At 45.8% G+C, this 525,871-nt stretch overlaps 4 protein-coding genes across 4 annotated transcripts; 3 read left to right on the forward strand and 1 right to left on the reverse strand.

The window, feature by feature from the left end:
• Positions 1 to 38,592: 38,592 nt before the first annotated feature.
• Positions 38,593 to 39,522, forward strand: LOC138674877 (olfactory receptor 10A3-like). Its single transcript, XM_069762699.1, has one exon. The coding sequence runs from the start codon at positions 38,593 to 38,595 to the stop codon at positions 39,520 to 39,522; it is 930 nt and encodes a 309-aa protein (XP_069618800.1).
• A 63,735-nt stretch (positions 39,523 to 103,257) lies between these two features.
• Positions 103,258 to 104,187, forward strand: LOC138674878 (olfactory receptor 10A3-like). The gene has a single exon (XM_069762700.1). The coding sequence runs from the start codon at positions 103,258 to 103,260 to the stop codon at positions 104,185 to 104,187; it is 930 nt and encodes a 309-aa protein (XP_069618801.1).
• Positions 104,188 to 125,845: 21,658 nt separating this feature from the next.
• LOC138674879 (olfactory receptor 10A3-like) lies at positions 125,846 to 126,876 on the forward strand. Its single transcript, XM_069762701.1, has one exon. It carries the CDS (start codon positions 125,947 to 125,949, stop codon positions 126,874 to 126,876), a length of 930 nt encoding a protein of 309 aa, XP_069618802.1. The 5' UTR covers positions 125,846 to 125,946.
• A 91,635-nt stretch (positions 126,877 to 218,511) lies between these two features.
• Positions 218,512 to 483,985, reverse strand: LOC138677402 (alpha-N-acetylneuraminide alpha-2,8-sialyltransferase-like). Its single transcript, XM_069767497.1, has 7 exons — positions 483,863 to 483,985; positions 368,544 to 368,624; positions 332,165 to 332,251; positions 302,656 to 302,797; positions 244,167 to 244,276; positions 243,683 to 243,769; positions 218,512 to 219,469 (listed from the first exon to the last, which is right to left on the reverse strand). The coding sequence occupies exons 1-7, from the start codon at positions 483,958 to 483,960 to the stop codon at positions 219,010 to 219,012; spliced, it is 1,065 nt and encodes a 354-aa protein (XP_069623598.1). The 5' UTR covers positions 483,961 to 483,985; the 3' UTR covers positions 218,512 to 219,009.
• Between the last annotated feature and the right edge of the window lie 41,886 nt (positions 483,986 to 525,871).

Here is a 525,871-nt window from a genome sequence, read left to right on the forward strand (position 1 = left end):
TATGCGTCCAGGGCCTCTCAGGGACCGGCAAAGGCAAAAGCAACCCACTAGCGCGGGAACAGCAAGGCTTGGCCCGGGCACAAGTCCCACAGGACTGCACAAAAGCACGCACATCGCGAGATAAGGAAGGCCACCAAAAGGACCTAGCAACCAAATCTCTGGTACCAAAAATCCCAGGATGACCAGCCAACACTGAACAATGAACCTCAGAAATCACCTTACTTGTCCATCCATCAGGAACAAACAGCTTCCCCACTGGACAGCGGTCAGGCCTATCAGCCTGGAATTCCCGAAGCACCCGCCGCAAATCAGGGGAGATGGCAGAAAGAATCAACCCTTCCTTAAGAATGCCAACCGGCTCAAGGACTCCAGGAGAATCAGGCGAAAAACTCCTAGAGAGGGCATCAGCCTTAACATTCTTAGATCCCGGAAGATACGAGACCACAAAATCAAAATGGGAGAAAAACAGGGACCTTCGAGCCTTTCTAGGATTCAGCCGCTTGGCCGACTCGAGGTAAATCAGATTCTTATGATCAGTCAAGACCACAACGTGGTGCTTAGCTCCCTCAAGCCAATGTCGCCACTCCTCAAACGCCCACTTCATAGCCAACAACTCCCGATTGCCGACATCATAATTGCATTCCGCAGGCGAAAACTTTCTGGAAAAAAAAGCACACGGTTTCATCAAGGAACCATCAGAATCCCTCTGAGACAAAACGGCCCCTGCCCCAATCTCAGAAGCGTCAACCTCAACCTGAAAAGGAAGAGAAACATCCGGCTGACGCAACACAGGGGCAGAAGTAAATTGGCGTTTAAGCTCCCGAAAGGCCTCAACAGCCGCAGAGGACCAATTCGTCACATCAGCGCCTTTCTTTGTCAAATCAGTAAGGGGCTTAACCACACTGGAAAAGTTGGCAATGAAACGGCGATAGAAATTAGCAAAGCCCAAAATTTTTTGAAGGCTCTTCACAGATGTGGGTTGAATCCAGTCATGAATAGCTTGGACCTTAACAGGATCCATTTCCATAGACGAGGGAGAAAAAATAAAACCCAAAAAAGAGACCTTCTGAACTCCGAATAGGCACTTAGACCCCTTCACAAATAAAGCATTATCACGAAGGATCTGGAACACCATCCTGACCTGCTTCACATGAGACTCCCAATCATCGAAAAAAATCAAAATATCATCCAAATATACAACCATGAATTTATCAAGATAATTGCGGAAAATATCATGCATGAAGGATTGTAACACAGATGGAGCATTAGAGAGCCCGAATGGCATCACAAGGTATTCAAAATGGCCTTTGGACGTATTAAATGCAGTTTTCCATTCGTCACCCTGTTTAATACGAACAAGATTATATGCCCCTCGGAGGTCAATCTTAGTAAACCAACTAGCCCCCATAATCTGAGCAAACAAATCAGAAAGCAAAGGCAAGGGGTATTGGAATTTGACCGTGATCTTATTAAGAAGACGATAATCTATACAGGGTCTCAAGGAGCCATCCTTCTTAGCAACAAAAAAGAAACCCGCTCCCAATGGTGACGAAGACGGCCGAATATGCCCTTTCTCCAAAGATTCCTTAACATAGCTCCGCATGGCGGCATGCTCTGGCACAGACAGATTGAAAAGTCGGCCCTTAGGGAACTTACAACCAGGAATCAAGTTAATAGCACAATCACAGTCCCTATGTGGAGGAAGGGAACTGGACTTGGGCTCATCAAATACATCCTGGAAATCCGATAAAAACTCAGGGACCTCAGAAGAGGTGGAAGAGGAAATTGACATCAAAGGAACGTCACTATGTACCCCTTGACAACCCCAACTAGTCACAGACATAGTTTTCCAATCCAGCACCGGATTATGTTCCTGTAACCATGGAAAACCCAGTACAACAACATCATGCAGGTTATGCAACACCAGAAAACGGTTTTCCTGATGTGCAGGAGCCATGTACATGGTCATCTGCGTCCAGTACTGAGGTTTATCCTTGGCCAATAGTGTAAAGCTTTGCGCTCGCGCAGACGCCGATCAATCTGAATGGCTAGAGACATAGATTCGCTCAAACCAGTAGGCGTAGGGAAGCCCATCATAACATCTTTAAGGGCTTCAGAAAGACCTTTTCTGAAAATAGCAGCCAGAGCATCCTCATTCCATTTAGTGAGCACAGACCATTTCCTAAATTTCTGGCAGTATAATTCTGCCGCTTCCTGACCTTGACACAAGGCCAAGAGGGTTTTTTCTGCATGATCCACAGAATTAGGTTCGTCATACAATAATCCGAGCGCTTGAAAAAATGCGTCTACATTCAGCAATGCCGGATCCCCTGATTCAAGGGAGAATGCCCAGTCGTGAGGGTCACCACGCAGCAAGGATATGATGATTTTAACTTGCTGAATGGTATCACCAGAAGAACAGAGTTTCAAAGCAAAAAACAATTTGCAGTTATTTTTAAAGTTCAAAAACTTGGATCTATCCCCAAAAAACAAATCAGGAGCAGGAATTCTGGGCTCCAAAGCCGGAGTCTGGACAACATAATCTTGGATACTCTGTACTCTTGCAGCAAGTTGATCCACACGAGAAAACAAACCCTGAACATCCATGCCAGAGCATAAATCCTGAACCACCCAGAGATCAAGAGGAAAAAAAAGACAGACCAGAGCACAGAAAAAAAAATGGCTCAGAATTTTTTCCTTCTTTTGAGATGCACTTAATTCATTTTTGGCCACTTGTACTGTTATGATCTGGTGGTTTAGGAGCAACATGGGACGAGCTCTGAAAGAAGTGGTACCTGTACTGACCGCAGTCCCTAAGCTCAACACAACACTATAAGTAGCTGTGGGATGCTCCTGACACTCCCTAGGCACCTCGTCACAGCCTGAGAACTAACTACCCCTAAAGATAGAAACAGGAAAACTATCTTGCCTCAGAGAAAATCCCCAAAGGATAGATAGCCCCCCACAAGTAATGACTGTGAGTGGAGAGGGAAAAGACATACACAGAATGAAACCAGGATGAGCATAGGAGGCCAGTCTAGCTAGATAGGTAGGACAGGATGGAATACTGTGCGGTCAGTATAAAACACTACAAAAAATCCACACAGAGTATACAAAAATCTCCACACCTGACTAAAGGTGTGGAGGATAAATCTGCTTCCCAGAGCTTCCAGCTACACAGAATTAATTCATACTGACAAGCTGGACAAACATAGAAAGCACAGAATGGATAAGTCCACAACCTGTGGACAGAAAAGAGCAAGCAAGGACTTAGCTTTGCTGAACTGGTCAGGATAACAGGGAAATCCAAAGAGATGTGAATCCAACCAGGAACCATTGACAAGTGGCACAAGCTGAAGGAAAGAGCCAGGCTAAATAGCCGAGCAGAATAGACAATCAGTGGAAGCAGCTGCTGACTGCTAAATCCAAGGAGCAGCCATTCCACTTAAAACCACCGGAGGGAGCCCAAGAGGAGAACTCACAAAAGTGCCACTTACAACCACCGGAGGGAGCCCAAGAGCGGAATTCACAACAATACCCTTCCCCTCTTGTAACCTGCTGTTTCACAATCTTAGGCCCACAGCTGTCAGTCACCTGTCACTAAATGAACAATCACTATTTCTTTTCTTTGATAGTGTGCCTGAACAACACTCTTAGACATAACAAATTTGATGAGCAAATGGGGACTCCTGATTCCTTACTACAACACAGTTTTGCCAAAATTTGTCATCAGAAAATGGGCCTCCTAGCACAATCTAGTTAGATGCTGAAAGATCGATTTCACACAGGACAGGATCCTATCTATTTCGCTGACAAGTTCATTTTCAGCAGCAGCACTAGTGCCGAAGCTGCTTCTCTGAACTGTTACACTGATAAAATGGCGCCAGCAAAACAAGATGTCTGCTTTTTATATTTACAGGGACATGTGACCTCTGCAGCCCATCACAGAAGACCTTTTGTCATTACCCTGTTAATGGTTTCTGCTCCCTGATTGGCTCCCGGAAATGGAGCATATTAAGTTATTAGAGAACGAAAAAAAAAAATTACACTCGGCCGTTTCTCTGACCTAGACAAACCCCCTCCCCTTATAAAATACGTCCTTTACCCCGCTCATTATACAGCACCACTATCCTAGCCAAGGTCATAATAAAAGCATTTGTGGAAACACGATCATTTATCAATCTGTGACTGAAATATGAGGAGAAATCCACAGGAAACTGAACACGAATCCGAATGTGCTACGTTCATGCCGAATTTGAGATAGGCGAAAGTTTTGTGAACAAGTTCCCTCATCTCTAATATTGTTGTTACCATCCATCATCAGACTGTGGATCTTACAGAAAGCACAATACTGAGGAGATGCAGCTAGTATCACAAATAAATCAAGTCTCTTCATAGGTGACATATGTTTCTCCATCTTGTCCAGATGCCACGATGACTTCACATCCACATCTCGCCTCTGAAGATTTCTCTTTTTATCTGATCTTCTGCAGCACATCCCAACACAGTGCCCTTATTAATAGCAGTGTCGATAAAATGCCCCTGGATAAAAAGTATCTGCCCTACTGTGTGCATCTGAATAATTACCCCTCACTGTGCTCCCTGCATAAAATATGACCCCCACACTATCCTCATATGCTTCTTGGCCCCCACAGTCTTTTTTTTTATTTCCATACTGCACTCTCTTCACACTGACCCCTTGCACTGTGCCCCCTCCTAACACCACCCTTTCTTTATACTGTCTTCTATAACCTGTGATCTCAAACTTCCCCCCGTCGCCTCCTCTCTCTGCTGACCCGTCACACAACCCAGTATCTATACTGTGTCCTTTCTCACTTTTCTCCCCATATAGTCTCCTTACACTATCCAATTGAATGTTGTCCACTCACATTATTCTCCACTCATACTTTCTTCTAATACTTTCCTTCAAAATGTCCCCTCATCCTTCCACATATACTATCCCTTCACACTTTTCTCCTCCATACTGTCCCCTCATATTGTCCTCACCACAGTGTTCCCCTCATATTGTCCCCTCAAACTTTTTCCCTTCCATTTTCCCCCATACCATCTCCTCATAACAAAACCAGCTCCAGCTGAGAGTAATGGAAAACCAGGCCGGAATATATACTGGTGTACATGGTAGAAAACGTTAACCCTAAATCAAATGAATAGGTGCCAAAAAAATATTTAGAATTCACTGAATAGCACCAATTAAAACATAATCTACTATATAAAGCTGAATGTGGGTGTATGTGTGTGTGTATGTCCGGGATTGGCATCTGCACCGTCGCAGCTACAGCCATAAAATTTTGCACAGTCACACGTCTGGACCCCGAGACCGTCATAGGCTATGTTGTAAGGCAAAATTTTAACCCTGCGCGTTCCAATTCACCAAACAATTTTGCCCCTATCTACATAATGGGGAAAAAAGTGAAAGGAAAATGTTGGAGGCGTCGAAGCTACAGCCACAAAATTTTGCACAGTCACACGTCTGGACCCCGAGAGCGTCATAGGCTATGTTGTGAGGTGAAATTTTAACCCTGCACTTTCCAATTCACCAAACAATTTTGCCCCTATCTACATAATGGGGAAAAAGTGAAAGGAAAAGTGTTGGAGGCAAATTGACAGCTGCCAGATGTGAACAAGGGGGACTTAAAGAATGAGAGCGATGGCGCCAAAGAGTATATACCGTACAGTTGCTAAGGTGGGGCCCCGACATGGGATACTCACCACACACGGGGATATGAACACACACAAAATGCGCCACACACTACCACGTGCTTGAACACATATTACCCTCAGCACACATTTCACCACACATACACCAACCTCGCCACATAAAAGTCGAAACACAAAAGTCGCCACTCAAAACTCGCCACGCGCAGAACTCGCCACATGCAAAAACTAGGCTCTTGCAAAACTCGCCTCATGGAAAACTCGCCACACGCAAAACTTGCACACGCGGAAAAACTGCCACATGCACAAAAGTTGCAACACATGCAAAAGTTGCCTCACACAAAACTTGCACATACTCAAAAGGCACCACACATAAAACTCGCCACGCGCAAAACTCGCCATGCGCAAAACTTGCTGCACACAACTTGCTACACTAACCTGTCACATGCAACTCGACACACAAAAAGTTGCTACACGCATGTTGCCACACAAAACTCATCTCACAAAAGTCGCTACATGCATGTCGCCACACGCAACGCAACTCAACACACACAACTTGACAAACGAAACTCGAACTAAAACACACACAAGTCTGGTATTATCCTTCAAAAATAAAAATCTGATTAATAAGCAGACAAACTACAACAAATGTACCATATAGGAAATACGGCAGCTGTCAGTCACATGACCTGTCTATTATGTGTATGTGTGAGCTAATGTATACTGCCAGGGGGAGGGCTTCCTGTTGGCTGGGGATTTATCAGGCTGCCAATTTAGCTTACAAATACTGAGGTAAAAATACTGAGCAAATAACGTGTGAACGAGGTCTAATACAGGAGGAGATGACACACAGGTATATACTATATACAGGGGAGATGACACACAGATATATACTATATACAGGAGAGATGACACACAGATATATACTATATAGAGGAGGAGATGACATACAGGTACATATATATACAGGAGGAGATGACACACAGGTATATACTATATACAGGAGGAGATGACATACAGGTATATGCTATATATAGAAGATGACATGCAGGTATATACTATATACAGGAGGAGATGACACACAGATATATACTATATACAGGGGAGATGACACACAGGTATATACTATATACAGGAGGAGATGACATACAGGTATATACTATATATAGAAGGAGATGACATTCAGGTATATACTATATATAGGGGAGATGACACACAGCAGGTATATACTATATACAGGGGAGATGACATACAGGTATATACTATATACAGGAGATGACATACAGATGTATACTATATATAAGGGAGATGACAAACATGTATATACTGAGGTAATGAGGTGAAAATGAGAGGTGTGAGGTGAAAATGAAAAGGTGTGAGTGCAAAATGAGAGGAGTGAGGAAAAATAGTGGAGTGATCAGAAAATGACAGATGTGAGGTTGAAATGACAAGTGTTAGGGGGGAATGAGAGGAGTGAAGGAGAAAATGAGAGATGTGAGGGGGAAAATGAGAGGCGTGATGGGAAAATAGGAGAAGTGAGGTGCTATAACTAACCACAGATATTTACTATGCCCAGGCAACTCCGGGCTCTTCAGCTAGTTTATATTAAAACATAACTTTTAATATAATAATATAAAAAATATCTGATACCAATATATAAAGTTTTAACCCCTTATGATCTGGGTCTGTATAGAAGAAATCTATAGAGTAGAAGGGAAGGAAAAGATCACCCTATTAAATCACTATGAATTCCCTTCCTACTAGCGGAGGTTGGCACCCTTCAACCTGCTCAATGGCGCCCCTGCTCACCGATGGCTCTCCCTCCCTGTCCCTAATAAACCCTATCATAGATAGAGTGCAAAAAGACAACAATATTGTGCCATATGTACTACTGCAAGCACTCTGATATATCATATGGCACGTGCAATATATCAGAGGGGGCTACAGATACATACACCAAGATCATGAATAAACAATATGGCGGATATCAGTTCCTTTGACATATGTCTTCTATCTGAGATAAGTCTAATTATTTTTGGGCTACATGGTACATGGTAGAAAAAAGAATTGCTCAGGTAGGAAACCATACTGTAAGCGGAGAGTGCAGAGTAGCATAATGGGAATTCAACACTTAGATTAGTTTGATGATAAATTGGAGAGGTGGGTGTGTCAGAAACACATAGGAGAGGGAGGGTCTGCAGCACTCAGGAGAAGCAAGTGCTGCTGGGAAATCTCTTTATCACCCATGTTATTGCACATATCGATCTTGCCTTTGAGCTTGTAATGGTCAACAGGTCTTCTCACATGTTGTCTTGTCCTGCTTCCCCTTGATTTCCTGGCCATTGTCGTTATCCTAGGTATCGCCCTCTAGCCTAAACTGTATTCTTTCACTTGACTGTATTTTCACCTTGAGCTTGTATCCTTTTGCCCAATTCCTTGGATTTGGCATCACCTGTTTTCTCTCCGAGAGCTGAGCTCTTTCCCGGAAGCCCCTCAGAGAATGGATGAATCATGTGCATGATTTCTGTTGATTTTGACAGTCCCACTGGATGGATCCAGATCTATAACTTTTCTTATATCCTCTGGCTAGATGGAATCCTAGTTTCACTGGACAACCCTTTTAATAAAATCATTTTTTATATGTATTTTGTCAAGTTTCCCTTTTTCTTTTTGCTTTCTGTGCTGTCTGTTGTTATACTAGAGCTTTTATTTAAAGTGATATTTTGAAGGTAAATTTATTTTCTCATCACCTATCTATGGGTCCTCTTACCATGAGCTGCACCAACTCAACGCTAAGGGCTTATTCAGACTTCAGTATCATCCTTTTACCAAAAAAAAACTGACCAATTATTTTGACCAGATCACAGTGTGGTCCAGATGTCATCAGGTTTCCTGAAACGTGGGGGAAAAAAATAAAAAAGTTTCTCTTTTCTGACAGTCTGTGAACATCTGCTATCTGAGGGAGGCCTGATTTTTTTACAGACCTATGGACTTGCATTCTCAATTTTGATCCGTCCCTACCTATCCGTCTACTCGATTTCCTGCTGATTGCTGCATCTGCAAAAAATAAAGGAAAAGTTAAGTGCCCCATAGAATATCATAGGTATGAGTGCTGTCAGAGAAAGTCATGGATAGCAGCCATAGGAGAACATTGGACGTGTCAATGAGTGCTACGACTACATTATGGCCTCTGTTGTCAAGGGTGGGTGCAGTTCATCTTATCACCAGCTTCATAGTGGGAAATTGCTCCAGTGCTCGGTCATAAGCCCCTGTGGTGAACTTTCTGGCTATTTTCCTGTTGCCATTTTTTGCATTACTCTGTGTTTTGCCAGGATTTCCTGATTCCTCCTTATATGACTATTTTTTCCAAGCCCTGGTTTAAGTTATTGACCACTGCTTCTTATATTGCTTGAAGCGGTGAGTGAAACTGATGAGATTCTGATTCTCTTGGGAATATTAATTTGCATCAAAGTTGCCCAAACTGAATCAAAATTTCCTTATTATGTTCTAGGGCCTATCTAGACTAAGAGTGTAATAAACATGGTGACTAGTGTTGAGCATTCCGATACCGCAAGTATCGGGTATCGGCCGATATTTGCGGTATCGGAATTCCGATACTGAATTCCGATACTTCCCGCGTATCGGATACCGGAATCGGAAGTTCCCAGAATTCAAATTGAACGCAGCAGCCAATGAGGAATGAATGAAAGTGTGGGCACATCCTGTTTAGCATGGTGGGCATGTAAGTACTGGCAAGGCTTGGATTGGCTGCTGAAATGATGTCACTCTGCACTATAAAAAAGCGCTGCCGCCATTTTGCGCTCACTCTGCTGTGATTTCAGTTAGGGACAGGACGCTGTGTTCTAACTGAGGGCCAGTTGAGCTAGCTAATTGCTTTATTTTCCTTTCCAAAGGCTAATTTAGCAAAACGCTGTGTGTTCTTCACTGTTCACCTTGCTCTTGCCTTGCAGCGCTGTTTTAACAGCGTTCTGCAAGGTCTCTGTGTGTGTGTGTGTGCAGCTCACTCTGTAGTCTGTGTGCAGCCATATACCCGGTTGTATTCAGCTCAGGGGGGGTTCACACTGCCTCACACAGTTGTTCTTTTTTGCTCTTAGTGCAGCCTGCTGCACATTTTTTCTCAAATTTCCTATTAGTGTTTTTCCACCAGTCTCCAGCTCTATTGTGGAAAAACACTACATAGGATAACCTAGAGGGGGGTTTTTGGGCCTTGCAGCGCCGTTTACGGCTGTCTGCACGGTCTCCGTGTGAGCCCAGCTCGCCCTGTAGTCTGTGTGCAGCCATAGCCGGTTGGATTCAGCTCAGGGTTCGTTACTGGCTCATACCTTGAGAAAAATTTTCCTTTTTTTCAAATAGTGCAGCCTGTTTAAAATTTGAAAAAAAAAATTCCTATTAGTGTCTTTCCACTCGTATCCAGCTAAATAGTGGAAAAACACTATATAGGATAACCTAGAGGAGGGTTTTTTGGCCTTGCAGCGCCGTTTACGGCTGTCTGCACGGTCTCCGTGTGAGCCCAGCTCGCCCTGTAGTCTGTGTGCAGCCATAGCCGGTTGGATTCAGCTCAGGGTTCGTTACTGGCTCATACCTTGAGAAAAATTTTCCTTTTTTTCAAATAGTGCAGCCTGTTTAAAATTTGAAAAAAAAAATTCCTATTAGTGTCTTTCCACTCGTATCCAGCTAAATAGTGGAAAAACACTATATAGGATAACCTAGAGGAGGGTTTTTTGGCCTTGCAGCGCCGTTTACGGCTGTCTGCACGGTCTCCGTGTGAGCCCAGCTCGCCCTGTAGTCTGTGTGCAGCCATAGCCGGTTGGATTCAGCTCAGGGTTCGTTACTGGCTCATACCTTGAGAAAAATTTTCCTTTTTTTCAAATAGTGCAGCCTGTTTAAAATTTGAAAAAAAAAATTCCTATTAGTGTCTTTCCACTCGTATCCAGCTAAATAGTGGAAAAACACTATATAGGATAACCTAGAGGAGGGTTTTTTGGCCTTGCAGCGCCGTTTACGGCTGTCTGCACGGTCTCCGTGTGAGCCCAGCTCGCCCTGTAGTCTGTGTGCAGCCATAGCCGGTTGGATTCAGCTCAGGGTGCGTTACTGCCTCATACCTTGAAAAACAATTTCCTTTTTTTCAAATAGTGCAGCCAGTTTAAAATTTGAAAAAAAAAATTCCTATTAGTGTCTTTCCACTTGTATCCAGCTAAATAGTGGAAAAACACTATATAGGATAACCTAGAGGAGGGTTTCTTGGCCTTGCAGCGCCGTTTACGGCTGTCTGCACGGTCTCCGTGTGATTTAAACTAGCTCTGTAGCCCGATCTGCACCAAAAAAAAGGTTAAGTTCACCAAACACAACTTACACTTGTGTAGGCCACATTTGAAAAATAATAAAGTTTAGTCCACAATTTACAACATTAGTGTTTCTTACACCTGTTAGGAGGAGCATTACAGGAATAAGCACACTAAGGCCTTAGTACTTTTCTGCTTATCTTTATCTGTCAACCAAGATGAAGAGGGCAGGGAGTAAGGCACGTGGGCGTGGGCGCGGAGCAGGGAGAGGAGCAGGGAGAGGACGTGGTGATTCTGTGCCTGCTGCGGGCGCCGGTGACTCGTCGTCACTCAGTTTCAGCAGGGAACAGTCCTTCATGCGCAGCTTTGTCGGAGAGCGCCGTGCACCGCTGCTGCGTGAAGACCAAATTGAAGCCGTTGTCGGGTGGATGGCAGCTAACGCCTCGGCATCGACTTCAGTTAGTGCCACATCCTCTCAGGCACAGAGCACTGGAGAGCAGCCATCTGTCTCTTCACCACCTGCCAAATTGGCCAGGCAGTCAGAGAGCCCAGGACAGGAGCCGTCTCTACTTCTGTTCTCTGAATCTCTTGGCTTGGAAACAGGGGGCCAGCCAAGCAGCATTGGAGAAATGGAAGAAGAGGCAGTGTGCAGTGATGCCCAACACCTTTTTCTCTCTGACTCTGAAGAGGCAGGTGGGCCAGTGCCTCCGGTGACCACAGCGCAGTACGCATCTGATGATGAAACTCAGGTGCCGCTTTCTCGTGCGTACTGTGCTGCTGAGACTACCCAGGAGGAGCAGTTGGTGGCAGAGGGTAGTGGAGATGATGAGGTCCTTGACCCATCGTGGCGTGAGGAACAGGAAGGTGGTGGGAGCAGCTCAGAGGAAGAGCTTCCTCTTACGGGCCAAAGAGGGAGAGGGAGGGGGAAGACTGCGGAGCCTGTAGCCTCCACTTTGGCACCCGTTAGGAGCCTGTCTCTTTCCAAAGCCAAAAAGGGCGCTCCCAAGACTTGCAGTGCCTGGTCCTTTTTTGACACAGTTGCAGATGACATTTGTTTTGTCAAATGCAAGCTGTGTCATCATAAAGTAAAAAGAGGGAAAAATGTCAGCAACCTCAATACCACAAATATGTGGAAACATGTGCGGACCAGGCACGCGGTGGAGTTACAGAAACACACTGAAGATGTAGGCCAACCAACAGCGGCAGCTACCACCTCTTCAGCTCGTGTTGCCTCTTCCTCCAGCTCACGCACAGCTGGTTTGGCTTCCTCCCAGAGACCTTGTGTAATTCCACCCACAGCACCACCTTCCCAGTCATCCTCACACTCCCAGTCTACTCTACAGCCATCGGTAGTACAGGCATGGGAGAAAAGGCGGGCATTCTCGGCCAACCACCCCCGAGCACAGGCTCTGAATGCAGGCATTGCCAAACTGTTGTCCCTGGAAATGCTCTCGTTCAGGCTGGTGGAGACTGACAGCTTCCGTGACTTGATGGCATTGGCAGTCCCACAGTACAAGGTGCCCAGCCGCTTTTACTTCAGCAGGCAGGCTGTCCCTGCCCTGCACAGGCATGTTGAGGCAAACATAAAACATGCGCTACTGAACGCCGTCAGTAGCAAGGTCCACCTCACCACCGATGCGTGGACCAGTCAGCATGGACAGGGGCGATATGTTTCCCTCACTGCCCATTGGGTTAATGTTGTTGAGCCAGGTACAGATCGTGCGAGTGGCGCAGGACGTGTCCTGCCCACTCCAAGGATTGCAGGAATCCAGTCTGTACGCATCGACTCCTCCTCTTACACCAGTTCCTCTGATTCCTCTCTGCAGGATCCGTCACAGTCCACCCCCACATGGACCCGTGAACGTTTACCTATGACCGACATGAGCACAGCCGTGGCCAAACGTCAGCAGGCCGTCTTGAAACTAGTTTCATTGGGGCATCGAAGCCACACAGCGCAGGAGCTCTGGAATGCCATAAAGCAGGAGAGCGATGTGTGGTTACTGCCAGCGAATCTCCAGCCAGGCATGGTAGTGTGTGACAATGGCCGAAATCTGGTGGCAGCTTTGGCCCTTGGCAACCTCACTCACATCCCATGTCTGGCACATGTGCTCAATTTGGTTGTGCAGAGTTTTCTGAGGGACTATCCGGATCTTGATGCCCTGCTGCACAAGGTCCGCCTAGAGTGTGCTCACTTGCGGCGTTCCAGCTTGGCCAGATCCCGCATTGCTGCTCTGCAGCGCCGATTCCGCCTTCCGGAACACCGCATCATATGTGACCTACCTACCCGGTGGAATTCCACGTTACATATGTTGGAGCGGTTGTGTGAGCAGCAGCAAGCAGTTATGGAGTACCAGCTGCATCAGGCGCAAAGAAGTCGCAGTCAGCGCCGATCAGACTTCACAACCACAGAGTGGGCCACTATGAAGGACGTCTGCCAGGTTTTGCGTCCTTTTGATTATTCCACGCGGATGGCAAGTGCAGATGATGCACTAGTCAGCATGACTGTCCCCCTTATCTGCCTGCTTCAGCAAACTTTGCAAGGGTTAAGGGATGATGTGGTGGAAGAGGTGGAGGATGAGGAGTCACCTTTTCCATCAGCTTCTGGAGAGTCAGCGCCACGTGGTTCCTCACAAAGGGGTACGCAGGGGCCAATTTGTGAGGAGGATGAGGAGGAGTCAATGGAGGAGGAAGAGCTCCGTCCAGAGGAGGGAGCGACACAATTGTCCAGTGGTCAGTGTGTACAGCGAGGGTGGGGTGATGACGAGCGGGCAGAGATCATGTCTCAAGCAGGGGACAGCGTTTCTGGGCCGGTTGGCACTCTGCAGCACATGGTGGATTTCATGCTGCAGTGCCTGAGAAACGACCGCCGCATCGACCACATTCTCAACATGCCTGATTATTGGGTGTTCACCCTCCTCGATCCTCGCTACCGGGACAACGTCCAAAACCTCATCCCTGCGTTGACCCGGGAGCGTAAATTGCGGGAGTACCACGACACACTGGTGAATTCCATCATCTTCTCCTGTCCAACTGAGAGGAGTGCTGCTAGTGCTTTACAAAGCAGCTCAGTGCGTCGAGGCAGTGGGGGAGGCTCTGCCCAAAGAGGGAGCAGAAGCAGTGCCTCTGCCCAAGGCAAGCCCAGTATGGCACAACTCTGGCACACTTTTGTGTGCCCGCCCCAAATGTCTACACCATCACCGGCGGCTCCAGTCAGCAGGAGGCAACGGTTCCGTCAGATGGTGACAGACTACATGGCTTGCCCTCTTACTGTACTCCCAGACGGCTCTTCCCCGTTCAAGTTTTGGGTCTCTAAGCTGGATACATGGCCAGAGCTAAGCCAGTATGCATTGGAGGTGCTGGCTTGCCCTGCGGCTAGTGTCTTATCGGAACGTGTCTTTAGTGCCGCAGGTGGTGTACTAACAGACCGTCGCATGCGACTATCCTCCGATAACGTTGACCGGCTTACTTTCCTGAAAATGAACCAGGCCTGGATCTCGCAGGAATTTGCCACTCCTCTGCCTGATTAAGTAATTGGGTGTCATCCAGGTCTCTGCTGTGTTCATCTTTCTACCACCTGAACTGCTATTCCTGGGCTCCAACACCGCCAGTTGCGGCTCAGAAGTGCAGGCTGCACAGTAAAAACATACGACCCAGTGTTATTGTTATTGGGTTTCAGTAACGTCAGCTGATCCCCAGCTGTGTAGCCGGCAATGTGTCCTGCGACCGCCACGCTGGCACAACAACCTAAATGTAAGGGAACCTGTCCCCCCCCCCCCCCCCGTCGTTTGTTACTGAAAGAGCCATCTTGTGCAGCAGTAATGCTGCACAAGGAAAAGGTAGCTCTTTTTTTTTAGCTCTTTGCACACGCAGAACTTAACACTTATAAAATGTGTTCACTGATACCGTTATACCGTCCCGGAGCTGGGACTTTCCTTCGTAATGTGACGCAGCACAGCCGTCATTCCTACCCCCTTGGTGCCATGCGCTGCCTCCTCAGCGTTGTTTTAAGCTGTCACGGAGCCTGCGCTGTTCTGTTATCCCTTGGGCATGCCCTATTTGCGCTGCCTGTCTTCTGACATAATTTGGTGTCAGGCTGGCTGCGCCTGTGCGGCCGCGGTGCCCGAGATCCCGCCTCGCAGTGTCTTCTGATTGAGTCACACTGCGGGCCTGGGATCCATGGGCATGCGCAGTGCATATCTTCCCCTCGGGCTCTCGCTCATTTCCCTCCGCCTTCTTTAGACTGTGCGCCGTCAGCTGATCCCTAGCATGCCACGGCCGTGACACCGCACAGTCTGAAGAAGAGGGAAGGAGGGGAGTGAGAGTCGAGGTTATGCACTGTGCATGCCCATGGTTCCAAGGCCCGCAGTGGGATTACGTTAGATGAGACTGCGAGGTGGGATCTGGAGCAGCGTGGACGCACAGGCACTGACAGCCTGACACCAAATTATGTCAGAAGACAGGCAGCGCTAATTGGGCATGGCCAAGGGCTAACAGAACAGCGCAGGCTCCGTGGCAGCTTAAAACAACGCTGAGGAGGCAGCGCACGGCATCAAGGGGATAGGAATGACAGCTGTGCTGTGTCCCATTACGAAGGAAATTCGCACCTCCGGAACGGTTTAACGGTATAAAGGGACACATTTTTAGTGTTTACTTCGGTGTTTGCAAGGAGCATAATTAAAAGAGCAACCTTTTCCTTTTGCATCCTTAGTGCTGCACAACATGGCTCTTTCAGCTACAAACGTCTTGGGGGGGGGGGTTAAAGGTTTCCTTTCAACTTGCTCCAATCAGGCTTCGGCCTACACTCTGTTCCTCTGCTCCTCCTGCTGTCCCTGGGCTCTAACACCGCCAGTTGGTGCCTGGAAGTGCTGTGTGCACAGTCAACAGTCGCTCCTCTGTTATTGGGGTTCAGTAACGTCAGCTGATCCCCAGCTGTGTGTGCGGCAATACCTCCAATCTGCTCCTCCTGCTGTCCCTGGGCTCTAACACCGCCAGTTGGTGCCTGGAAGTGCTGTGTGCACAGTCAACAGTCGCTCCTCTGTTATTGGGGTTCAGTAACGTCAGCTGATCCCCAGCTGTGTATCCGGCAACGTGTCATGCGACCGCCACGCTGGCACAACTAAAATGTAAGGGGACCTGTCCCCCCCCCCCCTAGGCGTTTGTTACTGAAAGAGCCACCATGTGCAGCACTAATACTGCACAAGGGAAAGGTCGCTCTTGAAATTATGCTCCTTGCAAACGCTGAACTACACACTCATGTAATGTGTCCCCTCACACCGTCCAACCGTCCCGGAGGTGGGACTTTCCTTTGCAATGTGACACAGCACAGCCGTCATTGCTACCCCCTTGGCACCGTGCGCTGCCTCCTTAGCGTTGTTTGATTCCGTCATGGACCCTGCGCTGTTATGTTATCCCTTGGCCATGCACAGTTTGCGCTGCCCGTCCTCTGACATCATTTGTTGTCGTCCTGGCTGCGCCTGTGCGTCCACGCTGCCCGAAATCACACCTCGCAGTGTCGTCTAATGTGATCCCACAGTGGGCCTGGTATCCATGGCCATGCGCAGTGCATATACTAGCCTCTCACTCCCCTTCTTCACGCTTCTTCAGACTAGGCGGCGTCAGCTGATCCCTAATAGCATGCCACGGCCGTGACGCCGCACAGTCTGAAGAAGCAGGAAGGAGGTGAGTGAGAGGCGATGATATGCACTGCGCATGCCCATGGATCCCTGGCCCGCAGTGGGACTACATTAGATGACACTGCAAGGTTGGATCTCGGGCAGCTTGGACGCACAGGCACTGCCAGCCTGACACCTACATGATGTCAGAAGACGGGCACCGCTAACTGTGCATGGCCAAGGGATAACATTACAGTGCGGGCTCCGTGACAGAACCAAACAACGTTGAGGAGGTGGTGCCCGGCACCAAGGGGGTTGGAATGACGGCTGTGCTGTGTCACATTACAAAGGAAAGTCCCACTTCCGGGATGGTTTGACGGTGTGAGGGGACACATTATATGAGTGTGTACTTCAGCGTTTGCAAGGAGCATAATTTTCGGAGCCACCATTTTCCATGTGCAGTATTACTGCTGTACAAGATGGCTCTTTCAGCAACAAATGCCTGGGGGGGGGGGTTAAAGGTTCCCTTTCAACTTGCTCCACTGCAGGCTTCGGCCTACACTCTGCTCCTCTTTGATTCCCTGGGTTTCAACACTGTCAGTTGCCACCTGGAAGTGTTGTCTACACAGAAAAAAACACTAGGTGATGTGTCAGTGGGGTTCAGCACCGCCAGCTGTTCCCCTGCTGTGTAGTCGGCAACGTGTCCAGCACAAGCCACGCTGGCACAACAGAACAAAAGCTGCCACCAGTGCAGGCTTCGGCCTACACTCTGCTCCTCTCCTCCTCCTGCTGACCCTGGGCTCAAACACCGCTAGTTTTTGCCCGGAAGTGCTAGCTGCACAGAGAAAAACACCAGCCAATGTGTTAGTGGGGTTCAGCAACGCCAGCTGTTCCCCTGCTGTGTAGCCGGCAACGTGACCTGCAAACGCCATGCAGGCACAGGAACTGAAATTAAAAGGGAACCTGGCCCCACCCCCCCAGGTGTTTCTATGTATAACAGCCACCTAGTACAGCAGTACTGCTGCATTTGTACAAGGTGGCTGACTTTTTCTCCTTGCCCACGTGGAACTCAACACGTACAAAATGTGTCTCATTGAGACCATTCCACTGTCCCTGAGGTGTGACTTTCCTTTGTAATGATACGCAGCACCCCCCTTGGTAGCGTTTCCCGTCTTTTGTCATCATGGTTAGCTGGCTGCGCCTGTGCATCCGCCCTGCTAGAAACAACGCCCCTCGTTGTCATATTTATTTTGTCAGCGAGGGTGTGGTTTATGGGCACGAGCAGTGCATATGTTCGCCTGTCTTAACTCATCTCCTTCCGCCTTCTTCAGACTGTGCGGCCTCCTGGCCGTGGTAGGCGATAAGGGATCAGCTGAGGCCGCCCAGTCTGGAGCAGGTGTAAGGACATGTGTAAGCGGCAAACCTATTTACTGCACAAGGCCACGAATCCCAGCCACGCAGTGTGATTTTTTGAAAACACACTGTGGGTCTGGGATTCATGTCCATCGCTAACCGCAACGGCCGACATGAAATGAGGTCAGAAGACAGGAAGCGCTCACAGCGCATGGCCAAGGGATCACAATAGCGCAGACTCCTGTACAGCAAATAACAACGCTCAGGAATCTGCGCCCAGTACCTAGGTGCAAATTTTGACACCTGTGCTGCGTCTCGTTAAAAAGACAAGTCACGCCTCCACAACTGTTTGACAGTATAATGGGCTAAATAGTGTACGTGTTTTAGTCAGCGTGTGCAAGGAGCAAAACAAATAGAGCAACCTTTTACTTGTGCAGCATTAATGCTGCACAAGGTGTGGCTCTTGTACCTTGCAACACCTGAGGGGGGGGTTAAAGGTAACCTTTGAAATTGGTTCAACTAGGCTTCGGCCTACACTCTGCTCCTCTACTCCTCCTGCTGACCCTGGGCTCAAACACCGCTAGTTTTTGCCCGGAAATGCTAGCTGCACAGAGAAAAACACCAGCCAATGTGTTAGTGGGGTTCAGCACCGCCAGCTGTTCCCCTGCTGTGTAGTCGGCAACGTGTCCAGCACAAGCCACGCTGGCACAACAGAACAAAAGCTGCCACCAGTGCAGGCTTCGGCCTACACTTTGCTCCTCTCCTCCTCCTGCTGACCCTGGGCTCAAACAACGCCAGTTTCTGCCCGGACATGCTAGCTGCACAGAGAAAAACACCAGCCAATGTGTTAGTGGGGTTCAGCACCGCCTGCTGTTCCCCCGCTGTGTAGCCGGCATCGTGTCCAGCACAAGCCACGCTGGCACAACCGACCAAAAGCTGCCACCAGTGCAGGCTTCGGCCTACACTTTGCTCCTCTCCTCCTGCTGACCCTGGGCTCTAACACCGCTAGTTTTTGCCCGGACATGCAATCTGCACAGAGAAAAACACCAGTCAATGTGTCAGTGGGGTTCAGCAACGCCAGCTGTTCCCCTGCTGTGTAGCTTGCAACGTGACCTGCAAACGCCACGCAGGCACATGAACTGAAATTGAAGGGAGCCTGCCCCCCACCCACAGGTGTTTCTATGTATATCAGCCACCTTGTACAGCAGTACTGCTGCATTTGTACAAGGTGGCTGACTTTTTCTCCTTGCCCACGTGGAACTCAACACGTACAAAATGTGTCTCATTACAGACCATTACAATGTCCCTGAGGTGTGACTTTCCTTTGTAATGACACGCAGCACCACCCTTGTTAGCGCTGCCCGTCTTTTGACATCATTGGTTAGCTGGCTGCGCCTGTGCATCTCCCCTGCTCGAAACAACGGCCCTCGGTGTCTTATTTTTTTGGACAGCGAGGGTGTGATTGATGGGCATGTGCAGTGCATATGTTTGCCTGTGTTCACTCATCTCCTTCCGCCTTCTTCAGACTGTGCGGCCTCCTGGCCGTGGTAGGCGATAAGGGATCAGCTGAGGCCGCCCAGTCTGGAGCAGGTGTAAGGACATGTGTAAGCGGCAAACCTATTTACTGCACAAGGCCACGAATCCCAGCCACGCAGTGTGATTTTTTGAAAACACACTGTGGGTCTGGGATTCATGTCCATCGCTAACCGCAACGGCCGACATGAAATGAGGTCAGAAGACAGGAAGCGCTCACAGCGCATGGCCAAGGGATCACAATAGCGCAGACTCCTGTACAGCAAATAACAACGCTCAGGAATCTGCGCCCAGTACCTAGGTGCAAATTTTGACACCTGTGCTGCGTCTCGTTAAAAAGACAAGTCACGCCTCCACAACTGTTTGACAGTATAATGGGCTAAATAGTGTACGTGTTTTAGTCAGCGTGTGCAAGGAGCAAAACAAATAGAGCAACCTTTCACTTGTGCAGCATTAATGCTGCACAAGGTGTGGCTCTTGTACCTTGCAACACCTGAGGGGGGGGTTAAAGGTAACCTTTGAAATTGGTTCAACTAGGCTTCGGCCTACACTCTGCTCCTCTACTCCTCCTGCTGACCCTGGGCTCAAACACCGCTAGTTTTTGCCAGGAAATGCTAGCTGCACAGAGAAAAACACCAGCCAATGTGTTAGTGGGGTTCAGCACCGCCAGCTGTTCCCCTGCTGTGTAGTCGGCAACGTGTCCAGCACAAGCCACGCTGGCACAACAGAACAAAAGCTGCCACCAGTGCAGGCTTCGGCCTACACTTTGCTCCTCTCCTCCTCCTGCTGACCCTGGGCTCTAACAACGCCAGTTTCTGCCCGGACATGCTAGCTGCACAGAGAAAAACACCAGCCAATGTGTTAGTGGGGTTCAGCACCGCCTGCTGTTCCCCCGCTGTGTAGCCGGCATCGTGTCCAGCACAAGCCACGCTGGCACAACCGACCAAAAGCTGCCACCAGTGCAGGCTTCGGCCTACACTTTGCTCCTCTCCTCCTCCTCCTGCTGACCCTGGGCTCTAACACCGCTAGTTTTTGCCCGGACATGCAATCTGCACAGAGAAAAACACCAGTCAATGTGTCAGTGGGGTTCAGCAACGCCAGCTGTTCCCCTGCTGTGTAGCTTGCAACGTGACCTGCAAACGCCACGCAGGCACATGAACTGAAATTGAAGGGAGCCTGCCCCCCACCCACAGGTGTTTCTATGTATATCAGCCACCTTGTACAGCAGTACTGCTGCATTTGTACAAGGTGGCTGACTTTTTCTCCTTGCCCACGTGGAACTCAACACGTACAAAATGTGTCTCATTACAGACCATTACAATGTCCCTGAGGTGTGACTTTCCTTTTTAATGACACGCAGCACCCCCATTGTTAGCGCTGCCCGTCTCCTGACATCATTGGTTGGCTGGCTGTGCCTGTGCGTCCCCCCTGCCCGACACAACGCCCCCCGTTGTCTCATATATTTTGACTGCGAGGGTGTGATTGATGGGCACGAGCAGTGCATATGTTCCCCTGTTTTCACTCCCCTCCTTCCGCCTTCTTCTGACTGTGCGGCCTCATGGCCGCGGCATGCGATAAGGGATCAGCTGAGGCCGCCCAGTCTGAAGCAGGTGTAAGGACATGTGTGAGCGGCGAACATATTTACTGCACAAGGCCACGAATCCCAGCACCGCAGTGTGACTTTAGGAAAAGCCACTGTGGGTCTGGGATTTATGGCCATCGTTAACCGCACCGGCCAACATGAAATGAGGTCATGAGACGGCCTGCACTAACAGGGTATTGCCAAGGGATAACACAAGAGCGCAGTTTCCTGTACTGCAAATAACAACGGTAAGGAATCTGCGCACAGCACCTAGGTGTAAATTTGTACACCTGTGCTGCGTCTCCTTAAAAAGACTAGTAGTCACGCCTCCACTACTGTTTGACAGTATAATGGGCTAAATAGTGTACGTGTTTAATTCAGCGTGTGCAAGGAGCAAAATTAAATAGAGCAACCTTTGACTTGTGCATCATTAATGCTGTTCAAGGTGTGGCTCTTGTACCTTGCAACACCTGAGGGGGGGGGTTAAAGGTAACCTTTGAAATTGGTTCAACTAGGCTTCGGCCTACACTCTGCTCCTCTACTCCTCCTGCTGACCCTGGGCTCAAACACCGCTAGTTTTTGCCCGGAACGGCTAGCTGCACAGAGAAAAACACCAGCCAATGTGTTAGTGGGGTTCAGCAACGCCAGCTGTTCCCCTGCTGTGTAGTCGGCAACGTGTCCAGCACAAGCCACGCTGGCACAACTGACCAAAAGCTGCCACCAGTGCAGGCTTCGGCCTACACTTTGCTCCTCTCCTCCTCCTGCTGACCCTGGGCTCAAACAACGCCAGTTTCTGCCCGGACATGCTAGCTGCACAGAGATAAACACCAGCCAATGTGTTAGTGGGGTTCAGCACCGCCAGCTGTTCCCCTGCTGTGTAGCTGGCAACGTGTCCTGCAAACGCCACGCAGGCACATGAACTGAAATTGAAGGGAGCCTGCCCCCCACCCCCCCAGGTGTTTCTATGTATAACAGCCACCTTGTACAGCAGTACTGCTGCATTTGTACAAGGTGGCTGACTTTTTCTCCTTGCACACGTGGAACTCAACAAGTACAAAATGTGTCTCATTACAGACCATTACAATGTCCCTGAGGTGTGACTTTCCTTTTTAATGACACGCAGCACCCCCATTGTTAGCGCTGCCCGTCTCCTGACATCATTGGTTGGCTGGCTGTGCCTGTGCGTCCCCCTGCCCGACACAACGCCCCCCGTTGTCTCATATATTTTGACTGCGAGGGTGTGATTGATGGGCACGAGCAGTGCATATGTTCCCCTGTCTTCACTCCCCTCCTTCCGCCTTCTTCTGACTGTGCGGCCTCATGGCCGCGGCATGCGATAAGGGATCAGCTGAGGCCGCCCAGTCTGAAGCAGGTGTAAGGACATGTGTGAGCGGCGAACATATTTACTGCACAAGGCCACGAATCCCAGCACCGCAGTGTGACTTTATGAAAAGCCACTGTGGGTCTGGGATTTATGGCCATCGTTAACCGCAGCGGCCAACATGAAATGAGGTCATGAGACGGCCTGCACTAACAGGGTATTGCCAAGGGATAACACAAGAGCGCAGTTTCCTGTACTGCAAATAACAACGGTAAGGAATCTGCGCACAGCACCTAGGTGTAAATTTGTACACCTGTGCTGCGTCACCTTAAAAAGACTAGTAGTCACGCCTCCACTACTGTTTGACAGTATAATGGGCTAAATAGTGTACGTGTTTAATTCAGCGTGTGCAAGGAGCAAAATTAAATAGAGCAACCTTTGACTTGTGCATCATTAATGCTGTTCAAGGTGTGGCTCTTGTACCTTGCAACACCTGAGGGGGGGGGTTAAAGGTAACCTTTGAAATTGGTTCAACTAGGCTTCGGCCTACACTCTGCTCCTCTACTCCTCCTGCTGACCCTGGGCTCAAACACCGCTAGTTTTTGCCCGGAAATGCTAGCTGCACAGAGAAAAACACCAGCCAATGTGTTAGTGGGGTTCAGCACCGCCAGCTGTTCCCCCGCTGTGTAGCCGGCATCGTGTCCAGCACAAGCCACGCTGGCACAACCGACCAAAAGCTGCCACCAGTGCAGGCTTCGGCCTACACTTTGCTCCTCTCCTCCTCCTCCTGCTGACCCTGGGCTCTAACACCGCTAGTTTTTGCCCGGACATGCAATCTGCACAGAGAAAAACACCAGTCAATGTGTCAGTGGGGTTCAGCAACGCCAGCTGTTCCCCTGCTGTGTAGCTTGCAACGTGACCTGCAAACGCCACGCAGGCACATGAACTGAAATTGAAGGGAGCCTGCCCCCCACCCACAGGTGTTTCTATGTATAACAGCCACCTTGTACAGCAGTACTGCTGCATTTGTACAAGGTGGCTGACTTTTTCTCCTTGCCCACGTGGAACTCAACACGTAGAAAATGTTTCTCATTAGAGACCATTACAATGTCCCTGAGGTGTGACTTTCCTTTGTAATGACACGCAGCACCACCCTTGTTAGCGCTGCCCGTCTTTTTACATCATTGGTTAGCTGGCTGCGCCTGTGCATCTCCCCTGCTCGAAACAACGCCCCTCGGTGTCTTATTTTTTTGGACAGCGAGGGTGTGATTGATGGGCATGTGCAGTGCATATGTTTGCCTGTGTTCACTCATCTCCTTCCGCCTTCTTCAGACTGGGTGTCCTCATGGCCTCGGCAGGCGATAAGGGATCAGATGAGGCCGTCCAGTCTGAAGCAGGTGTAAGGACATGTGTGAGCGGCAAACATATTTACTGCACCAGGGCACGAATCCCAGCACCGCAGTGTGATTTTTTAAAAACACACTGTGGGTCTGGGATTCATGTCCATCGCTAACCGCAACGGCCAACATGAAATGAGGTCATAAGACAGGAAGCGCTCACAGCGCATGGCCAAAGGATCACAAGAGCGCAGACTCCTGTACAGCAACTAACAACGCTCAGGAAGCTGCGCCCATGCAAAAAGGTGTTGTTTTCGACACCTGTGCTGCTTTTCTTTAAAAAGACAAGTCACGCCTCCACTACTGTTAAACAGTATAATGGGCTAAATAGTCTACGTGTTGCATTCAGCTTGTGCAAGTAGACAAATTAATAGAGCAACCTTTTACTTGTGCAGCATTAATGCTGCAGAAGGAGTGGCTCTTGTTCTTTGTAACACCTGAGGGGGGGTTAAAGGTAACCTTTGAAATTGGTTCAACTAGGCTTCGGCCTACACTCTGCTCCTCTCCTCCTCCTGCTGACCCTGGGCTCTAACAACGCTAGTTTTTGCCCGGAAATGCTAGCTGCACAGAGAAAAACACCAGCCAATGTGTTAGTGGGGTTCAGCAACGCCAGCTGTTCCCCCGCTGTGTAGCCGGCATCGTGTCCAGCACAAGCCACGCTGGCACAACCGACCAAAAGCTGCCACCAGTGCAGGCTTCGGCCTACACTTTGCTCCTCTCCTCCTCCTCCTGCTGACCCTGGGCTCAAACACCGCTAGTTTTTGCCCGGAAATGCTAGCTGCACAGAGAAAAACACCAGCCAATGTGTTAGTGGGGTTCAGCAACGCCAGCTGTTCCCCCGCTGTGTAGCCGGCATCGTGTCCAGCACAAGCCACGCTGGCACAACCGACCAAAAGCTGCCACCAGTGCAGGCTTCGGCCTACACTTTGCTCCTCTCCTCCTCCTCCTGCTGACCCTGGGCTCAAACACCGCTAGTTTTTGCCCGGAAATGCTAGCTGCACAGAGAAAAACACCAGCCAATGTGTTAGTGGGGTTCAGCACCGCCAGCTGTTCCCCTGCTGTGCAGCTTGCAACGTGACCTGCAAACGCCACGCAGGCACATGAACTGAAATTGAAGGGAGCCTGGCCCCCACCCCCAGGTGTTTCTATGTATAACAGCCACCTTGTACAGCAGTACTGCTGCATTTGTACAAGGTGGCTGATGTTTTCTCCTTGCCCACGTGGAACTCAACACGTACAAAATGTGTCTCTTTGAGACCATTCCACTGTCCCTGAGGTGTGACTTTCCTTTCTAATGATACGCAGCACCCCCCTTGGTAGCGCTTCCCGTCTTCTGACATCATTGGTTGGCTACTTGCGCCTGTTCGTCCGCCCTGCCTGAATAAAATGCTCCTCGTTGTCTTAATTATTTTGACTGCGAGGGTGTGATTGATGGGCACGAGCAGTGCATATCTTCGCCTGTCTTAACTCATCTCCTTCAGCCTTCTTCAGACTGTGCAGCCTCATGGCCGCGGCATGCGAGAAGGGATCAGCAGAGGCCGCCCAGTCTGAAGCAGGTGTAAGGACGTGTGTGAGCGGCCAAAATATTTACTGCTCAAGGCCACGAATCCCAGCACCGCAGTGTGGCTTTATGAAAAGACACTGTGGGTCTGGGATTTATGGCCATCGTTAACCGCACCGGCCAACATGAAATGATGTCATAAGATGGGCAGCGCTAACAGGGCATTGCCAAGGGATAACACAAGAGCGCAGACTCCTGTACAGCAAATAACAACGCTCAGGAAGCTGCTCCAAGCACCAAGGCGTTATTTTGGACACCTGTGCTGCGTCTCATCAAAAAACCAAGTCACGCATCCACTACAGTTTGACTGTAGAATGGGGTAAATTGTGTATGTCTTTCATTCAGCGTGTGCAAGTAGACAAATTAATAGAGCAACCTTTCACTTGTGCAGCATTAATACTGCACAAGGTGTGTCTCTTGTACTTTGTAACACCTGAGGGGGGGGTTAAAGGTTTCCTTTGAAATTGGTTCAACTAAGCTTCGGCCTACACTCTGCTCCTCTCCTCCTCCTCCTGCTTCAACACGGGCTCTAACATCGCTAGTTTTTGCCCGCAAGTGCTAGCTGCACAGAGAAAAACACACGCCATTGTGTTAGTGGGGTTCAGCAACGCCAGCTGTTCCCCCAGTGTGTAGCCGGCAAAGTGTCCTGCAAACGCAACGCAGACACAAAGCTGCCTCCAGTGCAGGCTTCGGCCTACACTCATCTCCCCCTGCTTACCCTTTGCTCCAACACCGCTAGTTGGGGCTCTAGGAAGACAATCTTTAATAGGCAAGGCAACGCATCCGTGTTCCAGCACCGCCAGCTGGTTCTCGGCAGTGTTCTTGTCACAGGTACTCCCTCGTGCCAAGCCTGGTTTCAGCACCGTCAGCTGTTTCCGGGTTGTGTCAACTTCACTGAGACGCCTATGCTTGCCCCGTCGTGGTGCGGTCGAGTTAGCCAACTCCAGGGTGCCTCCAGTTTAGGAGCTTCCTATGTGGGCTGCGTGAACTGGTAGTCAAGGCTGGTTCTGTAGTGCCAGTAGGCCCAGCTCCCCCTGTAGGACTGTTGGGGTTCGGTAACTGCGGCTGCCTCGCGGCCTAGCTGTTCTCTCCTCTCCTGTGGGCCTTGGGGTCCACCACCTGGTTCCAGCACCGTCAGCTGGTTCCGGGCCGAGCCTTTGGCTTAGGTGCCTCCTCCTGGGTATCCGAGTTCCGCCAACGCCAGGCGGTCCTTGGTAGTGCTTTTAAGCGCGGGCACCTACAGCTTAGTAACCGGGTTCCAGCACCGTCAGCTGGTCCTCGGTCGTGCCATTGGCTCTTGCACACTGGGGCAACGCATCCGGGTTCCAGCACCGCCAGCTGGTTCTCGGCAGTGTTTTTGTCACAGGTACTCCCTCGTGCCAAGCCTGGTTTCAGCACCGTCAGCTGTTTCCGGGTTGTGTCAAGCTCACTGAGACACCTATGCTTGCCTCGTCGTGGTGCGGTCGGGTTAGCCAACTCCAGGGTGCCTCCAGTTTAGGAGCTTCCTATGTGGGCTGCGTGAACTGGTAGTCAAGGCTGGTTCTGTAGTGCCAGTAGGCCCAGCTCCCCCTGTAGGACTGTTGGGGTTCGGTAACTGCGGCTGCCTCGCGGCCTAGCTGTTCTCTCCTCTCCTGTGGACCTTCGGGTCCACCACCTGGTTCCAGCACCGTCAGCTGGTTCCGGGCCGAGCCTTTGGCTTAGGTGCCTCCTCCTGGGTATCCGAGTTCCGCCAACGCCAGGCGGTCCTTGGTAGTGCTTTTAAGCGCGGGCACCTACAGCTTAGTAACCGGGTTCCAGCACCGTCAGCTGGTCCTCGGTCGTGCCATTGGCTCTTGCACACTGGGGCAACGCATCCGGGTTCCAGCACCGCCAGCTCGTTCTCGGCAGTGTTTTTGTCACAGGTACTCCCTCGTGCCAAGCCTGGTTTCAGCACCGTCAGCTGTTTCCGGGTTGTGTCAAGCTCACTGAGACACCTATGCTTGCCTCGTCGTGGTGCGGTCGGGTTAGCCAACTCCAGGGTGCCTCCAGTTTAGGAGCTTCCTATGTGGGCTGCGTGAACTGGTAGTCAAGGCTGGTTCTGTAGTGCCAGTAGGCCCAGCTCCCCCTGTAGGACTGTTGGGGTTCGGTAACTGCGGCTGCCTCGCGGCCTAGCTGTTCTCTCCTCTCCTGTGGACCTTCGGGTCCACCACCTGGTTCCAGCACCGTCAGCTGGTTCCGGGCCGAGCCTTTGGCTTAGGTGCCTCCTCCTGGGTATCCGAGTTCCGCCAACGCCAGGCGGTCCTTGGTAGTGCTTTTAAGCGCGGGCACCTACAGCTTAGTAACCGGGTTCCAGCACCGTCAGCTGGTCCTCGGTCGTGCCATTGGCTCTTGCACACTGGGGCAACGCATCCGGGTTCCAGCACCGCCAGCTGGTTCTCGGCAGTGTTTTTGTCACAGGTACTCCCTCGTGCCAAGCCTGGTTTCAGCACCGTCAGCTGTTTCCGGGTTGTGTCAAGCTCACTGAGACACCTATGCTTGCCTCGTCGTGGTGCGGTCGGGTTAGCCAACTCCAGGGTGCCTCCAGTTTAGGAGCTTCCTATGTGGGCTGCGTGAACTGGTAGTCAAGGCTGGTTCTGTAGTGCCAGTAGGCCCAGCTCCCCCTGTAGGACTGTTGGGGTTCGGTAACTGCGGCTGCCTCGCGGCCTAGCTGTTCTCTCCTCTCCTGTGGACCTTCGGGTCCACCACCTGGTTCCAGCACCGTCAGCTGGTTCCGGGCCGAGCCTTTGGCTTAGGTGCCTCCTCCTGGGTATCCGAGTTCCGCCAACGCCAGGCGGTCCTTGGTAGTGCTTTTAAGCGCGGGCACCTACAGCTTAGTAACCGGGTTCCAGCACCGTCAGCTGGTCCTCGGTCGTGCCATTGGCTCTTGCACACTGGGGCAACGCATCCGGGTTCCAGCACCGCCAGCTGGTTCTCGGCAGTGTTTTTGTCACAGGTACTCCCTCGTGCCAAGCCTGGTTTCAGCACCGTCAGCTGTTTCCGGGTTGTGTCAAGCTCACTGAGACACCTATGCTTGCCTCGTCGTGGTGCGGTCGGGTTAGCCAACTCCAGGGTGCCTCCAGTTTAGGAGCTTCCTATGTGGGCTGCGTGAACTGGTAGTCAAGGCTGGTTCTGTAGTGCCAGTAGGCCCAGCTCCCCCTGTAGGACTGTTGGGGTTCGGTAACTGCGGCTGCCTCGCGGCCTAGCTGTTCTCTCCTCTCCTGTGGGCCTTGGGGTCCACCACCTGGTTCCAGCACCGTCAGCTGGTTCCGGGCCGAGCCTTTGGCTTAGGTGCCTCCTCCTGGGTATCCGAGTTCCGCCAACGCCAGGCGGTCCTTGGTAGTGCTTTTAAGCGCGGGCACCTACAGCTTAGTAACCGGGTTCCAGCACCGTCAGCTGGTCCTCGGTCGTGCCATTGGCTCTTGCACACTGGGGCAACGCATCCGGGTTCCAGCACCGCCAGCTGGTTCTCGGCAGTGTTTTTGTCACAGGTACTCCCTCGTGCCAAGCCTGGTTTCAGCACCGTCAGCTGTTTCCGGGTTGTGTCAAGCTCACTGAGACACCTATGCTTGCCTCGTCGTGGTGCGGTCGGGTTAGCCAACTCCAGGGTGCCTCCAGTTTAGGAGCTTCCTATGTGGGCTGCGTGAACTGGTAGTCAAGGCTGGTTCTGTAGTGCCAGTAGGCCCAGCTCCCCCTGTAGGACTGTTGGGGTTCGGTAACTGCGGCTGCCTCGCGGCCTAGCTGTTCTCTCCTCTCCTGTGGGCCTTGGGGTCCACCACCTGGTTCCAGCACCGTCAGCTGGTTCCGGGCCGAGCCTTTGGCTTAGGTGCCTCCTCCTGGGTATCCGAGTTCCGCCAACGCCAGGCGGTCCTTGGTAGTGCTTTTAAGCGCGGGCACCTACAGCTTAGTAACCGGGTTCCAGCACCGTCAGCTGGTCCTCGGTCGTGCCATTGGCTCTTGCACACTGGGGCAACGCATCCGGGTTCCAGCACCGCCAGCTGGTTCTCGGCAGTGTTTTTGTCACAGGTACTCCCTCGTGCCAAGCCTGGTTTCAGCACCGTCAGCTGTTTCCGGGTTGTGTCAAGCTCACTGAGACACCTATGCTTGCCTCGTCGTGGTGCGGTCGGGTTAGCCAACTCCAGGGTGCCTCCAGTTTAGGAGCTTCCTATGTGGGCTGCGTGAACTGGTAGTCAAGGCTGGTTCTGTAGTGCCAGTAGGCCCAGCTCCCCCTGTAGGACTGTTGGGGTTCGGTAACTGCGGCTGCCTCGCGGCCTAGCTGTTCTCTCCTCTCCTGTGGGCCTTGGGGTCCACCACCTGGTTCCAGCACCGTCAGCTGGTTCCGGGCCGAGCCTTTGGCTTAGGTGCCTCCTCCTGGGTATCCGAGTTCCGCCAACGCCAGGCGGTCCTTGGTAGTGCTTTTAAGCGCGGGCACCTACAGCTTAGTAACCGGGTTCCAGCACCGTCAGCTGGTCCTCGGTCGTGCCATTGGCTCTTGCACACTGGGGCAACGCATCCGGGTTCCAGCACCGCCAGCTGGTTCTCGGCAGTGTTTTTGTCACAGGTACTCCCTCGTGCCAAGCCTGGTTTCAGCACCGTCAGCTGTTTCCGGGTTGTGTCAAGCTCACTGAGACACCTATGCTTGCCTCGTCGTGGTGCGGTCGGGTTAGCCAACTCCAGGGTGCCTCCAGTTTAGGAGCTTCCTATGTGGGCTGCGTGAACTGGTAGTCAAGGCTGGTTCTGTAGTGCCAGTAGGCCCAGCTCCCCCTGTAGGACTGTTGGGGTTCGTTAACTGCGGCTGCCTCGCGGCCTAGCTGTTCTCTCCTCTCCTGTGGGCCTTGGGGTCCACCACCTGGTTCCAGCACCGTCAGCTGGTTCCGGGCCGAGCCTTTGGCTTAGGTGCCTCCTCCTGGGTATCCGAGTTCCGCCAACGCCAGGCGGTCCTTGGTAGTGCTTTTAAGCGCGGGCACCTACAGCTTAGTAACCGGGTTCCAGCACCGTCAGCTGGTCCTCGGTCGTGCCATTGGCTCTTGCACACTGGGGCAACGCATCCGGGTTCCAGCACCGCCAGCTGGTTCTCGGCAGTGTTCTTGTCACAGGTACTCCCTCGTGCCAAGCCTGGTTTCAGCACCGTCAGCTGTTTCCGGGTTGTGTCAACTTCACTGAGACGCCTATGCTTGCCCCGTCGTGGTGCGGTCGAGTTAGCCAACTCCAGGGTGCCTCCAGTTTAGGAGCTTCCTATGTGGGCTGCGTGAACTGGTAGTCAAGGCTGGTTATGTAGTGCCAGTAGGCCCAGCTCCCCCTGTAGGACTGTTGGGGTTCGGTAACTGCGGCTGCCTCGCGGCCTAGCTGTTCTCTCCTCTCCTGTGGGCCTTCGGGTCCACCACCTGGTTCCAGCACCGTCAGCTGGTTCTCGGCAGTGTCTTTTGCTCTTGTACCTTCTGCTCCCCATCCTGGTTCCAGTACCGTCAGCTGGTTCCGGGCAGAGCCTTTGGCTTAGGTGCCTCCTTCTGGGTATCCAAGTTCCACCAACGTCAGGTGGTCCTTGGTAGTGCTTTCAGGCACGGGTACCTCCTGCTTAGTAACCGGGTTCCAGTAACGTCAGCTGGTCCTCGGTAGTTCCATTGGCTCTTGGACCTTCGGCTACCCATCCGGGTTCCAGTACCGTCAGCTGGTTCTCGGCAGTGTCTTTTGCTCTTGTACCTTCTGCTCCCCATCCTGGTTCCAGTAACGTCAGCTGGTTCCGGGCAGAGCCTTTGGCTTAGGTGCCTCCTTCTGGGTATCCGAGTTCCGTCAACGTCAGGCGGTCCTTGGTAGTGCTTTTTAGCACGGGTACCTCCTGCTTAGTAACCGGGTTCCAGTAACGTCAGCTGGTCCTCGGTAGTTCCATAGGCTCTTGAACCTTCGGGTAGCCATCCGAGTTCCAGTTCCATCAGCTGGTTCTTGGCATTTTCTCAGCCTTCTTGTACCTTCTGCTACATTTCCAAGTTGAAGACCCTAACGTCGACGACCCGGAAGACCACCACGATGACGACGACACGGAAGACCACCCCGATGACGACGACGACGACGGCGGAGACGACGACGGCGGAGATGACGACACTGGAGACGACGACCCTGGAGACGACAACATGGAAGACCGAGAAGCAGAAGAACAAGAGGCTGCAGAACAAAGAGCAGAAGAACATTAAGCATAAGACTTAATATCAGAGCAAAAGATATTATCTAAATTATATGCAGAAGAAGACTAAGCAGTGTATGGGGGTGAGTCCGTTCCTCCTCGTGGTGCCCCTGGATAAAGCCTGATGCTGCAGGCCAAACTGAACGCGGACAAATGTAACTTTTGTGACTGGCAGAACGGAAGGTGTAATCTTCAAACTTTTATAGATAACAACTACGGGAATGCCTGTCACAAATGAGAATATGATGAAGAAGTAGAATAGGAAGAATAATAACAGTGGAATAAAAAGAATATGTAGAATAAGAAGAATAATAATAGTTGAATAAAATGAATATGAAGAATGTAATAAAAAAAAAAAAATAGGTAGAAGATGAAGAAGATGAATAAGGTGAAGAAGTTGATGTCAAAGATGCTGATGATGATGAAGATGAAAGTGTGGGAAAAGAAAAAAAAAAAGAAAAAAAAGAAGGGGAAGGGCGTGGAATAGTGAAACATCAATATCTGACAAAATAAAAAAAAAATTTACATAGTCAATATCTTTGTCACTCCGAACGTCTTAAAAAAAAACAAAAAACATGCTATTCTATTTGATTGGGATAAACCTCTATGACTTTAATGTCTCCGCCACCTCCCCAAATACATCCGGCATTATTCTTAGTTGTTTTCCTTCATGTAGAATGAACCTACAAGGAAAGAAAGGGTTTATTTTAATTCCGATATTTTGGTCCCATTGACTTGCATTGGGATCGGGTATCGGTATCGGCGATATCCGATATTTTTTGAATATCGGCCGATCCAAACCGATACCGATACTTTCCGATATCGGAAGGTATCGCTCAACACTAATGGTGACCATTACCGTCATCACAGGTTGCTCCATGGAGTAGGACATCTTCTCCCGTGGTCTTCACAATGTGCCAGGAGGCCCAACACTGAGTAAGTCTCAAATGGCACAATGTGAGCAAAGAAAAGAAAAAAAGAAAAACACCCCATGTGGGAATCAAAAACGACAAACAAAAATCCAGTTATGGATTCTGCTCACCTGAGGTATTTATGCTGGGCAGGCACAGCACTGTAAGAAGCTATAGTATTTCCACCAAGGCGAGGAATCGATCATTGTTTCAAATGTCTAAACATGGAGCTGAAGGATTGAACCAGACATAAAAATTGTTCAATGGTGTCGTCTGGGCAGTTCCATGGTAAAAAAGCAATCAGGGCTAAGAATATTCTCTCTTGACCATGACTGTCACAGTGGCATGACTTCATGATGGACATAGCCCAAGGTCTAGTCAGTGTCTCGGGTGCCGCATGTCTTGAATTTATGCTGCTTGTTGTGACATCAGAGGCTTACTTGGGGCAAGAATCCCGCAACTGAGTGAAGATTGGAAATAAGACATCGGTTGGCACGCTGTGGCAGAGGGATATGCTGGTAATGAGCTCACAATATTGCTAAATTCATGTCAAGCGAATTGCAGGGATTGTGATTTTTGGAGAATTCATTTTTTTTACAAAAATTCTAGGCAATATAAATTTGCCTCTAACAAATTCTCTCATCACCATCTTAGACCTGATGTTAGGTGTCGAGTTCCCGCCGCTGCACAGGGGGAATCTTGAACGATGCCTGCTGAGGTCTCCGATTCTCCTCACAGTGGAGCATGCTCAGTGGAGACATCGGTCCCAGCGTCTAGCTCAGGCCGATACTGGATGACTGATTACTACTGCTCTTCCAGGCTCAGCCATTGTAACCAGCACTGTTCAGCAGCAAACAGGTCTTTCTGGGACTAAGTCCTGCTTTTCCCATACTGAGCATGCCCACGGGATGAACACCCATTGGAGGTTGTGGGTCACATGCTTAGGTCCTGATGCGGTTCCTATTGGACCACTAGGAAGGTCTTTGCTGCAGCTATAAAAGGTTCACATGGCTGCATGGCAATGCACTAGTATCAACCTATGTCATGAGCTTTGCTGCTTTAGTGGTCATGTCTGAATGAGGTCAGGGTTGGCTGAAATAAGCCCCTAGAATACCAGCACCTCCGGTGAAGAGTTTTGTGTGTTTGAATTCAGGAGAGGAGTTGTTTGTGTGCTTTGCTGACTGCATGACCACTGGTTGCACTCTGCTCAGTTAGGTAGGTGTGATCCTCTGTGAGGTTAACAGGGCACAGCGTGTTAGGTGTCGAGTTTCCACCTCTGCACAGGTGGAATCTCAAACCATCTCCGCTGCGGTCTCCCATTCTTCTCCAGCCGCGGTGGAGTCTGCTCAGCGGAGACCTCGGTCCCAGCGTTTAGCTCAGGCTAATACTGGACGACTGGTTACTATTGCCCTTCCAGGCTCTGTTCTTGCAGCCAGCAATGTTCAGCAGCGAGCAGGTCTTTCTGGGACTAAGTCCAGATTTTCCCTTTCTGAGCATGCCCACGGGATGACCTCCCATTGGAGTTCGGGGGTCACATGCTTAGATACTGCAGCTAATCCCATTGGTCCTCTAGGAAGGTCCTAAAGGTGTTCTTCTTCTGTGGCAGACTCCCATTGGTCCTTCTCGGAAGGTCTTGTACTTGCTGCAGCTATAAAAGGTTTGCACGGCCATGCACTAGTATACAATTGTTATCGTGTGTGTGTTGATGAGTGCAAGTCGTTCCTTAAAAAACCCATCCCTTGTGTATGACTGTTCGCGTAAGGTGTATGGCTGCAATCTAGCACCCGGCTGAACTCACAGCTTTAACACACGAAACAGCGTCTAACTGCTGTGACCGCCAGTGCAGCGCCGTGCGCTATTAGTGCGCTTACCTTACCCAAGTCTGGGTGGTTAGTGGCATCCGCTAGTGGTGCACAGCATGCACTTCTGTGCATAATAGTTACCTCTGATACCCCAATTGTGGTGTCGATCGCAAGAGGTCTACACTAACTCTAATCCTGTGTCCTGGGATAGAGTTCTGTGGTTCCTTGCTTGCGCTCTCTGTGCGGTACCGTGACCCTGTGACTTAACAGGGATCACTTTCTTCATACAGGGTGAAGTTAACCCATGTGTGTATCCTCATTGTACCGCCATATAGTCCGTCATTACTTAGCAGCAGGTTCCATCTCTGCACGGTGGACCCCGGGCTGCGAACGCACCTTATTATATCTATTTAATTATTTGGTGCGTTCCGCTAGCCCTAACACAGCGTTTTCCTACCTATGCGATTCTGTGACGTAACAGAGTTTGCTTATACTGCCATATAGTGCCGCCAATTGTAGCTGCAAGTTACTCTCCTGCACAGTGGACCCCGGGTTGCAAACGCACCTATTATTACTTATATATATACTCGGCGCGTTCCGCCAACCCTAACACCTGATGTTTTCCTGACTGTAGTCAAATCAAATCTGTCCTGGCTAGATATTTAGATATTTAGATATTTGGGGATTATTCAGGGGGAACATGACCTTTATATCCAATCAGTATAGTCTACACATTGAGGAACATTTCACTGGTGATGAAGACGTGGCTTGAACATAATTTGGTCATTTTAGTGCTAACACACAGATGATGTGAAACCTGGATGATAAAGAAACAAGACGGAAGAAGATCGACACATTAGAAATGTTGGGCTGGAGAACAATGTTATAAATACCATGGATGGCAAGAAGAACAAATAAAATAATCATGGAACAATCAAACCAGAAAAGGCACACAAAGGAAGAATCACTGAGCAACAATTTGCCTACTTTGCAAACATCACGCAGAAAGTGCAATCACTGGAGAAGGACATCATAGAGGGAACGATAGAAGAGACAAGTTGCAGAGGAAGAACAGCAACCTGATGGTTGGAGAAGACCCTGGTGGACCTTTCTAATCTTGCAAATGATCGATCTTACCACAGATCTTTCATCCACCATGTCTCGAGATTGAGCTGAAGGCTGTAAAAAAAATGTCTACACCTCCTTGAGTTGGTTAATAGTGTTGAGTGATACCGTCCGATACTTGAAAGTATTGGTATCGGATACTATCGGCCGATACCCGAAAAGTATTGGATATCGCCGATACCGATACCCGATACCAATACAAGTCAATGGGACACCAAGTGTCGGAAGGTATCCTGATGGTTCCCAGGGTCTGAAGGAGAGGAAACTCTCCTTCAGGCCCTGGGATACATATTAATGTGTAAAATGTGTTGAGCATTCCGATACCGCAAGTATCGGGTATCGGCCGATACTTGCGGTATCGGAATTCCGATACCGAGTTTCGATACTTTTGTGGTATCGGGAATCGGTATCGGATCCATATTAATGTGTAAAATAAAGAATTAAAATAAAAAATATTGATATGCTCACCTCTCCGGAGGCCCCTGGACATCACCGCTGGTAACCGGCAGCCTTCTTCGCTTAAAATGAGCGCGTTTAGGGCCTTCCATGACGTCACGGCTTCTGATTGGTCGCGTGCCGCTCATGTGACCGCCACGCGACCAATCACAAGCCGTGATGTCATTCTCAGGTCCTAAATTCCTAGAATGAGGAGTTTAGGAGTTTAGGTCCTGAGAATATTTTTTATTTTAATTCTTTATTTTACACATTAATATGGATCCGATACCGATTCCCGATACCACAAAAGTATCGAAACTCGGTATCGGAATTCCGATACCGCAAGTATCGGCCGATACCCGATACTTGCGGTATCGGAATGCTCAACACTATTGGTTAACAGTGAAGAAGAGCAGATGCTGGAGACTCGGCACCTTAGTTTAGTCAACTGGTATTGGACTCCTGAACTGTTATTTTGCTTTCCACAACCTCAGGTCGAACACAGTCTCGCTTTTGACAGTACTCACTGACCCAGCACTAACTTCTTCTCTCCAACATGCTGACAACTGACGGGATCCTGAATCCAGGTTCTTTTTTGGACTAGAATTTACTCATTTTGCATTGACAAAAAGGAAAGAAAAAAAAAAAAAATCCAATGAGACGACATGGTCGTTTATGCCATGTGGTTTATACCATCAGAAGTGGGGAGATGGAGGCACATGACGCATAACCACATGGGATTGACATGTAGTCTGTTACCATGGAGAGACATAGATCAGCACATGAGCTGTATACAATAAATGGCAGTCACTTTTTAATTTAAATAATTTTTTAATTTGCTTTCTTTTGATGTTTAGTATATCAGAGACTATATAGTTAATTTTTGACTTCTCTCTCTTGTTTTCCTAATATCATTTTTTTTTTTATTTCTCCTACGTGGGTAAATTAGAAATATTCCCCAGACTTTCCTCCCTGGGCATTTGTGCATCATCTTGGGTATGGGACAGAGTCTTCTGAGTCTACATATACAGCAGATCGGCAGAGCTCCAGTCTATGGCAGTGCGTAGATGCCGTCACTGTGGCCCGTTGACTCGTTTTGATTTTGCAGGAAATCATTTTTTTTGTTTAGTAAATTTATGTTTGTTTTTACTTTTTAGCAACTTATCAAACAAAAAGAAAATAACAAACATCTGAAAAAGGGAAAAAGTTAACTTCAAAGGTGAGCGCAAACACAAAAAAAATCACAAAAAAACTCAATTTCATCAATAATAATAAAACATTTTACTACACATTGGTAGCAGATTTCTCAATAAAAATAACGAATTCTTGTTTTATATTCTCATGCAAAAATCAAACAACTTCTCCTAATAATAATAATAATAATAATAATAATAATAATAATATATTGCCCTGTTGTATTGTATCCTAATGTAATTTCCTTTTTATGTGTCATCTGATTTATTTCTTTTTATTTATTTTCTTGAGGAATGTTTTACTTTTTTTTAAACACTACGGACAATTATTTCATTTTTTTTTTGCCAACTATTTATTAAAATGTTTTTTTTTTCCAAAGCGTAAAATCTATCTACGATCTAACATTTATCTTCCTTCTTATCACATCATTCTTTGTTTTGATGTTGCCTCCCGTTGCAGCAATAAATGCACTTGGGGAAGAATTTTTCATCTGTTCAAGGGTGACAACCATACAATCTGTATCTTGTAGAAAACTTGGCAATCAAGTAAATGTTGTAAGCAGACAATTTTATTTTGTCCAGACAATCCAGTATTAAAGAAACGTTTTGGTCCTACAATGAGCTTCATCAGTCAGACAGATGGCGCACTCAGTTTTCCATTCTGGACATGATTTCAAACGTCAGAAAGTTTTATCTGCAACTATATAATAAAAACCTACAGGATTTGCCCAAAGCCACTTAGTCAAGGGTAAACCAAGTACACTGAGCCACTTAGTCAAGGGTAAACCAAGTACACTGCGCCACTTAGTCAAGGGTAAACCAAGTACACTGAGCCACTTAGTCAAGGGTAAACCAAGTACACTGAGCCACTTAGTCAAGGGTAAACCAAGTACACTGAGCCACTTAGTCAAGGGTAAACCAAGTACACTGAGCCACTTAGTCAAGGGTAAACCAAGTACACTGAGCCACTTAGTCAAGGGCAAACCAAGTACACTGAGCCACTTAGTCAAGGGTAAACCAAGTACAGTGGTTGTAGTGAAATATACAATTACTAAATCTGTAGAGAAAGTCTACACTGACCATGAATAATTCAATGGCACAACTTTATTATTAACATATAAAAGCATATAAAACATGTGCATGAGTCAGACTTATTAAATCCCCTAAAGAAAATGAGTGCTTATATTTACGTCAATCCAATGATTCAAAATATCTAAATTATTGGCTCCAAAATGCAGCAATTGATAAAGTGTTATAGGACAAATTAAAAGAGATATATGGTAGTAGAATAGGGGAAAGATGACTTCCCTAAATATAGTAAGTGTTTCTAATACATGAATTCCATTCTACAATATCACAAACCCTGATGAAGCCACGGAGAAACAGACGGCAGACGCAAACATCTGGGGTGATGTGGTTTGCTTTATCCAGTCTTAGGTTTCGTCATCTGATATCAAATTGGAGGTTGGAGAAAACCATAAATGACCATGTGTATGAAGTCAGCTGAAGCATGATTTGTTTTTTAGGTAATTGATTCTTATGGAACACACCGAGTCGTCATCTTTGTAATTACACTATATATTTGTATCTAGGTCATGAGTGGAATCAACAGGACGAGTATAAGAGAATTCTTTCTTCTTGGCTTCAACCATTTTCCGAGTTTGACTCCCTTCCTCTTCACGCTGTTCCTAATTGTCTACATATTGACCATGGTTGGAAATGTTTTGGTCGTCATCCTGATATCGATCAGTCATCGTCTTAAAACCCCTATGTATCTATTCCTCAGAAACCTTTCGATCTGTGAAGTCCTTTCTACTACAGATATTGTGCCCAAAATGCTCCAGGTCCTTCTACAAGGAGGAAGCACCATTTCATTTACTGACTGTATGACCCAACTCTACATGTTTGCAGCTGCAGGGATAGCAGAATGTCTTCTTCTCACCTCAATGTCCTATGATCGGTACTTGGCCATCTGCAAGCCTTTGCACTATTCCTCCATCATGAATTTCAAGCAGCATCTGTACTTGGTCATCTTCTCTTGGCTGTACGGTCTAGTCCTACCTGCAATTACCATAAGTTTCATCTATAGTTTTGACTTCTGTGGCTCCAATGCCCTTGACCACTTCTTCTGTGATCTTGCTCCAATCCTTGAGCTATCTTGCTCCGACACCTCGACTGTGGAATTTGAAGTCTTTGCTCAAACTATTCCTGTCTTCATCTTTACCTTTATCTACATTGTAGGAACGTACTTCAATATTTTTCTGGCCATCATGAGGATCCCCTCCGAAACTGGGCGCCAAAAGGCTTTCTCTACCTGTAGCTCCCACCTGACTGTAGTGTGCACCTACTACAGTACGATGATCATTTTATATGTTACCCCGAACAGGCGGCAGTCAATAACAGTCAACAAGATGCTTTCCTTGTTGTACAGTGTGGTGACCCCATTACTAAATCCAGTCATCTATAGTCTGAGGAATCAAGAAATCCGGAAATCACTTTCATCACTTTTTAAAAGGAAAGTATAAAACAACTTTGTCTTGAAATTACCAAGACAAAAGATAAAACTAAATTTTCTTGTTTATTTTTCTTACGTTACAAAGAGAGAAAAACACCAACGCATCCAAGCTAGTGTGAACAGGAGCCATCCAAGAAAATTGTATAACTTGAAAAACGAAAAAGGTCTCACCATTATTTACCAAGAATGATTACTGTAGAACATTGAAACTACATTACTGCCGTAGAAAATGAGAAAAAGGGAAATAAAGCGATATATAATGTATATATGAAATATTCATCTGCAAAATTGTTATGGAAAATGCAATAAAAAAGAAGGTACTTAGCGCATAGATTGCCCATTATATGTGATTACAAGTAGTTAGCTGGTCCATTCCTGGCCCATAAAGTGTAGGCTTTTTGCCCAGGAGAGGGGACATATCAGGACAGGGACCTGACTTTTGAAGGACGCCTTGATTTGGCAGTTGGGCCCACATATATTGGCCTATCCATGCGCTAAGTACCTTCTTTTTTATTGCATTTTTCATAGCAATTTTGCAGAAGAATACAGGGGATATTGACTACTCTCAGTAACAGATTTAAAAGCTAATCACTGACTGAAGCAGGAACGGCTTTGTATGAGGCTAAAATCTCGATGAGAAAAAGCCTAACTCTGCTACAAAGGTGAGGTTGGAGAAGGCATTTTCCGGTAACAGGTCATTAGCACTGAAACAAGACACAAGGTAGTTGTACTGCACCAGCAAGGTCTTTCTCAGGCCAATATTTCACAGCTGCTGCAATTTGAAGATGAGCTTTCCAAGTTCTCTTAATGAGGCATCGACTAATGGGACCATACAAGCAGTGGTAGGCCAGAAAGTTTAATGAAGCAGATGAAAGACACATCAAGCTTACTTCCTTTAGAAATGAGACGATTTAAAGCAGTGACATCAACTCAGACCTGCTACTAACCTACTGTTTGGAGAAATCTGGACAGAATTGGACTTCATGGAAGAATTGTGGTTAGGTATAGTGTTGAGCATTCCGATACCGCAAGTATCGGGTATCGGCCGATACTTGCGGTATCGGAATTCCGATACCGAGATCCGATATTTTTGTGATATCGGGTATCGGTATCGGAAGTGTAAAATAAAGAATTAAAATAAAAAATATTGTTATATTCACCTCTCCGGCGGCCCCTGGACATCAGCGGGAGGATCCGGCGTCCGGCACGGCTTCTTTCTTCAAAATGCGCGCCTTCAGGACCTGTGGAATGACGTCCCGGCTTCTGATTGGTCGCGTGCCGCCCATGTGACCGCCACGCGACCAATCAGAAGCCGCGACGTCATTCCTCAGCTAAAGTCCTAGAATGAGCGCCTTCTAGGACCTGAGGAATGACGTCGCGGCTTCTGATTGGTCGCGTGGCGGTCACATGGGCGGCACGCGACCAATCAGAAGCCGGGACGTCATTCCACAGGTCCTGAAGGCGCGCATTTTGAAGAAAGAAGCCGTGCCGGACGCCGGATCCTCCCGCTGATGTCCAGGGGCCGCCGGAGAGGTGAATATAACAATATTTTTTATTTTAATTCTTTATTTTACACTTTAATATGGATCCCAGGGCCTGAAGGAGAGTTTCCTCTCCTTCAGACCCTGGGATCCATGAGGATACATTCCGATACTTGATGTCCCATTGACTTGTATTGGTATCGGATATCGGTATCGGCGATATCCGATATTTTTCGGGTATCGGCCGATACTATCCGATACCGATACTTTCAAGTATCGGACGGTATCGCTCAACACTAGTTAGGTAGAAAGCCATAGCTTGGACATGAAAACAAAATCAAATAACGCAACTATATATGAAAACTTTGGAATAGGGTTGAGCGAAATGGGTCGGCCAGATTCAGAAGTCGCCGACTTTTGGCAAAGTCGGGTTTCATGAAACCCGACCCGACTCCTGTGTGGGGTCGGCCATGAGGTCGGCGATCTTCTGATCTGGAATCGGAATTCCGATACCGAGTTCCGATATGTTTAAGATATCGGGAATCGGTATCGGAATTCATATTTAAGTGTAAAATAAAGAATAAAAATAAAAAAATATTGATCTACTCACCCTCAGACGCGCCCTGGTTCTCACCGGCAGCCTTCCTTCCTAAGAATGAGCGCCTGAAGGGCCTTCGATGACTTCGCGGCTTGTGATTGGTCGCGTGAGCGGTCACATGGGCGGTCACGCGACCAATCACAAGCCGCGACGTCATCTAAGGTCCTTCAGGCGCTAATTCTTAGGAAGGAAGTGTCCGAGGGCGCGTCCGAGGGTGAGTATATTCCTAATAGCTATATACTCACCCTCGGACGCGCCCTGGTTCTAACCCGCAGCCTTTCTTCCTAAGAATCAGCGCCTGAAGGACCTTAGAGGACGTTGCGGCTTGTGATTGGTCGCGTGACGCCCATGTGACCACTCATGCGACCAATCACAAGCCGCGACGTCATCGAAGGTCCTTCAGGCGCTCATTCTTAGGAAGGAAGGCTGCCGGTGAGAACCAGGGCGCGTCTGAGGGTAAGTATATCAATATTTTTTTTTTTATTCTTTATTTTACACTTAAATATGGATCCCAGGGCCTGAAGGAGAGTTTCCTCTCCTTCAGACCCTGGGAACCATTAGAAACCCAATGCACGGCCGACCCCGACCCCGACTTTTCTATAGGATCGGCCGATTTCACTCGACCCGACTTTTGAAAAAGTCGGGTTTCGTGAAACCCGACCCGATCCTATAAAAAGAAAAGTCGCTCAACCCTACATTGGAAGCAGGGTGCTGGAAAATCGTTGCTGGTGTTCTGTCAAAATATAAAATATTTGTCTATAACTGAGGGTAGTTTGCTTGCTGATGAGCTGGAGAGTAGCATAATGAGTGCATTTAGGTAACAACCGAAGAATGGCAAAGGCTCCTTGCAAGTTTAAGGCTTAATTTCAGCAAATTAAATCGTAGATTTGGCCAAGATTAATGGTGTTCACAATGTTGAGAAATACAAGCAGATACTTTTCCATCATGCAATACCGTTAGGGAGATGTCGGATTGTCTCCAGATTTATGCTGCAACTGGACAACATCCCCGAATATACAGCCATTGTCATTAAAGCAAACCTGTCACCAGAAAAAATGCTCTTAACCTGCAGATATGAGGGTAATCTGGAGGTAAATAGTGATAGTAACCTGACAGACGCCTGCACTTAGCCAAAACACTACGCAGAGAAAATAAACTTGATTTTCCCGAGAAGTGTTCCAGTTTCAATCATAGGGGCGGCACCAGTGGAGATTCAGTTACTGTTCTGTAACCTCGCCCCCGGGACTGACTGACACCGGCTCTGCATTAGGGCCAGCTTTCAGTCATTGTCGGGGGCGAGGTATAATCAGAGCAGTAACTGAGCCCACACTGGTGCCGCCCCCATGATTGAAACCGGAAGGCTTCTGGGGAAAATCAAGTTTACTAACTCTCTGCTTTGTTAGCTAAGTGCAGGCATCGGTCATGTTAGTAAAGCTATTAACCTGTAGATTAACCTTGTATCTGCATGTTTATAGCCTTTTTTACGATGACAGGTTCACTTTAAGAAAAAGCAAGACGTCCTATAGGTGATGATCTGGTCCTCACAGAGCCCTGATCCCACATCATCCCATCTGTCTGGGTCATAAAGAGACAGAAAGATCCGCACAAGCCTCATACATAGAAGATATGGGGAAAGTTCTCCAAGATGTTTGGAGCAACCTCCCCACCAAATTACTTCAGAAACTGCCTGCAAGTGTCAAGAATTGATTCATTTTTTAAGGCAAATGGAGGTCACAACAGACGTTGACAGAGTTTACTTTTCTCTTTTGTTCTATCACGTTAACTTTATGTGTACAGATTCCTGCAGCCAATCAGGGAGTAGAAACAATCCACAATGTCCGGACACAAGGGGTTGTGTCATTGGCTGAAGAATTCACATGTCCATCTCCATACAAAGAGCAGACATGTTGTTTTGGCACCATTTTGTTAGTGTAACAGCGCCGAGAGTCTTCTCCTGCGGCTGCTACTTGATAGAAAGTTATCTACATGGTTGATTGGATGCGGAGGATCCTGTGTGGCTGTGAAATCGATCTTCCAGCATATCAATACTTTTTGCTCATTGTGTGGTTCAGAGGCAATTTTGCCTTCAACATTCAAGATGTATGCGTTATCAGTATGAGGACTTCCTCCCATGAAGATTTTGTATCGACCAAGAATGATTTGGGACTTTTTTATTTACTGTTATGCATGCAAACAGGAGGCTAAACTTTACAGGGATACAGTGGGGCAAAAAAGTATTTAGTCAGTCAGCAATAGTGCTAGTTCCACCACTTAAAAAGATGGGAGGCGTCTGTAATTTACATCATAGGTAGACCTCAACTATGGGAGACAAACTGAGAAAAAAAAATCCAGAAAATCACATTGTCTGTTTTTTTTATCATTTTTTTTGCATTTTATGGTGGAAAATGAGTATTTGGTCAGAAACAAACAATCAAGATTTCTGGCTCTCACAGACCTGTAACTTCTTCTTTAAGAGTCTCCTCTTTCCTCCACTCATTACCTGTAGTAATGGCACCTGTTTAAACTTGTTATCAGTATAAAAAGACACCTGTGCACACCCTCAAACAGTCTGACTCCAAACTCCACTATGGTGAAGACCAAAGAGCTGTCAAAGGACACCAGAAACAAAATTGTAGCCCTGCACCAGGCTGGGAAGACTGAATCTGCAATAGCCAACCAGCTTGGAGTGAAGAAATCAACAGTGGGAGCAATAATTAGAAAATGGAAGACATACAAGACCACTGATAATCTCCCTCGATCTGGGGCTCCACGCAAAATCCCACCCCGTGGGGTCAGAATGATCACAAGAACGGTGAGCAAAAATCCCAGAGCCACGCGGGGGGACCTAGTGAATGAACTGCAGAGAGCTGGGACCAATCTAACAAGGCCTACCATAAGTAACACACTACGCCACCATGGACTCAGATCCTGCAGTGCCAGACGTGTCCCACTGCTTAAGCCAGTACATGTCCGGGCCCGTCTGAAGTTTGCTAGAGAGCATTTTGATGATCCAGAGGAGTTTTGGGAGAATGTCCTATGGTCTGATGAAACCAAACTGGAACTGTTTGGTAGAAACACAACTTATCGCGTTTGGAGGAAAAATAATACTGAGTTGCATCCATCAAACACCATACCTACTGTAAAGCATGGTGGTGGAAACATCATGCTTTGGGGCTGTTTCTCTGCAAAGGGGCCAGGACGACTGATCCGGGTACATGAAAGAATGAATGGGGCCATGTATCGTGAGATTTTGAGTGCAAACCTCCTTCCATCAGCAAGGGCATTGAAGATGAAACGTGGCTGGGTCTTTCAACATGACAATGATCCAAAGCACACCGCCAGGGCAACGAAGGAGTGGCTTCGTAAGAAGCATTTCAAGGTCCTGGAGTGGCCTAGCCAGTCTCCAGATCTCAACCCTATAGAAAACCTTTGGAGGGAGTTGAAAGTCCGTGTTGCCAAGCGAAAAGCCAAAAACATCACTGCTCTAGAGGAGATCTGCATGGAGGAATGGGCCAACATACCAACAACAGTGTGTGGCAACCTTGTGAAGACTTACAGAAAACATTTGACCTCTGTCATTGCCAACAAAGGATATATTACAAAGTATTGAGATGAAATTTTGTTTCTGACCAAATACTTATTTTCCACCATAATATGCAAATAAAATGTTAAAAAAACAGACAATGTGATTTTCTGGATTTTTTTTTCTCAGTTTGTCTCCCATAGTTGAGGTCTACCTATGATGTAAATTACAGACGCCTCTCATCTTTTTAAGTGGTGGAACTTGCACTATTGCTGACTGACTAAATACTTTTTTGCCCCACTGTATGTATAAGTCAGGCTTACTCAGCTGTGCTCGTGCACGCTGTTGGTGCGGCGGCTCCTCCTCCTGCCGCGGCATCTCTATGGCCCTCTGCATTTGCGCGGTGAATTCACATTCCCGCGCATGCGCGGTTGAGCTTGATGCTGGCGGCCACTGCAGGATCTGCCGCTCGCAGTGCGCACGCGCCACATAGGCTGGAGTGATTGGCCGGATCACAACATGTGACCGGCTCCATAATGACCACCAATGGGATATAAAGGTCCTTGCTGGGCTAAAGAGTTATCCCCTTGATAAAGCTAAATACCAACAGGCGAAACGTGCATTGGGGCGCTCTTGGATGCAATTTGGTGCCACCTCCCCCACAGATCTTATACTGGTAAGCGCTGCTCTTGATATGCCTTTGTAGGTGAAGACCACTTGGTCATGACAAGTATATATTCTACCTAGAGCATATCGTTATATACCTCAGATGTTCTGTGTACCACTGGGGGGGTAGGTGGCGCTGGTGATCTTGCACATCATCCTTTTCTATTTTATCTTTTGTATTATATTTATGTCACTGGATTTCTTTATAATAAAGTATCTTTTTTAACCCCAAACACTCAATTTTTCTCCAATTTTTCTATGTTTATATATGGAGTGGGGGAATATTTTCCCTCGCTTGGAGGCTTGGTTTTTGCGTAATTTCACGCACGGTATAGTTACAATGTGGTTGTCTGGTATTCTGATTAAGACCACCAGATATGTATATAGTCGCCTTCGATAGCTCCACATCTACAACAACTATTGTTTGAAGTCTGGTGCCATCTTTCCCATCGGGCTAAGTATGCCCGCTTCAGAGGTACATCTATTTTGAGTAGGGATTAGTAGATTATTGAGAGGGTTTTAGATGGGGGCTTCGAACTGGCGCATAAAACCTCATATGGAGTTAGAGTTCTGTTTAAGTCAGCTGAATGGTTTCGTAGGCCAAGAATGCGTGAAAGTTTACCATGTTGGAGAAATGTGAGACCCGATAACCCAGGGATCTTGCGCTGTTCCTGTAATGAGAGGAGCGCCCCATCTTCAAATAATTGCTCCATCAGAATATGTGTGGTGCGTTGAGGGAGAGAATCTATTAGGTCGGTGACTTTAGTTAATGGGGAGAAGGTACCAACCAAGTCATTGCCCAGTTTCTTCCAGATTTTGCAACGAAGCAGAAGAAGAAAAAACAGGATCATGGGGTGCATTAAAAGAGGTCTGGATACACATGATGAGAGCATTATACTGCCTCTGTACAAATCCCTAGTTAGACCGCACATGGAGTACTGTGTCCAGTTTTGGGCACCGGTGCTCAGGAAGGATATAATGGAACTAGAGAGAGTACAAAGGAGGGCAACAAAATTAATAAAGGGGATGGGAGAACTACAATACCCAGATAGATTAGCGAAATTAGGATTATTTAGTCTAGAAAAAAGACGACTGAGGGGCGATCTAATAACCATGTATAAGTATATAAGGGGACAATACAAATATCTCGCTGAGGATCTGTTTATACCAAGGAAGGTGACGGGCACAAGGGGGCATTCTTTGCGTCTGGAGGAGAGAAGGTTTTTCCACCAACATAGAAGAGGATTCTTTACTGTTAGGGCAGTGAGAATCTGGAATTGCTTGCCTGAGGAGGTGGTGATGGCGAACTCAGTCGAGGGGTTCAAGAGAGGCCTGGATGTCTTCCTGGAGCAGAACAATATTGTATCATACAATTATTAGGTTCTGTAGAAGGACGTAGATCTGGGTATTTATTTATTATGATGGAATATAGGCTGAACTGGATGGACAAATGTCTTTTTTCGGCCTTACTAACTATGTTACTATGTTACTATGTTACTATATGCGGCACTCACCCTTTTGTAGCTGTGTAATCGTGCTCTTTATTGGAAAAAATATGTTAATACATCCATTAGGATACGGGGATGGAAGGGACTGGACCCGTCGAAGCACACACTGTGCGAAACGGCCGTCGTCCACGCTCCATCCCCGCACCCTCCTGTATACCTGATGTCCTAATGGATGTATTAACATATTTTTTCCAATAAAGAGCACGATTACACAGCTACAAAAGGGTGAGGGCCGCATATAATTTTCTTCTTCTGCTTCGTTGTAAATTAAGCTATTCGCTATCAGTGCAGAGCACCAAATACCCAGAGCTTTCGTGACACCTGTTAATCGGATGTTCATTAATGAGTCCAAGTCCAGATGAGCTTGTACTCCTCTAGTGCCGTCCTTCACTTTATTTCTTATTTTTTTTGTTGGAATTCTTCCATATTTTGATTGAAGCTAATGTATGTATATTTTTGTATTCAGTTGGGTTCTGTATTGTATTATAACCCAATAATATAGAGCGCAGGGGATGAGGAGACATTGCTCTCTCGATATTCAGCCATTGTTTATCCCCTGTGTTTCTAATCCAATATATTGTTCTAGCTAGATGAGCGGCTTGATAATATTTAACTATATCAGGGGCACCCATTCCACCCATGTCTTTTGGCAGGGTAAGGGATTTAGAGTTAATACGCATTTTTGCCATATGTATTTAAAAAAAATGGAATGGACTTTAGTCAGGAAGGAGATGGGTATTTGAATTGGGAGCATACCTCGGTATGTTAGACTTTTAGATTGCCAGGGAAAGGCGGCCTTGATCTTCTTCACCAAATCATTAGGAAAGCCCAAGTTCAGTATCCCTGACTTGGTTTCGTTAATTTTACAATTGGCTAGCTTACTGTATCTCTCCAGGACTTTTATTATCACAGGAATGCTCCTTAAAGGTTTGGTTATTACTAACAGAAGGTCATCCGCAAAGGCCGCTGTTTTGTAGTAAGTGTCCTGTATTTGTAGACCTTCAATTACAACACTTTGTTGAATAGCCTGCAGGAGGGGTTCTAGAGACAAGACAAAAAGTAGCGGGGACAAGGGGCATCCCTGTCTCGTTCCGTTAAACATTTGGAACAATTCCGTAAGGGATCCATTTAGCCTGATTCTTGCCATGGGAATTGTGTACATGCCCATGATTTCTGTCACTGAAGATGATGAAAAGCCAAATTTTAATAAAATTTCTTGCAGGAAGAGCCAGTCCACCCTGTCGAAAGCTTTCTCAGCGTCTAAACTCATTAGTGCCAGCGGAATATTTCTCAGTTTTGTAGAATCTTCTATGTGTTGTCTTTCCCTTCTCTCCCTTTCGCAAATCCAGTTTGATTTGAGATTAGTTGAGGAAGCACGACCACAACTCTGTTGGCCAGCATTCTTGCATTTAATTTTAGATCCGTGTTTAGCAAAGATATAGGCCTGTAGCTGCCACATTGTTCCCTTCCTTATAAATCAGCGAGATTCTGGCCTCCAGAAATTGCCGTGGTGCGTTTTTACCTTTTTGAAGAGAATTACACATATTAAGAAGGTGGGGAAGTAGATGTCATGGATCTCAAATGACTTTTGCACCACAGTTGCCGACCAGGCAGTCTACACGACGGTGTTGTTTTTAGTGTCATGCATTGATCCCGTGTCATTGCAGTCTGCGACACCTTTGTTGTTGCTTCTTTTCATGCTGTTGCTACTGCGGCCTATGTTACAAACAATTTTTTGAAAAAGGGGAAGACTCTAAGTTGGATCTCCATTTGTTGGATTGCCTGTGGTGGAAGGTGTGCCAGAGGCCTATTATACTGTTTCTAACCTATGGAAATTGATGCCACTTTAGTGATGGGTGACAATCATTTTTCGAAATGTGAAGAATCCAAGTTGCGTCTCCTTTATGTGTTTCCTGGAGCAGTAGAGCTCCCAGACAGGCAGGCCTGCACTTACTTTCAGTCAGCTACATGCGTCACTTTCCTTAAACTTTTATAACATTTGTGGTCTACCAAGCTGATATTTGTGCCACCTGAGTGTGGCTGAGCAAAAATGGCATGATCTGTGGCATGAGGTATCAAGGCTCCAAGACAAGAAGACTTACAACCATCGCTCACCCACCTCTTCTTAATTGAATCTTCATTTCAAAGCTATAAATGCTTGCCAATACCATGATACTTCATGTGTGGCCCACTGCTCATTGCTGCTGTGCCATTATCAAATTTCTTCTGTGGGTAAATTAATTATAATTTTCCTGTTGTATGAACCTAATTTTTAAAAATGTTTGTACTCCAATTTGTGTCTACTTCATTTATGTTGTCAGAATTTCTCCGGCTCTCAGCACAGCAGGCTTCTTAATTTCAACCATAATTTCAGAGCTGTAATTGCATGGCCCATGCCTGACTTCTGCTGTGCCATTATCAAATTTCTACAATGGGTCAATAGATGCAACTGTTCCTGGTGTTTGCCCCCAATTTTGGGAAATGTCACATGCTGAGAAGCCGGAACGTGACATCTTGTACTCCAAGTTGGGTCTCGTTCACGTGCGTTGCCTGTGTAAGCAGGGCTTCCAGACCGGCAGGCCTGTACTTACTTTCAGTAAATACCTATGTTACTCTCCTTATATTTTTCTAACATTAGTGCTCGGCCAAGCTGATATTTGTACCATCTGAGTGTGGCTGGGAAAAGAAATGGAGCTGTGACTTGAGGTATCGGGGTTTCCAGCACAGCAGGCTTCCACCGCTCCCTCACCTACCATGTCTTAATTGAAACTTCAATTCAAAGCTCTAAATGTGGGTCGGACTCTGATACATCATGCATGGCTCATCATGGCTGACTACTGCTCCGCCATTCTAAAATTTATATTAATATCTTTACATTTTTCTAACATTTGTCGTCTACCAAGCTGATATTTGTGCCACCTGAGTCTGGCTGAGCAAAAAAAGCAGTTTGAGCTGTTGCATGAGGAATCAGGGGTCCCAGCTCAGTGGCCTACACTGGTCCCTCATCCACCTCGTCTTAATTTAAACTTAAATTTCAAGCTGTAAATGCTGGGTCAGACCCTGATACCTCATTCATGGCCTATGGCTGCTGAGCCATTATCAAATTTCTACTGTGGGTCAATTCATCCCACTTTTCCTGGTGTCTGCCCCCATTTGAGTTGTTTTGGCAGGATTTTGGCCCCTTGAATGTGTTGTCTATGCATTTGGTTTTGCGTCACATTGAAATCAATTGAGTTTGGATGTGTTCGACGAACCGTTTGTCGAACTGGTTGGCGAACATTGGGACATTCACCGAATCCGAACCTAATCATGATCATAGTCCAAGGTTATGGATTTGTTTCTGAGCCATTCCTATCTATAATAATAATAACAATAATAATAATAATAATAAAATGAAATCTTGTTAATGATGCTCCGCGATTGAATTGCTTAGTTTACATTGTTATATCTTGATAAAGACCCTGGGCGGCCCAAATGTGAATTTTCTGTACCAATAAAGTTACATTTGGTGCACTTGGTGTTAGGGCTAGCGGAACGCACCGAGAAAATAGAGATGTTTATTATAACTGGTGCATTCGCAGCCCGGGGTCCACAGGGCAGGAGGAACCTGCTGCTAGCGAATGGCGGCACTGTTTGGCGGTATAGACTAGCTCTGTTACTCCACAGAGTAGCCGTGAAAGGGAAGCACTGGGCCCTGTTAGCCTCACAGGAGCACAAGCTTACTGCCAAGCTGATAGCAGTCAGTGGTTATGCAACATGCAATCTCCTCACCGGAGAAGCCGGTATTCTAGGGGCTTATTTCAGCCGGGTCCCTGAACACACTCATACAATCTCCTCACCGGAGGTGCCGGTATTCTAGGGGCTTATTTCAGCCGGGTCCCTGAACACACTCATACAATCTCCTCACCGGAGGTGCCGGTATTCTAGGGGCTTATTTCAGCTGGGTCCCTGAACACACTCATGCATAACGATACTGGCGCAAAGCACATATATGAATTGACACTAGCGCATAGCCGTGCGGCCATGCGAGCCTTATATAGCTGCAGCAAGTAAAAGACCTTCCTAGAAGGACCAATGAGAGACTGCCATACCTGAGCATGTGACCCTAAATCTCCACTGAGAGATCTTGCCCTGGGCATGCTCAGTGTTTGCCAAGCAGAACTTAGTCCTAGCACTTAAAGGACCTTCCTGAAAGGACCAATGGACTTAGCTGCAGTATCTGACCATGTGACCCTCGTTCTCCACTGAGAGATCTTACTCAGGGCATGCTCAGAATGAGAAAAGCAGGACTTAGTCCCAGAAGTGTCTGCTCAACGCTGCCCAGCACTGACTTCAATGGCAGAAGCAGGAAAAGCAGCAGTAACTCTTTGTACAGAGTGGAACTGAGCAAGATGCTGGGACCGACATCTCCGCTGAGCAGGCTCCACTGCGGCAGGAGAAGAATGGGAGACCGCAGCAGAGATGGCCTGAGATTCCTCCTCTACAGAGGCGGGAACTCGACCCCTAACATTACCCCCCTCCTAGGGCCCCCCTCCTTGGGCCTCGCTACAGTCGAAGGCAGCAATGAGCTGCGGAGCCCGAATATGCTCAGCAGGCTCTCAGGACCATAACCCTTCCAATCCACCAAATAAAAATTTTTGCCACGTACCACCTTGCACCCCAAAATAGCATTCACCTCGTAATCGTCCGTAGACGAACCCGATGTCCCAGCAGATGACTCGGAAAAGCAGGACATGTATACGGATTTCAAGAGGGACACATGAAAGGTGTCAGTGATACCCAGGCATGGCGGAAGGGCCAAACGATATTCCACAGGATTAACCTGTTTGAGGACCTTGAAGGGACCCAAGTAGCGAGGTGCAAACTTAGTGGACTCAACTCACAGCCTGATGTTACGGGCGGAGAGCCACACCAAGTCGCCAGGAGCAAAGGTCGGAGCGAGGCGCCGATGTGCATCGGCGGAGGACCTCATTCTCTCCTTGGAGGCCCAAATGGCATCCTGAGTGCGGTCCCAAATATCACGTGCCTCCACAGCCCAGTCTGCCACCTTGAAGTCGGCGGAAGACACGGGCATAGGCACAGGTACCCGCGGATGCTGACCATAGTTGAGGAGGAATGGGGTTTGTCCTGTGGAGTCGGCTACGGCATTGTTCAGTGCAAACTCTGCCCATGATAGCAAGGATGCCCAGTCATCCTGCCTGGCTGAGACAAAATGTCGCAGATATGTGACCAAGGTCCGGTTGGCCCTCTCCACCAACCCATTCGTCTCTGGATGATATGTGGAAGACGACAAAGCTCTCTCCAAATCCGAGATGCAAACTGGGGACCCCGGTAACTGACAATTTTGTTTGGCATACCGTGTATGCGGAAGATGTGTTTTATGAACAACGCTGCCAAGGCACGTGCAGAAGGTAACGGTGGTAGCGGCAACAAATGCACCATTTTCGAGAAATGATCGGTGATGACCCAAATGATGGTACAGACGTGAGAGTTGGGTAAACCAACAACAAAGTCCATCCCGACCATCTCCCAGATCCTGTCTGCCACCGGCAAGGGATAGAGTAACCCAGCTGGCCGTTGATGAGGAGATTTATTTTTGGCACAGGAGACACACGCCTGAATATGATCTCTGACATCCCGGACCATATGTGGCCACCAGTACGTCCTCGCCAGCAGCTCAGATGTCCTCTTTGTCCCAAAGTGTCCACCCACCCTGGACGAATGAGCCCAAGAGAGAACCTCTGGTCGCAAATTAATGGGCACAAAAGTCTTGCCCGGAGGCACAGACTTTAGCGAAACCAGCGCTACGGTTCTCAGGCTCTCTGAAGAGACAATAAGCCGAGGCTCCCCTTCCTCCTCCTCAGATGACACAACAGAGCGAGAGAGCATCAGCACAAATGTTCTTCTCCCCAGCGAGATAATGAAGGGTGAAGTGGAACCGGGAGAAGAACAAGGACCATCTGGCCTGGCGAGAATTTAGCTGATGGGCTGTTTGCAGATATTAAAAATTTTTTGTGGTCCGTGAAGACTTGAAAGGGAAAACGAGCCCCCTCCAAGAGATGTCTCCATTCCGAGAAAGCCAGCTTCATTGCTAGCAACTCCTTGTCCCCAATGGAATAATTCCTCTCTGCAGGTGTGAAGGTCTTGGAGAAGAAGAAGCACGGATGCTTCCGACCTTGAGCATCCTTTTGGAAGAGGACAGCTCCTGCACCAACGGAACAGGCATCCACCTCCATTATGAACGGCTTATCAACATCCGGACGATGTAGAATGGGAGCGCTAGCAAAATGGGACTTTATAGAAGAAAAGGCCCTGGAGACCTCTTCAGACCACAATTTGGGATTTGCTCCCATCTTGGTGAGGGCTACCAAGGGAGCTACCAAAGTTGAGAAGTGGGTAATGAACTGGCGGTAATAATTAATGAACCCCATAAAGCGCTGCACCGCTTTAAGAGAATGGGGTTCTTGCCAGTCCATCACAGCCTGTAGCTTGGCAGGATCCATATCCAATCCCTGGGCAGAGATGATATAGCCCAGGAAAGGTAAAGACTCCTGCTCAAACATACACTTCTCCAACTTTGCATAGAGAGAATTTGCCCGTAAGAGGTTGAAGACACTGCCCACATCTCTCCGGTGGGAGTCAATATCTGGAGAAAAGATGACAATATCATCCAGATACACTACGACCGAGGTGGAAAGCATATCCCGGAAGATGTCGTTGACAAAGTCTTGGAAAACGGCTGGGGCATTACAGAGCCCGAAGGGCATCACCAGATACTCATAGTGCCCATCTCTGGTGTTAAACGCCGTCTTCCATTCGTCCCCCTTACGGATGCGAATCAGGTTATAAGCACCCGCAGATCTAATTTGGTAAATACCTTAGCTCCCCGTAGTCTATCAAAAAGCTCAGAAATTAGGGGCAGCGGATACTTATTACCAGGTCATAACAGATAAGTGGATGCACGTCCTAGTTCCACTGGACCCCCATGGAGAGTGTATATAAGAAGTAAACAATGAAGGACAGCATCCAATCCAGGTGAAAGTGTTCTTGACAAAGACCCATGCGGGTTGAAACGTTGCACTTTGGCAAATAAAGGAATCCATTTTTGAACACTTTCACATGGATTGGATGCTGTCCTTCATTGTTTACTTGGTATGTACACTCTCCATGGGGGTCCAGTGGAACTAGGACGTGCATCCACTTATCTGTTATGACCTGGTGGTTAGGAGCACCCGGAATGACCTGATAGTTAAACCTCATACAGGACGAGCTCTGGGATGTGGGAGCTCTGCTGACCGCAAGCCCTAATCCTATAACACACACTAGAAATAGCCGTGGAGCGCTCCTGACCAGACCTAGGCGCCTTGTCACAGCCTAAGAACTATCTAGCCCTAGAGATAGAAAATAAAGCCTACCTTGCCTCAGAGAAATTCCCCAAAGGTAAAGGAAGCCCCCCACATATATTGACTGTGAGTAAAGATGAAAATCACAAGCGCATAAATGAAACAGGTTTCAGCAAAGGGAGGCCAGACTTACTAAATAGACAGAGGATAGGAAAGGTAACTTTGCGATCAGCACAAAAACCTACAAAAGACCACGCAGAGTGTGCAAAAAAGACCTCCGCTCCGACTCACGGTGCGGAGGGGCCACTCTGCATCCCAGAGCTTCCAGCTAGCAAGACAAAATCATGAAAACCAGCTGGACAAGAAAACAATGAACAAATAATGACTATAAGGAACTTAGCTTCTGCAGGAGAAGGCAGGTCACCAGAGAGATCCAGGAGCGAACTGAACCAATGCAAAAACATTGACAGCTGGCATGGAGTAACGATCTGAAAGGAGTTAAATAGAGCAGTCAACCAAAGGATAAACCACGACACCTGTGTAAGGAACCTCAGAAGCAGCAGCTTCACTCACAGCCACCAGAGGGAGCCCATAGACAGAACTCGCCGAAGTACCATTCACGACCACAGGAGGGAGTTCGACAACAGAATTCACAACAGTACCCCCCCACCCCCTTGAGGAGGGGTCACCGAACCCTCACCAGAGCTCCCGGGCCGATCAGGATGAGCCAAATGAAAGGCATGAACAAGATCGGCAGCATGAACATCAGAGGCAAAAACCCAGGAATTATCTTCCTGACCATAACCCTTCCACTTGACCAGGTACTGGAGTTTCCGTCTCGAAACACGAGAATCCAAAACCTTCTCCACCACATACTCCAACTCCCCCTCGACCAACACCGGGGCAGGAGGCTCAACGGAGGGAACCATAGGCGCCACGTATCTCCGCAACAACGACCTATGGAACACATTATGGATGGCAAAAGAAGCTGGAAGATCCAAACGAAATGACACAGGATTAAGAACTTCAGAAATCTTATATGGTCCAATGAAACGAGGCTTAAACTTAGGAGAGGAAACCTTCATAGGAACCTGACGAAATGACAACCAAACCAAATCCCCAACACGAAGTCGGGGACCAACACAACGCCTTTCTTGGTCAAATCAGTCAACGGCTTAGCAACACTGGAAAAGTTAGCGATGAAGCGACAATAAAAATTAGCAAAGCCCAGGAACTTCTGCAAGCTCTTCACAGATGTCGGCTGAGTCCAATCGTAAATGGCCTGAACTTTAACAGGGTCCATCTCGATAGTAGAAGGGGAAAAAATGAAACCCAAAAATGAAACCTTCTGAACTCCAAAGAGACACTTTGACCCCTTCACAAACAAGGAATTCGCACGAAGGACCTGGAACACCATTCTGACCTGCTTCACATGAGACTCCCAATCATCCGAAAAGACCAAAATGTCATCCAAATATACAATCATGAATCTATCCAGGCACTCTCGGAAGATGTCATGCATAAAGGACTGAAACACAGATGGAGCATTAGAAAGCCCGAATGGCATAACCAGGTACTCAAAATGGCCCTCGGGCATATTAAATGCCGTCTTCCATTCATCACCCTGTTTAATTCGCACAAGATTATACGCACCACGAAGATCTATCTTGGTGAACCAACTAGCCCCCTTAATCCGAGCAAATAAATCAGACAGCAGCGGCAAAGGATACTGAAATTTGACCGTGATCTTATTAAGAAGGCGGTAATCAATACAAGGTCTCAAAGAACCATCCTTCTTGGCCACAAAAAAGAACCCTGCTCCTAATGGTGACGACGACGGACGAATATGACCCTTCTCCAAGGATTCCTTTATATAACTCCGCATAGCGGCGTGCTCTGGCACAGATAAATTAAACAGACGGCCCTTAGGAAATTTACTACCAGGAATCAAATCAATAGCACAGTCGCAATCCCTATGAGGAGGTAGGGCACCAGATTTGGGCTCTTCAAATACATCCTGGTAAGCTGATAAAAACTCAGGGACTTCAGAAGGAGTGGAAGGTGAAATTGAGAGCAATGGAACATCACCATGTACCCCCTGACAACCCCAGCTGGACACAGACATAGATTTCCAATCCAACACTGGATTATGGACTTGTAGCCATGGCAACCCCAAAACGACCACATCATGCAGATTATGCAACACCAAAAAGCGAATATCCTCCTGATGTGCAGGAGCCATGCACATGGTCAATTGCGTCCAGTACTGAGGCTTATTCTTGGCCAAAGGCGTAGCATCAATTCCTCTCAATGGAATAGGATACTGCAAGGGCTCCAAGAAAAAACCACAGCGCCTGGCAAACTCCAAGTCCATCAAATTCAGGGCAGCGCCTAAATCCACAAATGCCATTACAGAATAGGACGACAGAGAGCAAATCAGAGTAACGGACAAAAGAAATTTAGACTGTACCGTACCAATGGTGCCAGACCTAGCGAACCGCTTAGTGCGTTTAGGAAAAACGGAGATAGCATGAGTGGATTCACCACAGAAAAAAACACAGCCCATTCTGACGTCTGTGTTCTTGCCGTTCAGCTCTGGTCAAAGTCCTATCACACTGCATAGGCTCAGGCCTATGCTCAGAGAATACCGCCAGATGGTGCACAGCTTTGCGCTCACGCATGCGCCGATCGATCTGAATGGCCAAAGACATAGACTCATTCAGACCAGCAGGCGTGGGAAATCCCACCATGGCATCCTTAAGGGCTTCAGAAAGACCCTTTCTGAAAATTGCCGCCAGGGCACATTCATTCCACTGAGTAAGCACAGATCACTTTCTAAACTTCTGACAGTATACCTCCGCTTCATCCTGACCCTGACACAAAGCCAGCAAGATTTTCTCTGCCTGATCCACTGAATTTGGTTCATCATAAAGCAATCCAAGCGCCAGAAAAAACGCATCAACATCACGCAATGCCGGATCTCCTGGAGCAAGGGAAAATGCCCAGTCTTGAGGGTCACCACGCAACAAAGAAATAATGATTTTTACCTGTTGAACGGGGTCACCAGAGGAGCGGGGTTTCAAAGCTAGAAACAGTTTACAATTATTTTTGAAATTCAAGAACCTAGATCTATCCCCAGAAAATAAGTCAGGAATAGGAATTTTAGGCTCTAACATAGGATTCTGAACCACAAAATCTTGAATGTTTTGTACCCTTGCAGAGAGATGATCCATACAAGAGGACAGACCTTGAATGTCCATATCTACACCTGTGTCCTGAACCACCCAAAGGACTATGGGAAAAGAAAGACAAAACACAGTGCAAAGAAAAAAAAATGGTCTCAGAAGTTCTCTTATCCCTCTATTGAGATGCATTAATACTTTGGGCCAGCTGTACTGTTATGACCTGGTGGTTAGGAGCACCCGGAATGACCTGATAGTTAAACCTCATACAGGACGAGCTCTGGGATGTGGGAGCTCTGCTGACCGCAAGCCCTAATCCTATCACACACACTAGAAATAGCCGTGGAGCGCTCCTGACCAGACCTAGGCGCCTCGTCACAGCCTAAGAACTATCTAGCCCTAGAGATAGAAAATAAAGCCTACCTTGCCTCAGAGAAATTCCCCAAAGGTAAAGGAAGCCCCCCACATATATTGACTGTGAGTAAAGATGAAAACCACAAACGCAGAAATGAAACAGGTTTCAGCAAAGGGAGGCCAGACTTACTAAATAGACAGAGGATAGGAAAGGTAACTTTGCGATCAGCACAAAAACCTACAAAAGACCATGCAGAGTGTGCAAAAAAGACCTCCGCACCGACTCACGGTGCGGAGGGGCCACTCTGCATCCCAGAGCTTCCAGCTAGCAAGACAAAATCATGAAAACCAGCTGGACAAGAAAACAATGAACAAATAATAACTATAAGGAACTTAGCTTCTGCAGGAGAAGGCAGGTCACCAGAGAGATCCAGGAGCGAACTGAACCAATGCAAAAACATTGACAGCTGGCATAGAGTAACGATCTGAGAGGAGTTAAATAGAGCAGTCAACCAAAGGATAAACCACGTCACCTGTGTAAGGAACCTCAGAAGCAGCAGCTTCACTCACAGCCACCAGAGGGAGCCCATAGACAGAACTCGCCGAAGTACCATTCACGACCACAGGAGGGAGTTTGACAACAGAATTCACAACACTTATCCCATGTGCTGTCGGCCATTTTGCTATTCTGTTTTTGGAGAAGACATCTGCATAGGACCAATAGTATTTGGGGAGAGTAGAGAGATCTGCGGGTATCTCAGTGGTGGAAACCTGACCGCACTCTTTCACACATCTGCCCTTGCAGGATTCACTCCAACCCAATATCCTCCCAGAGGTCCACTCAATATGTGGGGAGTGGAAACGGAGCCAGGGTATTCCCAGCAGAATCTCATCCATTTCCTCGGGAAGGACAAGAAGGGAAATTATCTCCTGGTGGGATGGGGACATAGCTAATGTGAATGGGACAGTCTGGTGTGTGATCTGAGATGGAAGTATTGACCCGTTCACTACTCTAACAGTCACCGGTTCGCCGAGCATCACCAGAGGTATTGCATGGCGCAGAGCAAAAGCCGAGGACATGAAATTCCCCTCTGTTCCAGATTCCACACAAAGCTCGACTGTTAGAGAGTAAGAGCCTAATATGATTGTCCCCTTGAAGGACAATTGGAGGAAAATGCCGCTGTGTCTAGAGAACCTCCTCCAACGGTTACTAGACGCGATCGTTTACCCAATCGCCATGGACATTTATTGGCATAATGTCCTTCTTGTTGGCAATTTCTGCAAACCACGGGTACTCGAGCGGTCCGAGACTTAGGTCCCGCTCGAGAAACCTCCATGGCCTCATGGGAGTCGGACGCCTGAACGGAAGATTCTAGAGGTCTGGCAATGGTGGGAGCCAGCCGAAACCTCTGCCTACACTGGGCCCGCTCCAACCTCCGCTCGTTAAAACGGAGGTTGATGCGGGTAGATATAGAAATAAGCTCCTCCAGTGTGGCGGGAATCTCCCTGGTGGCCAAGGTGTCCTTCACATGGTCTGCCAGTTCTCTCCAGAACACCGGAATAAGGACTTTATCCGGCCACTCCAGCTCAGAGACCAGAGTCCGGAATTGGACGGTGAACTGGTTGACCATGGACGAACCCTGGGTTGTTGCCAACAATTGGAGCGTGTTATCGTGGGTGACACGAGGTCCCAAAAAGACCTGTTTCAGAGCGTCCAGGAAGAAAGGAGCACTCTGCACCACACAATCATTGCGCTCCCATAGCGGCGTCGCCCACTCCAACGCCCTGCCCGACAAAAGGGATAAAATAAATCCCACTTTTACCTGTTCCATAGGAAAACGTGCAGCCAGAAGCTCAAGATGTATGGAGCACTGACTCACGAATCCCCGACATTGCTTACTGTCACCAGTAAACTTGTCTGGAAGCGGGAGACAGGATAAAGTCGGAGCAGGGGTGGCAGAGGACAAACTGGCTGCAACTACACTTGCAGCCTGAAAATTGACTGTGGTAACATCCACAGCTGAGGTTGTGCGCTCGAAAGCCGCCAACCTACCCTCCAGCTGCTGGATGTACCGCTGTAAACGCTGATCGTCCGCCATTTACTAGCCAGACCCTGGCGCTAGTGTACTGTTAGGGCTAGCGGAACGCACAGAGAAAATAGAGATGTTTATTATAACTGGTGCGTTCGCAGCGTCTGCTCATCTCTGCCCAGCACTGACTTCAATGGCAGAAGCAGGAAAAGCAGCAGTAACTCTTTGTACAGAGTGGAACTGAGCAAGACGCTGGGACCGACGTCTCCGCTGAGCAGACTCCACTGCGGCAGGAGAAGAATGGGATACCGCAGCAGAGATGGCCCGAGATTCCCCCTGTGCAGAGGCGGGAACTCGACCCCTAACACTTGGTTCCTGGATTTCTCTGTATTGCTACAACCTTGGTGACGTCTCAGAAATTGGGGGAATCATTTAGTTAGGAGCTACTTTCCTACTCAAAACCTCCAACCTTGCTTTCCATGGGGCCTGCAACTCATGCCCCCAGCTGTGACTGCACACCATGTGGAAAATGTGTGGCTTTCCCAATGTTGAGAATACGAAGAATGTCCTCTCTTCAGATGGAAGGGATTTCCTGATTATACAATCCATTACATGCTCCACAACCTTGGCTGTTTATCATGTGACTTGCCCATATAATAAGACCTGCCTGGGTCTCACTACACGAGCTTTTAAGGTCAGGGCACGTGAACTTGTAAGGTATTTTGTGCTGCTGCTACAAAGGATGATATTGAGGCTTTTAAAACTATTCCCAATATATTACACCACTCTTGTGATTCCTCCGGTTTCCGAATCAAAGGGATAGACGGCATTTTTACTTATCTTTGAGGTGGTAATCTAAGCTGTGTTCTGTCACAGAAATAATCCCACTGGATATGGAAACTGCAACCGCTTGGCCTTAACAAAACATCACGTTTCGCCCCTTTCCTTTGATCTCATTGCACCATATTTTCTGTGTTTGGCATCTCTTTTACTCTTTTTTTATATTTTTTTAACATTCTTTTATTATGTTGTTTTGGATCATGTTCTCTCAGTGCACTATTTCCCATCTGCATCTATGAGCTGCGCTTATATCCAACCACGTTTTATTTCCATTAATGAAAATAAAGTTTTTTTTGTTCTTATTTTTGACATCTATAGCAAATATTTCCTTTTCACCTATGTCTATGCTTATGTGGATTTTATACAAGCATTATTTTTTTTTTCTTTTCATTGATCTTTTTATTGAATTTTAATGCATATAACAAACATATAATAACAGTAGTATAGTGGAAATGAATAAAGTATATCCATGAACATCTCATAACACAAGACACAGTGGATGGAGTTTTCTCTTTAACCAACTTAAGGATGTGTATCTGAGAAAATTTGAGTTGGTCAACCATAAACATAAAAGTAATGATGTGAATAAACAGTAAATGGTCCATCCTTGTACACTAGATATACATCAACTCTTACTATTCTAAAATTTAAGAAAGAAATTAAGAATTTGCGATAAGGAAAGAGATGTGTAGAGATATTAGAAAGGAAGGAAGGGGGAAGAGCAAGAGGTATGTGCGGGGTGGGGGAGGGAGAGGGGAGGGCATCATGAATTATGACTTTCAGATCATGTTATCATTCATCTCTGTTGAGGTGAGCTTACGTCCTGAACGAGATCCAAGGGCGCCAAATCTCTTTAAACTTGAGCTGTGTGTGGTTCACCAGAGCTACCAATTCAGCCATGTGGTATAATTGATCTATTTTCTTTAGCATCAGCTGATATGTTGGGGTATTTGTAGATTTCCAGTATGTGGGTATTAGCAATTTGGCTGCAGTTAATATGTTTTTGAACAGAATGGTGGTCCGTGCGCACCTGGGCCACACAGCAAAGTTCAGAAGTGCTATTTCTGGTGACTGCTTCACCTTTTTCCCTGTGATGTCATGTATCATTTGTTCCGTCAATGTCCAGAAATTACGAATTCCCGGGCATAACCACTAAAGGTGGAAGTAGTCACCTTCCTCTGACTCGCATCTCCAGCATTTAGCATGGGGGCTCAACCGCCAAGTCTGAAGTTGCATTTGTGAGATGTACCATCTGGACACTATCTTATAAGAATTTTCCTGTGTTTTAACGCAACTTGTGGGACCGTGCGAGTATTTATAGATGTGTGATACTTGTGCTTGTGTAAACGTATATCCTAAATCTTTTTCCCATTTTAATATGTAGGCTCTCTTGGGGCTTAATTCTTCTGTCAAGAGTGCCTGATAGATTGTAGACATGACCTTTGTGGGTCTGGATGACTTAGCGCATAGAGATTCGAACGTGGTAGGGTTATGTGTTATATTTGAGTAGTATTGTATGCTTTTTAATGTATCTTTAAGTGTTGAGTCTTGTAGAAAGTTAAGGTTTGGGAGACTAGAGTTATCACACAGCTCCGTCAGTGAAAGAAGCGCTCCCTCTGTTATCATTTGGTCTAATGGAACATTTTTGTCTCGGTTCTTGATTGAGTGAGTTAGGATGTCAGAGAGAGTTAGTAGCGGAGATGAAGGGGGTACAAGAGTGTTATGTGATTTTGTCCATATTTTTATGAGTGTTCGGGTGAGTGGATTAGGATGAGAGGGGAATGGGCGCCCTTCACATAGGTCAGTAAGAATGGTCTGAGAGGGAAAGGTGAAGTCTCTCTCTCTACTGCTATCGCCAGGCTTTCCTGGGATTGTCGAATTAGGTTTACTGATCGAGATAGCACAGTAGCATAGTAATATCTCTTTATGTCGGGAGCTCCCATTCCACCTCTATCCTTAGGTAGTGTCAGTGTACGGAAAGCTATACGGGGTTTTGTACTTTTCCAGATATATTTAGAAAATAGGGAATTTACTTTAGCTAGGTAAGTGTTTGGGATATGTATGGGTAGTGTTTGAAATATATAAGTAAATTTGGGTAGTATCAGGCTTTTTATTAAGTTTTTCTTTCCCGCCCATGAGAGGTATGGGTCTCTTCAGGATCATTTGGTTGCGGCAGCTTGTTCTAATAGTGGGCAGTAGTTATTTTCAAGCAGTTCTTTGTCCGTTCTACTTATTTTAATCCCCAGGTAGTTAATGTAGCGTTTGGGCCATGTGAATGGGTACAGATTTTTCACTTTTTTGAGGGTGTTGTGGGGGATATTTAGATCCAATGCCTCAGATTTGGACATTTTTACTTTAAAATTTGATATATTACCATAGTCTTCCAAGATCTTTAAGAGAGCAGGCAAGCTTCTAATAGGCTTGGTCATAGGCCGCTGTTTTATGGTGTGTTTTCCCGATTTTGATGCCTTCTATTTCTTGGCATAGTTGTATAGCAGATAATAAAGGTTCCGTTGTTAGTACAAATAACAGAGGTGACAGTGGGCAACCTTGTCGTTTGCCATTTTTGATGGCAAACCTGTCTGTTAATGATCCGTTAATTCTAATGCGTGCTGTTGGGTCCTTATATATTTTCATTATGGTGGAGATTAGTTGGCTCGGGAAGCCGAAGGCTCCCATTACCTCCTCTAGGAAGGTCCAGTCCACCCTGTCGAAGGCTTATTCCGCATCTGTCCCTAGGAGGATCAGAGGAAGTTTACTCTTTTTCGCATAATGCATAAGATGTAGTATTTTATGCTTGTTGTCCTTCCCCTCCTTCCCCCCACGAAACCTGTTTGATTCAAAGAAATTAACGTCGGTAGAGACTCAGCTATTCTGTGAGCTAACATGCTCGCGAATAGTTTCAGGTCAACATTAAGTAGCGATATCGGTCTATAGCTACTACATAGCTCCTGGTCTTTACCTTCTTTATAAATTAATGAAATTCTTGCTTCCAGCGTCTGAGTGGGAAAGCAATCACCACTCTGTATACCGTTACACATATTTAGCAGGTGTGGGAGGAGTAAAGAGGAGAAGGATTTATAGTAGGTTACTGGTAGTCCATCCGGTCCAGGTGTTTTCCCAGATGGGCTCCTCAACAGGGCAGACTGGAGCTCCTCCATTCGGAATGGTTTAGTCAATTGATGTTGCTGTATTTCTGTCAAGTGAGGTAGTTTAGGCGAGACAGGTAAGTACTGATGTTATGTCTTCTTTTCGAATTTTCTGTATTTGACTCTGTTGGACGTAAATTGTATAACCGCTTATAATAGGCTAGGAACTCTGATTCTATTTGTGAATAGTTTTGGGTGCACTGTCCGTTCGGCTTTTTGATTGTACGTTTGTATGTACGGGCTTGACGGTGTCTTATTCTAGATATCATAAATTTAGAGGCTTTGTCTCCGTGTACAAACATTCTAGTTCGCCATGAGGCGTACCATTTTGCTGATTTTTTTGCTTAGTATGTCTTTCAATCTCTGTCTTTTGTCTTTTTTCCGTCAATATGATCATCAACTGTGCTTTTGTCTGTTTTTTGTGTTGTTTTTCTAAGTTGAATGTTTCATTATACAGCTCTGTCAATTCCTGCCGTCTCTGTTTGTTTAAGTATGACGTGATTGAAATTAGTTCCCCTCTAATTACTGATTTATGTGCTTCCCATAAAACCAGGGTCAGTAATTCCCCAGTATCATTATGGTCAAAGTATTGCGTGAGAGCTTTTGTAATGCGAGCGCAAATTTTTTGGGAAGCTAATATTGATTCATTTAGTTGCCACGTTCTGTTGATGTTGAAGGGTTTCACTAGCGTTATCTGTAATGTTACTATGGAGTGGTCTGAATATATATTGGGAAGTATGTTGGAGGCTCGGGCATTAGGGAGTAGCTGTCTAGGGATCAATATATAGTCCAGTCGGTGATAGGTTTTATGGGGATGGGAATAATAGGTATGGTCACGGTCAGTCGGGTGTAGGAATCTCCAAACATCTAGCATCTGCATAGAGCCAAGCTGTATTTTAATCCTAGTTATATCTTTAAGGGATATCACACTTTTCTTTTTTGTGGAATTTAGTAAAGGTTCTAGTGCGACATTCAGGTCCACCCCTCCCCCCCCCATGATAAGAGTTCCTTCCCTGAAGTCTTCTATTTTCTTAAGTGTTCTCAGTAGCCATTTTAAGTGTTTCTTGTTTGGGGTGTAAAGGCTGCATATAGTGAGTACATTTCCAGCTAGGAGGCCTTTAACTAAAACATAGCGACTAGGGTTGAGCGACTTTTACTTTTATAGGATCGGCTCGGGTTTCACGAAACCTGACTTTTTCAAAAGTCGGGTCGAGTGAAATCGGCCGATCCTATAAAAAAGTCGGGGTCGGGGTCAGCCGGAACTCGAAACCCAATGCAGTGCATTGGGTTTCCATGGTTCCCAGGGTCTGAAGGAGCGGAAACTCTCCTTCAGACCCTGCGATCCATATTTAAGTGTAAAATAAAGAATTGAAATAAAAAATATCGCTATACTTACCCTCGGACGCGCCCTGGTACTAACCGGGAACCTTCCTTCCTTCGAATCAGCGCTTGCAGGACCTTGCGGTGAAGTCGCGATGACGTCGCGGCTTGTGATTGGTCACGCGGCCGTCCATGTGACCGTTCGCGCGACCAATCACAAGCCGCGACGTCACCGCAAGGTCCTGCAAGCGCTGATTCTTAGGAAGGAAGGCTGCCGGAAAGAAGCAGGGCGCGTCCGACGGTGAGTATATACCTAATAGGAATATACTCACCCTCGGACACGCCCTGCTTCTTTCCGGCAGCCTTCCTTCCTAAGAATCAGCACTTGAAGGACCTTCGGTGATGTCGCGGTGACGTCGCGGCTTGTGATTGGTCGTGCGAGCGGTCACATGGGCGGCCGCGCGACCAATCACAAGCCGCGACGTAACCGCGACGTCACCGCAAGTTTCTGCAAGCGCTGATTCGAAGGAAGGAAGGTTCCCGGTTAGTACCAGGGCGCATCAGAGGGTGAGTATAGCGATATTTTTTATTTTAATTCTTTATTTTACACTTAAATATGGATTCCGATACCGATTTCCGATATTGCAAACATATCGGAACTCGGGATCGGAATTCCGATACCAGATTCAGAAGATCGCCGACTTCATGGCCGACCCCACACAGGGGTCGGGTTGGGTTTCATGAAACCCGACTTTGCCAAAAGTTGGCGACTTCTGAAAATGGCCGACCCGTTTCGCTCAACCCTAATAGCGACCATTAGGGTCTTTCAAAATTTTATAAGCTTGAAAGGGCATTCCTCTCGCTATTACAACTGATACACCCCTCAAGCCCAGTTGTGTTGTGGTTGCATGGAACCATGTATCATAATAGTTGCGTTCAAAGTTAGGGAGCTTGTCTAATTTAAAGTGAGTTTCTTTGATCAGCAATATGTCAGCTTTCTGTTTTTTAAGATTATCCAGTGTGTGTTGTCTAGATATCGGAGAATTCAGTCCGTTTACATTTAGAGAAGCGAGGGTAATATACAAGCATTATCAACACCCAGTATGCCTCTTTTGTTATTTTATTTATATTTTATTACATAACAATTATTACTGTATATACTCGTGTATAAACGGAGATTTTCAGCACATTTTTTTGTGCTGAAAATGACCCCCCTCAGCTTATACACGAGTCAATTGTCCAGAAGACTGGCCGGGGAGCAGCAGAGCAGCGGCAGGAGCCGGCGGCTGTGGCACAGTGACAGTCCCACCGTTGCAAAGACTCTGGCTCAGGTTTTTGAGCAGGAGGTGGTCAGATTTCACGGGGTCCCGTCTGACATAGTGTCTGTTAGAGGTACTCAGTTTGTGGAGAAGTTTTGGAAAGCTTTTTGCTCACGGCTGGGGATCAAGTTGTCGCATACTTCGGCGTTTCATCCTCAGTCAAATAGTCAGACCGAACTTATGAACCAGAATTTGGAGCAGTACTTACGCTGCTTTGTTTCTGACAACCAGGAGGAGTGGTCGACATTCCTTCCTTTGGCTGAGTTTGCCATTAACAATCACCGCCACGAATCGTCTGGGGAGTCCCCGTTCTTTTGTGTTTACGGGTACCATCCTCAATTTTGTACTCTGCGTCAGGGTGGCTCTGCTAGCGTTCCTGAGGAGGACCAGCTAGGAGCACAACTGTCATCTGTTTGGTGGAGAGTGAAACAGCGCTTGCTGAGCGTGGGTGCTACGTACAAACGAGTGGCTGACAGTAGACGTGTGCCAGGCCCGGACCTGAGTGTGGGTGATTGGGTGTGGTTGTCCACAAAAAACATAAAGCTCAAAGTACCATCCCTGAAATTGGGTCCAAAGTTTATTGGTCCATTTAGGGTCGCCGCCATCATTATCCCGGTAGCCTACCGATTGGAGCTTCCTACGGTATATAAAATACACAACATGTTTCACAGATCTCTGTTAAAGAAGGTGGTGGGTTCCGTGGACACGGCGCTGATGCCACCTCCAGTCTTGGTGGATGGCAATTTGGAGTTTAAAGTCTCCAAGGTGGTTGACTCTCGTATTGTGCGCCACACATTACAGTACCTGGTACACTGGCGTGGTTATGGGCCAGAGGAGAGGTCTTGGGTACCAGCTTCGGACATACATGCGGACCGGCTGGTCACTATGTTTCACTGCCGCCATCCGGACAAGCCGGGTCCTATAAGTCGTGAGGGCCCTGGGGTCCCTCGTAGAAGGTGGGGTACTGTCATGTCGGATGCTGTTCACACTAGGGCGTCCGACAGACAGTGGTAATTCCACATTTGTCCACTATACGCTCAGTGGCACCGGCTAGATTTTATCCAGGTTATCCAGGGTTAATCTGGCTGGAAATCTGGTTGGAGGCTGAGTCACGCACGTGGCCTTTAAGTAGTCATTCTGGACTTTGGGCATCGCCGATTATAGCTCGTGTCTTGTGCCTGGTGATCTCTGTCTGGAGTGGTGGTCTAGGAGTTGAAGTATCATATCTGGAGGTGTATTATCCTTTGTCATATTTTTCCTTCCTATATTTGTGTTTATTTTTGCCCTGTGCACATTATAGTGTTTTCCTGTGTGTCTGCGGCGTGGTGTGTTTTTAGTTTTCCCTGTCTGTACTTTCTGTGTAGGTTGGTGTGTGGTCTTATCACTGGGTGGCAGGTGAAGGTTTCAGCATAGGGCTGAAACAGGAGTTAGGGTCAGGCCTGGCGGCCCAGACAAGCACACCATCAGTGTAAATTCTGGGAGAGGGACAGACAGGGTTTTCCCTAGTCTGAGGGATATCACAGGGGCCCGGGTAATCAGCTTTAGTCTACCCAATACCCCTGTGACATTTTGGCATTGTGTTAGACTAGTTTGTGACAGTAATTTTCTTTTCAAATAATAAAAAAGGCCACATATTGAACATTGTGGTTTCTCTGTCAGATGCCTCCTCTTTCCGAGGGTCGGTCTGTTGCATTTGAGTGCTCCTTTTAACTGGTTTTGGTGTGTCTTACCCTAGTTATTAATAAATTTTGCTAAAAATAAAATAGAAAAATTTCCAACATTCCATTGGATTAAAAGTGTGTTTTTTTTTGGCACAGTGATTAGGGTTGAGCGATACGGGTCAGCCATTTTCAGAAGTCGCCGACTTTTGGCAAAGTCGGGTTTCATGAAACCCGACCCCTGTGTGGGGTCGGCCATGAGGTCGGCGATCTTCTGAATCTGGTATCGGAATTCCGATCCCGAGTTCCGATATGTTTGCAATATCGGAAATCAGTATCGGAATCCATATTTAAGTGTAAAATAAAGAATTAAAATAAAAAATATTGCTATACTCACCCTCGGACGCGCCCTGGTACTAAGCGGCAGCCTTTCTTCCTTAGAATCAGCGCGTGAAGGGCCTTAGATGATGTCACGGCTTGTGATTGGTCGCGCGACCGCCCATCTGACCGCTCGCGCGACCAATCACAAGCCGCGACGTCACCGAAGGTCCTTCAAGCGCTGATTCTTAGGAAGGAAGGCTGCCGCTTAGTACCAGGGCGCGTCCGAGGGTGAGTATAGCAATATTTTTTATTTTAATTCTTTATTTTACACTTAAATATGGATCCCAGGGCCTGAAGGAGAGTTTCCTCTCCTTCAGACCCTGGGAACCATTAGAAACCCAATGCACTGCATTGGGTTTCGAGTTTCGGCCGACCGCGACCCCGACTTTTTTTATAGGATCGGCCGATTTCACTCGACCCGACTTTTGAAAAAGTCGGGTTTCGTGAAACCCGACCTGATCCTATAAAAGTAAAAGTCGCTCAACCCTAACAGTGATCACATGTGAGTTTTCTCAAAATTAATCCATTTGTATTGAACTTTTAAAATATTTCAGTAGTCCATTTAAAATGGGCAAGGGACGGGGAAGTGGATGTGATGCTGAATGCAAAGGACAAGGCCAAGCTGAAAATGGACCCCAACAAAGACCCACATTTTTTTGCACGACCTTCCTGTCACAGTTTAATGGGAACCGCTGTTAGGGGTCGAGTTCCCGCTCCTGCACAGGTGGAATCTCGAGCCACCTCCGCTGCAGTCTCCCATTCTTGTCCAACCGCAGTGGAGTCTGCTCAGCAAAGACGTCGGTCCCAGCGTCTTGCTCATTCTCACTCTGTTCTGAGAGTTACTGCTGCTTCTCCAGTCTCTGCCATTAAAGCCAGTACTGGTCAGCAGCGAGCGGACTTCTCTGGGACTAAGTCCTTGTCTGCACATACTGAGCATGCCCAGGGCAAGATCTCCCGTTGGAGATCGAGGGTCATGTGCTCAGGCTCTGCGGCACATTCCATTGGTCCTCTTGGCAGGTCTTGGAAGGGCAAAAGTTCTGTGGCCACTTCCTGTGCTGCAACTATATAAACTGTGCATGACCGCACGGCCATGCGCTAGTATTGTCTTATAATGATATATGTGTGTGTGTAGATGGATGTATGTCAATGGATGAAAGCTCCTAAGTATCCCTCCCTAGAGTTGTTGTCTGCTCGCGGATGTTGGTAGCTATCTAGCGCCCGACTAATCTTCTGCACGATACACACATTACAGCGTCCTCTTGCAGTGTCCGCCTGTGCGGCGCCGTGCGCTTGTCTTGCACTTTCCATACCCAAGCCTGGGTGGTTGGTGGCGTCCGTCAGTGCGGCATTGCTCGCACTCCTGTGCATTTATTTACTTCTATTTAGTTTCTTTTCACACCCAGTTGCGGTGTAGTGCCAGCAAGGGTCTAATCGGACTTCAATCCCAGTTGGGGTTAAGTACGCTGACTACTTGCTCACGCTTTAGGTGCGGTACTGCGGTCCTGTGACGCAACAGGATTGCTTCCTCCCCGCTGGGTGAGGTTCAACCCACGTGTGTATACTTTAGTGTACCGCCATATAGTCTGCAATTTACTAGCAGCAGGTTCTCACCTGCACGGTGGACCCCGGACTGCGAACGCATCTATACCACCTTTCTTGGTGCGTTCCGCCAGTCCTAACAACTAGGGTTGAGCGACCTTGACCTTTTTAGAGTCGAGTCGTGTTTCGCGAAACCCGACTATCTTAGAAGTCGAGTCGAGAGGAATCGGCCGATTATCGCGAAAAGTCGGGTATCGCCCGAAACACGAAACCCAATGCAAGTCAATGGGGGAGCATAGTCGGCAGTGAGTGGAGGCCAGGAAAACACCTACACTGCCCATTTTAATGGCAAAAACATCCATTCTTGTTACAGAAGCTTGTCAATCGTAATTTAGCTTATAATAATTGGAAGGCATTTGAAATTGGGTGTCATTTGGCTAAAGTTGTGGGGGGTAGGGCTGGTTCAAGTAATTAGTGGGCCCAGTAAATCTGGACCACGTCACGGCAGTGGAGCAGGGAGAGGTAAGTATTTCAACTTTGCAAGTGCTGTGATCCTGAGCAAGCAGGGGGGGCCCACTCGTTGGCATTGGCACTGGCACAGGGCCCCTCAAAGTACAGCGGTGTGTTTGCACGGCGGGGGCGCCTCCCACCGGCAGCAACACTTTTGCGTACTATGAGAGGCCCTGTGCCAGTGACGTCGCCAACTAGTATTCCTCCCCCCACCTGATGAAGGAACCTGCACTTTCATCTGCACCTTCCTCTTTGTCCCCGTGTAAGGTGGTATGGTATGCGGGAAGAGGAACCTGACTTTCAGCAGGGTCACAATCTTGCTGTGTAGCGTGCACGGGGAATTTTGCGTTATGGGTCAATGTACCAGCAGACTCATCTATCACTGGCTGGGCAATGGGCACGATGAAGTGGAAACACAGATATAGGCCCAAAGAATAAAGTGGGCTAAATGCAGTGCAAAATTGGTAACACAGGACTAACCAGGGGGCATTGCAGTGGAGGACAACTGGAATGAGAGGCTGACACAGAGAGTAGGCCCAAATCAGTAAGTAGTCGAAATGCAGTTCAAAATTGGCAACCGTAGTAAACAGGCGGCACAGCTTTGTTCAGTGGAGGAGAACAGCAAGGAGTGGCAGACACCGATAGTAGGCCCCAACCCAACTAGTAGGCCAAATGCAGTCTAACATTAACAACTACTTAACGAGAGCCTCAAAATGGAATTTTAGGACAGGAAACCAGGAGTACAGCAAGGAGTGGCAGACACCGATAGTAGGCCCCAAACCAACTAGTACGCCAAATGCAGTTGTTCCATTTAACTACAATTTAATGAGAGCATGAAGATAGAAGTTCAGGAAAGGCAACCTGGAGAACACCTTGGAGTGTAACACACCATCTCTCTACACCCCATACCCAATTTGTAGGCCTAATGCAGTGTAGTTTCCAACAACTACTAAACGAGAGCATGAAGATCGAAGCAATGGAGAGGAAACCTGGGGAACACCTTGGAGTGGAACACACCATCTCTCTACACCCCATACCCAATTTGTAGGCCTAATGCAGCGTAGTTTCCAACAACTACTAAACGAGAGCATGAAGATCGAAGCTCAGGAAAGGCAACCTGGAGAACACCTTGGAGTGGAACACACCATCTCTCTACACCCCATACCCAATTTGTAGGCCTAATGCAGCGTAGTTTCCAACAACTACTAAACGAGAGCATGAAGATCGAAGCAATGGAGAGGAAACCTGGGGAACACCTTGGAGTGTAGCACACCATCTCTCTACACCCCATACCCAATTTGTAGGCCTAATGCAGTGTAGTTTCCAACAACTACTAAACAAGAGCATGAAGATCAAAGCAATGGAGAGGAAACCTGGGGAACACCTTGGAGTGGAACACACCATCTCTCTACACCCCATACCCAATTTGTAGGCCTATTGCAGCGTAGTTTCCAACAACTACTAAACGAGAGCATGAAGATCGAAGCTCAGGAAAGGCAACCTGGAGAACACCTTGGAGTGGAACACACCATCTCTCTACACCCCATACCCAATTTGTAGGCCTAATGCAGCGTAGTTTCCAACAACTACTAAACGAGAGCATGAAGATCGAAGCTCAGGAAAGGCAACCTGGAGAACACCTTGGAGTGGAACACACCATCTCTCTACACCCCATACCCAATTTGTAGGCCTAATGCAGCGTAGTTTCCAACAACTACTAAACGAGAGCATGAAGATCGAAGCAATGGAGAGGAAACCTGGGGAACACCTTGGAGTATAACACACAATCTCTCTACACCCCATACCCAATTTGTAGGCCTAATGCAGTGTAGTTTCCAACAACTACTAAACGAGAGCATGAAGATCGAAGCAATGGAGAGGAAACCTGGGGAACACCTTGGAGTGGAACACACCATCTCTCTACACCCCATACCCAATTTGTAGGCCTAATGCAGCGTAGTTTCCAACAACTACTAAACGAGAGCATGAAGATCGAAGCTCAGGAAAGGCAACCTGGAGAACACCTTGGAGTGGAACACACCATCTCTCTACACCCCATACCCAATTTGTAGGCCTAATGCAGCGTAGTTTCCAACAACTACTAAACGAGAGCATGAAGATCGAAGCTCAGGAAAGGCAACCTGGAGAACACCTTGGAGTGGAACACACCATCTCTCTACACCCCATACCCAATTTGTAGGCCTAATGCAGCGTAGTTTCCAACAACTACTAAACGAGAGCATGAAGATCGAAGCAATGGAGAGGAAACCTGGGGAACACCTTGGAGTATAACACACCATCTCTCTACACCCCATACCCAATTTGTAGGCCTAATGCAGTGTAGTTTCCAACAACTACTAAACGAGAGCATGAAGATCGAAGCAATGGAGAGGAAACCTGGGGAACACCTTGGAGTGGAACACACCATCTCTCTACACCCCATACCCAATTTGTAGGCCTAATGCAGCATAGTTTCCAACAACTACTAAACGAGAGAATGAAGATCAAAGCTCAGGAAAGGCAACCTGGAGAACACCTTGGAGTGTAACACACCATCTCTCTACACCCCATACCCAATTTGTAGGCCTAATGCAGCGTAGTTTCCAACAACTACTAAACGAGAGCATGAAGATCGACACAATGGAGAGGAAACCTGGGGAACACCTTGGAGTGTAACACACCATCTCTCTACACCCCATACCCAATTTGTAGGCCTAATGCAGCGTAGTTTCCAACAACTACTAAACAAGAGCATGAAGATCGAAGCAATGGAGAGGAAACCAGGGGAACATCTTGGAGTGGAACACACCATCTCTCTACACCCCATACCCAATTTATAGGCCTAATGCAGCGTAGTTTCCAACAACTACTAAACGAGAGCATGAAGATCGAAGCTCAGGAAAGGCAACCTGGAGAACACCTTGGAGTGTAACACACCATCTCTCTACACCCCATACCCAATTTGTAGGCCTAATGCAGTGTAGTTTCCAACAACTACTAAATGAGAGCATGAAGATCGAAGCAATGGAGAGGAAACCTGGGGAACACCTTGGAGTGGAACACACCATCTCTCTACACCCCATACCCAATTTGTAGGCCTAATGCAGCATAGTTTCCAACAACTACTAAACGAGAGCATGAAGATCAAAGCTTAGGAAAGGCAACCTGGAGAACACCTCTGAGTGTAACACACCATCTCTCTACACCCCATACCCAATTTGTAGGCCTAATGCAGTGTAGTTTTCTACAACTACTAAACGAGAGCATGAAGATCGAAGCAATGTGGACGAAACCTGGGGAACACCTTGGAGTGTAACACACCATCTCTCTACACCCCATACCCAATTTGTAGGCCTAATGCAGTGTAGTTTTCTACAACTACTAAACGAGAGCATGAAGATCGAAGCAATGTGGACGAAACCTGAAGAACACCTTGGAGTGTAACACACCATCTCTCTACACCTCATACCCAATTTGTAGGCCTATTGCAGCGTAGTTTCCAACAACTAATAAACGAGAGCATGAAGATCGAAGCTCAGGAAAGGCAACCTGGAGAACACCTTGGAGTGGAACACACCATCTCTCTACACCCCATACCCAATTTGTAGGCCTAATGCAGTGTAGTTTCCAACAACTACTAAACGAGAGCATGAAGATCGAAGCAATGGAGAGGAAACCTGGGGAACACCTTGGAGTGGAACACACCATCTCTCTACACCCCATACCCAATTTGTAGGCCTAATGCAGCGTAGTTTCCAACAACTACTAAACGAGAGCATGAAGATCGAAGCAATGGAGAGGAAACCTGGGGAGCACCTTGGAGTGTAACACACCATCTCTCTACACCCCATACCCAATTTGTAGGCCTAATGCAGTGTAGTTTTCTACAACTACTAAACGAGAGCATGAAGATCGAAGCAATGTGGACGAAACCTGAGGAACACCTTGGAGTGTAACACACCATCTCTCTACACCCCATACCCAATTTGTAGGCATAATGCAGTGTAGTTTTCTACAACTACTAAACGAGAGCATGAAGATCGAAGCAATGTGGACGAAACCTGAAGAACACCTTGGAGTGTAACACACCATCTCTCTACACCTCATACCCAATTTGTAGGCCTATTGCAGCGTAGTTTCCAACAACTAATAAACGAGAGCATGAAGATCGAAGCTCAGGAAAGGCAACCTGGAGAACACCTTGGAGTGGAACACACCATCTCTCTACACCCCATACCCAATTTGTAGGCCTAATGCAGTGTAGTTTCCAACAACTACTAAACGAGAGCATGAAGATCGAAGCAATTGAGAGGAATCCTGGGGAACACCATGGAGTGGAACACACCATCTCTCTTCACCCCATACCCAATTTGTAGGCCTAATGCAGCGTAGTTTCCAACAACTACTAAACGAGACCATGAAGATCGAAGCAATGGAGAGGAAACCTGGGGAACACCTCGGAGTGTAACACACCATCTCTCTACACCCCATACCCAATTTGTAGGCCTAATGCAGTGTAGTTTTCTACAACTACTAAACGAGAGCATGAAGATCGAAGCAATGTGGACGAAACCTGAGGAACACCTTGGAGTGTAACACACCATCTCTCTACACCCCATACCCAATTTGTAGGCCTAATGCAGCGTAGTTTCCAACAACTACTAAACGAGAGCATGAAGATCGAAGCAATGGAGAGGAAACCGGGGGAACACCTTGGAGTGGAACACACCATCTCTCTACACCCCATACCCAATTTGTAGGCCTAATGCAGCGTAGTTTCCAACAACTACTAAACGAGAGCATTAAGATCGAAGCAATTGCGAGGAAACCTGGTGCACACCTTGGGGAGGCAGACACCGTTAGTAGGCCCTACCAAAGTTGTACCCCCAATGCAGTTTTAAAATTCCTAGAGGCTGAAAACAAGACTATTGACGCTCTGCTTTTTTCAAAGGAACACAGCTGAATTGAGTGGCGCAGACAGACACAGGTAGTAGGACTCAAACCAAAAATGTGGCTCACTGCAGCTTAAAAAAGTTACAGGGATACACAAGCAGCAGTGCTCTGGGCAGTGGAGGACAATTTCAAGAGTGGACCGCAGACAGACTTTGTACGCCTACTATTAAAAAAAGGATGCTCTATGCAATTAAAAATTGGTTCCAGGAGTCCACGGGCAGCAGTGGTGTGGTCAGTGGACGAGTATTGGAAGGAGGGACCGCAGACAGGCGTAGTAGGCCTTACATAACAAAATTAGGCTGTAGACACTGTAAAATTGGTTCCAGGGGTACACGGGCAGCAGTGGTGTGGTCAGCGGAGGAAAATTGGAATTAGGGACTGCAGACAGACTTTGTAGGCTGTCCCCTGTGACCATGCATCCAACACATTAACCCAGTGCGCAGTAATGGACACGTAACTTTTTGTGGACATGCCTACTGGTCCATGCGTCTCTTGTCAGGTGCACCTTTCTACTGTTTGATTGCTTGAGTGCTATGACAATGCAGACTTTTTCATGCCGGTGGAGGGCTGGGATGGCTTTTCTCGCAAAAGAAATGTCGACTGGGTAGCTTGAACCGTTGCACAGCGTAGTTCATCTGGGCTTTCTAAATATAAAACAAAGAAAAAAAGGAGGCTACATGCACTTTCAGCTGGGTTCCAGGGGTACACGGCCAGCATTGGTCTGGTCAGTGGAGAACTATTGGAAGGAAGGACCGCAGACACGCTTCGAAGGCCTAACATAATAACAGATGGCTGTAGGCAATTTTAAATTGGTTCCAGGGGAACACGGGCAGCAGTGGCCTGGTCAGTGTAGTAGTAGTAGAAAGAACGGACCGCAGACAGGCATCGAAGGCCTAAAATAAAAAAATTGGGCTGGCTGTAGGCAATTTTAAATTGGTTCCAGGGATACACGGGCAGCAGTGGTGTGGTCAGTGGAGGCCTATTGGAAGGATTGACCGCAGACAGGCATCGAAGGCCTAAAATAATAACACATGGCTGTAGGCAATTTTAAATTGGTTCCGTGGGTACACGGGCAGCAGTGGTGTGGTCAGTGGAGGCCTAGTGGAAGGAGTGACCGCAGACAGGCATCGAAGGCCTAAAATAATAACACATGGCTGTAGGCAATTTTAAATTGGTTCCAGGGGAACACGGGCAGCAGTGGCCTGGTCAGTGTAGTAGTAGTAGAAAGAACGGACCGCAGACAGGCATCGAAGGCCTAAAATAAAAAAATTGGGCTGGCTGTAGGCAATTTTAAATTGGTTCCAGGGGTACATGGGCAGCAGTGGTGTGGTCAGTGGAGGCCTAGTGGAAGGAGTGACCGCAGACAGGCATCGAAGGCCTAAAATAATAACACATGGCTGTAGGCAATTTTAAATTGGTTCCGTGGGTACACGGGCAGCAGTGGTGTGGTCAGTGGAGGCCTAGTGGAAGGAGTGACCGCAAACAGGCATCGAAGGCCTAAAATAAAAAAATTGGGCTGGCTGTAGGCAATTTTAAATTGGTTCCGTGGGTACACGGGCAGCAGTGGTGTGGTCAGTGGAGGCCTAGTGGAAGGAGGGACCGCAGACAGGCTTCGAAGGCCTAACATAAAAAAATAGGGCTGTTGGCAATTTAAAATTGGTTCCAGTGATACAAGGGCAGCAGTACAATGGTCAGTGGAGGCCTAGTGGAAGGAGGGACCGCAGACAGGCTTCGAAGGCCTAACATAACAAAAATGTCAATACAATGGTATTGTCAGTGCCAGGCATTGAAGGATGTCAGCGCATAGACTAAACATTGGTGGAGCTGTGAGAGATAATTTTGCAAGTGGTAGAGCACTGTTTGAGCTGGGGGGGGAACTGTCTTGTGGCCGGCGGTACAGGCCCAGGGCCCCTCATATTACAACGGTGTGTCTGACGTTGGGTGCGCACCACCACCACCAGAGACACTTTATTGTACTATGAGGGACCCAGTGGCAGTGCCGTCGACCAAAAACGGGCACACCCACCTCTTCAGACAAACAGCACTCTCACGTGTGCTGGCGCCAAGTGGCGATACCACGGCCCCGTGTGGGGAGTTTGGCCATTTAGTGAGGTGTAAACATGTCGTATGCTGGACAATCAGGTGCAGAAAATTACGAGATTGGAAAAGTCATTCAGAATAGTCCACAGGCAAGACCTTTTCATAGGAAAGCTAGGTGTCAGCCGGGCAAGGTGGGGCAAAAGATTTCGAAACCCAGTTGTGGTTCATTTTAATGAAGGTTAGATCATCTACATTTTGGGTAGCCAGACGAGTCCTTTTTTCTGTTAGTATTGAACCTGCAGCACTGAATACTCTTTCTGATAGGACACTAGCTGCCGGGCAAGCAAGCTCCTGCAATGCATATTCTGCCAATTCTGGCCAGGTGTCTAATTTGGATGCCCAGTAATCAAATGGGAATGACGGTTGAGGGAGAACGTTGATAAGGGATGAAAAATAGTTTGTAACCATACTGGACAAATGTTGTCTCCTGTCACTTTGAATTGATGCTGCAGTACCTGTCCTGTCTGCGATCATAGTAAAATCACTCCACAACCTGGTCAGAAAACCCCTCTGGCCAACGCCACTTCTGATTTCTGCCCCTCTAACACCTCTGGTCTGCTGGCCCCTGTAGCTCGTGTGAGAACGATCACGGGCGCTGTGTGCAGGGAATGCCAGAAGCAAACGGTCAACAAGAGTTGATTGTTTGGTTGCTAATATTAGTTCCAAGTTCTCATGTGGCATTATATTTTGCAATTTGCCTTTATAGTGAGGATCAAGGAGGCAGGCCAACCAGTAATCGTCATCGTTCATCATTTTAGTTATGCGTGTGTCCCTTTTGAGGATACGTAAGGCATAATCCGCCATGTGGGCCAAAGTTCCAGTTCTCAAATCTGCGGTTGTGCTTGGTTGAGGGGCAGTTTCAGGCAAATCCACGTCACTTGTGTCCCTCCAAAAACCAGAACCCGGCCTTGCCGCGCCAACAATTTCCAGTGGCCCCGGAAAAGCTTCCTCATTAAAAATATAATCATCCCCATCATCCTCCTCGTCCTCCTCCTCCTCTTTGCCCGCTACCTCGTCCTGTACACTGCCCTGGCCAGACAATGGCTGACTGTCATCAAGGCTTTCCTCTTCCTCAGCTGCAGACGCCTGATCCTTTATGTGCGTCAAACTTTGCATCAGCAGATGCATTAGGGGGATGCTCATGCTTATTATGGCGTTGTCTGCACTAACCAGCCATGTGCATTCCTCAAAACACTGAAGGACTTGACACATGTCTTGAATCTTTGACCACTGCACACCTGACAACTCCATGTCTGCCATCCTACTGCCTGCCCGTGTATGTGTATCCTCCCACAAAAACATAACAGCCCGCCTCTGTTCGCACAGTCTCTGAAGCATGTGCAGTGTTGAGTTCCACCTTTTTGCACTGTCTATGATTAGGCGATGCTGGGGAAGGTTCAAAGAACGCTGATAGGTCTGCATACGGCTGGAGTGTACGGGCGAACGGCTGATATGTGAGCAAAGTCCACGCACTTTGAGGAGCAGGTCGGATAACCCCGGATAACTTTTCAGGAAGCACTGCACCACCAGGTTTAAGGTGTGAGCCAGGCAAGGAATGTGTTTCAGTTGGGAAAGGGAGATGGCAGCAATGAAATTCCTTCCGTTATCACTCACTACCTTGCCTGCCTCAAGATCTACAGTGCCCAGCCACAACTGCGTTTCTTTCTGCAAGAACTCGGACAGAACTTCTGCGGTGTGTCTGTTGTCGCCCAAACACTTCATAGCCAATACAGCCTGCTGACGTTTGCCAGTAGCTGCCCCATAATGGGAGACCTGGTGTGCAACAGTGGCAGCTGCGGATGGAGTGGTTGTGCGACTGCGGTCTGTGGACGAGCTCTCGCTTCTGCAGGAGGACGAGGAGGAGGAGGAGGGGGTGCGAACGGCTACAGCCAACTGTTTCCTGGACCGTGGGCTAGGCAGAACTGTCCCAAACTTGCTGTCCCCTGTGGACCCTGCATCCACAACATTCACCCAGTGTGCCGTGATGGACACGTAACGTCCCTGGCCATGCCTACTGGTCCATGCATCTGTTGTCAGGTGCACCTTTGTGCTCACAGATTGCCTGAGTGCATGGACGATGCGCTCTTTAACATGCTGGTGGAGGGCTGGGATGGCTTTTCTGGAAAAAAGTGTCGACTGGGTAGCTCGTAGCGTAGTACAGCGTAGTCCATCAGGGCTTTGAAAGCTTCGCTTTCAACTAACCGGTAGGGCATCATCTCTAACGAGATTAGTCTAGCTATGTGGGCGTTCAAACCCTGTGTACACGGATGCGAGGCTAAGTACTTCCTTTTTCTAACCATAGTCTCATGTAGGGTGAGCTGGACTGGAGAGCTGGAGATCGTGGAACTAGCGGGGGTGCCGGTGGACATGGCAGACTGAGAGACGGTGGGAGATGGTATTGTTGCCGCCGGTGCCCTAGATGCAGTGTTTCCTACTACGAAACTGGTGATTTCCTGACCCTGACTGCTTTGGCCTGGCAAAGAAACCTGCACAGATACTGCAGGTGGTGCAGAAAATGGTGGCCCTACACTGCCGGAAGGGATGTTGCGTTGATGACTAGCTTCATTGGCCGAGGGTGCTACAACCTTAAGGTACGTTTAGTAGTTAGTCCAAGCTTGCAAATGCATGGTGGTTAAATGTCTATGCATGCAACTTGTATTGAGACTTTTCAGATTCTGACCTCTGCTTAAGGTAGTTGAACATTTTTGACAGATGACTTTGCGCTGATCAATTGGATGTTGTTTAAAAAAATGCCAGACTGCACTCTTCCTAGCATCGGATACCTTTTCAGGCATTGCAGACTGAGCTTTAACCGGATGGCCACGCTGTCCTCCAACAGGATTTGGCTTTGCCACGCGTTTTGGGCAAGATACGGGCCCGGCAGATGGAACCTGTTGCGATGTTGATGCCTGCTGCGGCCCCTCCTCCTCCGCTTCAGAACTACTGCCGCCTGCCCCCTGTTCCCCCAATGGCTGCCAACCGGGGTCAAGAACTGGGTCATCTATTACCTCTTCTTGTAGCTCGTGTGCAACTTCGTCTGTGTCACCGTGTCGGTCGGTGGTATAGCGTTCGTGATGGGGCAACATAGTCTCATCAGGGTCTGATTCTTGATCATTACCCTGCGAGGGCAATGTTGTGGTCTGAGTCAAAGGACCAGCATAGTAGTCTGGCTGTGGCTGTGCATCAGTGCACTCCATGTCAGATTCAACTTGTAATGGGCATGGACTGTTAACTGCTTCACTTTCTAAGCCAGGGACGGTATGTGTAAAGAGCTCCATGGAGTAACCCGTTGTGTCGCCTGCTGCATTCTTCTCTGTTGATGTTTTTGCTGATGAGGACAAGGAAGCGACTTGTCCCTGACCGTGAACATCCACTAACGATGCGCTGCTTTGACATTTACCAGTTTCACGAGAGGAGGCAAAAGAGCTAGAGGCTGAGTCAGCAAGATAAGCCAAAACTTGCTCTTGCTGCTCCGGCTTTAAAAGTGGTTTTCCTACTCCCAGAAAAGGGAGCATTCGAGGCCTTGTGTAGCCAGACGACGAACCTGGCTCCACAGCTCCAGACTTAGGTGCAATATTTTTCCCACGACCACCTGATGCTCCACCACTACCACTACCCTCATTACCAGCTGACAATGAACGCCCCCGGCCACGACCTCTTCCACCAGACTTCCTCATTGTTTTAAAAACGTAACCAAACTAACGGTATTTGTTGCTGTCACACAACTTACACGGTGAGCTATAACTTCAGTATGATTTAGCTACCCCTTTACAGGTGGGTGAGACCACAACGAAAATCAGGCACAATGTTACACACTCTGTTGTTGGTGGCAACAAATGAGAGAGATGCCACACACGCAGGACTGTCACTGAAGCACAAATGTAAATATTAATCTCCCACTGATTTGATTTTTTTTTTTTTTCAGGGAGACTTTAGGAAAAAAAAATAATAGAATAAAATGATTTTTTCAGGAAGAATTTAGAAACCAAATAAAATAAAATGATTTCTTCAGGGAGAATTTAGAAAACAAATAAAACAAAAAATAGGCTTTCTATGGCCCACTGAGTGAGAGATGACGCACACAGGAGTCAGGAGTGGCACACAAGCCCAGAGGCCAATACTGTTCTCCCAATGATTGATGTAGTGATTTTTTCAGGTAGATTTTGGAACCCAAATCAAGCTAAAAAAATAATAGGCTTTCTATGGCCCACAATTGGAGAGAGAGAGAGAGATGGAACACCCAGGAGTCAAGACTGGCACACAAGCAGAAAAGGCAATATTAATGTCCCACTGATTTGATTTTTTTTTTTTTTTTTCAGGGAGACTTTAGAAAAAAAAAATAATAAAAAAAAATGATTTTTTCAGGAAGAATTTAGAAACCAAATAAAATAAAATGATTTTTTCAGGGAGAATTTAGAAAACAAATAAAACAAAAAATAGGCTTTCTATGGCCCACTGAGTGAGCGATGACGCACACAGGAGTCAGGAGTGGCGCACAAGCCCAGAGGCCAATATTTATCTCCCACTGATTGATTTAGTGATTTTTTCAGGTAGATTTTGGAACCCAAATCAAGCAAAAAAATAAATAGGCTTTCTATGGCCCACAATTGGAGAGAGAGAGAGAGAGAGATGGCACACCCAGGAGTCAAGACTGGCACACAAGCAGAAAGGGCAATATTAATCTCCCACTGATTTGATTTTTTTTTTTTCAGGGAGACTTTAGAAAAAAAAAATAATAAAAAAAAATGATTTTTTCAGGAAGAATTTAGAAACCAAATAAAATAATTTTTTCAGGGAGAATTTAGAAAACAAATAAAACAAAAAATAGGCTTTCTATGGCCCACTGAGTGAGAGATGACGCACACAGGAGTCAGGAGTGGCACACAAGCCCAGAGGCCAATATTGTTCTCCCAATGATTGATGTAGTGATTTTTTCAGGTAGATTTTGGAACCCAAATCAAGCTAAAAAAATAATAGGCTTTCTATGGCCCACAATTGGAGAGAGAGAGAGAGATGGCACACCCAGGAGTCAAGACTGGCACACAAGCAGAAAGGGCAATATTAATCTCCCACTGATTTGATTTTTTTTTTTTTTCAGGGAGACTTTAGAAAAAAAAAATAATAAAAAAAAATAATTTTTTCAGGAAGAATTTAGAAACCAAATAAAATGATTTTTTCAGGGAGAATTTAGAAAACAAATAAAACAAAAAATAGGCTTTCTATGGCCCACTGAGTGAGAGATGACGCACACAGGAGTCAGGAGTGGCACACAAGCCCAGAGGCCAATATTTATCTCCCACTGATTGATTTAGTGATTTTTTCAGGTAGATTTTGGAACCCAAATCAAGCAAAAAAATAAATAGGCTTTCTATGGCCCACAATTGGAGAGAGAGAGAGAGAGATGGCACACCCAGGAGTCAAGACTGGCACACAAGCAGAAAGGGCAATATTAATCTCCCACTGATTTGATTTTTTTTTTTTTTTCAGGGAGACTTTAGAAAAAAAAAATAATAAAAAAAAATGATTTTTTCAGGAAGAATTTAGAAACCAAATAAAATAAAATGATTTTTTCAGGGAGAATTTAGAAAACAAATAAAACAAAAAATAGGCTTTCTATGGCCCACTGAGTGAGAGATGACGCACACAGGAGTCAGGAGTGGCACACAAGCCCAGAGGCCAATATTTATCTCCCACTGATTGATTTAGTGATTTTTTCAGGTAGATTTTGGAACCCAAATCAAGCAAAAAAATAAATAGGCTGTCTATGGCCCACAATTGGAGAGAGAGAGAGAGATGGCACACCCAGGAGTCAAGACTGGCACACAAGCAGAAAGGGCAATATTAATCTCCCACTGATTTGATTTTTTTTTTTTTTCAGGGAGACTTTAGAAAAAAAAAATAATAAAAAAAAAATGATTTTTTCAGGAAGAATTTAGAAACCAAATAAAATAAAATGATTTTTTCAGGGAGAATTTAGAAAACAAATAAAACAAAAAATAGGCTTTCTATGGCCCACTGAGTGAGAGATGACGCACACAGGAGTCAGGAGTGGCACACAAGCCCAGAGGCCAATATTTATCTCCCACTGATTGATTTATTGATTTTTTTCAGGTAGAATTTAGAACCCAAATCAAGCAAAAAAATAAATAGGCTTTCTATGGCCCACTATTTGTGAGAGAGATGGCACGCTCAGGACTGGCACACAAGCCCAGAGGCCAATATTAATCTCCCACTTTTTATTTTTTTCCAGGGAAAATTTATAAACCCAATAAAAAAAATAATAAATAGGCTTTCTATGGCCCACTATCTGAGAGAGAGAGATGGCACGCTTAGGACTGGCACACAAGCCCAAAGGCCAATATTAATCTCCCTTTTTTTTTCAGGGAGAATTTATAAAACCAAAAAAAAATAAATAAATAGGCTTCCTATGGCCCACTATTTGTGAGAGAGATGGCACGCTTACGACTGGCACACAAGCCCAAAGGCCAATATTAATCTCCCACTGATTGATTTATTGATTTTTTCAGGTAGAATTTAGAACCCAAATAAAGCAAAAAAAAAAATAGGCTTTCTATGGCCCACTGAGTGAGTGATGAGGCACACAGGAGTCAGGAGTGGCACACAAGCCCTGAGGCCAATATTTTTCTCCCACTGATTGATGTAGTGATTTTTTCAGGTAGATTTTGGAACCCAAATCAAGCAAAAAAAAAAATAGGCTTTCTATGGCCCACTGACTGAGAGATGGCACAGACAGGGATGGCACTCTAGCAGAAATGCCAATCTTAATCTCCCACAAAAAAAAAAAAAAAGGAACTGTCCTTCAATTACTATCTCCCTGCAGTAATCTCAGCCAGGTATGGCAGGCAGCAATAAGGAGTGGACTGATGCACAAATTAAATAAAAACTGTGGACAAACAAACAAGATAGTTGTGCAGAAAGGAAGGAACAAGAGGATTTGTGCTTTGAAAAAAGCAGTTGGTTTGCACGGCGGCGTACACACAGCAATGCAGCTATCAGGGAGCCTTCTAGGGCAGCCCAATGAGCTACAGCGCTGAGGAAAAAAAAAAAAATGTAGCTTCCACTGTCCCTGCACACCGAAGGTGGTGTTGGGCAGTGGAAATCGCTACAGCACAAGTGGTTTGGTGGTTAATGGACCCTGCCTAACGCTATCCCTGCTTCTGACGAAGCGGCAGCAACCTCTCCCTAAGCTCAGATCAGCAGCAGTAACATGGCGGTCGGCGGGAACGCCCCTTTATAGCCCCTGTGATGCCGCAGACAGCAAGCCAATCACTGCAATGCCCTTCTCTAAGATGGTGGGGACCAGGACCTATGTCATCACGCTGCCCACACTCTGTGTTTACCTTCATTGGCTGAGAAATGGCGCTTTTCGCGTCATTGAAACGCGACTTTGGCGCGAAAGTCGCGTACCGCATGGCCGACCCCGCACAGGGGTCGGATCGGGTTTCATGAAACCCGACTTTGACAAAAGTCGGCGACTTTTGAAAATGAACGACCCGTTTCGCTCAACCCTACTAACAACCGCAGCACACCATAATTGAAGCCAGAGCAGTGTGAAATGGTTGTTGGTTGGATAGCGGATAATGCTTCCAGTCAATTAGCCACCACCACCACCACCACCGTGTCTTCCACACAGTTAAGTCTGAATAGCTGTGAGTGAAGACCGCATATTACTCACCCTGATTCTCCTTCCTCCCACCATGCCGAGTGCCCTGAGACAACTGATCCCACACTTGGACACTCCGAAGCATTATTCACTTTTCCCTTTAAAGATTCTTGACTCTTGGCCAGTCAACTTGAAGTGGGGACAGATGAGATCGCATGTAGCGATGCCCAAAGATTTGAGCAGCCATTGTCACATGAAGGTGATGGTGGGAAAGTGTCACAAGATGTGAACGATGATAAAACACAATTGCAAGAAAGGCAGGAGCATGAGCAGGTTGCAGATGTGGAAGACGAGGTGGTGGATGACCTAGTGACTGACCCAACCTGGCAGGAGGACATGCAAAGTGAGGACAGCAGCACACATGGGTAAGGAGGCATAACACCCCAACAGGCAGGAAGAAGCAATGCGGTGGCCACAGACAGAAGGCGTGCGTCCGTTCCCAATAACACCAAAATGACGTAGGTTGCCATTGCAACTGTTAGATTTCCCTGAGTCTGGTTATTTTGCCCGCATCAGCATGGGCAGCAAAACAATCAGCCTGACCACCACCAGCATGATCAGGCACATGGCAGCAAACAACCCGACTTTGTGGGCCAAACCCTAGGTTCCAGGAACATTGTTTGCAGGTGACACCACTGCTTCTTCCACCGTTTTGCATAGAAGCCAATCTCCAGTCCACAGTGCATCCTTGGATACCTTGTGCACTGCACCTGTTGTTACCCACAGTCAACCAGCACTATCATCAACCCCGTCCATGTCCTTATCTGTTATGAAAAGCAATTCAGTAACACAATGTACATAGCGATCAGAGCACATACAGTGATCTGACAATAACCCAAAATAATAGAACGAGCTCTGAGACGTGGAAACTCTGTAATCCGCAATTCCTGATCCTTTCCAAACACAACTAGAGGCAGCTGTGGATTGCGCCTAACGCTCCCTATGCAACTCAGCACAGCCTGAGAAACTAACTAGCCTGAAGATAGAAAAATAAGCCTACCTTGCCTCAGAGAAATACCCCAAAGGAAAAGGCAGCCCCCCACATATAATGACTGTGAGTAAGATGAAAAGACAAACGTAGGGATGAAATAGATTCAGCAAAGTGAGGCCCGATATTCTAGACAGAACGAGGATAGGAAAGATAACTTTGCGGTCTACACAAAACCCTAAAGAAAACCACGCAAAGGGGGCAAAAAGAACCTCCGTACCGAACTAACGGCACGGAGGTACACCCTTTGCGTCCCAGAGCTTCCAGCAAAACAAATAGACAAGCTGGACAGAAAAAATAGCAACAAATAGCAGAGAAGCACTTAGCTATGCAGAGCAGCAGGCCACAGGAATGATCCAGAGAAACACAAGTCCAACACTGGAACATTGACAGGAAGCATGGATCAAAGCATCAGGTGGAGTTAAGTAGACAAGCAGCTAACGACCTCACCAGATCACCTGAGGGAGGAAACTCAGAAGCTGCAGTACCACTTTCCTCCACAAACGGAAGCTCCCAGAGAGAATCAGCCGAAGTACCACTTGTGACCACAGGAGTGAACTCTGCCACAGAATTCACAACAGTACCCCCCCCTTGAGGAGCGGTCACCGAACCCTCACCAGAGCCCCCAGGCTGACCAGGATGAGCCACATGAAAGGCACGAACAAGATCGGGAGCATGGACATCAGAGGCAAAAACCCAGGAATTATCTTCCTGAGCATAACCCTTCCATTTAACCAGATACTTGAGTTTCCGTCTTGAAACCCGAGAATCCAAAATCTTCTCCACAATATACTCCAATTCCCCCCCCACCAAAACCGGGGCAGGAGGCTCAACAGATGGAACCATAGGTGCCACGTATCTCCGCAACAATGACCTATAGAATACGTTATGTATGGAAAAAGAATCTGGAAGGGTCAGACGAAAAGACACAGGATTAAGAACCTCAGAAATCCTATACGGACCAATAAAACGAGGTTTAAACTTAGGAGAGGAAACCTTCATAGGAATATGACGAGAAGATAACCAAACCAGATCCCCAACACGAAGTCGGGGACCCACCCGGCGTCTGCGATTAGCGAAAAGTTGAGCCTTCTCCTGGGACAAAGTCAAATTGTCCACTACATGAGTCCAAATCTGCTGCAACCTGTCCACTACAGTATCCACACCAGGACAGTCCGAAGACACAACCTGTCCTGAAGAGAAACGAGGATGGAACCCAGAATTGCAGAAGAACGGCGAAACCAAGGTAGCCGAGCTGGCCCGATTATTAAGGGCGAACTCAGCCAAAGGCAAAAAGGACACCCAGTCATCCTGATCAGCAGAAACAAAGCATCTCAGATATGTTTCCAAGGTCTGATTGGTTCGTTCGGTCTGGCCATTAGTCTGAGGATGGAAAGCCGAGGAAAAAGACAAGTCAATGCCCATCCTACCACAAAAGGCTCGCCAAAACCTCGAAACAAACTGGGAACCTCTGTCAGAAACAATATTCTCTGGAATGCCATGCAAACGAACCACATGCTGGAAGAACAAAGGCACCAAATCAGAGGAGGAAGGCAATTTAGACAAGGGTACCAGATGGACCATCTTAGAAAAGCGATCACAGACCACCCAAATGACTGACATCTTTTGAGAAACGGGAAGGTCAGAAATAAAATCCATAGAGATATGTGTCCAAGGCCTCTTCGGGACCGGCAAGGGCAAAAGCAACCCACTGGCACGAGAACAGCAGGGCTTAGCCCGAGCACAAATCCCACAGGACTGCACAAAAGTATGCACATCCCGCGACAGAGAGGGCCACCAAAAGGATCTAGCCACTAACTCTCTGGTACCAAAGATTCCAGGATGACCAGCCAACACCGAACAATGAAGTTCAGAGATAACTCTATTCGTCCACCTATCAGGGACAAACAGTTTCTCCGCTGGGCAACGATCAGGTTTATTAGCCTGAAATTTTTGCAGCACCCGCCGCAAATCAGGGGAGATGGCAGACACAATTACTCCTTCCTTGAGGATACCCGCCGGCTCAGATAAACCCGGAGAGTTGGGCACAAAACTCCTAGACAGAGCATCCGCCTTCACATTTTTAGAGCCCGGAAGGTACGAAATCACAAAGTCAAAACGGGCAAAAAACAATGACCAACGAGCTTGTCTAGGATTCAAGCGTTTGGCAGACTCGAGATAAGTCAAGTTCTTATGATCAGTCAATACCACCACGCGATGCTTAGCTCCTTCAAGCCAATGACGCCACTCCTCGAATGCCCACTTCATGGCCAGCAACTCTCGGTTGCCCACATCATAATTTCGCTCAGCAGGCGAAAACTTCCTGGAAAAGAAAGCGCATGGTTTCATCACTGAGCAACCAGAACTTCTCTGTGACAAAACAGCCCCTGCTCCAATCTCAGAAGCATCAACCTCGACCTGGAATGGAAGAGAAACATCTGGTTGACACAACACGGGCAGAAGAAAAACGACGCTTCAACTCTTGAAAAGCTTCCACAGCAGCAGAAGACCAATTGACCAAATCAGCACCCTTCTTGGTCAAATCGGTCAATGGTTTGGCAACACTAGAAAACGAATAACCTCCTGATGTGCAGGAGCCATGCACATGGTCAGCTGGGTCCAGTATTGAGGCTTATTCTTGGCCAAAGGTGTAGCATCAATTCCTCTCAATGGAATAGGACACTGCAAGGGCTCCAATAAAAATCCACAACGTTTAGCATAATCCAAGTCCATCAAATTCAGGGCAGCGCCTGAATCCACAAACGCCATGACAGAATACAACGACAAGGAGCATATCAAGGTAACGGACAGAAGAAATTTTGACTGTACAGTACCAATGGCGGCAGACCTAGCGACCCGCTTAGTGCGCTTAGGACAATCAGAGATAGCATGAGTGGAATCACCACAGTAGAAACACAGCCCATTCAGACGTCTGTGTTCTTGCCGTTCAACTCTGGTCATAGTCCTATCGCACTGCATAGGCTCAGTTTTAATCTCAGGTAATACCGCCAAATGGTACACAGATTTACGCTCACGCAAGCGTCGACCGATCTGAATGGCCAAAGACATAGACTCTTTCAAACCAGCGGGCATAGGAAATCCCACCATGACATCCTTAATGGCTTCAGAGAGACCCTTTCTGAAAATGGCTGCAAGCGCAGATTCATTCCATTGAGGGAGCACGGACCATTTTCTAAATTTCTGACAATATACCTCTATCTCATCCTGAGCCTGACAAAGAGCCAGCAAATTTTTTTCTGCCTGATCTACTGAATTAGGCTCATCGTACAGCAATCCAAGCGCCAGGAAAAACGCATCGATATCACTCAATGCAGGATCTCCTGACGCAAGAGAAAATGCCCAGTCCTGAGGGTCGCCATGCAAAAAAGAAATGACGATCCTAACCTGTTGCGCTGAGTCACCAGAGGAGCGAGGTTTCAAAGCCAGAAACAGTTTACAATTATTCTTGAAACTCAGAAATGTAGTTCTATCTCCAAAAAACAAATCTGGAATAGGAATTCTCGGTTCAAACAAAGAATTCTGAACCACAAAATTTTGAATATCTTGAACTCTTGCCGTGAGCTGATCTACACATGAAGACAGACCTTTAATGTCCATTGTAACACCTGTGTCCTGAACCACCCAAATGTCTAGGGGAAAAAAAAGACAAATCACAGTGCAAAGGAAAAAAAATGGTCTCAGAACTTCTTTTTTCCCTCTATTGAGAATCATTAGTATTTTTGGCTTCCTGTACTGTTATGAAAAGCAATTCAGTAACACAATGTACATAGCGATCAGAGCACATACAGTGATCTGACAATAACCCAAAATAATAGAACGAGCTCTGAGACGTGGAAACTCTGTAATCCGCAATTCCTGATCCTCTCCAATCACAACTAGAGGCATCTGTGGATTGCGCCTAACGCTCCCTATGCAACTCGGCACAGCCTGAGAAACTAAACTAGCCTGAAGATAGAAAAATAAGCCTACCTTGCCTCAGAGAAATACCCCAAAGGAAAAGGCAGCCCCCCACATATAATGACTGTGAGTAAGATAAAAAGACAAACGTAGGGATGAAATAGATTCAGCAAAGTGAGGCCCGATATTCTAGACAGAACGAGGATAGGAAAGATAACTTTGCGGTCTACACAAAACCCTAAAGAAAACCACGCAAAGGGGGCAAAAAGACCCTCCGTACCGAACTAACGGCACGGAGGTACACCCTTTGCGTCCCAGAGCTTCCAGCAAAACAAATAGACAAGCTGGACAGAAAAAATAGCAACAAATAGCAGAGAAGCACTTAGCTATGCAGAGCAGCAGGCCACAGGAATGATCCAGAGAAACACAAGTCCAACACTGGAACATTGACAGGAAGCATGGATCAAAGCATCAGGTGGAGTTAAGTAGAGAAGCAGCTAACGACCTCACCAGATCACCTGAGGGAGGAAACTCAGAAGCTGCAGTACCACTTTCCTCCACAAACGGAAGCTCCCAGAGAGAATCAGCCGAAGTACCACTTGTGCCCACAGGAGTGAACTCTGCCACAGAATTCACAACACTTATCCCAGCGCCCCTATACCCCAATCATTGCAATGCAAGTGGAAATGCGCAGCCAATGCCCCACAGGCCACAGTACTAAATTCTCACATTTCTCTTCTGCTTGTGCTCGAAATGATGCCTTTTAGGATCATTGAGACGGAAGCCTTCCGCAACCTGATGGCGGTGGATGCCCAAAGGTACTCGGTTCCCAGTCGACACTCTTTCCCCTGGTGTGCTGTACCGGCATTACACCAGTACTTGCCCCACAACATTACCCATGCCCTCAACAATGCTGTTACTGGGAAAGTCCACCTAACCATGGACACATAAGTAAGTACTTGTGGGCACGAACGTTACATCTCACTGATGCCACACTGGGTAAACATTGTGGAAGCCGGGACCCAGTCAAGCCTTGGAATCGAACACATCCTCCCGACGCTGAGGAATGCTGGCCCTTCGTCAATCAGGGTTGCCCCCACAGTCTACAGCTCCTGCATCTCCTCATTCTCCTCATCTTCAGCCTTCACATGAGCACATCAGTCAGAAGCTGGAAGCACTGCAGCACTGCCTCAGCCAAGGAGCAACAGGCTGTGCTGAAGCTAATTTGCTTTAAGTGACAAACCACACAATGCTGAAGAGTTGTGGACAGCGCTGAAAGAGTAGTCAGATTTTTGGCTGACACCGCTGAACCTACACCCATGCATGGTCATGTGTTACGATGGCTGGAACCTGGTGGCGGCTCTGAGGTGAGCTCACACATGTACCTTGCCTGGCCCATGTGCTTAACCTCATCATAAAAAATTTTCCCTAAAGCTACCCAGAGCTGAGAGATCTGCTAGTGAAAGTACGCCACATGTCTGCCCATATTAGAAAGTCAGCTACAGCTTCAGCGGTCTTTTCCGTGCTTCAGCAGTGTTTGCAGCTTCCGGGTCACTGAGTGGTGTATGATGTCCCCATGTGTCGGAACTCTATGCTGCATATGTTGGAAAGGATTTGTGAGCAGAAGAGAGAAGTTGTTCACTACCAACATCAACAAGGCCATTGCTATTCAATTCAGACTCCACACATAAGACCTCAGGAGTGGACATGGATGTCTGACATATGTACCGTCCTCCAAAACTTTGAGGACTGCATCAAGATAGTGACTACTCTGCATTCTGAAAACCTTTCTGCTCACAATTAAAGAGGATGCATTGCAGGCAGAGCATGAGGACATGGAGCAAGGAACCATACAGGGTGATTACACTCAGACCAGCCTCATGTCATCCCAACGTGTATTGGTAGACAATGAGGAAGAGGAGGAGGAGGAAGAACAGGAGCTACTTTCATGCTCTATAGACGGTATTACAAGCACAGCTGTGATATCGTCTGTTCAGCAGGGATGGCCTAAAATCTTGCCTGTTTGCAGTCTGGCACGCATGGCTGACTTTATTTTGTTTCAGTGACACTCATTACTGGTTGGTAACACTTCTAGATCCACGCTACAAGGAGAGCTTTCAATCTCTTCTTCCAGAGGCAGACAGGTGTACTAAAATGGTGCACTACCACAGGGCCCTTGAAGCGAAATTACTAAAAAAATTACCATCTGAGAGCGCTGGCAGCAGATGTCAGAGTTTGTTGTACAACCAAGGGGTACAAGCAAGAGAGACAGAAGTACAATCCAGCACAGGCAGGGAAACAATGGCAAAGTTCTGGGACAGTTTTCTCAGACCCTCCCATCATACCGGGACAGAGGCAAGGGGTGCTGTCACAAGAAGTGCAATGTTTGGGAAGATGCTGAGAGAGTACCTTGCAGATCGTACAAATGTCCTTCGTGATTCCTCTGTGCCTTTAATTATTAGGTATCCAAGCTGGACACGTGGCATGAACTGGCTATCTATGCCTTGCAGGTCCTAGCCTGTCCTGATGCTAGTGTTAGTGTTCTTTCTGAGCAAGTTTTTACTGCTGCTGGTGGAATTATAACTGATATTCACATCCGACTGTCAACTGAAAATGCAGACAGGCTGCCTCTTGTAAAAATGAACATGGGCTGGATTGGACAAGACTTCTGTACACCACCGAATGAAAACAGAGAAACATAACCTCAAATACATTGTCTTTTTGTGGAGGTGTATTCTCATGCACCTCTTCACAACCACACATGGGTATACGCTCCCTGGTTTGGTCTATTTGGTGTTATCCTTATCCTTATCCTCAAGCTCATCATTCACAACCAGTAGAACACCATGGTGAACGTATTCCATGAAGCAAAAGTCAATACATTTTTGTGCAAGGGTGTTTTTATGATGCCCATTACTAATTTGAAATCAAAACAATTATTACTCCCCCAGGGGGAAATGTTTGTCAGCCCATGCACTTAATGTATGGGCATTACAAGTCTAAGAGACCCGCTTCTTTAAATTGGGCCTAGTTTTTAATGAGGCCTTCCTCTACATCTAATCATCCACTGCCACTAGATCACCAGGGTTAACATGTTTCGTGCTGCTACAGACAGTCAGTTTTTTGGCAAGGGTGTCTATGATCCCCATAAAATATTTTTTTAAAATGTACTCTCCATGGGTCAATGTTTGTCAGACCATGCACTTAGTGTATGGGCATTACAAGTGTAGGTGACCCACTACTTTAAATTAGGACTAGATTTTAATGAGGCCCTCCTCCACGTCTCATCATCCACAGTCACTAGATAACCAGGGTGAACATGTTCCGTGCTTCTACAGACAGTAATTTTTTTGGCAAGGGAGTCTATGATCCCCATAAAATATTTGTAAAAAATTACCCCCCCTTGGGGAAATGTTTGTCAGCCCATGCACTTAGTGTATGGGCATTACGAGTCTAGGAGACCCGCTCCTTTGTAATGGGACAGTATTTTATATGAGGCCCTCCTCCATGTTTCTTCCAATGGGGGATTGGGGTGCGTGCAAATTTGGGTCAAGGCGGCCCTTGCATTCAATACATAAGGAAACAGTATGGCAGGACCAACTGAAGACTGTGAAGTGGGTTTTCCTGTGGCCATCCAGTACCTGAGTTCAAAGGATTCTTTGGGTGCATATGACTACTTGACAACTGGCAGTCCTTGCATTTAATGCAACATTTTTTCAGGAGGCCCTCTACCTCTCGAGGAAGGGGTATTGGGGTGCGTCATAATTCTTGGCAGTCAAGCCACCCACTGCATAGGCAATAACAGCATAGGAGAACCACTGTTTAATAATGGCCCTTTAAGAATATTATTGCCCCCTGATGTCCCCCTAAAAATAGGCTCTGTGATTTTAAGAGTCCCTCCTTCATAAATGAAACAAGATGGGTCTTATGTGTCACACACCACATGGCCAGCTAGGGTTGTTAAATGTTACAGTGACATTTCCCAGTGAATGCATTTTTGTTGGTTGAAAGCAATGTTAAAGTGGAACGCTGCGTGTGAACATAGCCCAAGTGGTGGAGGAACATTTTGGTCTGGGATAAATTATTTTGCTTTATATACAAGTCATTACCCTGGAAAGGATGTACCTTAGCATATTTCCCAAAATCCATTTTTGTTTCGTTTTTGTATGTTTTTGGGTGCACCCGTAAAAATGGCGTGAAACTCTGACATTACTTACAGCTGTGACCTAGGAGTCAGGAATGCTTCCAGGGGTGATCCCCATGAGGTCCCTGTGTCATTTGAGCAGTGTTTCCATCATTTTCAGATGTTTTTAGACCTTAAAATGACCCCCAGGGGGGGTCGCGGTAAAAATACTCGGGTTTCCCCATAGAATTACATTGGGCTCGTTGCTCGGGTCCAGTACCCGAGTATTTCAATTTGCTCAACCCAAGCAACGGGCACCCGAGTATTTTAGTGCTCGCCCATCACTAATATAGATGCATTTCTCTGTGGAATTAGCCCACTTGGCTCTCACTAAGATGAGGACATCAGAAAAAAATGTAGAATAATGATTATATCTATATCTGGTCTCTAATTTCCGTTGATCAACTTACTGTTGACAAGGAAAGGAGATCAGTCGGGAGGCCGTTTGATAGATGCAGGCAAAAGGTGGCAAACACAATAAACAATTGGTTGCAAGCTTTTACAGTTTTACGTTGTATTATGGGCCAGAAGCACCTGGAACGCTCCTCAGAACTATTCATATACCAAGATATGATATAACTCATATAAAGCCCACGACGACACCACCTGGTGGCGATATGATTAGGAGTTCCAGAGGCGACTGGCCCTACAACCAGAGATTGGCTGGGTGGTAAGAGCAACCGATGTTTGGCTGCGTCTTATGTTGTCTCAAAAGCACTTCCCCTTTTCATCAGCGGCTACTGGTCATACCACAATAGGCCATATTTCAGTGGTCATATGCATACCTGGGGCCTGTTTGTTGTTCAATGATGGACACTGTCGTTTTTGTGGGCTCTGTATGTAAAAGCACAAATTTTCCGCATGTGTGGGATCCCATTCCGCTGCATGGTGTGCCCGTCCCACAGGAAAACAACCAACCGAACCCCCTCAACCAGGACATAAGGCCCACGGTGAGCGATGTCATGATAGGCCCGTGGTTAGATCGGTATCCTAACAAAGACACGGTGGGCCACATACATTCCAGCTTCACGTACTGTTTCTTCATTCCATTTAAATTAAACACCCAGATACTCTCTGTAAAAAGATTGACAAAGACATTGCGCTAGGTAGAATGGCCTTTTCAAGACCGTCCTCAGTGTCCTACACATCCACAGCAGTTGCTTTGGTACGGGATGCAGGAGCTGGAGCATGGCTAGCAAAATCAGACATTGAGTGAGCTTTTTGCTTATTACTAGGGTTGAGCGACTTTTCTTTTTATAGGATCGGGTCGGGTTTCACGAAACCCGACTTTTTCAAAAGTCGGGTCGAGTGAAATCGGCCGATCCTATAGAAAAGTCGGGGTCGGGGTCGGCCGAAACACGAAACCCAATGCAGTGCATTGGGTTTCCAATGGTTCCCAGGGTCTGAAGGAGAGGAAACTCTCCTTCAGGCCCTGGGATCCATATTTAAGTGTAAAATAAAGAATTAAAATAAAAAATATTGCTATACTCACCCTCTGACGCGCCCTGGTTCTTACCAGCAGCCTTCTTTCCTAAGAATGAGCGCCTGAAGGACCTTCGATGACGTCGCGGCTTGTGATTGGTCGCGTGAGCGGTCACATGGGCGTCACGCGACCAATCACAAGCCGCGACATCATCGAAGGTTCTTCAGGCGCTGATTCTTAGGAAGGAAGGCTGCGGGTTAGAACCAGGGCGCGTCCGAGGGTGAGTATATACCTATTAGGAATATACTCACCCTCGGACGCGCCCTCGGACGCTTCCTTCCTAAGAATTAGCGCCAGAAGGACCTTCGATGACGTCGCGGCTTGTGATTGGTCGCGTGACGCCCATGTCAGAACAGAGTGAGAATGAGCAAGACGCTGGGACCGACGTCTTTGCTGAGCAGACTCCACTGCGGCTGGATAAGAATGGGAGACCGCAGCGGAGGTGGCTCGAGATTCCCCCTGTGCAGAAGCGGGAACTCGACCCCTAACAAATATGAATTCCGATACCGATTCCCGATATCTTAAACATATCGGAACTCGGTATCGGAATTCCGATTCCAGATCAGAAGATCGCCGACCTCATGGCCGACCCCACACAGGGGTCGGGTCGGGTTTCATGAAACCCAACTTTGCCAAAAGTCGGCGACTTCTGAATCTGGCCGACCTATTTCGCTCAACCCTACTTATTACTGGTTCATCCTGATTGCTGCCACGTATCTTCATGCCAAGTGGACGATGATTACTTCTACGATACGTGCCTTCCAATGGGTTATTCTCGTTCATGTTACTACTTTGAACTGCTCATTTCGTTTTAAAATTGGGTGGTAAGGTCCGAAACAGGCAGTTATGCCGCCACTCATTATTTGGATGACTATGAATACAGATTTATGTCAAATTTTACTTGATGATTTTAAAGTTATCACTTGACGTTTCGGCACACTCCCTTTCCTAGGAATTGAAATTGATACCATAGCAATGGTTTTCTGTCTGCCTGCTGTTGAAATGGAAAAACTCTTCATCTGGTGGAGGGTTTCTGCTCCGTGTGGAAGGTAACCCCCTTGCAGACGCAGTCTTTGCTATGTTTACTGGGTTTTGCTTGCAGGGTTATGCCAGTAGCAGAGTTTTTTCTCAGCAGTTGTCATTACCAACCAAAGGTTCATCACAACCTGACCACAGAATAAGGACCAACAGGTCCTGACATACTGTTTTAGAAGTTTGGAAGACGTTCTTGGTTTCATTTAATGGTCACAAGTGCTTTATGTCAACAGAAATTTTGAATCTGGAATTAAGATTATTTTCAAGAGCTGATGAATGTGGGGGGTTTTGTAGCGGTTTTCGGCACACACTGGTGGCATGTGGCCAACATAACGGATAAAGCCTGTGTCAAAACCAGGCCCTTCTGAATCTTTTTCCAATAGTGGCGGCAGTAGAACTTTGGGGTTTGCACCTATCAAATATGAAAGCTTGTTTCCTTACAGATGACGTCAATGTTACGCATTGCATAAACCACATGTCTTCTTCTTCTCTTTCTGTACAGGAAAGATAAATATCTTGGTACCGTGTTAGCCAGTAGATAGAAAAATATTTAGAATTGAGAGTCCTCAGTGGTTGATCAACCACTGAGGACTCTCAATTCTAAATATTTCTCTTTCTGTAGTGAGCCTTCTCCGCTAGTTAGCACTGCTATGTTTGAGCTACAATACATGGCCCTGGACACGCAAAATGCTGGAAGCTAATAACGCCCTTACTAACAATGTATCACATTTTGATCGGCGGGTTTTCAGAGATCTCTTCCCCAATGCCCACCCATCAGGATCTCCTTGCCCCCCTTCCCTCTGGGACGTAGTAACGAACTACTGATGCCATGAGTTTGTTGCACCGTTGTGCCATTGACCTGGCAAGCATATGGTAAGGCATGGGAGGAGTGGTGCCTCTTGATAGGAGGCAGACCGGTGGAAAATAGTTACCAATCCAGACTGGATGTTACTATTGATTTTCTTTTGCAGCTCACTAAAAAGGATATGTGAGAAACATCAGTAATTATGGTATTACATGCAGGGGAAAATGACCTGTGCTCGTACAAGGTGGCTGAATTGATGACAAAGATGAAGTCTGACATGAAACATTTTCATTTTTTTTCCTGAGCTCGTCCTAGTGTGGTCTGTAATTGTCCCTAGGAAAGTTAGGCTAGGAGCTAAAGACGACATGGCCATCAAGTAATAAGATGTATAATTATGTGCTTAATTCTAAAACTCTGGGCAAAACCGTCAATGAAAAAGACCTGGGTGTATGGGTGGATGACAAACTCCTATTCAGTGGCCAGTGTCAGGCAGCGGCTACAAAGGCAAATAAAATAATGGGATGCAATAAAAGAGGCATAGATGCTCATGAGGAGAACATAATTTTACCTCTATGCAAGTCACTAGTGCGACCACACTTAGAATACTGTGCACAGTTCTGGTCTCCGGTGTTTAAGAAAGACATAGCTGAACTGGAGCGGGTGCAGAGAAGAGCGACCAAGGTTATTAGAGGACTGGGGGGTCTGCAATACCAAGATAGGTTATTACACTGGGGGCTATTTAGTTTGGAAAAACGAAGACTAAGGGGTGATCTTATTTTAATGTATAAATATATGAGGGGACAGTACAAAGACCTTTCTGATGATCTTTTTAATCATAGACCTGAAACCGGGACAAGGGGGCATCCTCTACGTCTGGAGGAAAGAAGGTTTAAGCATAATAACAGACGCGGATTCTTTACTGTAAGAGCAGTGAGACTATGGAACTCTCTGCCGTATGATGTAATGAGTGATTCATTACTTAAATTTAAGGGGGGACTGGATGCCTTTCTGGAAAAGTATAATGTTACAGGGTATATACACTAGATTCCTTGATAGGGTGTTGATCCAGGGAACTAGTCTGATTGCCGTATGTGGAGTCGGGAAGGAATTTTTTTCCCCAATGTGGTGCTTACTCTTTGCCACATGGGTTTGTTTTGCTTTCCTCTGGATCAACATGTTAGGGCATGTTAGGTTAGGCTATGGGGTGAACTAGATGGACTTAAAGTCTTCCTTCAACCTTAATAACTATGTAACTATGTAACAGTGAAGAGCAGCAGATGCTGGAGACTCCGCACCTTAGTTTAGTCAACTGGTAATAGACTCTGGAACTGTTGTTTTGCTTTTCAAAACCTTAGATCCAACATAGTCTCGCTGCTGACAGTGCTTACTGACCCATCACTAAGGCTACTTGACACTTACGTCGTTTGGCGTACGTAGCAATGCGTCATTTTGGTGAAAAAAACGCATCCTGCAAATGTGCCCGCAGGATGCGTTTTTTCTCCATAGACTTGTATTGCCGACGCATTGCGACGTATGGCCACACGTCGCATCCGTCATGCAACGGACGCATCGTGTTTTTGGCGGATGAGACGCACAAAAAACGTCCAATGTAACGTTTTTTGAGCGTCGTGCCCGTCATTTTTGACCACGCATGCGCGGCCACAACGCCGCTCCCTCCTCCCCGCTTATCGCAATGGGCAGCGGATGTGTTGTAAAACTGCATCCGCAGCCACGTTGTGCTACATTTAACACACTGTCCGTCGGTACGTCAGGCCGATGGTTTGCGACGGCCCCGTACCGACGCAAGTGGGAAAGTAGCATAACTTCTTCTACTCTCCTGCATACAGACTATATAGTTAATTTCTGACATCTCTCTCTCTCTCTTGTTTTCCTAATATCATTTTTTTTATTTCTCCTTATTCCCCAGACTTTCCTCCCCTGGGCATTGGTGCATCATCTTGGGTATGGGACAGAGTCTTCTGAGTCTACATATACAGCAGATCGGCAGAGCTCCAGTCCGTGGCAGTGCGTAGATGCCGTCATTGTGGCCCGTTGGCTCGTTTTGATTTTGCAGCAATTTGAAATCATTTTATTTTTTTTATTTTTTTTTGTAAATGAACGTTTTTTGGTTTTTAGCAAATTTTAGAACAAAAAGAAAATAACAAACAACTGAAAAGGGACAAAGCTCATTTCAAAGGTGAGTACAAACAGAAAAAACTCACAAAACCTCCATTACATTAATGATAATAATAATAATAATAATAATAATAATAATAATAATAATAATAATAATAATAAAATGTATGACTACATATTGGAGGCAGATTTCTCAATAAACAACAAGGTATTCTATTCTGGCGTGGGCAGATGGTGTAGCGGGGGATGGGAATGTGAGGGGGCTCTTAATAATAATAATAATAATAATAAATAATACATTGCGCTGTTTTTTAAACAATTTTTTTTTATCCAAAACATAAAATCTATTTATGATCTAACATTTATCTTCCTTCTTATCACATAATTCTTGGTCTTGATGTTGCCTCCCGGTGCAGCAATAAATGCACTTGAGGGAGAATTAGCACTATATCATATACAGTATAGGGAAGCACGGCGGCTCAGTGGTTAGCGTTATATAATATTTATGGGTTTCCTCCAGTTTATCTGGTTTCCTCCCACACTCCAATGGCGACATGTGTGGTAATGTCTGCACAGATTAATGGCGCCATGTGAGTAAAGTGAATTCCAAACAGTTTTTCCGAACAAGGATTTTAGTATAAAGCTTGCCGAAACAAAATTTGCCCTCAGTTTTCCATTCCGGACATGATTTCAAATGTCAAGAAGTTTTATCTGTAACTATATAATAAAAACCTACAGAATTTGGCCAATGCCATTGAGCCAAGGTTAAACCAAGCACACTGGTTGTAGTCAAATATGCACTAATAAAATCTATGAAGAGAGACTACACTGACCACGAATAATTCAATGGCATAACTTTATTATTATCACATAAAAACATGCATAGACACGTATTAGAATGAAATGAGTGCTTATATTTACATTAATCCAATGATTCTAAATATCTAAAATAATGGCTCCAAAATGCAGCAATTGATGAAGTGTTACCGGACAAACTAAAAGAGATATTTGGAAGTAGAATGGGGGGAAGATGACGTCCCTAAATATAGTAAATGTTTCTAATACATAAATTCTGTTCTACAATATCACACCCCCTGATGAAGCTACGGCGAAACATGCGGCAGATGCAAACATCTGAGATGACGCGGTTTGTTTTATCCTGTCTTATTTGTACTGTGTCTTATCCTTTGTCCCTGTGTGGTCTTTTATGTGGATGCATCAGTCCTGGCTCAATCATTATAAGCTTATGAGGGAAATATCGTCGTTCATGCCGTAGTATGCAGTGTATTATTTCTAGGACTCTTTTTGCCCTTTGCAGTGTTTTTTTTTTTGCATACTTATCATTGCACTTCATTGGATGCTTGCATATAGTGTTACTTTTTTTTAATGAATTACTATTCTATGCACTAAGCACTTTTTCCCTTACATATCTCCCTCTATTACTGGTGATATTACAGAATGGAATTTATAAATTACAAATGTTCGCACTAAATGAAAATATCCACAGGGACAAAAGCTAAGAAACAGTCAACATTATAAGACTCGCACATTTCGCCATGGCTTCATCAGGGGGGGAAGATATTGCAGAATGGAATTTGTATATGAGAAACGAACATTTACCATATTTAGGGAAATCGAAGAACGAAGTGATTCCGTCTGGCACCATCCCAGTAGGTAGAAATCTAGACAACTTTATTAAGGCATGTCAAGCCATGGTTACATAGAATAAAATGCCTGACATGTTTCTGGCACGATAAATGTACCTTTCCTGCATTTAAGGGCGCATTAATCACCCCAGAAATGTCAGACATTTTATTCTCTTTTAACCATGGCTTGACATGCCTTAATAAAGTTGTTTAGATCTTTACCTACTGGGATGGTGCCGGACGGAATCCTTTCTTCGATATCTATGGCCGCGCTCAACAGCGGGATCGGCACCCATCTTTGAACCATTATACCCGACCTCATTTGGACGCATCCATTGCTGCGTTGGAAGCTCCCTGACCCTCTCTTTTTACGTATTTAGTGAAGTCATCTTCCCCCTATTCTACTATTATATACCTTTTTTTTTTATTTGTTCTCTAACACTTTATCAATTGCTGCATTTTGGAGACATTTTCTAGACATATGTTGAATTTTTAGATTCATGCAAACATATCCGCTCATTTGGTTAGTGATATTTATAAGATCGTTTCCAGGTAGGTACATGTTTAAAAGCTTTTATATGATTATTATTGTTTATTCATTTAGCACCATTAATTCCATGGTGCTGTACATGAGAAGGGGTTACATACAGAGTTATAGATATTGTTTACAGTAAACAAATTTACGATGACAGACTGTTACCGGGGGGAGAGGACCCTGTCCCTGCGGACTTACATTCTACGGGGTAATGGGGAAGAGACAGAAGGTCAAGGGGTGCGGCAGCTCCGGTATTCATATGAATATGATAATAATGCTATGTCTTTGAATTATTTATGGTTTGTGTATTCTTTCACTCTAGCTTCATAATGACAGTATATTCCATTTGTGTTCCAATGTTTCAGCTTTAACTGTTTCTTTCATCACTAGGCTCTTGCTGTTTCAAAATGTTTTCTCTGTGATCGATGTTTTATCAGTGTTTCAATGTGGTGCTGCATATCGGAGACATTCATCCTTTAGAGCCATGCATTTATGATAGACAACCTCCATGATTTGGCATCTGGTAGCATCTTGGAGGTTGGAGAAAACCATAAATGACCATGTGCATGAAGTCAGCTGAAGCATGATTTTTTTTTTAGGTAATTGATTCTTATGGAACACACCGAGTCGTCATCTTTGTAATTACAATATATATTTGTATCTAGGTCATGAGTGGAATCTGTAGGACGAGTAGGAGAGAATTCTTTCTTCTTGGCTTCAATCATTTTCAGAGTTTGACTCCCTTCCTCTTCACCCTGTTCCTAATTGTCTACATATTGACCGTGGTTGGAAATGTTTTAGTCGTCATCCTGGTATCGATCAGTCATCGTCTTAAAACCCCTATCTTTGTAATTACACTATATATTTGTATCTAGGTCATGAGTGGGATCAATAGGACGAGTAGGAGAGAATTCTTTCTTCTTGGCTTCAATCATTTTCAGAGTTTGACTCCCTTCCTCTTCACCCTGTTCCTAATCGTCTACATATTGACCGTGGTCGGAAATGTTTTGGTCGTCATCCTTGTATCGATCAGTCATCGTCTTAAAACCCCTATGTATCTATTCCTCAGGAACCTTTCAATCTGTGAAGTCCTTTTTACTACAAATATTGTGCCCAAAATGCTCCAGGTCCTTCTACAAGGAGGAAGCACCATTTCATTTACTGGCTGTATGACCCAACTCTACATGTTTGGAGCCACAGGGATGGCAGAATGTCTTCTTCTCACCTCAATGTCCTATGATCGGTACTTGGCCATCTGCAAGCCTTTGCACTATTCCTCCATCATGAATTTCAAGCAGCATCTGTACTTGGTCATCTTCTCTTGGCTGTATGGTCTAGTCCTACCTATAATTGCCGTAAGTCTCATCTATAGTTTTGACTTCTGTGACTCCAATGCCCTTGACCACTTCTTCTGTGATCTTGCTCCAATCCTTGAACTATCTTGCTCCGACACCTCGATTGTGGAATTTGAAGTTTTTGCTCAATCTATTCCTGTCTTTATCTTTACCTTTACCTACATTGTAGGAACGTACTTCAATATTTTTCTGGCCATCATGAGGATACCCTCTGAAATTGGGCGCCAAAAGGCTTTCTCTACCTGCAGCTCCCATCTGACTGTAGTGTGCACTTATTACGGTACCATGATCATTTTATATGTCACCCCGAACAGGCGGCAGTCAATAACAGTCAACAAGACACTTTCCTTGCTGTACAGTGTGGTGACCCCATTGCTAAATCCAGTCATCTATAGTCTGAGAAATCAAGAAATACGGAAATCACTTTCATCACTTTTTAAAAGAAAAGTATAAACGCAGCATTTTTTGGTGTTTGTAACAGTTGTTCTAGGCAGGATGCCACATTTAAAAATATAAATTATTTGTGCTAAATTTTTGTTCCTGAAACAAGGCCGCATTTCTACATAAAAAATGTTTTGTGTTGGTAATATTTTTGTCTAGACAGGAGTCCACATTTATAATAAATATAAATTATTTGTGCTAACACTGGGGTCCTTGAACATAATTTTGCGCTCCTATTTTTGCTCCGTCCAGGAGGCAACATTTGAGAATCTAAATTGTCTGTTTTAATACCGTGTTCCAGAAAGCATGCCACATTTCAAAATCTAATAATTTTGTGCTCATATTTTTGCTGCATCCAGGAGGCCCCATTTGCTAATCAAAATAAAAAGTTCTAATATTGTGATTGAGACAGACTATCTCTGAAACTAAATACTGATTGTTCATTTAATGACAGGTGACTGACAGGCCTGGGCCTAAGGTTGTGAAGCAGTTGGTTAAAAAAGAGTAACGTTACGTACAACGTGAGTGGGAAAAGTGAGGTCATGGTGGAAGGTGGAATATGCTTGGAGTATGTGGTAATGTTACTGAAAGATCTACTGAACAAACACCATCTTGTCCTATCCAAAGACAACTGATAACATCTGATACTGGAAGGGCTACTCCACTCCCTTTCTTTGGCAGCCTCACAGCAGTGCACCTTGTAGATGAGGGTCAGAAAAAGCATGTGCTCCAGTGGACGGCAAGTGCAAAAAACATATATAAATATGTGGCGGCAACTCAGGTTGCGAGATTGCATATCATCACCAATCATCATATCATATCATCATATCGACCAATACTTCACATATTTATGCTTTTTATGCACTTTATTTTTCAGGGTGCAGCCAAGCCCAGCCCTTTTGGTCTTGTAAACTGGGGTGTCTGTTCACATGAGATGTATTTACATAGGCAGGCAGCCCGCCTGATCGAATAGTATGGGCATCACTAATAAACTATAAACCAGATATTGTGCATTACCTGTATGTGAACAGCACCCTATACAAGCCTCTTTTGTGCAATCTTATACTAAGCAGTCACCCCCTCTATGGATTGGTAGGCTGTGAGTGGTTGTTTTATTATTTTGCACCTGTGTTGCCGCCATCTTTACTACATGGGTTTTTCTCATCCTGCTTTTGTTCGGAGACCTGGCAGCTAAGCACTGCTGTATTCTTGAATTTTTTAAGGATTTTTAGTCCTCTTTTTGTGGCTTTGGTATTAAGTTCATTATGTGCTTTTGCAAAACCTGGGCCAATGCAGTATATTTGTGTTGAAAATCACGCTTGCAGAGTGGGTACAAATGAAGGACCTGTTCTTCCGTCTGCACAGTTTCAAAATTGGCTACTAAAAAGGTTAGCACTGATGATGCCATCATTAGCATCACTATTCTGGTCATCTACATGCTGGAGAACACTTTGAATAGTCTTCAGGAGGAGGAAGTGGTCCCAGAGGTAGAGGTGGAAGCAGAGGAGGATACGGAAGGGATTACAATATTTCTAAGTTCCCGACTATCTCACACAGGCAGGTTCCATGGGTGGATTACAGTGATCGAGGGGGCCTTGTGTCACCAGGCAAACTGTAAATTAAGGTGCAGGAACCAAAGAACCAATGGAGGAGGACGGGAAAGAAGAGGTGATGGGTGCGCAACAGTCAGGAAATGAACAAAATATTAATCCCTCCTCTGTTGTCTGTGTTTGGCAGGAGGGGAGGGAAAAAGCAATTTTGAGTGTTGCCCTGCCATCAACACACCATGGACTTGTACGTCATGGAAGCGTCTGACACATAAGCACCTTCTTGCTTTTCTACCTTCAACATGATGCCCGTATTCTTAAGGTTAGAAATAATGCTGACTATGAGGTTGCAACTCTGTTAGATCCATGGTATAAGAGTAAATTTTGCCAGATGCTTCACCCTTTTAAAGCGGTGCACACATTCTGGAATATTGAATCCCGTTTTCCCCAAGACAGCAGTGAGGCACACAGTGCGCATCGCAATTCTAGACTTCCAACCTCAGAAATGTCATTGTGTCTCTGCAAAAACATTAGCAGGAGCAGTAGTTTAATTGGCATAAGCAATTTCTTTGAGTCATTTCACACATTTTTTTTCAACAGCCCATGCACCAACCAGCAGAACAGTGTACACGTCTGACACATTGTGAAAGACCGGAGAGGATGGTGCAGGAGTATCTCAAGCTCAAAGTACATATCATCTGGTGGAATTTGGACCTTTTTTATTTTAGTCTCCAAAAATGAAAGAGTGGCCTGAGTTCGCCGGTCACACATGGAGGTTTTGTCATGTCTGGCTTCTCCAGTGCTGCTGGTGCTTTCCGCTGAAAGTGTAAATCACCTAACTTTCATCGAAATGAGCAAGTCATGGATCTCAAATGACTTTTGCACCTCAGTTGCCGACTAGATGATGGTGTTGTTTTTAGTGTCATGAATCGATCTCGCGTTATTGCAGTCTGTGACACCTTTGTCGTTGCTTCTTTTCATGCTGTTGCTAATGCTGCTGATATTACAAACAATTTTTTGAAATGTGGAGACTCCAACTTGGATTTCGATTTTTGGGATTGCCTGTGGTGGAAGGTGTGCCAGAGGCCTATTATACTGTTTCTAATCTATGGAAATTGATGTCACATTAGTGGTGTGTGACAATAATTTTTTGAAATGTGAAGAATAGTGATGAGCGAACGTGCTCGCCACTGCTCGTTACTCGCTCGTATTGTAGGCCGGTGTACCTCTTTTGTTGCTGTCTGATACTGTAATTCTACACAGCACTATTTAGCATATAAAAAAAAGGCCACATATTTGCCAGTATGGAATTTCCGTGAAAGCCCTCATATAACTGCGTGCTCCAAGTTTGCTCAATTTAGGCCGGTGCACCTTTTTTTTGCTGTCTCATACTACACTTCTATACAGCACTATTTAGCATAAATTTACTTCACAAAAAAGCCCCCAAGAATTGAACACAGTCTGTTCTATCAGGCTGAGGCCTGCCTGGTGTTTGGGTTGGAAAAATCGTAGATTTGCAGGCATACTGATCAGATATTATTTTGCTACTAATAAATATATTTAAAAGAGCTGTCTTTTTAGTATAAAAATGTAACATGGAGTGTGGAAGTGGAATGCCAGCCCCTACGCGCATTTCGCGTAGGCATCTTCGGATGGCCCCCCCGAAGAAGCCTACGCGAAACACCGTGGGGGCTGGCATTCCACTTCCACACTACGACCATGATGGGTGAGGATCAGTCCTATACATGTGTATACTACTAGACGTTTGGTGGGACATATAGTGCTTGTTATGTTACGGACTATATACTTTATGAACCTGATACCTCGGGTTGGATTGTTTGCTACTAGTGTGGAATTGTGGAGGTGTTACCTGTATCCTTCGCTTTTGTAGTGACCTCTAAATGACTGTGTGCTTTTTACAATTTTGTATATGGTGATTTTAATACTTTGATTCTTTTCTGTTATTGAATAAATGTTACATTTTTATACTAAAAAGACAGCTCTTTTGACTTCATTTTTCCAATGATATATGCTGCTGAGAGTTACTGTCATGGTTTATTCTGGATAAATTGTTGCTCTGATCTATTTAATTATATAACAAATATATTTGTATTGAGGATTTGAAATAGTGCAGTAGTCCATTTAAAATGGGCAAGGCAAGGGGCAAGGGACAGGAAAGTGGACGTGATGATGATGGTGCATGCAGAGGACGAAGCCGTGGCCAAGGGGAAAGTGGGCATCACCAAAGACCCATATCTTCTCACTCGACCTTCCTGTCCCAGTTCCTAGGCAACCATAGCACACCACTATTGAAGCCAGAGCAGTGTGAAATGGTTGTTGGTTGGCTAGCGGATAATGCTTCCAGTCACTTAGCCACAACCACCACCAGGATGTCTTCCACACGGTCAAGTCTGAGTAGCCATGAGTTTGGCTCGGATATTCCTCACCCTGATCCTCCTTCCTCCCACCATGCCGAGTGCCCTGAATCTACTGATCCCACACTTGGACCCTCTGAAGAGCTGTTCAGTTTTCTATTTCAGTATTCAGTACTATCGGCCGGTTAACTTGAAGTGAGGACAGATGAGATCGCATGTAGAGATGCTCAAAGCTTTGACCAGTCCTGGGCACATGAAGGCAATGGTGGGAAAGTGTCAGAAGAGGTGGACGATGATGAGACACAATTGTCAGAAAGTCAGGAGGAGGAGCAGGGTGCGGATGTGGAAGACGAGGTGGTGGATGACTATGGGACTGACCCAACCTGGCAGGAGGACATGCAGGGCGAGGGCAGTAGCACACATGGGGAAGAAGGCATATCACCCCAACAGGCAGGAAGAAGCATTGTGGTGGCCACAGACAGAAGACATGCCTCCATTCGCCGTAACAAGAACATGAGGGAAGTTGCCATTCTCCTTCTCCCACCTGCTCTGTCTCTCTCTGCTTCTCCTCACTGCGTGCCCATGACGCCCACCCCCCTACACCCTCTCTCTAGATCGCTATGGAATGCCCTCTCCATCTTCAATAAACTCCATGGGATTCACGACCTCTTTACCTCTCGTAATTTTTTCTTTCTGCACATCACCGAAATATGGCTGACACCCTCTGACAAAGCCTCCCCTGCTGCACTATGTTACGGTGGCCTCCACTTCACCCACACTCCTCGCCCTGGCAACAAACATGGTGGAGGAGTGAGCCTTCTCCTTTCTTCCAACTGTACCTTTAACCCAATCCCACCTCTACCCTCCCTTATCCTCCCCTCTTTTGAAGTCCACTCTGTCCGCATCTACTCCCCCTACAACCTCCAAATGGCCATCATATACCGACCTCCGGGCCCAACCACTGCCTTTATTGACCAATTCTCAACCTGACTCCTTCACTTTCTGTCTGCTGACATTCCCACCATCATCATGGGTGACTTCAACATCCCCATTGACACCCACCAGTCAGCAGCCTCCAAACTCCTGTCCCTTACTTCATCCTTTGGACTTACTCAGTGGTCCTCCTCAGCCACCCACACAGATGGACACACATTAGTCCTGGTCTTCACCCGTTTATGCTCCCTATCTAACTTCACAACCTCCCCTCTCCCTCTTTCTGACCACCATCTACTCACTTTCTCATCCCTGTCCTCCTCACCTGTCACCCATGTCCAGCACCATGCACACCCACGCAAGAACCTCGCACACCTAGACACCCACACACTTTCTGACTCTATCCTACCACTGTCCTCTATATCCTCACTCCGTGACACAGACACTGCCACTGCTTTCTACAATGCCACTCTTGCATCAGCTATTGACACAGTCGCCCCTGTCATGCATAGCAGAGTGCAACGAACCAATAGACAAGCCTGGCACAATAACATCACTAAAAAGCTTCGGCAAGTATCCAGAATTTCAGAACGGCATTGGAAGAAAATGCATTCACAAGATGATTTCACTGCACTCAAACAAGCAACACTGGCATTCAAATCAGCTCTCACCTCGGCCTACTTCACAACCATCATATCTTCCTTATCCCACAACCCCAATCAGTTGTTCAACACTTTTAACTCCCTCCTCCGCCAACCACTGCCCCCTCCGAGTTCCCTAATCATTGCTGAGGACTTTGCCACGGACTTCAAAAATAAGATAGACCAAACAAGGCAAGTCTTTGTTGGCCAACCGCCACAACCCCTTTGTATGCCCAAACCCCATAACTTCACTCTCCAAAATCTCTTAAGGGGAGCTTGCTCATCTTCTCTCCAAATCACACCTCACTACTTGTGCACTTGACCCCATCCCATCCCACCTCCTCCCCAACCTCACCACCACACTAATCCCCTCCCTAACCCATCTCTTCAATCTTTCACTAACTTCTGGTACCTTCCCCTCTGCCTTCAAACATGCCACAATCACACCTATCCTCAAAAAGTCATTCCTTGACCCAAGCGGTATGTCCAGCTATCGCCCCATATCTTTGCTCCCATTTGCTTCCAAACTCCTTGAGCAGCACGTCCATTGTTATGGACCTGGTGGTTAGGAGCACCCGGAACGACCTGATGGTTAAACTAACACTGAACAAGCTCTGGGAAATGGGAGCTCTGCTGACCGCAACCCCTAATCCTATCACACACACTAGAAATAGCCGTGGAGCGTACCTAACTCTACCTAGACGCCTCTTCACAGCCTAAGAGCTAACTAGCCCTAGAGATAGAAAATAAAGCCTACCTTGCCTCAGAGAAATTCCCCAAAGGAAAAGGCAGCCCCCCACATATATTGACTGTGAGTTAAGATGAAAGTCACAAACACAGGAATGAAACAAGTTTCAGCAAAGGGAGGCCAGACTTACTAAACAGACTGAGGATAGAAAAGGTATCTTTGCGGTCAGCACAAAAAACTACAAAGACCACGCAGAGTGTGCAAAAAGACCTCCGCACCGACTCACGGTGCGGAGGTGCCACTCTGCATCCCAGAGCTTCCAGCTAGCAAGGCAAAATCATGATAGCAAGCTGGACAAGAAAACAATGAACAAATAATTAACTAGCAGGGACTTAGCTTCTGCTGGAGTAGACAGGTCACCAGAAAGATCCAAGAGCGAACTGAACCAGTACAAGAACACTGACAGCTGGCATGGAGTAACGATCTGAGTGGAGTTAAATAGAGCAGCCAGCCAAAGAATAAACTAAGTCACCTGTGGAAGGAACCTCAGAAGCAGCAGCTCCACTCACAGCCACCAGAGAGAGTCCATGGACAGAACTCGCCGAAGTACCATTCATGACCACAGGAGGGAGTTCGATAACAGAATTCACTACAGTCCATGCTGAACTTTCCTCTCAATTTGCATCTAACTCTCTCTTCGACAACCTACAATCTGGCTTCCGTCCCCACCATTCCACTGAGACAGCCCTGACCAAAATTACTAATGACTTACAGCAAAAGCTAACAGACAATTCTCTATACTCCTCCTCCTACACCTGTCCTCTGCCTTCGACACAGTTGACCACTGCCTCCTACTACAGATCCTCTCTTCCTTTGGGGTCAAAGAACTTGCCCTATCTTGGATCTCCTCATACCTTTCCAACCGCACATTTAGCGTTTCCTACTCCCATACTACCTCATCATCTCGCCCCTTCTCTGTTGGAGTCCCCCAAGGCTCTGTCCTAGGACCCTTACTCTTCTCAATCTATACACTTGGCCTGGGACAACTCATAAGGTCCTATGGCTTCCAGTACCATCTATATGCCGATGACACTCAGATCTACATCTCTGGCCCAGATGTCACCTCTCTGCTCTCTAGAATTCCAGAGTGTCTATTGGCCATATCCTCCTTCTTCTCCTCTCCCTTCCTCAAGCTCAATGTGGACAAATCTGAACTCATTATCTTTCCTCCATCTCGCATATCTTCCCTACCTGATCTATCTATCAAAATAAATGAAATCACACTTTCTCCTGTCACCAAAATCCTCGGAGTAACCCTTGACTCTGCCCTGTCCTTCAAACAGCACATCCAAGCTCTCACCACCTCCTGTCGCCTCCAGCTCAAAAATATTTCCAGAATCTGTCCTTTCCTTAACCCACACTCTACCAAAATGCTCATGCATACCCTAATCATCTCCTGCCTGGACTACTGTAACAAACTCCTCTGTGGCCTACCTTCTAACACTCTCGCACCCCTCCAGCCAATCCTTAACTCTGCTGCCCGACTAATTAATCTCTCTCTTCGCTACACTCCTGCTTCCCCTCTTTGCAAATCCCTTCACTGGCTCCCAATTTCCCAGCGTATCCAGTTTAAATTACTAACACTGACCTACAAAGCCATCCATAATCTTTCTCCTCTGTATATTTCCACACTAATCCACACTAATCTCTCAATATCTTCCCTCACGTAATCTCCGGTCCTCCCAAGACCTCCTCCTCTCCTCTATGCTTATTTGCTCCTCACCCAATCGCCTCCAAGACTTCTCTTGAATATCACCCGTCCTGTGGAATTCAGTGCCCCAACACATCCGGTTATCCACTACTTTTGGATCCTTCAAAAGAAACCTGAAAACCCATCTCTTCAAGAAAGCTTACAGCCTGTAAAGATCACATGGCCACCTCAACAACATTGGAGCTACTGCAACCCTCGACCTACTGTCTCCTTCCCCATAATCCTGTAGAATGTAAGCCCACAAGAGCAGGGTCCTTGCCCTCTGTGTCAGTCTGTCATTGTTAGTTTTGTTTACTGTAAGTGATATTTGTATTTTGATGTAACCCCTTCTCATGTACAGCACCATGGAATTAATGGTGCTATATAAATAAACTAGATTGTGGCCCGATTCTAGCGCATCGGGTATTCTAGAATATGCATGTCCCCGTAGTATATGGATAATGATGATTCCAGAATTCGTGGCAGACTGTGCCCGTCGCTGATTGGTCGAGGCAACCTTTATGACATCATCGTCGCCATGGCAACCATTATGACATCTACGTCGATACTGTGCCCGTCGCTGATTGGTCGAGGCGAATTCGCGGCAGACTGTGCCCGTCGCTGATTGGTCGAGGCAACCTTTATGACATCATCGTCGCCATGGCAACCATTATGACATCTACGTCGATACTGTGCCCGTCGCTGATTGGTCGAGGCCTGGCGGCCTCGACCAATCAGACGCGGGATGTCTACGTCCTTTATGACATCATCGTCGCTGTGCCCGTCGCTGATTGGTCGAGGCCTGGCGGCCTCGACCAATCAGAGACGCGGGATTTCTACGTCAATACTGTGCCCATCGCTGATTGGTCGAGGACGCGGGATTTCCAGGACAGACAGACAGACAGACAGACGGAAAAACCCTTAGACAATTATATATATAAATAATAATAATATTAATTCCAACTGTTAAATCTTCCCAAGTCTGGTTATTTTTTTAACACTCTGCTGATAACCCACACAGGCCATTTGCAGCACCTGCCATGCCCGCATCAGCAGGGGTAGCAAAACAAGCAGCCTGACCACCACCAGCATGATCAGGCACATGGCAGCAAAGCACCCGACTTTGTGGGCCAAACCCCAGGCTCCAGGACCACTGCCTGCAGGTCACACCACTGCTTCTTCCACTGTTTTGCAGAGAAGCCAATCCCCAGTACACTGTGCATGTGAAGATGCCACTAGACCTGCAACTGTTGCAGCACCATCATCAAGCCCGTCCACGCCTTGTCCCAGCACAGCCTTCAATTGTCTATAACTGAGTCTTTAGAACGCAAGTGAAAATACCCCAACAAAACACCCCACTGGCCACAGTCCTAAATTCTAATATTTTTCTTCTGCTTGCCCTAGAAATGCTGCCTTTTAGGAAGCTTTCTGCAACCTGATGGCAGTGGCCGTCCCAAGGTAAATGGTCCCCAGTTACCACTATTTCTCCCCTTGTGCTGCACCAGCATTACACCAGCATGTGTCCCACAACATTATCTGTGCCCTCAACAATGCTGTTACAGGGAAAGTCCACCTTACCATGGACACATGAACAAGTGCTTGTGCGCAGGGACTGTACATCTGACTGACAGCACACTGGGTTAACATAGTGGAAGCTGGGACCCAGTCAGGCCTTGGAATGGAATGCATCCTTCTGATGCCGAGGATTGTGGGCCCTACGTCAATCAGGTTTACCCCCACAGTCTACAGCTCCTGCACCCCCTCCTACTTCTCCTCTTTAGCCTCCACATAAGCACATCAGTCAGAAGCTGAAAGCACTGCAGCACTGCCTCAGCCAAGCTGCAACAGGCTGTGCTGAAGCTAATATGCTTAGGTGACAAACGCACAATGCTGAAGAGTTGTGGACAACGCTGAAAGAGTAGTCAGATTTTTGGCTGACACCGCTGAACCTACAGCCAGGCATGGTCGTGTGTGACAATGGCCGGAACCTGGTGATGGCTCTGAGGCAAGGTGAGCTTGCCTGGCCCGTGTGCTTAACGTCGTCATTCAACATTTTCCCAAAAGCTACCCGGAGCTGCCAGATCTGCTAGTGAAAGTACGCCATCTGTCTGCCCATTTTAGAAAGTCAGCTACAGCTTCAGCTGCCCTTGCCGTGCTTCAGCAGCGTTTGCAGCTTCCGGAACTCTACACTGCATACTGTATGTTGGAAAGGATTTGTGAGCAGAAAAGGGCAGTTGCTGACTACCAACATCAACAAGGCAGTCGGTATTCAGTTCAGACTCCACACATAAGACCTCAGGAGTGGACACGGATGTCCGACATATGTACCATCCTCCAAAACTTTGAGGACTGCACCAAGATAGTTAGTGGCCATGACGCCATAATTAGCATCACCATCCCACTTCTCTGCATTTTGTAAACCTCTCTACTCACAATTAAAGAGGATAAATTGCAGGTGGAGCATTAGGACATGGAGCAAGGAACCATACAGGTTGATTACACTCAGACCAGCCTCATGTCATCTCAACGTGGATTGGTAGACAATGAGGAAGAGAAGAAGGAGGAAGAACAGGAGCTTCTTTCATGCGCTATAGAAGGTACACAGCACAGCTGTCATACCGTCTGTTCAGTGTGGATGGCCTGAGGACAGGGAGGAGGAGGAGGACAGCATGGTCAGTCGTTCTGTTGGTGAGGACACAGAAATCTTGCCTGTTAGCAGTCTGGCATGCATGGCTGACTTTATGTTGCACTGTGTTTCCCGTGACCCTCGCATTAATACATTTTTCAGTGACACTCATTACTGGTTGGTGACACTTCTAGATCCGCACTACAAGGAGAACTATCAATCTTTTCTTCCAGAGGCAGACAGGTGTATTAAAATAGTGCAGTAACACAGGGCCCATGTAGCGGAATTACTAAAAAAATTTTCCATCTGAGAACGCTGGCAGCAGACATCAGAGTTTGTTGTGAAACCAAGGAGTACAAGTGAGAGAGACAGAAGTACAATCCAGGTCAGGCTGGAGAACAATGGCAAAGTTCTGGGACAGTTTTCTCAGACCCTCCCATCGTTCCGGCACAGAGGCAAGGGGTGCTGTCACAAGAAGTGCATTTTTGGGAAGATGCTGAGGGAGTATCTTGCAGATCGTACAAACGTCCTCCGGGATTCCTCTGTGTCTTTTAATTATTGGGTATCCAACCTGGACACATGGCATGAACTGGCTCTCAACGCCTTGGAGATCCTGGCCTGTCCTGCTGCTAGCGTTCTGTCAGAGCGGGTTTTTAGTGCCGCAGGTGGAATTATAACTTATATGCGCATCCGCCTTGTCAACTGAAAATGCTGACAGGCTGACTCTTATAAAAATGAACATGGGCTGGATGGGGCAAGAATTCTTTACACCAGCGAATGAAAACAGCTAAACATAACCTCAAGTACATTGTCCTTTTTGTGGAGGTGTATTCTCATGCACCTCTTCACGCTTCCTGGTTTGGTCTATTTGGTGTTGTCCTCCTCCTTATCCTCATGCTCATCATCAACAACCACTAGAACACCATGGTGTACGTATTCCATGATGCAAAAGTCACTACATTTTTGTGCAAGGGTGTTTTTATGATGCCCGTTACTAATTTGAAATAAAAACAATTTTTACTCCCCCAAGGGGAAATGATTGTCAGCTCATGCACTTAGTGTATGGGCATTACAAATCTAGGAGACCCACTCCTTTAAATTGGGACTAGTTTTTAATATGGATTTCCTTCACGTCTTATCATCCACCATCACTAAATCACCAGGGTTAACGTGTTCCATACTGCTACAGACAGTCAATTTTTTGGCAAGGGTGTCTATGATCCCCATGAAATATTTTTCAAAAATTAACCCCCCATGGGGCAATGTTTGTCAGCCCATACACTTAGTGTATGGGCATTACGAGTCTAGAAGACCCTCTCCTTTGTAATGGGACAGTTTTTTTATGAGGCCCTCCTCCATGTTTCTTCCATGGGGTATTGAGGTGCATGCAAATTTGGGCCAAGGCGGCCCTTGCATTCAATACATAAGGAAACAGTATGACAGGACCTACTGAAGACTGTGAAGTGGGTTTTCCTGTGGCCATCCAGTACCTGGGTTCAAAGGATTCTTTGGGTGAATATGACTACTTGACAGCTGGCAGTCCTTGCATTTAATGCAACATTTTTTTAGGAAGCCCTCCTGTACCTCTCGCGGAAGGGGTATTGGGGTGCGTCGTAATTCTTGGCAGTCAAGCCACCCACTGCATAGGCAATAACAGTATAGGAGATCCACTGTATAATAATGGCCGCTTAAGAATATTTATGCCACCTGATGCCCCTCTAAAAATAGGCTCTGTGACTTTAAGAGTTCCTCCTTCATAAATGAAACAAGATGGGTCTGCTTATGTGTCACCCACCACATGGCCAGCTAGGGGGGTTACATGTTACAATGACATTTCCCAGTGAATGCATTTGTGTTGGTTTAAAGCAATATTAAAGTTGAAAAACGCATCAAAAACACTGTATGTGAACATAGCCCAAGTGGTGGAGGAACGTTTTTGTCTGGGGTTAATTATTTTGCCTTACATACAAGTCATAACCCTGGAAAGGATGAACCTTAACATATTTCCCAGCAAAATCCATTTTGGTTTCATTTCTGTATGTTTTTTTGGTGCACCTGTAAAAATGCCGTGAAACTCTGACAACATTACGTACATCTGTGACCTAGGAGTCAGGAATGCTTCCAGGGGCGATCCCCATGATGTTCCTGTGTCATTTGAGCAGTGTTTCCATCATTTTCAGATGTTTTTAGACCTTAAAAGGACCCCCAGGGGGATTGCGGCAAAAATACTCGGGTTTCCCATAGACTTACATTGGGCTCGTTTCTCGGGTATAGAGTACCCGAGTATTCCAACTTGCTCAACCCAAGCAACGGGCACCCAAGCATTTTAGTGCTCGCCCATCACTAATGTAGATGCATTTCTCTGTGGAATTGGCCCACTTGGTTCTCACTTAGATGAGGACACCAGAAAAAAATGTAGAATAATGATTATATTTATATCTGGTCTCTAATTTCCGTGGATCAACTTACTGTTGACAAGTAAAGGAGATCAGTCGGGAGGCTATTTAATAGACACAGGCAAAAGGTGGCAAACACAATAAACAATTGGTTGCAAGCTTTTACAGTTTTACATTGTATTATGGGCCAGAAGCACCCGAAACGCTCCTCAGAACTATTCATATACCAAGATATGATATAACTCATATAAAGCCCACGACGACACCACCTGGTGGCGATATGACGAGGAGTTCCAGAGGCGACTGGTCCTACAACCAGAGATTGGCTGGGTGGTAAGAGCAACCGATTTCTGGCTGCGTCTTATATTGTCTCAAAAGCACTTCCCCTTTTCAGCAGTGGCTACTGGTCAAACTGTAATAGGCCAAAATTCAGTGGTTATATGCATACCTGGGGCCTGTTTGTTGTGCAACGATGGGCACTGTTGCTTTTGTGGACTCTGTAAATAAAAGCACATATTTTCCGTATGTGTGGGATCCCATCCCGCTGCATGGTGTGCCCGTCCCACAGGAAAACTACCAACCGATCCCCCTCAACCAGGACATAATGACCCCGGTGAGCGATGTCACGAAAGGCCCGTGGTCGGATCGGTATCCTAACAAAGACGCGGTGGGCCACATACATTCCAGCTTCACGTACTGTTTCTTTATTCCATTTAAATTAAACACCCAGGTACTCTCTGTAAAGAGATTGATAAAGACGTTGCGCTAGGTAGAATGGCCTTTTCAAGACCGTCCTCAATGTCCTACACATCCACAGCAGTTGCTCTGGTACGGGATGCAGGAGCTGGAGCATGGCTAGCAAAATCAGACATTGAGCCTGCTTTTTGCTTATTACTGGTTCATCCTGATTGCTGCCACGTACTTTCATGCCAAGTGGACGATGATTACTTCTACGATACGTGCCTTCCAATGGGTTATTCTAGTTCATGTTACTACTTTGAACTGCTCATTTCGTTTTAAAATTGGGTGGTAAGGTCCGAAACAGGCAGTTATGCCGCCACTCATTATTTGGATGACTATGAATACAGATTTATGTCAAATTTTACTTGATGATTTTAAAATTATCACTTGACGTTTCGGCACACTCCCTTTCCTAGGAATTGAAATTGATACCATAGCAATGGTTTTCCGTCTGCCTGCTGTTAAAATGGAAAAACTCTTCATCTGGTGGAGGGTTTCTGCTCCGTGTGGAAGGTAACCCCCTTGCAGACGCAGTCTTTGCTATGTTTACTGGGTTTTGCTTGCAGGGTTATGCCAGTAGCAGAGTTTTTTCTCAGCAGTTGTCATTACCAACCAAAGGTTCATCACAACCTGACCACAGAATAAGGACCAACAGGTCCTGACATACTGTTTTAGAAGTTTGGAAGACGTTCTTGGTTTCATTTAATGGTCACAAGTGCTTTATGTCAACAGAAATTTTGAATCTGGAATTAAGATTATTTTCAAGAGCTGATGAATGTGGGGGGTTTTGTAGCGGTTTTCGGCACACACTGGTGGCATGTGGCCAACATAACGGATAAAGCCTGTGTCAAAACCAGGCCCTTCTGAATCTTTTTCCAATAGTGGCGGCAGTAGAACTTTGGGGTTTGCACCTATCAAATATGAAAGCTTGTTTCCTTACAGATGACGTCAATGTTACGCATTGCATAAACCACATGTCTTCTTCTTCTCTTTCTGTACAGGAAAGATAAATATCTTGGTACCGTGTTAGCCAGTAGATAGAAAAATATTTAGAATTGAGAGTCCTCAGTGGTTGATCAACCACTGAGGACTCTCAATTCTAAATATTTCTCTTTCTGTAGTGAGCCTTCTCCGCTGGTTAGCACTGCTATGTTTGAGCTACAATACATGGCCCTGGACACGCAAAATGCTGGAAGCTAATAACGCCCTTACTAACAATGTATCACATTTTGATCGGCGGGCTTTCAGAGATCTCTTCCCCAATGCCCACCCATCAGGATCTCCTTGCCCCCCTTCCCTCTGGGACGTAGTAACGAACTACTGATGCCATGAGTTTGTTGCACCGTTGTGCCATTGACCTGGCAAGCATATGGTAAGGCATGGGAGGAGCGATGCGTCTTGATAGGAGGCAGACCGGTGGGAAATAGTTACCAATCCAGACTGGATGTTACTATTGATTTTCTTTTGCAGCTCACTAAAAAGGATATGTCAGAAACATGAGTAATTATGGTATTACATGCAGGGGAAAATGACCTGTGCTCGTACAAGGTGGCTGAATTGATGACAAAGATGAAGTCTGACATGAAGCATTTTCATTTTTTTTCCTGAGCTCGTCCTAGTGTGGTCTGTAATTGTCCCTAGGAAAGTTAGGCTAGGAGCTAAAGACGACATGGCCATCGAGTAATAAGTAATAAGATGTATAATTATGTGCTTAATTCTAAAACTCTGGGCAAAACCGTCAATGAAAAAGACCTGGGTGTATGGGTGGATGACAAACTCCTATTCAGTGGCCAGTGTCAGGCAGCTGCTACAAAGGCAAATAAAATAATGGGATGCAATAAAAGAGGCATAGATGCTCATGAGGAGAACATAATTTTACCTCTATACAAGTCACTAGTGCGACCACACTTAGAATACTGTGCACAGTTCTGGTCTCCGGTGTATAAGAAAGACATAGCTGAACTGGAGCGGGTGCAGAGAAGAGCGACCAAGGTTATTAGAGGACTGGGGGGTCTGCAATACCAAGATAGGTTATTACACTTGGGGCTATTTAGTTTGGAAAAACGAAGACTAAGGGGTGATCTTATGTTAATGTATAAATATATGAGGGGGCAGTACAAAGACCTTTCTGATGAGCTTTTTAATCATAGACCTGAAACCGGAACAAGGGGGCATCCTCTGCGTCTGGAGGAAAGAAGGTTTAGGCATAATAACAGACGCGGATTCTTTACTGTAAGAGCAGTGAGACTATGGAACTCTCTGCCGTATGATGTTGTAATGAGTGATTCATTACTTAAATTTAAGAGGGGACTGGATGCCTTTCTGGAAAAGTATAATGTTACAGGGTATATACACTAGATTCCTTGATAGGGCGTTGATCCAGGGAACTAGTCTGATTGCCGTATGTGGAGTCGGGAAGGAATTTTTTTCCCCAAGGTGGAGATTACTTTTTGCCACATGGTTTTTTTTTGCCTTCCTCTGAATCAACATGTTAGGGCAAGTTAGGTTAGGCTATGGGGTGAACTAGATGGACATATAGTCTTCCTTCAACCTTAATAACTATGTAACTATGCAACAGTGAAGAGCAGCAGATGCTGGAGACTCCGCACCTTAGTTTAGTCAACTGGTAATAGACTCTGGAACTGTTGTTTTGCTTTTCAAAACCTTAGATCCAACATAGTCTCGCTGCTGACAGTGCTTACTGACCCATCACTACGGCTACTTGACACTTACGTCGTTTGGCGTACGTAGCAATGCGTCATTTTGGTGAAAAAAACGCATCCTGCAAATGTGCCCGCAGGATGCGTTTTTTCTCCATAGACTTGTATTGCCGACGCATTGCGACGTATGGCCACAAGTCGCATCCGTCATGCAACGGACGCATCGTGTTTTTGGCGGATGAGACGCACAAAAAACGTCCAATGTAACGTTTTTTGAGCGTCGTGCCCGTCATTTTTGACCACGCATGCGCGGCCACAACGCCGCTCCCTCCTCCCCGCTTATCGCAATGGGCAGCGGATGTGTTGTAAAACTGCATCCGCAGCCACGTTGTGCTACATTTAACACACTGTCCGTCGGTACGTCAGGCCGATGGTTTGCGACGGCCCCGTACCGACGCAAGTGGGAAAGTAGCATAACTTCTTCTACTCTCCTGCATACAGACTATATAGTTAATTTCTGACATCTCTCTCTCTCTCTTGTTTTCCTAATATCATTTTTTTTATTTCTCCTTATTCCCCAGACTTTCCTCCCCTGGGCATTGGTGCATCATCTTGGGTATGGGACAGAGTCTTCTGAGTCTACATATACAGCAGATCGGCAGAGCTCCAGTCCGTGGCAGTGCGTAGATGCCGTCATTGTGGCCCGTTGGCTCGTTTTGATTTTGCAGCAATTTGAAATCATTTTATTTTTTTTATTTTTTTTTGTAAATGAACGTTTTTTGGTTTTTAGCAAATTTTAGAACAAAAAGAAAATAACAAACAACTGAAAAGGGACAAAGCTCATTTCAAAGGTGAGTACAAACAGAAAAAACTCACAAAACCTCCATTACATTAATAATAATAATAATAATAATAAAATGTATGACTACACATTGGAGGCAGATTTCTCAATAAACAACAAGGTATTCTATTCTGGCGTGGGCAGATGGTGTAGCGGGGGATGGGAATGTGAGGGGGCTCTTAATAATAATAATAATAATAATAAATAATACATTGCGCTGTTTTTTAAACAATTTTTTTTTATCCAAAACATAAAATCTATTTATGATCTAACATTTATCTTCCTTCTTATCACATAATTCTTGGTCTTGATGTTGCCTCCCGGTGCAGCAATAAATGCACTTGAGGGAGAATTAGCACTATATCATATACAGTGGGGCAAAAAAGTATTTAGTCAGTCAGCAATAGTGCAAGTTCCACCACTTAAAAAGATGAGAGGCGTCTGTAATTTACATCATAGGTAGACCTCAACTATGGGAGACAAACTGAGAAACAAAAATCCAGAAAATCACATTGTCTGTTTTTTTAACATTTTATTTGCATATTATGGTGGAAAATAAGTATTTGGTCAGAAACAAACAATCAAGATTTCTGGCTCTCACAGACCTGTAACTTCTTCTTTAAGAGTCTCCTCTTTCCTCCACTCATTACCTGTAGTAATGGCACCTGTTTAAACTTGTTATCAGTATAAAAAGACACCTGTGCACACCCTCAAACAGTCTGACTCCAAACTCCACTATGGTGAAGACCAAAGAGCTGTCAAAGGACACCAGAAACAAAATTGTAGCCCTGCACCAGGCTGGGAAGACTGAATCTGCAATAGCCAACCAGCTTGGAGTGAAGAAATCAACAGTGGGAGCAATAATTAGAAAATGGAAGACATACAAGACCACTGATAATCTCCCTCGATCTGGGGCTCCACGCAAAATCCCACCCCGTGGGGTCAGAATGATCACAAGAACGGTGAGCAAAAATCCCAGAACCACGCGGGGGGACCTAGTGAATGAACTGCAGAGAGCTGGGACCAATGTAACAAGGCCTACCATAAGTAACACACTACGCCACCATGGACTCAGATCCTGCAGTGCCAGACGTGTCCCACTGCTTAAGCCAGTACATGTCTGGGCCCATCTGAAGTTTGCTAGAGAGCATTTGGATGATCCAGATAAGTTTTGGGAGAATGTCCTATGGTCTGATGAAACCAAACTGGAACTGTTTGGAAGAAACACAACTTGTCGTGTTTGGAGGAAAATGAATACTGAGTTGCATCCATCAAACACCATACCTACTGTAAGGCATGGTGGTGGAAACATCATGCTCTGGGGCTGTTTCTCTGCAAAGGGGCCAGGACGACTGATCCGGGTACATGAAAGAATGAATGGGGCCATGTATCGTGAGATTTTGAGTGCAAACCTCCTTCCATCAGCAAGGGCATTGAAGATGAAACGTGGCTGGGTCTTTCAACATGACAATGATCCAAAGCACACCACCAGGGCAACGAAGGAGTGGCTTCGTAAGAAGCATTTCAAGGTCCTGGAGTGGCCTAGCCAGTTTCCAGATCTCAACCCTATAGGAAACCTTTGGAGGGAGTTGAAAGTCCGTGTTGCCAAGCGAAAAGCCAAAAACATCACTGCTCTAGAGGAGATCTGCATGGAGGAATGGGCCAACATACCAACAACAGTGTGTGGCAACCTTGTGAAGACTTACAAAAAACGTTTGACCTCTGTCATTGCCAACAAAGGATATATTACAAAGTATTGAGATAAAATTTTGTTTCTGACCAAATACTTATTTTCCACCATAATATGCAAATAAAATGTTAAAAAAACAGACAATGTGATTTTCTGGATTTTTTTTCTCAATTTGTCTCCCATAGTTGAGGTCTACCTATGATGTAAATTACAGACGCCTCTCATCTTTTTAAGTGGTGGAACTTGCACTATTGCTGACTGACTAAATACTTTTTTGCCCCACTGTATAGGGAAGCACGGCGGCTCAGTGGTTAGCGTTATATAATATTTATGGGTTTCCTCCAGTTTATCTGGTTTCCTCCCACACTCCAATGGCGACATGTGTGGTAATGCCTGCACAGATTAATGGCGCCATGTGAGTAAAGTGAATTCCAAACAGTTTTTCCGAACAAGAATTTTAGTATAAAGCTTGCCGAAACAAAATTTGCCCTCAGTTTTCCATTCCGGACATGATTTCAAATGTCAAGAAGTTTTATCTGTAACTATATAATAAAAACCTACAGAATTTGGCCAATGCCATTGAGCCAAGGTTAAACCAAGCACACTGGTTGTAGTCAAATATGCACTAATAAAATCTATGAAGAGAGACTACACTGACCACGAATAATTCAATGGCATAACTTTATTATTATCACATAAAAACATGCATAGACACGTATTAGAATGAAATGAGTGCTTATATTTACATTAATCCAATGATTCTAAATATCTAAAATAATGGCTCCAAAATGCAGCAATTGATGAAGTGTTACCGGACAAACTAAAAGAGATATTTGGAAGTAGAATGGGGGGAAGATGACGTCCCTAAATATAGTAAATGTTTCTAATACATAAATTCTGTTCTACAATATCACACCCCCTGATGAAGCTACGGCGAAACATGCGGCAGATGCAAACATCTGAGATGACGCGGTTTGTTTTATCCTGTCTTATTTTTACTGTGTCTTATCCTTTGTCCCTGTGTGGTCTTTTATGTGGATGCATCAGTCCTGGCTCAATCATTATAAGCTTATGAGGGAAATATCGTCGTTCATGCCGTAGTATGCAGTGTATTATTTCTAGGACTCTTTTTGCCCTTTGCAGTGTTTTTTTTTTTGCATACTTATCATTGCACTTCATTGGATGCTTGCATATAGTGTTACTTTTTTTTAATGAATTACTATTCTATGCACTAAGCACTTTTTCCCTTACATATCTCCCTCTATTACTGGTGATATTACAGAATGGAATTTATAAATTACAAATGTTCGCACTAAATGAAAATATCCACAGGGACAAAAGCTAAGAAACAGTCAACATTATAAGACTCGCACATTTCGCCATGGCTTCATCAGGGGGGGAAGATATTGCAGAATGGAATTTGTATATGAGAAACGAACATTTACCATATTTAGGGAAATCGAAGAACGAAGTGATTCCGTCTGGCACCATCCCAGTAGGTAGAAATCTAGACAACTTTATTAAGGCATGTCAAGCCATGGTTACATAGAATAAAATGCCTGACATGTTTCTGGCACGATAAATGTACCTTTCCTGCATTTAAGGGCGCATTAATCACCCCAGAAATGTCAGACATTTTATTCTCTTTTAACCATGGCTTGACATGCCTTAATAAAGTTGTTTAGATCTTTACCTACTGGGATGGTGCCGGACGGAATCCTTTCTTCGATATCTATGGCCGCGCTCAACAGCGGGATCGGCACCCATCTTTGAACCATTATACCCGACCTCATTTGGACGCATCCATTGCTGCGTTGGAAGCTCCCTGACCCTCTCTTTTTACGTATTTAGTGAAGTCATCTTCCCCCTATTCTACTATTATATACCTTTTTTTTTATTTGTTCTCTAACACTTTATCAATTGCTGCATTTTGGAGACATTTTCTAGACATATGTTGAATTTTTAGATTCATGCAAACATATCCGCTCATTTGGTTAGTGATATTTATAAGATCGTTTCCAGGTAGGTACATGTTTAAAAGCTTTTATATGATTATTATTGTTTATTTATTTAGCACCATTAATTCCATGGTGCTGTACATGAGAAGGGGTTACATACAGAGTTATAGATATTGTTTACAGGAAACAAATTTACGATGACAGACTGTTACCGGGGGGAGAGGACCCTGTCCCTGCGGACTTACATTCTACGGGGTAATGGGGAAGAGACAGAAGGTCAAGGGGTGCGGCAGCTCCGGTATTCATATGAATATGATAATAATGCTATGTCTTTGAATTATTTATGGTTTGTGTATTCTTTCACTCTAGCTTCATAATGACAGTATATTCCATTTGTGTTCCAATGTTTCAGCTTTAACTGTTTCTTTCATCACTAGGCTCTTGCTGTTTCAAAATGTTTTCTCTGTGATCGATGTTTTATCAGTGTTTCAATGTGGTGCTGCATATCGGAGACATTCATCCTTTAGAGCCATGCATTTATGATAGACAACCTCCATGATTTGGCATCTGGTAGCATCTTGGAGGTTGGAGAAAACCATAAATGACCATGTGCATGAAGTCAGCTGAAGCATGATTTGTTTTTTAGGTAATTGATTCTTATGGAACACACCGAGTCGTCATCTTTGTAATTACAATATATATTTGTATCTAGGTCATGAGTGGAATCTGTAGGACGAGTAGGAGAGAATTCTTTCTTCTTGGCTTCAATCATTTTCAGAGTTTGACTCCCTTCCTCTTCACCCTGTTCCTAATTGTCTACATATTGACCGTGGTTGGAAATGTTTTAGTCGTCATCCTGGTATCGATCAGTCATCGTCTTAAAACCCCTATCTTTGTAATTACACTATATATTTGTATCTAGGTCATGAGTGGGATCAATAGGACGAGTAGGAGAGAATTCTTTCTTCTTGGCTTCAATCATTTTCAGAGTTTGACTCCCTTCCTCTTCACCCTGTTCCTAATCGTCTACATATTGACCGTGGTCGGAAATGTTTTGGTCGTCATCCTGGTATCGATCAGTCATCGCCTTAAAACCCCTATGTATCTATTCCTCAGGAACCTTTCAATCTGTGAAGTCCTTTTTACTACAAATATTGTGCCCAAAATGCTCCAGGTCCTTCTACAAGGAGGAAGCACCATTTCATTTACTGGCTGTATGACCCAACTCTACATGTTTGGAGCCACAGGGATGGCAGAATGTCTTCTTCTCACCTCAATGTCCTATGATCGGTACTTGGCCATCTGCAAGCCTTTGCACTATTCCTCCATCATGAATTTCAAGCAGCATCTGTACTTGGTCATCTTCTCTTGGCTGTATGGTCTAGTCCTACCTATAATTGCCGTAAGTCTCATCTATAGTTTTGACTTCTGTGACTCCAATACCCTTGACCACTTCTTCTGTGATCTTGCTCCAATCCTTGAACTATCTTGCTCCGACACCTCGATTGTGGAATTTGAAGTTTTTGCTCAATCTATTCCTGTCTTTATCTTTACCTTTACCTACATTGTAGGAACGTACTTCAATATTTTTCTGGCCATCATGAGGATACCCTCTGAAATTGGGCGCCAAAAGGCTTTCTCTACCTGTAGCTCCCATCTGACTGTAGTGTGCACTTATTACGGTACCATGATCATTTTATATGTCACCCCGAACAGGCGGCAGTCAATAACAGTCAACAAGACACTTTCCTTGCTGTACAGTGTGGTGACCCCATTGCTAAATCCAGTTATCTATAGTCTGAGAAATCAAGAAATACGGAAATCACTTTCTTCACTTTTTAAAAGAAAAGTATAAACGCAGCATTTTTTTGGTGTTTGTAACAGTTGTTCTAGGCAGGATGCCACATTTAAAAATATAAATTATTTGTGCTAAATTTGTGTTCCTGAAACAAGGCCGCATTTCTACATAAAAAATATTTTGTGTTAGTAATATTTTGGTCTAGACAGGAGTCCACATTTGAAAATATAAATTATTTGTGCTAATACTGTGGTCCTGGAACCAGGCAATATTACAGTATAGCATAATTTTGCGCTCCTATTTTTGCTCTGTCCAGGAGGCAACATTTGAGAATCTAAATTGTCTGTTCTGAAACCGTGCTCCAGAAAGCACACCACATTTCAAAATCTAATAATTTTGTGTTCATATTTTTGCTGCATCCAGGAGGCCCTATTTGCTAATCAAAATAAAAAGTTCTAATATTGTGATTCAGGCACACTATCTCAGAAAATAAATACTGATTGTTCATTTAGTGACAGGTGACTGACAGGTCTGGGCCTAAGGTTGTGAAGCAGTTGGTTAAAAAAGAGTTAAGGTATTGTCTCACAGTGGCACTTTGGTCGCTACGACGGCACGATCCGTGACGCTCCAGCGTCGCTCCATTATCGCTCCAGCGTCGTAGACAGCGGTCACACTTTGCAATGCACGGTGCTGGAGCGATAATTTCATGACGTATTTGCGATGTAGAATCAGCAGAGGAGGTGGAGAATATCATGCACACCTTTGTTACACGATGCGATCATGCCGCCACAGCAGGACACTTGACGACGAAAGAAAGTTTCAAACGATCTGTTACGACGTACGATTCTCAGCGGGGTCCCTGATCGCAGTAGCGTGTCAGACACAGCGAGATCGTAAGTATATCGCTGGAATGTCATGGATCGTGCCATCGTAGCGACCAAAGTGCCACTGTGAGACGGTACCCTAAAGGTATGTACGTGAGTGGGAAAAAGTGAGGTCATGGTGGAAGGTGGAATATGCTTGGAGTATGTGGTAATATTACTGAAAGCTCTACTGAACAAACACCATCTTGTCCTATCCAAAGACAACTGATAACATCTGATACTGGAAGGGCTACTCCACTCCCTTTCTTTGGCAGCCTCACAGCAGTGCACCTTGTAGATAAGGGTCAGAAAGAACATGTGCTTCAGTGGATGGCAAGTGCAAAAAACATATATAAATATGTAGTGGCAACTCGGGTTGCGAGATTGCATATCACCAATCATCATATCATATCATCATGTCGACTAGTGTTGAGCATTCCGATACCGCAAGTATCGGGTATCGGCCGATATTTGCGGTATCGGAATTCCGATACCGAATTCCGATACTTCCCGCGTATCGGATACCGGAATCGGAAGTTCCCAGAATTCAAATTGAACGCAGCAGCCAATGAGGAATGAATGAAAGTGTGGGCACATCCTGTTTAGCATGGTGGGCATGTAAGTACTGGCAAGGCTTGGATTGGCTGCTGAAATGATGTCACTCTGCACTATAAAAAAGCGCTGCCGCCATTTTGCGCTCACTCTGCTGTGATTTCAGTTAGGGACAGGACGCTGTGTTCTAACTGAGGGCCAGTTGAGCTAGCTAATTGCTTTATTTTCCTTTCCAAAGGCTAATTTAGCAAAACGCTGTGTGTTCTTCACTGTTCACCTTGCTCTTGCCTTCCAGCGCTGTTTTAACAGCGTTCTGCAAGGTCTCTGTGTGTGTGTGTGTGCAGCTCACTCTGTAGTCTGTGTGCAGCCATATACCCGGTTGTATTCAGCTCAGGGGGGGTTCACACTGCCTCACACAGTTGTTCTTTTTTGCTCTTAGTGCAGCCTGCTGCACATTTTTTCTCAAATTTCCTATTAGTGTTTTTCCACCAGTCTCCAGCTCTATTGTGGAAAAACACTACATAGGATAACCTAGAGGGGGGTTTTTGGGCCTTGCAGCGCCGTTTACGGCTGTCTGCACGGTCTCCGTGTGAGCCCAGCTCGCCCTGTAGTCTGTGTGCAGCCATAGCCGGTTGGATTCAGCTCAGGGTTCGTTACTGGCTCATACCTTGAGAAAAATTTTCCTTTTTTTCAAATAGTGCAGCCTGTTTAAAATTTGAAAAAAAAAATTCCTATTAGTGTCTTTCCACTCGTATCCAGCTAAATAGTGGAAAAACACTATATAGGATAACCTAGAGGAGGGTTTTTTGGCCTTGCAGCGCCGTTTACGGCTGTCTGCACGGTCTCCGTGTGAGCCCAGCTCGCCCTGTAGTCTGTGTGCAGCCATAGCCGGTTGGATTCAGCTCAGGGTTCGTTACTGGCTCATACCTTGAGAAACATTTTCCTTTTTTTCAAATAGTGCAGCCTGTTTAAAATTTGAAAAAAAAAATTCCTATTAGTGTCTTTCCACTCGTATCCAGCTAAATAGTGGAAAAACACTATATAGGATAACCTAGAGGAGGGTTTTTTGGCCTTGCAGCGCCGTTTACGGCTGTCTGCACGGTCTCCGTGTGAGCCCAGCTCGCCCTGTAGTCTGTGTGCAGCCATAGCCGGTTGGATTCAGCTCAGGGTTCGTTACTGGCTCATACCTTGAGAAAAATTTTCCTTTTTTTCAAATAGTGCAGCCTGTTTAAAATTTGAAAAAAAAAATTCCTATTAGTGTCTTTCCACTCGTATCCAGCTAAATAGTGGAAAAACACTATATAGGATAACCTAGAGGAGGGTTTTTTGGCCTTGCAGCGCCGTTTACGGCTGTCTGCACGGTCTCCGTGTGAGCCCAGCTCGCCCTGTAGTCTGTGTGCAGCCATAGCCGGTTGGATTCAGCTCAGGGTGCGTTACTGCCTCATACCTTGAAAAACAATTTCCTTTTTTTCAAATAGTGCAGCCAGTTTAAAATTTGAAAAAAAAAATTCCTATTAGTGTCTTTCCACTTGTATCCAGCTAAATAGTGGAAAAACACTATATAGGATAACCTAGAGGAGGGTTTCTTGGCCTTGCAGCGCCGTTTACGGCTGTCTGCACGGTCTCCGTGTGATTTAAACTAGCTCTGTAGCCCGATCTGCACCAAAAAAAAGGTTAAGTTCACCAAACACAACTTACACTTGTGTAGGCCACATTTGAAAAATAATAAAGTTTAGTCCACAATTTACAACATTAGTGTTTCTTACACCTGTTAGGAGGAGCATTACAGGAATAAGCACACTAAGGCCTTAGTACTTTTCTGCTTATCTTTATCTGTCAACCAAGATGAAGAGGGCAGGGAGTAAGGCACGTGGGCGTGGGCGCGGAGCAGGGAGAGGAGCAGGGAGAGGACGTGGTGATTCTGTGCCTGCTGCGGGCGCCGGTGACTCGTCGTCACTCAGTTTCAGCAGGGAACAGTCCTTCATGCGCAGCTTTGTCGGAGAGCGCCGTGCACCGCTGCTGCGTGAAGACCAAATTGAAGCCGTTGTCGGGTGGATGGCAGCTAACGCCTCGGCATCGACTTCAGTTAGTGCCACATCCTCTCAGGCACAGAGCACTGGAGAGCAGCCATCTGTCTCTTCACCACCTGCCAAATTGGCCAGGCAGTCAGAGAGCCCAGGACAGGAGCCGTCTCTACTTCTGTTCTCTGAATCTCTTGGCTTGGAAACAGGGGGCCAGCCAAGCAGCATTGGAGAAATGGAAGAAGAGGCAGTGTGCAGTGATGCCCAAAAGCTTTATCTCTCTGACTCTGAAGAGGCAGGTGGGCCAGTGCCTCCGGTGACCACAGCGCAGTACGCATCTGATGATGAAACTCAGGTGCCGCTTTCTCGTGCGTACTGTGCTGCTGAGACTACCCAGGAGGAGCAGTTGGTGGCAGAGGGTAGTGGAGATGATGAGGTCCTTGACCCATCGTGGCGTGAGGAACAGGAAGGTGGTGGGAGCAGCTCAGAGGAAGAGCTTCCTCTTACGGGCCAAAGAGGGAGAGGGAGGGGGAAGACTGCGGAGCCTGTAGCCTCCACTTTGGCACCCGTTAGGAGCCTGTCTCTTTCCAAAGCCAAAAAGGGCGCTCCCAAGACTTGCAGTGCCTGGTCCTTTTTTGACACAGTTGCAGATGACATTTGTTTTGTCAAATGCAAGCTGTGTCATCATAAAGTAAAAAGAGGGAAAAATGTCAGCAACCTCAATACCACAAATATGTGGAAACATGTGCGGACCAGGCACGCGGTGGAGTTACAGAAACACACTGAAGATGTAGGCCAACCAACAGCGGCAGCTACCACCTCTTCAGCTCGTGTTGCCTCTTCCTCCAGCTCACGCACAGCTGGTTTGGCTTCCTCCCAGAGACCTTGTGTAATTCCACCCACAGCACCACCTTCCCAGTCATCCTCACACTCCCAGTCTACTCTACAGCCATCGGTAGTACAGGCATGGGAGAAAAGGCGGGCATTCTCGGCCAACCACCCCCGAGCACAGGCTCTGAATGCAGGCATTGCCAAACTGTTGTCCCTGGAAATGCTCTCGTTCAGGCTGGTGGAGACTGACAGCTTCCGTGACTTGATGGCATTGGCAGTCCCACAGTACAAGGTGCCCAGCCGCTTTTACTTCAGCAGGCAGGCTGTCCCTGCCCTGCACAGGCATGTTGAGGCAAACATAAAACATGCGCTACTGAACGCCGTCAGTAGCAAGGTCCACCTCACCACCGATGCGTGGACCAGTCAGCATGGACAGGGGCGATATGTTTCCCTCACTGCCCATTGGGTTAATGTTGTTGAGCCAGGTACAGATCGTGCGAGTGGCGCAGGACGTGTCCTGCCCACTCCAAGGATTGCAGGAATCCAGTCTGTACGCATCGACTCCTCCTCTTACACCAGTTCCTCTGATTCCTCTCTGCAGGATCCGTCACAGTCCACCCCCACATGGACCCGTGAACGTTTACCTATGACCGACATGAGCACAGCCGTGGCCAAACGTCAGCAGGCCGTCTTGAAACTAGTTTCATTGGGGCATCGAAGCCACACAGCGCAGGAGCTCTGGAATGCCATAAAGCAGGAGAGCGATGTGTGGTTACTGCCAGCGAATCTCCAGCCAGGCATGGTAGTGTGTGACAATGGCCGAAATCTGGTGGCAGCTTTGGCCCTTGGCAACCTCACTCACATCCCATGTCTGGCACATGTGCTCAATTTGGTTGTGCAGAGTTTTCTGAGGGACTATCCGGATCTTGATGCCCTGCTGCACAAGGTCCGCCTAGAGTGTGCTCACTTGCGGCGTTCCAGCTTGGCCAGATCCCGCATTGCTGCTCTGCAGCGCCGATTCCGCCTTCCGGAACACCGCATCATATGTGACCTACCTACCCGGTGGAATTCCACGTTACATATGTTGGAGCGGTTGTGTGAGCAGCAGCAAGCAGTTATGGAGTACCAGCTGCATCAGGCGCAAAGAAGTCGCAGTCAGCGCCGATCAGACTTCACAACCACAGAGTGGGCCACTATGAAGGACGTCTGCCAGGTTTTGCGTCCTTTTGATTATTCCACGCGGATGGCAAGTGCAGATGATGCACTAGTCAGCATGACTGTCCCCCTTATCTGCCTGCTTCAGCAAACTTTGCAAGGGTTAAGGGATGATGTGGTGGAAGAGGTGGAGGATGAGGAGTCACCTTTTCCATCAGCTTCTGGAGAGTCAGCGCCACGTGGTTCCTCACAAAGGGGTACGCAGGGGCCAATTTGTGAGGAGGATGAGGAGGAGTCAATGGAGGAGGAAGAGCTCCGTCCAGAGGAGGGAGCGACACAATTGTCCAGTGGTCAGTGTGTACAGCGAGGGTGGGGTGATGACGAGCGGGCAGAGATCATGTCTCAAGCAGGGGACAGCGTTTCTGGGCCGGTTGGCACTCTGCAGCACATGGTGGATTTCATGCTGCAGTGCCTGAGAAACGACCGCCGCATCGACCACATTCTCAACATGCCTGATTATTGGGTGTTCACCCTCCTCGATCCTCGCTACCGGGACAACGTCCAAAACCTCATCCCTGCGTTGACCCGGGAGCGTAAATTGCGGGAGTACCACGACACACTGGTGAATTCCATCATCTTCTCCTGTCCAACTGAGAGGAGTGCTGCTAGTGCTTTACAAAGCAGCTCAGTGCGTCGAGGCAGTGGGGGAGGCTCTGCCCAAAGAGGGAGCAGAAGCAGTGCCTCTGCCCAAGGCAAGCCCAGTATGGCACAACTCTGGCACACTTTTGTGTGCCCGCCCCAAATGTCTACACCATCACCGGCGGCTCCAGTCAGCAGGAGGCAACGGTTCCGTCAGATGGTGACAGACTACATGGCTTGCCCTCTTACTGTACTCCCAGACGGCTCTTCCCCGTTCAAGTTTTGGGTCTCTAAGCTGGATACATGGCCAGAGCTAAGCCAGTATGCATTGGAGGTGCTGGCTTGCCCTGCGGCTAGTGTCTTATCGGAACGTGTCTTTAGTGCCGCAGGTGGTGTACTAACAGACCGTCGCATGCGACTATCCTCCGATAACGTTGACCGGCTTACTTTCCTGAAAATGAACCAGGCCTGGATCTCGCAGGAATTTGCCACTCCTCTGCCTGATTAAGTAATTGGGTGTCATCCAGGTCTCCTGCTGTGTTCATCTTTCTACCACCTGAACTGCTATTCCTGGGCTCCAACACCGCCAGTTGCGGCTCAGAAGTGCAGGCTGCACAGTAAAAACATACGACCCAGTGTTATTGGGTTTCAGTAACGTCAGCTGATCCCCAGCTGTGTAGCCGGCAATGTGTCCTGCGACCGCCACGCTGGCACAACAACCTAAATGTAAGGGAACCTGTCCCCCCCCCCCCCGTCGTTTGTTACTGAAAGAGCCATCTTGTGCAGCAGTAATGCTGCACAAGGAAAAGGTAGCTCTTTTTTTTTAGCTCTTTGCACACGCAGAACTTAACACTTATAAAATGTGTTCACTGATACCGTTATACCGTCCCGGAGCTGGGACTTTCCTTCGTAATGTGACGCAGCACAGCCGTCATTCCTACCCCCTTGGTGCCATGCGCTGCCTCCTCAGCGTTGTTTTAAGCTGTCACGGAGCCTGCGCTGTTCTGTTATCCCTTGGGCATGCCCTATTTGCGCTGCCTGTCTTCTGACATAATTTGGTGTCAGGCTGGCTGCGCCTGTGCGGCCGCGCTGCCCGAGATCCCGCCTCGCAGTGTCTTCTGATTGAGTCACACTGCGGGCCTGGGATCCATGGGCATGCGCAGTGCATATCTTCCCCTCGGGCTCTCGCTCATTTCCCTCCGCCTTCTTTAGACTGTGCGCCGTCAGCTGATCCCTAGCATGCCACGGCCGTGACACCGCACAGTCTGAAGAAGAGGGAAGGAGGGGAGTGAGAGTCGAGGTTATGCACTGTGCATGCCCATGGTTCCAAGGCCCGCAGTGGGATTACGTTAGATGAGACTGCGAGGTGGGATCTGGAGCAGCGTGGACGCACAGGCACTGACAGCCTGACACCAAATTATGTCAGAAGACAGGCAGCGCTAATTGGGCATGGCCAAGGGCTAACAGAACAGCGCAGGCTCCGTGGCAGCTTAAAACAACGCTGAGGAGGCAGCGCACGGCATCAAGGGGATAGGAATGACAGCTGTGCTGTGTCCCATTACGAAGGAAATTCGCACCTCCGGAACGGTTTAACGGTATAAAGGGACACATTTTTAGTGTTTACTTCGGTGTTTGCAAGGAGCATAATTAAAAGAGCAACCTTTTCCTTTTGCATCCTTAGTGCTGCACAACATGGCTCTTTCAGCTACAAACGTCTTGGGGGGGGGGGTTAAAGGTTTCCTTTCAACTTGCTCCAATCAGGCTTCGGCCTACACTCTGTTCCTCTGCTCCTCCTGCTGTCCCTGGGCTCTAACACCGCCAGTTGGTGCCTGGAAGTGCTGTGTGCACAGTCAACAGTCGCTCCTCTGTTATTGGGGTTCAGTAACGTCAGCTGATCCCCAGCTGTGTGTGCGGCAATACCTCCAATCTGCTCCTCCTGCTGTCCCTGGGCTCTAACACCGCCAGTTGGTGCCTGGAAGTGCTGTGTGCACAGTCAACAGTCGCTCCTCTGTTATTGGGGTTCAGTAACGTCAGCTGATCCCCAGCTGTGTATCCGGCAACGTGTCATGCGACCGCCACGCTGGCACAACTAAAATGTAAGGGGACCTGTCCCCCCCCCCCCCTAGGCGTTTGTTACTGAAAGAGCCACCATGTGCAGCACTAATACTGCACAAGGGAAAGGTCGCTCTTGAAATTATGCTCCTTGCAAACGCTGAACTACACACTCATGTAATGTGTCCCCTCACACCGTCCAACCGTCCCGGAGGTGGGACTTTCCTTTGTAATGTGACACAGCACAGCCGTCATTGCTACCCCCTTGGCACCGTGCGCTGCCTCCTTAGCGTTGTTTGATTCCGTCATGGACCCTGCGCTGTTATGTTATCCCTTGGCCATGCACAGTTTGCGCTGCCCGTCCTCTGACATCATTTGTTGTCGTCCTGGCTGCGCCTGTGCGTCCACGCTGCCCGAAATCACACCTCGCAGTGTCGTCTAATGTGATCCCACAGTGGGCCTGGTATCCATGGCCATGCGCAGTGCATATACTAGCCTCTCACTCCCCTTCTTCACGCTTCTTCAGACTAGGCGGCGTCAGCTGATCCCTAACAGCATGCCACGGCCGTGACGCCGCACAGTCTGAAGAAGCAGGAAGGAGGTGAGTGAGAGGCGATGATATGCACTGCGCATGCCCATGGATCCCTGGCCCGCAGTGGGACTACATTAGATGACACTGCAAGGTTGGATCTCGGGCAGCTTGGACGCACAGGCACTGCCAGCCTGACACCTACATGATGTCAGAAGACGGGCACCGCTAACTGTGCATGGCCAAGGGATAACATTACAGTGCGGGCTCCGTGACAGAACCAAACAACGTTGAGGAGGTGGTGCCCGGCACCAAGGGGGTTGGAATGACGGCTGTGCTGTGTCACATTACAAAGGAAAGTCCCACTTCCGGGATGGTTTGACGGTGTGAGGGGACACATTATATGAGTGTGTACTTCAGCGTTTGCAAGGAGCATAATTTTCGGAGCCACCATTTTCCATGTGCAGTATTACTGCTGTACAAGATGGCTCTTTCAGCAACAAATGCCTGGGGGGGGGGGGTTAAAGGTTCCCTTTCAACTTGCTCCACTGCAGGCTTCGGCCTACACTCTGCTCCTCTTTGATTCCCTGGGTTTCAACACTGTCAGTTGCCACCTGGAAGTGTTGTCTACACAGAAAAAAACACTAGGTGATGTGTCAGTGGGGTTCAGCACCGCCAGCTGTTCCCCTGCTGTGTAGTCGGCAACGTGTCCAGCACAAGCCACGCTGGCACAACAGAACAAAAGCTGCCACCAGTGCAGGCTTCGGCCTACACTCTGCTCCTCTCCTCCTCCTGCTGACCCTGGGCTCAAACACCGCTAGTTTTTGCCCGGAAGTGCTAGCTGCACAGAGAAAAACACCAGCCAATGTGTTAGTGGGGTTCAGCAACGCCAGCTGTTCCCCTGCTGTGTAGCCGGCAACGTGACCTGCAAACGCCATGCAGGCACAGGAACTGAAATTAAAAGGGAACCTGGCCCCACCCCCCCAGGTGTTTCTATGTATAACAGCCACCTAGTACAGCAGTACTGCTGCATTTGTACAAGGTGGCTGACTTTTTCTCCTTGCCCACGTGGAACTCAACACGTACAAAATGTGTCTCATTGAGACCATTCCACTGTCCCTGAGGTGTGACTTTCCTTTGTAATGATACGCAGCACCCCCCTTGGTAGCGTTTCCCGTCTTTTGTCATCATGGTTAGCTGGCTGCGCCTGTGCATCCGCCCTGCTAGAAACAACGCCCCTCGTTGTCATATTTATTTTGTCAGCGAGGGTGTGGTTTATGGGCACGAGCAGTGCATATGTTCGCCTGTCTTAACTCATCTCCTTCCGCCTTCTTCAGACTGTGCGGCCTCCTGGCCGTGGTAGGCGATAAGGGATCAGCTGAGGCCGCCCAGTCTGGAGCAGGTGTAAGGACATGTGTAAGCGGCCAACCTATTTACTGCACAAGGCCACGAATCCCAGCCACGCAGTGTGATTTTTTGAAAACACACTGTGGGTCTGGGATTCATGTCCATCGCTAACCGCAACGGCCGACATGAAATGAGGTCAGAAGACAGGAAGCGCTCACAGCGCATGGCCAAGGGATCACAATAGCGCAGACTCCTGTACAGCAAATAAGAACGCTCAGGAATCTGCGCCCAGTACCTAGGTGCAAATTTTGACACCTGTGCTGCGTCTCGTTAAAAAGACAAGTCACGCCTCCACAACTGTTTGACAGTATAATGGTCTAAATAGTGTACGTGTTTTAGTCAGCGTGTGCAAGGAGCAAAACAAATAGAGCAACCTTTTACTTGTGCAGCATTAATGCTGCACAAGGTGTGGCTCTTGTACCTTGCAACACCTGAGGGGGGGTTAAAGGTAACCTTTGAAATTGGTTCAACTAGGCTTCGGCCTACACTCTGCTCCTCTACTCCTCCTGCTGACCCTGGGCTCAAACACCGCTAGTTTTTGCCCGGAAATGCTAGCTGCACAGAGAAAAACACCAGCCAATGTGTTAGTGGGGTTCAGCACCGCCAGCTGTTCCCCTGCTGTGTAGTCGGCAACGTGTCCAGCACAAGCCACGCTGGCACAACCGACCAAAAGCTGCCACCAGTGCAGGCTTCGGCCTACACTTTGCTCCTCTCCTCCTCCTGCTGACCCTGGGCTCAAACAACGCCAGTTTCTGCCCGGACATGCTAGCTGCACAGAGAAAAACACCAGCCAATGTGTTAGTGGGGTTCAGCACCGCCTGCTGTTCCCCCGCTGTGTAGCCGGCATCGTGTCCAGCACAAGCCACGCTGGCACAACCGACCAAAAGCTGCCACCAGTGCAGGCTTCGGCCTACACTTTGCTCCTCTCCTCCTCCTCCTGCTGACCCTGGGCTCTAACACCGCTAGTTTTTGCCCGGACATGCAATCTGCACAGAGAAAAACACCAGTCAATGTGTCAGTGGGGTTCAGCAACGCCAGCTGTTCCCCTGCTGTGTAGCTTGCAACGTGACCTGCAAACGCCACGCAGGCACATGAACTGAAATTGAAGGGAGCCTGCCCCCCACCCACAGGTGTTTCTATGTATATCAGCCACCTTGTACAGCAGTACTGCTGCATTTGTACGAGGTGGCTGACTGTTTCTCCTTGCCCACGTGGAACTCAACACGTACAAAATGTGTCTCATTAGAGACCATTACAATGTCCCTGAGGTGTGACTTTCCTTTGTAATGACACGCAGCACCACCCTTGTTAGCGCTGCCCGTCTTTTGACATCATTGGTTAGCTGGCTGCGCCTGTGCATCTCCCCTGCTCGAAACAACGGCCCTCGGTGTCTTATTTTTTTGGACAGCGAGGGTGTGATTGATGGGCATGTGCAGTGCATATGTTTGCCTGTGTTCACTCATCTCCTTCCGCCTTCTTCAGACTGGGTGTCCTCATGGCCGCGGCAGGCGATAAGGGATCAGATGAGGCCGCCCAGTCTGAAGCAGGTGTAAGGACATGTGTGAGCGGCAAACATATTTAGTGCACCAGGGCACGAATCCCAGCACCGCAGTGTGATTTTTTAAAAACACACTGTGGGTCTGGGATTCATGTCCATCGCTAACCGCAACGGCCGACATGAAATGAGGTCAGAAGACAGGAAGCGCTCACAGCGCATGGCCAAGGGATCACAATAGCGCAGACTCCTGTACAGCAAATAAGAACGCTCAGGAATCTGCGCCCAGTACCTAGGTGCAAATTTTGACACCTGTGCTGCGTCTCGTTAAAAAGACAAGTCACGCCTCCACAACTGTTTGACAGTATAATGGGCTAAATAGTGTACGTGTTTTAGTCAGCGTGTGCAAGGAGCAAAACAAATAGAGCAACCTTTTACTTGTGCAGCATTAATGCTGCACAAGGTGTGGCTCTTGTACCTTGCAACACCTGAGGGGGGGGTTAAAGGTAACCTTTGAAATTGGTTCAACTAGGCTTCGGCCTACACTCTGCTCCTCTACTCCTCCTGCTGACCCTGGGCTCAAACACCGCTAGTTTTTGCCCGGAAATGCTAGCTGCACAGAGAAAAACACCAGCCAATGTGTTAGTGGGGTTCAGCACCGCCAGCTGTTCCCCTGCTGTGTAGTCGGCAACGTGTCCAGCACAAGCCACGCTGGCACAACCGACCAAAAGCTGCCACCAGTGCAGGCTTCGGCCTACACTTTGCTCCTCTCCTCCTCCTGCTGACCCTGGGCTCAAACAACGCCAGTTTCTGCCCGGACATGCTAGCTGCACAGAGAAAAACACCAGCCAATGTGTTAGTGGGGTTCAGCAACGCCAGCTGTTCCCCTGCTGTGTAGCTTGCAACGTGACCTGCAAACGCCACGCAGGCACATGAACTGAAATTGAAGGGAGCCTGCCCCCCACCCACAGGTGTTTCTATGTATATCAGCCACCTTGTACAGCAGTACTGCTGCATTTGTACGAGGTGGCTGACTTTTTCTCCTTGCCCACGTGGAACTCAACACGTACAAAATGTGTCTCATTAGAGACCATTACAATGTCCCTGAGGTGTGACTTTCCTTTGTAATGACACGCAGCACCCCCATTGTTAGCGCTGCCCGTCTCCTGACATCATTGGTTGGCTGGCTGTGCCTGTGCGTCCCCCCTGCCCGACACAACGCCCCCCGTTGTCTCATATATTTTGACTGCGAGGGTGTGATTGATGGGCACGAGCAGTGCATATGTTCCCCTGTTTTCACTCCCCTCCTTCCGCCTTCTTCTGACTGTGCGGCCTCATGGCCGCGGCATGCGATAAGGGATCAGCTGAGGCCGCCCAGTCTGAAGCAGGTGTAAGGACATGTGTGAGCGGCGATCATATTTACTGCACAAGGCCACGAATCCCAGCACCGCAGTGTGACTTTAGGAAAAGCCACTGTGGGTCTGGGATTTATGGCCATCGTTAACCGCACCGGCCAACATGAAATGAGGTCATGAGACGGCCTGCACTAACAGGGTATTGCCAAGGGATAACACAAGAGCGCAGACTCCTGTACAGCAAATAACAACGCTCAGGAATCTGCGCCCAGTACCTAGGTGCAAATTTTGACACCTGTGCTGCGTCTCGTTAAAAAGACAAGTCACGCCTCCACAACTGTTTGACAGTATAATGGGCTAAATAGTGTACGTGTTTAATTCAGCGTGTGCAAGGAGCAAAATTAAATAGAGCAACCTTTGACTTGTGCATCATTAATGCTGTTCAAGGTGTGGCTCTTGTACCTTGCAACACCTGAGGGGGGGGTTAAAGGTAACCTTTGAAATTGGTTCAACTAGGCTTCGGCCTACACTCTGCTCCTCTACTCCTCCTGCTGACCCTGGGCTCAAACAACGCCAGTTTCTGCCCGGAAATGCTAGCTGCACAGAGAAAAACACCAGCCAATGTGTTAGTGGGGTTCAGCACCGCCAGCTGTTCCCCTGCTGTGTAGTCGGCAACGTGTCCAGCACAAGCCACGCTGGCACAACAGAACAAAAGCTGCCACCAGTGCAGGCTGCGGCCTACACTTTGCTCCTCTCCTCCTCCTCCTGCTGACCCTGGGCTCTAACACCGCTAGTTTTTGCCCGGACATGCAATCTGCACAGAGAAAAACACCAGTCAATGTGTCAGTGGGGTTCAGCAACGCCAGCTGTTCCCCTGCTGTGTAGCTTGCAACGTGACCTGCAAACGCCACGCAGGCACATGAACTGAAATTGAAGGGAGCCTGCCCCCCACCCACAGGTGTTTCTATGTATAACAGCCACCTTGTACAGCAGTACTGCTGCATTTGTACAAGGTGGCTGACTTTTTCTCCTTGCACACGTGGAACTCAACAAGTACAAAATGTGTCTCATTACAGACCATTACAATGTCCCTGAGGTGTGACTTTCCTTTTTAATGACACGCAGCACCCCCATTGTTAGCGCTGCCCGTCTCCTGACATCATTGGTTGGCTGGCTGTGCCTGTGCGTCCCCCCTGCCCGACACAACGCCCCCCGTTGTCTCATATATTTTGACTGCGAGGGTGTGATTGATGGGCACGAGCAGTGCATATGTTCCCCTGTTTTCACTCCCCTCCTTCCGCCTTCTTCTGACTGTGCGGCCTCATGGCCGCGGCATGCGATAAGGGATCAGCTGAGGCCGCCCAGTCTGAAGCAGGTGTAAGGACATGTGTGAGCGGCGAACATATTTACTGCACAAGGCCACGAATCCCAGCACCGCAGTGTGACTTTAGGAAAAGCCACTATGGGTCTGGGATTTATGGCCATCGTTAACCGCACCGGCCAACATGAAATGAGGTCATGAGACGGCCTGCACTAACAGGGTATTGCCAAGGGATAACACAATAGCGCAGACTCCTGTACAGCAAATAACAACGCTCAGGAATCTGCGCCCAGTACCTAGGTGCAAATTTTGACACCTGTGCTGCGTCTCGTTAAAAAGACAAGTCACGCCTCCACAACTGTTTGACAGTATAATGGGCTAAATAGTGTACGTGTTTAATTCAGCGTGTGCAAGGAGCAAAATTAAATAGAGCAACCTTTGACTTGTGCATCATTAATGCTGTTCAAGGTGTGGCTCTTGTACCTTGCAACACCTGAGGGGGGGGTTAAAGGTAACCTTTGAAATTGGTTCAACTAGGCTTCGGCCTACACTCTGCTCCTCTACTCCTCCTGCTGACCCTGGGCTCAAACAACGCCAGTTTCTGCCCGGAAATGCTAGCTGCACAGAGAAAAACACCAGCCAATGTGTTAGTGGGGTTCAGCACCGCCAGCTGTTCCCCTGCTGTGTAGTCGGCAACGTGTCCAGCACAAGCCACGCTGGCACAACAGAACAAAAGCTGCCACCAGTGCAGGCTGCGGCCTACACTTTGCTCCTCTCCTCCTCCTCCTGCTGACCCTGGGCTCTAACACCGCTAGTTTTTGCCCGGACATGCAATCTGCACAGAGAAAAACACCAGTCAATGTGTCAGTGGGGTTCAGCAACGCCAGCTGTTCCCCTGCTGTGTAGCTTGCAACGTGACCTGCAAACGCCACGCAGGCACATGAACTGAAATTGAAGGGAGCCTGCCCCCCACCCACAGGTGTTTCTATGTATAACAGCCACCTTGTACAGCAGTACTGCTGCATTTGTACAAGGTGGCTGACTTTTTCTCCTTGCACACGTGGAACTCAACAAGTACAAAATGTGTCTCATTACAGACCATTACAATGTCCCTGAGGTGTGACTTTCCTTTTTAATGACACGCAGCACCCCCATTGTTAGCGCTGCCCGTCTCCTGACATCATTGGTTGGCTGGCTGTGCCTGTGCGTCCCCCCTGCCCGACACAACGCCCCCCGTTGTCTCATATATTTTGACTGCGAGGGTGTGATTGATGGGCACGAGCAGTGCATATGTTCCCCTGTTTTCACTCCCCTCCTTCCGCCTTCTTCTGACTGTGCGGCCTCATGGCCGCGGCATGCGATAAGGGATCAGCTGAGGCCGCCCAGTCTGAAGCAGGTGTAAGGACATGTGTGAGCGGCGAACATATTTACTGCACAAGGCCACGAATCCCAGCACCGCAGTGTGACTTTAGGAAAAGCCACTATGGGTCTGGGATTTATGGCCATCGTTAACCGCACCGGCCAACATGAAATGAGGTCATGAGACGGCCTGCACTAACAGGGTATTGCCAAGGGATAACACAATAGCGCAGACTCCTGTACAGCAAATAACAACGCTCAGGAATCTGCGCCCAGTACCTAGGTGCAAATTTTGACACCTGTGCTGCGTCTCGTTAAAAAGACAAGTCACGCCTCCACAACTGTTTGACAGTATAATGGGCTAAATAGTGTACGTGTTTAATTCAGCGTGTGCAAGGAGCAAAATTAAATAGAGCAACCTTTGACTTGTGCATCATTAATGCTGTTCAAGGTGTGGCTCTTGTACCTTGCAACACCTGAGGGGGGGGGTTAAAGGTAACCTTTGAAATTGGTTCAACTAGGCTTCGGCCTACACTCTGCTCCTCTACTCCTCCTGCTGACCCTGGGCTCAAACACCGCTAGTTTTTGCCCGGAAATGCTAGCTGCACAGAGAAAAACACCAGCCAATGTGTTAGTGGGGTTCAGCACCGCCAGCTGTTCCCCCGCTGTGTAGCCGGCATCGTGTCCAGCACAAGCCACGCTGGCACAACCGACCAAAAGCTGCCACCAGTGCAGGCTTCGGCCTACACTTTGCTCCTCTCCTCCTCCTCCTGCTGACCCTGGGCTCTAACACCGCTAGTTTTTGCCCGGACATGCAATCTGCACAGAGAAAAACACCAGTCAATGTGTCAGTGGGGTTCAGCAACGCCAGCTGTTCCCCTGCTGTGTAGCTTGCAACGTGACCTGCAAACGCCACGCAGGCACATGAACTGAAATTGAAGGGAGCCTGCCCCCCACCCACAGGTGTTTCTATGTATAACAGCCACCTTGTACAGCAGTACTGCTGCATTTGTACGAGGTGGCTGACTTTTTCTCCTTGCCCACGTGGAACTCAACACGTACAAAATGTGTCTCATTAGAGACCATTACAATGTCCCTGAGGTGTGACTTTCCTTTGTAATGACACGCAGCACCACCCTTGTTAGCGCTGCCCGTCTTTTGACATCATTGGTTAGCTGGCTGCGCCTGTGCATCTCCCCTGCTCGAAACAACGGCCCTCGGTGTCTTATTTTTTTGGACAGCGAGGGTGTGATTGATGGGCATGTGCAGTGCATATGTTTGCCTGTGTTCACTCATCTCCTTCCGCCTTCTTCAGACTGGGTGTCCTCATGGCCTCGGCAGGCGATAAGGGATCAGATGAGGCCGTCCAGTCTGAAGCAGGTGTAAGGACATGTGTGAGCGGCAAACATATTTACTGCACCAGGGCACGAATCCCAGCACCGCAGTGTGATTTTTTAAAAACACACTGTGGGTCTGGGATTCATGTCCATCGCTAACCGCAACGGCCAACATGAAATGAGGTCATAAGACAGGAAGCGCTCACAGCGCATGGCCAAAGGATCACAAGAGCGCAGACTCCTGTACAGCAACTAACAACGCTCAGGAAGCTGCGCCCATGCAAAAAGGTGTTGTTTTCGACACCTGTGCTGCTTTTCTTTAAAAAGACAAGTCACGCCTCCACTACTGTTAAACAGTATAATGGGCTAAATAGTCTACGTGTTGCATTCAGCTTGTGCAAGTAGACAAATTAATAGAGCAACCTTTTACTTGTGCAGCATTAATGCTGCAGAAGGAGTGGCTCTTGTTCTTTGTAACACCTGAGGGGGGGTTAAAGGTAACCTTTGAAATTGGTTCAACTAGGCTTCGGCCTACACTCTGCTCCTCTCCTCCTCCTGCTGACCCTGGGCTCTAACAACGCTAGTTTTTGCCCGGAAATGCTAGCTGCACAGAGAAAAACACCAGCCAATGTGTTAGTGGGGTTCAGCACCGCCAGCTGTTCCCCTGCTGTGTAGTCGGCAACGTGTCCAGCACAAGCCACGCTGGCACAACCGACCAAAAGCTGCCACCAGTGCAGGCTTCGGCCTACACTTTGCTCCTCTCCTCCTCCTGCTGACCCTGGGCTCAAACAACGCCAGTTTCTGCCCGGACATGCTAGCTGCACAGAGAAAAACACCAGCCAATGTGTTAGTGGGGTTCAGCAACGCCAGCTGTTCCCCCGCTGTGTAGCCGGCATCGTGTCCAGCACAAGCCACGCTGGCACAACCGACCAAAAGCTGCCACCAGTGCAGGCTTCGGCCTACACTTTGCTCCTCTCCTCCTCCTCCTGCTGACCCTGGGCTCAAACACCGCTAGTTTTTGCCCGGAAATGCTAGCTGCACAGAGAAAAACACCAGCCAATGTGTTAGTGGGGTTCAGCACCGCCAGCTGTTCCCCTGCTGTGCAGCTTGCAACGTGACCTGCAAACGCCACGCAGGCACATGAACTGAAATTGAAGGGAGCCTGGCCCCCACCCCCAGGTGTTTCTATGTATAACAGCCACCTTGTACAGCAGTACTGCTGCATTTGTACAAGGTGGCTGATGTTTTCTCCTTGCCCACGTGGAACTCAACACGTACAAAATGTGTCTCTTTGAGACCATTCCACTGTCCCTGAGGTGTGACTTTCCTTTCTAATGATACGCAGCACCCCCCTTGGTAGCGCTTCCCGTCTTCTGACATCATTGGTTGGCTACTTGCGCCTGTTCGTCCGCCCTGCCTGAATAAAATGCTCCTCGTTGTCTTAATTATTTTGACTGCGAGGGTGTGATTGATGGGCACGAGCAGTGCATATCTTCGCCTGTCTTAACTCATCTCCTTCAGCCTTCTTCAGACTGTGCAGCCTCATGGCCGCGGCATGCGAGAAGGGATCAGCAGAGGCCGCCCAGTCTGAAGCAGGTGTAAGGACGTGTGTGAGCGGCCAAAATATTTACTGCTCAAGGCCACGAATCCCAGCACCGCAGTGTGGCTTTATGAAAAGACACTGTGGGTCTGGGATTTATGGCCATCGTTAACCGCACCGGCCAACATGAAATGATGTCATAAGATGGGCAGCGCTAACAGGGCATTGCCAAGGGATAACACAAGAGCGCAGACTCCTGTACAGCAAATAACAACGCTCAGGAAGCTGCTCCAAGCACCAAGGCGTTATTTTGGACACCTGTGCTGCGTCTCATCAAAAAACCAAGTCACGCATCCACTACAGTTTGACTGTAGAATGGGGTAAATTGTGTATGTCTTTCATTCAGCGTGTGCAAGTAGACAAATTAATAGAGCAACCTTTCACTTGTGCAGCATTAATACTGCACAAGGTGTGTCTCTTGTACTTTGTAACACCTGAGGGGGGGGTTAAAGGTTTCCTTTGAAATTGGTTCAACTAAGCTTCGGCCTACACTCTGCTCCTCTCCTCCTCCTCCTGCTTCAACACGGGCTCTAACATCGCTAGTTTTTGCCCGCAAGTGCTAGCTGCACAGAGAAAAACACACGCCATTGTGTTAGTGGGGTTCAGCAACGCCAGCTGTTCCCCCAGTGTGTAGCCGGCAAAGTGTCCTGCAAACGCAACGCAGACACAAAGCTGCCTCCAGTGCAGGCTTCGGCCTACACTCATCTCCCCCTGCTTACCCTTTGCTCCAACACCGCTAGTTGGGGCTCTAGGAAGACAATCTTTAATAGGCAAGGCAACGCATCCGGGTTCCAGCACCGCCAGCTGGTTCTCGGCAGTGTTCTTGTCACAGGTACTCCCTCGTGCCAAGCCTGGTTTCAGCACCGTCAGCTGTTTCCGGGTTGTGTCAAGCTCACTGAGACACCTATGCTTGCCTCGTCGTGGTGCGGTCGGGTTAGCCAACTCCAGGGTGCCTCCAGTTTAGGAGCTTCCTATGTGGGCTGCGTGAACTGGTAGTCAAGGCTGGTTCTGTAGTGCCAGTAGGCCCAGCTCCCCCTGTAGGACTGTTGGGGTTCGGTAACTGCGGCTGCCTCGCGGCCTAGCTGTTCTCTCCTCTCCTGTGGGCCTTGGGGTCCACCACCTGGTTCCAGCACCGTCAGCTGGTTCCGGGCCGAGCCTTTGGCTTAGGTGCCTCCTCCTGGGTATCCGAGTTCCGCCAACGCCAGGCGGTCCTTGGTAGTGCTTTTAAGCGCGGGCACCTACAGCTTAGTAACCGGGTTCCAGCACCGTCAGCTGGTCCTCGGTCGTGCCATTGGCTCTTGCACACTGGGGCAACGCATCCGGGTTCCAGCACCGCCAGCTGGTTCTCGGCAGTGTTTTTGTCACAGGTACTCCCTCGTGCCAAGCCTGGTTTCAGCACCGTCAGCTGTTTCCGGGTTGTGTCAAGCTCACTGAGACACCTATGCTTGCCTCGTCGTGGTGCGGTCGGGTTAGCCAACTCCAGGGTGCCTCCAGTTTAGGAGCTTCCTATGTGGGCTGCGTGAACTGGTAGTCAAGGCTGGTTCTGTAGTGCCAGTAGGCCCAGCTCCCCCTGTAGGACTGTTGGGGTTCGGTAACTGCGGCTGCCTCGCGGCCTAGCTGTTCTCTCCTCTCCTGTGGACCTTCGGGTCCACCACCTGGTTCCAGCACCGTCAGCTGGTTCCGGGCCGAGCCTTTGGCTTAGGTGCCTCCTCCTGGGTATCCGAGTTCCGCCAACGCCAGGCGGTCCTTGGTAGTGCTTTTAAGCGCGGGCACCTACAGCTTAGTAACCGGGTTCCAGCACCGTCAGCTGGTCCTCGGTCGTGGCATTGGCTCTTGCACACTGGGGCAACGCATCCGGGTTCCAGCACCGCCAGCTGGTTCTCGGCAGTGTTTTTGTCACAGGTACTCCCTCGTGCCAAGCCTGGTTTCAGCACCGTCAGCTGTTTCCGGGTTGTGTCAAGCTCACTGAGACACCTATGCTTGCCTCGTCGTGGTGCGGTCGGGTTAGCCAACTCCAGGGTGCCTCCAGTTTAGGAGCTTCCTATGTGGGCTGCGTGAACTGGTAGTCAAGGCTGGTTCTGTAGTGCCAGTAGGCCCAGCTCCCCCTGTAGGACTGTTGGGGTTCGGTAACTGCGGCTGCCTCGCGGCCTAGCTGTTCTCTCCTCTCCTGTGGACCTTCGGGTCCACCACCTGGTTCCAGCACCGTCAGCTGGTTCCGGGCCGAGCCTTTGGCTTAGGTGCCTCCTCCTGGGTATCCGAGTTCCGCCAACGCCAGGCGGTCCTTGGTAGTGCTTTTAAGCGCGGGCACCTACAGCTTAGTAACCGGGTTCCAGCACCGTCAGCTGGTCCTCGGTCGTGCCATTGGCTCTTGCACACTGGGGCAACGCATCCGGGTTCCAGCACCGCCAGCTGGTTCTCGGCAGTGTTTTTGTCACAGGTACTCCCTCGTGCCAAGCCTGGTTTCAGCACCGTCAGCTGTTTCCGGGTTGTGTCAAGCTCACTGAGACACCTATGCTTGCCTCGTCGTGGTGCGGTCGGGTTAGCCAACTCCAGGGTGCCTCCAGTTTAGGAGCTTCCTATGTGGGCTGCGTGAACTGGTAGTCAAGGCTGGTTCTGTAGTGCCAGTAGGCCCAGCTCCCCCTGTAGGACTGTTGGGGTTCGGTAACTGCGGCTGCCTCGCGGCCTAGCTGTTCTCTCCTCTCCTGTGGACCTTCGGGTCCACCACCTGGTTCCAGCACCGTCAGCTGGTTCCGGGCCGAGCCTTTGGCTTAGGTGCCTCCTCCTGGGTATCCGAGTTCCGCCAACGCCAGGCGGTCCTTGGTAGTGCTTTTAAGCGCGGGCACCTACAGCTTAGTAACCGGGTTCCAGCACCGTCAGCTGGTCCTCGGTCGTGCCATTGGCTCTTGCACACTGGGGCAACGCATCCGGGTTCCAGCACCGCCAGCTGGTTCTCGGCAGTGTTTTTGTCACAGGTACTCCCTCGTGCCAAGCCTGGTTTCAGCACCGTCAGCTGTTTCCGGGTTGTGTCAAGCTCACTGAGACACCTATGCTTGCCTCGTCGTGGTGCGGTCGGGTTAGCCAACTCCAGGGTGCCTCCAGTTTAGGAGCTTCCTATGTGGGCTGCGTGAACTGGTAGTCAAGGCTGGTTCTGTAGTGCCAGTAGGCCCAGCTCCCCCTGTAGGACTGTTGGGGTTCGGTAACTGCGGCTGCCTCGCGGCCTAGCTGTTCTCTCCTCTCCTGTGGACCTTCGGGTCCACCACCTGGTTCCAGCACCGTCAGCTGGTTCTCGGCAGTGTCTTTTGCTCTTGTACCTTCTGCTCCCCATCCTGGTTCCAGTACCGTCAGCTGGTTCCGGGCAGAGCCTTTGGCTTAGGTGCCTCCTTCTGGGTATCCAAGTTCCACCAACGTCAGGTGGTCCTTGGTAGTGCTTTCAGGCACGGGTACCTCCTGCTTAGTAACCGGGTTCCAGTAACGTCAGCTGGTCCTCGGTAGTTCCATTGGCTCTTGGACCTTCGGCTACCCATCCGGGTTCCAGTACCGTCAGCTGGTTCTCGGCAGTGTCTTTTGCTCTTGTACCTTCTGCTCCCCATCCTGGTTCCAGTAACGTCAGCTGGTTCCGGGCAGAGCCTTTGGCTTAGGTGCCTCCTTCTGGGTATCCGAGTTCCGTCAACGTCAGGCGGTCCTTGGTAGTGCTTTTTAGCACGGGTACCTCCTGCTTAGTAACCGGGTTCCAGTAACGTCAGCTGGTCCTCGGTAGTTCCATAGGCTCTTGAACCTTCGGGTAGCCATCCGAGTTCCAGTTCCATCAGCTGGTTCTTGGCATTTTCTCAGCCTTCTTGTACCTTCTGCTACATTTCCAAGTTGAAGACCCTAACGTCGACGACCCGGAAGACCACCACGATGACGACGACACGGAAGACCACCCCGATGACGACGACGACGACGGCGGAGACGACGACGGCGGAGATGACGACACTGGAGACGACGACCCTGGAGACGACAACATGGAAGACCGAGAAGCAGAAGAACAAGAGGCTGCAGAACAAAGAGCAGAAGAACATTAAGCATAAGACTTAATATCAGAGCAAAAGATATTATCTAAATTATATGCAGAAGAAGACTAAGCAGTGTATGGGGGTGAGTCCGTTCCTCCTCGTGGTGCCCCTGGATAAAGCCTGATGCTGCAGGCCAAACTGAACGCGGACAAATGTAACTTTTGTGACTGGCAGAACGGAAGGTGTAATCTTCAAACTTTTATAGATAACAACTACGGGAATGCCTGTCACAAATGAGAATATGATGAAGAAGTAGAATAGGAAGAATAATAACAGTGGAATAAAAAGAATATGTAGAATAAGAAGAATAATAATAGTTGAATAAAATGAATATGAAGAATGTAATAAAAAAAAAAAAATAGGTAGAAGATGAAGAAGAAGATGAATAAGGTGAAGAAGTTGATGTCAAAGATGCTGATGATGATGAAGATGAAAGTGTGGGAAAAGAAAAAAAAAAAGAAAAAAAAGAAGGGGAAGGGCGTGGAATAGTGAAACATCAATATCTGACAAAATAAAAAAAAAATTTACATAGTCAATATCTTTGTCACTCCGAACGTCTTAAAAAAAAACAAAAAACATGCTATTCTATTTGATTGGGATAAACCTCTATGACTTTAATGTCTCCGCCACCTCCCCAAATACATCCGGCATTATTCTTAGTTGTTTTCCTTCATGTAGAATGAACCTACAAGGAAAGAAAGGGTTTATTTTAATTCCGATATTTTGGTCCCATTGACTTGCATTGGGATCGGGTATCGGTATCGGCGATATCCGATATTTTTTGAATATCGGCCGATCCAAACCGATACCGATACTTTCCGATATCGGAAGGTATCGCTCAACACTAATGTCGACCAATACTTCACATATTTATATTTTCTATGCATTTTATTTTTCAGGGTGCAGCCAAGCCCAGCACTTTTGGTCTTGTGAACTGGGGTGTCTGTTCACATGGTGTTAGGACTGGCAGAACGCACCAAGTATAAGGTGAAATAATATTACGTGTGTTCGCAGTCCGGGTCCACCGTGCAGGTGAAAACCTGCTGCTAGTAAATGGCAGTGCTATAAGGCGGTGGAAGCGAACCCTGTTAAGCCACAGGACCGCAATACCGCACTAAAGAGCGCAAGCTAAGAGTCACCGAACTCAGTCCCAAGACTCGGGGTTGAAGTCCGTTCAGACTAATAGCACACAACACTGCAACTGGATGTATTAGATAACAATTAGAAATAGTTTTAAAGCACCGAAGTGCGAACTGTGCCATGCTGGCGGACACCACCAAGCACCCGGACGCGGGTTAGGAAGTGCACTACTGGTGCATGGCACCGCACTGGCGGTCACAGCAATGGACGCTGATTCATGTGTAACACGTGAGGATAGTCGGGCGCTAGATAGCAGCCATACACCTTACGCGAGCAGTCATACAACATACACACGTATACAATTGTACACTAGCGCATGGCCGTGCGGTCATGTGAAGCTTATATAGCTGCAGTATGTATAGGACCTTCCAGAAAAGGACCAATGGGAAGCTGCCACAGAAGTTTACCACCTTCAGGACCTTCCAGGAGGACCAATGGGAACCGCTGCAGCATTTGAGCATGTAACCCTCGATCTCCAACGGGAGATCTCACCCTGGGCATGCTCAGAAGGGAAAAAGCAGGACTTAGTCCCAAAAGCGTCCACTCGCCGCTGCCCAGCACTGGCAAGGACCGATGTCTCCGCTGAGCAGGTTCCACTGCGGCAGGAGAAGAATGGGAGACCACAGCAGAAACGGCCCGAGATTCCCCCTGTGCAGAAGCGGGAACTCGACCCCTAACACATAGGATGTATTTCCATTGGCAGGCAGCCCGCCTGATCGAATAGTGTGGGCGTCACTAATAAACTATAAACCGCATATTGTGCATTACCTGTATGTGAACAGCACCCTATACAAGCCTCTTTTGTGCAATCTTATACTAAGCAGTCACCCCCTCCATGGATTGGTAGTCTGTGAGTGGTTGTTTTAGTATTTTGCACCTGTGTTGCCGCCATCTTTACTACATGGGTTTTTCTCATCCTGAGGCCAGTCTCACACGTCCAGATAATTCCGGTACTGAAAAAATCGGCACCGGAGTTATCCGTGTCCGTGTGTCCGTGAGCTCACCTAGGCCATCCCTGTGGCACACGAGCGCCGCCCGTGTGCCGACTGGGTACCACACGGAGCGTGCAGGAGACAGCGCTCTTTATAGGAGGTGGAGCCGCATATTCATGACTGTAATGGGCGGCACCACGTGACCGCTCATAAAGGAGAAGCTGCGGGAGGACAGGACGCTGCGAGGGAGCCAGGTGAGTATTTTATTACCAGCGGGCGGGCGCACAGGGGGTGGGAGGGGGTTGGGGACAGGGATCTTTATTTACACCACGAAAAAACAAAAAGAAAAAGGATTTTTCATATCTTCTTTCCAGCGAACGCTGCTGGACAGAAGATATGAATGGCGGCTTCAGCACCACGTGGGGGGGACAGCGGTTACTGTAATGCTGTCTCCTGCATGGCACACGGACTGCACACGGACAGCGTCCGTGTGCGTTACGTGTTTTACACGGACCCATTGACTTTAATGGGTCCGTGTAATCCGTGCGCTCCCACGAACACTGACATGTCTCCGTGTTTTGCACACGGATACACGGTCCATGAAAACACGCTGATATGTGCAGAGACACATTGATTTCAATGTGTCTACGTGAATCAGTGTCTCCGGTACGTGAGGAAACTGTCACCTCACGTACCGGAGCCACTGACGTGTAAAACCGGCCTGATAGTGCTTTTGTTCGGTGACCTGGGCAGCTAAGCACTCCTGCCCCTTTTCTGCTGTATTCTTGAATTTTCTAAGGATTTTTAGTCCTCTTTTTGTGGCTTTGGTATTAGTTCATTATGTCCTTTTGCAAAACCTGGGCCAGTATATTTGTGTTGAAAATCACGCTTGCAGATTGAGCACAGATGAAGGACCTCTTCTTACGTCTGCACAGTTTAAAAATTGGCTACTAAAATGCTTAGCACTGATGATGCCATCATTAGCATCACTATTCTGGTCATCTACATGCTGGAGAACACTTTGAATAGTCTTCAGGAGGAGGAAGTGGTCCCAGAGGTAGAGGTGGAAGCAGAGGAGGATACGGAAGGGATTACAATATTTCTAAGTTCCCAACTATCTCACACAGGCAGGTTCCATGGGTGGATTACAGTGATGGAGGGGACCTTGTGTCACCAGGCAAACTGTAAATTAAGGTGCAGGAACCAAAGAACAAATGGAGGAGGACGGGAAAGAAGAGGTGATGGGTGCGCAACAGTCAGGAGTAGGGTTGAGCGAAACGGGTCACCCACTTTCAGAAGTCACCGACTTTTGGCAAAGTCGGGTTTCATGAAACCCGACCCGACCCCTGTGTGGGGTCTGCCATGAGGTCGGCGATCTTCTGAATCTGGGATCGGAATTCCGATACCGATTCCCGATATGTTTAAGATATCGGGAATCGGTATCGGAATTCAGATTTAAGTGTAAAATAAAGAATAAAAATAAAAAATATCGCTATACTCACCCTCTGACGCGCCCTGGTACTAACCGGGAACCTTCCTTCCTTCGAATCAGCTTTGCAGGACTTTGCGGTGACGTCGCGGCTTGTGATTGGTCGCGCGGCCGCCCATGTGACCGCTCGCTCGCGCGACCAATCACAAGCCGCGACGTCACCGCGACGTCACGCAAGGTCCTGCAAGCGCTGATTCTAAGGAAGGAAGGCTGCCGGAAAGAAGCAGGGCGCGTCCGAGGGTGAGTATATACCTAATAGGAATATACTCACCCTCGGACGCGCCCTGCTTCTTTCCGGCAGCCTTCCTTCCTAAGAATCAGCGCTTGCAGGACCTTGCGTGACGTCGCGGTGATGTCGCGGCTTGTGATTGGTCGCGCGAGCGGTCACATGTGCGGCCGCGCGACCAATCACAAGCCGCGACGTCACCGCAAAGTCCTGCAAAGCTGATTCGAAGGAAGGAAGGTTCCCGGTTAGTACCAGGGCACGTCAGAGGGTGAGTATAGCGATATTTTTTATTTTAATTCTTCATTTTACACTTAAATATGGATCGCAGGGCCTGAAGGAGAGTTTACTCTCCTTCAGACCCTGGGAACCATTGGAAACCCAATGCACTGCATTGGGTTTCGAGTTTCGGTCGACCCCGAACCCCGACTATTTTATAGGATCGGCCGATTTCACTTGACCCGACTTTTGAAAAAGTCGGGTTTCGTGAAACCCGACCCGATCCTATAAAAGTAAAAGTCGCTCAACCCTAGTCAGGAGATGAACAGAATGTTAATCGCCCCTCTGTTGTCTGTGTTTGGCAGGAGGGGAGAGAAAAAGCAATTTTGAGTGTTGCCCTGCCATCAACACACCATGGACTTGTACTTCATGGAAGCGTCTGACACATAAGCACCTTCTTGCTTTTATACCTTCAACATGATGCTCATATTCTTAAGGTTAGAAATAATGCTGACTATGAGGTTGCAACTCTGTTAGATCCATGGTATAAGAGTAAATTTTGCCAGATGCTTCACCCTTTTAAAGGGGTGCACACATTCTGGAGTATTGAATCCCGTTTTCCCCAAGACAGCAGTGAGGCACACAGTGCGCATCGCAATTCTCGACTTCCAACCCCGGAAATGTCAACGTATCTCTGCAAAAACATTAGCAGAAGCAGTAGTTTAATTGGCATAAGTAATTTCTTTGAGTCATTTCACACATTTTTTTCAACAGGCCATGCACCAACCAGCAGAACAGTGTACACGTCTGCCACATTGTGAAAGACTGGAGAGGATGGTGCAGGAGTATCTCAAGCTCAAAGTACATATCATATGGTGGAATTTGGACATTTTTTATTTTAGTCTCCAAAAATGAAAGAGTGGCCTGAGTTCGCCAGTCACACATGGAGGTTTTGTCATGTCTGGCTTCTCCAGTGCTGCTGGTGCTTTCCGCTGAAAGTGTAAATCACCTAACTTTCATCGAAATGAGCAAGTCATGGATCTCAAATGACTTTTGCACCCCAGTTGCCGACTAGTCAGTCTTGACGATGATGTTGTTTTTAGTGTCATGCATCGATCTTGCATTATTGCAGTCTGTGACACCTTTGTCGTTGCTTCTTTTCATGCTGTTGCTACTGCTGCTGATGTTACAAACAACTTTTTGAAATGTGGAGACTCCAAGTTGGATCTCCATTTGTTGGATTGCCTGTGGTGGAAGGTGTGCCAGAGGCCTATTATACTGTTTCTAATCTATAAAAATTAATGTCACTTTAGTGGTGTGTGGCAATAATTTTTTGAAATGTGAAGAATAGTGATGAGCGAACGTGCTCGCCACTGCTCGTTACTCACTCGTATTGTAGGCCGGTGTACCTCTTTTTTTGCTGTCTGATACTGTAATTCTATACAGCACTATTTAGCATTTAAAAAAAGAATGGCCACATATTTGCCTCTATGGTATTTCCGTGAAAGCCCTCATATAACTGCGTGCTCCAAGTTTGCTCATTGTAGGCCGGTGTACCTTTTTTTTTGCTGTCTGATACTATAATTCTATACAGCACTATTTAGCTTAAATTTACTTCACAAAAAAGCCCCCCAAAATTGAATATAGTCTGTTCTATCAGGCTGAGGCCTGCCTGGTGTTTGCGTTGGAAAAATGGTAGATTTGCAGGCATACTGATCAGATATTATTTCACTACTAATAAATATATTTGTATTGAGGATTTGAAATAGCACAGTAGTCCATTTAAAATGGGCAAGACAAGGGGCAAGGGACAGGGAAGTGGACGTGATGATGATGGTGCATGCAGAAGACGAAGCCATGGCCAAGGTGAAAGTGGGCAACAACAAAGACCCACATCTTCTCACTCGACCTTCCTGTCCTAGTTTTTAGGGGACAATAACACACTACTATTGAAGCCAGAGCAGTGTGAAATGGTTGTTGGCTGGATAGCGGATAATGCTTCCAGTCACTTAGCCACAACCACCACCAGCATGTCTTCCACACGGTCAAGTCTGAGTAGCCATGAGTTTGGCTCGGATATTCCTCACCCTGATCCTCCTTCCTCCCACCATGCTGAGTGCCCTGAGTCAACTGATCCCCCACTTGCACACTCTGAAGAGCTGTTTAGTTTTCCATTTCAGGATACAGTACTATCGACCGGTTAACTTGAAGTGGGGACAGATGAGATCGCATATAGAGATGCCCAAACTTTGACCAGCCCTAGTCACGTGAAGGCAATTGTGGGAGGCCGGAGTCACACATGCGAGAAACACGTCCGTGTCTCGCATGTGAACAGCAAGCTCTGGCGCCGGCACTTAGGAGCGGAGCGTGCGGCTCCATATGTTGCTATGCGGCCGCACGCTCCGCTCCGAAGTGCCGGCGCCAGAGCTTGCTGTTCACATGCGAGACACGGACGTGTTTCTCGCATGTGTGACTCCGGCCGGAAAGTGTCAGAAGAGGTGGACGATGATGAGACACAATCTTCAGAAAGTCAGGAGGAGGAGCAGGGTGCGGATGTAGAAGATGACGTGGTGGATGACTATGTGACTAACCCAACCTGGCAGGAGGACATGCAGAGCGAGGGCAGTAGCATACATGGGGAAGAAGGCATATCACCCCAACAGGCAGGAAGAAGCAGTGTGGTGGCCACAGACAGAAGACATGCATCCATTCCCTGTAACACCAACATGTGGGAAGTTGCCATTCCAACTGTTAGATTTTCCTGAGTCTGGTTATTTTTTAAAGACTCTGCTCATAACCTCAAACAGGCCATTTGCAGCACCTGCCATGCCCGCATCAGCAGGGGTAGCAAAACAAGCAGCCTAACCACCACCAGCATGATCAGGCACATGGCAGCAAAGCACCCGACTTTGTGGGCCAAAGCCCAGGCTCCAGGACCACTGCCTGCCGGTCACACCACTGTTTCTTCCACTGTTTTGTGGAGAAGCCAATCCCCAGTACACTGTGCATGTGAAGATGCCTCTAGTCCTGCACCTGTTGTGGCCCACAGTCAAGCATCAAGCCCATCCACGCCTTGTCATAGCACAGCTTTCAATTGTCTATAACTGAGTCTTTAGAACGCAAGTGGAAATACCCCACCTACGCCCCACAGGCCACAGTCCTAAATTCTAATGTTTCTCTTCTGCTTGCGCTAGAAATTCTGCCTTTTAGGAAGCTTTTTGCAACCTGATGGCAGTGGCTGTCACAAGGTACACGGTCCCCAGTTGCCACTATTTCTCCCTTTGCGGCATAACGGCATTACACCAGCATGTGTCCCACAACGTTTTCTGTGCCCTCAACAAAGCTGTTACAGGGAAAGTCCACCTAACCACGGACAAATGAACAAGTGCTTGTGCGCAGGGACGGTACATCTCATTGACAGCACACTGGGTTAACATAGTGGAAGCTGGAACCCAGTCAGGCCTTGGAATGCATCCTCCTGACGCCGAGGATTGCGGGCCCTACATCAATCAGGGTTTCCTCCACATTCTACAGCTCCTGCACCTCCTCCTACTTCTCCTCTTTAGCATCCACATGAGCACATCAGTCAGAAGCTGGAAGCACTGCAGCACTGCCTCAGCCAAGCTGCAACAGGCTGTGGTGAAGCTAATATGATTAGGTGACAAACGCACAATGCTGAAGAGTTGTGGACAGCGCTGAAAAAGTAGTCTAGTCAGATTTTTGGCTGACACCGCTGAACCTACAGCCAGGCATGGTCATGTGTGAGAATGGCCGGAACCTGGTGATGGCTCTGACGTAAGGTGAGCTTACACACGTACCTTGCCTGGCCCATGTGCTTAACATAGTCATTCAACATTTTCCCAAAAGCTACCTGGAGATGCCAGATCTGCTAGTGAAAGTATGCCGCATGTCTGCCCATTTAAGAAAGTCAGCTACAGCTTCAGACGTCCTTGCCGTGCTTCAGCAGCGTTTGCAGCTTCCGGCTCACCGACTGGTGAATTATGTACCCACGCGTTGGAACTCTACACTGCATATGTTGGAAAGGATTTGTGAGCAGAAAAGGGCAGTTGCTGACTACCAACATCAACAAGGCCATCGTTATTCAATTAAGACTTCACACATAAGACCTCAGGAGTGGACACGGATGTCCGACATATGTACCATCCTCCAAAACTTTGAGGACTGCACCAAGATAGTGAGTGGCCATGGCACCATAATTAGCATCACCATCCCACTTCTCTGCAGTTTGAAAACCTCTCTGCTCACAATTAAAGAGGATGAATTGCAGGCGGAGCATGAGGACATGTAGCAAGGAACCATACAGGTTGATTACACTCAGACCAACCTCTTGTCATCCCAACGTGGATTGGTAGACAATGAAGAAGAGGAGGAGGAGGAAGAACAGGAGCTACTTTCATGTGATATAGGTGGTACTACAAGCACAGATGTCATACCGTCTGTTTAGCGGCTATGGCCTGAGGACAGGGAGGAGGAGGACAGCATGGTCAGTCGTCCTGTTGGTGAGGACACGGAAATCTTGCCTGTTAGCAGTCTGGCATGCATGGCTGACTTTATGTTGCACTGCGTTTCCTGTGACCCTCGCATTAATAACATTTTCAGTGACACTCATTACTGGATGGTGACATTTCTAGATCCGCGCTACAAAGAGAGCTTTCAATCTTTTCTTCCAGAGGCAGACAGGTGTATTAAAATTGTACAGTACCACAGGGCCCTTATACCGTTATTACTTAAAAAAATTACCATCTGAGAAGGCTGGCAGCAGACGTCAGAGTTTGTTGTACAACCAAGGAGTACAAGCGAGAGAGACAGAAGTACATTCCAGCACAGGCAGGAGAACAATGGCCAAGTTCTGGGACAGTTTTCTCAGACCCTCCCATCGTGCCGGCACAGGGGCAAGGGGTGCTGTCACAAGAAGTGCATGTTTGGGAAGATGCTGAGGGAGTACCATGCTGATCATGCAAATGTCCTCCGGGATTCCTCTGTGTCTTTTAATCATTGGGTATCCAAGCTGGACACATGGCATGATCTGGCTCTCAACGCCTTGGAGGTCCTGGCCTGTCCTGCTGCTAGCGTTCTGTCAGAGCGGGTTTTTAGTGCCACGGGCGGAATTATAACTTATATGCATATCCGCCTGTCAACTGAAAATGCAGACAGGCTGACTCTTATAAAAATGAACATGGGCTGGATGGGGCAAGAATTATTTACACCAGTGAATGAAAACAGCTAAACATAACCTCAAGTACATTGTCCTTTTTGTGGAGGTGTAATCTCATGCACCTCTTCACACTTCCTGGTTTGGTCTATTTGGTGTTATCCTCCTCCTTATCCTCATGCTCATCATCCACAACCACTAGAACACCATGGTACACCCGGAAGAAGGCACATTGCCGAAACGCGCGTTGGGGTGGATGGCATCGTGGTCCCGCAGGTAATTATGAGCTACAGCTACTACTTATGCGCCACTATGGTCTGAGTGTTTACTACAACTTTTTCTGCATGAGGCTTCTTGGCACCTGATATCCTTCCTATTCAATGATGCACTATATACATATATGGGTATGCTTCTACTGATTTCCTCCTGCTGACTATGCACTTTAGTACCATCGGGCTGTTTATTGCTTATTTATATTGCATGTTTGCCTGTCTGGGACCACTCTGCCATCTTTTTTGGTGAGATGCATGGTGTCATTTCCATGCATTTCTCTACTTTTTAACTATGGTCATGTTTTTGATGTAATAAAATTCATACCTTTATACTCCTTGGTTTTTTGGTGCTATTTCTTTCGCTTTAGTTTACATGTATCGCTGCACTTAACCATTTAAGTACTTTCTGGCATCCTGTGTTACTTCATTGTGGGTGCACTTGTGGTTTGATATTTTTGATTTAACCATAGTGAAAGTATCCTATGATGCAAAAGTCACTACATTTGTGTGCAAGGGTGTTTTTATGATGCCCGTTACTAATTTGAAATCAAAACAATTTTTACTCCCCCAGGGGGAAATGTTTGTCAGCCCATGTACTTAGTGTATGGGCATTACAAGTCTAAGAGACCCGCTTCTTTAAATTGGGCCTAGTTTTTAATGAGGCCTTCCTCCACATCTCATCATCCACCGCCACTAGTTCACCAGGGTTAACGTGTTCCGTGCTGCTACAGACAGTCAATTTCTTTGCAAGGGTGTCTATGATCTCCATAAAATATTCTTTAAAAATATACCCCCCATGGGGAAATGTTTGCCAGCCCATGCACTTAGAGTATGGGCATTACGAGTCTAGTCCGCTCCTTTAAATTGGGACTACTTTTTAATAAAGACTTCCTTCGCGTCTTGTCATCCACCATCACTAAATCACCAGGGTTAACGTGTTCCATACTACGACAGACAGTCAATTATTTGGCAAGGGTGTCTATGATCCCCATAAAACATTTTTTTTAAATTAACCCCCATGGGGAAATGTTTGTCAGCCCATGCACTTAGAGTATGGGCATTACGAGTCTAGGAGACCCTCTCCTTTGTAATGGGACAGTTTTGTTTTTTTTATGAGGCCTTCCTCCATGTTTCTTCCAAGGGGGGATTGAGGTGCATGCAAGTTTGGGCCACATTCAATACATAAGGAAACAGTATGGCAGGACCAACTGAAGACTGTGAAGTGGGTTTTCCTGTGGCCATCCAGTATGTGGGTTCAAAGGATTCTTTGGGTGCATATGACTTAACATCAGGCAGGCCTTGCATTCAAAGCAACATTTTTTCTGGAAGCCCTTATGTACCTCTCGCGGAAGGGGTATTGGGGTGCGTCATAATTCTTGGCAGCCCAGCTACCCACTGCATAGGCAATAACAGTATAGGAGACCCACTGTATAATAATGGCCGCTTAAGAATATTAATGCTGCCTTATGCCCCTCTAAAAATAGGCTCTGCGACTTTAAGAGTCCATCCTTCATAAATGAAACAAGATGGGTCTGCTTATGTGTCACACACCACATGGCCAGCTAGGGGTGTTACATGTTACAATGACATTTCCCAGTGAATGCATTTGTGTTGGTTGAAAGCAATGTTAAATTTGAAAAACGCATCAAAAATTCTGCGTGTGAACATAGCCCAAGTGGTGGAGGAACATTTTGGTCTGGGGTTAATTATTTTGCCCTTTATACAAGTCATTACCCTGGAAAGGATGTACCTTAACATATTTCCCAGCAAAATCCATTTTGGTTTCATTTCTGTATGTTTGTTGTGCACCCGTAAAAATGGCGTGAAACTCTGACAACATTACTTACAGCTGTGACCTAGGAGTCAGGAATGCTTCCAGGGGCGATCCTCACGATATTCCTGTGTCATTTGAGCAGTGTTTCCATCATTTTCAGATGTTTTTAGACCTTAAAGGGACCCCCGGGGGGATTGCGGCAAAAATACTCGGGTTTCCCATAGACTTACATTGGGCTCGCTGCTCGGGTATAGAGTACCCGAGTATTCCAACTTGCTCAACCCAAGCAACGGGCACCCAAGCATTTTAGTGCTCGCTTATCACTAATGTAGATGCATTTCTCTGTGGAATTAGCCCACTTGGCTATCACTTAGATGAGGACATCAGAAAAAAATGTAGAATAATGATTATATCTATATCTAGTCTCTAATGTCCGTGGATCAACATACTGTTGACAAGGAAAGGAGATCAGTCGGGAGGCCGTTTGATAGATACAGGCAAAAGGTGGCAAACACAATAAACAATTGGTTGCAAGCTTTTACAGTTTTACATTGTATTATGGGCCAGAAGCACCCGAAACGCTCTTCAGAACTATTCATATACCAAGATATGATATATAAGTCATATAAAGCCCACGACGACACCACCTGGTGGCGATATGACGAGGAGTTCCAGAGGCGACTGGTCCTACAACCAGAGATTGGCTGGGTGGTAAGAGCAACCGATGTTTGGCTGCATCTTATGTTGTCTCAAAAGCACTTCCCCTTTTCAGCAGTGGCTACTAGTCAAACTACAATAGGCCATATTTCAGTGGTTATATGCATACCTGGGGCCTGTTTGTTGTTCAACGATGGACACTGTCACTTTTGTGGACTCTGTATATAAAAGCGCAAATTTTCCGCATGTGAGGGATCCCATTCCGCTGCATGGTGTGCCCGTCCCACAGGAAAACTACCAACCGAACCCCCTCAACCAGAACATTATGACCCCGGTGAGCGATGTTACGATAGGCCCGTGGTTGGATCGGTATCCTAACAAAGACGCGGTGGGCCACATACATTCCAGCTTCACGTACTGTTTCTTCATTCCATTTAAATTAAACACCCAGGTACTCTCTGTAAAGAGATTGATAAAGACATTGCGCTAGGTAGAATGGCCTTTTCAAGACCTTCCTCAATGTCCTACACATCCACAGCAGTTGCTCTGGTACGGGATGCAGGAGCTGGAGCATGGCTAGCAAAATCAGACATTGAGCCTGCTTTTTGCTTATTACTGGTTCATCCTGATTGCTGCCACGTACTTTCATGCCAAGTGGATGATGATTACTACTACGATACGTGCCTTCTAATGGGTTATTCTAGTTCATGTTACTGCTCAGTTCCTTTTAAAATTTTCAAGAGCTGATGAATGTGGGGGGTTTTGTAGCGGTTTTCGGCACACACTGGTGGCATGTGGCCAACATAATGGATAAAGCCTGTGTCAAAACCAGGCCCTTCTGAATCTTTTTCCAATAGTAGCGGCAGTAGAACTTTGGGGTTTGCACCTATCAAATATGAAAGCTTGTTTCCTTACAGATGACGTCAATGTTACGCATTGCATAAACCACATGTCTTCTTCTTCTCTTTCTGTAGTGAGCCTTCTCCGCTGGTTAGCACTGCTATGTTTAAGCTACAATACATGGCCCCGGGCGCGCAAAATGCTTGAAGCTAATAACACCCTTGCTAACATTGTATCACATTTTGATTGGCGGGTTTTCAGAGATCTCTTCCCCAATGCCCACCCATCAGGTTCTCCTTGCCCCCCTTCCCTCTGGGACGTAGTAATGAACTACTGATGCCATGAGTTTGTTACACCGTTGTGCCATTGACCTGGCAAGCATATGGTAAGGCATGGGAGGAGCGATGCGTCTTGATAGGAGGCAGACAGGTGGAAATAGTTACCAGTCCAGACTGGATGCTACTATTGATTTTCTTTTGCAGCTCACTAAAAAGGATATGTCAGAAACATCAGTAATTATGGTATTACATGCAGGGGAAATGACCTGTGCTCGTACAAGGTGGCTGAATTGATGACAAAGATGAAGTCTGACATGAAATATTTTCATTTTTTTTCCTGAGCTCGTCCTAGTGTGGTCTGTAATTGTCCCTAGGAACGCTTGGCTAGGAGCCAAAGACAACATGGCCATCAAGTGCACTAGGAGGACAATGAATGCTTGAATATCGAAATTTTTTAAGGAAGAGATTTGGCGTGGTCATATGACATCGACAATTGGAAGGAGATCATTCCACACTGCTAAGGCCTGAGGTTGTTCATGGAACGCCCGCCAGGGCCGTGGGGTACTCGGTGTTGGGTCTGATACTTAAAGGGATGTGTCATGTGGCGGTGACCGGTTCTGTGGCCCTGGGCGCCCATGTTAAAGGGGCGGTCTTTAAAAGGGGTTTTTGGAAATAATAAAAGTTTGTGACGCCACCAGTGGTATTTGGTCAGGGATGACCAACGCTGCTTAAAGGGGTCCTCTGTGGTGATGTCATAGCAGCCAGATGGTATAACATCCCGCAGGTGAAGTAGGTCCCCAGGGCTCCCGGTAAATAGATGGAAGATGGTGAGTGGTGCAGTAAAGAAAGAAAGACACAGTCGTGTAGTCTTTTTACCTGGTTTACTGATGGCAGCAGGTAGCCACGGTCCAGGGCACCAGATCACAGGTACAGGCAGGGTCTTGCCAGCTTGGAAGCGAGTTCAGAGTCCCCTTTAACCAGGTGGAGTTAAAAGCCTTCCTTTTAGCGTGGTGGTATTGTAGTCCCTTACTGCCTAAGGCTTCTGGCAAGGTCCTCTCAGTTCTCTCTGTTCCCATTTAGGTAGGACTCAAACCCGTATGACAGGTGACTTTTCACAGGATGTCTATCCCGACCCGGGCTCTATGTGTCACTGTGTCTCCTGGGCATTGGGGCAGACAGGTTACGTGTAGTCTAGCTGTCCTACCGGTTTCTGCTGTGCCTCCTAGAGTATGACACAACTTCGGTCTTCCGGCTACCAGTATCTGCGCTCTGACAGGGAGGTAGCCCAGTCGCTGCTATTTTCCCTTGTTGTCACTCTCCTGTGCTTCGCTCTCCGGCACGTTAGCTACAAGCTGTCTTTCATTCTGTATCTCGCTATCTAGGAGCTACAACACCTCAGGCTGTACGGTCCCTCACCTGTCTTTCTGCCTCAGACTGCTCCAGGCTGCTGTCTGGCACCAGCTGTCTAATCCTTCCCAACTGCCTAGCAACTGCCTAGCAACTAACTCCTCCTCCCGACCAGCGAGAGCAGCTCCCCTTAAGTCGGGTGTAGAGCTCCCCCTTCTGGCCTGGAGTTAGAACAGTGTTGTGTGCTTTGTGGTTACCTGATAAAAGGAATCCTCCATCGCTTCCAAGCGTAACATCGCTCTCCCCGTGAGGAAAGCAATGCCACTGTGACAACCAGGACCATGGGGCGTCACTCTATCAGACAAATGGCTAGATGCTGTATATTCCTGTCCGGGCTCCAGGATGAAGTCGAACAGGCCTTGATTTGATGGGTGGGGGTCAGAGTCCTGTGTAGGTACTCATGATCCTCTGTGAGATTAAATTAAAGAACGGACTCATGGTTACGTTACGGCTCGTTGGCTGACTTGCCTGTAGATATACAACAGGGCATTAGGCGATGAGAGCGGTGTATGAAAGTTAAGTGCCTTTCTTATTGTTAAAGCAAAATAAAATGAATAATGCTGTGACCGACCTTCACCCATCAGTTTGTGTACTTGTTTTATGTGTTATGATGCAGTAGTTGTGGGTGGGAAGGCGCGCCGGTGGGTTATGATTGGGTCGCCGCAATCTTGCCTGTATGTTTCCTCTCTGAGTAGCGGTTCCATGTTCTGGTTTGTCACTGTCATCACCCTACTTCCTCGTTAATGCTTGTTTTTTATATTTATCTTCAATAAAGCTAAATCTTTAATATATTTATTCATTGGTTCCTTGGTGCTTATTTGTTCTCTGTTTTCTATGGTTTCTGCACTGAACCTGTTGTACCTATCCTTTCACCCCCACATAGTGGTCATTAGACTTGTTTTATATGTATTGTGGATGATTGACTCTATAGGATTTAACCTTGGTGATGGGTGCACCAAGTATTCATGGACAACAGAGTTGTGCAAGGGACTCATCCATTGCAAGTTACACCATACACCGGTAATTCCTGCAGATGTGGATGGCAACAGTTAACACTTCTCCTGGACGTGAAGCTGAGAACATTATTAACCTGAATCTCTCACGTCTGGTTAATCAGTCTCCAGGGGAAAATCCAGATTTTCAGACAACAAATATGATGAAGACAGAAACAGAGAAACTCCCAAGACGTCATCTCGGTTGTATTTTCCGACTCCAGAGAGAGCGACGTGTTTACAGACCTGAACATGAAAATGAGCGGAAAAATAATGAGATACATTGTAATAAAGTAATAATTCAATTGCAATAATGTGATGTAAGAAAAGGAATAAGAATGTAATCTTTTATATGCAAGAATATGTAAAATTAGCAGTTAATGTAAGATAAAGTTTATAATAATAAATGAATGATAAAATGAAACAATAACAATATTCTTATCACACTCATTTATTGGGCATCATAAGCTCAGGGACGTGATACAAAGCTTTGTCCTGTAGAATATATTTACTGACTCCTCTTTAGCAGACATATTTGGGAAATGACATTGTGATTACTTTTCTAGACACAACACTAATGTCTGAAAAACACCACTATGGCAACTCGATGCCTTCCATTATCCTGACGAGGTGGAAAAGATCAAACATTTTCATCTCCACTATGTCCACCCTCTCACCGCTATGTATCGCGCCTAGACCTGATGCATTTTCCCACAGTTTGTCACTTAATAAATAAGTTATCCCAGTCTAGACTTTTCATCCTTGACCATATCTCCACCACAAAACCCTTCCCAGACCGGCATGTGACCATCTTATAAACACTGCTCAGAAACATTCTGTGCCCACTTGCACATCACACTATGACGATCAAGACAATGAAACGTCAACGATATTAATCACTTCAGTTAGGAAGCAGAAGCTATTGTGAGTCAGTGCCACTGACTTTAGGGCAAAGAGTGACAAGTGAAGCCCTGGAGAGGAACAATAAGAAGACCCCAAAAAAGGAATACCCAGGTGATGGCCACAGACGGGTCCTCACTTCTTTTCTTATTGGCTGATTCTTCTCTAGTTTTCCATTTTCCCAGTGTCCTTGTTACAAATGGTGGCATGTGGTGTTACCTGATGCCCACTCAAGTCATACAGGTAGAGTTGCTTCTCCAGGATGGCCCCTCCATGCGGCCCCTCTTAGATCGTTTCGTGTGACTCCTAGTACAGTCTCCGGAACAGGACGCAGGTGAAAGGACTGTACAGGCTAATCAATCTACATTGATTTTTATGGATTTTTATACATTACTTTTCATGTCTGGATTTTAGCCCTTGGATTTTCTATGAAACAAATTGTTCTACACACCATAGAGATGGAATGTTGCCTTGTTTGCTAACTACCACATCTGAGCAGTGCGTTTAGTTGTTCTGGAGTGTTGAAGACCCTTTTGAGGGTGACCCTTTCTGTATTCTGTAATACAGACTAGTCAATTCCTACCCACACAACAAAAAAAAACACCTTAGACCTGACTCCCTATTAGGTCATCAAGTTGTTTCTCGTTCCTCCTAAGGAGAAAGAGAGGAGGCCACAACACATTTTCAACAAAGAAAGAGTAAAAATTATTCTGTTAATAACGTCATACAGTAGCTGACATCTCACATTACATTACCCATTTACATTACATTACCCGTGCCCTCAACAATGCTGTTACAGGGAAAGTCCACCTAACCACGGACACATGGACAAGTGCTTGTGGGCAGAGACGGCACACTGGGTTAACAGAGTGGAAGCTGGGACCCAGTCGGACCTTGGGATGGAAAACATCCTCCCCACACCGAGGATTGCTGGCCCTACATCAATCAGGGTTGCCCCCAAAGTCTACAGCTCCGGGCCGTCCTCCTCCTCTTCATCCTCCATCTCTGAAATCAACACATGAGTCAGAAGCTGAAACACTGCAGCACTGCCTCAGCCAAGCGGCAACAGGCTGTGCTGAAGCTAATCTACATAGGTGACAAACCAAACAATGCAGAAGAGTTGTGGACAGCACTGAATGAGCAGTCAGATATTTGGATGACACCGCTGAACCTACAGCCAGGCTTGGTCATGTGTGACAATGGCCATATCCTGGTGGTGGCTCTGAGGCAAGGTGAGCTCACACATGTACCTTGCTTGGCCCATGTGCTTAACCTCATGGTTCAACATTTTCTGAAAAGCTACCCAGAGCTGCCAGATCTGCTAGTGAAAGTACACCGTCTGTGTGCCCATTTTAGAAAGTCAGCTACAGCTTCAGCCACCCTTGCTGTGATTCAGCAGCTTTTGTAGCTTCCAGCTCACCGGCTGGTGTGTGATGTCCCCACGCACCGGAACTCTACGCTGGATATGTTGGAAAGGATTTGTGAGCAGAAGAGGGCCGTTGTTGACTACCAACATCAACAAGGCAGTCGATATTCAGTTCAGACTCCACACATAAGACCTCAGGAGTGGACATGGATGTCAGACATACTGTATGTAGCATCCTCCAAAACTTTGAGGACTGCGCCAAGATGGTGAGCGGCGATGTTAGGAGTCGAGTTCCTGTCTCTGCACAGGGGGAATCTTGGGCCATCTCCGCTGCAGTCTCCCATTCTTCTCCTGCTGCAGTGGAGCCTGCTCAGCGGAAACGTCGGTCCCACCGTCTCGCTCAATCTGACTCTATACAAAGAGTTTCTGCTGCTTTTCCTGCTTTTGCCATTGAAGCCAGTGCTGGGCAGCGGAAGCTTCTGGGACTAAGTCCTGCTTTTCTCGTTCTGAGCATGCCCAGAGTAAGATCTCTCAGTGGAGATCGAGGGTCACATGTTCAGATACTGCAGCTAAATCCATCGGTCCTTCAGGATGGTCCTGTAGGTGCTCAGGTTCTGTGGTAGCTTCTCATTGGTCCTTCTAGGAGGGTCCTGTACATGCTGCAACTATTTAAGGCTAGTATTTTTCTAAGTTATGTGCTTTGCGCCAATATGGTCATGTAAGATTGTGTTCAGGGACCCAGCTGAAATAAGCCCCTAGAATGCTGGCACCTCCGGCGAGGAGATTGTGTTTGTATGTATCCAGGGACCTGGCTGAAATGAGCCCCTAGAATGCTGGCACCTCCGGCAAGGAGTTTTGTGTGCATGCATGACCACTGACTGCTCTCTGTTTGGGCAGTTAGCCTGTGCCTCTGTGAAGTCTAACAGGGCACAGTGCTTTGCTTTCACGGCTACTCTGTGAAATAACAGAGCTAGTTCATACCGCCATATAGTGCCGCCATTTGCTAGCAGCAGGTTCTCCTGCACGGTGGACCCCGGGATGCGAACGCATCAATAACAATAATATATCAGAAAAAATACCGCACTCAGACTTGGTGTGATGCAAAATGGTTTTTCAACACATTTATTGTAGCCAAAAAAAGGAAAAGGTAATCATAGAAATACATGAACAGACGTGTTCAAATCAGACCAAACCCAACGTTTCGACCCACCTGGGTCTTACTCATGGGGTTGCTGGGGAGATAAAGAAACAGTGTAAATAGCTGGTAATAATATGGCCATAATATACAAAATACAGTAAAGGAAGGTCAAACAATAAATAAAATATCACCAAAATATATACATAAGTGGAACAAATACAAGGATACAAAACCCAATATAAACACTATATACATTAGAAAAAACTCATGAGGTTCAAGTGAGATGTAAATGGATTTTCGATACTATATACAAGAGGGAGGTAGTAGGAAGGGAAAGAGGGATGGAGAACGAAGGTTGCACAAAGAAATGGTTACCTTGGTTTCCAGAGATATGCACATATATGTGGCAACTAAAGGAAGCAGAAGGGCAAATTCTCTAATACGAGTCCTGTCTCTGTGATAAACAAATGAGTGTTATAAAATAGTAAAAGCCTAGAAGTCCTAGCCATAGGTAGCTGAAGGGAAGGGAGGGGGGGGGGGGGTTGTGACAATATAATGTGGCCCAGTATGTAGTATAATGAACAGACTATGTAATATAAGCAAATAAAATATACCTGTACTGTCTAAGTAGGGTTCTCCAGTGTCCAGGTATTCGACTGTATACAGTAAGACGATTATACATCTAAGGGAACTTAGTCTTATATAGCGTGATCCTGAAACATGAGGGAGCCATATGAGGTATATAGACAGGGATAAGAGATGGGAGGGGTAGGGGGAGGGTGTTTACCTAAGGTATTCTGTAGCAGTGGTGCCCGAAACAGTCCAGAAGGGTATACGGGAGTAAGAAGATCTACAGGCCCTATTAAATATAGCCGGGTTGAGCGTACTGCAAAAAAAGGGAAAGTAAAAGGGGGAGGGGAAGCCTTGAATAGAGTGGAGTGTGAAATGTAACGGATAGTAAATGTATGGCATATGGTACCTGGATGGTCCTGTACAGACGGCGCACTAAAGCCAAGAAGGTAAAGCTTCAAAGGAATGATGGTGGGTGGTGGATAGTAGATGCCTAGAGTTCCTGTAGAGCCTGGAGTACTGGACCTAGAACGATGTTAATGCAGGGTGAGGTGCATGGGAAATCCATGTTGGCGCAATGCATGTGAGCAGTATAAACATCTGGGGTGCCCGATTAGAAGTGAGATAAAGCGGTGGAGCAGTAGCTCCTACTATGTATGAGGTCGTGTAAAAGGAGCAGTATAGGTGGGAGACCAAAGGTGGCGCAGCGCAAAGGGGACGGCATAAAAACCTGGGAAGTCCTGGGTCTGCAGTGTGAAGAGGAGGTGGAGCGGCACTCCCGTGCCTAGCTCAGGGCGGTGTGTCGGACTGCGATAGATAGAGGCTTAAATAGCGCCAGCGGTCCCGGGGACCGGAAATGCGGCCGCCACACCGGAAGTGATGTGTCGCCACTCAGAGCGATCGCTGGCGCCTGCGCTGTGGGCGCCCATGGTGGTGTCTGAGCGAGGGCAGGAGAATGGTGTAGGGGCGCATGCGCGATATGCGCTGGTGTAAACTAATATGCAGAGCTGGTGTATGCGCCGCGGGCATCGTAGTGAGAGTAAATGAATGCAAGGTAGTGGATGGCAGAATGTAAACAGGGGAGGACTACGAAAATGCGTGTGCACAAGGCATAATGAGGGTAGGACCATCAGGACATGCTGATGAATATGCGGAACTGTTAAGAACAAATAGTATGTGGCATCTAATAGAGATGTGAAAAAAGGGGGGGTAGGGACAAGCAGAGATAATGAGCATAGGGCACTTGAGCTCAAGTTAGTTAAACTGGGCAGAGGACGGAGGAGGGCAGGATAGGATAGAGTAATGTAAGGCTAGAGTATCTAGATGTGTGGTATCCTACGGGGATGTAAGAAGGGGTACGGATAAACAGGGATAATGCGCATAGGGCGCTGAAGTAAATTGAGTGCTATTTGGCAGGGGACGGAGGAGGGCAGGATAGGACAGAATGTCTAGGTAAGAAACGGTAAAAAGCAGAGACTCACCTAGTGGAGTGTGGACTCAACGGGTCTAGAAAGAAAACCAAAATGATTAGGGCGGCAATATAACAACCAGTATGATTAGGGCGGCCTTATACTAACCAGTTGATCTCCCTATTCAGGCCCTTGGGGGCTAACGTCTCTAGTTTATGAATCCAGTAGGATTCCCTAGTTTTGAGCAATTTGATGTGATCCCCGCCCCTCCTCGGTCTGGGTACCTGTTCAATGATCTGATATTTTAATTGTGCTATCGTGTGTCTGGATTTAATAAAGTGATCCGGGATGGGCAGCCACGTTTTCCCACAGCAGATAGTGGATTTGTGGCTGGCTATTCTGTCCTTGACATGCTGTGTTGTCTTACCCACATAGAGTAGGCCGCATGGGCACTTTATCCATGCTCAAAACTAGGGAATCCTACTGGATTCATAAACTAGAGACGTTAGCCCCCAAGGGCCTGAATAGGGAGATCAACTGGTTAGTATAAGGCCGCCCTAATCATACTGGTTGTTATATTGCCGCCCTAATCATTTTGGTTTTCTTTCTAGACCCGTTGAGTCCACACTCCACTAGGTGAGTCTCTGCTTTTTACCGTTTCTTACCTAGACATTCTGTCCTATCCTGCCCTCCTCCGTCCCCTGCCAAATAGCACTCAATTTACTTCAGCGCCCTATGCGCATTATCCCTGTTTATCCGTACCCCTTCTTACATCCCCGTAGGATACCACACATCTAGATACTCTAGCCTTACATTACTCTATCCTATCCTGCCCTCCTCCGTCCTCTGCCCAGTTTAACTAACTTGAGCTCAAGTGCCCTATGCTCATTATCTCTGCTTGTCCCTACCCCCCCTTTTTTCACATCTCTATTAGATGCCACATACTATTTGTTCTTAACAGTTCCGCATATTCATCAGCATGTCCTGATGGTCCCACCCTCATTATGCCTTGTGCACACGCATTTTCGTAGTCCTCCCCTGTTTACATTCTGCCATCCACTACCTTGCATTCATTTACTCTCACTACGATGCCCGCGGCGCATACACCAGCTCTGCATATTAGTTTACACCAGCGCATATCGCGCATGCGCCCCTACACCATTCTCCTGCCCTCGCTCAGACACCACCATGGGCGCCCACAGCGCAGGCGCCAGCGATCGCTCTGAGTGGCGACACGTCACTTCCGGTGTGGCGGCCGCATTTCCGGTCCCCGGGACCGCTGGCGCTATTTAAGCCTCTATCTATCGCAGTCCGACACACCGCCCTGAGCTAGGCACGGGAGTGCCGCTCCACCTCCTCTTCACACTGCAGACCCAGGACTTCTCAGGTTTTTATGCCGTCCCCTTTGCGCTGCGCCACCTTTGGTCTCCCACCTATACTGCTCCTTTTACACGACCTCATACATAGTAGGAGCTACTGCTCCACCGCTTTATCTCACTTCTAATCGGGCACCCCAGATGTTTATACTGCTCACATGCATTGCGCCAACATGGATTTCCCATGCACCTCACCCTGCATTAACATCGTTCTAGGTCCAGTACTCCAGGCTCTACAGGAACTCTAGGCATCTACTATCCACCACCCACCATCATTCCTTTGAAGCTTTACCTTCTTGGCTTTAGTGCGCCGTCTGTACAGGACCATCCAGGTACCATATGCCATACATTTACTATCCGTTACATTTCACACTCCACTCTATTCAAGGCTTCCCCTCCCCCTTTTACTTTCCCTTTTTTTGCAGTACGCTCAACCCGGCTATATTTAATAGGGCCTGTAGATCTTCTTACTCCCGTATACCCTTCTGGACTGTTTCGGGCACCACTGCTACAGAATACCTTAGGTAAACACCCTCCCCCTACCCCTCCCATCTCTTATCCCTGTCTATATACCTCATATGGCTCCCTCATGTTTCAGGATCACGCTATATAAGACTAAGTTCCCTTAGATGTATAATCGTCTTACTGTATACAGTCGAATACCTGGACACTGGAGAACCCTACTTAGACAGTACAGGTATATTTTATTTGCTTATATTACATAGTCTGTTCATTATACTACATACTGGGCCACATTATATTGTCACAACCCCCCCCCCCCCCCCTCCCTCCCCTTCAGCTACCTATGGCTAGGACTTCTAGGCTTTTACTATTTTATAACACTCATTTGTTTATCACAGAGACAGGACTCGTATTAGAGAATTTGCCCTTCTGCTTCCTTTAGTTGCCACATATATGTGCATATCTCTGGAAACCAAGGTAACCATTTCTTTGTGCAACCTTCGTTCTCCATCCCTCTTTCCCTTCCTACTACCTCCCTCTTGTATATAGTATCGAAAATCCATTTACATCTCACTTGAACCTCATGAGTTTTTTCTAATGTATATAGTGTTTATATTGGGTTTTGTATCCTTGTATTTGTTCCACTTATGTATATATTTTGGTGATATTTTATTTATTGTTTGGCCTTCCTTTACTGTATTTTGTATATTATGGCCATATTATTACCAGCTATTTACACTGTTTCTTTATCTCCCCAGCAACCCCATGAGTAAGACCCAGGTGGGTCGAAACGTTGGGTTTGGTCTGATTTGAACACGTCTGTTCATGTATTTCTATGATTACCTTTTCCTTTTTTTTGGCTACAATAAATGTGTTGAAAAACCTTTTTGCATCACACCAAGTCTGAGTGCGGTATTTTTTCTGATATGACTGTTCGGGCCTTCGGGTCTGTCTTACCAGCACCGTGAACATTTTCGATCTGAGTGCATACCATTATTTCTCCTCAATAACAATAAAACGTCTATATTTACTCGGTGTGCTCTGCTAGCCCTAACAGGCGATGATGCCATAATTAGCATCACCATCCAGCTTCTCAGCATTCTGAAAACCTCTCTGCTCACAATTAAAGAGGATGCATTGCGGACAGAGCACGAGGACATGGAGCAAGAAACCATACAGGGGATTACACTCATCCAAGCCTCATGTCTTCTCAACATGGATTGGTAAGCAATGAGAAAGAGGAGGAGGAAGAGGAAGAACAGGGGCTACATTCATGTGCTATAGATGGTATTACAAACACAGCTGTACTACTGTCTGTTCAGCGGGGATCGCCTGAGGACAGGTAGGAGGCAGATGAGGAGGAGGAGCACAGCATGGTCAGTCGTCCTGCTGGTGAGGACACGGAAGTCTTGCCTATTAGCAGTCTGGCACGCATGGCTGACTTTATGTTGCGCTGCATTTCACTTGACCCTCGCATTCTAAAAATTTTGGGTGACACTCATTACTGGTTGGTGACACTTCTAGACCCACGCTACAAGGAGAGCTTTCAATCTCTTCTACCAGAGGCAGAGAGGTGTGCAAAAATGTTGCAGTACCAGAAGGCCCTTGTAGGGGAATTAATAAAAAAATTCCCATCTGAGAACGCTGGGCAGCAGGCGTCAGAGTTTGTTGTAAAACCAAGGAGTCCAAGCAAGAGAGACACAAGTACAATCCAGCTCAGGCAAGGGAACAATGGCAAAGTTCTGGGACAGTTTTCTCAGACCCTCCCATCGTGATGGCACAGAGGCAAGGGGTGCTGTCACAAGAAATGCAATGTTTGGGAAGAGGGTGAGGGAGTACCTTGCAGATTGTACAAACATTCTCCATCATTTCTCTGTGCCTTTTAATTATTGGGTCTCCAAGCTGGACACGTGGCATGAACTGGCTCTTCATGCCTTGGAGTTCCTGGCCTGTTGTGAATTCTGTGGCAGAGCTCCCTCCTGTGGTCACAAGTGGTACTTCGGCTGATTCTCTCTGTGAGCTTCTGTTGGTGGAGGGAAGTGGAGGGAAGTGGTACTGCGGCTTCTGAGTTTCCTCCCTCAGGTGATCTGGTGAGGTCGTTAGGTGCTTCTCTACTTAACTCCACCTAATGCTTTGATCCTGGCTTCCTGTCAAAGTTCCAGTGTTGGACTTGCTTTTCCCTGGATCATTCCTGTGGCCTGCTGCTCTGCATAGCTAAGTTCTTCTTTGCTATTTGTTTGCTATTTTTTCTGTCCAGCTTGTCTAATTTGTTGCTGGAAGCTCTGGGACGCAAAGGGTGTACCTCCGTGCCGTTAGTTCGGTACGGAGGGTCTTTTTGCTCCCTTTGCGTGGTTTTCTTTAGGGTTTTGTGTAGACCGCAAAGTTACCTTTTCTATCCTCGATCTGTTAAGAAAGTCGGGCCTCACTTTGCTGAATCTATTTCATCTCTACGTTTGTCTTTTCATCTTAACTCACAGTCATTATATGTGGGGGGCTGCCTTTTCCTTTGGGGTATTTCTCTGAGGCAAGGTAGGCTTATTTTCTATCTTCAGTTCAGTTAGTTTCTCAGGCTGTGCAGAGTTGCATAGGCAGAGTTAGGCGCAATCCACAGCTGCCTCTAGTGTTGTTTGGAGAGGATTAGGGATTGCGGTCTGCAGAGTTCCCACGTCTCAGAGCTCGTTCTATGATTTTGGGTTATTGTCAGATCACTGTATGTGCTCTGACCGCTATGTCCATTGTAGTACTGAATTGCCTTTCATAACAGTACAGGAAGCCCAAAGTACTAATGATTCTCAATAGAGGGAAAAAAGAAGTTCTGAGACCATTTTTTTTTCTTTGCACTGTGTTTTGCCTTTTTTTTCCCCTAGACATTTGGGTGGTTCAGTACACAGGTATAGCGATGGACATTAGAAGTCTGTCTTCATTTGTGGATCAGCTCTCGGCAAGAGTACAAAAGATTCAAGACACTATTGATCAGAAAGCTATGTTGGAACCAAGAATTCCTATTCCTGATTTGTTTTTTGGAGATAGAACTAAGTTTCCGAGTTTCAAAAATAATTGTAAATTATTTCTGGCCTTGAAACCTCGCTCCTCTGGTGACCCAGTTCAACAGGTTTTGATTGTTATTTCTTTTTTGCGCGGCGACCCTCAGGACTGGGCATTTTTTCTTGCGCCAGGAGATCCTGCATTGAGTAATATCGATGCGTTTTTCCTGGCGCTCGGATTGCTGTACGATGAACCTAATTCAGTGGATCAGGCAGAGAAAAATTTGCTGGCTCTTTGTCAGGGTCAAGATGAGATAGAGGTATATTGTCAGAAATTTAGAAAGTGGTCCGTACTTACTCAATGGAATGAATCTGCGCTGGCAGCTATGTTCAGAAAGGGTCTCTCTGAAGCCCTTAAGGATGTCATGGTGGGATTTCCTATGCCTGCTGGTTTGAATGAGTCTATGTCTTTGGCCATTCAGATCGGTCTACGCTTGCGTGAGCGTAAATCTCTGCACCATTTGGCGGTATTACCTGAGCTTAAACCTGAGCCTATGCAGCGCGATAGGACTTTGACCAGAGTTAAACGGCAAGAACACAGACGTCTGAATGGTCTGTGTTTCTACTGTGGTGATTCCACTCATGCTATCTCTGATTGTCCTAAGCGCACTGAGCGGTTTGCTAGGTCTGCCACCATTGGTACGGTACAGTCAAAATTTCTTCTGTCCGTTACCTTGATCTGTTCTTTGTCATCGTATTCTGTCATGGCATTTGTGGATTCAGGCGCTGCCCTGAATTTGATGGACTTGGAGTATGCTAAGCGTTGTGGGTTTCTCTTAGAGCCCTTGCAGTGTCCTATTCCACTGAGAGGAATTGATGCCACGCCTTTGGCCAAGAATAAGCCTCAATACTGGACCCAGCTGACCATGTGCATGGCTCCTGCACATCAGGAGGTTATTCGCTTTCTGGTGTTGCATAATCTGCATGATGTGGTCGTGTTGGGGTTGCCATGGCTACAAGCCCATAATCCAGTATTAGATTGGAAATCCATGTCGGTGTCCAGCTGGGGTTGTCAGGGGGTACATGGTGATGTTCCATTTCTGTCAATTTCGTCATCCACCCCTTCTGAGGTTCCAGAGTTCTTGTCTGATTACCGGGATGTATTTGATGAGCCCAAGTCCAATGCCCTACCTCCGCATAGGGTTTGTGATTGTGCTAACAATTTGATTCCTGGTAGTAAATTCCCAAAAGGTCGACTGTTTAATTTATCCGTGCCTGAGCACGCCGCTATGCGCAGTTATGTGAAGGAATCCCTGGAGAAGGGGCATATTCGCCCGTCATCGTCACCATTAGGAGCAGGGTTCTTTTTTGTAGCCAAGAAGGATGGTTCGCTGAGACCTTGTATAGATTACCGCCTTCTAAATAAGATCACGGTTAAATTTCAGTACCCCTTGCCATTGTTATCTGATTTGTTTGCTCGGATTAAGGGGGCTAGTTGGTTCACCAAGATAGATCTTCGTGGTGCGTATAATGTGGTGCGAATCAGGCGAGGAGATGAATGGAAAACTGCATTTAATACGCCCGAGGGTCATTTTGAGTATCTAGTGATGCCATTCGGACTTGCCAATGCTCCATCAGTGTTTCAGTCCTTTATGCATGACATCTTCAGAGAGTACCTGGATAAATTCCTGATTGTGTACTTGGATGACATTTTGATCTTCTCGGATGATTGGGAGTCTCATGTGAAGCAGGTCAGAACAGTTTTTCAGGTCCTGCGTGCTAATTCTTTGTTTGTGAAGGGATCAAAGTGTCTCTTTGGTGTGCAGAAGGTTTCATTTTTGGGGTTCATCTTTTCCCCTTCTACTATCGAGATGGATCCTGTTAAGGTCCAAGCCATCCATGATTGGACTCAGCCGACATCTCTGAAAAGTCTGCAAAAGTTCCTGGGCTTTGCTAATTTTTATCGTCGCTTCATCTGCAATTTTTCTAGTATTGCCAAACCATTGACCGATTTGACCAAGAAGGGTGCTGATTTGGTCAATTGGTCTTCTGCTGCTGTGGAAGCTTTTCAAGACTTGAAGCGTCGTTTTTCTTCTGCCCCTGTGTTGTGTCAACCAGATGTTTCTCTTCCGTTCCAGGTCGAGGTTGATGCTTCTGAGATTGGAGCAGGGGCTGTTTTGTCGCAGAGAGGTTCTGATTGCTCAGTGATGAAACCATGCGCTTTTTTTTCCAGGAAGTTTTCGCCTGCTGAGCGAAATTATGATGTGGGCAACCGAGAGTTGCTGGCCATGAAGTGGGCATTCGAGGAGTGGCGTCATTGGCTTGAAGGAGCTAAGCATCGCGTGGTGGTATTGACTGATCATAAGAACTTGACTTAGCTTGAGTCTGCTAAGCGGTTGAATCCTAGACAGGCTCGTTGGTCGCTGTTTTTTGCCCGTTTTGACTTTGTGATTTCGTACCTTCCAGGCTCTAAAAATGTGAAGGCGGATGCTCTGTCTAGGAGTTTTGTGCCCGACTCTCCGGGTTTGTCTGAGCCGGCGGGTATCCTCAAGGAAGGAGTAATTGTGTCTGCCATCTCCCCTGATTTGCGGCGGGTGCTGCAAAAATTTCAGGCTAATAAACCTGATCGTTGTCCAGCGGAGAGACTGTTTGTCCCTGATAGGTGGACCAATAAAGTTATCTCTGAGGTTCATTGTTCGGTGTTGGCTGGTCATCCTGGAATCTTTGGTACCAGAGAGTTGGTGGCTAGATCCTTTTGGTGGCCGTCTCTGTCGCGGGATGTGCGTGTTTTTGTGCAGTCCTGTGGGATTTGTGCTCGGGCTAAGCCCTGCTGTTTTCGTGCCAGTGGGTTGCTTTTGCCCTTGCCGGTCCCGAAGAGGCCTTGGACACATATCTCTATGGATTTTATTTCTGATCTTCCCGTTTCTCAAAAGATGTCAGTCATTTGGGTGGTCTGTGATCGCTTTTCTAAGATGGTCCATCTGGTACCCTTGTCTAAATTGCCTTCCTCCTCTGATTTGGTGCCATTGTTCTTCCAGCATGTGGTTCGTTTACATGGCATTCCAGAGAATATCGTTTCTGACAGAGGTTCCCAGTTTGTTTCAAGGTTTTGGCGAGCCTTTTGTGGTAGGATGGGCATTGACTTGTCTTTTTCCTCGGCTTTCCATCCTCAGACTAATGGCCAGACTGAACGAACCAATCAGACCTTGGAAACATATCTGAGATGCTTTGTTTCTGCCGATCAGGATGACTGGGTGTCCTTTTTGCCTTTGGCTGAGTTTGCCCTTAATAATCGGGCCTTGGTTTCGCCGTTTTTCTGCAATTCTGGGTTCCATCCTCGTTTCTCTTCAGGACAGGTTGAGTCTTCGGACTGTCCTGGTGTGGATACTGTGGTGGACAGGTTGCAGCAGATTTGGACTCATGTAGTGGACAATTTGACCTTGTCCCAGGAGAAGGCTCAACGTTTCGCTAATCGCAGACGCCGTGTGGGTCCCCGACTTCGTGTTGGGGATCTGGTTTGGTTATCTTCTCGTCATATTCCTATGAAGGTTTCCTCTCCTAAGTTTAAACCTCGTTTCATTGGTCCGTATAGGATTTCTGAGGTTCTTAATCCTGTGTCTTTTCGTCTGACCCTTCTAGATTCTTTTTCCTTACATAACGTATTCCATAGGTCATTGTTGCAGAGATACGTGGCACCTATGGTTCCATCTGTTGATCCTCCTGCCCCGGTTTTGGTGGAGGGGGAATTGGAGTATATTGTGGAGAAGATTTTGGATTCTCGTGTTTCTAGACGGAAACTCCAGTATCTGGTTAAATGGAAGGGTTATGCTCAGGAAGATAATTCCTGGGTTTTTGCCTCTGATGTCCATGCTCCCGATCTTGTTCGTGCCTTTCATGTGGCTCATCCTGGTCGGCCTGGGGGCTCTGGTGAGGGTTCGGTGACCCCTCCTCAAGGGGGGGGTACTGTTGTGAATTCTGTGGCAGAGCTCCCTCCTGTGGTCACAAGTGGTACTTCGCCTGATTCTCTCTGTGAGCTTCTGTTGGTGGAGGGAAGTGGTACTGCGGCTTCTGAGTTTCCTCCCTCAGGTGATCTGGTGAGGTCGTTAGGTGCTTCTCTACTTAACTCCACCTAATGCTTTGATCCTGGCTTCCTGTCAATGTTCCAGTGTTGGACTTGCTTTTCCCTGGATCATTCCTGTAGCCTGCTGCTCTGCATAGCTAAGTTCTTCTTTGCTATTTGTTTGCTATTTTTTCTGTCCAGCTTGTCTAATTTGTTGCTGGAAGCTCTGGGACGCAAAGGGTGTACCTCCGTGCCGTTAGTTCGGTACGGAGGGTCTTTTTGCCCCCTTTGCATGGTTTTCTTTAGGGTTTTGTGTAGATCGCAAAGTTACCTTTTCTATCCTCGATCTGTTAAGAAAGTCGGGCCTCACTTTGCTGAATCTATTTCATCTCTACGTTTGTCTTTTCATCTTAACTCACAGTCATTATATGTGGGGGGCTGCCTTTTCCTTTGGGGTATTTCTCTGAGGCAAGGTAGGCTTATTTTCTATCTTCAGGCTAGTTAGTTTCTCAGGCTGTGCCGAGTTGCATAGGGAGCGTTAGGCGCAATCCACGGCTGCCTCTAGTGTTGTTTGGAGAGGATTAGGGATTGCGGTCTGCAGAGTTCCCACGTCTCAGAGCTCGTTCTATGATTTTGGGTTATTGTCAGATCACTGTATGTGCTCTGACCGCTATGTCCATTGTAGTACTGAATTGCCTTTCATAACACTGGCCTGCCCTGCTGCTAGCGTTCTGTCAGAGCGGGTTTTTAGTGCCGCTGGTGGAATTATAAGAGATAAACGCATCCTCCTGTCAACTGAAAATGCTGACAGGCTGACTCTTATAACAATGAACAAGGGTTGGATTGGGAGAGACTTCTGTACACCACCAAGAGAAAACAGTGAAATATAACCTCAAATACATTCTCTCTTTTGGGGAGGTGTATTTTCATGCACCTCTTCACAACGACACATGGGTATACGCTTCCAGATTTAGTATGTTTGTTGTTATCCTCCTCATCATCATCCAGAACCACTAGATCACCAGGGTGAACGTGCTCTGTACTGTTATAGGCCAGTGCATTTTGGGGAAGGGGGTTGTGATGGCACTAGTATATTTCTTAAAAAAGTTTTATTTAGTAAAAAAGGACACCACATTTGGGAACTGGGCTTTACATTACATTGGACCTATTTCTTAACTCTGTCTCCTGCAAAATGTCCTTTACCTGCCACTAGATCACCAGGGTGAATGTGTGCTGTACGGTGCATTTTGGGCAAGGGGGCTGTGATGATGCTATTTTATTTAGTAAAGAAAGAACCCCCATTTTGGAACTGTTTGTCAGCTCATGCCCTTCATTACGAGTCTCAGAAACCCACACACCTACATTGGACCTACTTCTTAACTCGTTTTCCTGCAATGTCTCTTCCTTATCTCCTACAACATGACCTGGGTGAACATGATCTGTACTGTTATAGGCCGCAGAATTTTGAGCAAGGGCGCTATGATGGCAGTAGTATATTTTTAAAAAAGGTACCCCCCATTGGTGATAAAACATCCTTGTTGGCAAAGATTTCATAACATGTGTGTACCTTTAAAGGTACCTTTGAAAAGTTACTTTTTGTGTTGCCTGGTTGCTCACATTGGACATAATACACTTCATATAAATTTGATAAAGCAATGCTGTTAGTTTGGCTCAGTATTTCATTACAAATATTTCTTTGTCCACTATATTAGTTTCTCTCCTTGAGAGCCAAAACTTTGGCTGCATCAAATATACAAATGGTGAATATACAAAAGGTGATTTGGAATACACATTAAAATACTGTATACTGAATGCATTCAGACAATCACATAGCTGCATTTCTTGTAAAATATTTACAGATGTGACAGACAATGCTCATAGTGACACAATCTTGAGAAATGTTTGTTTATTCACTTCACAAACAGTTATATGCCTCTATATGTTTGCTGTTTGTCATTGCAAAACATTAAGGTTTACTAAAACTATGCTGCTGGTGGTTTTATCTAAGTTATTGAGGCTTTTATATTCTAGGGGTTCATGGTCCCTTGTCTGATGGTGGCCACTTGAAGGTCTGGGTGAAACTAGAGTTACTACATAGTGTTATTCACTATATAAGACCAGAAAAACATGACAAAGACAGATGCCAAAACTGGGGTACCTGTACATATACAGTGTGCTGATACCTGCATAATTGGGGACACCCGTGCAGTGTAGGTAATCTCCCAGGGGTTCTCGGTGTTTATAATGCTTCTCTGATATTCCAGACGGATGATGTTTAAAAGCCTCTTGGTGATGATTTAAGTATACTGTATGTAGTTAATCTTTATATATAAGTAATCATTATACAGTGGGGAAAAAAAGTATTTAGTCAATCAGCAATAGTGCAAGTTCCACCACTTAAAAAGATGAGAGGCGTCTGTAATTTACATCATAAGTAGACCTCAACTATGGGAGACAAACTGAGAAAAAAAAATCCAGAAAATCACATTGTCTGTTTTTTTATCATTTTATTTGCATATTATGGTGGAAAATAAGTATTTGGTCAGAAACAAAATTTCATCTCAATACTTTGTAATATATCCTTTGTTGGCAATGACAGAGGTCAAACGTTTTCTGTAAGTCTTCACAAGGTTGCCACACACCGTTGTTGGTATGTTGGCCCATTCCTCCATGCAGATCTCCTCTAGAGCAGTGATGTTTTTGGCTTTTCGCTTGGCAACACAGACTTTCAACTCCCTCCAAAGGTTTTCTATAGGGTTGAGATCTGGAGACTGGCTAGGCCACTCCAGGACCTTGAAATGCTTCTTACGAAGCCACTCCTTTGTTGCCCTGGCAGTGTGCTTTGGATCATTGTCATGTTGAAAGACCCAGCCACGTTTCATCTTCAATGCCCTTGCTGATGGAAGGAGGTTTGCACTCAAAATCTCACGATACATGGCCCCATTCATTCTTTCATGTACCCGGATCAGTCGTCATGGCCCCTTTGCAGAGAAACAGCCCCAAAGCATGATGTTTCCACCACCATGCTTTACAGTAGGTATGGTGTTTGATGGATGCAACTCAGTATTCTTTTTCCTCCAAACACGACAAGTTGTGTTTCTACCAAACAGTTCCAGTTTGGTTTCATCAGACCATAGGACATTCTCCCAAAACTCCTCTGGATCATCCAAATGCTCTCTAGCAAACTTCAGACGGGCCCGGACATGTACTGGCTTAAGCAGTGGGACACGTCTGGCACTGCAGGATCTGAGTCCATGGTGGCGTAGTGTGTTACTTATGGTAGGCCTTGTTACATTGGTACCAGCTCTCTGAAGTTCATTCACTAGGTCCCCCCGCGTGGTTCTGGGATTTTTGCTCACCGTTCTTGTGATCATTCTGACCCCACGGGGTGGCATTTTGCGTGGAGCCCCAGATCGAGGGAGATTATCAGTGGTCTTGTATGTCTTCCATTTTCTAATTATTGCTCCCACTGTTGATTTCTTCACTCCAAGCTGGTTGGCTATTGCAGATTCAGTCTTCCCAGCCTGGTGCAGGGCTACAATTTTGTTTCTGGTGTCCTTTGACAGGTCTTTGGTCTTCACCATAGTGGAGTTTGGAGTCAGACTGTTTGAGGGTGTGCACAGGTGTCTTTTTATACTGATAACAAGTTTAAACAGGTGCCATTACTACAGGTAATGAGTGGAGGACAGAGGAGACTCTTAAAGAAGAAGTTACAGGTCTGTGAGAGACAGAAATCTTGATTGTTTGTTTCTGACCAAATACTTATTTTCCACCATAATATGCAAATAAAATGATAAAAAAAACAGACAATGTAATTTTCTGGATTTTTTTTCTCAGTTTGTCTCCCATAGTTGAGGTCTAACTATGATGTAAATTACAGACGCCTCTCATCTTTTTAAGTGGTGGAACTTGCACTATTGCTGACTGACTAAATACTTTTTTTCCCCACTGTATGTATTTAATCGTTATATGTACTTATTAACCTTTGTATGTTAACATGTACAAAAGTGTATACACTCACACTATTCAATCATACTATTCCTTGAATTTTGCAGTTTGAAATAAAATTGCCTTGTATTGCAAGTATTAGCCTTATTTAAAGCCGTATCAGAAACTTAGTGTTAAAAATCTGGCAAATAAAATTGCCAAATTCTCCTGTAAATAATTCTGCAAAGAGGAAACCATCATAGCATTAAAAATTACAAGTGGATTATCATTGGACCATCCAGTATGTGAGTTCAAAGGCCTAATGGAATGCATATGACTATGCAGAAGGGCTGGCCTTGCCGCCAATGTGTAAAACAAAAGAGTATAGAGCACAAAATGCATATTGTGAAGTGGATTTTCATGGGCCCATCCAGTATTTGGGATCAAAGGCGCAATGGGGTGCATATGAATTGGTAGCAGGGCAGGCCTTGCAGTCAATGCAACATTTTTTCAGGAGACCCTCCTAGACATCTTACGAAAGGGGTATTTGGGTGCGTTGTAATTCGGCAGCCCATCCACTCACAGCATAGGCTACAACAGCTTAGGAGATCCACTGTTTAATAATGGCCCTTTAAGAAGATTAATGCCGCCTGATGCACCAGTAAGAATAGGCTCTGTGATTTTAAGAGTCCCTTCTTAATAAATGAAACAAGATGTGTCTGCTTATGTGTCACACACCACATGGCCAGCTAGGGGGGTTACATGTTACAGTGACATTTCCCAGTGAATGTATCTGTAGTGGTTGAAAGCAATGTTAAAGTTGAAAAACGCTGTGTCTGAACTAAGCCTAAGTGGGAGAGGAAATTTTTTGTCTGAGGTTAAATATTTGGTCTTACAGGCAAGTCATTAACCGGCAAAGGATGGACCTTCCCATATTTCTAAGCAAAACCTGTTTTGGTTTAGTTTTAGTGTGTTTTTTGTGGCACCGGGAAAAATGGCATGAATCTCGAAAAAAAATGTTTCAAACTGTGACCTAGGAGTCAGGAATCCTTCCAGGGACGATCCCCATGATGTTCCTGTGTCATTTGAGCAGTGTTTCCATCATTTTCAGATGTTTTAGACCTTAAATGGACCCCCGGGGATCGCGGTAAAAATACTCGGGTCTCCCATAGACTTATATTGGGCTCGTTGCTCTGGCCGGGTACCCGAGTATTCCAATCTGCTCGACCCGATCAACGAGCACCCGAGCATTTTAGTGCTCGCTCATCACTATTCTTCAGTTAAATGTTACTGAAGATCCGCCTCACATTTGGAAACAAAGGACGATGTGGAAATCATCTGTTTGCTGATCTTCTTCTTCACCTTGTTTCTTCATATCTCTGCCCATGATGTCTTTTACCCGTGATTGCTCTCTTCATCTGATGTGTCCAAAGTAGACAACTCGTAGCTTGGTTATCCTTGCTTCAGGTGACATAACAGTGACAGCTGTTAGTAATAGGTTTTATCTATAAAACCTGTAGAAATCCCTCTTGTTAATTACTGTAAGAAATATTCTCTAAGTTGGGAAATTATAATCGGAGAATTAACATGTAGCCTACCCTCAATTTTATTCTGTCGTTGGAGATACAATTCTTAACATTTATATTAAATAGAAGATATTGAATTGCTCCAAGTTTCAGATTATACAAGGTGGGTGATTTATATGGATACACCAGGGTGGTGGGCCATTTATAAAGTTGCATCCAAAATGGCTGACTTCAAAATGGCCGCCATGGTCACAACCCATCTTAAAAAGTTTTTCCCCTCCCATATACTAATGTGCCACAAACAGGAAGTTGACATCACCAACCATTCCCATTTTACTCAGGTGTATCCATAGATATGGCCCACCCTGTTTTATATTATTGGTAATAAATAATCTGTCACCATTTTGGTATGCCAATCGAAAATCCTGCTTTAGTAGAGAGTGGACCACAGTCAAGTTCCCTAGTGTTCTTAGATGCTATAAACAGGACAGCTTGGGGTAACCCAATAAATGACTCCCTAAACTCTTTACTTGATTTTATAGTGAGGTTTTATACTATGCCATACAGATTGGTTACCCCATACCACCGTGGTCTTATGTGAGACTCAAACTCCAAAAAAAAGGAATCTTAAATAAAAGGATAAAGCCTTTGCAAATTGTAATAGCTCCTAAAATGTCTTTTTATCAATCATTGCCTAAAGTGCACGAAAATGAAAAAATATCACCCAATGAGATGCACAGTATCGCCTTTGGGATTGGGTCGCTGAACAGTGCACTGTCACATTCTATTGATTTATTTTTGCAAGAAAAATTATTAAATGACTGTAAAATCTTATTTTTGTGATTCATCTTTTTTGATTTGGGATTTATGTGACATCTGGGAGGTGAGTTGTGTTTTCCCGACACTCTATATCAATTCGCAATATTCTAATATCCAACGTGGACCATTTTTCACGACTATGACATTTACAATTTGATCATTCGTCCTTCCCACCTTTGTTAGATCCCCAACGAACGCCCAAAGAGTTTCAAACTAAAGAGGCATTGCAACAGACAAACAAGGAACAGAGATGAGCCAGCACTAAAATGCTCGGGTGGTCGTTACTCGAACCAAGCAATTCCTAAGGCTAGGTTCCCATTGCGTTAATGGGCTAACGCTAACGGACAGCGTTGCACGGTGAAAATGTCGCAATTAACACCGTGCAACGGGTCCGTTAGCGCACCAATTGACAGCAATGTTATTTCTGCCTGTAGCGCATCGCTAGGGCGTGCCATTTTCGGCACACACTAGCAATGTGCCGTTCTTTGGGGATCTGTGCTAGCGGGGACGGCGAACGTGGACCAAAAAGAAACATTGCGTTAGCGCAATCTGCTAGCGCTATGCGCTTAATGGATTGCCCTAACGCAATGGGAACCTAGCCTAATACTCACATGGGAAATCTGAGCTTTTTTCAGACAGACCCTACAAAGAGGTATGGTGGGCAGTGGTAAAGGATGGAAAAAGTGCTGAATGGAAGGAGAGCAGCATGGAGAATTCCCCTGAAACCATCTCTGACTCCCAGATCGCTGCTGAGAACAAGAAGGTCGCACCTTTACTCCACCTTAAGGACTGACAATAAAACATTCCAAATCAAAAAAAAAATTGGAGTTTATATGGAAAAAAAAAAGTTACGAAACATTGTTTCCCGTGTAATGACTTTAATATAAGGCAACATTTGAAAAGGATGTAAAAAAATAATATTTTAAGTAGCGAAAAAATTGGAAATCTCAGTTGAATTTATGAAGGAAGCAAGAACTGCCAAAAAAGTGGTGTACAGTTGTGCACAAAAGTTTACATACCTCGGCAAAATTTTTACTTTCTTGGCTTTTTTTCAGAGAATATGAATGATAACACCAAACCTTTTCCTCCTTTCATGGTTAGTGGTTGGGTGAAGCCATTTATTGTTAGACTACTGTGTTTTTGTTTTTAAATCATGACAACATAAGGGATATTTAATCCCTGCCGGCGCCATCTTGCGCACATTGCAGCCGGAAATAGCGTAGTGAGTGCATAGTGTGAGTGTAGGGAGAGTGAAAGCAGCGTATAGGGAGAGTTTGTAATTCCAAAAAGCTCTTTTAAGAGCTACTGAGGATGAAGATTAGTTCTTTGCTAGGTGGAGATAGCGTCGGGAAAGATTTAGTACGAGCAAGAGTGAAAGACAGGCACCTGGGTGTTAGCATTGCAAGTACATGCTGCAGATCTCTGCTAGTTTGCATTGTGTTGTATAGTTTAGGAACAGACTGTGGGATTAGGGAGAGCAAGGTTTCATCCACTACCGTAATATACAAAGCAGCTCTTTTTAGAGCCAAATAATCTTATTTAGTACCTGCATATACTAGACCAATATTTTGGGAGCTAAACAATATTCCTGCGTACCAGCATGAAATAAAACTCTTTTTTACAGTGAAATAATATTCCTCAGTGCCAGTAAGTAAATAAATAAATACAGATGTTGTGTATCCGCTAAATTCTGTTACCAAAAAATGTGATACACAACCATATCATATAAGGAATATAGTGTTTATTAAAAAGTTATGTATAGTATTAGTCAGAAAATAACCAAAAAGGAAAGACCACCAGCGCAGGACAGATCGCATAAGTTATAATGAATAAATATGCACCAGAGTCAAATTAGCATATTGTGTAAATATTGTAGACTGATAAATATTACAGGTTAAAACACACACAGTAAAATTGATTGGTGTTGGAAAAATAATATTAATCAAAGGCTAAAAAGAGAGCTGCAAACTGATATTAATAGTGTCACGGGGTTACCGCAACGGAGCAGAGGCAGCGTCTGGTGGCTCCTACTCCGCCACTGAGAAAAAGCACTTCTCCAGTATATTAAACGTGTTTATTTCTTCCAGAAGAACCAGAGTTAATCGGCCATGTTGGGAATTCCTGCATTCAGCTGTGTTTGGTTAGCCACTCCTTTTCAATGTAAAATCTGGTCTCAATTACCAAGTCCTCGTCAGAATTAGCAATTGCTGCAAGACATAGGAGTGAAAGAAGTTGCTTTTGAGATGGAGTGCTGGAGGAGTTTATTAGCGACTGTTGTCCGGTTTATATGCTTGGAAATTCATTTTCCTTCCCTGTTTTGCTTTCTTCCCCCTCTCTACACACCCTGGTGAAAACCTCAGTTATATGTGTTAGGAGTCGAGTTTCCTCTGCTGCACAGGGGGAATCTCGATCCGTGTCTGCTGCGGTCTCCCATGCGGTATCGGCCGCAGTGGGCTCTGCTCAGCGGAGACGTCGCTCCCAGCATCTCGCTGGGGCTAATTCGGTGCATAGGGTCACTACTGCCTTTTCTGGCTTTCCTATGGTACCCTGCACTGATCTGCGGTGAGCGAGCCTCTCTGGGACTAAGTCCTTGTTTACTCACACTGAGCATGCCCAGGGCAGGGTCTCCCATTGGAGGTCGAGGGCCACATGTTCGGTCACATGCTCAGGTGCTGCAGTACATTCCATTGGTCCTTCTGGAAGGTCCTGAAAGGGCAAAAACTTCAGTGGCAGCTTCCTGTGCTGCAACTATATAAACTGCGCATGACCGCACGGCCATGCGCTAGTATCGTCTTTTGTCATATGCTTTGCGCCAATGTGGTCATGCGTTTGTATGTGTTCAGGGACCCGGCTGAAATAAGCCCCTAGAATGCTGGCTCCTCCGGCGAGGAGATTGAGTATGCATGCATGACCACTCACTGCTCACATCTGGGTAGTTGGCCTGTGCCTCTGTGAAAGTCTAACAGGGCACAGAGCCTGCCTCTCGCGGTTACTCTGTGAAGCTAACAGAGTTGGTATATACCGCCATATAGAGCCGCCATTATTTAGCAGCAGGTGCTTTCCTGCACGGTGGATCCCGGGTTGCGAACGCACCAATTCCATTTAATAAATTATATATTTGGTGCGTTCCTCCAACCCTAACAGTATACTAGCGCCAGGATCTGGCTAAGTAATGGCGGATGAACAGCGATTGCAGGGGTACATCCAGCTGCTGGAGGGCCGGTTGGCGTCTCTTGAGCGTGCAACCTCGGCGGTGGATGTTACCGCAATAGCTGTTCAGGCTGCCAGCGTGGCTGCAGCAGCTTTACCCACTGCCACCTCTGTTCCGACCCTATCTCACCTTCCTTTGCCTGAGAGATACTCTGGGGACAGTAAGTCCTGTAGGGGTTTCGTGAGCCAATGTGGTATACACCTCGAGCTTCTGGCTGCACGTTTCCCTACTGAGCGGGCAAAGGTGGGATTCATAATCTCTCTCCTGTCGGACAGAGCGTTGGAGTGGGCTACGCCGCTGTGGGAGCGCCAACGATCATGTGGTGCGGAGTATTCCTAGGTTTCTGGACACTCTGAAACAGGTCTTTTTAGGACCTCAAGTCACCCATGATACAGCGCTCCAACTGCTGGCTTTGACTCAGGGTTCAACCATGGTCAGCCATTTTGCTGTTCACTTCCGGACTTTAGCGTCTGAGTTGGAATGGCCAGATAAAACCCTCATTCCCGTATTTTGGAGGGGGCTGGCTGACCATGTGAAGGACGCTTTGGCCACTAGGGAGATTCCCGCCACACTGGAGGAGCTCATAGCCGTATCTACTCGTATTGACCTCCGTTTTAACGAGCGGAGGTTGGAGCGAGCCCAGTGTAGGCAGAGGTTTCGGCTGGCTCCCACCTTCGCCAAACCTTTGGAATCTCCAGTCCAGGCATCCGAGTCACATGAGGCCTTAGAGGTGACACGAGCGGGATCCAAGTCTCAGTCTGCCCATGCACATAAGGTCCGTCATGTTTGCCAGCAGTCAGGACACCTTACCTCCAAGGGTCCTCAGCGGTCGGGGAAACGTCAGCGTCTAGTGGCAGTTGGAGGAGGTACACTAGACACGGCGACGTTTGCCTCAAAGATGTCCTTCAAGGGGACAATTACCATAGGCCCATCCACTCTTATGGTCGAGCTATGCGTGGATTCTGGGGCAGAGGGTAACTTTATGTCTTCCGCTTTTGCCCAGCATCACGCAATACCCTTGGTGATGCTCGCCAAGCCGGTAACCGTTCGAGTGGTAAATGGGTCAACACTACCTTCACAGATTACCCACCAAACAATTCCTTTCACGCTATCTGTGTCTCCATCACATCAGGAGATAATCTCCCTATTAGTCATTCCTGAGGGAATTGATGAGGTCCTGTTGGGAATACCATGGCTTCGCTACCATTCTCCTCATATTGAGTGGTCCTCTGGGAGAATTTTGGGTTGGAGTAAATCTTGCGAGGGTAGATGTCTGAGGGAGTGCGTTCAGGTTGCTACTACACAGGTACCCGCAGATCTTTCCTCTCTCCCCAAGCACTATTGGCCCTATGCAGACGTGTTCTCCAAAAGAGCTGCGGAGACCCTTCCGCCTCACCGCCCCTATGACTGTCCTATTGACCTCTTGCCTGGTGCTGAGCCTCCCCGGGGTCGAGTCTATCCGTTATCTCTCCCGGAGACGGAGGCAATGTCCCAGTACATCCAGGAGAATCTGGCAAGAGGATTCATTAGGAAGTCAGTGTCACCGGCAGGGGCAGGGTTCTTCTTCGTACAGAAGAAGACTGGAGACTTACGTCCATGCATAGACTACAGGGGTCTTAACGCCATCACCGTTAAGAACAAGTACCCACTACCCCTGATATCTGAGCTGTTTGATAGGCTACGGGAAGCGAGGGTATTTACAAAGTTAGATCTGCGGGGTGCTTACAGCATGATTCGCATCCGTGAGGGGGATGAATGGAACACGGCTTTTAACATCAGGGATGGGCACTATGAATATCTGGTGATGCCCTTCGGGCTCTGTAATGCCCCAGCCGTTTTCCAAGACTTTGTGAACGACATCTTCCGGGATATGCTCACCACCTCGGTCGTAGTCTATCTGGATGATATTCTCATCTTCTCTCCAGATATTGACTCCCATCGGAGAGATGTTCGCAAAGTCTTCGACCTCTTACGGGCAAACTCCCTCTACGCCAAGTTGGAGAAGTATGTGTTTGAGCAGGAGTCCTTGCCTTTCCTTGGTTATATCATCTCTGCCCAGGGTTTGGCTATGGATCCTGCCAAGCTACAGGCTGTAATGGACTGGCAGGAACCCCATTCTCTTAAAGCGGTGCAGCGCTTTATGGTGTTCATTAATTACTATCGCCAGTTCATTCCACACTTCTCAACTTTGGTAGCTCCCTTGGTTGCCCTCACCAAGAAGGGAGCAAATCCCAAGTTGTGGTCAGAGGAGGTCTCCAAAGCCTTTCTCTCGATCAAGTCACACTTCGCTAGCGCTCCCATCCTACATCGCCCCGATGTTGATAAGCGATTTATCTTGCAGGTGGATGCCTCATCCATTGGTGCTGGAGCAGTCCTTTTCCAAAAGGATGCTCAAGGTCGGAAGCATCCTTGCTTCTTCTTCTCCAAGACCTTCACACCAGCGGAGAGGAATTATTCCATCGGGGACAGGGAGTTGCTGGCCATGAAGTTGGCTTTTTCGGAGTGGAGACATCTCTTGGAGGGAGCTCGCTTTCCCTTCCAAGTCTTCACTGACCACAAGAACTTGGTGTATCTGCAAACGGCCCAGCGGCCGAATTCTCGCCAGGCTAGATGGTCCCTGTTCTTCTCCCGGTTCCATTTTACTCTCCATTTCCTCTCCGGGGAGAAGAACGTTCGTGCTGACGCTCTCTCCCGCTCCGTGGTGTCATCGGAGGAGGAGGAGCCTCGGCTTATTGTCCCTTCTGAGAGCCTGAGAACTGTAGCTCCGGTTTCGCTAGAGTCTGTGCCCCCGGGCAAGACTTTCGTACCAGCTAACTTGCGACCGGAGGTTCTCTCTTGGGCTCACTCCTCCAGAGTGGGTGGGCATTTTGGGACCAAGAGGACATCTGAGCTTCTGGCGAGAACATACTGGTGGCCGCATATGGCCCGAGATGCCAGGGACTATATTCAGGCGTGCGTTTCTTGCGCCCAGAATCGGTCTCCTCGGCAACGGCCTGCTGGGTTCCTTTACCCTCTACCAGTGGCAGACAGGCCCTTGGAGATGGTCGGGATGGACTTTGTGGTGGGTCTACCCAAGTCGCGTGGCTGCTCCATTATTTGGGTTGTCACCGACCATTTCTCCAAGATGGTGCATTTGGTGCCGCTTCCTCGGTTACCCTCAGCATGGGCCTTGGCGGTGTTGTTCATTAAACACGTTTTCCGTTTGCATGGTATGCCTGATAAGATTGTCAGCGATCGGGGTCCCCAGTTCGCATCTCGGTTTTGGAGAGAGCTCTGCCGTTTACTCAGCATAGAGTTAAACCTCTCCTCTGCATACCATCCCGAGACGAATGGGTTGATGGAGAGAACCATCCAGACTCTGGTGACATATTTGTGACATTTCGTCTCTGCTAGGCAGGATGACAGGGCATCTTTGCTACCTTGGGCGGAATTTGCCCTGAACAACGCCGTAGCCGATTCCACTGGTCAAACTCCTTTTCTCCTTAATTACGGCCAGCATCCGCGTGTCCCTGTGCCCATGCCCGTGTCATCCACCGATTCTAGGGTGGCAGACTGGGCGGTGGAGGCACGTGACATCTGGGACCGCACACAGGATGCCATCCGGGCCTCCAAGGAGAGAATGAGGGTTTCGGCTGATGCACACCGGCGTCCCGCTCCGATCTTTGCTCCTGGCGACTTAGTGTGGCTCTCCGCCCGTAACATCAGGCTGCGAGTTGAGTCCACTAAGTTTGCTCCTCGCTACATTGGCCCGTTTAAGGTTCTGGAACAGGTCAACCCTGTGGTCTACCGTTTGGCTATTCCTCCACGCCTTGGTATCACCGATACTTTCCACGTTTCCCTCTTAAAGCCCGTTCATTTGTCCCGGTTTTCCGAGTCATCTGCTGGGACATCGGGTTCATCCACGGATGAGTTTGAGGTGAATGCTATTGTGGGGTGCAAGGTGGTACGTGGCAAGAAATTTTGTCTGGTGGACTGGAAGGGTCACGGCCCAGAGGATAGAACCTGGGAGCCTGTTGAGCACATTCGGGCTCCGCTGCTTATCGCAGCTTTTGAGCGTAGTGAGGCTCAAGGAGGGGGGGGCCCTAGGAGGGGGGGTAATGTTAGGAGTCGAGTTTCCTCTGCTGCACAGGGGGAATCTCGATCCGTGTCTGCTGCGGTCTCCCATTCGGTATCGGCCGCAGTGGGCTCTGCTCAGCGGAGACGTCGCTCCCAGCGTCTCGCTGGGGCTGATTCGGTGCATAGGGTCACTACTGCCTTTTCTGGCTTTCCTATGGTACCCTGCACTGATCTGCGGCGAGCGAGCCTCTCTGGGACTAAGTCCTTGTTTACTCACACTGAGCATGCCCAGGGCAGGGTCTCCCATTGGAGGTCGAGGGCCACATGTTCGGTCACATGCTCAGGTGCTGCAGTACATTCCATTGGTCCTTCTGGAAGGTCCTGAAAGGGAAAAACATGCTCAGGTACTGCAGCACTTTCCATTGGTCCTTCTGGAAGGTCCTGAAAGGGCAAAAACTTCAGTAGCAGCTTCCTGTGCTGCAACTATATAAACTGCGCATGACCGCACGGCCATGCGCTAGTATCGTCTTTTGTCATATACTTTGCGCCAATGTGGTCATGCGTTTGTATGTGTTCAGGGACCCGGCTGAAATAAGCCCCTAGAAAGCTGGCTCCTCCGGCGAGGAGATTGTGTATAAATGTGTTCAGGGACCCGGCTGAAATAAGCCCCTAGAATGCTGGCTCCTCCGGCGAGGAGATTGTGTATGCATGCATGACCACTCACTGCTCACATCTGGGTAGTTGGCCTGTGCCTCTGTGAAAGTCTAACAGGGCACAGAGCTTTCCTCTCGCGGTTACTCTGTGAAGCTAACAGAGTTGGTATATACCGCCATATAGAGCCGCCATTATTTAGCAGCAGGTGCTTTCCTGCACGGTGGATCTCGGGTTGCGAACGCACCAATTCCATTTAATAAATTATATATTTGGTGCGTTCCGCCAACCCTAACAATATGTGAGTGTATATTTTGTGTGTGTGAAGTTTCAGTTTACGCTTGTCTTTGTTATCCTGTCTGTCGGGTTGGTGTATTGCAGTGCACAGTAGTGCCTCCTCTTCCCTGGGTGGGGGAAGGGGACAGACAAAGGCTCCTCTTCCCTGGGTGGGGGAAGGGGACAGACAAAGGGCTAATCTAGGAGGTAAGGCAAGGGCAGAGGCCCTAGGGTCTTTGCCATCTGAAGTATCCCAGCGAGCAATGCGAGCTAGTGCACCCCCTGGTGTTAGCGCCAGGAAAGTTGCCCCTGGTCCCAGGTCACTCGCAAGTCGAATCGTGACATTAACTTTGACTGCAGTCATTTTTTCTGATCTGTGATGGATCCAATCTCAGTTCTGACAGGGCAATTGCAGCATCTTAGTTTGGAGGTGACAGATGGTTTCACTCTGTTGCATCTGGTGTGGGATCTCACCTTCCAGGCAAACCATTCTGGAGCCCAAGGTCGCATTACGGTTCTCTAAAGGACATGCCAAGTTTGTTGTGTTTCGTGAGACTTGTAAACTTTATTTCAGGTTGCTTCCGGTATCTTCTGGTACAGAGGAGCAACGTGTGGGTGTAGCTATCTCGCTCTTCCAGGGCGACTCACAAGCATGAGCGTTTTCCCTTCCATCTGACTCACAGTCACTCCAGATGGTAGAGGAATTTTTTCAGGTTCTGGGCCTTGTGTATAATGACCCCGATCATGTCTCCATGGCTGAGTCCTCTCTATGCCAACTTCAACAAGGAGGCTGCTTAGCGGAGGAATATTGCTCCGAGTTCCGGAGGTGGGCCACGGACATGAGGTGGAATGACCCTGCACTCCGAAGTCAGTTCTGTGAGGGGCTCACAGTGAGAGTAAAATATACTCTAGCTCGCTTTTAGACTCCTGACTCCCTTGTGGCAGCCATGTCCCTGGTGATCAGAGTTGATTTCCATCATCGACAGAGACATAGGGAGTCACCTCTGGGGGCGTTAGGTCCAGGGTCGTAGGTGGTCAGTATTGAGCCATCTGAGGAATCCATTCAGGTGGTTGCAGCATCTCATTATGGCAAATTATCAGTAGTCCAGTGTAAGGGGGGTTTTGTAGTGGTAAAAAAGGGCCAGTTTGTGAGGACATGTCCTTCCTGACCTCAATTTAAACAACCACCAGAAAAAACTTGTGGGCCAGGGTTGCGGGGAGGTTGGCAACCCGGGTGTACTGATTACCTAGGTGGGTAGGACACAATTTTTCTTGCCAGCTACATTACACGTGGGTTGGAATAAGGTGGACATTTCCGCCTTCCTACACATTGGGGCAGGGTTTAATTTGGTCGACCCTATGTTCGTCCGGGACAGAGGCCTCGTCCCAAATGCGTTGTCCAGACCCATACCCATATTGCTATCATCTCCGCCCCCTAAGACAGGGGCACATTAGGCAGGTGGTCAAAAACCTGCGGTTACAGGTAGGGACATACACATTGAGGAGTTAAACTGCTTAGTGTTAGAGGGCCTGCCCTCACCTGTGGTACTGGGAGTTCCTTGGCTCACCCTGCACAATCCGATAATTGATTGTCAGACACAGGCAGTTGTTAAATGGCGTACACACTGTCATAGACACTGCTCAGGTACAAGGTTGGCTGGAGTGGAGACCCAGTCCGTACTCTATTAACTGTCAGACTTTGGGGATAAGTTTTCTGAGCAGGGGAGCCAAAAACCTCCCCCTATTGTCCTCAAGATTGTGACATAAATCTGGTTCCTGATGCCAAGCCGCCCAAGAGCAGACCCTATAACATCTCAGGTCCTCAGTGGCAGCAGATAACATCCATTTTAAAAGCTAATTGCCAAATAATATTCCTCGCCTATTGCTTAAATACCTAATATTTGTCTAGCAGTTGTGCAACTGGCACAATCCAGGTAGAAATAAGATTATGTGACAATTTAGCAGGGGGAATAATCCAAAGCCCAAAATTCAAATCGGCTTCATTGAAATGGCATTGTAAAGAGATGGGGAATATGTATTCCAATATCTTGCTATCTATTTGGCATGAGGGTGGGACCTCCTAAATGTATGATACGGGCTATCTGAGGGCCCTTCCCATACTCAGGTTTCATGGCTCCTGCTGGCACACTGGAAATTGTAAGCGAGGGCCACATAATGACATTGCTGTGGACATGGTAGTGGTGGCGGATAAACCCAAATTTCAAATGGACGTGTTTGAAATGGCATTGTAAAGGGATGGGGAATATGTATTCCACTATCTGGCTAACTATTTGGCACGAGGGAGGGACCTCACAACTGATAAAGGAAAAACTAAACCCAAAACGCTCTGTGTGAACATATGCTACAGGGAAGGTATCATTTTTTTATATTTTGCATTATATAAATGAAGGAAAAAATGTTTCTTAAGCATTTTTCCCTTTAAAAAAATTATGGGATTTGGCTTGGTAGGTCTTTTTAAAAATCTGTAAAACCGACATAATTGTCTGACAACATTATTCCCAGATCCCATATGTGAGTCAGAAAGGCATGCGGCATCTTCTCCATGCTGTCCCCATTAAGTTTTTGCTCTCTCCCATCCATTTAATCTTTTTTACCATGCCCCAAATCAGTTTGTTGTGTCCAGCAGAAAAATATTCGTCTTTCCCATTGACTGGCATTGGATTTGTCATTCGGTACGAATACACGGATATTAGAAATTATTTGTGCCGATTTTCACGAATCCAAATATTTCACTATTCAATCATCACTAGTCATTAGAATCTCTTACTAGTGCAGCCTCAGATTTTGAATGTTATATTCTCAAGGAATCAGATGTCAAGTAAAAAATTCTGTGATAATTGGACAATCGGTAAGTGATTAATCAATAGCTTCTGGTCGTGGGAACATTTTTTGAGACTTTCCATCTACAACAAATCTCAGGCTATGCTTTTAGACTCTAGGGACTCTCAAGCCTTTGATGGATTACAAACCCCATGACCAATGGAAGTACTATTTTTCTGTAGACTTTGGGGCAAGGTTCTTCTGTCTATACTGACTAATTTCGAAAGTGCTATTTTAATCTCCCTGTTCCGCAAGCTGTAAATGATGGGATTGACCAATGGGGTCATCACTGTGTAGAGCAAGGAAAGAATCTTATTAATATGTAAGGAAGGATTTTTAGATAGGAACAGATAAGCGACAATGAGCGTCCCGTAATATAGACACACCACCGTCAAGTGAGAACTGCAGGTAAAGAAGGCCTTCTGTCTGCCAATAGTCGAAGGAATTTTTAGTACATTGACGAAAATAGCAAAATATGTACCAGTGATATACATTAAAGGGATGAAAGTTGCAGGGCCACCGGTCAGAAGGTTCTCCATCTCCATGTAGGAAGTGTCGGAGCAAGAGAGTTGTAGGAGCGGGGCCAGATCACAGAAGAAGTGATCAATGACATTGGGTCCACAGAACTGCAGCTTGAACAATTGAAAGGTTGTGTTTAACATGAAGGAAAAGGCTATGACCCAACACAAAAGAACGAGATAGAGGCACCTTCGAAAGTTCATGATGGAAGAGTAGCGCAACGGGTTGCATATGGCCACGTATCGGTCATAGGACATTACTGATAGAAGAAGACATTCCGTTGTGGCCAATGCTCCGAAAAGGTAAAATTGAGTAAAGCATCCAAAAAATGACACCGATCCATTGTCTCTGGATATAGTAGTAAGCATCAACGGGACAATAACTACTGATAGGAGGAGGTCACATGATGAGAGATGACTTAGGAAAAAATACATCGGGGAGTTAAGGTTCTCACAAAGAGACACCAACAGGATGATGAGGAGATTACCCAAAATGATGGCCAAAAAGAGAAGAAGGAAAGTTAAGAAAAGGAGAATTCTGTACTGATGAAGACTCTGAAATCCCAGCAGGATAAATGTGGAAACCATAGTCTGGTTTACTGTGTTCATTATCTGGAGGAAAAAGAGAGGAAAAGGTTCACTCTGTACCCCAAAATATTAGCTCCCATAGAAACAGTTATTAGTTCTGGATAGGTCTTACCACTCTTCTTTTGATAAGGATCATCATGCCACTCTAAAGGAACTGGTAGCATTAAGACATTATGTAAGGTCAATGTACTGGAGAATTGCATCCTCTTCTAAACACTGATATCGACTACATATGTATCTGACAAAATGATCCCTTTTCCATCCTTTCTCACAGACCAAACACTCAATGGCTTTGCCTATTACATGCAGGCCCTGCTCCTCTGGGTTCTGTGCACACATAAGTTCCCTATAGAGATAACATCTAGCAGGCAATTTCAGCATGGGACAATCAGGTCACGCTTCAGGTCCATTAAGCACTCACACTGGTCCTTCAAGACTCTCATTTGCCACCATTACTTTTGTCCACTCAACCCAACCAAGACCAGTCTATTTTATGACTGTATTACCAGGTAACACCCAAGACCTACAAGGCAAACCAATCACACTCGGCAACAGTTGGAATGACCAGGGTATCTTCTATATACAATTATATACTGTTTGTACAGCTGGTATAACCTGTGTATGGATCAGTGACAAGAAAAGTCATATATCAAATCAATTCTTTAGATGTCCTATTTGGAGTTTACAAAAAGTCATGTAGGAGACAAAGTGAGCATGTGGAAAAAGATGCTCTGGTCAGACGAGACCAAATGAGAACTTTTTGGGCTAAATGCAAAACATTATATGAGACAGAAAGCTAACACTGCACATCACCCAGAAAATACCATCCCCACCATCGCACATGGTGGAGGCAGTATCATGCTATGGATAGGCTTTTCTTCTGCATTGGAAGAGAAGCTGGTCAAAGTTGATGGGAAGATGGATGAAGCTAAAGACAGGTCAATACTGGAGAAAAAACTGTTAGAGACTGCAAAAGACTTTAGAATGAGGTGTAGGTTTACCTTTCGGCAGGACAACGACCCTAAACAGCCTGCCAGAGCTACAATGGAGGGTGTAGATCAGAGCTGTGTGTGAACGGTGCAGTCACACTCCAGACCCAAATCAGAGAATCTGTGACAAGACATGAAAATTATTAACCACAAACGTCTCCATCCAATGTCACTGAGCGAGAGCGAGTGTACAAAGAGGAAGAGGCAAAATGTCACCTGTACATGTACAAAGCTGGAGAGACAGACCCCTGAATGCAAAAGAAACCACAATCTTGTATGTAGTGATAAGGAGCATGTTGTAATAGCCAGGACTTTCACCAGCATCGTAAAAGTCACATATTGCCACAGATTCCATTGTACCTTGGTTGAGTGGATGTTCTGCAGCTGATCCAGAGCGTCTTCCATATTCTTTGGTAAATAACATGCTGGTGGAATACATTATGTACATTGCTGTGAGAAAGCCTCAAGGAGCCGTGTCCTCATAATTAATCCAAAGAGACTTGACTTCTAGAGCTGAGGAATTGTGAAGTAGATGAAGCATCAGGGGGATATTAATCTTTTCGAAAGCAAACTCTTTAAGTAAAATATATATTTTCAGATCCAGACTTGGTTCTTAGATGCTTCCGATTCTTTTGGAGGAGGTCTACCTGGTGTAGGGAATAGAATACAAAATTAGCTTTTCTACAACAAGGAGAAAACGATTGCTCTAGTGACAATTTGGGTAACTACAATTCAAGTCAATATGAAGCTCATTGACAGAATGTAGGATATTGGACTAGGAGGATTATCCTGGTCATGTTCCAAAGGTTAACCATTATAATTATGAACATTTTTGGAAGAGAGGAAATATTTTTTTTTATTTTTTGGAGATGACCTTCTTTGTAAATTGAAACTTGATTATTTCATTTTAGGAGAAAATGAAATCCTTCTTGGTTTTTCAAGGGTCAATCAGATTGGTCTTTAGTGCCTGAAAATGGGAGGTTTGTCGAAAGTCTCTCTGTAAGACGTGCTTTGGTATCCAGTTCAGAGGCGCAATCCCCGAAGAAGGGTGTCCACCAGAGTATCGTGTAAAGCAGAGGTCCCCAACGTTTCTGACCTTGGGAGCCACATTCAGCTCTGACAGATGGTCGCGAGCCACATCCAGCCATGAGAGAGGGTCGCGAGCCACATTCTACTCCCTCCCCCTCACAATAGTGGCAACCAAAGCCCCCATTACAGTCATAATTGTAACTAAAGATTTTCCACAAAAATGACCCCAAAGCAGTATACAAAGATACGGGGGATCCCACAATACTCTCCGTTCAGTATTCTCCTATAAAGCACTCCCAAGATACTGTCACATCCAGCTTCAAACACCTCCTCAGACAGGTGCTATCATCTTGTCTCCAGCGTACCATACTTAAATTATCTCAAAACCCCTAAGACCAGTACATGAGCATCCAGATCTGCTCTTCTGCACAGCGCTGCTCACAAAATTCACCATTTTCAGATGTGCTCTTCATACCTGTTTGCTAGAACTGGAACTAATGTACCAAGCTGACAGACAGCCGCGAGACAGAATTCTTGGGACCGCGAGCCACATGTGGCTCCCGAGCTACAGGTTGGGAACCCCTGGTGTAAAGGATGAGGCAGAAGGCTCACGATGAAAGGCTAAAATATACATGTTGTTAGGTAAAAGCTGCCATCATTTACTTATCCTAATTCATATTGCACGACTCGTTAAAGAGTTGATTGTGACTTGTAGGATCGCTACTTCCAATAAGTGGCGCTATCGAGTTAAGTCCTCTTTTTCTCAGAAGAGGCAATTTGCATATATCATTTACTAAGAAATTCTTGAGAGTTTTTTTCTATTCTCCGGGCTAAATCTACAGAGACTATGAGAATAATTTCATAAAAAAGACACATAAGCATGAATCCATACCGTCGAGCTGAATCCCATCCTCAAAAACAACGATAGATTACTTTAGAGATTTTACCACCTACAGTGAATATGAGATGTCAATGCACCCCTGCTAAAATAAACAGGCTTATGTCATGTAGTAAAATATTATGCCAATAAAAAATATTCCAGAACATTTTCCACCTTTGATGGGGCACTAGATACGTTATATAGTGGAACACTGCAAAGATGTCATCAAGAAGTTGATTAAATTTGAAACAATAGCGACATTACCTAGACCTTGACAATCCTCAAAAATTGTTCAAAAAACATGAAGAAAATTGGTCCAGGAGGCTGCCAAGAGGCCGACAGCAATATTAAAGTAGCTGCAGGAATTTCTGGCTCGTAATGGTTGTATACCGTATGTGATCACAATAGCCTGTATTCATATATCTGACCTGTGGGATAAGGTGGCAAGATGGAAGCCTTTCTTACAAAGCGCATCTATGTTTTGACAAAACCTCCATCAATTCTACTGAAAGCATATAGTAAGCATGTTCTGTCTGATGAAACTGACGGGAAACTTTTAGACCATAGTTCCAAAACGAATGCTTGATGTAAAGCTGACTCTGCACAGCACCAGAAGAACATCATACCCACAATGAGGCATGCTGGAAGCAACATTATTCTTTGGGGAGGTTTTCAGTCAGCTGTAAGTGAGGTTTTAGTCAAGATGAAGGAAACTATGAACAGTTCCAAATACCAGTCTATTTTGCATCAAAACCCGAAGGATTTTGCTAAAAAGCAGAAGATGAAAAGGAATTTCACCTTTCAGAATGACAACAACCCTAAGAGACGAAATCAGCAAAAGAATTGTATTACTAGAAGATCAGAGTTTTGGAATGGCCTCTGATGCAAAAATGACTGAATGATGTTATAAGTTCAAAGTGGACTTCAACCACATCTTAGTTTAAAGGTGAATAGTGACATAGAGAAAAATTAAAATCCATAAGATATCTCTGAAGAAGGGACATATTACCCTAGTATAGAACATAAGGGATTAAATATAACTGGGGAAATGAGAGAGAGCTGACACTTCATCCTCAATTGAATTAGGATCTCCTGCAGTGGCCAGGTCATTAAAAAAGGAGACTTGCTCTGAGAACCAGACACCAAGGCTTTGATTCTTATATTCAGAGTCATAGAATTATCTTTCTCTGTTCGAAGCACTGGTGTCAGACATTCTGGAGTGAGCGGTCAGTGATGAATATTGGAGTTTGCATCAATCTGATATTTAGGGGAGATACATTTTCAGCATTGTAGCGAAAAGACGAACATAATGCGTTCACTGACGTCACCATACGGCCAGCCAAATGCCTCCAACTTAATATCGGGAAGATGGAAGATGCTATTCATGGCATGTTTCATCATTATAAAAGGTAAAATCGTAGCCGGAAACATGATGACAATATCTCCTGGGACATCCAGGGGTGTAATTGTCCTGACAGTTGGAGGCAGCGGAGGTGCGTCTCCATGACAAATTGGTGGCAGCAGAGGGATCTGCAAAATTCCCCTGCTGTTATCAGTGACGTGCAGATTTATGCAACCAGATTATTTTAGTTCTTTAGTTTACATTGTTCCACCATAAAAACATCAGTTTGTTTTCAATGGATTTGTACAGATTTTTGATAACAATAAAGCAAAGCTAAAAACTGGGTTTGATAAGTGACAGAAGCATCTGATGAGAGCCAGGGTGTCTCGTATTAGAAGAAGACAAAACTGACAGGAGAGCTCAACTTCTGGAGTACCGAGACCGACGTCTAGGATGAAGCTGTGTGTTGTGGGGAGCCCTGAGATAGCAACAAGTGAAGTATAACTGAGGCTGCCCTGGGAGGCAGACCTGGGAGCAAATACTGGGCTGGCCATTCTGGGGCATGTGTACTACAAGAGAGTGAGCTGAGGAAGATTTGAAGAGGCATCACGGTGGCAAAGTGGTTAGCTCTAAATCCTTGCATTGCTCGGGTCTTGGGCTCAAATCTCATCAAGAATAACTTTTGCCATGAGTTTGTATGTTCTCACTGGGTCTCCTTTGTGTACTCCAATTTCCTTTCACACTACAAACAATTTAGACTGCAATCATTCCATTCAGTAATAAAACAGTTTAAGTTTAAACGTTTATTCAATTATATATGCTATGTCATCCAGTATGCAGTCTAAAAGTAAAAAACATGACACATACCCAGAGGTCCATGTATTTTGTCTTTTCGAACGCAGAATCATACCTCGGCCAGAGTTGTCCCAATGTAAAACCTGTGACCGGACACCTCGATTGTTATCTGATGTTTATCACTTTGGTGAAGCTATGACATGTGATGTCATCTCACTTGCCAGAATCACCTTAAAATGGCCGCTGCATTTTCTGCCTTGGGAAAGGAACCTTAATCAGCATGTGAAGATCTGAAGTTGTGAGTTGTAAGTAATCATTTCCTAGGAAGGTTAACACTGCAACTATTTTTTATCCCCTACATCCACGGATTACGGATAGATGGTCATAATGCAATGTCCACAGTCCACAAGATCCCATCCTGGGGACGATAATTCCACTGCCCTTGTACCAGGCGATACCCACTGTCTCCCAACTTTTGTTTGGCCCACAGCTTAGCCCACTAGCATATTCGTCCAGGCTCCATACCACAACCATAGCACATGTATCCTGATCCAGCCGGCTGGCAACAACAGTCATTAAGATAGCTCCTCACATCCAGACAGTAGATATTGTGACCTTAGCACGTGTATCAAGCTCCAGCTGGCAACCATATATAGTACACTCCCAACCGGGGCTCTCCAAAGTCAAGGGCATAGACTGATTCTAAGGCAATATATACAGTGGGGCAAAAAAGTATTTAGTCAGTCAGCAATAGTGCAAGTTCCACCACTTAAAAAGATGAGAGGCGTCTGTAATTTACATCATAGGTAGACCTCAACTATGGGAGACAAACTGAGAAAAAAAAATCCAGAAAATCACATTGTCTGTTTTTTTAACATTTTATTTGCATATTATGGTGGAAAATAAGTATTTGGTCAGAAACAAAATTTCATCTCAATACTTTGTAATATATCCTTTGTTGGCAATGACAGAGGTCAAACGTTTTCTGTAAGTCTTCACAAGGTTGCCACACACTGTTGTTGGTATGTTGGCCCATTCCTCCATGCAGATCTCCTCTAGAGCAGTGATGTTTTTGGCTTTTCGCTTGGCAACACGGACTTTCAACTCCCTCCAAAGGTTTTCTATAGGGTTGAGATCTGGAGACTGGCTAGGCCACTCCAGGACCTTGAAATGCTTCTTACGAAGCCACTCCTTCGTTGCCCTGGCGCTGTGCTTTGGATCATTGTCATGTTGAAAGACCCAGCCACGTTTCATCTTCAATGCCCTTGCTGATGGAAGGAGGTTTGCACTCAAAATCTCACGATACATGGTCCCATTCATTCTTTCATGTACCCGGATCAGTCATCCTGGCCACTTTGCAGAGAAACAGCCCCAAAGCATGATGTTTCCACCACCATGCTTTACAGTAGGTATGGTGTTTGATGGATGCAACTCAGTATTCTTTTTCCTCCAAACACGACAAGTTGTGTTTCTACCAAACAGTTCCAGTTTGGTTTCATCAGACCATAGGACATTCTCCCAAAACTCCTCTGGATCATCCAAAGGCTCTCTAGCAAACTTCAGACGGGCCCGGACATGTACTGGCTTAAGCAGTGGGACACGTCTGGCACTGCAGGATCTGAGTCCATGGTGACGTAGTGTGTTACTTATGGTAGGCCTTGTTACATTGGTCCCAGCTCTCTGCAGTTCATTCACTAGGTCCCCCCGTGTGGTTCTGGGATTTTTGCTCACCGTTCTTGTGATCATTCTGACCCCACGGGGTGGGATTTTGCGTGGAGCCCCAGATCGAGGGAGATTATCAGTGGTCTTGTATGTCTTCCATTTTCTAATTATTGCTCCCATTGTTGATTTCTTCACTCCAAGCTGGTTGGCCATTGCAGATTCAGTCTTCCCAGCCTGGTGCAGGGCTACAATTTTGTTTCTGGTGTCCTTTGACAGCTCTTTGGTCTTCACCATAGTGGAGTTTGGAGTCAGACTGTTTGAGGGTGTGCACAGGTGTCTTTTTATACTGATAACAAGTTTAAACAGGTGCCATTACTACAGGTAATGAGTGGAGGAAAGAGGAGACTCTTAAAGAAGAAGTTACAGGTCTGTGAGAGCCAGAAATCTTGATTGTTTGTTTCTGACCAAATACTTATTTTCCACAATAATATGCAAAAAAAATGATAAAAAAACAGACAATGTGATTTTCTGGATTTTTTTTTCTCAGTTTGTCTCCCATAGTTGAGGTCTACCTATGATGTAAATTACAGACGCCTCTCATCTTTTTAAGTGGTGGAACTTGCACTATTGCTGACTGACTAAATACTTTTTTGCCCCACTGTATTTGTCAAAGACCAATTGTGAGACACAACTGGCTCCAGGAATGCTGTGGCCAAGATTGAAAGCAGATTTGCCTGATGGATAGTTGGAAATCTAAATAAGGGTTCCATTGGTTTCCAATTTTTTTTTTGACCAGAACAGAAGGGCTTGGCAGATCGTTACTTCTCTAGCCGTCTCAATCTCTGTATTTGATAACCTTGTAGATCACCGCAAGTTTTGTGCAGGTTCTTCTTCCAATAAGCAACAGGGATGTGACAAACCACAGATAGACCCCTCTCTCCTAGGTCACCATGGCAGTCTCAAGGTCTATATATCTGTAGTATGAACATCATTATGGGTTTTGCTTGAATAAGACACTTCTGTTTTCCATCCATTTTGAGTTTGAGAGGTCCAACACGTCATGGAGATTTTCAGAATTTCCTTATTTATTATGAAGGGAGTTGTAAAAGAGAATTGTAGTAAAATGTTACAGAGCATGGAAATTGATGCAGAAGTTTAGTACACTTTGCAGTTACACTCCCCGGCTACATGTTCTGTCCAGCATCTAAGCCTTGCTTGTATTCTGATGGCATGTTCTGCACGTCAGCGTATAGAGGGCACTTCATGAAGAAAGGAGATGTGTTTGCGGTCTGCAACATTCAGTCGAAATGTACAGAGTAATTTACATAATTCCACTGAGTGTAGCAGACCGCAGCCTCGTCACTCATCTCTTTGGTCGAATGTACAGAGCATAAAAGTACACAAGCACCTTGTCGGGTTTTACTATAGGCTTTATATGTAATATAAGGTGAAGTTTTATAACAATTTGATATAAGTCACATGTAAACGAAGAAACAAATGAATGCAGCACTCACCCGGACTCTTCAATTGCGTAGTTGTCCTTTATTGAACATGGCACAACGTTCCAAGCTTGGCACAACACGGCTAAGGCATGAGAGGGGAGCGGTGCGGGAGCGTGCAGAGACGAGACAGACGATGGCCGTTTCGCGCAAAGGTGCTTCTACGGGTCCATGTGACCCGTAGAAGCGCCTTTGCGCGAAACGGCCGTTGTCTGTCTCGTCTCTGCACGCTCCCGCACCGCTCCCCTCTCATGACTTAGCCCGTGTTGTGCCAAGCTTGGAACGTTGTGCCATGTTCAATAAAGGACAACTACACAATTGAAGAGTCCGGGTGACTGCTGCATTCATTTGTTTCTTCGTTTACATGTGGATTATCTACTCTACTTGCAAGCACCTCCCTATCTTCAGTAGAAGCTTAGTCCGTCTAGCCTTCAGGGTTTTTCTCGCAGCTGTATTAATTAATGAGAGCTCTTTCAGTGCCGGTCAGCTGGTTTCTCTCTTGTGAATTTGATATAAGTGGCTCATGTTAGCATCTCAAATAACAGAATTCATGCCCCAAACCTAAAACGATCCATCTTCCCTTGAATCATACTGACATGGACCTCTTCATTACTGATGATAATGTTATGTTTAAGCAATCAGTGAGAGGGGCGATCTGGCCTTCATGTAGGGTGCTGAAAAAAGCAAAACTAAAACCAGATTAGATTTGAGCGGCCCAGCACTTACTGCCACATTGGGCCCATCTAACGTTACTGAACCTCTTGTTCTCAGGTGGACAGTTAGATTATTCCATTACATAATCCTCAAGATGGAAGTTGGAAAACTAAGGAGGAAAAGTTGTGGAATCATGGAAATCCCCAGATGGGGAAATAATAAGAATGTGCAAATGATGAAAAAAAAATCAGTGAAATCTTCTACACCAGGGGTCCCCAACTCCAGTCCTCAAGGCCCACCAACATGTCATGTTTTCAGGATTTCCTTAGTCTTGCCCAGGTAATAATTGCATCACCTGTGCAATGCAAAGGAAATCCTGAAAACATGACCTGTTGGTGGGCCTTGAGGACTGGAGTTGGGGACCTCTGTTCTACACAACCAGATGACTACATAGTAACATAGTAACATAGTAACATAGTTAGTAAGGCCGAAAAAAGACATTTGTCCATCCAGTTCAGCCTATATTCCATCATAATAAATACCCAGATCTACGTCCTTCTACAGAACCTAATAATTGTATGATACAATATTGTTCTGCTCCAGGAAGACATCCAGGCCTCTCTTGAACCCCTCGACTGAGTTCGCCATCACCACCTCCTCAGGCAAGCAATTCCAGATTCTCACTGCCCTAACAGTAAAGAATCCTCTTCTATGTTGGTGGAAAAACCTTCTCTCCTCCAGACGCAAAGAATGCCCCCTTGTGCCCGTCACCTTCCTTGGTATAAACAGATCCTCAGCGAGATATTTGTATTGTCCCCTTATATACTTATACATGGTTATTATATCGCCCCTCAGTCGTCTTTTTTCTAGACTAAATAATCCTAATTTCGCTAATCTATCTGGGTATTGTAGTTCTCCCATCCCCTTTATTAATTTTGTTGCCCTCCTTTGTACTCTCTCTAGTTCCATTATATCCTTCCTGAGCACCGGTGCCCAAAACTGGACACAGTACTCCATGTGCGGTCTAACTAGGGATTTGTACAGAGGCAGTATAATGCTCTCATCATGTGAATCCAGACCTCTTTTAATGCACCCCATGATCCTGTTTGCCTTGGCAGCTGCTGCCTGGCACTGGCTGCTCCAGGTAAGTTTATCATTAACTAGGATCCCCAAGTCCTTCTCCCTGTCAGATTTACCCAGTGGTTTCCCGTTCAGTGTGTAATGGTGATATTGATTCCCTCTTCCCATGTGTATAACCTTACATTTATCATTGTTAAACCTCATCTGCCACCTTTCAGCCCAAGTTTCCAACTTATCCAGATCCATCTGTAGCAGAATACTATCTTCTCTTGTATTAACTGCTTTACATAGTTTTGTATCATCTGCAAATATCGATATTTTACTGTGTAAACCTTCTACCAGATCATTAATGAATATGTTGAAGAGAACAGGTCCCAATACCGACCCCTGCGGTACCCCACTGGTCACAGCGACCCAGTTAGAGACTATACCATTTATAACCACACTCTGCTTTCTATCACTAAGCCAGTTACTAACCCATTTACACACATTTTCCCCCAGACCAAGCATTCTCATTTTGTGTACCAACCTCTTGTGCGGCACGGTATCAAACGCTTTGGAAAAATCGAGATATACCACGTCCAATGACTCACCGTGGTCCAGCCTATAGCTTACCTCTTCATAAAAACTGATTAGATTGGTTTGACAGGAGCGATTTCTCATAAACCCATGCTGATATGGAGTTAAACAGTTATTCTCATTGAGATAATCCAGAATAACATCCCTCAGAAACCCTTCAAATATTTTACCAACAATAGAGGTGAGACTTACTGGCCTATAATTTCCAGGTTCACTTTTAGAGCCCTTTTTGAATATTGGCACCACATTTGCTATGCGTCAGTCCTGCGGAACAGACCCTGTCGCTATAGAGTCCCTAAAAATAAGAAATAATGGTTTATCTATTACATTACTTAGTTCTCTTAGTACTCGTGGGTGTATGCCATCCGGACCCGGAGATTTATCTATTTTAATCTTATTTAGCCGGTTTCGCACCTCTTCTTGGGTTAGATTGGTGACCCTTAATATAGGGTTTTCATTGTTTCTTGGGATTTCACCTAGCATTTCATTTTCCACCGTGAATACTGTGGAGAAGAAGGTCTTTAATATGTTAGCTTTTTCCTCGTCATCTACAACCATTCTTTCCTCACTATTTTTTAAGGGGCCTACATTTTCAGTTTTTATTCTTTTACTATTGATATAGTTGAAGAACAGTTTGGGATTAGTTTTACTCTCCTTAGCAATGTGCTTCTCTGTTTCCTTTTTGGCAGCTTTAATTAGTTTTTTAGATAAAGTATTTTTCTCCCTATAGTTTTTTAGAGCTTCAATGGTGCCATCCTGCTTTAGTAGTGCAAATGCTTTCTTTTTACTGTTAATTGCCTGTCTTACTTCTTTGTTTAGCCACATTGGGTTTTTCCTATTTCTAGTCCTTTTATTCCCACAAGGTATAAACCGCTTACACTGCCTATTTAGGATGTTCTTAAACATTTCCCATTTATTATCTGTATTCTCATTTCTGAGGATATTGTCCCAGTCTTCCAGATTAAGGGCATCTCTAAGCTGTTCAAACTTTGCCTTCCTAAAGTTCAATGTTTTTGTGACTCCCTGACAAGTCCCCCTAGTGAAAGACAGGTGAAACTGCACAATATTGTGGTCGCTATTTCCTAAATGCCCAACCACCTGCAGATTTGTTATTCTGTCAGGTCTATTAGATAGTATTAGGTCTAAAAGTGCTGCTCCTCTGGTTGGATTCTGCACCAATTGTGAAAGATAATTTTTCTTGGTTATTAGCAGAAACCTGTTGCCTTTATGGGTTTCACAGGTTTCTGTTTCCCAGTTAATATCCGGGTAGTTAAAGTCCCCCATAACCAGGACCTCATTATGGGTTGCAGCTTCATCTATCTGCTTTAGAAGTAGACTTTCCATGCTTTCTGTTATATTTGGGGGTTTGTAACAGACCCCAATGAGAATTTTGTTACCATTTTTCCCTCCATGAATTTCAACCCATATGGACTCGACATCCTCATTCCCTTCGCTAATATCCTCCCTTAAAGTGGACTTTAGACAAGACTTTACATAGAGACAAACCCCTCCTCCTCTCCGATTTTTACGATCCTTTCTAAACAGACTGTAACCCTGTAAGTTAACTGCCCAGTCATAGCTTTCATCTAACCATGTCTCGGTTATTCCCACTATGTCAAAGTTACCTGTAGATATTTCTGCTTCTAGTTCTTCCATCTTGTTTGTCAGGCTTCTGGCGTTTGCGAGCATGCAGTTTAGAGGATTTTGTTTTGTTCCAATCTCCTCACTGTGGATTGTTTTAGAAATGTTCTTACCTCCCTTCTGAGTATGTTTTCCTGGGTCGTCTTTGTTCGAGTCTAATGTTTTTCTTCCCGTCCCCTCTTCTTCTAGTTTAACGCCCTCCTGATGAGTGTAGCGAGTCTTCTGGCGAATGTGTGTTTCCCAGGTTTGTTGAGGTGTAGTCCGTCTCTGGCGAGGAGTCCATCATACCAGTAATTCACACCGTGGTCCAGGAATCCAAATCCTTGTTGTCTGCACCATCGTCTTAGCCAGTTGTTTGCATCAAGGATCCTGTTCCATCTCCTGGTGCCATGCCCGTCTACTGGAAGGATAGAAGAAAAAACTACCTGTGCATCCAGTTCCTTTACTTTCTTCCCCAACTCTTCAAAGTCCTTGCAGATTGTCGGTAGGTCCTTCCTTGCCGTGTCATTGGTGCCAACATGTATCAGAAGAAATGGGTGGACGTCCTTGGAGCTGAAGAGCTTTGGTATCCTATCGGTCACATCCTTGATCATCGCACCTGGAAGGCAGCATACTTCTCTTGCAGTTATGTCCGGTCTGCAGATGGCTGCTTCTGTGCCTCTCAGTAGTGAGTCTCCCACCACCACCACTCTTCGTTGCTTCTTGGCTGTACTTTTTGCTGTCACTTGTTGCTGTGTGCCCTTTTCTTTTTTGCTTGCTGGTATTGCTTCATTCTTAGGTGTGCCATCTTCATCCTCTACAAAGATTTGATGTCGGTTCTTCAGTTGTGTGGTTGGTGATTTCTCCATGGTCTTCTTGCTTCTTTTGGTCACATGCTTCCACTCATCTGCTTTTGGAGGTTCTCTGACACTTTTTGCACCTTCTGTGACCAGTAGAGATGCTTCTGTTCTGTCTAGAAAGTCTTCATTCTCTTTGATGAGTTTCAAAGTTGCTATTCTTTCTTCCAGACCCCGCACCTTTTCTTCTAAAAGGGCCACTAGTCTACACTTCTGACAGGTGAAATTGGATTCTTCTTCTGGTCGATCTGTGAACATGTAGCACATGCTGCAGCTCACCATGTAGGTTGTCACATCTGCCATGTTGCTCCTAGATCCTGCTGACTTGCTGTGTGTTTTCCTTCTTGTGTAATCTACTCAGCCAAGCTCTCTTGCAATAATGTCCTACAGGCAAAAATTTGCGCGCCGTATGGCGCGCGGTTTGGTGATGCTTTCGAAGCAGCTGGTCCCGGCTGTACCCAACGATCTTCTAGCTTAGGGAGACTTCGCTTCTCCCAGAAGGCACCTGGAATATGCAAATTAGCCTCCTGAAGCTTGAATCCCTGGTTTGGTGATGCTTTCGAAGCAGCTGGTCCCGGCTGTACCCAACGATCTTCTAGCTTAGGGAGACTTCGCTTCTCCCAGAAGGCACCTGGAATATGCAAATTAGCCTCCTGAAGCTTGAATCCCTGGTTTGGTGATGCTTTCGAAGCAGCTGGTCCCAGCTGTACCCAACGATCTTCTAGCTTAGGGAGACTTCGCTTCTCCCAGAAGGCACCTGGAATATGCAAATTAGCCTCCTGAAGCTTGAATCCCTGGACTACATTCATGGGATACAATAAGAGAAGAGAAAAAGAAAAGGTTACAATGGAGCAGCTCCGAATGGACTCTGGTCCTGGGAAACAATGGGATGATAAATGATAAACCTGCAGTCTATGAGCGGCGGGGCTACTTCTGGTTACAATGTGAGATGTGATTTTAGCTTCAATATAAAGAATAATGCACAAGTGTGTCTCCTTACTGTATAAAGCGCTGGCGAAAGATGGTGATGGGTGACCATGAAAAATACATACCAGACACCAACCAACAGCATGGCAAGGGGTAAAACTGAAAGGAATACAATGGATTACTGTGGGATTAGCGTCAAATTTGTGAAAGGAGTTGTTATTTTTCAGATTATTTATGGAATCTGTTATGTTTTATGCCAAAACTGTAACTTTACCTGGAACAGCACAGTCTGACCTTCCGGTTGGTTGCACCGTTGTGAGCAGGTTGCGGGATGCAGTAACGGACAGGAGGCAGAGCAAGGGTTAACAGTTTTTACTATGAACAGATTTGTACTCTACGCAAGGAGAAGTATGGTAAATGGGAGTAAGGCAGGGTATGGGTATGCAATAGCAGGGTATGATGCAAGTATAACTTATCCAGTCCAGGAGACTCCCAGAATGGAATGTCCACGAGCAGTAAGATGGCTCCGACAGCAACCAGCGTGCGTTGAGTCCAGCGTGGTCCTCCAGACGTGGATGAGTAGGGTCCTGAGGGAGCGGTGAGTCCTTGATGTCTGTCGCAGGTTCCGTGAAAGCAGGGTCTGCAGAGGAAGTTCAGCGTCTGGCCGTAGCTTAACGAGGCCTGACTGGTAGGGACCGAGGTTTCAGGGAACAGTTCCTGGTAGCGGGCCCGGTCTTTCTTAGGTGGCAAGCTCTCGGCACTTACAGGCCCATAGTCTCTGTCACTTTGCCTTTCGGGAGGCAGCGGACGCTCAGCACTTTCTTGATCACAGTCTTTGGCAATGCTAGTGTGAATGCTGCGGTGCTCAGGAGACGGAGCACTCGCTTCTATCTGCAGCGCGCTGTCTCGTCCCGCCAAGTCTGAACGCTTCTGTGTGCGCTTTCTCTCATTTAACCTAGCCACGTCCCCTGCCAACAAGTGCAAAGGTCGGTATGGGTCTCTAAGCTTTCCCCCGGACAACAGAGGGGACAGCCCCGACAGCTCTGGACTCGGCGTAAAAAAGGTAACCCGGCCCGGTCCTTCTTCTTTCATCATGGTTACACCAGGCAGCTCTGGTTATACTGGGCTTTTCTGTTTCTGCTGAGCTTTGATGGTTTTTCTTTGCCTTTTGTGTGAATTGTCTCTTGCAGGTAATGATTGTATTTGGGGAAACCATCTCTTCTCACCAGGTCACTTCTCCATCTTCTGCAGCTGTAAATTTTTGGCCAATGCCAGCTCAGTCTCTCTCTCCGCTGCTCTAATAATGTTGTTACTCACCTCTCCTGGATTGTGCTCCCTGTCCTCCATCTGCAGCCTCTATCTCTCTCTCTGTATGTCTTTGCATTTGTTTGCCATGATAACCAGGCACATTCCTGTGATATCACTCACTCAGGCCATTTAGCTCTGCTCTTTGCATCTGCCACTACTTGGACTTCACAACTCCTTTACTGCCACCATCACAGGTAGGCCGGCATCACACTGGCGTATTGCATCTGATGCGAGATAACGGATGCGAGATGCTAATGACACTCGGCTCCTGCTCGCAGTCGTGCGTCTGTGCTCCGATTCTTTTGCACAGGGAAGATCGGAGCACAGCTGCGGAGGAGGCGGAGAAACTAATTTCTCCATCTCCTCCATTGCTGGGGTCCGCTTATAACGCACAGCACTCGGATGATATCCGAGTGGTGTGCGCTGTCTCACTTGCACCCATAGGCTTATATGGGAGTGAGTGAGCCGAGAGTTTTCCTCGGTCCGAGACAAATAGCAGCATGACCGAGGAAAACGTCTGACAAAAAGTCGGCTGGTGGGAGCTGCCCCGTAGCTTAACATTGGTCCGAGTGCAATGCGATTTTTTATCGCATTGCACTCGGCCGTTTAAAACGCCACTGTTACGCCGGCCTTACTTAGTTCTACTAAATTGCCCTAATGAGTTCTGCTACATTGTTGGGCTCTGCTACATACATAATTTATTATTCATGAATGTGCCACATTCTGCTGGGAAATGTTACATCTGAGATTAGAAGATTGCTGCGATTAGCTGAGCACAGGTCCTCTTTAAATTAGTCATTCATGAGTTAACAGGTTTCTTGTGGCATGGAAAGGGTTTACAGTTCCTTGTAGCCTATTGGCTGTGCTGCTTATTGGAACCACAGCCATCTAATATATAAACATGTGTCTGGCTTCCCTCCATACCAGCCATAGAATCTTCATTCTGTTCCTGCTGAATGGAGAAGGAGTTTCTAGAGATTCCCTCTTGTCATCATGAGAATGTTGCATGTTTTTTGTGAATATCTCTTTTTACCACTGTTGGTGTTCCTTTCTGCTGCTTTTCTACCCCTTGTTACTGTGCTCCCATCTTCTCTTTATATTTCATCCTGTATGCCTGTTGTTGTTTGATTATTCGTTGGTTTTCCTCTGTCTGTCCAGTTGGTGTTACCCCTTATACATCTGCCCCTTTCCTCACTGAGGGGAAGGTGGAAGCTGCGTAGGACTTCATAGCAGAGCATAAATATTTCACGAATCCGTTCATTCCTCAACCAAGAATCTGCAAAAACCCTAGTCCATGCCCTCATCATCTCTCGCCTTGACTACTGCAACCTCCTGCTCTGTGGCCTCCCCTCTAACACTCTCGCACCACTCCAATCTATTCTAAACTCTGCTGCCCGACTTATCCACCTGTCCCCCCGCTATTCCCCGGCCTCTCCCCTCTGTCAATTCCTTCACTGGCTCCCCATTACCCAGAGACTCCAGTACAAAACCCTAACCATGACATACAAAGCCATCCACAACCTGTCTCCTCCATACATCTGTGACCTCGTCTCCCGGTACTTACCTACCCGCAACCTCCGATCCTCACAAGATATCCTTCTGTACTCCCCTCTTATCTCCTCTTCCCACAATCGTATACAAGATTTCTCTCACGTATCACCCCTACTCTGGAACCCTCTACCACAACATATCAGCCTCTAACCTACCATCGAAACCTTCAAAAAGAACCTGAAGACCCACCTCTTCCGACAAGCCTACAACCTGCAGTAACCACCGATCGACCAAACCGCTGCATGACCATCTCTATCCTCACCTACTGTATCCTCACCCATCCCTTGTAGATTGTGAGCCTTCGCGGGCAGGGTCCTCACTCCTCCTGTACCAGCTATGACTTGTATTGTGTAAGATTATTGTACTTGTTTTTACTATGTATACCCCTCCTCACATGTAAAGCGCCATGGAATAAATGGCGCTATAACAATAAATAATAATAATAATATGAAACCAGGCAGGGGTAGCCCAGGGGTTAGGGACAGTACATGGTCCCTCTTCCCTGGTATTCCTACAGTTATGCAACAAGTTTTTCATCCCTGGATTTGGGGATCCTCGGCCATTCTTCCTTGCAGATCCTCTCCAGTTCCGTCAGGTTGGATGGTGAACATTGGTGGACAGAAATTTTCAGGTCTCTCCAGAGATGCTCAGTTGGGTTTAGGTCAGGGCTCTGGCTGGGCCAGTCAAGAATGGTCACAGAGTTGTTCTGAGGCTGCTCCTTTGTTATTTTAGCTGTGTGCTTAGGGTCATTGTCTTGTTGGAAGGTTAACCTTCGGCCAAGTCTAAGGTCCAGAGCGCTCTGGAAGAGGTTTTCATCCAGCATATCTCTGTACTAGGCCGAATTCATGTTTCCTTCAATTGCAACCAGTCGTCCTGTCCCTGGAGCTGAAACCCCCCCATAGCATGATGCTGCCACCACCACCATGTTTCACTGTTGGGATTGTATTGGGCAGGTGATGAGCAGTGCCTGGTTTTCTCCACACATACCGCTTAGAATTATCACCAAAAAGGTCTATCTTCATCTCATCAGACCAGAAAGTCTTATTTCTCATAGTCTGGGAGTCATTCATATGTTTATTATCAAACTCTATGTGGGCTTTCATATGTCTTGCACTGAGGAGAGGCTTCTGTTGGGCCACTCTGCCATAAAGGCCCAACTGGTGGAGGCTGCAGTGATAGTTGACTTTGTGGAACTTTCTCCCCTCTCCCTACTGCATCTATGGAGCTCAGCCACAGTGATCTCGGGGATCTTCTTTACCTCTCTCACCAAGGCTCTTCTCCCATGATTGCTCAGTATGGCTGGACAGCCAGGTCTAGGAAGATTTCTTGTGGTCCCAAATTACCTCCATATAAGGATTGTCACATACCAGCTTCTCAGCACGTGACATGGGGTTGTTAACAAGGGTTAATCTATCTCCTCTCACTCAGTCCAGCATTCAACCTCTGTCCTATGCTGTAATGGGAGCATAAATCACACACCGACACAGTCCACACACCCGCTCATACATGCTGCCACCACTCACCGAACACACAGGCGATGAATCCCGGAAATACTACTACTACTGTCTGCCAATCATAAGGATCACAAACCTTAAGGCTATGGATTCTATTAGAGCATGCAAGGTTCAAACTTATTAAAGTCACTTATTAAAGGCAACCTGGGGGTCAAATATCTAGACCAGCCTCTCATGTTAATATTATAATTGCTGGTTTGTGACTGGACCATGGCCACTCCACCAATGAATATATTACTTTCTGTGAAACTCTTTGTATAACGTTTCTCATAGATAGATAGTGTCAGTCTGTAATTGACATCTCTTTTTAAAATAGCCAGAGGGTGTGAAACATTTTCCCTTCCTTGTTCTTAGCATAGCCCCTGGTGAGATTAGAGACAGGAGACTGCCTTCTCAGGATAACATATGCTGTGACCCCTGTGAGACCTGCAGTCTCTGGACAGATGTTAAAATGTTAAATTACTGCTAGTCATACATTCATGCCTATACATATTTCACTACAAGGATTATGGGGGCCACTGTGCTCTTAGGAACCTTGAGTACTGCAGAAATTCTGTTGTATCCTTGGCCAGATCTGCGCCACAATTCTGTCTCTGAGCTCCTTGGCCAGTTCCTTTGATCTCATGATCCTCATTTGGTCCGAAATGCACTGTGAGCTGTGAGGTCTTATATAGACAGGTGTGCGCCTTCCCAAATCAAGTCCAATCAGTTTAATTACACACAGCTGGACTCCAATGAAGGAGGAGAACCATCTCAATGAGGATCACAAGGAAATGGACAGCGTGGGACTTAAATATGAGAGTCTGAGCAAAGGGTCTGAAGACTTATGACCGTGTGATATTTCTGTTTTTGTTTTTAATAAATTAGCAAAAATTTCTACATTTCTGTTTTTTTCTGTAAAGATGTAGTGCAGAGTGTACATTAAGGAGAAAAAAAATAAACTTTTTTTCAGTTTATCAAATGACTGCAAAGAAACAAAGAGTCAAAAATTTAAAGGGGTCTGAATACTTTCTGTACCCACTGTATTTAAGCCCAATTTTTACTTGAAATAACATGGAACAGCGATTGGCTCCAATGTAGACCCACCATATGCAAATATTACCATAGCACATGGCCGCCGTTCATTTACAGCTGACGTACAAAGGTGTGTAGAGGACTTTTAAAGAGCAGCTCTGACACAAAGACGACAATTACGAGCCTGTTCACAATAATGGGGTGTATGGACGGACTTGTGCAACCCCAATATTTGAGAACATTTTACATTATAGAAGCTAACATTAACTTCAAAAGAAATCCCAAACTACTTTTCTGGTATAAAGTAAACTAACTATGTAAAGCAGTTAATACAAGAGAAGATAGTATTCTGCTACAGATGGATCTGGATAAGTTGGAAACTTGGGCTGAAAGGTGGCAGATGAGGTTTAACAATGATAAATGTAAGGTTATACACATGGGAAGAAGGAATCAATATCACCATTACACACTGAATGGGAAACCACTGGGTAAATCTGACAGGGAGAAGGACTTGGGGATCCTAGTTAATGATAAACTTACCTGGAGCAGCCAGTGCCAGGCAGCAGCTGCCAAGGCAAACAGGATCATGGGGTGCATTAAAAGAGGTCTGGATACACATGATGAGAGCATTATACTGCCTCTGTACAAATCCCTAGTTAGACCGCACATGGAGTGCTGTGTCCAGTTTTGGGCACCGGTGCTCAGGAAGGATATAATGGAACTAGAGAGAGTACAAAGGAGGGCAACAAAATTAATAAAAGGGATGGGAGAACTATAATACCCAGATAGATTAGCGAAATTAGGATTATTTAGTCTAGAAAAAAGATGACTGAGGGGCGATCTAATAACCATGTATAAGTATATAAGGGGACAATACAAATATCTCGCTGAGGATCTGTTTATACCAAGGAAGGTGACGGGCACAAGGGGGCATTCTTTGCGTCTGGAGGAGAGAAGGTTTTTCCACCAACATAGAAGAGGATTCTTTACTGTTAGGGCAGTGAGGATATGGAATTGCTTGCCTGAGGAGGTGGTGATGGCGAACTCAGTCGAGGGGTTCAAGAGAGGCCTGGATGTCTTCCTGGAGCAGAACAATATTGTATCATACAATTATTAGGTTCTGTAGAAGGACGTAGATCTGGGGATTTATTATGATGGAATATAGGCTGAACTGGATGGACAAATGTCTTTTTTCGGCCTTACTAACTATGTTACTATGTTACTATGTTCTCCATTAGAAAACACAATGATGTTTTATCATTTCTTATATCATGCGTGACAAGAGTTTCTAAGTTTTCAAATTCCACATTAATTATAGGCGATTGCATAATACTGAACTTTATTGACCTGATTTATTAAGTGCTGTATGCCGCCCAATGAACCCGGTGCGTCTGATACCCGGCCTTCGCCATCACCAGAAATGGACCCTATTTTTGAAGTCATTGGGGTAATTTAAGATGAATTTGATAAATGAATGGCACCACACCTGTCCCACCGATGACCCGCCCATGCTACACCAAGCAGCTGGCCAGAATTGGTGGGTAAAAGCCCAAAACACTCTTCTGTTTACAACTGACTTGTGCACAAATGTAGCTACTTATTCAGGTGTTTACAACGAATTTCTGGCATCAGCACCTTCATGAATCGCTCCCAGAATATTTATCCTCAGTAACGGTGATACACAACTAAAAAGACTATATAACAGACCACCAAAGTAATTTTTCCCATTGATGAAACGATTGTTGTTGCATTGTTTTTATTATTGTACATATTTCTAAAAGTGCAAGTCATGGATAAAATCAGAGCCAGATAGTTTAAAAAAAACATAAATATTAAAATAAATATTGCTAAAATTCTATTAATTGACTTCACAGCAATCAATAGTATTTCTGGTCAATCGCCACCTGATTGGTCAAAAATGGCACAAAATCATAAAGGCGATAAGAAAGGGCTTCTCTTTTTCTGAAATATCCGACCGGTCGGTTCCTTATCAAGCTATGTAATGGGCTCAACCATTTTCAGGACTCAACAATTCCCAGTGCTCAAGGTTGACTGCACCCCATGTGAAATTATCATTGTCCATAGCACTGGTTCCACTCTCTGTGCTTGATGGCTTTATGATCCCTAACTTCTTTCTTCATTGTGTGGATTTTCTTGGTCTTCTTAGATTAAAAAAATAACATTTCCATGTTCCCTCAAAATTCCAAAATATTAGCCTCGCCGAATACATTACTTGTGTTGCTTCTTAGCATTGCCCTAGTTGGAGCTTCAGAGCTCCTTGACTGTGCATGATCAAGTACTGATAAAACTCATCGGACATAGAGTGGAAGCCAGGTTTAGGAGGCACGTTGTCATAGTAGTGGTGAGGAATCGGGGTCCCTTCTAAATCTTCAGAAAATGGCCAGAAACCATAGAGTGTTACCTTTTCACAAACCTCGAAGGCTGCACTGGCCAACAGGAGGCCTGAGGACATACGGCGGAACTTAAGCCCAATGCGTTTCCAGTAAGATGTAAGATTTTTGAGATATTGAGGATTAAAGAAAACCACCCGGTTATTCATGTCAAAGTCTTCCAAGGAGTAGAGCGTGCGGAGAGAGACTTCAGTATTCATTCCGAACGAGAAGGCCGGCAAGATGATAAATGCGGAGCCATAGGCCTTCACCATGTTGATGAATGGTTTCCTTTGCTCCCTGAGACTTCTATACCTGTTGACAGATAATTTTTTTTAGAATTACATTAAAAAATGTCATATTGTGATTGTTTACTAAAGATAAGAGAAATTTAAACTCAACAGTTCACTCAAATGTGCTCATTTCCATCAAGTGTATTCAACTCAAATCAAATGTGTCTTATTAAGCTCTTGGGTTTCTCCACACCCCAGAGTATATTCATGTCAATACAAAAAATTATACTCATCTACTTTTCCATGACAGCTTCCCATCTGGTCCTTCATGCTGCTCTTACAAGCTTCTTCTCTTCCTCTCCTTGGCATACGATATTCTTTTCTTTCATCTTTACTCTTTTCTAGGGTTTATAGGGCTGAGCAGATTGTTAAGTCATAAAACAAGTCATCACAATTGCTTGAGGGGCTGATTAGGCCTTGGTCAACACATTATGATGTCAGAGGCCTAATCAATGCCGAAAATCCCAGGAAAGTGTGAAGATGGATGAAGTTATCTTCATGTGCCATGGAAGTGTTGAGAAAAGGCCGGAGGGAGCTACACAGGAATTCAGAAAGATAGTAGTAGTGGAGAAACATGTGAAGCACGGAGCTATTATTATTTTTTTTTCACCCATTTCCACATCCTGTACAAATTCATAATATGATGACAGCAAAGTTACATTGGTTGAAAAAAAGACCTCGCTCCATCAAGTTCAACCTTTCTCCACTAATTGTGCATTTTGTCACTAAAATAACTATAAGCCACAATGTTATGTGTATCGATAGTTACATAGGTTGAAAGTGAATTGCAAAGTATCCAGAATCATAAGAATTAAAATTTTTGAAACACATATTTGCTCATTTTTATTGTTTTCACAACATATTAACTACTAGTTGGCCCGTGCAAAATTTTTGGCCATTGGTTGTCGAAGGCGCAGTCAATTTCAGGAAAATCAAGCTGGTCAAATGTCAATGTATTTAATGAGATGATGAACACAGAGAGGTATTTATATAAGTAGATTGGTAATACGATAAATTGGTTTGAAAAGTAGAGGCTAAAAAATGTCTTGAGGTTGTGGTGCCACCTGCAGGTTATTGTTTTTTTTTTCTGCAGGTTTCTGAAAATGAATGTTTAAACTGTATTTATTGATCAAATTGGGTGGTTTGTTTGTGTCTTTTCTTGCTGAAGGGGGAAAGTTTACCTTTCAAATGGTGTAATATTTGTGTGGGTGGGGCGAAGTAATCAACGAAAAAGCAGTGCATGTTTACATATATATGTTTGCATATGTGACTCACCTGCAGTGAAGTGTACAATCCTCGAATTTGCCTGAAATAGGCTGGGCAAGCACTTCGGCAAGCTGGAAAGACCCCTAGGCAAATGCCACCTGCAGGTAATTTGACCTTTGAAATGGTGTATTATTTGTATGTGTCGGTGGAGTATAAACGGAGCAACTTGAGGTTGTGATGCCACCTGTAGGTTATTGCTTTTTTCTGCAGGTTTCAGAAAATGAATGTGTAAACTGTATATATTGATCAAATCGTGAATGTGTGGTTTGTTTGTGTCTTTTCTTGCTAAAGGGGGCAAGTTTACCATTCAAATGGTGTATTATTGTGTGTGTGGGGCGAAGTAATCACCGAAAAAGCAGTGCATGTTTTCAAATGTGTTTGCAAATGGGACTCACCTGCAGTGAAGTGTGCAATACTTGAATTTGCCTGAAATCGGCTGAGCAAGCACTTCAGTAAGTTGGAAAGACCCCAAGGCAAATGCCACCTGCAGGTAATTTGACCTTTGAAATGGTGTATTATTTGTGTGTCGGTGGAATATAAACGGAGCAAGTGTCCAATTGAATAGGCAGTGCATGTTTACAAATGTGTTTGTATATGTGACTCACCTGCAGTGAAGTGTGCAATCCTCCAATGTGCCTGAAATCAGCTGGACAAGGAGTTCGTCAAGCTGAAAAGCCCCCAAGGCAAATGTTAGGATTTGTTTGTGATGTCTGTAAGCAGCTTTGGGGTAGTGTGGTGCCACATGCAGTTCATTTTTCCTTACTGCAGGTTTATGAAAATTAATGTTTAAACTGTATTTTGTGATCACATTGTGGATGTGTGGTTTGTTTGGCTATTTTCTCGCTGAAGGGGGCAAGTTTACCTTTCAAATGGCGTATCACTTGTGTGTTTGGGTGCAGTATGAACGGAGATGCAAAGTAATCACCGAAAAAGAATGTTTAGAAATAATATGTAAGGATGACCAGAAGTTGTGTTCATGTCTCATTAAAATGAACATCAAAGCAACAAAGGAACAAAAATGTAACAGGTTCCATGAATGGGTGTAAGGAAATCTCTTTATTCTGATCTTATTGGACAATATGTAAACACTAGATGGAAATGGGAGGGAAACGCCATCAGACAAAAAGCCAATGTGGTTCCGGCATCATCACACTATCCATACATTGTGGGAACTGTGGTTATCCCAGACATACCTTTAATTTTATATGTTTTTTCATAGATATGTGGTTAAGCTTCCATTAACCTGGGATGAATATTCAGTTCGCTACTCTAAGCCAATATCTAGAATTCTTGACCATGAGAACGTGGCTTCATGGGGCTTACTTGGCACGTAGGATATGGTACACAGACTTTATCAGCCCAAGCAAGTGTATGGAGATATAGCAATATTCTTCTCCTTCTTTACACAGTTATTTTCATATTCATATAACAAGAACTAGAGCCTCTTTCTGTACACACACGCTCAGCCAGCAGACATTAATGCCAAGCCAACAATTTTAGATTCCAAAAGACCATACTGAAGAATACAATGATTTCTTCCTGATGAGATAGGGATTCTGCTTTTCTTTAAGTGTTTGTCAAGCTCAGTCAGACATTTTTATGGAAGGACTTTGAATTACTCTTATTTCAAGCAATGAACAATATCACTTAACCCCCTCTCTGCCGTCCGACGTACTATTCCGTCCATGTGACCTGGGACTTAATTCCCATGGACGGAATAGTTTGTCATACCATTTAATGAAACACTGCGACTTAAGTCGCGGTGATTGCATTAAAATTCCGATGCAATCTTACCTGTAGGGAGATGGTGTCGGCATTCCGGGCTGCATCCTCCCCATCTGGCCTCCTGATCGCTGTGATTGGCTGTTCAATTCTGAACAGCCAATCACAGCATTTTTCATTGTTTCAGCGAATCAGACTGGCTGAAACACAGTGAGGTTGCAGGCTAGGATTGAGTCCGGATGTACTCGATCCTAGGCTGGTGCCTGGCAACACCAGTCATTGGCCAAAACTGCTTAGATTTGCATGATTGACGATCACATCGATCACGCCAATCTCAGGGCACAGCAGCGGTGTTACTGCACTGTGCCCTGCCTGGATCGGTGCTGTAATAGCATAGATCCTAGGCCGGTGCCTAGGACAGGCCTAGTATGGCCTTCAGCTGCTATTTGCGCTATCGATGTGTGACACCGTGACAGTGGCGTTTCTTTCCTTGCTTGGATGTCATGCTTGGAAGCGATGAAGGATCTCTATTATCAGGTAACCACAATACACACAACATGTTCACAATCCAGGCCAGAAGGGGGAGCTCTGAACCCGGATTAAGGGGAACAGCCATATATTATGGACTGGAGGGAAAGGAAATCAATCAGTCTGTCAGAGGACAGAGAAGAGAGCAGTCAGACATTGAGTGTTGGAAAAACTGAAGGAGCCAAGTAGGAAGAGAAAGAATATGAAAGGAAGAATATTGTTTAGTGAGCGTGCAGGAGAGCGAAGACAGGAGAGTCACTGTTTTGGAGAACAGCTGCGAATAAGCTATCTCCCTAGGCAGATTACCAGTAGCTGGAAGACCGAGGTTGTGAGGGACTCTAAGACTTACAGCAGAAACCTACCTGGTAAATGGGACTCTGAATTTGCTTCCAAGCCAGCTGAACCCTGCCTGTACCTGTGATCTGGTGCCCTGGATTGTGGCTGCCTGAAATCTTCTGTAAACCAGGTAAAGAGACTGCAAACCCGTGTCCTCTGTTCTTAACTCCACCACTCACCATCCTCATCTATACACCGGGAACCCTGGGGACATACTTCACCTGTGGGAAGTTATACCATCTCAGCTGCCATAACATCATCCCAGATGACTCCTTTAAGCAGCGTTGGTCCCCACTGACTGAATACCACAGGTGGCGTCACGAACGCAAATTTTATTTAAAATCCCTTTTAAGGACGTTTCCTTTAACATTGGTGCCTAGGGCCACAGACCGGTTTGCCGCCACCATGATATCCCCCTGTGAATACTGGACCAGTTACCGGGTACTACACGGCCCTGGTGGGTGTTCCAGATGTAATCATCAATCGCGCCAATCACAGGGTACAGCTGCAATGCGCCCGCGCTATGCCCTGCCGGTGACCTGCCTAGGATCGGAGCTGTGAGCTCTGATCCTAGGCCGGTGCCTAGCAACACCGGCATCACCAGGGCCAGCTCTGATTGGTGGGATCAAAGATCACATCGATCCCACCAATGACAGGTCACAGCAGCGGAATGACCGTTCTGTGACCTGTCTCTGACCTGTCTGTGACCTGTCTGACAGCTCTGCACAAATCCTCACACTAGCTGAAGATTTCTGCAGAGTGGTCACACTGCCAAATATCCTACTGTACTGGGCCTTGTGGTTCTACAGAAGCCTGTCGCACCACAATTCCTGCTGAAAGACAGAAGGCAGAAGAAAGAAGAGAGACTACAACCGTGACTGCATCACCAATTAGACGGACACTCTGCTCCTGAACCCTGCCTGGAGCTGCCATATTGGGACTCTCTTCCTATATATCTCTTTCTTCTATTTACTCTCCTTACAAAAGTGAGGTTTTGACAAAGACCGTACCTGGTCGAAACTTAACCTTGTTGTCTGCAGTCATTATTTCTTTGAAAATTACCTGGTGATGCTTGTACACGTGAATAAAGCAACAAAACTTTCTGCATAAAACGCAAATACTTGAGTGCGGCTGTTTTTCCCTTTTACATTGGACTTTGGATGTCCAGCCGGCACCTATCTTCCTGAATTTTGCAGTGTGCACATAATTTCTTTTCGGAATTTTGATAAGTGACGCAGTTCACTTATCAGAGCTCGTGCCTGATGTTTTAGACTTTTCTTTTCACATGCACTTTTTTCTCCCTATTTGCTTTCTTTCTTAGCTTTTTCTTTTCAGATAACAGTTTGCACCAATCACTACCTCCCCACACATACACTTATAAAGTACACACAAAGCACCATATTCGCAAAAAAAAGTCCCGCCCGTCACGTTCGTCCCAAGAGCGCTTTTCAGTGGAGGAGGCTTATACTTTCCTTGCCTCCGACACTGATAGCGAGGGAGAGGATCCCACATTTCTATACTTTTCAGATTCTTCATCCTTCTCATCTTCCTCCTCGGGTCCTGCGGAACCACCACGCAGACGTCCCAGGACAGAAGATGAGGCAGCGTCCACTCCTGAAAATAAACCAGCGCACCCCTATTCAGACCCCGTATGGACCTCGCCCCCCAAAAATTAGGAGCCACTGATTCCTGATTTTGTGGCAGAATCAGGAATCAAGTTTGACACCATCGGCCTCACAGAAATAGACTTTTTCAAAGCCTTTTTCTCTGAGGATTTTGTTAACCTCATGGTGGATCAAACTAATTTGTACACTCATCAGTTTATGGAACAAAACCCCAGTTCATCATATTCTAATTGGTCTCTTGTAGACGCAGTTGAAATTATGCATTTTTGGGGCCTGGTTCTTCATATAGGGATCCCAAAGAAGCCAGAAATTCGGCAATATTAGAGTGTTGAAATTTTAGAAAACACTCCAGTGTTCTGAATTGTCATGGCCCATTTTCAGGCCATCCACAATTTCCTGCATTCTACCAATAATGCACAGTGTCCCCCACGAGATGACCGCAACTTTGACTGTCTGTTCCAAGTTCGGCCGGTTATTGAACACTTCCTCAAAAAGTTGGGTGAAGTGTATGTGCCCCAAAGGGACTTCTGCATGGATGAGTCCTTGGTTCATTTTAAGGGAAGACTCGGATTCCATCAGTACCTGCCCAGCAAGAGGGCCAGTTATGGAATCAAACTCTATAAGCTGTGTGTGAGAACCTCAGGGTAGATCCACAGGTTTAGAATATACGAAGGGAAGGACACAGGATTGAACTCCCTGAGTGACCCCCTGTCCTGGGAGTGAGTGGGAAAATTGTGTGGCATTTGGTGCATCCACTGCTGGATAAAGGTCATCACCTTTACACCGATAACTTTTATACCAGCATCCCACTCTTCAAATCCCTCTCTGCTTGAGGTACCGCAGCCTGCGGTACTGTCCGCAAAAATCAGAGAGACCTCCCAAAAACTACTTGGGCAGATGCTCAAAAGAGGTGACAGCAGACCTGCTGGTGGTCAAGTACAGGTACAAGAGGGATGACCTTCTCTTGACCAGCATACATGGTGATGGCAGCGCCCTCAGCACTGATGAGTAGAGTTGAGCGACCTTGACCTTTTTAGAGTCGAGCCGGGTTTTGCGAAACCCGACTATGTCCAAAGTCGGGTCGAGTGAAATCGGCCGATTATGACGTAAAGTCGGGATCGACCGAAACACGAAACCCAATGCAAGTCAATGGGGCAGCATAGTCGGCAGTGAGTGGGGGCCAGGAAAACACCTAGAGTGGCCATTTTAATGTCAAAACCATCCATTCTTCTTAATGAAGCTTGTCAAGCGTAATTTACCTTATAATAATTGGAAGGCATTTGAAATTGGGGGTCATTTGGCTAAAGTTGTGGGGGGTAGGGCTGGTTCAAGTAATTAGTGGGCCCAGGAAATCTGGACCACGTCACGGCAGTGGAGCAGGGAGAGGTAAGTATTTCAACTTTGCAAGTGCTGTGAACCTGAGCAAGCAGGGGGGGCCCACTCGTTGGCATTGGCACTGGCACAGGGCCCCTCAAAGTACAGCGGTGTGTTTGCACGGCGGGGGCGCCTCCCACCGGCAGCAACACTTTTGCGTACTATGAGAGGCCCTGTGCCAGTGACGTCGCCAACTAGTATTCCTCCCCCCACCTGATGAAGGAACCTGCACTTTCATCTGCACCTTCCTCTTTGTCCCCGTGTAAGGTGGTATGGTATGCGGGAAGAGCAACCTGACTTTCAGCAGGGTCACAATGTTGTTGTGTAGCGTGCACGGGGAATGTTGCGTTATGGGTCAATGTACCAGCAGACTCATCTATCACTGGCTGGGCAATGGGCACGATGAAGTGGAAACACAGATATAGGCCCAAAGAAGAAAGTGGGCTAAATGCAGTTCAAAATTGGTAACACAGGAATAACCAGGGGGCATTGCAGTGGAGGACAACTGGAATGAGAGGCTGACACAGAGAGTAGGGCCAAATCAGTAAGTAGTCGAAATGCAGTTCAAAATTGGCAACCGTAGTAAACAGGCGGCACAGCTTTGTTCAGTGGAGGAGAACAGCAAGGAGTGGCAGACACCGATAGTAGGCCCCAAACCAACTAGTACGCCAAATGCAGTTGTTCCATTTAACCACAATTTAATGAGAGCCTGAAGATAGAAGCTCAGGAAAGGCAACCTGGGGAACACCTTGGAGTGTAACACACCATCTCTCTCCACCCCATACCCATTTTGTATGGCCTAATGCAGTGTACTTTTCTACAACTACTAAACGAGAGTCGGAAGACCGAAGCAATGGCAAGGAAACCTGGGGAACACCTTAGAGTGTAACACACCCTCTCTCTACACCCCATACCCAATTTGAAGGTCTAATGCAGTGTAGTTTCCAAGAACTACTAAACGAGAGCCGGAAGATCGAAGCTCAGGAAAGGCAACCTGGGGAACACCTTGGAGTGTAACACACCCTCTCGCTACACCCCATACCCAATTTGAAGGCCTAATGCAGCGTAGTTTCCAACAACTACTAAACGAGAGCCGGAAGATCGAAGCTCAGGAAAGGCAACCTGGGGAACACCTTGGAGTGTAACAAACCCTCTCTCTACACCCCATACCCAATTTGTAGGCCTAATGCAGCGTAGTTTCCGACAACTACTAAACGAGAGCATGAAGATCGAAGCTCAGGAAAGGCAACCTGGGGAACACCTTGGAGTGTAACACACCCTCTCTCTACACCCCATACCCAATTTGTAGGCCTAATGCAGCGTAGTTTCCGACAACTACTAAACGAGAGCCGGAATATCGAAGCTCAGGAAAGGCAACCTGGGGAACACCTTGGAGTGTAACACACCCTCTCTCTACACCCCATACCCAATTTGTAGGCCTAATGCAGCGTAGTTTCCGACAACTACTAAACGAGAGCCGGAATATCGAAGCTCAGGAAAGGCAACCTGGGGAACACCTTGGAGTGTAACACACCCTCTCTCTACACCCCATACCCAATTTGAAGGCCTAATGCAGTGTAGTTTCCAAGAACTACTAAACGAGAGCCGGAAGATCGAAGCTCAGGAAAGGCAACCTGGGGAACACCTTGGAGTGTAACACACCCTCTCGCTACACCCCATACCCAATTTGAAGGCCTAATGCAGCGTAGTTTCCAACAACTACTAAACGAGAGCCGGAAGATCGAAGCTCAGGAAAGGCAACCTGGGGAACACCTTGGAGTGTAACAAACCCTCTCTCTACACCCCATACCCAATTTGTAGGCCTAATGCAGCGTAGTTTCCGACAACTACTAAACGAGAGCATGAAGATCGAAGCTCAGGAAAGGCAACCTGGGGAACACCTTGGAGTGTAACACACCCTCTCTCTACACCCCATACCCAATTTGTAGGCCTAATGCAGCGTAGTTTCCGACAACTACTAAACGAGAGCCGGAATATCGAAGCTCAGGAAAGGCAACCTGGGGAACACCTTGGAGTGTAACACACCCTCTCTCTACGCCCCATACCCAATTTGTAGGCCTAATGCAGCGTAGTTTCCGACAACTACTAAACGAGAGCCGGAATATCGAAGCTCAGGAAAGGCAACCTGGGGAACACCTTGGAGTGTAACACACCCTCTCTCTACACCCCATACCCAATTTGAAGGCCTAATGCAGTGTAGTTTCCAAGAACTACTAAACGAGAGCCGGAAGATCGAAGCTCAGGAAAGGCAACCTGGGGAACACCTTGGAGTGTAACACACCCTCTCGCTACACCCCATACCCAATTTGAAGGCCTAATGCAGCGTAGTTTCCAACAACTACTAAACGAGAGCCGGAAGATCGAAGCTCAGGAAAGGCAACCTGGGGAACACCTTGGAGTGGAACACACCATCTCTCTACACCCCATACCCAATTTGAAGGCCTAATGCAGAGTAGTTTCCAAGAACTACTAAACGAGAGCCGGAAGATCGAAGCTCAGGAAAGGCAACCTGGGGAACACCTTGGAGTGTAACACAACGTCTCTCTACACGACGGAAGGGCTGATTCTTAGGAAGGAAGGCTGTTGGAAATAAGCATTGCGCGTCCGAGGGTGATTATATTCTTATTAGGTATATACTCACCCTCGGACGCGCCCTGCTTCTTTATTTGGAATGAATGTTTATTTGCAATGTGGTGTTGACTTTCTCTATTATTTTGGTAATTAATGATTTTATTATTTTCATTATTTTGCATCTTCTCGGCAATAATATAAAGAAGACGCGACAGGACAACACTCGGTGGATGCCATATGTGTGTTTTCAATTTAAAAAAACTTTCAGTTAACTACTTGCAGGAGAAAGTAATTGTAGCTGGTGGCCATTTTTAGTACTGTACCAGATTTTAGTTGTGTGTTTGTTTTTAATGTTAAAATGTCTGCATTTGATATCTCACCAGTATTTTCTTTTTTATAAGCAAAATACTTATTTTTATATTTTCTGATGTTGGTTCCAGGGGTACACGGCCAGCAGTGCCCTGGTCAGTGTAGTAGTAGTTGAAAGAATGGACCGCAGACAGGCATCGAAGGCCTAAAATAATAACACATGGCTGTAGGCAATTTTAAATTGGTTCCAGGGGTACACGGACAGCAGTGGTGTGGTCAGTGGAGGCCTAGTGGAAGGAGTGACCGCAGACAGGCATCGAAGGCCTAAAATAATAACACATGGCTGTAGGCAATTTTAAATTGGTTCCAGGGGTACACGGGCAGCAGTGACCTGGTCAGTGTAGTAGTAGTTGAAAGAATGGACCGCAGACAGGCATCGAAGGCCTAAAATAAAAAAATTGGGCTGGCTGTAGGCAATTTTAAATTGGTTCCAGGGGTACACGGGCAGCAGTGGTGTGGTCAGTGGAGGCCTAGTGGAAGGAGTGACCGCAGACAGGCATCGAAGGCCTAAAATAATAACACATGGCTGTAGGCAATTTTAAATTGGTTCCAGGGGTACACGGACAGCAGTGGTGTGGTCAGTGGAGGCCTAGTGGAAGGAGTGACCGCAGACAGGCATCGAAGGCCTAAAATAATAACACATGGCTGTAGGCAATTTTAAATTGGTTCCAGGGGTACACGGGCAGCAGTGACCTGGTCAGTGTAGTAGTAGTTGAAAAAATGGACCGCAGACAGGCATCGAATGCCTAAAATAATAACACATGGCTGTAGGCAATTTTAAATTGGTTCCAGGGGTACACGGACAGCAGTGGTGTGGTCAGTGGAGGCCTAGTGGAAGGAGTGACCGCAGACAGGCATCGAAGGCCTAAAATAATAACACATGGCTGTAGGCAATTTTAAATTGGTTCCAGGGGTACACGGGCAGCAGTGACCTGGTCAGTGTAGTAGTAGTTGAAAGAATGGACCGCAGACAGGCATCGAAGGCCTAAAATAAAAAAATTGGGCTGGCTGTAGGCAATTTTAAATTGGTTCCAGGGGTACACGGACAGCAGTGGTGTGGTCAGTGGAGGCCTAGTGGAAGGAGTGACCGCAGACAGGCATCGAAGGCCTAAAATAATAACACATGGCTGTAGGCAATTTTAAATTGGTTCCAGGGGTACACGGGCAGCAGTGACCTGGTCAGTGTAGTAGTAGTTGAAAAAATGGACCGCAGACAGGCATCGAATGCCTAAAATAATAACACATGGCTGTAGGCAATTTTAAATTGGTTCCAGGGGTACACGGACAGCAGTGGTGTGGTCAGTGGAGGCCTAGTGGAAGGAGTGACCGCAGACAGGCATCGAAGGCCTAAAATAATAACACATGGCTGTAGGCAATTTTAAATTGGTTCCAGGGGTACACGGACAGCAGTGGTGTGGTCAGTGGAGGCCTAGTGGAAGGAGTGACCGCAGACAGGCATCGAAGGCCTAAAATAATAACACATGGCTGTAGGCAATTTTAAATTGGTTCCAGGGGTACACGGACAGCAGTGACCTGGTCAGTGTAGTAGTAGTTGAAAGAATGGACCGCAGACAGGCATCGAAGGCCTAAAATAAAAAAATTGGGCTGGCTGTAGGCAATTTTAAATTGGTTCCAGGGGTACACGGGCAGCAGTGACCTGGTCAGTGTAGTAGTAGTTGAAAGAATGGACCGCAGACAGGCTTAGAAGGCCTAACATAACAAACTTGGGCTGGCTGTAGGCACTTTTAAATTGGTTCCAGGGGTACACGGGCAGCAGTGGTCTGGTCAGTGGAAGTCTAGTGGAAGGAGTGACCGCAGACTGGCTTCCAAGGCCTAACATAACAAACTTGGGCTGGCTGTAGGCACTTTTAAATTGGTTCCAGGGGTACACGGGCAGCAGTGGTCTGGTCAGTGGAAGTCTAGTGGAAGGAGTGACCGCAGACAGGCTTCCAAGGCCTAACATAACAAACTTGGGCTGGCTGTAGGCACTTTTAAATTGGTTCCAGGGGTACACGGGCAGCAGTGGTCTGGTCAGTGGAAGTCTAGTGGAAGGAGTGACCGCAGACAGGCTTCGAAGGCCTAACATAACAAAATTGGGCTGGCTGTAGGCACTTTAAATTGGTTCCAGGGGTACATGGGCAGCAGTGTATGGTCAGTGGAAGTCTAGTGGAAGGAGTGACGGCAGACAGTCTTCGAAGGCCTAACATAACAAAATTGGGCTGACTGTAGGCACTTTTAAATTGGTTCCAGGGTAACACGGCCAGCAGTGGCCTGGTCAGTGTAGTAGTTGTAGAAAGAAGGGACCGCAGACAGGCTTCGAAGGCCTAACATAACAAAAATGTCAAAACAATGGTATTGTCAGTGCCAGGCATTGAAGGATGTCAGCGGCTAGACTACACATTGGTGAAGCTGTGAGAGATAATTTTGCTAGTGGTAGAGCACTGTTTGAGCTGGGGGGGGGAACTGTCTTGTGGCCGGCGGTACAGGCACAGGGCCCCTCATATTACAACGGTGTGTCTGACGTTGGGTGCGCACCACCACCGCCAGAGACACTTTATTGTACTATGAGGGACCCAGTGGCAGTGCCGTCGACCAAAAGCGGCCACACCCACCTCTTCAGACAAACAGCACTCTCAAGGGTCCAAGCGCAAAGTGGCGATAGCACGGCCCCGTGTGGGGAGTTTGGCCATTTCGTGAGGTGGAAACATGTCGTATGCTGGACAATCAGGTGAAGAAAATTACGAGATTGGAAAAGTCATTCAGAATAGTCCACAGGCAAGACCTTTTCATAGGAAAGCTAGGTGTCAGCCGGGCAGGGTGGGGCAAAAGATTTTGAAATCCAGTTGTGGTTCATTTTAATGAAGGTTAGATCATCTACATTTTGGGTAGCCAGACGAGTCCTTTTTTCTGTTAGTATTGAACCTGCAGCACTGAATACTCTTTCTGATAGGACACTAGCTGCCGGGCAAGCAAGCTCCTGCAATGCATATTCTGCCAATTCTGGCCAGGTGTCTAATTTGGATGCCCAGTAATCAAATGGGAATGACGGTTGAGGGAGAACGTCGATAAGGGATGAAAAATAGTTTGTAACCATACTGGACAAATGTTGTCTCCTGTCACTTTGAATTGATGCTGCAGTACCTGTCCTGTCTGCGGTCATAGAAAAATCACTCCACAACCTGGTCAGAAAACCCCTCTGTCCAACGCCACTTCTGATTTCTGCCCCTCTAACACCTCTGGTCTGCTGGCCCCTGGAGCTCGTGTGAGAACGATCACGGGCGCTGTGTGCAGGGAATGCCAGAAGCAAACGGTCAACAAGAGTTGATTGTTTTGTTGCTAATATTAGTTCCAAGTTCTCATGTGGCATAATATTTTGCAATTTGCCTTTATAGCGAGGATCAAGGAGGCAGGCCAACCAGTAATCGTCATCGTTCATCATTTTTGTAATGCGTGTGTCCCTTTTGAGGATACGCAAGGCATAATCCGCCATGTGGGCCAAAGTTCCCGTTGTCAAATCTGCGGTTGTGCTTGGTTGAGGGGCAGTTGCAGGCAAATCTACGTCACTTGTGTCCCTCAAAAAACCAGAACCCGGCCTTGCCACGCCACCAATTTCCCGTGCCCCCGGGAAAGCTTCCTCATTAAAAATATACTCATCCCCATCATCCTCCTCATCCTCCACCTCCTCTTCGCCCGGTACCTCGTCATGTACACTGCCCTGACCAGACAATCGCTGACTGTCATCAAGGCTTTCCTCTTCCTCTGGTGCAGACGCCTGATCCTTTATGTGCGTCAAACTTTGCATCAGCAGACGCATTAGGGGGATGCTCATGCTTATTATGGCGTTGTCTGCACTAACCAGCCGTGTGCATTCCTCAAAACACTGAAGGACTTGACACATGTCTTGAATCTTCGACCACTGCACACCTGACAACTCCATGTCTGCCATCCTACTGCCTGCCCGTGTATGTGTATCCTCCCACAAAAACATAACAGCCCGCCTCTGTTCGCACAGTCTCTGAAGCATGTGCAGTGTTGAGTTCCACCTTGTTGCAACGTCTATGATTAGGCGATGCTGGGGAAGGTTCAAAGAACGCTGATAGGTCTGCATACGGCTGGAGTGTACAGGCGAACGGCGGATATGTGCGCAAAGTCCACGCACTTTGAGGAGCAGGTCGGATAACCCCGGATAACTTTTCAGGAAGCACTGCACCACCAGGTTTAAGGTGTGAGCCAGGCAAGGAATGTGTTTCAGTTGGGAAAGGGAGATGGCAGCCATGAAATTCCTTCCGTTATCACTCACTACCTTGCCTGCCTCAAGATCTACAGTGCCCAGCCACGACTGCGTTTCTTGCTGCAAGAACTCGGACAGAACTTCCGCGGTGTGTCTATTGTCGCCCAAACACTTCATAGCCAATACAGCCTGCTGACGTATGCCAGTAGCTGCCCCATAATGGGAGACCTGGTGTGCAACAGTGGCAGGTGCGGATGGAGTGTTTGTGCGACTGCGGTCTGTGGACGAGCTCTTGCTTCTGCAGGAGGACGAGGAGGAGGAGGAGGAGGGGGTGCGAACGGCTACAGACAACTGTTTACTAGACCGTGGGCTAGGCAGAACTGTCCCAAACTTGCTGTCCCCTGTGGACCCTGAATCCACCACATTTACCCAGTGTGCCGTGATGGACACGTAACGTCCCTGGCCATGCCTACTGGTCCATGCATCTGTTGTCAGGTGCACCTTTGTGCTCACAGATTGCCTGAGTGCATGGACGATGCGCTCTTTAACATGCTGGTGGAGGGCTGGGATGGCTTTTCTGGAAAAAAAGTGTCGACTGGGTAGCTCGTAGCGTGGTACAGCGTAGTCCATCAGGTCTTTGAAAGCTTCGCTTTCAACTAACCGGTAGGGCATCATCTCTAACGAGATTAGTCTAGCTATGTGGGCGTTCAAACCCTGTGTACGCGGATGCGAGGCTAAGTATTTCCTTTTTCTAACCATAGTCTCATGTAGGGTGAGCTGGACTGGAGAGCTGGAGATCGTGGAACTAGCGGGGGTGCCGGTGGACATGGCAGACTGAGAGACGGTGGGAGATGGTATTGTTGCCGCCGGTGCCCTAGATGCAGTGTTTCCTACTACGAAACTGGTGATTCCCTGACCCTGACTGCTTTGGCCTGGCAAAGATACCTGCACAGATACAGCAGGTGGTGCGCTAAATGGTGGTCCTACACTGCCGGAAGGGATGTTGCGTTGATGACTAGCTTCATTGGCCGAGGGTGCAACAACCTTAAGGGACGTTTGGTAGTTAGTCCAAGCTTTCAAATGCATGGTGGTTAAATGTCTATGCATGCAACTAGTATTGAGACTTTTCAGATTCTGACCTCTGCTTAAGGAAGTAGAACATTTTTGACAGATGACTTTGCGCTGATCAATTGGATGTTGTTTAAAAAAATGCCAGACTGCACTCTTTCTAGCATCGGATACCTTTTCAGGCATTGCAGACTGAGCTTTAACCGGATGGCCACGCTGTCCTCCACCAGGTTTTGGCTTTGCCACGCGTTTTGGGCAAGATACGGGCCCGGCAGATGGAACCTGTGGCGATGTTGATGCCTGCTGCGGCCCCTCCTCCTCCTCTGCTTCAGAACTGCTGCCGCCTGCACCCTGTTCCCCCAATGGCTGCCAATCGGGGTCAAGAACTGGGTCATCTAATAACTCTTCTTGTACCTCCTGCGCAACTTCGTCTGTGTCACCGTGTCGTTCGGTGGTATAGCGTTCGTGATGGGGCAACATAGTCTCATCAGGGTCTGATTCTTGATCAGCACCCTGCGAGGGCAATGTTGTGGTCTGAGTCAAAGGACCAGCATAGTAGTCTGGCTGTGGCTGTGCGTCAGTGCACTCCATGTCAGATTCAATTTGTAATGGGCATGGACTGTTAACTGCTTCACTTTCTAAGCCAGGGACGGTATGTGTAAAGAGCTCCATGGAGTAACCCGTTGTGTCGCCTGCTGCATTCTTCTCTGTTGTTGTTTTTGCTGAAGAGGACAAGGAAGTGACTTGTCCCTGACCGTGAACATCCACTAACGACGCGCTGCTTTTACTTTTACCAGTTTCACGAGATGAGGCAAAAGAGCTAGAGGCTGAGTCAGCAAGATAAGCCAAAACTTGCTCTTGCTGCTCCGGCTTTAAAAGCGGTTTTCCTAATCCCAGAAAAGGGAGCGTTCGAGGCCTTGTGTAGCCGGACGACGAACCTGGCTCCACAGCTCCAGACTTAGGTGCAATATTTTTTCCCCCACGACCACCTGATGCTCCACCACTACCACTACCCTCATTACCAGCTGACAATGAACGCCCCCGGCCACGACCTCTTCCACTAGACTTCCTCATTGTTTTAAAAACGTAACCAAACTAACGTTATTTGTTGCAGTCACACAACTTACACGGTGAGCTATAACTTCAGTATGATTTAGCTACCCCTTTACAAGTTGGTGAGACCACAGCGAAAATCAGGCCCAATGTTACACACTCTTTTTTTGGTGGCTGCAAATTAGAGAGATGCCCCACACGCAGGACTGTCACTGAAGCACAAATGTTAATATTAATGTCACACTATTATTTTTTTTTTATTTTTATTTTTTTCAGGAACACTTTAGAAACCCCCCAAAAAAAAAAAAATAGATTTTTGCAGGGAGAATTTAGAAAACAAATGTAACAAACTATATGCTTTCTATGGGCCACTGAGTGAGAGATGACGCACACAGGAATCAGGAGTGGCACACAAGCCCAGAGGCCAATATTTTTCTACCAATGATTGATGGAGTTATTTTCTCTGGTAGATTTTGGAACCCAAATCAAGGAAAAAAAATGTAGGCTTTCTATGGACCACAATTGGAGAGAGAGAGAGAGAGAGATGGCACACCCAGGAGTCAAGACTGGCACACAAGCAGAAAGGCCAATATTAATCTCCCACTGTTTTTTTTGGTTGTTTTTTTTTTTTTTTTTTCAGGGAGACTTTAGAAAAAAAAATAATAAAAAAAATATGATTTTATCAGGAAGAATTTAGAAACCAAATAAAATAAAATGATTTTTTCAGGGAGAATTTATAAAACAAATAAAACCAAAAATAGGCGTTCTATGGCCCACTGACTGAGAGATGACGCACCCAGGAGTCAAGACTGGCACACAAGCAGAAAGGCCAATATTAATCTCCCACTGTTTTTTTTTTTTTTTTTCAGGGAGACTTTAGAAAAAAAAATAATAAAAAAAATATGATTTTATCAGGAAGAATTTAGAAACCAAATAAAATAAAATGATTTTTTCAGGGAGAATTTAGAAAACAAATAAAACCAAAAATAGGCGTTCTATGGCCCACTGACTGAGAGATGACGCACACAGGAGTCAGGAGTGGCACACAAACCCAGAGGCCAATATTTTTCTACCAATGATTGATGTAGTTATTTTCTCTGGTAGATTTTAGAACCCAAATCAAGGAAAAAAAATATAGGCTTTCTATGGACCACAATTGGAGAGAGAGAGAGAGAGAGAGAGAGAGAGAGAGAGATGGCACACCCAGGAGTCAAGACTGGCACACAAGCAGAAAGGCCAATATTAATCTCCCACTGTTTTTTTGGTTGTTTTTTTTTTTTTTTTTTCAGGGAGACTTTAGAAATAAAAATAATAAAAAAAATATGATTTTATCAGGAAGAATTTAGAAACCAAATAAAATAAAATGATTTTTTCAGGGAGAATTTAGAAAACAAATAAAACCAAAAATAGGCGTTCTATGGCCCACTGACTGAGAGAGAGAGAGAGATGGAACGCTTAGTACTGGCACACAAGCCCAAAGGGCAATATTAATCTCCCTTTTTTTTTCCAGGGAGAATTTCTAAAACCCAAAAAAAAAATAAAATAGGCTTTCTATGGCCCACTATTTGTGAGAGAGATGGGACGCTCAGGACTGGCACAGATGGCACGCTCAGGACTGGCACAGAAGCCCAGAGGCCAATATTAATCTCCCTTTTTTTCTGGGAGAATTTATAAAACCAAAAAAATATTTAAATAGGCTTTCTATGGCCCACTATTTGTGAGAGAGATGGCACGCTCAGGACTGGCACAGATGGCACGCTCACAACTGGCACACAAGCCCAGAGGCCAATATTAATCTCCCTTTTTTCAGGGAAAATTTATAAAACAAAAAAAAAAATTAAATAGGCTTTCTATGGCCCACTATTTGTGAGAGAGATGGCACGCTCAGGGCTGGCACAGATGGCACGCTCAGGACTGGCACACAAGCCCAGAGGCCAATATTAATCTCCCTTTTTTTCAGGGAGAATTTATAAAACCCCCAAAAAAAATAAAATAGGCTTTCTATGGCCCACTATTTGTGAGAGAGATGGGACGCTCAGGACTGGCACAGATGGCACGCTCAGGACTGGCACAGAAGCCCAGAGGCCAATATTAATCTCCCTTTTTTTCTGGGAGAATTTATAAAACCAAAAAAATATTTAAATAGGCTTTCTATGGCCCACTATTTGTGAGAGAGATGGCACGCTCAGGACTGGCACAGATGGCACGCTCACAACTGGCACACAAGCCCAGAGGCCAATATTAATCTCCCTTTTTTCAGGGAGAATTTCTAAAACCCAAAAAAAAAATAAAATAGGCTTTCTATGGCCCACTATTTGTGAGAGAGATGGGACGCTCAGGACTGGCACAGATGGCACGCTCAGGACTGGCACAGAAGCCCAGAGGCCAATATTAATCTCCCTTTTTTTCTGGGAGAATTTATAAAACCAAAAAAATATTTAAATAGGCTTTCTATGGCCCACTATTTGTGAGAGAGATGGCACGCTCAGGACTGGCACAGATGGCACGCTCACAACTGGCACACAAGCCCAGAGGCCAATATTAATCTCCCTTTTTTCAGGGAGAATTTCTAAAACCCAAAAAAAAAATAAAATAGGCTTTCTATGGCCCACTATTTGTGAGAGAGATGGGACGCTCAGGACTGGCACAGATGGCACGCTCAGGACTGGCACAGAAGCCCAGAGGCCAATATTAATCTCCCTTTTTTTCTGGGAGAATTTATAAAACCAAAAAAATATTTAAATAGGCTTTCTATGGCCCACTATTTGTGAGAGAGATGGCACGCTCAGGACTGGCACAGATGGCACGCTCACAACTGGCACACAAGCCCAGAGGCCAATATTAATCTCCCTTTTTTCAGGGAAAATTGATAAAACAAAAAAAAAAATTAAATAGGCTTTCTATGGCCCACTATTTGTGAGAGAGATGGCACGCTCAGGGCTGGCACAGATGGCACGCTCACAACTGGCACACAAGCCCAGAGGCCAATATTAATCTCCCTTTTTTCAGGGAAAATTGATAAAACAAAAAAAAAATTTAAATAGGCTTTCTATGGCCCACTATTTGTGAGAGAGATGGCACGCTCAGGACTGGCACAGATGGCACGCTCAGGACTGGCACACAAGCCCAGAGGCCAATATTAATCTCCCTTTTTTTCTGGGAGAATTTATAAAACCAAAAAAATATTTAAATAGGCTTTCTATGGCCCACTATTTGTGAGAGAGATGGCACGCTCAGGACTGGCACAGATGGCACGCTCACAACTGGCACACAAGCCCAGAGGCCAATATTAATCTCCCTTTTTTCAGGGAAAATTTATAAAACAAAAAAAAAAATTAAATAGGCTTTCTATGGCCCACTATTTGTGAGAGAGATGGCACGCTCAGGGCTGGCACAGATGGCACGCTCAGGACTGGCACACAAGCCCAGAGGCCAATATTAATCTCCCTTTTTTTCAGGGAGAATTTATAAAACCAAAAAAAAAAATAAATAGGCTTTCTATGGCCCACTATTTGTGAGAGAGATGGCACGCCTAGGGCTGGCACAGATGGCACGCTCAGGACTGGCACACAAGCCCAGAGGCCAATATTAATCTCCCTTTTTTTCAGGGAGAATTTATAAAACCCCAAAAAAAATAAAATAGGCTTTCTATGGCCCACTATTTGTGAGAGAGATGGCACACTCAGGACTGGCACACAAGCCCAAAGGCCAATATTAATCTCCCACTGTATTTTTATCAGGGAGAATTTATACACCCCACAAAAAAAAATACAGAAAAATGAAAAGGCTTTCTATGGCCCACTATGTGAGAGAGATGGCACACACAGGGATGGCACTCTAGCAGAAATGCCAAATTGCCAATCTTAATCTCCCACCAAAAAAAAAAAAAAAAAAAAAACAGGGAATGTCCTACAATTACTATCTCCCTGCCTGCAGTAATCTCAGCCAGGTATGGCAGGCAGCAATAAGGAGTGGACTGATGCACAAATGAAATAAAAAGTGTGGACAAACAAAAAAGATAGCTGTGCAGAAAGGAAGGAACAAGAGGATTTGTGCTTTGAAAAAAGCAGTTGGTTTGCACAGCGGCGTACACACAGCAATGCAGCTATCAGGGAGCCTTCTAGGGCAGCCCAATGAGCTACAGCGCTGAGGGGAAAAAAAAAAAAAAAAAAAACTTCCACTGTCCCTGCACACCGAGGGTGGTGTTGGACAGTGCAAATCGCTGCAGCACAAGCGGTTTTGTGGTTAATGGACCCTGCCTAACGCTATCCCTGCTTCTGACAAAGCGGCAGCAACCTCTCCCTAAGCTCAGATCAGCAGCAGTAAGATGGCGGTCGGCGGGAACGCCTCTTTATAGCCCCTGTGACGTCGCAGACAGCAAGCCAATCACTGCAATGCCCTTCTCTAAGATGGTGGGGACCAGGACCTATGTCATCACGCTGCCCACACTCTGCGTTTACCTTCATTGGCTGAGAAATGGCGCTTTTCGCGTCATTGAAACGCGACTTTGGCGCGAAAGTCGCGTACCGCATGGCCGACCCCGCACAGGGGTCGGATCGGGTTTCATGAAACCCCGACTTAGCCAAAAGTCGGCGACTTTTGAAAATGTTCGACCCGTTTCGCTCAACCCTACTGATGAGGTACCTCTACACAGGTCTGCAAACCGGACTGCACACGGGGGAATAAAAAAAACATGGGGGGCGTTGATCTCTCCGATCAACTCCTCAAACCGTACAGTGCTTTGAGAAAGGCCAAGGTGTGGTACAAAAAGCTGGCCACGCACAATGTGCAAATGGCAATGCTCAATGCTTTCCTGCTCTCACGATGTGCATGCCACACTGATACTTCATACCTTCAGTTCCAGGAGGTAGTGGTTAAGGCCCGGATATTTGGCACTCAGGAAGAAACGGGCCCTAGTACTTCCGGAACTGAAGGTCGTCGTATCGTACCCGGTCAGTATTTCCCAGGGGAGTTCCCGCAAACTGGAAAAAGAGGTAAGGTGCAAAAAAGGTGCCGAGTATGTTATGAAAGGGGAATACGCAGGGAAACCATTTATCAATGCGACACCTGCCCCCAAAAACCTGGCCTGTGTATGAAGGATTGCTTGAAATTGTACCACACTTCCACGCACTACAAATTTACTTTACAGGAAACAGTAGATTAGTTCTAAAAGAGGGCACATCTAGATAAGTTCCTTGGGGGTTTAGTTTCCAAAATGATATCACTTTGATGTTTTCTTTTACTGATTAGGCACATCAGGGGCTCTGCAAACAGAACATGACGCCTGCAGACCATTCCATGAAAGTCTGCATTACAAAACGCCACTACTTCCCTTCCGAGCCCCAACTTGTGTCCAAATAGGAGTTTTCTCCCACATTTGGGCTACCAGCATACTCTGGACAAATTGGAAAACAGCTTTTGGGTCCAATTTCTCCTGGTATCCTTGGGAAAATTAAAAATTGGGGACTAAAAGATCATTTTTGTGGAAAAAATATGATTTTTTATTTTCACGCTCGGGCATTATAAACTTCTGTGAAGCACTTTGGGATTCAAATTACTCACCCCACATCTAGCTAAGTTCATTAGGGGGACAAGTTTCCAAAATGGGGTCACTTGTTGGGGGTTTCCACTGTTTAGGCACATCAGGGGCTCGCCAAACGCGACATGGCGTCCAATCTCAATTCCAGCCAATTTTAGTTTGAAAAAGTCAAATGGTGCTCCTTCCCTTCCGAGCCCTGTTGTGCACCCAAACAGTGGTTCCCCCCCACATATGGGGTATCAGCATACTCAGGACAACTTGGACAGTAACTTTTGTGGTCCAATTTCTCCTGATACCCTTGGAAAATAAAATATGGGGGACTAAACTATCATGTTTGTGGAAAAAATATGATTTTTTACTTTCACGCCCGGTTGTTATACACTTCTGTTAAGTACTTTGGGTTCAAAGTGCTCACCACACATCTAGCTAAGTTCCTTAGGGTGTATAGTTTCCAAAATGGTGTCACTTGTGGGGAGGTTCTACTGCTTAGGCACATCGGGGCTCTCCAAACGCAACATGGCGTCAGATCTTAATTCCAGCCAATTTTAGTTGAAAAAGTCAAACAGATCTCCTTCCCTTCCAAGCCCTGACGTGCATCCAAACAGTGGTTTCCCCCATATATGGGGTATCAGCATACTCAGGACAAATTGGACAACAATTTTTCAGGTCAATTTTCTCCTTTTACCCTTGAGAAAAAAAAAATTGTGGCTAAAATATCATTTTTGTGACTAAAGTTAAATCTTCATTTTTTCGTTCCACGTTGCTTCTGCTCCTGTGAAGCACCTGAAGGTTAATAAACTTCCTGAATGTGGTTTTGATCAGCTTTTAGAATGTTGTCACTTTTAGTTATTTTCTGCCATATATACCCTTCAGAGTGACTTCAAGTGTGAGGTGGTCTGTTACAAAAATGGTTTTGTAAATTTTGTTGAAAAAATGAGAAATCGCCAGTTAACTTTTAACACTTATAACTTCCTAACGAAAAAAAGTGTTGGCTCTAAAATTGTGCTGATATAAAGTAGTCATGTGGGAAATGTTATCTAATAACTATTTTTTGTGACATATTTCTCCGTTTTAAGGGCATGAAAACTCAAAGTTTGAAAATTGCAAAAGTTTCACCAAATTTCAATTTTTTACACAAATAAATACAAGTTATATCAAAGAAATTTTACCACTGTCATGAAGTACAATATGTCATGAGAAAACAGCCTCAGAATTAACAAGATCCGATGAAGCATTCCGGAGTTATTACCTCATAAAGGGACAGTGGTCAGAATTGTAAAAATTGGCCAGGTCATAAAGGGGTTAAGCAGGAAGTTCAGAGACCAGTTGGGGACGGGCAAGCAATGAAATGCAGGCGACATTGGACCAATGGGGTTGAGTGTGACTTAATATTTGTAAATATTGAATGCCAATGATTTACGGTGAGTTATCTACTTGCTCGCGAATAGCTGTTAGAATTGTATGCAAGTACTGTCATGACAGCCGCGACATCTCAGGTATTATTCACACCTTACTCCGTACAAGCAAGATATCAGATTATATTTGTCTCTGCATTCAATTACTGCTGTGACAACTGACCAGATATAATTTCCTCGTTGCCATCGGATGTTATTCAAAGCTGACTTTCTACAATGTAGTTCCTGTTGTATACATCTTTGCTTTTAACCATTTGCTTTCTGCAAGTTTCCTGAATGCATACATTTCTGCTATTAACCAACTGCTTACTGCAAGTCCCAGATTGTATATGCACAAAGACAGAACAAAACGCACATCTGTGAACTGTTAACCATAAGTAACTAAGTGTTCTAGCTATTATTCGATAAGGTTTTATAGCATATGTGAAGGACAAACATGCAACATAATACCAGCAGTGTTCATGGGGGTCTTCTATGATGGTCTCTTAGTGAGATATTTTGACCACTTTTATCGTGAATGGGTATTTCCATTCTATTCTATTGCTTTGTGATCAGTGGAGGTTAGACCTCAGGGTACCCAAATGATCCTGAGCATGAGGGGACCACTCACACTGTTTTCCCTTGTAAGTTTTTCTCGCTCAGCAGTAATCCCGCAACAGCAACCAGGATCAAAAGTAGAGAATAGAGCTGCTCTTAAATCCTCAAAAAAATCTGGATACTTTTTAAAAAAAATATATATATTACAGGTTATGACCACTAGATTTTGTGATGGGGCAATAATCAAGGAAACTAGTCTGATTGCCCCATGTGGAGTTGGAAAGGAATTTTTCCCTGATATGAGGCATTTAGTGTCTGCTTCATGTGGTTTTTCCTTCCTCTGGATCAACAAGTTAGAACTTGATAGACTGATGTCTATGTTAAAAACTCTTATGAAACTATGACTTAGTTTCAACCTTCATTATCAGGTTATGGTGGTCTTCCAGATATTGCATCCCAGTGATCATAATAGTCTAGAATGTTCTAGAAAAAATTTCTGTATTTTACAAGATGGAAATATCTCTTTTATAGACTTTTTTGGATATCATCTTAGATTTGTCCACTCATTCCATGACCTTACTTATCTATTAGGATGCTTGGGTTTGCAGTCACAAGGTTCGTCTTGATCCCGACGTCCTTAGTCCAATTTAGTGGAGGAAAATTCAGCCTGAAAAATAAACGTGGAGGAAAACAAAACTCTAAAATGGGCCTTCTTGAATTAGGGAGACACGATAGTCAGATCTTAAAGTAACAGTTAATCGGAGTCACGTTCAATGGTCCTCTATTCTACGGTCAACCCTTTTGGGCATTTTACCAAGATTATTAAATCCTGAGTAGGGATACAGATGGGTTCTTCTGCCTATGCAAAGGTGTTGTTACCGCCCAGGTGGCTAATGGTATTAGTTGATGATATATTCTATGTGCTGTAGTTCTTGTCTGTCTGATAAACATAAAAAGTAAGATGTTTGGGATGGCTATTTGTGAACTGAGTTACCAGTGACCTGTGGAGGACCAGATACTTTTCAGCATGATGTTCTCGGATATTATTTTCACTTCATTCTTACCGAAATACAAAATCTGCTTGGTCAATGTTAACACCACAGGAGCTGCTCCTCAAGATGCCGCCATTACCGACCACCGCACAACTTCTGATGGGTTTAGTAAATGGAGATGTCTGTAAGAAAAAAGAGCAGGAAAAAAGAGAGGGATAGAAAAATAAATGGGATAGATAGAGGAAGAAGAGGATAAAGTATAAGGAAATAGATAGAAAAAGATAAATAGTAAAAGAGGTGAGAGAAAGAGGTGAAAAGGCAAGAAAGAAAAGAAGGTGCAAGAAAATTAGAGCAAAGAAAGAAAAAGGAAAAAAAGAAAGAACAAAAAGAAAAGAGAGTGAAAGGGGTAAGATAAGTGATATATAAAAAGAGACGAGATGTAAAAGTCATGAGAGAAGGCAAAAGATAGAAAAATTTGAGAAAGTGATATGAAAAGATAGAAAAAGAGGAAAGAGGGGTTGGTTGGAAGGAAGGAAGGAGGGAAGGGAGAATGTAAGGATGAGAAAAATATAGGGGATGACAAAGTGATAGAAAGGAAGAGAGGTACAAAATAAGAGTTGGAATGGAGAAAGCAAGAAAGAGGGAAAGGAAAAGGAAAGGAGAGAAGGAGAGAGACTGAAAGAAAATTATTGAAGGAAAAGAGGAAGAAAGAGAGCAGAAAAGAGTAGGGAGTAAAAAAAAGATGGTGAAAAGCAGCGAAAAACAGTGCCAGCAAGTGGAAAAGAGAGAGGGAAAGAAAAAAAAAACAAAGTCAGTGAATGTACAGTACGTGTAAATAACAGGTGTGTGTATAGCGAGCGAGATAAGTATTGAACGCGCCACACATTTTCTAATTACATTTATTTATAAAGGCATTATTGACATGAATTTCTCACCAGATATCGGTAACAACCCATCCAATCTACACAGGCAAAGAAATCATCCATAGATGTCCATAAATTATGTGTAGCAATGAGAAATGGCACAGGGAAAACGCATTGAACACGTTACTGAAATATAATTAATGCCTTGTACAAAAGCCTTTGTTGGTGATGACAGCTTCAAGAAACCTCCTATATGGAGAAACTAGTCACAGGCATTGCTCATGTGTGATTTAGGCCCCTTCTTCCACAAACACTCTTCACATCCTGAAGCTTCCATAGCTCCTTCTTTGAACTCTGAGCTTTAGATCCCTCCATACATTTTCTCTTGTATTCAGCTCCGGTGATCGGCCCGGCCATTCAATCAGCTTCATTTCTTTTTTTCTGAAACTGAGAGTTTCCTTGGCTGTGTATTTGGGATCATTGCCTTGCTGAAATATCCTCTTGTTTCATCTTCGTCATCATTGTAGATGGCAGGAGATTTTTGTAAAAAATGTCTCACTACATCTGTCTATTCATCGTTCAATCAATTACTTAAAGTTTGCCAGCGCCTAATGGTGAAAACAGCCCCACACCATGATGTTCCCAACTTCAAACTTCACTATTGGTATGGGGTTTTGGGGTGATATGCAGTGCCTTTTGGCCTCCAAAGAGTTCATTTTTGGCTTCACTTGACTAGACTATATTCTCTTAGGATTTCACAGGCTTGCATACATGCTGCTGAATAAAGTTTAAATGCACTTGAAGATTTGTGCTTGAGCAATAGAGTGTTGTGTGGGGAGCATGCATACAGGCCTTGGAGGGTGAGTTCAATTCTTATTGTTTTCTGTGAAACAACTAAACCTGCCGATTCCAAGTCTTTATGTAGCACTCCACAAGTGGTCCTTGGCTCTTGGACAACTGCTCTGATAATTCTTTTCACTCCTCTATCTAAAATCTTGCGGGGAGCACCTAGTTGTGGTCAGTTTATGGTGAAATGATGTTCATTCCACTTCTGGATTATGGCCTCAACAGTGCTTACTGGACCTTCAGTAGTTAAAAAATTCTTCTGAAATCAATGGCATCAGTATGTTTTGCAGCAATGAGGTTGCGGAGGTCTTGAGACAGCTCACTGATTTTACCCATCATGAGATATTTTTGCATGGCGTCTTGGTAATAAGACACCTTTTTATAGGCCATCGGTTGAACCAGCTGATACTATTTTTTACTAAGTGGCAGGATTGTTTTCTTTAGAATTACTAATAGATTTTAGCTGGAGTCAAGACTTTGCAGAGATTTTTGCTCCTGTCTTTCTAAATGTGTTGAATACTTTTTTCCTGTGCCATGGCTCATTATTACACAAAACTTATGGATATCTATGGTTTGATTTCTTTGCCTATGTGGATTGGATGGGTTGTTACCGTCATCTGATGATAAATCACCAACAGTATATATACACTATGTGTAATTGTGCATAGAGAAATTGTTTCAGAAAATGAAGTATTTCTCCCAGAAAATTGTTACAATTACAGGTTTCGTTAGACACACATTTATTTCCTTTGTGTTTATTGGAACAATGCAAAAATAAGAGAAAAAAAGGCAAATTGGACATAATTTCACACAAAAATTGTTGGCACCAACAACTTAATCTTTGGTTGCACACCCTTTGCAATAAATAACTGGAATCAATCGCTTTCTATAATCATCAGCAAGCTTTTTACACTTCTCACCTGGAATTTTGGAGCACTCGTCTTCTTTTTGCAAACTGCACCAGGTCTTTCCTATTTGAAGGTTCCTTCTCCCAACAAAAATATTAAGAATTCTCTACAGGTATTTAAAGGGATTTAGACCCGGACTCACTGCCCCCACTTCAGAACTTTCCAGTACTTTGTTTCCATCCATTTGTGGGGGCTTCTTGAAATATGTTTAGGGTCATTTTCCTACTGAAACACCCATGACCTTGGAAGCACACCCTGAATTCTTACACTGGGCACTACATTGCCACCCAAAGTCCTTTGGCAATCTTCAGATTTCATGATACATTGAACACAGTCAACGCATCCAGTGCCAGAGGGAGCAAAACAACCACAAAACATAGATAGAATCATAAAATTATAGAATCATAGTCACCTGCCACTTTACCATCTAGAAATATATTTTAATATGCCTGCTAAATCATTGTTATAATTTATTTGGTGTATTGCACTTAGTGAAGAGCGAGGATACTCGCTGCTTGGGTTTTCCCCGAGCACGCTTGGGTGATCTCCGAGTATTAATTCATTTGGTGTATTGCACTTAGTGAAGAGCGAGGTTACTCGTTGCTCGGGTTTTCCTGAGCATGCTTGGGTGATTTCTGAGTATTAATTCATTTGGTGCATTGCACTTAGTGAAGAGCAAGTATACTCGTTGCTCGGGTTTTCCCCGAGCACGCTTGGGTGATCTCCGAGTATTTGTTAGTGCTCGGAGATTTAGTTTTTGTTGAGGCAGCTGCATGATTTACAGCTACTAGCCAGCCTGAGTACATGTGGGGGTTGCCTGGTTGCTAGGGAATCCCCACATGTAATCAAGCTGTCTAACAGTCTCAAATCATGCAGCTGCTGTGACTAAATCTAAATCTCCGAGCACTAACAAAAATCTCGAGACCACCGGAGCGTGTTCGGGAAAACCCAAGCAACGAGAATACTCGCTCATCACTAATTGTACTTAATACTCACTGTTGCATATCCATGACTGAGATCAGTCTAGATGTTATCTGGTGGAAGGTGCTATAGCAAATAGATGTAACCAGGCCCAATGTATTTGATCATCTAACCACCCTCTGGTGTGCTGGTTTCAGCTGCCAAATTATCCCCAACCAGTTCCCACAATCCATCTCTCCTGAGCCTGGATTGTGTTTTATCATGGCATTCAAGCATCCCCAAAGCAAAGCATCCCAGAAGATAAGCATCAAGATAAAGCAATTATTCCATGGCAGTTAGTCCGGGCAGTAGTCAGGTAAGGCTACTTTCACACTAGCGTTTTTTTTCAATACGTCGCAATGCGTCGTTTATGGGAAAAAAGGCTTCTTGCAAAGTTGTCTACAGGATGCGTTTTTGCCCCATAGACTAACATTAGCGACGCATTGCGAAGGTTGCGCCGTGTTGTGGTGGACCGCCGGGAGCAAAAACATGTAACTTTTTTGCTGCCGACTGTCCGCCATTTCCGACCGCGCATGCGTGGCCGGAACTCCGCCCCCACCTCCCCGCACCTCACAATGGGGCAGCAGATGCGCTAGAAAAATGCATCCGCTGCCTCCATTGTGCGGCGCATTTACTGCTAGCATCGGTACATTGGGCCGACGCAGAGCGACGGCCCCGTACCGACGCTAATGTGAAAGTAGCCTAACCCACACTTTGCTCTCCCTTCTATCGATGTGCTTTATTGCCATCATCCTGTGCTCCCTTGCCACCCACATTCTTTTCTTTCAATGTTCTTTTTATTGAAAATTATATGAGTTACAAAACAAAAGCAACAAAAGTGATTATATAATAGTTCGAAATATAATAATGTTGCTGGTACAATTAGTTCAGACTATCAATCTATAGGTACAATTATAGTTAGAGTACAAAAATACTTGTCGTCCGTTAAAGATGTCTCTTCTTTAATACTCATATCAGGTGAATATAGGTAGGGGAAGGAAAAGGAGAGGAAGGTAATAAGGAAAAGAAAGAGAGGGAAGGGCGAGGGAAGAGGGAGGGGAAATGATAGTGGGGGGGATATAGATTAACGAGGTTACTTATCATGACGATATTGCGGAATAAAATGTTTGCCATGTCCTAAATTGGGCCCAGGGCTTCCAGATCTGATTGAAGTTATCAATAGTGAGATCGACTCTTCAGCTAGTTCCTCAAAATGATATAATTGTTCGATTTTGGAATGTAATTGATTAAAAGTAGGTATTGTCCTAGAATTCCAGTGTATTGGGATCAATGATTTCCCCGCTGCTATAATAAATTGAGTTAATTTTAGTAGAATTCCTCTCATTTGGCCAGATTGGGATATTTAGAAAAACATTTTCTGGTTTTAAGGTAGTATGTTTGTTTAATATTTTATGTATAGTAGATTTTACCTCATTCCAGAAGGGGGTGAGCACGGGGCAGGACCACCAAATATGTGTAGAGCTTCCTTCTTCGACTCCACATCTCCAACAAGTAGTGGTTGTAGCGTGGTGCCACCTGTGTATTTGTTTGGGCGTAATATAACATCTGGTGATGATTTTGAATGAATTTTCTCGGATCCGCACACATTTTGAAGGGCCGTGTGTATTTCGATACACATGTTTGATTTGTGATTCAGTACGGGAAGTGCCTAGGCCTTTTTCCCATCTAGCCAAATATGCCCTCTTAATTGATGTGCCTATTTTCCTCAACCCAGAATCTGAAAAAACCCTAGTCCATGCCTTCATCATCTCCCGACTTGACTACTACAACATCCTGCTCTGTAGCCTCCCCTCTAACACTCTCGCACCCCTCCAATCTATTTTAAACTCTGCTGCCCGACTTATCCACCTGTCCCCCCGCTATTCCCCGGCCTCTCCCCTCTGTCAATTCCTTCACTGGCTCCCCATTACCCAGAGACTCCAGTACAAAACCCTAACCATGACGTACAAAGCCATCCACAACCTGTCTCCTCCATACATCTGTGACCTCGTCTCCCGGTACTTACCTACCCGCAACCTCCGATCCTCACAAGATCTCCCTCTCTACAAGCAGTATGGAGCGTAGAGGGAGAGGTGACATAATAATAAATAATAATAATCTCTTCCTCTATCTTTACCCATTGTTTGCCTTCTGAATTTCTAATCCAGTTGATTGTTCTTGATATGTGTGCTGCTTGGTAGTATTTGACAATATCCGGAGCACCCATCTCATCCATATCTTTTGGTAAGGTAAGAGATTTAGAATTGATACGCGGTTTACCCTTTTGCCAGATGTATTTGAAGAATAGAGAGTTTACCTTAACTAGGAAAGAGGAAGGGATTTGGATCGGAAGCATGTTAAAGGTGTAGAGAAATTTTGGTAAAATTAAGCTTTTAAGGATATTTTTCCTTCCCATCCAAGACAGATATGCATCTTTCCAAGAGTGAAGGCATTTACTCATGCTTTCTAATAATTGACTATAGTTTAATGCAAAAAGGTCTTTATCTGATGCACATAACTGTATACCTAAATACTTTAAGCTTTTTGGTTGCGAGGGGAATGAAAATGTTGATATCAGCCTATTTACTACAGGGGTTGACAGGCCTAAGCTCAATAGTTCAGATTTTGTTTCATTTATTTTGAAATTCGAGAATTTGCTATATGTTTTCAGAATGTCTATTGTAGCCGGGATGCTTTTTAAAGGCTTAGAGATTACTAACAAAAGATCGTCCGCGAATGCCGCTGTTTTATAATGGGCTCCTTGGATCCTCAGTCCTTCTATATCAGCACATGGCTGAATAGCTTGTAAGAGCGGATCAAGTGATGGGACAAATAGCAACGGAGACAGTGGGCAACCTTGACTAGTCCATTAAAGATCCGAAAAGAATCCGTTAAAGATCCATTTAATCTAATTCTAGCTGAGGGTCTTGAGTATATTCCCATGATAGCAGACATTGTTGATAGGGGAAAGCCAAATTGTGATAAGGTTTCTTGTAGGAAAATCCAGTCAACCCTATCGAATGCTTTCTCAGCATCTATACTCATTAGTGCAATTGGTATTTTCCTTAGTTTCGCATATTGCATCAGATGTAAAATTTTATATGTATTGTCTTTCCCCTCTCTTTCTTTTACAAATCTGGATTCGTTTAAGGAGATTAATTGAGGTAGCACCACCGCGAATCTGTTTCCCATCATTCTCGCATATACTGTAATTTGAGATCCGTAATTAACAATGATATAGGCCTATAACTACCATGTTGTTCCGGGTCTTTCCCTTCCTTATAGATTAGTGAGATTCTGGCTTCCAGAAATTGCCGGGGGGGCTACATCGCCTCCCTGAAGACTATTACACATGTTAAGAAGGCGGGGAAGTAAAATTTCGGCATTGGATCTATAGTAATAAGTTGGGGCTTTTCATAGTAACATAGTAACATAGTAACATAGTTAGTAAGGCCGAAAAAAGACATTTGTCCATCCAGTTCAGCCTATATTCCATCATAATAAATCCCCAGATCTACGTCCTTTTACAGAACCTAATAATTGTATGATACAATATTGTTCTGCTCCAGGAAGACATCCTGGGCCAACTGGAGTTCCGCAAGAGTAAATGGCTTAGCCATCTGATTCTGTTGGGAAGTAGATAGGGCTGAGAGATTTAAACTTTTTAAGAACGTTTGGATGTCTTGTTTCCTCTGACTTTTTTCCTTTTCCCCTTCGTTTAGGCGTAGTTGGTACAGAGATTTGTAGTAGGTTAGGAATTCTTTCTCTATGTCCAAGTAATTCTGAGTCCGAGGGCCAGCTATGGTTTTAATAGAATGAATGAATGTGCGGGCTTGTGTCTATTTTTGATTAGAGACATGGTTAGTTTTGAGGCCTTGTCACCATGTACAAATATGCGGTTTTTCCAGGAAGTAAAAATCTTAGCTGATTGATCTCTAAGAATATATTTTAATCTTTGTCTTTTAGCTGTGAGTTCTACTAAGGTTTGTGGTAATAAGGTTTTCTTATGCTGAGATTCTAAATGTATTAGGCTAGGTTCAGATTGCGTTAGGGCAATCCGTTTAGCGCTAAGCGCTAGTGGATTGCGCTAACGCAATGTCTTTTTTGGAGTGGCGTTTAACGTCCCCACTCTCGCAGATCCCCGATCTGCGAGAACGGGGACTGGACCTCGGGCGCGCCGCGGACGCTGCAAGCAGCGTCCAAGGCGCGTCACAAAACACTGGCGCATCGCTAGGGCGTGCCGAAAATGGCACGCGCTAGCGATGCACGTTCCCATTGCTGCCAATGGGTGCGCTAACGGATGCGTTTCACTGCGTTAATTTCGCTGTGCAACGCTGTTCGTTAGCGCAGTCCCATTAACGCAATCTGAACCTAGCCTTAACTCTTCATGGAAGGACTCCAATTCTCTAGTGTTCATTTTATTTAAGTAAGATGCCAAATATATTAGCTCCCCTCTTATCACAGATTTGTTTGCTTCCCAGATTATTAAAGGTAATGTCTCAGCATTATTATTTAATTCAAAGTATATTTTGATAGCTTTACGGATACGTAGTTTATTTAAGGGGTTATCGAGTAGAGAGTCATTCAGTTGCCAAGTTCTGTTTGGGGAGAATTGTTTGGAGAGGATGAATTCACTTATTAAGTATGAATGTTTAATATTGGGTAATAGAGATCTATGTGTGAATAAATAATCAATATGGTGATAGGAATTATGTGGGTGAGGATAAAAGGTGAAGTCGCATGTAGAAGGGTGCATGTAGCGCCATAAATCTATTAAGTTTAAGGAATGAAGAGACTGTTTAGGTCTAGCCAAGTCTCTCAGGGAGATTGCACTTTTCTTTTTCGTAGTGTCTATGCTAGGCTCAAGCGCCAAATTAAAGTCTCCTCCTAATATGAGGGCGCCGTCCCTAAAGTCTCTTATTTTCTTAAATATGGCCAAGAGCCATTTCAGTTATTTCTTATTTGGGGCGTAGATATTACATATGGTAACAGCCACTCCCGCCAAAGTTCCTTTTATCAATATGTAGCGGCCTTTTGTATCTATCAATTGGTCGTGTAGTTGAAAAGGGATATCTCTAGCTATGGCTATCGACACTCCCTTTGACTTTTTTGGGGGGGAGGTGGCATGGAACCATCTGTCATAATGTGCGTTTCAAAATGAAGGGACTTTGTTATCTGTAAAGTGTGTTTCTTTTAGGAGTCGTAAGTCAATACCTTTTTTCTTGAAGTGCGAAAGTGTTTGGCCTCCGGTTACTGGGGAATTGAACCCACTAGTATTGAAAGTGAGCAACTTAAATATCGTCTGGTTGTCAGCCACCTGGGTGAATCGTCCAGCGAAGGTAATCACCCCAAGGTGCCTGTAAGAATGAAAAGAGGGAGGAGGAAGCAAGAAGAAGGGAAATAAGGGAGGGCGTAGAGGAAGTGCTTCTTACTGTTATAGAAGAATTACACAGTGGAATAATTAGGGAAAGCTCAGTAGTGAAGAGCTATGAATACTTCAAGCGTCCAGGTCTTTGGTGGGAATCAGTCTGGATCCTTTGCATCTTGTTTTCTGGGATTTAGGAATGGAAACTGGTTGCCATGGGTTAGGAGCAGGGAAAGGTTGCAATAAAGAAGCTGCATGGAAGGTCTCGATGTCTGGGTACTGGTCAAGGGAAATATTTAGTTCTTTACATATTTTCCTGACGTCGGTCAAAGATCTGGCTTGTAGTCTTTTATCTTCGTTGATGACGTGTATCGAAAAAGGATATAGCCAGCGACATTGTTGTTTTTTCTGAAGTATCGCCTCGGTGAAAGGTTTAAGTAGTTGATGTTTCTTCAAGGTAATTGCTGATAGATCCTGAAATAGTTTGAGATGTGAGCCTTCAAATTTAATCTCTTGTGCTTCTCTCGCTCGTTTTAATATCAAGTCCTTAGTACGAAAGTCAAGGAATCTACACCGTACATCTCGAGGTGGGTCTCCCTGTTTAGGTTTAGGGCGGAGTGCCCTGTGGTTTCTTACAATTTCAATGTCCTGGGGATCATGCTCTAGAAGAAGAGAGCGGAAAGTGTCGGTAGCAGCCTTGACTAGAGCTTCAAAGACCACAGATTCTGGTAGGTCTTTTATCCGGATGTTGTTCCTGCACTCTCGATTTTCATGATCCTCTAGAGTAGAGTGGACAATTTGTAGTTGTTCCTCCTGGGTTTTAATACAGGTCAGAATAGTGTTGGAGAATTCTGTGTAGCTGTTCTGTGCATTTTCCAAGGTCTCCAGTCTGTGGCCTTGTTAGGATATTTCCTGTTTAATGTCAATCAGCTCTTTTCCAATAGGCTCCAGTGCCTTGGACAAGATTTGTTTAATAAAAGGCGTGTTACCGGCTGTTCTTTGCCGCTGGAGCCCATATCAGAGTCGCTTTCCATGTCTGTGTCAGTTTCTCCCTCCAGAGCAGGATTGGGTGGGTAGTTTGTTTTAATAGCACTGGGGCCTGTTAGGTGTTTCTTTAAATATTTGTTCAGATCAGATTGAGAAGTTAAATTATTTGCTTTAGTTGATATAGGCATTTTAGTGCTGGTTTTAACCATTGTGTATTGTATTAAATTATGAACTGCTTCTAAATCCTCTTCTAGCTGGCTATAGATGTATTATAGTTTCATGATATCCGTATTTTAGCAAGGTAGCGAAAATGTCAATTATATCACTATGGTCGCTGCTATAGGGAATAGGGGACTTTTGTTATGTTCTGAAGAGAAAAAGGAAAGTGATTCCTTTAGCATTGAGAGTCCTCAGTGGTTGATACCTTTTAATGGCTAACTGAAAAGATGGTAACAAATTGCAAAGACGTTGCCTGATGAAGGGACCTGTGTAGTCTCGAAAGCTGCAATTTGTTACCATCTTTTCCGTTAGCCATTAAAAGGTATCAACCACTGAGGACTCTCAATTCGAAATATTTTTCTATCTACTGGCTAACACGGTACCAAGATATATATCTTTCCAGTGATTCCTTTATGCAGCCATTAGGTGTCAGTACTGGGCCACTTATCAGTAATTGTTCAGTTCAACGTTTTTTCCCAACAGGACTTAATTAGAATCTTTGTGTTCCAGTAGTGATAATGGGAATAAGAAAACTATCCTGTAGTAGATATTATAAGGGTTGTGGTTGCAAGTCTCTTATGGTGGGATGATATTAGTGGGTCATGCTGTTTGGTTAGGGCCTTGGTTGAAAATGGCGCCAATTTGAGTGAGTAACCCATTAATACCCCAATCTCCCCTCAGGTATTATTCAATAAACGGGAGGGTCTCTTGTCTATGTAATTCAAGTCCCTTTTCAGGCAGCTCGAGATAAAGGGGATTCACAACACTCAGCTCCAACACTGTTTACTTCTCCCTCTGGGGCGAGCTGGGCGCGTTCCCTGGTTATGGGGGATCTGCTCACCTGGGAAACACCCAGCTGCCGCAGCTCCGAACGATTAACCACAGGACACCAGGTGCTAGGTCCCAGCGATCAGCGCTGCTCCACTGCTCGCGTCTGTCCGGCGAGTCTCACTTCACCATAAGCTTATACCGATGATTGCGGCGGAGGATCAGGCGTCCAGCGACTCGGCGGGAGGACAAGCACCGGAGCGCTCAGCAGACAGGAGTGCACCGCGCACCTCCCGGTACTGAGTGTCGCTCCTGCAGCTGTCAGTCCAAGGCCTCAGGTTCGGTATAGTAACAGGGAGAGGGTGGGTGAGAATCGCTGCTGCTCGTCCGCGCTTCACTTGCAGTCCTCGGGCTTCCTGCCTTCAGTAGCCGCTGGATCTCCTCCGAGATGAACCGCCAGGTCTCCAGTCAGATAGGGGTGAACTTCACCGCAGCTTTGCCTGTCCCAGATGGGAGAGGTGCCGCAGGTCCCCAAACAGCTGGCAGGCCGTGCTTCCCTTTGTTAGGCTCTTGGCCTTTTTGTAGGCCTCAGATGTCCCGTTGGGTCTGGAGCACAAATTGGTGATCAATTTAGTTATTAAAAGTCTCTTGGGGCCGAAAGCAGTTGTATGGTGCCTTCTAGTTGTAAAAATGGGCTTAAAAAACCCTCAGATTGGCAGGATTATAAAGATTAGCTGAGGAGCTTATGGAGTGTGTGTCCTGCTTCTTCAGCTGCTAGCCACACACCCCTTGCCACCCACATTCACAGCCCCATCCCCCTCCATCAAAACTCATATACATCAGCTCCTCTCTCCTTCCCTCTCCCATATTCAGCTCCCATACACTTCACACCTTCCTGAAAAAATCTCAGCCCATCTTGTCCAAACACACTGCACAAAAAAAATGTGTACAATTCCAAAAACTACTTGCTCTTTATCTTCCTACTCCTACTGATTTCAGGGGACATGTTCGCCAACCCTGGTCCACCATCCACCAACCTCAACCCCTACCCTACCTCACATCGAAACCTTGCTAACCTTACTAATATTAGTTACACTACTTCATCTCCTTCCTTTAATTGTGAACTTTGGAATCCACAGTCTGTATGTAACAGGCTTCCTTTCCTACACAATTACTTTCTGAAAAACTCTCTTAATCTGTTGGCCCTCACAGAAACCTGGATTCAGGATTCTGACACTGTCTCTCCTGCTGTCATTTCCCATGGTGGCTTACAATTCTCACATTCCCCGAGACCCACAAACAGACATGGTGTTGGAGTCGGCATACTCCTGTCCCCACAATGCACTTTTCAGGTCATCCCCCCATTTCAATCACTCTCATTCCCTTCTTTTGAAGCCCAAACCATCAGGCTCTTCGGTCCCCTCTCCCTCAGAGTAGAGGTCATATACCGGCACCCAGGCTCACCCACCCACTTCCTGGACCATTTCTCAGCCTGGCTGCGGCACTTCATTTCCTCAGAACTACCAACCCTTATCCTGGGAGATTTCAACATCCCCATTAACAGCCCCATTTCCACATCTGCATCCCAGCTTCTATCACTAACCACTTCCCTAGGCCTCTCACATCTCTCAACCTCTGAAACACACAAAGACGGTAACACCCTTGACCTGGTCTTTGTCCCGCTCTGTTCAATCTCCTACCTAGATAACTAATGGCTTCCCCTCTCTGACCACAACATTCACTCCTTCATGCTCACAATTCCTTGCCCACCCCAGCACTCTCCCACCTACCACACATTCAGAAATCTACATGCTATTAACCCTCATACACTTTCAGACTCCTTACACTCATCACTGTCCCCAATCTGCTCTTTTTATTGTCCTGATCTGGCTGTACATCACTACAATGACACTCTTAGAAGCATCCTTGACCAAGTAGCTCCCCTCACCCTCAGAACCTCCAAACACAGGGTAAAACAGCCCTGGCTCACATCGCAAACCCGATTTCTCCAGCGATGCTCTAGGTGCGTTGAATGCTTATGGAGAAAAACTCACCAAACAGACCAACTTCACCCCCCTGATCTTCTCAGTATCCAACAACCCCAAGAAACGTTTTGACACCTTTCACTCCCTCCTCAGGCCAAAAGCACAAGCTCCTATCACAGACATTTGTGCTGATGACCTGGCCTCCCACTTTATAGAGAAAATAGACAATATCCGTCAGGAAATCCGCTCCCAATCACCAACTTCAGTGACTCCCATCCCTCCCTGCATCTCCCCTGGCTCACTCTCCATATTCAATCCCATCACAGAAGAAGAAGTCTCCAGGCTCCTCTCTTCTTCTCGTCCGACTACATGCACTACTGACCCCTTTCCCTCTCATCTTCTCCAGTCTCTCTCTCCAGTCGTCACAGCTCACCTAACTACAATCTTTAATCTCTCCTTCTCCTCTGGCATTTTCCCATCATCCTTCAAACACTATAATTACTCCATTACTAAAGAAACCCGCCCTTAACCCATCCTGCACTAGCAACTACAGACCAGTCTCCAATCTCCCCTTTATTTCCAAACTCTTGGAGCGCCTAATATACTCCCGCCTTACCTGTTACCTTTCCACTCATTCCCTCCTAGACCCTTCACATTCTGGTTTCTGCCCCCTACATTCGATAGAAACTGCACTCATCAAGGTGACCAATGACCTTCTGACAGCAAAATGTACCAGTGACCACTCTCTGCTCATTCTTCTCGACCTTTCTGCAGCTTTTGACACTTTTGACCGCCCTCTCTTACTCTCTAGGCTCCAGTCACTAGGCAATAAGGACACTGCTCTCTCCTGGTTCTCCTCCTACCTTTCTGACCGCTCCTTCAGTGTTCTGTTCTCCGGCTCCACTTCATCTCCTCTTCCTCTCACTGTCGGGGTACCTCAGGGCTCAGTCCTTGGTCCCCTTCTCTTCTCCCTCTACACGGTCCCAATGGGACAGACCATCAGCAGATTTGGCTTTCAGTACCATCTTTATGCTGATGACACACAACTATGCACATCATCCCCTGACCTTACCCCCGCTGTACTACAGAACGCCACTGACTGTCTGTCCGCAGTCTCCAACATCATGTCCGCTCTCTATCTGAAACTCAACCTCTCCAAAACTGAACTTCTGCTCCATAATAATAAAAATATTATTTATATAGTGCCAACATATTCCGCAGCACTTTACAATAAGCGGGGACATGTACAGACAATAAATTCAATACAAGTTAAGACAATTTAAACAGTGACATTCGGGGTGAGGTCTGTTGTGAATGCTGTGGTCAAGCTCCCTCCTGTGGTCATGAATGGTACTTCGGCTGGTTCTGTCTATGAGCTTCCGCTGGTGGATGTGAGTGGGGCTGCGGCTTCTGTGTTTCCTTCCTCAGGTGACGAGGTTAAGTCGTTAGGTGCTGCTCTATTTAACTCCACCTAGTTCTTTGTTCCTGGCCTCCAGTCAATGTTCCAGTATTGGTCTGACTCTCTCCTGGATCGTTCTTGTGGCCTGTCTGCCCTGCATAAGCTAAGTTCTGCTTGTGTTACTTTTGTTTGCTTTATTTTCTGTCCAGCTTGCTATATTGGTTTTTCTTGCTTGCTGGAAGCTCTGAGACGCAGAGGGAGCACCTCCGTACCGTTAGTCGGTGCGGAGGGTCTTTTTGCCCCTCTGCGTGGTTGTTTGTAGGTTTTTGTGTTGACCACAAAGCTATCTTTCCTATCCTCGGTCTATTCAGTAAGTCGGGCCTCACTTTGCTAAACCTATTTCATCTCTGTGTTTGTATTTTCATCTTAACTCACAGTAATTATATGTGGGGGGCTGCTTTTTCCTTTGGGGAATTTCTCTAAGGCAAGGTAGGCTTGTTTTTCTATCTTCAGGGCTAGTTTGTTTCTCAGGCTGTGCCGAGTTGCATAGGGAGCGTTAGGCGCAATCCACAGCTACCTCTAGTGTGGTATGATAGGATTAGGGATTGCGGTCAGCAGAGTTCCCACGTCTCAGAGCTCATCCTATGTTAGTAACTATCAGGTCACTTTGTGTGCTCTTAACGACTAGGTCCATTGTGGTTCTGAATCACCTGTTCATAACAGTACTGGAGGCACAAAGTACTAATGCTTCTCAATAGAGGGAAAAGAGAAGTTCTGAGACCATTTTTTTTTCTTTGCACTGTGTTTTGTCTTTCTTTTCCCTTTTACATCAGGGTGGTTCAGAACACAGGTGTAGACATGGACATTCAAGGTCTGTCCTCTTTGATGGATAATCTCGCTATAAGTGTTCAGAACATTCAAGATTTAGTGGTTCAGAATCCTATGTTAGAACCTAAAATTCCTATTCCTGAGTTATTTTCTGGAGATAGAGCTAAGTTTCTGAATTTCAAAAATAATTGTAAACTATTTCTGGCTTTGAAACCCCGCTCCTCTGGTGACCCAGTTCAACAAGTAAAGATCATAATTTCTTTATTACGTGGTGACCCTCAAGACTGGGCATTTTCCCTTGCGCCATGAGATCCTGCATTATGTAATATTGATGCGTTTTTCCTGGCGCTTGGATTGCTTTATGATGAACCTAATTCAGTGGATCAGGCAGAGAAAATCTTGCTGGCTCTGTGTCAGGGTCAGGATGAGGTAGAGATATATTGTCAGAAATTTAGGAAGTGGTCTGTGCTCACTCAATGGAATGAATGTGCTCTGGCAGCAATTTTCAGAAAGGGTCTCTCTGAAGCCCTTAATGATGTCATGGTGGGATTTCCTATGCCTGCTGGTCTGAATGAGTCTATGTCTTTGGCCATTCAGATCGATCGACGCTTACGTGAGCGTAAAACTGTGCACCATTTGGCGGAATTATCTGAGCATAAACCTGAGCCTATGCAATGCAATAGGACTTTGACCAGAGCTGAACGGCAAGAACACAGACGACGGAATGGGCTGTGTTTTTACTGTGGTGATTCCACTCATGCTATCTCCGATTGTCCTAAGCGCACTAAGCGGTTCGCTGGGTCTGCCACCATTGGTACGGTACAGTCGAAATTTCTTTTGTCCGTTACTTTGATCTGCTCTTTGTCATCCTATTCTGTCATGGCATTTGTGGATTCAGGCGCTGCCCTGAATTTGATGGACTTGGAGTATGCTAGGCGCTGTGGGTTTTTCTTAGAGCCCTTGCAGTATCCTATTCCATTGAGAGGAATTGATGCTACGCCTTTGGCCAAGAATAAGCCTCAGTAATGGACCCAGTTGACCATGTGCATGGCTCCTGCGCATCAGGAGGATATTCGCTTTTTGGTGTTGCATAATCTGCATGATGTGGTCGTGTTGGGGTTGCCATGGCTACAAGTCCATAACCCAGTATTGGATTGGAAATCAATGTCTGTGTCCAGCTGGGGTTTTCAGGGGGTACATGGTGATGTTCCATTTCTGTCTATTTCATCATCTACCCCTTCTGAGGTCCCAGAGTTCTTGTCGGTTGATATTTTGGTCTTCTCGGATGATTGGGAGTCTCACGTGAAGCAGGTCAGAATGGTGTTCCAGGTCCTGCGTGCAAATTCTTTGTTTGTGAAGGGGTCAAAGTGTCTCTTTGGTGTTCAGAAGGTTTCATTTTTGGGTTTCATTTTTTCCCCTTCTACTATCGAGATGGACCCTGTTAAAGTTCAGGCCATTTATGATTGGACTCAACCGACTTCTCTGAAGAGTCTGCAAAAGTTCCTGGGCTTTGCTAATTTTTATCGTCGCTTCATCAATAATTTTTCTAGTATTGCCAAACCGTTGACTGATTTAACCAAGAAGGGTGCTGATGTGGTCAATTGGTCTTCTGCTGCTGTGGAAGCTTTTCAAGAGTTGAAGCGTCGTTTTTCTTCTGCCCCTGTGTTGTGTCATCCAGATGTTTCGATCCCGTTCCAGGTCGAGGTTGATGCTTCTGAGATTGGAGCAGGGGCTGTTTTGTCGCAAAGAAGTTCTGATGGCTCGATGATGGAACCATGCGCCTTCTTTTCCAGGAAGTTTTCGCCTGCTGAGCGTAATTATGATGTTGGCAATCGAGAGTTGCTGGCCATGAAGTGGGCATTCGAGGAGTGGCGTCATTGGCTTGAAGGAGCAAGCATCGCGTGGTGGTCTTGACTGATCACAAGAACTTAACTTATCTCGAGTCTGCCAAACGGTTGAATCCTAGACAGGCTCGTTGGTCGCTGTTTTTCTCCCATTTTGACTTTGTGGTTTCGTACCTTCCGGGCTCTAAAAATGTGAAGGCGGATGCCCTGTCTAGGAGTTTTGTGCCCGACTCTCCGGGTTTGTCTGAGCCGGCGGGTATTCTCAAAGAGCGGGTAATTTTGTCTGCCATCTCCCCTGATTTGCGGCGGGTGCTGCAAAAATTTCAGGCTAATAGACCTGACCGTTGCCCAGCGGAGAAACTGTTTGTCCCTGATAAATGGACGAGTAGAGTTATCTCTGAGGTTCATTGTTCGGTGTTGGCTGGTCATCCTGGAATCTTTGGTACCAGAGATTTGGTGGCTAGATCCTTTTGGTGGCCGTCTCTGTTGCGGGATGTGCGTTCGTTTGTGCAGTCCTGTGGGATTTGTGCTCGGGCTAAGCCCTGCTGTTCTCGTGCCAGTGGGTTGCTTTTGCCCTTGCCAGTCCCGAAGAGGCCCTGGACACATATCTCTATGGATTTTATTTCGGATCTCCCCGTCTCTCAAAAAATGTCGGTCATTTGGGTTGTTTGTGATCACTTCTCGAAGATGGTCCATTTGGTACCCTTGTCTAAATTGCCTTCCTCCTCTGATTTGGTGCCATTGTTCTTCCAGCATGTGGTTCGTTTACATGGCATTCCAGAGAACATCGTTTCTGACAGAGGTTCCCAGTTTGTTTCGAGGTTTTGGCGAGCCTTTTGTGCTAGGATGGGCATTGATTTGTCTTTTTCCTCGGCTTTCCATCCTCAGACAAATGGCCAGACTGAACGAACCAATCAGACCTTGGAAACATATCTGAGATGTTTTGTTTCTGCCGATCAGGATGATTGGGTGTCCTTTTTGCCTTTGGCTGAGTTCGCCCTTAATAATCGGGCCAGCTCGGCTACTTTGGTTTCGCTGTTTTTCTGCAATTCTGGTTTCCATCCTCGTTTCTCTTCAGGGCAGGTTGAATCTTCTGACTGTCCTGGTGTGGATACTGTGGTGGATAGGTTGCAGCAGATTTGGACTCATGTGGTGGACAATTTGACATTGTCTCAGGAGAAGGCTCAACGTTTCGCTAACCGCAGGCGCTGTGTGGGTCCCCAACTTCATGTTGGGGATTTGGTTTGGTTGTCATCTCGTTATATTCCTATGAAAGTTTCCTCTCCTAAGTTTAAGCCTCGTTTCATTGGTCCATACAGGATTTCTGAGGTTCTTAATCCTGTGTCTTTTCGTTTGACCCTTCCAGCTTCTTTTTCCATCCATAACGTATTCCATAGGTCATTGTTGCGGAGATACGTGGCACCTGTGGTTCCATCCGTTGATCCTCCTGCCCCGGTTTTGGTTGAGGGGGAGTTGCAGTATATAGTGGAGAAGATTTTGGATTCTCGTATTTCGAGACGGAAACTTCAGTACCTGGTTAAGTGGAAGGGTTATGGTCAGGAAGATAATTCCTGGGTCTTTGCCTCTGATGTTCATGCTGCCGATCTGGTTCGTGCCTTTCATTCGGCTCATCCTGGTCGGCCTGGGGGCTCTGGTGAGGGTTCGGTGACCCCTCCTCAAGGGGGGGGGGTACAGTTGTGAATTCTGTGGTCAAGCTCCCTCCTGTGGTCATGAATGGTACTTTGGCTGGTTCTGTCTATGAGCTTCCGCTGGTGGATGTGAGTGGGGCTGCGGCTTCTGAGTTTCCTTCCTCAGGTGACGAGGTTAAGTCGTTAGTTGCTGCTCTATTTAACTCCACCTAGTTCTTTGTTCCTGGCCTCCAGTCTATGTTCCAGTATTGGTCTGACTCTCTCCTGGATCGTTCTTGTGGCCTGTCTGCCCTGCATAAGCTAAGTTCTGCTTGTGTTACTTTTGTTTGCTTTATTTTCTGTCCAGCTTGCTATATTGGTTTTTCTTGCTTGCTGGAAGCTCTGAGACGCAGAGGGAGCACCTCCATACCGTTAGTCGGTGCGGAGGGTCTTTTTGCCCCTCTGAATGGTTGTTTGTAGGTTTTTGTGTTGACCGCAAAGCTATCTTTCCTATCCTCGGTCTATTCAGTAAGTCGGGCCTCACTTTGCTAAATCTATTTCATCTCTGTGTTTGTATTTTCATCTTAACTCACAGTCATTATATGTGGGGGGCTGCCTTTTCCTTTGGGGAATTTCTCTGAGGCAAGGTAGGCTTGTTTTTCTATCTTCAGGGCTAGTAAGTTTCTCAGGCTGTGCCGAGTTGCATAGGGAGCGTTAGGCGCAATCCACAGCTACCTCTAGTGTGGTATGATAGGATTAGGGATTGCGGTCAGCAGAGTTCCCACGTCTCAGAGCTCATCCTATGTTAGTAACTATCAGGTCACTTTGTGTGCTCTTAACGACTAGGTCCATTGTGGTTCTGAATCACCTGTTCATAACAGTACTGGAGGCACAAAGTACTAATGCTTCTCAATAGAGGGAAAAGAGAAGTTCTGAGACCATTTTTTTTTCTTTGCACTGTGTTTTGCCTTTCTTTTCCCCTTTACATCAGGGTGGTTCAGAACACAGGTGTAGACATGGACATTCAAGGTCAGTCCTTTTTGATGGATAATCTCGCTATAAGTGTTCAGAACATTCAAGATTTAGTGGTTCAGAATCCTATGTTAGAACCTAAAATTCCTATTCCTGAGTTATTTTCTGGAAATAGAGCTAAGTTTCTGAATTTCAAAAATAATTGTAAACTATTTCTGGCTTTGAAACCCCGCTCCTCTGGTGACCCAGTTCAACAAGTAAAGATCATAATTTCTTTATTACGTGGCGACCCTCAAGACTGGGCATTTTCCCTTGCGCCAGGAGATCCTGCATTATGTGATATTGATGCGTTTTTTCTGGCACTCGGGTTGCTTTATGATGAACCTAATTCAGTGGATCAGGCAGAGAAAATCTTGCTGGCTCTGTGTCAGGGTCAGGATGAGGTAGAGATATATTGTCAGAAATTTAGGAAGTGGTCTGTGCTCACTCAATGGAATGAATGTGCTCTGGCAGCAATTTTCAGAAAGGGTCTCTCTGAAGCCCTTAAGGATGTCATGGTGGGATTTCCTATGCCTGCTGGTCTGAATGAGTCTATGTCTTTGGCCATTCAGATCGATCGACTCTTACGTGAGCGTAAAACTGTGCACCATTTGGCGGTATTATCTGAGCATAAACCTGAGCCTATGCAATGCAATAGGACTTTGACCAGAGCTGAACGGCAAGAACACAGACGTCGGAATGGGCTGTGTTTTTACTGTGGTGATTCCACTCATGCTATCTCCGATTGTCCTAAGTACACTAGGCGGTTCGCTAGGTCTGCCACCATTGGTACGGTACAGTCGAAATTTCTTTTGTCCGTTACTTTGATCTGCTCTTTGTCATCCTATTCTGTCATGGCATTTGTGGATTCAGGCGCTGCCCTGAATTTGATGGACTTGGAGTATGCTAGGCGCTGTGGGTTTTTCTTGGAGCCCTTGCAGTATCCTATTCCATTGAGAGGAATTGATGCTACGCCTTTGGCCAAGAATAAGCCTCAGTACTGGACCCAGCTGATCATGTGCATGGCTCCTGCGCATCAGGAGGATATTCGCTTTTTGGTGTTGCATAATCTGCATGAAGTGGTCGTGTTGGGGTTGCCATGGCTACAAGTCCATAACCCAGTATTGGATTGGAAATCAATGTCTGTGTCCAGCTGGGGTTGTCAGGGGGTACATGGTGATGTTCCATTTCTGTCTATTTCATCATCTACCCCTTCTGAGGTCCCAGAGTTCTTGTCGGATTACCGGGATGTATTTGATGAGCCCAAGTCCAGTGCTCTACCTCCGCATAGGGATTGTGATTGTGCTATCGATTTAATTCCTGGTAGTAAGTTTCCTAAAAGTCGACTGTTTAATTTGTCTGTGCCTGAGCACGCCACTATGCGGAGTTACGTAAAGGAATCCTTGGAGAAGGGTCATATTCACCCGTCGTCGTCGCCATTGGGAGCAGGGTTCGTTTTTGTGGCCAAGAAGGATGGTTCGCTGAGACCTTGTATTGATTACCGCCTTCTAAATAAAATCACGGTCAAATTTCAGTACCCCTTGCCGCTGCTGTCTGATTTGTTTGCTCGGATTAAGGGGGCTAGTTGGTTCACCAAGATAGATCTTCGTGGTGCGTATAATCTGGTGTGCATTAAGCAGGGCGATGAATGGAAAACAGCATTTAATACGTCCGAGGGCGATTTTGAGTACCTGGTTATGCCATTCGGGCTTTCTAATGCTCCATCAGTGTTTCAGTCCTTCATGCATGACATCTTCCAAGAGTACCTGGATAAATTCCTGATTGTATACTTGGATGATATTTTGGTCTTCTCGGATGATTGGGAGTCTCACGTGAAGCAGGTCAGAATGGTGTTCCAGGTCCTGCGTGCGAATTCTTTGTTTGTGAAGGGGTCAAAGTGTCTCTTTGGTGTTCAGAAGGTTTCATTTTTGGGTTTCATTTTTTCCCCTTCTACTATCGAGATGGACCCTGTTAAAGTTCAGGCCATTTATGATTGGACTCAACCGACTTCTCTGAAGGGTCTGCAAAAGTTCCTGGGCTTTGCTAATTTTTATCGTCGCTTCATCAACAATTTTTCTAGTATTGCTAAACCGTTGACTGATTTAACCAAGAAGGGTGCTGATGTGGTCAATTGGTCTTCTGCTGCTGTGGAAGCTTTTCAAGAGTTGAAGCGTCGTTTTTCTTCTGCCCCTGTGTTGTGTCAACCAGATGTTTCGCTCCCGTTCCAGGTCGAGGTTGATGCTTCTGAGATTGGAGCAGGGGTTGTTTTGTCGCAAAGAAGTTTTGATGGCTCGGTGATGAAACCATGCGCCTTCTTTTCCAGGAAGTTTTCGCCTGCTGAGCGTAATTATGATGTTGGCAATCGAGAGTTGCTGGCCATGAAGTGGGCATTCGAGGAGTGGCGTCATTGGCTTGAAGGAGCTAAGCATCGCGTGGTGGTCTTGACTGATCACAAGAACTTGACTTATCTCGAGTCTGCCAAATGGTTGAATCCTAGACAGGCTCGTTGGTCGCTGTTTTTCTCCCGTTTTGACTTTGTGGTTTCGTACCTTCCGGGATCTAAAAATGTGAAGGCGGATGCCCTGTCTAGGAGTTTTGTGCCCGACTCTCCGGGTTTGTCTGAGCCGGCGGGTATTCTCAAAGAGGGGGTAATTTTGTCTGCCATCTCCCCTGATTTGCGGCGGGTGCTGCAAAAATTTCAGGCTAATAGACCTGACCGTTGCCCAGTGAAGAAACTGTTTGTCCCTGATAAATGGACGAGTAGAGTTATCTCTGAGGTTCATTGTTCGGTGTTGGCTGGTCATCCTAGAATCTATGGTACCAGAGATTTGGTGGCTAGATCCTTTTGGTGGCCGTCTCTGTCGCGGGATGTGCGTTCGTTTGTGCAGTCCTGTGGGATTTGTGCTCGGGCTAAGCCCTGCTGTTCTCGTGCCAGTGGGTTGCTTTTGCCCTTGCCAGTCCCGAAGAGGCCCTGGACACATATCTCTATGGATTTTATTTCGGATCTCCCCGTCTCTCAAAAAATGTAGGTCATTTGGGTTGTTTGTGATCGCTTCTCGAAGATGGTCCATTTGGTACCCTTGTCTAAATTGCCTTCCTCCTCTGATTTGGTGCCATTGTTCTTCCAGCATGTGGTTCGTTTACATGGCATTCCGGAGAACATCGTTTCTGACAGAGGTTCCCAGTTTGTTTCGAGGTTTTGGCGAGCCTTTTGTGCTAGGATGGGCATTGATTTGTCTTTTTCCTCGGCTTTCCATCCTCAGACAAATGGCCAGACTGAACGAACCAATCAGACCTTGGAAACATATCTGAGATGTTTTGTTTCTGCCGATCAGGATGATTGGGTGTCCTTTTTGCCTTTGGCTGAGTTCGCCCTTAATAATCGGGCCAGCTCGGCTACTTTGGTTTCGCCGTTTTTCTGCAATTCTGGTTTCCATCCTCGTTTCTCTTCAGGGCAGGTTGAGTCTTCTGACTGTCCTGGTGTGGATACTGTGGTGGATAGGTTGCAGCAGATTTGGACTCATGTGGTGGACAATTTGACATTGTCTCAGGAGAAGGCTCAACGTTTCGCTAACCGCAGGCGCTGTGTGGGTCCCCGACTTCGTGTTGGGGATTTGGTTTGGTTGTCATCTCGTTATATTCCTATGAAAGTTTCCTCTCCTAAGTTTAAGCCTCGTTTCATTGGTCCATACAGGATTTCTGAGGTTCTTAATCCTGTGTCTTTTCGTTTGACCCTTCCAGCTTCTTTTTCCATCCATAATGTATTCCATAGGTCATTGTTGCGGAGATACGTGGCACCTGTGGTTCCATCCCTTGATCCTCCTGCCCCGGTTTTGGTTGAGGGGGAGTTGGAGTATATAGTGGAGAAGATTTTGGATTCTCGTATTTCGAGACGGAAACTTCAGTACCCGGTTAAGTGGAAGGGTTATTGTCAGGAAGATAATTCCTGGGTCTTTGCCTCTGATGTTCATGCTGCCGATCTGGTTCGTGCCTTTCATTTGGCTCATCCTGGTCGGCCTGGGGGCTCTGGTGAGGGTTCGGTGACCCCTCCTCAAGGGGGGGTACTGTTGTGAATTCTGTGGTCAAGCTCCCTCCTGTGGTCATGAATGGTACTTCGGCTAGTTCTGTCTATGAGCTTCCGCTGGTGGATGTGAGTGGGGCTGCGGCTTCTGAGTTTCCTTCCTCTGGTGACGAGGTTAAGTCGTTAGGTGCTGCTCTATTTAACTCCACCTAGTTCATTGTTTCTGGCCTCCAGTCAATGTTCCAGTATTGGTCTGACTCTCTCCTGGATCGTTCTTGTGGCCTGTCTGCCCTGCATAAGCTAAGTTCTGCTTGTGTTACTTTTGTTTGCTTTATTTTCTGTCCAGCTTGCTATATTGGTTTTTCTTGCTTGCTGGAAGCTCTGAGACGCAGAGGGAGCACCTCCGTACCGTTAGTCGGTGCGGAGGGTCTTTTTGCCCCTTTGCGTGGTTGTTTGTAGTTTTTTGTGTTGACCGCAAAGCTATCTTTCCTATCCTCGGTCTATTCAGTAAGTCGGGCCTCACTTTGCTAAATCTATTTCATCTCTGTGTTTGTATTTTCATCTTAACTCACAGTCATTATATGTGGGGGGCTGCCTTTTCCTTTGGGGAATTTCTCTGAGGCAAGGTAGGCTTGTTTTTCTATCTTCAGGGTTAGTTAGTTTCTCAGGCTGTGCCGAGTTGCATAGGGAGCGTTAGGCGCAATCCACAGCTACCTCTAGTGTGGTATGATAGGATTAGGGATTGCGGTCAGCAGAGTTCCCACGTCTCAGAGCTCGTCCTATGTTAGTAACTATCAGGTCACTTTGTGTGCTCTTAACCACTAGGTCCATTGTGGTTCTGAATCACCTGTTCATAACAGAGGTCCCTGCTCGCAAGCTTACAATCTACAAGGAAATGGGGGGACACAATAGGTGAAAAGTGCTTGTTATTTCAGGTCTGGCAATTATAATAAATAGGGATTTTCATATAAAGCTGCATGATCCGGTCATCAGCCCGTGTGTTTAAGTGCAATAGTCATGTATCAAGTGCAGTTATCATGTGCATGGAGGGTGTGGAGACAGATGAATAGTAGGGTGCAGATTCAGAGTAATATTTGGAAGGAGGGAACAGGACAAAGTTAGTTTACTGAGTAGTTGATGTGGTCGGCTTGTTTGAAGAGATGGGTTTTTAAAGCGCGCTTGAACTGGTCGGGGCTAGGTATCAGTCTGATCGTCTGGGGAAGTGCATTCCAGAGAGCTGGCGCAGCACGAGAGAAGTCCTGGAGACGGAGGTGCGAGGTTCGGATTACGGGGGATGTTAGTCTTAGGTCATTTGTAGAACGGAGGGCACATGTAGGGCGATAGACGGAGATGAGAGAGGAGATATAAGGCGGTGCAGAACTGTGGAGAGCTTTGTGGGTGAGAGAGATGAGTTTATACTGGACCCTGTAGCGAATGGGTAGCCAGTGTAATGACTGGCACAAGATGGAGGCATCGGTGAAGCGGCTGGACAGAAATATGACCCTGGCAGCCGCATTCAGGATGGATTGGAGTGGGGAAAGTTTGGTAAGAGGGAGACCGATCAAAAGAGAGTTGCATTATTCCAGACGAGAATGAATGAGAGCGACAGTAAGAGTCTTAGCAGTTTCAACGGTGAGAAAAGGTCGGATTCTGAAGATGTTTTTAAGATGCAGGTGACAAGAGCGAGTGAGTGATCGATCGGATATAGGGAGTAAAGGAAAGTTCGGTGTCGAATATGACCCCAAGACAGTGGGCATGCTGCTTGGGAGCTATAGTTGAACCCTCCGGGGTAATTTCGATGTTGGGTAGAGTGAGGTTAGTAGAAGGGAGAAACACAAGAAGTTCCGTTTGGGAGAGATTAACCTCTTAGCGACCGCCGATACGCCTTTTAACGGCGGCCGCTAAGGGTACTTAAACCACAGCGCCGTTAATTAACGGCGCTGTGGAAAAAGTGAATAGCGCCCCCCAGAGTTGGATTTTCTCTGGGGTCTCGGCTGCCAGGGGTAGCCGAGACCCCAGAGAACATGATTCGGGGGATTTTTTACCCACCCCGCATTTGCGATCGCCGGTAATTAACCGTTTACCGGCGATCGCAAAAAAAAAAAAAAAACGCGATCTCTTTTTAACCCCTTTCTGCCACTAGACGTACTATTCCGTCCATGTGGGGTGGGCTTTACTTCCCAAGGACGGAATAGTACGTCATAGGCGATCGGCCGCGCTCACGGGGGGAGCGCGGCCGATCGCGGCCGGGTGTCAGCTGCTTATCGTAGCTGACATCCGGCACTATGTGCCAGGAGTGGTCACAGACCGTCCCGGCGCATTAACCCCCGGCACACAGCGATCAAACATGATCGCGATGTGCCGGCGGTGCAGGGAAGCATCGCGCAGGGAGGGGGCTCCCTGCCGGCTTCCCTGAGACCCCCGCAGCAACGCGATGTGATCGCGTTGCTCCAGTTGTCTCCTACCTCCTTCCTGCAGCAAGTCCCGGATCCAAAATGGCCGCGGATCCGGGTCCTGCAGGGAGGGAGGTGGCTTACCAAGTGCCTGCTCAGAGCAGGCAATTGGTAACGCTGCACTGCTCTCAGACAGATCGGTGATCTGCCAGAGTGCTGTGCAAACTAAGTAAAAAAGTTAAAAAAAAAAATTACAAATGTGTAAAAAAAAAAAAAAATCCTAAATAATGAAAAAAAATACAGTGGGGCAAAAAAGTATTTAGTCAGTCAGCAATAGTGCAAGTTCCACCACTTAAAAAGATGAGAGGCGTCTGTAATTTACATCATAGGTAGACCTCAACTATGGGAGACAAACTGAGAAAAAAAATCCAGAAAATCACATTGTCTGTTTTTTTTAACAATTTATTTGCATATTATGGTGGAAAATAAGTATTTGGTCTGAAACAAAATTTCATCTCAATACTTTGTAATATATCCTTTGTTGGCAGTGACAGAGGTCAAACGTTTTCTGTAAGTCTTCACAAGGTTGCCACACACTGTTGTTGGTATGTTGGCCCATTCCTCCATGCAGATCTCCTCTAGAGCAGTGATGTTTTTGGCTTTTTGCTTGGCAACACGGACTTTCAACTCCCTCCAAAGGTTTTCTATAGGGTTGAGATCTGGAGACTGGCTAGGCCACTCCAGGACCTTGAAATGCTTCTTACGAAGCCACTCCTTCGATGCCCTGGCGGTGTGCTTTGGATCATTGTCATGTTGAAAGACCCAGCCACGTTTCATCTTCAATGCCCTTGCTGATGGAAGGAGGTTTGCACTCAAAATCTCACGATACATGGCCCCATTCATTCTTTCATGTACCCAGATCAGTCGTCCTGGCCCCTTTGCAGAGAAACAGCCCCAAAGCATGATGTTTCCACCACCATGCTTTACAGTAGGTATGGTGTTTGATGGATGCAACTCAGTATTCTTTTTCCTCCAAACACGACAAGTTGTGTTTCTACCAAACAGTTCCAGTTTGGTTTCATCAGACCATAGGACATTCTCCCAAAACTCCTCTGGATCATCCAAATGCTCTCTAGCAAACTTCAGATGGGCCCGGACATGTACTGGTTTAAGCAGTGGGACACGTCTGGCACTGCAGGATCTGAGTCCATGGTGGCGTAGTGTGTTACTTATGGTAGGCCTTGTTACATTGGTCCCAGCTCTCTGCAGTTCATTCACAAGGTCCCCCCGCGTGGTTCTGGGATTTTTGCTCACCGTTCTTGTGATCATTCTGACCCCACGGGGTGGGATTTTGCGTGGAGCCCCAGATCGAGGGAGATTATCAGTCGTCTTGTATGTCTTCCATTTTCTAATTATTGCTCCCACTGTTGATTTCTTCACTCCAAGCTGGTTGGCTATTGCAGATTCAGTCTTCCCAGCCTGGTGCAGGGCTACAATTTTGTTTCTGGTGTCCTTTGACAGCTCTTTGGTCTTCACCATAGAGGAGTTTGGAGTCAGACTGTTTGAGGGTGTGCACAGGTGTCTTTTTATACTGACAACAAGTTTAAACAGGTGCCATTACTACAGGTAATGAGTGGAGGAAAGAGGAGACTCTTAAAGAAGAAGTTACAGGTCTGTGAGAGCCAGAAATCTTGATTGTTTGTTTCTGACCAAATACTTATTTTCCACCATAATATGCAAATAAATTGTTAAAAAAACAGACAATGTGATTTTCTGGATTTTTTTTTTCTCAGTTTGTCTCCCATAGTTGAGGTCTACCTATGATGTAAATTACAGACGCCTCTCATCTTTTTAAGTGGTGGAACTTGCACTATTGCTGACTGACTAAATACTTTTTTGCCCCACTGTATATATATTATTCCCATAAAAATATTTCTTTTTCTAAATAAAAAAAACAAAACAATAAAAGTACACATATTTAGTATCGCCGCGTCCGTAACGACCCGACCTATAAAACTGTCCCACTAGTTAACCCCTTCAGTAAACACCGTAAGAAAAAAAAAAACGAGACAAAAAACAACGCTTTATTATCATACCGCCGAACAAAAAGTGGAATAACACGCGATCAAAAAGACGGATATAAATAACCATGGTACCGCTGAAAGCGTCATCTTGTCCCGCAAAAAACAAGGTACCATACAGCATCATCAGCGAAAAAATAAAAAAGTTATAGTACTCAGAATAAAGCGATGCAAAAATAATTATTTTTTCTATAAAATAGTTTTTATCGTATAAAAGCGCCAAAACATAAAAAATGATATAAATGAGGTATCGCTGTAATCGTACTGACCCGAAGAATAAAACTGCTTTATCAATTTTACCAAACACGGAACGGTATAAACGCCTTCCCCAAAAGAAATTCATGAATACCTGGTTTTTGGTAATTCTGCCTCACAAAAATCGGAATAAAAAGCGATCAAAAAATGTCACGTGCCCGAAAATGTTACCAATAAAAACGTCAACTCGTCCCGCAAAAAACAAGATCTCACATGACTCTGTGGACTTAAATATGGAAAAATTATAGCTCTCAAAATGTGGTAACGCAAAAAATATTTTTTGCAATAAAAAGCGTCTTTCAGTGTGTGACGGCTGCCAATCATAAAAATCCGCTAAAAAACCTGCTATAAAAGTAAATCAAACCCCCCTTCATCACCCCTTTAGTTAGAGAAAAATAAAAAAATAAAAAAAATGTATTTATTTCCATTTTCCCATTAGGGTTAGGGCTAGGGTTAGGGCTAGGGTTATGGTTAGGGTTAGGGCTACAGTTAGGGTTAAGGCTACAGTTAGGGTTGGGGCTAAAGTTAGGGGTAGGGTTTGGATTACATTTGCGGTTGGGAATAAGGTTGGGATTAGGGTTAGGGGGGTGTTTGGATTAGGGTTTCAGTTATAATTGGGGGGTTTCCACTGTTTAGGCACATCAGGGGCTCTCCAAATGCGACATGGCGTCCGATCTCAATTCCAGCCAATTCTGCGTTGAAAAAGTAAAACAGTGCTCCTTCCCTTCCGAGCTCTCCCGTGTGTCCAAACAGGAGTTTACCCCAACATATGGGGTATCAGCGTACTCAGGACAAATTGGACAAAAACTTTTGGTGTCCAATTTCTCCTGTTACCCTTGGGAAAATACAAAACTGGGGGCTAAAAAATAATTTTGGGGGGAAAAAAAATGATTTTTTATTTTCACGGCTCTGCGCTATAAACTATAGTGAAACATTTGGGGGCTCAAAGTTCTCACAACACATCCAGATAAGTTCGTGGAGGGGTCTAGTTTCCAATATGGGGTCACTTGTGTGGGGTTTCTACTGTTTAGGTACATTAGGGGCTCTGCAAACGCAATGTGACGCCTGCAGACCATTCCATCTAAGTCTGCATTCCAAATGGCGCTCCTTCCCTTCCGAGCCCTCCCATGCGCCCAAACGGTGGTTCCCCCCCACATATGGGGTATCAGCGCACTCAGGACAAATTGCACAACAACTTTTGGGGTCCAATTTCTCCTGTTACCCTCGGGAAAATACAAAACTGGGGACTAAAAAATAATTTTTGTGGGAAAAAATTTTTGTTTTATTTTTACGGCTCTGCATTATAAACTTCTGTGAAGCTCTTGGTGGGTCAAAGTGCTCACCACACATCTAGATAAGTTCCTTAGGGGGTCTACTTTCCAAAATGGTGTCACTTGTGGGGGGTTTCAATGTTTAGGCACATCAGTGGCTCTCCAAACGCAACATGGCGTCTCATTTCTATTCCTGTGAATTTTGCATTGAAAAGTCAAACAGCGCTCCGTCCCTTCCGAGCTCTCCTATGCGCCCAAACAGTGGTTTACCCCCACATATGGGGTATCAGCGAACTCAGGACAAATTGTACAACAACTTTTTGGTTCCAATTTCTTCTCTTACCATTGGGAAAATAAAAAATTGGGGGCGAAAAGATAATTTTTGTGAAAAAAAATGATTTTTTATTTTTACGGTTCTGCATTATAAACTTCTGTGAAGCACTTGGTGGGTCAAAGTGCTCACCACACCTCTAGATAAGTTCCTTAGGGAGTCTACTTTCCAAAATGGTGTCACTTGTGGGGGGTTTCAATGTTTAGGCACATCAGTGGCTCTTAAAACGCAACATGGCGTCCCATCTCAATTCCTGTCAATTTTGCATTGAAAGGTCAAACGGCGCTCCTTCCCTTCCGAGCTCCCCCTTCCGCCCAAACAGTGGTTTACCCCCACATATGGGGTATCAGAGTACTCAGGACAAATTGTGCAACAACTTTTTGGTTCCAGTTTCTTCTCTTACCTTTGGGAAAATAAAAAATTGGGGGCGAAAAGATAATTTTTGTGAAAAAAAAATGATTTTTTATTTTTACGGTTATGCATTATAAACTTCTGTGAAGCACTTGGTGGGTCAAAGTGCTCACCACACCTCTAGATAAGTTCCTTAGGGGGTCTACTTTCCAAAATGGTGTCACTTGTGGGGGGTTTCAATGTTTAGGCACATAAGTGGCTCTCCAAACGCAACATGGCGTCCCATCTCAATTCCAGTCAATTTTGCATTGAGAAGTCAAATGGCGCTCCTTCGCTTCCAAGCTCTGTCATGCGCCCAAACAGTGGTTTACCCCCACATATGGGGTATCAGAATACTCAGGACAAATTGTACAACAAGGTTTGGGGTCCATTTTCTCCTGTAACCCTTGGTAAAATAAAACAAATTGAAGCTGAAGTAAATTTTTTGTGAAAAAAAGTTAAATGTTAATTTTTATTTAAACATTCCAAAAATTCCTGTGAAACACCTGAAGGGTTAATAAACTTCTTGAATGTGGTTTTGAGAACCTTGAGGAGTGTAGTTTTTAGAATGGTGTCACACTTGGGTATTTTCTATCATATAGACCCCTCAAAATGACTTCAAATGAGATGTGGTCCCTAAAATAAATGGTGTTGTAAAAATGAGAAATTGCTGCTCAACTTTTAACCCTTATAACTCCCTAACAAATAAAAATTTTGGTTCCAAAATTGTGCTGATGTAAAGTAGACATGTGGGAAATGTTACTTGTTAAGTATTTTGTGTGACATATCTCTGTGATTTAATTGCATAAAAATTCAAAGTTGGAAAATTGCAAAATTTTCAAAATTTTCGCCATATTTCCATTTTTTTCACAAATAAACGCAGGTAATATCAAAGAAATTTTACCACTATCATGAAGTACAATATGTAACGAGAAAACAATGTCAGAATCACCAGGATCCATTGAAGCGTTCCAGAGTTATAACCTCATAAAGGGACAGTGGTCAGAATTGTAAAAATTTGCCCGGTCCATAACGTGCAAGCCACCCTTGGGGGTAAAGGGGTTAATTTCTCTGCCCTAAATGTGATCTCACATCGGAGGACAGAGAAAAAGGGTCCCAGGTAGCCCCCCAATACTCACCCATCTCCCCTGGTGCTCCTTGTGGATCCCGGTGGGCGCCGCCATCTTCAAAATGGCGGGCGCATGCGCAGTGCGCCCGCCGGCCGGCCCCGCGAGAATCTTTGGGGTCTCGGCTGCCGGGGGTAGCCAAGACCCCAAAGAGCATGATCGGGGTCGGTTTTACCGACCCCTGTTTTGCGATCGCAAGTAATTAACTGTTTACCGGCGACCGCAAAAAAAAAAAAAAAAAAAAGTAAAGTGTAATTCTCTGTCCTCTGATGTGATCGCACATCAGAGGACAGAGAAATAGGGGGATTCGGGGACCCTATCATACTCACCTGTGTCCCTGGATCCTCCTGCTGCTCCTCCTGGCCGCCAGCAAAAGAAAATGGCGGGCGCATGCGCAGTGCGCCCGCCATCTGTCTCCATCTGCTGGCCGGCAGGAGAACAGCAGTTGGGGCTAAAATTAGGGTTAGGGTTAGGGCTAGGGTTAGGGTTAGGGCTAGGGTTAGGGCTAGGGTTAGGGTTAGGGCTAGGGTTAGGGTAAGGGCTAGGGTTAGGGCTGGGGTTAGGGTTAGGACTAGGGTTAGGGTTAGGGCTAGGGTTAGGGCTAGGGCTAGGGTTAGGGTTAGGGCTAGGGTTAGGGTTAGGGCTAGGGATGGGGCTAAATTTAGGGTTAGGGTTGGGGCTAAATTTGGGGTTAGGGTTGGGGCTAAATTTAGGGTTAGGCTTCTTTCACACTTACGTCGGTACGGGGCCGTCGCAATGCGTCGGCCCGACATACCGACGCACGTTGTGAAAATTGTGCACAACGTGGGCAGCGGCTGTAGTTTTTCAACGCATCCGCTGCCCAATCTATGTCCTGGGGAGGAGGGGGCAGAGTTACGGCCACGCATGCGCGGTCAGAAATGGCGGATGCGACGTACAAAAAAACGTTTCATTGAAGGTTTTTTTGTGCCGAAGGTCCGCCAAAACACAACTGATCCAGTGCACGACGGACGCGACGTGTGGCCATCCGTCACGATCCGTCGGCAATACAAGTCTATGGGCAAAAAACGCATCCTGCAGGCACATTTGCAGGATCCGTTTCTTGTCCAAAACGACGGATTGCGACGGATGCCAAACGACGCAAGTGTGAAAGTAGCCTTAGGGCTAGGGTTAGGGTTGGGGCTAAAGTTAGGGCTAGGGTTGGGGCTAAAGTTAGGGTTAGAGTTGGGATTAGGGTTAGGGTTTGGATTAGGGTTAGTATTAGGGTTAGGGTTGGCATTAAGGTTACGCTTGGGATTAGGGTTAGGTTTGGGATTAGGGTTAAGGTTAGAGTTGTGATTAGGGGTGTATTGGGATTAGGGTTAGGTTTGAGGTTAGGGTTGAGATTAGGATTAGGGGTGTGTTGGATTTAGGGTTTTGATTAGGGTTATGGTTAGGGTTGACATTAGGGTTGTTTTGGGGTAAGGGTTGTGATTATGGTTAGGGTTAGTGATTAGGATTATGGATCAGGTTGGGATTAGGGTTAGGGGTGTGTTGGGGTTAGGGTTGGAGCTAGAATTGGGGGGTTTCCACTGTTTAGGTACATCAGGGGGTCTCCAAACACGACAGCCAATTTTGCGCTCAAAAAGTCAAATGGTGCTCCCTCCCTTCTGAGCTCTGCTGTGCGCCCAAACAGTGGGTTACCCCCACACATGGGGCATCAGCGTACTCGGGATAAATTGGACAACAGCTGATGGGGTCCAATTTCTCTTGTTACCCTTGTGAAAATAAAAACTTGGGGGCTACAAAATCTTTTTTGTGGAAAAATATATATATATTTTTTTATGACTCTGCATTATAAACTTCTGTGAAGCACTTGGGCATTCAAAGTTCTCACCACACATCTATATAAGTTCCTTGGGGGGGTCTAGTTTCCAAAATGGGGTCACTTGTGGGGGGTTATTACTGTTTAGGTACATCAGGGGCTTTGCAAACGCAACATAACGCCCACAGACCATTCTATCTAAGTCTGCATTCCAAAACGGCGCTCCTTCCCTTCCGAGCTCTGCCGTGCGCCCAAACAGTGGTTTACCCCCACATATGGGGCATCAGCATACTCAGGATAAATTGGACAACAACTTTAGTGGTCCAATTTCTCCTGTTACCCTTGTGAAAATAAAAACTTGGGGGCTACAATATCTTTTTTGTGAAAAAAAAATATTTTTTATTTTCACGACTCTGCATTCTAAACTTCTGTGAAGCACTTGGGCATTCAAAGTTCTCACCACACATCTAGATAAGTTCCTTGGGGGGTCTAGTTTCCAAAATGGGGTCACTTGTGGGGGGTTACTACAGTTTAGGTACATCAGGGGCTCTGCAATCGCAACATAATGCCCACAGACCATTCTATCAAAGTCTGCATTCCAAAAAGGCGCTCCTTTCCTTCCGAGCTCTGCCGTGTGCCCAAACAGTGGTTTACCCCCACATATGGCACATCTGCGTACTCGGGATAAATTGGACAACAACTATTGCAGTCCAATTTTTCTTGTTACCCTTGTGAAAATAAAAACTTAGGGGTTACAATATCTTTTTTGTGGAAAAAATTTTTTTTTTATTTTCACGACTCTGCATTCTAAACCTCTGTGAAGCACTTGGGCATTCAAAGTTCTCACCACACATCTAGATAAGTTCCTTGGGGGGTCTAGTTTTCAAAATGGGGTCACTTGTGGGGGGTTACTACTGTTTAGGTACATCAGGGGCTCTGCAAACGCAACATAATGCCCGCAGACCATTCTATCAAAGTCTGCATTCCAAAACGGCGCTCCTTCCTTCCGAGCTCTGCCGTGCGCCCAAACAGTGGTTTACCCCCACATATGGGGTACCAGAATACTCAGGACAAATTGGACAACAACTTGTGTGGTCCAATTTCTGTTGTTACTCTTGTGAAAATAAATACTTGGGGGCTAAAAAATCTTTTTTGTGGAAAAAAATTTTTCTTTTTATTTTCACGACTCTGCATTATAAACTTCTGTGAAGCACTTGGGCATTCAAAGTTCTCACCACACATCTAGATAAGTTCCATGGGGGGTCTAGTTTCCAAAATGGGGTCACTTGTGGGGGATTTCTACTGTTTAGGCACATCAGGGCCTCTCCAAACGCGACATGGCGTCCGATCTCAATTCCAGCCAATTCTACATTGAAAAAGTAAAACGGCACTCCTTCTCTTCCAAGCTCTGCGGTGCGCCCAAACAGTGGTTTACCCCCACATATTGGGTATCGACGTACTCAGGAGAAATTGCACAACAACATTAGTGGTCTAATTTCTCCTGTTACCCTTGTGAAAATAAAAATTTGTGGGCAAAAAGATCATTTTTGTAGAAAAAATGTGATTTTTTTTTTCCACGGCTCTACGTTATAAACTTCTGTGAAGCATATGGGGGTTCAAAGTGCTCACCACACATCTAGATAAGTTCCTTAAGGGGTCTAGTTTCCAAAATGGTGTCACTTGTGGGGGGTTTCCACTGTTTAGGCATATCAGGGGCTCTCCAAACGCGACATGGCGTCCAATCTCAATTCCAGCCAATTCTACATTGAAAAAGTAAAACGGCACTCCTTCTCTTCCAAGCTCTGCGGTGCGCCCAAACAGTGGTTTACCCTCACATATGGGGTATTGGCGTATTCAGGAGAAATCGCTCAACAACTTTTGTGGTCTAATTTCTCCTGTTACCCTTGTGAAAATAAGAATTTGTGGGCGAAAAGATCATTTTTGTGTAAACAAAAGCGATTTTTTATTTTCACGGCTCTACGTTATAAACTTCTGTGAAGCACTTGGGGGTTCAAAGTGCTCATCACACATCTAGATAAGTTCCTTAAGGGGTCTAGTTTCCAAAATGGTGTCACACTGTTTAGGCACATCAGGGGCTCTCTAAACGTGACATGGCGTCCGATCTCAATTCCAGCCAATTCTGCATTAAAAAAGTCAAACGGCGCTCCTTCACTTCTAAGTTCTGCGGTGCGCCCAAAAAGTGGTTTACCCCACATATGTAGTATTGGCGTATTCAGGAGAAATTGCGTAAAAAAATTTATGGTTACATTTCTGTTTTTACACTTGTGAAAATAAAAAAAATGGTTCTGAATTAAGATGTTTGCAAAAAAAAGTTAAATGTTCATTTTTTCCTTCCACATTGTTTCAGTTCCTGTGAAGCACCAGAAGGGTTAATAAACTTCTTGAATGTGGTTTTGAGAACCTTGAGGAGTGTAGTTTTTAGAACGGTGTCACACTTCATTATTTTCTATCATATAGACCCCTCAAAATGACTTCAAATGTGATGTGGTCCCTAAAAAAAAATGGTGTTGTAAAAATGAGAAATTGCTGGTCAACTTTTAACCATTATAACTCCCTAACAAAAAAAAAATTTGTTTCCAAAATTGTGCTGATGTAAAGTAGACATGTGGGAAATGTTATTTGTTAACTATTTTTTGTGACATATCTCTGTGATTTAAGGGCATAAAAATACAAAGTTTGAAAATTGCAAAATTTTAAAAATTTTCTTCATATTTCCGTTTTTTTCATAAATAATCACAAGTAATATTGAAGAAATGTTACCACTAACATGAAGTACAATATGTCACGAAAAAACAGTCTCAGAATCAGCGGGATCAGTTGAAGCGTTCCAGAGTTATAACCTCATAAAGTGACAGTGGTCAGAATTGCAAAAATTGGCTCGGTCATTAAGTACCAAATTGGCTCTGTCACTAAGGGGTTAAGTTTCAGGTAGAGGGAGGACATGATGCTAGAGACAGCAGACAGACAATCCTTGGTATTTTGAATTAGGGTAGGGATGATGTCAGGGGAAGAAGTGTATAATTGGGTGTCGTCAGCATAGAGATGATATTGGAACCCAAATCTGCTGATTGTTTGTCCAATAGGGGCAGTGTATAGAGAGAAGAGGAGGGGGCCTAGGACGGAGCCCTGCGGAACCCCGATAGTAAGGGGACGAGAAGAGGAAGAGGAGCCGGCAAAAGATACAGTGAAGGAGCGGTCAGAGAGGTAGGAGGAGAACCAGGAGAGGGCTGTGTCCTTGAGGCCTATAGAGTGGAGCATAGTGAGGAGGAGCTGGTGATCCACAGTGTCAACTGCGGCAGAGAGATCCAGGAGAATCAGCAGAGAGCAATGAACTTTGGATTTAGCTGTTATTATATCATTGGAGACTTTAGTGAGGGCAGTTTCAGTGGAGAGTAAAGAGCGGAAACCAGATTGTAAGGGGTCAAGAAGAGAGTTATCTGAGAGATAGCGGATTAGACGGGAGTGGACCAAGCGTTCCAGGAGTTTAGAGATGAAGGAATGGTTAGAGACAGGTCAGTAGTTAGCCGTGCAGTTCTGGTCCAGGGATGGCTTTTTAACCCCTTAGCGGCCGCCGATACGCCTTTTAACGGCGGACGCTAAGGGTACTTAAACCACAGCGCCGTTAATTAACGGCGCTGTGGAAAAAGTCCATAGCGCCCCCCAGAGGCCGATTTTCTCCGGGGTCTCGGCTGCCGAGGGTAGCCGAGACCCCAGAGAACATGATTCGGGGGGTTTTTAACCCACCCCGCATTTGCGATCGCCGGTAATTAACCGTTTACCGGCGATCGCAAAAAAAAAAAAAAAAAAAGCGATCTCTTTTTAATTTCACATCGGAGGACAGAGAAAAGGGGTCCCAGGTGGCCCCCCAATACTCACCTAGCTCCCCCGATGCTCCTCGTGTCTCCCGGTGGGCGCCGCCATCTTCAACATGGCGGGCGCATGCGCAGTGCGCCCGCCGGCCGGCACCGGGAGAATCTTTGGGGTCTCGGCTGCCGGGGGTAGCCGAGACCCCAAAGAGCATGATCGGGGTCGGTATTACCGACCCCTGTTTTGCGATCGCCGGTAATTAACTGTTTACCGGCGACCGCAAAAAAAAAAAAAAAAAAAAGTAAAGTGTAATTCTCTGTCCTCTGATGTGATTGCACATCAGAGGACAGAGAAATAGAGGGATTCGGGGACCCTAGCATACTCACCTAGGTCCCTGGATCCTCTTGCTGCTCCTCCTGGCCGCCGGCAACAGACCATGGCGGACGCATGCCCAGTGCGCCCGCCATCTGTCTCCATCTGCCGGTTGGCAGGAGAACAGCAGTTGGAGCTAAAATTAGGGGTAGGGTTAGGGTTAGGGTTAGGGCTAGGGGTAGGGTTAGGGGTAGGGTTAGGGTTAGGGGTAGGGTTAGGGCTAGGGGTAGGGTTAGGGGTAGGGTTAGGGGTAGGGTTAGGGGTAGGGTTATGGGTAGGGGTAGGGTTAGGGGTAGGGTTAGGGGTTGGGTTAGGGGTAGGGGTAGGGTTAGGGGTAGGGTTAGGGGTAGGGTTAGGGTTAGTGGTAGGGCTAGGGCTAGGGTTAGGGCTAGGGTTGGGGCTAAATTTAGGGTTAGGGTTGGGGCTAAATTTAGGGTTAGGGTTGGGGCTAAACTTAGGGTTAGGCTTCTTTCACACTTACGTCGGTACGGGGCCGTCGCAATGCGTCGGCCCGACATACCGATGCACGTTGTGAAAATTGTGCACAACGTGGGCAGCAGCTGTAGTTTTTCAACACATCCGCTGCCCAATCTATGTCCTGGGGAGGGGGGGGCGGAGTTACGGCCACGCATGCGCGGTCAGAAATGGCGGATGCGACGTACAAAAAAACGTTTCATTGAACGTTTTTTTGTGCCGACGCTCCGCCAAAACACAACTGATCCAGTGCACGACGGACGCGACGTGTGGCCATCCGTCACGATCCGTCGGCAATACAAGTCTATGAGCAAAAAACGCATCCTGCGGGCACATTTGCAGGATCCGTTTCTTGTCCAAAACGACGGATTGCGACGGAATGCCAAACGACGCAAGTGTGAAAGTAGCCCTAGGGCTAGGGTTAGGGTTGGGGCTAAAGTTAGGGCTAGGGTTGGGGCTAAAGTTAGGGTTAGAGCTGGGATTAGGGTTAGGGTTTGGATTAGGGTTAGTATTAGGGTTAGGGTTGGCATTAGGGTTACGCTTGGGATTAGGGTTAGGTTTGGGATTAGGGTTAAGGTTAGGGTTGTGATTAGGGGTGTATTGGGATTAGGGTTAGGTTTGAGATTAGGATTAGGGGTGTGTTGGATTTAGGGTTTTGATTAGGGTTATGGTTAGGGTTGACATTAGGGTTGTTTTGGGGTAAGGGTTGTGATTATGGTTAGGGTTAGTGATTAGGATTATGGATGAGGTTGGGATTAGGGTTAGGGGTGTGTTGGGGTTAGGGTTGGAGCTAGAATTGGGGGGTTTCCACTGTTTAGGTACATCAGGGGGTCTCCAAACACGACAGCCAATTTTGCGATCAAAAAGTCAAATGGTGCTCCCTCCCTTCTGAGCTCTGCCGTGCGCCCAAACAGTGGGTTACCCCCACATATGGGGCATCAGCGTACTCGGGATAAATTGGACAACAACTTCTGGGGTCCAATTTCTCTTGTTACCCTTGTGAAAATAAAAACTTGGGGGCTACAAAATCTTTTTTGTGAAAAAAAAAATATATTTTTTATTTTCACGACTCTGCATTCTAAACTTCTGTGAAGCACTTGGGCATTCAAAGTTCTCACCACACATCTAGATAAGTTCCTTGGGGGGTCTAGTTTCCAAAATGGGGTCACTTGTGGAGGGTTTCTACTGGTTAGGTACATCAGGGGCTCTGCAAACGCAACATAATACCCGCAGACCATTCTATCAAAGTCTGCATTCCAAAACGGCGCTCCTTCCTTCCGAGCTCTGCCGTGCGCCCAAACAGTGGTTTACCCCCACATATGGGGTACCAGCATACTCAGGACAAATTGGACAACAACTTTTGGGGTCCAATTTCTCTTGTTACCCTTGTGAAAATAAAAATTTGGTGGCTAAAAAATCTTTTTTGTGGAAAAAAAAATATTTTTTATTTTCACGGCTCTACATTATAAACTTCTATGAAGCACTTGGGCATTCAAGGTTCTCACCACACATCTAGATAAGTTCCATGTGGGGTCTAGTTTCCAAAATGGGGTCACTTATGGGGGGTTTCCACTGTTTAGGCACATCAGGGGCTCTCCAAAGGCGACATGGCGTCCAATCTCAATTCCAGCCAATTCAACATTGAAAAAGTAAAACGGCACTCCTTCTCTTCCAAGCTCTGCGGTGCGCCCAAACAGTGGTTTACCCTCACATATGGGGTATCGACGCATTCAGGAGAAATCGCACAACAACTTTTGTGGTCTAATTTCTCCTGTTACCCTTGTGAAAATAAGAATTTGTGGGCGAAAAGATCATTTTTGTGTAAACAAAAGCGATTTTTTATTTTCACGGCTCTACGTTATAAACTTCTGTGAAGCACTTGGGGGTTCAAAGTGCTCACCACACATCTAGATAAGTTCCTTAAGGGGTCTAGTTTCCAAAATGGTGTCACTTATGGGGAGTTTCCACTGTTTAGGCACATCAGGGGCTCTCTAAATGTGACATGGTGTCCGATCTCAATTCCAGCCAATTCTGCATTGAAAAAGTCAAACGGCGCTCCTTCACTTCTAAGTTCTGCGGTGCGCCCTAACAGTGGTTTACCCCCACATATGGGGTATTGGCATATTCAAGAGAAATTGCATAACAAAATTTATGGTTACATTTCTGTTTTTACACTTGTGAAAATAAAAAAATGGTTCTGAATTAAGATGTTTGCAAAAAAAAGTTAAATGTTAATTTTTTCCTTCCACATTGTTTCAGTTCCTGTGAAGCACGTAAAGGGTTAATAAACTTCTTGAATGTGGTTTTGAGAACCTTGAGGGGTGTAGTTTTTAGAATGGTGTCACACTTCATTATTTTCTATCATATAGACCCCTCAAAATGACTTCAAATGTGATGTGGTCCCTAAAAAAAAATGGTGTTGTAAAAATGAGAAATTGCTGGTCAACTTTTAACCCTTATAACTCCCTAACAAAAAAAAATTTAGTTTCCAAAATTGTGCTGATGTAAAGTAGACATGTGGGAAATGTTACTTATTAAGTATTTTTTATGACATATCTCTCTGATTTAAGGGCATAAAAATACAAAGTTTGAAAATTGCAAAATTTTAAAAATTTTCGCCATATTTCCGTTTTTTTCATAAATAATCGCAAGTAATATCGAAGAAATGTTACCACTAACATGACGTACAATATGTCACGAAAAAACAATCTCAGAATCAGCGGGATCCGTTGAAGCGTTCCAGAGTTATAACCTCATAAAGTGACAGTGGTCAGAATTGCAAAAATTGGCTCGGTCATTAAGTACCAAATTGGCTCTGTCACTAAGGGGTTAAGTAAAGGGGTTATGATGGCATGTTTAAATGAGGAGGGAAAGATACCTGAAGAGAAAGGTTAAATATTTTAGTCAGGTGAGTGGTGACCACTGGTGAAAGAGACTGCAGGAGATGTGAAGGAATGGGGTCACTGTTGCAGGTTGTAGGCCGGGCAGAAGCGAGGAGCTTGGAAACTTCTTCTTCTGAAGCAGGCTCAAAGATGTCTAGTGAGCTTGAGGTGCGGCAGGGAAGGGGATCCAGGCACTGAGGAGATTGCGCTGAGATATTCTGATGAATGTGGTTGATTTTTTCTGAGAAATAAGTGGCCAGATCCTCACCGCTGAGGTTGGTGATGGGGGCCTGTACTTTAGGTTTCAGGAGGGAGTTTAAAGTTTCAAAAAGTCATTTTGGGTTGTTGGATATTGAGGTGATGAGGGTGGTGAAGTAGGATTGTTTGGCCAGATAAACAGCAGAGTTATAGGTTTTGAGCATGAACTTATAGTGGATGAAGTCTTCTGCTAAGAGAGATTTTCTCCACTGCTGCTCTGCACACCTTGAGTAACGCTGAAGAGAGCGGCTAAAGATGTGTGGAGATTGTCCACAAGCTGCTGGGTATTAATTATTATTATTATTTATTGTTATAGCGCCATTTATTCCATGGTGCTTTACATGTGAGGAGGGGTATACATAATAAAAACAAGTACAATAATCTTAAACAATACAAGTCATAGCTGGTACAGGAGGAGAGAGGACCCGGCCCACGAGGGCTCACAATCTACAAGGGCTGGGTGAGAATACAGTAGGTGGTACGTGTATTCCGATAAGTGTTTTAAGTGGGGTGTCCCGGGTGAGGAGACAATTCTTGACAGAGAAGGAAAGAAGGTTGTGGTCCGAGAGTGGGAGAGGGGAGTTAGTAAAATGCAGCGAGCCGGGATGGGAGAAAACCGGGTCCAGAGTATTCCCGTCCTCATGCGTAGGAGAATTAGTAAACTGTGAGAGGCCGAATGGAGAAGTTAGAGAAAGAAGATGAGAGGCAGATTGAGAGAGGGGATCATTGATGGGGATGTTAAAGTCTACTAACCTCCCTAAATTTGACATTTCCCTCTCAGTGGTTGGCACCATAATAACACCCCGGCAGCAGGTCCCTCTCTGTGATTGGCACCATAATAACACCCCGGCAGCAGGCACACTGTCTGAGTGTTATGTTTGACTCCTATCTCTTTTTCACAACTCATATACAATCTCTTGCCCGCTCTTGCCGCTTACACCTAAAGAACATCTCTAGAATCCGCCCTTTTCTCACCATGGAAACAACAAAAACCCTCACTGTCGCCTTGATCCACTTCCGCCTGGATCACTGCAATGCTCTACTAATTGGCCTCCCCCTCACTCGACTTTCCCCTGTCCAGTCTATCCTTAATGCAGCAGACAGTTGTCCTTCTAGCTAATCGGTATTCAGATGTTTCCGCTCTTCGCCAGTCGTTACACTAGCTGCCCATTCATTATAGAATCCAATTCAAAGTACTTGTTCTCCCCCACAAAGCTCTCCACAGTGCGGCCCCCTTACATCTCCTCCCTCATTTCGGTCTATCAGCCTAACCGACCACTGCACTCTACAAATGACTTTGACTAACCTCTGCACTAATCCGTACCTCCAACTCCCGACTCCAAGACTTCTCCTGCACTGCACCAATCCTTTGGAATGCTCTTCCCCAAGATATTAGGACCATCCACAATTTGCATAGTTTAATGTGTTCCCTCAAAACAGATTTGTTCAGAGCGGCCAATAATGTTCACTAATCAAAGTTATGTTATGTTTGTGTGTGTGTAGCCCATTCACTATCCCCATCTATCCCCCACCCCCTGAAGATGGCCGGACCCTCATTGTAAATACATTATCGTAAATACACACCTGTACTTTGTATCAGCCCCACCTCAATGTAGATTGTAAGCTCTCACGAGCAGGGGTGGCTTATTTTGTTTTAATTATTGTATTGTTAATATTGTTACTTATGTCTGTTGTGTTTGAAATTGTTAAATTGTAAATTGATGTGGAATATATTGGTGCTGTACAAATAAAGATTAGTATAATTATAGAATCGTAGAATGGTAGAGTTGGAAGGGACCTCCTGGGTCATCTGGTCCAAGCAGGATTCACTAAGTCATCCCAGACAGATGTCTGTACAGCCTCTGTTTAAAAACTTCCATTGAAGGAGAACTCACCACCTCTCATGGCTGCCTGTTCAACTCATTGATCACCCTAACTGTAAAAAAGTTTTTTCTAATATCTAATCTGTGTCTCCTCCCATTCAGTTTCATCCCATTGATTCTAGTCTTTCCTTATGCAAATGAGGTTAAAGATGATCCTTCTACAATGTGACAGCCCTTGAGATATTTGTAGATAGCTATTAAGTCTCCTCTCAGTCTTTTTTTTTCAAGCTAAACATTCCCAAATCCTGTAACCGTTGCTCATAGGACATGGTTTACATATCTGACCCTCCACCATATTTGACTGTAGGTACTGTGTTCCTTTCTTTGTAAGCCTCATTCCATTTTGAGTAAACAGTAGAATTATGTGCTTTAAAAAAAAGCTCTATCTTGGTCTACTCTGTCCACAAGATGCTTCCCCAGAAGGATGTTGGCTTACTCATGTACATTTTGCCAAACTGCAGTCTAGCTTTGACTGCGGCTACTTATACACCATTCGAACTTTCCTGAGTTACAACCTTTCATCACTTTTTCTATACCATCCACGTCCAGGGAGATTAGCTACACTGCCATTAGTAAGTAAACTTCTTGATTATGTGCACCGTGGACAAAAAATATCTCTGAAAATAAATTTGGAACCTTGAGATTGTTAATATTGTTCAACAATTTTTGTTCTCAAGTCCTCTCAGACAGTCCTCTTCTCCTCTTTCTGTTCTCCATGCATAGTGTGGCACACACAGACATAATGCAAAGCCTGAGTCAGCATATCCCCTTTTTATCTGGTTTCAGGTGTGATTTTCATATTGCTAACACCTGTTACTTGCCACAGGTGAGTTTGAACAAGCATAAAATGATTGAAACAAAGTTGTTTACCCACAATTTTGGAAAGTTGTCAACAATTTTGTCATGCCCATTTTGGGGGTTTTGTGTAAAATTATGTCCAATTTGCCTTTTTTTCATAAACCTGTGTATAACAAAACATGTGGAATTGTAATAATGTTCTGGCAGAAATATTTCATTTTCTGGAACATTTTCAAGGGTGCCAACACTTTCGGCCGTGACTGTATACATGTACTCTATGTAAGGGCATGAATGTGCTATATGTAATTATGGGTATTTTTGTAGTGTACTAGTAACCTTGGTTTAATTGGAAAGTGCACACTGCACATTCTCTATTTTGGTCTCTTTTTGGTCACATAGCTCTTATAATACCTAGAGGAGTGTTTGCGTCATTGTCTTACTGCCTGCTAAGTGCAAGCCAGATACGAAGGCATGTTGTTGCCGAATATTATGATAGCTCTGCTGCAAGGAGTCTTGAATTAGGAAGAAATTACAGTGTTACTAGAAAAGGTTTTCCCACAACATCACACCTCATTCACAATGCTTCACGGCGGGCCTTTCACAAACACATGAAAGCTGGTACCGAAAATCTCAAATCACAGATTCCAACTAATCTAATGATCAGACATCCCTAAGTTCCTTGGTCCAAACATGTCTCTATCTTGTTTTTGGTCCTCAGTAGCGGTTTCTGTCCAGAAATTGTCCATGAAGCCCAATTCTGGCAGTCTTCTTTGGGCGGTTGATGTTTATGTATGTGTGCTACTACATCTCTGTACATCATGTATGAGAGCTATTATCTGAAGTGCTGTTAATTGGCTTTTTTTCAGCAACTATGGGTAAAGATGTAACACCCCAGGTAACCAGTTGTTACAGTGGCATTGCTTTCCTCACGGGAGATTGATGCAATGCTTGGAAGCAAGGAAGGATCCCTCTAACAGGTATTCAGCACATACAATACCATTCTGACTCCAGGCCAGAAGGGGAGCTCTACTCCTGACTTTAGTGAGGCTGCTCTCTGGTCGGGAGGAGGAGTCAGTTGCTAGGCAGTTGCTAGGCATTTGGGGAGAGTTAGTCAGTGGGTGAGAGGAGGGTGAGGAGTGAGGAAGGAAAGCTGGGGCCGTGCAGACGAGTGATTCTGCAGCTCCTGGGAAAGAAAAAGAGAGCAGCGCAACTTGTAAAGAGACTGAAAGGAGGAAGGAGCAAAGTCGAAGTGAAGAGCTAGAGAGAGAAGTTGTGACTGAACTTCCTCCATGCTGAGAGCATATGCCGGTAGCCAGAAGACTGAGGTTGTGGGGGTAACTTCATGCCCAATGGCAGAAACTGGCGGACAGCTAGATTTCAAATTACCTGTCCACCATTAACACCCGAGGACACAGTAACAGACAGATTCTGGGTCGTGATAGAGATCCTGCAAAAAGGCTCAAGCTACCTGTCGTATGGGTTAGTGTCCTACCTAAAGGGGCACAGAGAGAACGTGAGGACCTTGTGTGAGGCCCAAGGCAGCAAAGGACTACAACATCACTGTGCTGGAAGGAAGGCTTCCAACCCCACCTGGTGACGCTTCCAAGCCAGCTGGACCACCACAAGCACCCGTGATCCGGTACACTGGTCTGTGGCTGCCTGAAACATACAGTAAAAAGGTAAAGAGACTGCAACCCTGTGTCCTCCGTTTCTTTCTACACCACCTACCACATGTCCCTACTACATCGGGAGCCCTGGGGACTCAGCTTCACCTGTGGGAAGCCATGCTATCTGCTGCCGTAACATCACCCCAGTAGACCCCTTTAACTCCTTTCTGACCTCGGATGGGATAGTACGTCCGAGGTCAGATCCCCTGCTTTGATGTGGGCTCCGGCGGTGAGCCCACATCAAAGCCGGGACATGTCAGCTGACATGTGCCCGAATAGCGGCGGGTGGAATCGCGATTCACCCACCGCTATTAACTAGTTAAATGCCGCTATCAAACGCTGTCAACGGCATTTAACTAGAGCTTCCGACCATCTGGACGGAAATGTGCGCATTGCTAACTCCTGTCACGTGATCGGGGGTCAGCGATGCGTCGGTATGACAACCAGAGGTCTCCTTGAGACTTCTAGGGTTGTTGATGCCGGATTGCTATGAGCTCCACCCTGTGGTCAGCGCTCATAGCAATGCTGTAACTCTCCTACATAGAGGCGATCTGAGCATCACTCCTATGTAGCAAAGGCAATCGAGTTTTGCCAGCTTCTAGCCTCCAAAAGAGGCTATTAAAGCACGGCAAAAGTAAAAAAAAAAGTTAAAAAAAATATGAAAATAATATAAAAGTTTAAATCACCCCCCTTTCGCCCCATTCAAGATAAAACAATAAAAAAAAATCAAACATACACATATTTGGTATCGCCGCGTTCAGAATCACCCGATCTATCAAGTAAAAAAAGGATTAACCTGATCACTAAATGGCGTAGGGAGAAAAAAATTTGAAACGCCAGAATTACGTTTTTTTGTCTCCGCAACATTGCATTAAAAGGCAATAACGGGCGATCAAAAGAACATATCTGCACCAAAAAGGTATCATTAAAAACATCAGCTCGGCACGCAAAACATAAGCCCTCAACTAACCAGAGATCACAAAAAATGAAGACGCTATGGGTATCGAAAAATTGTGCAATTTTTTTAAAGCAAAATTTGGAATTTTTTTTTACCACTTAGATAAAATAGAACCTAGACATGTTCGGTGTCTATGAACTCGTAATTACCTGGACAATCAAAATGGCAGGTCAGTTTTAGCATTTAGTGAACCTAGTAGAAAAGCCAAACAAAAAACACAGTGTGGGATTGCACTTTTTTGCAATTTCACCACACTTGAAATTTTTTTTCCGTTTTCTAGTACATGGCATGCTGAAACCTATGATGTCGTTCAAAAGTACAACTTGTCCTGCAAAAAATAAGCCATAACATGTCCACATTGATAGAAAAATACAAAAAAGTTATGTCTGGGAAGGAGGTGAGCGAAAAACGAAAATGAAAAAATGAAAATACCCAGGGTCATGAAGGGGTTAATCAGCGTTGGTCATCCCTGACTGAGTACCACAGGTGGCATCCCTTTAACATGGGCACCTAGGGCCACGGACCTGGTCACCTCCGCCGTGATACATCCCTTTAAGTACAGGACCCGGTACAGAGTACCTGATTGAGGGGAATGGTCAACCTGGTCAGAAAAATGTCAGCTCACGTCAACCATTCATAGATGGAAGAACACACCCTCCGGCATTACCAAAACAGAACAGTCTACCAGAGCACCAAGTGACTTTCAATGAAATTTAACTTGCTGAAATGCAATGCTGCATATTTTGGAGTACCTGTATAATTAGCATTAAGTCATGACAGACTATTTCATGCGGTGGCCAAACTGGAGCATGGGTTACGTTGAGCTCTGCTATTGGCAGCTAATGAGCTGGTGAGGAACGTGTTGCCTACTAAAACCTTTCGAGGAGGTAGACTAAATTTGTTATTTGGGAGAAGTAGAGATTAATCTATGTAATCCCCTATTTAGTCCCCAGTGTGAGTTGTGTCTAAGTGTGAGTATTAGCATGTAAGGATCTGTGATTATCTTCTGTACATGTATGCTTTTGTACTACATGTCTGTCTATCTGTTTGGTTAATGTTCACGTGTGTGTTCACATATATCCGTTTTTGTTGAGTGCGCTCTTGCTTTGTGGTTTGGCCGAGCTCCCAACATAAATCTTATCGTACTATCGGAAGCCTGTAGACATTTATCCTATTTTTTTTCAGTGGTAAAGACACAGGAACCGCAAACTCTAACTGCACCTCCCGTAATCACAGTTTCTGGTGGTGCACTATGGACTTTAGGTACAGATAAAGCCTCCTTCTTAGGGAACAGCCAGGGCATAATGCAGATACCCCACTACTGGCACTAATTTGTAACAAACAGCTGCCATCAATTGTCAGGACCATCACACAATTGACTTACAATTGATGGATGAGGCCACCATGGCTTTTGCTACTAAGTCAGTTATGGGAATTCCCAGCAAACTCATAGTATACAGTGGGGCAAAAAAGTATTTAGTCAGTCAGCAATAGTGCAAGTTCCACCACTTAAAAAGATGAGAGGCGTCTGTAATTTACATCATAGGTAGACCTCAACTATGGGAGACAAACTGAGAAAAAAAAATCCAGAAAATCACATTGTCTGTTTTTTTAACATTTTATTTGCATATTATGGTGGAAAATAAGTATTTGGTCAGAAACAAACAATCAAGATTTCTGGCTCTCACAGACCTGTAACTTCTTCTTTAAGAGTCTCCTCTTTCCTCCACTCATTACCTGTAGTAATGGCACCTGTTTAAACTTGTTATCAGTATAAAAAGACACCTGTGCACACCCTCAAACAGTCTGACTCCAAATTCCACTATGGTGAAGACCAAAGAGCTGTCAAAGGAAACCAGAAACAAAATTGTAGCCCTGCACCAGGCTGGGAAGACTGAATCTGCAATAGCCAACCAGCTTGGAGTGAAGAAATCAACAGTGGGAGCAATAATTAGAAAATGGAAGACATACAAGACCACTGATAATCTCCCTCGATCTGGGGCTCCACGCAAAATCCCACCACGTGGGGTCAGAATGATCACAAGAACGGTGAGCAAAAATCCAAGAACCACGCGGGGGGACCTAGTGAATGAACTACAGAGAGCTGGGACCAATGTAAGAAGGCCTACCATAAGTAACACACTACGCCACCATGGACTCAGATCTTGCAGTGCCAGACGTGTCCCACTGCTTAAGCCAGTACATGTCCGGGCAAGTCTGAAGTTTGCTAGAGAGCATTTGGATGATCCAGAGGAGTTTTGGGAGAATGTCCTATGGTCTGATGAAACCAAACTGGAACTGTTTGGTAGAAACACAACTTGTCGTGTTTGGAGGAAAAAGAATACTGAGTTGCATCCATCAAACACCATACCTACTGTAAAGCATGGTGGTGGAAACATCATGCTTTGGGGCTGTTTCTCTGCAAAGGGGCCAGGACGACTGATCCGGGTACAAGAAAGAATGAATGGGGCCATGTATCGTGAGATTTTGAGTGCAAACCTCCTTCCATCAGCAAGGGCATTGAAGAGGAAACGTGGCTGGGTCTTTCAACATGAAAATGATCCTTAGCACACCACCAGGGCAACGAAGGAGTGGCTTCGTAAGAAGCATTTCAAGGTCCTGGAGTGGCCTAGCCAGTCTCCAGATCTCAACCCTATAGAAAACCTTTGGAGGGAGTTGAAAGTCCGTGTTGCCAAGCGAAAAGCCAAAAACATCACTGCTCTAGAGGAGATCTGCATGGAGGAATGGGCCAACATACCAACAACAGTGTGTGGCAACCTTGTGAAGACTTACAGAAAACGTTTGACCTCTGTCATTGCCAACAAAGGATATATTACAAAGTATTGAGATGAAATTTTGTTTCTGACCAAATACTTATTTTCCACCATAATATGCAAATAAAATGTTAAAAAAACAGACAATGTGATTTTCTGGATTTTTTTTTCTCAGTTTGTCTCCCATAGTTGAGGTCTACCTATGATGTAAATCACAGACGCCTCTCATCTTTTTAAGTGGTGGAACTTGCACTATTGCTGACTGACTAAATACTTTTTTGCCCCACTGTATATACATCTGATCCCAGCACACCGGGCTATATATATATATATATATATATATATATATATATATATATATATATATACATAGATAGATAGATAGATAGTACAGACCAAAAGTTTGGACACACCTTCTCATTTAAAGATTTTTCTGTATTTTCATGACTATGAAAATTGTACATTCACACTGAAGGCATCAAAACTATGAATTAACACATGTGGAATTATATACTGAACAGAAAAGTGTGAAACAAATGAAATTACGTCTTATATTCTAGGTTCTTCAAAGTATCCACGTTTTGCTTTGATGACTGGTTTGCACACTCTTGGCATTCTCTAGATGAGCTTCAAGAGGTAGTCACCGGGAATGGTTTTCACTTCACAGGTGTGCCCTGTCAGGTGTAATAAGTGGGATTTCTTGCCTTATAAATGGGGTTGGGACCATCAGTTGTGTTGAGCAGAAGTCTGGTGGATACACAGCCGATAGTCCTACTGAATAGACTGTTAGAATTTGTATTTTGGCAAGAAAAAAGCAGCCAAGTAAAGAAAAACAAGTGGCCATCATTACTTTAAAAAATGAAGGTCAGTCAGTCTGAAAAATTGGGAAAACTTTGAAAGTGTCCCCAAGTGCAGTGGCAAAGACCATCAAGCACTAAAAAGAAACTGGCTCACATGATGACCGCCCCAGGAAAGGAAGACCAAGAGTCACCTCTGCTTCTGAGGATCAGTTTATTCGAGTCACCAGCCTCAGAAATCGCAGGTTAACAGCAGCTCAGATTAGAGACCAGGTCAATGCCACACAGAGTTCTAGCAGCAGACACATCTCTACAACAACTGTTAAGAGGAGACTTTGTGCAGCAGGCCTTCATGGTAAAATAGCTGCTAGGAAACCACTGCTAAGGACAGGCAACAAGCAGAAGAGACTTGTTTGGGCTAAAGAACACAAGAAATAGACAAAAGACCAGTGGAAATCTGTGCTTTGGCCTGATGACTGATGAGTCAAAATTTGAGATCTTTGGTTCCAACCACCGTGTCTGTGTGCGACGCAGAAAAGGTGAATGGGTGGACTCTACATGCCTGGTTCCCACCGTGAAGCATGGAGGAGGAGGTGTGATGGTGTGGGGGGGCTTTGCTGGTGACACTGTAAGGAATTTATTCAAAATTGAAGGCATACTGAACCAACATGGCTACCACAGCATCTTGCAGCGGCATGCTATTCCATCCAGTTTGCGTTTAGTTGGACCATCATTTATTTTTCAACAGGACAATGACCCCAAACACACCTCCAGGCTGTGTAAGGGCTATTTGACCAAGAAGGAGAGTGATGGGGGGCTACACCAGATGACCTGGCCTCTACAGTCACCAGACCTGAACCCAATTGAGATGGTTTGGGATGAGCTGGACCTCAGAGTGAAGGCAAAAGGGCCAACAAGTGCTAAGCATCTCTGGGAACTCCTTCTAGATTGTTAGAAGACCATTTCCGGTGACTACCTCTTGATCATCAAGAGAATGCCAAGAGTGTGCAAAGCAGTCATCAAAGCAAAAGGTGGCTACTTTGAAGAACCTGGAATATAAGATGTAATTTCAGTTGTTTCACACTTTTTTGTTAAGTATATAATTCCACATGTGTTAATTCATAGATTTGATGCCTTCAGTGTGAATTTACAATTTTCATAGTCATGAAAATACTGAAAAATCTTTAAATGAGAAGGTGTGTCCAAAATTTTGGTCAGTACTGTATATATATATATATATATATATATATATATATATATATACATATATATATATATATATTCCGTATATACTTTGATATGGTCACTGTCAGGCTCCACAACAGCCAAAGAGAAACTAGCTGCCACCACCTATCATTTACACAATTGGACTGCTATCTCTAGTAGCGTTTGGCCTCACGAGGCTTCAGGGGTGCAATGCGAGCTGTGGCAAGAAGGTTTGCTGTGTCTGTCAGCGTAGTATCCAGAGGCTGGAGGCACTACTAGGAGACAGGCCTGTACACCAGGAAATGTGGATGGGGCCTAGGAGGGCAAAAAACCTCCATGGGATATTCATTTGATTTACATTGATCCTGTTTATGTTTTATTATTCTCAACGCAATACACTATGCAATGAATAAAACATTGCAACTGGAATATTTCACTCAGTAACATCTAGGATGTGGGATTTTAGTGTTCCCTTTATTTTTTTGAGCGGTGTATATTTAAACCAAAAAATTAGGAAGCATTCATAAAAATGTAGAAAAGTTATTACATAGCGAACAAGATATATAAATTGTACAGATCTTAGTGGAGTGGAGCTCTACGATTGGAAAATGGTCCAGTCCTACAGCGAGCTGTATCTTCCAGCACTTAATGATTGCAGGTCACATCTGGCTTTTAGAAGGTACAAACTACAACTACCTACCTCCCCTTGGTGAACTCAGATGAAGGCTGGAATATGGGATGTATCTCTGGTACTAAAAATTATGAGATCCCAAATCTTCAGGATATCTGGCCCCTTGGAGGTCCCAGGATGGAGATATTAATGGCATATTTCTAGTGATGAGCGAGTGTACTCGTTTCTCGGGTTTCCCTGAGCACGCTCGGGTGACCTCCACGTATTTATGACTGTTTGGAGATTTAGTTTTCCTCACCTCAGCTGAATGATTTACAGCTACTAGCCAGCCTGAGTACATGTGGGGGGTTGCCTTTTTGCTAGGGAATCCCCACATGTGTTCAGCCTGTCTAGAAGCCGTAAATCATTCAGCTGAGGTGAGGAATACTAAATCTCCGAGCAGTCAAATACTCGGAGATCACCCAGGCATGCTGAGGAAAACCCGAGCAACGAGTACACTCGCTCATCACTACATGTTTCCCATCATGAGTTTAGCTTTCTATAGATAGGAGACATGGCATATCCAACTCTGTCCATCTGGGCGATATTAATATGGGGCTGAACAATTTAAGGCACAGAGTTGAAAGTAAATGAGTTGTGCTTGTCACGTCTTCAAAATGTCAAAAATATGGCTCCCATAACTATGAGAGACGTGCCTGACACAAAAAACAATAATCATAACTGGTATCCTGCTTCAAAGAGTCTGCTTGTAAATCTTTTGAAGACAGGAAGACAATTTACATCTTGACGACAAATGTGACTACAAGCTTGTTATTTACTCTATATACTCCACAGAAGGTGTCTATCTCACACGAGAGGGTCGTAGCCGAAAGGGTTAGAATGAAATGTTAGCTGGTTTTCCCCTTTACAGTTCATGATGCAGCCATGCAGGTCACCTCTCCAGAAATGGCCTAAGGGTTAGGTCCTATTTTCATTACATTTCTGACACTTCTCTACTTCTTGTACATTCCCGTGTCCACAATCTGCTCTGTGGATCTCATTTTTCTAAATATTTTAGTGTCCTGAGAACATTGAAAAACACAATTACAGAAGTGGGAAATGTAAAATCAGTGATCAGTAGTGTTGAGCATTCCGATACTGAAAATATCGGGTATCGGCCGATATTCACTGTATCGGATTTCCGATACTGAGTTCTGATTCTTTTAAGATATCAGATACCAGAATCGGAACTTCCTATAGTGCAAAGATGCACTATAATGGAGTGTGGGCGGTACGTGGGCAGAGACTGCGTGTGTGTGCAGATGGGGTCTGTGCGTGACCATGGGAGGGTCTGTGCTGGCCTGCCCGGGGTCTGTACGGGCCTCTCGGGGGTCTGTGCGGTCTGCCGGGGGTCTGTGCGGGCCTGCTGGGGGTCTGTGTGGACCTCTCGGGGGTCTGTGCAGCCTGCCGGGGGTCTGTGTGGCCTGCCGGGGGTCTGTGTGGCCTGCCGGGGGTCTGTACGGGCCTCTCAGGGGTTTGTGCGGTCTGCCGGGGGTCTGTGCGGGCCTGCTGGGGGTCTGTGTGGGCCTCTCAGGGGTCTGTGCGGTCTGCCGGGGGTCTGTGCGAGCCTGCTGGGGGTCTGTGTGGGCCTCTCGAGGGTCTGTGCATCCTGCCGGGGATCTTTATGTGCAGACATCTACTACTACAGTGACAGTGATTGACACAGTAGTAGTCCCATCATCCAGCTAATGTTTTCAATGTAAAAAAAAAAAAAACTACATACAACATACATACAACATACTACATACATACATACATACATACTAGACACATACATACATACATACTACATAAATACTACATACATACTACATACATGCTACATACAACATACAACATATTGAATACATACTACATACATACTGCATACAATACATTTATACATTACATACAATTCATACATACAGACATACAGTACATATAAAATAGAATGCATACTCATCATCACTTGTCATTTTGATCCCCGAAGCCAGTGTCATCTGTAAAAAAGATTAAAATAACAAACAACCAATATACACCCTGATCCACAGAAATCCACGAGTGTCCCATGACGAACTCCATGGAGAACGGCAGCATCAGCTGATGCGACCGCTCCTAGGGGCTCCAGGAACTCAATGACGGGAGGAAGGTATCCTTCCGCACTGTATTCCTCCGCGGCTGGAAAAAAATAGTCCCTAGTCTCACTTTTGGCATTGCTGTGTGAGAAATTTTCCCACTCAGCAATTGCCATAAAGTGAAACTTTGAACTCTAGTAACCTCTCAGTGATGCACTGCAGGAGCCATTGTCTCCTGTCAGTGTGTCACTGAGGATCCTATAGAGCAGATCACCCGATGTCACTGTTCTATAGGGGAGATCATCATGGGACACTCGTTATTAATTGGACTACGGCAGACAGGTAGTATACGGTTTATTATTTTACATTTTTTGCATGCGCTGAAGTATGGTAAGTATGGTTAAATAAAGAATATTAATATAATTATTTCCTAATGTGTGTTTTATTAACCCTTTCTTACTGTTGGATTAATAATGGAGAGGGGCTAAGTGCCGGAATTGGCGCATCTTACAGTTGCGCCATTTCTGGGGCGGCTGCGGACTGGTATTTGTAGCCGGGGGGCCAATATCCATGGCGCCTCTCTAGGCTATGAATATCAGCCCGCAACTGTCTGCGTAGCCTTTCTGGCTATAAAATATAGGGGGACCACACGTCATTTTTTTGGGGGGGTCCCCCTATTTTAATAGCCAGTAAAGGCTACGCAGACAGCTGCGGGCTGAAATTCATATATTGGCCCTCGGCCATTGGCTTTCCCCCGCTGGTGCAGAAAATTGTGCTGGAGTTTTTTTTTTTAATTAAAGGCTCATTAAGGCCTCTTTCACACTTGCGTCGGTACGGGTCCGTTGCTTTGCGTCGGGCCAATGTACTGATGCACGTTGTGAAATTTGTGCATGACATGGGCAGTGGATGCCGTTTTTCAGCGCATCCGCTGCCCATTCTGAAGTCCAGGGAGGAGGGGGCGAAATTTCGGCCGTGCATGCGCGGTAGAAAATGGCAGACGCGACGGCCAAAAAAAAAATTCACTTGAACGTTTTTTCATGCTGACAGTCCGCCAAAACACGACGGATCCGTTGCATGACGGACGCGACATGTGGCCATCCATCGCAATCCAGGGCTAATACAAGTCTACAGGTAAAAAACTCATCCTGCGAGCACATTTGCAGGATCCTTTTTTTTTCTGCTGGATCCGTTATTTCTCATAGAGTTGTATTAGCGCTGGATTGCGCCTGATGGCCACACACTTTATCCATTTTTTGCCAGATCCATCATAAAAGCTGTTTCCGCTGGACGGAAAACACATAAAGAGGAAAGGTTTTTCTGTCCAGCGAAAAATCGCACAGCGACAGATTCGGCGAAAGATGGATGAAAATGAGATGTGAAATGATGAATCCGGCCTCTGAATCGGTTTTTCATGCATGTTTCCATTTAAATCATGCACATTTTCCATTTATTTATTTATTTCCAAAACCGTGCAAAAACTGCACCAAAAACTGTATCAAAACTGCATCAAAAACTGCATCATAACTGCACCATTAACTGCATCAAAACTGCACCAAAAACTGCATCAAAAACGGCATCAAAACCTGCATCAAAAATTGCACCAAAAACTGCGTCAAAACTGCACCAAAAAACTGCATGAAAACTGCACCAAAAACTGCATCATGACTGCAGCAAAAACTGCATAAAAATGCACCAAAAGCTGCATCAAAGCTGCACCAAAGCTGCATCAAAACTGCACCAAAAACTGCATCAAAACCTGCATCAAAAACAGTTTTGACGCTATGTGCACACGTTGCGGATTAGCCTTAGGAATTTCTGGTGCGGATTCTGCCTCTCCTGGCAGAAAACTCAGCTGCGGATTTGTTGCATTTTTTGTGCGGATCTGCAGCATTTTTGCTGCATTTTTTTTGCGGATTTGCTGCGTTTTTTTCCGCTGTGGATTTCTATAATGGAATGGGTACAAAAATGCTGCAGATTTGCAAAAAAGAAGGGACATGTTACCTTTAAACCGCAGCGTTTCCACAGCGGATTTTCCACAACGTGTGCACATTTTTTTTCCCTCATTGATTTACATTGTACTGTAAATCAATTGTGGATCTGCAGCGTTTCTGCACCCAAAAAAATGCTGCGGACCCGCAGAGAATCCGCAACATGTGCACATAGCCTGATGCCAGTTTTGGTGCAGTTTTGTATGCAGGTTTTGATGCAGTTTTTGGTACGGTTTTTGATGCGATTTTTTATGCAGTTTTTGGTGCAGTTTTGATGCAGTTTTTGGTGCAGTTTTGAGGGTATGTGCGGATTTGGAAAAACCACAGTGCAAAACCGCTGCAGTTTTTACTGCGGATTTATCACGGTTTCTACTGCGGATTCCGTTGCGACTTTACACCTGCAGTTTTCTATTGAAGCAGGTGTAAAACCGCAGCGGAATCCGCACAAAGAATTGACATGCTGCAGAATGTAAACCGCGGCGCTTCCGAGCGTATAGTTACGGACCCGTACCGACGCAAGTGTGAAAGAGGCCTTAATGAGTGTTTAATTTTTTTTAAAAAATGGAAAAAAAACGATGCCAGAGGGGAAAAGCCGATGGCCGGGGGCCAATATTTGCTGCCTGCTATAAATTTCAGCCCGCAGCTGTCTGCGTAGCCTTTACCGGCTATTAAAATAAAATATGATGTGTGGTCCCCCTATATTTTATAGCCAGATATTCTACGTAGACAGCTGCGGGCTGATATTCATAGCCTAGAGAGGAGCCATGGATATTGCCCCCCCCCCCCCCGGCTACAAATACCAGTCCGCAGCTGCCCCAGAAATGGCGCATCTGTAAGATGCACCAATTACGGCACTTAGCCCCTCTCTTCCCACTCCCATGTAGCGGTGGGATATGGGGTAATAAGGGGTTAATGTCACCTTGCTATTGTAAGGTGACATTAAGCTGGGTTAATAACGGAGAGGCGTCAATAAGACGTCTATCCATTATTAATCCAATAGTAGTAAAGGGTTAATAAAACACGCACACATTAGGAAAAAAGTATTTTAATATTCTTCATTTAACCATACTTCAGCGCCTGCAAAAAATGTAAAATAATAAACCGTATACTACCTGTCCGCCGTAGTCCAATTAATAAAGAGTGTCCCACGACGATCTCCCCTATAGAACAGTGACATTGGGTGATGTCACTGCTCTATAGGACCTTCAGTGACACATTAACAGGAGACAATGGCTCCTGCAGTGCATCACTGAGAGGTTACCTTAGGACAAAGTCTCACTTTATGACAATTCCTGCGTGGGAAAATTTCTCACACAGCAATGCCAAACGTGTGACTAAGGACTATTTTTTTCCAGCAGCGGAGGAATACAGTGCGGAAGGATACCTCTCTCCGTCATTGTGTTTCTGGAGCCCCTAGATTGCGGTTGCATCAGCTGATGCTGCCGTTCTCCACGGGAGATCGTCGTGGGACACTCGTGGATTTATGCGGATCAGGGAGTATATTGGCTGTTTGTTATTTTAATCTTTTTTACAGATGACACTGGCTTCGGGGAACAAAGTGACAAGTGATGGTGAGTGTGTACTCTATGTTATATGTACTGTATGTCTGTATTGCATGTTATGTATGAATGTATTGTATGTAGTATGTTGTATATATGTATGTAGTATGCATGATGTATGTAGTATGTATGTAGTATGTTGTATGTAGTATTTATGTATGTAGTATATATTGTATGTAGTATGTATGTGGTATATATGTAGTATATATGTAGCATGTATGTAGCATGCATGTAACATGTATGTAGCATGTATTTAGTATGTGGTATGTATGTAGTATGTATGTATGTAGTATGTAGGTATGTAGTTTTTTGTTGTTTTTTTTTACATTCAACATGTTAGCCGGATGATGGGACTACTACAGTCCCATCATTGGCTAATGTGTCAATTACTGCCATTGTAGCCATCGGACAATGCCTGCACAAAAAGACCTCCGGCAGGCCACACAGACCCCCGAGAGGCCTGTACCTACTCCCGGCAGGCCGCACAGATGCCCGGCAGGCTGCATAGACCCCCGAGAGGCCAGTACAGACCCCTGGCAGACCGCACAGACCCTCGAGAGGCCTGTACAGACCCCCAGCAGGCCGCATAGACCCCCGGCAGGCAACACAGACCCCCGAGAGGCCAGTACACACCCCCAAGAGGCCCATACAGACCCCCGGCAGGCCGCACAGATTTCCGGCAGACGGCACAGAACCCCGAGAGGCCCATACAGACCCCCGGCAGGCCCACACAGACCCCCGGCAGCCCGCACAGACCCCCAAGAGGCCGTACAGACCCCCGACAGTCCCACACAGACATGCAGTCTCCGCCCACACTCTTCCCCCTTCTGGAACAGGATGTGCAAGGAAAGAAAGGGCTTATTTTCATTCCGATATTTGTGTCCCATTAACTTGCATTGGTTTCCGGTATCGGTATTGGTGATATCCGATATTTTTTGGATATTGGTCGATCCAATCCGATCCCGATATTTCAGAATATCAGAAGGTATCGCTCAACACTAGTGATCAGGTTACTGCAATCAATGCCTCGATGACAATAGTGCACCAACCTCTAATCACTGGATCACTGCACATAGAAGCACCGCGCGGAATATGCCGCCATGTGTCAGTGTGTGACATGACCGCATTACCTCTGGAAACAGCTGGTAGAGACTCTCCGTGATGTTCTTACTTCTCTTTTCTCCATCATACTGAATAGTCTGTCCAACCGCACTGTTCTCCTTAGTCATTATCAGTGTACGAGAGGCGTTACAGCACATCCGAAACTGGGACCTGTGAACGTAGAGAGATGAGTAGAGGACAAGAAGGAAGAAACCGGACAGCTACACTCAGCACCAAACATTGTACTGTCCACAGGTTTAATAGTAGGACAAGTTAGTAGTAGTTATATTCTTAAACATAGGGGCAGTATTATACAACACCTGGCAAAAATTATGGAATCACCGACCTTAAAGGATGTTCAATCAGTTGTTTAATTTTGTAGAAAAAAAAGCAGATCACAGACATGACACAAAACTAAAGACATTTCAAATGACAACTTTCTGGCTTTAAGAAACACTAAAAGAAATCAAGAACAAAACATGTTGTATTCAGTAATGGTTACTTTTTTTTAACCAAGCATAGGGGAAAAATATGGAATCACTCAATTCTGAGGAAAAAATTACGGAATCATGAAAAAAAAAAAAAAAAAATAACCCTCCAACACATCACTAGTATGTTGTTGCACCACCTCTGGCTTTTATTGCAGCTTGCAGTCTCTGAGGCCTGGACTTAATGAGGGTCACACAGGACTCTTCATCAATCTGGCTCCATCTTTCCCTGATTGCTGTCCCCAGATCAGCTTTTCAGGTTGGATTCTTGTAATGGAACATTTTCTTCAACTTCCACCAAAGATTTTCAATTGGATTGAGATCCGGACTATTTGTAGGCCATGACAATGACCTTTTGTGTCTTTTTTCAAGGAATGATTGCACAGTTTTGCTCTATGGCAGGATGCATTATCATCTTGAAAAATGATTTCATCATCCCCAAATATCCTTTGAATTGATGGGATAAGAAAAGTGTCCAAAATATCAACATAAACTTGTGCATTTATTGAAGATATAATGACAGCTGTTGTGAATTCTGCTTTTGGGTTCCCTCCATTTGTTGCAGGTGGGAATGTAGTTGTCTCTGAGTCGCAGTCCTGGACAGGTGTATCTGCTGATTGCAGTTCTGACTGGGATATTTAGGTGTGCAGGATTTATTTGTCCTTGCCAGTTGACAATGTTTCTTGTGAAGTGTTGGATCACTTTCTGACTTCTCCTGCTTAGCTGCCAATTTAGCAAAGATAAGTGTCTGTTTCTTTTTCTGTGGCACACTGTCATGATTCCAATGGCAGGGAATCACAAAAGGACAAGCACCAACGAGCTCTAGGGTGATGGAACCTGAGCTGACCGCGACCCTAAACTGAACACAGAAATAACAATAGCCGGGGAACGTGCCGACGTTGATCCTAGACGTCTCGCACCAGCCGAAGATCTAGCTTCCCCTATCAGAAGAAACACAGACCTCTCTTGCCTCCAGAGAAATCCCCCACAGAAATAGCAGCCCCCCACATATAATGACGGTGAAATGAGAGGAAGGCACATACACAGTATGAAAACAGATTTAGCAAAATGAGGCCCGCTAAAACTAGATAGCAGAGGATACAAAAGTAAACTGCGCGGTCAGCAAAAAACCCTTCAAAAAACCATCCTGTAATTACTTGAACTCATGTTCCAACTCATGGAACATGAGGAGCAATTACAGCCCACTAGAGCAACCAGCAGCAAAGAAACAATTACATGCAAGCTGGACAAGACAAAAATAAAGCAAAATGTGAAACAAGAAAATCAAAAACTTAGCTTGTCCTGAAGATTACTGAAGCCAGAAGCTGAGGTAACAAAACACTCTGATAACCTTGATAGCCGGCGGGGAAATGACAAGAAAGCCCGGTTAAATAGGAAACTCCCAAATCCTAATAGAACAGGTGGACACCAGAGACAGCAGAACACAAATCACCCAGTACCATCAGTAACCACCAGAGGGAGCCCAAAAACAGAACTCACAACAGCACACATGCTGTGTGCTTATATTCTGTGCTATTCATTTGTTTTTCTCTTGTCCAGCTTAGACTGTGTCAGTGTTTTCTCAGTCTTGTTGGATTCTCTGGAGTTGCAGATATATGCTCCACATCTTTAGTTAGATGGTGGAGATTTTGTATTTTCTGCTGTGGATATTTTTGGAAGGATTTTTAAAGGGAACCTGTCACCGCGAAATTCGCGGGTGAGGTAAGCCCACCGGCATCAGGGGCTTATCTACAGCATTCTGTAATGCTGTAGATAAGCCCCAGGGGCGGTCCCGCTGCTGGTCAGGTCAGATGGGCGTCTCCCGTCCGCTGCGGCGCCTCCCATCTTCATTAAAAGACATCCTCTTCTGATCTTCAGCCACGGCTCCGGTGCAGGCGTACTTTGTCTGTCCTGTTGAGGGCAGACAAAGTACTGCAGTGCGCAGGCGCCGGGCCTCTGACCTTTCCGGCACCTGCGCACTGCAGTACTATCCTCTGCCCTCAACAGGGCAGAGCAAAGTACGCCTGCACCGGAGCCGTGGCTGAAGATCAGAAGAGGACGTCTTGTAATGAAGATGGGAGGCACCGCAGCGGACCAGAGACGCCCGTTTGACCTGACCAGCAGCGGGTCCGCCCCTGGGTGAGTATAATATAACATCTTTTTCTCCTCTTTCAGGTAACATTGGGGGCTTATCTACAGCATTACAGAATGCTGTAGATAAGCCCCTGATGCCGGTTGGCTTACCTCACCCGCAATTTTCGGGGTGACAGGTTCCCTTTAATACTGACCGCTTAGTATACTGTCCTATTCTTTCCTATTTAGCTAGTGTGGCCTCATTTGCTAAATCCTGTTTCCTGCCTGCGTGTGTCTTTTCCTCTACTACTCACAGTCAATATTTATGGGGGCTGCCTATCCTTTGGGGTTCTGCTCTGAGGCAAGGTAGAATTCCTATTTCCATCTATAGGGGTATTTAGTCCTCCGGATGTGTCGATGTGTCTAGGATTTGTTAGGCACACCCCACGGCTACTTCTAGTTGCGTGCTAAGATCATGGTTTGCGGTCAGTATAGTTACCACCTACTCCAGTGAAAGTTTTCATGCTGCTCCAAGGTCACCTGATCATAACAGTACAACTGGCCCATAATGAGTTAAATGCATCTCAGAAGAAGGGAAGAAAGGTCTTGAGCCATTTTTTTTAATTCAGTCTACTTTGTCTTCTCCTCTCTCTTTATCTCTGGGTGGCTGAAGAGCCTTGTGCTAGCATGAATGTTCAGGAATTAGCTTCTCGTGTAGACCAGCTTGCTGCTAGGGTACAGGTTATTTCTGATTATATTGTTCAGACTCCTGTTTTAGAACCGAAGATTCCTACTACTGATTTGTTTTTTGGTGACAGGTCCAAATTTTTGAGTTTTAAAAACAACTGTAAACTGTTTTTTGCTTTGAGACCTCGATCCTCCGGTGATTCCATTCAGCAGGTTAAAATTGTCATCTCCCTGCTGCGTGGCGACCCGCAGGATTGGGCATTTTCACTGGAATCTGGGAATCCGGCTTTGCTCCTTTTTTCAGGCTTTGGGATTGTCATATGATGAACCTAATTCTGTGGATCAAGCTGCGAAGACCTTGTTGGCCCGTCTCAGGGTCAAAATGCGGCAGAATTGCATTGTCAGAAATTCAGAAAATGGTCGGTGTTGACTAAATGGAATAATGATGCTTTGGCAGCAATTTTCAGAAAGGGTCTTTCTGAATCCGTTAAAGATGTTATGGTGGGGTTTCCCACGCCTTCCGGTGTGAGTGATTCTATGTCTCTGGCCATTCAGATTGACCGGCGCTTGTGGGAGCGCAGAACTGTGCGCGCTGTGGCGTTATCCTCAGAGCAAGTTCCTGAGCCAATGCAGTGTGATAGGATTCTGTCTAAAACGGAACGACAAGGTTTCAGACGTCAGAATAGGTTGTGTTATTATTGTGGCGACGCTTCTCATGTCATTTCTGTCTGTCCTAAGCGGACAAAGAGGATCGCCAGTTCAATTACTATCAGTACTGTACAACCTAAATTTTTGTTATCTGTGTCCTTGATCTGCTCATTGTCATCATTTTCTGTCATGGCGTTTGTGGATTCAGGCGCCGCCTTGAACTTAATGGACTTTGAATTTGCCAGGCGTTGTGGTTTTCCCTTGCAGCCTTTGCAGAACCTTATTCCTTTAAGGGGCATTGATGCTACACCATTGGCTAAAAATAAGCCCCAGTTTTGGACACAGGTGAGCATGCGCATGGCAACAGCCCATCAGGAAGATTGTCGATTTCTGGTGTTGCATAATTTGCATGATGCTATCGTGCTGGGTTTTCCGTGGCTGCAGGTACATAATCCTGTGTTGGATTGGAAGTCCATGTCTGTGACTAGTTGGGGTTGTCAGGGGGTTCATAATGATGTTCCTTTGATGTCAATCTCCTCTTCTTCCTCTTCTGAAATTCCAGAGTTTTTGTCTGATTTTCAGGATGTATTCGATGAGCCCAAGTCCAGTTTCCTTCCACCGCACAGGGACTGCGATTGTGCTATTGACTTAATTCCAGGTTGTAAGTTTAGACTTTAAGCTTAGACTGTGTCAGTGTTTTCTGAGTCTTGTTGGATTCTCTGGAGTTGCAGATATACGCTCCACATCTTTAGTTAGATGGTTGAGTTTTTGTATTTTCTGCTGTGGATATTTTTGGAAGGATTTTTAATACTGACCGCTTAGTATCCTGTACTATCCTTTCCTATTTAGCTAGTGTGGCCTCATTTGCTAAATCCTGTTTCCTGCCTGCGTGTGTCTTTTCCTCTACTACTCACAGTCAATATTTGTCGGGGGCTGCCTATCCTTTGGGGTTCTGCTCTGAGGCAAGGTAGAATTCCTATTTCCATCTATAGGGGTATTTAGTCCTCCGGCTGTGTCGAGGTGTCTAGGTTTTGTTAGGCACACCCCACGGCTACTTCTAGTTGCGGTGTTAAGATCAGGGTTTGCGGTCAGTATAGTTACCACCTACTCCAGTGAAAGTTTTCATGCTGCTCCAAGGTCACCGGATCATAACAGACAGCCATCTCCCCAGTGCCTTTACCTGACATGCAGCCCCATATCATCAGTGACTGTGGAAATTTGCATGTTCTCTTCAGGCAGTCATCTTTATAAATCTCACTTTGCCCAATGCAGATTCGCGATCCATCACTGAATATGACTTTCATCCAGTCATCCACAGTCCAGAATTGCTTTTCTTTAGCCCATTGTAACCTTGTTTTTTTCTGTTTATGTGTTAATTATGGCTTTCGTTTAGCTTTTCTGTATGTAAATCCCATTTCCTTAAGGCGGTTTCTTACAGTTCGGTCACAGACATTGACTCCAGTTTCCTCCTATTCTTTCCTCATTTGCTTTGTTGTGCATTTCCTGTTTTGGAGACATATTGCTTTAAGTTTCTGGTCTTGACGCTTTGATGTCTTCCTTGGTCTACGAGTATGTTGGCCTTTAACAACCTTCCCATGTTGTTTGTATTTGGTCCAGAATTTAAACACAGCTGACTGTGAACAACCAACATCTTTTGCAACATTGCCTGATGATTTACCCTCTTTTAAGAGTTTGATAATCCTCTCCTTTGTTTCAATTGACATCTCTCATGTTGGAGCCATGATTCATGTCAGTCCACTTGGTGCAGCAGCTCTCCAAGGTGTGATCTCTCCTTTTTTAGATGCAGACTGATGAGCAGATCTAATTTGATGCATGTTTTATTTTTGGGTATGAAAATTTACAGGGCGATTCCATAATTTTTTCCTCAGAATTGAGTGATTCCATAATTTTTCCCCTATGCTTAGTTAAAAATAGTAACCATCACTGACTACCACATTTTTTGTTTTTGATTTCTTTTAGTGCTTCTTAAAGCCAGAAAGTTGCCATATGAAATGACTTTAGTTTTGTGCCATGTCTGTGATCTGCTTTTTTCTACAAAATTAAACACCTTAATGAACATCCTCCAAAGCTGGTGATTCCATCATTTTTGCCAGGGGTTGTAGTAGTAATATTCTAGTACATAGGGGACAGTATTATAGTAGTTACAGTAGTTAGGGAGGGAAGATTAACCCCGAAACTGCTTGTGCTGTAGCGATTTCCACTGTCCAACACCACCTTTTCTTTGCAGGGACAGTGGAGGCTACATTTCTGTGCATCAGCTTTGGAGCTTATTAGGCTGCCTTATAAGGCTCCCTGATAGTTGCATTGCTGTTTGCACACCGCTGTGCAAACCAACTGCTTTTTTAAAAGCAAAAATCCTGTTGCTCCTTTCTGCACAGTTATCTTGTTTATTTGTCCACACTTTTGTGTGCAGCAGTCCTTTTTATTGCTGCCATACTTGTCCTGAGATCATTGTAGGGAGATTGAAATTGAACTACAGTCCTTGTATTTTTTGATATATCAGCCAGCCACGCTCTGCCACTTACAATGTGTAGTGTAATACACAGGGCCTGAGTTTTGTTGCAGTCTCCCCCGAAAAAAAGGGAGAATTAAATTGGCACTAAGTATATCTACGTCAGTTCTGTTAGTTTGTCGTACATCTTCCAGCCACGTTCTGCCACTTACATTGTGTAGTGTAATACACTGGGCCTGATTTTTGGTGCAGTCCCCCCCCCAAAAAAAAAGGGAGATTCTCCACAAGTTTATATACACCATCTACCTTGTTTCACAGTACCATATAACGTTTGTTATTTTGGTGATATTTTTCCAAAAATGAGGAAGTCTGGTGGAAGGGGCCGTGGGCGGTCGTTGCCAGCTGATACTGATGGTGGTCGTGGTGGTGGAGCATCTAGTGATAGTGGGAAAAGCAAAATAGCATCAAAGGCTCGAGGTGTTGAGCTAGCGTCATCGTCTGGCTACACAAGGCCTCAAAGTTTCCCTTATCTGGGAGTAGGAAAACAGCTTTTAAAGCCGGAGCAACAGGAAAAAGTTTTGGCTTTCCTTGCTGACTCTGCCTCTAGATCTTTCGCCTCCTCTACAGAAGGTTTGAAATCTAAAAGCAGCGAGTCGTCAGTGGATGCTCCCGGTCAGGAACAAGTCGCTTCCTTGTGTCCTTCACCCAAACCAAAAGTGAAGGATGCGGCAGTCGAAACTACAGTTTACTCCATGGAGCTCTTTACACATACCGTGCCTGGGTTAGAGAGGGAAATTGTTAAAAGCCCATTACAAGATGAGTCGGACATGGAGTGTGCAGAAGCACAGCCACAGCTAGATTATTATGCTGTTCCATTGACTCAGATCACTACATAGCAACAAATAGCAAAGAAGCACTTAGCTATGCAGAGCAGCAGGCCACAGGAATGATCCAGAGAAACACAAGTCCAACACTGGAACATTGACAGGAAGCATGGATCAAAGCATCAGGTGGAGTTAAGTAGAGAAGCAGCTAACGACCTCACCAGATCACCTGAGGGAGGAAACTCAGAAGCTGCAGTACCACTTTCCTCCACAAACGGAAGCTCCCAGAGAGAATCAGCCGAAGTACCACTTGTGACCACAGGAGTGAACTCTGCCACAGAATTCACAACAGTACTGGCCAAGTACTTGCAGCAAGAAACTCAGTCATGGCTGGGCAGTGTACATCTTGAGGCAGGCAAGGTAGTCAGTGATAACGGAAAAAATGTTATGGCCGCCATAGCCCTTTCAGAACTGAAACACATACCTTGCCTGGCTCACACCTTGAACCTGAAAAATTATCCGGAGTTACCAGCCCTGCTTCTGAAGGTGTGAAGACTTTGCTCCACATCCGCCGGTCTCCCATACACTCCATCCGTATGCAGAAGCATCAGCGATCGCTGAATCTTCCCCAGAACCGCCTAATAATCGACGTTGCAACAAGGTGGAACTCCACACTGCACATGCTTCAGAGGCTGTGCGAACAGAGGCGTACTGTAATTAATTTGTGGCAGGATGCACATACACGGGCAGGCACTTGGATGGCAAACATGGAGTTGTCTGGTGTGCAGTGGTCGAAGCTCCAAGACATCTGTCAAGTCCTTCAGTGTTTCGAGGAATGCACATGGCTGGGAAAGTGCAGACGATGCCATCATAAGCATGAGTATCCCACTAAAGCGTCTGCTGATGCAAAGTTTGGTGCACATTAAGGAGCAGGCGTCTGCAGCCGAGAAGGAGGGAAGCCTTGATGATAGTCAGCCATTGTCTGCTCAGGGAACTCTTCTGGATGAGGTGGCGGACGAAGAGGAGGAGGATGAGGATGATGGGGATGAATATTTACGGGAGGAGGATGCTTCTCAGGGGGGCAATAGAAACTGGTGGTGTTGCAAGGTCAGGTACAGGGTTATTGCGGGACACAAGTGAACATATTCATTAATGATCTGGTAGAAGGTTTACACAGTAAAATATCGATATTTGCAGATGATACAAAACTATGTAAAGCAGTTAATACAAGAGAAGATAGTATTCTGCTACAGATGGATCTGGATAAGTTGGAAACTTGGGCTGAAAGGTGGCAGATGAGGTTTAACAATGATAAATGTAAGGTTATACACATGGGAAGAGGGAATCAATATCACCATTACACACTGAACGGGAAACCACTGGGTAAATCTGACAGGGAGAAGGACTTGTGGATCCTAGTTAATGATAAACTTACCTGGAGCAGCCAGTGCCAGGCAGCAGCTGCCAAGGCAAACAGGATCATGGGGTGCATTAAAAGAGGTCTGGATACACATGATGAGAGCATTATACTGCCTCTGTACAAATCCCTAGTTAGACCGCACATGGAGTACTGTGTCCAGTTTTGGGCACCGGTGCTCAGGAAGGATATAATGGAACTAGAGAGAGTACAAAGGAGGGCAACAAAATTAATAAAGGGGATGGGAGAACTACAATACCCAGATAGATTAGCGAAATTAGGATTATTTAGTCTAGAAAAAAGACGACTGAGGGGCGATCTAATAACCATGTATAAGTATATAAGGGGACAATACAAATATCTCGCTGAGGATCTGTTTATACCAAGGAAGGTGACGGGCACAAGGGGGCATTCTTTGCGTCTGGAGGAGAGAAGGTTTTTCCACCAACATAGAAGAGGATTCTTTACTGTTAGGGCAGTGAGAATCTGGAATTGCTTGCCTGAGGAGGTGGTGATGGCGAACTCAGTCGAGGGGTTCAAGAGAGGCCTGGATGTCTTCCTGGAGCAGAACAATATTTTATCATACAATTATTAGGTTCTGTAGAAGGACGTAGATCTGGGTATTTATTATGATGGAATATAGGCTGAACTGGATGGACAAATGTCTTTTTTCGGCCTTACTAACTATGTTACTATGTTACTATGTTACTATGTTAAGTGATGTTGATTTGCAAAAAAGTACTCCTCAACCCAGCACAAGCAGTGAATTGACAACTGGAACATTGGCCCACATGGCTGAGTATGCCTTGCGTATCCTAAAAAAGGACCCCGCATTATCAAAATGATGACCAATGATGATTACTGGTTGGCCTGCCTCCTGGATCCATGATATAAAGGAAAATTACAAAACATCATGCTACATGAGAACCTTGAGCAAATATTGGCTACCAAACAAGCAACTCTTGTAAACCGTTTGGTTCAGGCATTCCCAGCACTCAGCGGCGGTGATGGTTCTCACACGAGCCGTAGGGGGCAACAGGCAGAGGTGTTAGAGGTGCACAAATCCGAAGTGGCGTTGGACAGAAGGGTTTTATGACCACATTGTGGAGTGATTTTGCAATGACCGCTGACACGACAGGTATTGCAGCATCAATTCAAAGTGACAGGAGACAGCATTTGTCCAGTATGGTTATGAACTACTTTTCCTCCCTTATCGATGTTCTCCCTCACAGGTCATTCCCCTTTGATTACTGGGCATCTAAAATAGACACCTGGCCAGAATTGGCAGAATATGCATTACAGGAGCTCGCTTGCCCTGCTTCTAGTGTGCTATCAGAAAAAGTCTTCAGTGCTGCTGGTTCAAAACTGACCGAAAAAAGGACTCATCTGGCTCCCCGAAATGTTGATGATCTAACCTTCATTAAAATGAACCAATCATGGTTTTCAAATTATTTTGCCCCACCTTCTCTTTCTGACACGTAGCTTGCCTGAAAAATGTCTTGCCTGAAAAATGTCTTGCTTTTGGCCTCCTCTTACTGACTGCTCTAATTCCTCCATTTGCAGCTGCTGAATGTTCACCATAGGCCATTTTTATACCTCCCTAAATGGGCTGACTCCCCCCACAGGGCTGTGGTCACCACCTGGTGCAAGCACCTATGCGAGTGCTGTTTGCCTGGACAGGTGGGTGCGCCCACTCTTGGGCAACGGCACTGGCACAGGGTCCCTCATAGTACAATGAAGTGTCTCTGAAGGAGGTGGTGCACAACCAACGTCAGACACACCGTCGTAATATGAGGGGCCCTGTGCCAGTACCGCCGCCCACGAGAGAGTGTTCCCCCGAGCTCAAACAGTGCTCTACCACTTGCAATGCTTACCTCTCCCTGCTCCACCACTGTGTAGTCTGTGCTGTTAAATCCTTCAAATTTGTTGAAATGATACACCAGTTAATACTTTGCTCCTACTACCACTGTGTGCTACTCAGCAGAGGAGCCCACCCCTGTACCTAGCTATGCCACCTGTTTATTTATGAACTATTTTTTGGCAGACATTTAGCCCACTTTATTATTTGGGCCTACCAACTGTGTCTGCCACTGATTACAGTTGTCCTCCACTGAACAAAGCTAGGCCGCCTGTTTAGTCCTGTTTCCATTTTTAAACTGCATTTAGCCTACTTTCTTATTTTGGGCCTACAAACTGTGTCAGCCACTCATTACAGTTGTCCTCCACTGAACAAAGCAATGCCATCTGTTTAGTCCTGTTACCAATTTTGAACTGCATTTAGCCTACTTTTGTATTTGGGCCTACTTACTGTGTCTGCGCCACTCATTACAGTTCTCCTCCACTGAACAAAGTAATGCCGCCTGTTTAGTCCGGTTACCAATTTTGAACTGCATTTAGCCTACTTTTTTATTTTGGGCCTGCAAACTGTGTCTGCACCACTGATTACAGTTGTCCTCCACTGAACAAAACAATGCTGCCTGTTTAGTCCTGTTACCAATTTTGAACTGTTTTTAGCCTACTTTTTTATTTAGGGCCTACTAACTGTTGTCATGTCTCACGACTTGAGAAATCATTTAATATTTGCATTGCTTGTGTTCGTTCCTTCTTTCTAGGCAGAAGTTTGCCTTTCCCTGTATTTTGTCCCAACTCTCTCACTGTAGTCCTGTGATGTATGTTTGTTCACGTCCTTATTCTCCATTTTGTCATCATTCCTCCATCTGTATGCATCCTACTACATGTCCTCTGTTGAATATTCTTTTTTACCTGCTACTTTCATCATCATAATACAAGAATTTCAGTTAAAGCAACTCTCTTTTCCTGGAGTCTTCTTACATGAGATCGTGGCTGAGTTAAGCTGTCTGATTAATCGGTATGAACGTGAGTACAGGTGAATACGGAAGCGCCTAAAAAGAAGGGTCTATCCAGACACCACTACGTTCTACATATCCATGAGTCAGAATAGTAAAAAGGAATATCCTGCCTTCAGAGACAGTAACTCAAGGTCTGTGCTGAACCTCAGTGGAAAAGGACATTTCCCAGATAGATAGTAACCCAGTTCCCAGCCAGACCCCAGCGTGCATAGAAGCACACACTGCAGATAAACAGGGAGAAGTATAACCCTCATCCTCCACTCTTCCTGCCTGCAATCAAATCATGTCTGAAGCAAGGAATACAATGTCCCTACCAGACTTACAAACACAGGAAAGAGACCCAGATCCCCATCCACCAGCTAGTGAAAGGGGAAAACGTACAGTCAAACCTACATGGAAAGTCATGGAGAATTTAGAGACTGCAAAATGTGTCGTATATAGTGATGTGTCTTCACTGTGGGAGAAAGTGCTGAATCACATAGACACTGTATCAAGGCCTGCTTCTCATGAGTTACCACTTGAGGGAGCCCTAGAACAATTATGCACAGCATACCAAATGTATATGGACAAGACTGACCAATACATTATTCTCCTGAAAAAACTGAATCTGCCAGAGACTTTAATCGAATTGCAAAGTTTCCAGCAGCTTAATTCTGAAAGAGACTGCACCGTACGTGACATTAAAACCAAGTTAGAGGCTAAAATCGCACGGACACCAGATGCATCAACGCGCTCATCCAAATTGTCCAAGCACTCAAAACGCTCATCTAGGTCAAGTTCATGAAAATATTCCACTCTCAGCGAGCAGCTTACAAGAGCACGTGCTAAGGCAGAAACGTCTAAGATACAAGCTGCCTTTGCACAAAGGAGAGCAGAAATGGATGCAGCCACAGCACAAAGGAGAGCAGAAATGGATGCAGCCGCAGCACAAAGGAGAGCAGAAGTGGATGCAGCCGCAGCACAAAAGAGAGCAGAAATGGATGCAGCCACAGCACAAAGGAGAGCAGAAATGGATGCAGCCGCAGCACAAAGGAGAGCAGAAATGGATGCAGCCGCAGCACAAAAGAGAGCAGAAATGGATGCAGCCACAGCACAAAGGAGAGCAGAAATGGATGCAGCCGCAGCACAAAAGAGAGCAGAAATGGATGCAGCCACAGCACAAAGGAGAGCAGAAATGGATGCAGCCGCAGCACAAAAGAGAGCAGAAATGGATGCAGCCGCAGCACAAAAGAGAGCAGAAATGGATGCGGATGCAGCACGCAAGGAAGCTCTGGAGAAGGAATGCGAGCACGCGACAGCCATGGCAGAGTTAAGGATCCTGGAGCGAGCTATCAGTGGGAGTCAAAGAGACAGCATCAGTTTGTGTGAAGTGGAGACAGAAGACCCTATTGAACGCACAAGAGACTACGTGCTAAGCCAAAATGGCGAACCGCAGATCATTACTAACATTCCTGGTAGCGTTCATGCTTCTCCAGGGCACCAGGATGCCGATCCACTTACAGAACCCTGCATTCAAGGTCAGTACAATGCTCTCAAACTTGGACTTCCTTCGTATTCCAGTATGCGCCAGGACCCCGCATCTCACCAAACTCCACAGGCTAATATCTACACGCTACCCAATATGCCGGCAGGTCATTATACTCTCGACAACCGCGCAGTGCCAGCTCCGCATGTAGCAGAGACTATACCCACCAAACCGGTTGCTGGACTAAATGCATATGCCACTCCATACGTACCCACGTTTCAAGGCCAGGACGTCTCCACCCCTATGTACAACACTGCTCAGCCTACATTCGTGCATCCTAAGTCAGAAAGAACAGACATGTCCGACTTCACAAGGTACATGATTCGCCGCGAACTTACTAAAACCGGTCTCACAAGGTTTGACGACCAACCCGAAAATTACAGAGGTTGGAAAAATGCCTTTAGAACCGTAACTAGTGACCTCGGCATCACTGCTACCGAAGAGCTGGACCTGCTAATCAGATGGCTAGGACCACAATCCACAGAGCGTGTCAAGAGACTCAGGTCTGTACATCAGGTCAGTAATCCAACGGCTGGTCTCATGGATTCATGGGAAAGATTAGAAAAAAACTTTGGCAGTCCAGAAGCCATAGAGGATGCACTGTTCAAGCGATTACAGAGTTTTCCAAAGATATCAAGCAAAGACAGTTCAAAGTTCCTAGAGCTCAGTGACTTGCTGTTAGAGCTCCAGCTGGCCAAGGCAGACACCCACCTACCTGGCCTCAGCTACCTGGACACTGCTCGTGGAGTAAATCCCATTATCTCCAAGCTACAGTACAATGTACAAGAAAAGTGGACTACACTAGGGTCGAAATACAAGAAAGACCATCAAGTGTCATTTCCTCCATTCTCCTAATTCTGTGAGTTTATAAAAGACGTGGCTGAGCGTAAGAACGACCCAAGCTTTTTCTACGAAGAATCCAGTGGCCCAGCTTCACCTCCTTTTAAATACGTCAGCTCACGCTCGAATGACAGAAACCGCAGGGGTCCAGTGTCAGTGAAGAAGACGGATATTCTTCCCTTACCAACATCAGCCCCAGTCAAGAGTAACAAGGGTGAAAAGATAGAGAACCCAAATCGTGAATGTCCCATCCACAAGAAGCCACATCCCTTAAAAAAGTGCATCGGCTTCAGGAAGAAACCGCTCCAAGAACGCAAGGAGCTTCTAAAGAAGTTCGGGTATGCTACAGATGTTGTGCTTCTACTGAACACCTTGCTAAAGACTGTAAAACTACAATTAAGTGCATGGAGTGTGACAGCGAGGACCACGTACAAGCACTCCACCCATTCCGTCCTGACTCTACACTTACTCCTTCCCCCACCATGAGCCATGGCGGGGAGGACGCAGCTCAAACTGCAAGCCATACCACAATATCTTCTTCATGCACAGAAGTCTGCGGAAAAGACCTCTGGGACAAGTCCTGTGCGAAGATTTGCCTGGTGAACGTGTACCCCAACGGTCACCCAGAGAAAGCCGTGAAGGTGTATGTCCTTCTGGATGATCAGAGCAACCAATCACTTGCAAGGTCAGAACTCTTTGATATGTTTAACTTAAAGGGAAATGCTTACCCTTACACCTTAGGTACCTGCAGTGGTGTTACAGAGGTTTCTAGGAGAAGGGCCAGTGGTCTTACAGCGACATCTCTCGAGAACACCGTCGAGATACCGTTACCTACACTGGTCGAGTGCAACCAGATTCCATCCAATCGAGAAGAGATCCCAACGCCAGAGGCTGCTCTTCATCATCAACATCTCAAGAGGATAGCAAACAAGATACCAGCCCTCAACAACAATGCAGATATCCTGATTCTGCTGGGCAGAGACATTCTCCGGCTGCACAAGGTACGTCAGCAAATTAACGGACCACACGATGCACCATTTGCCCAACGCTTAGATCTAGGCTGGGTAATCATAGGCAATGTTTGCATACACAAGATGAAGAGACCTAACAACATCTCCTCTTACAAAACGCACATCTTGTCAAATGGTCGCAGCACCCATTTCCAACCATGCCCACATCACCACTGGGTGAAAGAGAAAGTGAGCAACACCAAGTGGCAACAGGAATCCTTCAACAACATGAACCAGCATGGCACCAGCCCTGGGATGAAAACCTCGGGTCATCAGTGTTCGACTCTACAAGTAGTGACAACAAGTTGGCACCCACAAGGGAAGATAAAGAATTCATAAAGGTTATGGATAAAGAATTTGCTCAAGATGACTCCAACAGTTGGGTAGCTCCTTTACCCTTTCGTTTCCCAAGAGTGAGGTTGCCGAACAACCTGCAGCAAGCTACTGCAAGGTTCTCATCCTTAAAGCGTACCCTAAAGAGGAATCCAGAGATGGAGAAGCATTTCATTGACTTTATGCAGAACATCTTTGACATAGACCATGCTGAACAAGTCATCATCAGGTGTGTGCAACAAGAAGAATATTCACATGAGATTGGCAGTATTACCAAGGGAGTCAGTGTGTCCAAAAACAGCACCCTACTCGACTTGAACCCAGTAGTTGATCATCTCAAGTCTCTAAGAGTGGGTGGACGTTTAAGTAAATCAGACCTATACGATAAGGAGCAGAACCCTATCATCATTCCAGGTCGACATCACGTCACTACTCTGTTGATTCGGCACTATCACGAACGAGTACAGCACCAAGGCAGACATCTTACTGAAGGTGCCATCAGGTCTGCTGGCTTGTGGATCATGGGAATGAAAAGGTGCGTCTCCTCAGTTCTCCATAGATGTGTCAAGTGTCGAAGGTTACGAGGAAAACACCAACAACAACAAATGGCGAACCTCCTAGCAGATCGACTGAGCATGGACCAACCGTTCTCATATGTTGGTGTAGACGTCTTCGGGCCATGGTCGGTTGTTACCAGGAAAACCCGTGGAGGAGCCGCGAACAGTAAGCGGTGGGCTGTCCTATTCACCTGTCTCAGTATCCGTGCAGTTCACATTGAGGTAATTGAATCCATGGATACCTCCAGCTTCATCAATGCCCTAAGAAGATTCTTTTCCATCCGGGGACCTACCAAGCAACTCCGGTCCGACTGCGGCGCAAACTTTGTAGGAGCCTGCAAGGAACTGCAGTTTGACAATTTCTTGTCCGACAATGGATGCACTTGGGTATTCAACCCTCCACACTCTTCACACATGGGTGGATCTTGGGAACGCATGATTGGTGTTGCACGAAGGATCCTCGACTCCATGTTGCTGGACCATAAACTTCCCCTTACTCATGAAGTTCTGGTCACTTTCCTCGTAGAAGTGTCAGCCATAATAAATGCTAGACCTTTGGTTCCAGTATCATCCGACCCCGATGCTCCAACGATCCTTACTCCAGCTACATTTCTTACACAGAAGACTGGAGCTGCTACAGTTCCGCCTGGGAATTTCGATAACAAGGACATTTACAAACGTCAGTGGAGGCAAGTACATCTGGCTAACGTGTTTTGGCATCGCTGGAAGACCGAATATTTGCACTTGCTTCAAAACCGTCACAAATGGCAGACGCCCAGTCCCAATCTCCAAGAAGGAGACCTTGTTCTCTTAAAGGACAAAGAGGCTCATCATAATGACTGGCCAATGGGACTTATCGCCAAGGTCCTACCCAGTGAGGACAGAAAGACTAGTAAGGTAGAAGTTAAGGTGACAAAAGGGGGCTCTACCCGAACCTTCTTCCGCCCGGTCACTGAACTCGTGCTGCTTCTACGAAAGGAGGACATCACATGAACTGAACATGCTCCTGGACGTTGCTCACGGCGGGGAGCATTCCTCCTCGTCCCCCAGTTTATTGAATATTGACATTTTCCATTGGATTGAACTGTTAACATTCCCATTGGATTCTGGGTTGGTGGAAGAGCTGGCATGTTTGCGGCTTCCCCAATCTGAAGATGGGTTTAATATATTTGGACTTATCTTTCGGTGTGATCTACGGGTCGACAACAACGAGTTTGGACTTTAAAATCTTTGATGTTTATTATTGCATGCATGTTTTCTTTCCTCTTGTTTTTTTCAGCTTCGAACGACTTTGAAGAATTACGGACATCGTGAAATCCAAGGACTTCAGACGGGGAGTGTCATGTCTCACGACTTGAGAAATCATTTAATATTTGCATTGCTTGTGTTCGTTCCTTCTTTCTAGGCAGAAGTTTGCCTTTCCCTGTATTTTGTCCCAACTCTCTCACTGTAGTCCTGTGATGTATGTTTGTTCATGCCCTTATTCTCCATTTTGTCATCATTCCTCCATCTGTATGCATCCTACTACATGTCCTCTGTTGAATATTCCTTTTTACCTGCTACTTTCATCACAATACAAGAATTTCAGTTAAAGCAACCCTCTTTTCCTGGAGTCTTCTTACATGAGATCGTGGCTGAGTTAAGCTGTCTGATTAATCGGTATGAACCTGAGTACAGGTGAATACGGAAGCGCCTAAAAAGAAAGGTTTATCCAGGCACCACTACGTTCTACATATCCATGAGCCAGAATAACTGTGTCTGCGCCACTCATTACAGTTGTCCTCCACTGAACAAAGCTATGCTGCCTGTTTAGTCCTGTTACCAATTTTGAACTGCATTGTGCCTACTTTTTGGGGGGGCGCCTACTAACTGTGTCTACGGCACTCATTACAGTTGTCCTCCACTGAACAAAGCTATGCCGCCTGTTTAGTCCTGTTACCAATTTTGAACTGCATTTAGCCCACTTTATTATTTGGGCCTATATCTGTGTTTCCTCCTCATCCTGCCCATTGCCCAGCCAGTGATAGATGAGTCTGCTGGTACATTGACCCAGACCACTACATTCCCCTTGCACTCTACACAGCCTGAATCTGACCCTGCTGAAAGTCAGGTTCCCCTTCACGCATACTATACCACCTTACACGGGGACAAAGAGGAAGGTGCAGATGAAAGTGCAGGTTCCTTCATCAAGTGGGGAGGGCATATTCGTTGGCGACGTCACTGGCACAGGGCCCCTCATAGTACGCAAAAGTGTCTGGCAGTGGGAGGCGCCGCCCGCCATCAAACACACCGCCGTACTATGAGGGGCCCTGTGCCAGTGCCAATGCCAACAAGTGCCCCCCCCCCCGCCCGCTCAGGATCACAGCACTTGCAAAGTTGAAATACTTACCTCTCCCTGCTCCACCGCCGTGACGTATTCCGCGTTTCCTGGGCCCAAGAAAATCTTGAGCCAGCCCTACCCCACCACAACTTTAGCCAAATGACCCCCAGTTTTCAATCCCTAACTATTATTATAAAGTAAATTAAGATTGACAAGCTTAACAAATAAGAATTGATGTTTTTGGCATTAAAATGGGCACTGTAGGTGTTTTCCTGTCCTCCACTCACTGCCGACTTTGATTCACCATTGACTTGCATTGGGCTTCGTGTTTCGGTCGGCCCCCGACTTTTCAAAATAATCGGCCGATTTCACCCGACCCGACTTTTGACAAAGTCGGATTTCGCGAAACCCGACTCGATCCTAAAATAGTAAAAGTCGCTCAACTCTACCTTTTATGACTCACTTTTCTTGGGGATTTACTGACTCCATGATCTTTGTAGACTATAAATCTTATTGCGAAGCAGTCATATCATAGAAAGCACATGTTGGTAAAGGAAAAAGGTTCTCCAGTAACAACTAATGAATCAATAAATACAGTGAATGAAACGGCTTTATAGGAAGTTACACAAAAAAAGAAGAAAGAACAAATATTCTAAAGATTGCTATTGCTTTGGATTCAGTGAAAAAACATCAATGGATTAATAATACAACGTGATGTCCTTGCGGAGAATCAAGCCAGAAGGAACTTTAGAATTTAGCTTGAAAATCCACCAGGCTTTGTGATTTTTTATTTTTTTTTTAGTATGGGTCCTTTATTCTCTCTCTTGCCAGACACGTGACCCTGCTCCATAGCACACAATGTGAGACAGGATGTGGTACAGTTGTGATTATTAATAAAGTGCTTTTTGGATGCTTGAGAAATGTACTTTCAAGTTGTGCACCCAACATATTTCAGATTACACTTTGATGTAAATGACAGACGTAGAGGAGCAATTTAAAAATGATTTGATTTAAAAAAAGTCACTATTAGGCTACTTTCGCACTAGCGTCGGATTCGGCCCGTCGCATTGCGTTGGGCCGAGATTCCGACGCTAGCGTTTGATGTGCCACACAACGGGTGCAGCGGATGCATTTTTCCGGCGCATCCGCTGCCCCATTGTGAGGTGCGGGGAGGTGGGGGCGGAGTTCCGGCCGCGCATGCGCGGTTGGAAAAAGCGGTCCGTCGGCAGCAAAAACATTACATTTAATGTTTTTTGCTCCCGGCGGTCTGCCACAACACGGCGCAACCGTCGCACGATGGTTGCGACGTGTGACAATACGTCGCAATGCGTCGGTAATGTTACTCTATGGGGCAAAAACGCATCCTGCAAACAACTTTGCAGGATGCGTTTTTTCCCCTAAACGATGCATTGCGACGTATTAAAATAAACGCCAGTGTGAAAGTAGCCTTAGTTGCATGCGAGAATGTTTTATTTTTTTTTCACGAAAGAGCAACTGTTACAGGAACGAGGGCCGCATTTGAAGAAAAACGCAATTGCTCGCCAATCAGATTTAGTTTTCAATGTGGCTAATGCATTGGAAGAAACGGTCCGGCCAATGTGTTAACTACACTGAAAACTAGATCTGATTGGCTAAGCTATTAGGGCTTTGAAATAAAGCAAAACAGTCTCTGGAGTCTACCGGACAGAGTGGCATGTGTCAAGTCTGTCTGAGGCAGCCTTTTGAGACTGTGGTGTGAGGCAGATGCTAAAAGATGTAACATTTTTGGGGGGCATCTTTTTAAGTGAATATTTGTATCTATCAGAACAAACACAAGAAAAAATATCTCCGCACTGCTGCAATCTCTTAGACCCTAATGCCTCTGAAACTTCTTAGCCATACTGATGTTTCCCCATATACATCCTGGGTGCTGCTTCCAAAAAAGATCCACAACAGTATGAAAAAAGAGAAAAAAAGTGGTGCGCACTCACCGGAGTAGAAGTGTCATACTTTTATTCGGACATACAATACTGCGGCAGGGAGGGGTGTGGAGACAAACGGACGACAGCCGTTTCGTGCACACAGCACTGTACAGTCTGACCATGTCAACTTATACACAGGTGGAGACTCTCCAGTAACAGGAAGATGTAGCAGTGCTGGAAATGCTGCAAAAGGCAGCTCAGCGAGATGGTCTGACATGGAGAGGAGCAGAGCGGTGCACACAGTGAGGAGTGGTACACTTACAAACAGTGAAAAGGCAACAGCATGATAGATACAAATGAGAAAAAAAGTAGAGTGCTCTCACCGGAATAGAAGTGTCATACTTTTATTCGGACATACAATACTGCAGCAGGGAGGGGTGTGGAGACAAATGGACGATGGCTGTTTCGTGCACACAGCACTTCAACGAGCCCTGATGACGAAAGGAAGTAGGGAGGGTTTTTTACCTGTGCAGTCCTTTTGGTGCCTCCCATTCCACCAGACGCCATAGCGGATACATCACCGCTTATCAGAATACAAGTGAAAAAACATGTAACACATGAGTTAAAAACAATATAACAAAGCACAACATTACTAAGGAACTATAAATTACCAAAATTATTTTAAGGAAAGACTGACATGTTTATCTTCTCATTGAGACCAATAGGTCCCAATGCGCCTGCGCGTAAAATCCACCTCGCTTCTCTTCTCAATAAGAGATGGTGCAGATCTCCTCCTTGTTGCGGTAAGGAGATTTTCTCTAATCCAGCAAAACGCAACACTTGAACATTGCCCTCATGTTGTTCTCTCACATGATTTATTAGTCTGGGGACTCCCTTTCCAAAACATTGGAGCATAAATTATTCACCGGTCGCTGAAAGAGAAGTAAATTTGTTTTGGACGAATAATTCTTTAAAATCCTACATGGAATGCGGAAGACTGCCGCGTGGGCTCAGAGTCATAAAAGAGATGGCCCAGTTTAAAGACAATGAATTGTTTGTAAAAGAATGGGAAAAGATTTTATTACGGTGCTCACAGGATCTTTTGCAGCTTGTACTCAAACAGAACATGATTAATTATGAAGTCACCAAAACAGAACTGGGGAAGACAAAAGATGAATTGAAAGCCAGATTGTCCGAAAGCCAATGGATGGCAATGGATAAAAAATTGGACACTAAATTAGTGATTTTACAAAATGATATAAAACACAGAAAACGCGATAAATTCATCCGCGATAAGTGTGACTTTGAAACAGGAAAGGCATTCTCATGGAACAAAGGCGGTCAGTCGCAGAATCATCGCAGATTTCCAAGGAGGCAAAATCAGAAATGGAGAAAAAATAATAAAAAAGATTACCTTACAACTGACTCCGATTCAAGGGCAACTGAGGAATCAGGCAACACATCTAGGTCATCGGTTCCAGCAAATTCTGCGGACAATACCGCATCCCCTTTAGACGCAGGACGCGTCGTGGGGGTAGAAGAAATGGCAGAAAACAACAATAGAAAAAGGAAACAAGTCTCTTGGAGACCATTACAATAGATAGACCTATTAATACGGTCATTAATTTAACTGACCATGTTTTGAAAGAAGCACATATTTCTGTTCTATCAATGGGGTTGAGTTATTGTTTACCAGAGGAGTTCGACGTGGTTGACTTTAAGATTGACCTCTATAAAGCTGCGAGAAAAATCCATTTATTTAAGTCATTTGCATCGCCTAAACGATCTGAGGTGTCTAAATCAGCTCCACCGGTGATTTATCCAGGAGAAGTACCTTGCCAGGTGGGCCCCCTAGGTTTTATGTTGACGGAGGACCCTCTTGGTAATGAGCAAGATGATGCACGGTTGCTTTTAAGCCTTACTAATTCTCCTACAGTAACAACTTCCCATAGGCAGACTCCAATTATGCCTTTCACTGGGGTGGGTAAAATCTACATACATGCCGCCGGTCTCTCCTGGTAACCCCATAGATGTTTTTGAGACTCAGGTGACAAAAGACGTGGAAGCCTTATTGTGCAAAAAACTTCCTAAAAATTTGCAACCGGCAGAATTTCGAGTTTTGAAAGAAATACAGGGGTGGTCGGATATTATAGTACGAGCTGCCGACAAAGGAGGGAATACGGTTTGGTTTTCGAGGGAATATTACGAACAGGAATGCCTTAAGACAATTGTCTGATAATGATACGTATATGAAATTAAAGGGAGATCCCACAGTTAAATTTAAGAGCACATTACGGTCCTTTTTAAGACAATATGTAGAAAAAGGTATTTTATCTCACAAACAAGCAGCAAAATTATTTCCAGAATTCCCGAGAAAGCCTCATTGGTATCATATACCAAAGATACATAAATCTCTGACAAATCCACCGGGGCGCCCTATAGTGTCCGGGGTGGGTGCTTTGACGGAACCCTTATCTTCCTATTTAGATTGGCTATTACGTCCACTTCTGCAAGATGTTCCGTCGTTTGTAAAAGATACTAGAGATTTTTTAAAAACCTAAAAGGGCTTCGTTTGGCAAGAGAGTTTTTGCCTCACGTCTATAGACATCGAAAGTCTGTACACCAGAATTCCACAAAATTTGGGGGTCGATCCAGTTTGAGGTATTTTTGTATTTTGGAAAGCACACCAAGGGATGCAGACACTATTACCTTTATTTGTGAAGGGTTATTATCACTCATTCTTAAACATAACGCATTCCTGTTCGATAATACATGGTACAGACAGACAGAGGGTACAGCCATGGGTACCCCTGTCGCATGTACCCTGGCGAATTTATTTTTGGCCAGATTTGAGGATGAATATATTTATTCATCTAATAATCCTTTTTTGAAGCACATTAAACTTTACATAAGATATGTGGACGACATATTCATGGTGTGGGACGGTCACCAGGGGACTTTCACAGTTTGTGGAGCACCTGGGGACGTCCAACACCATGAATATGAAGTTCACTTCCCAATTTGGGGGAACATAACTGTTTTTTTTTGGACGTTAAATTAAGAGTGAGTGAGGAGGGTATTCACACAGAGGTCTACCGAAAGCCGTCCTCGTCTAACTCCCTGTTCAATTTTAACAGCGCCCATCCCTTCTATACAAAACAGGCTCTCCCTTATAGCCAATTTTTAAGGGTTATAAGGATAAATAGTAATAACACTGGGTTCATGCAACAATCTGAGGAGTTGTATGGATTTGAGAGACAGGGTTACCCCCAACCAATTTTGGATAGGGCGTTAAAAAAGGCTGTTAATTTCGACCTGAGTAAGGCGCCATCTGGAAAAACAAAAAAAAAGATGATACAAGATTTGTTTTTGTTTCAAGTTTGGACCAATGGATACTTTCATCAGGTCATCCATTAGAAAAAATTGGCAGATTCTGGGACAAGATAGTGATCTAAGAGAGATGGTTGAAAGAGGCCCATTATTTGCATGTTAATGGAGTAAAAATATTAGGGATTGTCTGGTGTGCAATCGCTTTGTTTCCAATCGGGAGAATTGGCTGAGTAGTAGTGCCCCAAAAGGGAACTTTAGGTGTGGCCAATGCAATTTCTGCATATACCATCTCACAGGTAACAAGATAAAAATGGGCCCAATTCATCATACAGTACATGATTTTATTTCCTGCAGAACCACACATATTGTGTATGTAATCTTTTGCCCGTGTGGTTTTTTTCTACATCGGCAAAACGATTTGTTCCCTGTTTATAAGGGTGAGGGAACATTTTAACTCTGTACGTACAGGAAAGGGAGTCCCCAGACTAATTAATCATGTGAGAGAACAACATGAGGGCAGTGTTCAAGTGTTGCGTTTTGCTGGATTAGAGAAAATCTCCTTATCGCAACAAGGAGGAGATCTGCACCGTTTCTTATTGAGAAGAGAAGCGAGGTGGATTTTACTCGCAGGCTCATTGGGACCTACTGGTCTCAATGAGAAGATAGACATGTCAGTCTTTAAAATAATTTTGGTAATTCATAGTTCCTTAGTAATGTTGTGCTTTGTTATATTGTTTTTAACTTGTGTGTTATATGTTTTTTAACTTGTATTCTGATAAGCGGTGATGTATCCGCTATGACGTCTGGTGGAATGGGAGGAGCCAAAAGGACTGCACAGGTAAAAAAACCCTCCCTACTTCCTTTCATCGTCAGGACCCGTTGAAGTGCTCTGGGCACGAAACGACCGTCGTCCGTTTGTCTCCACACCCCTCCCTGCCGCAGTATTGTATGTCCGAATAAAAGTATGACACTTCTACTCCGGTGAGTGCGCTCCATTTTTTTTCTCATTTGTATCTATCATGCTGGTGCCTTTTCACTGTTTGTAAGTGCACTCCTCCTCACTGTGTGCACCGCTCTGCTCCTCTCCGTGTCAGACCATCTCGCTGAGCTGCCTTTTGCAGCATTTCCAGCACTGCTACATCTTCCTGTTATTGGAGAGTCTACACCTGCATATAAGTTTACATGGTCAGACTCTACAGAAATGTAAAACCAGTGTGACTTGCAGAGTTTTGTTTCCCTGGCCTTTCCATTGCCAGCAGTGGATATATTAGGAAGCTACTCCCTCCACACCTTGTCTGAGCTAAGGTCCTACCTGCAATTTGTCACAAGTTCCATGTCTAGGTGCATTTCTGTTTTGAATGTCCTGTTACTAACCCAGTTTGTTTAACTCTATAGACTCCTCCCTCTGCTCTTGACGCCAGGCTTCGTATTTTGAATACTTGTGCTGCCTGCCATGTCCTCGGACTCTCTGACTATGTCTATGTCTTCGCCCTCTGTGCCTTGTATTTTTGCCTGGCCAGTGTCACGGGGCAGTAATGGGAAAACAGGAGATGAGGAATCTGGGCCCCTAAACTGCCCCTCAGGCTAGGGGGAGCCCTGTCTTTCCTTAACTTGTGGGTACCCTTGAAGGTAGGGAGACCCAAGTGACCGACCTGCCCCTATCTCCTGTTAAGCCCTGAGCTAAACCTCCAACCCCCACCCCAGGAGGTGAATAATGTAAACTGCACCACAAAGCAAATAAACAGGATGACACAATATAAGAGTGAGGGGAACTCAATACCAAAAGGGGAATGCACAAACGACAAGGGGACAAGGTAACAAAAACTCAGCACTTAGCTTGTGCACACCGCTGCTTAACTCCATACCACAGATAGAAGAGCAACAGGACTCCAAACACAAGACTTGGCCGACACCAGGGAGCTACTCCTGCTAGGTTGGTCTCCAGAAAAGACCTGTATCACCAACAGTCAGCTGATACATCAGGTGACCCTTTAAAGGATGTGGGAGTGGTCACCAGCAACATCAGCTGACCCAGCAGCACTGCTGCATTTAACCCCCACTGGCCTGAAAGGAAAAACAATTTAATGTGAGTGGAACTAAAGATGCCACAAATCCAAAAATGGATCGTAACAGCCAGCTGCTGCAGGAGCGGGGGCTGCCCTGGAATGGCATCTGGTGACTTCACAAATGACCTAAGCCTGTCCTCATCAGAGGCTATAATGAAGACCAGGTAGTTACTTACTTACACCATTTCAGGGTAAGCCTGCCCAGTGGTGCAGTGGATCGACACACACCATCATCACAGAATCTTTTGTATTTTTCAAATTTTTGAGTGTATTCTAAGTCAAAGTCTATCATTATATTAGTGTAATGACTGGGATGGTCCAGGTAACATAGTAACATAGTAACATAGTTAGTAAGGCCGAAAAAAGACATTTGTCCATCCAGTTCAGCCTATATTCCATCATAATAAATACCCAGATCTACGTCCTTCTACAGAACCTAATAATTGTATGATACAATATTGTTCTGCTCCAGGAAGACATCCAGGCCTCTCTTGAACCCCTCGACTGAGTTCGCCATCACCACCTCCTCAGGCAAGCAATTCCAGATTCTCACTGCCCTAACAGTAAAGAATCCTCTTCTATGTTGGTGGAAAAACCTTCTCTCCTCCAGACGCAAAGAATGCCCCCTTGTGCCCGTCACCTTCCTTGGTATAAACAGATCCTCAGCGAGATATTTGTATTGTCCCCTTATATACTTATACATGGTTATTAGATCGCCCCTCAGTCGTCTTTTTTCTAGACTAAATAATCCTAATTTCGCTAATCTATCTGGGTATAGGTAGTGACAGAAGTCAAAGTTTTCACTTGTGCCTACATAATCTTCTGCTTTATTTTTTTTTTAATCTCTGCTATGTGTAGGCTACAATAAAGGGATAACATATTATTTAGATAAGGATGGGTTTACATACAGTGGGGCAAAAAAGTATTTAGTCAGTCAGCAATAGTGCAAGTTCCACCACTTAAAAAGATGAGAGGCGTCTGTAATTTACATCATAGGTAGACCTCAACTATGGAAGACAAACTGAGAAAAAAAAATCCAGAAAATCACATTGTCTGTTTTTTTTTATCATTTTTTTGCATATTATGGTGGAAAATAAGTATTTGGTCAGAAACAAAATTTCATCTCAATACTTTGTAATATATCCTTTGTTGGCAATGACAGAGGTCAAACGTTTTCTGTAAGTCTTCACAAGGTTGCCACACACTGTTGTTGGTATGTTGGCCCATTCCTCCATGCAGATCTCCTCTAGAGCAGTGATGTTTTTGGCTTTTCGCTTGGCAACACGGACTTTCAACTCCCTCCAAAGGTTTTCTATAGGGTTGAGATCTGGAGACTGGCTAGGCCACTCCAGGACCTTGAAATGCTTCTTACGAAGCCACTCCTTCGTTGCCCTGGCGGTGTGCTTTGGATCATTGTCATGTTGAAAGACCCAGCCACGTTTCATCTTCAATGCCCTTGCTGATGGAAGGAGGTTTGCACTCAAAATCTCACGATACATGGCCCCATTCATTCTTTCATGTACCCGGATCAGTCGTCCTGGCCCCTTTACAGAGAAACAGCCCCAGAGCATGATGTTTCCACCACCATGCCTTACAGTAGGTATGGTGTTTGATGGATGCAACTCAGTATTCTTTTTCCTCCAAACACGACAAGTTGTGTTTCTACCAAACAGTTCCAGTTTGGTCTCATCAGACCATAGGACATTCTCCCAAAACTCCTCTGGATCATCCAAATGCTCTCTAGCAAACTTCAGACGGGCCCAGACATGTACTGGCTTAAGCAGTGGGACACGTCTGGCACTGCAGGATCTGAGTCCATGGTGGCGTAGTGTGTTACTTATGGTAGGCCTTGTTACATTGGTCCCAGCTCTCTGCAGTTCATTCACTAGGTCCCCCCGCGTGGTTCAGGGATTTTTGCTCACCGTTCTTGTGATCATTCTGACCCCACGGGGTGGGATTTTGCGTGGAGCCCCAGATCGAGGGAGATTATCAGTGGTCTTGTATGTCTTCCATTTTCTAATTATTGCTCCCACTGTTGATTTCTTCACTCCAAGCTGGTTGGCTATTGCAGATTCAGTCTTCCCAGCCTGGTGCAGGGCTACAATTTTGTTTCTGGTGTCCTTTGACAGCTCTTTGGTCTTCACCATAGTGGAGTTTGGAGTCAGACTGTTTGAGGGTGTGCACAGGTGTCTTTTTATACTGATAACAAGTTTAAACAGGTGCCATTACTACAGGTAATGAGTGGAGGAAAGAGGAGACTCTTAAAAAAGAAGTTACAGGTCTGTGAGAGCCAGAAATCTTGATTGTTTGTTTCTGACCAAATACTTATTTTCCACCATAATATGCAAAAAAAATGATAAAAAACAGACAATGTGATTTTCTGGATTTTTTTTTCTCAGTTTGTCTCCCATAGTTGAGGTCTACCTATGATGTAAATTACAGACGCCTCTCATCTTTTTAAGTGGTGGAACTTGCACTATTGCTGACTGACTAAATACTTTTTTGCCCCACTGTATGTGCATTTCATGCAAACCACAAAGGTTGGACTGACCACAGGGCTCTTGACAAGACCTTACAGCTTAATCGTCAAATATGAGGCTGTAAGTTTTGGATGGGACGCACGCCACGAGATTGGGAATTGTGGCAAGTATACCATCTATGAAATATAATCATATGAATTTGGCCTAACTTGAGAGCCCTTGTCCATGATGAAAACCTTCAGGAGTGATTCTTACTAGTGTTGAGCGATACCGTCCGATACTTGAAAGTATCGGTATCGGATAGTATCGGCCGATACTCGAAAAGTATCGGATATCGCCGATACCGATATCCGATACCAATACAAGTCAATGGGACACCAAGTATCGGAAAGTATCCTGATGGTTCCCAGGGTCTGAAGGAGAGGAAACTCTCCTTCAGGCCCTGGGATCCATATTAATGTGTAAAATAAAGAATTAAAATAAAAAATATTGATATATTCACCTCTCCGGCGGCCCCTGGACATCACGCTGGTAACCGGCAGGCTTCTTTGTTTAAAATGAGCACGTTTAGGACCTGAGGAATGACGTCGCGGCTTCTGATTGGTCGCGTGCCGCTCATGTGACCGCCACGCGACCAATCAGAAGCCGCGACGTCATTCGCAGATCCTAAATTCCTAGAATGAAGAGTTTAGTGCCTGAGAATGACGTCGCGGCTTGTGATTGGTCGCGTGGCGGTCACATGAGCGGCACGCGACCAATCAGAAGCCGCGACGTCATTCCTCAGGTCCTAAACGCGCTCATTTTAAACAAAGAAGCCTGCCGGTTACCCGCGGTGATGTTCAGGGGCCGCCGGAGAGGTGAATATATCAATATTTTTTATTTTAATTCTTTATTTTACACATCACTATGGATCCGATACCGATTCCCAATACCACAAAAGTATCGGAACTCGATATCGGAATTCCGATACCGCAAGTATCGGCCGATACCCGATACTTGCGATATCGGAATGCTCAACACTAATTCTTACTAATTTCAGGGACAACAGTTTCATTGTTTTTCTTGCTCTAGGAATCTCTGATGTCTCAGTAGAGCTGGTCTCTAAAGGTAACCCCTGTGCATTTGTTGTAATTTTAGACATGGATGTGAGAGTGCTTTTGATGTAATATCCCTCCACTATCTCCCATTCTGGTAATCTCCACTTGAACCTTCCATTCATTGAATGAACGATGGTCATTTATCTAATGATAGAAATGTAGACATTAAAAGCGTCAGAGGAAATGTCTCTCTTTCAGCCGCGGTATTTGTAGACCTAACAATGGCCTTGGTGTCTGATACTGTATGTACAGCACAAAATCAGATCTCATCCCCCCAAAAAAAACAGTCCCCAGTGCAGTTCTGTCTAAATAAAATTAAAAATGTTACGAATTTGAATCTGACAATGAATAATCAACCAAAACAAAATTTTTCTCCAGAAGACCCCAAACAGTCCTGAAAAGGCTAACCTGAATACTAAGCATTAAGCTGGATTAGGATGTGCGACAGGTCAAAGAACTGAAAAATTCAAACTCCAATCACTTGACTTCAGGAGGGACATGGCTACCAAAGAAGCAAGGTGGACCAGCGTTGTGGTGCTTTCTGTACATCCCACGATCAGTTATTTCATACTTTATACATTTGTACTTTCTTTGCTTACCGTCTCAGGTCACGCGCTGTCTGGTTCGCTATCCATGAACAGCCTTGTAGAGCGTTAATCAATTTATAAAACATAGATGTGTCCAATCTAGAGGAAAAAAAATATTACCATGAGATTTGTTCTGTGAATTTTCATCGAAACAGCACATAACATAATCTAACTGATCTGGTCTATAAAGATTGAGACCACCAAGGTTAACTCACAAAATATATGTAGGCAAAATCAATTCCTCCAGTTGCCAGAAATTGTCCTTGTGAGTCAGAGTCAAAAGATATTTTTGGTATCTATGATCATATCAAATAACAAGAGTAATTGGTTTTTCAGGGATCAAATGTCTCAAACTAAGCACCAGTTGTCTTCCTAGCCCTCCAGTTTGAACACATTTGCTCAAGATTGTGAAAGTTCTTTCTAAAGATTGTGATTTTGAGGGCTGTGAAAAAAACAATACTACCAATACTACTAAGCAGCTATCTAAGTAATAGGAGATTTATAAGAGCAGACCATTTTAATTAAGATACCATTACAGGTATCTAGCGTCATGACTCAGGATGGGGTGGTTCTGGCTCTGTCCTGGTCAGGTCAGGGTTAAGAAAGTCCGCCTCTCGTTAATGCTTGTAGTTCCTGGGTCCAGTGTTGGTTATATTTCCATTTACTTGGCTAGAGATTGCTGACCCAGTTTACTTGTCTGTAACCGTTGTGCCTCTGTGCGGGTGAGCTTTTCTGTGTATGACCCGATTTGTCCCCAGACTTCTGCTTCTGTTTTCTGCTCTGTACTGCGGTGTCCTTCCTGGATCTCTGACCCCTTGGCTCGTCTTGGTTTACTAGCTGCCTCATCCCTAGGTACCTCACTCTCGTTTGGCTTTGACCCTTTGCTCTCCATTTGACTACATTTACATTTTGTGCCCCGTATTCCACTCTCTCAGCTGCTTCCTCGTCTTCATGTGCGGCAGCTCCACCCCCTGTGATCATATGACTGCTTAGAGTCAGGTCCTGTGCACACTGCGTGCTTTAGTTCTCACACTTCCCTGCAAGCGCCCCCTAGGCTCCTCGGGTGATCACACCGTGTGTCATTACATCTAGGACCTTAAACTAATCTGGCAAATTATATACAAATATCGCATATCTGGCAAATCAGAAACAGAGGCACAGTAATTCCATAAGCACTAGCTAAGTTGTGGGGTGCACAATAATCGGTAGTGTGAACCATCCTACTGACAGGAACAGGAAACTCCCTTAAACTTTACTAGAAATTAATATAATATATGACAGATGTCCTATGGATGCATAGGATACACCCATATAAACTGGTCATTAGTAGAGGTGAGCGAATATTTCAAGGTTCTGTTTCTGTGAAAATCCCGATGTTCGAAGAAAAATTCGTCAAACATACCCAAACCTCATTGCATTCAATTGGGGACCAAATCAAACCTATACACAACATCTTACATGGGGACAAGAAGCTGCCATATGTCTAAAATTAGGGGCAGACACCAAAAAAAGTGGCATCAATTGACCGAGAGTATAAATAATATAATTTCACAGCATGGATGCCTGGGACAGGGCTTGGACCATCATTTGTAGCTGAAACATTGATCAGTAAAAGTATAGGCTTGGTTCTCTGAGAGGTCTGCCACATTCAGGCATCACACATGAAGGAGACCCAACTTGGAGTCCAAACATTTTCAAAAATTAGGGGCAGACACCGGGAAATGTGGCATCAATTGACCCACGGTAGAAATATTATAATGGCAAGGCAGCAGTTAGCCACAGGCCAGGCGTTAGGCATCGGGGTCTGGGCCAGAATTTACAACTTGGAATTGAAGTTTCAATTAAGATGAGGTGGGTGAGGGATCGGTTTAAGCTTGCTTTGCTGGTAGCCCTGATACCTGATGTAAAAGCTCAAACTGGATTTTTGCCCAGACACGCTCAGGTGCCACAAGCATCAGTTTCATAGACTACTACTGGAAGAAACATTTAAAGATAGTAACACAGCCTGTTGACCGAAAGTAAGTGCTGGACTGCCAGTCTGGGAACCGTACTGCTACAGGCAACAAACATGAAGAAGACCCAACTTGGAGTCCAAAAATTTCCAAAAACAATTGTCACGCATCAATAAAGTGGCATCAATTTCCCCAGAGTAGAAATAGTATAATAGGACTCTGAAACACCTTCCACTATAGCAGTGTTCCCCAACTCCAGTCCTCAAGAGCCACCAACAGGTCATGTTTTCAGGATTTCCTTAGTATGGCCCAGGTGATGGAATTGTTGCAAGTCTAGATGAGGGAATTCTCACCTGGGCAATACTAAGGAAATCCTGAAAACATGACCCGTTGGTGGCTCTTGAGGACCGGAGTTGGGGAACACTGCACTATAGGAAACCCACCAGATTGAGAACCAACTTGGACTCTCCACATTTCAAAAAATCGAAACTTCAGCAGCAGACGCAACAGCAGGCACAGAAACCACGACAAGTGTCAGACTGCAATAACGCGAGATCAATGCATGACACTTAAAACCTACACCTTCGCCCAGTCTGTCCAGTCTGCGACTGGGGTGCAAAAGTCATTGGAGATCCATGATTTGTTCATTCTTATGAAAGTTAGGTAGTCTTCATTTTCAAGAGAAAGCCGAATGCGTTTATCCGTCAGGACACCTCCAGCAGTGCTGAAGACACGTTCTGACAGGATAAAACCTCCAAGGTGTGATAGGCAAGCACCATCCCCTCCATTCTTCCACAACGTGTCAGACTTGTATTCTGTTGTGCTGGTGCATGGGATGGTCCAAAAATGTGTGAAATGACTCTTGAAATTGCTTCTGCCACTTCCACTGCTGCCACTAATGTTTTTGCGTTGATGCCTCAACGTTCACGGGGTTTGACGTCTATAACTGCAATGCACACTGTGTGCCTCACTGCTGTCTTGGGGAAAACCACTCTTAAGATTGTCTACAAGTGTGTTTCAATAGTCCAGCATGCGTGCGTCACTTTCCAGGGGGGAGAAGCATCTGGAAAAATTTACTCTTATACTGTAGATCTAAAAGATGGGCAGCCCAGTAGTCAGCATTATTTCTAACCTTAAAAATACAGGCATCATGTTGCAGATAGTAGACCATACTGATCTCACAAGCTCCTGGTCATGTGACAATCCAGAAGTGTTTAAACACAAATCCCAAAAATTTAAATTCAATTTTTTATTATAGAGATATAAAAACATAAAAATATTAAAAGGGGCCTCAAACCAAACTAGGGAACTAGGGGGAAGCAGCTGCAGTCAATAAATGTTACCTCATAAATATATTAAATTTTTTTTATAAATGGAGCCATCAAAGTATATATAATAATACAACGTATAAAACTATGGGGAGACTGTAAGGAAGTGGGAACAAGGCTAATGGGAACAGTGCAAGAAGGCAGAGGATAATATTTCCTCATGTTTGTTGAATACAGATATTTGCTCAAAAAAAGAGATATATTAAATATACATATCTGTATCAATAACAAATTGTTGATGGAAATGATTTATATTCCCACACGTGCCGTTCCTAACTAGATGCCGCCATAGTACAGACTTGTGCATAAATAATTACCTACATAGTACAACATAATAAAGAGGTAGCCAACACCATATAGGTTTAGAGAAAAGCGTATTACGTAAGCGTGGAGATCACGGCTAGTAGAGTAATGTGGACCGTACGCTGTCTCCCCTCCCGTCACTTGAGCGTGCGGTCACCATTTCTCTGCTAGCTGTGATCTCCACGCGGGCGGTGTAGACTTCTGGGTTCCTCCTGACCATGCATGCGGCGACCAACCCCCCCCCCCCCCGGTCTCTGTCTATTGGCCATCCCCGGTATATACCCCTTCGGTTCACTTGAGCGTCACCCCATAACAAAGGACTTGGCTCCGAAACGCGCGTCGGGGTGTGTGCCGCATTTGAACCGGGGACCACTACCAGACAACCACCAGGAAATATCGTGCTGCTATTTACATTTCTTTTCCCTATTTTACACTGTGCAGTTTATATCCCCCGCTTATGACTCATATATATTTGGGGCGAGTTGGTACGCTGCATTAACTACGTATTACATAAATGAATGTAGTCATTTGTACGCACATACCTGTGGTCTATTCTAAGGGGGTTACTTTGATTATGCACTTTAATTAATTTATCCACCATCGTACCCTTCCTCTGATCCCCCTCTTTCTTGTATCGATTTGCTTCAGTGTACATTTTGATTTTAATATGTTTTTAATTTAACTATTGTATTTGTCCGGGCACCCTGTTGCACACAGTGCCAATGTTGGCCACCCACTTTTTAATAAATGTGTTTTACTTCATTACCGTTCTTAACTTCGTTAGCATTCTTCTCAGGTCCATGCCTAGTGGTTTCTTTGGTTTTTCACATTTTGAATGGTCTGCCATTCAACCTCTTAAACACTATTATTGTTTATATTGTATATTTATACACACACTCTTTTAACTTTATTTAAGCTGTTACGCCTAACCTTATTGTTTGTTCTCATTCAACAATGATGAGTAAACATTAACCTTGGCATTTCGGCATTTTTCCCATCAGCCGTGTTCCCATTTCCTTACAGACTCCGCTTAGTCTTATAGGTTGTACAGTTGAAACTAGAAGTTTCCATTCAGTATATATAAAGACACATCTGCAGGTTTTTCTCAATATCTGACATGAAATCAGAATAAACCTTTCCCGGTTTTGGTCAATTCCGATTACCATAATTAATATTTGCCAAATGTCAAAATAATGAGAGAGACTGTTTTAAGGCATATTTATTACTTACTGAATAGTCACAAGTTTACATACACTAAGATTACTGTGGCTGTAAACAATTCTGGACTACCCATATGATGTCATGTGTTTGCAAACTTTTGAAAAGTTTTTTGGCAACATCTGAATTAATATGAGACACACCTGTGGATCTAGTTTAATGCACATCTTAAACACACGGCTTCTTTTCTGTAGCATCATGGGAAAGTCTCAAGACGGGTTCTGTGTCCCAGATATGAACGTGTTTTGGTCTGACATGTGCGTAGTGGCCCAAGGACAAAAGCAAAAGACCTTGTGAAGATGATGGTGGAAGCTGGTAAGATTGTGTCAATATCCACAGTGAAACAAGTACTGTATCACCATGGGCTGAAAAGTCACTCTGCCAGGAAGAAGCCATTACGCCAAAAGAAACATAAAAAAGCCAGATGAATGTTTGCTAATGCGCACAGGAACAAAGACCTTTATGTCTGGAGGCATGTCCTGTGGACTGATGAAACTAAAATTGAACTTTTTGGGCACAATTGTTACGTTTGGACCAAAATGGGAGAAGCTTGGAGGCCTACGAACACCATCCCCACTGTGAAACACAGTGGTGGCAGAATCATATTGTAGGGTTGGTTTGCGGCAGGAGGGACTGGTGCACTTCACAAAATAGATGGCATCGTGAGAAAAGAAGATTATGTGGCAATACTGAAGCAACATCAGACATCAGCCAGGAAGTTAAATCTTGGGTGGAATGGGTCTTCCAAATGGACAATGACCCGAAGCATACTGCCAAAATGGTTAAAGGATAACAAAGTCAATGTTTTGGAGAGGCCATCAAAAAGCCTTCATCTCAATACTACTGAAAATGTATGGGCAAAGCTGAAATGGCCAGTTCGGGCAAGGCGACCTACACACCTGGATCAGTTAGACCAGTTTTGTCAGGAGGAACGGGCCCAAATTCCGACCAACTATTGTGAGAAGCTTGTGGAAGGAGATCCCAAACCTTCTAACCCAAGTCATTCAGTGTAAGGGCCGTGGTGCCAAATACTAATAAAATGGATGGAAACTTTTAACTTTGCAGTAAGTAATAAAAATGCCTTAAAACTTTCTCTCATTATTCTGATATTTGAGAAATATTAATAATTAAGGTAATCCTAATTTACCTAAAACAGGAAAGGTTCATTATGATTTCATGTCAGATATTGAGAAAAATCATGCAGATGTGTCTTTATATATAGTGGATGGAAACTTCTGATTTCAGCTGTATATTTTCTTTGATTGCTCCATTTGTCGAAAAATATTTACTCCATTATTTAGGAGGCAACATGTATTGACTGCAGCTGCTCCCCCATAGATTGGTTTGAGGCTCCTTTGAATAGCTTGCTTGCTTCCTCTGTCCCCTCCGATTATCCACGGACAACAGAGAGGGGATCATTATTCTCTTTATCTCCTGACTGTTGTGGCCCATCTTCTCTTCCTCCTCATCCTCCTCGATTTGTTCCTTGACTCCTGCACCTTCACTAACAGTATGACTGGTACCATGAGCCCCCCTTGATCGCTATAATCCACCCTTCCATGGTACCGACTTCTGCAATGACAGTCCGGAATGTTGAGAAGTGTTTACTATAGGCCACCTGGACAGACTGAAGATATGGAAGAACTCTTTTTACATCAAATTTCTCTGTACTCAAAAAAAGTACAACAGTGATCATGGGAGATTTTAACTATCCAGATATTTGTTGGGAATCTCTCTCACACAAACATAATGGGTCCCGAAAATTCTTATCTTCTCTTGCTGACAACTTTATCTTTCAAAATGTAGAAGAGAGAACAAGAGGGTCCGCAAGCTTGGACCTAAATATTAATAGCGAGGAAATGCTTGAGGAAGTAAAGGTGACTGGGAATTTAGGAGACAGCGATCGTGATATCCTCGAATTTTGGATTACTAGAGGAAGAATATTTAAGTAAATAGGGCAGCACACTGCAGCGCCAAAACATGCAAACTTGAAAACACAAAATTTGAACTGCATTACTGCACTGAAAATATGAAAAATGAGAGCTTTTAGCGCATAAAAATGGCCAATTTTATGTGTACCTCGTAGCCACGATAAGGCATCTCTCTTATACGAGGCCCTACGCTTGACCTACCTCTCTGAGAATAAACGTCTCCATCTGAATGGGTACATGTGAAACCTCTCCTTGGACTCAAATTCTCTCTCACTGTGGAGGGGTATTGGACCTATTATAATTAAAACACCTGAAGCTAGGAGGCGGGGAGTGCACGATCAGAAGGCTAGAGAATACATTTCAAAAAACCTGATCTGCACATCCAAACATAGACACAGTGTGAACAGGTGCTGAACCCAGAGTCGCCAACTCGTATATATTTAAGTAAATGTAAATGTATTCTCTAGCCTTCTGATCGTGCACTCCCCGCCTCCTAGCTTCAGGTGTTTTAATTATAATAGGTCCAATACCCCTCCACAGTGAGAGAGAATTTGAGTCCAAGGAGAGGTTTCACATGTACCCATTCAGATGGAGACGTTTATTCTCAGAGAGGTAGGTCAAGCGTAGGGCCTCGTGTAAGAGAGATGCCTTATCGTGGCTACGAGGTACACATAAAATTGGCCATTTTTATGCGCTAAAAGCTCTCATTTTTCATATTTTCAGTGCAGTAATGCAGTTCAAATTTTGTGTTTTCAAGTTTGCATGTTTTGGCGCTGCAGTGTGCTGCCCTATTTACTTAAATATATACGAGTTGGCGACTCTGGGTTCAGCACCTGTTCACACTGTGTCTATGTTTGGATGTGCAGATCAGGTTTTTTGAAATGTATTTACTAGAGGAAGAAGACCAGTGAAGACACAGACTTTAAAGTTAGACATCACAAAGGCAGATTTTATTGGACTCAGAAAGAGGGTAGGAAAGGTCCTATGGCCGGATGTTCAGGAGATGTCCCAGAAGATTGGAGATGGGCAAATTACAGGCCAGTGATCCTTACTTCTATACCAGGAAAGATCTGTGAACAAATTATTACACATCATTTATGTAAGCAATGGGATAAGAACACAGTAATTAACCATAGCCAGCAAGGGTTTGTAGTAAACAAGTCATGCAAGGTGTGATGCAGTGACCCCTGTGACAGCTAGGGGGCACTGCGTGTGCTACTCGGGATATGCATGGAGGCGTATCTGTTGTTATAATGGTGGTGAAACAGTGACTGGCAGAATTGTAAGTGGCCGTTATGTGTCGCAGAGGGAGTCTGCGTGGTAAGTCTGATGTAATGTTGTTGTTTTGGGACCTGTAGTCCCACAAGTGTTTGTGTAGTTGTAAGGGAGGCTTACTAGGCTAGTTATGAGAGATGGGCGGGTCGAACTAGCCACACACACACTCCCACCTGTGAGAGTGGTTACAGCTTCATAATGTGACCAGGGTGTGGGTCACATGGTTGCTGAGTGTGGACCTGGATGGTCTATGCTGGAAGGTCCTGGAAAGCCTATGTGTTGGGAGTGTCATCTCTCTGAAGAGCACATGGTAGGGCTTTGGACCTGGTGGCATGAGGTGTTGGATGAAGGTCCTGAGTAGCACCCGGACAGGTCACATGCCTGTGTGTTGGACGGTCCCCGGTAGGGACTGATGTCCTGAAGAGCATAGAGTAAGACTATGGTCCTAAACAGTCTTTGTTGGAAGCTCTTGTGAGTGGAGTCTTCCTGGAGCACCTGAGAGACTGTGGACCTGGATGGTCTGTGTTGGGGAAGCTACCGTCCTTCAGTGGCTCTGGACTGACTGATGTGTGCCGGCCAGGCAAGTTGGTGAACTCTGTAAGGCAGTTTCCACAGGAGAGAGGACTGACGAGGAGTCAGCAGGTGGAGCAGGAGCTCCCATAAGGTACCATTGACTGTTGGTGCTTGTGATATTCTATGAACTGTGTGGTCTCCCACGGTAACTGAATGAAGTGAGGTTCAGCGTGTTTAGAGTCCACGACCCAATGTCTTGTGCGCTATATGACTAGGGACATTGATGAACTGTTTGGCGTACGGACACCCATGGTAACTAGACGAAGTGAGAGGTCCAGCATGTTTAGTGTCTGTGAGACAAAGCCGTATATGAAGTATCTAAGACAAAGCTGCAAGTTAATGTCACCAGTTGGTGCCTGTTGTGTTCTATGAAATGTATATAATGAACTATGCATAACCTGGTTTATGATGCCATAATAAACCGTGTGGACTGTTTAAGTAGAAAAACCGTGCCTAAGTGCTTGAATCCCGTGCCAAGCGAGTTTCCCCCAACACATGCGGTAAGCACAATCTTACAAAGGCTAATCTAATTTCCTTCTATGATGGAATCACTGACTGGGTGGTATTGTATCTTGACTTCAGCAAAGCATTTCACAAAGCATCTCATAATATCCTTATTGAAAAAATGACCAATTATGGAACTGACAAGGCAACGGGTAGATGAATTAATAACTGGCTCAGTGATCATACTCAAACAGTGGTAATAAATGGTTGCACATCCAATTGGAAGAGTGTTTAGTGGGGTACCACAAGGTCCTGCCCTGGCCCCAATGCTACAAGTGAGGTATCACAAGGCTCTGTTCTGGCCCCAGTGTTGTTCAATATTTTAAAAATGATCTAGATAAGGGAATTGAAGGTAAACTTATCAAATTTGCAGGCGATGCAAAGCTGGAGGGAAAGCGAACACTAGAGGAGACAGAGAAAGGATTCAGAAGGATCTAGATAATCTTGAACAATGGGCAGTGACTAATAATAATTTCATTTCTATAATACCAACATATTCCGCAGCACTTTACATTTTAGAGGGGACTTGCACAGACAATAAAAGACATTACAGCATAGCAATAATCAGATCAAACAACAGATACCAAGAGGAGTGAGGGCCCTGCTGCTCGTAAGCTTACAATTAGAGTTGAGCAACTTTTACATTTTTAGGATCGAGTCGAGTTCGCAAAACCTGACTTTCTCAAAAGTCGGGTCGGGTGAAATCGGACGATTATTGCGAAAACTCGGGGGCTGACCGAAACACGAAACCCAATGCAAGTCAATGGGGAATCAAAGTCGGCAGTGAGTAGAGGCCAGGAAAACACCTAAAGTGCCCATTTTCTTGCCAAAAACATCCATTCGTATTACTGAAGCTTGTCAATCTTAATTTACTTTATAATAATAGTTAGGAATTGAAAACAAGGGGTCATTTGGCTAAAGTTGTGGGGGGGGTAGGGCTGGCTCAAGATTTTCGTGGGCCCAGGAAACGCGGAATACGTCACGACTGTGGAGCAGGGAGAGGTAAATATTTCAACTTTGCAAGTGTTGTGATCCTGAGCAGGCAGAGGGGGCCCACTAGTTGGCACTGACACAGGGCCCCTCATAGTACGGCGGTGTGTTTGATGGCGGGGGCACCTCCCACTGCCAGAGACACTTTTGTGTACCATGAGGGGCCCTGTGCCAGTGACGTCGCCAACGAGTATTCCTCCCCCCACCTGATGAAGGAACCTGCACTTTCATCTGCACCTTCCTCTTTGTCCTCGAGTAAGGTGGTATGGTATGCGGGAAGAGGAACCTGACTTTCAGCAGGGTCAGATTCTGGCTGTGTAGAGTGCAAGGGGAATGTAGTGGTCTGGGTCAATGTACCAGCAGACTCATCTATCACTGGCTGGGCAATGGGCAGGATGAGGAGGAAACACAGATATAGGCCCAAATAATAAAGTGGGCTAAGTGCAGTTCAAAATTGGTAACAGGACTAACCAGGCGGCATTGCTTTGTTCAGCAGAGGACAACTGTAATGAGAGGCTGACACAGTTAGTAGGCCCAAATCGGTAAGTAGGCTAAATGCAGTTCAAATTTGGTAACAGGATTAAACTGACGGCATTGCTTTGTTCAGCGGAGGACAACTGTAAGGAGTGGCTGACACAGTTACTAGGCCTAAAATAAAAAAGTAGGCTAAATGCAGTTCAAAATTAGTAACAGGAGTACACAGGCAGCAATGCTTTTTTCAGGGGAGGAGGACAACTGTTATGAGAGGCTCACACAGACTTAGTAGGCCTAAAATAAAAAAGTAGGCTAAATGCAGTTCAAAATAGGTAAGAGGAATACACAGGTGGCATAGCTTTGTTCAGTGGAGGACAACTGTAATAAGTGGCTGACACAGTTAGTAGGCCAAAATAATAAAGTGGGCTAAATGTCAGCCCAAAAAATACTTAATAAATAAACAAGTGGCATAGCTAGGTACAGGGGTGGGCTCATCTGCTGAGTAGCAGACAGTGGTAGTGGGCGCAAAGTATTAACTGGTCTAAATGGAGGCCAGAGCTCCTGTATATTTTTACTATCATCTATCATTTCAACAAATTTGTATTGGCAGTGCCATTGAAGGATTTAACAGCACAGACTACACAGTGGTGGAGCAGGGAGAGGTAAGTTTTGCAAGTGGTAGAGCATTGTTCGAGCATGGGGGGGGACACTCTCTCGTGGGCGGCGGTACTGGCACAGGGCCAATCATATTACGACAGTGTGTCTGACATTGGTTGTGCACCACCACCGTCAGAGACACTTCATTGTACTATGAGGGACCCTGTGCCAGTGCCGTTGCCCAAGAGTGGGCCCACCCACCTGTCCAGGCAAACAGCACTCTCACGGGTGCTTGCGCCAAGTGGTGACCACGGCCCTGTTGGGAGAATCAGCCCATTTAGGGAAGTATAAAAATGGCTTATAGTGGACATTCAGCAGCTGCAAATGGAGGAATTGAAGAAGTCAGTAAGAGGAGGCCAAAAGCAAGACATTTTTCAGGCAAGCTACGTGTCAGCAGAAGGTGGGGCAAAATAATTTGAAATCCATGATTGGTTCATTTTAATGAAGGTTAGATCATCAACATTTCTGGTAGCCAGACGAGTCCTTTTTTCGGTCAATATTGAACCAGCAGCACTGAATACTCTTTCTGATAGGACACTAGCTGCTGGGCAAGCAAGCTCCTGCAATGCATATTCTGCCAATTCAGGCCAGGTGTCTATTTTTGATGCCCAGTAATCAAAGGGGAATGACAGTTGAGGGAGAACATCGATAAGGGAGGAAAAGTAGTTCGTAACCATACTGGACAAATGCTGTCTCCTGTCACTTTTAATCGATGCAGTAGTACCTGTCGCGTCTGCGGTCTTTATGAAATAACTCCAGAACCTGGTCATAAAACTCCTCTGTCCAACGCCACTTTGGATTTGTGCACCTCTAACACCTCTGCCATGTTACCCCCTACAGCGCGTGTGAGAACCATCACCGGCGCTGAGTGCTGGGAATGCCTGAATCAAACGGTCTACAAGAGTTGTTTGTTTGGTTGCCAATATTTGCTCAAGGTCCTCATGTGGCATGAGATTTTGTAATTTTCCTTTATATCGTGGATCCAGGAGGCAGGCCAACCAGTAATCGTCATTGGTCATCATTTTGATAATGCAGGAGTCCCTTTTTAGGATATGCAGGGCATACTCAGCCATGTGTGCCAATGTTCCAGGTGTCAATTCACTGCTTGTGCTGGGTTGAGGAGCACTTTCTTGCAAATCAACATCACTTGTGTCCCGCAAAAACCCTGCACCTGACCTTGCAATGCCACCAGTTTCTATTGCCCCCTGAGAAGCATCCTCCTCTCATAAATATTCATCCCCATCATCCTCCTCCTCCTCCTCTTCATCCGCCACCTCGTCCAGGAGAGTTCCCTGAGCAGACAATGGCTGACTGTCATCAAGGCTTCCCTCCTCCTCAGCTGCAGATGCCAGCTCCTTAATGTGTGTCAAAACTTTGCATCAGCAGACACATTAGTGGGATGCTCATGCTTATGATGGCGTCGTCTGCACTTACCAGCCATGTGCATTCCTCAAAACAATGAAGGACTTGACAGGTCTTGGAGCTTCGACCACTGCACACCAAACAACTACATGTCTGCGATCCAAGTCCCTGCCCGTGTATGTGTATCCTCCCACAAATTAATTACAGCACGCCTCTGTTTGCACAGCCTCTGAAGCATGTCCAGTGTGGAGTTCCACCTTGTTGCAATGTCGATTATTAGTTGGTGCAGGGGAAGATTCAGCGATCGCTGATGGTTCAGCATACTGCTGGAGTGTACGGGCGACCGGCGGACGTGCAAGCAAAGTCTTCGCACCTTCAGGAGCAGGGCTGGTAACTCCGGATAATCTTTGAGGAAGCACTGCACCACCAGGTTCAAGGTGTGAGCCAGGCAAGGAATGTGTTTAAGTTCTGAAAGGGCTATGGCAGCCATAAAATTCCTTCCGTTATCACTGACTACCTTGCCTGCCTCAAGATGTACACTGCCCAGTCATGACTGAGTTTGTTGCTGCAAGTACTCGGCCAGTACTTCCGCGGTGTGTCTGTTGTCACCCAAACACTTCATTTGTAACACAGCCTGCTGACGCTTACCACTAGCTGTTCGGTAATGGGACACCCCGTGTGCAACACTGGCAGCAGCGGATGGAGTGGTCATGCGACTGCGCTCTGTGGACGAGCTTTTGCTTCTGGAGGAGGAGGAGGGGTGGCGAACGCCTACAGCCAACCGTTTCCTAGACCGTGGGCTAGGCAGAACTGTCCCACTAAGGCTGTCCCCTGTGGACCCTGCATCCACAACATTAACCCAGTGCGCCGTGATGGACACGTAACGTCCCTGGCCATGCCTACTGTTCCATGCATCTGTTGTGAGGTGCACCTTTCCACTGACTGTTTGCCTCAGTGCATGGACAATGCGGTCTTTGACATGCTGGTGGAGGGCTGGGATGGCTTTTCTTGCAAAGAAGTGCCGACTAGGTAGGTCATAGGTCATAGCGTGGTACTGCATAGGCCATCTGGTCATTGAAAGCTTCGCTTTCAACCAAGCGGTAGGGCATCATCTCTAATGAGATTAGTCTAGCAATGTGGGCGTTCAAACCCTGTGTACGCGGATGAGAAGATGAGAACTTTCCTTTCCTATCGAGAGTCTCTTGTAGGCTGAGCTGGACTGGAGAGCTGCATATAGTGGAACTAGCGGTGGTGGTGGTGGACATGGCGGATTGAGAGAGGGTTGGTGATGGTATTCTTGATGTTGGCCTACATACAGTGTTTCCTACCAATAACCTTGTGATTCCCTGACTGCTTTGGCCTTGCGACGGTACCTCCACATTTGCTGCTGGTGGTGTCCTAACCGGTGGGCTTACAGTGAGGGAAGCAATGTAGCATTGCTGACTACCTTCATTCTGAGCAGGCGCACCAACGGTACGGGACGTTTCGTAGTTAGTCCAGGCTTGCAAGTGCATGCTGGTTAAATGTCTAAGCATGCACGTTGTATTTAAATTTTGAAGATTCTTCCCTCTGCTAAAGGTCTTTGAGCATTTCTTACAGATACTGTAACTTTTGACTGATCGTTCAAATCTTGGTTAAAAAATTGCCCCACTGCACTCTTCCTACTATGGAATACCTTTTCAGGCATTGCACGCTGTGCTACTTTCTCCGGATGGCCACGCTGTCCTAAAACTGTTTTTGTTTTTGACAAACGTTTTTGGCCTGATACGGGCCTGCCAGATGAAAGCTGTTGCGATGTAGATGCCTGCTGCGGATCATCCTCTTCTGCTTCTGAGCTACTGGCAGCGGCACTCTCTTCCCCCAATGGCTGCCAATCTGGGTCAACAACTGGTCATCTATCACCTCCTCTTCAATGTCATGTGCACCTTCCTCTGTGTCACCGTGTAAGGTGCTATAACGTTCGGGACGGGGAACCATACACTCATCAGGGTCAGATTCTGGCTCAGTACACTGCGAGGGCAATGTAGTGATCTGAGTCATTAGAACAGCATAATAATCTAGCTGTGGCTGTGCATCAGTGCACTCCATGTCCGATACATCTTGTAATGGGCTGTTAACAATTTCCCTTTCTAACCCAGGCACGGTATGTGTAAAGAGCTCCATGGAATAACCTGTAGTGTCGCCTGATGCATCCTTCACTTTTGGTTTGGGTGAAGGACACAAGGAAACATATTGTTCCTGACCGGGAGCATCCACTGACGTCTCGCTGCTTTTATATTTGGAACTTTCTGAAGAGGAGGCAAAAGAGCTAGAGGCTGAGTCAGCAGTGTAAGCCAAAACTTTTTCCTGCTGCTCCGGCTTTAAAAGCTGTTTTCCTACTCCCAGATAAGGGAGCCTTTGAGGCCTTGTGTGGCCAGATGATGACGCTGCCTCAACTCCTCCAGCCTTAGGCGCTATTGTGCTTTTGCCACTACCACCAGATGCACCACCACCACCATCAGTACCAGCTGGCAACGACCGCCCACGGCCTCTTCCACCAGACTTCCTCATTTTTTGGAAAATCTAACCAAAATAACAACCATTATATGGTACTGTAAAACAATGTAGAAGGTGTATATAAACTTGTTGAGAATTTAAATCTCACTTTTTCGGGGGGGAGACTAAACCAAACCTCAGGCCCTGTGTATATAACAACGCAATCTAAGTGGCAGAAAGTGGCTGGAAGATATATGAAAAAATACAAGGACTTAAGTACAATTTCAATCTCCCTACAATGATCTCAGGACAAGTATGGCAGCAATAAAAGGACTGCTGCACACAAAAGTGTGGACAAATAAACAAGAGAACTGTGCAGAAAGGAGCAACAGGATTTTTCCTTTTAAAAAGCAGTTGGTTTGCACAGCGGCGTACAAACAGCAATGCAACTATCAGGGAGCCTTCTAGGGCAGCCTAATAAGCTACAGAGCTGATACACAAAAATATAAACTCCACTGTCCCTGCAAAAAAATGGTGGTGTTGGACAGTGGAAATCGCTACAGCACAAGCAATTTGGGTGTTAATCTTCCCTCCCTAACTATATCCCTTCTTCTGATGAAGCTGCAGCAACCTCTCCCTATGCTAAGATCAGCAGCAGTAAGATGGCGGTCGGCGGGAACGCCCCTTTATAGCCACTGTGATGCTGCAGAAAGCAAGCCAATCACTGTCAGGCCCTTCTCTAAGATGGTGGGGACTGAGACCTATGTTATCACGCTGCCCACACTCTGCGTCCTCCTTCATTGGCTGAAAAATGGCACTGAAAGCGTCATATGAAACGTGACTTTTGCACGCAGATCTGCCACCTCATGGCTGATCCCACACTAGGATCGGGTCGGGTTTCATGAAACCCGACTTTGCCAAAAGTCAGCGATTTTTGAATTTGTCCGATCTGTTTCGCTCAACCCTAGTGAAGAACAGAGATACAAGAGCTTCTGCTTCAACTTCTTCATCCACCTGCCACATGGAGTCTGAAGGCGTCTCTACAGGAAGTATCTTCTGCCCATAGTTCAGAGAAATAATTTTAAGCGACAGGGATGTTCCTGGTAACTGGTCACTGGTATTGTCACTGGAGGTGTGCGGAGAGGGCGCCACTGCTTCCTTTTCTTCAGTGGCGTCTGCACACCATGACTTAACCAGCAGATCAGGTGGAGAAGTTGACAACACTGTAGACTGACCTTGCATTATAGGAACTAGAGACTTCTTGAGAATAGGTAGTTCAAAATGCAGCACCATGCTGGGTCTTCGGACCGGACTGGGCAGTAGAGTACCCGGCTCATCTGGTTTGCAGCTTGAACATATCTGCAGGACCGAAGCTCCCCCAAGGCACCGGAACAGACACAGACTTTAGCGGAAGGGAGTTATTCTTACCAAGGGCAGTCTCTCCTACTGGCCCGAGGTTTTGGAGCTTTAGATCCCCTGGACAGAGGCCATCCAGGTGTTCCTTACAACAGCAGCGATATTGTATGCACTTCTTATGGCTGATTTCAGGCTGCTGCTTTGCCAGCCCACTCTCATCAACCTTCTTAGGCTTCACACGGGTAGCTGCTTTAACGAGTAGAGGAACTGGAGGGTCACAGATGGTCATGGCTTGATGTGGGGGTTTCTTCACGGGTTTCGCCCATCTGGAGTGCCTCTCGGATCTAGATGGGGGAAGACTTTACAGGAGCAGCAGGACGAGGTATGTCAAAGACTCTACGGAAGGCCCCAAGACTCATGATGATAGGATCCCCTGCTTCCCAGAGGGGAAAAATCCATAATAAAGCATCTCTTGCTAGGTAGGACATAACATAACCCACCTTAAACTGGTCAGAGGGGAAACAAGCTGCATTCAGCAGGATGTAGTGCAAGCACTGTTCCAGGAATCTTTGGCATTCTTCTGGATTCCAATAGAACCTGGGTGGGCCTGCTGGGTCGTGCTCCTCCTCATAGGCCTGAAGTTGCTTGAATAGAGCATTACAGACTATAATTGGGTCAGAATTCTCTTCAATCTGAACCACCCTTGGTGGAACAAATTTTTCAGGTTGCTCATACGGGCAGGAAAAAAGTTCATCATGCTCTGCGAGCGGTAGGACATGGGATACAGCGGAGGCCATGGCCTGTGAAAACTGTCACGCTCACGCCCTGACTGGTGGGCGTGAGCTCGGAGGGTTTGTGGCCCCACTGTGCTACAAACCAGACTACCCTGGAAAGGGCTATAACAGCTGCCTGGGTTTTCACTGGAGCCTCTGATGGTGAGGTCAGGCTTGTGCAGCAGGCAGCTGCCAGGTGCTACTCCAGGGTGGTGTCCGGCTGTGGCTGCTGATCCCACTTGGAGAGCAGGAACACTAGGACAGCTGTGGGCATCAGGCAGGACTGGCAGAAGAGCACGGCTGAAACTCAGACGAGTAGGCTGGCACGGCTGAGACACAGGGCTGGCAGAGACACGGCAGAGAACACAGGGCTGGCAGGCACGGCAGAAACACAGGGCTGGCAGGCACGGCAGAGAACACAGGGCAGACAGGCATGGCAGAGAACACAGGGATGGCAGAAACACAGGACTGGCAGGGACGGCAGGAACACAGGACTGGTTGGTGTGGTGTATGAAGGAACAGATAGGGACCTGTTCACACTGGAGGTACAGTTAAGAAAACAAGCAGAAAGGAATGAAGTATGAAGGAACAGATTGGGACCTGTTCACACAGGGGTTGCAGGTATGGAAACAAGCCAGAAGGAAAGGAGAATGAAGGAACAGGTTGGGACCTGTTCACACAGAAGATTCAGGTACGGAAACAAGCCAGGAGGAACGGAGAATGAAGGAACAGGTTTGGACCTGTTCACACAGGAAGAGAAGTGCAAGGCTGCAGATAGGAGCGGAAGAGCAGCAAGAGGTAGTGTAGCAACAAAAGCTAAGCAGAGCAGAACCGCAAGGAATGCGGAGAGGAGCTGCAGCAAGAGATTTCTGCAGAAACTGAGCGGAGCCACAAGGAATTTGGAGAGGAGCTGCAGCAAGAGATTACTTCAGCAATGGGAGTGGAGCAAAGTAGAACGGAGCAGAACCACAGGAGTGCGGAGCAGAGGTAAAGCCACAAATGTACAGAGCAGGCAGAGCCGCAAGAGTGTGGAGTGTAACCAGACTGAGAACACATGCAAAGACACAGCAGGGAAGGAAGCCATAGACAAGGAGACAGAGGTAGGACAAAGTACAGACAAGGCAATGGAACAAGACACAAGGACAAAGACACAGGGACCAGGATATTTTGCCTCCTGGAGGGCGGACAACAATATCAAGGCAAAAACACAGAGAAAAGCCTCTAGAAAGGGAGTAACACAGAGCAAGGCCTGGCAAACTCAGAAGCAAGACACAAACTGAGCTAACACATTGCACAGGCCCAGACCACAGGGGGGAGCTGCACTAAATACTGTAGGCCTCTTGGTAATTGGTCAGTAACAGATTAGACAGGTGCTCCTGATTCCTATAAGAACCAGAGAGTTCAGGCGCTGCCCCCCTATACACATAGCCATGAAGCATGCAGAGAGCAGAGGCCCAGAATATGGAGCTGGCAAGAAATAGAAACCACATCATGACCTGGAGCAGTGGGTAACATAGTGTGAGAGATTAGAGGCCATGCCGTGATGCCAGCAGAGTTGTTACAAAACTTTTTGACATTGAGGGTGATCAATGAGTGGAACCAGCTGCCACGAGAGATGGTGAGTTCTCAATCAATGGAAGTCTTCAAACAGAGGCTGGACAGACATCTGTCTGAGATGGTTTAGTGAATCCTTCATGATTCTATGATATTGTTATCCCTTCCAAATACTTCTCTGCTTCCCCCTTCTTCCTCTGGGACCACCATCTTCTCCCGCGGACTATTCAAAGTGTGTTCCGGTATGCAGAAAACTGCACTAATGATGCTAATGACGACATTGTCAGTGCCAACCATTTTAGTAGCCATTTTGAAACTGTGCAGAAAGGACATACTGCACTAGGGGTCATTCCTGCTGCCAGAGTCGCTGCAACATGTGAAGAGTGGAATGCCACTTGTTGGCACAACACATATCACATGTTTAACCGGTGGGCTGAAAGACCTCTGCTGCGATGCAAGTCATTAACCTGCGAGGTTAGAATGGCTGAAGTGAGCACAGAGCGACCGTGCTTTCTGTAACAGTGCGTCCATGCCAAGATAGTGGCGGAGAAATTGCTGTACTACCAGGTTGAGGATGTGAGCCAAGCAAGGCACATGTGGGTTGATGCCCCGGCATAGGGTTGCCACCAGGTTCACAACATTATCACACATTGCCTTCCCTGCCTCCATCTTCAGTGGTGAAAGCCAAAGCTCAAACTTGGACTGGAGAGCTCTACATAACTCTTGACTTTGATCTCCAAGGCATATTAGTTTAAACACTTCCTGATTGTAGTGAGCCCTGGCTGCACCTTACGGGGGTGGAAGGGATTCTCTCTGCACTGTTTGAATGCTTGTCTCATTAAGGGAGAGGTGGAGGCCCTAGAGTAGGTGGAGGAGGCTGAAGCATTGGAGAAAATGTAAGATACAGAGGCTTGTCTCACAAGCCTTTGGGATTCCAAGACATGTGGAGCAGCTCCTTGCCTGCCTGCACCCACACCCACCAGAGTCATCCTGTGACCAGTCAGTGAGATGTAATGCCCCTGGCCATGTTTGCTCATTCAGGTGTCTGTCATGAAATGCACCCTGGCATACATAGATTTTTTTCAAGGAATCTGTGATGTTTTCTGCAACATGTTAGTGTAGCGCAAGCACAGCTTTCTTAGAGAAGTAAGAGCGACTGGGCAACTGGTACTGGGGGACTGCAATGGCACAGCTCTTGGAAGCTGTCTATATCCACCAGGTGAAAAGGCAGCATTTCCATGTAAAATAGATTGGAGATAGTGTAGTTCAAGCTACTAGCTTTGGCATGTGTAGGAGGAAACATTGTTTTATTTTGAAATCTTGCCTGCACAACAATATTAACCCTAACAATTTTGATTAGGAAATGTGGCCTGGTTCCTGCTCACCAATATTAGCCCAAACATTTTTGATTAGAGAATGACGTGGCGTCCCGCTTATTTGTTTTGCCTTAGCAGGCTACTAAAATCAACTAGGGGCAGATATTAATAGGCTGGAAAGGTTGATGGATATTGGCCCCTTAGCAGCACAATAAGACCAGCTCAAAGCTGTATGCTTTCTTATGTTTAGTTATTAAAAATAAGGAGGACTCTACATACTTTTTTAATTATTTATTAGTTTCACACATGGTCAAAGTTGTTGGTACCCCTTGTTTAATGACGGAAAAACCCACAATGGCCACAGAAATAACTTGAATCTGACAAAAGTAATAATAAATAAAAGATCTATGAAAATGAACAAATGAAAGTCAGACATTACTTTTCAACCATGCTTCCACAGAATTTAAAAAAAAAGTAAAACTCATGAAATAGGCCTGGACAGAAATGATGGGACACCAGAAAACAATGTGACACAAGGGACATGTTAACTCACGGTGTGTCCACTATCTAGCATCACAGGGGTCTACAATCCTGGAATCAGTGAGTGGCCGGTATATAGGGCTACAGATCCTCACTGTGCTGTGTGGTGACATGTTAGATCGCGGTGTGTCCCCTCATCACAGGGGTCTACAATCCTGGAGTCAGTGCGTGGCCGGTATATAGGGCTACAGATATCACTGTGCTGTGTGGTGACATGTTAGATCGCGGTGTGTCCCCTCATCACCGGGGTCTACAATCCTGGAATCAGTGAGGGGCCGGTATATAGGGCTACAGATATCACTGTGCTGTGTGGTGACATGTTAGATCGCGGTGTGTCCCCTCATCACCGGGGTCTACAATCCTGGAGTCAGTGCGTGGCCGGTATATAGGGCTACAGATATCACTGTGCTGTGTGGTGACATGTTAGATCGCGGTGTGTCCACTCATCACAGGGGTCTACAATCCTGGAGTCAGTGCGTGGCCGGTATATAGGGCTACAGATATCACTGTGCTGTGTGGTGACATGTTAGATCGCGGTGTGTCCCCTCATCACCGGGGTCTACAATCCTGGAATCAGTGAGGGGCCGGTATATAGGGCTACAGATCCTCACCGTGCTGTGTGGTGACATGTTAGATTGCGGTGTGTCCCCTCATCACAGGGGTCTACAATCCTGGAGTCAGTGCGTGGCTGGTATATAGGGCTACAGATATCACTGTGCTGTGTGGTGACATGTTAGATCGCGGTGTGTCCCCTCATCACCGGGGTCTACAATCCTGGAGTCAGTGTGTGGCCGGTATATAGGGCTACAGATCCTCACTGTGCTGTGTGGTGACATGTTAGATCGCGGTGTGTCCCCTCATCACAGGGGTCTACAATCCTGGAGTCAGTGCGTGGCCGGTATATAGAGCTACAGATATCACTGTGCTGTGTGGTGACATGTTAGATCGCGGTGTGTCCCCTCATCACCGGGGTCTACAATCCTGGAATCAGTGAGGGGCCGGTATATAGGGCTACAGATCCTCACCGTGCTGTGTGGTGACATGTTAGATTGCGGTGTGTCCCCTCATCACAGGGGTCTACAATCCTGGAGTCAGTGCGTGGCCGGTATATAGGGCTACAGATATCACCGTGCTGTGTGGTGACATGTTAGATCACGGTGTGTCCACTCATCACAGGGGTCTACAATCCTGGAGTCAGTGTGTGGCCGGTATATAGGGCTACAGATCCTCACTGTGCTGTGTGGTGACATGTTACATCGCGGTGTGTCCACTCATCACAGGGGTCTACAATCCTGGAGTCAGTGAGGGGCCGGTATATAGGGCTACAGATCCTCACTGTGCTGTGTGGTGACATGTTAGATCGCGGTGTGTCCCCTCATCACCGGGGTCTACAATCCTGGAGTCAGTGCGTGGCCGGTATATAGGGCTACAGATATCACTGTGCTGTGTGGTGACCTGGTGAGTATCACACGCAACATGGACCAGAGGAAGCGAAGGAAAGCGTTGTCTCAAGAGATTAGAAAGAAAATTATAGACAAACATGATAAAGGTAAAAGTTATAAGATCGTCTTCATGCAGCTTGATGTTCCTGTGACTACAGCTGCACATATTATTCCGAAATGTAAGATCCATGGGACTGTAGCCGACCTCCCTGGACGCGGCCGCAGGAGGAACATTGATGACAAATCAAACAGACGGATAATACGAATGGTAACAAAAGAGCCAGAAAAACTTCTAAACAGATTAAAGGTGAACTTCAAGCTCAAGGAACATCAGTGTCAGATCGCACCATCCGTCGTTGTCTCAGCCAAAGTGGACTTCATGGGAGGCGACCAAGGAGGACACCATTGTTGAGCTGTGAATTGTGTAATTTCTGTGACCATTGTGGGTTTTTCTGTCATTAAACAAGGGGTACCAACAATTTTGACCTTGTCTGTAAATATTCATTTAATTATCTAATTAATTTAATCCTAGATCACATACATATGAATGCCCCTGCAACTACCAAGAGGCAGACACCTGCCCTGAAGAAGCCACATATGCCATTGGCGATACGCGAGGGGTTTGTTTGTCCTCTATGACCTCTGTTCGTTAACATGGCCCCTCTTAGATTCTTATTATTCTGATGCATGCAGGTTTGATCCCGATCGCTTCTCCTCGATGCACAATCTGTGTGTCATCTGTTGGGCATCACTATTGATTTTGTTGCGGTCTGGTTCAATAGTGTTTTCATTTTACACTTCTGCACTCATGCACTTTACACCTATGTGTCCTATTATTGCTAGCACATTGATTATATTTGCTTCAATTGCTCTTTGTACCAGGTTTTACACCTTTTATCAGTTAGGTGTCACATTCCATGCATGGTGCCGTACGCCAATGCCATGGTAGGTTGCCAGGAAATTAAACCCTGCCTTCATTGTTTTCATCTACCTTGCATTTGGTATATCGAATGCATTTCTTCATCAGTTGTCGGGGATTTGTCACGTGTACACATTAATCGGTTTTGGCTATAATGAGGGCCATTAACTGTTCTCCATCAGCGACCATTTCTCGCTTTTTAATCTGTTTGCTTTTCTTGTGTGTTGCTTTTCAATAAAATTAACTCTTATTGATGATCCCTATTTGTCAGCATGCATCTTTCCTCTAGCTTCTTACTCGTGTCATTTGCAAGCATGTTTTAGGTGATCCCGCCTTTCCATTATTGGGTGGTGCCCTCTTTTCTAAACCGGTCCTTTCTTATGGCTTTAAATGCATCAATTTTGAAATCCGTGAAGTCAAAATGTTCTGGTAAACCATAACTGGGTCCTTTTGTTAATAATGATATTGAATCTTCATTGAGGGGATGATTTGTCAAATTGACGACTACTTTCCCCTCTAATGCATCCATTACTTCCTCCAGGATAACTGCTTTGCTTTATTCCTGATGCGGTTGCCATATTGTTTCCTACTCCTCCTCGTATGTTTTCTAAAGGGTTAGAGGTGTTGGGAGTAGAAGATGTGGAGTTGGAAAGTTCCTCGGATCTCAGGCTCATCAGATCCTCGGCGGAACTAGAGTCCGAGTCTGTTGTCCATCCATCCTGAGTGGTTTTTCTTTGTCTTAGATTTTTGTCCTGGAAAAACCATCAGATCCATATTTGTGAGTTTCGATAATCCTTACCGTTCAATCACGTCAGAATAAGGTTCCCCTAAATTGATAAAATGTGAAGGATTATCACAGATCAACAAGGTAAGCGCTTTTCAGGTCTTGAGAAAGTTAACTACTCATACCATACATTATTATTGAAAAAAGACGCCAGATGGATTATGAAAGTAAATGTGCCAGATCCTTGAGGTCTAAATTACAGAATCGATATGACAGTGTTTTTATAAGATAAAGTGGATTTTTATCACTGTCTGCATTGTTTTCCCCTCAATGACGTTTTACTTAGGACTTCCCTAAAAGGAAGTAGCTTTACGTCATCACACAACGGGACCGGCAGGAGCGTCGGTAAAACACGAGACGGTCGTCATCCTTCACCTTGCACCTCACGCTTACTGAATGTCCCTCACAATGGAATGAAGAACTATTTTAAGGAATGGTGAGTGTCGCATTTTTCTGCTCTCATTCATGAAGATTATCCTTATTATAGGAAGCAGAGCACCATGATATTCCATTATACCATATGGTGTTCACATATGGCATTTCCCCACGTGATAATTGTTCACTTTTTAGGATACATTTGTGCAAACTTCAGACTAGACCTCCAGCAGCTTGGATTGTGGCCTCTCCACTCTTCCTCCAGACTCTGGGACCTTGATTTCTAAGGTCTAGCGTGAAGCTTTCACAATCGGTGATGGTTGGGGGCCATGTCATCTGCTAGTGTGTTTTATCAAGACCAAAGTCAGCGCAGCCGTCTACCAGGACATTTTAGAGAACTTCATGCTTGCCTCTGCCAACAAGGTTTTTGGAGATGGAAATTTCAATCTCCAGCAGGATTTGGCCCCTGTCCACACTACCTAAAATACCAATACCTGGTGTAAAAACAACAGTATCACTGTGCTTGATTGGCAGCAAACTTGCCTGACCTTATCCCCATAGAGAATCTGTGGGGTATTTTCAAGAGGAAGATGAGAGACACCAGACCCACAATGTAGACGAGCTGAAGGCTGCTATCAAAGCGACCTGGGCTTCCATAACCCCTCAGCAGTGCCACTGGCTGATCGCCTCCATGCCACGCCACATTGATGCAGTAATTGATGCCAAAGGAGCCCTGACCAAGTATTGAGTGCATTTACTGATCATACATTTCAGTACTTTTCAAGCTGGTGTTATAAAATATTCTCATTTACTGAGATAATGACTTTTGGGTGTTCATTGGCTGTAAGCCATAATCATCAACATTAATAGAAATAAACACTTGGAATAGATCACTCTGTGTGTAATGACTCTATATAATATCAGTTTTACTTGTTGTATTGAAGAACTGAAAAAAAAAATCACTTTTTGATGCTATTCTAATTTTGTGAGATGCTCCTGTATTTCCATATTGGCTGCTGAACCCCAGTGCCATTTTCTTTCCATGTTGAGGGGTGTACATTTAGTTTTCTTGATATGTGTCCTAAACACACAAATTGCTAAGTGAAAAATGAAGCATCAGGAATACCTTTGTATTTACAGTTTGTACTGACCGAAGTCGCAAATGGAATGTTTCGCTTCACTGGACAATTGATGATCTGTGTCCCATCTGTTATGGTAATTATTTTATTGCCCATGGTCATATATTTTATCTCTGAGAAGCAGAAAGGTGCAGTATTGGAGGATCAGTGACAAAAGAAAAGGTGCAAGGAACTCTGAAGAGAGGAGACCTAAAGCAAATCAAATGAAGTAGAATGTTATGAGTTTGCAGGTCCTTGATTCTAAAGAATGCCTTGTTACATATTGCAGCTCCCACTGTACTGTACTGTTATCTTTCGAAGGGGTCAATGAATGCTGTTTGCTAATGCTAATGACATATTGAACTAGCTTGTTGATTTTGTAAAGCAATGGAAGATGTACAATGCAAATTGATAAAATGTTCAATCAATGAGCTCCTGCGACTAGGGTTGAGCGAAACGGGTCGGTCATTTTCAGAAGCAGGGCGCGTCCGAGGGTGAGTATATACCTAATAGGAATATACTCACCCTCGGACGCGCCCTGGTTGTTTCCGGCAGCCTTCCTTCCTAAGAATCAGCGCTTGAAGGACCTTCGGTGACGTCGCGGCTTGTGATTGGTCGCGTGAGCGGTCACATGGGCCGTCGCGTGACCAATCACAAGCCGCGACATCACCGAAGGTCTTTCAAGCGCTGATTCTAAGGAAGGAAGATTGCCGGTTAGTACCAGGGCGCGTCAGAGGGTAAGTATAGAAATATTTTTTATTTTAATTCTTTCTTTTACACTTAAATATGGATCCCAGGGCCTGAAGGAGAGTTTCCGCTCCTTCAGACTCTGGGAACCATAGTAACCCAATGCAATGCATTGGGTTTCGTGTTTCGGCCGACCCCGACCCCGACTTTTTTATAGGATCGGCCGATTTCACTCGACCCGACTTTTGAGAAAGTCGGGTTTCGTGAAACCCGACCCGATCCTATAAAAGTAAAGGTCGCTCAACCCCACCTGCGACCTTCCACCCGTGACCGGTGGCTGAGGAGAGGAACTTTTAAAATATCAGCCAGGAAAGACAAGAGATCAGATCAGAGATCAGAGATCAGAGATCTAGGACGATGATATGAATACAGCACCTCAGAGAGACAGAAGAGTATGTGGACTATTTTATCCTCTGCTGGATTGTTGGACTCTCATTTCCCAGAGCTTTTATCCTGTTACTGAACTGCATTCAGGTTCTGGACTATCCTTTGTGTGGTGGATTGTATATGGACCTTTTGGTGTTTGAACAATCCCAAGACTTTTATTTTAGGCACTCTTCCCTTGCTCTGTTGATTGAGTAATACCGGAGGACGACCCCGTGACACTCAAGTGCAACTTCAAAGGCTTCCCACCAATGTCTTGCAGCTATCACATCAGATAGAATAGAGCAGCCAATCAAGAGGGACTAACATAGCCTGTATGAAAGCTTAGGCAGGGAATGCAGCAGGCATTTTAGGGTAACTTTAAAATAGCGAGAGAACATCAGAGCTGACAGCCTAGCATTAAAGGTAAAAAATATTGGAAAAATCCTCCACACAGTGTGTGTTTTATTTCTGCAGCACTGAAGAAGATATTAGTGGTAATCTGAAAATAATAGAGATTCAATTGTTAGACAAGAGAGAGTGAGCAATAGGGGAGAAATACTAGACTAGCGTGATAGCTCAGATATAAAGTGTTGCAGTATTAGAAATAAAATTACACAACTTTTTTGTTTTTCTTAATGCACTAGAAAGCAGCAGCTATGCAGCACAAAATATTTTTTACTGAGAAAAAAAACCTGAAATCGGTATTTCAGTTAGAGATAATGTATTTACTTGTCACAACAGACTGTAATGTGTTTTTGTGCAATAAATAGTCCAATTAAAACCTGTAATGTAGGCATGGGAAAGGCCAGCCCCACCCAGCTCTTCTGGTCACTCCTAGAAACCAGACCTCAAAATCTAGGCCCATTAAAAAACCGTTGCAGCAATTGACTGTTGCTGGAGTCTTTGTCTACGATACCTACATCATCAAGGCTAGCCACCTGCAATGCACATAACTCTCATAATGGGTAATACGTCACAGTATTAGCATTCATGATGGTGGATGTCCCTTTTGTTAAGGCCACTCCGGACTTCCCTATTGAGCACCATCCACATAGCTGCTGTATTGATTGAATTCGGCAGTTGAAGGGACATGGCTTGGGTTATGTTTTGACGTGTGCAGGCTGTCAAAAGCAGTAGGCAGTGGTCGACTGTGTCGAAGGCAGAGGAAAGGTTGAGAAGGAGGAGGATGGAGAACTGTCAGTTGGCTTTGGCTGTAAGTCATTAGTAATTTTGGTCAGGGCAGTTTAGGTGGAGTGGTGAGGGCGGAAGCCTGATTTAGAGATTTAGTTGAGAGATGGGAGGAAAGTTGGGCATGGAAATGCTGCTCAAGGAGTTTAGAAGCAAACAGGGGCAGTAATATGGAGTTATAGCTGGGCATAGCAGATGGGTCAAGGTTTGTTTTCTTGAGGATGGGTGTGATGGTGGGATATTTGAAGGCAGAGGGGAAGGTACCAGAAGACAGCGATAGGTTGAAGAGATGGGTTAAGGCTGGAATGAGCGTGTTAGTGAGGTTGGTGAGCAGGTGGGAAGGGATGGGGTCAAGTGCCCAGGTGGTGAGGTGTGATTTGGAAAGGAAGTGAGTAATCTCTCCTTCAGTGATGATGGAGAGTGAGGTTATTAGGGAAGGGCAGAGGTCTGGTATAAGGAGTGGTTGGGGTGATGGAACAGTACCTTGCTTTATCGATCTTATATACTCGGGTACTCGGACAGAACAACGAGCACAATGTAAGTCTATGGGAGACCCAACTATTTTTACCCCGATCCCCCAGCAGTCCCTTTAAGGTCTAAAAACATCTGAAAATGATGGAGACACTGCTCAAATGACACAGGAACATCATGGGGATCGCCCCTGGAAGCATTCTTGACTCCTAGGTCACAGCTGTAAGCCATGTTGACAGAGTTTCACACCATTTTTACAGGTGCACCAAAAAACATACAAAAACGAAACCAAAATGGATTTTGCTGGGATATATGTTAAGGTACATCCTTTCCAGTCTAATGACTTGTATATAAGGCAAAATAATTAACCCCAGACCAAAATGTTCCTCCAGCACTTGGGCTATGTTCACACGCAGCACTTTTGATGCATTTTTCAACTTTAACATTGCTTTTAACCACTACAAATGCATTCACTGGGAAATGTCATTGTAACATGTAACCCCCCTAGCTGGCCATGTCGTGTGTGACACATACGCAGACCCATCTTGATTCATTTACGAAGGAGGGACTCTTAAAGTCACAGAGCCTATTTTTACTGGTGCATCAGGTGGCATTAATCTTCTTAAAGGGCCATTATGAAACGGTGGGTCTGCTAAACTGTTTTAGCCTATACTGTGAGTGGATGGGCTGCCAACAATTACAACGCACCACAATACCCCTTTCACGAGACGTACAGGAGGGCCTCCTGAAAAAATGTTGCATTGAATTCAAGGCATGCTCTGCTACCAATTCATATGCACCCCAACAAGCCTTTGAACTCAGGTACTGGATGGCCACAGGAAAACCCACTTCACAGTCTTCAGTTGGTCCTGTCATACTGTTTCCTTATGCATTGAATTTAATGGTCGCATTGACGGAAATTTGGACGCACCTCAATGCCCCCTTGGAAGAAACATGGAGGAGGGCCTCATAAAAAAAACTTTCCCATTATAAAGGAGTGGGTCTTCTAGACTCGTAATGCCCATAAGTGTATCGGCTAACAAACATTTCCCCATGGGGGTACATTTTTTTCAAATTTTTTTATGCTGATCATAGACACCCTTGCCAAAAAATTGACAGGCTCTAGCAGCACGGGACATGTTAACCCTGGTGATCTAGTGGTGGTGGATGATGAGACGTGGAGGAAGACCTCATTAAAAAATAGGCCCAATTTAAAGGAGCTGGTCTCCTAGATTTGTAATTCCCATACACTAACTGTGTGGGCCGACAAACATTTAATTTCCGCGTGGGGGGTAGATTAAAAAATTAAAATGTTTCAAATGTTTATGGGGATCATAGACACCCTTGTAAAAAAACTGACTGGCTGTAGAAGCATAAAACACGTTCACCCTGGTGTTCTAGTGGCAGTGGATTATGAGACGTGGAGGAAGGCCTCATTAAAAAATAGGCCCAATTTAAGGGAGCAAGTCTCCTAGACTTCTAATGCCCATACACTAAGTGCATGGGCTGACAAACATTTCCCCATGGGGAGTACATTTTAAAAAAGGAAATCCGCTGGCGCTTTTCTAGCGTTTTTTTTTGCTTTTTTGCGTTTATCGGGATTTTTTACATGCATCCCAATACAATTCTATAGCAGCAAAATCACCGCAATTCCGCAAAATTAATGAACAGGCAGCATTTTTTACCGCGATGCGTTTCCGCTGCGGAGGAAAATGCAGCATGGGCACAACAATTGCGGAATGCCATTAAAAATAATTGGATGCGTTTTGTTAGCATTTCCAATGCAAAAAAAGTGGCAAAAGCGCTTAAAAAATGCAACGTGGGCACATAGCCCAACAAAACGCTAGCTGCAGAATAGGCCAGGACCTCTAAGGCGTAGAGAGACAGTGCATGCCACGTGTACAGCTTGGATACCCAATAATTAAAAGGCACAGAGGAATTACGGAGGACGTTGGTACGGTCAGCAAGGTACTCCCTCGGCATCTTAGAAAATATTCCATTCCTTGTGACATTCCCTGCGCCTCAGGGCCAGGGCGATGGGAGAGTCTGAGAAAACTGTCCCAGAACTTTTCCAGTGTTCCCCTGCCTCTGCTAGATTGGAGTTGTGTCTCTCTCACCTGGACTCCTTGGTTGTCCAACGAACTGTTATGTCTGCCACCAGTGTTTTGAGATGGGAATTTTTGAAAGTTCTCCTCGCGTGGGTCTAAAAGTGTCACTACCCAGTAATGACTGTCAACCAAAATTTTTACAATAGGAGGGTCATGGGAAAGGCAGCGCAACATAAAGTCAACCATGTGTGCCAGTCTGGTAACAGGCAAGCCTTCCATGTCCTTACCAACAGGACGACTGACCAAGGTGTCATCCTCCTCCTCCTCTTCCTCCCAGTCCTCAGGCCATCCATGCTGAACAGACAATATGAGAGTTGTGCTTGTAGTACCATCTACAGCGCATGAAAGTAGCTCCTGTTCTTCCTCCACCTCCTCTTCCTCATTGTCAAACAATCCACATTGTGATGACATAAGGCTGAGCTGTGTGTAATCACCTTGTATGGTAACATAGTAACATAACATAGTTAGTAAGGCCGAAAAGACATTTGTCCATCCAGTTCAGCCTATATTCCATCATAGTAAATCCCCAGATTTACGTCCTTCTACAGAACCTAATAATTGTATGATACAATATTGTTCTGCTCCAGGAAGACATCCAGGCCTCTCTTGAACCCCTTGATTGAGTTCGCCATCACCACCTCCTCAGGCAAGCAATTCCAGATTCTCACTGCCCTAACAGTAAAGAATCCTCTTCTATGTTGGTGGAAAAACCTTCTCTTCTCCAGACGCAAAGAATGCCCCCTTGTGCCCGTCACCTTCCTTGGTATAAACAGATCCTCAGCGAGATATTTGTATTGTCCCCTTATATACTTATACATGGTTATTAGATCGCCCCTCAGTCGTCTTTTTTCTAGACTAAATAATCCTAATTTCGCTAATCTATCTGGGTATTGTAGTTCTCCCATCCCCTTTATTAATTTTGTTGCCCTCCTTTGTACTCTCTCTAGTTCCATTATATCCTTCCTGAGCACCGGTGCCCAAAACTGGACACAGTACTCCATGTGCGGTCTAACTAGGGATTTGTACAGAGGCAGTATAATGCTCTCATCATGTGTATCCAGACCTCTCTTAATGCACCCCATGATCCTGTTTGCCTTGGCAGCTGCTGCCTGGCACTGGCTGCTCCAGGTAAGTTTATCAATAACTAGGATCCCCAAGTCCTTCTCCCTGTCAGATTTACCCAGTGGTTTCCCGTTCAGTGTGTAATGGTGATATTGATTCCTTCTTCCCATGTGTATAACCTTACATTTATCATTGTTAAACCTCATCTGCCACCTTTCAGCCCAAGTTTCCAACTTATCCAGATCCATCTGTAGCAGAATACTATCTTCTCTTGTATTAACTGCTTTACATAGTTTTGTATCATCTGCAAATATCGATATTTTACTGTGTAAACCTTCTACCAGATCATTAATGAATATGTTGAAGAGAACAGGTCCCAATACTGACCCCTGCGGTACCCCACTGGTCACAGCGACCCAGTTAGAGACTATACCATTTATAACCACCCTCTGCTTTCTATCACTAAGCCAGTTACTAACCCATTTACACACATTTTCCCCCAGACCAAGCATTCTCATTTTGTGTACCAACCTCTTGTGCGGCATGGTATCAAACGCTTTGGAAAAATCAAGATATACCACGTCCAATGAGCCACCGTGGTCCAGCCTATAGCTTACCTCTTCATAAAAACTGATTAGATTGGTTTGACAGGAGCGATTTCTCATAAACCCATGCTGATATGGAGTTAAACAGTTATTCTCATTGAGATAATCCAGAATAACATCCCTCAGAAACCCTTCAAATATTTTACCAACAATAGAGGTTAGACTTACTGGCCTATAATTTCCAGGTTCACTTTTAGAGCCCTTTTTGAATATTGGCACCACATTTGCTATGCGCCCGTCCTGCGGAACAGACCCTGTCGCTATAGAGTCCCTAAAAATAAGAAATAATGGTTTATCTATTACATTACTTAGTTCTCTTAGTACTCGTGGGTGTATGCCATTCGGACCCGGAGATTTATCTATTTTAATCTTATTTAGCCGGTTTCGCACCTCTTCTTGGGTTAGATTGGTGACCCTTAATATAGGGTTTTCATTGTTTCTTGGGATTTCACCTAGCATTTCATTTTCCACCGTGAATACCGTGGAGAAGAAGGTGTTTAATATGTTAGCTTTTTCCTCGTCATCTACAACCATTCTTTCCTCACTATTTTGGGGCCTACATTTTCAGTTTTTATTCTTTTACTATTGACATAGTTGAAGAACAGTTTGGGATTAGTTTTACTCTCCTTAGCAATGTGCTTCTCTGTTTCCTTTTTGGCAGCTTTAATTAGTTTTTTAGATAAAGTATTTTTCTCCCTATAGTTTTTTAGAGCTTCAATGGTGCCATCCTGCTTTAGTAGTGCAAATGCTTTCTTTTTACTGTTAATTGCCTGTCTTACTTCTTTGTTTAGCCACATTGGGTTTTTCCTATTTCTAGTCCTTTTATTCCCACAAGGTATAAACCGCTTACAGTGCCTATTTAGGATGTTCTTAAACATTTTCCATTTATTATCTGTATTCTTATTTCTGAGGATATTGTCCCAGTCTACCAGATTAAGGGCATCTCTAAGATGGTCAAACTTTGCCTTCCTAAAGTTCAGTGTTTTTGTGACTCCCTGACAAGTCCCCCTAGTGAAAGACAGGTGAAACTGTACAATATTGTGGTCGCTATTTCCTAAATGCCCAACCACCTGCAGATTTGTTATTCTGTCAGGTCTATTAGATAGTATTAGGTCTAAAAGTGCTGCTCCTCTGGTTGGATTCTGCACCAATTGTGAAAGATAATTTTTCTTGGTTATTAGCAGAAACCTGTTGCCTTTATGGGTTTCACAGGTTTCTGTTTCCCAGTTAATATCTGGGTAGCTAAAGTCCCCCATAACCAGGACCTCATTATGGGTTGCAGCTTCATCTATCTGCTTTAGAAGTAGACTTTCCATGGTTTCTGTTATATTTGGGGGTTTGTAAAAGACCCCAATGAGAATTTTGTTACCATTTTTCCCTCCATGAATTTCGACCCATATGGACTCGACATCCTCATTTCCTTCGCTAATATCCTCCCTTAAAGTGGACTTTAGACAAGACTTTACATAGAGACAAACCCCTCCTCCTCTCCGATTTTTACGATCCTTTCTAAACAGACTGTAACCCTGTAAGTTAACTGCCCAGTCATAGCTTTCATCTAACCATGTCTCGGTTATTCCCACTATGTCAAAGGTACCTGTAGATATTTCTGCTTCTAGTTCTTCCATCTTGTTTGTCAGGCTTCTGGCGTTTGCGAGCATGCAGTTTAGAGGATTTTGTTTTGTTCCAATCTCCTCGCTGTGGATTCTTTTAGAAATGTTCTTACCTCCCTTCTGAGTATGTTTTCTTGGGTCTTCTTTGTTCAAGTCTAATGTTTTTCTTCCCGTCCCCTCTTCTTCTAGTTTAACGCCCTCCTTATGAGTGTAGCGGGTCTTCTGGCGAATGTGTGTTTCCCAGGTTTGTTGAGGTGTAGTCCGTCTCTGGCGAGGAGTCCATTGTACAAGTAATTCACACCGTGGTCCAGGAATCCGAATCCTTGTTGTCTGCACCATCGTCTTAGCCAGTTGTTTGCATCAAGGATCCTGTTCCATCTCCTGGTGCCATGCCCGTCTACTGGAAGGATAGAAGAAAAAACTACCTGTGCATCCATTTCCTTTACTTTCTTCCCCAACTCTTCAAAGTCTTTGCAGATTGTCGGTAGGTCCTTCCTTGCCGTGTCATTGGTGCCAACATGTATCAGAAGAAATGGGTGGACGTCCTTGGAGCTGAAGAGCTTTGGTATCCTATCGGTCACATCCTTGATCATCGCACCTGGAAGGCAGCATACTTCTCTTGCAGTTATGTCCGGTCTGCAGATGGCTGCTTCTGTGCCTCTCAGTAGTGAGTCTCCCACCACCACCACTCTTCGTTGCTTCTTGGCTATACTTTTTGCTGTCACTTGTTGCTGTGTGCCCTTTTCTTTTTTGCTTGCTGGTATTGCTTCATCCTTAGGTGTGCCATCTTCATCCTCTACAAAGATTTGATATCGGTTCTTCAGTTGTGTGGTTGGTGATTTCTCCATGGTCTTCTTGCTTCTTTTGGTCACATGCTTCCACTCATCTGCTTTTGGAGGTTCTCTGACACTTTTTGCACCTTCTGTGACCAGTAGAGATGCTTCTGTTCTGTCTAGGAAGTCTTCATTCTCTTTGATGAGTTTCAAAGTTGCTATTCTTTCTTCCAGACTCCGCACCTTTTCTTCTAAAAGGGCCACTAGTCTACATTTCTGACAGGTGAAATTGGATTCTTCTTCTGGTCGATCTGTGAACATGTAGCACATGCTGCAGCTCACCATGTAGGTTGTCACATCTGCCATGTTGCTCCTAGATCCTGCTGACTTGCTGTGTGTTTTCCTTCTTGTGTAATCTACTCAGCCAAGCTTTCTTGCAATAATGTCCTACAGGCAAAAATGTGCGCGCCGTAAGGCGCTAGGTTTGGTGATGCTTTCCAAGCAGCTGGTCCCGGCTGTACCCAACGATCTTCTTGCTGAGGGAGACTTTTCGCTTTTCCCAGAAGGCACCTGGAATATGCAAATTATCCTCCTCAAGCTTGAATCCCTGGTTTGGTGATGCTTTCCAAGCAACTGGTCCCGGCTGTACCCAACGATCTTCTTGCTGAGGGAGACATTTCACTTTTCCCAGAAGGCACCTGGAATATGCAAATTATCCTCCTCAAGCTTGAATCCCTGGTTTGGTGATGCATTCCAAGCAGCTGGTCCCGGCTGTACCCAACGATCTTCTTGCTGAGGGAGACTTTTCGCTTTTCCCAGAAGGCACCTGGAATATGCAAATTATCCTCCTCAAGCTTGAATCCCTGGTTTCCCTCAAGCTTGAATCCCTGGACATGCTCGGTGCTCACTGAGTACATCGAGTACAGTGATACTCAGGTGAGTAACTAGTAGTGTCGAGCAAGTTCGCTCATCACTAATTCTACATTAAAAAACCCTTGCAGCAATTGACTGTTGCTGGAGCCTTCGTCTACGAGACCTACATCACGAAGGCTGGCCACCTCTGTGACACACACCTATCAGAAAGGAGGTTTTCAGGTGCTTCTTTACAATATATACATTTGGTGGATCATAAGCATAGGTGGATTTGCAGAAGGGCAAGCCTCCAAACTTACACACGCAGGGACATGTATTGTGGCACTTACAAAGATATAGAGCCTCTAATGAAAACCTTTACTTTTTGCTCCCATTTAATATCCTTTTCATTGGTAATTACTGGATTTTCATTCATTTCTGTGGCGAAAACACTTTGATATCACTTAGGCTGTGTCTGTGTTAACTAGATTGCAAGGTGTCTGTCAGATTCAGTCCTAAGAGACCACAGAGTGATACATACATTTCAATTGGAGCACCTGTGATTTACAGCACAAATTACATTTTTGGAAAAATTTGCCTTCCTTGTTTAATTTAAAATTAAAATGTCAAAAGATTTGATGATTTCTTGGGACTATAAAAAATGTAACCCATTCCCTACAGAGTCATTTATTGATTTATCTAATTTCCATCATGAAATGAGCAAATCTGCTTGAATCAAATATCTGGAGATTTGCTCATTTCTATACTGTATATATGTTTTATGACCAATGTGCCAGGAACGAGGCTGGATAATAAAGCAAGTGTCCTGATATTTGTGCCTGATAATTGGCACGTATACACTATATTATGATACCGGAGTATCTATAGACAGAGATAATGGGGATTTGACAATTTACCTAGTGATACACTTGGTACTTTTACACCTGAGTAAACAGTCGGATTATGGCTTACATCCATATGCAAACATTTCCATTGTCTCAGCTGGTTAAAGGTTGACCCATTGCACGGCCACATCCGGGACTTCATTGTATAAGTCTGATCTTCTCAGTGTTCAAGTTGTATGAACGTAAAACCTGACGTCACAGAAGTTGGGTTAATTATTTTCCGTTTTACATGTCTTACAAACCGGGAATTTGGGCGTTTTGCCATGTGATCATTGGCATGTGCAGGAGTTTTCGCAAATGTATCAAATTAAACAAAGGCTTACAGAGCGAAGCCATAAGTAAACTAATTCAAGAAGGATTCCCCAAGTGGTGAGAGGGCACATCATGAATTCAAAGCACAAATAACAATGAAATAAAATGGATCTGCTGTAGAAATTGTCTGTACTGATCCTGGCTGACGAGAATCTCCAGTCGTTACTCACTGTTTCAGGGTAGAATTAAATATGAGAGATTTCAGGTGCAGACATTCGGCTTCCGGAAGTTCCATGTAGGTTCTCCTCAGCCTGTAATCATAATGCAGAAGTTGGGTAAGATCAAGTTGGGACTTGCACATATAATTTACACATTTTTGTCTAATAAAGGGTCTAGGATAGTAAAAATATTAATAAGAACATTCTCAGTGGTCTATGGTAATAAAATGCGTAATGATAATACAGCCTAAACATACAAAGCCTATACTCTATTTCAATACATTTTAGGTTTTGTTTGACCATCTCATAAAAAATATCTATTTTGCCAGTATTGAAAACGTTTTCTTTCTTTTTTTTTAAGCCCCAAATCATGCTTAATACCTGAGTGCACCTAAAAAAGTGACAAGTTCCACAAAGGAGACTCAATCTTACTCCCAACATCTGCTTGGGTTCCCAGTAGAGATGAGTGAATACTAAAATGCTTGCATTCTCATTACTCGAACTGAGCAATTCCCCTGGAAGCATCTCTGACTCCGAGATCACTGCTGAGAACAATCTCATCACACTTTTAGTCAATTTTAACCCCTTTACCCCCAAGGGTGGCTTGCACGTTATGGACCGGGCCAATTTTTACAATTCTGACCACTGTCCCTTTATGAGGTTATAACTCTGGAACGCTTCAACGGATCCCGGTGATTCTGACATTGTTTTCTCATGACATATTGTACTTCATGACAGTGGTAAAATTTCTTTGATATTTCTTGCATTTATTTGTGAAAAAAACGTAAATATGGCGAAAATTTTGAAAATTTTGCAATTTTCCAACTTTGAATTTTTATGCAATTAAATCACAGAGATATGTCACACAAAATACTTAATAAGTAACATTTCCCACATGTCTACTTTACATCAGCACAATTTTGGAACCCAAAATTTTTTTTTGTTAGGGCGTTATAAGGGTTAAAATTTGACCAGCAATTTCTCATTTTTACAACCCCAATATTTTTTAGGGACCACATCTCATTTGAAGTCATTTTGAGGGGTCTATATGATAGAAAATACCCAAGTGTGACACCATTCTAAAAACTGCACCCCTCAAGGTGCTCAAAACCATATTCAAGAACTTTATTAACCCTTCAGGTGTTTCACAGGAATTTTTGTAATGTTTACATAAAAATTAACATTTAACTTTTTTTCACAAAAAATTTACTTCAGCTCCAATTTGTTTTATTTTACCAAGGGTTACAGGAGAAAATGGACCCCAAACATTGTTGTACAATTTGTCCTGAGTATGCCGATACCCCATAAGTGGAGGCAAACCACTGTTTGGGCGCATGACAGAGCTTGGAAGCGAAGGAGCGCCATTTGACTTTTCAATGCAAAATTGACTGGAATTGAGATGGGATGCCATGTTGCGTTTGGAGAGCCACTGATGTGCCTAAACATTGAAACCCCCCCACAAGTGACACCATTTTGGAAAGTAGACCGCCTAAGGAACTTATCTAGAGGTGTGGCGAGCACTTTGACCCACCAAGTGCTTCACAGAAGTTTATAATGCAGAACCGTAAAAATAAAAAATCTTTTTTTTTTCACAAAAATTATCTTTTCGCCCCCAATTTTTTATTTTCCCAATGGTAAGAGAAGAAATTGGAACCAAAAAGTTGTTGCACAATTTGTCCTGAGTACTCTGATACCCCATATGTGGGGGTAAATCACTGTTTGGGCGCATGGGAGAGCTCGGAAGGGAAGGAGCGCCGTTTGACTTTTCAATGCAAAATTCACAGGAATTGAGATGGGACGTCATGTTGCGTTTGGAGAGCCACTGATGTGCCTAAACATTGAAACCCCCCACAAGTGACACCATTTTGGAAAGTAGACCCCCTAAGGAACTTATCTAGATGTGTGGTGAGCACTTTGACCCACCAAAAGCTTCACAGAAGTTTATAATGCAGAGCCGTAAAAATAAAACAAAAATTTTTTCCCACAAAAATTATATTTTAGCCCCCAGTTTTGTATTTTCCCGAGGGTAACAGGAGAAATTGGACCCCAAAAGTTGTTGTCCAATTTGTCCTGAGTACGCTGATACCCCATATGTTGGGATAAGCTCCTGTTTGGGCACACGGGAGAGCTCGGAAGGGAAGGAGCACTGTTAAACTTTTTCAACGCAGAATTGGCTGGAATTGAGATCGGACGTCATGTCGCGTTTGGAGAGCCCCTGATGTGCCTAAACAGTGGAAACCCCCCAATTATAACTGAAACCCTAATGCAAACACACCCCTAACCCTAATCCCAACAGTAACCCTAACCACACCCCTAACCCTGACACACCCCTAACCCTAATCCCAACCCTATTCCCAACTGCAAATGTAATCCAAACCCTAACTTTAGCCCCAACCCTAACTGTAGCCTTAACCCTAACTGTAGCCTTAACCCTAATTGTAGCCTTAACCCTAGCCCTAACCCTAGCCCTAACCCTAACCCTAGCCCTAACTCTAACCCTAATGGGAAAATGGAAATAAATTAATTTTTTTAATTTTTCCCTAACTAAGGGGGTGATGATGGGGGGTTTGATTTACTTTTATAGCGGGTTTTTTAGCGGATTTTTATGATTGGCAGCCGTCACACACTGAAAGACGCTTTTTATTGCAAAAAATATTTTTTGCGTTACCACATTTTGAGAGCTATAATTTTTCCATATTTGAGTCCACAGAGTCATGTGAGGTCTTGTTTTTTGCGGGACGAGTTGACGTTTTTATTGGTAACATTTTCGGTCTTGTGACATTTTTTGATCGCTTTTTATTCCGATTTTTGTGAGGCAGAATTACCAAAAACCAGCTATTCATGAATTTCTTTTGGGGGAGGCGTTTATACCGTTCTGCGTTTGGTAAAATTGATAAATCAGTTTTATTCTTCGGGTCAGTACGATTACAGCGACATCTCATTTATATCATTTTTTTATGTTTTGGCGCTTTTATACGATAAAAACTATTTTATAGAAAAAATAATTATTTTTGCATCGTTTTATTCTGAGGACTATAAATTTTTTATTTTTTTGCTGATGTTGCTGTATGGCAGCTCATTTTTTGCAGGACAAGATGTCGCTTTCAGCGGTACCATGGTTATTTATATCCGTCTTTTTCATCGCGTGTTATTCCACTTTTTGCTCGGCGGTATGATAATAAAGAGTTGTTTTTTGTCTGTTTTTTTTTTTTTTTCTTACGGTGTTTACTTAAGGGGTTAACTAGTGGGACAGTTTTATAGGTCGGGTCGTTACGGACGCGGCGATACTAAATATGTGTACTTTTATTGTTTATTTTTTAAATTTAGATAAAGAAATGTATTTATGGGAATAATATAAATTTTGTTTTTCATTATTTAGGATTTTTTTTTTTTTTTTTTTTACACACTTGTAAAAAATTGTTTTTACCTTTTTACCTTGACCGAGGGGGGGACAATACAGATCGGTGATCTGCCAGTTTGCACAGCACTCTGACAGATCACCGATCTGTCTCAGAGCGCTGCAGCGTTACCATGTGCATGCTCTGAGCAGGCACTTGGTAAGCCACCTCCCTCCCTGCAGGACCCGGATCCGCGGCCATCTTGGATCCGGGACTTGCTGCAGGGAGGAAAGTAGGAGACCCCTGGAGCAACACGATCACATCGCGTTGCTGCGGGGGTCTCAGGGAAGCCCACAGGGAGCCCCCTCCCTGCGCGATGCTTCCCTGCACCGCCAGCACATCGCGATCATGTTTGATCGCGGTGTGCCGGGGGTTAAGGTGCCGGGGGCGGTCCGTGACCGCTCCTGGCACATAGTGCCGGATGTCAGCTGCGATAAGCAGCTGACAACCGGCCGCGATCGGCCGCACTCCCCCCGTGAGCGCGGCCGATCGCCTATGACGTACTATTCCATCCTTGGGAAGTAAGGCCCACCCCACATGGATGGAATAGTACGTCTAATGCCAGAAAGGGGTTAAGGACTGACAAAAAAAATTCTTAAATCGATAAGAAATTGGAGTTTACATTAATTAAATGTTTAAAATCATTCTTTCCTCAATAACAACTTTTATATGAGGCAAAGTTTAAAAAGGGTTTTTAAAAAAATTATTTCAGTAAAATAAAATTGAAATTTTTAGTAAAAAATTGTAATTTTAGTGAAAATTATGAAGTAAGCAAGACCTGCCAAAATGTGATGTAAGAAGGACTCAGATTCCATTAGACATAAAGGAGGGACTCAAACATTCTGTTCAAATTGTCATATTATTGGTACACCTAGACATAAAAAGGCTATCCACCAAGTGCAAAGCCTTCCAAATATTACAAGCAGGGTCATCCATACACCAATGAATGCACCAATTGCAGTACTGCATGTAAACATTGTGAGTAGTGATGAGCGAGTGTACTCGCTAGTCAGGTTTTCCCAAGCACCCTCGAGTGGTCTCTGAATATTTTTGAGTTCTCTGAGATTTAGTTTTCGCCACGACAGCTGCATGATTTGCGGCTGCTAGACAGCTTGAATACATGTGGGGATTCCCTAGCAACCAGAAATCGAAATCACCGAGCACTCAAATATACTGAGACCACTCGAGCGTGCTTGGGAAAACCCGAGCAATGAGTATACTCGCTCATCTCTAATTGTGAGCGAAGTGTAGCTGTGGTACTCCTGCACTCAAAAAAGTTCAGCACTGTGCTAAGCCTGCCACAAATTACAAGCAGGGTCATCCATACTGTTAGGCAATGGGATTTTCCCTCTGCACAGGGTAGATCCCAAGCATTGCATCTGTGGTCTCCAATTCTACTTTGACCGCTGTAGGTGCTGCTTGAGCATAGACGTCGGTCCCAGCATCTTGCTCAGGCTCAGGCTCATGCTATTCATCTGGTTACTGCTGGCTCTTCAGCCAAGCCTATGTTAACCAGCGGTAGTCAGTGACAAGTGAACACTCTGTAGACTAAGTCCAGAAATCACCCTAATGAGCATGCTCGTGATGTGGTGACATCTCTTTGGTGGTCGGTTGTCAGCTGCTCTGGTGATGTGGCAGCTCCGGATTGGTCCACAAACAATGTCCTGTCCGACTGGACTTGAGCTGTACATAAAAAAGGTTCTCAGAAGTACATGCCGGTGTACTAGTATTAATTTAATTTCATGTGTGAATGTAATTTGCAACTCTGTGGTCTGTGTCAGCATGTGCTAAAGATCGGCTGTTAGCTGTGAGAATTCTGGCACCTCCAGAGAGGAGTTTGTTCGTATGGATTCAGGGCTAGCGTATGACCACTAGAATTCCGGTACCTCTGGAGAGGAGTTGTTTGAGTGCTGTTACTGACTGTCTGACCACTGTTGCTACCAGCTCCGTTGGTGGGCTTCGATCCTTTGTGAATTTAACAGGGATCGTGTCTAGCATCATATATTTCATTGCTGTATGCGAGTGACACGGCTCTATTGCAGAGCATCAGCTTCGTTACTGTGTGCGAGTGACCCAACTTTGTGTGCTGCTTACTGAGTGACTTAACTCAGCGAAAGCTAGCAATCGCTCACTGCATTCTTCGCCATTGTTCACATTAACTGAATTTTTACATCTCTGCACGGTGGACCCTGGGTTGCGATTGCACTTCATCATTAAATCTATTTAGTGCAATCCGCCAACCCTAACACATACAACCTTGAAGGCAACAACTGGACAGCTTCATTCAAATATTGTGATCAAAGTATAGTTGTGGTACTCATACACTTCTAAAAGTATTGCAGAATGCAAAGACTTCCAAAAATTACAAGCAGGGTCATCTATGCATCCTTGAAGGCAACAACTGGAAGGCCTCATTAAAATATTATCAAAGTGTACACCTGTAGCAGGCCAATCCTGGCTTTTACCTCAAATAAAGGAAATTTCACATAAAGCAGGTTCTACAGTATTTATGACAGTAGTCAATTTTTTTATCAAAAATATTTTGTGAATTATAGCAAGCCAAGCATTTTTTTAAAAACGGTAAACTACCGTAGTTTTACACAAAGCATATTAAACTGTATACATGAATCATTAAATCAATAAACCCTGATTGACATAGGGCCCGCAATCCTCGGTGTTGGGAGGACGTGTTCCATCCCCAGGTCTGACTGGGTTCTGGCTTCCACTATGTTAACCCAGTGTGCTGTCAACGAGATTAACCATCCCTGCCCACAAGCACTTGTCCACATGTTCGTGGTTAGGTGAACTTTCTTACTAACTGCATTTTTGAGGGTATGACTAATGTTGTGGGACACGTGCTTGTATAATGCGTTGACAGCACACCAGGAGAAATAGTGGTGGCTGGGAACCGAGTACCGAAGGATGGCTGCTGCCATCAAGTTGCGGAAAGCTTCCATCTCCATGAGCCTAAAAGGCAACATTTCGAGCGCAAACAGTTTGGAAATGTGGGAATTTAGTAATGTGACCTGTGGGGAATTGGCTGCATATTGGTGCTTGCTTTCCAAGAACTGGGGTATGGACATTTGAATGCTTCACTGGGACAAGGACGTGGAGGTGCTTGCTGATGGTGCTAGTTGAGTGGGTGCAACAACAGGTGCAGGGCAGGAGGCATCTTCACATGCACCATGAACAGAGGATTGGCTTGAATGCACAACAGCGGAAGAAGCAGTGATGTCACTCGCAGACACTGTTCCTGGAACATGGGGTTCGGCAGACATAGCCGGGTGCTTTGCTGCCATGTGCCTGATCATGCTGGTGATATTCAGGCTGGTAGTTTTGCTACTCCTACAGATGCTGGTCTGGCAGGTGGTGCAAATGGCCTGTTTGGGGTTATCATCAGATTTTTTTTTAAATAACCAGACTCAGGAAGACCTAACAGTTGGACTGGCAACTTCAATCGTGTTGGTGTTACGGGGAACGGTTGCCCGTCTTCTGTCTGCGGCAACCACACTGCTTCTTCCTGCCTAATGGAGTGCTACGCCTCCCTCCCCCTATGTGCTGCTGTCCTAGCACTGCATTTCCTCCTGCCAGCTTGGGTTAGTTACTGTATCATCTCCCACCTTGTCATCCACTTCTGCACCCTGGTCCTCCTCCGGACTTTCTGTCAATTGTGTCTCATCATCGTCCACCTCTTCTGACACGTTCCCACCGTCACCTTCATGTGACCATGGCTGTGCAAATATTTGGGCATCGTTACATGCTATTTCTTCTTGCCTCGCTTCAAGTGGACTGGACGAGAGGCCCAAATCTATAAATGGAAAAGTGAACAGCTCTTCAGAGTGTCCAAGTGTGATCAGTTGTCTCCAGGCACTCGGCACGGTGGAAAGAAGGAGGATCAGGGTGAGGAATATGCGGTCCAGACTCACAGCTACTTAGACTTGACAGTGTGGAAGACAGGGTGGTGGTGGTGATGGTGGCAAAGTGACTGGAAGCATTATCTGCTGTCCAAACAACAACCTTTTGACACTGCTCTGGATTCAATAGTGGTGCACTGCGGTCCCCTAGTAATTCAGACAGGAAGGTCGGGAGAGAAGATATGGGTGTTGTGGCACAATTTCAGCTTGCCCACGGCCTTGGCCTCGGCCTCTGCATGCACCATCACCATCACGTGCAGTTCCCCATCCCTTCCTATGCACCTTGCCCATTTTAAATAGAGGACAGTATTTTACACGTTTAATGCAAATGGCTGAATTTGGAGCGCAGTAATATGTGATCCGTGTGACGGAAAAACCCCAGTTTAAAATAGATGGAATTTTTGCGCTGTGTTATGGAAAGTATCTGGCTCTATTCTGCAGTGCCAACAAGCAAATTGAGCAGAAAAATGGTGTTCTCTGGATTGCTTTTAACCCCTTTCTGCCATCACATGGGATAGTACATCCAATGGCAGAACCCCGGCTTTGATGCGGGCTTTTGAACAGCTGACATGTGGCCGCAATAGGCGCGGGTGGAATCGTGATCCGCCCGCGCCTAAAAACTAGTTAAATGCCTCTGTGAAACTCTGACAGAGGCATTCAAAGCACGCTTCCGGCCACTGGGCCTGAAATACGAGCACCGGTGACCCCGTCACATGATCAGGGGTCATCGGTGCATCAGCATGACAACCAGAGGTCTCCTTGAGACCTTTATAGTTGTTGATGCCTGATTGCTGTAAGCGCCCCCACAGGGTCGGTGCTCAAAGCAATGCATTAATTCTGATACATAGAGGCGATTTGAGCATTGCCTCTATGTGACAGAGCTAATCAAGTTGTGCCAGCTTCTAGCCTCCAGTTATTTTGGTGCAGTTATTGCCAAAATGAAGAGTTTTATAATTTCATCAAAATACCTTTCTTTAGACAGGGAGGCAGGTCTTAACCCCCCTGCTGGAAACGCCACACTGCCGTCACTCAAATCTTCTGGGGGGCCGCGCTGTTTTCCCATGAAATCCGGAGCCTGCGCTGTTTAGTACTGGCCGCACAGGCGCAGTCTGCAAGACTGGATGTGACGTCAGACGGCCAGAGCTCACTGCGCCTGCACCAGCCAGTACTAAACAGCGCATGCTTAGCAAAGTTTGGAATTTTTTTTCACCACTTAGATAAAAAATAATCTAGACATGTTTGGTGTCTCTGAACTCGTAATGACCTGGAGAATCATAATGGCAGGTCAGTTTTAGCATTTAGTGAACCTAGCAAAAAAGCCAAACAAAAAACAGATGTGGGATTACACTTTTTTTTACAATTTCACCGCACTTCAAAAGAAAAATTGTCCTGCAAAAAAAAAAAGGCCGTCTCATGGCCATATTGATGGAAAAAAAAAGTTATGTCTGTGGGAAGGAGGGGAGCGAAAAAATAACACACAAAACAAAAAAATGTTAAGGGGTTAAAAGAAAATCTGAATTAAGATTCCCCAAAAATTATTCCTGGCCCCTGATACCTGGAACTATGTATATAAATATCTGTAATAGGCAGCAGCAGACGGTACTGGAATGGACCCTCCTGCTATATGCAGTGGTCTGCCACATACACTGCCTGCCTAGCACTGATATCTATATACCACATACACTGCCTGCCTGCCTGCCTGGCACTGATATCTATATACCACATACACTGCCTGCCTGCCTGCCTGGCACTGATATCTATACACCCACATACACTGTCTGCCTAGCACTGATATCTATATACCCACATACACTGCCTGCCTATTACTGATATCTATATACCACATACACTGCCTGCCTAGCACTGATATCTATATACCCACATACACTGCCTGCCTAGCACTGATATCTATACACCCACATACACTGCCTGCCTAGCACTGATATCTATATACCCACATACACTGTCTGCCTAGCACTGATATCTATATACCCACATACACTGCCTGCCTAGCACTGATATCTATACACCTACATACACTGTCTGCCTAGCACTGATATCTATATACCCACATACACTGCCTGCCTAGCACTGATATCTATATACCCACATACACTGCCTGCCTGCCTAGCACTGATATCTATACACCCACATACACTGCCTGCCTAGCACTGATATATATATATACCCACATACACTGCCTGCCTAGCACTGATATCTATACACCCACATACACTGCCTGCCTAGCACTGATATCTATACACCCACATACACTGTCTGCCTAGTACTGATATCTATATACCCACATACACTGCCTGCCTAGCACTGATATCTATACACCCACATACACTGCCTGCCTAGCACTGATATCTATATACCCACATACACTGCCTGCCTAGCACTGATATCTATATACCCACATACACTGCCTGCCTAGTACTGATATCTATATACCCACATACACTGCCTGCCTGCCTAGCACTGATATCTATATACCCACATACACTGCCTGCCTAGTACTGATATCTATATACCCACATACACTGCCTGCCTAGCACTGATATCTATACACCCACATACACTGCCTGCCTAGCACTGATATCTATATACCCACATACACTGCCTGCCTAGCACTGATATCTATACACCCACATACACTGCCTGCCTAGTACTGATATCTATATACCCACATACACTGCCTGCCTAGTACTGATATCTATATACCCACATACACTGCCTGCCTACCACTGATATCTATACACCCACATACACTGCCTGCCTAGCACTGATATCTATATACCCACATACACTGCCTGCCTAGCACTGATATCTATACACCCACATACACTGCCTGCCTAGCACTGATATCTATACACCCACATACACTGCCTGCCTAGCACTGATATCTATATACCCACATACACTGCCTGCCTAGCACTGATATCTATACACCCACATACACTGCCTGCCTAGCACTGATATCTATATACCCACATACACTGCCTGCCTAGCACTGATATCTATACACCTACATACACTGTCTGCCTAGCACTGATATCTATATACCCACATACACTGCCTGCCTAGCACTGATATCTATATACCCACATACACTGCCTGCCTGCCTAGCACTGATATCTATACACCCACATACACTGCCTGCCTAGCACTGATATATATATATACCCACATACACTGCCTGCCTAGCACTGATATCTATACACCCACATACACTGCCTGCCTAGCACTGATATCTATACACCCACATACACTGTCTGCCTAGCACTGATATCTATATACCCACATATACTGCCTGCCTAGCACTGATATCTATATACCCACATACACTGCCTGCCTAGCACTGATATCTATATACCCACATACACTGCCTGCCTAGCACTGATATCTATACACCCACATACACTGTCTGCCTAGCACTGATATCTATATACCCACATACACTGCCTGCCTAGCACTGATATCTATATACCCACATACACTGCCTGCCTAGCACTGATATCTATACACCCACATACACTGCCTGCCTAGCACTGATATCTATATACCCACATACACTGCCTGCCTAGCACTGATATCTATATACCCACATACACTGTCTGCCTAGCACTGATATCTATATACCCACATACACTGCCTGCCTAGCACTGATATCTATACACCCACATACACTGCCTGCCCCGCACTGATATCTATACACCCACATACACTGTCTGCCTAGCACTGATATCTATATACCCACATACACTGCCTGCCTAGCACTGATATCTATATACCCACATACACTGCCTGCCTAGCACTGATATCTATATACCACATACACTGCCTGCCTAGCACTGATATCTATATACCCACATACACTGCCTGCCTATCACTGATATCTATATACCCACATACACTGCCTGCCTGCCTAGCACTGATATCTATACACCCACATACACTGCCTGCCTAGCACTGATATCTATATACCCACATACACTGCCTGCCTAGCACTGATATCTATATACCCACATACACTGCCTGCCTGCCTAGCACTGATATCTATATACCACATACACTGCCTGCCTGCCTAGCACTGATATCTATATACCACATACACTGCCTGCCTAGCACTGATATCTATATACCACATACACTGCCTGCCTGCCTAGCACTGATATCTATACACCCACATACACTGCCTGCCTAGCACTGATATCTATATACCCACATACACTGCCTGCCTGCCTAGCACTGATATCTATATACCACATACACTGCCTGCCTAGCACTGATATCTATATACCACATACACTGCCTGCCTGCCTAGCACTGATATCTATACACCCACATACACTGCCTGCCTAGCACTGATATCTATATACCCACATACACTGCCTGCCTAGCACTGATATCTATATATCCACATACACTGCCTGCCTGCCTAGCACTGATATCTATATACCACATACACTGCCTGCCTAGTACTGATATCTATATACCACATACACTGCCTGCCTGCCTAGCACTGATATCTATATACCACATACACTGCCTGCCTAGCACTGATATCTATACACCCACATACACTGCCTGCCTGGCACTGATATCTATATACCACATACACTGCCTGCCTATCACTGATATCTATATACCCACATACACTGCCTGCCTAGCACTGATATCTATATACCCACATACACTGCCTGCCCAGCACTGATATCTATATACCACATACACTGCCTGCCTGCCTGGCACTGATATCTATATACCCACATACACTGCCTGCCTGGCACTGATATCTATATACCACATACACTGCCTGCCTATCACTGATATCTATATACCCACATACACTGCCTGCCTAGCACTGATATCTATATACCCACATACACTGCCTGCCTATCACTGATATCTATATACCACATACACTGCCTGCCTATCACTGATATCTATATACCCACATACACTGCCTGCCTAGCACTGATATCTATATACCCACATACACTGCCTGCCTATCACTGATATCTATATATCAACATACACTGCCTGCCTATTACTGATATCTATAGACCACATACACTGCCTGCCTATCACTGATATCTATATACCCACATACACTGCCTGCCTATCACTGATATCTATATACCCACATACACTGCCTGCCTATCACTAATATCTATATACCCACATACACTGCCTGCCTATTACGGATATCTATATATCAACATACACTGCCTGCCTATCACTGATATCTATATACCCACATACACTGCCTGCCTATCACTAATATCTATATACCCACATACACTGCCTGCCTATTACGGATATCTATATATCAACATACACTGCCTGCCTATCACTGATATCTATATACCACATACACTGCCTGCCTATCACTGATATCTATATACCACATAGACTGCCTGCCTATCACTGATATCAATATACCCACATACACTGCGTGCCTAGCACTGATATCTATATACCACATACACTGCCTGCCTATCACTGATATCTATATACCCACATACACTGCGTGCCTAGCACTGATATCTATATACCCACATACACTGCCTGCCTATTACTGATATCTATATACCCACATACACTGCCTGCCTAGCACTGATATCTATATACCCACATACACTGCCTGCCTATCACTGATATCTATATACCACATAGACTGCCTGCCTATCACTGATATCTATATACCCACATACACTGCGTGCCTAGCACTGATATCTATATACCCACATACACTGCCTGCCTGCCTAGCACTGATATCTATATACCCACATACACTGCCTGCCTATTACTGATATCTATATACCCACATACACTGCCTGCCTGCCTAGCACTGATATCTATATACCCACATACACTGCCTGCCTAGCACTGATATCTATATACCCACATACACTGCCTGCCTAGCACTGATATCTATATACCACATACACTGCCTGCCTAGCACTGATATCTATATACCCACATACACTGCCTGCCTGCCAATCACTGATATCTATAAACCACATACACTGCCTGCCTATCACTGAGATCTATATACCCACATACACTGCCTGCCTAGCACTGATATCTATATACCCACATACACTGCCTGCCTATCACTGATATCTATATACCACATACACTGCCTGCCTGCCTAGCACTGATATCTATATACCCACATACACTGCCTGCCTAGCACTGATATCTATATACCCACATACACTGCCTGCCTATCACTGATATCTATATACCACATACACTGCCTGCCTACCTAGCACTGATATCTATATACCCACATACACTGCCTGCCTAGCACTGATATCTATATACCACATACACTGCCTGCCTAGCACTGATATCTATATACCCACATACACTGCCTGCCTGCCTAGCACTGATATCTATATACCACATACACTGCCTGCCTATCACTGATATCTATATACCCACATACACTGCATGCCTATTACTGATATCTATATACCCACATACACTGCCTGCCTAGCACTGATATCTATATACCCACATACACTGCCTGCCTAGCTCTGATATCTATATACCCACATACACTGCCTGCCTAGCACTGATATCTATATACCACATACACTGCCTGCCTATCACTGATATCTATATACCCACATACACTGCATGCCTATTACTGATATCTATATACCCACATACACTGCCTGCCTAGCACTGATATCTATATACCCACATACACTGCCTGCCTAGCACTGATATCTATATACCACATACACTGCCTACCTAGCACTGATATCTATATACCCACATACACTGCCTGCCTAGCACTGATATCTATATACCACATACACTGCCTGCCTATCACTGATATCTATATACCCACATACACTGCATGCCTATTACTGATATCTATATACCCACATACACTGCCTGCCTAGCACTGATATCTATATACCCACATACACTGCCTGCCTATCACTGATATCTATATACCACATACACTGCCTGCCTATTACTGATATCTATAAACCCACATACACTGCCTGCCTATTACTGATATCTATATACCCACATACACTGACTGCCTAGCACTGATATCTATATACCACATACACTGCCTGCCTAGCACTGATATCTATATACCACATACACTGCCTGCCTAGCACTGATATCTATATACCACATACACTGCCTGCCTAGCACTGATATCTATATACTCACATACACTGCCTGCCTAGCACTGATATCTATATACCACATACACTGCCTGCCTAGCACTGATATCTATATACCACATACACTGCCTGCCTAGCACTGATATCTATATACCCACATACACTGCCTGTCTAGCACTGATATCTATAAACCACATACACTGCCTGCCTATCACTGATATCTATATACCCACATACACTGCCTGCCTATTACTGATATCTATATACCCACATACACTGCCTGCCTGCCTATCACTGATATCTATATACCACATACACTGCCTGCCTAGCACTGATATCTATATACCACATACACTGCCTGCCTATCACTGATATCTATATACCCACATACACTGCCTGCCTATCACTGATATCTATATACTCACATACACTGCCTGCCTAGCACTGATATCTATATACCCACATACACTGCCTGCCTATCACTGATATCTATATACCACATACACTGCCTGCCTAGCACTGATATCTATATACCACATACACTGCCTGCCTATCACTGATATCTATATACCCACATATACTGCCTGCCTAGCACTGATATCTATATACCACATACACTGCCTGCCTATCACTGATATCTATATACCCACATACACTGCCTGCCTATCACTGATATCTATATACCACATACACTGCCTGCCTAGCACTGATATCTATATACCACATACACTGTCTGCCTATCACTAATATTTATATACCCACATACACTGCCTGCCTATCACTGATATCTATATACCCACATACACTGCCTGCCTGCCTAGCACTGATATCTATATACCCACATACACTGCCTGCCTAGCACTGATATCTATATACCCACATACACTGCCTGCCTATTTCTGATATCTATATACCACATACACTGCCTGCCTATCACTGATATCTATATACCCACATACACTGCCTGCCTAGTACTGATATCTATATACCCACATACACTGCCTGCCTAGTACTGATATCTATATACCCACATACACTGCCTGCCTATTACTGATATCTATATACCCACATACACTGCCTGCCTATCACTAATATCTATATACCCACATACACTGCCTGCCTATCACTAATATCTATATACCCACATACATTGCCTGCCTATTACTGATATCTATATACCACATACACTGCCTGCCTATTACTGATATCTATATACCCACATACACTGCCTGCCTGCCTAGCACTGATATCTATATACCCACATACACTGCCTGCCTAGCACTGATATCTATATACCCACATACACTGCCTGCCTAGCACTGATATCTATATACTCACATACACTGCCTGCCTGGTACTGATATCTATATACACACATACACTGCCTGCCTAGCACTGATATCTATATACCCACATACACTGCCTGCCTAGCACTGATATCTATATACCCACATACACTGCCTGCCTATCACTGATATCTATATACCACATACACTGTCTGCCTAGCACTGATATCTATATACCCACATACACTGCCTGCCTAGCACTGATATCTATATACCCACATACACTGCCTGCCTAGCACTGATATCTATATACCCACATACACTGCCTGCCTAGCACTGATATCTATATACACACATACACTGCCTGCCTGGTACTGATATCTATATACCCACATACACTGCCTGCCTAGCACTGATATCTATATACCCACATACACTGCCTGCCTAGCACTGATATCTATATACCCACATACACTGCCTGCCTAGCACTGATATCTATATACCCACATACACTGCCTGCCTAGCACTGATATCTATATACCCACATACACTGCCTGCCTAGCACTAATATCTATATACCCACATACACTGCCTGCCTAGCACTGATATCTATATACCCACATACACTGCCTGCCTGCCTGGTACTGATATCTATATACCCACATACACTGCCTGCCTGCCTAGCACTGATATCTATATACCCACATACACTGCCTGCCTAGCACTGATATCTATATACCCACATACACTGCCTGCCTAGCACTAATATCTATATACCCATGTACACTGCCTGCCTAGCATTGATATCTATATACCCACATACACTGCCTGCCTAGCACTGATATCTATATACCCACATACACTGCCTGCCTAGCACTGATATCTATATACCCACATACACTGTCTGCCTAGCACTGATATCTATATACTCACATACACTGCCTGCCTGGTACTGATATCTATATACCCACATACACTGCCTGCCTAGCACTGATATCTATATACACACATACACTGCCTGCCTAGCACTGATATCTATATACCCACATACACTGCCTGCCTAGCACTAATAGCTATATACCCACATACACTGCCTGCCTAGCACTGATATCTATATACCCACATACACTGCCTGCCTAGCACTGATATCTATATACCACATACACTGCCTGCCTAGCACTGATATCTATATACCACATACACTGCCTGCCTAGCACTGATATCTATATACCCACATACACTGCCTGCCTGCCTGGTACTGATATCTATATACCCACATACACTGCCTGCCTAGCACTGATATCTATATACCCACATACACTGCCTGCCTAGCACTGATATCTATATACCCACATACACTGCCTGCCTAGCACTAATATTTATATACCCACATACACTGCCTGCCTAGCAATGATATCTATATACCCACATACACTGCCTGCCTAGCACTGATATCTATATACCCACATACACTGCCTGCCTAGCACTGATATCTATATACCCACATGCACTGCCTGCCTGCCTAGCACTGATATCTATATACCCACATACACTGCCTGCCTAGCACTGATATCTATATACCACATACACTGCCTGCCTAGCACTGATATCTATATACCCACATACACTGCCTGCCTAGCACTGATATCTATATACCCACATACACTTCCTGCCTGCCTAGCACTGATATCTATATACCCACATACACTGCCTGCCTAGCACTGATATCTATATACCCACATACACTGCCTGCCTAGCACTGATATATATATACCCACATACACTGCCTGCCTAGCACTGATATCTATATACCACATACACTGCCTGCCTAGCACTGATATCTATATACCACATACACTGCCTGCCTAGCACTGATATCTATATACCCACATACACTGCCTGCCTAGCACTGATATCTATATACTCACATACACTGCCTGCCTAGCACTGATATCTATATACCCACATTCACTGCCTGCCTAGCACTGATATCTATATACACACATTAACTGCCTGCCTAGCACTGATATCTATATACCACATACACTGCCTGCCTAGCACTGATATCTATATACCACAAACACTGCCTGCCTGCCTAACACTGATATCTATATACCCACATACACTGCCTGCCTGGCACTGATATCTATATACCACATACACTGCCTGCCTAGCACTGATATCTATATACCACAAACACTGCCTGCCTGCCTAGCACTGATATCTATATACCCACATACACTGCCTGCCTAGCACTGATATCTATATACCCACATACACTGCCTGCCTAGCACTGATATCTATATACCCACACACACTGCCTGCCTAGCACTGATCTCTCTATACCCACATACACTGCCTGCCTGCCTAGCACTGATATCTATATACTCACATACACTGCCTGCCTAGCACTGATATCTATATACCCACATACACTGCCTGCCTAGCACTGATATCTATATACCCACACACACTGCCTGCCTAGCACTGATATCTATATACCCACATACACTGCCTGCCTGCCTAGCACTGATATCTATATACCACAAACACTGCCTGCCTGACTAGCACTGATATCTATATACCCACATACACTGCCTGCCTGGCACTGATATCTATATACCCACATAAACTGCCTGCCTAGCACTGATATCTATACACCCACATACACTGCCTGCCTACCTAGCACTGATATCTATATACCACATACATTGTCTGCCTAGCACTGATATCTATATACCCACATACACTGCCTGCCTAGCACTGATATCTATATACCCACATACACTGCCTGCCTAGCACTGATATCTATATACCCACTTACACTGCCTGCCTGCCTAGCACTGATATCTATATACCCACACACACTGTCTGACTAGCACTGATATCTATATACCCACATACACTGTCTGCCTAGCACTGATATCTATATACACACATACACTGCCTGCCTAGCACTGATATCTATATACCACATACACTGCCTGCCTAGCACTGATATCTATATACCACATACACTGCCTGCCTAGCACTGATATCTATATACCCACATACACTGCCTGCCTGCCTGGTACTGATATCTATATACCCACATACACTGCCTGCCTAGCACTGATATCTATATACCCACATACACTGCCTGCCTAGCACTGATATCTATATACCCACATACACTGCCTGCCTAGCACTAATATCTATATACCCACATACACTGCCTGCCTAGCAATGATATCTATATACCCACATACACTGCCTGCCTAGCACTGATATCTATATACCCACATACACTGCCTGCCTAGCACTGATATCTATATACCCACATACACTGCCTGCCTAGCACTGATATCTATATACCCACATGCACTGCCTGCCTGCCTAGCACTGATATCTATATACCCACATGCACTGCCTGCCTAGCACTGATATCTATGTACCCACATACACTCCCTGCCTGCCTAGCATTGATATCTATATACCCACATAAACTGCCTGCCTAGCACTGATATCTATATACCCACATACATTGCCTGCCTGCCTAGCACTGATATCTATATACCCACATACACTGCCTGCCTAGCACTGATATCTATATGCCCACATACACTTCCTGCCTGCCTAGCACTGATATCTATATATCCACATACACTGCCTGCATGCCTAGCACTGATATCTATATACCCACATACACTGCCTGCCTAGCACTGATATCTATATACCCACATACACTTCCTGCCTGCCTAGCACTGATATCTATATACCCACATACACTGCCTGCCTGCCTGGCACTGATATCTATATACCCACATACACTGCCTGCCTAGCACTGATATCTATATACCCACATACACTATCTGCCTAGCACTGATATCTATATACCCACATACACTGCCTGCCTATTACTGATATCTATATACCCACATACACTGCCTGCCTAGCACTAATATCTATATACACACATACACTGCCTGCCTGCCTATCACTGATATCTATATACCACATACACTGCCTGCCTATCACTGATATTTATATACCCACATACACTGCCTGCCTATTACTGATATCTATATACCCACATACACTGCCTGCCTGCCTATCACTGATATCTATATACCACATACACTGCCTGCCTAGAACTGATATCTATATACCCACATACACTGCCTGCCTATCACTGATATCTATATACCCACATACACTGCCTGCCTAGCACTGATATCTATATACCCACATACACTGCCTGCCTAGCACTGATATCTATGTACTCACATACACTGCCTGCCTATTACTGATGTCTATATACCCACATACACTGCCTGTCTAGCACTGATATCTATATACCACATACACTGCCTGCCTAGCACTGATATCTATATACCCACATACACTGCCTGCCTAGCACTGATATCTATATACCACATACACTGCCTGCCTAGTACTGATATCTATATACCCACATACACTGCCTGCCTATCACTGATATCTATATACCCACATACACTTCCTGCCTATCACTGATATCTATATACCCACATACACTGCCTGCCTAGCACTGATATCTATATACCCACATACACTGCCTGCCTAGCACTGATATCTATATACCCACATACACTGCCTGCCTAGCACTGATATCTATATACCCACATACATTGCCTGCCTGCCTAGCACTGATATCTATATACCCACATACACTGCCTGCCTAGCACTGATATCTATATACCCACATACACTGCCTGCCTAGCACTGATATCTATATACCCACATACACTGCCTGCCTAGCACTGATATCTATATACCCACATACACTTCCTGCCTGCCTAGCACTGATATCTATATATCCACATACACTGCCTGCATGCCTAGCACTGATATCTATATACCCACATACACTGCCTGCCTAGCACTGATATCTATATACCCACATACACTGCCTGCCTAGCACTGATATCTATATACCCACATACACTATCTGCCTAGCACTGATATCTATATACCCACATACACTGCCTGCCTATTACTGATATCTATACACCCACATACACTGCCTGCCTAGCACTAATATCTATATACACACATACACTGCCTGCCTAGCACTGATGTCTATATACCCACATACACTGCCTGCCTGCCTATCACTGATATCTATATACCCACATACACTGCCTGCCTATTACTGATATCTATATACCCACAAACACTGCCTGCCTGCCTATCACTGATATCTATATACCACATACACTGCCTGCCTATCACTGATATCTATATACCCACATACACTGCCTGCCTAGCACTGATATCTATATACCCACATACACTGCCTGCCTAGCACTGATGTCTATATACCCACATACACTGCCTGCCTGCCTATCACTGATATCTATATACCACATACACTGCCTGCCTATCACTGATATTTATATACCCACATACACTGCCTGCCTATTACTGATATCTATATACCCACAAACACTGCCTGCCTGCCTATCACTGATATCTATATACCACATACACTGCCTGCCTATCACTGATATCTATATACCCACATACACTGCCTGCCTAGCACTGATATCTATATACCCACATACACTGCCTGCCTATCACTGATATCTACATACCCACATACACTGCCTGCCTAGCACTGATATCTATGTACTCACATACACTGCCTGCCTATTACTGATATCTTTATACCCACATACACTGCCTGCCTAGCACTGATATCTATATACCCACATACACTGCCTGCCTGCCTAGCACTGATATCTATATACCCACATACACTGCCTGCCTGCCTAGCACTGATATCTATATACCACAAACACTGCCTGCCTAGCACTGATATCTATATACTTACATACACTGCCTGCCTAGCACTGATATCTATATACCCACATACACTGCCTGCCGAGCACTGATATCTATATACCACATACACTGCCTGCCTAGTACTGATATCTATATACCACATACACTGCCTGCCTATCACTGATATCTATATACCCACGTACACTTCCTGCCTATCACTGATATCTATATACCCACATACACTGCCTGCCTAGCACTGATATCTATATACCCACATACACTGCCTGCCTATCACTGATATCTATATACCCACATACACTGCCTGCCTAGTACTGATATCTATATACCCACATACACTGCCTGCCTAGCACTGATATCTATATACCCACATACACTGTCTGCCTAGTACTGATATCTATATACCCACATACACTGCCTGCCTGCCTAGCACTGATATCTATATACCCACATACACTGCCTGCCTAGCACTGATATCTATATACCCACATACACTGCCTGCCCAGCACTGATATCTATATACCACATACACTGCCTGCCTAGTACTGATATCTATATACCCACATACACTGCCTGCCTATCACTGATATCTATATACCCACATACACTTCCTGCCTATCACTGATATCTATATACCCACATACACTGCCTGCCTATCACTGATATCTATATACCCACATACACTGCCTGCCTAGTACTGATATCTATATACCCACATACACTGCCTGCCTAGCACTGATATCTATATACCCACATACACTGCCTGCCTAGCACTGATATCTATATACCCACATACACTGCCTGCCTATCACTGATATCTATATACCCACATACACTGCCTGCCTGCCTAGCACTGATATCTATATACCCACATACACTGCCTGCCTAGCACTGATATCTATATACCACATACACTGCCTGCCTAGTACTGATATCTATATACCCACATACACTGCCTGCCTAGCACTGATATCTATATACCCACATAAACTGCCTGCCTAGCACTGATATCTATATACCCACATACACTGCCTGCCTAGTACTGATATCTATATACCCACATACACTGCCTGCCTAGTACTGATATCTATATACCCACATACACTGCCTGCCTATCACTGATATCTATATACCCACATACACTGCCTGCCTAGCACTGATATCTATATATCCACATACACTTCCTGCCTAGCACTGATATCTATATACCCACATACACTGCCTGCCTAGTACTGATATCTATATACCCACATACACTGCCTGCCTATCACTGATATCTATATACCCACATACACTGCCTGCCTAGTACTGATATCTATATACCCACATACACTGCCTGCCTAGCACTGATATCTATATACCCACATACACTGCCTGCCTAGCACTGATATCTATATATCCACATACACTGCCTGCCTAGTACTGATATCTATATACCACATACATTGCCTGCCTAGTACTGATATCTATATACCCACATACAATGCCTGCCTATCACTGATATCTACATACCAACATACACTGCCTGCCTAGCACTGATATCTATATACCACATACACTGCCTGCCTAGCACTGATATCTATATACAACATACACTGCCTGCCTATCACTGATATCTATATACCCACATACACTCCCTGCCTAGCACTGATATCTATATACCACATACACTGCCTGCCTAGCACTGATATCTATATACACACATACACTGCCTGCCTAGTACTGATATCTATATACCCACATACACTGCCTGCCTATCACTGATATCTATATACCACATACACTGCCTGCCTAGTACTGATATCTATATACCCACATACACTGCCTGCCTAGTACTGATATCTATATACCCACATACACTGCCTGCCTATCACTGATATCTATATACCCACATACACTGCCTGCCTAGTACTGATATCTATATACACACATACACTGCCTGCCTATCACTGATATCTATATACCCACATACACTGCCTGCCTAGCACTGATATCTATATACCACATACACTGCCTGCCTAGTACTGATATCTATATACCACATACATTGCCTGCCTAGTACTGATATCTATATACCCACATACACTGCCTGCCTATCACTGATATCTATATACCCACATACACTCCCTGCCTGCCTACCACTGATATCTATATACCCACATACACTGCCTGCCTATCACTGATATCTATATACCCACATACACTGCCTGCCTAGCACTGATATCTATATACCACATACACTGCCTGCCTAGCACTGATATCTATATACCACATACACTGCCTGCCTAGTACTGATATCTATATACCCACATACACTGCCTGCCTAGTACTGATATCTATATACCCACATACACTGCCTGCCTATCACTGATATCTATATACCACATACACTGCCTGCCTAGCACTGATATCTATATACCACATACACTGCCTGCCTATCACTGATATCTATATACCACATACACTGCCTGCCTAGTACTGATATCTATATACCCACATACACTGCCTGCCTAGTACTGATATCTATATACCCACATACACTGCCTGCCTATCACTGATATCTATATACCACATACACTGCCTGCCTAGCACTGATATCTATATACCCACATACACTGCCTGCCTAGTACTGATATCTATATACCCACATACATTGCTTGCCTAGTACTGATATCTATATACCCACATACACTGCCTGCCTATCACTGATATCTATATACCACATACATTGCCTGCCTAGCACTGATATCTATATACCCACATACACTGCCTGCCTATCACTGATATCTATATACCACATACATTGCCTGCCTAGTACTGATATCTATATACCCACATACACTGCCTGCCTATCACTGATATCTATATACCCACATACACTGCCTGCCTAGCACTGATATCTATATACCACATACACTGCCTGCCTAGCACTGATATCTATATACCACATACACTGCCTGCCTAGTACTGATATCTATATACCCACATACACTGCCTGCCTATCACTGATATCTATATACCCATATACACTGCCTGCCTATCACTGATATCTATATACCACATACACTGCCTGCCTAACACTGATATCTATATACCCACATACACTGCCTGCCTATCACTGATATCTATATACCCACATACATTGCCTGCCTAGTACTGATATCTATATACCCACATACACTGCCTGCCTAACACTGATATCTATATACCCACATACACTGCCTGCCTATCACTGATATCTATATACCCACATACATTGCCTGCCTAGTACTGATATCTATATACCCACATACACTGCCTGCCTAGCACTGATATCTATATACCCACATACACTGCCTGCCTAGCACTGATATCTATATACCACATACACTGCCTGCCTAGCACTGATATCTATATACCCACATACACTGCCTGCCTAGCACTGATATCTATATACCCACATACACTGCCTGCCTAGTACTGATATCTATATACCCACATACACTGCCTGCCTAACACTGATATCTATATACCCACATACACTGCCTGCCTATCACTGATATCTATATACCCACATACATTGCCTGCCTAGTACTGATATCTATATACCCACATACACTGCCTGCCTAGTACTGATATCTATATACCCACATACACTGCCTGCCTAACACTGATATCTATATACCCACATACACTGCCTGCCTATCACTGATATCTATATACCCACATACACTGCCTGCCTAGCACTGATATCTATATACCACATACACTGCCTGCCTAGCACTGATATCTATATACCCACATACTGTACACTCCCTGCCTAGTACTGATATCTATATACCACATACACTGTCTGCCTACTAGCACTGATATCTATATACCCACATACACTGCCTGCCTAGCACTGATATCTATATACCACATACACTGCCTGCCTAGCACTGATATCTATATACCCACATACACTGCATGCCTAGCACTGATATCTATATACCCACATACACTGCATGCCTAGCACTGATATCTATATACCCACATACACTGCATGCCTAGCACTGATATCTATATACCCACATACACTGCCTGCCTAGCACTGATATCTATATACCCACATACACTGCCTGCCTAGTACTGATATCTATATACCCACATACACTGCCTGCCTAGCACTGATATCTATATGCCCACATACACTGCCTGCCTAGTACTGATATCTATATACCCACATACACTGCTGCCTAGCACTGATATCTATATACCCACATACACTGCCTGCCTAGCACTGATATCTATATACCCACATACACTGCCTGCCTATCACTGATATCTATATACCCACACACACTGCCTGCCTAGCACTGATATCTATATACCCACATACACTGCCTGCCTAGCACTGATATCTATATACCCACATACACTGCCTGCCTAGCACTGATATCTATATACCCACATACACTGCATGCCTAGCACTGATATCTATATACCACATACACTGCCTGCCTAGCACTGATATCTATATACCCACATACACTGCCTGCCTAGCACTGATATCTATATACCACATACACTGCCTGCCTAGCACTGATATCTATATACCACATACACTGCCTGCCTAGCACTGATATCTATATACCCACATACACTGCCTGCCTAGCACTGATATCTATATACCCACATACACTGCCTGCCTATTACTGATATCTATATACCCACATACACTGCCTGCCTATTACTGATATCTATATACCCACATACACTGCCTGCCTAGCACTGATATCTATATACCCACATACACTGCCTGCCTAGCACTGATATCTATATACCCACATACACTTCCTGCCTGCCTAGCACTGATATCTATATACTCACATACACTGCCTGCCTGGCACTGATATCTATATACCACATACACTGCCTGCCTAGCACTGATATCTATATACTCACATACACTGCCTGCCTGGCACTGATATCTATATACCACATACACTGCCTGCCTGCCTATCACTGATATCTATATACCCACATACACTGCCTGCCTAGCACTGATATCTATATACCCACATACACTGCCTGCCTGCCTAGCACTGATATCTATATACTCACATACACTGCCTGCCTGGCACTGATATCTATATACCCACATACACTGCCTGCCTAGCACTGATATCTATATACCCACATACACTGCCTGCCTGCCTAGCACTGATATCTATATACTCACATACACTGCCTGCCTGGCACTGATATCTATATACCCACATACACTGCCTGCCTAGCACTGATATCTATATACCCACATACACTGCCTGCCTGCCTAGCACTGATATCTATATACTCACATACACTGCCTGCCTGGCACTGATATCTATATACCCACATACACTGCCTGCCTAGCACTGATATCTATATACTCACATACACTGCCTGCCTGGCACTGATATCTATATACCACATACACTGCCTGCCTGCCTAGCACTGATCTCTATATACCCACATACACTGCCTGCCTAGCACTGATATCTATATACTCACATACACTGCCTGCCTGGCACTGATATCTATATACCCACATACACTGCCTGCCTAGCACTGATATCTATATACCCACATACACTGCCTGCCTGCCTAGCACTGATATCTATATACTCACATACACTGCCTGCCTAGCACTGATCTCTATATACCCACATACACTGCCTGCCTAGCACTGATAGCTATATACTCACATACACTGCCTGCCTGGCACTGATATCTATATACCACATACACTGCCTGCCTGCCTAGCACTGATCTCTATATACCCACATACACTGCCTGCCTAGCACTGATATCTATATACCCACATACACTGCCTGCCTAGCACTGATATCTATATACCCACATACACTGCCTGCCTGCCTAGCACTGATATCTATATACCCACATACACTGCCTGCCTAGCACTGATATCTATATACCCACATACACTGCCTGCCTAGCACTGATATCTACATGCCACATACACTGCCTGCCTAGCACTGATATCTATATACCCACATACACTGCCTGCCTATTACTGATATCTATATACCCACATACACTGCCTGCCTAGCACTGATATCTATATACCACATACACTGCCTGCCTAGCACTGATATCTATATACCACATACACTGCCTGCCTAGCACTGATATCTATATACCCACATACACTGCCTGCCTATCACTGATATCTATACACCCACATACAGTGCCTGCCTAGCACTGATATCTATATACTCACATACACTGCCTGCCTATCACTGATCTCTATATACCACATACACTGCCTGCCTAGCACTGATATCTATATACCCACATACACTGCCTGCCTAGTACTGATATCTATATACCCACATACACTGCCTGCCTATCACTGATATCTATATACCCACATACACTGCCTGCCTTATACTGATATCTATATACCCACATAAACTGCCTGCCTAGCACTGATATCTATATACCCACATACATTGCCTGCCTGCCTAGCACTGATATCTATATACCCACATACACTGCCCGCCTAGCACTGATATCTGTATACCCACATACATTGCCTGCCTAGCACTGATATCTATATACCCACATACACTGCCTGCCTGCCTAGCACTGATATCTATATACCCACATACACTGCCTGCCTAGCACTGATATCTATATACCACATACACTGTCTGCCTAGCACTGATATCTATATACCCACATACACTGCCTGCCTAGCACTGATATCTATATACCACATACACTGCCTGCCTAGCACTGATATCTATATACCCACATACACTGCCTGCCTGGCACTGATATCTATATACCCACATACACTGCCTGCCTAGCACTGATATCTATATACCCACATACACTGCCTGCCTAGCACTGATATCTATACACCCACATACACTGCCTGCCTAGCACTGATATCTATATACCCACATACACTGCCTGCCTAGCACTGATATCTATATACCCACATACACTGCCTGCCTAGCACTGATATCTATATACCCACATACACTGCCTGCCTAGCACTGATATCTATATACCCACATACACTGCCTTCCTGCCTAGCACTGATATCTATATAACCACATACACTGCCTGCCTAGCACTGATATCTATATACCCACATACACTGCCTGCCTAGCTCTGATATCTATATATCACATACACTGCCTGCCTAGCACTGATATCTATATACCCACATACACTGCCTGTCTAGCTCTGATATCTATATATCACATACACTGCCTGCCTAGCACTGATATCTATATACCCACATACACTGCCTGCCTGCCTAGCACTGATATCTATATACCACATACACTGCCTGCCCAGCACTGATATCTATATACCCACATACACTGCCTGCCTAGCACTGACATCTATACACCCACATACACTGCCTGCCTGCCTAGCACTGATATCTATATACCCACATACACTGCCTGCCTAGCACTGATATCTATATACGCACATACACTGCCTGCCTAGCACTGATATCTATATACCCACATACACTGCCTGCCTAGTACTGATATCTATATACCCACATACACTGTCTGCCTAGCACTGATATCTATATACCACATACACTGCCTGCCTAGCACTGATATCTATATACCCACATACACTGCCTGCCTAGCACTGATATCTATATACCCACATACACTGCCTGCCTAGCACTGATATCTATATACCCACATACACTGCCTGCCTAGCACTGATATCTATATACCCACATACACTGCCTGCCTAGCACTGATATCTATATACCCACATACACTGCCTTCCTGCCTAGCACTGATATCTATATAACCACATACACTGCCTGCCTAGCACTGATATCTATATACCCACATACACTGCCTGCCTAGCTCTGATATCTATATATCACATACACTGCCTGCCTAGCACTGATATCTATATACCCACATACACTGCATGCCTAGCACTGATATCTATATACCACATACACTGCCTGCCTAGCACTGATATCTATATACCCACATACACTGCCTGTCTATTACTGATATCTATATACCCACATACACTGCCTGCCTGCCTAGCACTGATATCTATATACCCACATACACTGCCTGCCTAGCACTGATATCTATATACGCACATATCAGATATCAGATATCAGAACTACAATACCCAGATAGATTAGCGAAATTAGGATTATTTAGTCTAGAAAAAAGACGACTGAGGGGCGATCTAATAACCATGTATAAGTATATAAGGGGACAATACAAATATCTCGCTGAGGATCTGTTTATACCAAGGAAGGTGACGGGCACAAGGGGGCATTCTTTGCGTCTGGAGGAGAGAAGGTTTTTCCACCAACATAGAAGAGGATTCTTTACTGTTAGGGCAGTGAGAATCTGGAATTGCTTGCCTGAGGAGGTGGTGATGGCGAACTCAGTCGAGGGGTTCAAGAGAGGCCTGGATGTCTTCCTGGAGCAGAACAATATTGTATCATACAATTATTAGGTTCTGTAGAAGGACGTAGATCTGGGGATTTATTATGATGGAATATAGGCTGAACTGGATGGACAAATGTCTTTTTTCGGCCTTACTAACTATGTTACTATGTTACTATGTTACATACACTGCCTGCCTAGCACTGATATCTATACACCCACATACACTGCCTGCCTGCCTAGCACTGATATCTAGATTCAAGATTCAAAGAAGCTTTATTGGCAGGACCAAATATACATCAGTTTTGCCAAAGCAAGTGTATAGAGGCAATAGGGATAGGGACTGTGGGGATGTTGGGTAGGAGCTGTGGGGGAGGTGGATGGGGCAGATCCAGGTTGGGGGCTATAGTCCATGGCATAGGGGAGGTGGATGGGGCAGATCCAGGTTGGGGGCTATAGTCCATGGCATAGGGGAGGTGGATGGGGCAGGTCCAGGTTGGGGGCTATAGTCCATGGCATAGGGGAGGTGGATGGGGCAGATCCAGGTTGGGGGCTATAGTCCATGGCATAGGGGAGGTGGATGGGGCAGGTCCAGGTTGGGGGCTATAGTCCATGGCATCATACTTCTCTTTCTCGCAGTCTATGACATTCGCTCACATACCGCGCTGCTATCTCCACCGCTCTCTCTTCTTCTCCCAGCAGGATATATGTTTTCTCTTCCTCTTTCATGGTGATGAAGTCTGGGAAGAGATGTGAGAGTCTCCTGAAGGGAGTGTCCCTCACTGCTGATTATTTGGAGCAGTGTAGCAGGAAGTGGGTTTCGTCCTCTATGGCCTCCTGGTCGCAGTGTTGGCACAGTCTTTCCTCCCTGGGCTTGTAGCTCTGCCTGTGTCGGCCACATTCGATGGCCAGACTGTGGGCACTGAGTCTATATCGGCTCAGGATCTGGCGGTCTCTGGGGTCCGGGAGTTTCTCCAGATATGGGGCCAGTCTGTAGTCTCTCTGTAGGCTCCGGTACATGGTCAGTTTCTGTGAGCTGATGATATCATTCTTCCAGTCACTGACATACCTCTCCTGGCCTTCATCTGCCTTCTTCCAAATTCCGGCTTTAGTCAGGTTGTTGTGATTGGTGTTCTGCTCCGGTTGGGTTTGGCTGGGCTGTTCCGGGGGTTCTGGTTTTTCTGTTTCACCTTCGTGTATCAGGGCTTTATGGTGATGGGAGCTTGGATTGCTCCTATGCAGGTGAGCCCGGAATGACAGCGCCCTCTTTAGAACTGTTAGGTGTAGAGGGAATCTGCCCAGCTCGGCCCGACAAGCACTGTTGGAGGTGCTCCGATGGACCTGGAGAAGGTGCTTGCAGAATTCCAGGTGGAATATTTCTGTTGGACTGGAATCCCACTTTGACCAGTCTGGGTAGGTGTGAGGACCCCAGACTTCGCTGCCATACAGGAGGATTGGGGCGATGATGGAGTCGAAGATTTTTAGCCAGACCCTCACTGGTGGCTTCAGATGGTAGAGTGTCCTTCGGATGGCATAGAAGGTTTTGCAGGCCTTGTCTTTCAGGGTCTCTATGGCTTGTTTGAAGCTCCCTGACCGGTGAATCTCTAGGCCCAGGTAGGTATATTTGTCCGTTCCTGTGAGGTCGCAGTTGTTGAGGATAAATGATGGGTGTTGGTCTGATCTTCTCTTTCTCCTCTGGAACACCATGGTGTTGGTTTTCTTTAGGTTGACCGGTAGAGCCCAGGTGGAGCTGAATTTCTCTAGGATTTTCAGGTTGTCCTGGAGGCCTTTCTCGGTTGGTGACAGCAGCAGCAGGTCATCTGCATACAGCAGGAATTTCACCTGGGCGTCGTGGAGGGTGAGACCTGGTGCTGAAGAGGATTCCAGGGCGGTAGCCAGCTCGTTGATGTAGATGTTGAAGAGCGTTGGGCTTAGGCTGCAGCCTTGTCTTACTCCGCGGCTCTGCTGGAAAAAAGCCGTTCTTTTGCCGCTCACACTCACGCTGCAGCGGTTCTCGGTGTAGGAGCTTTTGATGACATCGTAGGTCTTTCCTCCTATTCCACTCTCCAGCAGTTTCAGGAATAAGCCCGGGTGCCACATTGAATCAAAGGCCTTTTTAAAGTCCACAAAGCAGGCGTATATCTTCCCATTCTTTGTATCGTAGACGTGTCTCTGAATGAGGCTGTGCAGAGTATAGATGTGGTCAGTGGTGCGATGGTTCGGCATGAACCCTGCTTGGCTCTTGCTGAGGACGTTGTGCTCGGTGAGGAAGGTGAGGATCCTCTTCTTCAGGATACTGTTGAACAGTTTTCCCAGGTTGCTGCTGACGCATATGCCTCTGTAGTTGGCTGGGTCATACCTGTCCCCACTCTTGTGGATGGGTGTGATGAGGCCTTGGTTCCAGGTACGAGGGAAGTAGCCGGCACTCAGTACAATATTGAAGAGTTTAACCATTGCAGCCTGTATTTCTGGTGGGCTGTACTTCAGCATTTCTGGTAGGATTCCATCTAGGCCACCGGCTTTTCTACATCTTATGGAGGAGAGTCTCTCGGTTACTTCCTGTAGTGTTATAGGTGTATCCACCGAGTTTTGGAAGTTTTTGATTTTTTCCTCCATTGCTTTTAGTTTCGTCATTATGTTTTCCTGTTCTTGGCTTAGTCCTTCCTTTGGAATGTCTTTATAGAGGTCTCTGAAGTATTGGAGCCAGAGGTTGCCATTTTGGATATGGTTGTTGTTTTTCTTGTCTTTGGTGCCCATGTGGTTCCATAGTTCCCAGAAGGAGTTGTCTTGGAGGGCGTCTTGGAGTTGATTGAGCTTGGTAGAGATGTAACTCTGCTTCTTCCTCCTGAGGATGGTTTTGTACTGCTTTTGTATGGAGTCATAGGCTTCCCTCAGACCCAGGTGGTTGGGGTCTCTGTGTTTCTTGTTAGAGGCTGTTCTCAGGGTCTTCCGTACAGCTTTACATTCTCTGTCAAACCAGCCATTGACCTGTGTTTCTTTTGGTCTCTTGTAGTCGACTTTTTTAAGGTCGGACAGTCTGGCCATTGCGTAGAATATATTGTTGAGGTCCTTTGTGGCTTGGCTCACCCCCTCTGGGTTTGGCATGTACTCGAGGTTGTAGAAGTGGTGGAGCATCCGCTGTATTTCAGGTCTGCTGGAAGCTTCTTTATACTTTAGTGCTGACATTTTGGACCATTTATAGGATGGAGGCCGGGTGAAGAGGCCGCTCTGCTGTGGTTTCTGAGTGGATGGTTTCTCTGTAGATTTCATGTACAGAAGAAGTTGGCTGTGGTCTGACAGGTGCGTTTGTGGGGTGACTATGAAGGCGCTGACATCTGCCAGGTTCAGGTCTGTAATGGCGTAATCAACTACACTCCTCCCTACATGGGAGTTTAGTGTATACCTTCCTAAGGAGTCACCCTTGCTTCGTCCATTAAGGATATGAAGTCCTAAACTTTTACATACGTTCAGGAGCATTCTGCCACTTTTGTTGACTGTACTGTCATAGCTGTTTCTCTCAGTGTGTACAGGGTCTTGGCCGTCATTCTCTGCTCCAAGTATGTAGATGTTTCCATCCGTGGTCAGGAAGTCTCTCTCTCTCCCTGTTCTTGCATTGAGGTCTCCAAAGATGAGAACTTTGCCCAGGGCCTGATAATGGGCGGCTTCTCTTTGTAAGATTTCGAAGCAGTCTGGATTGAAGTAGGGGGACTCTGGCGGTGGTATATAGGTGTCACAGAGGTGGACATCAGACTGACAGGTGAGGATGGAGCTGCTGATTCTGATCCATATGTGGCTGTCTCCTTTCTTCACCGGTTTGATGTACTGGTGGAGCTCCTCTTTATACCAGATCGCTACTCCTCCTGAGCCCCGGCCCTGTTTGATGTTTTTATTTTTCTGGGCATGGACCAAGAATTCCTTGTATCCAATAGGCACCAGGGATTCGTTTTCGGCTCTGGTCCATGTTTCCAGGAGGATCTGAATGTCTATATTTTTCATACTTTGTATAAAATCAGGGTCCTTTGTTTTAGATCCAAAGGTTGAGGCGTTGAGACCCTGGATATTCCAGCTGCTGATTGTAAGTGAAGACATTCTTCTGTGTGGTTTGTGTGTATATACCTTGTAATGAGTATGGCTGTGTGGGACAAACTGGATTTCTGACAGTTTTATAGCGTTGCTTGGTTCCATCCAGTCACATTATTATTCTGCGCAGTTCATTGAGCAGGTTTATTATCTCATCCCTATCTCTGCTCTGCATGTATCTGTGTGGGCTTGGTGGTCTCCTCGGTGGAGGTCTCCACCTCCGGTCGTCTGACAGGTGAAGAGCTTTGTTTCCAGCTTCAGGAGGTAGCCTTGGGGTTTTCTGCTTTATCGTTCTCGGGGGTCTTTCAGTGTGATTATGGCCACTGTTGAATCCAGGCCCGGGGTCTTTGTTTAGCACGATGTCCTTCAGCTCTTTGGCCAGGAGGCTGACCCCTTGTTTGTTGAGGTGATTATCATCGTGCAGGTGACTGTTGTTTATGGAGAGGTGTTGTGCCAGGGTCACATTTGGCACAGTCTTGATCTTTTCAGTCAGTTCTGCATTGATGGCTTGGGTGGTTTGCCTGGGTATGTCCTTTCTTGGAAGCAGCGATGACAGAATGATTTTACTGTCCGGGAATTTTAGGTTTGCCATCTTTGCCAGGTTGATCATATATACCCACATACACTGCCTGCCTAGCACTGATCTCTATATACCCACATACACTGCCTGCCTGCCTAGCACTGATATCTATATACCCACATACACTGCCTGCCTGCCTACCACTGATATTTATATACGAACATACACTGCCTGCCTAGCACTGATATCTATATACCCACATACACTGCCTGCCTATCACTGATATCTATATACCCACATACACTGCCTGCCTTATACTGATATCTATATACCCACATAAACTGCCTGCCTAGCACTGATATCTATATACCACATACACTGCCTGCCTAGCACTGATATCTATATACCCACATACACTGCCTGCCTAGCACTGATATCTATATACCCACATACACTGCCTGCCTAGCACTGATATCTATATACCCACATACACTGCCTGCCTAGCACTGATATCTATATACCCACATACACTGCCTGCCTAGCACTGATATCTATATACCCACATACACTGCCTGCCTAGCACTAATATCTATATACCCACATACACTGCCTGCCTAGCTCTGATATCTATATATCACATACACTGCCTGCCTAGCACTGATATCTATATACCCACATACACTGCCTGCCTAGCTCTGATATCTATATATCACATACACTGCCTGCCTAGCACTGATATCTATATACCCACATACACTGCCTGCCTGCCTAGCACTCATATCTATATACCACATACACTGCCTGCCCAGCACTGATATCTATATACCCACATACACTGCCTGCCTAGCACTGACATCTATACACCCACATACACTGCCTGCCTAGCACTGATATCTATATACCCACATACACTGCCTGCCTAGCACTGATATCTATATACGCACATACACTGCCTGCCTAGCACTGATATCTATATACCCACATACACTGCCTTCCTGCCTAGCACTGATATCTATATACCCACATACACTGCCTGCCTAGCACTGATATCTATATACCCACATACACTGCCTTCCTGCCTAGCACCGATATCTATATACCCACATACACTGACTGCCTAGCACTGATATCTATACGCCCACATACACTGCCTGCCTAGCACTGATATCTATACACCCACATACACTGCCTGCCTGCCTAGCACTGATATCTAGATTCAAGATTCAAAGAAGCTTTATTGGCAGGACCAAATATACATCAGTTTTGCCAAAGCAAGTGTATAGAGGCAATAGGGATAGGGACTGTGGGGATGTTGGGTAGGAGCTGTGGGGGAGGTGGATGGGGCAGATCCAGGTTGGGGGCTATAGTCCATGGCATAGGGGAGGTGGATGGGGCAGATCCAGGTTGGGGGCTATAGTCCATGGCATAGGGGAGGTGGATGGGGCAGGTCCAGGTTGGGGGCTATAGTCCATGGCATAGGGGAGGTGGATGGGGCAGATCCAGGTTGGGGGCTATAGTCCATGGCATAGGGGAGGTGGATGGGGCAGGTCCAGGTTGGGGGCTATAGTCCATGGCATCATACTTCTCTTTCTCGCAGTCTATGACATTCGCTCACATACCGCGCTGCTATCTCCACCGCTCTCTCTTCTTCTCCCAGCAGGATATATGTTTTCTCTTCCTCTTTCATGGTGATGAAGTCTGGGAAGAGATGTGAGAGTCTCCTGAAGGGAGTGTCCCTCACTGCTGATTATTTGGAGCAGTGTAGCAGGAAGTGGGTTTCGTCCTCTATGGCCTCCTGATCACAGTGTTGGCACAGTCTTTCCTCCCTGGGCTTGTAGCTCTGCCTGTGTCGGCCACATTCGATGGCCAGACTGTGGGCACTGAGTCTATATCGGCTCAGGATCTGGCGGTCTCTGGGGTCCGGGAGTTTCTCCAGATACGGGGCCAGTCTGTAGTCTCTCTGTAGGCTCCGGTACATGGTCAGTTTCTGTGAGCTGATGATATCATTCTTCCAGTCACTGACATACCTCTCCTGGCCTTCATCTGCCATCTTCCTGATTCCGGCTTTTGTCAGGTTGTTGTGATTGGTGTTCTGCTCCGGTTGGGTTTGGCTGGGCTGTTCCGGGGGTTCTGGTTTTTCTGTTTCACCTTCGTGTATCAGGGCTTTATGGTGATGGGAGCTTGGATTGCTCCTATGCAGGTGAGCCCGGAATGACAGCGCCCTCTTTAGAACTGTTAGGTGTAGAGGGAATCTGCCCAGCTCGGCCCGACAAGCACTGTTGGAGGTGCTCCGATGGACCTGGAGAAGGTGCTTGCAGAATTCCAGGTGGAATATTTCTGTTGGACTGGAATCCCACTTTGACCAGTCTGGGTAGGTGTGAGGACCCCAGACTTCGCTGCCATACAGGAGGATTGGGGCGATGATGGAGTCGAAGATTTTTAGCCAGACCCTCACTGGTGGCTTCAGATGGTAGAGTGTCCTTCGGATGGCATAGAAGGTTTTGCAGGCCTTGTCTTTCAGGGTCTCTATGGCTTGTTTGAAGCTCCCTGACCGGTGAATCTCTAGGCCCAGGTAGGTATATTTGTCCGTTCCTGTGAGGTCGCAGTTGTTGAGGATAAATGATGGGTGTTGGTCTGATCTTCTCTTTCTCCTCTGGAACACCATGGTGTTGGTTTTCTTTAGGTTGACCGGTAGAGCCCAGGTGGAGCTGAATTTCTCTAGGATTTTCAGGTTGTCCTGGAGGCCTTTCTCGGTTGGTGACAGCAGCAGCAGGTCATCTGCATACAGCAGGAATTTCACCTGGGCGTCGTGGAGGGTGAGACCTGGTGCTGAGGAGGATTCCAGGGCGGTAGCCAGCTCGTTGATGTAGATGTTGAAGAGCGTTGGGCTTAGGCTGCAGCCTTGTCTTACTCCGCGGCTCTGCTGGAAAAAAGCCGTTCTTTTGCCGCTCACACTCACGCTGCAGCGGTTCTCGGTGTAGGAGCTTTTGATGACATCGTAGGTCTTTCCTCCTATTCCACTCTCCAGCAGTTTCAGGAATAAGCCCGGGTGCCACATTGAATCAAAGGCCTTTTTAAAGTCCACAAAGCAGGCGTATATCTTCCCATTCTTTGTATCGTAGACGTGTCTCTGAATGAGGCTGTGCAGAGTATAGATGTGGTCAGTGGTGCGATGGTTCGGCATGAACCCTGCTTGGCTCTTGCTGAGGACGTTGTGCTCGGTGAGGAAGGTGAGGATCCTCTTCTTCAGGATACTGTTGAACAGTTTTCCCAGGTTGCTGCTGACGCATATGCCTCTGTAGTTGGCTGGGTCATACCTGTCCCCACTCTTGTGGATGGGTGTGATGAGGCCTTGGTTCCAGGTACGAGGGAAGTAGCCGGCACTCAGTACAATATTGAAGAGTTTAACCATTGCAGCCTGTATTTCTGGTGGGCTGTACTTCAGCATTTCTGGTAGGATTCCATCTAGGCCACCGGCTTTTCTACATCTTATGGAGGAGAGTCTCTCGGTTACTTCCTGTAGTGTTATAGGTGTATCCACCGAGTTTTGGAAGTTTTTGATTTTTTCCTCCATTGCTTTTAGTTTCGCCATTATGTTTTCCTGTTCTTGGCTTAGTCCTTCCTTTGGAATGTCTTTATAGAGGTCTCTGAAGTATTGGAGCCAGAGGTTGCCATTTTGGATATGGTTGTTGTTTTTCTTGTCTTTGGTGCCCATGTGGTTCCATAGTTCCCAGAAGGAGTTGTCTTGGACGGCGTCTTGGAGTTGATTGAGCTTGGTAGAGATGTAACTCTGCTTCTTCCTCCTGAGGATGGTTTTGTACTGCTTTTGTATGGAGTCATAGGCTTCCCTCAGACCCAGGTGGTTGGGGTCTCTGTGTTTCTTGTTAGAGGCTGTTCTCAGGGTCTTCCGTACAGCTTTACATTCTCTGTCAAACCAGCCATTGACCTGTGTTTCTTTTGGTCTCTTGTAGTCGACTTTTTTAAGGTCGGACAGTCTAGCCATTGCGTAGAATATATTGTTGAGGTCCTTTGTGGCTTGGCTCACCCCCTCTGGGTTTGGCATGTACTCGAGGTTGTAGAAGTGGTGGAGCATCCGCTGTATTTCAGGTCTGCTGGAAGCTTCTTTATACTTTAGTGCTGACATTTTGGACCATTTATAGGATGGAGGCCGGGTGAAGAGGCCGCTCTGCTGTGGTTTCTGAGTGGATGGTTTCTCTGTAGATTTCATGTACAGAAGAAGTTGGCTGTGGTCTGACAGGTGCGTTTGTGGGGTGACTATGAAGGCGCTGACATCTGCCAGGTTCAGGTCTGTAATGGCGTAATCAACTACACTCCTCCCTACATGGGAGTTTAGTGTATACCTTCCTAAGGAGTCACCCTTGCTTCGTCCATTAAGGATATGAAGTCCTAAACTTTTACATACGTTCAGGAGCATTCTGCCACTTTTGTTGACTGTACTGTCATAGCTGTTTCTCTCAGTGTGTACAGGGTCTTGGCCGTCATTCTCTGCTCCAAGTATGTAGATGTTTCCATCCGTGGTCAGGAAGTCTCTCTCTCTCCCTGTTCTTGCATTGAGGTCTCCAAAGATGAGAACTTTGCCCAGGGCCTGATAATGAGCGGCTTCTCTTTGTAAGATCTCGAAGCAGTCTGGATTGAAGTAGGGGGACTCTGGCGGTGGTATATAGGTGGCACAGAGGTGGACATCAGACTGACAGGTGAGGATGGAGCTGCTGATTCTGATCCATATGTGGCTGTCTCCTTTCTTCACCGGTTTGATGTACTGGTGGAGCTCCTCTTTATACCAGATCGCTACTCCTCCTGAGCCCCGGCCCTGTTTGATGTTTTTATTTTTCTGGGCATGGACCAAGAATTCCTTGTATCCAATAGGCACCAGGGATTCGTTTTCGGTTCTGGTCCATGTTTCCAGGAGGATCTGAATGTCTATATTTTTCATACTTTGTATAAAATCAGGGTCCTTTGTTTTAGATCCAAAGGTTGAGGCGTTGAGACCCTGGATATTCCAGCTGCTGATTGTAAGTGAAGACATTCTTCTGTGTGGTTTGTGTGTATATACCTTGTAATGAGTATGGCTGTGTGGGACAAACTGGATTTCTGACAGTTTTATAGCGTTGCTTGGTTCCATCCAGTCACATTATTATTCTGCGCAGTTCATTGAGCAGGTTTATTATCTCATCCCTATCTCTGCTCTGCATGTATCTGTGTGGGCTTGGTGGTCTCCTCGGTGGAGGTCTCCACCTCCGGTCGTCTGACAGGTGAAGAGCTTTGTTTCCAGCTTCAGGAGGTAGCCTTGGGGTTTTCTGCTTTATCGTTCTCGGGGGTCTTTCAGTGTGATTATGGCCACTGTTGAATCCAGGCCCGGGGTCTCTGTTTAGCACGATGTCCTTCAGCTCTTTGGCCAGGAGGCTGACCCCTTGTTTGTTGAGGTGATTATCATCGTGCAGGTGACTGTTGTTTATGGAGAGGTGTTGTGCCAGGGTCACGTTTGGCACAGTCTTGATCTTTTCAGTCAGTTCTGCATTGATGGCTTGGGTGGTTTGCCTGGGTATGTCCTTTCTTGGAAGCAGCGATGACAGAATGATTTTACTGTCCGGGAATTTTAGGTTTGCCATCTTTGCCAGGTTGATCATATATACCCACATACACTGCCTGCCTAGCACTGATCTCTATATACCCACATACACTGCCTGCCTGCCTAGCACTGATATCTATATACCCACATACACTGCCTGCCTAGCACTGATATTTATATACGAACATACACTGCCTGCCTAGCACTGATATCTATATACCCACATACACTGCCTTCCTGCCTAGCACTGATATCTATATACCCACATACACTGCCTTCCTGCCTAGCACTGATATCTATATACCCACATACACTGCCTGCCTAGCACTGATATCTATATACGCACATACACTGCCTGCCTAGCACTGATATCTATATACGCACATACACTGCCTGCCTAGCACTGATATCTATATACCCACATACACTGCCTGCCTAGCACTGATCTCTATATACCCACATACACTGCCTGCCTAGCACTGATCTCTATATACCCACATACACTGCCTGCCTAGCACTGATCTCTATATACCCACATACACTGCCTGCCTAGCACTGATCTCTATATACCCACATACACTGCCTGCCTAGCACTGATCTCTATATACCCACATACACTGCCTGCCTGCCTAGTACTGATATCTATATACCCACATACACTGCCTGCCTAGCACTGATCTCTATATACCCACATACACTGCCTGTCTAGCACTGATATCTATATACCACATACACTGCCTGCCTATCACTGATCTCTATATACCACATACACTGCCTGCCTAGCACTGATATCTATATACACACATACACTGCCTGTCTAGCACTGATATCTATATACCACATACACTGCCTGCCTATCACTGATATCTATATACGCACATACACTGCCTGCCTAGCACTGATATCTATATACGCACATACACTGCCTGCCTAGCACTGATATCTATATACGCACATACACTGCCTGCCTAGCACTGATCTCTATATACCCACATACACTGCCTGCCTAGCACTGATCTCTATATACCCACATACACTGCCTGCCTAGCACTGATCTCTATATACCCACATACACTGCCTGCCTAGCACTGATCTCTATATACCCACATACACTGCCTGCCTAGCACTGATATCTATATACGCACATACACTGCCTGCCTAGCACTGATATCTATATACGCACATACACTGCCTGCCTAGCACTGATATCTATATACCCACATACACTGCCTGCCTAGCACTGATCTCTATATACCCACATACACTGCCTGCCTAGCACTGATCTCTATATACCCACATACACTGCCTGCCTAGCACTGATCTCTATATACCCACATACACTGCCTGCCTAGCACTGATCTCTATATACCCACATACACTGCCTGCCTAGCACTGATCTCTATATACCCACATACACTGCCTGCCTGCCTAGTACTGATATCTATATACCCACATACACTGCCTGCCTAGCACTGATCTCTATATACCCACATACACTGCCTGTCTAGCACTGATATCTATATACCACATACACTGCCTGCCTATCACTGATCTCTATATACCACATACACTGCCTGCCTAGCACTGATATCTATATACACACATACACTGCCTGTCTAGCACTGATATCTATATACCACATACACTGCCTGCCTATCACTGATATCTATATACGCACATACACTGCCTGCCTAGCACTGATATCTATATACGCACATACACTGCCTGCCTAGCACTGATATCTATATACCCACATACACTGCCTGCCTAGCACTGATCTCTATATACCCACATACACTGCCTGCCTAGCACTGATCTCTATATACCCACATACACTGCCTGCCTAGCACTGATCTCTATATACCCACATACACTGCCTGCCTAGCACTGATCTCTATATACCCACATACACTGCCTGCCTAGCACTGATCTCTATATACCCACATACACTGCCTGCCTGCCTAGTACTGATATCTATATACCCACATACACTGCCTGCCTAGCACTGATCTCTATATACCCACATACACTGCCTGTCTAGCACTGATATCTATATACCACATACACTGCCTGCCTATCACTGATCTCTATATACCACATACACTGCCTGCCTAGCACTGATATCTATATACCCACATACACTGCCTGTCTAGCACTGATATCTATATACCACATACACTGCCTGCCTATCACTGATCTCTATATACCACATACACTGCCTGCCTAGCACTGATATCTATATACACACATACACTGCCTGCCTAGTACTGATATCTATATACCCACATACACTGCCTGCCTATCACTGATATCTATATACCCACATACACTGCCTGCCTTATACTGATATCTATATACCCACATAAACTGCCTGCCTAGCACTGATATCTATATACCCACATACATTGCCTGCCTGCCTAGCACTGATATCTATATACCCACATACACTGCCCGCCTAGCACTGATATCTGTATACCCACATACATTGCCTGCCTAGCACTGATATCTATATACCCACATACACTGCCTGCCTGCCTAGCACTGATATCTATATACCCACATACACTGCCTGCCTAGCACTGATATCTATATACCACATACACTGTCTGCCTAGCACTGATATCTATATACCACATACACTGCCTGCCTAGCACTGATATCTATATACCCACATACACTGCCTGCCTAGCACTGATATCTATATACCCACATACACTGCCTGCCTAGCACTGATATCTATATACCCACATACACTGCCTGCCTAGCACTGATATCTATATACCCACATACACTGCCTGCCTAGCACTGATATCTATATACCCACATACACTGCCTTCCTGCCTAGCACTGATATCTATATAACCACATACACTGCCTGCCTAGCACTGATATCTATATACCCACATACACTGCCTGCCTAGCTCTGATATCTATATATCACATACACTGCCTGCCTAGCACTGATATCTATATACCCACATACACTGCCTGCCTAGCTCTGATATCTATATATCACATACACTGCCTGCCTAGCACTGATATCTATATACCCACATACACTGCCTGCCTGCCTAGCACTGATATCTATATACCACATACACTGCCTGCCCAGCACTGATATCTATATACCCACATACACTGCCTGCCTAGCACTGACATCTATACACCCACATACACTGCCTGCCTGCCTAGCACTGATATCTATATACCCACATACACTGCCTGCCTAGCACTGATATCTATATACCCACATACACTGCCTGCCTAGCACTGATATCTATATACCCACATACACTGCCTGCCTAGCACTGATATCTATATACCCACATACACTGCCTGCCTAGCACTGATATCTATATACCCACATACACTGCCTGCCTAGCACTGATATCTATATACCCACATACACTGCCTGCCTAGCACTGATATCTATATACCCACATACACTGCCTGCCTAGCACTGATATCTATACACCCACATACACTGCCTGCCTAGCACTGATATCTATATATCACATACACTGCCTGCCTAGCACTGATATCTATATACCCACATACACTGCCTGCCTGCCTAGCACTGATATCTATATACCACATACACTGCCTGCCCAGCACTGATATCTATATACCCACATACACTGCCTGCCTAGCACTGACATCTATACACCCACATACACTGCCTGCCTGCCTAGCACTGATATCTATATACCCACATACACTGCCTGCCTAGCACTGATATCTATATACGCACATACACTGCCTGCCTAGCACTGATATCTATATACCCACATACACTGCCTGCCTAGCACTGATATCTATATACGCACATACACTGCCTGCCTAGCACTGATATCTATATACGCACATACACTGCCTGCCTAGCACTGATATCTATATACCCACATACACTGCCTGCCTAGCACTGATATCTATATACGCACATACACTGCCTGCCTAGCACTGATATCTATATACCCACATACACTGCCTTCCTGCCTAGCACTGATATCTATATACCCACATACACTGCCTGCCTAGCAATGATATCTATATACCCACATACACTGCCTTCCTGCCTAGCACCGATATCTATATACCCACATACACTGCCTGCCTAGCACTGATATCTATATACCACATACACTGCCTGCCTAGCACTGATATCTATATACCCACATACACTGCCTGCCTAGCACTGATATCTATATACCCACATACACTGCCTGCCTAGCACTGATATCTATATACCCACATACACTGCCTTCCTGCCTAGCACTGATATCTATATAACCACATACACTGCCTGCCTAGCACTGATATCTATATACCCACATACACTGCCTGCCTAGCTCTGATATCTATATATCACATACACTGCCTGCCTAGCACTGATATCTATATACCCACATACACTGCCTGCCTAGCTCTGATATCTATATATCACATACACTGCCTGCCTAGCACTGATATCTATATACCCACATACACTGCCTGCCTGCCTAGCACTGATATCTATATACCACATACACTGCCTGCCCAGCACTGATATCTATATACCCACATACACTGCCTGCCTAGCACTGACATCTATACACCCACATACACTGCCTGCCTGCCTAGCACTGATATCTATATACCCACATACACTGCCTGCTTGGCACTGATATCTATATACCCACATACACTGCCTGCCCAGCACTGATATCTATATACCACATACACTGCCTGCCCAGCACTGATATCTATATACCCACATACACTGCCTGCCTAGCACTGACATCTATACACCCACATACACTGCCTGCCTGCCTAGCACTGATATCTATATACCCACATACACTGCCTGCTTGGCACTGATATCTATATACGCACATACACTGCCTGCCTAGCACTGATATCTATATAACCACATACACTGCCTGCCTAGCACTGATATCTATATACCCACATACACTGCCTGCCTAGCACTGATATCTATATACCCACATACACTGCCTGCCTAGCACTGATATCTATATACCCACATACACTGCCTGCCTAGCACTGATATCTATATACCCACATACACTGCCTGCCTAGCACTGATATCTATACACCCACATACACTGCCTGCCTAGCACTGATATCTATATATCACATACACTGCCTGCCTAGCACTGATATCTATATACCCACATACACTGCCTGCCTGCCTAGCACTGATATCTATATACCACATACACTGCCTGCCCAGCACTGATATCTATATACCCACATACACTGCCTGCCTAGCACTGATATATATATACCCACATACACTGCCTGCCTGCCTATCACTGATATCTATATACCCACATACACTGCCTGCCTAGCACTGATATCTATATACCCACATACACTGCCTGCCTAGCACTGATATATATATACCCACATACACTGCCTGCCTGCCTAGCACTGATATCTATATACCCACATACACTGCCTGCCTAGCACTGATATCTATATACGCACATACACTGCCTGCCTAGCACTGATATCTATATACCCACATACACTGCCTTCCTGCCTAGCACTGATATCTATATACCCACATACACTGCCTGCCTAGCAATGATATCTATATACCCACATACACTGCCTTCCTGCCTAGCACCGATATCTATATACCCACATACACTGACTGCCTAGCACTGATATCTATACGCCCACATACACTGCCTGCCTAGCACTGATATCTATACACCCACATACACTGCCTGCCTGCCTAGCACTGATATCTAGATTCAAGATTCAAAGAAGCTTTATTGGCAGGACCAAATATACATCAGTTTTGCCAAAGCAAGTGTATAGAGGCAATAGGGATAGGGACTGTGGGGATGTTGGGTAGGAGCTGTGGGGGAGGTGGATGGGGCAGATCCAGGTTGGGGGCTATAGTCCATGGCATAGGGGAGGTGGATGGGGCAGATCCAGGTTGGGGGCTATAGTCCATGGCATAGGGGAGGTGGATGGGGCAGGTCCAGGGTGGGGGCTATAGTCCATGGCATAGGGGAGGTGGATGGGGCAGGTCCAGGTTGGGGGCTATAGTCCATGGCATCATACTTCTCTTTCTCGCAGTCTATGACATTCGCTCACATACCGCGCTGCTATCTCCACCGCTCTCTCTTCTTCTCCCAGCAGGATATATGTTTTCTCTTCCTCCTTCATGGTGATGAAGTCTGGGAAGAGATGTGAGAGTCTCCTGAAGGGAGTGTCCCTCACTGCTGATTATTTGGAGCAGTGTAGCAGGAAGTGGGTTTCGTCCTCTATGGCCTCCTGGTCACAGTGCTGGCACAGTCTTTCCTCCCTGGGCTTGTAGCTCTGCCTGTGTCGGCCACATTCGATGGCCAGACTGTGGGCGCTGAGTCTATATCGGCTCAGGATCTGGCGGTCTCTGGGGTCCGGGAGTTTCTCCAGATATGGGGCCAGTCTGTAGTCTCTCTGTAGGCTCCGGTACATGGTCAGTTTCTGTGAGCTGATGATATCATTCTTCCAGTCACTGACATACCTCTCCTGGCCTTCATCTGCCATCTTCCTAATTCCGGCTTTAGTCAGGTTGTTGTGATTGGTGTTCTGCTCCGGTTGGGTTTGGCTGGGCTGTTCCGGGGGTTCTGGTTTTTCTGTTTCACCTTCGTGTATCAGGGCTTTATGGTGATGGGAGCTTGGATTGCTCCTATGCAGGTGAGCCCGGAATGACAGCGCCCTCTTTAGAACTGTTAGGTGTAGAGGGAATCTGCCCAGCTCGGCCCGACAAGCACTGTTGGAGGTGCTCCGATGGACCTGGAGAAGGTGCTTGCAGAATTCCAGGTGGAATATTTCTGTTGGACTGGAATCCCACTTTGACCAGTCTGGGTAGGTGTGAGGACCCCAGACTTCGCTGCCATACAGGAGGATTGGGGCGATGATGGAGTCGAAGATTTTTAGCCAGACCCTCACTGGTGGCTTCAGATGGTAGAGTGTCCTTCGGATGGCATAGAAGGTTTTGCAGGCCTTGTCTTTCAGGGTCTCTATGGCTTGTTTGAAGCTCCCTGACCGGTGAATCTCTAGGCCCAGGTAGGTATATTTGTCCGTTCCTGTGAGGTCGCAGTTGTTGAGGATAAATGATGGGTGTTGGTCTGATCTTCTCTTTCTCCTCTGGAACACCATGGTGTTGGTTTTCTTTAGGTTGACCGGTAGAGCCCAGGTGGAGCTGAATTTCTCTAGGATTTTCAGGTTGTCCTGGAGGCCTTTCTCGGTTGGTGACAGCAGCAGCAGGTCATCTGCATACAGCAGGAATTTCACCTGGGCGTCGTGGAGGGTGAGACCTGGTGCTGAGGAGGATTCCAGGGCGGTAGCCAGCTCGTTGATGTAGATGTTGAAGAGCGTTGGGCTTAGGCTGCAGCCTTGTCTTACTCCGCGGCTCTGCTGGAAAAAAGCCGTTCTTTTGCCGCTCACACTCACGCTGCAGCGGTTCTCGGTGTAGGAGCTTTTGATGACATCGTAGGTCTTTCCTCCTATTCCACTCTCCAGCAGTTTCAGGAATAAGCCCGGGTGCCACATTGAATCAAAGGCCTTTTTAAAGTCCACAAAGCAGGCGTATATCTTCCCATTCTTTGTATCGTAGACGTGTCTCTGAATGAGGCTGTGCAGAGTATAGATGTGGTCAGTGGTGCGATGGTTCGGCATGAACCCTGCTTGGCTCTTGCTGAGGACGTTGTGCTCGGTGAGGAAGGTGAGGATCCTCTTCTTCAGGATACTGTTGAACAGTTTTCCCAGGTTGCTGCTGACGCATATGCCTCTGTAGTTGGCTGGGTCATACCTGTCCCCACTCTTGTGGATGGGTGTGATGAGGCCTTGGTTCCAGGTACGAGGGAAGTAGCCGGCACTCAGTACAATATTGAAGAGTTTAACCATTGCAGCCTGTATTTCTGGTGGGCTGTACTTCAGCATTTCTGGTAGGATTCCATCTAGGCCACCGGCTTTTCTACATCTTATGGAGGAGAGTCTCTCGGTTACTTCCTGTAGTGTTATAGGTGTATCCACCGAGTTTTGGAAGTTTTTGATTTTTTCCTCCATTGCTTTTAGTTTCGCCATTATGTTTTCCTGTTCTTGGCTTAGTCCTTCCTTTGGAATGTCTTTATAGAGGTCTCTGAAGTATTGGAGCCAGAGGTTGCCATTTTGGATATGGTTGTTGTTTTTCTTGTCTTTGGTGCCCATGTGGTTCCATAGTTCCCAGAAGGAGTTGTCTTGGAGGGCGTCTTGGAGTTGATTGAGCTTGGTAGAGATGTAACTCTGCTTCTTCCTCCTGAGGATGGTTTTGTACTGCTTTTGTATGGAGTCATAGGCTTCCCTCAGACCCAGGTGGTTGGGGTCTCTGTGTTTCTTGTTAGAGGCTGTTCTCAGGGTCTTCCGTACAGCTTTACATTCTCTGTCAAACCAGCCATTGACCTGTGTTTCTTTTGGTCTCTTGTAGTCGACTTTTTTAAGGTCGGACAGTCTGGCCATTGCGTAGAATATATTGTTGAGGTCCTTTGTGGCTTGGCTCACCCCCTCTGGGTTTGGCATGTACTCGAGGTTGTAGAAGTGGTGGAGCATCCGCTGTATTTCAGGTCTGCTGGAAGCTTCTTTATACTTTAGTGCTGACATTTTGGACCATTTATAGGATGGAGGCCGGGTGAAGAGGCCGCTCTGCTGTGGTTTCTGAGTGGATGGTTTCTCTGTAGATTTCATGTACAGAAGAAGTTGGCTGTGGTCTGACAGGTGCGTTTGTGGGGTGACTATGAAGGCGCTGACATCTGCCAGGTTCAGGTCTGTAATGGCGTAATCAACTACACTCCTCCCTACATGGGAGTTTAGTGTATACCTTCCTAAGGAGTCACCCTTGCTTCGTCCATTAAGGATATGAAGTCCTAAACTTTTACATACGTTCAGGAGCATTCTGCCACTTTTGTTGACTGTACTGTCATAGCTGTTTCTCTCAGTGTGTACAGGGTCTTGGCCGTCATTCTCTGCTCCAAGTATGTAGATGTTTCCATCCGTGGTCAGGAAGTCTCTCTCTCTCCCTGTTCTTGCATTGAGGTCTCCAAAGATGAGAACTTTGCCCAGGGCCTGATAATGGGCGGCTTCTCTTTGTAAGATCTCGAAGCAGTCTGGATTGAAGTAGGGGGACTCTGGCGGTGGTATATAGGTGGCACAGAGGTGGACATCAGACTGACAGGTGAGGATGGAGCTGCTGATTCTGATCCATATGTGGCTGTCTCCTTTCTTCACCGGTTTGATGTACTGGTGGAGCTCCTCTTTATACCAGATCGCTACTCCTCCTGAGCCCCGGCCCTGTTTGATGTTTTTATTTTTCTGGGCATGGACCAAGAATTCCTTGTATCCAATAGGCACCAGGGATTCGTTTTCGGCTCTGGTCCATGTTTCCAGGAGGATCTGAATGTCTATATTTTTCATACTTTGTATAAAATCAGGGTCCTTTGTTTTAGATCCAAAGGTTGAGGCGTTGAGACCCTGGATATTCCAGCTGCTGATTGTAAGTGAAGACATTCTTCTGTGTGGTTTGTGTGTATATACCTTGTAATGAGTATGGCTGTGTGGGACAAACTGGATTTCTGACAGTTTTATAGCGTTGCTTGGTTCCATCCAGTCACATTATTATTCTGCGCAGTTCATTGAGCAGGTTTATTATCTCATCCCTATCTCTGCTCTGCATGTATCTGTGTGGGCTTGGTGGTCTCCTCGGTGGAGGTCTCCACCTCCGGTCGTCTGACAGGTGAAGAGCTTTGTTTCCAGCTTCAGGAGGTAGCCTTGGGGTTTTCTGCTTTATCGTTCTCGGGGGTCTTTCAGTGTGATTATGGCCACTGTTGAATCCAGGCCCGGGGTCTCTGTTTAGCACGATGTCCTTCAGCTCTTTGGCCAGGAGGCTGACCCCTTGTTTGTTGAGGTGTTTATCATCGTGCAGGTGACTGTTGTTTATGGAGAGGTGTTGTGCCAGGGTCAAGTTTGGCACAGTCTTGATCTTTTCAGTCAGTTCTGCATTGATGGCTTGGGTGGTTTGCCTGGGTATGTCCTTTCTTGGAAGCAGCGATGACAGAATGATTTTACTGTCCGGGAATTTTAGGTTTGCCATCTTTGCCAGGTTGATCATATATACCCACATACACTGCCTGCCTAGCACTGATCTCTATATACCCACATACACTGCCTGCCTGCCTAGCACTGATATCTATATACCCACATACACTGCCTGCCTAGCACTGATATTTATATACGAACATACACTGCCTGCCTAGCACTGATATCTATATACCCACATACACTGCCTTCCTGCCTAGCACTGATATCTATATACCCACATACACTGCCTTCCTGCCTAGCACTGATATCTGTATACCCACATACACTGCCTGCCTAGCACTGATATCTATATACGCACATACACTGCCTGCCTAGCACTGATATCTATATACCCACATACACTGCCTGCCTAGCACTGATCTCTATATACCCACATACACTGCTTGCCTAGCACTGATCTCTATATACCCACATACACTGCCTGCCTAGCACTGATCTCTATATACCCACATACACTGCCTGCCTGCCTAGTACTGATATCTATATACCCACATACACTGCCTGCCTAGCACTGATCTCTATATACCCACATACACTGCCTGCCTAGCACTGATCTCTATATACCCACATACACTGCCTGCCTAGCACTGATCTCTATATACCCACATACACTGCCTGCCTAGCACTGATCTCTATATACTCACATACACTGCCTGCCTGCCTAGCACTGATATCTATACACCCACATACACTGCCTGCCTGCCTAGCACTGATATCTATATACCCACATACACTGCCCGCCTAGCACTGATATCTATATACCCACATACACTGCCTGCCTGCCTAGCACTGATATCTATATACCCACATACACTGCCTGCCTAGCACTGATATCTATATACCCACATACACTGACTGCCTAGCACTGATATCTATACACCCACATACACTGCCTGCCTGGCACTGATATCTATATACCCACATACACTGCCCACCAAGCACTGATATCTATATACCACATACACTGCCTGCCTGGCACTGATATCTATATACCCACATACACTGCCTGCCTAGCACTGATATCTATATACCACATACACTGCCTGCCTGGCACTGATATCTATATACCCACATACACTGCCCACCAAGCACTGATATCTATATACCACATACACTGCCTGCCTGGCACTGATATCTATATACCCACATACACTGCCTGTCTAGCACTGATATCTATATACCTACATACACTGCCTGCCTGGCACTGATATCTATATACTCACATACACTGCCAGCCTAGCACTGATATCTATATACTCACATACACTGCCAGCCTAGCACTGATATCTATATACCCGCATACACTCGCTGCCTGCCTAGCACTGATATCTATATACCACATACACTGCCCGCCTAGCACTGATGTCTATATACCCACATACACTGCCTGCCTAGCACTGATATCTATATACCCACATACACTGCCTGCCTAGCACTGATATCTATATACTCACATACACTGCCTGCCTGCCTAGCACTGATATCTATATACCCACATACACTGCCTGCCTGCCTAGCACTGATATCTATATACTCACATACACTGCCTGCCTAGCACTGATATCTATATACCCACATACACTGCCTGCCTGCCTAGCACTGATATCTATATACCCACATACACTGCCTGCCTAGCACTGATATCTATATACTCACATACACTGCCTGCCTATTACTGATATCTATATACCCACATACACTGCCTGCCTAGCACTGATATCTATATACCCACATACACTGCCTGCCTGCCTAGCACTGATATCTATATACCCACATACACTTCCTGCCTGCCTAGCACTGATATCTATATACTCACATACACTGCCTGCCTAGCACTGATATCTATATACCCACATACACTGCCTGCCTGCCTAGCACTGATATCTATATACCCACATACACTGCCTGCCTAGCACTGATATCTATATACCCACATACACTGCCTGCCTATTACTGATATCTATATACCCACATACACTGCCTGCCTGCCTACCACTGATATCTATATACCCACATACACTGCTGTTATGACCTGGTGGTCAGGACAATAATGGACCTGGTGGTTAAGAGCACACAAAGTGACCTTATAATTACCAAAAACATAGGACGAGCTCTGGGACGTGGGAACTCTGCTGACCGCAATCCCTAATCCTATCAAACACACTAGAAATAGCCGTGGATTGCGCCTAACGCTCCCTATGCAACTCGACACAGCCTAAGAAACTAGCTAGCCCTGAAGATAGAAAAATAAAGCCTACCTTGCCTCAGAGAAATTCCCCAAAGGAAAAGGCAGCCCCCCACATATAATGACGGTGAGTAAAGATGAAAATACAAACACAGAGATGAAATAGATTTAGCAAATTGAGGCCCGACTTACTGAACAGACCGAGGATAGGAAAGATAACTTTGCGGTCAGCACAAAAACCTACAAAAAGACCACGCAGAGGGCGCAAAAAGACCCTCCGCACCGACTCACGGTGCGGAGGCGCTCCCTCTGCGTCCCAGAGCTTCCAGCAAGCAAGACAACAATAAAATAGCAAGCTGGACAGAAAAATAGTAAACCAAAGAAATACAAGCTGGAACTTAGCTTCTGATGGGAAGACAGGTCACAAGAACGATCCAGGAGAGAACTAGACCAATACTGGAACATTGACAGGTGGCATGGAGCAAAGATATAAGTGGAGTTAAATAGAGCAGCCAGCTAACGAATTAACCTCGTCACCTGAGGAAGGAAACTCAGAAACACCCACAGCCACCAGAGAAAGTCCATAGACAGAACCAGCCGAAGTACCATCCATGACCACAGGAGGGAGACCGACAACAGAACTCACAACACACTGCCTGCCTAGCACTGATATCTATATACCCACATACACTGCCTGCCTAGCACTGATATCTATATACCCACATACACTGCCTGCCTATTACTGATATCTATATACCCACATACACTGCCTGCCTGCCTACCACTGATATCTATATACCCACATACACTGCTGTTATGACCTGGTGGTCAGGACAATAATGGACCTGGTGGTTAAGAGCACACAAAGTGACCTTATAATTACCAAAAACATAGGACGAGCTCTGGGACGTGGGAACTCTGCTGACCGCAATCCCTAATCCTATCAAACATACTAGAAATAGCCGTGGATTGCGCCTAACGCTCCCTATGCAACTCGACACAGCCTAAGAAACTAGCTAGCCCTGAAGATAGAAAAATAAAGCCTACCTTGCCTCAGAGAAATTCCCCAAAGGAAAAGGCAGCCCCCCACATATAATGACGGTGAGTAAAGATGAAAATACAAACACAGAGATGAAATAGATTTAGCAAAGTGAGGCCCGACTTACTGAACAGACCGAGGATAGGAAAGATAACTTTGCGGTCAGCACAAAAACCTACAAAAAGACCACGCAGAGGGCGCAAAAAGACCCTCCGCACCGACTCACGGTGCGGAGGCGCTCCCTCTGCGTCCCAGAGCTTCCAGCAAGCAAGACAACAATAAAATAGCAAGCTGGACAGAAAAATAGTAAACCAAAGAAATACAAGCTGTAACTTAGCTTCTGATGGGAAGACAGGTCACAAGAACGATCCAGGAGAGAACTAAAATCTTAAAATCTTAAGTAAAATCTTAAAATCTTAAAATCTAAGTAAGAAGTAAGAAGCACTGAACATGAGCTCCTGAATTTCCATCACTTTATACCTTGTAATGAGTCAACTGTAAGACAAAACCTGGAAAAACTCAACTCCGTGGAACATAAAAGTGATCTGGACCGAACTGGACTTTACATTTTATGAAAAAAGGAAGAATTGGAGGATTTAAAGGACAAAACAAGAATCTCCTTGAGGACACAGACTGGAAACAGCCGACATCATACATCTGACATCCTGATACCTGGACCTATAGAAGGTAGGAGAATTCTTTAACTACAACACAACCTATAGACTTGCTACAAATTAATCTTCTTAGAAACAAGGATTATAATTAACATATAACTACAAAATGGAAAACACAAATTTAGAACATGTAAATGAACAAAGCCCGGAGCCAGAGACACAGGAATGCTGGGGGCCAGATCTGGAGATAACACAGGGGGGCAATAAATCCAAGATGGACTACGTTAGAGAGAATCCAGAGACTCTTTATGCAGATTTCACAAAGAAAGAACCAAAAAGAAAAACCAATGTATTATTCTATACAGACCACCCCTCAGCTTGGCGCACTGCGCTGTGCAAACGATACAAACATGTATCTAAAACCAACGATAAAGGTGTCCAGCAGATTAAAATTACCAGCCAAGCAGAGGACACCAATGCGCTCACCATACTCCTATACAAAACTGGCACAGTCATGGCGCAGGGGACGGAGGAGATTCTGCAGCAATTTGAAAATTGTTTCTCCGATATCAAAGAGCAGGCACAAACCTATAAAGGACTACAAGCCCCAGCAGCTACCTCTAATGCTCACATAGGGATTCCCAGACAGAGCCGCCTAACCCCCGACACTTCACACCTCTCGCCCGATAACATCAGAGACTTCTTATCTCAACTAGAAAGAGACTTGGTCCAACTGAAATTAGCATGTGAAAGAAACTCACAAAGCAACGCAAATTACCAAGCAGCAAATGACACAGCCACACAGAAAATAAGGGCCGAAATGTGTGAAATGAAGTGTCAATACAAGGCAGCACTACAGGAAATGGGGGAGCTGAAAAAAGACAATGATCAACTCCGAAAGGAGATTAGAGAATTAAAAGCCCATAGCCCTGGTCATCTGAACCAGCAGGGGGCAACGAAAACATGCCAGAGAGCAGACAATATGGCCACCACTGAACCCCATCAGCAGCACCGTAGCCCACCCAAGACATCACAAAGTCCTGATACTGTCCTAATAATGGACTCAAATCCTGAAACCAGAGAGATGGAAGAGAGAACAGAACCAGCCACCAGCAAAGCCAGCACCACAGACCCTCGTCAGCAGCACCGCAGCCCACCCAAGACATCACAAAGTCCTGATACTGTCCTAATAATGGACTCAAATCCTGAAACCAGAGAGATGGAAGAGAGAACAGAACCAGCCACCAGCAAAGCCAGCACCACAGACCCTCGTCAGCAGCACCGTAGCCCACCCAAGACATCACAAAGTCCTGATATTGTCCTAATAATGGACTCAAATGGGAAGTACCTAAATACACAGCGGCTATTCCCAGGAAAACAGGTCCGTACAATCCGCTGTGCAAGTATTGAACAGGTGACAGAGGTCATCAGTAGACCACGGTTTACCAACCCAAAGCACATTATTATACACACGGGTACAAACAATCGGCCAGACCAGCAGATCGCAGAACAACTGATCAACCTGGCAAAGATGGCAAACCTAAAATTCCGGGACAGTAAAATCATTCTGTCATCGCTGCTTCCAAGAAAGGACATACCCAGGCAAACCACCCAAGCCATCAATGCAGAACTGACTGAAAAGATCAAGACTGTGCCAAACGTGACCCTGGCACAACACCTCTCCATAAACAACAGTCACCTGCACGATGATAAACACCTCAACAAACAAGGGGTCAGCCTCCTGGCCAAAGAGCTGAAGGACATCGTGCTAAACAGAGACCCCGGGCCTGGATTCAACAGTGGCCATAATCACACTGAAAGACCCCCGAGAACGATAAAGCAGAAAACCCCAAGGCTACCTCCTGGAGCTGGAAACAAAGCTCTTCACCCAGTGTCAGACCATCGGAGGTGGAGACCTCCACCGAGGACACCACCAAGCCCACACAGATACATGCAGAGCAGAGATAGGGATGAGATAATAAACCTGCTCAATGCACTGCGCAGAATAATAATGTGACCGGATGGAACCAAGCACCACTATAAAACTGTCAGAAATCCAGTTTGTCCCACACAGCCATACTCATTACAAGGTATATACACACAAACCACACAGAAGAATGTCTTCACTTACAATCAGCAGCTGGAATATCCAGGGTCTCAACGCCTCAACCTTTGGATCTAAAACAAAGGACCCTGATTTTATACAAAGTATGAAAAATATAGACATTCAGATCCTCCTGGAAACATGGACCAGAGCCGAAAACGAATCCCTGGTGCCTATTGGATACAAGGAATTCTTGGTCCATGCCCAGAAAAATAAAAACATCAAACAGGGCCGGGGCTCAGGAGGAGTAGCGATCTGGTATAAAGAGGAGCTCCACCAGTACATCAAACCGGTGAAGAAAGGAGGCAGCCACATATGGATCAGAATCAGCAGCTCCATCCTCACCTGTCAGTCTGATGTCCACCTCTGTGCCACCTATATACCACCGCCAGAGTCCCCCTACTTCAATCCAGACTGCTTCGAAATCTTACAAAGAGAAGCCGCCCATTATCAGGCCCTGGGCAAAGTTCTCATCTTTGGAGACCTCAATGCAAGAACAGGGAGAGAGAGAGACTTCCTGACCACGGATGGAAACATCTACATACTTGGAGCAGAGAATGACGGCCAAGACCCTGTACACACTGAGAGAAACAGCTATGACAGTACAGTCAACAAAAGTGGCAGAAAGCTCCTGAACGTATGTAAAAGTTTAGGACTTCATATCCTTAATGGACGATGCAAGGGTGACTCCTTAGGAAGGTATACACTAAACTCCCATGTAGGGAGGAGTGTAGTTGATTACGCCATTACAGACATGAACCTGGCAGATGTCAGCGCCTTCATAGTCACCCCACAAACGCACCTGTCAGACCACAGCCAACTTCTTCTGTACATGAAATCTACAGAGAAACCATCCACTCAGAAGCCACAGCAGAGCGGCCTCTTCACCCGGCCTCCATCCTATAAATGGTCCAAAATATCGGCACTAAGATATAAAGAAGCTTCCAGAAGACCTGAAATACAGCGGATGCTCCACCACTTCTACAACCTTGAGTACATGCCAAACCCAGAGGGAGTGAACCAAGCAGCAAAGGACCTCAACAATATATTCTACGCAATGGCCAGACTGTCCGACCTTAAAAAAGTCGACTACAAGAGACCAAAAGAAACACAGGTCAATGGCTGGTTTGACAGAGAATGTAAAGCTGTACGGAAGACCCTGAGAACAGCCTCCAACAAGAAACACAGAGACCCCAACCACCTGGGTCTGAGGGAAGCCTATGACTCCATACAAAAGCAGTACAAAACCATCCTCAGGAGGAAGAAGCAGAGTTACATCTCTACGAAGCTCAATCAACTCCAAGACGCCCTCCAAGACCACTCCTTCTGGGAACTATGGAACCACATGGACACCAAAGACAAGAAAAACAACAACCATATCCAAAATGGCAACCTCTGGCTCCAATACTTCAGAGACCTCTATAAAGACATTCCAAAGGAAGGACTAAGCCAAGAACAGGAAAACATAATGGCGAAACTAAAAGCAATGGAGGAAAAAATCAAAAACTTCCAAAACCCGGTGGATACACCTATAACACTACAGGAAGTAACCGAGAGACTCTCCTCCATAAGAAGTAGAAAAGCCGGTGGCCTAGATGGAATCCTACCAGAAATGCTGAAGTACAGCCCACCAGAAATACAGGCTGCAATGGTTAAACTCTTCAATATTGTACTGAGTGCCGGCTACTTCCCTCGTACCTGGAACCAAGGCCTCATCACACCCATCCACAAGAGTGGGGACAGGTATGACCCAGCCAACTACAGAGGCATATGCGTCAGCAGCAACCTGGGAAAACTGTTCAACAGTATCCTGAACAAGAGGATCCTCACCTTCCTCACCGAGCACAACGTCCTCAACAAGAGCCAAGCAGGGTTCATGCCGAACCACCGCACCACTGACCACATCTATACTCTGCACAGCCTCATTCAGAGACACGTCTACAATACAAAGAATGGGAAGATATACGCCTGCTTTGTGGACTTTAAAAAGGCCTTTGATTCAGTGTGGCACCCGGGCTTATTCCTGAAACTGCTGGAGAGTGGAATAGGAGGAAAGACCTACGATGTCATCAAAAGCTCCTACACCGAGAACCGCTGCAGCGTGAGTGTGAGCGGCAAAAGAACGGCTTTTTTCCAGCAGAGCCGCGGAGTAAGACAAGGCTGCAGCCTAAGCCCAACGCTCTTCAACATCTACATCAACGAGCTGGCTACCGCCCTGGAATCCTCCTCAGCACCAGGACTCACCCTCCACGACGCTCAGGTGAAATTCCTGCTGTATGCAGATGACCTGCTGCTGCTGTCACCAACCGAGAAAGGCCTCCAGGACAACCTGAAAATCCTAGAGAAATTCAGCTCCACCTGGGCCCTACCGGTCAACCTAAAGAAAACCAACACCATGGTGTTCCAGAGGAGAAAGAGAAGATCAGACCAACACCCATCATTTATCCTCAACAACTGCGACCTCACAGGAACGGACAAATATACCTACCTGGGCCTAGAGATTCACCGGTCAGGGAACTTCAAACAAGCCATAGAGACCCTGAAAGACAAGGCCTGCAAAACCTTCTATGCCATCCGAAGGACACTCTACCATCTGAAGCCACCAGTGAGGGTCTGGCTAAAAATCTTCGACTCCATCATCGCCCCAATCCTCCTGTATGGCAGCGAAGTCTGGGGTCCTCACACCTACCCAGACTGGTCAAAGTGGGACTCCAGTCCAACAGAAATATTCCACCTGGAATTCTGCAAGCACCTTCTCCAGGTCCATCGGAGCACCTCCAACAGTGCTTGTCGGGCCGAGCTGGGCAGATTCCCTCTACACCTGACAGTTCTAAAGAGGGCGCTGTCATTCCGGGCTCACCTGCATAGGAGCAATCCAAGCTCCCATCACCATAAAGCCCTGATACATGAAGGTGAAACAGAAAAACCAGAACCCCCGGAACAGCCCAGCCAAACCCAACCGGAGCAGAACACCAATCACAACAACCTGACAAAAGCCGGAATTAGGAAGATGGCAGATGAAGGCCAGGAGAGGTATGTCAGTGACTGGAAGAATGATATCATCAGCTCACAGAAACTGACCATGTACCGGAGCCTACAGAGAGACTACAGACTGGCCCCATATCTGGAGAAACTCCCGGACCCCAGAGACCGCCAGATCCTGAGCCGATATAGACTCAGCGCCCACAGTCTGGCCATCGAATGTGGCCGACACAGGCAGAGCTACAAGCCCAGGGAGGAAAGACTGTGCCAACACTGTGACCAGGAGGCCATAGAGGACGAAACCCACTTCCTGCTACACTGCTCCAAATACTCAGCAGTGAGGGACACTCACTTCAGGAGACTCTCACATCTCTTCCCAGACTTCATCACCATGAAGGAGGAAGAGAAAACATATATCTTGCTGGGAGAAGAAGAGAGAGCGGTGGAGATAGCAGCGCGGTATGTGAGCGAATGCCATAGACTGCGAGAAAGAGAACTATGATGCCATGGACTATAGCCCCCAACCTGGATCTGCCCCATCCACCTCCCCTATGCCATGGACTATAGCCCCCACAATGGACCTGCCCCATCCACCTCCCCTATGCCATGGACTATAGCCCCCAACCTGAACCTGCCCCATCCACCTCCCCTATGCCATGGACTATAGCCCCCAACCTGGATCTGCCCCATCCACCTCCCCTATGCCATGGACTATAGCCCCCAACCTGGATCTGCCCCATCCACCTCCCCCCACAGCTCCTACCCAACATCCCCTCAGTCCCTATCCCTATTGCCTCTATACACTTGCTTTGGCAAAACTGATGTGTATTTGGTCCTGCCAATAAAGCTTCTTTGAATCTTGAATCTTGAATCTTGAACTAGACCAATACTGGAACATTGACAGGTGGCATGGAGCAAAGATATAAGTGGAGTTAAATAGAGCAGCAGCTTTCGAATTAACCTCGTCACCTGAGGAAGGAAACTCAGAAACACCCACAGCCACCAGAGAAAGTCCATAGACAGAACCAGCCGAAGTACCATCCATGACCACAGGAGGGAGACCGACAACAGAACTCACAACACACTGCCTGCCTAGCACTGATATCTATATACCACATACACTGCCTGCCTAGCACTGATATCTATATACCCACATACACTGCCTGCCTAGCACTGATATCTATATACCCACATGCACTGCCTGCCTGCCTAGCACTGATATCTATATACCACATGCACTGCCTGCCTTCCTAGCACTGATATCTATATACCTACATACACTGCCTGCCTGCCTAGCACTGATATCTATATACTCACATACACTGCCTGCCTAGCACTGATATCTATATACCCACATACACTGCCTGCCTAGCACTGATATCTATATATCCACACACACTGCCTGCCTAGCACTGATATCTATATACCCACATACACTGCCTGCCTGCCTAGCACTGATATTTATAATCCAACATACACTGCCTGCCTGCCTAGCACTGATATCTATATACCACATACACTGCCTGCCTGCCTAGCACTGATATCTATATACCCATATAAACTGCCTGCCTAGCACTGATATCTATATACCCACATACACTGCCTGCCTAGCACTGATATCTATATACCCACATACACTGCCTGCCTAGCACTGATATCTATATACCCACATACACTGCCTGCCTAGCACTGATATCTATATACCCACATACACTCCCTGCCTAGCACTGATATCTATATACCCACATACACTGCCTGCCTAGCACTGATATCTATATACCCACATACACTGCCTGCCTAGCACTGATATCTATATACCCACATACACTGCCTGCCTATCACTGATATCTATATACCCACATACACTATCTGCCTAGCACTGATATCTATATACCCACATACACTATCTGCCTATCACTGATATCTATATACCACATACACTGCCTGCCTAGCACTGATATCTATATACCCACATACACTGCCTGCCTAGCACTGATATCTACATACCACATACACTGCCCGCCAAGCACTGATATCTATATACCACATACACTGCCTGCCTGGCACTGATATCAATATACCCACATACACTGCCTGTCTAGCACTGATATCTATATACCTACATACACTGCCTGCCTGGCACTGATATCTATATACTACATACACTGCCTGCCTAGCACTGATATCTATATACTCACATACACTGCCAGCCTAGCACTGATATCTATATACTCACATACACTGCCAGCCTAGCACTGATATCTATATACCCGCATACACTCGCTGCCTGCCTAGCACTGATATCTATATACCACATACACTGCCCGCCTAGCACTGATATCTATATACCCACATACACTGCCTGCCTAGCACTGATATCTATATACCCACATACACTGCCTGCCTAGCACTGATATCTATATACTCACATACACTGCCTGCCTGCCTAGCACTGATATCTATATACCCACATACACTGCCTGCCTGCCTAGCACTGATATCTATATACCCACATACACTTCCTGCCTGCCTAGCACTGATATCTATATACTCACATACACTGCCTGCCTAGCACTGATATCTATATACCCACATACACTGCCTGCCTGCCTAGCACTGATATCTATATACCCACATACACTGCCTGCCTAGCACTGATATCTATATACTCACATACACTGCCTGCCTATTACTGATATCTATATACCCACATACACTGCCTGCCTAGCACTGATATCTATATACCCACATACACTGCCTGCCTGCCTAGCACTGATATCTATATACCCACATACACTTCCTGCCTGCCTAGCACTGATATCTATATACTCACATACACTGCCTGCCTAGCACTGATATCTATATACCCACATACACTGCCTGCCTGCCTAGCACTGATATCTATATACCCACATACACTGCCTGCCTAGCACTGATATCTATATACCCACATACACTGCCTGCCTATTACTGATATCTATATACCCACATACACTGCCTGCCTGCCTACCACTGATATCTATATACCCACATACACTGCTGTTATGACCTGGTGGTCAGGACAATAATGGACCTGGTGGTTAAGAGCACACAAAGTGACCTTATAATTACCAAAAACATAGGACGAGCTCTGGGACGTGGGAACTCTGCTGACCGCAATCCCTAATCCTATCAAACACACTAGAAATAGCCGTGGATTGCGCCTAACGCTCCCTATGCAACTCGACACAGCCTAAGAAACTAGCTAGCCCTGAAGATAGAAAAATAAAGCCTACCTTGCCTCAGAGAAATTCCCCAAAGGAAAAGGCAGCCCCCCACATATAATGACGGTGAGTAAAGATGAAAATACAAACACAGAGATGAAATAGATTTAGCAAAGTGAGGCCCGACTTACTGAACAGACCGAGGATAGGAAAGATAACTTTGCGGTCAGCACAAAAACCTACAAAAAGACCACGCAGAGGGCGCAAAAAGACCCTCCGCACCGACTCACGGTGCGGAGGCGCTCCCTCTGCGTCCCAGAGCTTCCAGCAAGCAAGACAACAATAAAATAGCAAGCTGGACAGAAAAATAGTAAACCAAAGAAATACAAGCTGGAACTTAGCTTCTGATGGGAAGACAGGTCACAAGAACGATCCAGGAGAGAACTAGACCAATACTGGAACATTGACAGGTGGCATGGAGCAAAGATATAAGTGGAGTTAAATAGAGCAGCCAGCTAACGAATTAACCTCGTCACCTGAGGAAGGAAACTCAGAAACACCCACAGCCACCAGAGAAAGTCCATAGACAGAACCAGCCGAAGTACCATCCATGACCACAGGAGGGAGACCGACAACAGAACTCACAACACACTGCCTGCCTAGCACTGATATCTATATACCACATACACTGCCTGCCTAGCACTGATATCTATATACCCACATACACTGCCTGCCTATTACTGATATCTATATACCCACATACACTGCCTGCCTGCCTACCACTGATATCTATATACCCACATACACTGCTGTTATGACCTGGTGGTCAGGACAATAATGGACCTGGTGGTTAAGAGCACACAAAGTGACCTTATAATTACCAAAAACATAGGACGAGCTCTGGGACGTGGGAACTCTGCTGACCGCAAACCCTAATCCTATCAAACACACTAGAAATAGCCGTGGATTGCGCCTAACGCTCCCTATGCAACTCGACACAGCCTAAGAAACTAGCTAGCCCTGAAGATAGAAAAATAAAGCCTACCTTGCCTCAGAGAAATTCCCCACAGGAAAAGGCAGCCCCCCACATATAATGACGGTGAGTAAAGATGAAAATACAAACACAGAGATGAAATAGATTTAGCAAAGTGAGGCCCGACTTACTGAACAGACCGAGGATAGGAAAGATAACTTTGCGGTCAGCACAAAAACCTACAAAAAGACCACGCAGAGGGCGCAAAAAGACCCTCCGCACCGACTCACGGTGCGGAGGCGCTCCCTCTGCGTCCCAGAGCTTCCAGCAAGCAAGACAACAATAAAATAGCAAGCTGGACAGAAAAATAGTAAACCAAAGAAACACAAGCTGGAACTCAGCTTCTGATGGGAAGACAGGTCACAAGAACGATCCAGGAGAGAACTAGACCAATACTGGAACATTGACAGGTGGCATGGAGCAAAGATATAAGTGGAATTAAATAGAGCAGCAGCTTTCGAATTAACCTCGTCACCTGAGGAAGGAAACTCAGAAACACCCACAGCCACCAGAGAAAGTCCATAGACAGAACCAGCCGAAGTACCATCCATGACCACAGGAGGGAGACCGACAACAGAACTCACAACACACTGCCTGCCTAGCACTGATATCTATATACCCACATACACTGCCTGCCTAGCACTGATATCTATATACCCACATACACTGCCTGCCTAGCACTGATATCTATATACCCACATACACTGCCTGCCTGCCTAGCACTGATATCTATATACCACATGCACTGCCTGCCTTCCTAGCAATGATATCTATATACCTACATACACTGCCTGCCTGCCTAGCACTGATATCTATATACTCACATACACTGCCTGCCTAGCACTGATATCTATATATCCACACACACTGCCTGCCTAGCACTGATATCTATATACCCACATACACTGCCTGCCTGCCTAGCACTGATATCTATATAACCACATACACTTCCTGCTTGCCTAGCACTGATATCTATAATCCGACATACACTGCCTGCCTGCCTAGCACTGATATCTATATACCACATACACTGCCTGCCTGCCTAGCACTGATATCTATATACCCACATAAACTGCCTGCCTAGCACTGATATCTATATACCCACATACACTGCCTGCCTAGCACTGATATCTATATACCCACATACACTGCCTGCCTAGCACTGATATCTATATACCCACATACACTGCCTGCCTAGCACTGATATCTATATACCCACATACACTGCCTGCCTAGCACTGATATCTATATACCCACATACACTGCCTGCCTAGCACTGATATCTATATACCCACATACACTGCCTGCCTAGCACTGATATCTATATACCCACATACACTGCCTGTCTAGCACTGATATCTATATACCCACATACACTCCCTGCCTAGCACTGATATCTATATACCCACATACACTGCCTGCCTAGCACTGATATCTATATACCCACATACACTGCCTGCCTAGCACTGATATCTATATACCCACATACACTGCCTGCCTAGCACTGATATCTATATACCCACATACACTGCCTGCCTGCCTAGCACTGATGTCTATAATCCCACACACACTGCCTGCCTAGCAATGATATCTATATACCCACATACACTATCTGCCTATCACTGATATCTATATACCCACATACACTATCTGCCTAGCACTGATATCTATATACCCACATACACTATCTGCCTATCACTGATATCTATATACCACATACACTGCCTGCCTAGCACTGATATCTATATACCCACATACACTGCCCGCCAAGCACTGATATCTATATACCACATACACTGCCTGCCTGGCACTGATATCTATATACCCACATACACTGCCTGTCTAGCACTGATATCTATATACCTACATACACTGCCTGCCTGGCACTGATATCTATATACTACATACACTGCCTGCCTAGCACTGATATCTATATACTCACATACACTGCCAGCCTAGCACTGATATCTATATACCACATACACTGCCAGCCTAGCACTGATATCTATATACCCGCATACACTCGCTGCCTGCCTAGCACTGATATCTATATACCACATACACTGCCCGCCTAGCACTGATATCTATATACCCACATACACTGCCTGCCTAGCACTGATATCTATATACCCACATACACTGCCTGCCTAGCACTGATATCTATATACTCACATACACTGCCTGCCTGCCTAGCACTGATATCTATATACCCACATACACTGCCTGCCTGCCTAGCACTGATATCTATATACCCACATACACTTCCTGCCTGCCTAGCACTGATATCTATATACTTACATACACTGCCTGCCTAGCACTGATATCTATATACCCACATACACTGCCTGCCTGCCTAGCACTGATATCTATATACCCACATACACTGCCTGCCTAGCACTGATATCTATATACTCACATACACTGCCTGCCTATTACTGATATCTATATACCCACATACACTGCCTGCCTAGCACTGATATCTATATACCCACATACACTGCCTGCCTGCCTAGCACTGATATCTATATACCCACATACACTTCCTGCCTGCCTACCACTGATATCTATATACTCACATACACTGCCTGCCTAGCACTGATATCTATATACCCACATACACTGCCTGCCTGCCTAGCACTGATATCTATATACCCACATACACTGCCTGCCTAGCACTGATATCTATATACCCACATACACTGCCTGCCTATTACTGATATCTATATACCCACATACACTGCCTGCCTGCCTACCACTGATATCTATATACCCACATACACTGCTGTTATGACCTGGTGGTCAGGACAATAATGGACCTGGTGGTTAAGAGCACACAAAGTGACCTTATAATTACCAAAAACATAGGACGAGCTCTGGGACGTGGGAACTCTGCTGACCGCAATCCCTAATCCTATCAAACACACTAGAAATAGCCGTGGATTGCGCCTAACGCTCCCTATGCAACTCGACACAGCCTAAGAAACTAGCTAGCCCTGAAGATAGAAAAATAAAGCCTACCTTGCCTCAGAGAAATTCCCCAAAGGAAAAGGCAGCCCCCCACATATAATGACGGTGAGTAAAGATGAAAATACAAACACAGAGATGAAATAGATTTAGCAAAGTGAGGCCCGACTTACTGAACAGACCGAGGATAGGAAAGATAACTTTGCGGTCAGCACAAAAACCTACAAAAAGACCACGCAGAGGGCGCAAAAAGACCCTCCGCACCGACTCACGGTGCGGAGGCGCTCCCTCTGCGTCCCAGAGCTTCCAGCAAGCAAGACAACAATAAAATAGCAAGCTGGACAGAAAAATAGTAAACCAAAGAAATACAAGCTGGAACTTAGCTTCTGATGGGAAGACAGGTCACAAGAACGATCCAGGAGAGAACTAGACCAATACTGGAACATTGACAGGTGGCATGGAGCAAAGATATAAGTGGAGTTAAATAGAGCAGCCAGCTAACGAATTAACCTCGTCACCTGAGGAAGGAAACTCAGAAACACCCACAGCCACCAGAGAAAGTCCATAGACAGAACCAGCCGAAGTACCATCCATGACCACAGGAGGGAGACCGACAACAAAACTCACAACACACTGCCTGCCTAGCACTGATATCTATATACCCACATACACTGCCTGCCTAGCACTGATATCTATATACCCACATACACTGCCTGCCTATTACTGATATCTATATACCCACATACACTGCCTGCCTGCCTACCACTGATATCTATATACCCACATACACTGCTGTTATGACCTGGTGGTCAGGACAATAATGGACCTGGTGGTTAAGAGCACACAAAGTGACCTTATAATTACCAAAAACATAGGACGAGCTCTGGGACGTGGGAACTCTGCTGACCGCAATCCCTAATCCTATCAAACACACTAGAAATAGCCGTGGATTGCGCCTAACGCTCCCTATGCAACTCGACACAGCCTAAGAAACTAGCTAGCCCTGAAGATAGAAAAATAAAGCCTACCTTGCCTCAGAGAAATTCCCCAAAGGAAAAGGCAGCCCCCCACATATAATGACGGTGAGTAAAGATGAAAATACAAACACAGAGATGAAATAGATTTAGCAAAGTGAGGCCCGACTTACTGAACAGACCGAGGATAGGAAAGATAACTTTGCGGTCAGCACAAAAACCTACAAAAAGACCACGCAGAGGGCGCAAAAAGACCCTCCGCACCGACTCACGGTGCGGAGGCGCTCCCTCTGCGTCCCAGAGCTTCCAGCAAGCAAGACAACAATGAAATAGCAAGCTGGACAGAAAAATAGTAAACCAAAGAAATACAAGCTGGAACTTAGCTTCTGATGGGAAGACAGGTCACAAGAACGATCCAGGAGAGAACTAGACCAATACTGGAACATTGACAGGTGGCATGGAGCAAAGATATAAGTGGAGTTAAATAGAGCAGCCAGCTAACGAATTAACCTCGTCACCTGAGGAAGGAAACTCAGAAACACCCACAGCCACCAGAGAAAGTCCATAGACAGAACCAGCGGAAGTACCATCCATGACCACAGGAGGGAGACCGACAACAGAACTCACAACACACTGCCTGCCTAGCACTGATATCTATATACCCACATACACTGCCTGCCTAGCACTGATATCTATATACCCACATACACTGCCTGCCTATTACTGATATCTATATACCCACATACACTGCCTGCCTGCCTACCACTGATATCTATATACCCACATACACTGCTGTTATGACCTGGTGGTCAGGACAATAATGGACCTGGTGGTTAAGAGCACACAAAGTGACCTTATAATTACCAAAAACATAGGACGAGCTCTGGGACGTGGGAACTCTGCTGACCGCAATCCCTAATCCTATCAAACACACTAGAAATAGCCGTGGATTGCGCCTAACGCTCCCTATGCAACTCGACACAGCCTAAGAAACTAGCTAGCCCTGAAGATAGAAAAATAAAGCCTACCTTGCCTCAGAGAAATTCCCCAAAGGAAAAGGCAGCCCCCCACATATAATGACGGTGAGTAAAGATGAAAATACAAACACAGAGATGAAATAGATTTAGCAAAGTGAGGCCCGACTTACTGAACAGACCGAGGATAGGAAAGATAACTTTGCGGTCAGCACAAAAACCTACAAAAAGACCACGCAGAGGGCGCAAAAAGACCCTCCGCAACGACTCACGGTGCGGAGGCGCTCCCTCTGCGTCCCAGAGCTTCCAGCAAGCAAGACAACAATAAAATAGCAAGCTGGACAGAAAAATAGTAAACCAAAGAAATACAAGCTGGAACTTAGCTTCGATGGGAAGACAGGTCACAAGAACGATCCAGGAGAGAACTAGACCAATACTGGAACATTGACAGGTGGCATGGAGCAAAGATATAAGTGGAGTTAAATAGAGCAGCCAGCTAACGAATTAACCTCGTCACCTGAGGAAGGAAACTCAGAAACACCCAGAGCCACCAGAGAAAGTCCATAGACAGAACCAGCCGAAGTACCATCCATGACCACAGGAGGGAGACCGACAACAGAACTCACAACACACTGCCTGCCTAGCACTGATATCTATATACCCACATACACTGCCTGCCTAGCACTGATATCTATATACCCACATACACTGCCTGCCTATTACTGATATCTATATACCCACATACACTGCCTGCCTGCCTACCACTGATATCTATATACCCACATACACTGCTGTTATGACCTGGTGGTCAGGACAATAATGGACCTGGTGGTTAAGAGCACACAAAGTGACCTTATAATTACCAAAAACATAGGACGAGCTCTGGGACGTGGGAACTCTGCTGACCGCAATCCCTAATCCTATCAAACACACTAGAAATAGCCGTGGATTGCGCCTAACGCTCCCTATGCAACTCGACACAGCCTAAGAAACTAGCTAGCCCTGAAGATAGAAAAATAAAGCCTACCTTGCCTCAGAGAAATTCCCCAAAGGAAAAGGCAGCCCCCCACATATAATGACGGTGAGTAAAGATGAAAATACAAACACAGAGATTAAATAGATTTAGCAAAGTGAGGCCCGACTTACTGAACAGACCGAGGATAGGAAAGATAACTTTGCGGTCAGCACAAAAACCTACAAAAAGACCACGCAGAGGGCGCAAAAAGACCCTCCGCACCGACTCACGGTGCGGAGGCGCTCCCTCTGCGTCCCAGAGCTTCCAGCAAGCAAGACAACAATAAAATAGCAAGCTGGACAGAAAAATAGTAAACCAAAGAAATACAAGCTGGAACTTAGCTTCTGATGGGAAGACAGGTCACAAGAACGATCCAGGAGAGAACTAGACCAATACTGGAACATTGACAGGTGGCATGGAGCAAAGATATAAGTGGAGTTAAATAGAGCAGCCAGCTAACGAATTAACCTCGTCACCTGAGGAAGGAAACTCAGAAACACCCACAGCCACCAGAGAAAGTCCATAGACAGAACCAGCGGAAGTACCATCCATGACCACAGGAGTGAGACCGACAACAGAACTCACAACACACTGCCTGCCTAGCACTGATATCTATATACCCACATACACTGCCTGCCTAGCACTGATATCTATATACCCACATACACTGCCTGCCTATTACTGATATCTATATACCCACATACACTGCCTGCCTGCCTACCACTGATATCTATATACCCACATACACTGCTGTTATGACCTGGTGGTCAGGACAATAATGGACCTGGTGGTTACGAGCACACAAAGTGACCTTATAATTACCAAAAACATAGGACGAGCTCTGGGACGTGGGAACTCTGCTGACCGCAATCCCTAATCCTATCAAACACACTAGAAATAGCCGTGGATTGCGCCTAACGCTCCCTATGCAACTCGACACAGCCTAAGAAACTAGCTAGCCCTGAAGATAGAAAAATAAAGCCTACCTTGCCTCAGAGAAATTCCCCAAAGGAAAAGGCAGCCCCCCACATATAATGACGGTGAGTAAAGATGAAAATACAAACACAGAGATGAAATAGATTTAGCAAAGTGAGGCCCGACTTACTGAACAGACCGAGGATAGGAAAGATAACTTTGCGGTCAGCACAAAAACCTACAAAAAGACCACGCAGAGGGCGCAAAAAGACCCTCCGCACCGACTCACGGTGCGGAGGCGCTCCCTCTGCGTCCCAGAGCTTCCAGCAAGCAAGACAACAATAAAATAGCAAGCTGGACAGAAAAATAGTAAACCAAAGAAATACAAGCTGGAACTTAGCTTCTGATGGGAAGACAGGTCACAAGAACGATCCAGGAGAGAACTAGACCAATACTGGAACATTGACAGGTGGCATGGAGCAAAGATATAAGTGGAGTTAAATAGAGCAGCCAGCTAACGAATTAACCTCGTCACCTGAGGAAGGAAACTCAGAAACACCCACAGCCACCAGAGAAAGTCCATAGACAGAACCAGCCGAAGTACCATCCATGACCACAGGAGGGAGACCGACAACAGAACTCACAACACACTGCCTGCCTAGCACTGATATCTATATACCCACATACACTGCCTGCCTAGCACTGATATCTATATACCCACATACACTGCCTGCCTATTACTGATATCTATATACCCACATACACTGCCTGCCTGCCTACCACTGATATCTATATACCCACATACACTGCTGTTATGACCTGGTGGTCAGGACAATAATGGACCTGGTGGTTAAGAGCACACAAAGTGACCTTATAATTACCAAAAACATAGGACGAGCTCTGGGACGTGGGAACTCTGCTGACCGCAATCCCTAATCCTATCAAACACACTAGAAATAGCCGTGGATTGCGCCTAACGCTCCCTATGCAACTCGACACAGCCTAAGAAACTAGCTAGCCCTGAAGATAGAAAAATAAAGCCTACCTTGCCTCAGAGAAATTCCCCAAAGGAAAAGGCAGCCCCCCACATATAATGACGGTGAGTAAAGATGAAAATACAAACACAGAGATGAAATAGATTTAGCAAAGTGAGGCCCGACTTACTGAACAGACCGAGGATAGGAAAGATAACTTTGCGGTCAGCACAAAAACCTACAAAAAGACCACGCAGAGGGCGCAAAAAGACCCTCCGCACCGACTCACGGTGCGGAGGCGCTCCCTCTGCGTCCCAGAGCTTCCAGCAAGCAAGACAACAATAAAATAGCAAGCTGGACAGAAAAATAGTAAACCAAAGAAATACAAGCTGGAACTTAGCTTCTGATGGGAAGACAGGTCACAAGAACGATCCAGGAGAGAACTAGACCAATACTGGAACATTGACAGGTGGCATGGAGCAAAGATATAAGTGGAGTTAAATAGAGCAGCCAGCTAACGAATTAACCTCGTCACCTGAGGAAGGAAACTCAGAAACACCCACAGCCACCAGAGAAAGTCCATAGACAGAACCAGCCGAAGTATCATCCATGACCACAGGAGGGAGACCGACAACAGAACTCACAACACACTGCCTGCCTAGCACTGATATCTATATACCCACATACACTGCCTGCCTAGCACTGATATCTATATACCCACATACACTGCCTGCCTATTACTGATATCTATATACCCACATACACTGCCTGCCTGCCTACCACTGATATCTATATACCCACATACACTGCTGTTATGACCTGGTGGTCAGGACAATAATGGACCTGGTGGTTAAGAGCACACAAAGTGACCTTATAATTACCAAAAACATAGGACGAGCTCTGGGACGTGGGAACTCTGCTGACCGCAATCCCTAATCCTATCAAACACACTAGAAATAGCCGTGGATTGCGCCTAACGCTCCCTATGCAACTCGACACAGCCTAAGAAACTAGCTAGCCCTGAAGATAGAAAAATAAAGCCTACCTTGCCTCAGAGAAATTCCCCAAAGGAAAAGGCAGCCCCCCACATATAATGACGGTGAGTAAAGATGAAAATACAAACACAGAGATGAAATAGATTTAGCAAAGTGAGGCCCGACTTACTGAACAGACCGAGGATAGGAAAGATAACTTTGCGGTCAGCACAAAAACCTACAAAAAGACCACGCAGAGGGCGCAAAAAGACCCTCCGCACCGACTCACGGTGCGGAGGCGCTCCCTCTGCGTCCCAGAGCTTCCAGCAAGCAAGACAACAATAAAATAGCAAGCTGGACAGAAAAATAGTAAACCAAAGAAATACAAGCTGGAACTTAGCTTCTGATGGGAAGACAGGTCACAAGAACGATCCAGGAGAGAACTAGACCAATACTGGAACATTGACAGGTGGCATGGAGCAAAGATATAAGTGGAGTTAAATAGAGCAGCAGCTTTCGAATTAACCTCGTCACCTGAGGAAGGAAACTCAGAAACACCCACAGCCACCAGAGAAAGTCCATAGACAGAACCAGCCGAAGTACCATCCATGACCACAGGAGGGAGACCGACAACAGAACTCACAACACACTGCCTGCCTAGCACTGATATCTATATACCACATACACTGCCTGCCTAGCACTGATATCTATATACCCACATACACTGCCTGCCTAGCACTGATATCTATATACCCACATACACTGCCTGCCTGCCTAGCACTGATATCTATATACCACATGCACTGCCTGCCTTCCTAGCACTGATATCTATATACCTACATACACTGCCTGCCTGCCTAGCACTGATATCTATATACTCACATACACTGCCTGCCTAGCACTGATATCTATATACCCACATACACTGCCTGCCTAGCACTGATATCTATATATCCACACACACTGCCTGCCTAGCACTGATATCTATATAACCACATACACTTCCTGCTTGCCTAGCACTGATATCTATAATCCGACATACACTGCCTGCAGCCTAGCACTGATATCTATATACCACATACACTGCCTGCTTGCCTAGCACTGATATCTATATACCCACATAAACTGCCTGCCTAGCACTGATATCTATATACCCACATACACTGCCTGCCTAGCACTGATATCTATATACCCACATACACTGCCTGCCTAGCACTGATATCTATATACCCACATACACTGCCTGCCTAGCACTGATATCTATATACCCACATACACTCCCTGCCTAGCACTGATATCTATATACCCACATACACTGCCTGCCTAGCACTGATATCTATATACCCACATACACTGCCTGCCTAGCACTGATATCTATATACCCACATACACTGCCTGCCTAGCACTGATATCTATATACCCACATACACTGCCTGCCTTCCTAGCACTGATATCTATATACCTACATACACTGCCTGCCTGCCTAGCACTGATATCTATATACTCACATACACTGCCTGCCTAGCACTGATATCTATATACCCACATACACTGCGTGCCTAGCACTGATATCTATATATCCACACACACTGCCTGCCTAGCTCTGATATCTATATAACCACATACACTTCCTGCTTGCCTAGCACTGATATCTATAATCCGACATACACTGCCTGCCTGCCTAGCACTGATATCTATATACCCACATAAACTGCCTGCCTAGCACTGATATCTATATACCCACATACACTCCCTGCCTAGCACTAATATCTATATACCCACATACACTGCCTGCCTAGCACTGATATCTATATACCCACATACACTCCCTGCCTAGCACTGATATCTATATACCACATACACTGCCTGCCTAGCACTGATATCTATATACCCACATACACTGCCTGCCTAGCACTGATATCTATATACCCACATACACTGCCTGCCTAGCACTGATATCTATATACCCACATACACTCCCTGCCTAGCACTGATATCTATATACCCACATACACTGCCTGCCTAGCACTGATATATATATACCCACATACACTGCCTGCCTGCCTAGCACTGATATCTATATATCACATACACTGCCTGCCTAGCACTGATATCTATATACCCACATACACTGCCTGCCTGCCTAGCACTGATATCTATATACCCACATACACTGCCTGCCTAGCACTGATATCTATATACCCACATACACTGCCTGCCTGGCTAGCACTGATATCTATATACCCACATACACTGCCTGCCTAGCACTGATATCTATATACCCACATACACTGCCTGCCTGCCTAGCACTGATATCTATATATCACATACACTGCCTGCCTAGCACTGATATCTATATACCCACATACACTGCCTGCCTGCCTAGCACTGATATCTATATACCCACATACACTGCCTGCCTAGCACTGATATCAATATACCCACATACACTGCCTGCCTGCCTAACACTGATATCTATATACCCACATACACTGCCTGCCTAGCACTGATATCTACTGTATATACCCACATACACTGCCTGCCTGCCTAGCACTGATATCTATATACCACATACACTTCCTGCCTGCCTAGCATTGATATCTATATACCCACATACATTGCCTGCCTAGCACTGATATCTATATACCCACATACACTGCCTGCCCACCTAGCACTGATATCTATATACCACATACACTGCCTGCCTAGCACTGATATCTATATACCCACATACACTTCCTGCCTAGCACTGATATCTATATACCCACATACACTGCCTGCCTAGCACTGATATCTATATACTCACATACACTGCCTGCCTAGCACTGATATCTATATACTCACATACACTGCCTGCCTAGCACTGATATCTATATACCCACATACACTGCCTGCCTAGCACTGATATCTATATACCCACATACACTTCCTGCCTAGCACTGATATCTATATACCCACATACACTGCCTGCCTAGCACTGATATCTATATACCCACATACACTGCCCGCCTAGCACTGATATCTATATACCCACATACACTGCCCGCCTAGCACTGATATCTATATACCACATACACTGTCTGCCTAGCACTGATATCTATATACCCACATACACTGCCTGCCTAGCACTGATATCTATATACCCACATACACTGCCTGCCTGCCTAGCACTGATATCTATATACCCACATACACTGCCTGCCTAGCACTGATATCTATATACCCACATACACTGCCTGCCTAGCACTGATATCTATATACCCACATACACTGCCTGCCTAGCACTGATATCTATATACCACATACACTGTCTGCCTAGCACTGATATCTATATACCCACATACACTGCCTGCCTAGCACTGATATCTATATACCACATACATTGCCTGCCTAGCACTGATATCTATATACTCACATACACTGCCTGCCTAGCAAAGATATCTACATACCACATACACTGTCTGCCTAGCACTGATATCTATATACCCACATACACTGCCTGCCTAGCACTGATATCTATATACTCACATACACTGCCTGCCTAGCAAAGATATCTACATACCACATACACTACCTGCCTGCCTAGCACTGATATCTATATACTCACATACACTGCCTGCCTAGCAAAGATATCTACATACCACATACACTCCCTGCCTGCCTAGCACTGATATCTATATACCACATACACTGTCTGCCTAGCACTGATATCTATATACCACATACACTGCCTGCCTATTACTGATATCTATATACCACATACACTGCCTGCCTAGCACTGATATCTATATACCACATACACTGCCTGCCTAGCACTGATATCTATATACCCACATACACTTCCAGCCTAGCACTGATATCTATATACCCACATACACTGCCTGCCTAGCACTGATATCTATATACCACATACACTGTCTGCCTAGCACTGATATCTATATACCCACATACACTGCCTGCCTAGCACTGATATCTATATACTCACATACACTGCCTGCCTAGCACTGATATCTATATACCACATACACTGTCTGCCTAGCACTGATATCTATATACCCACATACATTGCCTGCCTAGCACTGATATCTATATACTCACATACACTGCCTGCCTAGCACTGATATCTATATACCCACATACACTGCCTGCCTAGCACTGATATCTATATACCACATACACTGCCTGCCTAGCACTGATATCTATATACTCACATACACTGCCTGCCTAGCACTGATATCTATATACCCACATACACTGCCTGCCTAGCACTGATATCTATATACCACATACACTGCCTGCCTAGCACTGATATCTATATACCCACATACACTGCCTGCCAAGCACTGATATCTATATACCCACATACACTGCCCGCCTAGCACTGATATCTATATACCCACATACACTGCCTGCCTAGCAATGATATCTATATACTCACATACACTGCCTGCCTAGCACTGATATCTATATACCACATACACTGTCTGCCTAGCACTGATATCTATATACCCACATACACTGCCTGCCTAGCACTGATATCTATATACCACATACACTGCCTGCCTAGCACTGATATCTATATACCCACATACACTGCCTGCCTAGCACTGATATCTATATACCCACATACACTGCCTGCCTAGCACTGATATCTATATACCACATACACTGCCTGCCTAGCACTGATATCTATATACCACATACACTGCCTGCCTAGTACTGATATCTATATACCCACATACACTGCCTGCCTAGTACTGATATCTATATACCCACATACACTGCCTGCCTAGCACTGATATCTATATACCACATACACTGCCTGCCTAGCACTGATCTCTATATACCCACATACACTGCCTGCCTAGCACTGATATTTATATACCCACATACACTGCCTGCCTAGCACTGATATCTATATACACACATACACTGCCTGCCTGGTACTGATATCTATATACCCACATACACTGCCTGCCTAGCACTGATATCTATATACCCACATACACTGCCTGCCTAGCACTGATATCTATATACCCACATACACTGCCTGCCTAGCACTGATATCTATATACCCACATACACTGCCTGCCTAGCACTGATATCTATATACCCACATACACTGCCTGCCTAGCACTGATATCTATATACCCACATACACTGCCTGCCTATCACTGATATCTATATACCCACATACACTGCCTGCCTGGCACTGATATCTATATACCCACATACACTGCCTGCCTAGCACTGATATCTATATACCCACATACACTGCCTGCCTAGCACTGATATCTATATACCCTCATACACTGCCTGCCTAGCACTGATATCTATATACCACATACACTGCCTGCCTAGCACTGATATCTATATACTCACATACACTGCCTGCCTAGCACTGATATCTATATACCCACATACACTGCCTGCCTAGCACTGATATCTATATACCCACATACACTGCCTGCCTAGCACTAATATCTATATACCCACGTACACTGCCTGCCTAGCACTGATATCTATATACCCACATACACTGTCTGCATAGCACTGATATCTATATACTCACATACACTGCCTGCCTAGCACTGATATCTATATACCCACATACACTGCCTGCCTAGCACTGATATCTATATACCCACATACACTGCCTGCCTAGCACTGATATCTATATACCCACATACACTGACTGCCTAGCACTGATATCTATATACTCACATACACTGCCTGCATAGCACTGATATCTATATACTCACATACACTGCCTGCCTGGTACTGATATCTATATACCCACATACACTGCCTGCCTAGCACTGATATCTATATACCCACATACACTGCCTGCCTGGTACTGATATCTATATACCCACATACACTGCCTGCCTATCACTGATATCTATATACCACATACACTGCCTGCCTAGCACTGATATCTATATACCCACATACACTGCCTGCCTAGCACTGATATCTATATACCCACATAAACTGCCTGCCTAGCACTGATATCTATATACCACATACACTCCCTGCCTGCCTAGCATTGATATCTATATACCCACATACACTCCCTGCCTGCCTAGCACTGATATCTATATACTCACATACACTGCCTGCCTAGCACTGATATCTATATACCCACATACACTGCCTGCCTGCCTAGCATTGATATCTATATACCCACATAAACTGCCTGCCTAGCACTGATATCTATATACCCACATACACTGCCTGCCTGCCTAGCACTGATATCTATATACCCACATACACTGCCCGCCTAGCACTGATATCTATATACCCACATACATTGCCTGCCTAGCACTGATATCTATATACCCACATACACTGCCTGCCTAGAACTGATATCTATATACCCACATACACTGCCTGCCTAGCACTGATATCTATATACCCACATGCACTGCCTGCCTAGCACTGATATCTATATACCCACATATACTGCCTGCCTGGCACTGATATCTATATACCCACATACACTGCCTGCCTAGCACTGATATCTATATACCCACATACACTGCCTGCCTAGCACTGATATCTATATACCACATACACTGCCTGCCTAGCACTGATATCTATATACCCACATACACTGCCTGCCTAGCACTGATATCTATATACCCACATACACTGCCTGCCTAGCACTGATATCTATATACCCACATACACTTCCTGCCTGCCTAGCACTGATATCTATATACCCACATACACTGCCTGCCTGGCACTGATATCTATATACCCACATACACTGCCTGCCTAGCACTGATATCTATATACCCACATACACTGCCTGCCTAGCACTGATATCTATATACCCACATAAACTAACTGCCTAGCACTGATATCTATATACCACAAACACTGCCTGCCTGCCTATCACTGATATCTATATACCCACATACATTGCCTGCCTGGCACTGATATCTATATACCCACATACACTGCCTGCCTAGCACTGATATCTATATACCCACATAAACTAACTGCCTATCACTGATATCTATATACCCACATACACTGCCTGCCTGGCACTGATATCTATATACCCACATACACTGCCTGCCTAGCACTGATATCTATATACCCACATACACTGCCTGCTTAGCACTGATATCTATATACCCACATACACTGCCTGCCTAGCACTGATATCTATATACCCACATACACTATCTGCCTATCACTGATATCTATATACCCACATAAACTGCCTGCCTAGCACTGATATCTATATACCCACATACACTCCCTGCCTAGCACTGATATCTATATACCCACATAAACTGCCTACCTAGCACTGATATCTATATACCCACATAAACTGCCTACCTAGCACTGATATCTATATACCCACATAAACTGCCTACCTAGCACTGATATCTATATACCACATACACTGCCTGCCTAGCACTGATATCTATATACCCACATACACTGCCTGCCTGGCACTGATATCTATATACCCACATACACTGCCTGCCTAGCACTGATATCTATATACCCACATACACTGCCTGCCTGCCTAGCACTGATATCTATATACCCACATACACTGCCTGCCTAGCACTGATATCTATATACCACATACACTGCCTGCCTAGCACTGATATCTATATACCACATACACTGCATGCCTAGCACTGATATCTATATACCCACATACACTGTCTGCCTGGCACTGATATCTATATACCCACATACACTGCCCACCTAGCACTGATATCTATATACCCACATACACTGCCTGCCTAGCACTGATATCTATATACCCACATAAACTGCCTGCCTAGCACTGATATCTATATACCCACATACACTCCCTGCCTAGCACTGATATCTATATACCCACATAAACTGCCTACCTAGCACTGATATCTATATACCCACATACACTGCCTGCCTAGCACTGATATCTATATACCCACATACACTGCCTGCCTGGCACTGATATCTATATACCCACATACACTGTCTGCCTAGCACTGATATCTATATACCACAAACACTGCCTGCCTGCCTATCACTGATATCTATATACCCACATACACTGCCTGCCTGGCACTGATATCTATATACCCACATACACTGCCTGCCTAGCACTGATATCTATATACCCACATAAACTAACTGCCTAGCACTGATATCTATATACCACAAACACGGCCTGCCTGCCTATCACTGATATCTATATACCCACATACACTGCCTGCCTGGCACTGATATCTATATACCCACATACACTGCCTGCCTAGCACTGATATCTATATACCCACATACACTGCCTGCCTAGCACTGATATCTATATACCCACATACACTGCCTGCCTAGCATTGATATCTATATACCCACATAAACTGCCTGCCTAGCACTGATATCTATATACCACCATACACTCCCTGCCTAGCACTGATATCTATATACCCACATAAACTGCCTACCTAGCACTGATATCTATATACCCACATACACTGCCTGCCTAGCACTGATATCTATATACCCACATACACTGCCTGCCTAGCACTGATATCTATATACCCACATACACTGCCTGCCTAGCACTGATATCTATATACCCACATACACTGACTGCCTAGCACTGATATCTATATACCCATATACACTGCCTGCCTAGCACTGATATCTATATACCCACATACACTCCCTGCCTGGCACTGATATCTATATACCACATACATTGTCTGCCTAGCACTGATATCTATATACCCACATACACTGCCTGCCTAGCACTGATATCTATATACCACATACACTGACTGCCTAGCACTGATATCTATATACCCACATACACTGACTGCCTAGCACTGATATCTATATACCCACATACACTGCCTGCCTGCCTAGCACTGATATCTATATATCACATACACTGCCTGCCTAGCACTGATATCTATATACCCACATACACTGCCTGCCTGCCTAGCACTGATATCTATATACCCACATACACTGCCTGCCTGCCTAGCACTGATATCTATATACCCACATACACTGCCTGCCTGCCTAGCACTGATATCTATATACCCACATACACTGCCTGCCTAGCACTGATATCTATATACCCACATACACTGCCTGCCTGCCTAGCACTGATATCTATATACCCACATACACTGCCTGCCTGCCTAGCACTGATATCTATATACCCACATACACTGCCTGCCTGCCTAGCACTGATATCTATATACCCACATACACTGCCTGCCTAGCACTGATATCTATATACCCACATACACTGCCTGCCTGCCTAGCACTGATATCTATATACCCACATACATTGCCTGCCTAGCACTGATATCTATATACCCACATACACTGCCTGCCTAGCACTGATATCTATATACCCACATACACTTCCTGCCTAGCAGTGATATCTATACACCCACATACACTGCCTGCCTAGCACTGATATCTATATACTCACATACACTGCCTGCCTAGCACTGATATCTATATACCCACATACACTTCCTGCCTAGCACTGATATCTATATACCACATACACTGTCTGCCTAGCACTGATATCTATATACCCACATACACTGCCTGCCTAGCACTGATATCTATATACCACATACATTGCCTGCCTAGCACTGATATCTATATACCCACATACACTGCCTGCCTAGCACTGATATCTATATACCACATACACTGCCTGCCTAGCACTGATATCTATATACCCACATACACTGCCTGCCTAGCACTGATATCTATATACCACATACACTGTCTGCCTAGCACTGATATCTATATACCCACATACACTGCCTGCCTAGCACTGATATCTATATACCACATACATTGCCTGCCTAGCACTGATATCTATATACTCACATACACTGCCTGCCTAGCACTGATATCTATATACCCACATAAACTGCCTACCTAGCACTGATATCTATATACCCACATACACTGCCTGCCTAGCACTGATATCTATATACCACATACACTGCCTGCCTAGCAATGATATCTATATACCCACATACACTGCCTGCCTAGCACTGATATCTATATACCCACATACACTTCCAGCCTAGCACTGATATCTATATACCCACATACACTGCCTGCCTATTACTGATATCTATATACCACATACACTGCCTGCCTAGCACTGATATCTATATACCCACATACACTGCCTGCCTGCCTAGCACTGATATCTATATACCCACATACACTGCCTGCCTGCCTAGCACTGATATCTATATACCCACATACACTGCCTGCCTAGCACTGATATCTATATACCCACATACACTGCCTGCCTGCCTAGCACTGATATGTATATACCCACATACATTGCCTGCCTAGCACTGATATCTATATACCCACATACACTGCCTGCCCACCTAGCACTGATATCTATATCCCCACATACACTGCCTGCCTAGCACTGATATCTATATACCCACATACACTTCCTGCCTAGCAGTGATATCTATACACCCACATACACTGCCTGCCTAGCACTGATATCTATATACTCACATACACTGCCTGCCTAGCACTGATATCTATATACCCACATACACTTCCTGCCTAGCACTGATATCTATATACCCACATACACTGCCTGCCTAGCACTGATATCTATATACCACATACACTGTCTGCCTAGCACTGATATCTATATACCCACATACACTGCCTGCCTAGCACTGATATCTATATACCACATACATTGCCTGCCTAGCACTGATATCTATATACTCACATACACTGCCTGCCTAGCACTGATATCTATATACCCACATAAACTGCCTACCTAGCACTGATATCTATATACCCACATACACTGCCTGCCTAGCACTGATATCTATATACCACATACACTGCCTGCCTAGCAATGATATCTATATACCCACATACACTGCCTGCCTAGCACTGATATCTATATACCCACATACACTTCCAGCCTAGCACTGATATCTATATACCCACATACACTGCCTGCCTAGCACTGATATCTATATACCACATACACTGCCTGCCTAGCAATGATATCTATATACCACATACACTGCCTGCCTATTACTGATATCTATATACCACATACACTGCCTGCCTAGCACTGATATCTATATACCCACATACACTGCCTGCCTAGCACTGATATATATATACTCACATACACTGCCTGCCTAGCACTGATATCTATATACCCACATACACTGCCTGCCTGGCACTGATATCTATATACCCACATACACTGTCTGCCTAGCACTGATATCTATATTCACACATAAACTGCCTGCCTAGCACTGATATCTATATACCACATACACTGCCTGCCTAGCACTGATATCTATATACACACATACACTGCCTGCCTAGCACTGACATCTATACACCCACATACACTGCCTGCCTGGCACTGATATCTATATACCCACATACACTGCCTGCCTGGCACTGATATCTATATACCACATACACTGCCTGCCTGGCACTGATATCTATATACCACAAACACTGCCTGCCTGCCTAGCACTGATATCTATATACCCACATACACTGCCTGCCTGGCACTGATATCTATATACCACATACACTGCCTGCCTAGCACTGATCTCTATATACCCACATACACTGCCTGCCTGCCTAGCACTGATATCTATATACTCACATACACTGCCTGCCTAGCACTGATATCTATATACCCACATACACTGCCTGCCTAGCACTGATATCTATATATCCACACACACTGCCTGCCTAGCACTGATATCTATATACCCACATACACTGCCTGCCTGCCTAGCACTGATATCTATATACCACAAACACTGCCTGCCTGCCTAGCACTGATATCTATATACCCACATACACTGCCTGCCTAGCACTGATCTCTATATACCCACATACACTGCCTGCCTGCCTAGCACTGATATCTATATACTCACATACACTGCCTGCCTAGCACTGATATCTATATACCCACATAAACTGCCTGCCTAGCACTGATATCTATACACCCACATACACTGCCTGCCTACCTAGCACTGATATCTATATACCACATACACTGCCTGCCTGCCTAGCACTGATATCTATATACCCACATACACTGCCTGCCTAGCACTGATATCTATATACCCACACACACTGCCTGCCTAGCACTGATATCTATATACCCACATACACTGCCTGCCTGCCTAGCACTGATATCTATATACCACAAACACTGCCTGCCTGCCTAGCACTGATATCTATATACCCACATACACTTCCTGCCTAGCACTGATATCTATATACCCACATACACTGCCTGCCTAGCACTGATATCTATATACCACATACACTGTCTGCCTAGCACTGATATCTATATACCCACATACACTGCCTGCCTAGCACTGATATCTATATACCACATACATTGCCTGCCTAGCACTGATATCTATATACTCACATACACTGCCTGCCTAGCACTGATATCTATATACCCACATAAACTGCCTACCTAGCACTGATATCTATATACCCACATACACTGCCTGCCTAGCACTGATATCTATATACCACATACACTGCCTGCCTAGCAATGATATCTATATACCCACATACACTGCCTGCCTAGCACTGATATCTATATACCCACATACACTTCCAGCCTAGCACTGATATCTATATACCCACATACACTGCCTGCCTAGCACTGATATCTATATACCACATACACTGCCTGCCTAGCAATGATATCTATATACCACATACACTGCCTGCCTATTACTGATATCTATATACCACATACACTGCCTGCCTAGCACTGATATCTATATACCCACATACACTGCCTGCCTGCCTAGCACTGATATCTATATACCCACATACACTGCCTGCCTGCCTAGCACTGATATCTATATACCCACATACACTGCCTGCCTAGCACTGATATCTATATACCCACATACACTGCCTGCCTGCCTAGCACTGATATCTATATACCCACATACATTGCCTGCCTAGCACTGATATCTATATACCCACATACACTGCCTGCCCACCTAGCACTGATATCTATATCCCCACATACACTGCCTGCCTAGCACTGATATCTATATACCCACATACACTTCCTGCCTAGCAGTGATATCTATACACCCACATACACTGCCTGCCTAGCACTGATATCTATATACTCACATACACTGCCTGCCTAGCACTGATATCTATATACCCACATACACTTCCTGCCTAGCACTGATATCTATATACCCACATACACTGCCTGCCTAGCACTGATATCTATATACCACATACACTGTCTGCCTAGCACTGATATCTATATACCCACATACACTGCCTGCCTAGCACTGATATCTATATACCACATACATTGCCTGCCTAGCACTGATATCTATATACTCACATACACTGCCTGCCTAGCACTGATATCTATATACCCACATAAACTGCCTGCCTAGCACTGATATCTATATACCACATACACTGCCTGCCTAGCAATGATATCTATATACCACATACATTGCCTGCCTAGCACTGATATCTATATACTCACATACACTGCCTGCCTAGCACTGATATCTATATACCCACATAAACTGCCTGCCTAGCACTGATATCTATATACTCACATACACTGCCTGCCTAGCACTGATATCTATATACCCACATAAACTGCCTACCTAGCACTGATATCTATATACCCACATACACTGCCTGCCTAGCACTGATATCTATATACCACATACACTGCCTGCCTAGCAATGATATCTATATACCCACATACACTGCCTGCCTAGCACTGATATCTATATACCCACATACACTTCCAGCCTAGCACTGATATCTATATACCCACATACACTGCCTGCCTAGCACTGATATCTATATACCACATACACTGCCTGCCTAGCAATGATATCTATATACCACATACACTGCCTGCCTATTACTGATATCTATATACCACATACACTGCCTGCCTAGCACTGATATCTATATACCCACATACACTGCCTGCCTAGCACTGATATATATATACTCACATACACTGCCTGCCTAGCACTGATATCTATATACCCACATACACTGCCTGCCTGGCACTGATATCTATATACCCACATACACTGTCTGCCTAGCACTGATATCTATATTCACACATAAACTGCCTGCCTAGCACTGATATCTATATACCACATACACTGCCTGCCTAGCACTGATATCTATATACACACATACACTGCCTGCCTAGCACTGATATCTATACACCCACATACACTGCCTGCCTGGCACTGATATCTATATACCCACATACACTGCCTGCCTGGCACTGATATCTATATACCACATACACTGCCTGCCTGGCACTGATATCTATATACCACAAACACTGCCTGCCTGCCTAGCACTGATATCTATATACCCACATACACTGCCTGCCTGGCACTGATATCTATATACCACATACACTGCCTGCCTAGCACTGATCTCTATATACCCACATACACTGCCTGCCTGCCTAGCACTGATATCTATATACTCACATACACTGCCTGCCTAGCACTGATATCTATATACCCACATACACTGCCTGCCTAGCACTGATATCTATATATCCACACACACTGCCTGCCTAGCACTGATATCTATATACCCACATACACTGCCTGCCTAGCACTGATATCTATATATCCACACACACTGCCTGCCTAGCACTGATATCTATATACCACAAACACTGCCTGCCTGCCTAGCACTGATATCTATATACCCACATACACTGCCTGCCTAGCACTGATCTCTATATACCCACATACACTGCCTGCCTGCCTAGCACTGATATCTATATACTCACATACACTGCCTGCCTAGCACTGATATCTATATACCCACATAAACTGCCTGCCTAGCACTGATATCTATACACCCACATACACTGCCTGCCTACCTAGCACTGATATCTATATACCACATACACTGCCTGCCTGCCTAGCACTGATATCTATATACCCACATACACTGCCTGCCTAGCACTGATATCTATATACCCACACACACTGCCTGCCTAGCACTGATATCTATATACCCACATACACTGCCTGCCTGCCTAGCACTGATATCTATATACCACAAACACTGCCTGCCTGCCTAGCACTGATATCTATATACCCACACACACTGCCTGCCTGCCTAGCACTGATATCTATATACCCACATACACTGCCTGCCCACCTAGCACTGATATCTATATCCCCACATACACTGCCTGCCTAGCACTGATATCTATATACCCACATACACTTCCTGCCTAGCAGTGATATCTATACACCCACATACACTGCCTGCCTAGCACTGATATCTATATACTCACATACACTGCCTGCCTAGCACTGATATCTATATACCCACATACACTTCCTGCCTAGCACTGATATCTATATACCCACATACACTGCCTGCCTAGCACTGATATCTATATACCACATACACTGTCTGCCTAGCACTGATATCTATATACCCACATACACTGCCTGCCTAGCACTGATATCTATATACCACATACATTGCCTGCCTAGCACTGATATCTATATACTCACATACACTGCCTGCCTAGCACTGATATCTATATACCCACATAAACTGCCTACCTAGCACTGATATCTATATACCCACATACACTGCCTGCCTAGCACTGATATCTATATACCACATACACTGCCTGCCTAGCAATGATATCTATATACCCACATACACTGCCTGCCTAGCACTGATATCTATATACCCACATACACTTCCAGCCTAGCACTGATATCTATATACCCACATACACTGCCTGCCTAGCACTGATATCTATATACCACATACACTGCCTGCCTAGCAATGATATCTATATACCACATACACTGCCTGCCTATTACTGATATCTATATACCACATACACTGCCTGCCTAGCACTGATATCTATATACCCACATACACTGCCTGCCTAGCACTGATATATATATACTCACATACACTGCCTGCCTAGCACTGATATCTATATACCCACATACACTGCCTGCCTGGCACTGATATCTATATACCCACATACACTGTCTGCCTAGCACTGATATCTATATTCACACATAAACTGCCTGCCTGGCACTGATATCTATATACCACAAACACTGCCTGCCTGCCTAGCACTGATATCTATATACCCACATACACTGCCTGCCTGGCACTGATATCTATATACCACATACACTGCCTGCCTAGCACTGATCTCTATATACCCACATACACTGCCTGCCTGCCTAGCACTGATATCTATATACTCACATACACTGCCTGCCTAGCACTGATATCTATATACCCACATACACTGCCTGCCTAGCACTGATATCTATATATCCACACACACTGCCTGCCTAGCACTGATATCTATATACCCACATACACTGCCTGCCTGCCTAGCACTGATATCTATATACCACAAACACTGCCTGCCTGCCTAGCACTGATATCTATATACCCACATACACTGCCTGCCTAGCACTGATCTCTATATACCCACATACACTGCCTGCCTGCCTAGCACTGATATCTATATACTCACATACACTGCCTGCCTAGCACTGATATCTATATACCCACATAAACTGCCTGCCTAGCACTGATATCTATACACCCACATACACTGCCTGCCTACCTAGCACTGATATCTATATACCACATACACTGCCTGCCTGCCTAGCACTGATATCTATATACCCACATACACTGCCTGCCTAGCACTGATATCTATATACCCACACACACTGCCTGCCTAGCACTGATATCTATATACCCACATACACTGCCTGCCTGCCTAGCACTGATATCTATATACCACAAACACTGCCTGCCTGCCTAGCACTGATATCTATATACCCACACACACTGCCTGCCTGCCTAGCACTGATATCTATATACCCACATACACTGCCTGCCTGCCTAGCACTGATATCTAAATACCAACATACACTGTCTGCCTGCATAGCGCTGATATCTATATACCCACATACATTGCCTGCCTGCCTAGCACTGATATCTATATACCCACATACACTGTCTGCCTGACTAGCACTGATATCTATATACCCACATTCACTGCCTGCCTAGCACTGATATCTATATACTCACATACGCTGCCTGCCTAGCACTGATATCTATATACTCACATACACTCTTTGCCTAGCACTGATATCTATATACTCACATATACTGCCTGCCTAGTACTGATATCTATATACCCACATACACTGCCTGCCTAGCACTGATATCTATATACTCACATACACTGCCTGCCTAGCACTGATATCTGTATACCCACATACACTGCCTGCCTAGCATTGATATCTGTATACCCACATACACTGCCTGCCTAGGACTGATATCTATATACCCACATACACTGCCTGCCTAGCACTGATATCTATATACCCACACACACTGCCTGCCTAGCACTGATATCTCTATACCCACATACACTGCCTGCCTAGTACTGATATCTATATACCACATACACTGCCTGCCTAGCACTGATATCTATATACCACATACACTGCCTGCCTAGCACTGATATCTATATACCCACATACACTGCCTGCCTAGCACTGATATCTATATACCCACATATACTGCCTGCCTAGTACTGATATCTATATACCCACATACACTGCCTGCCTAGCACTGATATCTATATACCCACATACACTGCCTGCCTAGCACTGATATCTATATACCCACATACACTGCCTGCCTAGCACTGATATCTATATACCCACATATACTGCCTGCCTAGTACTGATATCTATATACCCACATACACTGCCTGCATAGCGCTGATATCTATATACCCACATACATTGCCTGCCTGCATAGCACTGATATCTATATACCCACATACACTGTCTGCCTGACTAGCATTGATATCTATATACCCACATTCACTGCCTGCCTAGCACTGATATCTATATACCCACATACACTGCCTGCCTAGCACTGCTATCTATATACTCACATACACTGTTTGCCTAGCACTGATATCTATATACTCACATATACTGCCTGCCTAGTACTGATATCTATATACCCACATACACTGCCTGCCTAGCACTGATATCTATATACTCACATACACTGCCTGCCTAGCACTGATATCTGTATACCCACATACACTGCCTGCCTAGCATTGATATCTGTATACCCACATACACTGCCTGCCTAGCACTGATATCTATATACCCACATACACTGCCTGCCTAGCACTGATATCTATATACCCACACACACTGCCTGCCTAGCACTGATATCTCTATACCCACATACACTGCCTGCCTAGTACTGATATCTATATACCACATACACTGCCTGCCTAGCACTGATATCTATATACCCACATACACTGCCTGCCTAGTACTGATATCTATATACCACATACACTGCCTGCCTAGCACTGATATCTATATACCACATACACTGCCTGCCTAGCACTGATATCTATATACCCACATACACTGCCTGCCTAGCACTGATATCTATATACCCACATATACTGCCTGCCTAGTACTGATATCTATATACCCACATACACTGCCTGCCTAGCACTGATATCTATATACCCACATACACTGCCTGCCTGCCTAGCACTGATATCTATATACCACATACACTGCCTGCCTAGCACTGATATCTATACACCCACATACAGTGCCTGCCTAGCACTGATATCTATATACCCACATATACTGCCTGCTACTGATATCTATATACCCACATACACTGCCTGCCTAGCAATGCTATCTATATACCCACATACACTGCCTGCCTAGCACTGATATCTATATACCCACATACACTGCCTGCCTAGCACTGCTATCTATATACTCACATACACTGCCTGCCTAGCACTGATATCTGTATACCCACATACACTGCCTGCCTAGCACTGATATCTGTATACCCACATACACTGCCTGCCTAGCACTGCTATCTATATACTCACATATACTGCCTGCCTAGCACTGATATCTGTATACCCACATACACTGCCTGCCTGCTACTGATATCTATATACCCACACACACTGCCTGCCTGCCTAGCACTGATATCTGAATACCAACATACACTGTCTGCCTGCATAGCGCTGATATCTATATACCCATATACATTGCCTGCCTGCCTAGCACTGATATCGATATACCCACATACACTGCCTGCCTAGCACTGATATCTATATACCCACATACACTGCCTGCCTGACTAGCACTGATATATATATACCCACATTCACTGCCTGCCTAGCACTGATATCTATATACCCACATACACTGCCTGCCTAGCACTGATATCTATATACCCACATACACTGCCTGCCTGACTAGCACTGATATCTATATACCCACATTCACTGCCTGCCTAGCACTGATATCTATATACCCACATTCACTGCCTGCCTAGCACTGATATCTATATACCCACATACACTGCCTGCCTGACTAGCACTGATATCTATATACCCACATTCACTGCCTGCCTAGCACTGATATCTATATACCCACATACGCTGCCTGCCTAGCACGGATATCTGTATACCCACATACACTGCCTGCCTAGCACTGATATCTGTATACCCACATACACTGCCTGCCTAGCACTGCTATCTATATACCCACATACACTGCCTGCCTAGCACTGCTATCTATATACCCACATACGCTGCCTGCCTAGCACTGATATCTGTATACTCACATACACTGCCTGCCTAGCACTGATATCTATATACTCACATATACTGCCTGCCTAGCACTGATATCTATATACCCACATACACTGCCTGCCTAGCACTGATATCTATATACCCACATACACTGCCTGCCTGACTAGCACTGATATCTATATACCCACATTCACTGCCTGCCTAGCACTGATATCTATATACCCACATTCACTGCCTGCCTAGCACTGATATCTATATACCCACATACACTGCCTGCCTGACTAGCACTGATATCTATATACCCACATTCACTGCCTGCCTAGCACTGATATCTATATACCCACATACGCTGCCTGCCTAGCACGGATATCTGTATACCCACATACACTGCCTGCCTAGCACTGCTATCTGTATACCCACATACACTGCCTGCCTAGCACTGCTATCTATATACCCACATACGCTGCCTGCCTAGCACTGATATCTGTATACTCACATACACTGCCTGCCTAGCACTGATATCTATATACTCACATATACTGCCTGCCTAGTACTGATATCTATATACCCACATACACTGCCTGCCTAGCACTGATATCTATATACTCACATACACTGCCTGCCTAGCACTGATATCTGTATACCCACATACACTGCCTGCCTAGCATTGATATCTGTATACCCACATACACTGCCTGCCTAGCACTGATATCTATATACCCACATACACTGCCTGCCTAGCACTGATATCTATATACCCACACACACTGCCTGCCTAGCACTGATATCTATATACCCACATACACTGCCTGCCTAGTACTGATATCTATATACCACATACACTGCCTGCCTAGCACTGATATCTATATACCACATACACTGCCTGCCTAGCACTGATATCTATATACCCACATACACTGCCTGCCTAGCACTGATATCCATATACCCACATATACTGCCTGCCTAGTACTGATATCTATATACCCACATACACTGCCTGCCTAGCACTGATATCTATATACCCACATACACTGCCTGCCTGCCTAGCACTGATATCTATATACCACATACACTGCCTGCCTAGCACTGATATCTATACACCCACATACACTGCCTGCCTAGCACTGATATCTATATACCCACATATACTGCCTGAAACTGATATCTATATACCCACATACACTGCCTGCCTAGCACTGCTATCTATATACCCACATACACTGCCTGCCTAGCACTGATATCTATATACCCACATACACTGCCTGCCTAGCACTGATATCTGTATACCCACATACACTGCCTGCCTAGCACTGCTATCAATATACTCACATACACTGCCCGCCTAGCACTGATATCTGTATACCCACATACACTGCCTGCCTAGCACTGATATCTATATACCCACATACACTGCCTGCCTAGCACTGATATCTATATACCCACATACACTGCCTGCCTGCCTAGCACTGATATCTATATACCACATACACTTCCTGCCTGCCTAGCACTGATATCTATATACCCACATACATTGCCTGCCTAGCACTGATATCTATATACCCACATACACTGCCTGCCCACCTAGCACTGATATCTATATACCCACATACACTGCCTGCCTAGCACTGATATCTATATACCCACATACACTTCCTGCCTAGCACTGATATCTATATACCACATACACTGCCTGCCTAGCACTGATATCTATATACCCACATACACTTCCTGCCTAGCACTGATATTTATATACCCACATACACTGCCTGCCTAGCACTGATATCTATATACCACATACACTGTCTGCCTAGCACTGATATCTATATACCCACATACACTGCCTGCCTATCACTGATATCTATATACCCACATACACTGCCTGCCTAGCACTGATATCTATATACCCACATACACTGCCTGCCTAGCACTGATATCTATATACCACATACACTGTCTGCCTAGCACTGATATCTATATACCCACATACACTGCCTGCCTAGCACTGATATCTATATACCACATACATTGCCTGCCTAGCACTGATATCTATATACTCACATACACTGCCTGCCTAGCACTGATATCTATATACCCACATACACTGCCTGCCTAGCACTGATATCTATATACCACATACACTGTCTGCCTAGCACTGATATCTATATACCCACATACACTGCCTGCCTAGCACTGATATCTATATACCACATACACTGCCTGCCTAGCAATGATATCTATATACCCACATACACTGCCTGCCTAGCACTGATATCTATATACCACATACACTGCCTGCCTATTACTGATATCTATATACCACATACACTGCCTGCCTAGCACTGATATCTATATACCCACATACACTGCCTGCCTAGCACTGATATATATATACTCACATACACTGCCTGCCTAGCACTGATATCTATATACCCACATACACTGCCTGCCTGGCACTGATATCTATATACCCACATACACTGCCTGCCTAGCACTGATATCTATATACCACATACACTGCCTGCCTAGCACTGATATCTATATACCCACATACACTGCCTGCCTAGCACTGATATATAAATACTCACATACACTGCCTGCCTAGCACTGATATCTATATACCCACATACACTGCCTGCCTAGCACTGATATCTATATTCACACATAAACTGCCTGCCTAGCACTGATATCTATATACCACATACACTGCCTGCCTAGCACTGATATCTATATACACACATACACTGCCTGCCTAGCACTGATATCTATACACCCACATACACTGCCTGCCTGGCACTGATATCTATATACCCACATACACTGCCTGCCTGGCACTGATATCTATATACCACATACACTGCCTGCCTGGCACTGATATCTATATACCCACATACACTGCCTGCCTGGCACTGATATCTATATACCACAAACACTGCCTGCCTGCCTAGCACTGATATCTATATACCCACATACACTGCCTGCCTGGCACTGATATCTATATACCACATACACTGCCTGCCTAGCACTGATCTCTATATACCCACATACACTGCCTGCCTGCCTAGCACTGATATCTATATACTCACATACACTGCCTGCCTAGCACTGATATCTATATACCCACATACACTGCCTGCCTAGCACTGATATCTATATATCCACACACACTGCCTGCCTAGCACTGATATCTATATACCCACATACACTGCCTGCCTGCCTAGCACTGATATCTATATACCACAAACACTGCCTGCCTGCCTAGCACTGATATCTATATACCCACATACACTGCCTGCCTAGCACTGATCTCTATATACCCACATACACTGCCTGCCTGCCTAGCACTGATATCTATATACTCACATACACTGCCTGCCTAGCACTGATATCTATATACCCACATAAACTGCCTGCCTAGCACTGATATCTATACACCCTCATACACTGCCTGCCTACCTAGCACTGATATCTATATACCACATACACTGCCTGCCTGCCTAGCACTGGTATCTATATACCCACATACACTGCCTGCCTAGCACTGATATCTATATACCCACACACACTGCCTGCCTAGCACTGATATCTATATACCCACATACACTGCCTGCCTGCCTAGCACTGATATCTATATACCACAAACACTGCCTGCCTGCCTAGCACTGATATCTATATACCCATATACACTGCCTGCCTAGCACTGATATCTATATACCCACACACACTGCCTGACTGCCTAGCACTGATATCTATATACCCACATACACTGCCTGCCTGCCTAGCACTGATATCTGAATACCAACATACACTGTCTGCCTGCATAGCGCTGATATCTATATACCCACATACATTGCCTGCCTGACTAGCACTGATATCTATATACCCACATTCACTGCCTGCCTAGCACTGATATCTATATACTCACATACGCTGCCTGCCTAGCACTGATATCTGTATACCCACATACACTGCCTGCCTAGCACTGCTATCTATATACTCACATACACTGTTTGCCTAGTACTGATATCTATATACCCACATACACTGCCTGCCTAGCACTGATATCTATATACTCACATACACTGCCTGCCTAGCACTGATATCTGTATACCCACATACACTGCCTGCCTAGCATTGATATCTGTATACCCACATACACTGCCTGCCTAGCACTGATATCTATATACCCACATACACTGCCTGCCTAGCACTGATATCTATATACCCACATACACTGCCTGCCTAGTACTGATATCTATATACCACATACACTGCCTGCCTAGCACTGATATCTATATACCACATACACTGCCTGCCTAGCACTGATATCTATATACCCACATACACTGCCTGCCTAGCACTGATATCTATATACCCACATATACTGCCTGCCTAGTACTGATATCTATATACCCACATACACTGCCTGCCTAGCACTGATATCTATATACCCACATACACTGCCTGCCTGCCTAGCACTGATATCTATATACCACATACACTGCCTGCCTAGCACTGATATCTATACACCCACATACAGTGCCTGCCTAGCACTGATATCTATATACCCACATATACTGCCTGCTACTGATATCTATATACCCACATACACTGCCTGCCTAGCAATGCTATCTATATACCCACATACACTGCCTGCCTAGCACTGATATCTATATACCCACATACACTGCCTGCCTAGCACTGCTATCTATATACTCACATACACTGCCTGCCTAGCACTGATATCTGTATACCCACATACACTGCCTGCCTAGCACTGATATGTATATACCCACATACACTGCCTGCCTAGCACTGCTATCAATATACTCACATACACTGCCTGCCTAGCACTGATATCTGTATACCCACATACACTGCCTGCCTAGCACTGATATCTGTATACCCACATACACTGCCTGCCTAGCACTGATATCTATATACCCACACACACTGCCTGCCTAGCACTGCTATCTATATACTCACATATACTGCCTGCCTAGCACTGATATCTGTATACCCACATACACTGCCTGCCTGCTACTGATATCTATATACCCACACACACTGCCTGCCTGCCTAGCACTGATATCTATATACCCACATACACTGCCTGCCTGCCTAGCACTGATATCTGAATACCAACATACACTGTCTGCCTGCATAGCGCTGATATCTATATACCCATATACATTGCCTGCCTGCCTAGCACTGATATCTATATACCCACATACACTGTCTGCCTAGCACTGATATCTATATACCCACATACACTGCCTGCCTGACTAGCACTGATATCTATATACCCACATTCACTGCCTGCCTAGCACTGATATCTATATACCCACATTCACTGCCTGCCTAGCACTGATATCTATATACCCACATACACTGCCTGCCTAGCACTGATATCTATATACCCACATACACTGCCTGCCTGACTAGCACTGATATCTATATACCCACATTCACTGCCTGCCTAGCACTGATATCTATATACCCACATTCACTGCCTGCCTAGCACTGATATCTATATACCCACATACACTGCCTGCCTAGCACGGATATCTGTATACCCACATACACTGCCTGCCTAGCACTGATATCTGTATACCCACATACACTGCCTGCCTAGCACTGCTATCTATATACCCACATACACTGCCTGCCTAGCACTGCTATCTATATACCCACATACGCTGCCTGCCTAGCACTGATATCTGTATACTCACATACACTGCCTGTCTAGCACTGATATCTATATACTCACATATACTGCCTGCCTAGCACTGATATCTATATACCCACATACACTGCCTGCCTAGCACTGATATCTATATACCACATACACTGCCTGCCTGCCTAGCACTGATATCTATATACCCACATACACTGTCTGCCTAGCACTGATATCTATATACCCACATACACTGCCTGCCTGACTAGCACTGATATCTATATACCCACATTCACTGCCTGCCTAGCACTGATATCTATATACCCACATTCACTGCCTGCCTAGCACTGATATCTATATACCCACATACACTGCCTGCCTGACTAGCACTGATATCTATATACCCACATTCACTGCCTGCCTAGCACTGATATCTATATACCCACATACGCTGCCTGCCTAGCACGGATATCTGTATACCCACATACACTGCCTGCCTAGCACTGCTATCTGTATACCCACATACACTGCCTGCCTAGCACTGCTATCTATATACCCACATACGCTGCCTGCCTAGCACTGATATCTGTATACTCACATACACTGCCTGCCTAGCACTGATATCTATATACTCACATATACTGCCTGCCTAGTACTGATATCTATATACCCACATACACTGCCTGCCTAGCACTGATATCTATATACTCACATACACTGCCTGCCTAGCACTGATATCTGTATACCCACATACACTGCCTGCCTAGCATTGATATCTGTATACCCACATACACTGCCTGCCTAGCACTGATATCTATATACCCACATACACTGCCTGCCTAGCACTGATATCTATATACACACACACACTGCCTGCCTAGCACTGATATCTCTATACCCACATACACTGCCTGCCTAGCACTGATATCTATATACCCACATACACTGCCTGCCTAGCACTGATATCTATATACCCACATACACTGCCTGCCTAGCATTGATATCTGTATACCCACATACACTGCCTGCCTAGCACTGATATCTATATACCCACATACACTGCCTGCCTAGTACTGATATCTATATACCACATACACTGCCTGCCTAGCACTGATATCTATATACCACATACACTGCCTGCCTAGCACTGATATCTATATACCCACATACACTGCCTGCCTAGCACTGATATCTATATACCCACATATACTGCCTGCCTAGTACTGATATCTATATACCCACATACACTGCCTGCCTAGCACTGATATCTATATACCCACATACACTGCCTGCCTAGCACTGATATCTATATACCCACATACACTGCCTGCCTAGCACTGATATCTATATACCCACATATACTGCCTGCCTAGTACTGATATCTATATACCCACATACACTGCCTGCATAGCGCTGATATCTATATACCCACATACATTGCCTGCCTGCCTAGCACTGATATCTATATACCCACATACACTGTCTGCCTGACTAGCACTGATATCTATATACCCACATTCACTGCCTGCCTAGCACTGATATCTATATACCCACATACACTGCCTGCCTAGCACTGCTATCTATATACTCACATACACTGTTTGCCTAGCACTGATATCTATATACTCACATATACTGCCTGCCTAGTACTGATATCTATATACCCACATACACTGCCTGCCTAGCACTGATATCTATATACTCACATACACTGCCTGCCTAGCACTGATATCTGTATACCCACATACACTGCCTGCCTAGCATTGATATCTGTATACCCACATACACTGCCTGCCTAGCACTGATATCTATATACCCACATACACTGCCTGCCTAGCACTGATATCTATATACCCACACACACTGCCTGCCTAGCACTGATATCTATATACCCACATACACTGCCTGCCTAGCACTGATATCTATATACCCACATATACTGCCTGCCTAGTACTGATATCTATATACCCACATACACTGCCTGCCTAGCACTGATATCTATATACCCACATACACTGCCTGCCTGCCTAGCACTGATATCTATATACCACATACACTGCCTGCCTAGCACTGATATCTATACACCCACATACAGTGCCTGCCTAGCACTGATATCTATATACCCACATATACTGCCTGCTACTGATATCTATATACCCACATACACTGCCTGCCTAGCAATGCTATCTATATACCCACATACACTGCCTGCCTAGCACTGATATCTATATACCCACATACACTGCCTGCCTAGCACTGCTATCTATATACTCACATACACTGCCTGCCTAGCACTGATATCTGTATACCCACATACACTGCCTGCCTAGCACTGATATCTGTATACCCACATACACTGCCTGCCTAGCACTGCTATCTATATACTCACATATACTGCCTGCCTAGCACTGATATCTGTATACCCACATACACTGCCTGCCTGCTACTGATATCTATATACCCACACACACTGCCTGCCTGCCTAGCACTGATATCTGAATACCAACATACACTGTCTGCCTGCATAGCGCTGATATCTATATACCCATATACATTGCCTGCCTGCCTAGCACTGATATCTATATACCCACATACACTGTCTGCCTAGCACTGATATCTATATACCCACATACACTGCCTGCCTGACTAGCACTGATATATATATACCCACATTCACTGCCTGCCTAGCACTGATATCTATATACCCACATACACTGCCTGCCTAGCACTGATATCTATATACCCACATACACTGCCTGCCTGACTAGCACTGATATCTATATACCCACATTCACTGCCTGCCTAGCACTGATATCTATATACCCACATTCACTGCCTGCCTAGCACTGATATCTATATACCCACATACACTGCCTGCCTGACTAGCACTGATATCTATATACCCACATTCACTGCCTGCCTAGCACTGATATCTATATACCCACATACGCTGCCTGCCTAGCACGGATATCTGTATACCCACATACACTGCCTGCCTAGCACTGATATCTGTATACCCACATACACTGCCTGCCTAGCACTGCTATCTATATACCCACATACACTGCCTGCCTAGCACTGCTATCTATATACCCACATACGCTGCCTGCCTAGCACTGATATCTGTATACTCACATACACTGCCTGCCTAGCACTGATATCTATATACTCACATATACTGCCTGCCTAGCACTGATATCTATATACCCACATACACTGCCTGCCTAGCACTGATATCTATATACCCACATACACTGCCTGCCTGACTAGCACTGATATCTATATACCCACATTCACTGCCTGCCTAGCACTGATATCTATATACCCACATTCACTGCCTGCCTAGCACTGATATCTATATACCCACATACACTGCCTGCCTGACTAGCACTGATATCTATATACCCACATTCACTGCCTGCCTAGCACTGATATCTATATACCCACATACGCTGCCTGCCTAGCACGGATATCTGTATACCCACATACACTGCCTGCCTAGCACTGCTATCTGTATACCCACATACACTGCCTGCCTAGCACTGCTATCTATATACCCACATACGCTGCCTGCCTAGCACTGATATCTGTATACTCACATACACTGCCTGCCTAGCACTGATATCTATATACTCACATATACTGCCTGCCTAGTACTGATATCTATATACCCACATACACTGCCTGCCTAGCACTGATATCTATATACTCACATACACTGCCTGCCTAGCACTGATATCTGTATACCCACATACACTGCCTGCCTAGCATTGATATCTGTATACCCACATACACTGCCTGCCTAGCACTGATATCTATATACCCACATACACTGCCTGCCTAGCACTGATATCTATATACCCACACACACTGCCTGCCTAGTACTGATATCTATATACCACATACACTGCCTGCCTAGCACTGATATCTATATACCCACATACACTGCCTGCCTAGCACTGATATCTATATACCCACATACACTGCCTGCCTAGTACTGATATCTATATACCACATACACTGCCTGCCTAGCACTTATATCTATATACCACATACACTGCCTGCCTAGCACTGATATCTATATACCCACATACACTGCCTGCCTAGCACTGATATCCATATACCCACATATACTGCCTGCCTAGTACTGATATCTATATACCCACATACACTGCCTGCCTAGCACTGATATCTATATACCCACATACACTGCCTGCCTGCCTAGCACTGATATCTATATACCACATACACTGCCTGCCTAGCACTGATATCTATACACCCACATACACTGCCTGCCTAGCACTGATATCTATATACCCACATATACTGCCTGAAACTGATATCTATATACCCACATACACTGCCTGCCTAGCACTGCTATCTATATACCCACATACACTGCCTGCCTAGCACTGATATCTATATACCCACATACACTGCCTGCCTAGCACTGATATCTGTATACCCACATACACTGCCTGCCTAGCACTGCTATCAATATACTCACATACACTGCCTGCCTAGCACTGATATCTGTATACCCACATACACTGCCTGCCTAGCACTGATATCTATATACCCACATACACTGCCTGCCTAGCACTGATATCTATATACCCACATACACTGCCTGCCTGCCTAGCACTGATATCTATATACCACATACACTTCCTGCCTGCCTAGCACTGATATCTATATACCCACATACATTGCCTGCCTAGCACTGATATCTATATACCCACATACACTGCCTGCCCACCTAGCACTGATATCTATATACCCACATACACTGCCTGCCTAGCACTGATATCTATATACCCACATACACTTCCTGCCTAGCACTGATATCTATATACCACATACACTGCCTGCCTAGCACTGATATCTATATACCCACATACACTTCCTGCCTAGCACTGATATCTATATACCCACATACACTGCCTGCCTAGCACTGATATCTATATACCACATACACTGTCTGCCTAGCACTGATATCTATATACCCACATACACTGCCTGCCTATCACTGATATCTATATACCCACATACACTGCCTGCCTAGCACTGATATCTATATACCCACATACACTGCCTGCCTAGCACTGATATCTATATACCACATACACTGTCTGCCTAGCACTGATATCTATATACCCACATACACTGCCTGCCTAGCACTGATATCTATATACCACATACATTGCCTGCCTAGCACTGATATCTATATACTCACATACACTGCCTGCCTAGCACTGATATCTATATACCCACATACACTGCCTGCCTAGCACTGATATCTATATACCACATACACTGTCTGCCTAGCACTGATATCTATATACCCACATACACTGCCTGCCTAGCACTGATATCTATATACCACATACACTGCCTGCCTAGCAATGATATCTATATACCCACATACACTGCCTGCCTAGCACTGATATCTATATACCACATACACTGCCTGCCTAGCAATGATATCTATATACCACATACACTGCCTGCCTATTACTGATATCTATATACCACATACACTGCCTGCCTAGCACTGATATCTATATACCCACATACACTGCCTGCCTAGCACTGATATATATATACTCACATACACTGCCTGCCTAGCACTGATATCTATATACCCACATACACTGCCTGCCTGGCACTGATATCTATATACCCACATACACTGCCTGCCTAGCACTGATATCTATATACCACATACACTGCCTGCCTAGCACTGATATCTATATACCCACATACACTGCCTGCCTAGCACTGATATATAAATACTCACATACACTGCCTGCCTAGCACTGATATCTATATACCCACATACACTGCCTGCCTAGCACTGATATCTATATTCACACATAAACTGCCTGCCTAGCACTGATATCTATATACCACATACACTGCCTGCCTAGCACTGATATCTATATACACACATACACTGCCTGCCTAGCACTGATATCTATACACCCACATACACTGCCTGCCTGGCACTGATATCTATATACCCACATACACTGCCTGCCTGGCACTGATATCTATATACCACATACACTGCCTGCCTGGCACTGATATCTATATACCCACATACACTGCCTGCCTGGCACTGATATCTATATACCACAAACACTGCCTGCCTGCCTAGCACTGATATCTATATACCCACATACACTGCCTGCCTGGCACTGATATCTATATACCACATACACTGCCTGCCTAGCACTGATCTCTATATACCCACATACACTGCCTGCCTGCCTAGCACTGATATCTATATACTCACATACACTGCCTGCCTAGCACTGATATCTATATACCCACATACACTGCCTGCCTAGCACTGATATCTATATAGCCACACACACTGCCTGCCTAGCACTGATATCTATATACCCACATACACTGCCTGCCTGCCTAGCACTGATATCTATATACCACAAACACTGCCTGCCTGCCTAGCACTGATATCTATATACCCACATACACTGCCTGCCTAGCACTGATCTCTATATACCCACATACACTGCCTGCCTGCCTAGCACTGATATCTATATACTCACATACACTGCCTGCCTAGCACTGATATCTATATACCCACATAAACTGCCTGCCTAGCACTGATATCTATACACCCTCATACACTGCCTGCCTACCTAGCACTGATATCTATATACCACATACACTGCCTGCCTGCCTAGCACTGGTATCTATATACCCACATACACTGCCTGCCTAGCACTGATATCTATATACCCACACACACTGCCTGCCTAGCACTGATATCTATATACCCACATACACTGCCTGCCTGCCTAGCACTGATATCTATATACCACAAACACTGCCTGCCTGCCTAGCACTGATATCTATATACCCATATACACTGCCTGCCTAGCACTGATATCTATATACCCACACACACTGCCTGACTGCCTAGCACTGATATCTATATACCCACATACACTGCCTGCCTGCCTAGCACTGATATCTGAATACCAACATACACTGTCTGCCTGCATAGCGCTGATATCTATATACCCACATACATTGCCTGCCTGCCTAGCACTGATATCTATATACCCACGTACACTGTCTGCCTGACTAGCACTGATATCTATATACCCACATTCACTGCCTGCCTAGCACTGATATCTATATACTCACATACGCTGCCTGCCTAGCACTGATATCTGTATACCCACATACACTGCCTGCCTAGCACTGCTATCTATATACTCACATACACTGTTTGCCTAGCACTGATATCTATATACTCACATATACTGCCTGCCTAGCACTGATATCTATATACTCACATACACTGCCTGCCTAGCACTGATATCTGTATACCCACATACACTGCCTGCCTAGCATTGATATCTGTATACCCACATACACTGCCTGCCTAGCACTGATATCTATATACCCACATACACTGCCTGCCTAGCACTGATATCTATATACCCACACACACTGCCTGCCTAGCACTGATATCTATATACCCACATACACTGCCTGCCTAGTACTGATATCTATATACCACATACACTGCCTGCCTAGCACTGATATCTATATACCACATACACTGCCTGCCTAGCACTGATATCTATATACCCACATACACTGCCTGCCTAGCACTGATATCTATATACCCACATATACTGCCTGCCTAGTACTGATATCTATATACCCACATACACTGCCTGCCTAGCACTGATATCTATATACCCACATACACTGCCTGCCTGCCTAGCACTGATATCTATATACCACATACACTGCCTGCCTAGCACTGATATCTATACACCCACATACAGTGCCTGCCTAGCACTGATATCTATATACCCACATATACTGCCTGCTACTGATATCTATATACCCACATACACTGCCTGCCTAGCAATGCTATCTATATACCCACATACACTGCCTGCCTAGCACTGATATCTATATACCCACATACACTGCCTGCCTAGCACTGCTATCTATATACTCACATACACTGCCTGCCTAGCACTGATATCTGTATACCCACATACACTGCCTGCCTAGCACTGATATGTATATACCCACATACACTGCCTGCCTAGCACTGCTATCAATATACTCACATACACTGCCTGCCTAGCACTGATATCTGTATACCCACATACACTGCCTGCCTAGCACTGATATCTGTATACCCACATACACTGCCTGCCTAGCACTGATATCTATATACCCACACACACTGCCTGCCTAGCACTGCTATCTATATACTCACATATACTGCCTGCCTAGCACTGATATCTGTATACCCACATACACTGCCTGCCTGCTACTGATATCTATATACCCACACACACTGCCTGCCTGCCTAGCACTGATATCTATATACCCACATACACTGCCTGCCTGCCTAGCACTGATATCTGAATACCAACATACACTGTCTGCCTGCATAGCGCTGATATCTATATACCCATATACATTGCCTGCCTGCCTAGCACTGATATCTATATACCCACATACACTGTCTGCCTAGCACTGATATCTATATACCCACATACACTGCCTGCCTGACTAGCACTGATATCTATATACCCACATTCACTGCCTGCCTAGCACTGATATCTATATACCCACATTCACTGCCTGCCTAGCACTGATATCTATATACCCACATACACTGCCTGCCTAGCACTGATATCTATATACCCACATACACTGCCTGCCTGACTAGCACTGATATCTATATACCCACATTCACTGCCTGCCTAGCACTGATATCTATATACCCACATTCACTGCCTGCCTAGCACTGATATCTATATACCCACATACACTGCCTGCCTGACTAGCACTGATATCTATATACCCACATTCACTGCCTGCCTAGCACTGATATCTATATACCCATATACGCTGCCTGCCTAGCACGGATATCTGTATACCCACATACACTGCCTGCCTAGCACGGATATCTGTATACCCACATACGCTGCCTGCCTAGCACTGATATCTGTATACTCACATACACTGCCTGTCTAGCACTGATATCTATATACTCACATATACTGCCTGCCTAGCACTGATATCTATATACCCACATACACTGCCTGCCTAGCACTGATATCTATATACCCACATACACTGCCTGCCTGACTAGCACTGATATCTATATACCCACATTCACTGCCTGCCTAGCACTGATATCTATATACCCACATTCACTGCCTGCCTAGCACTGATATCTATATACCCACATACGCTGCCTGCCTAGCACGGATATCTGTATACCCACATACACTGCCTGCCTAGCACTGCTATCTGTATACCCACATACACTGCCTGCCTAGCACTGCTATCTATATACCCACATACGCTGCCTGCCTAGCACTGATATCTGTATACTCACATACACTGCCTGCCTAGCACTGATATCTATATACTCACATATACTGCCTGCCTAGTACTGATATCTATATACCCACATACACTGCCTGCCTAGCACTGATATCTATATACTCACATACACTGCCTGCCTAGCACTGATATCTGTATACCCACATACACTGCCTGCCTAGCATTGATATCTGTATACCCACATACACTGCCTGCCTAGCACTGATATCTATATACCCACATACACTGCCTGCCTAGCACTGATATCTATATACCCACACACACTGCCTGCCTAGCACTGATATCTATATACCCACATACACTGCCTGCCTAGTACTGATATCTATATACCACATACACTGCCTGCCTAGCACTGATATCTATATACCACATACACTGCCTGCCTAGCACTGATATCTATATACCCACATACACTGCCTGCCTAGCACTGATATCCATATACCCACATATACTGCCTGCCTAGTACTGATATCTATATACCCACATACACTGCCTGCCTAGCACTGATATCTATATACCCACATACACTGCCTGCCTGCCTAGCACTGATATCTATATACCACATACACTGCCTGCCTAGCACTGATATCTATACACCCACATACACTGCCTGCCTAGCACTGATATCTATATACCCACATATACTGCCTGAAACTGATATCTATATACCCACATACACTGCCTGCCTAGCACTGCTATCTATATACCCACATACACTGCCTGCCTAGCACTGATATCTATATACCCACATACACTGCCTGCCTAGCACTGATATCTGTATACCCACATACACTGCCTGCCTAGCACTGCTATCAATATACTCACATACACTGCCTGCCTAGCACTGATATCTGTATACCCACATACACTGCCTGCCTAGCACTGATATCTGTATACCCACATACACTGCCTGCCTAGCACTGCTATCAATATACTCACATACACTGCCTGCCTAACACTGATATCTGTATACCCACATACACTGCCTGCCTGCTGCTGATATCTATATACCCACATACACTGCCTGCCTAGCACTGCTATCTATATACCCACATACACTGCCTGCCTAGCACTGATATCTATATACCCACATACACTGCCTGCCTAGCACTGATATCTATATACCCACATACACTGCCTGCCTGCTGCTGATATCTATATACCCACATACACTGCCTGCCTAGCACTGATATCTGTATACCCACATACACTGCCTGCCTAGCACTGATATCTATATACCCACATACATTGCCTGCCTGCCTAGCACTGATATCTATATACCCACATACACTGCCTGCCTGCTGCTGATATCTATATACCCACATACACTGCCTGCCTAGCACTGCTATCTATATACCCACATACACTGCCTGCCTAGCACTGATATCTATATACCCACATACACTGCCTGCCTAGCACTGATATCTATATACCCACATACACTGCCTGCCTGCTGCTGATATCTATATACCCACATACACTGCCTGCCTAGCACTGATATCTGTATACCCACATACACTGCCTGCCTAGCACTGATATCTATATACCACATACATTGCCTGCCTGCCTAGCACTGATATCTATATACCCACATACACTGCCTGCCTAGCACTGATATCTATATACCCACATACACTGCCTGCCTAGCACTGATATCTATATACCCACATACACTGCTTGCCTAGCACTGATATCTATGTACTCACATACACTGCCTGTCTAGCACTGATATCTATATACCCACATACACTGTCTGCCTGCCTAGCACTGATATCTATATACCCACATACACTGCCTTCCTGCCTAGCACAGATATCTATATACCCACATACACTGCCTGCCTTGGACTGATATCTATATACCCACATACACTGCCTGTCTAGCACTGATATCTATATACCCACATACACTGTCTGCCTGCCTAGCACTGATATCTATATACCCACATACACTGCCTTCCTGCCTAGCACTGATATCTATATACCCACATACACTGCCTGCCTTGGACTGATATCTATATACCCACATACACTGCCTGCCTAGCACTGATATCTATATACCCACATACACTGCCTGCCTAGCGCTGATATCTATATACCCACATACACTGCCTGCCTATTACTGATATCTATATACCACATACACTGCCTGCCTAGCACTGATATCTATATACCCACATACACTGCCTGCCTAGCACTGATATCTATATACCCACATACACTCGCTGCCTGCCTAGCACTGATATCTATATACACACATACACTGCCTGTCTGCCTAGCACTGATATCTATATACCCACATACACTGCCTGCCTAGCACTGATATCTATATACCCACATACACTGCCTGTCTAGCACTGATAACTATATACCCACATACACTGCCTGCCTGCCTAGCACTGATATCTATATACCCACATACACTGCCTGCCTAGCGCTGATATCTATATACCCACATACACTGCCTGCCTAGCACTGATATCTATATACCCACATACACTGCCTGCCTGCCTAGCACTGATATCTATATACCCACATACACTGCCTGCCTAGCACTGATATCTATATACCCACATACACTGCCTGCCTGCCTAGCACTGATATCTATATACCCACATACACTGCCTGCCTAGCGCTGATATCTATATACCCACATACACTGCCTGCCTAGCACTGATATCTATATACCACATACACTGCCTGCCTAGCACTGATATCTATATACACACATACACTGCCTGCCTAGCACTGATATCTATATACCCACATGCACTGCCTGCCTAGCGCTGATATCTATATACCCACATACACTGCCTGCCTAGCACTGATATCTATATACCCACATACACTGCCTGCCTGCCTAGCACTGATATCTATATACCCACATACACTGCCTGCCTGCCTAGCACTGATATCTATATACCACATACACTGCCTGCCTAGCACTGATATCTATATACTCACATACACTGCCTGCCTAGCGCTGATATCTATATACCCACATACACTGCCTGCCTAGCACTGATATCTATATACCCACATACACTGCCTGCCTAGCGCTGATATCTATATACCCACATACACTGCCTGCCTGCCTAGCACTGATATCTATATACCCACATACACTGCCTGCCTGCCTAGCACTGATATCTATATACCCACATACACTGCCTGCCTGCCTAGCACTGATATCTATATACCCACATACACTGCCTGCCTGCCTAGCACTGATATCTATATACCCACATACACTGCCTGCCTGCCTAGCACTGATATCTATATACCCACATACACTGCCTGCCTGCCTAGCACTGATATCTATATACCCACATACACTGCCTGCCTGCCTAGCACTGATATCTATATACCCACATACACTGCCTGCCTGCCTAGCACTGATATCTATATACCCACATACACTGCCTGCCTAGAACTGATATCTATATACCGCATACACTGCCTTGCTGCCTAGCACTGATATCTATATACCCACATACACTGCCTGCCTAGGACTGATATCTATATACCCACATACACTGCCTGCCTAGCACTGATATCTATATACCCACATACACTGCCTGCCTAGCGCTGATATCTATATACCGCATACACTGCCTTGCTGCCTAGCTCTGATATCTATATACCCACATACACTGCCTGCCTAGGACTGATATCTATATACCCACATACACTGCCTGCCTAGCACTGATATCTATGTACCTGCAGCGCCCCAGAGTCCTGGTCGTTGCAGTAATGTTATTCTTCCACCAGGGGGAGTGATGTTACGTCTGAAGGCAATGAAGGAGATCTTTTGTCCAGGTATCGCAACCACAATACGCTCTTCACACTCCAGGCCGCCAGGGGGAGCCATGCTTCTATCTACTAGGGCACTCACCACACTTGGGTAAAACTGGTGGGTTTGGCAGAGGCTGGTTGAAGTGGGTTCCAGCCAGCTCCAGACTTCCGCCTGCGGAAGGCGAGGGTACACGGAGCTGCGCCTGCATCCCATGCGGCAGCATCCCAAAAATGCATCAAAAACACGGCAAAAATGCACAAAAAAACGCGCAAAAAACGCATGCAGATTTCTTGCAGAAAATTTCAGGTTTTTCTCAGGAATTTTCTGCAAGAAATCCTGAACGTGTGCACATAGCCTAATGCCACAACCAGCATGGCTGCGGCATTACAGTGTCTAGCAGACAATCCCAGCATGTTGATTTTCTCTCTAAAGAGCGCCAACAATTCAGGTTGGGGACTCAAACTCACACCAAGCAAAGCCAAAATTTTTCACTGAGCTCCGAGCATCGTGAGCACTGCAATGTTTTTGTGAGCACTGAGTAGTGGCGAGTATGCTCGCTCATCACTACTGCCAAACTTGCCGGAAGCATTAACTGCTTTCCAACCGACCGTGCGTCCCGGCAAAGTGGGACAGGAACTTATGTGTCATGGATGGGTTAATTTATCGTGCTACAGCAACAGGCGTAGTCGCACCTGCCCCATGTCCTCGGCATCTACGTGCACCATCATCATCACTTCCCCTTCTCTGTCCTTTATCGCACACCTTATGCATTTAATTGCTACGACGCTTAAAACCAAGTTTATTTTTAATAACAGAAAAACATTAGTCACCTGCAGAAGTCAAAGCGTTTTTTGAGAATTTAATACCACCGCAATGTAACAGAATGAACACAAAAGTGTATGGATGACCATCAAGTTCAAAACAGAAAAATGTTTTCACGCTTTTCTTGAGTGTTATTTGCCACAGAAATGTACCACAAAGCACATAATACTGTATGGGTAGAAATTTAACCCAGAAAAATGTTACGTGCATTTTATAAGAGTTAGATATCGCAGAAATGTACCACAGAATACTGTACGGTTGAGAAATTTATGCCTGCAAAATTTTTTATAGGCTTCAGTATGTTGATTGTCAGCTTGACTATCCAATCTGAGAGAGAGGCGTCAGCTGTCTCCAAGTGTTCACTATCCCAGGTAATTGCCATGCTACTTAACTGAGCTGTTTCCCTCAGATCTCTGCCAGACTTACATTCAGCCTGTGAGATTTGTTCTCCTTGTGCCGGAAGTTCTGCATGCTTGATCTTTTGTTGCCTGATCTTGGACTTTGTTCTGATCATCCGCCTGTTTATCTGTTTTACCCCTTCTGCCCTAATCTGTTATCCTCCTGGAATTCTGACCTCAGAACGTTACTTGACCATGCTTTTGTCTCTTTTTTCTTTTTATGACATACCATCCTGGCTTCTGACCTTGGATTCCTTGACAATTCTGACTCACGGCTTGACCATGAGAAGTGACTAGCGTCACACCCTGTCTACAGACTGCATTTTGCCACTATCCCTGCTCTTACAACTCTTCCTCCCTAGACTAAAAGCAGAATGTATGTGATACAAACAAACAGACAAGCAAACAATTATCCCTTACAAGGGCTCTTAGTGTGATGGCTCAGCTTCAGCACCAGTATCAACACTACAGGCCTGTGATTCGTTATGCTGTGCAAAGACCTGGACAAGCACAGGCCTGGAAGTGTCGGAGAGCTGTGCAATGGTGTCAGTGTGGGTGGGTGGCGCCTGTTCTTTCATAACCCCTGATGATGTGATAACTAATTGTCGCCAAGCAAGTTTGCACATCAATAGTTCCCACCCAAGCAAGAAATAGAAACCATCAACTGTCAGTTTCCACCACTCTTGAAGCCAGAACAATGGAGACAGGTGATCGGTTGGATGTCGGATAATGCTTTCAGTTTATTTCCCAGCATCAACCTGTCTTCCACATGGTCCAGTGTCCCTAGCGAAGTGTCTGGACCACATAATTCTCACCCTGATCCTTTTCCCTCACACCATGGCAAGTCCCAGGAGACAAGTGATCCCACACTTGGACATTCCGTGGAGCGCTTTACATTTCCATTTATTGATTATAGCCTATCACCCTGCACGTTTCAAGGAGATCGTGTGTGGTGATGCTCAAATATTTGAGCACCCTTGTTCAGACAACTATGCTAACATTAGGAACTAACATGGCTACGACATGACCATGATTGGCAGGCAATCCCTGCATGTTTATTGGCTGACAAACCACTGTAAAACATGTGGGACGGGAAGTCGAGCATGTGCTCAAGCACCAGGGTTACTCGATGGACTACCGAGAGAACCCAACACCCAATGCTCTATTGACAAGTGACGAGCACACTCGTCCATCACCACTAAGGAAGAATTCATACAACAAAAATGATATGTAACCAGATTAGGAATGTAGCAAAGGTAAAAGTCGCCCGTATACATCAAGAGAAATAGAAAAAGAAGGGGGCGTACTACTGATCAAGAGACGAATGCTTGAGTAGCCACGAAAGAAGCAAGGAATGTAAGAACACTTCTCATAAAATATAAAACATTACAGTACATGCATAGTATCACCCACATGTATGTCATTTGACAAATCATAAGGTTTAATACTAGAGGTTAGGACTAGGGTTGAGCGAAACGGGTCGGCCATTTTCAGAAGTCGCCGACTTTTGGCAAAGTCGGGTTTCATGAAACCCGACCCGACCCCTGTGTGGGGTCGGCCATGAAGTCGGCGATCTTCTGAATCTGGCATCGGAATTCCGATACCGAGTTCTGATATGTTTGCAATATCGGAAATCGGTATCGGAATCCATATTTAAGTGTAAAATAAAGAATTAAAATAAAAAATATCGCTATACTCACCCATGTGACCGCTCGCGCTACCAATCACAAGCCGCGACGTCACCGCAAGGTCCTGCAAACGCTGATTTGAAGGAAGGAAGGTTCCCGGTTAGTACCAGGGCGCGTCAGAGGGTGAGTATAGCGATATTTTTTATTTCAATTCTTTATTTTACACTTAAATATGGATCGCAGGGCCTGAAGGAGAGTTTCCTCTCCTTCAGACCCTGGGAACCATTGGAAACCCAATGCACTGCATTGGGTTTCGAGTTTCGGCCGACCCCGACCCCGACTTTTTTATAGGATCGGCCGATTTCACTTGACCCGACTTTTGAAAAAGTCGGGTTTCGTGAAACCCGACCTGATCCTATAAAAGTAAAAGTCGCTCAACCCTAGTTAGGACCATCCCGAAGAGGGTCACCATGACATGGTGGGATGGCTTTTACATTTTTTTCTATCAATGTTATGTGAACTGAGCTCCCTATATTAATTTCATTCATTATTGCTGACTATTTATTTACAGCGGGGGATTTGCTTATTATGCTTTTTTTTATCTTTTGTTTTGTGTGCTTAGTATCATTATATAGTAAGGAGGAAAACACAAGGTGGAGGACTATCAATCAGCAGTGACACTCTCAGGAAAAGCATGGGTTACACTGAGCTCAGATGCGATAACGACAAGTTATAAACATATAAAAACTCCATGAGAATTGTGTGAACCAACTGTTGATAGAAGATCCAGAACCTTCATTTACACCCATGTGCCGGAGGTAACGCACAAGGCACTGCTCCCCCATGGTGTATGGACACGATCCCCCCATCCTCTGCAGCACAGCAGGTGGGGCACACTCTTCTCCTCCTCTTTCATTTTTCTCTCTCCCTTTCTCTTCTACCTCGGCATTCTTTCTTTCTCGCTATCTGTTTTACTCTCTATCTCGCTTTGTCTTTCGGTCTCATTCTCTTTGTAGCTGCCTCTCTTAGTTTCCCTTCCGCACTCGTTTTTTCTCTCTCTCCGGCTTTCTTACTCTCTTTCTTGCCCTCATTTGATCTTTATTGCATTTATCTGTCCCTCTCTAGATTTATCTCTTTGTTTTTTGCACTTGTTTCTCTCTTTCTTTCTGGATCTCTTCTGTTTTTTTTCTTTTTTCTCTCTCCCACTTTCTTTCTTTTTTTTTATCTTTGTTTCTTTCTGATCACCTGACTCTTTTCCTTTCTCATTTTCTCACTCTGCCTTTTTCTTTCACTCTTTCTCTCTTTCTGTCTCTACATTTTTCTTTCCTTCTTTCAGTCTGGGACTTTCTTTTGCTCTTTTTCTATGTCTCCTTTTTCCTTTCTCTTTAACTCTCTCTGTTTCTCTGCTTCTCTCTCTCTTTGTATCTATCTTTATTTATCTCTTTCTTGGCTTTTCTTTTGCTCTCTATTTATTTTGTCTTTCATTCTTCTCTTGTTGTCTTTCTTCCTCCCTGTCTCGCACACATGTTCTCCTGCCGCCCATTAGTAGTGACTTACCGCTGAGCGCTCTGTCCCCGGTGCTGAACGTTCTGGTAGAAGCTGTAGCCGATCAGCACCACCACCAGTACGAGGACGAGATGCCAGCGCCGTGCCATGATGTCAGCCGTCAGTCAGGATACTGGAGAAACGTTCACAGCGGAGCAGATAAATACCTGGGGAAGGTGTGTCCTACCTGTGCAGGTGATCCAACCACACTGCCTGCAACACTGCAGGATAGAGTCTGCTCAGCCTCCATGCACATACAGGAGTAGATATACAGTATGTGTCCATATAGATATATACACACTGCTCAAAAGAATAAAGGGAACACTTAAACAACAGAATATAACTCCAAGAAAATCAAACTTCTGTGAAATCAAACTGTCCACTTAGGAAGCAACACTGATTGACAATCAATGTCACATGCTGTTGTGCAAATGGAAGAGACAACGGATGGAAATTATTGGCAATTATCAAGAGATACACAATATAGGAGCGGTTCTGCTGGTGGGGACCACAGACCACATCTCAGTACCAACGCTTTCTGGCTGATGTTTTGGTCACTTTTGAATGTTGGTTGTGCTTTCACACTCCTGGTAGCATGAGACGGACTCTACAACCCACACAATTATAACAGATAACTACATCCGACTGTCAACTGGAAATGCTGACAAGTTGACTCTTATAAAAATGAACGATTGGGAAAGTGAAAACAGCAAAACATAACCTCTAATACATTCTCTCTTTTGGGGAGGTGTATTCTCATGCACCTCTTCACAATTACACATGGGTTTACGCTTCCACATTTGGTCTGTTTGTTCTTATCCTCCTCCTTATCCTCATCATCCAGAACCACTAGATCACGCGCTGTACGGTGCATTTTGGGCAAGGGGGCTGTGAAGGCACTATTTTATTTTGTAAAAACAGGACCCCCACATTGGGAATTGGGCATCACATTACATTGGGCCTACTTCTTAAAGGGAACCTGTCACCTGAATTTAGCAGGACCGGTTTTCGGTCATATGGGCGGAGTTTTCAGGTGTTCGATTCACCCTTTCCTTACCCGCTGGCTGCATGCTGGTCGCGATATTGGATTGAAGTTCATTCTATGTCCTCCGTAGTACACGCCTGCGCAAGGCAATTGGTCCCGCCAAATTCAGGTGACGGGTTCCCTTTAAGTTTGTCTACTGCAATGTGTCCTTTAAATGCCACTAGATCACCAGGGTGAATGTGCTCTGTACTGTTATGGGCCGCTGAAGTTTGGCCAAGGGGCCTGCGATGGCATTAGTCTATTTTTTAAAAAGGCACCCCCATTGGGGAATTGTTTGGCAGATCATGCACTGCATTACAAGTCTCAGAGACGCAAAACAGTACACTGGGCCTAATTCTTAACTCTGTCTCCTACAATGTCTCTTGAATAACTGCCACTAGATCACCAGGGTGAACCTGCTTTGTACTGTTATAGGCCGGTGAAGTTTGGGCAAGGGAGGCTGAGATGGTACTAGTCTATTTTTAAAAAAGGTACCCCACATTGGTGAAACCACATCCTTGTTGGCAAACACTTCAGAACATATGTGTACCTTAAAAAGCTCCTTTTTGGGTTGCCTAGTTGCTCACATTGGACACAATACACTTCATATAAATTTGATAAAGCAATGCTGTTAATTTGGCTCAGTAGTTCATTAAAAATATAGCTTTGCCCACTATATTTGTTTCTCTCCTTGCGAGCCTTAACTTTTCCTGCCTCAAATGTACAAATGGCGAATATACAAATGGCGATTTGTAAACAAGATTGAAAAACTGTATACCGAATGCATTCAGACAATCACATAGCTGCATGTCTTGTAAAAAATTTACAGATGTGATAGACAATGCTCATAGTGACATAATCTTGATAAATGTTTGTTTATTCACTTCACAAACCATTCTAAGACTTAATATGTTTGCTGTTTGTCATTCTAAAACATTAAGGTTTACTGAAACTCTGCCTGCGGTGGTTTGATCTAAATCCTTGTGGCTTTTATTTTCTAGGGGTTTACGGCCCCCCGTCTGATGAGTCCATGATATCTCAGGTTCATCCAACCTTGAAAAGTGGCCCCTTGAAGGTCTGGGTGAAACTATAGTTACTACATAGTGTTGTTCACTATATAAGACCAGAGAAACATGACAAAGACAGATGCCAAAACTGGGGTACCTGTACATGTACAGTGTGCTGATACCTGCATAATTGGGGATGTACATGCAGTGTAGGTAATCTCCCAGGGGTTCTCTGTCTTGGTGTTGCTTCTCTGATATTCCAGACGGATGATGTTTAAAAGCCTCTTGATGATGATCTAACTATACTGTATGTAGTTAATCTTCATATATACGTAATTACTATATTTATATAATCATTACATGTACTTATTAACCTTTGTATGTTAACGTATACAAAAGTGTACGCACTCACGCTATTCAATCATACTATTCCTTGAATTTTTTAGTTTGCTATAAAATTGTCTTGTATTGCAAGTATTAGCCTTTTTCAAAGCTGTATCTGAGCCTTTGGGGTAAAAACATGGCAAAATTGCCAAATACTACTGTAAATAATTGTGCAAAGAGGGAAACTTCATAGCATTAAAAAATACGAGTGGATTTTCATGGGCCCATCCAGTATATTGGTTCCAAGGCCTAATGGGGTGCATATGACTATGCAGCAGGGCAGGCCTTGCTGCCAATGTGTAAAACAAAGGAGTATGGAGCAAAAAATGTATATTGTGAAGTGGATTTTCATGTGCCCATCCAGTATGTGGGTTCAAAGGCTTATTAGGGTGCATATAAATTGGCAGCAGGGCAGGCCTTTAGTTCAATGCAACACTTTTCAGGAACCCCCCCTGGACATCTTATCACAAGGGTATTGTGGTTCGCCGTATTTCTTGGGAGCCCATCCACTCACAGCCTAGGCTACAACATCTTAGGAGACCCAATGTTTAATAATGGCCCTTTAAGAAGATTAATACCACCAGATGCAACAGTAAAAATAGGCTCTGTGACATTAAGAGTCTCTCCTACGTAAATGAAGCAAGATGGGTCTGCTTATGTGTCACAAACCACATGGCCAGCTAGGGTTGTTAAATGGTACAATGACATTTCCCAGTGAATGCATTTGTAGTGGTTGAAAGCAATGTTAAAGTTGAAAAATGCTTCAAAAATGCTGCGCCTGAACTAAGCCTAAGTCAGGGAGGAAATTTTTAGTCTGGGGTTAAATATTTGGCCTTACAGGCAAGTCATTAACCAGCAAAGGATGTACCTTGTCCTTGACATATTTCCCATCAAAATCCACTTTGGTTCCTTTTAATGTGTTTTTTGTGGCAGCTGGAAAAATGGCATGAATCTCGGAAAAAAATTGATTAAAGCTGTGAACTAGGAATCAGGAATGTTTCCAGGAGCGATCCCCATGATGTCCCTGTGCCATTTAAGCATTGTGTCCATCATTTTAAGATGTTTCTAGACCTTTAAAAGGACCCCCGGGGGGGATCGCGGTAAAAATATTCGGGTTTCCCATAGACTTACATTGGCCTCGTTGTTCTGGCCGAGTACAGAAGTATTCCAATTTGCTCGACCCGAGCAACGAGCACCAGAGCATTTTAGTGCCTTCCCATCACTAATAGCGGATAATTCTTCCAGTCATTTAGCCACTAACGCCACCACCATGTCTTTCACATGGACAAGTCTGAGTAACCGTGAGTGTGGCCCGGATATTCCCCACCCTGATCCTCCTTTCTCCCACCATGCCGAGTGCCCTGAGACAGCTGATCCCACACTTGGACAGTCTGAAGAGCTTTTCAGTTTTCCCTTTCAAGATTCCAGACTCTCTGGTGGTCAAATTGAAGTGAGGCCAGATGAGATCGTATGTAGCGATGCCCAAAGCTTTGAACAGCCACTGTCACATGAAGGCGATGGTGGGAATGAATCACAAGAGTTGGATGATGATGAGACACAATTGCCAGAAAGTCAGGAGGAGGAGCAGGGTGCAGATGTGGAAGATGAGGTGGTGGATGACCTAGTGATTGACTCAACCTGGCAGGAGGACATGCAGAGCGAGGGCAGCAGCACACATGGGGAAGGAGGCATATCACCCAACAAACAGGAAGAAGCAGTGTGGTGGCCACAGACAGAAGGCGTGCATCTGTTCCCCATAACACCAACATGAGGGAAGTTGCCATTTCAACAGTTAGATCTTCCTGAGTCCTGTTATTTTTTTAAAGACTCTGCCGATAACCCCAAACAGTCCATTTGCATAACCTGCCATGCCCACATCAGCAGGGGTAGCAAAACTACCAGCTTGACCACCACAAGCATGATCAGGCACATGGCAGCAAAGCACCTGACTTTGTGGGCCGAATCGCAGGCTCCAGGAACACTGTCTGCATGGGACACCACTGCTTCTTCCACTATTTTGTGGAGAAGCCAATCCCCAGTCCACCGTGCATGTGAAGATGCCTCTAGTCCTGCACCTGTTATGGCCCACAGTCAAGAAGCACCATCATCAAGCCCGTCCACGTCCCTGTCCCTGCACAGCCTTCAGTTGTCTATACCCCAGTCATTGGAACGCAGGCGGAAATACCCAGCTAACACCCCACGGGCCACAATCCTAAATTCTAGCATTTCTCTTCTGCTTGCACTCGAAATGTTGCCTTTTAGGCTCGTTGAGACAGAAGCTTTCCGCAAACTGATGGCGGCAGCTGTCCCAAGGTACTCGGTCCCCAGTCGCCACTATTTCTCCCGGTGTACCATACAGGCATTACACCAGCATGTGTCACACAGCACTATCTATGTCCTCAACAATGCTGTTTCTGGGAAGGTCCACCTAACCACGGAAACATGGACAAGTGCTTGTGGGCAGGGATGGTATATCTCACTGACAGCACACTGGGTTAACATAGTGAAGCCGGAACCAGTCGGACCTTGGGATGGAAACCATCCTCCCGATGCCTAAGATTGCGAGTCCTACGCCAATTAGGGTTGCCACTACAGTCTACTGCTCCTGCACCGCCTCCTCTTCAGCCTCCATCTCTGAAATCCAGACATGAGTCAGAAGCTGGAAGCACTGCTTCATAGCCTCAGCCAAGCAGCAACAGACTGTGCTGAAGCTGGTTTTTCCTAAGTGACAAACCACACAATGCTGAAGAGTTGCGGACAGCGCTGAAAGAGCAGTAAGATATTTGGATGACACCGCTGAACTTACAGTCAGGCATGGTCGTGTGTGACAATGGCCGTAAACTGGTGGCGGCTCTGAGGCAAGGTGAGCTCACACACATACCTTGCTTGGCCCATGTGCTTAATCTTGTGGATCAACACTTTCTGAAAAGTTACCCGGAGCTGCCGGATCTGCTGGGGACAGTACGCCTTCTGTCTGCCCATTTTAGAAAGTCATTTACAGCTTCAGCTGCCCTTGCTGTGCTTCAGCAGCGTATGCAGCTTCCGGCTCACCGACTAGTGTGTGATGACCCCACGCGCTGGAACTGTACGCTGCATATGTTGGAAAGGATTTGTGAGCAGAAGAGGGCAGTTGTTGATTACTAACATCAAGAAGGCCGTCAATATTCAGTTCAGACTCCACACATAAGACTTCAGGAGTGGACATGGATGTCAGACATACTCCAAAACTTTGAGGACTGCACCAAGATGGTGAGTGGCGATGACACCATAATTAGTGTCACCATCCCGCTTCTTAGCATTCTGAAAACCTCTGCTCACAATTAAAGAGGATCAATTGCAGGCAGAGCATGAGGACGTGGATCAAGGAACCATACAGGGCGATTACACTCAGCCCGGCCTCATGTCTTCCCAACATGGATTGATAGGCAATGAGGAGGAGGAGGAGAAGGAAGAATAGGAGCTACTTTCATGCGCTATAGATGGTACTACATGCACAACTGTCATACCGTCTGTTTAGTGTGAATGGCATGAGAACAGGGAGGAGGAGGAGGATGAGGATGAGGAGGAGGACAGCATGGTCAATCGTCCTGTAGGTGAGGACACAGAAGTCTTGCCTGTTAGCAGTCTGGCATGCATGGCTGACTTTGTTGCGCTGCGTTTCACTTGACCATAGCATTATAAATTTTTGGGTGACAATCATTACGGGTTGATGACACTTGTAGACTTATGCTACAAGGAGAACTTTCAATCTCTTCTGCCAGAGGCAGAGAGGTGCACTAAAATGTTGCAGTACCAGAAGGCCCTTGTAGTGAAATTACTTAAAAAATTCCCATGTGAGAACGCTGGCAGCAGACATCAGTTTGTTGTACAACCAAGGAGTCCAAGCGAGAGAGGCAGAAGTACAATCCAGCTCAGGCAGGGGAACAATGGCAAAGTTCTGGGACAGTTTTCAGAGACCCTTCCATCGTACCGGGACAGAGGCAAAGGGTGCAGTCAGAAGAACTGCAATGTTTGGGAAGATGCTGAGGGGGTACCTTGCATATCATACAAATGTCCTCCATGATTCCTTTGTGCCTTTTAATTATTGGGTATCCAACCTGGACACATGGCATGAACTGGCTCTCTACGCCTTGGAGGCCCTGGCCTGCACTACTGCTAGCGTTCTGTCCAAGAGGGTTTTTAGTGCCACTGGTGGAATTATTACAGATAAGCGCATCCACCTGTCAACTGACAATGCTGACAGGCTGACTCTTATAAAAATGAACAAGGGCTGGATTGTGAAAGACTTCTGTACACCACCAAGTGAAAACAGCAAAACATAACCTCTAATACATTCTCTTTTTTGGGGAGGTGTATTCTCATGCACCTCTTCACAACCACACATGGGTATACGCTTAAAGATTTGGTCTGTTTGTTGTTATCCTCCTCCTTATCCTCATCCTCATTATCCACAACCAGTAGAGCACCAGGGTGAACAGGTTCCATGATGCCAAAGACCCATTTTTTGGGGGGGCAAGGGTGTTTTTTTGATGCCCGTTACAAATAGGAAACCATTCTTACTACCACAGGGGGAAATGTCATAAAAAAGAGATGTACATTTATTATTCTCATTTATTCTTATATTTTCCACTTTCCCTATCTCCGGACAGTCCTCTAATGAGGTACTGTATACCTCTACAATAGAAAACAATTCAAAGACTTTTATATTATATTTTTATTTATAGCCCTGTCTCTGAGCTGTTGCTAGGGACAAACATATCTCGTTGGACACATTCTGGCTTCAAATCTATGAACCTGTGTTCGCCCCTCCCTTTTGTTATTTACTTTCATTGGTGGATTCACATTTTTCATGTATTAGTTTTATTTCATTATGATTTATCTTTGTGCTTCCTCACTCTCCACCACTAAATAACCAGGCTTAACTTCTTCTGTGCAGCTATTTTTGGGCAAGGGTGTCTGATGCTCACAGTATATTTTTAAACAATTTACCCCCCATGGCGAAATGTTTGTCAGCCCATACACTTAGTGCATGGGCATTACAAGTCTAGGAGACCAGCTCATTTAAATTGGGCCTACATTTCAATGAGGCCCTCAGCAATGTCTCCTCATTCTCCACCACTAGATCACCAGGCTTAGCATCTTCTGTGCTGCTACAGACAGTCAATTTTTTGGCAAGGGTGTCTATGATGCCATATTATATTTTTAAACAATTTACCCCCCATGGGGAAATGTCAGCCAATACACTTAGTGTATGGGCATTACAAGTCTAGAAGACCAGCTCATTTAAATTGGGCCTACATTTCAATGAGGCCCTCAGCAATGTCTCCTCATTCTCCACCACTAGATCACCAGGCTTAGCATCTTCTGTGCTGCTACAGACAGTCAATTTTTTGGCAAGGGTGTCTATGATGCCATATTATATTTTTAAACAATTTACCCCCCATGGGGAAATGTCAGCCAATACACTTAGTGTATGGGCATTACAAGTCTAGAAGACCAGCTCATTTAAATTGGGCCTACTTTTCAATGAGGCCCTCAGCAATGTCTCCTCATTCTCCACCACTAGATCACCAGGCTTAACGTCTTCTGTGCTGCAACAGACAGTCAAATTTTGGGCAATGGTGTCTATGATCCCCATTAAATATTTTTAACAAATTTAACCCCCATGGGCAAATGTTTGTCAGCTCATGCACTTCATTACAAGTCTGAGAGCCCCACACCCCTACATTGGGCCTACTTCTTAGCTCGGTTTCCTGCAATATCTCATCTTTGACCATATGCCCTGGGGGAACGTGTTCTATACTGTTATAGGCCGGTGAATTTTGGGCAAGAGGGGCTGTGATGGCAATAGTATATTTTTTTAAAAAAGGTACCCCCATTGGGGAATTGTTTGTCAGCTCATGCACTCCATTACAAGTCTCAGAAACCCACAGCCCTACATTGGGCCTTCTTCTTAACTCGGTTTCCTGTAATGTCTCTTCCTTACCTGTCACTAGATGACCAGGGTGAATGTGCTCTGTACTGTTATAGGCCACAGAATTTGTGGGCAAGGGGGGCCATGATGGCACTAGTATATTTTTAAAAAAAGGTACCCCCATGGGTGAAACCACATCTTTGTTGGCAAAGACATTACAACATTTGTGTACCTTAAAGAGCTCACTTGAAAAGCTCTTTTTTGTGTTGCCTGGTTGCTCTAATTGGCCACAGTATACTTCATATAAATTTGATAAAGCAATGCTGTTAAATTGGCTCAATAGTTCATTACAAATATTTCTTTGTCCACTATTCTCGTTTCTCTTCTTGAAAGCCATAAATTTGGCTGCATCAAATGGTAAGAGTTCAATACAAAAAAGTGATGGCTGAATGCTTGTAGATGCAAAGGACTTAATCAATTTTGGCTGCGATAACTTGTATGAGGGAGACTACATGTTCCTTCATCCTTTCTAAGAAGTGACACCCCCCACAGGGCCGAGGTCAACACCTGGCGCAAGCACCCTTGCAAGTGCCATTCTCCTGGACAGGTGGGTGCGCCCACTCTTGGGCAACAGCACTGGCACAGGGTCCCTCATGGTACAATGAAGTGTCTCTGACGGTGGTGGTGCACACCCAACGTCAGACATCATAGAAAAATTAGTTGGCGCACCACAATGATATCAAATAAATAAATATATATTGGGGGTGCAAAACAATGGCTAATATGCAGAGCAGATAATAAACAAGAAAAGGAAAGCCGCTATAATGTATGCACACCACCAAAAGTTATAATAAGTCAAACAAGCTTTATTGGTAACATATAAAAACAGTTAAAACCGTACACACAAAACTCCCTCCATATACGTGTGCCCAACACTGCCCAATACACAATACTTCCATATAGTAGTGGAAAACATGCTTCAAATATGGCAGATAGTATACACATATAAATAATTACTGGCAAAGCCGCCCTGTCCTGATGAGCAAAAGATATATCTGTCAATAGCAAAACCCTGTCAGGCTGCAGCTCACCGACAGCAAATAGTCCTCCTGGTATATAATGAGTAGGGCACATGCAAATACGGCCAAATAATTACCCCAAATAGGAAGAAGGAGCACGGCTGTCACCCGTCCTGAGCAAAAGAGGGGAACATGCTGCGGCAGCTAGAGGGTGATCCAGACAGAAGGCTCACAGAATATAGAGACAATATAGCAAGGACTGGGCAGCCAGCAAGTGAAGGAGAGCCCAACGCGTATCGCTGTTCAAGACAGCTTCGTCAGGGGAAGTGATGGCGGGAGCACCGACAGCGCTTGTATATACCCGATCTAATGAAGCAGATCGCAGTCTGGTGTGCAGGTGATCAGGAGCGATGGCGACAGAGGCTGTAGTAAGAAGATATTGCACTGACCCCAGGTGGATGAACAGCGCATGCGCCGGCCTGCGAGACCGACGGATCGCACAGAGGAAAAAGTAAGAAGCTGGAGCAGGGGAAGACAAATAGGTAGGAAATGCTACAGCGCACGCGTGGCTCCCGGGAGCGGGCGATGTGACAGTCAAACATGCTCGACTGTCAGTGCCACAGAGAACCCACTGAAAAATGAAGAGATAATTTATCTGTGCACATATGTAGAAAGAGGGGACACAGATAAGTCCTACTGCCATAAGTCCTGTTGTCACAGTACCAAGGAGAACACACTAGAAAATGAGAAGATAACTTATTTGTGCACATATGCAGAGAGAGGGGACAAAGATAAGTCCTATGGTGACATAGATAACACGCTGTCATATAAGCCCAAGAAAAAGCAGGAGGGCAGAAGATCTGAAAGAGAAGTTGCATCATTAATAAGGCATAAGGATGTGTGTATGCCGCACTAGATATTATAACAACATGAAAAATACACACACATGGATGTCCATAATATATAATTAGTAGGAATACATCATGGTGATTTACATATTTATGCATTCTCCATAAGGAACGAGCAGATGAATGGTAATGCACAGCCAAAATGCTGAAAAATCAGCGAATTTATTCCTTTCAAAACAAAGTTCGTTCTCATATAATCGTCTCCTGAGCAGGATCGAGCCAAGTCTCACTCGCCAGAGACCAAATCTTCATGCTTGAACATAGCACGCAGCCCCATACTCTCCAGGTCCACACGGTATAGATGTAGTTTTGACTAGACAAGGTCCCATTTCATGTCCACACAATAAAGTCCAATTATCCCAGGAAGCCTGTAAATAAAAGATCTTCGTTAATCCCGTGGGGTGCCATGGAGTGAAGTAGGTAGATCCATCGGGATTCTACCTGTAACAGCTTGGTCCGTAAAGATCCGCCCCTGCCTGAACTTTCCAAATGTTCACGTCCAACCACCCTCGTGTCCATATAGCTCCCAGTGTGATGGGTCAGATAATGAGCTGCCACTGTGGTTAATGTTTTACCTTTCCGCTTGTCAGCAGCTGCTGTGTTGATCGTAGAGAAATGTCCCTGAATCCTTCGTCTTAACCCTTGTGAGGTTTGCCCTACATACACACGGATCTGGAGAATATGGGGCTGCGTGCTATGTTCAAGCATGAAGATTTGGTCTCTGGCGAGTGAGACTTGGCTCGATCCTGCTCGGGAGATGATTATATGAGAACGAACTTTGTTTTGAAAGGAATAAATTCGCTGATTTTTCGGCATTTTGGCTGTGCATTACCATTCATCTGCTCGTTCCTTATGGAGAATGCATAAATATGTAAATCACCATGATGTATTCCTACTAATTATATATTATGGACATCCATGTGTGTGTATTTTTCATGTTGCTATAATATCTAGTGCGGCATACACACATCCTTATGCCTTATTAATGATGCAACTTCTCTTTCAGATCTTCTGCCCTCCTGCTTTTTCTTGGGCTTATATGACAGCGTGTTATCTATGTCACCATAGGACTTATCTTTATCCCCTCTCTCTGCATATGTGCAAAAATAAGTTATCTTCTCATTTTCTAGTGTGTTCTCCTTGGTACTGTGACAACAGGACTTATGGCAGTAGGACTTATCTGTGTGCCCTCTTTCTACATATGTGCACAGATAAATTATCTCTTCATTTTTCAGTGGGTTCTCTGTGGCACTGACAGTCGAGCATGTTTGACTGTCACATTGCCCGCTCCCGGGAGCCGCGCGTGCGCTTTAGCATTTCCTACCTATTTGTCTTCCCCTGCTCCAGCCTCTTACTTTTTGCTCTGTGCGATCCGTCGGTCTCGCAGGCCGGCGCATGCGCTGTTCATCCACCTGGGGTCAGTGCAATATCTTCTTACTACAGCCTCTGTCGCCATCGCTCCTGATCACCTGCACACCAGACTGCGATCTGCTTCATTAGATCGGGTATATACAAGCGCTGTCGGTGCTCCCGCCATCACTTCCCCTGACGAAGCTGTCTTGAACAGCGATACGCGTTGGGCTCTCCTTCACTTGCTGGCTGCCCAGTCCTTGCTATATTGTCTCTATATTCTGTGAGCCTTCTGTCTGGATCACCCTCTAGCTGCCGCAGCATGTTCCCCTCTTTTGCTCAGGAGGGGTGACAGCCGTGCTCCTTCTTCCTATTTGGGGTAATTATTTGGCCATATTTGCATGTGCCCTACTCATTATATACCAGGAGGACTATTTGCTGTCGGTGAGCTGCAGCCTGACAGGGTTTTGCTATTGACAGATATATCTTTTGCTGGTCAGGACAGGGCGGCTTTGCCAGTAATTATTTATATGTATACTATTTCATTATCTGCCATATTTGATGAATGTTTTCCACTACTATATGGAAGTATTGTGTATTGCGCAGTGTTGGGCACACGTATATGGAGAGAGTTTTGTGTGTATGGTTTTAACTGTTTTTATATGTTACCAATAAAGCTTGTTTGATTTATTATAACTTCTGGTGGTGTGCATACAGTGTAGTGGCTTTTCTTTATCTTGTTTATTATCTGCTCTGCGTATTAGCCATTGTTTTGCACCCCCAGTATATATTTATTTATTTGATATCATTGTGGTGAGCCAACCTATTTTTTCTATGAGTCATCGAAGGTCCTTCACTCACTGCATTCTTAGGAACGGAGGCGGACGCTCGCAGCGGTGACAGCCAGGGTTCGTCAGAGGGTGAGTATATCCAAATTTTTTATTTTTATTCTTTATTTTTTACATTAATATGGATCCCAGGGCCTGAAGGAGAGTCTCCTCTCCTCCAGACCCTGGGAACCATCCAGGATCGCTCCCTGCAGCCGTACCCGGCGTATAAGACGACTTTTGGGACGATTTTTAGGGGTTAAAAAGTCGTCTTATACGCCGGAAAATATGATAGTCTCACTCCAGATTGGAAGAAGCATTGAACAAGACCACCACATGGGCATGTAGGAACCATCCTCTACTCCACATCTCCAACAGTTAGGGGTTGTATTGCGATGCCATCTCTGAGTTTGCTTGGGCGTTCTATACCATCTGGAGATAATTTTACGAGTTTTTTTGAATACGCACACAAGTAGAGGGACCGTTTCTGTATATATGTTTGATCTGTGTTTCCGAGAAGGAGGTACCTATGTCCTTTTCCCATCTGGCTAGGTAAGAACATTTCAATGGTGCATCCATGCTAAGTAATGATTGGAATATTATTGAGAGGGTTCGGGTAGAGATTTTCGTTCTGGCACATAAGGTTTCAAAAGGGGTTAGAGATCTATTAAGGTCAACTAACCGATATCTTTGGTGAAAAAGATGAGAACGTTTGCTATGCTGCAAAAACGTTAGACCCGAGAGTCCAGGTGTTTTGTTTAAATCTTGTAGCGATAGATTTTAGTTAGCGGTGAGAGGGTTGGGGCCAAGGCCGGGTGAAATTTCCCCCATCTTTTGACTGTGGCCATTGTGTGTACATTTGTTAATTTGGATAAAGTCAGATCTTTGTTTTGTCCAAGTAAAATGGATCTCAGAGGGAGAGGGGACATTGCTTCTTCTATGTTTAACCATTGTTTATCGTCCGAATTTCTAAGCCAATGGATCGTTCTTGATAAGTGTGCTGCTTGATAATATTTTACAATATCCGGGGGCGCCCATCCCTCCCAGGCCTTTCGGCAGAGTGAGGGTCTTAGAATTAATGCGTGATTTACCTTTTTGCCAAATATAATTGAAAAATAAGGAATGTGCTTTAGTTACAGTAGGTAAGAGAGGGGGGATTTGGATTGGGAGCATGTTAAAGATATAGAGACATTTTGGTAATGTTAAACTTTTTAGAATGTTTTTCCTTCCTATCCAAGATAGGAATGTGTCTTTCCAGGAACGGAGTCGTAAACCTGTGGCCACTAATAATTGGTTAAAGTTAAGAGTAAAGAGGTCTTTGTCAGATGCACATAGCTGTATGCCTAGATGTGTTAGGCTTTTCGTCTGCCAGAGAAAGGGAAATGCAGATTTAAGGTCATCCGTAGTGTTGAGCATTCCGATACCGCAAGTATCGGGTATTGGCTGATACTTGCAGTATCGGAATTCCGATACCGAGTTCCGATACTTTTGTGGTATCGGGTATCGGTATCGGATCCATAGGGATGTGTAAAATAAAGAATTAAAATAAAAAATATTGATATATTCACCTCTCCGGCGGCCCCTGGACATCACGCTGGTAACCGGCAGGCTTCTTTGTTTAAAATGAGCGCGTTTAGGAACTGCGAATGACGTCGCGGCTTCTGATTGGTCGCGTGCCGCTCATGTGACCGCCACGCGACCAATCAGAAGCCGCGACGTCATTCTCATTCACTAAACTCCTCATTCTAGGAATTTAGGACCTGCGAATGACGTCACGGCTTCTGATTGGTCGCGTGGCGGTCACATGGGCGGCCGCGTGACCAATCACAAGCCGTGACGTCACCGCGACGTCACCGCAAGGTCCTGGAAGCGCTGATTCGAAGGAAGGAAGGTTCCCGGTTAGTACCAGGGCGCGTCAGAGGGTAAGTATAGCGATATTTTTTATTTTAATTCTTTATTTTACACTTAAATATGGATCCCAGGGCCTGAAGGAGAGTTTCCTCTCCTTCAGACCCTGGGAACCATCAGGATACCTTCCGATACTTGGTGTCCCATTGACTTGTATTGGTATCGGATATCGGATATCTATCCGATATCTTTCGGGTATCGGCCGATACTATCCGATACCGATACTTTCAAGTATCGGACGGTATCGCTCAACACTAGTCATCCGCTACCTTGACTGGTAATCCTAGGTTTAGTAATTCAGACTTTGTTTCGTTTATTTTGAAATTAGAGAGTTTGCTATAGATCTCCTTAATATTCATTATGGCTGGAATACTCCTTAAGGGTTTAGAGATTATTAATAACAAGTCGTCCGCAAACACCGCTGTTTTATAATGCATGCCTTTAATTTGCAGACCTTCTATATCAGCGCATTGTTGAATAGCCTGCAAAAGTGGCTCTAATGACAGTACACGGAGATAGCGGACAACCTTGCCTTGTACCGTTGAAAATCTGAAAAGAGTCTGTAAGGGCCCCGTTCAGTCTGATTCTAGCTGTGGGCTCCGAGTACATTGCCATTATTGCAGTTATAGCGGATAGGGGGAAGCCAAGTTTCTTGTAGAAACGTCCAGTCAACTTTTTCAGCATCTATACCCATTAGTGCCAGTGGTATTTTCTTTAGTTTTGCGTATTGCATCAAGTGCAGTACCTTATGGGTAAGTTCACACAGGACTTTTTTGCGGCGTAGTTTTGCTGCGTTTTTTTAATGCTAATTTTCAGCTGCTTTTTACAGTACCAGCAAAGCCTATGAGATTTTCAGAAATGTCATGCACACACATTGGTTTTTTGTTTGATCAGTATTTTTTTGTGCTTTGCTGCGTTTTTTTGACATAGAGCGTGTCACTTCTTTCAGCGTTTTTGCTGCGTTTTTTCACCCATTGACTTGAATGGGTGTTTAAAAAAAATGCAGCAAAAACGCAGCAAAAATGCAGGTATCATTATTTGCTGCGTTTTTGCTGCTGAAAATCCAAGGACCTTAGCCTGGAAAAAGAGAAAAAAAAAAGCACCAAAAACGCTCCTAAATTAGCATAAAAAAACGCAGCAAAAATACACAGCAAAAAAGTCCGGTGTGAACTTACCCTATATGTGTTGTCCTTCCCCTCTCTACCATTCACAAATCCCGATTGGTTTAATTGAGGCAGCACGAACCGCAATTCTGTCCGCCATCATTCTCGCATATAGTTTTAGATCCATATTCAACAATGATATAGGCCTATAACTGCCGCGTTGTTCCGGATCTTTCCCTTCTTTATAAATCAAAGAGATTCTGGCTTCCAGAAACTGGCGCCTGTTCACCTCCCTGCAGAGAGTTACGTATTTAGAAGGTGGGGGAGCAAGGTGTCAGAATTGGACTTATAATAATGAGCTGTGAAGCCATCCGCTCCTGGGGCTTTCCCTTTGGGGCATTTCGACATGGCCGACTGGAGCTCCACAAGAGTAAACGGTTCAATTAATTGTTCCTGTTGACGGGCAGAAAGGGATTTAACGTTTTCAAGAAAATTTGAATCTCTTGCTTTCGCTGATTTTTCTCTTTTTCTCCTTCATTTAGGCACAATTGGTACAAGGATTTGTAATAGCTTCAAAACTCTTTTTCTATCTGGGAATAATTCTGGGTTGTGGGGCCAGCTTTCGTTTTAATGGAATGAATGAAAGTGCGAGCCTGTCTGTTTTTAATTAGTGACATGGTTAATTTAGAAGCCTTATCCCCGTGTACAAAAATGCGATTTTTCGAAGAGGTAAAGAACTTAAGGTACCTTCACACTGAACGATATCGCTAGCGATCCGTGACGTTGCAGCGTTCTGGCTAGCGATATCGTTCAGTTTGACACGCAGCAGCGATCAGGATCCTGCTGTGCCATCGTTGGTCGGAGCAGAAAGTCCAGAACTTCATTTCGTCGCTGGATCACCCGCAGACATCGCTGAATCAGAGTGTGAGACACCGATTCAGCGATGTCTTCACTGGTAACCAGGGTAAACATCGGGTTACTAAGCGCAGGGCCGTGCTTAGTAACCAATTTTTACCCTGGTTACCAGCATAAATGTAAAAAACCAAACACTACATACTTACATTCCGGTGTCTGTCCCCCGGCACTCTGCTTCTCTGCACTGTGAGCGCCGGCCGGACGTAAAGCAGAGCACAGCGGTGACATCACCATTCTGCTTTACGGCTGGCCGGCGCTGACAGTGCAGAGAAGCAGAGTGCCGGGGGACAGACACCGGAATGTAAGTATGTAGTGTTTGTTTTTATTTACATTTACAATGGTAACCAGGGTAAACATTGGGTTACTAAGCGCGGCCCTGCTCTTAGTAACCCGATGTTTACCCTGGTTACCAGGGGACTTCGCATAGTTGGTCGCTGGAGAGCTGTCTGTGTGAGAGCTCTCCAGCGACCACACAGCGACGCTGCAGCGATCGGGATCGTTGTCTAGATCGCTGCAGCGTCACTAAATGTGACAGTACCTTTAGCTGATTGTTCTCTAAGGACATCTTTTAATCTCTGTCTTTTTTCTGTAAGTTCTAATAAAGTTTGTGATTGTAATGTTTTGTTAGGTTGGGATTCTAGATGTATTATCTCTCCATAGAGGGAATCTAATTCTTTATTTTTTATTTTATTTAAATAGGACGCAATAGAGATAAGTTCTCCTCTTCTTACTGATTTATGCGCTTCCCACAGTATTAAGGGAGATCTCTCAGCCGTATGGATTAGTTCAAAATATCTTTTTATGGCCTTTTAAATACGATTCTTAGCAGAGGGATTGTCTAATAGAGTATCGTTCAATTGCCAGGAACTGCTAGGGGTTAATTGTTTAGATAGGGTTAACTCCACTATAACATATGAGTGATCAGAACATAGTGAGGGGACTATATCTGCTTGTTGGATATTGGGCAGCAAAGATCTTGGTGCAAACAAGTAATCAATTCTATGATAAGAGCCATGCGGGTGGGAGTAAAAAGTGTAATCACGTTTAGCCGGGTGCTTGTAGCGCCAGATATCCACCAGGTTTAAGGGAAGAAGGGCTTGTTTCAACCTTGCCAAATCTTTCAAAGAGAGTGCGCTTCTTTTCTTTGTTGTGTCCATGGATGGTTCAAGGGCCAGGTTAAAGTCTCCTCCCATTATGAGGGTGCCTTCTCCGAAGTCTCTTATTTTTTAATATATGGACAGAAGCCATTTTAATTGTTTCCTGTTTGGGGCGTACGCATTGCAGATAGTAACAGCCACTCTCGCTAAGATTCCTTTTATCAGTATATAGCGGCCATTTGCATCTACCCTTTGGTCATGGAGTAAGAATGGAATATTTTTAGCTATGCCCATCAATACTACATTTGATTTTGTTTGGGGTGAAGTGGCATGAAACCATCTGTCATAATACGCTTTCCCAAACGAAGGAACTTTGTTAGTAGTGAAGAGGGTTTCTTGGAGTAGTAGTAAGTAGTGTTGAGCATTCCGATACCGCAAGTATCGGGTATCGGCCGATATTTGCGGTATCGGAATTCCGATACCGAATTCCGATACTTCCCGCGTATCGGATACCGGAATCGGAAGTTCCCAGAATTCAAATTGAACGCAGCAGCCAATGAGGAATGAATGAAAGTGTGGGCACATCCTGTTTAGCATGGTGGGCATGTAAGTACTGGCAAGGCTTGGATTGGCTGCTGAAATGATGTCACTCTGCACTATAAAAAAGCGCTGCCGCCATTTTGCGCTCACTCTGCTGTGATTTCAGTTAGGGACAGGACGCTGTGTTCTAACTGAGGGCCAGTTGAGATCGCTAATTGCTTTATTTTCCTTTCCAAAGGCTAATTTAGCAAAACGCTGTGTGTTCTTCACTGTTCACCTTGCTCTTGCCTTGCAGCGCTGTTTTAACAGCGTTCTGCAAGGTCTCTGTGTGTGTGTGTGTGCAGCTCACTCTGTAGTCTGTGTGCAGCCATATACCCGGTTGTATTCAGCTCAGGGGGGGTTCACACTGCCTCACACAGTTGTTCTTTTTTGCTCTTAGTGCAGCCTGCTGCACATTTTTTCTCAAATTTCCTATTAGTGTTTTTCCACCAGTCTCCAGCTCTATTGTGGAAAAACACTACATAGGATAACCTAGAGGGGGGTTTTTGGGCCTTGCAGCGCCGTTTACGGCTGTCTGCACGGTCTCCGTGTGAGCCCAGCTCGCCCTGTAGTCTGTGTGCAGCCATAGCCGGTTGGATTCAGCTCAGGGTTCGTTACTGGCTCATACCTTGAGAAAAATTTTCCTTTTTTTCAAATAGTGCAGCCTGTTTAAAATTTGAAAAAAAAAATTCCTATTAGTGTCTTTCCACTCGTATCCAGCTAAATAGTGGAAAAACACTATATAGGATAACCTAGAGGAGGGTTTTTTGGCCTTGCAGCGCCGTTTACGGCTGTCTGCACGGTCTCCGTGTGAGCCCAGCTCGCCCTGTAGTCTGTGTGCAGCCATAGCCGGTTGGATTCAGCTCAGGGTTCGTTACTGGCTCATACCTTGAGAAACATTTTCCTTTTTTTCAAATAGTGCAGCCTGTTTAAAATTTGAAAAAAAAAATTCCTATTAGTGTCTTTCCACTCGTATCCAGCTAAATAGTGGAAAAACACTATATAGGATAACCTAGAGGAGGGTTTTTTGGCCTTGCAGCGCCGTTTACGGCTGTCTGCACGGTCTCCGTGTGAGCCCAGCTCGCCCTGTAGTCTGTGTGCAGCCATAGCCGGTTGGATTCAGCTCAGGGTTCGTTACTGGCTCATACCTTGAGAAAAATTTTCCTTTTTTTCAAATAGTGCAGCCTGTTTAAAATTTGAAAAAAAAAATTCCTATTAGTGTCTTTCCACTCGTATCCAGCTAAATAGTGGAAAAACACTATATAGGATAACCTAGAGGAGGGTTTTTTGGCCTTGCAGCGCCGTTTACGGCTGTCTGCACGGTCTCCGTGTGAGCCCAGCTCGCCCTGTAGTCTGTGTGCAGCCATAGCCGGTTGGATTCAGCTCAGGGTGCGTTACTGCCTCATACCTTGAAAAACAATTTCCTTTTTTTCAAATAGTGCAGCCAGTTTAAAATTTGAAAAAAAAAATTCCTATTAGTGTCTTTCCACTTGTATCCAGCTAAATAGTGGAAAAACACTATATAGGATAACCTAGAGGAGGGTTTCTTGGCCTTGCAGCGCCGTTTACGGCTGTCTGCACGGTCTCCGTGTGATTTAAACTAGCTCTGTAGCCCGATCTGCACCAAAAAAAAGGTTAAGTTCACCAAACACAACTTACACTTGTGTAGGCCACATTTGAAAAATAATAAAGTTTAGTCCACAATTTACAACATTAGTGTTTCTTACACCTGTTAGGAGGAGCATTACAGGAATAAGCACACTAAGGCCTTAGTACTTTTCTGCTTATCTTTATCTGTCAACCAAGATGAAGAGGGCAGGGAGTAAGGCACGTGGGCGTGGGCGCGGAGCAGGGAGAGGAGCAGGGAGAGGACGTGGTGATTCTGTGCCTGCTGCGGGCGCCGGTGACTCGTCGTCACTCAGTTTCAGCAGGGAACAGTCCTTCATGCGCAGCTTTGTCGGAGAGCGCCGTGCACCGCTGCTGCGTGAAGACCAAATTGAAGCCGTTGTCGGGTGGATGGCAGCTAACGCCTCGGCATCGACTTCAGTTAGTGCCACATCCTCTCAGGCACAGAGCACTGGAGAGCAGCCATCTGTCTCTTCACCACCTGCCAAATTGGCCAGGCAGTCAGAGAGCCCAGGACAGGAGCCGTCTCTACTTCTGTTCTCTGAATCTCTTGGCTTGGAAACAGGGGGCCAGCCAAGCAGCATTGGAGAAATGGAAGAAGAGGCAGTGTGCAGTGATGCCCAAAAGCTTTATCTCTCTGACTCTGAAGAGGCAGGTGGGCCAGTGCCTCCGGTGACCACAGCGCAGTACGCATCTGATGATGAAACTCAGGTGCCGCTTTCTCGTGCGTACTGTGCTGCTGAGACTACCCAGGAGGAGCAGTTGGTGGCAGAGGGTAGTGGAGATGATGAGGTCCTTGACCCATCGTGGCGTGAGGAACAGGAAGGTGGTGGGAGCAGCTCAGAGGAAGAGCTTCCTCTTACGGGCCAAAGAGGGAGAGGGAGGGGGAAGACTGCGGAGCCTGTAGCCTCCACTTTGGCACCCGTTAGGAGCCTGTCTCTTTCCAAAGCCAAAAAGGGCGCTCCCAAGACTTGCAGTGCCTGGTCCTTTTTTGACACAGTTGCAGATGACATTTGTTTTGTCAAATGCAAGCTGTGTCATCATAAAGTAAAAAGAGGGAAAAATGTCAGCAACCTCAATACCACAAATATGTGGAAACATGTGCGGACCAGGCACGCGGTGGAGTTACAGAAACACACTGAAGATGTAGGCCAACCAACAGCGGCAGCTACCACCTCTTCAGCTCGTGTTGCCTCTTCCTCCAGCTCACGCACAGCTGGTTTGGCTTCCTCCCAGAGACCTTGTGTAATTCCACCCACAGCACCACCTTCCCAGTCATCCTCACACTCCCAGTCTACTCTACAGCCATCGGTAGTACAGGCATGGGAGAAAAGGCGGGCATTCTCGGCCAACCACCCCCGAGCACAGGCTCTGAATGCAGGCATTGCCAAACTGTTGTCCCTGGAAATGCTCTCGTTCAGGCTGGTGGAGACTGACAGCTTCCGTGACTTGATGGCATTGGCAGTCCCACAGTACAAGGTGCCCAGCCGCTTTTACTTCAGCAGGCAGGCTGTCCCTGCCCTGCACAGGCATGTTGAGGCAAACATAAAACATGCGCTACTGAACGCCGTCAGTAGCAAGGTCCACCTCACCACCGATGCGTGGACCAGTCAGCATGGACAGGGGCGATATGTTTCCCTCACTGCCCATTGGGTTAATGTTGTTGAGCCAGGTACAGATCGTGCGAGTGGCGCAGGACGTGTCCTGCCCACTCCAAGGATTGCAGGAATCCAGTCTGTACGCATCGACTCCTCCTCTTACACCAGTTCCTCTGATTCCTCTCTGCAGGATCCGTCACAGTCCACCCCCACATGGACCCGTGAACGTTTACCTATGACCGACATGAGCACAGCCGTGGCCAAACGTCAGCAGGCCGTCTTGAAACTAGTTTCATTGGGGCATCGAAGCCACACAGCGCAGGAGCTCTGGAATGCCATAAAGCAGGAGAGCGATGTGTGGTTACTGCCAGCGAATCTCCAGCCAGGCATGGTAGTGTGTGACAATGGCCGAAATCTGGTGGCAGCTTTGGCCCTTGGCAACCTCACTCACATCCCATGTCTGGCACATGTGCTCAATTTGGTTGTGCAGAGTTTTCTGAGGGACTATCCGGATCTTGATGCCCTGCTGCACAAGGTCCGCCTAGAGTGTGCTCACTTGCGGCGTTCCAGCTTGGCCAGATCCCGCATTGCTGCTCTGCAGCGCCGATTCCGCCTTCCGGAACACCGCATCATATGTGACCTACCTACCCGGTGGAATTCCACGTTACATATGTTGGAGCGGTTGTGTGAGCAGCAGCAAGCAGTTATGGAGTACCAGCTGCATCAGGCGCAAAGAAGTCGCAGTCAGCGCCGATCAGACTTCACAACCACAGAGTGGGCCACTATGAAGGACGTCTGCCAGGTTTTGCGTCCTTTTGATTATTCCACGCGGATGGCAAGTGCAGATGATGCACTAGTCAGCATGACTGTCCCCCTTATCTGCCTGCTTCAGCAAACTTTGCAAGGGTTAAGGGATGATGTGGTGGAAGAGGTGGAGGATGAGGAGTCACCTTTTCCATCAGCTTCTGGAGAGTCAGCGCCACGTGGTTCCTCACAAAGGGGTACGCAGGGGCCAATTTGTGAGGAGGATGAGGAGGAGTCAATGGAGGAGGAAGAGCTCCGTCCAGAGGAGGGAGCGACACAATTGTCCAGTGGTCAGTGTGTACAGCGAGGGTGGGGTGATGACGAGCGGGCAGAGATCATGTCTCAAGCAGGGGACAGCGTTTCTGGGCCGGTTGGCACTCTGCAGCACATGGTGGATTTCATGCTGCAGTGCCTGAGAAACGACCGCCGCATCGACCACATTCTCAACATGCCTGATTATTGGGTGTTCACCCTCCTCGATCCTCGCTACCGGGACAACGTCCAAAACCTCATCCCTGCGTTGACCCGGGAGCGTAAATTGCGGGAGTACCACGACACACTGGTGAATTCCATCATCTTCTCCTGTCCAACTGAGAGGAGTGCTGCTAGTGCTTTACAAAGCAGCTCAGTGCGTCGAGGCAGTGGGGGAGGCTCTGCCCAAAGAGGGAGCAGAAGCAGTGCCTCTGCCCAAGGCAAGCCCAGTATGGCACAACTCTGGCACACTTTTGTGTGCCCGCCCCAAATGTCTACACCATCACCGGCGGCTCCAGTCAGCAGGAGGCAACGGTTCCGTCAGATGGTGACAGACTACATGGCTTGCCCTCTTACTGTACTCCCAGACGGCTCTTCCCCGTTCAAGTTTTGGGTCTCTAAGCTGGATACATGGCCAGAGCTAAGCCAGTATGCATTGGAGGTGCTGGCTTGCCCTGCGGCTAGTGTCTTATCGGAACGTGTCTTTAGTGCCGCAGGTGGTGTACTAACAGACCGTCGCATGCGACTATCCTCCGATAACGTTGACCGGCTTACTTTCCTGAAAATGAACCAGGCCTGGATCTCGCAGGAATTTGCCACTCCTCTGCCTGATTAAGTAATTGGGTGTCATCCAGGTCTCCTGCTGTGTTCATCTTTCTACCACCTGAACTGCTATTCCTGGGCTCCAACACCGCCAGTTGCGGCTCAGAAGTGCAGGCTGCACAGTAAAAACATACGACCCAGTGTTATTGGGTTTCAGTAACGTCAGCTGATCCCCAGCTGTGTAGCCGGCAATGTGTCCTGCGACCGCCACGCTGGCACAACAACCTAAATGTAAGGGAACCTGTCCCCCCCCCCCCCGTCGTTTGTTACTGAAAGAGCCATCTTGTGCAGCAGTAATGCTGCACAAGGAAAAGGTAGCTCTTTTTTTTTAGCTCTTTGCACACGCAGAACTTAACACTTATAAAATGTGTTCACTGATACCGTTATACCGTCCCGGAGCTGGGACTTTCCTTCGTAATGTGACGCAGCACAGCCGTCATTCCTACCCCCTTGGTGCCATGCGCTGCCTCCTCAGCGTTGTTTTAAGCTGTCACGGAGCCTGCGCTGTTCTGTTATCCCTTGGGCATGCCCTATTTGCGCTGCCTGTCTTCTGACATAATTTGGTGTCAGGCTGGCTGCGCCTGTGCGGCCGCGCTGCCCGAGATCCCGCCTCGCAGTGTCTTCTGATTGAGTCACACTGCGGGCCTGGGATCCATGGGCATGCGCAGTGCATATCTTCCCCTCGGGCTCTCGCTCATTTCCCTCCGCCTTCTTTAGACTGTGCGCCGTCAGCTGATCCCTAGCATGCCACGGCCGTGACACCGCACAGTCTGAAGAAGAGGGAAGGAGGGGAGTGAGAGTCGAGGTTATGCACTGTGCATGCCCATGGTTCCAAGGCCCGCAGTGGGATTACGTTAGATGAGACTGCGAGGTGGGATCTGGAGCAGCGTGGACGCACAGGCACTGACAGCCTGACACCAAATTATGTCAGAAGACAGGCAGCGCTAATTGGGCATGGCCAAGGGCTAACAGAACAGCGCAGGCTCCGTGGCAGCTTAAAACAACGCTGAGGAGGCAGCGCACGGCATCAAGGGGATAGGAATGACAGCTGTGCTGTGTCCCATTACGAAGGAAATTCGCACCTCCGGAACGGTTTAACGGTATAAAGGGACACATTTTTAGTGTTTACTTCGGTGTTTGCAAGGAGCATAATTAAAAGAGCAACCTTTTCCTTTTGCATCCTTAGTGCTGCACAACATGGCTCTTTCAGCTACAAACGTCTTGGGGGGGGGGGTTAAAGGTTTCCTTTCAACTTGCTCCAATCAGGCTTCGGCCTACACTCTGTTCCTCTGCTCCTCCTGCTGTCCCTGGGCTCTAACACCGCCAGTTGGTGCCTGGAAGTGCTGTGTGCACAGTCAACAGTCGCTCCTCTGTTATTGGGGTTCAGTAACGTCAGCTGATCCCCAGCTGTGTGTGCGGCAATACCTCCAATCTGCTCCTCCTGCTGTCCCTGGGCTCTAACACCGCCAGTTGGTGCCTGGAAGTGCTGTGTGCACAGTCAACAGTCGCTCCTCTGTTATTGGGGTTCAGTAACGTCAGCTGATCCCCAGCTGTGTATCCGGCAACGTGTCATGCGACCGCCACGCTGGCACAACTAAAATGTAAGGGGACCTGTCCCCCCCCCCCCCCTAGGCGTTTGTTACTGAAAGAGCCACCATGTGCAGCACTAATACTGCACAAGGGAAAGGTCGCTCTTGAAATTATGCTCCTTGCAAACGCTGAACTACACACTCATGTAATGTGTCCCCTCACACCGTCCAACCGTCCCGGAGGTGGGACTTTCCTTTGTAATGTGACACAGCACAGCCGTCATTGCTACCCCCTTGGCACCGTGCGCTGCCTCCTTAGCGTTGTTTGATTCCGTCATGGACCCTGCGCTGTTATGTTATCCCTTGGCCATGCACAGTTTGCGCTGCCCGTCCTCTGACATCATTTGTTGTCGTCCTGGCTGCGCCTGTGCGTCCACGCTGCCCGAAATCACACCTCGCAGTGTCGTCTAATGTGATCCCACAGTGGGCCTGGTATCCATGGCCATGCGCAGTGCATATACTAGCCTCTCACTCCCCTTCTTCACGCTTCTTCAGACTAGGCGGCGTCAGCTGATCCCTAATAGCATGCCACGGCCGTGACGCCGCACAGTCTGAAGAAGCAGGAAGGAGGTGAGTGAGAGGCGATGATATGCACTGCGCATGCCCATGGATCCCTGGCCCGCAGTGGGACTACATTAGATGACACTGCAAGGTTGGATCTCGGGCAGCTTGGACGCACAGGCACTGCCAGCCTGACACCTACATGATGTCAGAAGACGGGCACCGCTAACTGTGCATGGCCAAGGGATAACATTACAGTGCGGGCTCCGTGACAGAACCAAACAACGTTGAGGAGGTGGTGCCCGGCACCAAGGGGGTTGGAATGACGGCTGTGCTGTGTCACATTACAAAGGAAAGTCCCACTTCCGGGATGGTTTGACGGTGTGAGGGGACACATTATATGAGTGTGTACTTCAGCGTTTGCAAGGAGCATAATTTTCGGAGCCACCATTTTCCATGTGCAGTATTACTGCTGTACAAGATGGCTCTTTCAGCAACAAATGCCTGGGGGGGGGGGGTTAAAGGTTCCCTTTCAACTTGCTCCACTGCAGGCTTCGGCCTACACTCTGCTCCTCTTTGATTCCCTGGGTTTCAACACTGTCAGTTGCCACCTGGAAGTGTTGTCTACACAGAAAAAAACACTAGGTGATGTGTCAGTGGGGTTCAGCACCGCCAGCTGTTCCCCTGCTGTGTAGTCGGCAACGTGTCCAGCACAAGCCACGCTGGCACAACAGAACAAAAGCTGCCACCAGTGCAGGCTTCGGCCTACACTCTGCTCCTCTCCTCCTCCTGCTGACCCTGGGCTCAAACACCGCTAGTTTTTGCCCGGAAGTGCTAGCTGCACAGAGAAAAACACCAGCCAATGTGTTAGTGGGGTTCAGCAACGCCAGCTGTTCCCCTGCTGTGTAGCCGGCAACGTGACCTGCAAACGCCATGCAGGCACAGGAACTGAAATTAAAAGGGAACCTGGCCCCACCCCCCCAGGTGTTTCTATGTATAACAGCCACCTAGTACAGCAGTACTGCTGCATTTGTACAAGGTGGCTGACTTTTTCTCCTTGCCCACGTGGAACTCAACACGTACAAAATGTGTCTCATTGAGACCATTCCACTGTCCCTGAGGTGTGACTTTCCTTTGTAATGATACGCAGCACCCCCCTTGGTAGCGTTTCCCGTCTTTTGTCATCATGGTTAGCTGGCTGCGCCTGTGCATCCGCCCTGCTAGAAACAACGCCCCTCGTTGTCATATTTATTTTGTCAGCGAGGGTGTGGTTTATGGGCACGAGCAGTGCATATGTTCGCCTGTCTTAACTCATCTCCTTCCGCCTTCTTCAGACTGTGCGGCCTCCTGGCCGTGGTAGGCGATAAGGGATCAGCTGAGGCCGCCCAGTCTGGAGCAGGTGTAAGGACATGTGTAAGCGGCCAACCTATTTACTGCACAAGGCCACGAATCCCAGCCACGCAGTGTGATTTTTTGAAAACACACTGTGGGTCTGGGATTCATGTCCATCGCTAACCGCAACGGCCGACATGAAATGAGGTCAGAAGACAGGAAGCGCTCACAGCGCATGGCCAAGGGATCACAATAGCGCAGACTCCTGTACAGCAAATAAGAACGCTCAGGAATCTGCGCCCAGTACCTAGGTGCAAATTTTGACACCTGTGCTGCGTCTCGTTAAAAAGACAAGTCACGCCTCCACAACTGTTTGACAGTATAATGGTCTAAATAGTGTACGTGTTTTAGTCAGCGTGTGCAAGGAGCAAAACAAATAGAGCAACCTTTTACTTGTGCAGCATTAATGCTGCACAAGGTGTGGCTCTTGTACCTTGCAACACCTGAGGGGGGGTTAAAGGTAACCTTTGAAATTGGTTCAACTAGGCTTCGGCCTACACTCTGCTCCTCTACTCCTCCTGCTGACCCTGGGCTCAAACACCGCTAGTTTTTGCCCGGAAATGCTAGCTGCACAGAGAAAAACACCAGCCAATGTGTTAGTGGGGTTCAGCACCGCCAGCTGTTCCCCTGCTGTGTAGTCGGCAACGTGTCCAGCACAAGCCACGCTGGCACAACCGACCAAAAGCTGCCACCAGTGCAGGCTTCGGCCTACACTTTGCTCCTCTCCTCCTCCTGCTGACCCTGGGCTCAAACAACGCCAGTTTCTGCCCGGACATGCTAGCTGCACAGAGAAAAACACCAGCCAATGTGTTAGTGGGGTTCAGCACCGCCTGCTGTTCCCCCGCTGTGTAGCCGGCATCGTGTCCAGCACAAGCCACGCTGGCACAACCGACCAAAAGCTGCCACCAGTGCAGGCTTCGGCCTACACTTTGCTCCTCTCCTCCTCCTCCTGCTGACCCTGGGCTCTAACACCGCTAGTTTTTGCCCGGACATGCAATCTGCACAGAGAAAAACACCAGTCAATGTGTCAGTGGGGTTCAGCAACGCCAGCTGTTCCCCTGCTGTGTAGCTTGCAACGTGACCTGCAAACGCCACGCAGGCACATGAACTGAAATTGAAGGGAGCCTGCCCCCCACCCACAGGTGTTTCTATGTATATCAGCCACCTTGTACAGCAGTACTGCTGCATTTGTACGAGGTGGCTGACTTTTTCTCCTTGCCCACGTGGAACTCAACACGTACAAAATGTGTCTCATTAGAGACCATTACAATGTCCCTGAGGTGTGACTTTCCTTTGTAATGACACGCAGCACCCCCATTGTTAGCGCTGCCCGTCTCCTGACATCATTGGTTGGCTGGCTGTGCCTGTGCGTCCCCCCTGCCCGACACAACGCCCCCCGTTGTCTCATATATTTTGACTGCGAGGGTGTGATTGATGGGCACGAGCAGTGCATATGTTCCCCTGTTTTCACTCCCCTCCTTCCGCCTTCTTCTGACTGTGCGGCCTCATGGCCGCGGCATGCGATAAGGGATCAGCTGAGGCCGCCCAGTCTGAAGCAGGTGTAAGGACATGTGTGAGCGGCGATCATATTTACTGCACAAGGCCACGAATCCCAGCACCGCAGTGTGACTTTAGGAAAAGCCACTGTGGGTCTGGGATTTATGGCCATCGTTAACCGCACCGGCCAACATGAAATGAGGTCATGAGACGGCCTGCACTAACAGGGTATTGCCAAGGGATAACACAAGAGCGCAGACTCCTGTACAGCAAATAACAACGCTCAGGAATCTGCGCCCAGTACCTAGGTGCAAATTTTGACACCTGTGCTGCGTCTCGTTAAAAAGACAAGTCACGCCTCCACAACTGTTTGACAGTATAATGGGCTAAATAGTGTACGTGTTTAATTCAGCGTGTGCAAGGAGCAAAATTAAATAGAGCAACCTTTGACTTGTGCATCATTAATGCTGTTCAAGGTGTGGCTCTTGTACCTTGCAACACCTGAGGGGGGGGTTAAAGGTAACCTTTGAAATTGGTTCAACTAGGCTTCGGCCTACACTCTGCTCCTCTACTCCTCCTGCTGACCCTGGGCTCAAACAACGCCAGTTTCTGCCCGGAAATGCTAGCTGCACAGAGAAAAACACCAGCCAATGTGTTAGTGGGGTTCAGCACCGCCAGCTGTTCCCCTGCTGTGTAGTCGGCAACGTGTCCAGCACAAGCCACGCTGGCACAACAGAACAAAAGCTGCCACCAGTGCAGGCTGCGGCCTACACTTTGCTCCTCTCCTCCTCCTCCTGCTGACCCTGGGCTCTAACACCGCTAGTTTTTGCCCGGACATGCAATCTGCACAGAGAAAAACACCAGTCAATGTGTCAGTGGGGTTCAGCAACGCCAGCTGTTCCCCTGCTGTGTAGCTTGCAACGTGACCTGCAAACGCCACGCAGGCACATGAACTGAAATTGAAGGGAGCCTGCCCCCCACCCACAGGTGTTTCTATGTATAACAGCCACCTTGTACAGCAGTACTGCTGAATTTGTACAAGGTGGCTGACTTTTTCTCCTTGCACACGTGGAACTCAACAAGTACAAAATGTGTCTCATTACAGACCATTACAATGTCCCTGAGGTGTGACTTTCCTTTTTAATGACACGCAGCACCCCCATTGTTAGCGCTGCCCGTCTCCTGACATCATTGGTTGGCTGGCTGTGCCTGTGCGTCCCCCCTGCCCGACACAACGCCCCCCGTTGTCTCATATATTTTGACTGCGAGGGTGTGATTGATGGGCACGAGCAGTGCATATGTTCCCCTGTTTTCACTCCCCTCCTTCCGCCTTCTTCTGACTGTGCGGCCTCATGGCCGCGGCATGCGATAAGGGATCAGCTGAGGCCGCCCAGTCTGAAGCAGGTGTAAGGACATGTGTGAGCGGCGAACATATTTACTGCACAAGGCCACGAATCCCAGCACCGCAGTGTGACTTTAGGAAAAGCCACTATGGGTCTGGGATTTATGGCCATCGTTAACCGCACCGGCCAACATGAAATGAGGTCATGAGACGGCCTGCACTAACAGGGTATTGCCAAGGGATAACACAATAGCGCAGACTCCTGTACAGCAAATAACAACGCTCAGGAATCTGCGCCCAGTACCTAGGTGCAAATTTTGACACCTGTGCTGCGTCTCGTTAAAAAGACAAGTCACGCCTCCACAACTGTTTGACAGTATAATGGGCTAAATAGTGTACGTGTTTAATTCAGCGTGTGCAAGGAGCAAAATTAAATAGAGCAACCTTTGACTTGTGCATCATTAATGCTGTTCAAGGTGTGGCTCTTGTACCTTGCAACACCTGAGGGGGGGGTTAAAGGTAACCTTTGAAATTGGTTCAACTAGGCTTCGGCCTACACTCTGCTCCTCTACTCCTCCTGCTGACCCTGGGCTCAAACAACGCCAGTTTCTGCCCGGAAATGCTAGCTGCACAGAGAAAAACACCAGCCAATGTGTTAGTGGGGTTCAGCACCGCCAGCTGTTCCCCTGCTGTGTAGTCGGCAACGTGTCCAGCACAAGCCACGCTGGCACAACAGAACAAAAGCTGCCACCAGTGCAGGCTGCGGCCTACACTTTGCTCCTCTCCTCCTCCTCCTGCTGACCCTGGGCTCTAACACCGCTAGTTTTTGCCCGGACATGCAATCTGCACAGAGAAAAACACCAGTCAATGTGTCAGTGGGGTTCAGCAACGCCAGCTGTTCCCCTGCTGTGTAGCTTGCAACGTGACCTGCAAACGCCACGCAGGCACATGAACTGAAATTGAAGGGAGCCTGCCCCCCACCCACAGGTGTTTCTATGTATAACAGCCACCTTGTACAGCAGTACTGCTGCATTTGTACAAGGTGGCTGACTTTTTCTCCTTGCACACGTGGAACTCAACAAGTACAAAATGTGTCTCATTACAGACCATTACAATGTCCCTGAGGTGTGACTTTCCTTTTTAATGACACGCAGCACCCCCATTGTTAGCGCTGCCCGTCTCCTGACATCATTGGTTGGCTGGCTGTGCCTGTGCGTCCCCCCTGCCCGACACAACGCCCCCCGTTGTCTCATATATTTTGACTGCGAGGGTGTGATTGATGGGCACGAGCAGTGCATATGTTCCCCTGTTTTCACTCCCCTCCTTCCGCCTTCTTCTGACTGTGCGGCCTCATGGCCGCGGCATGCGATAAGGGATCAGCTGAGGCCGCCCAGTCTGAAGCAGGTGTAAGGACATGTGTGAGCGGCGAACATATTTACTGCACAAGGCCACGAATCCCAGCACCGCAGTGTGACTTTAGGAAAAGCCACTATGGGTCTGGGATTTATGGCCATCGTTAACCGCACCGGCCAACATGAAATGAGGTCATGAGACGGCCTGCACTAACAGGGTATTGCCAAGGGATAACACAATAGCGCAGACTCCTGTACAGCAAATAACAACGCTCAGGAATCTGCGCCCAGTACCTAGGTGCAAATTTTGACACCTGTGCTGCGTCTCGTTAAAAAGACAAGTCACGCCTCCACAACTGTTTGACAGTATAATGGGCTAAATAGTGTACGTGTTTAATTCAGCGTGTGCAAGGAGCAAAATTAAATAGAGCAACCTTTGACTTGTGCATCATTAATGCTGTTCAAGGTGTGGCTCTTGTACCTTGCAACACCTGAGGGGGGGGGTTAAAGGTAACCTTTGAAATTGGTTCAACTAGGCTTCGGCCTACACTCTGCTCCTCTACTCCTCCTGCTGACCCTGGGCTCAAACACCGCTAGTTTTTGCCCGGAAATGCTAGCTGCACAGAGAAAAACACCAGCCAATGTGTTAGTGGGGTTCAGCACCGCCAGCTGTTCCCCCGCTGTGTAGCCGGCATCGTGTCCAGCACAAGCCACGCTGGCACAACCGACCAAAAGCTGCCACCAGTGCAGGCTTCGGCCTACACTTTGCTCCTCTCCTCCTCCTCCTGCTGACCCTGGGCTCTAACACCGCTAGTTTTTGCCCGGACATGCAATCTGCACAGAGAAAAACACCAGTCAATGTGTCAGTGGGGTTCAGCAACGCCAGCTGTTCCCCTGCTGTGTAGCTTGCAACGTGACCTGCAAACGCCACGCAGGCACATGAACTGAAATTGAAGGGAGCCTGCCCCCCACCCACAGGTGTTTCTATGTATAACAGCCACCTTGTACAGCAGTACTGCTGCATTTGTACGAGGTGGCTGACTTTTTCTCCTTGCCCACGTGGAACTCAACACGTACAAAATGTGTCTCATTAGAGACCATTACAATGTCCCTGAGGTGTGACTTTCCTTTGTAATGACACGCAGCACCACCCTTGTTAGCGCTGCCCGTCTTTTGACATCATTGGTTAGCTGGCTGCGCCTGTGCATCTCCCCTGCTCGAAACAACGGCCCTCGGTGTCTTATTTTTTTGGACAGCGAGGGTGTGATTGATGGGCATGTGCAGTGCATATGTTTGCCTGTGTTCACTCATCTCCTTCCGCCTTCTTCAGACTGGGTGTCCTCATGGCCTCGGCAGGCGATAAGGGATCAGATGAGGCCGTCCAGTCTGAAGCAGGTGTAAGGACATGTGTGAGCGGCAAACATATTTACTGCACCAGGGCACGAATCCCAGCACCGCAGTGTGATTTTTTAAAAACACACTGTGGGTCTGGGATTCATGTCCATCGCTAACCGCAACGGCCAACATGAAATGAGGTCATAAGACAGGAAGCGCTCACAGCGCATGGCCAAAGGATCACAAGAGCGCAGACTCCTGTACAGCAACTAACAACGCTCAGGAAGCTGCGCCCATGCAAAAAGGTGTTGTTTTCGACACCTGTGCTGCTTTTCTTTAAAAAGACAAGTCACGCCTCCACTACTGTTAAACAGTATAATGGGCTAAATAGTCTACGTGTTGCATTCAGCTTGTGCAAGTAGACAAATTAATAGAGCAACCTTTTACTTGTGCAGCATTAATGCTGCAGAAGGAGTGGCTCTTGTTCTTTGTAACACCTGAGGGGGGGTTAAAGGTAACCTTTGAAATTGGTTCAACTAGGCTTCGGCCTACACTCTGCTCCTCTCCTCCTCCTGCTGACCCTGGGCTCTAACAACGCTAGTTTTTGCCCGGAAATGCTAGCTGCACAGAGAAAAACACCAGCCAATGTGTTAGTGGGGTTCAGCACCGCCAGCTGTTCCCCTGCTGTGTAGTCGGCAACGTGTCCAGCACAAGCCACGCTGGCACAACCGACCAAAAGCTGCCACCAGTGCAGGCTTCGGCCTACACTTTGCTCCTCTCCTCCTCCTGCTGACCCTGGGCTCAAACAACGCCAGTTTCTGCCCGGACATGCTAGCTGCACAGAGAAAAACACCAGCCAATGTGTTAGTGGGGTTCAGCAACGCCAGCTGTTCCCCCGCTGTGTAGCCGGCATCGTGTCCAGCACAAGCCACGCTGGCACAACCGACCAAAAGCTGCCACCAGTGCAGGCTTCGGCCTACACTTTGCTCCTCTCCTCCTCCTCCTGCTGACCCTGGGCTCAAACACCGCTAGTTTTTGCCCGGAAATGCTAGCTGCACAGAGAAAAACACCAGCCAATGTGTTAGTGGGGTTCAGCACCGCCAGCTGTTCCCCTGCTGTGCAGCTTGCAACGTGACCTGCAAACGCCACGCAGGCACATGAACTGAAATTGAAGGGAGCCTGGCCCCCACCCCCAGGTGTTTCTATGTATAACAGCCACCTTGTACAGCAGTACTGCTGCATTTGTACAAGGTGGCTGATGTTTTCTCCTTGCCCACGTGGAACTCAACACGTACAAAATGTGTCTCTTTGAGACCATTCCACTGTCCCTGAGGTGTGACTTTCCTTTCTAATGATACGCAGCACCCCCCTTGGTAGCGCTTCCCGTCTTCTGACATCATTGGTTGGCTACTTGCGCCTGTTCGTCCGCCCTGCCTGAATAAAATGCTCCTCGTTGTCTTAATTATTTTGACTGCGAGGGTGTGATTGATGGGCACGAGCAGTGCATATCTTCGCCTGTCTTAACTCATCTCCTTCAGCCTTCTTCAGACTGTGCAGCCTCATGGCCGCGGCATGCGAGAAGGGATCAGCAGAGGCCGCCCAGTCTGAAGCAGGTGTAAGGACGTGTGTGAGCGGCCAAAATATTTACTGCTCAAGGCCACGAATCCCAGCACCGCAGTGTGGCTTTATGAAAAGACACTGTGGGTCTGGGATTTATGGCCATCGTTAACCGCACCGGCCAACATGAAATGATGTCATAAGATGGGCAGCGCTAACAGGGCATTGCCAAGGGATAACACAAGAGCGCAGACTCCTGTACAGCAAATAACAACGCTCAGGAAGCTGCTCCAAGCACCAAGGCGTTATTTTGGACACCTGTGCTGCGTCTCATCAAAAAACCAAGTCACGCATCCACTACAGTTTGACTGTAGAATGGGGTAAATTGTGTATGTCTTTCATTCAGCGTGTGCAAGTAGACAAATTAATAGAGCAACCTTTCACTTGTGCAGCATTAATACTGCACAAGGTGTGTCTCTTGTACTTTGTAACACCTGAGGGGGGGGTTAAAGGTTTCCTTTGAAATTGGTTCAACTAAGCTTCGGCCTACACTCTGCTCCTCTCCTCCTCCTCCTGCTTCAACACGGGCTCTAACATCGCTAGTTTTTGCCCGCAAGTGCTAGCTGCACAGAGAAAAACACACGCCATTGTGTTAGTGGGGTTCAGCAACGCCAGCTGTTCCCCCAGTGTGTAGCCGGCAAAGTGTCCTGCAAACGCAACGCAGACACAAAGCTGCCTCCAGTGCAGGCTTCGGCCTACACTCATCTCCCCCTGCTTACCCTTTGCTCCAACACCGCTAGTTGGGGCTCTAGGAAGACAATCTTTAATAGGCAAGGCAACGCATCCGGGTTCCAGCACCGCCAGCTGGTTCTCGGCAGTGTTCTTGTCACAGGTACTCCCTCGTGCCAAGCCTGGTTTCAGCACCGTCAGCTGTTTCCGGGTTGTGTCAAGCTCACTGAGACACCTATGCTTGCCTCGTCGTGGTGCGGTCGGGTTAGCCAACTCCAGGGTGCCTCCAGTTTAGGAGCTTCCTATGTGGGCTGCGTGAACTGGTAGTCAAGGCTGGTTCTGTAGTGCCAGTAGGCCCAGCTCCCCCTGTAGGACTGTTGGGGTTCGGTAACTGCGGCTGCCTCGCGGCCTAGCTGTTCTCTCCTCTCCTGTGGGCCTTGGGGTCCACCACCTGGTTCCAGCACCGTCAGCTGGTTCCGGGCCGAGCCTTTGGCTTAGGTGCCTCCTCCTGGGTATCCGAGTTCCGCCAACGCCAGGCGGTCCTTGGTAGTGCTTTTAAGCGCGGGCACCTACAGCTTAGTAACCGGGTTCCAGCACCGTCAGCTGGTCCTCGGTCGTGCCATTGGCTCTTGCACACTGGGGCAACGCATCCGGGTTCCAGCACCGCCAGCTGGTTCTCGGCAGTGTTTTTGTCACAGGTACTCCCTCGTGCCAAGCCTGGTTTCAGCACCGTCAGCTGTTTCCGGGTTGTGTCAAGCTCACTGAGACACCTATGCTTGCCTCGTCGTGGTGCGGTCGGGTTAGCCAACTCCAGGGTGCCTCCAGTTTAGGAGCTTCCTATGTGGGCTGCGTGAACTGGTAGTCAAGGCTGGTTCTGTAGTGCCAGTAGGCCCAGCTCCCCCTGTAGGACTGTTGGGGTTCGGTAACTGCGGCTGCCTCGCGGCCTAGCTGTTCTCTCCTCTCCTGTGGACCTTCGGGTCCACCACCTGGTTCCAGCACCGTCAGCTGGTTCCGGGCCGAGCCTTTGGCTTAGGTGCCTCCTCCTGGGTATCCGAGTTCCGCCAACGCCAGGCGGTCCTTGGTAGTGCTTTTAAGCGCGGGCACCTACAGCTTAGTAACCGGGTTCCAGCACCGTCAGCTGGTCCTCGGTCGTGGCATTGGCTCTTGCACACTGGGGCAACGCATCCGGGTTCCAGCACCGCCAGCTGGTTCTCGGCAGTGTTTTTGTCACAGGTACTCCCTCGTGCCAAGCCTGGTTTCAGCACCGTCAGCTGTTTCCGGGTTGTGTCAAGCTCACTGAGACACCTATGCTTGCCTCGTCGTGGTGCGGTCGGGTTAGCCAACTCCAGGGTGCCTCCAGTTTAGGAGCTTCCTATGTGGGCTGCGTGAACTGGTAGTCAAGGCTGGTTCTGTAGTGCCAGTAGGCCCAGCTCCCCCTGTAGGACTGTTGGGGTTCGGTAACTGCGGCTGCCTCGCGGCCTAGCTGTTCTCTCCTCTCCTGTGGACCTTCGGGTCCACCACCTGGTTCCAGCACCGTCAGCTGGTTCCGGGCCGAGCCTTTGGCTTAGGTGCCTCCTCCTGGGTATCCGAGTTCCGCCAACGCCAGGCGGTCCTTGGTAGTGCTTTTAAGCGCGGGCACCTACAGCTTAGTAACCGGGTTCCAGCACCGTCAGCTGGTCCTCGGTCGTGCCATTGGCTCTTGCACACTGGGGCAACGCATCCGGGTTCCAGCACCGCCAGCTGGTTCTCGGCAGTGTTTTTGTCACAGGTACTCCCTCGTGCCAAGCCTGGTTTCAGCACCGTCAGCTGTTTCCGGGTTGTGTCAAGCTCACTGAGACACCTATGCTTGCCTCGTCGTGGTGCGGTCGGGTTAGCCAACTCCAGGGTGCCTCCAGTTTAGGAGCTTCCTATGTGGGCTGCGTGAACTGGTAGTCAAGGCTGGTTCTGTAGTGCCAGTAGGCCCAGCTCCCCCTGTAGGACTGTTGGGGTTCGGTAACTGCGGCTGCCTCGCGGCCTAGCTGTTCTCTCCTCTCCTGTGGACCTTCGGGTCCACCACCTGGTTCCAGCACCGTCAGCTGGTTCCGGGCCGAGCCTTTGGCTTAGGTGCCTCCTCCTGGGTATCCGAGTTCCGCCAACGCCAGGCGGTCCTTGGTAGTGCTTTTAAGCGCGGGCACCTACAGCTTAGTAACCGGGTTCCAGCACCGTCAGCTGGTCCTCGGTCGTGCCATTGGCTCTTGCACACTGGGGCAACGCATCCGGGTTCCAGCACCGCCAGCTGGTTCTCGGCAGTGTTTTTGTCACAGGTACTCCCTCGTGCCAAGCCTGGTTTCAGCACCGTCAGCTGTTTCCGGGTTGTGTCAAGCTCACTGAGACACCTATGCTTGCCTCGTCGTGGTGCGGTCGGGTTAGCCAACTCCAGGGTGCCTCCAGTTTAGGAGCTTCCTATGTGGGCTGCGTGAACTGGTAGTCAAGGCTGGTTCTGTAGTGCCAGTAGGCCCAGCTCCCCCTGTAGGACTGTTGGGGTTCGGTAACTGCGGCTGCCTCGCGGCCTAGCTGTTCTCTCCTCTCCTGTGGACCTTCGGGTCCACCACCTGGTTCCAGCACCGTCAGCTGGTTCTCGGCAGTGTCTTTTGCTCTTGTACCTTCTGCTCCCCATCCTGGTTCCAGTACCGTCAGCTGGTTCCGGGCAGAGCCTTTGGCTTAGGTGCCTCCTTCTGGGTATCCAAGTTCCACCAACGTCAGGTGGTCCTTGGTAGTGCTTTCAGGCACGGGTACCTCCTGCTTAGTAACCGGGTTCCAGTAACGTCAGCTGGTCCTCGGTAGTTCCATTGGCTCTTGGACCTTCGGCTACCCATCCGGGTTCCAGTACCGTCAGCTGGTTCTCGGCAGTGTCTTTTGCTCTTGTACCTTCTGCTCCCCATCCTGGTTCCAGTAACGTCAGCTGGTTCCGGGCAGAGCCTTTGGCTTAGGTGCCTCCTTCTGGGTATCCGAGTTCCGTCAACGTCAGGCGGTCCTTGGTAGTGCTTTTTAGCACGGGTACCTCCTGCTTAGTAACCGGGTTCCAGTAACGTCAGCTGGTCCTCGGTAGTTCCATAGGCTCTTGAACCTTCGGGTAGCCATCCGAGTTCCAGTTCCATCAGCTGGTTCTTGGCATTTTCTCAGCCTTCTTGTACCTTCTGCTACATTTCCAAGTTGAAGACCCTAACGTCGACGACCCGGAAGACCACCACGATGACGACGACACGGAAGACCACCCCGATGACGACGACGACGACGGCGGAGACGACGACGGCGGAGATGACGACACTGGAGACGACGACCCTGGAGACGACAACATGGAAGACCGAGAAGCAGAAGAACAAGAGGCTGCAGAACAAAGAGCAGAAGAACATTAAGCATAAGACTTAATATCAGAGCAAAAGATATTATCTAAATTATATGCAGAAGAAGACTAAGCAGTGTATGGGGGTGAGTCCGTTCCTCCTCGTGGTGCCCCTGGATAAAGCCTGATGCTGCAGGCCAAACTGAACGCGGACAAATGTAACTTTTGTGACTGGCAGAACGGAAGGTGTAATCTTCAAACTTTTATAGATAACAACTACGGGAATGCCTGTCACAAATGAGAATATGATGAAGAAGTAGAATAGGAAGAATAATAACAGTGGAATAAAAAGAATATGTAGAATAAGAAGAATAATAATAGTTGAATAAAATGAATATGAAGAATGTAATAAAAAAAAAAAAATAGGTAGAAGATGAAGAAGAAGATGAATAAGGTGAAGAAGTTGATGTCAAAGATGCTGATGATGATGAAGATGAAAGTGTGGGAAAAGAAAAAAAAAAAGAAAAAAAAGAAGGGGAAGGGCGTGGAATAGTGAAACATCAATATCTGACAAAATAAAAAAAAAATTTACATAGTCAATATCTTTGTCACTCCGAACGTCTTAAAAAAAAACAAAAAACATGCTATTCTATTTGATTGGGATAAACCTCTATGACTTTAATGTCTCCGCCACCTCCCCAAATACATCCGGCATTATTCTTAGTTGTTTTCCTTCATGTAGAATGAACCTACAAGGAAAGAAAGGGTTTATTTTAATTCCGATATTTTGGTCCCATTGACTTGCATTGGGATCGGGTATCGGTATCGGCGATATCCGATATTTTTTGAATATCGGCCGATCCAAACCGATACCGATACTTTCCGATATCGGAAGGTATCGCTCAACACTAGTAGTAAGTCAATACCTTGTTTCTTGAAGTGTGAAAGTGTTTGGCCTCTGGAAGTCGGAGAGTTGAACCCGTTAGTGCTGAAAGTGATTAATTTGACTACCTTCTGATTGTCAGCCACCTGGATGTATCACACAGCGACAATGGACATCCCAAGGTGCCTGAGGAGAGGGGAGGAAGAAGGGGGTCAAGGGGGGGGGGGAGAGAGGACGTAGAAGATTTGTGAAAAAGAAACATTAGAAATTGAAGGATCATAACATAGTGTTCAACAGAGTATAACATATTAAGAAATAATAAGGGTGATGAACAATAATTCTAAATATATAGAAAAATTCACACAATTGGTTAGTTAATCAAAGCATAGTATTAGGAAGAATCATAGTAAAGTAGTTTTCAGTGCTGTCTAGACAGCCAAGGTATCTGATTTAATGCCTTCAGGTTTCCATGTCCTTGGTAGGAGTCATCCCGGAAGCCTTGTGTCTTATTTTCTGAGACTAAAGGTACCTTCACACATAACGATATTGTTAACGATATCGTTGCTATTTGTGACGTAGCAACGATATCGTTAATGAAATTGTTATGCGTGACAGCGACCAACGATCAGGCCCCTGCTGGGAGATCGTTGGTCGCTGAATAAAGTCCAGAACTTTATTTCGTCGCTGGACTCCTGCTGACATCGCTGGATCGGCGTGTGTGACACCGATCCAGCGATGTCTTCACTGGTAACCAGGGTAAACATCGGGTAACTAAGCGCAGGGCCGCGCTTAGTAACCCGATGTTTACCCTGGTTACCAGCGTAAAAGTAAAAAAAAACAAACAGTACATACTTACCTATCGCTGTCTGTCCTCCAGCGCTGTGCTCTGCACTCCTCCTGTACTGGCTGTGAGCCGGAAAGCAGAGCGGTGACGTCACCGCTCTGCTTTCCGGCTCACAGCCAGTACAGGAGGAGAGCAGAGAAGCAGAGCGCAGCGCTGGAGGACAGACAGCGGTAGGTAAGTATCTAGTGTTTGTTTTTTTTTACTTTTAGCATGGTAACCAGGGTAAACATCGGGTTACTAAGCGCGGCCCTGCGCTTAGTTACCCGATGTTTACCCTGGTTACCGGGGAACTCGGGATAGTTTGTCGCTGGAGAGCTGTCTGTGTGACAGCTCTCCAGCGACCAAACAGCAACGCTGCAGCGATCCGGATCGTTGTCGGTATCGCTGCAGCGTCGCTTAATGTGAAGGGGCCTTTAGGAGTGGAAACATATTGCCAAGGGGTGGGGATAGGGGGAGGTTGTAAAAGTGAAGCAGCATGGAAGGTCTCGAAATCCGGGTATTGGTCTAGGTGGATATCCAATTCTTTGTAGACTTTTTGGATGTCAGCTGATGATCTTGCTTGTAGTCTTCTATCTTCAGTGATAATTTGTATCCCGAACGGGTAGAGCCAGCGGTATTGGTATTTTTTCTGTAGCACTGCCTCAGTGACCGGTTTGAGCAGGTAGCGTTTTTTCAGTGTAATTGCTGATAGGTCCAGGAAAAGTTTGAGGTGCGATCCTTCAATTTCCATGTCTCGTGTCTCCCTCGCATGTTTTAATATTAGGTCTTTGGTGTGAATGTCTAAGAATCTGCACAGTACATCTCGAGGTGGATCTCCCTGTTTAGGCCTAGGACGGAGCGCCCTATGTATTCTTACAATTTCAATGTTTTGGGGATCTTGCTCCAAAAGTAAGGATCGGAAGATTTCAGTAGTTGCTTTGTTTAGAGCTTCGGAGGCGGCGACAGATTCCGGTAGGCCTTTTATCCGGATGTTGTTTCTGCTCTCTCTATTTTCGTGGTCTTCCAGAGTGGAGTGGACAATTTGTAATTGTTCCTCTTGGGCTTTGATGCAAGATAAGATAGCATTGGAATATTCTGTCCCGCTGCTTTGTGCACCTTCCAAGGACTCCAGTCTATGACCTTGTTGGAAGATTTCCTGTTTGATATCGGTTAATTCTTTTCCAATAGGCTCTAATGCCTTAAGGTACCGTCACATTTAGCGACGCTGCAGCGATCTAGACAACGATGCTGATCGCTGCAGCGTCGCTGTTTAGGAGACGTCAAACACAGGAACTCCAGAACGATGCAGGAGCGATCCAGTGACGTACTTATCGTTCTCGCTGGTTGTTCGCTCCATGAAGAAACATTGCAGGCATCGCTGCTTTTGCTGTCAAACACGACGATACACGCCGACCTGATGACCAAATAAAGTTCCAGATTTTCAGCAACGACCAGCGATGTCACAGCAGGATCCTGATCCTTGCTGCGTGTCAAACACAAAGAGATCGCTATCCAGGACGCTGCAACGTCACGGATCGTTGTCGTTCTCGTTGTAAAGTTGCTCAGTGTGAAGGTACCTTTAGACAAGTTTCGTTTGATAAAAGAACTTGGTCTTTGGGGCCCGAACGCATATCAGAGTCACTCTCCATGTCTGTATCTGTTTCCCCTTCTGGAGGTAAATTTGATGGGTAGTTTGTTTTAGCAGCACTGGGATTAGTGAGGCATTTTTTTTATATACTTATCCAGATCTGATTGGGTGGCTAGAGAATTTGTTTTGACTGATCTTGGTGTTTTAGTGCCTGATTTAACCATTTTGTGGTGTGATGAACTATAAAACGCAGCTATGAGTGTCAGAGAGCACCTGTTCTCGATTTAGACACTATGTGTCAGCTTAACCTTCGTCAGGCTGCATAATTTTACAACGTTAGGCTGCAGAGGTACAATTGTACCTTCATATATACCTACACTGTGATATTTGGCCAATATACTCTGGACCAAAACTGCAGAGATGTCAAGAAATTTCAGCCCTTTACGTCTTTTCGAAAATGCAATTTTAAAAAACGGAATAGTTACAATTGTACCTAGTCAGCCGGACGAAGGTTAAGACCATACAATTGCCTTCAGGCAGTAACAAACCCCTTTTAACTGAGTTTCCCTGAGGATGCCAGCTTCAGAAAAAGTTATGTGGCCTGAGAGATTAAGGCTGAGGCAGCAGGATTAAACGCCAGTGAAGTTTGTTATGTGGATGAACAGAGGCTGCATTACGTATGTCTCTCGTTTTCGGTGGGAAATCCCCAAGTGCCTCCACCCCCACCTCAATCACCCCTCAATAATGTAATCAATTGTCTTTTTATCAAGTCAAAAGAGTGAATCCCTTAAGGTAGTTCAGGGCAGGGAGACCCTACAGCCCCAGAACACTATTTTATAATCACACCTCGCCGGGGAGATCTGAACGAGCTCCTCTGTTGCGGGGGTGAGATCCAGCAGAGAAATGTTCCCTATGTTCACTCAGGCTGGTTTCACATTTGCGTTTTTTGGCGCTGCGTTTTAGCGCAAAAAAAC

Source organism: Ranitomeya imitator, chromosome 4, assembly GCF_032444005.1.
Source record: "Ranitomeya imitator isolate aRanImi1 chromosome 4, aRanImi1.pri, whole genome shotgun sequence".
NCBI lineage: Eukaryota > Metazoa > Chordata > Amphibia > Anura > Dendrobatidae > Ranitomeya > Ranitomeya imitator.

What these genes read in the sequence shown, in the direction of transcription:
- LOC138674877 (XM_069762699.1), top strand. Translation starts at nt 38,593, where the DNA reads ATGAGTGGAATCAACAGGACGAGTATAAGAGAATTCTTTCTTCTTGGC.
- LOC138674878 (XM_069762700.1), top strand. Translation starts at nt 103,258, where the DNA reads ATGAGTGGGATCAATAGGACGAGTAGGAGAGAATTCTTTCTTCTTGGC.
- LOC138674879 (XM_069762701.1), top strand. Translation starts at nt 125,947, where the DNA reads ATGAGTGGGATCAATAGGACGAGTAGGAGAGAATTCTTTCTTCTTGGC.
- LOC138677402 (XM_069767497.1), bottom strand. Translation starts at nt 483,960, where the DNA reads ATGGCACGGCGCTGGCATCTCGTCCTCGTACTGGTGGTGGTGCTGATC. An exon ending in TTTAATTCTACCCTGAAACA is followed by an intron (nt 332,252 to 368,543) that starts GTGAGTAACGAC and finishes TTTTTCCTCTAG; the next exon opens with ATTGGACACATCTATGTTTT. An exon ending in CAAGCAGATTTTGTATTTCG is followed by an intron (nt 243,770 to 244,166) that starts GTAAGAATGAAG and finishes TTTATTTTTCAG; the next exon opens with GCTGAATTTTCCTCCACTAA.